Genomic DNA, 488,478 nt, shown 5'->3' on the forward strand with positions numbered 1-488,478 from the left:
ACATTCCGCCTCTTCCCCCAGGCTCCGCCCCGAGACCCCACTCCCACTCAGCTTCTTCCCCCCGAGGCCTCACCTGCCACTCACACTAGGGGAGGGCAGAGAGGAGCACCCACCCGCAAAAACAAAAGTCAGCACCTGTGCTTCAAGCCTTCAGGGGTTGATTGTCAAGGTCACAACTTTCCTATAGAAACCTGATGCAGGAAAATCGATGGAAGTGTCTTTATACCAATTGTACAAAATTGCCTAGTATGGTTTTAAAAAGTCCTCCTCTTGTGCACACTGGGAATTGATCAAATTTAATAAATATCCCCCGCCTCCGTTCTTGCTGCAATTCATTGCTGACAATGACTGGTCAGCTCAACAGAGCAGAGAGCAGTGACAAGAGCAACATTTTAAAAATCACTGGGAACTTGAAAATCTTGAAAGACAAAGGATAGAAGGGATTAATTTATGAGGTAAGGGTAGACATCAGTTTGGTTCAGTACCAACGAAGGTGATGAAAAAACTGGTGCCAATAACTTACGAAAAGAATGTTTACCATTGTATCTAGCAAACGACTCCAGATTATTTAAAGTATTAATTCATGGCCTATAAACTAATTCTCCATTGGTGATATGCAGTATATTCTATCTGGGCCTTGTCTGATTGCTGTTTCTGTGAGCTCCTGTAGGGTCAAGTGGCAAATACCGCTACTTGCCTATTGTGTTAGAAACATCTGACGTAACTTAACTTTGACTTATTTGTCAAATCAGGAAGTAAAGCACAACTTCATCCACATCAATGCATGAAACTGAGAGTGTCCTATGAGAAGCTGAGCACTCTCAAATGCCAGTGAAGGCAGTGGGAATTGAGGATATAGGCACCTTGCAGAAGCAGGCTAGATATTCCCAATACTTTGCTTTTCTCTGGTAAAATTTGTCCCAGTGCACCACCCAAACCTTTAACATGGAGAATTGAGTCTTGTGCCTGGGGAGTGTTTCACATTTAATGCAACAACAACAAAAAAGCAACAGCTTCTATAATAATAATACTTAGCACAGAGAGGTAGAACTAAAGGTATAAAGCCAGATCCTCAACTGATGCAAATTCGTGTGGCTCTATTAATTTCAATAGAGCCCCCCAATCCTGTAATCTAATACAATGGCTCTCAACCTTTCCAGACTACTGTACCCCTTTCAGGAGTCTGATTTCTCTTGCATACCCCAAGTTTCATCTCACTTAAAAACTACTTTACTTACAAAAATCAGACATAAGAATACAAAAGTGTCACAGCACACTATTACAGAAAAATTTTACCATATAATTATAAAATAATAAATCAATTGGAATATAAATATTGTTTTTACATTTCAGTGTATCGTATATAGAATGGTATAAACAAGTCATTGTATGAAATTTTAGTTTGTACTGACTCCGCTGATGCTTTTTATGTAGCCTGTTGTAAAACTAGGCAAATATCTAAATGAGTTGGTGTAACCCCTCAAAGACTTTTGCGTACCCCCAGGGGTATGTGTATCTCTGGTTGAGAACCACTGATCTAATAGACATAATACTCTTGTGAGGTAGGTACACATTACTGAGAGACATTATTGAGGTACCAGACTGAGAGACTGAGGCAGAGAGGTTAAGTGACTTGCTCAACAAAACAGGGTGAGTCAGAGCTTGGACTAAAACGCTAGTTTTTCTCTGGAAAATAAAAAGGGAGCATAATGTTAGGATTACTGACTGAATGTTTAACTGCTGTACCACATGGGGTCATTGTTTCCTACTCTGTTTCGTAAGATTTTGAGATTTTTAAAAAAATCTGTAACAACTAAGAATGTGATTCATTCTTTGTCATTTAAAAAAAGTCAACTTCTGGCATAGCATTTGGCAAGCACTTTGGAATTAATCTTTCCTCTGTTCATTTCCCTTCAGGGGTAAAATAGCACTGTATGGCTTCAGGATAAATTAAATTGTAGCATGTGAAAAGTTTAACAACTGTATGTTTAGAAAACAGCAATTTAGGTCTGGCCAGTTGGTGTTCTAGACATTGATAGCTCGTGTGTTTCTTCTGTACTAGACATGTTTTTCTAGAAAATTACATCATGTCAGCAGCTTGTTTTCACCATCTCATTTCCAAAACTTCAAGCAAATTCTTTAGTCATGATCATGTTCCTCTGCTGGGACAAAATTAAATACACATGTGAAACTTAAGCAAACATTTGAGGAAGCATTTGTTTACAAAGAATGAACCAACCCACCCTCAATCCAACCCCTTAGAAACCCAGAATAAATGGCTTTTGGGTCTGTAGCTCGGGGAGGAGGGGAAATAATGCACTAGTGGTAAAAAAATCACAGAAACTGTCAGAAGAAAGTGATTCTGAGCAAGGAATTTTATTAGTACAAGGAAAATAATATCATTCCTTAAAGTTACTGGGTATAATTCTCCATTCCCTTACAAAAGCATTCATGAGTAATGTGACCATAGGCACTGACTCTGTGGGCACTCCTGGGGTGGAGCACGCACAGGGGAAAAATAGTGGGCTCTCAGCACCCTCCAGCAGCCCCATAGATTAGTGCCTTCCCCCTCCCTCCCAGCGCCTCCCGCTGTGATCAGCTGTTCAGCAGCATGCAGGAGGTGCTGGCGGGGAGGGAGAGAAGCAGGGGCAGGGAGAGAAGGGGGAGGGAGCGGAACAGGGCAGGGTGGGCGGGGGAAGGAAAAGGCAGGGCAGGGGCAGAACAGGGGTGGAAAGAGGCAGAGTGGGGCTTAAGGCAGAGTGGGGGGTTGAGCATCCTCTGGGAACTGAGGCCATGTCTACACTACCAATCTGTGTCGACAAAAGTGATGTCAACACCCAAAAGTCGACATCATAAAAATCACAATTTCATGTTCACACTTGCTCCCTCTGTCAGCAGATTGCATCCACAGTGGGGCCACCATCATCGACAGTGTGAGCAATGCACTGTGGATACCTACCCCACAGTCCTTCTCTCACTAGGTGTTGTGGGATGACGGAGCACATCACGGCGCATCTTGGGACAGTGCCAAATGTCCCGTGATGCATTGCTTTCTGTCCCAGCACTCCATGGGCTTCCAGCTTTCTTTCGTGGCATTTTTTCAATGGCCCTTCTTTGCTGTGCACCCCAGCATCTTTGTGAGAAGGGATGGATCCTGCACTGCTCTCCTTTGCTCTGTTAACTGTCATGAAGACATCGCAGATGGCAGTGAAGTTAATCATGAAGTTCCTAACTGAAGAAGACTCGCAGGTGTCTGACATTCTGCATGATGTGGATAGGAGCAACTTTAGATTGCCTTTGGCGTTCACAGAGCAGGTGCATAGGGTAGACCGTCGCTTTGGGGCTCATGAAACCAGCGCGGAATGGTGAGATCATATCGTCATGCAGGTGTGGGGAGATGAGCAGTGGCTACAGAACTTTCGGATGCAGAAAGTCACCTTCCTGGAGCTGTGAGCGGAGCTCGCCCTGGACCTGCGGCGCAAGGACACCAGAATGAGAGCTGCCCTCTCAGTGGAGAAGCGTGTGGCAATTGCTGTGTAGAAGCTGGCAACTCCAGACTGCTACTGGTCGGTCACAAATCAATTTGGAGTGGGGAAGTCGACTGTCGGGGCTGCATTAATGCAAGTGGGTAGGGCAATAAATCATATCCTGCTACGAAGGACTGTGACTCTGGGAAATGTGCGTGAAATAGTGGATGGCTTTGCAGAAATAGGTTTCCCTAACTGTGGAGGGGCGATAGATGGCACACATACTACAATTTTGGCACCAGACCGTCTTGCGAAGGGGTACATTAATAGGAAGAGGTACTTCTCCATGGTGTTGCAGGTGCTTGTGGATCACCATGGCCATTTCACTGACATCAATGCAGGGTGGTCTGGGAAGGTGCACGATGCATGCATCTTCAGGAACACCAGCCTGTACAGAAAGCTGCAAGTGGGGACTTTCTTTCCTAACCAGAAGATTACAGTGGGGGGTGTTGAAATGCCCATAGTGATCCTGGGGGACCCTCCATACCCCTTACAGTTGTGGCTCATGAAACCTTACACGGGACACCTGGACAGCAATAAGGAGCAGTTCAACCACAGGCTCAGCAGGTGCCGGATGACAGTGGAATGTGCCTTTGGCAGATTAAAGGCACGCGGGCAATGCCTTTATGGCAGGTTGAACCTCACTGAGGTCATAGCTGCTTGCTGTACGTTGCATGATCTCTGTGAAGCTGAGGGTGAAAGGTTTGCTCAGGGGTGGAGCAACCTTGGCCACTGATTTTGAGCAGCCAGATACCAGGGTTGTCAGAGGAGCCCAGAGGGGGGCTATCTGAATCAGGAAGGCTTTGAGACAGCACTTTGATAATGACCACCAGTAACATATAGCGCTCTGTGAGTTGCTTCAATGTTACCTGCAGTGTAGTTTTCCTAGGGGGCAATGGTGACATTTGGGGCCTTATATTTCTGTAATAAAGTGATCACAATGCCTGTGCATGTCTTGGCAGTGCCTGCAATCTCACCTTGTAGAAACAAAATAAAGATGATTTAGTATTGTGAACGTTTGCTTTTATTGCACAAAAAACAGCACACACAAAGACACACTGCTTGGCGGGAAAGGAGGAACCAGGGAAGGGCAGACTCCCACAGTTGTGTGCAGGTCCAGCTGTCATTGTGAAAGCTGTCTGAGGGAGTGTAGCAGAGTGGGAACGGAGAAGTCCCAGAAGGTGGAAAGGACTGTCTGGGTGGAGTTTGGGGAGGGGGCACGGAAAAGAATTCCGAACATGCTGCAGTGGAGGTTGAGCACTGATTTGCTTAGTCTGTGGCATGATTAAGGCTTTCAGCATCTGAGTTTGCTCGTTCATGATTTTTAGCATCCGCTCAGTAGCGCCCTTAACAAACGCATGGTTCTCTTTTCTGTCCTGCTGTTTGGCTTCCCAGCACTCCTTTCGTTCCCTTTTTTCTGTATTGGAGCACTGCAGGACCTCCTGGGACCTGTCTTCTTTGCTGCGCCTTTGGCGCTTTCTTATCTGGCAGAGACGGTTGGCCGGGGTGCGTGGGGTGTTCCCGAAGGCCACATCTGGTGAAGCACAGGGGACAATGCACAGAAGCGGGATTGTTAAATGCAGCATTGAAACATTTCAGTTAAATAAACCTTCTGCAACATTGCCATCACTTTCTCACTGACCCTAGCCAGGCACACATCTTTGCGAACACCCAAAGCATGATGAGTGTTGGTGTGTAGGGGAGGCGCGCGGGTGCACCACATGGGGAAAAGAGCACACACTCTTCGAAAGGGTCATGATGCAGTATTCTAGGAAACAAATTCTAAAATTCTCCCACACTTTTTCACAGGCAGGGGTAATTCTAGCAGACATCTCACTGCTAACAGTAAGCAGGGAAAGGGGGTACATCTACACCATGCTTCTGTCTTCCACCCTGCTCTCTATGCTGCTCGCCTGTGTGCTGCTTTGGTCCCTGCACAAGTGATTGCCAAATGGCATAGAAAAGTTTTCTACAATGGGGGAAGGAACAAAGCAGCTCTGCCATGGAACCTTTGGCAGAGGATTGCTCAGTACCTCCAGGAAAATTTCCTGGAGATCTCTCTGGAGGATTCTCATGAGATCTCGGCATGCATCAACATCCTGTTCCTCTGTACTGATGAGCTGCACAGGGAAATGTCCAGCTCACAGAAACATAGCCAACCTCCCAAATTTCTGTGCCCTGAACCCACCTCCACACTACACAAGCCACAGTCACTTACCACGAGTCTCATCTCCTGCTTCTTGCTCACCGGAGAGTGACTCCTGAGACTGGCTAGATACCTTGGGAGTGGAGAACAGTTCCTGGCTGCCTGCCCCAACAGGCGACCCCACCGGGAGCCGCACATCCTCATCTAACTCCGCCTCTTCATCAATAACTTTGTCCTCTGGTTAGCTCCTCTTTCCGCCGCTTCCATGCCCTCCGAAGTATCCATGGGGCTCTTGGCAATGGAGGTGGGGTCACCACTGAGGATAGCATCCAGCTCCTTATAGAACCATCGGGTCTTAGGTGAAGCACCTGAGCAATGGTTTGCCTCCCTCACCTTATGTTACGCCTGCCTCAACTCCTTTATCTTCACGCTGCACTGCAGCATGTCCCAATCATAGCCCTTTTTGCACTAGCCTAGAGAAATCTGCCCTTAGATATCGCCATTCCTGTGGCTCAAGTGCAGCTGGGACTGCACAGCCTCCTCTTCCCATATACTGATCAGATCCAACAGCTCTGCAGTGGTCCAAGCCAGGGAGCATTTGCTGAGATAACCCGCCATGGTCACCTGGGAAGATGCGATGGGACCTCTCCACGCCAAGCAAACAGGAAATGGAATTTCAAAAATTCCTGGGGCTTCTAAGGAGGAGGGGCTCAAGGCAGTGAAGTTCAAACTGCTGGCCAGAGCGGTCGGGATGGGCATTGTGGGACATCTCCTGGAGGCCAATCAAAGCGATGAAATGAAGCGTGGTGTCTACACTTGCACTTTGTCAACAAAAATGTGGAGGGAAAAGATGTAAATCTCTCATGAGGGTGGATGTATTTTGTCGCCAAAACCGGGCATTCTCCCCGACAAAAGTTGCCTTGCAGTGTGTACGCACTCACTGTTTGGGTCGACAGACGGCAGTTTTGGCGACAGAACTTGATAGTGTAGACAAGGCCTGAGGAAGTCAGTGCCTATGAATATGGCCATTCCAGAGTCTTGAAATATGCCTTTTATACCACACCTATCACATATTTTATAAGTTTGTCTTCCTATGTAGTAATGTGAAGCTAGCTTGGAAAATGTCAGCGTTCTAAGGGTTAATAATAATCAAAGTCACACAGAGGTAAAGGAAACACACAATATAAACCAAAGACTGCTCCCCAAAACACAATGGACCCAGTTAATATGTGAGCCTGGCTATTTTGCACTGCTTCACTGGCACAAAACAGCTGTAAACTTGACTTAACTGTACCTTTGAGGATTCCCCCACCTAGGGAGAATCCCCACGTGGTGTCGAGAAACTGCAGCAACATCTGTATCACTCACCCACCTTATACTCCTGGTGCATGGGTGTTCCTATGCCCTGGTGATCCCTGACTGCCAGAATGGTCTCTGGGAACTATGGGCAGCTGGCATAAAGTATAGCAGCCCTGAGGCTACTCTACTTTAAACCAGAGGATAGTCTTGGACTGAGCACAGCTAGACTAGACCAGAGAACCCAGCCCCAAGAATGAAGGACAATTAAGCGACCTTGTGTCTGGGGAAATGGAGCATGAAAAAAAGTCATCTCATGACTTGAAGGCTGGGAAGAAAATGAAGAGAGTTTTTATCTCTGAGTGAAAGCATCATAGGTTAGAGCAGAGCTGTGAGAAACAGCGGTCCAGCCTGCTACATGCATTGCTCTGTTCCTGACCGACGGCTCCCAGTTTTGCGGCTTGGAGTTAGTTTTGTTCAGTATAGACACATTCTACTTTTGCATGCAGATTAAGAGTCCTGCCTTTCATCTGGCCAGAAGGATGTTATTGTTTATGATGAATTGTTTCTGTCCCAGAATAAAGAGGAAAGATCCAGCTGCTGATCTACAAACTTTCCCATATCATTTAAGCTGCCATTTCCTCCTTAAACAGAGGGTGTATTCTGTGCCCCACATCTCATTTATTAGATGCAACTTCAGCTCTTTTGCTTTTCCTTTTTCAAGGATGCTTGTTTCTTCAGCAGTTAAGCTGGGAACAGCCTTATTTAGTGGTGTCTGATGGATTCAGCGAGGGGGTGACACTTGTTCAATCAGTTTGCTACTGAAACTCCCACCTAACTCAAAATTATTGTGATTCTCCATGAAGTTATGAAAGTGACCCAGGACTTTCTGGCATGCAGAAAGTTATACAAGTTAGTGGCTTCTGGCCATAGCGTGCCATTGATTTTAAACTCTTGTTTACCCTTTCTCATAATAAATGAGGCAGTCATGGCTGTAAAGAGCTTACAATCTAATTTAAGACAGCCGTGACAAGTGGGTGTACTGTACAACAAACAAATGGAAAAATGAGTGAAACACGTAATAGTTACCTCAGTCCCCTATGGGAACTGTAGATGTTTCTGAGTTAATTAATGTTGAATGAGACATCAGTTCAATAGATATCAGAAGTCTCTATGAAGTGGGGCTTAACAGGGACAGGAGAATGGCTTTATCAAATAATTGGGGGAGGGGTTTCCATGCATAAAACACTACCAAGGATGAAGGCACAAAGACAACTGTGGGAGAAGTGGACAAATGGGCTGTTGAGACTGGTACTGTTGGTGGAGAGGAGCAGATCTGGGTAACTAGGGAGGAGCTAACTTGTGAAAGGCCTTAATGGTAAAGACAATAGGTGAAATTCTGGCATCATTGAAGTCAATGAGAGTTTTGCCATATACTTCAGGAGGTCCAAGATTTCACCCAAGAAGTTTGTATTGGATGCCATGCAGAAGAGGGAGCCAGTGAAGGGCAATATATAATATGGCAATTCCTATGTCCTTAACCAAATTCCCCATTGGAGTCAGGGGGAAGCTGTGCTTAAAAATCGCTGTCACTATGTGGCGCCTTATTTTATAAATGAAATGACTCAATAAATGCAGTGCTGGATATTCTGGGCCAGATCCTGGGCTGGTGTATATCTGGGCTGCACCACTTAAGTCAGGAACTGGTGTTGAATTGCCAGCACTGCATCTACTAAACGGAGTTAAACTTCGCTGAGATTACGAGGGAAGAATTTGACCCAAATTACTGACGACTGGTGGTAGTCTGACTCTTCCATAACAAGGAGTGTTCTGATAGTTAAGTGAACATCAAAGCCTCTAGGAAACTATGGAAAATTTTGTCCCAAGCTCTGGACACTTTAACTTGCAGCTCTTGTGGAAAGTGTGTACGAAATTATTTTGTGACTACCATTTTTCATTGTTAGTTGCATCAGAAACGCTGGGCTGCTCTGCAGATTTATTTCATGAATCACTGTAAACTCAGCTTCCAATTTGTCCTTTTATTTCTTGATTTCCAAAATGCTGTGTATCTCCTGGTGCTAGAAGAATATAAATTGTCTAGCAATAAATTTAAAAAAAATACACTTCTTGGTGCCAGCCCACACCAGTCTTGTGAGTGTCCTCAGATTTGCAGCCATAATGGCCAAGTACTACAGGATTCCCCTGCATGATATATAATAATTCCTCCCTCTTCTTCCCCTTCCCCTCTTATTTGTTCAGTCTTCAGCTTCTTGTGAGGTTCTAAATCCACGAGGTGTCTACAGAATTCTCCTGTTAAAACAGAGGCAAGAAGACCCAACATTTCCAGTATAAAATAGTAATTTCTTCTTTCCCCCTAAACACTCTCTCCAGTGGTGGATTAATGATTTTGCCGCCCCTAGGCCCAGAAATAATTGCCGCCCCACACCCTCCCAGCTCACCTCCGCTCTGCCTCCTCCCCTGAGTGCACTGCCAGCTCCTGCTTCTCCCCCCTCCCTGCCAGAGCTTGTGCACGAAACAGCTTCGCGAAGGAGGCGGGGAAGTGGGGGAACGCAGTGCGCTCAGCAGAGGAGGCGTGGCTAGGGCGGGGATTTGGGAAAGGGGAGCAATAGGGGCAGGGAGGGGGCGGGGAAGGGGTGGAGTTGGGGTGGGGCCAGGGCTGGAGGGCGTGAACCGGCACCAGGGGAAGCAGCCTCTGGCTGCTATTATAAATTTGCCACCCCTGCAAATTTGTCGGCCTAGGCATTAATACGCTGCTGACTCTCTCCCAGCACTCAGGTCTTTATACATGGTAAAGAAATCAAACAAAAAGGCACAAACATATTTTTATCTTTCCATGTCACCTTTATAATTAAATGGTTTCAGGGAGATCATGTTTTTGGCCTCTGCTTTACTGAGCACATAAAGATCTTTTGTTTCCCATCAGGAAACCCAGGCATAGGAGCAGCAGGCTCAAGGTAGCAGCTATTGCTCATTTCATGTGTAAATCTCTGGGAACAAATGACTTTGCTGTTAATCAATCATCAGAGCTGAATTTGCTGGGAAACATCTACAATTCAAGGACTAGAAACACTAGCTTCATTATATATTAAAAACCAATGGCTAGAAGCTGAAGCCAGACAAATTCAAATTGGAAATAAGATGCAAATTTTTAACACTCAGGGGGATTAACAATTGGAACAAACTGTCAAGGGAAGTGGTGGATTCTCTATCTCTTTAAGTCTTCACATCAACACTGGATGCCTTTCTGAAAATGATATTTTAGTCACACCTAAGTTATTGGGCTCAATACAGGGGTACCTGGGCGAAATTTAAGGGCCTATGATACACAGGAGGTCAGACTAGATGATGTAATTGTCCTTCTGGGCTTAAAACCTATGCATATTTTTAAAGTTACATTAAGATTAAAGAGACTTGAAGAATACCATCTAGGAAGTTCCTTTCTACCTAAAAGGAAGCTCTCTAAGCCTTGGGACAACGTGATTGGAAATCAGTGGGCAAGTTCCCAGCCACTCCAACTGTTTTGTTCTGAAGTCACAAAGTCAATTTCTTTCTTTGCCTGGTCGCCAACTCAGATAAGGCAGTCAAGTGCACACACGCAGGTAGCTTTGAAGTCTACTTTTCACCCTGAAGTGAGCAGACAAAGAACAACTTGCTAGAGGTGGAGGTAATTTAGTGAAGCCCTACTGCTTCCTAGGACATTGTGATCATGACAGATGCTGGAGTCAGCTTCCTTTACTACCAAAAGCCAGTGAAACTGCAGTGATGCTGTGCTTAGCGTAATATTTCTGTACGGGCCTATGCAAACTTGCATTTGTCCATTCTCCAGCCACTTGATGCTTTCAGCTTGTCCTCAGACTGTGGGCTTGATTGTGAGCCCAGCTGCATGACTGTGCAGGGGAGTAAGGGGGTATAAGAGTCCCCTTATTCCTCGGTGTGGGATACCCACAGTCCCAGTCCCTGCTACTGGGCTGCTATTCCCTCTTCTGCACTGTTGTGGAGCGGAAACATGTACAGAGCCCTGGCTGCACAGACCTGACTGCACTATCTGGCACTGCAGAATCATCAGAGAGCTCCACCAGGAAAAGGGCTGATGCATCCTGCTTCCCAGATCCCTGAGCTCCCCCTGGGCCACACAGGTACATGGTGTCCTTTACTCAGGGTGGACTGCAAGGTGCTGAACCAGCCCTGGGTTTGGATCCTTACCATCTGAGTCACAATATTGCTCTTCCACAGGGCTATCTAGTATGTTATCACCGGGAATTAGACTTGGCAAAATACTTCAAGTTGTTAGCATAGCTATACTTCAGTTAGTGAAGAGACAAACCTGAGTCCTGGGGGACCCTTTTCAAAGGAGTTCCTATGAATATTTAAGAGCCGAGGGCCAAAATCTTCCACGATCGTTCAAGTAAATTACCAGTCGGGGATCTTCGCAGTATATGATCTACTTTGCTCTCTGGATGACTGCAGAATTTAGCACTAAGTCCAATGGTAGCCCCCATAACCTGTTCCACTTTTTTGGCCGCGGAGCTAGAAGGATAGAACTGAGTCCTCAACAATTAGCTGTGCCGGAAGATTCTAAAGACTCTGTTTTCCATGAGTTGAGAAAACAGTTTTTACTGAACTCTGAGCTTAATAAAGTCATGACCCATTTCAGACTTGAGTGTACAACAGAAGCAGTCTTGGCCTCTTCCCTTCCCTCCTTCTCATCTCCCTCCTTCCCCACAATTAGCATGCAAGCTGGAGAATTTCTACTGTATCTAGTTTATTAAAAAAACACCCCATAGTTTTACCATAGTAACTATGTTATTGTGAAGAGCTGGTGTTCACAAGAGCAATTAAGGATAGCACAAGACTCAAACATTCAACTGAAACCTATTCAGCTTCCACATTGGTCCTGGGTATTTTTAATGGGTTGATTTGGGTCCAAATTAAGGTGAAATCAAGAATGTTGAGTACAAAGAAAATTCAGCACCCCTTTGAGGTAGAGAACTCATCAGGCCTTGCTCCTGTAAAACCCATCTGTGGTACACAGCAGGGTATGTACAATTGTTACACTGTGGTGAATGGAAGCTACAACTTAAGGCAAGTAAGGTTAAGAACTAAAGTGTAGGCCCTCTCAGTGAGTAGCAGCAGGACTCAGATTAGAAACTCTATGGAAAAAGGACTGTACCTTCCTATGTGTTTGTATAGGGCCTACCAAAATGAGGCCCTAATTGAATCCTCTGGTCACAACTGTAAGCAAAATAACCAATAGTAATAACTAATAATTGAAGTCAACAGACTGGAATAGGACCTTTAACAGATGAGAAAATGGTCCATTGACTTCAGGGCTGAATGTGTCCCTTTGGCTTTAACTGTTCTCACAGTTACTAACCTAAGTATGACTGGCTCAAATACTCCAAACTACATCTGTTTCTACGCTTTAATGGAGTTATACTTGTTTATCCCCGGAGCGGAATTTGGCCCAATGGAGTTTCATTCACAGCCACTACAATCTAGATGTCATCTTTCACTGTGAACTTTATGGAGTTTAAAAAAAAAAAGTTATAAATCAGGGATAGCTTTTTCCATGAGACAGCTGATGATCCCATTCTTTAAAGCTGTCAAATTTCTTTAACATTCAGAATTCTTTCAGACCGTTGTGCTCTTTGCAAGTTTGAGGGCAACATGATATGAGAGTCATTGCTGGGAAAGTTCTCAAATATCATCTCTATTCCAAAGTAAACAAGCAATTCACATAGGACTAGACCTCTATCCTCTTTTTACTCAAGTTGCTGTAGGAAAACTTAATTCAAAATAAGATATTGACTCAAAAAAGGTTTCAAAATGCATTTGATATGGATCTGAATAGTTAGGGAGTTTCTTATATGGCAGTTTTATAAGGCAGATTGCTGTCCCTTATGGAAAAGATTCATGCCAGGATTTTCAAGTGTGACTAGTAATTTTGGGTACCCTGCTTCAAATACTTTAAAGTCACATGATTTTCATAAAGCACTGAGTAGTCCCTGTCTGAAAATCAGGCCTCTTTAAGGTGTCTCAGGTTGGCTACCCATAAATGAGCATCTAAAATCATTCATCACTTATGAAAATCTTGGCCTTATGGAATTTAATGGAAATGCAACTGATGGGGTTCTACCAGTGGTACCCCAAATTTTCCTGTCGCACCCCCCCTTACCAGTAATGGAATCTATCTGCACTCCTCCCCCCCACCCCCATTACTGCACAGTTGGTTCAGCAGAAGAGCTGGAGCAGAAGATGAAGCTTGGGGCAGAACTGGAGATAGGGGAGGAACTGGGGATAGAGGCTGAGCTGGCTTGGGGACAGAGAGGGAACCAGGGCAGAGCTGGGCTGGGGCAGAGCAGGGGGTGGAGTGGAGCTGTGGCTAGGGCCAGAACTGGGCTAGTGGGCGCTCCTTCTCTTTCCCGCCATGGGGGCTGGCTCGGGTCCCACTGCGTACCCCCCAAATGTTCCCCCATGCCCTCCTAGGGGGGCATGCCACACAGTTTGGGGACCACTGGTTTACATAGAAATTAACAGATCTATAGAAATTCTACTAAAAATTCTGGGTCACATCCTCAGTCGGTCTAAATCAGCAGAGCCCCACACTGAAATGGGTGGATCTTTGCTGAGGTAAGCCAGGAGAAGAGCTGAACCTAAGGAATTTTAATAGAGAATGATATACTTTCAATAGGTTTTTGCATAATCCTATATAATTCTATAATTGGGAACTCTATATTCAACTCCACATAATGTTCCAAACCTTTTTCTAAAAAGTTTATCATTTTCTATTACATTCTATAGGACTTTTCCAGGATGGGAGAATGTTCTTAAGTTTTCCCTTTTTTGCCTGATAAGTTAAGGCCTGTTACCGTCCCTGTGCATCTCAGACTCTCATTGACCTGAGCGGGCATTTGAAGTGCATGTGAACAGAATGCAGGGTTAGGTCCTAAGTGGGCATGTCTTATGGCAGCAACAAGTAAGGCCGTCACAAAAGTCCACACAGGGCCAAATTCTACTGGTTTTGCGAATGGATGTAGTCCCAATGGGACTGACCATTTGTAAGGTGAGCAGGATCTGATGCACTGTAATGCAGTTTATGTTAAGTGCAGCATTATCAAGTGCAGCATTCACCTTACACTAGCCTGGAAAGGGTTAAGGTGGCTCAGAAGGAATTAGGTAAGAGGATGGGCCAAACCCTGAAGGAGAGACAGGCTTGACAGGCAAGCACTGACTGAGGATGGATCCCAGCTTGGCAGGAGCAGGCAGGGCTGGTATAAGGTCAGGCAATGAGGATAGGAGGGGGCTGCAGTGTGGAAGCCTGCAGTCATTCTGTGGGCTTAGGGAGGGAAAGGAGGAAAGAGTAGAAACCCTAGGAGCCTGGCCCCGAGGGAAGGGTTTACCCAGAAGGGTAGTGGATAAGGAAGCCTAGAGACAGAGTAGGAAGCAGCCCAGGGAAATATCATAGCTGTAGGATCCCTTGGCTGGTATCCAGAGTAGTGGGTGGGCCCACGTCTCCCTACTAGCCCCTGGGGAAGTGGCACGGTCTGGGCAGTAGAATGGAAAACTGCTTGAGACAGATTGTCCGATGATACTTTGATACCCTGGAAGGGGGAAACTATAGTGACCTGGCTGGGGGGCCAAGCCACGAAGAGGGAGCATCCCAAGCTACGAAGAGGAAGCACTGCAAATCTTGGAGCATGAGAAGAGATGCAATGTGAATGAGAGACAGAAGGGGGCATTAGACCAGGTGAAGCTATTCCCACAAGAAGGTGCCCTAGTGGTGAGTAGAGAGTCTGTGACAGGGTGCTAATGTCAGAGAGGGAAATTTTGAATGATTTCTACATTTTGTTTCTAATCAGTGCAGCTGCTGGTAGTTTAGCTGAAACAGAGTGAGTGGAAAATAACTTATTTTCAGCTATTTATTGAGTGATCTTGATAAGTATGTAAAAGGGGATGAAAAATAGCCATGTCTTCCTTTCTGAAGGAAAACAGAAGAGTATCGCCTCTTCCGAGTAACTGGGGCAGAAAGCAAGAAAGGACTAGAAACTTTCTAAGAAGCATTAAAGAAGTCTTATCGCAAACAGAACTGGCATACCATAATTACAGGAGTTACATAGTGAAGTAAAATAGGTTTTATTTATATAAATGAAGGTCAGAGGTTTTGCTGTAGAAAAAAATATTTTACAAAAGGTTGGTAGGGTAAACATTTGTAAAGCATAGTGCTCCTTAAAATTTCTGACTGCTCTAAGCTCATAATGAAGGTAAGCAAGAACAATGCTGCTTAGATAGTGGACGAGACTGAAAATATAGTAGGCCAGGTATTCTGAAGGTGTAAACTGGTGTAGTCTATTAGAATCAGTGGAGCAAGTCTGATTTACACCAACTGAGGACCTGGTCTCCGTGTATTAGGGCTGAACCAGGGCTCATTAAATACAGTCATACAACTAAAATGTGATTTGTGCCCCTCTCCCACAAGCCCTGCTCTTGCGGGATGTCCCAGTGAATTCAATGGAACAGTTCCCTTGTGTATGGATTACTTGTGAAGATTGCAAGACCAGTCTGTCGGAGCATGATCCAGCTCCCATTGTCACCAGTGGAAGATTTCCATTGTTGGACCAAGCCCTGATTTGGTCGGTGTGATATTATAGGTAAACCATGGCAAATATTTAAAGGAACAAGGTTGGAAAGAGGCAGATATTTATATTTGTGAAAATAAAATGATGCAAGAATCCAGGCATATACAGGGCTTTTCCATTGTTAACCAATATTACAATTACGTTAAAATGACGGTAGTTCTGCCTATGTGCTATGTCAATAATTATTTTATTTAATCTTAATAGGAGATGGACTACCAAATTTATCTTTGGATTTCTTAGCCTTTTGTGGACTAAAATTGGACTTGAAACATTCCTTTCCCAAGCGTACTTGCATTCTGTAATTGTGAGAATTTCATAAATTCACAGATTTTAAAGGCCAGAAGAGACTATTATGACCGTCAAGTCAGACATCTTGTGGAACACAAGCCATAGAATTTCATGCAGTGCTTCTGGCACAAAGCCCAATAGCTTGAGGTTGAACTAGGGCACTTCAATCCTCTACAGGAGCCAAGATCTATTCATATAGTTTTATTTCCACCAGCATGTTGTCAAAATCAAACTGTTTTGTCTTTCAGATCTTTTTGGGAAACATTTGTAAACAAGACTTTATGAAGAGCTTGCTTCTCCTCTCATACCATCCTAGTGAGACTTTGCCCATAGTTAATATCTATTTTAAATTAATCATTTACTATATAAAATCCCCCCTAGCAACAATGTGCGCTGGGCTCCAAACTCTGGAATAGCAACGGTAAATGGTTACTTTAATAGTAATACCTAGCACTTTTTGCCTCCTAAGTGCATTACCAGCTTGTACATAATTAAGCTTCACATCTCCCCGGTGAGGTTGTGGTGTTACTACATTTCAGTCTCGGAAACGGAGACAAAGAGAGGTAAAGTGACTTCCCCAAATGGAAGTCTGGTGCATAAGGCACTGGACTGGAAGTTTGAAGACCTGAGTTGTATTCTTGGCTCTGCTACTGACCTCCTGTGATCTTGGGGGAGTCACTTAATCCATCTTTGTTCTTCTGTTTCCCCATCTATAAAACGAAGATGATATTTACCCTCCTTTGTAAAGTGCTTTGACAGCTACAAATGGAAAATACTGTATAAGAGTCTTCCAGGGCAAGGATTGTCTCTATCCTATAGGTATGTCTACACTGCAAAAACAAAAAACTCAGCGGCAATGAGTCTCAGAGAGACTGGCAATGAGACTGGGGTTGTGCTATGGTGCTGATAACAGCCTTGTAGCTGTTCCAACTCAGGCAAAGTGGAGTGGGCTTCAGAGCCCATGCTCGAGCCTGAGCTGGAACATCCCACATGGCTATTTTTAGTGCTGTGGCATGAGCCGAGTCGGTAGACCTGGGCTCTCAGACACTCACTGCTGCTGGGGTTTTTTGAAGTGTAGACATACCCTGTGTTGCTACAGCACCCAGCACAATAGAGCCTCAATGCTGATCAGGGTCTTTAGGCATTACCAGAACATAAATATTTATTACTGATAAAGTATTTTTATTTAATGTAAAAGTTGGAATAGACCTTAGGAATTCCTGGCGCTCAATCCCCCTTAGAGGCCATTACACCTTTTCTCACCTTTAATGAGTGAGGAAATGATCTGATCTGCTATTTGACATTGTGACGGGGGTACCTATCCCACACTGGTTCCGCAGGTGTTAACCACACTTTGTGGGCTGAAGAAGCCACGCCCCCTCACCCTTGCTGGGCATGCTCAGATTGGAACCAGAGTATAAAAAAGGAGTAGCTTACCTCAGTCTGGGCTGATCTGCCAGGAAGGAGACCAGACGTGTATTGCAGGCTCCTACTGGGAAGCTGCGAGCCCAGAGCCACAGAGGCCAGCAGTGCTGAGACCCAGGTGGACACCCAGCTGACTGCCAAGGCCGTGAGATTGCTGTCACTGGAAGTTAGGGTAGGAAGCAACTCAGGGATTGGGACTGTAGCAATGAGTGACTGAGACTGATCACAAAAGTACTGGCTCCTCTGGGCCCTGCTTTGGGACCTGGTGCAGAAGGTTGGGGCCAGGTCCCTCTACTCTGGCTATACCACTGGGCAGGCTTTACTGTCAAAGGACAGTTTTATAGACTTTTGCCACTGGGCTGTGCTGCCCTGAGCAGAAGGGCTGCCATGTTGACATGAGGTACTAGACCACTTGACCCTCAAATCCGCATTTTTGTCCCCCCTCCCATGACCCAACACCCTGTGACAGGGTGTACCCTACCCTGTGACAGATACGTTTTGCATTTAAAAAGTGAAAGCTATAGTAATACATTCAGAAACATTATTTCACTCTAGCTCCCGTTGCTCATGTTGCAACATCGGTGAGGGGGCAGTAAGTGCCCATTCTGAAAAAACTCACTAAACTTCTATTCCAATTTATAAAAAGTTTGTGGAACGTTTCACTTGAAACAAAACATTTTCCTCTAGGCTCATGTGTGTGTGGGAGGTATGGTATCACCATACAGGACAACTGCCTCTGTATTTCCCCTCAGTGGTTCAGCTAGGACACCCACGTTTAGGCTTCCAACTCTGCAGCTGTTGCCTCTTGTGGATGGAGACCCATGTCTCTCTCCCTTCTGACCAGGGCATGGCCAAGCTGCAAAGCTCCCTACCTTCACTGTGCATTTCCCAGCCAAGTCAGTGTGCCTAAACAGACCTCCTTATTGCTTCTTCAGAGACTGATAGGAATTTATATCTGTAGCAATCACTCCTACACAGTTCTTTCTACTTTATTCTTAAGGTAAAAAGCATTACAGAGGAAAACATACTAAAACCAATAAAAGAACCTGCATGCATGCTAATGAGCATACCAGAGTTCACCCTAAGATGAATTCTGGCAGGCCCAGTCCTTCCAACCCTTCCCTAAGGCCCTCTGTGGGGCAGGGGTCCTGTCCGGTTGCTGAATCAGGAAGAAGGCCATGAGCCTGTTTAAACTCGAGCTATTATTCAAAAGTCTCTGCTTTGTCTGTTGGGCTCTGGAGAATCCAGTTTGAACTAGGCTTTGTCTACGCTGGACTTTCGTCAGTAAAACTTTTGTCGTTCAAGGGTGTGAAAACCACCCCCCACCATGATAAAAATTTTACCGACAAAAAGCGCCATCGTGAACAGGACTTTGTCGGCGGGAGAGCTCTCTCTGCCGACAAACAGCGGCTACACTGCACTACGCCTTTTAGCGGCACGGCTGTAGCAGCACCGCTGTGTCGCTGAAAGATGTGTAGTGTAGACATAGCTGCAGTGTATGTGTATCCCTCCAGGGCAGGGGCTTGAAAGGCTGATAATGGCGGATGTTCATGAGCCTTCCTCCTCGCTACTAGAGAAGGGACAGACAATGCCACAAGAACACATACACAACTGCATGTTTAATGTCATGTGCCCCAAAGTTATTAACCCTAATTCAACCGAGTTTATCTTAATCCCATAAGGTTTCTTCAGGATATTGTCAGTGTCACATGGGGGTTGGAGGACATATGGATAGGGTTGCTGTATGCCTGTCCCTAGCTCCGAAATGAAGGAGGGGGCCCTGCTCTTGCCTGGTTTTGTGGTTATTCTTACAAAGACTGTTCTAAATTTCTAATGGTCCATTCCCTTGGGATTTGCTGGGGTTTATTAAAACCAAAAAGAGCGATAGATGAGTAGGGATGATCCACGTCAATGCATGTAAACAACCCCGGGTGTTTGAGAGATTCAATGCGGGGCCCCCTCTCTCAGAGCCGGCGTGCTGCTGTGATCACCTATGGGAATCTTTTCCATGAAGCAGCACCCGTGGGGCTCCAACAGTGCTCACAGGCACTTGGTGACCTGCACAGGGTTCTTTTCAAATGGCTGATGATTGGCTGAGAAGCTTCACTTTAGCAGATTCCTCCCGTCCTTGCCCAGTCCCAAAGCTTCTGCATCAAGGTGTTCCTGCCCAGATGGTTCCATTCTGTAGAATGCCAGAAAGAATGGACCAAGGAGTGACTTTAAACCCTAGGCTCACCTCCCCAGTTGGAGACTTAATATCTGTTTAAATCAGGGACTATTAGTTCTTGTGCCAGCTGGTCTCAGCTGCTGCAGTATCACAAAAGGAGAAGTGTCAGGATCCAAACTATCTAGGGCTTGGAGTTCCCTATTCTAGCTTTGGAACGACTGTTTAGTATAGCAAGAGGCATTAGAGACTAAAAGGGCTGATTTTCCCCCTACCATTGCTGTCAATGAAAAAACTCCCATTGTTTTCAGCAGGGTCAGGATCAGAGACAAAATCCAGATTGTAAGCAGAAAATTCAGCGTGTGTCACTTTTGTAAAGCTAACTTTCCTAAACATCTTTATCTGCCTATCTATATAAACACATTATTCCAAATAAATGTGACAGGATAATGACTCAAAGGATAGCTAAGCACAACTGTGTTTCTCCAGAGTGTACAACTCCAGTCTGATAATCTAATCCAAATCAGGGAGGTGGCCAGGAATTCCTTCAGATAGACACAATGTTTGGGTCTCCAATAGCAAAGGGCAGAAAAATAGCTCTAACATTAACATAGATTCCTCTGTTTATTTCTTTTACTCCCTCATAAAGAGATGCTCAATGAATGAACTAGGACATGTTGTTCCCTTGTCTGGTCTTCTTCTGATTATGAAGACTCAAGGATGAAAGCCAAAACTCCCTGGAAGAGACTCTAAATGGCAATGAAAGACCAGACTAAACTGGTGACTTTACAGTGACTTAATAAATTCCCCTAGATACAAGATCAGATCCTCAACTGTAAACAACTGACGTGTAAATTGGTGCCACGTCATTGACTTCAGTGGAACTTCAGAATGCCAACGCTAGCAACTTTACTGAGAGTCTTATGATATTCAGTGTTTTTCTTGAAGTTCCAGCTCTGGAGTCAGGTGGTTGTGTGAGAAAATCTCATCTAATCTATCTATCGATCTTTCTTTCTTTCTATAAAGTTTCTCATTCTCATAGTAGCAGAGAAAAGTTAGAAAACGTAACCTTAATGACTTAAGGCTCAAAAGCCAGTAGGCAATGAAACAAAGCCCCAGTTGGTCCAGTCTTAACTTCTGACACCGGAGGAAGCATAATCTCTTCCTTCTCCTCCATCTCCCAACTGGGGACACTGCACAGCAACAAGGCAAGACCTCATCTAGTGCTCAAAAGACCACAAGGAAGGGGACCCAGCTACCATGCCCATTGCTACATCATGGCCCCAGTGAAGTGTGATCATCCCATCTGGGCCTTAAGTATCTTGTACAACATGGCAGAGGAGGTCTGTGGAAGAGCTAGGACTACAGTCTAGAACTTCTGGGTCCTACTCAAGTGCCAACCTTCCTTCCCCTGCATCACTCCCTTTAGCATGGGAAAGTGAAATTCTCCCCTATTGACTGGTATTGAAGCAAGCAGAAGTTCACCTGAACTAGTGAGCTCAATGATCTGAGCTTTATTAATCATCAGTAAACTCGGAGAAACAAAAGGTAGTGCCTGAAAGTGCCTGATAAGGCACCGTAGTATTGCATGGCTCTGAGGCGCGTGGCTCTTTCAGCAGAGTCAGCCAGCTGGCTTAGAGAAAAGTCAGAGTAATACTGTGGGAAATCATGTATTGCATGCACTTAACAGCAGTTTGAGTCACTGCGCCTTCCTGCAGTCGCTGAAGCTGTTCAACTCCCTGAAATGAGAGGGTCAGAACTTGAGTTGGTGTAAGATCGTGTAGTTCCATTGATTTCAATGCAGCTACCCTGATTTATGCCACCCGATGATCAGGTTCATACAATTTGGGGGGCGGGGAGAAAGGGGGAAAACAATGCAAGTTTAACATGTTTGTGTGATGGATAGGCCAAGCCAGTGACGTTTGAACTTATTTTAAGGCAGCCTTAAAGAATGAATGTATGTAAAGTTCCATGGGAATGAGAGAGCAAGCACTCAAAACTAGCAGCTGCCTCTGCAATGGGGAGGAAGACTACTCTAAATTTAAAGGAGTGGTACACAGAATGACATCTCCCTTCAGTTTCACAGCTATGTACATGGCAGTGGCATTGCCTTTGCTAACTGTATGGACTACTGTGGATGTTACATTCTTTATAAGGTAGCCTCCATGCGTAGTTAATGGCAAGCATAGTATAGAGGTCAGGAAAGTTTTTGTTAAGATCAGACAGGCTACCGTAGATGGTGAATAAGGTGTTGGCTTTCACTAGCAACACTAAAGGTGCGCTGGGGTTGAAGCTAGGAGTATCGCAAGTCAGTATCGACAATTCTTCTGAGGCTTGGGCAAGAAATAAAACCTCAGTGCACCAATCATTCTCTGCTTTGTTGTTCATCCAGAAAGGAAGCTAGACGTGTAATCAAGCTTTGGAAAATGCATTGGAGTTGTTCCTGTTTTATACAGCATCCACTACAAATATAACTTATGGCTAGGAAAATCAGCCAATGTTTATTGGTGCTAATGCAGTCTGCCCGGGCGAGATTAAACATTTCCTGCGCTCATGAATAAAGAGCTGGACTGTAATTAAACTCTCACTAGGCACTAGCTTTGGTTTAAGCTTGTTGGCAGTAAGGATTCATTTATATTTAAATAATATCAAATAACGTTTATTAGGTTAAGACGTGATCTCATGCTGAGGACCTTCATCTAACAGTCCTGAGATGTAAATGGCTGGGGATTCTAGGCTGGGTGCTCTGGACTCTGCATCTGCCTTTCCCTGTTGGTCTGAGAGAGACAAAGGCTACGTCTACACTAGAGACCTTACAGCGGCACAGCTGTACTGATGCAGCTACACTGCTGTAAAATCTTCTGTGTAGCCACTCTATGCCAGTAGGAGCAAGCTCTCCCATTGACTTAATTAAACCCCCCCCAATGTCGGCAGGAGAGCATAGTGCAACTCGCATCGCTCAGGGGTGCGGTGTTCGTTTTCCACACCCTCAGTGACACGTCACACCGAGAAAAGTGCTAGTGTAGACATAGCCAAAGTTTGTTGAACTTCACTGAAGGCTGCAAGGCCCATGAGGCTAGCATAAGTCTGGACAGGGGATTTCCCCAATTTCAGCTATTGCAGTACCTGTACCGGTACCTACTTTGGACTGGTAACGTTGCTATTTTCAGCAGTGCAGTTTATCCTGGATTCAAGCAAAGAGAAGCTCCACCAAGGCAAATAGCAGCTTTCCCTGTTGCCTCCACTAAGGGTTTACATTGATGCAGCTACATGAATGCCTGGCTCCCTGTGGCTGGATATAGGGCACATCCCCACTCAAGGAGAGGCCTTATGTGAGTCGTTCCTTGGGGTGCATGTGGATTTTAAGGATGGGGAATGTAGGATTCTCTACCACCAAATCACATTTGTTTTATATGAAATGTGTTCTTAAATTATACACTCACCTAGAGTGCACATACAAATGCAACAGTTACAACGTAGCTCTGTAGACAATTGCTTCAAGTCATTTTCATACCATAGTCCAGAAAGTCTTTAGCAGGGCTAAAGGCAGGGCTATCCCATGGCTTTATAGAAGTTAGTTCTGCACCATTAATTTGTAGTATTGCGACAGCAGCCTCACGCGCGTGGGGTCACATTATGCTAGGTCGGGGTGGCCAACCTGCGGCTCTTCAGAAGTTAACATGCGGCTCCTTGGATAGGCACCAACTCCGGGGCTGGAGCTACAGGTGCCAACTTTCTAACGTGCCGCGGGGTGCTCACTGCTCAACCCCTGGCTCTGCCACAGGCCTTGCCCCCACTCCACCTCTTCCTGCCCCCCCCCAGAACCCCTCTTGCACACCACGAAACAGCTGATCGGGAGGTGTGGAGAGGGACATGCTGATTGGTGGGGCTGCTGGCGGGTGGGAGGTGCTGGGAGCGGGGGAGGGAGAGCGGATGGGGGGCTGCTGATGTATTACTGTGGCTCTTTGGCAATGTACGTTGGTAAATTCTGGCTCTTTCTCAGGCTGGCCACCCCTGTGCTAGGTGCTTTACAAACATTTCTGAAGACATGAGTCAGGCTGCTCTGGCCACTGTAGGTTGGGTAAGAAGGCTAGAATGATGTAGAGGGACCCTGCCTGTTGTGGGTATTGGGACAGCTGAGTGTAAGGGGATCCTAAAAGCCTTGGTGCTGGGTTGCAGAGAATTCCCTGGGGGCAGACGCTGCAGAAGACCATCATAAGGCTGTCTCCCAAGGACCCACTTGCAAGTCCTAGGGTTGGGGGTGAGCCAGGGGTGAGGCCCCAGCATGCAGCATTGTGAAGATTCATGGCAGCACTGTGGCTGTATAACTTATCCCCCCCACGGTGCTGCCTAAGTACACGGGATGGCTCTCCAGATGCTGGAGGAGACCAGCATAGCTTGCAGCCACCTTAGTCTCACCTCCTACGTGGCAGTGAGTTCCGTGTTGTGCCTCTTCTGAGAGAGTCTGTCCTGCACCTTTAGATCTTACGATCCAAGTAAACTAGTGACATAAATGCGTGTACCCTTCTTCCCTCACTTACACTTTTAATGTACAATTGCAATATTTTAGAGATACGGACATTGCCAACTATCCCCATTTGCTCCCAGCATAGCCATCATTAACTGATGGATAGTTTTGTTTAGGCACGATTGCAGAGAGATGTGTGGAAGAGAGATCTGAAAGAGCAGGGGTGTTTTAAACAGATCGGGGGAACAGTCCTTGCAGAAAAGGTATTGTGGAAGAACACACAGGGAAGCTTAGGTAGAAGCTGATAACTGGGTAGATAAGGCTTGTGAGACTGGCAGAGCAGAAGAGGTGGGGGAAAGTTGGGGAAGAAAGCTGCAGGAAGAGACAAGAGTGGACAAATGAGGGGCGGCGTTGAATGACCTTAACTGTTCTGCAGTGTCAGTAGGTGTTGTCAAACAGCTAGCAGTGAGATGATCCTCCATGTGCAAAGACATGTAATGTGACACCCTGGGGTGGGTCATTGGTGTTGGGGACTGCACCTCTGGATTTAAGAGGCCCAGATCAGTTAGCTGTAAGGCAGTAGCAGACTCAGAAACCTCTCTGGGTTACAACTACCGTGAGGGAAGAGAACCCCACATTCTAAGCCCTGGTTACATATCATATGGGAAAGATGCATGAACATCCATAAGCCAGAATTTACCTGACTCAGCAAGTCACTTGAACACTTCCCTCACATGAGTGATTCCATGGACTTCACTGGGATTGTTCACATGCTTTAAATGAGGGCTTGTCTATATGGTAAAATTGACTGGAACAACTATTCTGGATTAGCTCTGTGTGGATTGTTACTTTTGAAATGCATTAATTAGTTGGAATAAAAGCCACTCTTGCTCTCGAACAGAACATTTACATGGGCAGCTGCTCTGGACTATAGGTGTTCTGATCAATTTCCTTGTGCAGACAAGCCCCAAGTACCATCCCAAATTGGTGCCATTGTTTGTAAAATGCTTTGAGATCATTCAAGATGAAGGGTGCTATATGAATGTAAATACCTTATGAATATGAACAGTTCCTACCCACTGCAGCCAGGCATATCACTATATAGAACACCCATGCCTGTGGTGTCAGAAGCAGCAAGTATGTCCAAACATTACACAAGGACAGAACAGCAAGCACAATGGAGAAGCAAAAGCCTTGATTATAATGGCTGAAAGCAGTTCTGATGCCTCAGGTCCATTTTCAGAGCAATACACAGGGCATTAAATAGGCAATCCTATTAAAAATAATGTGAATTAAACCTATGCTTCACTCACTGCACTCAAAATTCACTCAGTGATATATGCATCCAATATCATTGCAAAGGCAAATTATTATTGATGTGTAGCCAACACACAGACTATGGGAGACCAAGCTGGTGACATTTTATATTTTTAATAGGGTGTCAATTCATTGCTGAAGCAAGTGTAATTTGGTTAAGAATTCTGAAGCCCTAGCTACAAATTTAATCAGCTGATTAAAAAAAGGCACCAATATCAGTAACTTATGTAATTAAAATCTCTCTTAGCAACTAGTTGAAAAGCTTTTCTTACAGCAGAGAAAACTAACATCACAAAAGGTGAAAAAGAAGATGCCCAATAACGGTGAGATACAATCCTTAGGGCCTGATTCTGCAATCTCATTCAAGTTAGCGGGAGCTTGTGATGCTCAGCACTGTAGCACCTTGCAAAAAATCTAGCCCCTAAGGTTCATCTGAAAGCTCTCCTTTGTGAAACTGGCATGATGGTATCTGACAAGTGAATACCTTACACGAAGGCATTGATAAAGTGTCTCCATTGCTTCATAGCATTGATATAGCATCTCTATTGTTGGGACCACTGAAGCCAGTGACAGAGAATCACCGGATGTTTGTAAGAATTTGATCTCACATTTGGAGCACTCATGTAGTTGCCAGCATATGTGTTGCTTGACCGTGCCTTAGTGACCAAGCAGCTTCTGCGGTTGCTGAATAGTGCAAGTTACTCTTGCCAAATCTGTCTGGCTATCTCTGCTGAATCTCTACCTTCCAGCTCTGCTTTTTTTGCTGATGTAATAGAATCAATACAAAACACTAAGCCCTGTCTGGTTTGGGTCCTTGTAGAGAAAGAAGGCACGTGTCCACAATGTAAACACAGGAGACGTGGATCTGGGTATCTGATCTTTCTTGGAGGATAGGGGCTGCATCCCTGTAGATCTTTAAGTGCTAATGGCAAAGTCTGCTATTAGCCCTTTGCCATGGAACAACCATCAGTTTTTAAAATCCTTTTCCTCTAAATGATTCGTTTCTACTGTTAAAACAAACAACAAGGTTAATTTAGTTTATGGAGCTGCCTGAGCACGGTTTCCTACTAGTCACCAGCTCCGGAAGGAAAGAACTAGAGCTGCTGGAGCTCAGTGACAGCTGCTGGATAAGCATGCATAGGGCACTGTAATCCAGGGCATGGTTTAAAAGAGTGGGAGAATTGTGGAATTCTACCCTCTGGGATAAGGGAAGACAGGAGGCCTGACACCTGAGGGGTGCACTCTGAGAGACCAGGGAAGAAACAGAAGTGCAGCTAGCCCTGCCACCATGGTGGGGTTTTTAAAGGCAAAGTTGAAACATTTTGAAAAGGGACCCCCCCCCCACTCCCCAATCTACACACCCTTTTTAAAAACCTGATTTTTTTAAAGGTCTTGAGCCACTTCAGCTGTTACTTCTCAGTGCCTTGGGAAAGCATGCCATTGATTTAGGTATCTAAATTTGGGGTTAGGGCCCCAAGTACAGATACCCACATTTGAGATTTTGGGCTGCAAAATGGGGATCTCTCTGATTGGTGGCCTCCAGATATTGTTGGGAGGGTTAGTAGATTAATGATTATAAAACAGTTGGAAGATACAAATCCTGAATGTTATTATTTTGCATTCAGAAAATTGCTTAAAAGTTTGCACAGGCGTATATGAGAAAATCCTGACCATGTGCATTTAAATGCTGATTCCTTATATGTTTGAAATATATTTTCATATACTTCTTTTAACTCAGACACATGCTGCAGTTTTTCCCCAGTGACCCTATAAAATGTCATTCAATTTAAAAAGATTGATGGCTTTTCTTATCCTTACGAACAAAAAGTGATGTTAATGCTAAATTATCTAGTATTCTAGCCCAAAGATGATTTGCAGATGAAAACATTAAGTCTCCTAATTTTTAAAATGCACAATTCTAACCTAATTTAGTTTTTCAATGCTCATATTTTAGGTAATCACAGCGGTAAGTGATAAAGCATGATTCAGAATTTTCAATATATATTACCTCCGCTAACGAGACAGGCATTTGCTAGGTAAGATGAATGCTTCTTAATTTACCAATATAAAGTAGATAATAGTTTAGCCAATTAATCCTTTTCAAAGTAAGGGAGGAAGAGGCAGATTAACTTCTCTCCAACAGGCACAAATTTACCACATCCTGCAAATCAAGTTACATGCTTCTGCCCCAGAGAAGTCAATGGGAGTTTAGCCTAAGTTAACCGTGTATTGAAGTGTTTGCCTATATGGTCATTATTTCTCTCTCTTTCAGGAGCAAACCACGTGTTAAATACACACATAGTATTATGGGGCTAGTCTGGAAAGCCACTACAAGTTTCTCTGCAAGAATTCTTAAGTTGCCTTTTCTAAAAGGGATATTAGGGCAAGGAAACCATATTTTTTTTAAAAAATACCTTTAGTGTTCTTGGCAGAGTGTACATGCATATTTTTATGGCCAGTGCTTGGATGATCTAAGTTACATTTTAAGTGGCACTGATAGAGATTCTTGGACAACACAAAATGTTGTAATGGAGTTAGTCCTGTTAAAAGTACCTGGGTGTAGAAATGAGAAGAAACTTAGCAGCAGCTGCTAATTTTTAGTGCCCTAAATGGAGAAAAGGAGGCAGGCACCATTTAAAAAGTCACTCTTTGGATATTCACAAATACTTCCCTTTAACACTGAGGTTTTCCTCTGCTAGATTTTGGTCATTCCCTTTAGAATCATAGAAGATTAGGGTTCGAAGAGACCTCAGAGGTCACCTAGTCCAACCCCCTCTCAAAGCAGGACGAACCCCAACTAAATCCTCCCAGCCAGGGTTTTGTCAAACCAGGCCTTAAAAACCTTTAAGGATGGAGATTCCATCACCTCCCTAGGTAACCCATTCCAGTGCTTCACCACCCTCCTAGTGAAATAGTTTTTCCTAATATCCAACCTAGACCTCTCCCACTGCAACTTGAGACCATTGCTCCTTGTTCTGTCATCTGCCACCACTGAGAACAGCTGAGCTCCATCTAAAAGGATTCTGTGCTTCTCCAGTAGGCGACTTCAGTGGCGCTCTCATTGTTTTTGAGAGCACTTTTTAAAACAATGTACTAGCTTATTTACAAAAATAATGTTTAATCATAGAAATAACTGTTCTGTGCATGCCAGAAAACTTCTGCATTTAGTGGCTGGCACACTTCAGGAAGAAATTATTATTTAGGCAAATTTCAAGTTTTTAGGCAAACGTACAATACATGAGTTAAGGCAGGGGATGCGCAGAGTACAATTAAGGAAGAACACAGGAAGCTAAGTCCCTTCTATCCCTGTTACAAATAGAGCTACGGGGGAAATGGGTTCTCTATTTCATGAACATTTTTTAGGTTTCAGAAAAGTTTCCTATTCCACACTAGGACAAAACCAAAATCTTTCCAAATCTGGTGCAAAAAATGAGTGAGAGAATCACCCCCCTCCCCCAATAGCCAATACCTAATGGTTAGGGCACTAACCCAGGTCTCCCATAACCTAGTTCTGAATCAGGCAGAGCAAGGATTTGAACTTGGGTGTCTACCACATCCCGAGTGTCCTAATCACCGAGCTAGTGTGAGGTGGGTCTCAGAGCTGAGAAGTTCCTGACAAGTTTAACTTCCTGACAAGTTTAACTGAAACTGATACATTGGTCAAAACCAAAGCTTCTTAGTATAATCAGCATTTTCCTATAAAAGAAGTTTCACTGAAAAATTCCCCAACCAGCTTCAACTGTGAGCACTTTTTTAACCGATGTGGGATAAGCAAAACCAACATTCATATGCTAGTATGATATGGAATAGAACTTGGAATTACATACCTAGTGCCTTCCATAATCCAGGTATCCCAAAGTACTTCGTTGTAGTCAGATGGGGCAGTGCAGAGATTATAGAAGCAAATGTGTGGCAGCCATTGTGGGGTAGATTCCAAAGATGTGGCCAGTCAGTTTGCCCAACTGTGGTGTGTTGCAGAAACACAACTTCCTATAACTGAAGAATCTGCTATACTGCAAAAAGGAGAGTCAGATTCCTGGGGGCACAAAGGGGACATTAGTGACCTAATGCCCTCTCCCCCCCGCTGCAAAGGGGTCACCCTGGGTGGTATGAAGTCAGCTCCACACCTTCACACTGTGGAGATAAAAGGTCTGGCTGCTAGACCACCTCTGTGCAGCGGCTGCTGGAGTCGTCCTTGGGGGCTGTGGAAACAAAGCACTTCCTCTCTGCATGCTGATCCCTGTAAACCCTAAAATGCAGAAGCAAGGTGCATCACTTTGAAGACCTAATGGATGGTCCTGGGGTTCTGCCAGTTGGGGGCAGGAGCTGTAATTACCACACAATTCCACAGCAACTCCACTTCTGGAAACAGCACCCTGATGAGAGCTGTTTTACCAACACATTCTCTGGCTGCCCTGGCCACATCCCTTTCCCCACCCACTTTCTGACCCCTTCCTCCACCACCACTATAAGCAGAAACTTGGCTGCTTTGTGCTGCCTCAGTCTAGCATACTGGCATCAACCCTTCTAATGGGGGTCTTTACTCTGGTGGGGAATTGAATCCATGTGTCACGTATGTCCCTGCAAATTAGAATGTTAAAGAGACACATCCCACTAGGCCTGTTACAAACATGACACATTTCCTTCAATAGAAAAAGGAAGCAGCATGTACCTCCCATATTTAAACACTCAGTGTAATAAGAGAAACTCTACAGAAACACAGTACTTTGTAACTGTCCAGATTTGCCTTGTTGGCAACTGTGACTAGGCAGCTATCAGAAACCTACTGTCCTACTTAGCCTTTCTGAAACAGCAAAGAAATACGTGGCTAGGACTTGCTGTAGCTGCCTGACACACATAGGAGAAAACAGACTCCCTGGTTGCACCACTCCTAGTACCTTGAGCTTTTTGGTGTGTGTCAGCATTTGTCTGTTCTCGCTTAATCTAATTTGGTTTCTAAGGGGCTGCATGTTGAGTAAGTATTTCTGGCATGCGGTTCTAACACACAATGTGCATTGCAGCATTTCATTACCTTACAGGTTCACAGCATGTAGGAGTCAAGCTTTTTACTCTCAGCTGTAGACAGCTCAGATTATTCTTCCAACTGAATAACTAGCTCTCCTTGGATAAATCGAACAAACATGCCAACATACTATTTGCCCACAACAAAGAACTGCTTTATACCAGCTGCTTGGCACTAGGAAAAAAGTTATATGCATCTCAGGGAAGGGGACACTCTACTTAAAACTTCCCCTTAGGAGAACTCTCCCTTAGTTACCTTCCCAAAGTTCAAGCAAGGATGTGTGTTTGGTAATACCTTAGAGCACACTTTCTTCCGGGGAGAAGGGATCACACACGCACACTGGGTGAAGGAGTTCTTCTAAAGGGCCCACTCAGGCAGCACAGTTCAACTGCAGGCTTTCACACAGAAAGCTTTTCTCTCCAATGCTGGTCATAAGCTTGCATGAGACAAGGTTTAACTGGAATATACCACAAACTAGAGAATAAACAAGCACTACTTAACTTACTGCAAAGCCAGCCCCCATCTAACCTGTCACGGAGTTCCTGTGGTTGCTTTGTATCTCCCTTTCTCCTAGTCAATAAGCCCTGTTCATCACCAGCTTTCCCCTCCCTCAGGAGCTCTCTCATCTCATTACCCCACAATCCATTCCACCTGCATGACACTTGAGCAAGGAGTTAACTCCTTCACTGCTGGAATCTGGAGGGGACTGTACTCAGGTGGCTCTAGTCACTAGCTGGGGATAGACAGTCAGCCACACCCAGGGTAGGGTTCTGTCTCTCTCTTCGGGGCTCTCTTTGTCTTCACAAAGAAAGAAAAGTGCACAAACAAGAAACACAAATAGTCTCATTAGGGGTTCACACTGGGTAGGGAACTTTCTGAAACCAGAGGCTTCACAGGAAGGGGGTGGGCAGGCAGACTCCTGCTCTGATTACCAGAGAGTATCCTCTCTCCTAGTTTCCCCCTCCCTTTAGGGAAGCTGAGTTCATCTTTCTATTGTCCAGGTGAGAGAGTGGGCCAATCATGAGGGGCTGATCATCTATGTCAGCTGATTCGCAGCACCTGTCTGCTGGGCTGCTCTCTGGGGCAGGGTGCTGCTCCCTGTCTCCCTCCTTCCCCCAGATATCAAAGGGGCAGATTGCCCTGTCATAGGGACCAGCTTGCATGTTATTTCTTTGTGAACAATAACAGGGCTAAATTCACCCCTCCCAGTACAAAGCTTGAGTGAACAGCTTAGGGTGGAGGTTAAGAGTCAGGGTACGTCTACACTTAAAATGCTTCAGCATGCAGCTGTGCCGCTTCAGTGCACACTACCGCAATGGGAGGGGTTCTCCTGTCACTGTAGGTGATCCACCGCCCAGAGGCCATGTCTACATGAGCAAGCTTACAGAGATACAGTTGCGCTGCTGTGCGATCGCTCGTGTAGCCGCTCTATGCTGAAGGGAGAGAGCTCTCCCCCATTGACATAATAAAACCACCTCCATGAACGGCGGTAGCTATGCCGGCAGGAGAGGCTCCCCCTCCGACATAAGGCTATGCACGCTACCACTTGTGCCAGTGAAACTTACAGTAGAACCTCGAAGATACAAACACCAGAGTTACAGACTGACTGATCAACCGGACACCGTGTGAAACCGGAAGTAACCAATCAGACAGTAGTGAACAACAAAAGCAAATACTGTATTGTGCCCCTATTGCATCTTAAAGGTAGGCACATCTGGGCTGCCTGTCCCCACCCTTTTCCTTATCCCCCCCACCCCCGTGCGCGGGGCACCCACTTACAGCTAGGAGTTGAATATGCTGAGATTCGCAGGCAAAGCTGTGAGCCCCCACTGCCAGCCCAAGGCAGCCAGAGCAGGAGCAGCACTGGGGTCTGTGCTGCTTTCCTGTAAGCAGTGGGTGCTGTATTCACCCCCCTCCCCTGGCCAGGAGTGGGGAGCGCTGTTTTCACAGACACCCCCCGCTGGGAGGGGGACCTGTTGTTTTCATCACCACCACCCTGGTCAAGAGGGGGACAAGCTTAGAAGCTGCCTAGCTGCCTCTGGAACCTGGCCCGGAGCGTGAACTGCTGGAGCCAGAGCTGCGTTTTGTTCAGAGTTACGAACATTTCAGAGTTACGGATAACCTCCATTCCCGACATGTCCGTAACTCTGAAGTTCTACTGTATGTTGCTCAGGGGTATTTTTTCACACCCCTGAGTGACAGAAGTTTTGCTGACATAAGTGGTAGTGTAGACATGGCCAAGTCGACAGAAGAATTCTTCCATCAACCTAGCACTGTCTACACCATGGGGTAGGTTGACATAGCTACATCTCTCGGGGTGTAGATTTGTCACACCCCTGAGTGGTGTAGCTAGGCTGCTGTAAATTCCCAGTGTCGACCAGTCATCAGTGACCCACATGCAACAACTCACGGACAGGCCACGGGGCTGTATTGCAGCTCAGCCATGGAATTTATTCTAGCATGTGTGCAAAGTCTATATCCAAACAATACAAAAACTAATGAAATCCAAACAATTTCTTCATGTTGATTTTTTACATTTTATTTGAAAGCAGCACTCTCAGACAAAATGCATATAACAGTACTTAGTGGCAGAGGAAAGAGTCCATTAAATAGATGAGGGGAAAAGTTGTATATAAAACTACAAAATATCTGTGCAGGGGTCGTTTTCCAGCAGTTAACCCCAGTGCACAATGAATGAGCACGTAGGGAAGAAATCCCTCACGGAGAGATCATTAAGCTCATATACAATATACACAGTAAGGGCCATAGTTGAGATTATACTAGAGGGTGCTTGGGCCTACACAGGAGTCTGTTGCTTGTTGAACATAATTTCATACCTGTTCTGCACAGATACAGAAGTCCTGAACCAGCAATACTGTGGGGCTGAGATACAGCACATTAGTGACTGAATTGTGGAATTTGTGAACTAGTTTATTCCAGAATGAGGGTTTTGTTGAGTGCTTTCTGCTTCATTTTTTCCATGTGTCCTTGCAGCCTCTCTCTGAGTTTGCTATTCTGGGATTGCAAATACCAATCCAGATGGTCTCTCGGGTCTCTGCAGGAGATGGTGAAAGTAATTTATATTTATAACAAGGTAAACTGTTACATAAAGGTGACAAAACCAAAGAGAGCCATTCATCTCAATGTGTCATATTCACCCTTTTTTTAAGGGCAGGAAATAACTTTAGTAAGGCCTACATAAGTACTGTTCTACGTGAGTATGTACAGTATTGAAAAGGGTAACAAGAACTGTGAAGGAGGCATTCCTTCTGAGCTCAGCTAATTGCTGACTGGGGAGCTAACTACTTACCTCACAGTATGAATGTACTAGGAGCAATTTCAAGAAAGTATTTAGAAAAATGTAAATGGTATAATCCAGTAAAATACACACACATATACAATAATGCTAATGAGCCTTCCACTGAGAATGCAAGGGACTTCCACTGGCATCGAAAGACACTGAATTGGGCCTAACTGTTTTAACACAGTCTCGGTTTCCCCATCATAGAGCTCAAGCAAATAGAGAACTTTTCCCCAAATCCGTTATGCAGGAAACGCTAAGCCAGTTTATGTATTATGTATGTGTCTGTAAGTTGTATTACTGCCTACTGGCTGTAGCAGCAGCCACTGTCTTCTGTGTCCTCTCCCTCAACATGGGGATTGTGACCTGTGGATTTATGCAGTTCCCAGACCCATTGGCCAGGCTCTACCATTTCCCAGGCCTGTCCTCAGTCCTCTGTATAGCAATGTGGACAAAGCAACTGTGGGCAACTCAGCATTGGGATGAGAATCACAATTTTTCATACTTATTCTGGTTGTTTTGCCCATCAAACCACAAGGTTCTCTGTAGCCAAGACGCAGAGCCTGTATCCTTGCACAATAAAGTACCCTGAGAATAAATTCAAACTCCACGTCTTGGCAGCTCCATGGAGAAGCAGTTTCATAGAGTTTAAAGTCAGAAGGGGCCATCAGATTATCTAGTCTGGCCTTCTTTATATTGCAAGCCATTAAATTTCACCCAGATACCCCTATGTTGAGCCCAGTGACTTTAGGGAGACCAAAGCATTTCAGTCCTTAGAAGACTAAGCTATTGTGTGCCACAGCAGAGAACAGGAGAGACCAAGGTGCCAGTAGTGCCTGAGGCTCCTGCAGTGGCAGGGAATTGATTAGCTGAGATATGCCCAGATGATCCTAGCAGGCGATCCATAGCCCAGGCTGCAGAGAATGGTGAAAACCCCCAAGGTGCCTGCTAATCTGACCTGGGGGAAAATTGCTTCCCAACTCCCAACTAGTGATCAGTTTGACCTTGAACATGTGAGCAAGTCACAGCCTCTGAGAAAGAGGATTCCCTGCTCTGGTCTACCCCATCCAGTATCCCACCTCCTGCTGTGGCCAATCTCTGATGCTTTAGAGGAAGGTGAAAACCAAACCAAAAAGCCCACCGTCATGTTGGCCTAAGAATAGCAAAATATATTCTCTAGCAGATGTAATCACTGGTCTACAACTAATGCTAATGGGAGTTTTGTGATCACCTGCAAAGTAATCTCAACAACACAGTCTCCTCTGGCTAGTGCAGAAGTACTCAAAGCTCAATGAACAGAACATTTCTAATGCAATATTCTACTCTGTTCAATAGAGGTTCTTATGCTGTGTTCATTAATAAAGTATGTAAGTGCCTTCTGGTCATGTATTAAACCATATGACTAATACCTGTCACATGTCTGTTCTTTCATCCGCTCCCTGGGGGGAGAAGTGTGAGTAGGGAGTGTTTTTGTTTTGATTTTTTATAACACACACACATGCACACACACAACTGTTTGTTAGAGAAAGCCAGGTCAAAGAAATGTGCCCTGCACTTAGAGTGAAAGGTGGTGAGGATTGTGATGGTCTTTGGTTCCTATGGGAGTTCATTCTAAAGCCGTGGGCCAGTCTGTCTCCTGATCCAAGATGTGTTTAAAGTAGGGTGGCTGGTTTTTTTAGCTTTGTAGAAAACAGAATTTTAAAAGACTGAATCTTACAGTCACACATCTTCTTACCCAGAAACAGGAGCCGAGGTATCCACTGTGTTGCTGGAATCAAGTTTAACATCCAGGGCTGTATCGCTAGGAGAAAAAGGCCATTTTTTATTCACACTAACTATTCCAGATCCTCATGTTCTAAGCAACACAGTGAGAGGAAATACAGAAAGCAGTACATAAGTAAACCCAGGTGCTTATGTACTATAAATTACCAGCAATTGACACTACAGAGATTACAGTAATTACAGTCGCCATAATGCTTGGCATTTATATAATGCTTTATGGATGATACGCTGCGTCCAGGGTTTGGAAACTCAATTCCTTTTCAAATTCATGGGAATTAGGGGACTTTGAAAATCACAGCCTGCAAATTCAAATCTCTGGATTAGTTGATCTCTCAACCGCTTTGTGAGGGAGGCAGGTAAACGTTATTATCCCCATTTTACAGATAGCAAAACTGAAGCACGGAGAGATGAAGCAATTGGCCTAAAGTCACAGTGAGTCAGTGACAGAGGCAGGGTTAGAACACAGGACCACCTCATACCTAACCTTGCATTCATTTTGCCAGATCACATTGCCTCTGGCTCAAACCCCCCTACCTCCAGAATACCATGCTCACCATCATATTTTACCACCTTCCCTGCCCTCTTCAGCCCCCCTCACATTCTTCTACAGCTCCCCACAAGTGTGGTTACCCTCACTTATCTCCCCACAGAGTTGCTATCTAATACATATTGAAGTCCAGACAATAGAGTTAGCCGTACTTCTCCCCCATCACCTAATTTACAAAACCCCTGTCCATTCCCCAGAGCACTCCCCATCCCCCAGCTGGCCAGCCTGGCTCCCCAGAATCCCTGTGCTGAGCTGTGGATGCAATGCAGTGTAGCAGTGTTACAATGTCAGTCTAGAAGTATTGGAGAATGGAAGTCACTGGCAGAACTTGACTGGTCCCTTTGCTTTTCCTTGCAGAGACCAGATTATACCAAAAAAAGGGGAATAGCTCTTTGTGTTTATAAATGTGACATTTGAAAAGCAGTTTGTGTGTGAGACACCATGGGAATGACTATGTGTGGGAAGCCGTGATTCTTTCGCCAGGGAAGTCTAAAACAAACACCACCATCCCAAGGGAAATTTCAAAGGACTCATTTCCTCTGCCAGTGTCAGTAAACATCTGACCAAAAAAAAAGTTATAGAAAATTCACCTGGCCCAAGAAGAATGAGTGTGTTTTATTCTGGAGACAGGTTTCAGAGTGGTAGCTGTGTTAGTTTGTATCAGCAAAAAGAATGAGGAGTACTTGTGGCACCTTAGAGACTAACAAATTCATGTTCTCTGTATGTATATATCCTCCTACTGTATTTTCCACTCCAAGCATCTGATGAAGTGGGTTTTAGACCATGAAAGCTTATGCCCAAATAAATTTGTTAGTCTCTAATGTGCCACAAGTACTCCTCATTCTTTTTATTTCAGAGACTAAATTCAAATCTTAAAGCGTGAAACACAGGGACTCAGTCCCACGCCAAGTGCACGATCTGAACGTCATCTTAATGGTGGCACTGCTAGGGGACTTCAGCAATGAGCTTGTACATAAACCTAAACAAGAGAAGTGCCCTCAAATTCGTTGCAAGCATCTTCCCTATATTTAAATAGATACAGATTTACCTTCTATCTTTCAGTGGTTTACTTTTGGCTTCTTCCCCTGATTCAATCTGCGGAAATTCAGCTTTCAGCATATCCGGAGTAAGAACCACTTTTAACTTTTCAGCCTCACTGAAAATGAGTAAGTTAAAAAACCACTTAGTTTTTACCTATTATTATTTTTCACCTGTCCTATATTTTTTAGCCTGGGAAAACAAAAGGATGCTTTATGCAAGAAGAACCATCTGTACTTCTTTGTCGCTCTGTGAGTGTTTTTATACACATGCTATATGTACACACTCATACACACACACAGGTGCTAAAAACTCAGTGCAAATTACATTAAATAAATTATAGAGAGGAAACTTACTAGCCAGTTATATTTTCCTTGTCTCTCTCGGGTAAGTCATCCAGCATTGGTGGTACGTCCCTTGGAAGCATATCTAAATTGTAGGGATCTCTACTGTGGAAATGACAATCATATGTTTGAGATGGGAAGAGAAGGGTAATGGCACATGATAAATATGTTTTGGGGACCTTCACATTGTAAATATTCTGGAAAATCCAGATACTTTGGAAAGCAAATACATCAGCTAGCTACAGACACGCGAGTCAGCAAAGCACATTTTTGTTCTTTAAAGGTTAGATACAAAATTGGTTAAGTTAGGCAGCTGAATACATATTTAGACACCTAAATAAGTAGCTTGATTTTCAAAGTAGCTGCAGCTCCCATTAACCACAATGGCAGCTATGAGTGCTCAGCACCTCTGAAAGTCAGGCCATCTATTTAAGTGCCTGAACATCAGCTTAGATACCTAACATTAGGCACCCAGGTTTTGAAATGGTCATAGTTAGGTTTTCATTCAGCTATGAGTGTTCACAGTGCTAATGCAGATAGCTGTAGTAGGTACTAAGTCCTCAATTTAGCAAAGCACTGAAGCATGCGCTAATTTTAAGCGGGTACTTACATTTCATTGGATTCAAGGGGACTTAAGTACCTGCTTATAGTTAAGTACGATTGAAAGACTCCCATTGACTTCAATGGGCTTTTGGTCCGAGCCCTGCTGAACAGGGATGGATTTAAGTATGTTCTGAATTGGGGTCTAAGTGCTATGATCCAAGTGGATTAGCATCTCCTTCTTCCCCTCTGCTGAGCTAGAACTATGGGAGCAGGGTAAGTAAAGAAGCAAAGCTGCTGCAACCCACAGTGGCAGTGGGGAGGGGAGGGAAGGGAGAGAGATGCTGCAATCAGATGCCTGTGTCTTAGATGTCACGTCTCCTGCTGACACCCTCACACATGCAGCATATGCAGAGCTGAGTTGCTAGTACCTCCCCCCGGTGCCGAGGGCTGAAGTGGGAAACAGTCTTAGTCCATAAGGTCGGCTCTTATTAGACTGAAATGCCACTTACAAGGCTAGATTCTGCCCCCGCTTACTCACACTGAGCTTGATCCACTGCCCACTGCAGTCAATGTGAGTCTTTCCACTGGCTTCAATGAACTGGGCCCAGTGAGTAGTAATTTACTCTGTACATAGTCCCCTTTGTTTCAATGGGACAATGTGTGGCATTAGTTATTGGTCGATATGAGTAAGGGTGGCAGAATCTCGCCCGGATGAAGGTGTCTGATGTTCAAACTCTTTCTTACCAATGATGCATCACTGTGCTTGCCAGAGTGGGAGCATTAGACAAGGCTGAATAAACCACCGACGGGAATCGTCTCCAGTACGTTACTCCTCGAATGACTTCCTGAAACAACAACAGTCCCAGTGACCATGCCTGTAAAATGCAATCAGTAAAGAGAGGAAGGGTGGAAGAAATATGTGCAGGAGGGAATGCCTGTCTTTGCTTGGTTAAAGCCTGTGTTTACTGAGCCTCAGTTCTCTTCATCTGAAAAGTTATTGGCTCCAGTGCAGGGTCCTGGAGATGCAGTATGGGGGTTAAAAGAGGGAAATCGTGAGGAGATCCTTAGGGCTGCTGCAGAAAGGACATGGAGAAGCCCTAGGGAGGAACAAGCTTCAAGCAATGAACGATCATTTACCCATAAATATTAATAATCAGCTGCATATGTCATTAATAGCTAACACATCTTCCATTTGGGATAACTGTTTATGTTCTATTTGAGTCAACAAGGCAAATTCTCTGCTGACTTGCACATTTTGCAACTAATATTTCAACTGAAACCAAAAGCTGTACCTTGTGATGCAGAAATTTCTTTTGTGTAATTGGAATGCTGGATCCTATGGGATATTCTTTGGTGAATCTATATTTTGGATGAGGGCAAAGATGATACTCAATGTTTGTTTCTGAATAGTCCAAAGGCTGCATAAAGACATACAATCCTGGAGTAGGGTTCTGAAAACAAACACAAAGAAGAGATTTAAAAGAATAATTGAGCCCTTTGAACAAATCTGTCACTGAAAAATTCAGTTCTTGTCATTAATTAGAAAAGGATTCCCAGCTCAAACTCCACCACCTAGATCCCACTTTGCCTCTTTAGTTCAACTCAACACCTGATCTCTCCTTCCTCCCCTCTACCCCAGGTCTAAGTCAGTCCTATGATCCCCTATGGAACACGGCTAGCAACAGACACTGCCTGGGACCACTCCTGGCCCATTGGTTTCAATGGGAGTTAGGCACTTTTAAAAATCCCACTAGGCATCTAGCAGTCTCTTTAGGCATCTAAATACCTTTGAAAACCCACCTATGATCATGGGCACTATAGAACACGCTAAGATAGATGGATACACAGAACCCAAGGAGCATTCCTCCTCCAACCCTTTCTCATTCTGCCTAAAGACCATGCAGAACTGCAGACCCTGAGTGCAAGAGAACTGTGCCAACCCTATCCCACGTGAGGAGGTGCACGATGCCACATAAGGGTTGGAGATGAGGCAAAACTATGGCCCTCCTCTGTGCTGACCTGCAGATGAGGTGGGGTCCCAGGGACTGGCTGCAGCCCCCATAGATTGTGGTAGTGGGTACGTGCTGGGGAGCTCTGGATGTCATTCAGCACTTACCTGTTGCTCCCCCCTGGAGGTGTGGGAATGTGGCTCTGGCCTCTCCATAGCAGGGCTGTGCCTTACAGCACCATCTAGCCCTGTGGCACACAGTTTTTATATATAAACCTAAGGAAGATAATTGTCTTCCAGTTCCTTACCAACCCTGTAATGGAGCAAACGTACATTTCCCTCAGCTCCTTGGAGGCTTTACTACAGCCAAGTTTTACTTACAAATATGCGAAGTGGGTGACTGTCTGGAGGCTGGAGTAATGCTTTGGGAGCTGCCAGGTTTAAAAGGCTCATGGCCTTTTCCTCGGATTTCTCTCCCGGGTGTTTGTGTAGACCCTCTGGTGGAGAGGGAGGACTGAGCTGTGGCTTTGGAGAAGTTACTATTGAGATCAGCTCATCCTGGAATAATTCAGAAGACAAATGTTTTCAGGGTGCAGAGGGAGTTTTGATGTAAAATATTGTAACAAAATGCTATGCAGTGAAACCAAATAATGGATTTTGGTTGTCTTGTTACCTTGGCTCCCTGCTTTAGTGGTCGGGAAAGTTTTTGAGGTTTATAACTTGTTGATGCATAGTGTGTACAAAATGGCTGGTACCCCATAATGCTCAAGTGCTGAGGAACCTAGATACAAATGAAGATGATTTATTGCAACACATGCGTATGGAGGTCAGTGTGTTCTAACTTTCCAGCTCTAACATGGACACTTCACATGGTCTCTTGCTGTAACAGATGTTTGGACCATCATTTGGTGACAGTGACATATGACGAAAACTATGAGCAAAAATGCTTAAGCCCTCTACAGTCAAATGAATTTGTGAAGGAATGTTTTCACTCTAGATGTTTTCTATAAAGGATCATGTGTGAAGTAATAATTTCTTGCACAAACAAGATTGATGGGCTGGCAGAAAGCTGTGTTTGCGTAATACACCTAACACTAGTATGTGAAAATAAAATGGAACAGCAGCAAAGGTACAAACAGGAACAAAAATTAAGAGCTCCTTTAAGCAATGTTGTTTCTATGCTTGTTGTAATCAACAAAACAAAGACTTGGCCAAATTCAGCACTGATTTAAGCCCAGTGGAATCTCCTGACTTTAGGGGGTGATAGAATTTAGCCTTTTTCATTTTCTAAATTGTGAGGGAGGAGGGTTTAGAGGTGAGAAGGTAAAGAATAGGTTCTGGATTCACAAAGCTTGAGAACAATAAAGATATAGCTGAAGATCGAGATACTAGTCTGTATTTACTATCCAAATTGGTGGAATACACAGCACCTAGAAAAAAAATCATGTCTTCCCTTTTTTGTAACTTTTATCAGGGGAATCTGGTATTTGCTTTGGGGCCAGATCCTGCACTCCTTGCATGCTCAATTCTTGAATTCAATGAGAAATGTGCGAGAAATGTGAGATCAGGCCCCTTGAATCAAAAGACTAGTAAGACCAAGTCATATAGTTTCTCAAAGGCTGTCTTCAGTCTTATGATTTAAGTAGCTGAGAGAGCAGGAGAGCAGAGCACTGGAGACACCATCCACTGGGGACACAGAATCTCATGGCTATGATGTGGTCTTCATCAACTTGGTGAGAACATGGACTGACACTCAACATGGAGAGTCTGAACCTGCAGACTATGTCACTAGCCCTTACCCATGCAAGTAGTCCTATTTAAGAAATCATAGCAGTTGTATCAGTAGAAAGTCTGTCTGAGGTGCAATGGCTCGAAGAGGTCACACACTGGGGCGGTGCGCCTCTGCACTGCCCCCTACTGCTGACTCTCCATTAATACCGCAAATGAGCCCACACATTTAGGGAGCTAACAAAAGATAAATCCCACAGTCCTTACTTGGGCAAAACTCGCATTGACCTGAATGACAGGGACAACTGGTTCATACACTAAATGCGGCACTGTATTTCTTATGTCACACTAACCCTAATGAAAGAAAGCAGTATGACACAGGTGAGTGACTAAGCTGTATTGTCTCACCTTTAAGTCATAGAATGGGTGAATGTGCTTGACTTTCATGTCTAAAGACTTGACAGGAACTGGACCAAGACCATCGGGAGCCTGAAACAATACAGTATTTTAAGACACAACAATATACTGGGCATTTTCTTTTTCAGCTGAAATAAGTCATCAATACAGCCAGTTGGAAAAATGGGGAAAAAATTTTGGAAACATTTTATCAGCATCTTCTTCCTGTCTTTTTCGGTTGTTGAAATTTCAGTGAAATTTTTTCTCCCCGAAAAAATCAAATTTCAATCTGCTCCAGCCATCGCTGCATTATTATGAACATGAGGACAATAAAGGGCAGTTAATAAAATGTAACGCTTCATTTTCTTCACTATTTTGACAGTACTTTTAATAAACCTATTGTCTGAATTAACAGTATTTGATGTTTTGTTTTTGTCATATAGCCACCATGGTATACAAGGAATTTCACAGGTGAATTCTCTGAGTTTATATCTGCATTGCTGTTGGAGTCCTCATGGATTATGGTTTGTTAGCATTTCAATGTACAACGGTCATCAGCTCAGATGGGCACTTAGATGTTCTCCTGGAAGTTAAAGACCCTTTGGGCTTTAACCCAGAAGCCTAGGGAAAGCTGTAAAAGGTCTGGCCATATGCATGATTATGTCTTTGTGCGTTGTCTGACTACATCGTGCACAAGGCTATGTTTATGTCACCGAGGTCATGGAAGACACGGAATCCGTGACTTCCAAGACATTCTCTGCTTCAGCCCAAGGAGCTGCGGGACTCTGGAGCTGGCAGCCAACGGGGCCCTGGCAGAGTTCCAGCGACAGGTGACAGACCCCTAAGGGGGCCCTCCTCAAGGTTCCAGCTATGGGAGACAGCCTTATGCGGGGAAAGGGCACCTCACGCGAGCAGCTGGGGGTGTCCCGTTTTCTGTTTGAGAAATATGGTCACCCTGCAGCTCCCAGCCACCACTGTGGTGGGGGAAACCATGGAGCCGCAGCAGCAAAAGTCACAGACAGGTCACAGCTTCTGTGAATGTTTGTTTATTGCACGTGACCTGGCCGTGACTTTTACTAAAAATAACCATGACAAAATCTTAGCCTTAATCATGCTTTTAGTCCTTTAGCACAGACATCTGTAAGACAACTATCACTGTCTCATTTAAATAAGAGGAGACTGTGTCTGCAAATGGACAGAGCACTTGACACGGGCTCAGGAGATGTGGATTCTATTCCTGGCTCTGCCACTGGCCTGTTGGATGATTTTGGGCAAATCACTTTGACTCTCAGTCCCCCTATCTGTAAAACTGGGATAAATATACTAACCTCCTCTGTTAAGTGCTTTGAGATCTACTGATGAAGAGGGCTATATAAGAGCAGGGTATTATCATTAATAAGTATCCTGTTAGATGGTCTCACCACTTCTTTGACTCTTTGTACATGGAGGTTAACCTATATCAATGTCAGAGCTAGTCTGTTTCTTCATGTGATATTGTTGTGTATCTCTTATCCCATGCACCCTGCAAGATCAGTCTCTCCCCTGGAGGAATCCTGCCAGTTGTGTGCAAGAGGACTCCATTTGTGTGATTTTTCATCTGCATCTGTGTCTCTACAGCAATTCAAAATAAAGGGCACATCTTCAACTACTCTTGAAATGGAAAAAAGGTTCCAAGCCCAACTCTGCCCTCACTTATAAAGTTGCAACTCCCAGTGAGGTTAATGGGATCTTTACAGCAATCTTTAAAGAATCTTACACAGTGAAACCTGTCTTAAGGGACCCTGCAAGTGATGAACAAAACCAGGTGATTAACAGAAGTTGCACATGGTCTAAAACCTCTGGTTTATATACAAACAGTGTGTAAATCCATACAATGATTGTGTATTGCAAGGAGCTCCAGACCTGTTGAACCATACAGTCAGTTTTCAGATACAAACACATGATCTTAGAACAGAGCTCTCTAAAGACTATTGGCCTTTCAAGATCTCTTCCTGTTTGAGGACAAATACTAATATGAGAAAGGGAAATGACCTTTTGGTTGGTCAGAATGGTTAATGCACTGACTCTCTTCTATAATATGCAGTGTGGGAATTCATTCTTTATAGGAAACAAGAGTCTAAGGTGTGTTACTAAGTGATACCAACATTTGAGGGTATTTTTAGTAGCCTTACAGCCACTTATCTCATTCTGACTGCACTGTCCTGTGCTGGGCATTGTTCAGAGTTAGGAGATTGTACAGAGTGCATATTTTAATGTAAACTTTAAAAACGTTAAGGAAAATTATTGGGCAATAATAGTCTTTAACCAGCTGACTGGGGCAGGGACCTTGCCTTCATATGCATGTAAATTCCTATGCACATTTATGGTATTATAGAAAGAGCCTGGTATTTGGTGTAACAGAACTAATACAATGGTGTTTATACTTCCAGGGCCAGATCCTCAACTGGTGTACACTGTCATAGCTCCATCAACTTCAATGGAGCTTCAACTGCAGCAGCTGAAAATCTGGATCCAACCTTTCAGGCTAAATTCTCATTCACACTAATGCCATTTTACCTTACTCTGGGTATTATATTTATACCCACTTTACTGCACTCTGGAAGTGTAAAGGGGCCTTAAAGTGGCCTTAGTGTAAATGAGAATCAGACCCTTCGTTTTTAGTAATTGATTTGTTGCCACTATAATCAAGGGACCTACCAGTTCATCAGACCACTGAGGTGGATGATAGGTTGGGAATTTGAAAGGTAATATGCGATCTACAGACAAGTTGAAAGCAGCGCTCTTCTGCTCGTCACCCATAGCTGTTGAGCTGATGATTTTCAAACTGCTGTTTTCTGCCACGTGGAGAGAGAGAATCAAGATCTTGTAATACATGTTAAGATATTCTCTCAAAAATAAAACCAAACCACAACACAGACTTTTAACTTCTTCCTAAGTCAGGATTTGCCCAGCCATTTTGATATAAATACTAAGGTATTATTTCGCAGGGGCTCTAGATGCCACATTTAAGAATAGACTTGGAAGCATTTGATTTTTATTGGTAAATGTTGGAAAACATCAATTTCACCGGACAAATACAATCTGAAAAAAAATATTTCCATCAATAATATTCTAAAATTTACAGATAGGAGGAAGAAAAATGCTGCTTGAGAACATATTAGCTTGATTTAAGGATATTTACTTTGTATATTTTGATCTGTGATGTTGACAATTTGTATTTTAACATTTATAAAACATTAACTTTCGAATCTGTGTCTACTGTCATTAAATAGTTAATGTCTGTCTCCCCCATTGTCTGATTCACCTCCATTATTTCGCACAACTGTGAAAATTAAAATTGATAAAAATAAGAGATGAATAAACATTGACATCCATCAAAATGATAAAATAATAAAAATCTAACTCTGCCACGCCCATTTAAGAGGAGGCAGGCACAGTACTGGGATTGCTGGGTGAATTCAACGACAAGCCATTCCCAACCTGCTCTTCTCTAGCGGGTAGTATTTTTTCCCACTTGTTTCCCTTCTCTGCAAAGGTGGTCTGGTCTGTTTGTTTCTGCTCATGCTGCAGGGCATATATTTAACTCCTCAGATGTACCTAAGCGTCCTTTGCACCGACTACCACAGCATCTCATCTTTAAAGCATCAATGAAATTACTGTGATGGGTTTTGGGGCACTGGAATTGCCCACTGCAGAAAAAAAGAACTTCCTTTGGGAAAGGAAATGACATGGACAAGGGACAAGGTGGTTGCCAAACAGGGTGGGTAAGCAAGAAGGAGAGAGCGGTGAAGGAAGAGACTAAAATTCTATCATCACTTAGGACAGCAATGCGCTCCAGGGCTGGCCTTGTCTTGGATAGCTCAATGGTTTATCAAAGGCTTATTTCATTTCCCCATTGTTATAAAACGAGTAGCGTTTCTGCAGTACCACTTCCATTTCACTATGAGGAAATGATCCACTGCTGTTCTCTGCTTATCCAGAGCCAAGACTGATGTCACATAATTACTGGCAAGCATCTGTTCAGAAACAGTGACAGGAAACAAAAGGAGCAGCACTAGATGGATGGCTTTGCATTTTCTGGTTCCCCTCCTGTTTTACTGCACCAAGTTCAAGCATCCTGTCCTTATCACCTTCAAGATCCGTTCTCAACTCTGTCCCTCCCTTTTTGTCCTAGCTCACCTCTTATCATGTTGCCTCCTGTCTCTACTGCTCCACCAATTATACCAGCCTTGTCCACCTGTTTGCCTGCTTCTCAGGCAAATATCTCCACACCTAGCACCCTATCCCTTATGCATGGAACAACTTCAACTAAGCGGATCCCTATGGTCAACGCTGTCTCCCCTTTCAAGTCCCTCTTCAAGACCCGTTCCTTACTTGATGCCTAAAACTAATTGCCCAGCTAATAATAGATAAGCTTTGAGGCTCTCAGGGATCATTAAGGTGTTTTTTAATGCCTGTAAATAATGTGCATCAAAATCATACATATTTCGACTATATCCATTTCCAATTCCTGTTACAAGATACTTATCCTTTTTGATTGCAAGCTCTTGGGAAGGATTGTCTTTGTGTGTGTATATATGTGTATGTGTGTGTGTGTGCTATACCTAACACATTGTGGGTGCTATTGGAATAACCGCAACAAATTGAGATGAGCTAAAATGCAAATATCTTGTCCTGCACTTTACCTGATACAGAGCTTTCTTCATCGCTTTGCCCTTTGATGTTTCTCTCTAGTCCACGAAACAAAAGTAATACACGATTTAGCCGCCACTGAATCAGGACCTAGGATAATTATTTAAAGTTTTCCAGTCAATATTAAGTTGAATACTCTACAATTTACATTTATATTGACATCCAGTAGTGACAGCTTTATTTATTCCTCACAAGTCACTTGGTCTTCAGTTGAAAGGAGTTTTTTGATGTATTGCATAATTTTTGTCCTGGGGTATTTTTGTGTGTTTGTTTTTTGGGAAGTGTGGCAAGATGCATGTCCTAGCTGAATTTGTTTTGACGAAAGACCAGCTAACTGTGACATTACATCTATAAAATAGAAGACTTAACAGGTGGCTGTACTGTCAATTTAAATACAGATTGTAAATATAAACCTCCATCCTGTAACAGGATCCATGTGAAGGCAAAGATCTGCCCATAAGGATCCTGTTGCAGGACAGGACCATGGATGTGCTATTGCCCCTGTCGAGCAATGAAGTCTTAACATGCACCTGTGTGCACTTTACACAGCCTTATGAAGTGGCAGTACAGAGTCATAGATTTTAGCGACAGAAGAGTCTGTTTGAGCTCCTGTATAACACACACCATAGAATTTCACCCAGTTACCCACGCATTGAGCCTAATAACTTGTGCTTCACTAAAGCATATATTCCAGCGAGGTATCCAATCTTGAGCTGAAGACATCATGAGAATGAGAATTTACACTGGCCATTGCATCTGGATTTATGGGAAATGAATGGTAGAACTGCAGGGTAATATTGAAATCCAAACAGATAACTTTTCATTGATCTGATTTTTAGTTTCACAAAAACATTTTTCTTCACATTTGGTTTTGCAAAAGTTATCCGTTTGTTTGTTTACAAATTCTACATTTGGAGCCTTTAACATTTTATCTCTGTTTAACATTGATTTATTCTAATAGGGGCTTATGGATTTTTTTATTAAACCCTTTGTTTTCTGGAAAGGCTGTGGTACATTTATGACAAAGAGTGAAACCAATGGGCTAGCTGTGTAGGTTCCTTGAAGATGGCAAACTGAACCAGTGTGGTTTTGTGTGTGTTTCCCAAGACATGTTGCTATTACACTGCATTTTGGTTGTTTACGTTACCCGGCGAGCTGCTTGTTGAAACCGTCTTAGAATCCCGTGTCTGTTGGCCCAAGGGTCGTTAAGGAGGAGGTCAAACTTGGGCTGGACACTTGGACACTGCACCGCAGACAGAAAGTGAAAATGTAGGTTATAATTGTTTGTTTTAATTAGAAAGTGGAGGAATATCTAGCAGTCATTCCATGGACTGAACCCATACAATATTTTCTAGCATTGAGGTTATACAATGTAAATACGTCCAGCCAACTAATAAACTAATTCTGCTCCTAGGCCATATCAGACCCTCAGTTTTTAAATTGAAATTCTCATTAATGGGTTCATTGGGAAACTATTGTTAAATATTCAGAGACAGAATAAACTCTCCTGTTGTGCTAGTGTAAACCTGGAGTAACTCCACTGAAGTAAGGCAGGAACACTACATAAATGTAACCAATGAGTGGTAGAATAGGGGTGAAAATAACAGGTCAGATCCTGATCTCCCTGTGTAAATCTAAACTAACATAATTTATCTTATGGATGTTAGGGCCAAAACCTGGTCTCATTGAAATCAATGACAAAACGCCTTTTCAGTTCAGGGCAAGCTGGTTTGGCTCTTACTCCAGATTTAAACTGGTGAAACAGAGATCAGAATTTGGCCTGATATCCTATTGTAGATCCTACAAGAGTATAGATACAGATACCCAAGGGAAATGACATTGGCTGAATAAATTCACCATAGGGCAAAACATTTAAAGAAAAGAGTGTGATCAACCAGAAATCCTATAGATCCAATGGTAGTGAGCAAATTGCTCCGAGGAGAACCTTCATAAATAAACAACCTGCAACTCAGATTGGGCCTACATGTCATCCTTTATAGCAACAGCAGTATATGAATTACAGCACTTGCATCGGCCTGCATATTTGTGCATTCAGTGTTTCCCACACTGTGCTGTCCTATGTATACAGTGAACAGCTCGTCCTAACATTCTAAAAGTAGCACTGAAAATGAAACACAAATATAAACATTTTAGAGCTCTCAAATTAATAGGAAAAGCAAATAATGCAGAATAGCTAGGTATGTGGTATTAGCATAATAACCCATGTGGACGTACCTGTTCAACAGACCGGATAGAACGCCTGAAAGCAACTTCCACTTTATTCCTTTGAAACTCTCTCTCCATAATGGGATCTCCCCTTTCGATCTGGTTTGCCATCAGTAAGAAGATCCACATTAGTGCAATTTATTCAGTATGTTCTTTCGTCACTTATAGTTAATTACAACTGTAACATTCCCCATTTGGTAGACAAAATGCGACTTCATACATTTCAGGGTGATGATGATCACTGCACTTTAAAAAGTCAAACAAAGTAACGTTCTGACTATCAAGTCCCGCTTCTGTAGCGACTATGTCACTCGAACATCCACTGAATTCAACGAGTGTAACTGCCTGGGAGGACAGGTCCTATTTCAGGATTAGGGTTGGGGTCTCCAGACCCCCAGCATGGTCAGGCATCAAGGAAGTGAGTTGGACCTACTGCCTTCTCCCATGGCCCAATAAGAACAAAGGATCTGCTTTTCTGTGCAGCAGAGACCAGCTGCTAGATGGGCTACAAAACCAACACAGCAACAACTTCCAACCCTCAGCAGCACTCGACCAGGGAGCTCCTTCATTGTCCTTCTGCATATTGGCTGCAGTTTCTCCACCTTCTGTAACCTCCCACTCTGCATTTCATCTGCCAGTGCTTTTAACAGTACTCTTCCTATATAAACCTTTCGCATCACTGTTCAATTTGTAGTTTGTGCTGACATCATTTAACTTCACCATGCTGTAAAAGCCATTGATGCTATTGGACTGAACATTGATTTGTGCCTTTTAATTAACGGTGCCACTTTTTGCCGGGCTTCTGAAGTTTGACTTTTCCATTGCTGCCATTTGGTTACCTTGTTCTGTCTTAAATTCCTCATTGTTGTCTGAGGAGCTTCCTCTGCCATTTGATTTAATGGTGCCTTTTGAGTTGCTCCTCGCTGCCAACTGATGCGACTCTCCCTACCTTGTTTCGTTATGCCACCTGGATTTGTCTTCCTGATCCTCATTTCTGCCCTCTCCCTCTCTCACCTTTTCTCTTCCCCCATCCCAAAGCCTCTTCCCTACTGTCCCATCTCCTGCACACTGCTAAATCCTTTACTCCCCTCCATTCCAGGGCCATCTTCTCCTAATCTCATGCTCAACTATGTTTCCCTAAATCATCTTAAATAAAACTTCTGAATGTATTAAATAAATACATACAAAAAAAGAGTGAAACCCAAAAGATGAACATGCAGCTAATGAGGCATCGTTATTTTATATTACTGTGTTCCTCATTTTACTTCCTCTTCCTCCTTCGGTTTAATTCACATAATTGTGTCTGACGTTAGGGCATGAGCCTGCAAACACGTATAGGAATAATGTAGTCACATGAGACGTCCCATTGATATGCATGTGAATAACATTATTCCCATCTGTGAGTGCTTACAGGGGTGGGCTGAGGGCTCATTGACTGTAAGCGGTTTACAGGCCAGAGGCCAAGTCTTTCATATGTTCTGTGCAGAGCCATTCACATACAAGGCATTATATAAACAGTAATAACAATAATAAGGGGGTAATATGTGAGGGAAATAGCATAACTAACATTGGTATGTATCAACCTATTTAATAAAACCAGCAGCCATCACAAACAGGGTATTAGTTCATTAGTCAGTTTTATTTAGTCCAAAAGTATAAATCTGATTTTAAAAATGCAGAACAAACAGTGGAGGCTAACCTTGTATTGCTCTTCTTCCAGTTGTCGTTCTTTGATAATCTCTCTCTTAAATTTCACAGAAATTGGATCTTTACCTGTGTGAACTTGCCTGCATTTATAATAGAGATGAGAAAAATCCTTGATGCAACATGCTGTTTGCTTTATTTAAAAGATAATGGACCTAATAGTCAGTGGTGAGCTGGAGCCGGTTCTCACCGGTTTGCGCGAACCGGCTGTTAAATTTTGAACCTGTTTTAGAACCGGGTGTTAACCTGCTTCTCTGCAGGGGGCGCTGAGGCTTTGATGGGCTCCGGCCGGGAAGTGATGTAATTCCTCCTCCGGCCGCCCCTGCCTCCAGCCACCCCCACACCCGCTGCCCGTAGCCAGCCGCTGCCGCACCCCTTGCCCTACCTCCAGCCACCCCCGCATCCCCTGCCTGCAGCCAGCCCCCATCTCCAGCCACCCCCTGCCTGCAGCCAGCCACTGCCGCACCCCCTGCCTGCAGCCAGCCACTGCCGCACCCCCTGCCCTGCCCGCAGCTAGCCCCTGTCTCCAGCCACCCCCTGCCCTGCCTGCAGTGAGCCCCTGCCACACCCCCTGCCCTGCCCACAGCCAGCCCCACACCCCCTGCCTGCAGCCACCCCACACTCCCTGCCCTGCCTCCAGCCACCCCTGCACCCCCTGCCTGCAGCCAGCCCCCGTCTCCAGCCACCCCTGCGCCCCCTGCCCGCAGCAGCCCCTGCCGCACCCCCTGCCTGCAGCAAGCCCGTCTCCAGCCACCCTCGCACCCCCTGCCTGCAGCCAGCCCCTGCTGCACACACCCCCTGCCCTGCCTGCAGCCAGCCCGTCTCCAGCCACCCCCACACCTCCTGCCCTGCCCGCAGCCAGCCCCTGCCCACAGCCAGCCCCTGCCGCACGCAGCCCCTGCCCTGTCTCCAGCCAGCCCTGCACCCCCTGCCTGTAGCCAGCCCCTACCTCCAGTCAGCCCCTGCCGTACCCCCTGCCTGCAGCCAGCCCCATCTCCAGCCACCCCCACACCCTCTGCCCTGCCCACAGCCAGCCTCTGCCACATGCACCTCCTGCCCTGCCCGCAGCCAGCCCCTGCCGCACAATTCCCTTCCCTGTCTCCAGCCCACCCTGCACCCCCTGCCTGCAGCCAGCCCCTGCCGCACCCCTTCCCTGTATCCAGCCAACCCCTGCTGCACGCACCCCCTGCCCTGCCCGCAGCCTGCCCCTGCCTCCAGCCAGCCCCACACCCCCTTGCCTCCAGCCAACCCTTCACCCTCCTGTCTCCAGCTGGCTCCGCACCCCCTGCCCTGCCTACAGCCAGCCCCGCACTCCCCTGCCTCCAAACAACCCCGCACCCTCCTGTCTCCAGCCAACTCCGCACCCCCTGCCCTGCCCACAGCCAGCCCTGCACCCCCTGCCCCACGCCCCTGTCTGCAGCTGGCCCCACGTCCACTGGTGCCCTGCAGTTCCCAGGGCAGTAACCCTGCACACCTGCTTCAATGAGGGGGACAGGGGAGCAGCTGGGACCCATACATGTGCACACCCTAGGGTAACCAGACAGCAAGTGTGAAAAATCAGGACAAGGGTTGGGGGGTAATAGAAGCCTATATAAGAAAAAGACCCCAAAACCGGGACTGTCCCTATAAAATCGGGACATCTGGTCACCCTAGCACACCCCCAGGGCGTGGCGGGGCCCCACACATGTGAAACGGAGCTCATTTCTAGTTCAGGCCCATCTTTTTAAAAAGAGAACTTTAGGCAGGGTTAACACACATCCGTATTTTCCCAGACAGGTCAGGCTTTTTGGTTCTTAAATCGCCGCCCGGGAGGAATTTTTAAATTTTAAAATTTTAAAAATTCCTCCCGGGAAAATATGGACGTATGTAACCCTGTTGGGACAAAAATACATACTGGGGCACATCCCTTAAATCAGAACTTTTTATAGGGAACCGGTTGTTAAGATTTTGGCAGCTCATCACTGCTAATAGTCCTCTTTCTAAGGCTTCTATCCAGCAACTCCTTTGATTTAAATGGGATTAGTCATGTGTTTAAAGTTAAGCATGTACTTAAATGCTTTGCTGGATTGGTGCCTTACACTTTTTTAAACACAGGTGTAACTCCACCTACTTAATTTAACCCAGTGTGAGCTTGATTCTGTACTCACTGAAGTTAATAGCATTGTTCCCATTGACTTTATTGGTGCAGGATGAGGGCAAATGAGAGTTGAATCCGGACCATTTTCAATAGCTTTCTTTCTGAATGGCAGTCAAAATAAAATCACGGTGCTTATTGCCCACTACTGCTAACTATTTATCAGATTCCTCTCAGGAAAAAGAATGTGAATAGAATTTAAGCAACCTATTTGTTAAATTAATCTACCATGATCAGAAATGGTGGTTTTATGCATGAATAAACTTTGCTTGCTTCATTCAGAGAAGTCATATTTCAACAAATCTTACTGCTGTCTGTTATAAAAATGTATAATTAACACTCACCACTTAAGCTGATTTGCTTCTTCTTCCTGAGTATCTTGTTTGACTTTTAGTTCAAATACAGCTTCCTTCATCTGTCTTGTTTTTGCACCTTCATTACCTTGGCACAGGACTGTGGACAAGAGCAGACAATTATTCCACCACATCTCAAACCAGAATTCTGTGTAAAATGACAATACATTTTTTACAGAAAAACCTGACTGCTGCAATAATTGAGCTTATTAATCAAAAGTAAGGTTAAGGTGACACTTTCTTCAGAAACTAGGGTCCTATTATGCCATTTGTTTTGAAGCCAAGCTCTCCACCTGAAATTATCATGGAGTTCTGTTAAAAATTAAAAAGCAAGGTAAGGCCCCTCAAATTTATTTTATTCTGGATTGGTTCATTACGTTACCTTCTTTCCAGTGTTTAATCTTTAATTTGCCAGGTTCTTGAATCAAAACCGTTGCCACAGCATAGGGATTTGACAAATCTGCTGGGAATCGCAGGTTTTGGTATTCAATCTCCTGTGGGATAAAAATTAATAGGCAGAAATAAATTGTGTGTGTGATGTTTAGGTATAAGGAATAGTATCAGGCCCCTGGAGGTACTTTTGGTTAGTAGTTCTCTGTACCTTTACTTTCTGAATTTGGCTGGATTGTGGATGCTTTAAATGGCCTTTTCTCCATACCACTTGTTTTCCTAGTGACACTGTTTTCTTCTCTGAGAGAGTTTTGTGTGTTTCAAATTCTTCCTTTCTAGATTGCAGAAGAAAAGACACAACTTTAATCAGTATTCTGAAAGTTGAGTAGGAGCCCACCACATGCCTTTCTGTGCCTTCTAGATATACAAGAAGATTGTGATGGTGTGTCTCAAATTACAGTGATTGGCACGTAACTTCCTAATCCTGCTACTTCACAATTCCCAGGAAGGATGGGAGATGTTCCAAAATCATAGAGTCATAGAATATCAGGGTTGGAAGGGACCCCAGAAGGTCATCTAGTCCAACCCCCTGCTCAAAGCAGGACCAATTCCCAGTTAAATCATCCCAGCCAGGGCTTTGTCAAGCCTGACCTTAAAAACCTCTAAGGAAGGAGATTCTACCACCTCCCTAGGTAACGCATTCCAGTGTTTCACCACCCTCCTAGTGAAAAACTTTTTCCTAATATCCAACCTAAACCTCCCCCACTGCAACTTGAGACCATTACTCCTTGTCCTGTCCTCTTCTACCACTGAGAATAGTCTAGAACCATCCTCTCTGGAACCACCTCTCAGGTAGTTGAAAGCAGCTATCAAATCCCCCCTCATTCTTCTCTTCTGCAGACTAAACAATCCCAGTTCCCTCAGCCTCTCCTCATAAGTCATGTGTTCCAGACCCCTAATCATTTTTGTTGCCCTTCGCTGGACTCTCTCCAATTTATCCACATCCTTCTTGTAGTGTGGGGCCCAAAACTGGACACAGTACTCCAGATGAGGCCTCACCAATGTCGAATAGAGGGGAACGATCACGTGCCTCGATCTGCTCGCTATGCCCCTACTTATACATCCCAAAATGCCATTGGCCTTCTTGGCAACAAGGGCACACTGCTGACTCATATCCAGCTTCTCGTCCACTGTCACCCCTAGGTCCTTTTCCGCAGAACTGCTGCCTAGCCATTCGGTCCCTAGTCTGTAGCTGTGCATTGGTTTCTTCTGTCCTAAGTGCAGGACCCTGCACTTATCCTTATTGAACCTCATCAGATTACGTTACTTATTATACTTATAACTTATTGCCCCCTTGCTTCTGAAGGCCTTGGTGATTAGAGTGCTGATTGCATCTCAGTCGGTGGAACAATATGCAGTGGAATACTATATATTATTTTAAATTCATTATAGTTTCACTTAATGCAGTCTAGTTGCACTTTAAGCAGAATGATGTGTAATCAAGATATTTGGTGCATTTGAATAACACAATCTAAGTGCCATGGCAAAATAGTATGAAATCTTGTTTCATGAAGGTATTTTTAAAACAGAAATGGGCAAAAATATTCAAAGATAAATCAATCACACATACATTAAACCCCCATGGGGTGTTGATGTTCCTGTGAATACACATACATAGGGTTTAGAGTTAAACTGTGCAATCCATAACCGCATTTTCATCTGTGCTGTTCCATATTCATATGGTGCATATTTAACAACCACATCCACTTTCCCACTGGCTGGAATTATTCCTGTACATGGGAACAAAATACATTCCATTTACAGTGAAATCACGGCAGCACTCTACTTCTAAGTAAGCCCAATCAAATGTGCTGAAATGGATCATGGTCTACATTTTTAAGAGTGACCAGGGTTTCTGGGTGTCCCAATTTCATCCACGCATGTGCTAGAATCCTAGTATTAGTTTCATCTGAAGGTAAGAATGAAAATCCATCCAAGTCAAGTTAATTTTAAAACCATTTCACAGTTAATATCATGTCAGAAATAAAGGCCATATTATATTACGCTTAGGGCTGCTCTTCACTGGGAAATTAGGTCATGTTAGAACATGACCTTGGGGAGTCATGTTAATTAAAATGTTAAACATGATTTAGCAGTTAGTGTATACAGAGACCTTCATACTTAAAATGCTCATGGGTAAGCCCTACTGGAAACAGAGTTAAGCATGTCCATCTGACACCGTGTTTAAACAGGGTAGTCCATTTATACCATGCTTAATATCATGTTAACTAACATGACTCCACAAGGAGTGTTCTAACATGACCTAATTTTGTGGTGGAATGAAGCTTTATGTTGAAGAGTAATTAGGTAAATTCAGAGGGGTAAGGTGCTACTCAATAGGGGCAAGGATATCAAAGTCTGTCCCTAAATTTGCAAGATGTTTCCCTTTATTGTTCTATAAGTCAAAAGCTAATGTTATTACAAGAAGATGAAAATTTTCAGGTGCTGTCTGTGCCTCTACCCACTTAGCTCTTACTGTCTTCTTTTCTTACTATCATTTTTTCCATTTGCAAGGACAGAGAAGCTGAGGATACTAAGTTTGTCCCTTTGGAGTTGGGAAAGCAAGACTTTGTTGCTGTCATAGTGTAACTAATGAATATTTTGGATCTAGTTCTAGGAATGGTGAATAGTTTAATTCCCCTGGAATTTATTCTACACAGCACTGCTGGGAACGAATCCAGACCATCTGTTACATTTCCAATACCCATTTGTCTGACATGATGCTTTCCTCTACTGGAAAAAGATGTAACAAACAAGTGGATAACTAAGTAAAGAAGAGAATGCTCTTTTGTTGGAGCATCAAGTAGATCATTTAGAGACGAGGAGCTCTAACTTTCCTACATGCCTAATTAAAAGCGTGTGCAGAAAGTAACTGACACTACACTGTCATTCAGATGGTCTAACCTGAAGGAGTTGAGTGGTATCTCCTTCCTATTGTTTCCATTGATGAGTTTTATTAAATTGAATAGGATGTCATTCATATCACAGTATAACGGGAGATGGGTACATTTTTCAAAAGTACCTAAGTGACTTAGGAGTCTAAATCCCATTTTCAGAATGACTTAGGCACTGAGGGCCAGATTTACAAAGATCTTTAGCTGCCTAAACATGCACATGGATGCCCAGTGGGATTTACAAAGGAACCTACGTGAGTTAAGCACCTAAGTCCCATTGATTTTCAGTGGGAGTTGGGCACCTAACCTGTGTACATGCTTTTGGAAATCCCACTAGGTGCCTATCTGCATCTTTAGGCATTGCTGTATATGTAACTTCACACTACAAAAACAGATGAGTCTATGGTATCTTTGTCCAATTCATAACGGTCTGCCTCTTCTGCATATCCAGATACATGAAAATATGTGACTAAATGACATCCAACTGCTGTGTGCTCAGCACCTGTCTCCTGTAAAACTCACAGTGCCTGATTCTCAGTTGTGCTAGGCGCCTTTATACTGCTCTAGAAGTACAAAGGGATGCTGAAGTGGCTCTAAATAACACTGCAATGATGCTGACATACATCATAGGCAGATTACATGATGCAGTCATATATCATATGCAGATTACTAGATTTGTTACTGACCCTGGAATATTAATAATCTTATTAGGTTTTTCTGATATTTTTAATGAAGCAAAGACCAGCCTGGCTGCCTTTTTGTTTGTTTTTCTCTCTCTCTCTGCATCATTAATAATATCAAATGCCATGAGCAGAGTTGCACCTCTGGTCTTCATTAGTGGCTAGATTTCTTGAGCAGGACGAGCTAATTATCTGTTGGAATTAGCTATGTTACACCAAAATAGTGGCTATTAACTCCTCTGTAAACCTGCTTCAGATAAATCTTCCAGATCCTATTCATGTCCACATCACCCAAAGAGACTGGAGGACTTATGCTACAAAGGAAAGATATCTACTAGATGCTTAACAGTTTGACCTTCCATCGAAGTTGCTTGTTTGTTTTTCTATATTCACGTGTGGGGCTATGATTCAACTGCACAGTTTGAGTTTAACTGCAAACTTTTGGGGGCAGGGACTGTATCTTCTAATGTGCATTTCTGAACAGCGCTAAGCACACCATCATAAATAATAGGACTCAGCAAACAATTATTTGGATGTTTAGAGCTTTAAACAGATGTGGCCTACCTGAGGTTGGCTGAATGGTAAAGGCTTTGTGAGGCTGAATATAATCAATATGGAATTCAAAATCTATTGGATAGCTGCACTGTAAAGGGATCACATACTCCTTGCTGCAAAAGAAGAAAGGAAGAATCATGAAAGAAAAATTAGTAATAATTAGAATCAGTGACCACAGGCTCACATCTGGAAAATGACATTTTCTCCATCTAGAGCATGCATTGCAAGATAATAGGAGTCATGGAGATGGATTACCTAATTTTAAAAACAGTCGTTTTCCATAGTTACACAACAACTATGTCGTTTTAGAATACCTCCAGATTAGAAAATGAGAGTAAAATATTGTCTTAATTGCTGTGTTGCTCTCCATCTCCTATACTTAGTTTCTCCTATGCATACATTTAAATTTATCTAATTTAATTTTTAAGAGGTTAATTATTCCTGTGTGACATCACCTGTACGTTTTACGAACTGTACCATCTAGTAAAGGCTAATATTCAAATTTAGAGCCACACTGGCTATACAAACAGAAATCAGCCCTAGGCTGCAGCATCATGGGAACAGAACAAACCACACATGACATATGTTAGGTGTGTTGCACACTGATTTATTGGAAAGCACTCAGATACTTTGGGGTTGAATGTGGTGTAAGAACCTACATAGGACAGAATCAGTGAATGCTATTCTTCTACCTATTCTTTCCTCTGAGCTGGAATCGCAGCTGGAATCAGTAACAAGAACCAGGTAGTGTTGTTACATATTTTGCATTGCTGTAAATATGACCTGTCTCTAACTAAAGACCTGCTGGAAATGAATTACTGGGAACAAACTCAGCACTGCCACAACATGTTGGCTGCAGTTCACTACAACACAACAGGTCACTTGTTAAAGTACCGGCTGAAAAAGGAAAATCATGTTAGAGAGTCAACGTGTCAAACAAGAGGCCTCATTTCTCTCTGTGGAAAAAACACGGTTTAGGTCAGAACTAAACAATGCTTTTTTTCTTGTATCACTTGGAGAACAGGTGTTCCTGTTGGCAAGTATCCCTGCATATCCCCAATCCCATTGTTTTGGACAACTGTTAACAAGGGGATAGCTCTAGGACACTTAGGGCTGGTTCAGCTTTTCATTCATTTGGTTTTTTTTAAAGGGACACTCAGGTTAAAAATCAGAACTGATCAAACATTCTTTTCCTCTACAAATACTTTGAAGCTGAAATAAATATTAAAGTTGAATTTGCTTTTCAATATTTATTCTACTTCCCTCAGCTAGGACACTGAACATAGACTAAACATTTTATCTCTGGTTTCACATTCGCTTCTCACGTCTTATGCACCAGCACAGTGATGCAAAGCTGAAGTTGAAAATACCGAGGGGAGTGTTCACTTTTAAAATGCCATTTCCATTGAAATTTTTAAAAAATTAACACAAACATTTCTATTGGTCTTTGGTTTTGTTAAAGCTTATTTTTTACCCAATCTAAATTTGGAGGCAAATTTTGTTTCTGTGTTTCTTTAAAATCCCTAATAATTGAAAATAATTAATGTGAATTTGTTGTTCAGTTCTCATTCACATAAATCAATAATGGAGTCACTTAAGACCTAATTCTGCACCCACTGCAGTCACTGGGAGTTCTGCCACTGACTTAAAGGGTTGCAAGATTATGTCCTTGGAGACCAAGCTTGCAAAGTGGTGAGCACCTAAACATAACACAGGACTGGGCCTTGGAGCAATAATAGGTAGTGTGCAAGGGCCTGATCCTCGCTCCCATGTTGGCAGTGTAAAGAGGCTTTCATACAAATGAGAAATAAGCCCTCACACTTTCCAAAGTGATGTCTTTTTTTGTGTGCATCTATTTTCATGTGCCTAATGTGGGACAACGATTTGGTGAAACCCTGGATATCATCCTGAAAATCTAGAAACTTATTTGACACAAGATTACTCCCGCTTTTAATAACTATTTGGCTGATATTATGTCCTGCTGATTAGCGAGGAATGCATTTTATATACAGTGCTCCTTTGGAAAGCATACTTTTAAAAGGTTAGGGAAATAAAGAACAACAGTGAGTGCCTTTATTTTGCAATTTTCAGTTCTAGCCTGTGTCTTAATTATAACCTGCTCTGGGAGTGAAAAGAGAGGGGAGCACTTTGCCTTAAACATCTGATCATAGTATTATATTGTTGTAACCAAGGCAAATTACATAGTCACGGGGCTCTTGGGACAACACAGCCTAAGATGTCACCAGAATACTGAGCTGGAAATAACTCCATGTAGCTCACTGCAGCCCAAATGGTCTCTTTGGTCCCCATCAAAGGTCTTCTGCCTTTTGGGCTCTACGGCCCAGCTCCTCAAAGGTAGTTAGGTGCTTAACACTCACTAAAATCAATCAGAGCTAGGTGCCTAAATACCTTTGAGGATCTGTACCTACATGCCAGTGCAGAATGGTGGGTGACAGGACATGGAAGCCTGATCCAAAGATCATTGAAGTCAATCTTTTCACTGACTTCAAAGGGCTTTGGATCAGGCCTAGGGTCCCTATGTCTGTCTCTATATCTTGTACATTATTTGGGATCTCAAATAGCTTTCCGCTTTAAAATAATGACTACAAATTGTATATTTTCTGCTCCATTCTTCTGCACAGGTAGGATAACAACCTATTAAAGAATTCTGTTCACTGAGGTTTTCTGAAAGCATCAGGATTCTTGTGTATTTCAGCACTGTGTTTGCTTATAAAAATGGACATGCATGTGTAGGTGACCTGAGATCAGAGACAGATTCAGGGTTCATGGTGAGCAGGTCGCCTAGTTGCGGAGCTGGGATTTCATTTATGTAGGGGTTTCATTGTTTGGAGAGGGAAGTTTATAGATTAATCAGAACAAAAAGAGGATAAGTGAACAAAAAGAGCTCTGGGGCTGAGTTTAGCGATTTGCTACCACCACTGTGCATCTGTCATTATGTGAACTCTAACAATTTCACACCTTCACTTCCAGAACCTTTATATCGAAAATGATGCTCTACTCACTTAGGCCTCATGTACACTGGAAAGTTGTACCCCTTTAACTAGGCCAGTGCGAAGTGATACAAACCCCTGAGTGGGAATGCAGCTATACTTGTATAAAAGCGCTTATATTGGTATAGCGTATTCCTGAATGAGAAGTGGAATAAGATATACTGGTCTATGCCACTTTTATATTGGTATAATTAGGTGCTGAATGGGTATAACAATTTCAGTAAAAAAAAATCACACCCGTAACCAAAATTGTTCTACTGATACAAAAACAGTATGCAGACCAGACCTTACAGTGAATTTCTAGATCCTCAAAATACATCTGAAGTGAAGCATAAACCTATGCTGGCTTTCTGCATAGGGGGAATTTCACTCTTAAAGATAAATCAAAGCTAGATCAAAAGTGAATCAATGCCAACTGATAGTAGCTTTGGTTCTGGCCTTACGTCTCTACAGATGAACATACTCTTGAAAAGAAGTCCCATGTAGTGGTTTTGCAACCTACATGGTAGGTGACTTAAGTAAAACTTCTAAGGTCTTATGTTTAGACAGTTGATTAGAAACAAAAAATAGATATTTTAATTTTTGCAGGCCCTAAAAAACCCCAATTGTCACCTTTACTCACCTCTGTCCAAGTGAAACATCTGATAAGCTTATAAATGATGGAAATTCGACAACATTCACAGCAGGGTAGCCATGGATAGGAACAAGCAAAGTGTCATCTCCCTGGAAGAAATGGGGGAAAGTACTGATTTAACAAAATTAATCAATGTTACGCATACAAAGGGGGGGCGTAATTTAGAATCACACTTCAGGAATCAGGTGCCTATCCAGTGTCCCCAGAATCTTTTTGGGGAGTAGTTAGCAGTTAGGAGGCATGTGAAACTGCTCCTCTAGCATTTCATAGACTGGGACTGTAGAAACCTCACTCCTTTCTAAGTACCCCTCAGCTTCTCTCTGCCTCTAGAAGCTATATTTGGAGCTCCCCCAAATCTGCTCAGCTAACACATTGCCACAATACCATCTGTGAAAGCTGCATCGAATACAGTCTAACTTGTGGAAGAAAGGATTATTGAACCAGACTGAGGGCCCACAACGCTAGTACATTTTTCAGAGGTCTTCAGAATCCGTGAATAATCTAGGGTCAAAAATGTTGGGTGCCTTAATATGGGCACCTGTACCCATATTTAGCCATCTGTATCAAAGTGTCCCAAGAGTCAATGTTCTTTTGTGGATTTGTGCCAGGCACTTGACAATAATGTTTTTTTGCAATGAATACTATTCTGATTATTTTTGCAGGCCAAAAAGTAAGGTGGTCTACATTGGGCATAATGAAAGAGAGATCAATGATGCACCAATGAGGACAGTGGAGTTATATGAAGGTTTGTAAACACATGTCTATGTTTTATTATCATGCCCTGTAAAATATTTTTATTACATTACAGCCAAAACGAGACACTTTTATCTGAGATACTTCTTACCTGACAGTGAATTCGGATACAGTCATAGTAATATCGCCACTCATCAGGACAAAAATCAACTGTAACTGCAAATGACAAGCCAGGGACAAGCCGATGCTATAAAACGACACAGAATATAAACTAGGCGGCACTTTATTGCTGTTTGTGTGCAATGTTATCAAGTGCAAAATCAAATCTGAACAAACTGATGGTTATTTTTGACACTCACTGTTTTGTTGTATTTGATCTGAAAGTATTTTGTCTGGGGTGGTATAATGTGAAAATTTATTACATCACCAGAAATATTTACCAGATTCTGTAGAAGAAGAAAAAAGTTATTTTTATGAGAACATTTGGGAATATTGTAAAGCTGCATTTTCATGAGACCGTACTTAACAAAGAAAGTCTGTTAAACAATGAAATAATAAATTGAATGTTGACAGAGAAAATGTTGAACATTATTAATTATGATTTGAGTTACTATAGTGACTCAGCACTTTAGACATGGACCAGGAGCCCAGTGTGCTAGGTGCTGTACAAACACAGAACAGAAATGTGGTCCTTCTCCAGACAGCTTATAGTCTTGTTCAGAATTTCAAAATGCAACACAACCAGTGGCTAATTTAAAAAAAGAAAATTGTGTATGTCTTGTATGCAGAATCTCCCAATCATAAAGGACCAAACCCTAATACGTTCAGCATGATGAGTTGTACTTATTCCACAAGTAATCTCATTGAAATTAGGGGGACTACTTGCAAAGTAAGATGCTATCTGTCAAATCAGAATCTGGCTCAAAGTGTTTTTCCCTTAAATATAAAAGGATCAGAAATGAAATTACTAATTTATAATTATTTTTATAGAGGCCTTTCAAACAGAAGGAAATTAAATAGTTTTATTTTCTGAAGCTTTCTGGAGTTTTATTTAGATCACAAAACTTAGAACAGTAGTGGTTCTGCCAGCAAAAATCAATGGTTGTATTAGCCTTCTTCCCAATTCTAAGCAACATTAGCAGCTGTTGTTAGATCAGAATAGCTTTCCCATAGGAAGGATGCTTGCAGAGGTAGCTGCTCAGGTCCTCAAAACTGGGTAGAGCACATATGCACTTTTCAGGGCATCAGGAGTTCACTGAACAACCTTGGCAGCCAGAGAAATATTTACTTATTAGGACCCAACTGAGATTGGGGCTCTGTTGTGCTGTGCACTTAACAAACACATAGTCTGAGACAGTCTCTGCTCCCAAAGAACTTACAGTCTAAATAGAAAAAACAGACAAAGGGTGGGAGCAGAAACAGACATGACTTGCCCAGGGTGACTCAAAAGGCAAGTGGTAGAAAGCAGCTATTGAACTCAGGTCTCCTGACTCTCAGTCCAGCTCCCCATACACCAGATCAAACTACCTCTAGAAGAGGACTGAGGGCATTTTCAAAGTTTCCTTTGATTAATGAGCACATGTGCAGCCAAATGCAATCACAATGACCCAGGAAAGTTTTGGGGCGGATCCACCGTTGGCTTTATGGCAAAGTACCCTGTTAGAGGACTCCAAAGGGCAGGAGGGCATATTGGCCAGGAGGACAGAAGATTGTTGAGCAAAATGCACAGTGTACATGGATTATCCCTGTCAAGGTTCCTCCCCCACTCTGAATTCTAGGGTACAGATGTGGGGACCTGCATGAAAAACCTCCTAAGCTTATCTTTACCAGCTTAGGTCAAAAATTCCCCAAGGTACAAAATATTCCACCCTTTGTCCTTGGATTGGCCGCTACCACCACCAAACTAATACTGGTTACTGGGGAAGAGCTGTTTGGACACGTCTTTCCCCCCAAAATACTTCCCAAAATCTTGCACCCCACTTCCTGGACAAGGTTTGGTAAAAAGCCTCACCAATTTGCATAGGTGACCAAAGACCCAAACCCTTGGATCTGAGAACAATGAAAAAGCATTCAGTTTTCCTACAAGAAGACTTTTAATAGAAATAGAAGTAAAGAAATCACCTCTGTAAAATTAGGATGGTAGATACCTTACAGGGTAATTAGATTCAAAACATAGAGAACCCCTCTAGGCAAAACCTTAAGTTACAAAAAAGATACACAGACAGAAATAGTTATTCTATTCAGCACAATTCTTTTCTCAGCCATTTAAAGACATCATAATCTAACACGTACCTAGCTAGATTACTTACTAAAAGTTCTAAGACTCCATTCCTGGTCTATCCCCGGCAAAAACAGCATATAGACAGACTCACAGACCCTTTGTTTCTCTCCCTCCTCTCAGCTTTTTAAAGTATCTTGTCTCCTCATTGGTCATTTTGGTCAGGTGCCAGCGAGGTTACCTTTAGCTTCTTAACCCTTTGCAGCTGAGAGGAGCTTTCCCCTGGCCAGGAGGGATTTCAAAGGGGTTTACCCTTCCCTTTATATTTATGACAATCCCTTTACAATGTATTAGCTATTCTCGGCTTCAAGACTTACCAGGATCTGCTGGTGATGTTTTTCGATTTTATACCCTCCATAATGCAATACAGCAGGCTTAGCCTGTATGACCTTGTTTCTCAGAAGTTTTGCATAAATCTCTGCAATGAAAGATAAGCAAACATGAGAGAAGGAGGCTGGGCTACTTAAATGCCATTGTTGTTAATTATGTTTATTTAATATTTGTATGTAGCATCATAACCATGAACGAGAGAGAGAACAAAGATACAGGGCTGGATCCTCTTATCCGGCTGAACTGTGCTTGGTGCAGAACGAGGGAGGGGAGTTAAAGTATCTTTATGCCATCTCTACAGATCCACGATCCAGAGGCCAGGCTCACCCCTGGCACAATATTAAATTGCATCTGGCTGCCAATGGCTCCATGAGCCATTCCAAAAGCTCGGGATCAGCCAAGCACAGTGGTATTACAGGCATGCCCCCTTTTCCCTGGCCATACCCTCTACATCCAGGCCAGGAGGGAGATAGAGCCGCTATGCCACAGAATGGGATTTTAAAAAGAGAAGGACTGGGTCTCTGAAAAGTAACAATGTCCTGATCCTTTGTCCCAATGTTCCGGCCTGGAGGATGGTCAGATAGCAGACTACTTACTCGACTCCAGCAGGTGATTGGGGACACCATTTCCCTTTTGAGGCTCCTCCACAAGGCTGTCCAAAAGGATGGTGGGTACTTTCTTAAATGATTTTTCTGCATGACTAAATTCTAAAGGGGCTGACTGAACCACCTCCATGTTGGCATGGACATGTAGTCCCACGAGTACCAAGATAGGTCATTACCTGTGATCAAGCACAAAATTTTAATCTTATCACAAAATATCATGCTGATTGGTACAGTCTCATTGTCTCCTTGTACTCCCCTGTCTGTCTGTATCTGTCTGTTTTCTCCTGTCTTATACTTAGATTGCGAGCTTTTGGGGACATGGACTGTCTTTTACCCCCCTGTGTTTGTACTGAACCTAGTGTAGTAAGGTCCTGGTCCATGCCTTAGGCTCCTAGGCCCCACGATAATACAAATAATAAATAGTAATAACAATACAATAGGTAGCAATGCATATAGAAGCTGAAGACACTTTAGTACAAAAGCAAGGCCTCTGAACGGTTTCATAGGATTTAGAGAACTAACTTACAAAATGACGATAATTGATTCACTTATTGATAAATCCAGAGTGGAAAGGGAACCAAATGAAATCTTTCCCTCATCCCTAAGTGACAGGGTCTTAACCGCCCCGGTGAGTGGAGATAATACACCCTGTTAAACACCTAACATACATAAATATGATCACTTATATAAGGTAAAATGTTTCCCACCCTGAAGGTTACAGAAATTTGCTACGGAGGATTAGCCGGGGGAGAGAATATTCCCTTGATGCTCAAGGCCAATATTTCCAATTTTTCCAAATTATGGGAGAATTTCTGCAATTCTTACTCATGTTAAGTAGTGTTTACTCGTATGAGTTGTTCCCCACTAAGATCCACAATGGGATACAGGCAGCTGCTGGTCCCTTGGGTAAACTAATCCTATATTGTTTATGGCTTTAGATACTTAAAATAATACCTTGAAATGCACCCACAGGTGGACTGGCAGCCAGTGCAGTTTGCATATCACTGACTCCCATGTACAAATGCCTTGCAGCAGCCATGCCACCAGATTTGGTCACAGGTTCAATCTGCAAGTGTATTCAAAGGGAATCCCGAATAAGCCTCATTATTACAGTAACCTAGCATACCACTCCACAGGGCCTGGATGAGCCTGGCAACCACCATATCCAGAAAGGGTCAAAACCACAGAGAGAGAATAATCCACTCCTGACCACTACTAACACCTGAGCTTCTAGGTGCTGCTCACAGGTAAAAATGACCCCCACACCATTCAGCCTACCTCCCCTAGGACTGACTCCCTCAATAGACAGACGCTCTGAGGAACAGACAAGATTATTTAGCCATTTCCCTCCTCTCACCCATAATACCTTTGAATTACTGGGCTGAGCCTTGAACAGCAGTGTCACCTCCAGTTGTGACAGAGAGAGTAGGCCAAAGTGAGGGATAGTGCAGGCAGGAATTACGCAAACATGCCCATAAGGCTCTGCCACCAGACTTCAGACCTGACCTACGAAAACCCAGTAAGGCCAGAGCCTGTTCTTGCAGAAAACAACTGCTTGGGGTAAGGATAGTGGTAGATAGCTGGCTGCAAGACTAGCACTTGAGACATCCTGACAGGATGCCAACAAGCTGGTATCCCATGCCATGGGCAACATGTTACTGCTCCCTCAGCAGGAGCAATATGTGCTCCCCAAAATCTGCTGGATAGTTCCTGCTGCTGATAGCAGAGTGTGGCAAGGTATCTAGAGGTCCTTTTCTACCAGACATGCTCCCAAGGACAACGTGGTATGCTCCTTAAGAGACAGATTCATAAATTCCAAGGCCAGAAAGGACCATTGTGATCATCTCGTCTGATCTCCTGTATAACACAGACCACAGAACTTCTCCGAATTTGTTCTCAGAGCAAATCCTTAGACAAACATCCAATCTTGATTTAAAAATTGTCAAGAGATGTAGAATCCACCACATGGGAAGTTGTTCCAATGGTCAATTACTCTCACTGTTAAAAATGTACACCTTATTTCCAGTATGAATTTGTCTAGCTTTGACTTCCAGCCACTGCATGATGTTAGCCCTAGATAAGATGGGCCTGCCTCCCTGCCTCCCTTGGACAGTCATTACCATGCACACTCTACTATCTCCTAATGGAGATATTCTGGAATCTCCCAATGGAGCCTGGATGGTTGTGTGTGTGTGTATGTGTGTGTAGAAGAGACCCTTTGTTCCCCTCAGAGTCCTCCAACACAACCAAGGGCAGAAAAGGTCCTTTTGATAAATTAATTGCCCAGGCTGGTTCTTCTAGTATCTCATAAGTATTTGGGTGTGGGGTGTTAACTTGCAGATTCCTCTTTAATTGTTAAATGTTAATATGTCAGATTATAGAAGGGGTATTTAAATCCTTTGTGTAAATAGTGTTTGGATGGGTTATTTATTTAACCAAGATAAATATATAATTCAGCAAGACAAGGGGATTATACATCCTGTTTAAGTAAGCACAGTTATCAGAACAGAAACTTATCTACAGAAATGCCCAAAACATTGTGCAATAAGGAAACCAAACATAATCCACATGGCAGTTTGCTCACAAATATAACATAGTTTGTTATGTTTGCTCCCCCATCTCCCACACCTGATGCCTGGAGGAGAGGGGAACAAAGCTTTGGCACAAGCATGGAGGGGAAAAGCTGCTATGCCAGATACTTCCCTCCCTCAAGTAGCCCCCGCTTTTCTCTTCTCCACAAATGTTATTCCAACCAAGGAGAATGGGTGTGGCCAGAGAAACTGGGTGGGGCCACATTAAGTAGGATGCATAAAACTCCGGATTAAAAACAATCACATGCTTGATGCAACATTAACTTCTGCATGTGAAACCAACCCCTACTCAATGTGTGGCTGTGTCCCCCTCTAGTAATAGCTGGGCCACATACAGAGGTTGATGAGCCTGGTACAGACTTAGCTAACAGAGTTGGGTCTTTTAACTCAGATAGTAGAAGCCCAGGCTTTAAGATCCAGAGGTCCCACATCAATTCCCACTGCGGACAACCCTTTCAGGAGTACAGCATTACACATGCTTTATAATTCTTATAGTCTTATAGAGCCTACTGGCCTACAGCTACTGGCTACCACTACAATGGTTGGGGAAGAGCTCCAGAGAGGAGCATTATAGAAAAGACCCTCCACACAGGTTGCTTGGATCTGCTGATCTGAGGAACACAGACTCACAGATCCCTAATACTTCGTTTTGTTGTCCTTTGTCCTGCTCTCTGTTTGTCTAGCCTCCTTTAGGCTATATGCTCTTAGGGAAAAAAGCACACACCCTGCCCCAAAGTGCCTAAAATGCCATTTCAGAGTAGCAGCTGTGTTAGTCTGTATTCGCAAAAAGAAAAGGAGTACTTGTGGCACCTTAGAGACTAACAAATTTATTTGAGCATAAGCTTTCGTGAGCTACCGTGTTGATTTCTGTCCCTGCATAATGTTTATTAAAAAATGAGCATGCTTTGGCTTTACAGGTTAGCTTTTCTGGATTCAATACTTTACACAAATCAGGGTGAGAAAACATCAATATTGTGCAGGGCAAAGGTAATTTTATACTGGTCCCAACAAAATGTACACAACAACACACTAAAACAATTATAAATAGCAGGCTACTTTCTCTCCATTTGTGTTACTTAACTTTATACTTTAAAATTTTAACTATGAAATCATCATCATCATCCTCTTTGCTACTGTCCCTCATTAGGTGTAAAAGGTGTGAAAAGCAGATGATGGAATGACATTAGGAAAGTATTCTTTCATATATGTTCATATCAGTAACTGACAACAGCAGCAAACACCACCACCCATCTCCATTACAAACTCTCCATATTATTCCCTCCCACTATGCCTTTAAGACCCTGATCCTACAACTCCTGGGAAGGACTGTCAATTTAGACTACTCTGTGTAACAAACATTATGGGTGAAATCCTGGCCACATTGAAGTCAATGGCAAAACTCACTTTGACTTAAATAAGTGAGGATTTCAATTTACATCTATTAATATTTGAGCCATTAGATCCTTTTGTGTCTTGTAGAGCACCGAGCACACTTAACTAGTAATAAATAAGAATACAATTAAATGCAGTTGCACAAGCATGGGATTTTCAAAAGCACCTAAGTGAGTGAGGAGCAATGGGACTTGTGCTCCAAAGTCAATGAAGCACTTTTGAAAATTCCACTCATATGGTAAAGAGGTTGCTGCTGATTTAACTCCCAGGTCTCTTGATTCCTTAGTGTCACAGGCGTCCTATTATAACAAGAGTGTTTTGCATATTTTTTCAATTACTTTAAATAAATCTTCATGTTTTATTTTATGAAGCTAAAAGCTTCATTATTTTATTCACTATAAAAAAAAAAGTTAAATCACACTGTCTTGAGACTGACTGCCTTTATTATTACCATTGGGCTGTGTCTCACACCAGGTGAGAATCTGAATGGAGGAGATTTAAAATAATTCAGCGTTGGATTATAAGAGCCAAAGTTTCAATATAATTGTGCCCAGAAGGACACATATCCTTGGCATGCACAAAACCCACACAATTGTATTTGGAAATCATAGCCTTGATCCTGCAATGAGCTCTGTGCAGGCAGAGACCACCTGCGGGGAGCTGTTTGCAAGCTCAGGACCACAGTTACTAGGATTAAAATCAATGGGAATTAGGCACCTAAATACCTTTGAAGATCTAGGCCGCAGGTGCTTAGTTACCTGACTGGCATACATACTCTCAGGTTTTTGCACATAAATTGGGCTAGTGTGCATTTACATGGACTGCCAGATACACAATCACCTGACTGGTACCTGCAAATAGACCCGCTTGCAACTTCTCCATTGTTAAAACGGTGCCCCTAAATGTCTCACTGAAACACACGCACGTGGCAAAAGTCCCTGCCTCCCCCAGAGAGCCTCCCTTCAAGCGGGCAGAGAAGATCATGAGATGTAGGGCAGCGGGTCTGTTTGCACTGAGGTGCTGCGGGGGGCTTTGTACTCTGCTGCACCATGGCCCTGGGCACCCACAAGAGCTGCCAGCCACTCACCTGCACCCAAGTTCTGCACCTACCTCGCGTGCAGGCCACATCCAAGAGCCTTGCCCACAGCCACGAGTGAGAGAGGGCGGTGGGCAGGGAGGGGGAGCGGGGCAGCCCAGCCTAGCAACCTTCCCCTCCCTGTGCACAGCAGGGCCAGCAGCATCTCCCCAGCCCAGCTCCTCTCCCCTGGTTGCTAGGCTAACATCAACTCAGCTCCCAGACAAAGCCTGCAGCGGGCTGTACCATGTTCAGCCCTGGCACAGGGGGAGAAGTGGCAAAGTTTGGGGGGCAGAAATTAAGGAAAAACACCAGAATTTTTCCCCACCCCTTCTAAGGATTTTGCCTGCCTAATTTTTACATGTTTAGCCTCCAAATCTCATTTCAGTGGTTTGTGAAAGGGTTTGGGGGGAAGTTATCTTAATCTTAGGCTGTACCACTTAGCTAGAAAGGGGTAGGCTGGGAATGTGTAGAGCAGAGAAGCTGGGCCCTAGAGCCTAGGGCAGTGGTTTTCAACCTTTTTTTCATTTGCAGACACCCCTAAACACTTTGGAACGGAGGTGCGGCCACCTTTGGAAATCTTAGACGTAGTCCGCGGAACCCCAGATTGAAAATCACTCTTCTATGGCAGTGACTCTCAATCTTTCCAGACTACTGTACCCTTTTCAGGAGTTTGATTTGTCTTGCGTACCTCCGAGTTGCACCTCACCTAAAAACTATTTGCTTACAAAATCAGACATAAAAATACAAGAGTGTCACGGCACACTATTACTGAGAAATGCTTACTGTCTCATTTTTGCCATATCATTATAAAATAAATCAACTGGAATACATTGTACTTACATTTCAGTGTATAGTAGATAGAGCACTATAAAAGTCATTGTCTGTATGAAATTTTAGTCTGTACTGACTTTCCTAATGCTTTTTATGTAGCCTGTTGTAAAAGTAGGCAAATGTCTAGATGAGTTGATGTACCCCCTGGAAGACCTCTACATACCCCAAGGGTCCGCATACCCCTGTTTGAGAACCACTGTTCTATGGTAACAACAACTTTTTGCAGACCCCTTAGACATAGTCTGTGGACTCTCAGGGAGCTGAGGACCACAGATTGAAAACCACTGGTCTAGAGGATGAAGTATCAGTGGTTGCATCCTGGTGAGTGTGGGGAATACTTGTACTTCTCTAAGCTGTCACTGGAACAACAGCAAAGCAATGTATTTGTTCATCCCTGTCACTTTGAACTTGTCAGTACCCCGTAAGGCATTTGAAATGAAATCCTTAAAGACAGTTTGCAAGTGTCTTAATCTTTTTGGATTGCAAAAGGGTGGGTTTTAATTATGGGCTTCACCCTTTAGTTTTTACTCCCGTGAGTAATCCTTACTCCTCACTTTTGCAAAAATCAGGTGCATAGGGATTGCAAGACAGGGCTCTGTGTTTTTATTGTATTATAATGTACATTCTTTGGCAAAGAGATCTTCATAATTGCAATTGTTAATTATTATTATTCCATATAATTGCTCACCTTTTTAATAACATGACATGCAAAGGACAACCAAACAGCTTTGAACTGAATACATACAAAGATTATACCTATTCCAATTAAATCCTGTTAGTCCACTCTGAGTACTTACACGTAGTTCACTGCTATAAAAGGTCACCTGACAGTTACTGCAGTTTGTCATAAAAGCAAAACATTTTAGTTGCAACCATGAATGCTTACATTTAGGGGATGGAATGATCTTTTAAAAATTCCTATAAAGAAAACCAAAGAGTGCTACTGATATTAATTTGGTAAGGGTTATAATATTAATGAAATCCAGTTTGGAGACACTTGATTCTTGCAGATATAATTTCATTTTATGAAAGTTTATTCTCTAATGGTAATAACTTCAGATAACAAAATCAATGAATACTGTCAATTTTTTATGTTAACAACTAAAAAAAATTAAAGGTGAAACATTTTGTACCTCTATTGCTTGACAAATTACATGTGTGGTTTTGTGCTGCCTATTTATCTCATTCTAGACACAAAGAAAGGGCCTGATCCTGCAAGCCCTTATTGAGGTTAGTAATTTCGTTGATTTTAATTAGGCTATTTGCAATGGGAGAAATTGATTTCTCTGCAGAGGTAAACTCAAAGCATCCATACTACTTAAGTGCTACCTACACTCTGTTTTGAGGGCTTAAGTAGTGCATGGGCACTGTGCTTCTGCACAGGGATCAGTTTGATTCAGTGGAATGTCTTGTGCTAGTAAGAGCTTCCAGGATCAGGCCCAAATGTTTTTCATTGTTTATACTATTTGACTATTTATTATTTGGATACCAGAAGGACCCAAAGGACTCATCCAGGATCAGCGCCCCGTTTTGCTAGATGCTGTGTAACAGTTGCTGTCAACCCCTATTTGAACTTCAATCAGCCCAGATAAAGGAAATTTCACTTTTGTTGCTAGTTAGTCTCCAATCAATACCAATATCAGATTCTCCTACAGTAGCAGGGTGCTGCAATATTTGGGCTGCAAATGCTTGCAGGGGATTTTTTTTTAAAACAGTTTTTATTGAAAGTGTAAATAAATAAATAAATATTTTCCTTGATAAAACCTAGGAAAGGGCTTTTTTGTTTTTTGGTACATAATCTACATTTTGGGTCTTCATGGTCTTAGACTATCCCTATAAACCAGCGTTTCTCAACCATGGCCCCTGGAGGAGGGGGGATCGTGGCGCACTCAAAATTTGATTACAATGGAAAGTAAAGAAAATCTCTCTCGCCTGTTCGTAGTCCACCCTTACTCTTCAAGGTCAAGTATTTTCTGTCAATCTCTCAAAACACAAACACAAATTATCTCGGCTTATCATTGATACATTTTTTACTTCTGCTTTTATAAAAAACGGGTTGCAATTTTTTTTACCATAAATAAGGAGTTGCCAACCTAAAAAGTTGAGAAACATGGCTTTAAACTTCTAAGTGACCTATCTATCCTGATAACCTACTCCTCTGTCGCTGAAGATAAGGTACGGTTAGTAGGGGGGCTTCAAACCTGGCCCTTGCTTTGAAGTCAGTGGAAGTGCCATGCACAAGGGATTTGCAGGTTGAACACAAGACTATATTAGTTTACTTTCTCCATTTCTGTGATCTCTAAAACATCATTGTTAATAAAGCATTTTATGGCAGTTTCACTTGTTTTCTCATTTGGTATATGTTTTTCCTGGCAGTGAGCACACATCTGGAACAAATCATATTACTGTCCATGCCATTGTTTGCACAATGTCTTGTAGACACCTTATTTGGAGGAAGTGATTGCTTCTAAGCCCCTTTTAAAATTTCTTTATACTCCAGCAATAAAATAATTCTGTTCTATTAAATACAATGCAACCAAAGAAATGGAAGATAGCAGTGTAACTCTCAACTCAAAACACATGTGATCAAGAGGCATTAAACCATTTTTAAAAAATAACTCATAAAAGTCAGCTCTCAATATCTTCATTCCTACTATTTAATAAAATATAATTGCAAGTAATTAAAAATGGAGTACACCCATATGCCTTACATTTACATAGGCGCACTTTCTGCAGCGTTAGTGGAAAAATTCTGCATGACATTTATCCTTCTTACTTTTATCTTGTCCTTACTGAAACAAATGCATAGTTCCTAGAGCTTCATGGTTGTCACCATTTTCATGTAAACTGAAGAGAATCTCAATTAGCTGGTTTTTGTATGTGGCCTATGAGACATAACTGAGAAGTTCTAATTCTATCCCAGGGAGGGCAGTGATACACATACATTCTGTACTAATCAGCACATTACATTGTTCTGCATGAAACAGAAAAAAAAAAAAACATTGATAACAATTAGTTCAAAACTTTGCCCAAGATGTTTTTCTCTGAAGAGATTTTTATGATTGAAATGCATGGGCACACTCGTACGGGTAACAGCTGTACAGACAGTGATACAGTTCTTTTTCAAAAGCTCACAGAAACATAGATATTGATTTTTAATAAACAGATCAATTTGAAGCAGCATACTATTGGTAGAAGAAAACTGTGTGAGTTTGGGAGCTCTTCTGGTTGAATGATCTGTCATAAATTGATATTACATGATCGTCAGGAGAGGCAATCAAACCGCTGTAATTAGTATAGGTGACATTCCTCTTTTGGTTAGAAGACTATGTGGAAGAGAAAGGATGGTCTAAGTAGGGTCTAGGGCACTATCCTAGGACTTGGATCACCTGGGTTCAAATACCTGCTCTACCGCAACCTTCCTGTGTGACCTTGGGCAAGCCACTTAGTCTCCCTGTGTCTCTGTTCCTTATCTGCAAAATAGGGACAATAGCACTTCCTTACCTCCCGGGGAAAGACTGTAAGGTGTTCAGATATTACATTAAAGGGGCCCATATAAGCACCTAAGACAGCCAAAATTTCTTCCAAACTTCAATTTTTAGACTTTATTCAATAGCAAAGTTTCCTCTCCCAGATACCAATGACTTTGTCTCGGGTCTAGACACAGAATCATCTGACTTTAGCAGATATTTGATCACATCAAATATCAGGGCAGTACAGGGTAGAGTTGTTGCCTCCTGCTTTTCCAGATTCCCCACTCACATTCCCCAGATACACAGCCTTTCAAACAGAGAGGATGGACTTCTGTCCATCTTACCCTCACTGCAGTGCTGGTTGAAGTTCTTTGATCTTGCAGAATGATTGTTGGAGAGAGAGATGGAACTACAAGAAGGAGAAGAGGTGTGGCCTTCAGAAATCTTTACTCTCTGTGGCACTATTTTTGGCTTGAAAATACCATCCTCAGTTCCAGCGTTTAATCCCAAAGGCCTCAAACTGAATTTGTTTAGGCACACAGGAGATTTGTACAGTTCAAAAAAAAAGAACTAGATAAATTCATGGAGGATAGGTCCATCAGAGGCTATTAGCCAGGACAGGCAGGGATGGTGTCACTAGCCTCTGTTTGCCAGAAGCTGGGAATAGGCGACGGGATGGATCACTTGATGATTACCTGTTCTGTTAATTCCCTCTGGGGCACCTGGCATTGGCCACTGTCAGAAGACAGGATACTGGGCTGGATGGACCTTTGGTCTGACCCAGTATGGCTGTTCTTATGTACAGTGCTGTCTTCATTTACCTGGGAAAAACACTTCAGGAAATTTTTAGAAGCAGATTAGGAAAAGAGAACACATCATAGCAAATAGAGTATTATAATGGTTTAGTCCCATGCTCTCTCTCAAAGACATCATGCATATATAACTCTATCTATCTAGTTTCAGAGGAACAGCCGTGTTAGTCTGTATTCGCAAAAAGAAAAGGAGTACTTGTGGCACCTTAGAGACTAACCAATTTATTTGAGCATGAGCTTTCGTGAGCTACAGCTCACTTCATCAGATGTTTACCGTGGAAACTGCAGCAGACTTTATATACACACAGAAATCATGAAACAATACCTCCTCCCACCCCACTGTCCTGCTGGTAATAGCTTATCTAAAGTGATCAACAGGTGGGACATTTCCAGCACAAATCCAGGTTTTCTCACCCTCCACCCCCCCACACAAATTCACTCTCCTGCTGGTGCTAGCCCATCCAAAGTGACAACTCTTTACATAATCAAGTCGGGCTATTTCCTGCATAGATCAAGGTTTTCTCACATCCCCCCCACCCCCATACACACACAAACTCACTCTCCTGCTGGTAATAGCTCATCTAAACTGACCATTCTCCAGGTTTAAATCCAAGTTAAACCAGAACATCTGGGGGGGGGGGGTAGGAAAAAACAAGAGGAAACAGGCTACCTTGCATAATGACTTAGCCACTCCCAGTCTCTATTTAAGCCTAAATTAATAGTATCCAATTTGCAAATGAATTCCAATTCAGCAGTTTCTCGCTGGAGTCTGGATTTGAAGTTTTTTTGTTTTAAGATAGCGACCTTCATGTCTGTGATTGCGTGACCAGAGAGATTGAAGTGTTCTCCGACTGGTTTATGAATGTTATAATTCTTGACATCTGATTTGTGTCCATTTATTCTTTTACGTAGAGACTGTCCAGTTTGACCAATGTACATGGCAGAGGGGCATTGCTGGCACATGATGGCATAGATCACATTGGTGGATGTGCAGGTGAACGAGCCTCTGATAGTGTGGCTGATGTTATTAGGCCCTGTGATGGTGTCCCCTGAATAGATATGTGGGCACAATTGGCAACGGGCTTTGTTGCAAGGATAAGTTCCTGGGTTAGTGGTTCTGTTGTGTGGTATGTGGTTGTTGGTGAGTATTTGCTTCAGGTTGCGGGGCTGTCTGTAGGCAAGGACTGGCCTGTCTCCCAAGACTTGTGAGAGTGTTGGGTCATCCTTTAGGATAGGTTGTAGATCCTTAATAATGCGTTGGAGGGGTTTTAGTTGGGGGCTGAAGGTGACGGCTAGTGGCGTTCTGTTATTTTCTTTGTTAGGCCTGTCCTGTAGTAGGTAACTTCTGGGAACTCTTCTGGCTCTATCAATCTGTTTCTTTACTTCTGCAGGTGGGTATTGTAGTTGTAAGAAAGCTTGACAGAGATCTTGTAGGTGTTTGTCTCTGTCTGAGGGGTTGGAGCAAATGCGGTTGTATCGCAGAGCTTGGCTGTAGACGATGGATCGTGTGGTGTGGTCAGGGTGAAAGCTGGAGGCATGCAGGTAGGAATAGCGGTCAGTAGGTTTACGGTATAGGGTGGTGTTTATGTGGCCATTGTTTATTAGCACTGTAGTGTCCAGGAAGTGGATCTCTTGTGTGGACTGGACCAGGCTGAGGTTGGTGGTGGGATGGAAATTGTTGAAATCATGGTGGAATTCCTCAAGGGCTTCTTTTCCATGGGTCCAGATGATGAAGATGTCATCAATATAGCGCAAGTAGAGTAGGGGCTTTAGGGGACGAGAGCTGAGGAAGCGTTGTTCTAAATCAGCCATAAAAATGTTGGCATACTGTGGGGCCATGCGGGTACCCATAGCAGTGCCGCTGATCTGAAGGTATACATTGTCCCCAAATGTGAAATAGTTATGGGTAAGGACAAAGTCACAAAGTTCAGCCACCAGGTTAGCCGTGACATTATCGGGGATAGTGTTCTATCTATTGATCTGTCTATCTGCAAAGTCATATTTGGGTTTGTCTACACTGCAGTGAAAGACCAGCGACTGGCCTGGGTCAGCTGACTCGGGCTTGCAGGCCTCAGGCTGCAAGGCTATAAAATTGCAATGTAGACATTCAGGCTCGGGGTGGAGCCTGGGCTCCGAGACCCCACAAGGTGGGAGGATCTCAGACCCCAGGCTTCAGGCCAAGCCCAAATATCTACACTGCAATTTTATAGCCCTACAGCCCAAGCCCCATGAATCTGAGTCAGCTGACCCGAGGCTATGCTGCAGGTCTTTTATTGGAGTGTAGATGTACCTTGGGGTACAAACCATAACCAGGTTCCATCTGCATCTCCCTCTCTATCTGTACAAGAACCCTGGATCTGAACTAAATGTGCATTTGGAAAAGTGCTGTGTAAATTATTCTGGGGAGGATGACACTCAGTGAATAAATTAGGCTGAATGAGAGGATCAACAACCAGAATGATGAAATTTACTGACAGGGCCAAGTTAAAGAAAGTCCTAATGGATTAAAACAAAAAAGTCCACTTAAAAATTGAGTGTAAAACTATCTATGGAGGTATTTATGCTGTGTGCATCACTCTAGTATCTGATCACTTTACACAAACTATTGGCCTGAGTCTACAGACCCTTTCACCATGTAACCAACCACACAGACTTCAGTGGTATTATAAGTAAGGGTTTGACAGATCAAGGTTTATATTAGTGACTCCAACCTGTGATTCTTTAAATCCATATTCCAAACATCAGGTTAAAAAGATGTATTGCATGGGTGTCAAATCATAATGGAGACAAATTAATCCAGGACTTAAATCTGATGAGGATTACAAATCATGGGAAGGAGGCGAATCAGAGAAATTTTAACAGAAGTATTGGAAAAACTGAAAGGTGTTATTAGCAAGCACTTATAATTGAAGTTAGTTGGAGCTTGATGTGTAAAGAGTCTAAAAATCTGAGTAATACAGTTCAAAATGTGCACTTTGTTTAGTTTGCTTATAGAGCCATAATGCAAAATTCATTTAACACCATACTATATCTGGAGCATCACAGATAGAAACGAATGCAGCTTTTTATTTCATGGACTACACTAATAATGGGCCATATTCTCAGCTCCTATATTGATCTGGATCTGGCCTATTTGACTGCTCAGTCCCATATGGCCCTTTCTTTTCAATATAGCTGGGGGCCCTGGTGCCACGGGAAAGGGTGGATTGGGCAGAGTGCTTCAAGACAGTTCTTGCCACAACTGGGCATCCTGGTGTTTCATTGCACTGACAGATTTCTGCTTTATTTGAGGCTGCCATTAGTGTTTGCACGTGTGTGGTTTGTTGGATGTGTCATTGCTCGATTGAATTTACTCACAACTTCGAATAAACTCGGCAGCTGGAGATTTCTGAGCACGTGGGTTTGGCAATCCTGGGCCTGTAGCCCACAACCCATGTAAGAGCTTGTCCTCTTGAAATGGTTGACTTTGGCAGCCATCCCCATTAAAATGAAAAGTGCTCGGCTGCCATGAACAGGATGCTGGGAGCACTGGAATCGCTACAAGGAGCACGAGGGGGTGGACAAACTTACATTTCACCAAGAGGTACAGCAGGTGGGTGAAAGTGATGGCGACCTGAAATCTGTAGTGCAGTAAAAAAAAAAAAAGAAAAAAAAAAGAACAACTGTTCCCTTGGAGGTTTTATGAGCTCCAGTGGCTGAGGGTGGAGTCTGGGGAATATTTAGATTCCTTCCTTTAGGGGGTGTGAATAGCAGATCATATTCCACTCTCACCCCTGAAGCTTGTCCCTGCCTTTAGATCTCCTTTAATGTGCTTTGCTGCCTGCAACCCCATCTGCTTGGTAAGTGACAGTTCCTCTATAGAAACTCTTTCACTCTACTGATTTCTCCTTGCACTTGTCCCATCTGCACGCTCTCTGGAAACACATGTTCCCAGCGGAGAAGGCTCAGGCAGCCTGAATCACATTCTGCCAGCCCTGTTTCCCAGCAGGGCACTTATTCCTGGGCTGTGTGCATCTCCAAGCCCTATGGTAATTACTATTTCCCCTTTACAGATTAGCTCTGCCATTGTGAAACTTGCATCTCACACAGGAGCCCTGCTTGTTCCCTTATCAATTGGAACATGAGGAATGATCATTCCTCGCCGACATGCAGCGATAACAGTGAATAATAGCACAGAGGGGAAGAGGACAGTATGAGGAACATGCTCAACGGAGGTGCTTGTTATTCTTGGGACAGGATCCTGCTGCAAAGCAGGAGGAAAGTTTGGGGGTGCTGCTGTCATTGCTGATTCTGTCTAGGGTTCAGCAGCAGGAGAGGAGCATTGGCTCAGGATGATAAAAGTTAATTCCAGCCAGGAGACCAGAAGGAAAATGAACTATGTGAAAGAAACTGAAGGGACCGAGAAAGCTACAGTGGAGAGCGCATGATAGCCTGATGATCTCCCGTGCATAGGGATGAAGGAAACAGACAGCAACTGACCATGTGGCACATCCTGGTGATTCTTTTCTGGTTTTCAACTCTAATTGTAAGTATTTGCCGCTGCTTATTTTATAGTTCCTGGAATCACACGTGACATAAATACACACATTCCATGGGGCAGCATAGTCTAATGGAGAGAACACCAGACTGGGTGACAGGAGTTCTGGTTCTATTCCTGGCTCCACTGCTTGACTCACTGTGTGACCCTGGAAAGACATGGTGATGTTCTGTGCCTCAGTTTCCCCATTTTTCAATGGGGCGTATAATGCTTACCCACTTTTGTAAAGAACCTGAAGATCTGTGGGTGAAAAAGTGATTATCTACAAGGCAACTGTTTATAAAGTGCCAAGGAACTTCACTGGAGCTATACTGATCTGCATCAGCTGAGAACCAGGGCCATAAGGTTAAAGGGAAACTGGTTAAAACGTACATTTAAAAAAATGTGTTCGGCATTACTAACTTCTCACTTGTTTCAGACTGAAAGAATGTAATATCCTGACATGCTTAACAACATATATTTTGGTTTCCTAGCATAAGATTCCTAAAGTTATTGGGTTTTTACCCCGTTATTCACCCTCCAGTACCCCTGTGTCTCACCATCAACTAATTACAAAGGATAGCTGAACCTGGCAAAATAGCAAAATGATGGCAAACTGGTCACCTTACACCAGTTTTTTGTAACGAGTATAAAATCAATACTTGAATACACCCAGGGTAAGTGAAGATGAGCTGGTGCAGATGAGTACAATTTTATTCCATCTAGTGAAGATGAGCTGAGCACAATTTTATTGGAGTCAATGCAACAGATTATTTACACCAGCCAGGAATTTGGCCCATGGTTGCTGGAGAATGGATTAAGGCAGTGGTTCTCAACCAGGGGTACGCAGAAGTCTTCCAGGGGATACATCAACTTATTTAGATATATGTCTAGTTTTACAACACGCTACAGGAAAAGCACTAGTGAAGTCAGTACAAACTAAAATTTCATACAGATAATGACTTGTTTATACTGCTCTATATACTATCCACTGAAATGTAAGTGCAATATATTCCAATTGATTTATTTTATAATTATATGGTAAAAATGAGAAAGTAAGCAGTTTTTCAGCAATAGTGTGCTGTGAAACTTTTGTATTTTTATGTCTGATTTTGTAAGCAAGTAGATTTTAAGTGAGATGCAACTTGGGGTATGCAAGACAAATCAGACTCTTGAAAGGGGTACAGTTGTCTGGAAAAGTGGAGAGCCACTGTATTAAGCTGGATCTAGGCATTCTGTTTCCATGATGAATACAGGTTGCTGACTTTTTGCTTTTCGATCAGCTTCCACAATAAAAATAGGGAACATCCTTTTCATGTAGTGCCAGTTTCTTCTTCTTTTTGTTTTCAGGTTCTTAGGCTCTAGCCCAAGGGTACTTGAGATTTTTGTTTTACAGAGGACTTCAAAAGCACCCACTTTCTTCTGTGATTTCAACCACCCGCATCTATCTCCCTACATCTTTTGTGCCTCATGTCCAAGAATCCTTTGTTCTCTTTCAGTCCCGCTCAAACCCAGAAACCAAACCCCCCAACTATCATACAACACAACAATATACTGATTTGTTTTACATTCAATGTGCTATATATGGCCATGGCTGCTATTTACATTCAATATGTATAGATCTGATAGTTTCACAAGTTTAAAAATGTCTGAAAAAGGATTCTTGATTGTTATTGAAAATGTCATGAATTGCAGATTTCTGTAAATTCAGGACACCCAATTATTAGAGCTGTTTATATTTGGAACATTTTCTACGTAACTAGAACTAAAAAAATTTTTTTTTTGTAAATTAAAACTTAGAACCTTTAGAAAATGTTGGGACCCCAGCCCCCACCCTCAAACAGGGACAACATAGGCTCAGGGAGGGAGGAGTTATTTGAGTCAAGGCAGATAGGAAAGCAACTGAGAAACTCTGGAATCAAATGTTGATTTTCCTCAGTAAACACAAGCTTGTGTGCTGCATGCTGCACTAACATGAAAAGAGGCAATGTACAAGGAAATGAAAACTGGATGGGCTCAAAGTCAATGGGGTATAAGGAATGCAGCATCAGGCTGTTTCCTTTGAACTTGTGTACTGTAGACACTAGAAACCATAACTGTATGGTTCTCTGGTCACGGCATTAATGGATGCTCAGGACATTGCAGGAGGTTTTCAGCACATTGCAGAACTGGACCCACTATGTGCCCAGATCCTTCATTCCTTGCATACTCCCGGTTCCACTGACATCAAAGAATGAAGGATCAGACCCAATAGAACCTCTTCTTAGTTGGAAACAAAGTTTGTAACTCAGAAATTGAATTCTTCATTAACTATCTGTTGAACGTGAAATCCAGCTACCGATACTGAAGCCAATGACACAACTCATGGGAGTAAGATGAGCATGATTTGGTCCCCAAAACCAGTCATTTTAAGAAATTAAATTGTATATGTACAACATATGCTGTTTGGGGAATACTTACTCTGGCAAACCAGATACCTAATAAGTTGCCAAACAGACACATATGTTAAAAGCAGACAAAAACATTCTAGGGATAGAAAAATAATGTGTAATATAAATTCAGAGAAAGATATATATTTTTTAAAATTTCTAAAATAACTTTTTGGGGACCTAAAGGAAATGATACCCAGAGATGATGTATGGTGTTTTAAGAAAAAAAGTGATGCTGTTTCTGAAAATATCATTAACCTAGTCATTAATATTTATTTTTTGTATCTGCTGACCCGTTCCTAGAATAGTTAATATCAACTTTAGAGGATTCTAGGCCATTTTCACCACTTGCTTTAACAGTTTTTGTTAGTGATTTTCCTATTTTTAATTAATGTTTTGCATTGAATTGAAACACTATTGCACAAATATATCTTAATCAGGACTGCTGGGGTTGTATTGCTAAGTCCTGAAAATGTACTAAACTTCTTTAATAACGTAATTGATTTCCATAAAAAATACATTTATTAAAAAAGCCACCTAACAAAATTCAGAAATGATTGAATGCAATCTATAATTAACAACAGAAAATAGTTACTATAATTTGATTTCTTTACACGTTTAAATCCAACAAGGCATTCCTCTTTTTGGAAGGCTTTTGTTATAGATCTAATGATTTATAAACCCCGATTTCATGAATAGTTATTTTTCTCTTATGTGACTATTCTCTGCTTGTGTGATTCCAAAAAGTTCTTTTTCTCATACATGAATGAGTGACCTTTCATTGTGCAGGTTGAATCTCTCTAATCCAGCACTCTCTGGTCCGGCAACATCTGTGGTCCGGCATAGGCGCCGACTCTGTGGGTGCTCCAGGCCTGGAGCACCCAAGGGGAAAAATTAGTGGGTGTGGAGCATCCACTGGCACCAAACTCCCCCCTTTGCCCTCCTCCCCCCGCGCCTCTCATGTGCCAGCAGCCCCGTCCTTACCAACTCCTCCTCCTCCCTCCCAGGGCTTCCAGAGTGCCGCAAAGGTGCCGGACTAGAGAGGTTCAATCTGTATTATGATGCACAATGGGTAGGGGAAAAGAAGGAAATACTGAATAGAATAGACCAATTGGATGAGAGATGATCCACTTTTAAAAAGAACAAACTCTGTTCAGGAAGAAAATAAATCTTGGTTCCATTGAAGTCAATGGGAGTTTAACTGTTGACTTGAACAGACTTGGGGGCCAGGATTTCACTCCCGTTCTTTGGAACAGACTCAGCACTAGAAATTATTATGGATCCTTTTGCACAAGGTACTTATCCTCTCCTTCAAGGTTCTCAATGCTGACTGACATTTCAGTCAATTTACAGGATTAGTAAAGAGAAACTGCCATGAATTTTACATAAAACTCTCAGTGGCACTTATGTGCTCACGTCACTACCTGCAGCCTCACTGATTTGCAGCAAGATTTCTGAATGAATGAGCAGTGTTGACTTTCATGGGATTGTATTTGTACAACCAATAGAATTTGGCCTAGTTTTGCCAGTGAAAGGCTGGCCTAGGGAATGCCCAACAATTCTGTGGTCTAGTATTCTGTAGGGCCAAACTCAGCACTCAGTTACACCAGTATAATCCAAGACCCCACTGATGTTTTTGCAGTGTAACAGAACACAACTGGGCTCCTCATACAGTATTTAGAGTAATAATAGGCCAAAACTTGAATGCATTGATGTCAATATGGGGGAGCAGGCCCACTGTAAATCATAAAGTGGTTGTATACTATGAAATAAAAAGTTTATTTTTATATGCTCTGTTTTAAAGAAATGTCATGCAGAATCAGATGATGAGGCTGCGTAGACAGCGTTAGTGTAAGGAGAGTTTTGTGGGTGGCAAATGTTTCAAGAGAAAAAGTCAAACAGCTCAACTTCTTTTCAAAATTTGCAGATCAAGGCTACCCCACCAGTATGTGACTTGCTGATTGTCCTGAGGAAGGAAGAAGAACTCTGTGCTGAGATGCTGTCCCAGGAAGAACAGAACAGAACATCTGAAAATGACCAGTTCATGAATTCAGGTAAATGGTGGATCTATGGGGAAAATTCTAACCTCAGATTATCACCGTGGATATGAGCTCTAACACTGTTCCTCTCTATAGGCTTAAACTCTCATAGAAAATATATGGGAGTGCTGACCCATAGGGAGAACAGAATATTAGTCAAGATCTGTCGTGTGGCTCTCAGAGCAGATTTTTGCCCTTAGCGTGAGTACAAGCAGTGAGGTGGCAAAATTTGCAGATGATACAAAGCTACTCAAGATAGTTAAGTCCAAAGCAGTTTCCTTGCCCCACTTTGTTGGGTGTTTAGTTCCCCTACCCTCATTTTATGATTATGTCCCTTGGTCGAGGGAAGGCAGCTTGAACTTTCAGCTGGTTAGGATGAGCGAAAACTCAGGGAAGCCCAAGGATGAAGTACAGTGCTGCAGAGATCTGCTTGGTAGATATGAACAGCTGCCTACAACACATCTGATCATAGCCCCAGCCCTGCTCCCCAGGACCTCACTGTGGTTGGTCCAAGTGGTATCTTACTAACAAGCAGACAGGTCTTAAGAGAAACCCTTCGTTAGGAAGGAAACTGTGTACAGAAGTAGCTGTACTGTGTACTACCACTGTGTACTACCACTCTCCAGCCCCAGCCTGCGACCAACCCTGCCCTCGGCTACTTTGTTGCTTTTATTACACAGCGTGCAGTGCCTCACAGGCAAAGTAAATGGATGCATAAAGGGTGTACAAGAAGTGTGGCATCTCTATGCTTCCTGGAGGACTTACTCTATGGCACAATCTAATTTTTCAGAGTCCTCATGCTGTGTCTCATGGAAGCACAATAGGTTTCCTTTCCCCTAAGACATTCCCTGTAGTTGAATATTAGGTCACTTGTTTCATATTTGGTTGGTCATATTTGCCAGCAATTGAAGAGGACAGTGGTTAGGAGCAGGGATTGCATTTTCACACTCCATCCTCTCATTGGCTTTGATCCATCAGAGGATCTCAAAGCACCATGCACACACATTCATGAGTTAAGTCTCACAACCCCCTGCCAGTAAGTGCTCTTATTATCATTTTGCTGGTAAGGAAACAGAGCCCCAAAGACGTTTACACACCTAAATGTTCAGAAGCACCGCTAATCTGGAGTGCCTCCATTTTTGTTGTCCCAGTGAGTAAGATGCTCAGGGCCTGATTTCTAGAGGAGTTGAGAACCTGCCTCTCGTCTGGCCCAAGAGGGTGGAAGTCTTGCATTTGGGGACCAAAGCCTATGAGGATACTTTGAAAGATTTCGGTTCCATTAAATCCAGAACCTAATATCGATTTAGTCTCCAAATTGAATCCCAAAATCTAGTCTAAACCTACCCTGGATCCAGAGCTGAAAACTGCCTCCTTGGCCCATCTCTAGTTGTTGCTGGAAATCATCACATGGGATTTGCTACTGGAAAAACAACTGCGAAGAAACCAGTTAAAAACAAAGGGCCACATTCAACCCTTGGTGTAACTTTGTAAATGGGAGTCAGAATAAAGCAATTCCCATAAGTCAATAGACTCTCTGATAGGAATGATCAGTCACCCGTTAGAGTGGGAGAGAAAACCCAGGCAAGTGAGTGTGTTTTCCTGGGTAATGACTTCAGAACAGTGGTTGAACTACAGAGCAGTATTTTCTGCCTTCTGTTCGTGTTTTAATGATGGTTTGTTATTACTTTGGTGTCTTATGTAAATAGAGCTGCGGCCTTTTGCTTCTAATATCAGTGAGGTTAATTTAAATTACATCCAGCAAAGGCTGAAGTTGTGGGAACCTGCCAGCACTAATGGCTTCTTGCTTTTGTTATCTGCATGCTTTTATGCTTGACACTTGTACGGAGAAATACACGTGCAATGATCCTCAGGTTGGTGCAGCGAGGAACCAACCCCTGGACAACCTGTGGTAGACATAATAGGAGTAAGCATGCAGGAAAGACAAAGACAGCTAGGCAGAGTGTGGCTCCCCCATCTCTTTCCCCTGCTCTTGTATACCTAGCCTGGACCCCTCTGCAAAAGCTCTACCTGGCGAATGAGGGAGCAGCTGGGCGTGGAATTGGGACGGGGGACAGAAGGAGTTTCCGTAGGGGACATGCATGCCTTCTGAAGACTAACATCCATTAAAAAAGCCCAAACAAACAGGATTAGTTAACAGTGCTCTGCACATTGCTGATTTCTGTGATGTTAGGGCTGTGCCAGAATCAGGCACAAAACATCTAAGCGAAAGGCCGTGCTCTGTAGATTACTATGTGAATAAAAGGAGCCCTTTGGATTTTCCCACCATGGTTTAAGGGAGGAGTGTTACACTCAAATACCAGTGGGGTGCGTCTACACTGGAGCTGGGGCGCAACTTCCAGCTCGGGTGGACATACAAGTGCTAACTTTGATGGAACTAGCACCCTAAAAATAGAAGTGCAGCCAGAGTGGCGCCGGCGGTGAGGGGCTAGCTGCCCGAGTAAGTACCTGTGTTCCAAGGTGGGGCTGTACTCGGGATGGCGAACCCAGCCCATTGCCCACATCACCACAGCTACATTTTTATTTTGAGCATGCTAGTTAGGTCAAAGCTAGCACCTGTACGTACCCAAGCTAGAAATTACATCTCCAGTGTAGGCGTACCCTTAATTACCATAATACTCTTTTTTACACTCCAGTTTATGGGTGGGGGGAGAGATTCTTTCTTGCCTGGAATGTGCTTGGTGCAGGAGAGTGACTGGGGAGGGAGATTATTAGGGAACTGGGATCTTTATTCCCTCTGGCATAATTCAGAGCAGTTTAGGGGCTGCTCTAATTTTTGTTAGTTGGCTATTGTCCCAAAGAGCATACACCAGCTGAGAATCAGCAGAATGCAGCTGTGCTCTGCCCTCACTCTGACATGCCTCCTATGCTGGGGTCGGGATGGTAGTTGCCACAGGAGCCTGTATGCCAGCTTTACTGCAGCTGAGAGATACTGTCTTTCGGAGGCACTTCTCAGCTGGCCAGCTACATCTAGGGTATGTCTACACTACGAAATTAGGTCGAATTTATAGAAGTCGGTTTTTTAGAAATCATTCTTATATAGTCGATTGTGTGTGTCCCCACCCAAAATGCTCTAAGTGCATTAAGTGCATTAACTCGGCGGAGGGCTTCCACAGTACCGATGCTAGTGTTGACTTCCAGAGTGTTGCATTGTAGCTGGCTATCCCACAGTTCCCACAGTCTCCGCCGCCCATTGGAATTCTGGGTTGAGGTCCCAATGTCTGTTGGGGCAAAAAACATTGTCGCAGGTAGTTCTGGGTACATGTCGTCAGGCCCTCCCTCCCTCCATGAAAGCAATGGCAGACAATCGTTTCACGCCTTTTTTCCTGAGTTACCTGTGCAGACGCCATACCATGGCAAGCATGGAGCCAGCTCAGCTCACTGTCTTCGTATGTCTCCTGGGTGCTGGCAGATGCGATACTGCATTGCTAAACAGCAGCAGCAACCCATTGCCTTGTGGCAGCACATGGTGCAATAGGCCTGAAAACCATCGTCATTATGTCTGAGGTGCTCCTGGCCGCCTCGGTAAGGTCGGTCAGGAGCACCTGGGCAGATATGGGCACAGGGACTGAAATAGGAGTGACTCAACCAGGTCATTCTCTTTTGTCCTGCCGGCAGTCCTATTGCACCATCTTCTGGTGAGCAGGCAGGAGATGTGGATGGCTTGCAGTCCTACTGCACCGTCTGCTGCCAGCCAAAGATGTAAAAGATAGATGGAGTGGATCAAAACAAGAAATAGACCAGATTTGTTTTGTATTCATTTGATCCCCCCTCCGTGGAATAATGGCTGACAATTGTTTTGGTGAGATCTGTCAGGGGCACCTTGAAAACTTTAACAGAGATTCAGTTCTGCCTGAAATACCAGAGGGAGGGATAGCTCAGTTGGTTGAGCATTGGCCTGCTAAACCCAGGGTTTTGAGTTCAATCCTTGAGGGGGCCATTCTGTGTGACAGTTGTTTTTGTTTCTCCTTGATGTAAAGCCACCCCCTTTGTTGATTTTAATTCCCTGTAAGCCAACCCTGTAAGCCATGTCGTCAGTCGCCCCTCCCTCCGTCCGGGCAATGGCAGACAATTGTTCCGGTCCTTTTTTCTGTGCAGACATCATACCATGGCAAGCATGGAGCCTGCTCAGATCACTTTGGCAATTAGGAGCACATTAAACACCACGCGCATTATCCAGCAGTATATGCAGCACCAGAACCTGGCAAAGCAAAACCGGGGGAGTAGGCGACGTCAGCACGGTGACGAGAGTGATGAGGACATGGACACAGACTTCTCTCAAAGCACGGGCCCTGGCAATGTGGGCATCATGGTGCTAATGGGGCAGGTTCATGCCATGGAATGCCGATTCTGGGCCCAGGAAAGAAGCACAGACTGGTGGGACCGCATAGTGTTGCAGGTCTGGGACGATTCCCAGTGGCTGCGAAACTTTCGCATGCGTAAGGGCACTTTCATGGAACTTTGTGACTTGCTTTCCCCTGCCCTGAAGCACATGAATACCAAGATGAGAGCAGCCCTCACAGTTGAGAAGAGAGTGGCAATAGCCCTGTGGAAGCTTGCAATGCCAGACAGCTACCGGTCAGTCGGGAATCAATTTGGAGTGGGCAAAGCTACTGTGGGGGCTGCTGTGATGCAAGTGATAGCAAGTATCAAGGGTAGTGACCCTGGGAAATGTGCAGGTCATAGTGGATGGCTTTGCTACAATGGGATTCCCTAACTGTGGTGGGGCCGGAGCACCGGAGCACCAAGCTGGCAAGTACATAAACCGCAAGGGGTACTTTTCAATAGTGCTGCAAGCACCGGTGGATCATAAGGAGCGTTTCACCAACATCAACGTGGGATGGCTGGGAAAGGTACATGATGCTCGCATCTTCAGGAACTCTGGTCTGTTTCAAAAGCTGCAGGAAGGGACTTCATTCCCAGACCAGAAAAAAACCGTTGAGGATGTTGAAATGCCTATAGTTATACTTGGGGACCCAGCCTGCCCCTTAATGCCATGGCTCATGAAGCTATACACAGGCAGCCTGGACAGTAGTCAGGAGCTGTTCAACTACAGGCTGAGCAAGTGCAGAATGGTGGTAGAATGTGCATTTGGATGTTTAAAAGCGCGCTGGCGCAGTTTACTGATTTGCTTAGACCTCAGCGAAACCAATATTCCCACTGTTATTACTGCTTGCTGTGCGCTCCACAATATCTGTGAGAGCAATGGGGAGATGTTTATGGCGGGGTGGGAGGTTGAGGCAAATCGCCTGGCCACTGTTTACAAGCAGCCAGACACCAGGGTGGTTAGAAGAGCACAGGAGGGCGCGGTGCGCATCAGAGAAGCTTTGAAAACCATTTTCATGACTGGCCAGGCTACGGTGTGAAAGTTCTGTTTGTTTCTCCTTGATGAAACCCCCCGCCTCTTGGTTCACTCTACTTCCCTGTAAGCTAACCACCCTCCTCCCCTCCCTTCGATCACCACTTGCAGAGGCAATAAAGTCACTGTTGCTTCACATTCATGCATTCTTTATTGATTCATCACACAAATAGGGGGATAACTGCCAAGGTAGCCCGGGAGAGGTGGTGGAGGAGGGAAGGACAAGGCCACACAGCACTTTAAAAGTTTAAAACTTTAAAACTTCTTGAATGCCAGCCTTCTGTTGCTTGGCAATCCTCTGGGGTGGAGTGGCTGGGTGGCTGGAGGCCCCCCCACCGCGTTCTTGGGCGTCTGGATGAGGAGGCTATGGAACTTGGGGAGGAGGGCAGTTGGTTACACACGGGCTCTAGCGGCGGTCTGTGCTCCAGCTGCCTTTCCTGCAGTTCAACCATATGCTGGAGCATATTAGTTTGATCCTCCAGCAGCCTCAGCATTGAATCCTGCCTCCTCTCATCACGCTGCCTCCACCTTTCAGCTTCAGCCCTCTCTTCAGCCCACCACTTACTCTCTTCAGCTCGCCACCTCTCCTCCTGGTCATTTTGTGCTTTCCTGCACTCTGACATTGTCTGCCTCCACGCATTCGTCTGTGCTCTGTCAGTGTGGGAGCACAGCATGAGCTCAGAGAACATTTCATCGCGAGTGTGTTTTTTTCGCCTTCTAATCTTCACTAGCCTCTGGGAAAGAGAAGATCCTGTGATCCTTGAAACACATGCAGCTGGTGGAGAAAAAAAAAAAGGACAGTGGTATTTAAAAAGACACATTTTATAGAACAATGGGTACACTCTTTCACAGTAAACCTTGCTGTTAACATTACATACATAGCACATGTGCTTTCGTTCCAAGGTCACATTTTGCCTCCCTCCTCCCCATGGCTAACAGCAGGGAACATTTCTGTTCAGCCACAGGCAAACAGCCCAGCAGGAAGAGACACCTCTGAATGTCCCCTGAAGAAAAGCACCCTATTTCAACCAGGTGACCATGAATGATATCACTCTCCTGAGGATAACACAGAGAGATAAAGAATGGATGTTGTTTGAACGCCAGCCAACATACACTGCAATGCTTTGTTCTACAATGATTCCCGAGTACGTGCTACTGGCCTGGAGTGGTAAAGTGTCCTACCATGGTGGACGGAATAAGGCTGCCATCCCCAGAAACCTTTTGCAAAGGCTTTGGGAGTACATCCAGGAGAGCTGCGAATGCCAGGGCAAATTAATCATTAAACATGTGTTCTTTTAAACTATGTATACTATTTTAAAAGGTACACTCACCAGAGGTCCCTTCTCCACCTGGCAGGTCCGGGAGCAGTCTTTGGTGGGCTCGGGGGTACTGGCTCCAGGTCCAGGGTGAGAAACAGTTCCTGGCTGTCCGGAAAACCAGTTTCTCTGCTTGCTTGCTGTGAGCTATCTACAACCTCATCATCATCATCATCTTCCTCATCCCCAAAACCTGCTTCCATGTTGCCTCCATATCCATTGGAGGAGTCAAACAACATGGCTGGCTGAACCCCCTAAAATGGCATCATCATAGAAGCGGCATGTTTGGGGCTCTGACCCAGAGCGGTCGTTTGCCTCTCTGGTTTTCTGGTAGGCTTGCCTCAGCTCCTTAAGTTTCACACGACACTGCTTTGGGTCCCTGTTATGGCCACTGTCCTTCATGCCCTGGGAGATTTTGACAAATGTTTTGGCATTTTGAAAACTGGAACGGAGTTCTGATCGCACGGATTCCTCTCCCAATTCAGCGATCAGATCCCATACCTCCCATTCGGTCCATGCTGGAGCTCTTTTGCGATTCTGGGACTCCATCATGGTCACTTCTGCTGATGAGCTCTGCATGGTCACCTCTGCTGATGAGCTCTGCACTCACCTGCAGCTTGCCACACTGGCCAAACAGGAAATTGAAATTCAAAAGTTCGCGGGACTTTTCTTGTCTACCTGGCCAGTGCATCTGAGTTGAGAGTGCTGTCCAGAGTGGTCACAATGGAGCACTCTGGGAGAGCTCCTGGAGGCCAATACCGTCTAATTGCGTCCACAGTACCCCAAATTCGACCTGGCAAGGCTGATTTCAGCACTAATCCCCTTGTCGGGGGTGTAGTAAGGAAATCGATTTTAAGAGCCCTTTAAGTCAAAAAAAAGGGCTTCATCATGTGGACCGGTGCAGGGTTAAATTGATTTAACGCTGCTAAATTCAACCTCAACTCCTAGTATAGACCAGGGCTTAGATTCCAACAGCTTTGTGCCACATGAGAATCTGGCCTTATATGTCCAAGGGCAAAAGTAGCTGAAAACTTGTTTGTTTCCCCTCCCATCCCCCTCGCCCCATCATCCCTAGAGAAAACCATCTCCCAATATTACAGACTTGCTGGTGTTGAAATTGATATTATACTCTGTGAAATGAAGGAGTTAGAACAAAAACAACGAGGAGTCTGGTGGCACCTTAAAGACTAACAGATTTATTTGGGCATAAGCTTTCGTGGGTAAAACCCCCCATCCTTTAAGGTGCCACCAGACTCCACGTTGTTTTTGTGGATACAGACTAACACGGCTACCCCTCTGACACTTGGGACTTAGAACAGTTTGTTTCACAGGTTTTATATCAGCTCTGTTGACATTGAGCTTTTAAACCCAGACAGCACAGCAGATCTCAACATAAACATCACTGGGGTTAATGTATGGTTTGAGTGAATTGCAGTAGTTAAATTATATTGCATAGAAGTAAACTGTTGCCAGGTCAGATAAACATTCAAGCGGAGGCATTTATCAGAGCTGAAAGCCATTGGCCGTGAGTAAGCTACTTGTTTCTAAACATGATCACAGTCATACAGGAAGAAATCAGTTGAAAAATGTCAGTCTGATGGCTGCTGGTCCTGTGAGGTACTCAGCACTGTGTAGAAAGTGCCACGCACTTTTCTCTCTCTCACGTTTTTTTACAGAAGTCTTGTTTTCATTCTGCATCACAAAGCAAAAACAAATTTTGAAATCTGGAAATTTTTCACAAAATGTAATTCCTGTTTTCCAGCCAGCCCCATTCAACAAGGCGTTCAGCACCTGGCAGGATTGAGCCCTTAGTCTGCAAATGCAGCATTGCGCCAGCTGCCTTGTTTCTCAGTCTGTTAGAAAACGGTGGTGGTGAGAGGGGAAGGGTGGCTAAAATGAATATAACTGAGTGACAGTAAGTGTAACTTTTTTCCATATACAGATAGCAAAACAGGTCATCTTAGTTTGAATGACTTGTGCTTAAATGAAGAGAGCACCAAAACAAGAAAGAACAAACGTAAAGTATCCATGCGCAAGCGCGCGTGCGCGAGCGAGAGAGAGAGCAAAGGGTGTGTTCTTCTCTGCTAACAGTCTGAACTCAGAATGTCTGCCAGTCATTGCAGAGAGCAGAGACCTTAGTGAGTTAAAGGTGCAATACAGAGAAAAAGTCACAACAGTTACATCACTAAATACATTGCAGTGGGATCTCAGATCAATAATGGTTCAAAGGTGGGGCCTCAAATTGAAATAATTGGTGGGAAAGTAGGTTCAAACAGTACAGTCTCAAAGGCATGGGCTTGTGCAAGAAATAATGTCATTAGTCAGCCCTCTGTCAGATTTGACTACTATTTGGGAGGGAATAATGATCTCTCTTTCCCCCTAACTTGTGACTAGCTGCTGTAATTTGTTTCCTTTATAATCACAGTAATTGCTTTTCTAGAATAACTAAATTAAGTTTTGATCTCTTACAGCAGGAAAGCAATCGAGAACCACAGCTGAGCCCAGAATGTTTTTATTCTCTGAAGATGTGACTGTCCAGGGAATATGTTCAATGATGCTTTTGTTCTTACATCTTAGGCAGATGTGCTGGAATGTGGGATAACATGAGCTGCTGGCCTTCTTCTTCAATTGGTCAGACTGTCAATGCTCATTGTCCAGAATTCTTCCAAATGCTTACTGGAAAAAAAGGTAAAATAAAGTAATTTAAAAGAAAATCCTTTAAATGTCATTCAATTTTAAAAGGGGACACTGCCAGGTCAGATTTCGTTTTTAGAAAACCTAAACTAAGAAAAAATGTTTCCATATTTTTTTAAAGGCCAGTGACCAGAATTCTGTGGTGTTTGCAGCCTGAATATTTTCATCATTGTACTAATGCAGTAGAGCCTGAAAATGAAATTGACTAAAAACAAAAATAAAACTAACTACTCTCTTTTTTTATTCTGGTGATCCATAAGGCTCAGACAGGGATGAAGAACGTTTTTTTTGGTTTTTCATTTCAAAAGTCTTATGAAAATATAACTTATTTTATACTTAATTTAAAAAAGAAGAGAAAAAAGGTTGAAATTGGAATAAAATGTTTGAAATTTTCAAAACAAAATGTTTCAGTTGACCCAAATTGATTTTTTTTTATTTTCAGTTTGAAAAAAAAATCAACTTTTCATCCCGATTCAGGATGGGGAAATCTTTTGAAATGTTGAATATTCTCATGGGGTGGGAAAACCATTTCCCAGACAGCTCTACTCATGATGATTTTTTGGCTGGAAAAGCACAAGCCTCTGTATGCTAAAAGCACGGCCACTAATTCAGCCACTAGAGGGAGCTGCTAACACTTGAGAAGGTCCAATATTTAGTCTGTCCAGTAGAAAACAGTAGCATACATATCAAAGTTAGATGGTGATTGGAGTGGAACAGAGGTCGTACATCCAAAGGTTACGATCTGAAATCATGGGTGCATTCTGTTACCGGAAGGAAGGGGAAACCATAACTCTAGCAATTCTAAACTTAATTTGCCCTTAATATACTGAGTGTCCGAATTGTAGTAAGTCACTAATAATAAGCAATGATCAAAGTGAGTGGGTTCAAAACAGAATCACAAGACAATGTCCACTAACATTAAAAAAAATTTGACACTGTTCATTTAGCATCTTGGGTTGAAACCAACAACAGTTTATTTCCAATGCAGCTACATTCTGTTCTATTACATATACTATGACTTGTTTGTGACTCATACATTCAAACTCTTAAAATGCCTACGGTCCTGTCTTATGCAATTTTAAGGGGAAAAACAAATATACAGAAGATTTGTTTATTTGAAAGAAAAACAACTGCCAAAAGTTTGCTCTCTTAGCCACTTAGTTACAAAGAATACTGATAGCCACAAATACAAAGGAATCACATGTTAGGGACACAGATGGGTCTGAACCAAATCCTCGATCTAAACATCCCGCAGCTCTGGGATCTAGATCTGTATCTGCATCACAAACATCTTGGCTGATCCCCACCTGTGTAATGAGCTGAAACAAAAGTCAGGACCCAAATATTGTTTGAATGAAGGTCAGATCCAGATCTGAATGTTGAGTCTTACACTCATTCGGGATGGAGTCTCAGCAGAGTATAAAAGAGAGCATGTCGTGATTTCCTGAAAATATAAATATTTCCTAAAAATCAAATACTATCATTAAAACAATACTCAGGTACATCAATATTAAATTTCCTTCCTGATTAAGCATCTAAAGCTCTGCACTTTTGTGCACACACCCACCCCTTTATCATGTCTTCTCCTCTTTGACACACTTAGAGCCTTTCCTCCTACTCTGGGTTGTCAGATATAGGCACACTTCTAGACCCACTTCTAAGCACTGCATTTTGGTTTACCTTAATGTTGCTTATCTCTGTCTGACAGAAACACACCACAGTCTGCTTCTACAGTCAAGGACACTTGTGCTTGACTTTGTAGGCAGGCTGAGAGGGAAGGATGGGGTGGGGAGGCGATGGGGAAGATGGGGATTGTAAGGAGGAGATGCTCCTTCTTCTCCTTTTTGCTGCTGTGCTGCAGCACAACTTAGAAAAATGTGACTCAAAATTCAAACCTGACCTTTCCAAAGACATTAGCTAGAGCAAGGCTTCCATAAAAGTAAATAATAATCCAATATCTGGCACATCTCTAATGCCTGCCACCCAAGGAGTTCAAAGCCTGGGTCAGGCATCTTTCTTTTCCACCCTATCTTTAAGTGACAGCCTTTTTCCAGGGGCATAGTAAAGTCAGAACAAAACATGGAGGGGCTGTCAGTATATCAGAATTGTCCAGTCTGGCGCAGCAGCCCAAATATTGTGCTGATTTTTTTCTCCAAACAATACTACTGACTCCAATGGGGTGCCACAGGGCATGAGTCAGTGCAAAATCTCCCACGGTGTGCATCTTAGTTGCTTTTCCTTCTCTCCCTTGAGTATTGGAGGGATCTTGCCAGACTCTCCCGCTGCAGAAATGTGATAGCTTAGCTTAGAATCACTGGAAAAATAGAAACCATGTGATACCATTCAGGAAAACAAAACTTGTCAGGAACCAGCTGCGGTCATTGAGGAGCTGAATATGGCCCTCTGAGTCACGTCTCTGCACTGGAAGAGTACAAGAGATGGAGAAGAGCAAGTGGGTTTATCCTGAGAATGGTTGCTGCTGAGGTTGGCATCCATGGAATTCTGACCATACTGAAGCATTGGGAGTTTGATTCAGTATGGCTAGTATTTCACCCCATATCTCTAGAGTAGATGAGACAGTGGTTGCTTCTGGCTGACAGTTGCACATGGCTATTGCTGTCACCCAAACTTTATTTCTTGGCAAAAATACATTTCTCTTCAGCACACCATGTGGGTTAGATGGCTATAGCGGCAACCGGTCAGAGATACTTTTCTCTGGTGATCTGATGTTGGCTTGTAGCTTGTCTAGGCCAAGACCAGGACTTTTTTCTTGTACTCTGAGGTGCCTAATACAAGTGTGAGCACTATGACACCAATAAATTTAAAGGTTTCAGAGTAACAGCCGTGTTAGTCTGTATTCGCAAAAAGAAAAGGAGTACTTGTGGCACCTTAGAGACTAACCAATTTATTTGAGCATAAGCTTTCGTGAGCTACAGCTCACTTCATCGGATGCATACTGTGGAAAGTGCAGAAGATCTTTTTATACACACAAAGCATGAAAAAAATACCTCCCCCCACCCCACTCTCCTGCTGGTAATAGCTTATCTAAAGTGATCACTCTCCTTACAATGTGTATGATAATCAAGTTGGGCATTGTAAGGAGAGCGATCACTTTAGATAAGCTATTACCAGCAGGAGAGTGGAGTGGGGGGAGGTATTTTTTCATGCTTTGTGTATATAAAAAGATCTTCTACACTTTCCACAGTATGCATCCGATGAAGTGAGCTATAGCTCACGAAAGCTTATGCTCAAATAAATTGGTTAGTCTCTAAGGTGCCACAAGTACTCCTTTTCTTTTTAATAAATTTAAACACATTCAGTGCGTGATTGGTTCTCTAGAAATTCCACACGTAGATTGCTTCTGATTATGTTGCAAATCCCAGCCTCTTGTGACTTACTGTATGTAAAATCCATACATATGCATGCTCACTAGGGAAAAACTACTGAGGGACATTCCTGTGTATGAAAGTTTCAAGGAATGCATCACACTTCAGTTTGTAAACTGAGTTCTTTCTGGAAGCCGGCTGCTCAACAGACTGGTAATACAGTCAGTCAGGTGCTGCTCTTTTTCCACATGGTAGAAAATACACAGGTATGGTTTACTGCTGTAAGAAGGACTCGTATCCATGTTATAATGCCACAGGACTAAGCTCTCCGCTCCTGCTGGCACACATGCGCACAAATCAGATGTGTTTTCCTTGTAAATCCCATAAAAATACACAAAATATACACACTCACAGTTGGGTTTTTAAGGGAAGAGATGAGCCATCATTCAGAATCACAGCAGTGATTTTGTACAGACTGAACAGAGCCCTCAGACCTGAGGCACTGTTTGTACTGTGATGAGCTGGGGGAAAAACTTGTTGTGGTTGAGTTAAAACCTTTTTCAAACTGATGTTTAAACACGCCCTTCACTTAAGATAGTTGTAAGAAACACTGCAGGGGTCACACCTAAAACATAAAAAAGAGAATCTGCCCAGAAACTAGCACCAGGTGCCTGGCGGGTTCCTCTGGGCGTGACCAGGTGTGTGAGAGAACATATGGAAACTGAGAAGAGACAAAGAACAGGGAGAGGCATAGGCAGAGGCTGTGGGGGGAGCCAGAGTCAGGCAGCCAGCTAGCCAGTGAGTGCAGTGTGACCCTGAAAGGGGCTGGAGAGAGAGAGAAAGAGAGAGAGAGAGCGCGCAAACTTTTGGGTCTGTTAGCTATGGAGGCTTGGGGCTGTGAGCTAGAAGACTGCTCCTCTTGGTTCTGGTTCCTCCTGTGTTCAGAGGAGCAGGACTTTGTGCTCTTCTTGTGGCTAAACAAGGAAAAATACCAGAATCCATCAGTTTCTAGTTCCAGCTGGAGCATCCTGAGGGCCCCAAAATTTAACTAGCCTCTCAAGTCAAAAGGGGCAAGAGTAGTCACTGCTGCAAATCAAACATCTGATCCTCTCATCAGTCAGAGATAAGCAATCAGACCTCTGAGCTAGGGATCTTCAGGAAAATGTCAAACTTCTCTGGGGCATGAATCTGTGGTGCAATGAGTCACAGATTTGCTGTTCCCAGAACACAAACCAGCAAACACCAGATGTACAGAACAGCTTTGCTTATTTATGTTTCAATTAGTAAAATAAACCCTTCGCAACTGTCCCCGGATGCGTGAACAATATCATGAAAAACACATAATACATTGGACAAATATCAATATAATTAACTCGCCACCTCATCAATAAACTGCATGCACTATGCACATAATTCTCTCCCCTGCTCTCTACCCTGAGAAAAAAGCCTGAAGAATTGGTGGGCTTTGTACTGGGCCCCTAAAGGTTAGCAGACTCAGTCCCCGAACTCCAGAGTCAATGTCTATGGCTGAGAATCACATCTCCAGCTCCCCGATGTTCAAGACTAGGGACTCAAGTATCAGAAGGGTAGCCATGTTAGTCTGTATCTGTAAAAGCAGCAAAGAGTCCTGTGGCACCTTATAGACTAGCAGACGTATTGGAGCATAAGCTTCCGCGGGTGAATATCCACTGTTAGTCAGAACACCTCACCTGATCTCAGTTGTTGTGAAGACACACATGCAGAGAAGCAGTCTCCCGTGTTGCCCACAGACAAACAGTATAGGGCTGTAGGGCCTGGTCTAGCTCCCACTGAAGCAGCCAACAGCATAACTCCCATTAACTTCATTAATACAGGATTGTAGGCCTGATCCAAAGCTCATTGTGGCCAACGGAGTCTTCCATTGACTTCACTGGGCTTTGGATGAGGCTCCTAGCCCACTTAGACACTCAGATGATTCATTTTGCTTCTGTTCAGCTACTAAGCTACATAAAAAAGATGCTCACACCGATAGCTGCATTTCACCTGTATTATGCTGTCTGCACTCCGAGAAGGGAACTATTCTGCATGCTGTTGGAACACTGCCATTGTTACTGATCAGCAGGTGGAATAATCATCCCGGTACAGTCGGGAGGCATTACACCTTGCTTTGTTACTGCTGTCACAATAAAGGTTTTGTGCATCGAAACTGCACCAGTGAAGGTTGGTCAGAGACATTCCCGAGACCCGACGTTGCTTGTGGCTATGACGTGAACGACACTGCCAATGAGGAAAGAGTGAGTCTGATTTATTGTTTGTAAGTTACAGTTTGTTGCTTCATGAAACAATGACCTGGGGGGGAGATATTCCAAATTAGTAGCAGGGAGAAAGGATGGTGTTTGCGGTTCAAGTGTGACATTGGTAGTCAGGCGGTAGTCAGGTGTCTGTGTGTATGTGATTGTCTGTCTATCCATCCGTCCCAGAAGATCCTCCAGTTTGCACACCACACTCCTTCCCCAAAAATAGAATACCCATGTTTATGAAAAAAAATATAAATGTGAAACAATACAAAGAAAGACAGTGGATGCTCTTCTCTTAACACGTCAAAATGGGCTGATTTCCAGGAGATATTTAAAACTTAAAGCAAAGATTCAAGTGTCTATCTCTTTACAGCGCGTCTACTTCATGAAGCTGAAGACCATGTACACAGTTGGATACAGTACCTCCCTTGGGACTCTGACAGTAGCCTTGGGCATCCTGGCCTCATTTAGGTGAGGGGAAGTTCTAGGCTGTTTGTTTGAATTTGTTCGGAACTTTCGATTAGTCCAGAAACGCCCCACATTCCTTTGTTTGCTTTCAGAAGAATTTAAATGCTGAAATTTTCAAAATTGTGATAGAAATCGGGGCTGGAAATGCGCTGGGGGTCAGTAGTCCGTCTCCTGTTAGTGCAGGATTCTTCCCCGTAGCATGTTTTTTCTGTGCTTTTGCCAGGCTGGTTTCCAAGATTGGCGCTGTCACCATGTTCTTCCCTTACGAGACTAGCTCACATTTTAATAGTTCTCACCCGCAGGAAGCTTTTCCTTCGCTATTCAGCCTAAATTTCCTTTTTTAAATGCATTTTTTTGGGCCTAAATCTGGAGTAACTCTATTGGCTGCAGTCCAGTATTTCAGATTTTTACCAGCATGGCAGAGTACAAATTTGAGCCCTGGGCATGTATAATTTATGTACTTCGGAGGCTTGATTTTGTTGGTTACTCAACCAAATAAACTTCATTTATCATAAATAATGTATCAGTGAAGTGCTTCGGGACCCAAATGCTTTGCAAACTATAGTCTGTCCTAAGTCTGCAAGCTCTCCAGGCACAGATTTCCCATTGGCTGTCGGGGGATTCAGCACATAGTGGGTTTGCAGGTACAAGACCAGAATCTAGACAGCAGCACTGATGTGCAACCAGTTCTGGGTGGAGGGCAGCAGCTTGGCACACATCACAGTTCAGAATGTGCGGGGAGGGGAAATTTTGGCCAGAGATATTACAGATAATACCCTCGACTTTTACAGCAGTGCCCTGATATCTTCCCTGTAAGAGCAGACATGACATTGTTTTTTCAGATTTTGTCGAAAGGAACCCCTCAGGGCGGGTAAATTGCATGGAATTAACACTGATGTCCCTTTGAAGGACAAAGGGCTAAGTTGCTTCTGCTAGGCTTTGAATCTGTAGGCCCTAGGAGCCTAGGTCTTTGAAACCTGATTACATCAATAAGCTATCCCCCTCTAGAAACATAATTTCATGAGATTTCTCTCTTTTGGGTACAGAAGACTCCATTGTACGAGGAACTACATCCACATGCATCTGTTTACGTCCTTCATTTTCCGAGCCTTGTCAAACTTAATCAAAGACACCATTTTGTTTTCTTCTGAGGATGTTAACTACTGCGGGGCACACACGGTAAACTCCCAGACTTCCAGAATCTTCAGTTCCCCACCCTTCCACTGGAATTTCATCAAGGCAGTTTGTAAGGAAATGCTGATGCAGGAAAGGGAGCCTACTTCCTTGGTCTTTCCTTAACATAGAGAGTTACTGGAGAAGAAAGCGTTCTCTTATATAAAAGCACCTCTCTCTCTCCCTCTTGTCACTTTATTGTGCATGTTAATTGTGTCAAGCTGAAATTCTCACCATCTTTTTACAAGTTTGGGCTAGACGTCGGTTTTATTCTCTCCTCCCAAGGAAGAATCTAAATAGATGGGGGAAGTGCTTTGTGGGAAATCCTGGTTCATTGAAGTCAATGAGAGTTTTGCCATTGATTTTGATGAAGCCAGGATTTCACCCTCTGAGTTGAATCTTGCAGAATGTCACAGGCTTTCTTTCCTCTGTCTGTGTGATTGGGTGGGAGATGGCCACGTAGAAGAGGAAAAGGGAGCACTCATTCGACCATGCAGAGCCTGCCCTTAGCTCACCTGCATAGGCAAGAAACCCTTATCCATGGCTGCCTTAGGAGGCACGAAGCCATAAGCTTCCTCCTCTGCAGCAATGCATTAGTCCCTCCCCCTTCCAAAGGGGTAGAGGCCATGGAAAGAAAGATAGTGCTACATCTGCTCCCCAGTTCAGCCTCCCCACCCCAAACCCATGGAACTCTAATCACCTGTCAGCTATGAAGATGGGCTTCAACCCAGTAGGTTGGGAAAAGGTTTTGCTCTCTTGCATATTCATGATCCATACAATCCTTGGCCTCTCTACTAAGGTTGCCAAATTAAGGGACCAGCGAGTGCTAGCATTTGGCAACTCTCTTAGGTACTTATACAGCCCCCATTACCATACTGCCTGAGGATCTCACAGTCTTTAATGTATTTAGCCTCACAACACTGCTGAGCGGTTATTATCCCTGTTTGACAGATGTGGGACAGAGAGAGACTAAGTGACTTGCCCAGCCCAAGAAGTCTATGACAGAGTAAGGAAGTGAACCCACTTTTCTCAAGTCCCCTACCCACTGGACCCCTACTTCCTTTCCTGTCAACATCTGGAGTAAGCCCACCAATCCGTTTCAATGTTGGATACCAAAAATGATTGTGCATCCATGTTTACCTTCTGACTCTCTGCAGGAAGGTAGATGGAGATACAGCACAAGCAAATGATACTCTCTCTGTTTCCTCAGATTGGTTGTAAACTCATCATGATCTTCTTTCAGTATTGCATCATGGCTAACTACAGTTGGCTTCTTGTAGAGGGACTGTATCTCCACACCCTTCTGGTTGTTTCTTTCTTCTCGGAAAGGAAGTTCTTCTGGTGGTTCATCGCCCTGGGATGGGGTACTGTTTGTTTATCTTTTCAATCAGAATAATGGTTGGGTGATTGTTGATTTATCTGTGAGCGGTTTATAGAACAATAACTGGATTTTCCATTGCAGGTACCCCAACCATATTTGTTATATCATGGTCCGTTGCCAGGCACCTATGTGAAGATATAGGGTAAGCCATTTTAATTAAACACAAGTTTTACTCAAGAGGGAAACATGCAACATAAATGTATAAGCAGCAGCTGCATAGATTATTTTCCCATTGAAAGCCTCGTCAGCTGTTATTACTGTTTAACCCTACTGAATCAAACTCCACTTTGCTGAGGTTCAGTTCGGACCTGAAGGCTGTGCAGATACTTAGACCCTGATTGAGAATTATGACCTTAGGGGGTTCACTCAGATTGGTAAGGGTTTCTGTCACCACTTGCCCAGTAGCCCTGGGAACTTCGGTGCTATGCAGCTTTGGCTCAGGGCCCTGACACCAGCAGCCTACTCATAGCACAGGGATCTCATCTTGCCTTCCACCAGCCTGACTACTCCATGCAGGGTGACACCCACAGCCCACAACCATCCCTCCTGCAGCATCCAGTCCCTCTCACTGGACCCTTACAGAAGTTAAGTTCGCTGCTTCCAAGGAGGCAGAGCACACACCAGCATAGGTGTTGGAATTAAGGGTGCTGGGGGTGCTACTGCACCCCCGGCTTGAAGTGGTTTCCATTATACGGTAAAAGCTGTTTTATCCAGCACTTCACCAACTGGAAAGCTCTATAAATTGGCATTTCTGATCTTCATTGAAATTCCGGTTTATAGTCCGGTTGGTGCAGAGCGAGCAGGGGGTTGGGGTTTGGGAGGGGGTGCAGGGCATGGGCTCTGGGAGGTAGTTTGGGTGCAGGAGGGGGCTCAGGGAAGTGGGTTGGAGTGCGGGAGAGGGCGCAGGGTGCTGGATCCGGGGGCCGGTCACCTCGGGTGGCTCCCCACAAGCAGCGACCTGTCCCGACTGCTCCTAGGTGGAGGCACGGCAGGCAACTCTGCATGCTGCCCCCACCCTGCCCCAAGCACTAGCTCTGCAGCTCCCATTGGCTGGGAACTTGGTAGGACTAGAAGACACTAGAAGACACAGGTATAGTTACAAGGGCAATAAAACCAAACACTTTCTATGACTAAAACCTCAGCAAGTTACAATCTTTGCCTAAGCAGGTTTTCTCACCTATAGTCAGTTGCAGCTGGTCTTGTTTTTTCAGGCCAAGAAGATCCATGTTTGATGAGCTCTAAGGGCACTGCTTCCCCTTTGTCCCCTAGGTGATGGATGCCAAAAAGGCTCTTCTTCTGCTTATATTTCCCAAAGCCTGTTGTCTCTGTTTCAAGAGCCAGGAAGAGTTACTGGGGTTCCAGTTCCATCCCCCATTGTGATCATTAAGCGGTATTCCCCCCCCCACCCCGGCCTGGTTGTTTAGCTTGATGGCTTTGTTTTCCTTCTATGCAGATGTACTTTTCATTGTTCCTTGTGGTATTACCTGGCTCCATTTACACTGGAGACACACGAAAATGGTGAAATAACATTCCTTTGTCTTGGACAGGCTGGGTTTATGCACTGTTTGAAAAACATCTTTCCAACACACATCCATACTTCTGTATACAACCCCCTGTACGTACATGGTGCAATGATATTAATGACCAGTGTGTTACTGGTTTGCCTATGATACCTTACATGACACCTTTTAGAAACAGATTATGACAATAGCGTGTTGGGGCAATGAGTGTGTCTGGCCTGATGTGAGTTACTGTATGATGTGCCCTCTGCCAGATGGCACTAAGGGACTCAGTATGAACAAAATTATTTTAAACTCCTTTTAAATAGGGTTTGTCTACAAAGGCAGCCAGGTTTTTCAAACCTAGTGGATGCCCTTTAAAGCCATCTGGCCTTCTCTTTTTGCACTCTAGGAAGAGACTTGGAGCACAGCCATTTCAAAGCCCGGCTTTGTAGCTGACTTGTAAGAACAATGAAACCTCGTTTCTCAGATGGCTTCAGGTGTTTTCCGCAAGGTTTTTGGATAAATAGGATTGTACTTCATTTTTAGGGCAATATGTCATTTGGCTAGTCCAGATGCAATCTAGCCTCATTGAAGTTTTGCCACTGATGTTAGTGGGGGCAGGAGTAGAATGGAAATTATTTAATATTGTGAATAGAGACCTATTGGAAGAGCTAAGAAATTAAAAACCCTGTGTGAAAGCAGTTGGCATTTGGGGATCTAAAAAGTACGTCTTTTTTCTTCTTCTTATTATTACAGGTGTTGGGACATTAATACCAATGCTGCTGTCTGGTGGATCATTAGAGGCCCTGTAGTCCTGTCTATTTTTGTAAGTCTGTTCTGTGACAAGTGCTTGCAAAGTGCATTTCCAAATGTTGTGAAATCAAAGATTATCCACTTGATGTGGTTTAAAATGGTCTATCAAGTGATTTTAAACTTGTGCCTTAACTGGTGTGATACGATCTCAGTGACTTTTGCTTAGTAGGAGTCAGCATCTCTAATTAATACCTTAGGGCTAACTTTACAAAGAAAGCTCTGAGCTCCCTTCCAAGAAGCAAAAACCTAAGGGGGAATCAGGTTTCCACATCTTGCTGATTTCACATGAACTTCAACTGGCTTGTGGAAGCTTGTTTTGGACTGTTCCATGGGAGGATCTGGAGGAGAAGCAAAAGGGCCGAAGCTTTCAGCACAACGGTCGTTTTGCCTACGCTCTGACACTGCCTCGCTCAACAAAGCCACAACCAGCTTGCTTTAGACTACATGGCCACCAGTTTTAGCTTTTCAACATGAATCCAGGGCCAAATTCTGCCCTCACTTACACCCATTCAACTCTCTTGACCCCAGAAAGATGAACGGAAGGCGGGACAACTGGGCAAGCCAATCAGAAAATTTAGCAGGACCTCAGCATTTCTTTTCATTGACTGCAACAACCTACATTCATACTAGATGGGGTGAGATTTAAATTACAGCCAGGTCAGGAAATTCTGCGATAAAGTGACAAACTTAACTGTGTATTGGGGCGGAGGGGGGGTGTCTCTCCTAGAGCAGCAAAAAGCACAGCTATGAAGATGGCTCACATACATGGCAATGCAATAATATTTTAATGCTTAAAAATAAGGAATCACTCATTTAACAAATCTACATCACACAAAAGCGCATTCCTATTTGCAATGTCCACTGGGGAAAACACAGAAAGGTTCCCCTTCATGTTTACTCAAATTAACCTGAGACCCCCAAAAAATTTAGCCCATTATATTTAATACAGTATGTGTAGGAAAGGGTTAAAAGCTACAGTGTAGTGGCATGATGAAGAAGCTACTGCAGGTGAGTAAATTAATGGGTTGCTAGCTGCATAGTGCCTGGAGCACAGAGTATCCATGTTGGGAGATGTGATGTGAAACATAGATAAGCTGAATTTTATTTCTCCATGCTCCAGTCTGGCTACACTCCTCCTTACCAAGAAAGGAGAACTGAATCTGTATCTGACTAGATCATATTATTTCTACTCTTTGTCTGCAGGCCAAATGAACAGAGAAAGATATTGCTTCCCTTTCCTACTTCCCAAGAAGCAGATCAGCATATTTAGTCGGCTTTCCTCCTTGCGGAGGAAAACGAAAGCACTCCTACAATGGTTACCATTATGACGCCTGCTTTGCCTGTAGTTAGTGTGGATCCAGTATCTAAGATCCCCTATATGCAGAACAAATGGTATCTGTAACAATGATTGTCAAAGAATAATTTTAATGGCTTCCTCTGAACATCTTCACCTGTGTCTAATCAAGCCGGGGCAATCAGCTGGCCCCCTAAAAGCCAAATTTTGAACAGGGGATATTTGAAAATTATGGCAACTATTAATTTTGCCAGTGTGCATCACCTCCCTTTTCTCTGGTGATTTGTCTTGAAGTTTGGATAATGAATCCTGTCCACTATTTAGTTGGGTCTGGAAGAAATTAACCCCTTGGCAGAGGGATAGCACAGGGCCTATGTGCTGCTTAAGTCTTCAAAATAGGGATACATAGGTGAATGTCACTCTCTAGGGGCACCTAGAGATTAATGTAGTTAATTAAATCAGATGGGTAAAGCCAGGCTGCAGGTCCCGTGCAGAGCACAGCAGTGCGCTACTAATAAGAGATTTCAATAGTCTGACCTCTGTCATCCATGTTTGTTGGTTTTACAGGTTAATTTCATTCTTTTTGTAAATATTTTAAGAATCTTAATGAGAAAGCTCAGATCGCCAGAAGGAAGGGGAAATGATTTCAACCAATACAAGTAGGTTATCTCTTCACTATTTAAAAATATATATATTTATAAATACCTCACCTTTAAATAGTTCCCCTTTCTCCCATTTTATGATATCATCTTCCCATTTATTTCTACTCCTAGGAGACTTGCAAAATCGACACTCCTTCTCGTCCCCCTTTTTGGAATTCACTATATCATCTTTGCTTTTTTCCCTGAGGACGTGAACAGCGGCACGATGGAAATTCAGTTGTTTTTTGAATTAGCGCTCGGATCATTCCAGGTGATATTTGACATCTATAACCTTTTAATCAAAGAAAGGACATTTCCCTCCCTTTCTAATACCCCCTCTGCAGCAGTAAAAGCAAGATACTTGATCTGCTTTTGGATTTTTTTTAATCAATTCTAATCTTGAAAAACTGGCCCCGAAATATTAAACCTGGTTGATATGGTTCTGTTATTTTACAGGGCTTTATTGTGGCTGTGCTGTACTGTTTTCTTAATGGCGAGGTGAGTTTTCTGCATACACAGCTCCTATTAAGGCACCTCCACAGGCTCAAGCTTACAGTAGCAATGAGCATTAGTTCAAATTATTCCTTCACATGTGAATCCCCTTATACTTCATCTGTCAGCCTGCTGCCCATTTGCCTAGCTTCACCTCTGAAGTTCCCCACAGTCTTCTTTAGACTTGAGTAACCTATGTAAGTATGTACCATCTGCAAACTTTGCCACTTCTTTGTCCCCCAACCCTTTCCCCAGATTATTAAACACCAGGCCTGGGAGGGAACATGAGAGCATCCTGTTAATCATTGGCCATACTGAAAACTGACCAGGTATTCCTACACTTTGGTATCTGCATCTAAACTAGGTTCTAATACACAACAGTACTTTGCCTGTCAGCCTATGCCTGCTTAGTTCCCTTAATTACCTCTTGTGAGGGAATGTATCAAAAGGTTTATTAGAATCCAAATAAATGATGTCATCTTAGATCTTTGAGGCAGGGACTGTCTTTGTACAGCACCTAGCACGATGACGTCTTGGTCCATGACTATGGGTCCTAGGTGCTACCTTAATTACTGCAGAGTCGGAAACAGTTTTCCCATCCCAAGAGAATTTGAGATTTCAAAAACTTTCCCCCATCCCAAATCTAGCCGAAAAGTCAAAATCTCAAATGTTCACTAATTGAAAATCTGAAAAACAATTTTGGATCGGGTCAATCAAAATGGTTTCCCTTAAATATCAACCTTGAAAAAAGAAATTATAAAATCAACTTAAATTTCTGAATGAAAAAAGCCATTTCAAACACAAAAAGGGAACTTTTCATTCTGAAAATGTCAAAACAGGGTGTTTGCATAATTTAGAAACTTAAAAACAATTAAAAAATGGGAAATTTGTCAAAACCGACCCTTACCCTTTTCTGAAGAAAAAACATTTGTTCAGAAAATTCCCAAATAGCTCTAACTGCAATACAATAAAATAATAGTGTTCAGTACCTTCCTCTATTCTTAAACTCGGGGTTAAATAAAGAGTACCTCATGTGGAACAAACATAAACTTTGGGTAAGGGGAACTGTCTCTCCTTTTCCCATTGTGTTGATTCCCTGCAAAAATGCAAGGTTCTACACAAACTCTCTGACCAAAATGTTCTGTGACTTTACTGCTTAGGTTCAATTGGAAATTCACAGAAAATGGAGGCAGTGGCATTTAAGCCAACACATTCACTTGAATCAGCACCTCAACTCTTCGTCCAGTAATGGAGGAAGTGGTTTCACCCAGGTGATGCAGATGATGAAGCCCAGCCCTCAAGAGCAAAAGAGGCAGACTATCCAGAAGTCAAGTGTAATTTAGCAGACAAAGTGCAGTCCAGGCTACTTCTGTCCTAAGACACACATGGGCTGCACCAACTCCCATGGTCTGCACCAGGAACTTCCTGAATGTAGCCGAAAGCAGAACTTGGCCCTCTGTCAACTGTTCTTGCAGCAGATCTGTTTGTCTATATCCTATATAGTGGTTTTACTACTATGGTTATTTTGCAAGGATTCTGCTCTTTCCTCTCCCCACCCTTCCGGTTCCATGACAGCTGAAACCAGATTATATACAACATTCCTTGTACCTACATTACTTGAAGGTACTGAGAAAGCATCTGGAAGAAAAGCTGCAAACATTTGAAATGGGGTGCCTGGGCTATATCCGAGGAGGGACAAGGCTAGGTAAACTAAGAAATGATGACATCTGTAGCACTTGGCCACGTTCATTAAAGAGGACCAATTACAATGGATTGGCCGTGTTGCTAGAATGACCCCACACCAACTTACTGCAATTGTTCTCTATAGAAGAGCGCACAGAGAGAGGCTGTGGACATCCAAGGAGAGAGAGCGGTATAACACAGTGCATAAAGCCACCCACCCAACTCCTCAACAGGCTCAAATGGCAGCTTAAACCAGACATGGATGGAATCTTTTCAGACTCTCAGCCCTACCCACCCTTGGCGCTGGAAAAAGGAGACGATGATGATTTCTGCCTTGTGTGACGAGTCAGCCTCGAGTTACCTCTGAACCTGAGCTTGCTTAAATCTAATCAGTCATCCCTGAGCCAGAGAGTGTGATGAGTCGTCAGAGGCAATTACCTGCAGGTCCCAGGACATTCAACCAGGGTTCAGCCAATACACAGGTGAGGACCAAGGCAGGTATATAGGCCCCTACGGGACATAGTCTCTCCGGTCTGCTCAGTGTCATTACCTGGCTGGGATCATTCCCATTGCCTTGTAGTTCTGTGTTGCCAACCAGGCTGTGGGCGGTCAGGCCTATTGGTGAGGGCAAGAGTTCATCCTACCAATAAGAGCTGGGTCCCAGGTGGGTGAAGTCCAGGAAACAAGCTGAGGGTCATGACTGGAGAGACAGAAGCCAAATGCTAGAACCAAAGGGCATGGTATGTGCTGAACGGCTGTGGAGGCCAGGCTTATAAGCAGGACTGCTAAAGCAGCAACCAATCAGGGGCTCTGGCACTCTGAGGTCTAAGGCGGTGCGGTGAAGCTCACTGGTTGCCTACCAGCACAATTAGTCAGGGAGCAGGCCAGCAGCTGGTCTGGACCCTGACATTCTGACAGGCTGCTCCTGCTCCCACTAGTCCTCACTCCTGCTCCCGCTAGTCCTCACTCCTGCTTCAGTGCCTGGGTCTATGCTAGCTAGACTCTGCTCCTGCCTCAGCTGGGAGCCTGGCACTTCTGACACCTTGATACACTCGTTAATTCCTTCTTCCTATACCATGGCTTCCTTCCGCTCCATTGTGGCTGGATTGGACTCATGATTATAAAATGTTTCATATTTCTTTTCCTGTTGAAGGCCGGACTGTAGATATGATTCTACTTTGCAGGATGAAGGTTGCACAATATATTCTAAAGCACCATATTAGTTGAAGATGTAGAATTAGTTATTTAACCCTTTGTTTCACCCTTAAAACTTGTCTGTCTTCAAAATCTCCCAGTTGTAGGTGAAATATGCTGGGAAGGGTAGGGCTTGGCTCAGCTGTTGTTTCTTTCCTACTAGGTATCCATTGTGTAGCTAGGTTTCAGTGGCATCGGAATATATGGGAATAGTTTTCTTCCCTTCAACTGTTCTAACAATGCAGTTATCAGAAAACAACACAATTGTATTGTCTGGGTTAATATGATTACTTGAACTGGTAGAAGCAGAGACCCATTCTGACAAGTTCCCATATCTGTTCCCCCAAATAAAAAAAAAAAAGCCTTCGACATTTACTGCTGTGTCTATACTTGTGAGATCTGTCTGTCTGGTCTTCCAAGTGAAGGCAGGGGAAAGTCTTTACAAATTCTGCCTTATGCAATACTACTGAAATCAATGAGTTTACACAGAGCATGACCTCACTGGCGCTACACATAGTGCTTAATTTGTGCCAGGGCTTGCCGGGGCTCAGCCCGGCACCCCTGGGCTTGCCACATCACTTATGAATGTAAAAAAATTGCTTGAGCCCTGGCACCTAATTGCTTGAGCCCCAGCACCTCTTTCATTACCAATTAAGCACTGGCTACACAAATATACCACCTGACTTTCTGGTCCAAAATTCTGATTTTAAGAATAGTATCTTGCCAACTGAGTCCTCTTGGTCCCGATTAGGAAGGGATGAAATAGTTCAGCTGGAAATAAGAATCAAACCAGCTGGTGGCTGGGTATTTTTGAGAGCTTAGAAAAAGTTCATTTACATTCTTTTCCTCCACTTGGGTTAGTGCTTTTACTCCTGAGGGAATTCTGCCCCCCAAAATTAAAAATTCTGCACAAAAAAAAAATATATATATATATATATAAAATTCTGCACATTTTATTTGTTGATAAATAAATGTGGAGCCTCCAGCATGGCAGTGGGACGCACAGGCCACTGGGTGCACAGAGGTGGGATATCACCAGCAGCCCCCCTGGGACAAAGCCTCAGGGCCGTGAAGTTGCAGCCAGTCCTGACAGTGTAAGGGCAACTTGGGCCTGCCCCAGAAACACCCTGGGGCTCTGCCGCTCTGGGCCAGGTGTGGGCAGGCAGGCTCAGCCCAGCAGGATCCAAGTGTAGAGGGGCTTAGTGTGGGGGAATCCAGGTGTCGGGTCATAGAGTTCCATGTGGGGGCAATCTGGGGCTTAGTGTGGGGGATCTGAATGCACAGCGGCTCGCTGAGGGGGTTTCAGGCGCAGGGGCAACGGGATTCTGCAGTGGGAGCTCACGTGAAGGTGCAATCCTCGCTGGGGCTCAGCAGGAGGGATCTGGGTGTGGGGGGTTGGGGTTCGGCAGCGGGTCTGGGTGTGAGGGGCTCAGCGGGGGCGGTTTGGGTGCTGGGGGAGTAGGGCTTAGTGGGGTGAGGGTCTGAGTGTGGGGGGCTCATTGAGTGGTCCAAGTGCAGGGGGGCAGGGCTCATCAGGGTGGGAGTTCGATGGGCCTGCTTACCGGGGGGAGCCCCTACTGATGTTGCTGCTGAGGGGACGCCACATGCCAGGCTCCCGCTCCCCTCTCCCTCCCCCGTTTCCACTATCCTCTTCTCTTCCCCATCCCATCTTCCTTTCCCACTGCCCTCTTCCCCATCTCCTCCCCCTTCTTCTCCACACTGTCCCCTGCCCCTTCCCCCTCCTCTGACTCCCACATCCCCTTCCCCTGCCCTATCCCACCACCATCCATCCCCACTCTCTCTTCCCCTTGCCCCTCTTCTCCCATTTCCCCCAACCCACCCTGCCCCCCTCACTCTGCCCCACCATAGGCACTCACTGTTGTACAGAAAACAGGATGGCTCCCAGCACACAAAGGGGAGCCTGACTAGCCTAGGACCCAGGAGGCAGCGTCTGAGCGGCACCCTCCTTCAGTCGTGCAGCTCTGGCTTGCAGAAAGGGGGGGTGACCCTGCATGCCCCCCCACTCGCCCTTGTTTGAGGGGGCAATGCATCCCAAACTTCACCCACTGGCAGCCCCAGCCCCCTTTCCCCCCGCACAGCTTCTCTTTGCTTCCCCATCACTTTCTGGTGAGCATCTCTTCATATGACCTGTGCCGTTGACTCAGTGGAACTACTTGGGTGAGAAAAGGCCCATCACTAGAAGAAAGGGATGGACAATCTGGCATTTGTGTAAACTCAGTTTCACCATATCCCTCTATATTCAGTTAGCTTCGCTGTTGATGTTATAGCTCACCCACCAACAGGAAAACAAAAATGTTTTTAATAAAGAAAGATTCGAGTATAAAATCACACAAATTGACAGGACTTCCCAGGAGCGGGCCTACCACCTGGAACCACTGTTAACTTGTGTTTTTGAAAATGGCCGAACTTCAAGTTGACGGTGTCTCTTTAAGTTAGGTCTAGTCTACACTGAAAAGTTACTTCAGCGTAGCAACATCTCCCAGGGGTGTGAAAAAGCCACACCCTTGAGACATGTTGTTAAACCGACCTAACCTCCTGTGTAGACCAGCACTAGGTGGATGGAAGAATTCTTCCACTGACATAGCTACTGCCTCTGGTTACCTACAGCAGCAGGGAACCCTTCCTGTCACTGTAGTCAGTGTCTGCACTGAAGTGCTTCAGTGGCAAAGGTGCTGCGGTAGCGTTCTGAGTGTAGCCTTAGCCTGACTTACCCATAGCAGCAAAAGGAAGGATCATCAGAATGAGGATTAGAATATGGGAGTCCTTGGCATCTAGCCCGGTGCTTGCGTGATTACATAACACGGCTCTTTGACACAGACGTAGACAAACATCTCTACTTCTGGTTTACTTACCTCAAACAGATAGAACCTACAGGCTTTTTGTGAGTCACTCAGCCCCAGTCCATGTAGCATATAATTAAATTTCCCTCCCTCACAACATCCCAGATGCTGCCAGAAAGATACAAACATTAATCCAAATTTTCCATCACACAGATACACAAACCTGACCCAAAACCAACAAGAGTAGCTAAACAGTGTGTACGTTCCCAGTTTGAGAATAATTTATCAGTGAATTCAATGCCTCTGATTGTTGCATGTTTGTAGAGAAAAGCTTTACAGTACTTCTATCTGAATACAAAATTGTAGGTCAAGAGATTTAACGGGAAGTAATCAATGTAAATTTGAATATTAATGCCAACTGTTATCTGATGTAACTATTTGCAAACCCACAAGTCAATGGAAGGGTTTAGCCTCAGAATATAGTGAAAGAGGAGAGGCATCCAAAGACAGTAGCTGGCTACATGTGAGTCAGCGTTGGTGTAAGTTTAATTTATAGGTCATGGAAATCCTTTCAGATCAAAGGTGAATCCTATTATCAACATGCACTGGAATAAACACCGATCCAAGCAGGGTTTAATCACAACAACCTCTGCAGTCACAAAACTGCATTCTCTCCCCCCACTTCTTTTCCTGGCGTTCTAGTACCAAATGGAGTTTTAAAAGGTCATTCTGTTTGATCTACTTAACCCTGTTAGAGGAAGTGTTCTCCCTGTTCCATGTTCCTGGTATTCTACTTTGGGCATTTACAAAGGCATTAATCAGCACAGGGTCTTTTTTTCAAAAGGGCAGAGCACCTGCAAGGGCCATTGTATTCAGTGGAAGTTGGGGAGGCTCAGCCCTTCTGAAAATCAGGCCCGCAGCATCTAAGTCCCAGATGCAGAAAGACACGTGCACTATGTGTGTTGAGAACTGAACATAAAAGCCATCCGTTTATTGCATACACTAGGCACTCCCCCTGCTGCTCTTCAAAAGCAGTAAGCAAAACGGTTTTCTTTGCCCTCTATGGATATTTCTGCTAACAGCACTGGTGCTGTAGGGGAGACAGAAGGCAGCTGCATGAATTCCTACAGCACTAGACTCATACTGAAGTGTGTACTGAACTGAACAAAAATCAATAGGAAAATAGTTCTCAGGAAACATTACAATGGGGAATAGGACAAAATGATTATAAAAAAAAGTTCATGCAAAATTCCGAATTTAGTCACCTGGGGCTACTTATCTGCCATTGAACAATGAACGTAAGTGTGATTTGACTATCAGAAAATCCATTTTCAGGGTTCATTGATCAGATGCATTCCTTTCCCAATGCATTGCTCCCTTCTATTCAGTATGCTGCACTTCACTGACATTTGTTAATCATAAATTGAACTTCTATAGCATCTTTCATCTTACAGAAAGATTCTCAATCTGCCCTTAAAGAAGTGAGTCTGATCACACCCCTTTGAGCTAGGAAAGTATTATCTCCATTGTATAAATGAGGAAAATAGATGTTGATTGCCTTTCCTAAAACCACTGTAGCAAAGAGGAGTGACCTCCCTCGGAAACCGACAGTGAGGGAGGGCCAAACGCCCCTGGGGATGCCTCAGTCAGCAGGCTGGAAGCAAAAGGGCAGGATACGAATAGGAAGTATAAGAGGCGGGCTCTGTAGCTCAGTTGGGCTGGAGCTGCTGAGGGAGACAGACGCTTCCAGCCCACTGCTGGAACTGGAGCCCGCAGAAAACTTCTGCTGTCCTGAGGACTCACTTGAGCTACCAAAACTGCCAGACACGCCCGATGCTGTGGGGCTGCTTGGATTGCCACTGGCAGTGTACCCTGGGGAGATGGAAGATGACCCCAGGGTTCAGGTACACCCTGAGGGGAGGGGAGGAAGTAGCCCAGGGGTAGCGGACTACTGTCCGGCCACATTGCTAGCTGATTCTAGGTCAACGTGTTGTGGCTGGATCCCCACGGACCCATTGGCTGTGCCACTGTTAGGGCCCTGGGCTGGGAGCTGGTAGAAGCCTGTTAGTCCACTGTCCGCCCAGCTAGGATGCTAGACCGTTTGTTTGGTGCCCTGCCCTTGCCTGAGCCCGCTGAACTATTTGCTGCTGTAACCTGCCTGAGGGCTGGAGCCTTAGAGACTACTCACTTCCCCCCTTTTTAAGACTTGTTCCAGGGATGTGACAGCAAAGGGGTGTGGCCTCCCTCAGATACTGACAGCAAGGAAGGGCCACACCCTCCCACACGCCTACAACCACATGTAAATTTGTTGGTAGAATCAGGAGTCCTAACTCCTGGGATCTAGCCCCTAAATAAAATAAATACACAACCTCCGAATAAAACTTCTGGAACAGAGATCAGGTCGTTCTTATATATTTCGCTTAGTTGCCAGTATCCCAAACTCAAAGACCAACATAAAAATGGGAGGGGAGGCAACCACATTTGTAATGTAGTGGCCTAGTGAGGGCGAAGAGAAAGACTGAAAATACATGAAAGGAGACAATATAGAATTTTGTGGTAAAACAGTATGTAATAGAAGCGAGGTGCATGTGTGTGTGTCTATGTAGGGGTAAGGGTGTTGCCCCTAATCTACATGAAACACTGCAGACTGCATTTCCTCTCAGAGAGAGATGGCCTGACTATGCAGGCTAACCGGGGAATGAGTAGTCTCTATATTAGATATTAAGTGGGTGTAGACCACAGCAGACCAGCTGGCCATATTTGAGTATAGAACAAGATGTAATGGCAATAGTTTCTCCAGCTGCCTTCCTGATCAGTTTTCTTTTAGTGTGTGTGTGTGTCTTCATTTCATACACATTTGTTACATGTGAGATTATGTATATATTTCAAGTGGTGGGGGTGAGGGAATGAGGAATCCATATAAGATCTATTCATACGGTTGCATACAAACAAATTATAGTTGAACAGAAAAGTCCTCTTATTTCAAAGTAGTTTATTTAACATAATCAACTTCAGGAATATTGACTTTCAACCTTTTTTTTTGTCTTAGGCTTTAGAAAAGGTACAAACTACTGTATATACAGGCATTTATTAGATGCAATAACCTAAGAAAAATTAACAGTAGTATTAGCCTATTCTGCAGCATTTACTAATAAAACACACCTTATAATCACAATGTATAATCAAGCACAATAATTTGCTAGACAAAGCCAGCTATAGAAGGAAACTTTGCACAATTTTTTCAGTAGGGTACTTTTTCAAAAAGGACTTCTCATTTATTCATAAAAATGTATATGACCATCCTTAAGCACAAGCAACTGTTATGTGTCCCATGTGGACGCTCTAACTCATTCTCTGATTTTTCCTCTTTATATATGACTAGTGGGGATATACAACTCATGGTCCACTTTCCCCTCCTCTTTCCAAAAGGAGCAGGACAGGAGCACCCTGGGTCTAATTCTTGCTAGTGTTAAGGCTGGCCTCAAAGTGCATACATCATTTATTTCCATTGTTTTGAAGTTACCAAGAAGGAATGTAATTTCATCAAGTGTTGTGTCTCCACAAAACCCTGGATACACTGGTCATGGATCTCATGCAAGTGCTCCATCACCAGGTTCATCCTGCTCAAAGGTACTCTGTGTTTGTATCCCTATACCCAATACTGAAATGCTACTTAACGATGGTGTAAGGCACTCACTCCACAGACTGACACAGTTGATATAACCAATGTGCAACAATTTGAGGCTGAATCCTGCAAACGCTTGCTCATAAAAGGAGCCCTGCTGAAATCAATGGGGCTCTTCCCGTGAGTTAAGTGGTTGCAGGTTCAGCTTCTAGTTATGTTAAACAAACTGCAATTCAGGGAAGCAAAAGCACCTTATTTAAATAAGACAAAGAGCTAGGATCACAGTGCAGCATGGCATAGGCAGATCCAGGGGCATGTATCTAGTATTCTTTGTGCATCCCACATTCCTACTGAAGGCAACAGGAGTTTTAGGTGCACAAGGAATCCAAGAATAGGCCCAATATTGGAAAAAGATAAAATTCAGTAGTTACTCTGGGTAACTTAGCTTAGTGCATTACCATATCAGGAAGACATACAAACTAGGGTGCTAGGGAACAATATGTTACCAGAACAAGACATACATAACTAGATCTGGACTCAAAACTCACTCGCACTCTACTGATGAGGAACACAAAAAGGTTTAGGTGTTTATTCTGTGAAAGTTGACATCTCTTAAAAAGAAAATATGAGAATATTTCCGCATTAGAAAATGACTGGTCAGTTTAAGACCATTGTACAAGATTACAAAGTATATGTACTCAGTGCTTATTATTCTTGGCCTTAAAGAACAGATTTGCACAAAGGATGACATTTATTCATGGCTTGCATAAGTAGTCTTCTCTCTCCACTACATTTATTCCACAAACTATACTGGTGTGTTTGTACTGGGTGAAAGAGTATGTTTTAGAAACTGGTGTAGTACAGTAGATTAAATGCCTTGCTCAAGAATTATTGATTCAAATATAACTACAACGAGGAAGCATGTTTAAATATTTGTCTTTATAGAAATAAAAAAAATCTTTCCAGAAGACATAAAATAGATTTTATCAAACGCTGTGAAACACTTTCTAAATGTTTTAATCCATTGTCAATGGAGTGTTCTACTTTGAACAGGAAGGATATTGAAAAGAATTTGGAGCAATGCTACAAGCACTAAATCCAGATGCATGTAATTCTGCTTCTTCCAGCCATGCAGGAACTTGATTAGACTGTCAACAGCTTGACTAATTTTACTACATCAACAACTTGCAGGGTTTTTTAAGCTGTAATGAACGTATGCAGCTTTTTAATTAGAGATCTTAAGTCTGGCATTCTGCTCTCCATCACACTAGCAATTTCACTGACTTTAATGGAGTTACTCCTGATTTACGCCAGCACTCAGTGAATGCAGAATCAGCCCCTCTGGTTACCTCATTTTTGCGGAAGTTTATTTTTTTATGTTTCCTCATTTTAAATCACAAGGGAAAACCATTTTGTCCAAATTGTCAGGTCTACAGATTTTCTCTCATCACAGAAGAGCCTCTACATGGCAAAGTGAATGAGTTTATTTCTCTAGCTACATGAGTGCAATAATTCCCGTTGACTCACTGGGAATTACTGGTATTGTTCAACCAGAATAATTCTGACCGTCTATGGTAAAAGGCAGGGGGAAGGATCACTGTGGTGGAGTAAATCACATCAGCTAGCTTAACACTCTCAGGCCACGTCTACACTACCCGCCGGATTGGTGGGTAGTGATCGATCTATCGGGGATTGATTTATTGCATCTAGTATAGACGCAATAAATCGATCCCCGATCGCTCTGCTGTTGACTCCAGAACTCCACCAGGGAGAGAGGCGGAAGCGGAGTTGATGGGAGAGCAGCGGCCGTTGATCCCGTGCCACGAGGATGCGAAGTAAGTGATTCTAAGTCAATCTAAGATACGTCGGCTTCAGCTTTGCTATTCTCGTAGCTGAAGTTGCGTATCTTAGATCGATCCTCCCCTGTAGTGTAGACCAGTTAGAGTGTTGCTTGTCCCGGGAGCGAAGTGAAAGGACAATAGACGAATGATCAGAAATAGCAAGGCTGAACTTTAATTAATCCTATGGGCCAAAGTCTCCCCTGTGGGGATATCAGGGAGCCAGTTAGAGCGCCCTGATTCTGAGTCTGCACTGGCATCTACTAAAGTATCCCATGAGTGCTTACATCAGAAGAGGCTGGAATAGGGTGGCTCATACAGGAGCAGACGCTGCTGGCTTTATGCCAGTGGATAGTTCCCTCTTCCTAATGGAATTCTCTGCTGGCCATGTATAGCCACAATCCAGTCCCTCTGTGCTGCTAGGGGCTGGAGACAAAATGAGACTCTGGCCCTATATCCTAATCACAGTGGATGTACATACCCCAAACCTCTAATACATTATATAGGGAAGGGATAGTTATAGGGGATACAAGTGACAGTTGGAAAACATGAGCTAATTAGCATTGATTCAGATCTGTTTCACTCATGTCTTGTGAAGAGAATGATGGGGTGTGAAACCCTGATAAAGATTTTCAATATGTCACACTAATAAATGTGACCAGGCATAAATAGTCTGTCCAAGCTGAAATGAAGCTCCATCGGACGGGCTGAACACGCTGGGCATACATTCCTCCTCACGCTGTGTTCACATACTCAAGAAGAGCAACTGAAGATGGGGGAGAAAAAGCAATACCAAACCCCAAAGCACCACACAGAGTGTTTGACCCCAGTACTTTAAAACAACTGATGTAGATTGCAATTTTCAGGTCTTCTATCCATAAAACACTTCAGATGCTTTCTTTAAATTTAAAACAAAAGAGGACCCTTTCCTTATTTTGTTATCTACTACTGCAGAAAATTTCATTTAAAACTATAGCAGGCCTTAATTTTTCCCCTGCAGCCATCCTCAGTGAACTATGGGTACATCCTATGAAATTCTCAGACTGACTCAAATATTTTCTCTTTGCAAACGACTTTAAGAACCTGATGTCCTTTTCCAATTTCATTTGACTGATTTTTCCAGTCTAACTGGCAAAGCTGAGGACACAAAAGCAGAATACACCCACCAGTTCTAGAATTTTCTTGCTCTGTTCCACGGGTATGTTATGTTGTTAATGTGAAGTCCACTCATCCCATTAAGGAAGAAAAGACAGGCAGCAATGAACTCACACCAAAAGGTCAGTGTGAAGCCCATGAAGGTAATGTAGTCCTTCAGGAGGATTAAAAAACTCAGGACTCCACTGGAGGACAGGAGAAATGAGAAAAGAATAAGGATTGATCCCATTGACCATTTTTGTCTTGAATTAGTGTCTTCACAGACTTGGGAGACCATCAGAAGTTCCAGGCCAAATATTGCTACAACCACAGCAAGAGACACCACACTTCTTGCAAGAATCATTCCAAAATTAATCCCTTCCACACCAGCCTGATTCAGATCAGTCACACATTTCAATTTGGTGCTATTGCCTATGGTGCAGAAGTGCCACAGTCCAAACAACTGTCCTTTTGCAAAAATCCAGTGGCCATCGCAAACTGAAATTGATGACAGGACAACTGCTATTGCCACGCATAAAATAATGAGGCTTCTGATGAACGTCTCAAAGAACGATTTCTTGGGTCTTCTGTGAGCAAGCAATCTCTGTGCCTTAAAAGAGATATTACAAAAGAAAACAAGTTACAAAACTCGTCTGTTTTAGTTACTATTCAAGATATATTTAAGTCATAGGTACAAAATAGAGAGGCCCTTTAGAAATGATGTGAATGCATGCTTAATAATAATAATAAAATAATAATAATAATTAATGCCCTAATCTCATGATTGACAAAATAGATCCTGCAATGTACATATATCTTTAAAATTAGAGAAGAAGAATGGTATTGTGGTTGAAGCAACGTACAGGGACTTGTGCCATCTGTGTTGACTTCACTGCTTGACCACAGCCTTGTGCAAGTCATTATTCTGCTTCACTTTGTCTGTCTTGTCCATTTAGGCCCCAATTCTGTGAATACTTATGCATGTGCTTAAATTTGCACACGTGAATGGTCCTGCTGACTTTAGCAGGTCTTGTCACTACATACTCACTTATTGAAAGTTAAGCACATGCATACGTGTTTTCAAGATCAGGACTTTAGATTTGGGCAGGGACTGTCTCTGACTGTGTATTTGTACAGTAGAACCCTGATCAGGACTGGGGCCTGGGGGGACACACTACTATAATGCCAATAAGAACTTACTTTACACTGGGAAATGTGTATTTCCCCCTCACCTCTCCTATCACTCAAAGATGGCCACATAGATTCTGCTCAAATTAAGAAAAGAAAAAGAAAAAAGTCACCTTTGGAACAGAAACCAAGCATGGAAAATTTCAGACCAAAAGATTAAATTTTCAGAAAGGCACAAGCCATGGAAAAAGGGAGGTTCCAGTGGAAATGACGACAACCTTAAAGATAACAATGCCGCCTATGCACCAGATGTAGGCTGAGATTGTCAAAGGAGCCTAAGTGGGGAATGCGGGCTGGGGTGCATTAACTCCTTCAGTCTCCATAAAAACCCAGCCTTCATGATTGTAAACACTCACTGGGCCTGATTCTCATCTCACTTACACTGGTAAAAAACTGGTGTTACACCATCAATTTCAATGGTATTCCTCTTGATACACAATCTGTGCTAGTGAAAAGAGACTCAGGCCTCCACTCTTCACGAAACAATTTGTAATATGCTTTTTTGGAGATTAAAGAGAGAACTGCAGTATAACTTTAGGATCATGCTTTGACCTTCTTTACAACTACTGGAATCTGTAGAGTATTCTCCATGAGATCATCAGCCCAATACTACACTCTGTGAAAGTCAGTGGGAGTTTTGGCTGAATAAGGAGTGTGGGACTGAACCCTCAAACTAGGGGGCAGCTTGTGATAGCCTTGTTCGTGTTAAACAGTCCCTTACAACCAGGAGTAGTCCCACTGAAGTCAATGGGACTATTAGTAAAGTAGAAGTAAAGCAAGGCAAGCACAATCTGACCTATATTATTTAAATCCAGTTCTCTCAAAAATAAACCGCAAATGTCAAAACAGCCCCATTTGTGTATGGTGAACAATTCCTTTGTGCTCTGCCACTCCAGAACTAGCCAACCAATGGGGCACAAGGTCACAAACAATCCTTATCCCTAGAGTGAGACTAACACTGCTGATGGTGCTAGAACACAAACAGGAAACACGTGATGCAGAGCAGTGTTTGGTGTATGAGCCAAAAGGAAAGTGGGGAAAAAATTGTTTGCCTAATGGGAACGGTAGGGATAGAAGTGTTACACTGAACCTGCCAAGAGGGTTTTAAAAACAAGAGTTTTAAAATAGTAATACATGAACACTCAAATGTTACTTATGAGACTCTAAAATCTTTAATCCTTTGAGTTGTTTTAAAAATCATATGTGAGTGCTCAGTGTACTCAGTTTTTAGAGCTTATATGTTCACAGAATATCCTATTCACGAGGAAACAATCTCTGATTTTATTCAAATTATTGTACTGTACAAAGATATCCACAAAATATTGAGTCATAATGCTGGAACTTTGCAGTCATGTATCATCCTACTCAGTACACCTAGAGCCGTGTCGGTCCCAGGATATTAATCCTGTATTATCCTGGAATATAGAGGCAGAACTGACACTTATTAGTCAGAGATCAGAGCCCAATTGTACTAGGAACAATACATACTCCCAAGGAAAAAAGACAATCCTGCCCCAAAGATTACAGTCTTAAAGACAGATTTTCAGGTGCTCAATACCCACAATTAGAGTCAGATTTTCAAAAGTGTTCAGCAGCTTCTACTGTCAGTCCCTTGCAAAAATACCATGTTATAGACTATTAAACAGCATGCACATCACTGCTGACTAGGTCAGCATTAACTTACTCCAATCCCCTGTGCAAATAGCATTTGGGTGCCTGGGGCAAGTATGACTATTGCAGTAGCCTAGGGTTGCCTGTGTACCACTCAAATGTGCTCAAGTTCAGCAAAGAAGCAAATTCTGACAGGGAATATTTTATAACACTACCCCTGCCAATCTACTGCCTGTGGCTCAGTGAGAGCAGGTGCCTCCAAAGCCCAAATACACAGGCTGTTCTGTGCCTCCCTGCATTCTGCTGCTCTCCTCCCCCATCCCCCAGCACTTGCCCACTCTCCTCTTAGGTAGGTTTTCAACTATGCATTCCATGATAGCTAAAGACAAAATACACCCATGCTGCATAAACCTTGAACTCTGTATCTCCTATTCGTGGGTCTTAAATCTCCTTCGTAACTTTGCAATGCAGTGACTTGCTCAAGGTCAGAGGAAGTCTGTGTCCAGGCTAGAAATAGAACTCAGGTCTCCTGTTTTCCAGGCCTCAGCTATGTTAACCTCAGCAGACCATTCTTCCTTTATATATGCTTGGGTTACTGAATTTTCTGGGTGGTGATAAAGGTGGGCATGAGTTTGGCTTTTACCAACTAATATTTGTCTGGTTTTATTCCCACCACATGCTACACAGATTAGGTCAATACACATTTTTAAAATAAATAGAATTGTTTTAAAATAAATGAAATCTGGCTTTAATTGGATATCTCAGAGTGACATATCTGGTGGTTCTGACATGGATGGGCTTAATAAATAGAATTAAATCCGCAAATGACAAATTACTGCTAAGTACTTACTAAATAAGTTACTGCTAGCATCAATACCTATGTTTTCACACAAACAGCAAGCCTGCTTTCAGAGTGGTGCAGCACTGCATGCTGTAATCCACACCCAACTCCATCTAGGGGTGTATAGACTGATTAGCTTGTCCAGTCAGTCTCCTTGCCAGTGCAGGACTGATTCCTCCAGTACCCGTTCTACAGTTCGGTCTAGTCCAGTTTTACATTTTTTAAATGAGGGGGCTTCACTCACTTTCTTTGGGAGACTACAGTGTTCCACCTCTTAAGAGATCTCACTGTCAGCAAGTTCCCGCCATCACCAAGCCTAAACACCTCCCTTCACCATACTGATGTACTTTATTTTGAAAATATCATCTTTCATATAAAGCATCACAGGACGCTTAGAGGAAGAGTCATACTGCCGAAGTGTATGCAACATGTCAGTGATGGAGAACTTTGTAAACAACACACAATACTGTGGGGGTAGGGAAGGGAAATGGACCAACTTTGATTTATTAATTAGAATTAAGACAAATTGGATAGACAAGTCTCACACTATAGCCACTTGTTTATAAAATCTCTTGCTCTCTCTCTAAGAGCAAACTCTTGTTGTTACAGAATGGTGCAAATCATTTTTCCAGACCTAGGCACTTCCCCGCCACATATATTAATAACCATGCCCTGCAGCTAGTAATAGGAAGGCTTGGTGTTAAATGATCATTGAGTGGATTTAAGACACAGAACAGTAAGAATGCAGCTTTTGGGCACACTTCGCGGTAATTAAGAAATGTCTCCGAGGAAAGGTCAGATTAGATATAGAAGGCAATAGGTCCTTTCCTAACCCCTGGTTACTTTCCATTCTTTGGGTGAAACTAATGCACCTATACTCTGCTCTGTACAGAGCTCCTACAGAAGCTCTCCTTTTAATTTAAAAAGGTACATCTGGAGGAAGTTTTTTTGTGTGTGTGTGCACAAAGAAGACTATAAAGAGCAACAGGTAGCAAGAACTCAGCATAGCAGCAGTTCAGCTTGCAGGGTGATAAACATTTAGCCTCCAGCGGGAGAACAAAGGGGAAAAAAAACACAACAGGAATCCAGCGTCTCTGCACCAACACTGATTGCACCTGTCTAGTCAAAACAGCCGATCTCCCCCCAGCCAGGCACTCGGGGCCCCAGTGTCCCCTCATTACCTGCACCGCTATGGCTGTCATGCTGGCTCCGGCAGCCTGCAGCGAGGAGGAGACCAGAGAGAAACTTTGCTTCGCTTCGCTTCAGGGGCTGACAACAAGCTCTCGCTGCCAGCGCCCCGTTCAGAGCTGGAGGGTCCCGGCCGGGACAGCTGGGGGCAGCAGCCACCCGGCCAGCAACTTGCCGGGGTCAGGGAAGCCGGGGGCTGCGGCACGGCAGGGCTGGCTGCTGCCCTTTGAGTTCCCCCTTTGGCTGAGTCAGCAGCAGTGCAGCCGCGGGGGAGAGGAGGCGGCCGCAGCCACAGAGGAGGGAGGGAGGGAGGGAGGGAGGGAGGCGGAGGTTAGCCAAGCGCTCCGAGCCCAGCAACAAGCGACCGGCGGGAGCCAGGAAAGGGCGCGGGCGGCGGCAGGCAGCCGGGGGGCAGGGGCACAGGCGGGGGCAGAGGAGTAATGAAGGATGCAGGGAAGCAGGGGAGGGTGGAAGCAGAGGGAGCTGGACAGCAGCAGCCGGAGTCCCTGGGGTCTCTCCCCTTTGTCCCTAGGGGCTTTGGGGGCCGGGGTCTCCAGCATGTGTCCGAGGCCCTTCCTCCCTGGTCCACACCAGGGGTGGGTCCTAAGCAGAGGTGAAAGGAAGCCGGTAGGCTTAAGAGCTGGTGCGCCCTCCCGGGACGGCTTTCCCAGAGGGCAATTAAAAGCCCTGGGGTAGCAGCGGCGGGGCTGGGGCAGGGATTTAAAGGGTCCAGGAGCTCCAGCCGCTGCTACCGCCCCGGCCCTTTAAATCTCCACCGGAGCCCTGCTGCCGAAGCCCCGGGGCCCTTTAAATCCCCGACGGAGCCCAGCCGCTGCTATCCCAGGGCTCAGGCAGCAGGGCTCAGGTGGGGATTTAAAGGGCTCGGAGCTCTGGCAGCCACTACCAGAGCGGAGCCCCATGCCCTTTAAAGCTCTGCCAGAGCCCAGAGCCCCGGGGTAGCGGCGGCAGTTGGGAGCCCCCAGGGCTCCTCAGTGATTTAAAGGGCTGGGGGCTCCACTGCAGTAGCGGCAGCTGGAGCCCTGGGCCCTTTAAATCGCCCCGGAGTCCCCGGGCTCCCAGCCGCCTCTGCAGCTGGTAGCTGGGGGTGATTTAAAGGGCCCCGGGCTCCCAGCTGCCACGACCGCAGCTGGAGCCCTGGCCCTTTAAATCAAGATTCCTCTAAGTCCTCTAATTTACTTTCACCCCTGGTCCTAAGGACCTCCTGGAGCTGAGATTCGGGCCCCTGAGCGGCCCTGGCCAGGTCAGTGACATGAGCTCCAGAGAAGGGTAATTTTAAATGTGTGTCAATCTTAGAATGGTAGGGCTGAAGGGACCTCGAGAGGTCATCTAGTCCACTCGCCTGCACTCAAGGCAGGACTAAGTATTATCTAGACTGGGGTCGGCAACCTTTCAGAAGGGGTGTGCCGAGTCTTCATTTATTCACTCTAATTTAAGGTATTGCGTGCCAGTAATACATTTTAATGTTTTTAGAAGGTCTCTTTCTACAAGACTATAATATATAACTAAACTATTGTTGTATGTAAAGTAAATAAGGGTTTTAAAATGTTTAAGAAGCTTCATTTAAAATTCAATTAAAATGCAGATCTTATCAGTTTAGTGTGATCCTTGCCCTTGCTTTTCCTTGCTGAGTTTTCCAATGTCTGGCACAATACTTTAAGCTGCACACAGGCTTCTGAGTGATCAGTTGTTAACCGGCTCCGAGAGGGCCAGAGGACAGATTTCATGTGTGAAAATACCTGTTCACACACGTATGTGGATCCAAATGCTGAAAGCATTGCAAACGCTATTTTCTTCAAACAGTTCAATTTCACTGGCAGGGACGTCCAGCTGGTCAGAATAGAGGCCACATGATCTCCCTCGGTAGCTTCAAGAGCACTCCGCAGATCTCCAAACTTTGATGCCCACAATTCTGAGCTTTTTAACTGAATGAGCTGCATTTCAAAATCTTCAGCACCCATCCACTGAAATACAGACAAATCCAAGTAACTTTCGTTGAACTTTTCAGGTTTAATTAGAAAAAGCATTAGGCCAAATCGCTGAAAATCTTGAAATCTGTCAGATAATTCTGATTCCAGTTCTTGCACGTACATTCTAATCTCAACATCAAACATAGTGCGCTGTTCCACGTGGCATGATAGTGATGTAAGCAGCAAATCAGGACTTAAAAATATCCCAATACAGTGGCGCTGGGACAATTTTTAAGGTGGGGGTGCTGAGCTGCGCCCTCTCTTGCCCGTCTGTACCCCAGGCCAGCAGCGGAGTCCCCAGGACCGGTGGCCAGGACCCGGGCAGTGAGAGTGCCGCTGAAAATCAGCTCACATGCCGCCTTTGGCATGCATGCCATAGGTTGCCTACCCCTGATCTAGACCATCCTTGATAGGTGTTTGTCTAACCTGCTCTTAAAAACCTCGAATGATGGAGATTCCACAACCTCCCTAGGCAATTTATTCCATGGCTTAACCACTCGGACCGGAAGTTTTTCCTAATGTCCAACCTAAACCGCCCTGGCTGCAATTTAAGTCCACTGCTTCTTGTCCTATCCTCAGAGGTTAAGAAGAACAATTCTTCTCCCTCCTCCTTGTAGCAACCTTTTATGTACATGAAAACTGTTACCATGTCCCCTCTCAGTCTTCTCTTTTCAAGACTGAACAAACCCAGTTTTTTCAATCTTCCCTCATTCGTCATGTTTTCTAGACCTTTCATCATTTTTGTTGCTCTTCTCTGGACTTTCTCCAGTTTGTCCACATCTTTCCTGAAATGTGGCGCCCAGGACTGGACACAATACTCCAGTTGAGGCCTAATCAGCATGGAGTAGAGCAGAAGAATTACTTCTCGTGTCTTGCTTACAACACTCCTGCTAATACATCCCAGAATGACGTTCCCTTTTTTTGCAACAGTGTTACACTGTTGATTCACATTTAGCTTGTGGTCCACTATGACCCCCAGATCCCTTTCCACAGTACTCCTTCCTAGGCAGCCATTTCCCATTTTGTATGTGTCGAACTGATTGTTCCTTCCTAAATGGAGTACTTTGCATTTGTGCGTATTGAATTTCATCCTATTTACTTCAGACCGTTTCTCCAGTCATTTTGAATTTTAATCCTATCCTCCAAACCACTTGCAACCCCTTCCAGCTTGGTATCATCCGCAAACTTTATAAGTGTACTCTCTATGCCATTATCTAAATCATTGATGAAGATATTGAACAGAATCGGACCCAGAACTGATCCCTGCAGCACCCCACTCATTATGCCCTTCCAGCTTGACTGTGAACCACTGATAACTACTCTCTGGGAATGGTTTTCCAACCAGTTTTGCACCCACCTTATAGTAGTTCCATCTAGGTTGCATTTCCCTAGTTTATTTATGAGAAGGTTATGAGGGACAGTATCAAAAACTTTACTAAAGTCAAGATATACCACATCTACCGCTTCCCCCTATCCACAAGGCTTGTTACCCTGTCATAGAAATCTATCAGGTTGGTTTGACACAATTTGTTCTTGACAAATCCATGCTGTTACTTATCACCTTATGATCTTCTAGATGTTTGCAGATTGATTGCTCAATTATTTGCTCCATTATCTTTCTGGGTACAGAAGTTAAGATGACTGGTCTGTAATTCCCCAGGCTGTCCTTATTTCCCTTTATATATATTGGCACTATATTTGCCCTTTTCCAGTCTTCTGGAATCTCTCCCATCTTCCATGACTTTTCAGAGATAATCACCAATGGCTCAGATATCTCCTCAGTCAGCTCCTTGACAGGATTGGGGCCAAAACAAGTTGTTGTGTGTCAGCCATCCTGGGTGGGCGGCTGGCGGTGGGTAAACCTGGCTTTTGTTAATGGTAAAAATCAAACAAAAGGACACAAAATGGGATGAAACAAGATACAAAGCTTCTGGGAGAAGGGAAAATAATATCTCAGCAGTGTTGCCAACTCCTTTTATTTCTAGCATGAGTTTTGTGGTGTTTGGTGGTTTTTGTAAAGCCCCAGCTGCTGGAGGCATGTGATGAGGTGAGAACCTCCGCTTTCATTTTTTAAAAATTTTCCAGCCCCCATGGGTGCAGTGAAAAGCTTGGAAATATGACTGGAGACAAGTGGAGGCTAACAAACCAAAAGGCAAATGGAAAGTTCCTCATATGTATATATTTTTAAAGAGCCTATCATGTTTAAGCCAATCTCATAATTTTCTGAAGCCTGACTCATGATTTTAGAACTCTTGGGGTTGACGATACTTTAATCTCACCTCAGAGAGTCACTGTGGGATCAATTAGATAATGTTCATAAAGAGCTTTGAAGAAGAAAAGTGCTATAAAATGTGTGCTAGGTTTTATTAAAGCATAAAATGCATAGAAATGAAGGTGTCCTCTCTGCTAAACAAATCTGGATTAGCTAAAATACTCATTTGTAGGAGCTCAAAGTCTCATGAAGAGATGCATGTGAAAGTGATTTACTTTTTTTCTTATGGAACATCCTAACCTTACATCATTAAACATGTGCAAAAATAAATAACAAAGTACCCAGCTGACTGAATCTCAATAAAGGGATTCAACTAAAAAAAACTCAAAAAAAGCTAAAGAAATTAATACAATTCCAACCCGTCCCTTTTACCAGACCTTGTGGCATGCTTTGGAGCCCATATGGACTTTGTCAGCATCGAGGATATAAGCTGCTGTTATAGCTAAACTAGTACAAAATCATAGTGTAAACAACCAAAGCTGATATACACAGCAGTTTGCATTGGTACAGTTTACTCTGATTTCAAGCCAGGGTGAGCAGCACCTTTACTGCTTACTGTGGCTTAGCCATTTTATGCTAGGGATTGTTTTTTGTAGCTGCCCACTGGTTGCTATTTCTGGGGCAAATCATCAGTGTTGACAACACTGTCTCCTTTGGAAAAAAAAGTGGTGTGACTGCAGAATTGAAGACCCTACACAGTATGAACACCCCACCTTCCTCTGGCCCCCAAATGTTCAAATCTTTGAGTAAAGGGAGAGAGTAAGTGTTCTCTTAAACTACTCTAAAAATACAATACAATCAATACCAGCTTTTCCTCCAGGGCTCTAAGGTGGCACTTTGAAAGTTTCTGGATTGGGTTAATACTTGGAGCATCTCTTTGTCCAGAAGGTTAAACACATCCATGCTGCTCACTAAACCCTCATTTCCACATGTAAGCAGAGTCAGGATGAGCTCCACCCTGACATCTGGTGGTGAGGTGTGGCAAGTTATGGAAAAGAACTTTAGGGGCTGATCTCATTTGCATAGGCACACCCACCCCGCCTAGAATGAGGCCATAGCTGCCCAAATGGTCACTTTGGCTGCTGTGGGATCCCCAGTGTCTCTGTTATTGGGGCAGGAAGAATAAATTGTTATTACCCTGATTATGGGAACTGTGCTTGGAACTGTACTGGGCCTTTTGTTATGATGGAGGGACTTGCCATCAACTAAGTAGCACTCGCTAGGCAAGGGACATGGGTTCCAAAACTCTGTGAATGGAGAGAGGTTGGGGACAGGTATTTATACTTGGTGGCATGGGCCCCCTGGTGAGGCCCTTACATGCTAATTGCACTTCCTCCTCTCTCCACTGTGAAATATCAGAGCTAATGTTGATTCCATTAGGAGTCTAGTTACAGGCTGCTGAGCTGAATTCACTTTGGGCTAATGGTGCACCAGTGCTAAGACTCCCCTACTACAAGCTGAAATCACAAAAGAGCTAAAAACTGACTAAGAGCTGAAATCACTGAGCGTTGTGTTAAGTAGTGGGGGAGCCTGAAGATATAGTGTGGAGCAGTTTGCAGGACGGCTGGAGTGGCTTGTGGACCGGCTGGTGGAGCAGAGCGAAGCTCTATGGAGCTGTGGGGCACTCAGCACAGATATGTAAGGTGCCTCTTACCTCTTCTCTTCCCCCCCGATCTCCACTCAGGTTGGGAGGTAAAACTCTGCAGATAAACGTTTGAACTCTGGGGCTGCCCTGACCAGGGACAGAGACTTTTGGGCCATTGGACTTTTGGGACTTTGGATGATTTTGGGTTGCTGGACTCAAGAACCCAAGGGAAAGGACACGCCCCACTTTGCTTGGGGTGGGTTTTTGCTCATGGGTTGTGTTATGAATCCTGTTCGTGGTGTTTCCCCAACATAATGCCACATTGTTTATCTCTGTTATTAAAAGGCTTTTTGCTACACTCAGACTCCCTGCTTGCGAGAGGGGAAGTATTGCCTCTTGGAGGCGCCCAGCGGGGGTGGTATATATTTGTCTCAGGTCACTGGGTGGGGGCTCGAGCCAGTTTTGCATTGTGTTATTGGAATGGAACCCCTAGATACTGAACCTGGCCCTTGTTGCTGCCAATTCTGACGGGCAGAAGGGTTACACACATATAGGGGGGGAAAGGGTGCACATAGAGAGTCTGATTCCAATCTTATTTTACACTGAGCTGCTCCTGATTTATGTTAGCAGAACTGTGAACAAAATCTGAACTAGTGAGTAATCTCTCACATGCTCCATTAAGAATAAAATAGCCTTGGAAGAAAATATCACCTGCTGTTAGATTTCCCCTCACTTCTGCAAAGGACACTATAGTCTGCAGCAGCAGCTGCCAGTGCTGTTATATTAAGAAAGCATCACTCCACTTTTAGGCTTTTGCCTCTACTTTTCTGAGTGCTCAATGCTAGGAGCACACAGGGCTTGATCCTGCTTCACTGAAGTCAATGGGAATTTTGCCATTGATTTTAATGGGAGCAGGATTGAGCTCAAATTTTGCATGTTATACACACATAACAAGGCTGCATTAACTATATGCCCTAGTACAGATATAAGGGCATGTAATAAATACTATAGTTAGTGTTGCAAAGGCACTTTTTATTATACAGCGTTGTTTTAATTTGCTCATGACTTTCTCAAAAACATGTATCACACTTTCATACAGACAGCTGTGGCTCATAAGGGGTGTGTTGATTTCTACCCCCAAACTCTGGAAATTTGGATAGACTCCAAGGCCAGAGGGATCATTTAATCTGACCTAAAATTACTTCCTGGGTTGGCTTATCAGATACCCCAATGATGAGCAGCCATGGAAATGCCGATACATAAAATAAATACTCTTGGGAGCCTTAAGATGCCTCCTTGTTGTAATGAAGGGCAGTTCCCTTCTCTGTCTTCCCCTATCAATAGTTGCTGCATGTGTTTGTATTTCCAAAAGCACAGCACTGACAGACCCTCCCCCCACACACACCCCCCATGCAACCCCATTGTATTTATAACATCTCCAGCCTCTCACCTTGGATTGTGAGTGAAGACTGTAAACATCCTTATCTGTTACCAGCAAGCTCTCTCTGGGGCTCGGGCCAGCGGCAGCGCGATGGGTAAGTGCATGGGCTTCATACCGCTAGAAAGCTTCGCAGCCACCGACGAAATCAGAAATGGCACAACAAGCAATACAAGAAGGCCCACTTGGGTACTGCCCTGAAAGCCAACCCCTTTGGAGGAGCTTCCCCTGCGAAGGGAATTGTTCTTGAAAAAGTTGGTGTGGAGGCTAAGCAGCCCAATTCAGCCATCAGGAAATGTGTCAGAGTCCAGCTGATCAAGAATGGCAAGAAAATAACGGCCTTTGTTCCTAATGACGGTTGCTTGAGCTTCATTGAGGAAAATGATGAAGTTCAGGTTGCTGGCTTTGGTCGGAAGGGTCATGCTGTTGGTGACATTCCTGGTGTCTGCTTCAAGGCTGTCAAAGTAGCCAATATTTCTCTCTTAGCCTTGAACAAAGGCAAGAAAGTGAGACCATGATCATAAATTCCTGTCATGCCATCTAGGCTACTAATAAACTTCAGTTTGATTAAAAAAAAATAAAAAAGCAGCTTGTAGTTATATATCTCTACCTGTGCGGTCAGCAAAAATATCTCCACTCAGAAAGTTTTATTCCCTTTATCTTTTCTTACTTATTCTTTCCCGTCCTGCAATGAATTACTGATTGCTTTATTTTCTTTGGCACTTGGCAGAAAGTACTTTTTTTTTTTTAAAAAAGGAAGTTGTGCTTTTTGCTGCATCATCAGACATCCTTACCTTACTGCCAAATTCTGATTTCAATTATAGCAATAAATGTCTGGAGCGACCCCATGGACTTTAGTAGAAATTCTCTAGATTTAGGCCTGATGTTACAAGTTATTGTGCATGGGCCATAACTTGTAGGATTGGGACCTCACACCGGTGTACCAAAGATCAGAACCTGGCTCATTATCTTCTGTTTTCCGACCTGTATTGAATTCTGATGAGCTCCTTCTCAATGTGTAGCATTTAGGTGATCAAGACTTCTTTTCCCATGCTTCTTGCTTCCATTTCTGAGCAATATATTTATCCATAAATATTACTTATTTATGTTAATCTTGTAGCAATTTTACCAGGACTTTTTAATTTATTTCCTTTACAAATACATTTTCCTGAAGAGACAGTTTTCTTTCATAACACTCTATTTCTAGTATTTTTCTCCTTGTTGAAAATTCTGTTACTTTAATTTTCAGATTTTTATGGTAAATTCAGACTTTTGCATTCTCTCTATCCCAGAATCTTTGCTTAAAGCATCTGTAATGTATATTATCTGCATTTTGTTTCAAGACTGTAGTGAATTCTGAGACTATGCTTCCCCCACACTCTGAACTGTATGTTTTCCACTTCACTTTTGTACCATGTAGCAAATTTTGCAGGGTCAGTAAAAAATTCATTCTTGTGGTTTTTCTTTGGTTGTTGGCTGGCTACAATTTTGTCCTCTGAATATATTATCTGCGTCATCAAATTTTACACTTCCTATGTTCCCTTTCTGTTTTAGGCTCATCATAAAATGGGATGTAGTCAATAAATCCTGTGCCAATTATGTTTATTTTGCAGGTCATATTTCTACATTGTGGGGGTCTAGACTGGTTGCGTGTATTTGCTGTTATATTTTTCCACCTCCTGAGCTCATTTGAGAGTAGTTACTCCTGGCTCATAATTGCAAGAAAATTGAATTGTCTCAGGGCATGTCTACACTTGAAACGCTATAGTGGGACAGCTGTACTGCTGTAGTGCTTCAGTGTAGAGACTACTGATGATGATGGGCATAGGTAATCCACCTCCCCAAGAGCTGGTAGCCAGGTTGATGGAAGAATTCTTCCACTGACCTAGTGCTGTCTATCCCAGAGGTTATGTCAGCTTAACTACACCTTTCAGGCATGTGGATTTTTCACACACCTGAGCGACGAAACTGGGTCAACCTAATTTTTTAGTGTAGACCAGGCCTTAGGCTATGTCTACACTTAAGTTGCTACAGATACACAGTTTCAATGCTCTGCCGCTGTAGCACTTCATTGTAGACACTTACTATAGCAATGGAAGGGGTTCGCCTATCACTGTAGGTAATCCACCTCCCTGAGAAATGGTACCCATGTCGACAGAAGAATTCTTCCATTGACCTAGTGCTGTCTACACCAGTGGTTAGGTTGGCCTAATTACATGTCTCATGGGTGTGGATTTTTCACACCCCCTGAGTGATATAGCTATGCTGATGTAATTTTTCAGTGCAGAGTAGCCCTCATTTTGTGGCCACAAGAAGGGGAATGGACTGAGAAAACTCCACTTGCATGTGGCTTTGCTAAGAAAACTCAGGCTCAGGCAAATTGCACAAAACTGTTTTCCTGGTAAGAAGTCCATATGACCCAGTCCTTGTGTGACTTAGCACCAAGTGTGCAAACACTATGCAGTATGGCTCTGGTTCAACAAGGTTTTTAAGAGCTTTTGCCTTTCTTTAAACATGAAGTCCATTGGCTTCTATGGCACTGTTTCTGAGTTTAAAGGTAGGCACATCCTTGCTATCTTGCTAAATCAAGGCCACTCTTATGCAGGTAGTCCTACTAAAGCCAGTGGTAATGTTCATGTGTGTAAAGATAAGCATGTGGATAACGGTCTGCAGAATCAGGAGCTTAGGCCCACATCCTTAAAGGTAGTTGGTTAGGCGTTGCTCCGCTCAGTGGTGTAACATCAAACCCCTAGGTTGGCCTGATTCCCAGTGGACTTTTCACTCCTGAGCTAGGAGCTCAGGCTCCATACATTGCATGGGGAGACTTAGGCGCCTACGGAAGGCATCCTCAGAAGCCAGTTTAATGATTGCTGCTGCTCAGTGCTGGAGTACATGAAACCTCTCGGGCAGTGGTACGTATACCCTGTGGGCACGCAGGGGTCTTCCAAGGGATACATCAACTCAGCTAGATATTTGCCTAAATTTACAACTGGTTACATAAAAAGCACTAGCGAAGTCAATACAAACTAAAATTGCATGCAATTACTTGTTTATATTGCTCTATAAGTACAATATTTATATTCCAATTGATTTATTTTATAATGATATGGTAAAAAATGAGACAGTAAGCAATTACTCAGTAATAGTCTGCTGTAACACTTTTGTATTTTTATGTCTGGCTTTGTAAGCAAACAGTTTTTAACTGAGATGCAACTTGGGGTACGCAAGACAAATCAGACTCCTGAAAGGGGTACCAGAGTCTGGAAAGATTGAGAGCCACTGCTCTAGGGTGTCAGTAGTGTGACAGGAGCAGGTTCACCACAACTCAGAAGCAAGCACTGGGTGCCTTCAGGAGCTAGCTCTGGTGGGTCCCTGTGACCACTCAGACACATGGCTCAAGAAAAGGCTATTTTACCAGGTGTGGCAGGAAGGGGAAAGTTTGCAAATACCATAGTACAGAGGCTTAAACAGTTACAGTCCATAGTGAGTGATAATGGTAAGTGTTTGTCCAATTGAGAGTCAGGGCTCTTCAGCCCTAGTGCCTGGGGTGCCCTCTCTGGTCCAAAGTCTTTTCAAAGCAAATAGGAGCTTGTGAGTTTCCAAGCCAGTCTTAGTTATTGTCTCTCATTGGGGCCCCTCTGTATTGGCTCCCTAGCCGGCTGCTGTTGCTTCTTTCCCATAAGTCCCACACAGTCCTGCATGCAATTCTGATGTCCAGCACTCACAGACTATTCTCCATGCAGCTCGCCTGCCTCCAGCTTCTCTCCAGCTCTCCACCTTACCATGAAGCCGTGGCTTCAGCTTCCCTGCAGCTCCTGGTTTCCATGCAGCCACTCCCAAAACATGCTCCCAAAACAGAGCCCAGCCACTTCCTGGGTCACGACCTTTCCCCTCATCTGGCTCAGGAAACGGGAAATGCAGTGGGGAGCGGGTTAATGTGAATTGTACTTCTTCGCTTTGCAGGTATGTCACACCAGCAAGCTGAGTGGGAAACTGGCTGAACTGATGAGCAGTGAAATGCTGAGTAGAAGCAAGCAGCTGACCTGTCTGATTGACCAGCGATAGGCACTTCCCTCCACTCAGGATCCTCAGCCATGAACATCCTCCGGGAGTTAGGCACCTAAGCCTGGTCAGTTGCTTGTGGCGTCCATACCTTAGCAGCCAAAACTGACTGTCACTGCCTTCTGCTCTCACTTGATACCTCTTACACCGGCCCCTGTTTCCCTGTGCACAACTGCATGCATGGGAGCTTTGCTGCTCCCCCGGCAGCCTGCACATGGTCCTCCGGCTGTTGAGTGTGACATGTCTCAAGTCTGCTCAGAGCATGCCTACAGGCTCAGGCTTTGTTGGCGAGACAGGCATTCCCCTGCTGAGTTTAAAAATCCTGCTTCAGGGCCTCCAGGGCTTCGCCTTGAGCTATAGCTTGTTAGCCAGACATGGCAGTAGTGCGTTGGCTGCTTTGAAAATGCTGATGAATGAAAATTTAGACACCCAGGGGATTTAGGTGGCTATGGCATGAGGCGACAGCTGAATGATGGCTTTGGAAATGTCAGTGGCTCCTAAATGGTGGACTTAGGTGCCTATAGAAACAGATGGGCACCTAAATACCTTCAGGAATCTGGGTCTTAGTCTCTAGTTGTCTGATTTGAGAAACCAGCACTACTTTGATTGAGATTAGGGGCCTTTAGCGGGTGTATGGTATTGGCCAAGTTGGTTCAGGAAGAAACAAGATTTCTGATGGACAACCAACTGGGTAAACATTTTATTTTGAAAACTGATTTTTTTAAAATTAATTACCTGCATCTCTGCTTATGTAAAATTAATTAACGAACTTCAAACGAAATACAAGTAGATTCAAACCCCAGAATTAATTGTAAACATGACATACGTAAATCATGTATATTTTATGGTAGTATAGTAAATTCCGCCAGAAAAATAGGCCCAATATAATACAACACCTATGCAATCTAGCCAAGTGTACATGGTTATTGAAACATTAACTTTTGTATTTCTTGACCTTTTGCAATTTAACTGCAGTCTTAAAGTAGCTTTAACATAGTTGTTTGCCTTTAATTTTTTTGTTGCTCTGAAAGAGAAAAATATGGGAAAGTAGAAATTGCCTACACTTAGAATTGAGCTAGTCCCAATTACTTGTTGAAATTCACCCTTCACTAAAGTGGTTGAGAGGAAGATAAACAGGTAAACATTTGGATGTTACTATAATAATTAATAATAATTACTCCCTTTGCTGCTGCTATTATTTGTCTTCAAACACCTTTCTATGTGTGTCTGTGTATATATATATATAAACATATATATTTCCTTCTATAATCATATTTAAAAATCCTATCTAGTATAACTGTGGACTTTTATCAGTGGAAAAATGTATTTCTCCTCATTCTGTCATAACTAAACTCAGCCAATGATTTTACTCAACCTTTTCAAAATAAAACAACAAAAACACTTTTAGGCAAAGATCAGCCACGGAAGAGCTCAGCCATGAGGTTATTATTTTGGAAAGGTATACATGTGAAAACTAAGTGTGTTGTAATGGGGATTGCTTAGTACCTTTACAGGGACAGTGATATCTTAAAATTATTATTTGTTTGTATTATTGTCGCACCTAGGAGCTCCACTCATGGACCAGGACCCTATTGTGCTAGGTGCTGCCTTGGACAGGCCAATCTGCATTCCTCTGGCTCAGAGAATAGTTAATGGGCGACAGAGCGTTGCAATTCTAGGTTAAGCAGTGTAGATATATACCTATGTTTCTCTATCGCTCTCTCTCTAGGCTTGGCAGAATTTGATTTTTTAAAAATAATTTTGACAGATAATATTGATGTTTACTTTTAAGCATTTTTTCAATTTTAATCAATTTTACATTTTCACAGTTGCGGGAAATTATCGAGGGTCAGACAATAATTGTTTAATGACAGTACACACTGAGATTCAAAAATTAAAGCTTTATAATTGTTACAACACAAATTGTCAACACTGTATGTCAAAATTTTAGCCTTACATCAAACTCTATTAAGTTCTGAAGCAGCATTTTTCTTATGTTGCTTATCTGAAAATTTCAGTTATTATTGGTGGAAATATTTTTTGTTGATTTGTGTGCATATGGTGAAATTGACATTAATCAACATTTACAGATAAAAATCTAATCTTTCCAAGCCTTTTTATATAGATTTTAAAGAAGGAAATAGATTTTAAGTGAGTACAAGTAATGAGGCATAAAAATAAAAAATGGTTACAAGAAAAATAAAGATAAAACACTTTCTAGTATTTATTTAAGAAACTCTCTTGTTCCAACAGGCTTTCATGCTCCCCCAGATTACTGACCAAACTCTTTAGGTCAGGACTGCCACCCCCCGTGCTCTACACCTATAGTCCAATGGCTGTTTTCCTTTGTCTTCTGAGGTGCAATGCCAGAGACAGACAGGGAGGAAGGCGGGTCCTTTGGGGTGTCTGTGCCTCTTTTTTATAGTTTCAGTCCCCCTCTTGAAAAACATTTCCAGGTGAGACCCAGGACACAAAGAGTTTATGTGGAAGGCTATTCCCTGCTGGTTTTTTCCATCTGTTTGAGCTTCCTTTGTTTCCCCTTCCTGCTTGATGATTCTGTTTATTGTTTAAATTCAAATTAAGGCAAGCATATATTCCTTTATTTAGGACAGACCTGTTTGCGACATCTGCTTGGGCAGGGCTATGGGCTTTGGAACACGGGTTAATAACATCATGCATGGGAATCTTATAACTTCACATACAAGGTGCCCAAACATATTTTATCAGGACAATACTGTCCAGCCAATTATGAGTTTTCAAATGATACCTCCATAGGCATACTTTGTACAAAGATTATTACAGTGATACGTAGGGTGTGAATACGGAGTGTATTCCATCATAGTAAACTTCTTTTTTTCTTTCTTATTTGGGTGCTATTCACACTAACATTTTTAGCACCAAAAGACCACCACCAAGATAACTAGAGGGAGGAAGGTTTCCATCACCAGTATGCCCTCATTGCAGTAAGGAGAACGACCCGTCAAGCCATTCAAAATAAGGAGCATGTGCAAAGTCGGTGAGAAAGAGCTTTAGGAAAAGGGTAATGTGAAATGTAATACATGTAATCTGTTTTACATACTTTGGCCCTGGCAGCAATAAAATAATTCCAAATAGTTCAAATCAAGAAAAACACTCACTGAATAATAAAATAGTAAACTTTTGCACAATCTCTTATTGCATTTGATAGCGTGCAAATAATGCTTTGGGGTAAGGAGTAATAATATGAGAATGATAAGTAAAGGGCTGTCTTATCACAGGCTCAAGTTAACATTTATTATTGGCGCATCCAAAGTCCAAACTCCATCCTACACTCCCTGCAAACCTAGGCTTGAGGACATATGACTGCCAGTTGCCCTCTGACTCACCTTCATATTGGGTCTGCCTGAGAGCATAGCTTCCCCTCCTGCATACTCTGCATTAATCAAGACCCTGCTGCTCTTCATAGATGTAACATCACAGGCTGGATTAGAAATTGGTATAGCTGGGGAGACAATAGCAACTCCCTGAGAAACTATTGGAGGAATCCCCCTCGTTTTAGTATCCCCCTGTAATCAGAAATATCTGTTCCTCCATTAGTCAAGGGTCTTATCTATATCTACGATCTTACATGGCATGCATTACTGCGGTGAATGAGTCAACAGCTCCTTTAGCTTTTTGAGAAGAGCAAAACACCAACTATGAAGCAAGAAGGAACATTCTGGCCCTGGAGGGTTTGTGTAGGAACATCCTACTAGCAACAGGAAGAGAGAGAGACACACACAAACAGTTTGCAAAGCTACTGAATACTGGTAAACAATGTCTAACTTCTGAACCTCAGTTGCCATCTTTTTCAACTCTGTTCTCTGCAGAAATATTAACAAGTATCACAATTTTGAAAAGCAAGAGGGTTTGCAAACGAGGAAGGCCCATGCACCAACAGCATCTATCTAGCTAGTGTTTGTACCTGGTAATGATTTCTCAGTGCCAAAGTAATTTTAATAGATTCATAGCCGACACTTCTTTTGCTGCCTTTGTTTGTCCACTCCAGGCACAAATATTTATGTACTAATTTCTGCATAAAGCTATTTCTTTCTTAACACCTTTTCTACACTCTCTTACTGCATGGTCCTCACCTATGTAGCAACTCCTAAATTTCATCTCCATGGGCTCTGCTTCCTCTTAGATGCCCAGCTGAACCTGGAAGGGCTGATTGAAATTAGATTCTATTCTGGTGTAATTTATCTGATGAAGTGCTGGGGGCAGGAAGAATGTGTAAATTACATCCATTCAGGGCTTGCCTATATAGGGGGCTTAATCCCTAGCTTTTTGATGTGTCAGTTACACACAACATAAGCTGCACTCACAGTGTACACATGGCACGGTTTGCACTCTTTCAATGAACATCATTGTGTACACACAGTGACAGCTTGCTGCATACTCAGGGCATGACGTTCTCGGAGGGTATCCCTTGGTCCTTTACTTCGTTGCTCAGCAGTTTGCATTTAGGATTTTTCTTGCTGTTCATTGTGGGATGCATTGTGGGATGCAAGGAGATAATTTTTTAAAAAAATCCCATGTCTCCTCTGTCTCCACCTCATACTTCCTTTCTGGTGGACTAGGCCATTTTTTAATTGCTGTGGCCAGCATGGACCCAACAATGCTCCGTGCCAGTATGCTTGCAACTGTGAATACGTAGAGGCAGCTTGAGCTGTATTTCAGCCAGAAGAATTCGGCTTTGGACTTTGCCTGTCACAGCACTGAGCAGATGACGTGGCAGCAGCAGCAGCTCCTCCAGCAGCAGGAAGAAGCGAGAGAAGGACATGGAAGAAGAGGAGGACCCCCATCAACTGATAGTACAGGACAGATTTGTGGTGCAACTTCACACCACTCAATGCCATTTCTGGGTTGGGAAACCAGTGTGGACTGGTGGCAAAGAATCATTCTGCAGACCTGCGATAACCTGCAGGGGCAAAAGATTTTCAGGGTGAGGAAGGTGACTTTTTTGGAGATATGTGTTAAACTAACCCTGGAGCTTTAGCAACGGTGTGCCGGCACGCAATGCCCCATGCCCATGGACAAGCAGGTTGCCATCTGGAAGCTTTAAAAACCATACACATATCGCTGAATGCCACTGGTCCATAGCCAACCAATTCAGCATGGGGAGATTGACTGCTAGGGCCATTGTCATGTAAAAGGTACTGTTGCACCAGGAAGCTTGGTAATGCTCAGGAGTTTATTGATGGCTTTACATGCAACGGCTTCCCAAACTATATTGGGGCAACTGATGGGACCGATGCGCCTATTATTTGCCCCTTCCCAACAGGGATCTGAATTTATAAACAGAAAGGGTATTTCTCCAGGGTGCACTGAGGGCTCGTTGACCACCATGGTAGGTTTATGGACATAAGTGCAGGGAGGTCTGGAAGGTCCATGATGCTAGGATCTTTTGAAACTCCGCCCACTTTACCTGAACAGAGAGGACTGTTTGTCCCCGGGATCACTATGGACATTAATGGTATGCACGCTGCTCTGGTTATCTTGGGAGACTTGGATTACTCCTCCGTTTCCCTGGTTAATGAAGCCATTCACAAGCTCCTTGGACAGAAGGAAATAACTGTTTAACTACCACCTCAGTAGCTGTCGAATAGTAGTGGAAAGTGCATTTGGCCATTTGAAAGGAAAGTGGTGGTGTTTGTGGAACAGGTTGGAAGCAGCAGAAAAAAGCCTGCTAAAGATTACAGCAGCATGCTTTATTTTGCACAATATTTGTGAGAGAGAGCAGTAAAGCCTTAATGATGAGTGGGAGGCGGAGGTGCAAAGACTTACTCAGTGATATGAGCAGGTTGCAAGGCATTCCATAGAAAATGGTAACAGGCAGGGCAATTGTGTCTGGAATGCCTATTGCTCTTATTTTGAGTCTCAGGTCTGAAACTGTGCAGCTGTACATCCAACTGTTATCTTGTGGAGTGCAGGGTGGGATGTGAGCAATTCAGTGTTGTTTATGGGTAGTGGAGGTGTAATGTTGTGGCAATCCTTATTTCACCTTCTGTCGTTGATTAGATACTTTTGTAAAACCATATGCATTATGGGTATGGAACAGCTGCATTACGGGTATGGAATAGCTTCTATGCAATGAGAGATTAAAATGACTGGAGCTGTTCAGTTTAGACGACTATGTTAGTGGTCTATAAAATCATGAATGGTGTGGAGAAAGTGAATAGGGTATAGGCTGCAGGTTTAAAACAAACAGAAGTACTTCTTCATTCCACACACAGTCAACCTGTGGAACTCCTTGCCAGGGGATGTTGTGAAGGCCTCAAGTATAACTGGGTTAAAAAAAGAACTAGATAAATTCATGGAGGATAGGTCCATCAATGGCTATTAGCTAAGATGGTCAGGGATGCAACCCCATGGTTTGGATTTCCCTAACCCTCTGCATGCCAGAAGCTGGGACTGGACAGGGGATGGACCACTTGATAACTGCCCTGTTCTGTTCATTCTCTCTGAAGCATGTGGCACTGGCCACTGTTGGAAGACAGGATACAGGGCTAGATGGACCATTGGTCTGATCCAGTATGGCCATTCTTATGCTTTTATTTAAAAATTATTTTCTGTGTAAAATGCATTGTTGACACCTTATGAATAAAGTTTTCAAGGTTTTTATTATTAAACAGTCTATGATGTAACACAAATAATCTTTAACTGAAACCATAATGAAACAGGTTTTTTTTTAATTATGAAACAAAATCTATCGTCTAACAACTACAAAGAAATGTTTAAACCAGTGAAATAAGATGTGATGGGATCCCTGGGGTGCAGCCTGGGACTGTGGGACTGCTGTGCCCCCTTATCAAGCAGAAAACCCCTTTGGGCTCTATCATCACTCAGAACAACCGCATGTGGAACCCCACACCGAGTTGGATTGCATGAATGCTCCCAGAGCCACTCATGAATCACACAGAGTAAGGTACCAGCCAAATCCCCCCAGCTCCCAGCCTTGTACCTCAGGAATATACTATCTTGCACTGCTCAAGACAAGCAGTGCAAGTTAATTAGTTGGTTCACCACTTCATCAATGGAAAGTGGATATATACCAGCCTTTGCAAACCTGAGTAGATTAACCAAACACTTTAGGCAAACTCATTGGTAAAGATAAACAGTAAAACAAGTTTATTGACTACAAAAGATAGATTTTAAGTGATTATAACTGATAGACAAAAAGTCAGAGTGGTTACCAAAATAAAATATAAGCATGCAGACTAAACTCTCAACCCTATTAGACTGGACAACATCTAGATTAAGCAGTTTTTCTCACTGCACTGGATATTGCAGTTCATAGTACACAGGTTTCACGCTTGAAATCTGGGCCAGTCTCCTCTGTTGGGCTCTTCAGTCTTTTGAGTGTTTTTGTTGCTTGCAGCATAGGTGGGGTCAGGAGAAAGGCCAAACATGAGGTCCTGTGTTCTGTTTTATACCCTCAGTCCACGTGCGTGGAGAACACAAGTTCAGGCATGTCTGGTGGGCATTACTGAGCCACCAGGCAAGGTTGAGCAATTCTCCTGGTGTGGCCTTATGCAAGTGAGGGATTGAATTGTAACTCCCTTGTGGACAATGGCTGTTGATGGTTGTTCGACACCCGCCTTGGCATTGGTTAGCTCGCTGGTCCGTGAGGATCTAATATCTGGGCAATTCCCCAACTCATAGCATATTTTAGTATATATAGAACACAATCTGGGATATTAGATGGGGTGGGATCTGAGTTACCCAGGAAAGAATTTTCTGTAGTATCTGGCTGGTGAATCTTGCCCCTATGCTCAGGGTTTAGCTGATCGCCATATTGGGGGTCGGGAAGGAATTTTCCTCCAGGGCAGATTGGAAGAGGCCCTGAAGGTTGTTCGCCTTCCTCTGTAGCTTGGGGCACAGGTCACTTGCTGGAGGATTCTCTGCTCCTTGAAATCTTTAAACCTTTAATCTTTAAACTTCAATAGCTCAGACATAGGTTTTTCGCAGGAGTGGTGGGTGAAATTCTGTGGCCTGCATTGTGCAGGAGGTCAGACTAGATAATCATAATGGTCCCTTCTGACCTAAATATCTATGAATCTCATAACTTCATCTACACTAATGATATACACATTTGGATGGAACAATGGCTTTCAGCAGATCATAACCTTTCCCATGAAACCTCACATGGCATGCTTTATATGCAATTTCACAATTATATTTAAATGAGGAATATGGGGGTTATAGGGTGCTTCCCCAAGGTATAGAATGTAACACAAGACATGAAAGTGGAGCAGTGTGGGGCACAACATGGGTGGAAGGGTGAGGATGGCTTAAAGTCACAATGCCTCTGCCTCTTCTTGTTCGTGTGCCTTCTGGTGTTGGGTGGCAAGGCTTGAAGTTATCGGGGTGCTAGAGGGCTCACAAGAACTCAGTTCCTAGGTGCATCTGTTCTCATTGCAGCGAGCTTGGGTCTGTGAAAAGATGGCCCCTGGGAGCACTGCTGTGAAGGTACAGCAGGGTGGAGGTACTGTTGTCCCCAGAAGCCTGTATTGTCCAGGGTCTGCATAACATGGCGGGTAATGGTTTATAACACTGCATTGCCTGTTTATACAGAACACCAAACTTATTTCCCTCTCACTGCTGCCTCCATCCAAGCTTGACTTTCACACAAATGGTTGTTTTCATTATTTGTGTCAGGGTTCCCTCCCTACTCTGAGGTGCGGATGTGTGGACCCGCATGAAACACCCCTTTAAGCTTATTTCTACCAGCTTAGGTTAACACTGCCCCAAGGCACAAATCCTTTCCTTGTCCTTGGACAGTACTGCTACCACCAAGTTATTTAGACAAAAATTCAGGAAAGAGGGCCACTTGGAGACGCTGTTTCCCCAAAATATTTCCCCAAACCCCTTCATTCCCTTTCCTGGCGAGGCTTGAGAATAATATACAAACCAATTGGTTACAATGTGAGCACAGATCAAACCCCTTAGTTTTTAGGGCACTGAAAATCAATCAGGTTCTTAAAAGAAGATTAAAAAAAAAAATCACACCTGCAAACTCAGGATGGAAGGTAACTTTACAGGGTAACAAAAAGATTTAAAACACACAGGATTCCCCTCTGACTCTGCTTTCCAGTTACAAAACAGGAATGAAATTACGTCTTAGCATAGGGAAAATTCACAAATGATAATTTAACATTTCCTTGCCTTACTTACAATTTTTGTATTCTTAGATGCTCATTTCAGGTAGGTTTTCAGAAGATGTTTTTCCTGCCTGGTTCCTCTCTTCGGTCCAGAAAGGGAACAAATGGAGAGCACAAACAAAACCTCCCTGCACAGATTTGAAAGTATCTTCTTTCCCCATTGGTCCTTCTGGTCAGGTGCCAACTAGGTTAATTGAGCTGATTAACCCCTTACAGGTAAGGCAATTCAGTATAGCTGCCCTGTGTATATTTATGACAATTCATATCTGCTGTAGGAGGGGTAGAGGCTGTGATTGCACCATGCTACCAGTCACCATATTGAGCAGGCAAATGGGGTTGGGAGTGGGGTGCATTCGCAGGCAGGACAGATGGAGGAAAGGAGAAAGGAAAATAGGTAGATGAGCATGTGCCCTCTGTGGTCAATAGCTGGGGCTTTAGCATGAGACAGAGGCTAATTCCCCAGCTGGAGCAGCCAACATTTTGGAAAAACGCAGGGGGAAAAAAGATGAAAATGGACAGCATGGGCCGAGGGAGGGAAGGGACCTCAAAGACTCCTAGTTCACATTTGCTTAGAATGGCTGCACCCCTGGGGTACTTGGCACAGAGGTAGCACAGCCATATAGCACAATAATAAAAAATGGTAAAGATGCTGAGGTTGCCTCATCAGTCCTAGCCTGGGCTGCTACCTAAGAATTGGGCTCAGTTACTGGAGGACTTGGGCCCGCCTTCTAGTTGCCTGGTGTCATGTTCCTGAATTCCAGTGATCCTGGCTTTCTGAGGAGATCTCTTCATTGGCCTCCTAGTGCTCATCCTCCAGTGTGTCATGCTGTTCATTGTCTGCTAAAACAGCACACACCCGCAGAGCTGGTCAAAAATTTTCCAGTGGAACATTATACCACTGGAAAATGCCATTTTGTCAAAACTTTCATAGACACATTTTAATTTCAATGAAATTTTGTTTAAAACATTGAAATGAAGCATTCTCATAAGGAACAATGTTTTGATTTTTCATTCTGAAATTTTATATTATGCATTACATATTTTTTCAAATATGTTTTGCAGGAAAATAAATTTCTCATTCCAGTTCAGAACAAAAAAATTCCAAAATCCCAGAATTTCTCATGGATTGGAAACTTAACTTCAACTAGCACTACACACCAGCTAATGGGCAGAGGGCTTTTTATATACATTTAAATCAGATACTAGTAACAACTGCTAGAAAACTTGTGCCTACTTTGGATGCAGCAGAGACCACACAAGCTAAAGCAGGTGCCAGAAAAGCAACATTACTCATCGGATTGAGAAAAGAATGGTCATTCACGAAAATATTTCAGGAAATCAAGGTGTAGCTGGACATAACTGCTGATCTCCTCAGAAGTTTTTTGAGCAAAGATATTGATGCACAGGAATCTTCTTATGATGGAAATATGGCACACAAATTGTCAGGATATGGAAGACCAAGCTAAACAACATAGATGGAGAACAAAGACAGTGAAAGATTCAGGAAACAGTATCATCACTGCAGGATCCTTGCCAATGCTGCTTACTACTAGAAAGTAGTGTCAGTCGCAGATACTGGCAAACTACTGTATAATAAATAGCCAATATGCTTAAAGGCCCCGCTCTGCAATGCCTCGTATGACATGAGAGTTCCTGCCAAAAACTTACAATATAAAGTAGACAAAAGGTGAGAGAACAGAAAAATTACGATCCCCATTTTAAACAAGGAACTGAGGAAAAGGAAAATTAAGTGATTTGCTGAGTCTCACACAGTCTCCCAGGGCCCAGTTATGTACCTTATCCAGATGATCCTGTTGTACTAGTAGAGATTCTGACAGCTGAAAATGCCATGCAAATGGCCATTCTATCCGACAGAAGACATATTAGCAAACTGTCATGGGATAATATGACACCTTCCAGCAGATAAAAGCAGAAGTGGAAGTATTTGCCAGTTCTATTCTACTCCAATAGCTAATGGAAACCGCTAAGGATCGCTGATTTCACAGCTACAGCTGTTGAGTTTTGGGGCATGTCATAAATATAAAGGGAAGGGTAAACCCCTTTAAAATCCCTCCTGGCTAGAGGAAAAATCCTCTCACCTGTAAAGAGTTAAGAAGCTAAAGGTAACCTCGCTGGCACCTGACCAAAACAACCAATGAGGAGACAAGATACTTTCAAAAGCTGGGAGGAGGGAGAGAAACAAAGGGTCTGTGTCTGTCGCTTTTGCCAGGGACAGAACAGGAATGGAGTCTTAGAACTTTTAGTAAGTAATCTAGCTAGGTATGTGTTAGATTATGATTTCTTTAAATGGCTGAGAAAAGAACTGTGCTGAATAGAATGACTATCCCTGTCTGTGTGTCTTTTTTGTAACTTAAGGTTTTGCCTAGAGGGATTCTCTATGTTTTGAATCTAGTTACCCTGTAAGGTATCTACCATCCTGATTTTGTAGAGGCGATTCCTGTACTTCTATTAAAAGTCTTCTTGTAAGAAAACCGAATGCTTTTTCATTGGTCTCAGATCCAAGGGTTTGGGTCTGTGGTCACCTATGCAAATTGGTGAGGATTTTTGCCAAACCTTCCCCAGGAAGTGGGGTGCAAGGGGTGGGAGGATTTTGGGGGAAAGACGTGTCCAAACTACATTTCCCAGTAAACCCAGTTAAAGTTTGGTGGTGGCAGTGGAAATCCAGGGGCAAAGGATAAAATTAATTTGTACCTTGGGGAAGTTTTAACCTAAGCTGGTGAAAGTAAGCTTAGGAGGTTTTCATGCAGGTCCCCACATCTGTACCCTAGAGTTCAGAGTTGGGGAGGAACCTTGACAGGGCTACCTAAGGCATTTAGGGCTGGCAGGGAGTTAAAGTTATCTCATGGGTTAAACTGAACTGCCACTCCTACCCCGTGTATTTTACTAGGGAAACGATATAATACACTAAGCTTCTAACAAAGGGGAGGAAGTCAGAAGAGACAGGGAATGAGAGACATGAAACAGGAGGAAACAAAGGAGAGGGAGAATACCCATGAATTTTCCATCTTAAAGAAGGTAATTTCCCCACTCCCACCCCTGCTTCAATTGAAAAGCTGAACTACAGCACCAAGTTTACAACAGAACCTTTTAACTTAAAAGAGTAGTGGGCCAGGGTCATTCAAATCCATGGAAGGAACTGAGGTAGAGCCATTTCAGCCTTCTGCTAGCATTGTAGCTGGGAAATAATTAGCTGTGATTTGACTGCCAACAGATTTTCTGAAGTTTAAGAAAGATACACAACTAACAAAATAGGATAGACAGTCAGCTACCTGGAATCCACTAATCCTTGCACTTCCATGAATTTAGAAAATTGAGTCAACTACCCCTAGGCTTACCTGACAACTGTCAAAGGGCCCCATCCTATTTACCCTTGATATTGTACCTGCAGCACATACTATTCCTGTATGCCCAAGCAGCTAGTATGATGGAATCTATAGCGTCCCTCTTGCAAGGTAGATAAAAGTATGTGGGTTACTTCTCACCTTTTAAGAAAAAATCCACTTAGTTATCTGAATTCTCCACAATCCTCATTCATGGTCATGAGGAGCCTACACCCTTAAATCCATGTTGTGGCTTCATCTTTTGAAACAAAAAGTAGCTACAAAACAACCACTGAAGCAAGATACTGAAATGCTCTAGAAAGTATTCCTTTGAAAGCTAGTCCTAGAATTTTCCCAGGTAAGATTTTTATTTCTGGAGTGGTGTTTGAGACGCTATGTCAACTGGTACCACACTGTGTTCGCTTAAGTTCTTGCGCATTCCAACCACAGGTTGTCTTTCCTTTTAATGTTGGTAATGACAGCAACACACTAAAGTATCCAGAGGGAAAGGCTGTTAGCCTGTATTTAACATGAAAAGAAAGGGAGATAGGAGGGAACGGCCTATAACCAAGAGTAGGATTTAGTGACTGGCACTGGTTAGAGAGATCAGTTATTGACTGCAGAATGGTAGGCAAATTACTAAAAGTCTCCCCTGCCCTCCCTCAACACATGAGAATTTCCCCACTTGGGGAAGTTCTTTGAGATCCTCACAAAGTGTGCTATGTAGATGATTATACTGTGAGGGATGGAAGGCTTTCTAATGACTTAAATCAAGCATGCTTGGGTAAAGGGCACCAGCCATAGCAGAGTCAGTGTAGAAAACCGTACTAGTAAGAATCCTGAGAATGTTTTTTTAACATTAGCTTTAACAAAATGTTTAAATCTATAGTATTAAGATTAGCTATCTTCTCATGAAGTATTCTAGCCTTAGTAATTGCAAATTATCCATCAAGTGCCTCCTCTACACTAGAGATAGTAATTATGGTAACAATTACTGTTTAGTTTTGATGAAGCCAGTGTTCCTATTGCATTATGAAAGGTTATTGGAGCCCTCTAGTGGGCAGGACAGCTCTGGAAACTAAGATAGCTAGCAGCTTCAGTTTTGCAATAACAAACAGGAAGTGCAAGAAACTTTTAAAGTGTTGCATCATAGCTATTGTTTTTGCAAATCTTTATCACTGTCAGTTATCAGATGGAGATAAGCAAATGAGCCAAATCCCTTTATTAAAGTGACCACCACAAATGATAACAAATGTACTTTAATTCATTAGGTGTAATTTACAAGTGATTGAATTTAAACAATTAGTAGTTTAATCTGAATTGCAGATCTCAAACTGCAGTACACTACACATTCCAGTCATCCCCACTACTCAGTTATCCCCAGTATTAAGAAATAAGGCATATTTCAGGTGTGCAAGTCATGAGTGGATGCAATTCTTAGATGCCATATTTGCCCTTTAATTCTTCCACTTTCGCTATGTAAGCTTTCATTGCCTCTTCTTTGGCTATTCCTGAAATGAGAAGACATGCATCAGATGAAGACTAAAATGTTTTAGCCATATTCCCCATAGAGTACTTGTAATAGCCACTTGTTACACTTAAAGAACCAAGTTCTCCCCACTTCAGTTGTCTAGTAAGATCTATGACAAAAGAAAAGGAGTACTTGTGGCACCTTAGAGATTAACAAATTTATTTGAGCATAAGCTTTCGTGAGCTACAGCTCACTTCATCAGATGCATTCAGTGGAAAATACAGTGAGGAGATTTATATACATAGAGAACATTACCATACACACTGTAACCAGAGTGATTACTTAAGGATCAACATCCTCTACAGCAAACAGGGAAAGATTAAGAATGAGCTCTCAAAACTGGACACTCATTAAAAACCAACCTTCCACACAAACTTCCTAGTGGCTGGACTTTACAAAAAGTAGACAAGCCATTTACAACACACACTTTGCTTCTCTACAAAAGAGAAAGGACACTAAACTACTACATGCCACAAGGGGCCACAACAGTGGTTCCCTTAACCCACCCAGCAATATTGTTAATCTATCCAACTATATTCTTAGCCCAGCAGAAGAATCTGTCCTATCTCGGGGCCTCTCCATCTGTCCCTCCACCCCCACGAACATGATACAGGTCTGTGGTGACCTAGAATCTTATTTTTGACGCCTCCAACTCAAGGAATATTTCCAACACACCTCTGAACATACTAACCTACAGAGAGCTTCCTACCAAGACTACAAAAAGAAGGATTCTGGATGGACTCCTCCTGAAGGTCGAAACAAACTGGACTCCTACATAGAGTGCTTCCGCCGACGTGCACGGCCTGAAATTGTGGAAAAGCTGCATCACTTGCCCCATAACCTGAGCCGTGCAGAACACAATGCTATCCACAGCCTCAGAAACAACTCTGACATCATAATCAAAAAGGCTGACAAAGGAGGTGCTGTTGCCATCATGAATAGGTCGGAATACGAACAAGAGGCTGCTAGGCAGCTCTCCAACACCACTTTCTACAAGCCATTACCCTCAGATCCCACTGAGGGTTACCAAAAGAAACTACAGCATTTGCTCAAGAAACTCCCTGAAAAAGCACAAGAACAAATCCGCACAGACACACCCCTGGAACCCCGACCTGGGATATTCTGCTATCCAAGAAAACCATAAACCTGGAAATCCTGGACACCCCATCATCTCAGGCATTGGCACCCTGACAGCAGGATTGTCTGGCTATGTAGACTCCCTCCTCAGGCCCTACGCCACCAGCACTCCCAGCTCTCTTTGAGACACCACTGACTTCCTGAGGAAACTACAATCCATCGGTGATCTTCCTGAAAACACCACTCTGGCCACTATGAATGTAGAAACCCTCTACGCCAACATTCCACACAAAGATAGACTACAAGCCGTCAGGAACAGTATCCCTGATAATGTCACGGCAAACCTGACAGCTGAACTTTGTGACTGTCCTCACCCATAACTATTTCACATTTGGGGACAACATATACCTTCAAACCAGTGGCACTGCTATGGGTACCTGCATGGCCCTACAGTATGCCAACATTTTTATGGCTAACTTAGAACAACGCTTCCTTAGCTCTTGTCCCCTAATGCCCCTACTCGTGCTACATTGATGACATCATCATCTGAACCCATGGAAAAGAAGCCCTTGAGGAATTCCACCATGATTTCAACAATTTCCATCCCACCATCAACCTCAGCCTGGACCAGTCCACACAAGAGATCCACATCCTGGACACTACTGTGCTAATAAGCGATGGTCACAACCACCACCCTATACCAGAAACCTACTGGCCGCTATTCCTACCTACATGCCTCCAGCTTTCATCCAGACCACACCACATGATCCATTGTCTACAGCCAAGCTCTACGATACAACCACATTTGCTCCAACCCCTCAGACAGAGGCAAACACCTACAAGATCTCTATCAAGCATTCTTACAACTACAATACCCACCTGCTGAAGTGAAGAAACAGATTGACAGAGCCAGAAGAGTACCCAGAAGTCACCTACTACAGGACAGGCCCAACAAAGAAAATAACAGAACGCCACTAGCCATCACCTTCAGCCCCCAACTAAAACCTCTCCAATGCATCATCAAGGATCTACAACCTATCCTGAAGGATGACCCATCACTCTCACAGATCTTGGAGACAGGCCAGTCCTTGCTTACAGACAGTCCCCCAACCTGAAGCAAATACTCACCAACAACCACATACCACACAACAGAACCACTAACCCAGGAACCTATCCTTGCAACAAAGCCCGTTGCCAACTGTGTCCACATATCTATTCAGGGGACACCATCATAGGGCCTAATCACATCAGCCACACTATCAGAGGCTCGGTAACCTGCACATCTACCAATGTGATATATGCCCCTCTGCCATGTACATTGGTCTAACTGGACAGTCTCTACATAAGAGAATAAATGGACACAAATCAGACATCAAGAATTATAACATTCAAAAACCAGTTGGAGAACACTTCAATCTCTCTGGTCACTTGATTACAGACCTAAAAGTGGCAATACTTTAACAAAAAAACTTCAGAAACAGACTCCAACGAGAGACTGCTGAATTGGAATTAATTTGCAAACTGGATACAATTAACTTAGGCTTGAATAGAGACTGGCAGTGGATGGGTCATTACACAAAGTAAAACTATCCCCCCCCCCGTTCCTCAGACGTTCTTGTCAACTGCTGGAAATGGCCCACCTTGATCATCACTACAAAAGGTTCCCCCCACCCCCACTCTCCTGCTGGTAATAGCTCACCTTACCTGATCACTCTCATTACAGTGTGTATGGTAACACCCATTGTTTCATGTTCTCTATGTATATAAATCTCCCCACCGTATTTTCTACTGAATGCATCTGATGAAGTGAGCTGTAGCTCATGAAAGCTTACGCTCAAATAAATTTGTTAGTCTCTAAGGTGCCACAAGTACTCCTTTTCTTTTTGCAAATACAGACTAACATGGCTGCTACTCTGAAACCTGTTAGCAAGATCTATGTTGCACTAGAAACCTTTGGCAAACCACTTTAAAACAGCTGGAGGATACACAGCTGCTTCCTGGAAGCTCCTTAGTGCCAATCACTTTTAGAAATTGTATTAAGTAAAAATACTTAAAGTATTTTTAATAAAAGTATTAAAAGAAGTGAATTGTGAAGTTACAGGGCTGGTGAGCAAGTCTCATACTGCAGTAGAGTAGTAAGAACTCAACTGGAACAGTAAAATATTACCAAGCAGTCAGAACACTGAGTATGCCATAGCATCATGAGATTCGTGGAGGCTGTAACCCATTCATTGCAAGCAATTCCGGGGAGACATTCTAATTTGCATGCCATAGCACAGTCAATGAATGAAAGTGGGCCACCCACCTTACAGTTATAGCTGCAATTCCTCCTAGGGATTCATTTGTTTGTCCAGCCTTTGTGCTGTAACCTTTAAACTGATGCTCAACTACTTGGCTATTTAGTAGCAGCAGCCTAAATGCTCACAAAATTAAAAAAATATTACACTCTTGATCTAGTGCAGTGGTTTTTAACCTGTGGTCTTCAGAGCTGCATGGGCCCACATACTATGTTTAAGATTTCCAAAGGTGTCCATACCTCAATTTGAGATAAGGGTCTGCAAATGACCCTTAAAGATTGAAAGCCACTGATCCAGTGAGAACATCTTATTCATAAGGTTAGCTCTATAGGCACAGCTGTGATGGGGTAACCCCTGCACAACAGGAGTTGCTCCCTATGACAACTTGTTTGTGTCACCCATCCTGTACCTTGCCCTTTTCCAAGCAGGAATTACCTGCCTTTCCCCCTTCACGTTCTCCCTTCCCCGACCCCCCCAAACAAAAGGGCCATGGAGTTGCTTCTCTTTCCCACCAAGTTGGCCCCAAGCAACATCAGCTGTAATTCCTTGCATCATAGGAAGTGTAGGCTGGCCTCTTTCCTGACAGGGCCTGCATACTACTTCCAGGTGACAGACTTTCCCCAGCAGGGGTTGGGTTTAAAACAAAGCAGCTGCAGGACAGGCAATATTTTAAAAAACCCTTAAAAGTTTCACACATGTAGAAGTGGGATTTACATTCTTGGTTGGACAGTTTACAACATTTTTGTTGGTTATAATTTGATATTGCATGTGATTTGGTGTTGCCTTCTAGAGAAGGAGCCTACATTCCTTTCAGGATTCCCCCGGAAGGTACTTTGACAAAGCATGCAGCTTTGTTCAGTCACAAGCCAGTTTACTGTGTCTAAAAGACATCTTAATGCCAAGTTACAATTCCTTGCTATGTGACTAGGTGGCATGCAGTCAAGTTGTAAGGAAGTTAAGAGGGACACTCCAGGCTGTTGGATCTATATTAGACCTGCTCTGATTTGTTTGCAGGGGCATCTGTCATTCTTTCCGCAAATGACCGTTGAACAATGACTTGATGAGACACAAGCTTACTCTCCAAGACAACATTTGGATATAGTGCAGATAATAGCAATACACCTACCCCTCGCTGTGTTAGGAGAGGGTGGCTCAAAGCAGTTTGCCTTTTAGGTACATTGCTACCTTAGTCTTAGACTTCACATCTGTGAAGTGATTAGGTGAGCTGAGGTCCCAGCGATAATCCCTCTTGATTGGAAGAGCAATTTAGTTAATGCAATGGAACACAGAAACTGCATCAACATTATTAATGAGGGGAAGAATGATCCAGTCATTTGGGTGCTAGCCTGGCACTTGGCAGACCAAGATCAATTTCTTGCCTAAGGTTACACAAGAAGTCTGTTGCAGAGCAAGTCAGTCTGTGCCTCACTTCTCCGTATGCAGAGAGGGCTAACGGTACTTCCCCACCTCAGAAGGATGGGAGGAAAGGTTAAAGACTGAAGTGCTCAGATACTATGATAATGGCTATATAAAGATCTAAAATAGATATGTATAAATAACCTGGGGCACTTTTGTAGTTAGGTATTGATTTGAACAGTTCAATGCCAGTTCAGAAGTACCACATTAGAAGCGTTAAGTCTGCTGTCCTACAGTGTTAACTATCCATTAATTATATCAGAGTATATAGGTAAGTGAGCCTGAACCTGCCAGCAGCAACTACTAATTGTCTTGGACATGTAGTCACAGAAGACTTCTACTCATCCATTAAGTAGCGAGAGTATTAGGATTTGTGACCAACCCTGCTGTTTTCATGTCATCTTTAATAAAGGACTTACCTTTTAATGCATTCCAGGCATCCCACTTTGCTTTGCCTTTGAAGTCAAGAAAGCCAGGGCGCTCTAGAGGAGACAATATTAGCCATAGAAGAGTCAGTGGATACAAACCACACTGTTGGGAATCTCTCATGTCCTTTCAGGAGATTGCTCTAGATGTGGTGGTTCTGTGTCACAATGGTCTCTCATTTCAGACATTATACTTCCTGAATTAGCTCTTTCTAGACTACACTCTATTTTGTTCAGAAGCTGGGGAAAGCCAGTTATAACTTTCTAGCATTAACAGAACTCCACATTGTCATCTCTACTAAGTTTATTATCTATTGTTGGTGAGAACTCAAGTTTACTATGACTCAATTTAAACTTCAGTTTACTTTGTGCACTTGACAGCACTGCCAGTTTTCCTGTTTGGATGGGCTCTTCATACAGTAACAGGGGAAAACACATTAGTAGGACAGCAGTTGTAAAACCAAAGTAGGCATGAAGCTCAAGGGCAGCTGTAGTTAAAAAAAAAAGTTTGAAGGTTTGTTCAACTTAAAGTTGGTGTCCCTTCAATAATAAGATATGGTTGACCTCTACAACCTAGGTAACCTTAAGGCTTCTTAGGAATGAGTCACAGAGTACTAGAGTTTTCTGCTACATCTTGGTTAATTCTGTTAAGTTAAGGGTATCAGCAGAGGTGCTCAACTGTAACTCAGTCTTAAGAGATGTGAAAGATATTGTAGCCAAAGAGATGGCATAATACACAAGAGAAAGGTGATATGAAACCTCCTCCCAGTCTCAAGAATAACTTCCAGCTTTTGGTCTTCTCAAAAGAGTCAAAGTTCTCAGCGTTCCCAATTAAATTTAATATGCAGTCATGGGTAAGTGCTATGAGACCAGTGGCTAGATGTAGAGGCAGAGCATTAGCCTTGTGCTGGCCTTGCAGCAGTGGAGTGACCTATAGCATAGTTGGTAGTTCCACCCCTGTAACAAAATGGGAAACTAAGTTATTGCTCCACATGTGCCTGTTCCAGAAGTAAGCTATGAACGGATGTATGATTTTTAGTGGTGTTAGTGTGAAGCAAGTTTTAATGGCATGCCATGACACTTCAAGACCACTAATTTGACTCTGAACAATTTTGCATTCCATGCTGTTCCAGAAGCCTAAGCTTAGAGCCTAGCTAGTTTTCTTTTCACCTCTGCTCCTTTGCAGAGTCAGGCCTACAGTGTAGTGTAAGTTTGTCTATACAAAAAAGTCTGTGTGCGTGTTTAACAAATCTACAGTGTGCCAACTCCAGGCAACTTGGAACCAAACCCATGTCTGACGGGCCTCACCACTAACTGAGTCAGTACGCCAGTGCTCCAGCTGGCATTTTTCCATTTCTAGATTTAACTCACTTCAGATGTTATGCAAGACCACTAAGATTGTTTGCACCATTAGACTGGGAAATTATGAAAGTTTGCCTCTTAAGATAAGTGAAGCAGTGGAACAGGCTTAGCACTGTACCTCATCTGTGGGTGGACTTGTTTCTCCTCCAAATCCCATAGCCAGCTCTGATTGAAGTTTCTCTTGTTTCAGTACACACCTGCTTTTTTTATGCCTTTGGTTTTCTTTAAAAGTAGTACTATTTAGGCCTTACCTACACTGTTTTTATACCAGTGCAGTTATGTAAATGCAGATGCCCATTGTATGCTGCAATTTACCCCGATAAACTAAACTAGTTCAACCCCATTTCCACAGATGCAGCATCTACACCAGTGCAATTCTCCTAGTCTAGATAGCCTCTTGGTCACAGCTGCCCAAAAGCTGAAAATTAATGCTATTTCATACAGCAGCTATATAAAGGATGCAGGATTCTTAGGGTTTTCTATATTCACAAGTTGCACTGATATAACCTCAGCTAGTGCACCTTCTGTGTTTTAGCTGGTATTTGTTCAAAACTGGTTATCAGTTCAGTTAATGCCTGTAGATTTAGAGAAGTATGCTAAGTATAGACCAGATTTAAAATCAAAGTAAGTGTCATTAAATTGCACTAGTCTAAACCAAACTAGTGAAAAACCTTTAATCATATCATTACGACTTGTACTTGGCCTTAAAAGATCAGAAAAAAGTTTACTTGCTTTTCACCTATTAGTCTGGCACTAGCAGTAGGGTAGCTACATTGCTTTTCCCTACATCAGTCTACTAGGGGCAGCTATTTTAAGGTTTGAGAATGAGGACAATTGGTTATTTGCTTAGGGAGGCATTTACATAGCTATCAATACCCTATTTATTTTAATGAGGCGTTGGTTAATCTAGTGCAATACAATTTACTGGCCAAATACATCTACATACAGAGGATTGAAACAGTATTGCTCCAGCATATAAAAATGGGAGGACCCAAGGTCAAGAGTAGTTAAGAATGCCAAGTAGAAAAAATGCAGGGTAAGAACACAATTATTTTTATATTGTTTAAGCAGCTCTCAGCTGAATAGTAGAAGGCTGGGTCAATTTGGTACATTTATATGTAAAGGTTATGCCAAAGCAGCAGGACGCCCAAACTTTCAGAAACCCACTCTTTGCCCACACCATAGAGACTTTGCCTCAAAAAAGAAGCAGTGTAGTTGTTTACGGTCAGTGATTTGAGAGCTAGAGGTCAAGGTCACGTTGCATTACACACTGCTCAGTTTCACTACTTAAGAGTAATTTACAGCAAGATGGACATCTAAAGCCATTAGCAGCCTCTTAAAGTGTTAAGTGAGCACTTATTTTCTCTTTATTGAAAATTAATGTTTATGAGCACTTCTTATTCCTCAAGCCTAGAACTCCTTTCCATTACATACCTGTGTTTATATCTCCAACTGTAGCTTGTTTGAAGTGACTGTAGATGTACAGCATTTCTTCATCTGTTGGTTGAGATTTCAGTTGCTTAACTTCTTCAGCAGCTTTATCAAACTCAGCCTAAATGAAAAGATCATAAAGTCTACGTTGGTTTTCACTCTTGCCAGTAGATATTAGTTTAAATCTTGAACTGACAAATGTATGGTCTGCTTGAAGATGACAAAGTAGCAGGAAGGACACAAAAATTAAAATTGAAACCAAGTATCATGACTGGAGTTTACATGAAGGTATGAGACAAGAGATTATAAACATTACATTGTATGTAGATAGAAATGCTAATAATTGTAACACATTAAAAGTCAATTGAACTGTGTTACTAATCAGTAGTTTCAACTCTCCCCTGTGTTACATCAGTTTGTGCCCTGTAGGATGAGTGAAAGTCTGCTATTTTGGAAGCAGCAGCAGGATCAGAGATGTTTGCTATAAATATTGCATGGGAAAAGAAGTTGGGAAATCTGCAGTGAAGATTTGGTAGAAAGGAAGCCTTGAACACAGCCCTCAAATGTTAAGTATTCCCACCCCTTCACTCCCCCAATTAAGGAAGTTCACTTTGTGATTCTGAGATTATATAGTCAGACAGTTGGCACCTAACATTTTTGCTAGTAATTACCAGCCATTTCCCACCTCAACCCCATCCAAGTAAATGACCTCTCCCCTGTATATTCTCTCCACCCCCATTCGTTTATTGTCTCAACATGTTACACAGCGGATGTTTATGCAAGCATTTTATGTGTCACTTTTGTGGCAGTGAAGTGCTATCGCTTATTTTATAGGGCTGCACATGCACACACAAACTGAAAGTAGTTGCTAGCTTGCTAAAGAGTACGAGGACATGCCAACTCCACAACTTGTGTCCTAGTTGTTACCAAGCCAACATATCCAAGAGGTCTGATAAGAGAACAGTCTTCTTTCCCTTGACACCAGCCCACTGGCTTCAGCAGTGCTTCGTTCAATTACACTGGTGTGAATCTTGATAATCAGGCTACTTGTTCACCATGGCACCTTCACACCAGGCCCTTACTAGCCCCATGGGCAGCAGACTGAGTCTCCGCTACCACCCAGGACGCCCTTATGCGACCCTGTGCATCCATGCAAACGCCTCTCCCTTTGTAAGGCTAATACCACCCCCCCATAACTACTTGTAATGGCAGCACTACACAGGCCTCGTGTTACTAGGAGATGGAGAAACAAGAAGGATGCAGCAGACGTGCCCTACGCCGCTTATAGCCGCTGCGCTGGGCATGCGGCCCTCCCCAGGGTAGCTCTCAACCCAGTTTCAGAGCGGGGGCCTGCCCTGCACAACCCCACGGCCGCCTGCAGCCCCAGGCCTTAGCGCTGCAGCGGCTTGGAGGGGGGCGGGGGGGGGGAAGCGGCAACTCCCACTTTGCGGGCTCCAGGCCCAGCAGGAGCAGATGGCGGCGGGAGCCCAGCTCGGGCGGGGAGGCCCAGGCTGGCTCCCTGGGCGAAAGGAGAAGCCGCCTGGGTTCAGGTCTCTCTCTCTCTCTCACAGGGAGCGGGAGCAAGGAGCCTCCGGGAGAAGGGCGGAAAAGGGGAAGAGTCGCTACCGCCGAGCCAGAGCCGCCCCCTCAGCCTGGGGCGAGGGGAAGAAAAATGGAGGGGCTCCCAGCTACAGGGGGCGAGACCGGGCGAGTGAAGCGACCCCCCCCCCGCTGAGGGGATGGGAACGTGGGGGGAGGGGATGGGAACGGGCCGCTCCCCGCCCCCCAGCGCCGCCCCCCAGCGCGGGCTCCCGGTACCTGAGACATAGCAGCGGTCGGGAGCAGCGAGTTGTCGCGCGGCTGATTCACTGGCTCGCGCCCCCGGGCATCTGCAGTTCCGCCTTCCCCCACAGACCCACCCCTTCAGCCATCACCAGAGCGACCGCCGCCCAATCACCGAGCCGGGCTGGGCACGCGGCGCCCGGCGACCAATCACGATTCCATCTGGGCGGGAAGGGAGGGAGACACCGCGCCCCGCCCGCACCAATCCTCTCGCGCGGGAGGCGGGCTCAGGGCTGCCTCGCCGCCAATCACCAAAGGAGGGTCGTGGTCAGAACGCCCGACGCCAATCCCGGAACAGCGAGGGGCAAGGCAGAAGGAAACCTGCGCCCAATCACACGGAGCTGTGAAGGCAGGCGAGTGGACGGGGCGGGGATAGACTACCGGGCGGCCAATTGTGGAGCCTTGCACGTTGAGAGAGGCCCCGCCCCTGCGTCGGAAAGCGCGGGGGGCAAGGGAAGGTCACGTGACACTGTCGGATGGTGTGAGGGCGGTAAAGCCGGAAGTGGCCCGGGCAGAGCGGAGCAGTAAGATTTGAGGGGGGTAGGATCTGCTTGATGGGCGGGGCCAGGGGGCGTGGGAGCGCGAGCTCGGGGGAGTGTGGCGGTTGGCGGCCCTGTGGTGGGGGCGGGGCAGAGGGGGCAGTGATGGTGGCTGTAGTACAACCTCCAGCCCCTAGGTGGTGCTGTGTGTAACATGGCCAGCCGTGGGGGCGGGGCAAACACGTCTCTCCAGGGGAGCGCGGTGGCCCGTGGGAGCCTGGGCCAGAGGCCTGAGGTGCTTGCAGCCTCCTGGCGGCCTGCCACGTGGGCGGAGGACAGGGCCCCACTGGTGCCGCAGGAGGGCAGCACAGGTCGCAGGCTCGATGGCGTGACGCTCCTCCCTGGCCCCGGAAGCTCAGCTGCGCCAGGGCGGGCAGACGGCGGGACGTTGCTGCTGAACGCCGCCCGGAACCTGGAGGCGTCCCGAGGTCGTCTTTCGTTTCTGCTCCGGGGAAGACGGCCGAGCGTACCTTTAAATCCGTTGCCTGTAATGACAGCAGTCACAAGGATGACCGTGAAAGAGTTCTGGCAAGGCCGGATGCCTGCTCTGTACCTCAGAGAAATGTGGGGTATGAAAGGGTGCGTGCTTGCCAGAGAAGTCAAGGACGAGGGAAATCTGTGGAATCTTTTACAGCCGCTTTGCAGGCCTTGGCAGAAAGTTCTGATTTGAAGGCTATAAAACATGAAAATATCAGAGGTAGACTGGTTATTGGTCTTGGAGATAAAAACACCTCACAGCAGCTATAATTAAAGACCGATTTGACCTTATACACAGGCTAACTACAAAACCCTTCAGACTAAATGCACAACATATGGAAAAAGTCATAGCCCATGAGATGTGTGTTCAGCCAAAGGTGCAAGATGTAACAAATACACAAAATATGGACACTTTGCAGGCGTTTGCTGTACTGAGGCAGTCAAGAGCCATTATTTCTGGGCTCTATCAAGTGTGATGACAGACCCTGCCTAGAGAGTGAAACTGAATATTCATGGAAAGACCATTGAGCTTAAAATTGACTCAGGAGCAGATGTGAAAGTCATGCCAGAAGGGATGTATAATCACCTTGAAGTCCTCCCAGAGCTGAAATTGCTTGACACAATCCTGACTAGCCCTGGAGGTACTGTGAAGTGTATGGACCAGTTCACCATAGAAACAACTTACAAAGACAAAAGCTTTGCATTCAGAGTGTATATGATCAAAGGACCAAACACCAACAACCTTCTCAGCTGCAGCATGGAAGCCATGATGGGCCTAATGAGAAAAGTGGCAGAACTTCTTGGAGTATTTGGTATTGGAGTTTTGGAAGGAGTCTGAGTATAAATAACGTTAAGAGGCAGTGTTGAAACATATAGTGTACGTACACCTGTGAGGATTCCTATGGTGTTGCTTCATAAAGTGGAAACTGAGTTCAAGAGAATGGAATAGATTGGCTTAATCGAAAAATCTCTGAGCCAACATCATGATGTACACAGTGGTACCAATTATAAAGAAAAATGGAAAAATACAAAACTTTGTGTAGAGCTTTATGAAATCGGCATTAATGAGAACATGGATGGAATCATAAAATTAAAACAATAACATGGAATCCAGGCTCTCACCGGCATTAGGACCACAGTGGCAGGCAGGCAGGGCGGGCTGCATGGCTGAGCTACGTGCAGCCACTGGAGGTAAGAGACCAGTGGTGTGAGGAGGAAGTGCAGGTGGCTAGGGCCACAAGGGATTGCAGGGGTTAGGGGAGAAGGGTCAGCACCTGAGATTTAAGGGCAGCTTCTGAGAACTCAATTCCTTGCTGTGTCAGTTCCTCGGGGACATCAGCTTCTCCCTAATGTGATGCCAAAATTCCCTCAAGATGCTGTGTCAATACAAGTATTCATTGCACAATTGAACATAGGTTCATTTGAAAGAACCTCTTCATGCTCCTTTACAGAGGCATCATGTAGCTGTGGCTAGTGGAGGGACACAAATGAAAGCTTCTTGGGATGCCCAGCAGCGAGGAGGCAGCAGCACTTACCCTGTGTCCCTGCATTGTTGGGTGGGGGAGGAAACAGCAGCTGACAAACAGAGGCTAGGGACACCATTCCTTAGCCAGGATGGGTAAGGAATGGTGTCCCTAGCCTCTGTTTGTCAGAGGGTGGAGATGGATGGCAGGAAAGAGATCACTTGATTATTACCTGTTAGGTTCACTCCCTCTGGGGCACCTGGCATTGGCCACTGTCGGCAGATAGGATACTGGGCTGGATGGACCTTTGGTCTGACCCAGTCTGGCCATTCTTATGTTTAGGGTGGCTGGCTGCTGGCTGAGCTCCTCCCCACCACTCCTACTACAGCTGCTGCTTCTCCTTCCCTGCTGCGGAAGTCCCACACTTTGCCTCTGCCCCACTCCCTGACTCACCTCAGCGGGTGGTCTGCAAAGCAGGCAAAAGTCACTGGGACTCCAACAGCAGGGAAGAAAAGCAGCCCCATGTAGTGGGGACCTGGAGGAGCTCATCTGGCAGCCAGCCGTCCTGCTGCTTCCTCCCTCCTCACGTGGCTACACGGATACATGCTGCTGCCAGAGGGAGTGCTGCCTCCTTGCTGGTGGGCATCCCAGCCAGAGGCATCCTAAGAAATCTGGGGGTAGGTGACCCTGCATGCCCGCCCACATGTTGCCTCTGCTCCTTTGTGCAGCATCAGTGTCCCCCTCCTCAAAGACACAATTACAATTTTGATTTAAAAAACCATAAAGATGGGTTTAAATTTTTTTTAAATCAGAAAAACAAAATCAGAAAATAATCTGAAAATCCATACATATGGCCCTATGAAATCCAGTTTATTATTGTGGATATAAAAAGACATAGTGAAGCAGTTATGAGAGAAAAACATATCCTCCCAACACTGGATGACTTCCTCCTCAAAGTGAAAGGCGTTACTGTATTCTCCACGCTGGATGCCGTGAATGGATTCTGGCAAATTGCTTCAACCAGAAAGAGCGTTTGTTAAACTGACTACATTTATCGCACCTTTTGGGAGATTTTGCTTTCAAAGATTACATTTTAGGATTACAAGTGCACCTGAAATTTTCCATAGAAAGATGGCAGAACTTACACAAATGTAGTTGTCGTTTTCATGAATATTTTGATATATGTGTTATCGATGGAGGAGCACAACAAAACCCTCAACAAAGTTCTAAACTTAATCAGTCAATCAGTAGTGCAGCTAAACAAGGAAAAGTGCATTTTCTGCCTGCACCAAACTGAGTTTTTGGGACAGTAACTCAGTAACTTTGGGACAGACAATAAACAAAGATGGAATCGCAGTCCTAGAATGGGGAGAAAGTGAATCCAATTTGAGAATGGAATGTACCAGAACTGAGATGCATACTGGGCATACTAAATTACCTTGGTGAATACCTCCAAGACCTTTGTACAGTGACAAAACCATTGAATGAACTGTTAAAGTGCAGCACATCTTGGCTAGGGGAGACAAATCAAGAAATTGCCTTCAAAAAGGTAAAAGAAATGATCTCAGCAGCTCTAGTTCTCAAGTACTATGATGTGAACAAACCCACAATGGTCAGTGTGGATGCAAGCTGCTATGGCCTAGGTGTTATATTGTTGCAACAACATGGAGCTGAGTGGAATCCAGTTGCATTTTGTTCTTGCTCACTCACAGAAGCGGAAAAATGACATGTACAGATTGAAAAGGAATGCTTGGCTAGCATATGGGCAGGTGAGAATTTTTACGGGTATCTGTAAGGATTGGATTCTTTTTTGGTGATAACTGACTATAAACCACTTATAACCTTCATCAGCAGAAAAGACCTGGATCAAGCACTGCTGAGATGGCAACGTCTATTGATAGGGTTAAAGAGAGTTAACCCAATTGCTAAATATGTTCCTGTGAAAAATCTGGTCATGACACTTTATCATGGCCAGCATCACACTCAACTACTTGTGAGCTCAGAGATGGCATAAAGGCATATGTGGATGCTGTGGAGGCATACAGACCAGCGTCAGAAGAGATACTATACCAGCTACAAAGAGCAATCTCAACAGACATGCAACTTCAACAAATTCTTAGTTACATTAGGGCCAGCTGGCCCAAATATCTGGAGGAAGTGACGAGATTATTTTGTGGTACGTGGACAATTAAGCAAATCAGTTTGACAAATGATTAAAGGTGATTGCATTGTAATTCCAAATGAAGTGAGAGGAAATATCCTAAACTTCATCCACAAAGTCCCCAAGGACTAACTAAATGCAGTGAATGGGCCATCCAGTCAATGTGGTGGCCGGGTATCGGCAAAGACATAAAGAATTAGTATCTGCATGTGAATGTTACAGAATTAACAACACAAAGGATCTTTAATAACAACACCTCTATCAGGCAGATGTTGGAAGAGACTAGTTGCAGATTTATGCAAATTCAGAAGACATAATTACCTGATCATAGTGGACTGTTTTCTTAGCTACATAGAAATAAGGTACTTGAAAAACCTAACATCTTGCTGTGTTATCAAGAAACTGAAGTGCACGTTTGTTCATTTCCGTTTTCCGGAACAACTAGTGATGAACAACAGACCACGGTTCACCACAGTGGAATTTAAGTAATTCCAAATGAAATATGATTTTGACCATATTACTAGCAGCCCACATTACCCACAAGTGAATGGAGAGGCTGAGAGGGCTAGCAGACAGCCAAGAAAATCCTAAAACAGGAAGGTTCATTTGTTGATCTTCTGAGCTACAGATGAATGCAGATAGCAGCCACTGGTACAGTACAACTGCTGATGGAAAGATAACCCAGAACTACTGTTCCAACTTTGGAAAAGAATCTACAGTAGAACCTCAGAGTTACGTTCTGATCAGTCAACCGCTCACCTCATTTGGAACTGAAAGTACACAATCAGCAGCAGCAGAGACAAACAAACAAACAAAAAAGCAAATACAGTACAGTATTAAACGTAAACTACTAAAAACTAAAAGGCAAGCAGCATTTTTCTTCTGCATAGTAAAGTTTCAAAGCTTTATTGAGTCAACGCTCTGTTGTAAACTTTTGAAAGAACCACCGTAATGTTTTGTTCAGAGTTACGAACATTTCAGAGTTACAAACAATCTCCATTCCTGAGGTGTTTGTAAGTCTGAGGTTCTGCTGTATCTCCAAAGTGACCAGGTGTGAAGATAGTAGCCAAACTGGATAAAAAGGCAAAAGGAGTTTATGAACACTCTTATAACAGACGTCATTCAGAGAGCTGCCGGATCTGGAACCTGGTGACTGTGTTTGTGTCCAACTGGATGGAGAAAAAGCATGGGCAGCTCCAGCTGTTGTAAAGAAAAAGGATATGTTGTCCAGACCATATGTGATTGAGACAGATAATGGAGAGTTCAACAGAAACTGCTGACATTTCAGTTTGTTCCTCAGAAGTAACAATCAACAGAGCGAACTCTACGGATGGTTCATGCAGAACAAAAAGAAGATCACTCAAAAATTCAAAACGGATTAGATACAATCATTGCAACTAATGGACAACCAGATGACCAAGTTGTTACTTGTTAGTGTTGTGTAATTAGAAAACCAGTCTGACGCAGAGAGACTGGACTTTAGAGATGTGTGATAGTGTAACTTTTATAAATGGTAGGAATGTAAAACTTAAAATGGGAGATGTAATGGAATGTTAAACTGTATTATACTATTCAGCAACTACGTGGCACTGTGTGTAAAATACCTTTCCTGAGATGCTAACAATAATACTCAGAAGTGCTTTAAACTTTAGTGTTTAAACTGCAGTGTTTCTCAAGGACTGGTCTGTGGACTGGTGCCGGTCCTTGAGATCTCCCTGACAGCTTAGGAAGGCAGCAAGCTGGTCCCTGATATCAAAGAGTTTGAGAAACGCTACATTAAAATATCTTTAAAAGAACACATTACTTGCTTGTATCTCCATGATGGAAGTTCTGTAGCCAGTCTAAGGGTATGTCTACACTGCCCACATTACTCCGTGGCTGCGGCAGAACTGTGACGTGGGCAGTGTAGACACGCTTCATCGCTGGGGGAGAGATCTCCCAGTGATAAAAAAACCCAACACCCCAAACGAGCGGTGGTAGCTTACTGGCGCTTTTCAGTGCTAAAACTTTTGTCCCTCAGGGGGCTGTTTTTTCACACCTTCTGAACAACTAAAGTTTTAGCGCTGAAAGTGGCAGTGTAGACGTAGCCTTAATCTGGTATAGAAGCCTGCCCTACTACTAGCAGCCCTACAACCGACTGTGTACAAGGAGTACATGACAGTGACAAAGCAGGTCAGGGGGGTGAGGGATGGGAGGCTGCAGGCCAGGGGGGTGAGGGTGGTGGGGCAGGGGTATGAAGAGCAGTGTGTGTGTGTGTGATGGGTAGGGAGCTGCCTGTAGGGTCTTTCTCTGTGCTAAGGGTCTTTCTAAGATGCTAAGATGAGTTTCAGTGAAGTCACACAAATGAGGGTCATTCTTGTCAGTTGTCAGCTTGTGCAGATCAAGGAGTGACTGGTTCACATTCTTTTCATTCAATTTTCGGTCCTGTGTAGAGAAGGACCAGGAAAATGTTCACCTCTTTTTAGCATAATTAAAAAACTCTGTTTTCAGATACAAAAGAATGTGTTTTTTATGTACATGTTATATAAATGAGATGATGTTCTGTGTTTTAACTTGATTATTGTGCTTGAGGCATAGAACTTGGGTCAGTAACTGTAAATGTTACCTCCTCCATCCACCCGCAAAAGTGAGGTAAAATGAGGGAACAGAAGGATCCCCGTCCAAACAAAAATGGAAGTGAAACCCTGTGAATTACTTAGAAGAAGGATAGCTCAGGAGTTTAGTACACTTACTTGGGACATAGCAGATTTGTGCCTCAGATCCCCATTGGATAATAGCACGTTCATACCTCATAGTAGTGTTGTGAGCATAAATGCATTAAAGATTGTGAGGTGCTCAGATACTACCGTAATCGGGACCATATAAGTATCTATGATTGACTGATAAAAACTAAATAAACAATTTAAAACATTTCAGATACACAAGTCTCCTGGTTATTGGAGAGCAACAAATACATAAAAAATCAATACATAAGAGAGAAATAGAATGGCAAGAGAGAGCAAAAATTTGGTGCAGATAGTTGGAGATAACTGCAAAGGCAGCTGAAATGTAGCTCTGTGCTAAAGACAAACTTCCTGGCACTGAAGCTGTGGCCCAGTGTCATTGTTGCAGAAAGCTAATGAACTAACAGAAATGGAGGAAGTGGAAGAGCATTTACTGCTGAAAACTGGGGATGTTATCAGTGGTAGGAAACAGCTCTGCTGGCTAGAGAGACAGGAAATTGACTATGAAGGTGCTGAACTAAAATCTCTGTCTGACTTTGCTTAACGGAACAGAGTGGGAGAAAAGCAGACAAGCCAAAAAACCACCACCTACCAGTCCATATTCTGCCTTCAGTTACAACGGTGTAAACCTAGTGGGGGTTACTCTGGATTTATACTAGTGTGAATGAGAGGAGAATTTTGCCCCCTAATCCCTACAAAAATGACATATGTTATCTTCATCACCATTGTTTTGTTGGATTTAATTTGTTATATGACGTAAAGATGAGCCTTAGGTAGTAGCACGGGCATTTTTCTATATGATGTATCTGTGCAATATTGATGTATTATAAATAAGCTTTTATTTTTGTTTATGGTGTCAAATTCTATCCTTTAGATCATAGAGGACAGGCAGACTTTTCAGTGATTTGGACTTACAAATAAATTAAAAGCAAATCATGTATCACACAGCTTTAAACCATTTTTCTGCAATCCTTTTTTTCTTCTTAATATAGGGCCTGACCCTGTGGCTCGTTCATGGAGCTGCCGCTGTTCTCAGTGGGAGTTCGGTACATGGAAAAACTGCAGGACTGGGCCATCTGACATATAGAGTCAAATTCTACCCTTAACGTTCTGGACAATCCTGTGTCAGTGAGGAGACTATGGCTCTGCTCTTGCTCTCATTGTAGTCATGGCAAAAGTGGTACAGAATTGGACCTAAAGGGAGGGAACAGTATGTTTAAAATCTTGTACATTTTTAGCTCTTTGGGAGTGTCAGATGAATGCACCTGCATCTAGTTATTTTAGCTGTTATATTTGTACAAAGAGATAACTCAGTAATTACTCTCTTTAATGTCTTCTAGGGTGTTTGAAGTTAATTCACATGTCATCGGAAAACTCAGCCATTACTGTTCGCCTGGTTCGCTCCTTTGAGCACCGTAATTTCAGACCAGTGGTGTATCATGGAGTTAACTTGGACCAAACTGTAAAGCAGTTCATTACATTTGTAAGGAATGGTAAGGCCACTGTTATTCTTACACACTCATTTTGTCCCTATACTTTGCTGTCTGTGCGTAAGCAGGTGTAGAAGAGCAAATGAATGGGAAAACTCTTGTGGCTCCATTAAAGCTGCCAGCTCCACATGTTCCCCTTTGGGCTGCCAGGGATGAACGGTGCAGGGGCTGGGAAGCCAGGGATCCATGGGGGATTTGGCTCTTGATCCACAGAGGATGCGCAACTACATTTAGGCATTACCTCCCTCTGCACTGCACTAGAAATCCCAGTGATCAGTCATGGCAAGACCGGTGGTTGTGCTGCAGTTGGCTCACTGGCCCAGGCTGCATGGGCTGCATTGTCGGGCAGCTACTCAAAAAGCATTAGGGACGTATGCCATCTAGCGAATCTCTGGTCACTGTTCCCACGTGACTAGGGGCTACGCCAGTATTTGGCAGAGGGGGAAAGCAAAGGGGGGTCTCATGTGAATGGGGAGGAAGTGTTCTGTGTAGTTATTTTCAACGATGGAAGGCACCACTATATGAGTGTGTGCTCTGGGAATTTTTCTTCCAGGCTGAGTTCTGTCAGCCAGAAATGCACACAGGCACTCAGCATCTCCTGGAGTTGCTCAGCACCAAGCAAGATTGAGCCCATAAAGGAGCTAATTTTCAGCAGTGCGGTTTCCTTTTGGGAGCTGGTTAGCAGTCTCTTTTTCCACATCCGATTCATTTGTGTGTCAGTTGTTTGGGGGCAATTTGCAAATGGGGATGCAGGACTTCTGCCCCTATGAAAATGTTAATAGGATACACATGACAGTAGAGCTTTGGAGGATCAGACTTCAAGGGTCTGATCCTGCACACCTTTCCTTAACATTATACATGTGGGTAGTCCCACTGAAGTCAATGGGGCAACTCACACAAGTAAAGTGTACCATAGAATTTGCAGGATCTGGGCTCAGAGTTGTACCGGTGGCTCTTCTACTTTTGATGCTAAGACAAGTTTCCTGATTTGAGATTTATTTCAAAGTTCAAATTCAGAGTGCAAGCTTCATGAAGTAATCATTTAAAAATATAAAAAGAAAATTGTTACAATCCTTTTCATGTAGTCTCTTTATTTTTAATAGATGTGTCTTTAAGAACAGGACTTCCACCTCCCTTTAAAAAATACAAGTATGGTATGTAATTTTTCTTATTTTTTAAGAGATGTGTGTACAGTATGTTGTACCAGTTCTCATGTTATTTAACTGCATTACAGTTATTTCCATCTAAATATAGTAAGTCAGGACTAGTTTCCTGAAAAGAGCTGTGACACACACACATGCCCCCACATACACCCACACGTTTTGCAGCTGCTTTCAGGAAACAACTAGTCAAGCTAATGGTTAATTTGGCACAGCCCTACTGCGAATGTCACACACACACCATTAGCTTTACATCTTGTGTCTACAAAACCCAACAATTATTATGAACTTCTGTATTCATTTCAGAATTAGGCAGCACATTACACATTTTGCTGCTAATTGGCAAAGGCATTTTGGGATATTAATTTTTTATCATTTTTGTAAGTGCCTTTCTGCAGAGCAGCTTGTGACCCACAGTACTTTGAAATCACAGTCCTCTTCGTGCTTATGCATTTCAATATCCAGCTACTAATTGTGAGGTCACAAGGGATGGCCAAGAAGGAGCTAAAGGCACCGAGTGGAAAATATTTAGATTCATGTACTTAAAGAATTTACATAATATTAAACAAGAGGAAGAGGAAAACATGGCTCAGGTAAATAGGAAAGCTCCTAAATGTAAATTTCGGATGAAATGAAATAGCCTGGGCTAAAATTTAAATCTGATTCTGTGCTCTAATAATTTTTGCAAGTAATGCTGCTCACATGCAAGTTTCCTTGGTGTAAGCAGGTAGACAGCATCATACTTTGAATAGAACACGCTCTATATAGTCCAGATTTATGCCTTTTCTGGGATTTGGCTTTAATTATGCTGTTTGGTGACTAGAGCAAAAGTGGTGCAATGGGTGACAGCAGGGCATGCAGGTATACAGCATAAAGAATAACTCAAATGACAATAAAACACTTTCCCTGAGACATAAACCTCTCCTAAGATGACCTGTTCCATAAACCTGTCTCCTTACAGATACCTCTCTGCCACCAATGCCATTCCCACCTCCCTCTGTCCAAGGTGGAGTTAGCAAACCACATCTACCACACTGATAAAGCATCTCCCTGTGTGGGGCGCACATATAATTCCTGTGAATGGTGCTGGGAATTACACACCTATATCAAGAGACTAAACTGGCATAGGGCCTATTTCTCCATTCACTCTGTTGGGGAATGTTAGGAGGCTTATTCCTTCACCCGCTTCCTTCCCTGGTCCTTCTCGCATGAACAGAGAGCAACAATACCCAAAGTCCAAAGGTGCAAACAATTTGATGTTTATTGGGGTGAACTTCCAGCAAGCATGATTCCAGTTTCCTTCCTTAGTGTCCTCCTTCCCAGCTCTGACACCACAGAGCCTTACACCTGTGTCCTTGTTCCCATTCCTGCCCTTAACAAAACATGATTCCAATTTCCTTACCCACATTCCCTGTTCCCATCTCCCCCACCCACACCCACCCCCTTCCACCCACACCCACAGAGTTTTCATGCACACCCACCAAAGCAACAATCTGATCCCCCAGAGCTACCCCAAGGCTCAGTGTTCCCATCATTCCTCCCCTTGTCCTTTTCTTTTACCACACAAAATTCTCTTTTGCCTAACATTTCTTGCACTGTGATTACTCTTTTTACACAACTGTACCCCGATTACACTCCCATCTTGTACAACTAGACACAACCAGGGGCAGCCAAGTTAAGTTCCAATAGAAACCCCTTCCATCCTTTAGTGATTTTGATTACATTACCCAAAAGTCAAATAATTTTGATCAGATTCTTTCTCTGCCTGCTGCCTGCAGCAGTCCCTTATAGACCATTTCTGTGGGAAAAGGGCCCATTTTCCCTCAGAATAGCTGTAAAGGCTTCTGGGGACAGAAGCGTAGTGGTGGTAGTAGCCACTCGACCTGACCCCCTTGGATAATTTAATTACCAAGCTTCCATCCAATGTGACTGCACAGAGTTGCACATACAGTTACATTGATATAACTGGGTTTTATCATTAAACAAAAACTTCCTTCTTGACATCTCACATAAGTATCCAAACTACCCTCCATTAAAACTTCATTAAAACAAAAGAGTATGGAAAGGCAGGTTGCACTTCGAAACTTTTTTTTTTCTTTCTCTCCACTCCCCCAGGATCAAGTCCCAGCTCCAGTCTCTAAAGGTAGTCTGTTAACTCTGCTTTTGATTATAAACCCTTTTGTGCCAAATCATCTTTCACTACCCCTAACTAATTTACAACCCTTCAGCAGCCCTTGCTGAAGCAGCATCAAACTTGAAAGATTCCTGGCAGCTTCCCATAATGCTGCCCTCACTTCAAACCACTCACAAGCGGACTGAAGTGCCTCCTTTCCCTGGAAGGCATCCAGTCCCCATGGGCAGGGACCTTCTTCTACTACCCATATACCAAGGAGGGTGGGCTCCTCAGCCACCCCCCATCCCTCTGGGTCCCCTAACACTTCCTCCATTTCCTTTTTAATCTCATCCCAGGTTGACCCCTGCACCTGGTATGGGCCCTGGTTCTTCTTTATCCATTTATCCGAAAAATCCTTTACTCTGGCTTGCCAGAACCTGCAACTACCATCACAAGAGTTCGCGATACCCCCTCCAAGCAGCTGCGCGGACTGTTGGGGAGGGGGACTTACAGGCTGCCACTCACCTATTCAATGCGATGCATCCGAGTCATGGCACCAAGATGTTAGGGGGCTTATTCCTTCACCCGCTTCCTTCCCTGGTCCTTCTCGCATGAACAGAGAGCAACAATACCCAAAGTCCAAAGGTGCAAACAATTTGATGTTTATTGGGGTGAACTTCCAGCAAGCATGATTCCAGTTTCCTTCCTTAGTGTCCTCCTTCCCAGCTCTGACACCACAGAGCCTTACACCTGTGTCCTTGTTCCCATTCCTGCCCTTAGCAAAACATGATTCCAATTTCCTCACCCCCATTCCCTGTTCCCATCTCCCCCACCCCCTCCCACCCACACCCACAGAGTTTTCATGCATACCCACCAAAGCAATAATCTGATCCCCCAGAGCCACGCCAAGGCTCAGTGTTCCCATCAAGGAATCAGGAGGTGAAAAATGGGAGCAAGTGGGAAATGTGTCGGGGATTGGAGTTTAATTTGTTAATGTCTCTATCTTCAACTTGTTTCTCTGAATTTAGAGGATAGATGTGAATATTGTATTGTTTAAGGACTTACAATTCTAGAGATTTGAAACATCTGTCTTTGGAGTGCTATTCTTCCCTTTGGTGGCAAATGAAGGAGACCTGTGCTATCATTTTATTCTTTATGCTGTGATATACCTGCAGGTCCATGCACAACTTTTGGTCTAGTCACCACACATGGTATCAGGGGAGATTTGCTGTGCGCATGTGCTTGTGGACATTTGGCTAATTGCTATTCAGAAGATTGAACAAAACACTGTACAATCAAGGGAACAGAACTACACCAGTGCAGCAGTTTGATTCCTGTTACACTAGCTCAGCCTTAGCCTCTCAGCTTTAGGTGCCAGTCATGCTGAGTTTGCATGTAAGGAAACAAAACCAAGCTGCTGATCTTTCCTCTGAGGCCTACCCTCTCTCCTTGACTTCTCTACTGTGGTAGTGGGTAGCACCACCATCCTCCTCATCACATGGGCCTTTCATCTGGGCTTCTCCTGTAATTCTGCCTTCTTTTGGTTCTCTCAGCCCATCACTGTACAAATCTTGCTGCTTCTTCTTGGGCAGCATCATAAAGGGCCAGCCTTACCCCCACTCTGACTCATCCCATCTAGACCCTGCTTGCCTCTCACCTTGACTTATATGTTTCTTTGTATTACGGTAGCACCTAGGAGCCCCAGTCATGGACCAGGAGCACATTTTTCTAGACGCTGTACAAACAGAATGAAAAGGTGGTGCCTACCCCAAAGAGCATCCAGTCTAAGTTGTGCAACCTTCTCCAGTCTGGTTTGACTGTTGCTGCCTCATTTCCTCAGATTCATTAAAAATGCTGCTTTCAAACTCATCTTCTTGGCGCTTTACTTGGACTAAAGCCCCCTCCTCTTTGTCTCTCATTGGCTCAACCTTCTCCACTGCATCTTACCTAAAATTCTTGTTCTCACTGTCAGAACCCTTCACTGTTTAGTTTCTTCCTGTCTATCCATCCTACTATCATCTTACTGTTAAGTTGACTCTGCCTGTGTGGCACCTACGATGTCAGCCTTGGTCGCCCACTTGTCTGCTTCTTTCCCTTTTGCACCTTTTCCTGTGCATATTAGGCAATATGAGGCAAAGCCACCATGTTATCCTCCTTTGAATCCCTCCTTAAAACACACCTCTACCATGTTTCCCACAGAGAACTGTCATCTGATAATGGCTGGGCAGGTTGAAAGCTGTGATTTCTGCTTCTGATTGGCTTACTCCATCTACAAATTGTGCAGACAGCTACTAAAGCATCCCATTATTTTTACTTCATTCCCTCCAGCCTTTTGTTTGTCTGACACATGTCACGTTTTGTCTGTTAGATTGTAAACACTTTGGAGGCAGGGACTGCCATTTACCACATGTCGGTACAGTGCCTAGCACAATGGAGACCCAAACTGGTGCAGTCCTCTAGGCCCTACCCAATACAAATAATACAAAGAATTGTCATCTGAATTCATTACACTTTAGTACCTCATGACAGTATTTTATATCAACAGTCACAAAAGGCCTGTTACTATAAACACAAGGTCAAATTTATTTATGTGCTCAAGTGAGTTTGGGGTAAAATGGTTAGCAAAAGCAAATGGGAGGAGGTGAGGCTTTAGCCTGGATTTGAAGATGCTGATATTTTATCTACATGGTGGAGCTGGAACAGCCTCTCTTTAATAGGGCAAATGGTTAAATGCAAAAATGTCTGTGGTCAGTGGTGGAGCTGTGAACAGATAAAATCAAGAGTGACTCAGAGACTGAATGGGTAAGTAAGAAGTCAGGTCAGAGAATGGAAGTGTGAAGTTGTACTAGGATTTGAAAACCAGTAGGCTGCTTTTGGACTCCATTCATTGGGGTATAGAGCTGGCTGAGGTTAGTAAAGATCGTTGATAGTCCGCATGTTCACTTCCCAGAGATGAAAGCTTAGTATGTTTTCAGTGTGATTATTTGGTCTTCTTGCAGTACCTCTGTGTAACGGTAAGATTCCAGTAAGTGATGTTCAATGCACGTCTTGCTTCTAAGATATATGGGTAGTACTGCAACAGGTACTGTATGCTAAATCTGCCTCTGTAGTGACCTTTGCAGCGGGAGAGCAAGGCAATCCAACTCTCCTTAAATGCGATGAATACAACGTACAAAATGGGCTGAAGTGATGTGTATTTTCATGGATTAAAGCCTTGTCAACAAACCTCTAATTGAGAATGTGATCTTTATTGTACCAGAGCTCTGAATACTCAGTCACACCAATTTGAAAGTTACTCTAGTCCACATTTTTTCCCCCTCTAGACTTACAAGTAGGTAAATAGCATCAAGTTTCTAGCTCCTTTGCTGAAAAAGCACTCGTCCTATTTTGAGTTTGTTCAAACATAGATGTCTTGGAATTCTGCTTTTATACCTGTGTATGTAACAATAGCATCCTTTTACTGATTCTGCTCCCTGTTGTGCGTTCTGCCATCTCTGCTTATTTTAAAGTGACAAAATTAAGTTGTTACTACTTCTTTCTCCTGCTAGCAGAGCAGAGCCAACACCGTGGGAGAGCAAGTTGGGTTCTCTTTCTTCTTGTGCAGCATCAACAGATTCGTTTATTAAATTTCAGTCACCTTCCTCACTGAAGCTAGATTGCATGGGTATCATGGAGGGCATAGGATGAAGACAATGGGATAGCGTAAATGTCCTTCAGACCCTAATTTGCCTGACAGAACTTCTAACACAGGTGGTAATACTCACAAAGAAAAGAACCTAGATTGATTCTCAGATTTCAGGTTTGGATTGCAGGGCTAGCTGCTAGTGGAGAGAGTTTTGTTTTTCCCTTTTTGAACAGAGAACACTTGAAAAGCCTCAAGAGATGACAAACATGGAACCCTCACAGTGCCATTGTCCAGTGTAATGAACCACATCTTAAGGGAAGTTTTGTATTTTCTTCCAGATACAATGAAGATTATTCACCAAGCACATGGATCTAAGGTACATTTGCTATCTGTTCCTTCCCCCCCCCCCCCTTTTATGTGTGTATACAGCTAGATCTATGCACTTCTAGAGAACATAATGGCAGAGCTAATAAAATCTGCATTTATCTTTATATTCCTATTTACTTATTTCTAGACCAATGAACTTGTAGTGAGTTTGGAGGATGATGACAAACTCATTTTAAAAGAAGACAGCACTTTGAAAGCAGCTGGAGTAGGTAGGAGTACCTTTATATTGACTGACAGTACTGATCATTGTGCTTGTCATTATACTGATAACTGGCTGATTATGTTTGGATAGTCTGCTGAAAAGTAAATGCTGTTCCTGATGCTCTTTACACTACCTGGTAATTATCCAGGGGGGAGAAGAAGGGGGGATAATGTACATTCACACTATTGGGCAGAGGGCAGCAGGCATGTGCACTCCAAATGCTCAGAATGCAAATTGTGATTTTTAGAAGGTACGCTTAGAATTCTGCTGAGGGTAATTTTAAATGATTGACAGATAAGATTAAGCAGACATAGTACTAATAACCTACCTGTAACATTTAAACTGATGTTTTGGTTCAAAGTTTAAGTAGTGGAACTAGTGTGGAATAATGAAATGAGATTAGATTTGTTTAATGTGCAACACAATATTCAAATTGCACAGGGCAGCACAAATAATATCATTTAGAAAGTGAGCTGAACATAGCATGTGGTTAAAATCAACCTGAGTCCTTGCTCTCTGACAAAAGAATGCATATGGCGCATGTCTTGTGCTAATAGTGTAAAGAAATGACTATATATGACAAATTTGATAGTCACTGGATGTCATTTTGGCTCCATGCAAAAATGATTTTGTGGCAGCAGAGCAGCTGAGACTTTGAGGCCCAATTCGCAGGCTTTGAGACGGCACTGGTTAGTTTAGAATGTCGCTTATTTAAATCTGGTGCACAACAATCTTACGCTCTGGGTGAAAGATCACAGAGGAAGTTAGAAATGGAAGAACCCATTCAGCATTAGGCCACCTAGCCTCTCTCCAGCCAATGCAGGATTTCCCCCTACAGAGTACTATTTAGCACTTTTTCTGATCTAGTTTAAAATCCTTCAGTTCAGTGGTGCTTCCTCCACCCCCCCTTAGGAGACTATTATAAATCTTACCATTGGGGGGAAAAAAATGGAACATCAGAAAATACTCTCTTGATTTCATTTCTTTACTCCTGGTTATTCTCATTGGGCCACACTGATCAATTCCCCTTTCTCCTTGGCATTTATACCTGATACTTTTAGTTTCTCCCCCTTTCCTCTTTGCCCGCTACCCCTTATTCTATACTGTAATCTCTCTGAGGAGAGGACACTCTCATACTATACTTATGTACTGTGCTTAGCTTAATGGGCTGCTGATATCAGGCCTTATAGAGGACTGGGCATTATTATTGAATATTAACTGTTGAACTGTTAATATTGTTGAATATTAATAATAAAAGTCAATCTTTAGCCTTCCCTGCTAACTCAATCCTTTTAACCCAGATGAAAAGCAGTTCTTCAGGAAGGAGGGTTATTGGCAGTCTGAAGACTTCAAAGTCTTGTAATTTAGTTAGTATATGCCTCTTGTCAGCATGAGTCTTACCTACCTAAGACTTGAGGTAGCCTGGCTTAGAGGTCTAAGCAAGGAGCTGGGAAACAGTGGCAGATATTTGCTTAGAGCTGCCCTCCTCTAGCGCTGTCCTCCTCCAAGACACCATTGATGAATTATTGTACATTCCTACCTTTGAAACAGGTACCATAGTCCTAGTGGTGGTATAACTTGATGCAATCTCAGTAAATTATCAGCACATCAGAGTAATCTTGTTCTGAAAACAAACTGCGATAAACTAGACTGCTTTTATTTCTCTGAATGTAGGGGAGGAGGGAATGGTTTAAGGATGGAAGAAAAGTAATTAAAACGATACCTCCATAATTATTCAGGTTAACTATATACTTAGAACAAATGCTAACTGCATCAATGCCCGACTGCTGTATGAGGTAGAATGAAGTTCTTGCTGTGTAATGTGGAATATCCTCTTAGACTTGCCAAGTTTTGAGGTTTTAGAAGAGCCGTTTTTGTGTTCTGATATATTAACGTTTACCTCAGTGTGAAAAGCTCTCTTCCACTGACTTACAGAAGCAATAGTGTAGTAAGACCTTTGGCAACTCTGTATTTTTATCCGTTTAGAGTAGATTTGCATTTCTGGTAAGTAATAAAAACATAGCAAAAGCTCTTCGGAGTAGGGACTGTTTCCATTCTATGTTTGTACAGTGTTTAGCACAATGAGGTCCAGGACTAAGATTCCTAGGCACTATGATAATATAAAGAATAAACAAAATAAGTGATGCACAGTATCATGTGACGGTAGTTCTGGTCCTGAACCTGCACCTGCCTCCATTGAAATCAATTGCAAATCTCCCATTGATATGTTTAGATTTTAAATATGTTCGCTGCACAACATTTGCTAGAGGCAAACACTAGAATTTTCCTTTTCAAAAAGCCAGGAGCCCAATCCTGTGAGGTACTGAGCACCCTCCTCAACTACAAAGGATTGATTTTAGCATTCGGCAGGATTGGGCTGGAAAGATGTAAATTATGAGGCTATTAGATGAGCATCTTTAGGAAATCCTCTGTGGTGGTGATTATTATTACAGCTATTATCTAGTCAGCAAAGTTAATGTGTGCCTATTTCTAGAGCACGGATGTATGTTAATAAAGTGTTCAGCATTCATTGCAAACAATCTTGTCTTTTTCCAAGTCAAGATTCTAAAACCTCTCCTGCTCCTTTTGTATAAGACAGGCAGACTTCATTAAATTCAGGTTTAATTTAAAAAGCAAAGGCAGAACTTATTGGCTCAGCACCTTAAAGAATTCCATGTTTAATAATTGTGAAGGTTTTCCATCAGATTTGTCTCCACTCTGAATTAGTAATGTTGCTGACTTATTGTTTTAGAAGAGGAAGTCCTTGACCTGCTGGGCTGAAAGAATTGTGACTGCTCTGAACCTTTGTGGGTCCTTTAGCTGTGCCATATCCCCTGTGAATAATTAGAGGTATTTGAAGGTATTGCTGGGGAAGCCAATTTGTGTCGTTCACTTTGCATATTGTTGAAGCCTTATGAATTAATCATTAGCAGGGCAAAAAATTAACTTCTTCAGACACATATTTTGATGGGCCATGAGGGAGAATGTAAAGTGATCTGTAAAATATTCTACTAATCCTCTAAGTATTAAATTATTATACCTGCAGGCTTATTTCAGAAAAAAGAGGTTTTTTCTCCCTCCTTAACTGAATAATGGATTGAAAAAAACCCAAGCTTTGTTGTTTTCTAGGATTCTGAGAAAGAATAAATGTGCAATCTCCTAGGTTGTCCAAATTGTTTTGTAGCCTTTGGTGAAATTAGACTTGAAGGTTTCTGCAGATGTTTGTTTACATTTATATGCCAATGTTCTAGTTCTTTTTAACCAGACTAAAACACATGGTAATTGGGTCTAACGTAAAAATAAACAACGTGGTGACTAGTGATTGCCTTTAACCAAAAAGGCACCGAATGCATTCTGAGGTTCTAATTAATGTTAATAGGCTGCTATGTGGTTAATACAATAAGCATATGCTTTTATTGGGCATGCTGAATATTTATTTTTTATCCCTTTCAGCAAATGAAACTGAATTAGCGTTCTTCTGTGAAGAAGATTACAGAAACTACAAAGCTAATCCTGTTTCGGCCTGGTGACGATCCCAAGAGAGCTGGGTTTTTTTGTTTTCTCATACCCGTTTAAAACTCTTTTTTTTTTCTGTTTAATGAGATTTTTTTTTTAATCAATAAATCCTAGAGGATTGCCTCACAAATGCAGCAATTTCTTTATTGTATAAACTCATTTCTCTCAGGATGCTGAGATCCAGGGGGAAAAAAATCAATGACACAAATTTGCTTTCCTTTCATACATTTCCCCTCTCCCCCCTTACATCTTACAATGTAAGCAGTATAGATGAACTCAGACCTGTAACACACATTCTGGTGGTGTGATTCTACAGTGGTGGATTAAGTATAAGAGTCGTTAGCTATGTATGTAAAATCCTGTCATAATGGTATCCTTTTTTTATGGAAAAAGGAAACTTTTTATGACCAACTCACTGGATATTTTCAAGAGCTTAGTGATGGAATCCCTAGGTTACAAATAATAGCTTTATTTCACTCATCTTATGTTCAGTCTGTCTTATTTTAATGGTGCAGGCTGATTCAGTTTCATATTCTTCAGTTGTGAATGCTTTCCTTTATACTCTATATTCCAGCCCCTTTTAGTGTGATGAAACAGACAAATGACTGTCTGGAAGCTTTTGTGTTCAAGGACCAGCCTGATTGTTTTTAGCATCATTTCACAGAGATGCCTTGGTGTAAGGCGTAGCAACTTGACTTCTTGTGTGACATCAGTATGCATAAGCAGACATCAGGCATTTCTCCAAATGGTGTGAAAGCCAGTGAACACTCCTCGGTTCAGTTCAGTATTAAAATAAAACCCGAATGATTGCGTTTCTTGTGAGGGGAGGCACAGTCTGTGGGCAGCTGTTTCCATGACAGGGAGCAATTCTTTCCCACTTTCTTGGAGATGAGTACTCCCATAGTGTCACTATCTATTAGTTCCTGGAACTTCTATACTCTTCTGCTACATTCACCAAATTAAGAACAAGTAGAATAGTCATCCTAGAATGATTAGACAGACTTGCTCTCCAGGAAGAGTTAATACTGCTGTTCCATGAAATTGCAGGGATAAGGCAGCGGCACTTCATGGGCTGTGCTGTACAATAGCATGACAGAGCCTTTTGTTATGCTCTCGAACACTGCTTGTATACTGTGACTCTTTCTGAAATACTGTTCTACTTGTGTTACTTTCACCAGCTCTTTAAAGCATTTCAGTCTTCCCAAAAAGGCATAGAAAATCACCAGGACTTATTATTCAAACTGAGAATGTTGGAACAGAATACAGAGAGGATTGGTAATGGAATATGGGGCCTTTCATCGCTGGAAGCTGGTTTGATTCTGGAGCAGTTGAGTGTGATTAGCAGTTGAGTGGTGAACAAAAGTTGTTGACATCCATTACTTCCAGTAGCCAGTGTGAAATGAGTTAGAGGTCTCTGTCCAATTTCTTATGGAATGGTCAGCTCATTTTCACAAGAAAATACCACCACAGTTGGTACCCTGGTTTGTGGTCTTAGCAGAGGCCCTGACTAAATAGGTACGGAGATTGAACTAACATCTGATCAGAGGTGATTTTCCCCATGGCAGTGTGGGCTAGTTTATACTGATTTTGCTTGTGCTCTTAGTCATTGTGGGAATAATGAGGATTTTACTTTCCAGGGCTATCAGCGTGTCATCTCTCACCAGTTCTAAATTAAACTATAAACCAAACAGAACTGTAGTCTTTATCTTGAGTTGCTTTGATTTTAAATCAGCCTGAGGTTTACCGTCTGATGGATGGTGGAATAAACTGACCCTCCTGCAGAAGAAACAGATCCAGGACTTTGTATGGATCACAATAGTTGGGAAGGGATAGTTGCAATGGGAGAGGCCAGAGCTGGGGAAAAGTGGCATCAGGGAGTGGAGGCTTAGTTAGATGTTGACGTGGGAAGATGTCTGCAGTGGGACCAAAGAGGAAGTTTGAATGGGAAGGAATTGCCAGCAGGAGCAATGGTGCCTGGCTGAATAAATTCTCAGTTATATCTAGTCAGCTGGATACAAAACCAGTCTTCAACTGTCCTAATTTTTACACATTAAAACTGTCACTTTGTTCGCTTAAAATACCTTTTGCAAACCTTGATTGTGCAGGCATCTGAATTTTCCAGAGACAATTCTGTTACCTCCTGACATTCATGCTGCTTTTCTATTTGTTAAGAAAAAATTGCTGGCATGGATATTTATAATGGGTATGTTAAATGCTCCCAATTGTCATTGGCTAAGACACCTTCCCAGATCTTCAAGGAGGAGTCTAAGAGGTATGTTGTACAGTGTCAGTGTTAATTAGGGGAACCGATTTACCCTCTGAAAGTTATTTTGTTCTAGAAGAGATCTGCAAGTATTGAATGGAGAAGGACAAATGCTCCTCTTTTGGTTTTGGGGGCATTCAGCACACTACCTTCCAATTAGTTCATTTGAAAAAATATTTGCAGGTAACCTTTAGCATGTAGCACCTGTCACTGGTCTAGAACAGCTGTGGATTCCTGTCCTCCTTGCCCAGTAGTAGAGAAACTGACTTCAGGCCTTGAGGAAGAGGGATCCTTGAAGCCAACAGGGTGGGAATGTGATTAGAGGACATGCTGTACTTGTCCATGCTTGGTCACATCAGTAAGAAAATAATGGGCTCTCTTTGAAGTTAGTGGCAGCAGGATCGCTGGAAACACTTAGGCTATGTGTACACGGGACAGAAAAAAACAGGCAGAGTTTTTTCACAGGGAGTTAGGTTGCTGATGATAAAGCGCTTAAAGAACATTGCTGTTGTGTGTTCACATTGTCTTCCACTGGCAGCATAGCGTGTTCACACTTGCGGCACTTGCATCAGCAATGAGAGCAGTGCACTGTGGGTAGCTATCCCACAGTCCTGCTCTCCCTCTTCTGCTGCTAGGTCTTGTGGGAAGGCACAGGGGATCATGGCGCATCATGGGTCCAGGCTCAGTGCCCCGTGATGCACTGCTTTCCGTCCCAGCATTCCATGTGCTCCCGTCTTCAGTTTGCAAAATTTTTCAACGTCTCGTTTTCTCCTTGCCCTGCCACATCTATCTGCAGGAATGGATCCTGCGCTGATCTCCACTGCTCTGCTAGCTCTCACTAGCACATCACGAATAGCAGTGGAGTTATTCTTGAAGTTACGAAGGCAATGGTAGTCAGAGTTGCCTGACGTGTCCGACATGGAAAGCAGCAACATTAGATTGCTTTTGGCATTCATGGAACAGCTGATCACAGTGGAATGTCGCTTTTGGGCTCTGGAAACGAGCACAGAGTTGTGGGATTGCATTGTTATGCAGGTCTGGGATCATGACCAGTGGCTTCAGAATTTTCAGATGCAGAAAGTCACCTTCCTGGAACTGTGTGGTGAGCTCTCCCCAGCACTGTGACGTAAGGACTCCTGAATGAGAGCTGCCCTCTCAGTGGAGAAGTGCGTGGCGATTGCAGTGTGGAAGCTGGTGACTCCAGCCTGCTACCAGTTGGTCGTGAACCATTTTGGAGTGCGGAAGTTGACTGTTGGGGCTGTGTTAACGCAAGTGTGCAAGGCCATTAGTCACATCCTACTGTGAAAGACCATGACTCTTGGCAATGTGCATGAAATTCTGGATGGGTTTGCAGAAATGGGTTTCCCGAACTGCAGAGGGGTGACAAGGGGTTCTTGCAAAAAAATTTTTGGTGGCCTCACAGTGCGGCCACCAACTCTCACTGGTGGCCGCACTGACACTTTCCCCCTAAAATACTTAATTAACTTTAGGAAAAACAATTAAATATGCACAGGTTCACATCCAAATCATTGTAATGTATATTTGTAGGGTTTTTTGGGAGACTCAATAACAAAAACGATGCTGCCTCCCCTATCCAGGGCTTAGTGCAGGGGTCTCAAACTCAAATGACCACGAGGGCCATATGAGGACTAGTACACTGGCCTGAGGGCTGCATCACTGACCCCCCCCACACCCGCTGCCCCAGCCCCACCCCCACTCCACCCCTTCCATGAGGCCCGCCCCTGCCCCACCTCTTCCCTGCCCCCATTCTAACCCCTTCCCCGAAATCAACATGGGGTGATCTGGAAAGGTGCATGATACCTGTATCTTTAGGAACACTGACCTGTACAGAAAGCTGCAAGCAGGGACTTTCTTTCCAGACCAGATCACCACAGGGGAAGTCGAAATGCCCAGTGATCCTGGGAGACCCAGTGTACCCCTTAATGCCATGGCTCATGAAGCCGTACATGGAAAACCCAGATAGCAGTAAGGTGTGGTTCAACAACAGGCTGAGTTAGGTGCAGAATGACCGCTGAATGTGTGTTTGGCCGATTAAAGGTGCGCTGGCAGTGCCTGTATGGCAGGTTAGACCTTAGTGAGGAGAATATTCCCACGGTTATAGCCGCATGTTGCACACGGCATAATATTTGTGAAGGGAAGGGTGAAAAATTTACTCGGAGTGGACTGTGAAGGCAGAATGCCTGGCTGCTGATTTTGAGCATCCCGATACCAGGGCTATTAGAGGGGTGCAACGTGGGGCAATAAGAATCAGGGATGCCTTGAGGCAACACTTTGAAGATAAAAACCAGTAATGTTTGTTGCTATGATTGGGACTGCAATGGTTAATTAAATTTGATATGCTAGGAAGCAGTAGTGATTGTTAAGGCCTAGGATTCAATTAAGGAACTGACAGACATGCCTGCTGATTTGCAGGTGCCATCTGCTACCATAACTTGCATGGAAACATATAAAGAGTGCTTATAATTCAAAGAACTTTGCTTTTATTGTGAAATAAATCACAACCCAACACTACACACAGATACACAGACACACACAGATTCCTGGGGGGAGAAGATACTTGGGGGGGGGAAGGAGGGTGGACTTTCAGAGCTGAGCATAAGTCCAGCTTTCGTTTGAAATGCTGTCTATGGGGGTGTGTGTGTGTGGAGTTTAGAGGAAAGCAAAAAGTGTCAGAAAGCAGAAAGGAATGTGCAGAGGAATTCTGAATGTGTTGAAGGGGAGGGCAAGCACGCATCTGCTCAGTCTGGACCATTATGAGAGACTGGAACATGTCAGTTTGATGGTCCAAAACTTTTATCAGACTCTCTGTGGCGTCCCTATTGTACGCATCATTTTCTTTCCTTTCCCACTTGTTGTTTTCCCTCTACTTCTTGCTTTCAAACTTTTCTGCCTTTGACTGCAGCAGCACCTCCCGGAATATAACTTTCTTGCTCTGTCTTGGACATTTTCTTATCTGGCACAGACGCTCTCCTGCTGTTGGAGGGGGTTCACAAGGTCATGTCTAGAGAGGCATAATTAACAATAAACAGAAGCACTATTGTCAACTACACAGAGAGCATTGAAACACTGCATTAAAATACACAGCTGGTAACATACCTATCACTTTCTCGGTGACCCTAGGCAAGCACACATGCAGGAGAACAGCCCAAGCATGGTGAGTGAACCCAAGGGCAGGGGCATTGTTCATTGCAGAAAAGCAATGTGAAAGGGTCCCCAGGCACTTATGGGGGTCAACACTCTAAACTTCCCCACCGTTTTCCACAGGCGGGGTCACTATGGAAAATATCTCACTCCTGAGGGTAAGCAAGGAAGCAAAGGTGCATCTGCTACATGCTTGCAGCTTTTGCCCGCGTCCCTACGCTGCTTGCCTGTGTGCAGCTTTGGTCCCTGCCCAGGTAATTGCAGAGTGGCATGGGAAAGTGTCTCTCAATGGGAGAAGGAACAAAGCAGCTCTGCCAAGGAACCTCCGGCAGAGGATTGCTGAGTACCTCCAGGAAAGTTTCTCTCTGGAGGATTCTCATGAAATCTCGGAGTGCATCAACTCCCTGTTCTGCCATACTGCCTAGCTGCGTGTGGAAATGCCCAGCACACAGAAACACAGCCAGTCTTGTACATTTCTCTGCCCTCAACCCACTTCAGAACTTCACAAAGCTAAACCACTTATCAGGGGTCTCCTCTCCTGGCTCGCCACAGAGTGACTGCTGAGACACCACCGGAGTGGAAAAAACTCCTGACTGGATGCACCACTGGGCGGCCCTGCCGTGGGCTCCACATCTTCTTCAGCCTCCACCTCTTCATCAATGACTTCCTCCTCTGGGCTAGGTCCACTTTCCACTGGCTTCAGACCTGTCGCAGTATCCACGGTGTGCTTGACGGTGGAAGTTGAGTTGCCATTTAGGATAGCGTCCAACTCCTTATAAAAACGACAGGTCTGGGGCACAGAACTGGAGCGACGGTTTGCCTCCCTTGCCTTGTGGTACGCGTGCCTCAGCTCCTTCACCTTTGCACTGCACTGCAGCATGTCCTGATCATAGCCCTTTTTGTGCAAGCTGCACGCAGTCTGGCCGTAGATATAGAAATGCTTACGGCTGGCGCGCTGCTGGGACTGGACAGCCTCCTCGCCCCAAACACTCATCAGATCCAGTAGCTCCGCAGTGGTCCAAGCGGGAAATCGTTTGCTGTGTGGAGCCGCCATGGTCACCACGGAGGATGTGCGCCGAGCAAACAGGAAGGGGAATCTCAAAATTCCTGGGGCTCTAAAGGGGGAGGGACAGAAGGTTGTTCACCCGGCAGCAGGGCAGCAGAGTTGAAACTGCTGACTAGAGTGGTCAGCATGGGCATTGTGGGACACTTTCCGGTAGCCAATAACAGCGCTAAAATCAGGCATGGTGTCTACATTGGCACGATGGCGATAAAACCTTGGTGCAAAAAGCCTTATGACTCTTGTCAAGGTGGGTTTTTTTTTTTTTTACAGCGCTGCAACTGAGGAGTGTCATACACCTCTGCTGCCTTTTGACGAAAAACCTTGGCAGTGTAGACCAGCCCTTAAGTTACATACAAATTCAAAAGTTGTGTGTCTGCCTACACTGGCTTTATGGCTTATAACAACAATCTGTAACCCACTAGCTGCCCCATCCCCAGCTGTTGCTCCCCCTTTCCTCCCTAGGACTGGAGGCGTTAATAGGCCACTTCACCTTGAATGGTCTCTTACAATATGCCTTGCATAATGACAGGTTTCAGGGTAGCAGCTGTTTTAGTCTGTATCCGCAAAAAGACAAGGAGGACTTGTGGCACCTTAGAGATTAACACATTTATTTGAGCATAAGCTTTCGTGAGCTACATCCGATGCAGTGAGCTGTAGCTCACAAAAGCTTATGCTCAAATAAATGTGTTAGTCTCTAAGGTGCCACAAGTCCTCCTTTTCTTTTTACAGTATGTGTTAACGACTTATGCTAAACAATCTGTTCCACCTTGTATTTCGCTGTGACACTCGGTATCTACCCTAGAGAGCTTGCAGTGGCATAGCTATCCAATGCAGCTGCACCGCAGTAAGATCTCTAGTCTAGCTGCTCTACACCAATGATGGGAGAAAGCTCTTCCATCAACATAATTAATCCACCCCCAACAAGTGGTGGTGGGGTGTGTTTTATTCACACCCCTGCATGACATAAGTTATACGACATAAGTGGTAGTGTAGACATCGCCTACGTTTCCCAGACCTGAAGAAGAGCTCGGTGTGGATTAAAAGCGTGTGTCTCTCACCAACAGAAGTTGGTCCAAAAAGATATTACCTTGCCCTTGTCTCTCTTTGTATATTGTCTGGCAGTGTTTCAGGAAGGGTTCTGCTCTTCTTTGAAACCAGATCTTTTCCCCATTATTTCCTTTTGCTGGACTTCAGCACATAGACTTGGCAATTATGAATGAGCCTAGTAAAGAGGGACAGGAAAGGTGAGACTTCTTTTTGCTGTCCCTCTTTACTAGGCTCATGGAAAGGTGAGGCTTCTAGGCTTTACTAGGCTCAGGAAAGGTGAGGCTTCTTTTTGCTGTTCTTAGTGGCAATGGACTGGTTGTTTTCTATCTTAGATAGGTTAACTTGTCAAGCCTTCCCTTTTCTCGCTAAATGTATTCATCCCTTCCTTGTGCTTTTCTTCTCTTCCCTTCTTGCCCCCTCACCCCCTCTGCCTACTGCCCACATCTTAACTGCAGCAGGTTTTCATGGATGCAGCATTTGCTGTACAGATGGGACAGCAAAGATTCACTCCAGTGGTACACAATTCTTTTTTGCATCCATTAAGGGATGCGTGCCCTTCCCGAAACAGAAGCTATGTCCCAGCCGTGATCTGAATGAGGAGAGTGTCAAAGGATCCTTCTGAAACAGGTTCTTAGAAAATTGCACATACCATAACCCTGTCCACTTCTTGATTTAAACAGAAGTGTAGTTTCACCATAGAGCTGTGTGCAATGGGTGGGGAGAACTATAGCAAAGCCCAAGAGCTACTTGCATGATGTATCTTTGTCTGAAGAGAAAGCCAGCAGGTGTCAGCACAGCCTGTTCTTCAGTATAGCAAAGCCCGTATGAGCAAGGAAATATTTAGCATTTGTGAAGAACAGTTCTTTGTGAACTAGTTTAACTTGCATAGCCTGTGCTAGTTCTCTGGGGCCGAGCGCTTATGCTTTCCTTGCAGACAGTGTTGCATTTTATATTGAAGTCAAAATGCTGATGTCAAATCTTAAATTCCTCCTGTTAGATTAAGAGCATTCTTTGCATAGCCAGTTCCAGCATGTCTAAACCTTTGCACAGCTTGGATGTTAACCTCCCCATATCATTCATTTGGTGTGTTGTCTGGAGTATACCAGTTTTAGGTTGCTGAGGTGTATTTATCTAGCTTTAAAATAAGCCTGTCTTAACTTCAAGGTGAAGCACCCAGAGCAAACACAAACATACATGCAAAATCCATCACTAAATCTTCAGCAATACTTAATGCCCTCCACCCTGCCCTCCCGTTAGTCCCCCCCACCCCGTCCCCCGTGCAGCGAGAAAAAGGGAATCTTGCATTGAGGCCTCCAGGCCACAACATCTGAGCTTTGATCAACTCAGGTGGGATGTGAATTCCAGTGCACAGAGGTGGCAGGCTGCAGTGTTGTGAATTGATTCACTCAGCTATGATGGCTGAAGTTCACATAGATTGTGCCCAGATAATGGGCAACAAGTGGTGTGTAAGGGGATGTAATGGACTTCCTTACAGTCAGACTCCCCTCTATCTACATGCATTAATTTACCAGTGCAAGGCTGGGTACAGAGGAGATGAAAGAAAGTAAAGTTGAAGTGTGGGTGCGGGCTGGCCTGTCTGATGTTTTTTCCTTAAATCTTCCAGTTTTGTTTCTCTTGCTTTACTCCTCTCTTCTGGCCTCATACTGTGGAAATTACTCCAGGGATTTTCAACCTTTTTTGTGCATGAGCAAAAAACTGTCCTAGGCCCCCAGAGAATCAGTACAGTAATCCACAAGCCATTTAGTTCCCATTAGTGATGAATAATAAGTGGTCAAATTTCATTTTATATCAATCACCCCCAATGTAAAAATGAGGTAGTAGGGGAATGTGATGGGTGGGTTACTGGTGGTGCCAATGGGGAGGTGAGGAAGACGGGGTGGGGGGATGGTTCTCTATTCTCCCAGCAGCAGACTTACTTCAGGAGTGTTGTGGGCCTGGCCCTGTTGTAGCATGAAACAGAGCTATCCCAGGAGCTGGGAAGGAAGGAGAAGACTGAGGAGCAGATGTGAGATTGGGTTAGGGATAGAGCAGAGGAGGGACAGCAGGAAAAGTGGAACTTTTCATACCTTCCTACACCCTCTGTTGCACCCTAGAACCCACATGATTTTGCTTCACCCCACCAGCGATCCACGGGGTGCGGCCCAGCAGGCATCCCTTCATGATCCACTGGTGGGTTAAATCTTATGGCAAGTCCTGATTTACAGAAACCAATTCCTTTATAATGTAGGGACCAAATTCAGAGAGGTGGGGGTAGGAGTGTAAATTGGGTGCAAGTCTGAGTTGGTTGTGGATACACTGAAGAGACCAGAAGAAGGTGCAGAGTATATAAATTTAGACTCACCTCTGCATTTGTCAAGGCCTCCCATTTTGCCAGCTGTGGCATGTAGTGCTGCACAGCTGAAACTTTCCCTATCATCTGAGAGCTGCTGGTAGGCTCTTGTTTTACATCACACTTGGGTCTAATTCTGCCAGCGTTGTTATCTGCACCTACGGGGTCTATAGGGATGAGGGTGCCAGTGGACTGGGAAAACATGCCCCAGGCATGTATATTCTATATTCTGTTCTATACTCCACATGTGTTGCTTAAGAGGCCAGATCAGGAAGCCCCTTTGCATCAATGGCCTTAACGTTAAAATGTCAAGTATTGGGCTATTCCCACATTGGTGTGCAGTTAAGCCTCAGGCTCAACCACCATCTAGCTGGCATGAACTAAATCAGATTAATAGTATTTAGTCAATGACTTCACATAGAATTAAACAAGTGGTGTAGAGAGGAAGGCCCCCTATAAGTCATTAGCTGAGCCTCTCATTTTCTTTTTCTATTTTTTCAGTGGGAATTTGGCTTAGCAGAAAGCAAATTTGGCTCTCTTCTAGCATCTGCTTTCCTACTACTCCCTCTAGGGTGCTGAATGAGACATCTCTTTAAGAGCAAATATTTGATAGTAGACGACTCTTTAATCCAGGAGAAAGAGGGATAACAGCTGATTTTGGCTGGAAGTTGAAGCTAGATAAACTCAAATCAGGGGCAAAGGCAAATATTTTTAACCGTGAGGGTAACTAACCAGTGGACTAGCTGGGTGTGGTAGATCCTCCATCACTTGCTGTCCTTAAATCAAAAGTGGACATCTGCCTGAGAGAGATGCTCTAGGTCAATTACAAGTCATTGGGTTTGTTGCAGGAATCATCAAATTACATGGCCAATACTACACAGGTCAACTTAGATTGTCATAATGATCCTTTCCAGCCCTACATCTATGAAAAGTGATTCATTTGCTCCATGAACAAGAACAGCAAATAAGGTTATATTGTACCCACATACTGTACATCACATGTTTAATTTAAATTATCTGGCTCTGAGTTTCACATAAGTTCTTGGTAGTGGGACACTACTCTGTATAGGAGTTCTGCAAAACTGCCACTCACTAAACAATAAATTGAACCAAACATCCCTAGTGTAACAAATCCATTGTTTCAAAGCTAAGGCACAATCTACAGATTCCACTAACTTGATGCATGAAATATTGAGATAGAGAATACACAAACAGTGACAAAACCTTCAGATGTAACAGCTAATATACCTGTGCGAGCCTTCTTGGTGACTTGGAGAAATTTTATGAAATACACCTTCTAGCAGTTTTCAAGCAATTGCATCCCACTTAAGATTTAACCATAGTTTGATAAATCACTTTGTCAGTAAATCCCTGAAGAGCAGGAGACCAAAAACATTGCTAAAAGCCCTGTATAATAAGGAAGGCGTTAGAGAGCTGTACCTGCAGAGGCTAAACTTTAGCACAGGAATTTAAATTAACTCATTAAAATCAATTTACAAATTAGCTCATTAAAATGCTACACTGCAGATCTAGAAGTGGTGGATCTGTTATCCCACTTCTTTGCGGTAGTGCCTAAAGGAACTGAGGCCAAAGAGACAGTGTTAAAGATTGCATCTTTCCACTCTCACTAAACTCATCCATTGTCCCCTTCTTCTTTAGCTCTATATTAAGGCAACTTTTTGCTTACTGAATTAAGCTCTGCTATTCATGAGCTGCAACAGCTTGTATTATATCCATGATCAGCACCCACAAAGGCCTACATAATTAAATATCTATTACAGCGACAATGAATGCAAATGTGTGGAATATTCCCTCTTACACTGATATGACATAGAACTGACAAGTCTATCAGAGCATTGGTCCTTCTAGGTAATATCTTTTCCCATCACAATAGCAAACACCAGCTGCTTACGTTATTGGGTTTTGTTTCTCACATTTAAATCCTGGACAATCACGTCGCTTTATTGATAGCTTTATTTAACAGAAAGATACTTTAGATTAACATTGAATTGTCTATAGAAAAAGAGACAGCACACAAGAATGAGTGAGTACTGATGCCATTATACAGGCACATTCATTCTATCTTTATAGAGCTATAATTCTAAGACTGAGAGGCCAATGATGAAAGAGGATTAAAACTGGCCCTGTTCTCACAGCTTTACAATTGGTTCTTATACCCCAAAGGTACAAAACAAGGAAAACAGAAAATAAAAATACAAACAGTTTGCCATTTCAGCTATAAATCTTGCAACAAATATACAAACACGGAGTACAAAAGTAATATCAGTAACAAGGAAATGTTTACGCTAACATTCCTCAACCCCCTAGCTACATCAAATAATGCAGTGGGGAAAGAAGTTAAAAAGGCAAAGAGCATTTTCAAAGTTTTCTTAACACTTTTTAAAAATTATTATTTCTACAAAGTCAGAATAAATTATTCAAAATTTTAGTATCAGGGATTTAGGATATAGACCCCAAAGGGTAGAGTCATTCTGAAAGTTGCACAAGTTAGGACTTAAGTTCTGTAGGTAGAGAAATTGGTCCCGGGGTAGTCAATTATTTTTTGTCAAGGTCCAAATTTCTTGGTCAGGGTATAGGCAAGATCCAGACACCAAAGAAAATAATTAAAAAAAACAAGAATAATGATAATAAGTAAATAAAAATATTTTGGGGTTCAATCAAAAGTGACTGGTGGTCCGGATTTGGCCCACCTATTCACCCCCCTGATTCTACAGGTTCAGCCCTACCACTTCTTGCTCTGTGAGTGATCCTGTTGATGCCAAACCCTATGTCTCAGTGCAAAAGTTATCTTGATATTAAAAAAAACTTTTTTTTTTTTTTTTTTTTTACACAAACACTGAAGACAAAGCCTAAGGCTCATGCAACTTTCTGTCCCCCTCCTCTTTTTTGCCAACAGTGTAGCAGTCTACCAGGTTGCCTGCTGCAGGGGAGCGAGAGGAAGCACAGATGTGAGAATAAGCATCAGAATCAGGATTCTTTACCTTAGCCAGAAAATGTGAAAACTAGTGATTTTATGTTGGCTTTGCCTGATGATGAAATACAGCAGGAGGCTGGAATGAGTAAGTGGACTGAATTCAAATTCGCTTCCAGGAGTTAAATTGAAGTGGATGGAATTACACCAGAGGTGATTTTGGCTCAGACCTCTCGCAGAAGCTGTAATTTGCCATTCAGATGCACATATTACTGTCAAATCTATCTGCTTTGCGAGTGACATTAGCAGATAATGATCTGGGCATGGAGGGGTTCTCGATAATTCTCCCTGCCCTGAAAGGCACAACAGGGACACACAGTAACTCACTTCTTATTGAAGGAATTATCATGTGATTATGAAATCCAGCACACTGACTCGTCTTGATTTCCTTTAATTTAGTAGGAAGACGTGGTGTTTTGAGATTCCAGGGTGACTCTTATACAACAGCAGAAATACCTGAATATCATCAGGGGGACTATTAATAGCAGCTTGTAAGTCTTATTCTCCTCAGCAGTTTAAGGCTGAACAGCAAGTTCTGATCAGCAGCAACTTTTAAAATTCTCTGGTGATTCAAGTATTGACTCCTGTCATATCTTCAAGGCACTGTCCAGCAGCAACTTTTGTACTTTACTTTGTTGTAGGAAACCAGGTTATTACAACCAGATCTTAACATCTTACGTTCTTGAGACATTCTTCTATTTCCTCTGGAGTCTCCTTTTTAAAGGATCTGTTGTAAAGCATGGCAGTCGTCGTAGACAAACAAGTTGGAATCTCTACGAGGCAAAGACTGTGGATTTGCATGTGTTGTAAAGCATCTACGACATTGGTGTGTTTTCAATCAAGAATGGTGTATTAATTTAGACTGTGGACAGTCTGAACAATCATTGTGATAAAAACAAATATGGGGTCTGATTCTTCCCTGCCTTGCAGAGTGTGGGCATCGTTCACCCCTGTGCCAAGGAAGTGAGAAGTTCTGCCAATGATGCTAGTATTTTTATTTAGCGTGTGCGTAGTCGTCTAGCCAAGCGATGGCATCTTCAGTGGCGGGATGCAGTTCTTCTAGGCCACCGCTGACCCTAGTCAGCAGGCGTTCCTCAACAATGTGCGGCATCGTCTGTGTTGTGCCGCAGCTGCACAAAGGGCTGTCACAAAGGCCCCAGTGGTACTGGTTGGCTGCACAGAGACCTTGCCTCGTCTGACACCTGTTCAACAGGGACCATTGGCAATGGGGCAGGTCAAAACTAGGTGGGCAAATTGTGGGGTTGGCGACGAGGGGCTGGTTGGGGATTATAACAGATATCCATTCCTCTCGCCAGAATGTTTCCGCCCTAACATCCTGACGTGGCGGATGAGACCATAATGGGCGACGTGATGGCAAATGTGTAACTGGTGGTTTGAAAAGGTCATTGTGCAGTGGCAGGCTTGAGTTGGCGCATACTTTCTCCAGTAACCTGCCAGTGGCAACCTCTCGTCTGATAGGAGGAGGAGCAATATTGCTCAGAACTGGAAGCCAGGGGAGTGGAGTCGGACACAGGGTGCCGGAGATGATACGCATGGCGGCACGTAACTGCATATGATGCTAGTGTATGACACTCACTTTGTAGCTGAGTAAATGACCGTTGAAGGTGAAAGGCACTGGAGAATCAGGCCCATAATGAGTAGCTGCATTGGTGTCCATTCCATGACTGAGACTTGGTCAGAGACAGATGAGTTTTAGCCTTTGTGAGAATGTTCATAGCTGTAAAGCCGCGTTTTTTGGATGTACTGGATCTGTCACAGAGAGGGCAGATGTGTCATTGCTGGTGGTGAAACAAATACACCTGATACAGTAGTTGTTGTAGATGTAGGTGGTTTGAGTTTAATAAGAGTAGTTTCAAACAGCGTCGCCCCATTATTCACTGCTAATTCAGCTGGCAGCTGTCATTTTCCCAGTGCCCAGAGTCAATATCATGAAGCTGCGAGTCCTTTTGGAGGTTATCGTTACACTCCTTCCATTAGGGGATGCACTAAACTTTGGTTTCATATCGCTGAGAACATGTGGTGGCAATGACCACTGCAGATTACGCTAAGGTGTAAATGCACTTCAGGCACGGTGCTGTCTTCAAAATCTATTATAACCTTTGGAAATAAATCAACTCTTCCAACTGTACAAATATGCACATGCATCGCCCACATCTACAAGACCAAAAAATACACTGTCCACATTTGAGAAAGTAGTGAATACTGAGATGTGCCATCCAATTTGTTGGGTCCAGGGATCAGGTTTGGAAGCACATCTCACAGTTCTCCAATAATGTTTCTGCTGTGGTGGCAGGAGTTAAGTAGTTTATGCTGAGGTTTATACTGTCCTCATTCAGCTTCAGAGTCAACTTCCCATGTGGAAGAACACCAAGGACCGCTCACACTGCTCAGAAACATTGTTTTGGTTTAGCAGCAGATTCAGATGGTCCATCAGGTCTCATGCAGAAGGATTTCTTTATAATCATAGGGGATTCAAATGGTCTCCCTGGATATTTAAAAAAGAGAGCAGCTGGGGCCCCAATAGAGAAGTGTCAGTACAGAGTACCACCAGCTACTGTCTCAATAGACCAATACAACCTACAGAATTCCATTCATTTTCTACATATATTTACAGCTGCTCTCTCAAACGTCATGATGATTTTTTAAGGCAATAATCATGCTAGCGAATCAGCAATATATTTTAAATACTACTGCATAAACTAGTTTCACGGTAACTGATTTTCTAAAGTCACCAACTATGAATATCAACCCACAAGGCAATTATACCAAACATACACAATTATGAAAAACCTCGAGAAATCTTCATAGTGCTTTGAAATTCTCCATCATAAGAGAGGCTTTGCTACACATTACTGGAACTTTCTCCGCTTGAATATTCACTAGTTGCACTGGGCAGTGTGAATTTCACGTACCTTCCCTTTTCCCAGCCGTTCCGAATGCGCCGCAGTCTTCCGTGGATACAGGGCAAACGAAAGAATATTTTCGCTAAGATCACAGTACATGGCACCAGTAGTGTGAGTGTGTAACTTGGCGGCAGATAGAATTTGTATTGGTTTTCATCAAAGGCCCTTGTCCATCCAAAGGTGAGGGTGTGTAGGGTGCTGACTACCAGGGCAATAAATCCAACGGTGGACTACAAGGAAAAGAAACACGCTATTTACTGAGGTGCCATTATCACAGTAGTAATACTTAGTGCAAATAAAGCCCTGAACACTTTCATGGCACTTTGCTAAAGTAAGATATTCCCTGTCTGCAGGGCGTAATAGCTAAGGATTCGAAATCCGTTCCCACTGAAGTCAATGGGGGTTTAGCCATTGGCATTGCTGTGAGCAGGACTGGGCTCTAGACAAGACAAGCATCTTCGACGCGCAGTATAACCATTAACGAACTCTCACCACCTCTGAATACGTGCTATGCTCAAGTTAGTGATGGGGAAACTGGCGTACAGAGGTTGAGTGAACAATTGAAACAGAAACAAGCTGGTGTAAATGATAGCCTAGAGTGGTTTCTCTGTCTCCACTCTGGGTTTGTGCAGGTCCCACTGATAGCTGCAACTGGGGCAAATCCCAAGTGTATGCTATGGTGAAAGCATGTATTAAATGGCTCATTTTAAAGAGGCCTGCACAGCCAGCAGCTGCTACAGGGCCACTTATTTAGGAGCCTAAATATGGACTTAGGCGTTTAACTGTAGTCCCCCAAAATCTTGATCAATGCTTCTTGTTAGTCATGGCCAAGAAACATTGCCTTCCAGAAGCTAAGTCAGGTGATTGGGGGTGGGGGTTGGGGTGGGGAGGGAGCCGCACGAATGGTGGGGTGGAGTAAAGATCAAATCATCTTATTTGGAAAACAAAAATCAGCTGGGAAATTGCTGCTTCTAAAATGTTTCCTCCTGGTTTGTGATTGTTAGTCTACAGTTTTACCAGATTTCTCAAAAGTAACCTTGTTAGTAATGACAAAACAGACCAACTGTATCTGTCCCTCAGTGTAATTAATTGGGCATTTAAAAGGATTGGGAGGTGGAGAAGAAAGAAGCTCTATGGAATCTACTTCCTTATAAGTGGTACTTAGCTAGCTACTTAAATGACCTGCATCATTCTGAGCACCTAAGAGTCATTACTGGATTTCATCCTTACAACACCCTTATGATTTAGGGAAATATTATCCCCACGTTAGAGATGGGGAACTTATCCATGGTTCTACAGGAAGTCAGTGTCAGAGTTAGGACTCAAACATGTGTTTGCTGAATACCAGAGCAGCACCTTATCCCCTAGAGTATCCTTCATACCAAACCCATCCTTTCTTCCTACTCAAAGTCTCATTAAATTCCTAAGACTAAGAGATAACAAGCCTCCCCTCCCACAACTAGATCAGGAGAGGTTCATCTTATTTGGAAAATTAAGAATGATAACTAGCCGGAATGTGCCCTGATTGCAGTTGAAAGATACAGTGCTCCTAACAGCAGCAATCGACTCATCATGGCTCATACATCATTTATTTGCTGTTAGTTCTCACCGGCAGCAAAAATCCCTGGGTGAAAAGTGGCAGGAAGTACCAGCTTGTGACTCATCTTTCAGAGAAAAGATTTAAAATGGGGAGGAAAAAAAATGTACAAAGTGAAGCAATAACGTTCTGCATTAGGCAAAGTGTTCTTTTGGAGAGTTAATCCAAAAGGGTTTTCACATAAGTTATGGCACTTGAGGCTGAACTTAATTATTTTTTCCCCCTTCAGTTTCTTTTTAAACAACTGTTGGTAGAAGTGAACCAGAAACAAAAGTTAGGACAAAAGGAAACAAAGCATCACAGTGGATCAGTTAGTATTAAATGAAAAAAAAAAGCCTACCTTTAAATGATGTTAACCTTGTGACCTGAAACAAAACACTAATAAGCAAGGAATCCCTAGATAAGGCTGTAACTCAGTCCAGAATCATGGAAGTTCCTTAGAGTGCAACAGTGGGCTAATTCATTAGTTATACAAATGAGCAGTTATATAATAATATGATGTTGGCACCCAATCCAACTCCCACAGCAATCAATGGGAGACTGACTGTAATGGGAGATGTATTGAGCCCTCTACCTCCTACAATGTTTGTATGTTGTGTGCTACTGCCCTCTACTGACTAAAGTGTCAATATGTGGGATCAGCACTGCCTAGTGGCTAAAACACACACATAAGCTGAGTGTAGTAGACACCTGCTCCTGTCCTGAGGGGCTTAGAACAGCCCTGAGAGGGCTGTGGCTGGGGACAAGAAGCCTGGGCTGATTGGGGAAGGCAGCAACAGCTGGGGCTATGCCCCAATCAGGCCCAGCTGGCCCCACAAGATGCTGTGAGCCAGGAGTCCAAACAGACTCTCTGTGCATGTAGAGAGAGAAGGGCCTGGCTGTTGGGGAGCCTAACTAAGTGCCTAGAGTGGAGCAGGGCTGGGGGAAGGCCAAGGGAGCTCTGGCCTGGAAACCTCCCCCCCAGGCTGCGGCCTAGTCGAAGGCCAGTTAGGTACTGGGGTTGCTGGGGGCAGCCTGCGGGTAGGCAGAGGCAGCAGGTCCAAACCACCCTTGCCTGTGATGAGTGGCTTATATACTGCAGTCAGCCCCATTGAATGGGGGCTAGATAGTGACTGGGCAGTAGCCAAAGACTGAGGTGAGGTGGGGAGACCCTGCAAGTGAGGGGTTACTGCCGGGGGCAGCACACCAGCATACAAGGGACATGGGGGCCTGTCCTAAGCGGGCCACTGGCCTGCAGCGGGTGCTCCAAGGCTGGAAGTAGAGCTAATTCCCAGGACACCAGCAGGAGGTGATGCAGGGGTGAGTCCCACATGCTTCCACTGAGAGGGTTGGAAGGGAACCTTAGTCCAACCCCCTGCTTTCAATTGCCAATTTTTGCCCCAGATCCCTAAATGGCCCCCTCAAGGATTGAACTCACAACCCTGGGTTTAGCAGGCTAATGCTCAAACCCCTGAGCTATCCCCCCCCCCCAATACATTCTAGGGTACAACTACACAGCAACAAAAGACCTGCCGCAGGGAGTCTTAGCGCCAGAGTCAACTGTCCTGGGCTTGCAGGGCTCTTGCTGCAGGGCTAAAAAGAGCAGTGTAGATATTTAGGATCAGGCTGGAGCCTGGGCTCTGAAACGGAGAGTGTCTCGGAACCCCAGGCTCTAGCCTGAGCCCTAATGTCTACATGACTGTTTTTAGCCCCACAGTGCAAGACCTGTGAGGCTGAGTCATTTGACCCCAGCTCTGAGACTTGCTGCCATGTATGTTTTGTTTTGTTCTGCTGTGCAGACATATCCCTAGAGGCTGTAAAATGAATGCACAAGGTTGAAAGTCTCACAGGTTACTGGCCTAATAGGATGAAGAAGCTGCCAAGCATCCTGAAAACATGTGTACTAATTTGCCAGCATTTCTAGCACTGATACGATATTGGATCTTGAAGTCATGTAATTCTTGCTGTCTTCCTCAGTTCAGTTTCTAGCTAAGAAACTATTTGATTAGCAATACAATTTTTTATGCTGTTACCGTATGGGTTTACTGCCCATGTGGGATTCCATTAAAACAGCATATGTTGAAGTACTCTAAAAAATGCTATGTAAAAATAGTACCTCCTTACTCAATTAGTCTGCTTCCCACGTGTCTTCTATTGTAGAGAGGTTCTTATACCACCCTCGTATCCATAGTATCTGGGAGCATTCCAGTAACGAGGCATCAATGACCATGGCTAACATCTGTCCCATGTGGCTTGTTTAGACTTGTCTGTACACTGAAGTGTTCAGAGTGATCTTTTGCTTCCTGATAAGTCTACTGCTTTTACTCCTATTAGCACTGCAGAGTCAATAGAGCAATGGGGAAGTGAGCTGGATTCCATTCTGGCTCTCTCATCATCAACAGAATGGTTAAAGAACTCCTGAGTCTTGATTTCTGGTGATGCATGAGCCAGAAAGAAGCCAGGTCAGACTGACGTTCAGATTCCAGGGGGGGTCTGCAGGGCTAGAAGTTAATAGGCAAAGACACCCTGCCCCCTTCCACACACACCCCTTTTTCAATCTGGAAGTCATTCCAAGAGGACAAAAATGGAAGCGCCGTGTGCCATTTGAGTCAGTTTTAAAACTGAAACACCCTGGGGAAAACAAACCATAAGGGAAGATGAACAATTTCTCCATTTAAGTCAAGTTACACACATGTGCCATTGTTAAAATAAAATGCAATGTGTATATCATGTATAGTTCCCATGAATTTTAAATATTGAGATATGCAGGGACTACTGTAAAATTGAACGTTTAAAAGAATAGTAAATCCTCGGGATTTGTGCAGCCGCACAAGCGTGGTGTTGCTACTTTAAGGTTGCACACGCAAGCAAGTTTTTGTCCAGTTACGCACCAAAAGTATATTTTAATAAGAGTGGAGTGATCAAACACTACAAATATACAGTGCTCACATTACTGAATAAGGCCTGAAACGATCCAGATGAGAACTGGATAAAAATAATGCCTGGATTTATTTTTTAAAAAATTGCTGATGGACAGAATTCCCAGAAGACCCTCGGCCAATTTGATTTGCCTCAAAGCAGGCAAATAAAGAGCTCTGAAGTTGGAATTTCATTTTAAACACATCACTGCTGGCTGAGGCCAAGATGGGAGCAAAGCTTTGATACCAATAGATGTTCAGCTTGCACCTTTTCAAATCTTTCACTCTTTTCAAACATTTTGTACAGCATTTTGAATGTGAAGAACTATGTAAATCTCAAGTTTATTATAACCCCTAAACACTTTGGATAAAGTGTTCTGCACTGTACAGTGCACAGTATAGTGACTACATCTAGAGACAGTGAACAAGAATATATTGTATTCCACCATGCATTCATTTAGCAGGAAAAAATAAACATCTGCACATGTACTTTCACTTCTAGTGTGCAAGGATAATAAATGCATCTGCTGTGTTAGTTTCTCCACCTATCAGGAAATGCATTGCCAAATTGCTTAAACACTAATAATCCAAAAATTCCTCGTTGGAAAATCTAGAAATTGGCATTTCAAAAAAGTTTGAACTTGCTTCTCCGACAAGATATGTCCACAGGAAGTGGACCTTCTCTTGCCTTCTCTGCATTCCCATCAGCTGGGTAGCTTGTGTTGCAAAGACATATTGTAATCCTGCACTTACAGAAATAGGTATAAGTGAGCTGGGATTTCCATGCACTAAGCCAGCCAATCACAGTGCAGGGGAGCCAGGAGCTATTTTGGAATAGGGAGTCATTTATCTGGTTGATACCAACGCTAACACATTGTTAGAATGAATTGAGAATGGTTGCCAAAGGGCATGTACTATGCTCTTATTAAATGCACTAGTAAGAGACAGCTGTGCTGGCTTCCAGGACTGTGTGTGCATGGTATGTCTACACTGTGATGACAAACATGAGGCACCAAGTCTCAGAGCCTGCGTCAGCTGATAGGGGCTCAGGATGAAGGGCTAAAAATAGCAGTATAGACACTGTGGCTCAGGCTGGAGCCTGGCCTTTGAGTAGGGTGACCAGGTGTCCGGTTTTCGACTGGCACACCTGGTTGAAAAGGGATCCTGACAGCGCTGACCAGGCCTTTGACTGTCCGGTTGGCGGCACCACGCAGAGGGGCTGGCAGGCTCCCTGCTAGTGTCCATGCCATGTGGGTCCCTGGAAGTAGCCGGCATGTCCCCATCTCCGGCTCTTACTTGTAGCAGCAGCCAGAGGGCTCCTTCTGCTACCTCCGCCCCAAGCACCGCCCCCGCAGCTCCCATTGGCCAGAAACCATGGCCAATGGGAGCTGCAGGGGTGGTGCCTGCAGACGGAGCTTGCAGAGCTGCCTGGCCACACCTTCGTGTAGGAGGGACAAGCCGCTGCTTCCGGGAGCTGCTTGAGATAAGCGCCATTGGAGCCTGCACTCCTGCCTCCATCCTGGGCCCCAACCTCCTGCCCCAGCCCTGATCCCCCTCCTACTCTCCAAACCCCTCGATCCTAACCCAGAGCACCCTCCTGCACCCCAAACCCTTCATCCAAAGCCCCACCCCAGAGCCCACACTCCAGCCGGAGCCCTCACCCCCCCCCCACCCCAACGCCCTGCCCCAGCCCTGATCCCCCTCCCGCCCTCCAAACCCCTTGGTCCCAGCCTGGAGCACTCTCCTATGCCCCTCATCCTCAGCCCTACCCCAGAGTCTGCACCCCCAGCCAGAGCCCTCCCCCCCCGCCCACATCCCAACTCCTTTCCCCAGCCCAGAGCCCCTTCCCGCACTCCGAAACTCTCAGCCCCAACCCGAAGCCCTCTCCTGCACCCAAAATCCCTCAGCCCCAACCTCACCTTGGAGCCTACACCCCAAGCCAGAGCCCTCACTCTCTCCTGCACCCCAGCCCCCTGAGCTAGCCCGATGAAAATGAGCGAGCGAGTGAGGGTGGGGAGAGTGAGCAACCGAGGGAGGGGGGATGGAGTGGGCAGGGCCTCTGTGAAAGGGTGGGACATGGACAGGGCTTCAGAGGAGGGGCAGGGCAGAGGGAGGAGCAAGGGTGTTCGGTTTTGTGTGAGTAGAAAGTTGTTGACCCCGTAATTTTATACGTTTGCAGTCTGAGTCCCAGTGAGCTGAGCCAGGCCAGCCGCAGATGTGCAGTGGGTCTTTTATTGAAGTGTAGACATACTCAAAGACACACCACTGTGGTGGAGGGGAGCAGGCAGCTTGCATGAAGCATGGTTCACGACTCTGGAAGGAGGAAGGTTTGACCAAGGGCAATATTTTCCAAAGTGAAAGTGGGAGCCCAAGTCCCATTTTCAGAAGTAATTTAGGCACTTCGGAGGCTCGCTCTCATTGAAAGTCAATGGGACTGAGGCTCCTGAGTCTTTTCTGACAATGGCTCCTAAGCACCTTTGAAAATGTTATCCTTAGACTCCGAAGTCCCGTTTGAAAATGGGGCTTGAGTGCTTTTGAAAATTCTACCCTGAAGCTCTGTACCTACAAAAAATGCCACTGGCTCATTTATGAGAGCAGAGCTGCCCAGACCTTTTGAAATCTGTCTACTTAGTAGTCAGGATATTTATTTTATGCTCATTCTTTTATTTAAGTTCTTCCACTGAGCCCATCACTGGGATAGCTGAGTGCTTTATCCTGAGGCCATCAAAGCCAGACCCTTCTGGCTTTTTAAAAAGGAATCCCAGAGCTACCAGGGTTTGCAATGGAGGGACTCCTGTACGTTGATAATCCACCTATGTGACAACCCAAACCCTGAAACGCAGATCAAAGGAGTGAATTGACCTGTTCTGCTCAAGTTCTGATGAGAGGCCAGGTGGTCTAATGAACACAGCCCTGCATAGGAATTCCTCCCTCAAAGCCTGGCTGTATCACTGACTCGTGGGGTAGCTCTGGGTAAGTCACAGCCTTGCTGCCTGCCTTAACCCACTTGTACAATCAGGATAATGCTTGCCTGCCTCACGACAGCGCGGCTGTGAGGCTCAATTAGTCAGTGTTCGTTAAGACACTATATGAGGGCCAAGCATTAGTAATGGAAATGCTACATTATTTCTTTATGTGTTTCCAGTGTGTTCATCTCCATAGGCTCAAGGTGCCATTACACAGATTACATAAGAACATCACAACGGCCATACTGGGTGAGACCAAAGGTCCATCTAGCCCAGTATCCTGTCTTTCAACAGTGGCCAATGCCAGGTGCCCCAGAGGGAATGAACAGAACAGATAATCACCAAGTGATCCATCCCCTGTCACCCATTCCCAGCTTCTGGCAAACAGAGGCTAGGGACACCATCCCTGCCCATCCTGGCTAATAGCCATTGAATTTATCCTCCATGAATTTATCTCATTCTTTTTTGAAACCTGTTATAGTCTTGGCCTTCACAACATCCTCTGGCAAGGAGTTCCACAGATTGACTGTGCGTTGTGTGAAGAAATACTTCCTTTTGTTTGGGTTAATGTACCATCAACAATTCTCCAGGCGCAGGACTCAAATCTCGACTCCTCCCTCTATTTTTAAGATGCTAACATTGCAGTTAACTCCTCCATGCTGGCAGGACTCAAGTGTTTGCTGTTTATTAGGCGTTTTGCGGGAGCACTTAACATTAGGGAATCCTGACTTATATCTAAGCCCCATTACTCTCATAAAGCCCTATATGTATTTGTCACTATAGTTATTAGGATGGATAATATTAGGCATAAGTCCCTTAGTTAAGGCTTTAGTTGACATTGCAACCTAGCCAGCCTATGCCCCCAGCACGCTACCTCTGCTGAATGCCTTAACGATCAGTCTTTTAGAAGCCCTAACAATCACGGATCTCTGCTTGCAGCAATCATAATCGCTTGCATTTCTATTGCGCCTTTCATCCTGATGTGCCCCAATGCTTTTTGCAAGCTCTACACCGCATGATCATCACATTATGCATGACTGACACTCAGCCATCTCTGTGGGGGAACAAGCTAACTGGAGGGAACGTTTCTACCCTGGCAGGGAGAGGGACTAAAATGACCTAAAAGGCATTTTGCATTTCTAACTACTATGAGAACTTTTTAACCAGGCAGGTCAGCATCATGCCAGGGTGTAGGCGGGGAAGGGAAGAGGAATCCAACCGAACTGGCAGGAGGAATTTTAGGCCGGCAAAGCCTTTGCTGGAACGTTGCCAGGAAATCAGAGTTAATGCCTCTAACGTGGCAAAGGAAAAACCAAAGGGAGAAAGTTTCAGACAAGGCATTAAATGAGCAGCAGAGTCTGCCATTAATCAGCATGCAGCTCACTAACAGACCTTACAGGATTGCACAGGGACAAGAAGAAACCTGACACCTTTCAAAATAAAGGCTAGATCCTCCAGCCCTCTCTGTGAGAGAGCAAAGCCCCAAACAGAGCAGGGTGGAAATGTTTCTCCAGGCTGGGCGGCCACGCAGGCAAGACTCCACGTCATCCCCTATGGGCCACAGAACCCTGCTCTCTAGCACTTGCTGGGCCAGAGTGCGGTGGGACTGTGCATGAATGGGACTGTGGGTGGAGCAGCAGACTCTGCCCCAGTACTTCTCTCCACAGCCTGCTGTAGCAGCTCCCCACTGGTACTGCTGGCTGCAGTGAAGAGTCCATTTCCCAGCCCCTCACGCTCAGTTCCTGCAGGCAAGGAAGCAGGCTGCATGCTCTGTTGGAGGATTTGTCTCTAATCCTGCTTTTAACCTCTGGAATAGGCAAATATTGACTTTACCTGAATGAAACTGAATTCCCTCCAGTTGAGAGAGTTTGCGATGGAGGGAAGTGAAGTTATGGCAAGTAATGACAGCAGGCCCAGGGCCATTATTCCAAGAGAGACGTAAATCTCCATTCTCCAGACCTCCTCCTCTATCCAGGCATCAGTCTTCTTCTCCATGACCTAGTACAACAATGAAGATTAAGCAGCTTTTTCTATAGGAAGTGGTTAGTGCCAGAGATCATTATTTGACTGACTGATTCATTGAAAGCAGTCTTCTTGGATAAATGTTTGCTTCTCATGTAATTAGATTAATACTTACATTTAATGAGCTGGCTAGCGTAAGTGCACCGCTGCCTTCTCGTGGATGGAATCAGAACTGCTTAACAGCATGTGGCATAGACCTCCCTACTGCGGGAGGATCTCCTTTAGCCTTGTGTTTTTGAAGCAGTAGGAGTGGAGATCTAACTTCATGGTCATTTAGCCACATAAGAGGTGCAGCACAAGCAGGGGAACCCCCCCACTCTGCCCTACCAACATGCCTCTGGAGGAACTTTATTTGGGAGGAACGGGATAGGTTAGCCTCCAGGACCTACTAAACCCATTGTACAGCCTGATGTTAAGAGGTGTCAAGTCTCCACAACTCCCATTACTCTCCAGAGGACTTTCAGGTACTCAGCACCTTCAGGATCAAGCCCTGAAGTTGCATTTAGAACTGCAATTAACATGAAAAGTCAGTTTAAAGCCAAGAGCAAAAGTACAGATCTTTGAATACTTGAATACAAAGTGGCCTCCTAATGGTATTCATTTTAAGTGCACTTATGAGGAAAACTGTTCAGGCTAATTGAAGCCAAGATGAGATTTATGCTGTATGGCAGAGGTCAGCATTTAGAACAAGCCATTTATCTCATTAAATGGTCTTAATTCACTTAGCAAGGACATTGCTAGAAAATAAGAGGTGTAAGGGAAGTGAACACAGAAATCCTGTCTGGCATTTATTTGTGACTGGCACAGATGAAAAGCACAGGTGAGAGTGAGAGCACCTCACCTCCCAAAAAGCAAAGATCACGGCACAGCCAGAGACACCTCCCAAATAAAGCAATTTCCAGTTGGTAGAGTTAGTTTTCTCTAGCATGATTTTGGCCACTGGAATTAGTGCAATAGCTTCTCCAAGGAGAATCAGAGTAACACTAGCAGGATTTTCCCCACCCCAACCCCATCTCCCACCCCCCTACACTTTACCTGAAAACTTATTAAAAAAGAAACAGTGGAAAACCCCAGAAATGTTTTGTGAACTCAAAATTACACAGAACGGCACAAATAGCATGTCCAGAATGAAAAGCCTGCAATCCTGCAAGTAACATACAGCGGGAGAGAGAGCGCAATTCAAAACCTGGGGGAACCCCCCTCCACTGGGTTAGGATTTCTGCTCCCACTCCGCCTCCAATACTTCCCCAACCTTACACAGCGCTCAGCAATCCCTTAAGACAGGAGGCAGATTCTGCTGACTTTTTTCCTCTCAGGAGCAATGAGAAGCTCAACTCTCTAACTTGACACAAGAGACTGGGAACCTCTTGCTGGAAATGGCACTTACCATGGCTGATCAGAGTTCCAAGCACAGCTATCAGCTGGGCAGTAGAGCACCAGCCAACCCGACCTGTTATTCCACAGTGACCCAGTGTCACCTTTGGGAATGGGGAGTATGCACAGCTAATAACTCACAAGACTGGTCTCATTCTGTGGGAAACATCGAAAGCTAAACATATGGCTCCAGTACTAGGTCTGCTCCACAGGGTTTGGGCAGATGTATAAGATTATGCCATGCACTGATTGGGCGATGAAAGTATTACCTGCTTGACGGCTGTGTTAATTAACTGATACCGATGAGATCGGCGCATGGGCAAGCATAGGCTGTATAGAGCGTGCAAGGCTGCGCAAAAGAAACTCAGAAGGCCAATCTGCTTTCTGTGCTGTAGCCACTGGTCTAGCCAGTCTGGAAAGCGTCTGTACTTTGTGCCATAGTGCAGCTGGAAAGAGGCGGCCAGGACCCCGGGTAGATAAACGAGAGAGAGCATGACGTAGGCTACGCAGGGCAGCGTGCTATTGACCACCTCCACTGGGATCTTGTAGAACTTGTTTTTCTGTTCCCAGATGTAAGGGTGTAAGACTTGTCTGATGAAGTTGTAGGTGTAGAAACAGAGAAAGAGACCCAGGGCCAAAAAAACAGGGATTTTCCAAGCTGGGAGGAGGCGCAGGGGAATGTTCTCGATCTCACAGGCTGAAGACAAGGAGCCCATGTCCACAGGGGTGAAGCCCATGACCTGAGCAATTTCAGCAACTGTACGCTTGGATTCTTGATTATCACAGCAAATCAAAACCTGCAATGAACCAAAAGATACATTAACTGGCAAACAGAGATGCAAAGCAAAGGAAACAGACACTTGGGAAGGAATCTGGATTAACAAGAGCCTAGATTCCTAACAGCAGTGTGGCCATTTCATATTGTATTTTTAATGGATGCCAAGGGTGCAGGAAGCCCAGGAGAGGCATTCATTTAGATGTGTGTTTAAGTCCAAGTAAATACATACATAAATAATGTGTTGCACTTATATGGACCGTTCTATCCTAAGATCACAAAGCACTTTACAAATCCAATTAAACCTTGCCCCATCGCTGTGAGCCAAGTAAGAACTTTTATCCTCCTCTGATAGAGGAGGCACAAAGGAGGTAAGGAAGTTAGGAAACTTTGAGTACTTTTGCTCATCTTCCTACTTACTAAAATTGGCTGACAGAACCGTTTTGGCCTAGATTGAAAAAAAAATTTACATCTCACTTTAAAATAGCAATGCTACTCAGCCACATGGTGCTTTTAGCAGGGGCTCAGTACCTTACAGCTTACTTCTGTGAGGAGAAATAAAATGAATTTGTCCCAGGCCACAGAAGGTTTCCATGCTAGTGGTAGGATTAGATTTTAGCAATTTCTGGTCTCCCCGCCACCCCATCCTGTGTTCCATCCACTAGATCTCACTTCTCTCAGTTAGTAAAGCACTTAACTAATGCAGTCAGATACCAAATCCTGAAGTCCAGGTGAGTTTTGCCGGAGTAAGGACTGTAGGATTTGGCCCCTAATAAAAGAAAACAATACCTGCTTATTCCCGTCTCTGGGACCCGACTGTAAGGTCCATGCAGATATCACATTAAATCCTTTGACGACAGTGCAGGCTGGGAAAAGAGAAGCCAAGTACTCGGCATTTGATTCTTTGTGATGGTTAATTTCAGTGTTGTTGCTGACATCCACCAGTATTTTGCCAGCCAGCACATCTGTCAGGTCACAGAGCGTGGAGTAATGTTCCCTGAAAACTGCCACAAAAATAACATCCGTCTTCTTTGCAACATCCACCTGGGCAGTTACTTCAGCTGCTGAAGGAAAGAGGCCCGCACAGCGCTTTGGATTGCGGCTTCCAACCACCACCTGGAAACCTGAGTACACCAGACGTGTAGCCAACGAGCGTGCAAAGTCTCCACTTCCCAGGATCCCTATGGTTCGGCCAACAGCCAGGGTGAGATCTGGATTGCTCTCCATATTCCGGCGACCTAGGAGTGGTTTTGCCATGTCTCCGCCTGGCATCCCTTTAGGCAAAAGCAGAAAGGACAAGTTCACTGGAAACAGCATTTTCAAAATCTTATCTCCCTGTCTCAGTCTACATACGATAGAAACAAACCCGCAGTAATGTGGCGAATGCTACATGCCACATGCACAGCCAGTGCAAACGGGGTCTGTGTGGGAACCCACCATAGACTCAGGGAGGATGGAATCCCCTGAACATGCAAACTGGCTGTAGAATCATAGAATCATAGAATATCAGGGTTGGAAGGGACCCCAGAAGGTCATCTAGTCCAACCCCCTGCTCAAAGCAGGACCAATTCCCAGTTAAATCATCCCAGCCAGGGCTTTGTCAAGCCTGACCTTAAAAACCTCTAAGGAAGGAGATTCTACCACCTCCCTAGGTAACGCATTCCAGTGTTTCACCACCCTCTTAGTGAAAAAGTTTTTCCTAATATCCAATCTAAACCTCCCCCACTGTAACTTGAGACCATTACTCCTCGTTCTGTCATCTGCTACCATTGAGAACAGTCTAGAGCCATCCTCTTTGGAACCCCCTTTCAGGTAGTTGAAAGCAGCTATCAAATCCCCCCTCATTCTTCTCTTCTGCAGGCTAAACAATCCCAGCTCCCTCAGCCTCTCCTCATAACTCATGTGTTCCAGTCCCCTAATCATTTTTGTTGCCCTTCGCTGGACTCTCTCCAATTTATCCACATCCTTCTTGAAGTGTGGGGCCCAAAACTGGACACAGTACTCCAGATGAGGCCTCACCAATGTCGAATAGAGGGGAACGATCACGTCCCTCGATTTGCTCGCTATGCCCCTACTTATACATCCCAAAATGCCATTGGCCTTCTTGGCAACAAGGGCACACTGCTGACTCATATCCAGCTTCTCGTCCACTGTCACCCCTAGGTCCTTTTCCGCAGAACTGCTGCCTAGCCATTCGGTCCCTAGTCTGTAGCTGTGCATTGGGTTCTTCCGTCCTAAGTGCAGAACCCTGCACTTATCCTTATTGAACCTCATCAGATTTCTTTTGGCCCAATCCTCCAATTTGTCTAGGTCCTTCTGTATCCTATCCCTCCCCTCCAGCGTATCTACCACTCCTCCCAGTTTAGTATCATCCGCAAATTTGCTGAGAGTGCAATCCACACCATCCTCCAGATCATTTATGAAGATATTGAACAAAACCGGCCCCAGGACCGACCCTTGGGGCACTCCACTTGATACCGGCTGCCAACTAGACATGGAGCCATTGATCACTACCCGTTGAGCCCGACAATCTAGCCAGCTTTCTACCCACCTTATAGTGCATTCATCCAGCCCATACTTCCTTAACTTGCTGACAAGAATACTGTGGGAGACCGTGTCAAAAGCTTTGCTAAAGTCTAGAAACAATACATCCACTGCTTTCCCTATAATGCTGCGCCCCTGCAGGGCTCATTGGCAGCAGGGATCAAACACAGAACCTCTGGATGTAAAAGCAAAACTGCTATTGTGTGAGCTCAGAGACCCACCTCTACTAGGCAAGGCTGTAGCAGGCTCATCAATCTATGTATACGCAGACCAGTCACTACTAGTGGAGGACAGAACACCAGACCAAGTGGGTATGAGTTGAAGGAGCAAAGTAGCTGTATGACTCCATTGTGGCAGCCTCTAGACATGTGCAGTCAAAGATCCACTGACCACTCCCCAACTTTGTCCTCTACCTGCCTCTACCCTCACCCCAAACTTACTCTCCAGGCTATAAAACCACAACAGCCTTGACCCCTGTGGCACGTGTGTGCCTTCCACACTGTAACAGGGTGTTCTGGACCCTTTCCATAGCAAGGGGCCTTGGGGCCAGTCAGACCTAGTCCATGGCATGGCCCCTTTAAGAACCTGGTGTTTAAGGGAGTAGCAGGCAAGCTGGTGACTGGGGGGCCAGGTGGTAATCAGTGAGCTACCTCCTGCACAGGATAAAAAAACAAGCTGTTCGCTGACTGGGGGGAAGAGAAAGGGCAAGTGGTTTGGAGTGTTTCTGTCTATGCAGCCTGGGCTGGAGGGCTGTGACATTCTTTAGCCAGAGGGAAGCTGGAGGTGTGAGCTTGGGAATCTGGACAGGAGGAAAAAACAAAGCCTCTCCAGAGAGTTAGAAGGACTGTCAGAGCTCCCTGGCTCAGAGATATCTGGAAGGGTGATCCAGGATTGAGGGTGAAGCTGGAAATGCAGGCGCAGTTCCTAAAGACGGAATAAACTGAACCCCAGCAAGGGGAGCTTGACTTTACATACTGGGCTGTGATCATGTAACTGCGGTGCCAGGAGGGGATTGAGGGGGGTGCCTGCAAGGCTGTGCCTCGAGGGGCTGTGCTCTGGGAGGGCACCCTACCCCACAGAGGGCAGGGGACTCAGCCTTTCCCTTACAGGCAGCAGGGAATGTGACTATGTTCTACATAAGAAAGGCAGCAGGCTTGTTGTATATAGGTGGACAGGAGGCTGGTGGTGTCCTCCTAATCCACATTTGGGTACTTTGAAAGAGCATCAAACAACTTAGGCTGGTTATTTAAATTTAGAGCTGGACTCTAGATGGGGCATCTTGGGTCACAATGAAAGTGTCTGGGCAGAGGTGCGTGATGCAGCTTACGCAGCACTTGCCTGTTCCAATTTCAGTCAAGTGCTTTTGGCTGCAGACCTTGAATAAGCAATACAAATGTACCCCCCCCACACACACACATTTTAAAAAAATCCCCACATAGGAAGGGCTTTATACCACCCAGGTCTCATTATTTGGCACATCTACAGCACCTTCCGTCCAAGCAACTTGCTAAGCTTTAAAAACACTAATGATTGTCGCCTCCCAGCATTCACTGGGTTTTATCACCAATGGGGAGACTGAGCCCTGAGAGGCTAAATGACTTGCCCAAGGCTACCCAGTACGACAGCAGTGCCAGGAGTAGAACCCAAGTCAGTGCCAAGTCTGCTGCCTTAATCCCAAAACCATCCTCTTTTTCTAATAAAATGTATGGACAAAATGTTACTCTACAACAAAGGCACATTTCTCTGGCTCTTAGGCAAATGAATAGAAATTAGCATTCAGGGTGACAGAATGGTTGTTACCGAGGGACTCATTTCATCATAGGTCTAAAGCACCGCAAAAGCATTCCGAGAGCTCCCAAAGGGATTGTGAACTGTGCTGGAAGACAATCTTTTTGTACTGTGACATTTCTGTCCTGTAACTGCCATTCAAAACAAACAGGGACATTTGCAATGTTCTGGGATAAACAGCATCTCTGTCTCCCGCTACTTGGGTTCAAAAGGAAGAGAAAAATCAAAGCATCACAGAATTAAACAGCATTTGAAAGTAAGACAGAGCAGAATATTTTAAAAACAAAGATTTTCTAAAATTAAGTGTGGAGTTGTGCCCCACTATTTCAGCCTTAGACTGTAAGCTGTTTGGGGCCAGGATCATCTTTTTGTTCTATGCTTGTATGGTACCTAGCACAATGGGGTCCTGGCCCATGTCCACGACTGGGGCTGCTTGGTGCTATGGTTGGGATCCATGAAGGTATTGAGGCACCTAAACCTGATGATTAGGCACCTTAGCCCCAGGTTTAGGTGCCCAGGTCTCAGTTTTGGCTCCACTGTAATCCACAAAACTTTCACTGATCCCTGTAGGTGCCTAAACTCACTTGGTGCCTAAGTTTTTCCAGAGTAAACATTCCCTAGGTGTTTAGATTTCTGCCTATGGGCATGCACACTGCCACCTCCATCTAGGCATCCAGACACCTATCTTCTGCCTAAGCTCTAGAGCAGTGGTCACCAACCGGTAGATCATGATCGACTGGTCAGTCATGGAGCTTCTGCCAGTTGATCGCAGTCTCCATCCGCCAAAACTCCAGTGGCACAGTGGGGCTAAGGCAAGCTCCTTGCCTCCCCTGGCCTCGTGCCGCTCCTGGAAGCGGCCAGCAGCATGTCCCTGCGGCCCCTGTGGAGCGAGGGTCAGGGGGTCTCTGTGCGCTGCTCCTGCCTGCAAGTACCGCCCCCGCAGCTCCTATTGGCCAGGAACAGGGAACTGCAGCCAATGGGAGCTGCAGGGGCAGTGCCTGCAAGGAGGGGCAGCAGGGATGTGCTGCTGGCTACTTCTGGGAGTGGTGTGGAGCCGGGGCAGGCAGGGCCCCACTGACCAAGATAAGTGCCACCTGGCAGGAGCCCGCACTCCTCACCCCCTCCTCCAGCCCTGAGCCCATTCCCAGAGCCAGCACCCTATACCCCTTCCTGCACCCCAATCCCCTCCCCCAGCCCAGTGAAAATGAGTAAGGGTGGGGAGAGTGAACAACGGGGGGGGGGAATGGAGTGAAAAGGGCGGGGCCCCAGGGAAGGGGCAGAACCTTGGGGAAGGGGTGGGCTAGATCCTGGGTTGCACTTAAATTCAAAAAGTGATCTTATACTTAAAAAGGTTGGAGACCACTGCCCTAGAGCAATTCACGAACTGTGATAAGTCAGATGCTCGGCCACCTAAGTCACTTGCAGGGCCCTATCAGGTCCCATTCAACATAGGGAGGAGGAGCACACCTTAAACTCTTAGCCCACTACCTAGAGCACTCTAGCAATGGTCAGCATCTTCCACTGGCTAGTTTAGGCAGCTCCGTACCTCATGTGCTGGATTTTGTGGATCACATTCTAAGGCACTTTTCTCTCACCATCCATTGTCTAGGAGCCTAGGTGCCTAGCACAGCTTTGTGGATTGCAGTGTTGTTCCTTCTATTTTGTACATGCCTACACGTTTAGGTGCCATGACACTCAGCATTGCAATATCTAAGTCCCTTTGTGGATCCCACCGTACCTCAGTAGCACATCTAACAACAGTTTGTGTTTAAATACTGGTAGGATGGGAGAAAATCTTTCTTAGATCTCCTGGTAAACAGATTTCTCTGAGAAGTTCTAAATCTCAGACAAACGACATGACTGGGAATGGATTCCTTGAATAGCAATTGGGATTTTTGTAACTTCCATATCTCCCCTGAACACTCACCCATCGTTCCCCTGTATACCTCTACCCATGCTCTCCTGCCATCATCCCTTCTGCATGTTCTCCTGGGCCTTTCCATGACTCCTGTGCTTCCCAGTATACTGCACCTCCTTCCATGCCCTCTCTTCTATTGCCCCATCAACCCTGGTACAGTCCACCTCTGCTCAATGACTTCCCTTAGTCCCCTATATACCACTACCCATGTCTGCTCTATTCTCCTGCACCCCCCGCCATTCTTCTTCGGGTCCACTGCACCTGTGTCCAATCTGCCCCATGCTCTCTCCCCTCTCTCCATGCTCCTCTTGGCCCTTGGGATCCCCTGCGTACTCCTCCGTGTCCTACCAGCATCCTGCCCCCACTTCTTTTAGCATCCTGCCTGTCCATAGGCCCCCTGTTCTAAGCCCCTGGATCACGGCTCCAGGCCAACCTCTCCTGTCCCCCTCTCTATACACCACTCCCAGACTCCTATTCCAGGGTAATACCCGTTATCATTTACTCTTCTCCACCCCACCCCACCCCAGCAATCCATGCCCCTCATCTTGGCCTGCAAGTCAGCAGCAAGTCCGTTTTTGTTTCACAGATCTTTATTATCAGGCATGAACGGCTTGCACCTTTTTTAAACCACTCCACTAACTCTGCCCTCCAAATGAGAGCCCAAGGTCAGCACAAACAAAACAAACAGGCAGTTTCTAGGCTAGCCTCACCATGCAGATATCCAGAGCCAGAGAAAGCCAAGAACAGCTTGAAAAAGGGAAATAGATACATGTTCAGAACACTATCTTTAAAACTCCTTTATCGATTGTCACCACACTTGCCAGAAAACAGTTCTACCTTGGGGTGAGATATGACGTGAAATTTCAGGAAGATCAGTTTCTTACTGAGGAAGTTACAAGGGGGGAAGGGATTAAAAATTAGGCTTGCTGTGACAACCTAAACTGTGAAGCAGCTCCCACTCTTCTGTTACCAAAAGCAACTCAACTCCTCCTCTAGCTATGCTATTAATAACTCTTGAGATGGTTCGATATGAATAACTTTTTGAAAATCTGATTTGTCTGTCCCGTTCTGCTGTGTAGTTATTGCATTTCAGTTTTTATTTGTACCAGTAGCAACAGAGACTGGGGGCCCCATTGGGCTAGACACTTTACAAATACATAGTAGGTGACACTCCCTGATGCAAAGAGCTTACAGTCCAAATGGATCAGACAGCGAAGAGTGAGAGCAACTAAGTATTGTTATCCCCATTTGACAGGTGAAAGCACAGAGATAAAATGACTTGACGAAGGTCATGCAGGGAATCTGTGGTCAAGTCAGGAAAGGAATCCAGGTCTCTCAAGTCCAAATCGAGTCCGTTAACCAAAAGACCAGGTCTTTTTCCACTCATCTTGGATAATTAAAATAGGCTAGTCAGTTTCATTTTTGTCTGTAGATTTTAATTAGTATAACTGAAGTTCCTATGCACTGGCAGTGTGATGCAATGTTTAGATTACAACCCACTGCAGTGTTTAGTATGTTGGCTATAAACAGGACCTATTTGTTTTGCAGGGGAGAAATCAACAGACACTTCTCTTGGCGCAGGAGCTTGTAAAAATAAAGTGAAAGATCTTAGTTTTAAAACATGTTGCTTTAATAGTAAGTTCAGTGTCACAATGAGCCAAATTGTGCCACCAAAGAACTTTGCAGTGATCTCAGTAAGTTCTGTTTCAACACAATGATACAATATGGCCTAAGAAAATCAACTTTACTTTTTGAAGTCCTGTCTCTTATTATTGCTCTTACATAAATAACTATCTTCAATTCAGCCTCTTGTTTCAAGGGTGGCCTGTAATATCTTGGCTAAAATGGCTGTATTTGTCTCTTCCACACAGTCTCCTGAAGGAGAGGGAATTTTCAGCCGGATATTTAAAAGTACATGGAGCCCCAACCACAGGTGTCCCTTACCCATGAACCGAATCAAATATGCAGAGCTACAGAGCCTTATCAGTGCTGAGTCAGACTCTATTTCTAGGGATCATTTTACATAAAATGCTTCATTACGCAGATCTGCTAATAAGCACATTGCTTGAAGCAGAACAACAAAAGTAAAAAGCAACCACTGTAACTTAGATCAAATCACTATAAAAGTGCACCAAGATGGTCCCTCTCAGCTATCCGATCATTTGCACTACATTAATTCCTAGAAGCCCTGGTCAGGATCATAGGCCCATTATTTGGGTAACCATATTTTCCCAGGGGGAAAGTGGGACACCACACGGGGCTGAGCACCCCCCCCCCCACACACACACAAGGACCTCCTCTCCGTGCCCATTCGGGCTGGCCCGAGTGCTAGCTACTGAACCAACACAAAGGAAGACTTGATCTCTTCCAATCCAATGCCCTGAGCCTGTGATCAGATATGTGTAGACAGACCCCTAGACCCTCATGGACTTGATTGCAGAATTGGGACCTTTTATGCCCCTTCTAATTCAGATTGCAAAACATCAACTTCCAGTGTTAGCTTCCCTGGTATTTACTAGTGAGTTAATACATAAAGAAGTCAGATTTGGAAAGAGGCATTTGGATCCTAACGTTTAGACTCATGAAATTAGCTTTCACTGTTTTCATTACCAGACGAAAATATTCACTTCTCACCTACAGCTGTTTTGTTACAAGTGAAAAGAAGCCCTGTGGTTTCTTTCCCATACCTAAAGAGGCTCCCTCAGATGAACGCAGAAGGGGCTATGTACCTGTTGAAACTGGAATAGATTTAGCTAAGAAAAGGGCCTTTTATACAAAGCTGCTTGGTCTGGAACTCTACTATACATTCCAGGAGTCCTTTCACTTCCATTCAGGAAGCAAGGCAATAACATGGCTGGTATGCAAGAAGCTCAAAACATGAAAAGGCAACAAATAGGGGGAAAGCAATACTGGTAATGGGAAGAAATAACTTAGCCCTTTTTCTCCTCAGCACAAAACATCAATTACCAAACAGTGCAAGTCAGGGAGGTGAAGTTAGGAAATGTCAGAATTGCCTGTGCAACTTTCATTTCAGCCCTTGTGCGTGTGCATTAGGATACAGTCTTTGATGATAGGTTTCAGAGTAGCAGCTGTGTTAGTCTGTATCTGCAAAAAGAAAAGGAGGACTTGTGGCACCTTAGAGACTTACACATTTCACAAAAGCTCACGCTCAAATAAATTTGTTAGTCTCTAAGGTGCCACAAGTACTCCTTGTCTTTCTTTGATGATAAGATCACATTCCATTTTTTTTTCACAGGACCCCTGCCTCATTCAGTCCACGTGACAGGCTCCTATGCCCAATATCAGTCTCTCCCCACTACCCACAGGCTCCCAACCCTTGTCTCCCATTTTCCTCCCTGGCTTTCAGACCCAGCCTCCTTGCTCAGACAGTGCCAGTTCCCCCCTACTTCAACTCCCAGTCTGTCTGCCTCTCCCTCTCCACTGCCAGCCTTCTCCGCTCCCACTATCAGGCTCCTTGTTCTGATCTACTCCCGCGCAGATCCAGCTGTTCTCCCCTTGGCATTCGATTCAAGTGGCTTTCTCCTCCTTGCTGCCTGGGCATCAGCAGTGGGGGCCCTGAAAGCACTGGAGTGACAGGGTCTCTGCTCTCAGTTCTTGTGCTTGGACCTGGCCTGGCCCGGAGGCGCCAAGAACTGCAGGAAAGTCCTGCTGAGCCCTGGGCTGTAGTATGCTCAGTGTTAGGGTTACCATATTTGAACATTCAAAAAAGAGGACACTCCACCGGGGGGGGGGGGAGGTATTTGCTGGCACCCCCCTTCCCCAACTCCACCCCTTCCCCAAAATCTCTGCCCCAACTCCGCCCCTCTCTGCCCCATTGGACCCCTTCCCCAAATCCCCGCCCAGCCCCACCTCCTCCCCTCAGTGTGCTGCGTTCCCCCTCCTCCCCCCCCCTCCCAGCCGCATGAAACAGCTGTTTCGCGGCGCAAGCACTGGGAGCTAGGGGGGAAAAGCGGGCACTCTTTGAAGTGATCAACATTCACTTTCTTTCTCGAAAGATCAGCATTCACTCTCTTTCTTGAATGATCAACTCTTCTTTGCGGAAGAATAATAATGGCAAAATCCCGGACGTTTTTAGATATTTAAAAATTCCTCCTGGACAGCAATTTAAGAACCAAAAAGCCAGACATGTCCAGGAAAATACGGACGTATGGTAACCCTACTCAGTGTGCATAAAATCGTTGGGGAATTAAGCTACAATCGTTTAGCAAGTCTCTACTGAGCATGTGCAAACTGCAATTTTTCAAAACCTTATAACTTGGTCAAATGTAGGTGGGTTTTCATGGGCATGGCAAAAGACCACCCTCCTGCCAAACTTCAAGGCCTGCTCCAAAGCATGGGGGCTCTAGAGTGTCTCAAAGAAAGGTTGCCAGAATTTTTAAACAGGGGCAAAATACACTTTTCCCTAGCTTTGTTCCTGGAAATGGCTGACCGGTTTTGGCTAAATTTTTCCAGAGTTATTCACCCCTAAGTAGACACCTGGCACAGCAAATTTCAGCCCAAAGAGTTAAAGTTTGGCAAAGTTTTTTAAACTGAAAACAGGGTCTCATAATGGGAATTAACAGGCAACCTGACTAACCAGCCCTCCTAGCCCTGCCTGTAATAAAGGCTGGTGACTAAGCAAAACTGGAATAATGGAACACAAATAGGCAGGAGTTTATGATTTTAAGGGTTTTTGTTTGTTTGTTTGTTTTTAAAGCAGGGTTACCAACAGGGTGTACCACACATTCTGAATCTCTGCTCTGCCAAATTCTGCTCAGGAGACTGATTCCCCTGATAGCCTGCACAGACATGGGAACGGCAAAGGTGTCACTTCTATTCCTTTATGACAAAGGAGATGTTTACACAGTTTCCTTTGCCGCTCCACTGTAATGAAAGTGACAGGCTGCTGGATTTGCCGCGGGCAGCCGGCACACTGATATAATAACGAAATGCCACCCCAGGATCGCTTTTGTAATAAAAGTTTCATAAAGTTGGAATCTGAGGATTTGGGACGCAAGTATCTGGAGTTTAATCTTCTGCTTAATGCAGCAGAATGAGTTTTGGTAAGGAGGTGAACAATGATTGTGGTGCAGTAGTCTACAAACTGAAGAATGGTGGATCTAATATTAATGCCTGTAATACTCTAACTCATCTGGCTGATGTAATGGCTAATAAGAAGGCTATTTTCATGACTTTTCTCATCTCACAGTTCTTAAAAGGCTCAGATGGATATTTTGCAAGAGCCTTGAGTACTGTACTGAAGTCCCATGTGGCTGCTATCATTTTCTTCTGTGGTCTTGGTTTCTTTGCTGCTCCTATCAAGTTAATTGCTATCTAATGGTGACTCACCCCTTTCTGAGCTTTTCCTCTGCAAAAAAGCAGGAATAGCAGCTAAATGAAGGCATGGTGTACCAGGCTGACTACCTGAATGGAAGAATCCACTCAGCGGGATCTAAAAATACCCTGCAGTCTGTAGATAATGGGTGTGATGCAAGGATGCCCTCCTTCCTGAGACAATAAAGAGCAAATCTTTTCTACTTTCATGCATGCAGATTGTCTTTGGAGTCAAGTTACATGCAAGCCTGGAGTCCTGTCATTATTAGCTTTAGAGAGTGGAGAGACAGCGAAACTTGTTTTCAGCAATCACTCAATCAAGATCAAACCTGGGTTGCTTAACGGGGGCAGGAGGGTGTTTCTAGTAAAGATGCAGAAGAACTGCACTCAGTGCGCAGGTGTGGATATTTCTTGGTGGTCTCTTAAGACAGGAAGTTTCCATAACTGGGTATGCCAGCCCTTTGAGACTTGTGAGGAAATGCTCCTAGACCAGCAGTCCCCCACATTCCAGGTTAAACTTACCCGGGGGGGTAGGTGCCATGGAAGGAAAGGAAGTGGTTTGGGGGGGAGGCAGTTTGGGGGTTGAAGGAAGAAACTTGTGCTGCTGCCTCTGCTTTTAGGAGGGAGAGAGTTGTTCCATGAGCAGGATCGCCCTCCCCATCTGCTCTCACTGGTGAGGGATAAGGCTGGCCCAGGGCAGTCCCCAGCTGGCCCCTCTCTGGGATCCCAGGGAGCGGGCTTGCTGGGGAAAGTAGTTCCGGGCTGTGGGATGGCATCCTGGGAAATAAGCCGGGAGAGGGGAGGAATAGGCATAGTCTTCTCCTGCAGTGGAGAAGGCAGGTTGAAGTGCTGGTTCTCCCTTGAAACCTATGGGTCTGTGACCCCCACCTCTTCTTTGATTTGGAACAGCTATGGAGCAGACCCATAAAGGGGGAACCAAGTTCTAAGAGACTGTAGTTACTTTGAATTACGCTGCTTGTCTATCTGGTACAAGGACCCTGGCAGGGGAAGGGTAGTTTCCTCCTGTTTTGCTTATATTTGACCAGACACTGTCTCTAATACAGGTTTGGCCCTCTTTTCAGATTTCTTTATGATGCTCCGAAAGGGCACAGCTGGATCCCTTCGTTTGGGAGGAGCAGCTGTCTTTTCTGCTCAGACACAAGAATCAATCTGATGCAGGCTGGTTTGGGATGGCAAACCCGTGTTTCCCAAGCCATCTTGGGGCTCCAAGGATCACTTTATTAGTCCCTTTCTCGAGCTTGTGGAGGACGTGAGACGTCAATAGGAAAGAAGGCAGGATTCCTTCTTAGCCAGTCTACAGTGAAAACACCTGCTGAGTAAGCCACCCACCCAAAGAGGTCTCCATGGTAAGACTAGCAGAAGAACAGTAGCTGAGAGAATCTGGAGCTGTTCCGTTATGCAAAATGTGTTCAGGAATATTGCCTCTCTGCTCAATTACATCAGAACCTTAGCTGGGACACTCATACCAGACTGCCAACCACCTGGCCCTCACTCAGAAGCTGGGATTCTATCTATGTACACTTATGACTACAGGATTGCCTGCTTCTTTATCTGTGTCCCTCTCCCACCCCTGCTTAAATACATGATACAATTGCATGACACTTAAACACTACGTCTATAAGGACGTGGGGAGAGGAGGATTATTGACCCGGGGAACCATTCAGGGGAATCTAACTGGACTGAAGCAACAGAAAGTGGAGGATGGGATTAAAAAAAAAAACAGAAGGAAGAAGGAGAGAGGTTACTCAGATTACATTACCTTCTAAACCAAACCCTTATATTACCACTCACTCTGTCTGCTTGTGTACTCCATCCATTCCCCATGTCTTTCTCTATGTAGATTGTATGCACATCTGTGTAAAGATCTTATCTTCGTATGTGTCTAAGAAACACCCTGCAAGCTTTTAGCACCACATCTGCCTTGCCATACCGCTGTGGACATTTACCAGCCCAGACACACATCCTCCTTGTTCACCCACTCCAACAATGACTAAAAACCCCCAACCTCTAATATTTTATTCACGGTCAAAAATGTCCTGCCACCAGGGAGTTTTGCAAGGTACTGTGCTACACGTAAATAAATGACTGTAGCTGTTGCCACTGTGGGGCGTTGCCGCAACGGCTGTGGTACCGCAGTGCTTTCTGCGTGTCTGGTAGCATGCTCTGTGTACTGCAAGACTGGAGTTCCTACAGCACGTGCTGCCAAGCACCAGACTCTAATCTTTGGTGCTCCCTGTTAACACACTCAATGCTTTTTGAGTAAGTAACAGCACCACAACGCTCTGTAACTAAAAGCTGCAAATACTCTAGACACAACAACATCAACAGTCATAACGAAAGATCAACCCAGACTCTAGGGGAGGTCCATTGTGAACTAACAGCCCCATGGGATTCCCCAGGCCTAGTGCTAAGGATGCTCCCTCCAGTCCATCCATTGACTAGACAGTGGTCAAACCCTGGCCTATAGAGCCCATTAGAATTGAACTCTGGCTTTGCCCGTGGTCTCTTGGTATCCACATGTGCATTTACCCCACTCCTGCTTGCACGATGCTGTCCTATATCCTCCTTCTCCTGCTGGGCTTCTGCCAGCAGCAGGCTGATGCTTTGACTGGCTCTTAACATTTTAGTCCCAGCTCTCAGGCTGCCCGCTACCCAGCCTTCCTTCCGCAGCCAGCTCCTTCTGGTTCTGGCCTGCGGCTCCTGCTGTCACAGAGCCCCTGATTCTCTGCAGAGTCCACTGCCCCTCAGAAAGCTACTTTTACCTGCTCTCTAGCGTTGATAGAGTGGTCTACTGCTAGCAGTTGGCCTGGGCAATATAGCACCCTCTCCTGGCTACATTTCAACGCAGCATATTCAAGGTATGGTTACGACCCAGCAATTTCATTACAACAGCTTTCCATTTTAGGCTCTGGACTTTGATTCTTTTCAGCTGTGAGACACAGGTACAAACAGCAGAGCCCAAGCCACCAGAAGTATGCAAAGAGGAAATCTTGCTACTCTTTGTACACTCTTGGAAGGCTGTACACATGCCAAACTCTACCAGACAGAAGCTGTACCATGCCCAGTGACCAGCGCTGATGGTATTTTACTGAACAGACCACTTTAGTCTGAGCAGTTTCCTCAAAGTACCACCTGGTGAAGAGCTTCACTTGCCATTCAGACGGGACTTATATCTGGGGAAAAAAACAACCCAAAAAACCTGGTACTTCCTAGCTTTCTACTGGTGCATCCCTCTAGCTGACTAATGATAGATCTTGAGTATATATATTGCCTTTTGAGCCAGGAGATGCCAAAGCCCATGACTGATATGCAGACAACTCTGAGGCAGAAAGCAGTTACCAGCTAGAGCCAAGCAATACAATGCACAGGGAGGGGACATTTTTGCCAAGGATCTTATATGGCAACTCCCTGTTGTTATGAAAAGTGCTATGGACTGAGGCTGTTTAATGCCTACACAAAAGACACAGGGCCTTCATGTTAAGGTCTCATCTTAAACACTTCAGCACAGCACTCTATTTACTGAGCCCAGAAGGGGGAAGACTGAGTCAGCCTGGCTGGGACGGGGACTGTGGTTCAAGGGAGTCCAGGGGTTTCAAATTTGAAGCTCTGACCATTAAGCAAAGCATCCTCTGTAACAGCAGCGCATCCATATGTAAGAGCTTATTAGAGCTGCTCTAGTCTGCTTTTTAGTGGCTGTCTTTGTATTGTCCAAACAGCCAACTTAAAGCTTTTCAGAAGTCACAGTCAAGGGCGAGCGAGGGGAAAGTGTAGCGAGAAAGACATCCCACAAGCAGCAACAAGGGGAAAAGGGTGTGTGGGGTAGGCGGATTGAACAGCATGAACCTAGGGAAGAGAGATAAGGGATATCAGAAGCAGCCAGAGTCTCCTTTCTGTCTCTCAAAGAGAGGTTTGGAAAGTGCAGGGGCACGCTGAAGGAGTGAACAGTTCAAAAGCAGATCTGGTGGAAGACAAAGTTAGAACTCAGTCTAACTTTGCTGAGTTAGGGGGCAGGAGGAAAACTTGGTTTAAAAGCGGCAAATAATACGGAGGTTGTATGTTCTCTGGGGCAGGTGTTGAACCTGAGGTAAAAGAGCTCTAGAGCCACTGTGCTACCTATTTGACTACCAATGTGTGGAACTACTGGCTAGATCACGGCCCTGTCATTACACGGACAATGGATATTTCAGTGTATAATCCAGCTCCTTGTCCTCTACAACACAGCACTTGCCTACCACTCTACTCTCATCTCTTTAATCAGCCGACTGACCTACAAGACTCCTGCTTCCATCACCACCTCCGCTACAGCAGGGAGCGGACAAACCAATTACCAAGACAGAGAGATCTTTGGAGTTTTAACTTTAAAGCCCTTGCTGGATTGAGTCCAAACACTTTACTGATCATTTGGCTCCCTCTATACCATCTTGTTCCTTAGGTCAGAGGGCAGGGCACTGCTGGAGTCTGCGGTTTGCAGAGACTGACAGAACATGGACCATACTTTTGTAGGCTCCGAGATCCCTTTTTTTGTGAAGCAAAAGGAAGGTCATAGACCTCTTTTAAATTGTATTTTATATTTCACAGCACCCTTGGCAAGATACATTAATTGGTGCTTTATTGCTTTTAGGTTCGAGCCGTTTGGTATTATTTTCTTGAGTCTTTAATATATATTTTATAGTTAAGTCTATTGGAGTGCTCCCTCTGGCAGACAAATGTCCTGAAATAAAAGTTAATTCATTCTAAATAATAAGTGATGCTTACTGATATGTGATGGTACTTTATATTATAAATAATTGGTGCCCAGATACTTCGGCGATGGACACATTAGAAATGCCTTGTGCCCCAGTACATGTGAATAACTTTACATATGCAAGTGCTTCCAGTGACTTCAGTGGAAATGCTCATGTGGCTAAAGGTGAACACATATAAAAGGTTTGAAGGATCAAGGCTTAAAGTAGAGATTTTGAAAATCTGCTAGGAGAAGCTGGGGGGTCTAAAGGTGAATTGTGCTTTCTGTATTGTTTTCTAAGGCCTTGGTTAAAATGTTCAGAAACTCCCAGATGACTTGGTGCTTTTGAAAATGTTGACCTTGTCTACATGAGGCTACACTGCTAATGCCCGTTCAGCAAGAGAAGAGCCCTAGTCAGTGTAAGGATGGAGGAGAAACCACACCATGAAGAACAGTAGTGTTTAAGTTTGAAAATCAATTAGCATCTGCCTCCATTACAAGCTTGGTTCGGTGAGTGTCATAATCAAGGATGATAAACTGATTTGTAAAAAAGCTGGTGCTTATTTATTCTTGGAAGTTCATACTTCATCACCATAGCAACCAGCGGCTTTTCCATTTCTCCAGCAAGTTGGTTTCATTAGTAACCTTGGCCAAATGGGTTTGAGAGAAGAAAATTTTCACTTGTTTTACGAGAATCTGAGGGTGTTTCTATGGATTTTTTTTTTTTTTGTAATGTTGCAAAGCCCAGTTCCTTATGATGTGTGTGTGTGTATGCTGTTCTTTTTTTTAAAAAAAAAAGCTTTTCAAATGGCACATTTTCCTGTGGTGTCCTGCATAAGTCATCACTTGCAACTTTTTCCTTTACAATTACACAGCAAATCAAACTTGTATATTGAATATCAGATCTGGCTTTACTGTACCTGATTTTTATGTCAACTGTGGTTTGTTAAACGAGATGAGACCTGCGGTGGTATTTAAATCTTATTTTAAAAATCCTAAACCAACAGGAATTTTGATACTGTAAGCTACTTTCTTCCTCCCCCCAGCATGTTTAGGTTTTATTTCTCTCCATAGGACGGCACTTTGCAATGCACAAATCTCATTTGGAAGATACCGATTTAAAAGCCCATTGGTGCATTGTGATTGTTGTATGCTTGTGTTACACCCAGCTCGCAGGAGGAGGCCTCTAGGTGCTACTACGCAATATAAATAATACATGCTTTCATGAACTTCCTGCTCTTTAACCAACAACTCGCCACATCTGCGCTCGGATCCTGCAAACTCTTATCTATGTGCTCAGCTCTAGACGGAGCGGTCAGTTCTCTGAATGGTCCCATTGAAGTAATTTGAAGTACACACTTGTCCTGCATGTTTGTCTTTCTGAATCACAGTCAGTTCTGTGATTCCTGCCTCCACCCAAGTTAGTCTTCTGTTGTTGCTATACAAGGACAGCCCCGTGTTAACAATACATTTTTGTATACATACGCAGATGTAAATAGGAAAAATCTTAAAGCCTATGTAACTGATCCTGCAACTAGTTTGGCCTGTGCAGAGTCCCACTTAAGTCCATGTGGGCCTGCCTGCACGGAGCCAACTGCAGGATCAAGGCCTGTATTATAAATACACGTGTGTTATGGTGCCCTTTCCCTCCCTTCCTTTTCTTGGAATATTTTTCCTTCAGCACATCTAACACCCAGCAAAAGGTTGCTCTCCTTGAGGATCCTGAGCAGTGGTTCTCAACCTGTTTACCATTGTGGGTCGCATCCAATACTACCTGTATGGCATGGGTGGCGGGTGAACCCCCACTTTGGAGAGGCTAGCCCGCTGGCCCTGCCCCTTCTGCCCGAGGCTCCACCCCCCCGCATGTTGGAGCCCCGAAATCCCATAACAGGAGCCCCGAGGCCCCCCGTGACGAGAGGAGCCCCAGCTCACCCACACCAGCCACCCCGGGCCAGCCCCAGTGCCAGGCTGAGCGACATGCCGGGCCGCTCCCAGTGCCGGGTCGACCCACTTCCCCACAGCCTGAGTGCCAAGCCGAGCCGCTCTCCCCAGACCCTCTACCCAAGCGCTGGGCAGAGCTGGCACCCCCCCATCCAAGCTGGTGGCCCCAGTGCCCGGCAGAGCTGCCTCACTCCCCCACCAACCCCCCACACCTGCTGCTTGCTTGCAGCGTCCCTCCTCACTCCCCCACCCCCGAGGAGAAGTGACACAGCAAGCCGCGGGGAGCAGGAGTTGGAGTGCAGGAAGCCAGGCAGTGGGTGGGGGCTGAAGGCCTTGTGGAAGAGGCGGGACCACCGCAGCCCAGGTGTCCCGTGGGAGTGGCTTCGCCAGGAAGGCTTTGCCTTCCCTAGCCTATTATACCTGCCGCCCATGCATGGATGGTGCGTATAATAGGCTGGGAAAGGCTGTGCCTCCCCAAACAGCCCCGTATGGCCCCGGCCATGCTCCATACCAGGGCCCCCTCCTGCTGCTAGTTGGCCCCAGTGCAGACAGGCTGCTCCTGTTCTGGGAAGGGAAGCCTCCTGGGGCTGGGTCTAGGGCAGCTGGGACTTGGGGTGGCTGGGGCTGCCCGGGGCTGCCCAGCGCTGGGGGGGGGCCCTGGCATTGGGGCCACAACGCCCAGTGCTGGGGGGGGGCAAAGGGAGGGCCACATGCTGCCCACTCGTCGCTCTGGGACTGGGTGGGGAGGGACGCTTGCCGCCCACCTGTCTGGCGCTCTGGGGGGCGCGTGTGCCGCCTGCCGGGTGCTCTGGGATTGTAGGCGCTCAGGTGACCCGGGGCTGTGGGGGGGCTGGCGGCTGTGGGGGGGCCCTCTGGCCTTGGAAGGTCAGGATGATCTGGGCCTCAGGTGGAAAGGGTGGGCCGGGCTGGGGGCTAGCCTCCCCAAGCCCATGGTTCACCCACTGCCATGCTGTATATCCCTGAGGATGTCACTTGGGTCGCAGCTCTGTGCTGACTGGACCGCAGGTTGAGAATGACTGATCCTGAGAAACCCTACCTGGTCCCCCACTTCTCCCTTCCTTCTCTTTCAGTGTACTGCAAACAAGGTGTTAATCATCTGGCAGGTAAAACAAGCTGCCTACTCAAAGGCCAGAACCAATCCACTCAATGGGTGTTCTGGAAGGAAATGTTTCTACAGCTTAGTGGTAGGCAAACTTCCTCCTTTCCCTGGATCACAAGCACCACATAGAGGAGACACTCCTGAGTTTCTACTGGCATAGGGAAGGAACGAGGTCATTCCAGAATCAGACCACATCTCCCATGCTGATTCTTTAATTTATACCCTGATATATTGATACTTCCTGAAAGTACTTCTAACTCTTTTCTAAATCAACTCCCTTTGAGAGGCTGCCGTGCCCCTTTTAAGAAATTCTGACTCTTGTGTGATCCAAAATAAAAACTAGATACTTCTATCATGAAAACCACGGACACCAGATGATGTCCCAGACACCCCTGGATTAAGGCACATATAACCAAGCAATTCAAGTTCAATACCATCTCCCTGATTTGAAACAAGTTACTTAATATACCGAATAGACTCACAGAGAGAGAAATCAGACTCAGGATGTCCCCTAGCGTGTTGCTTCTGGCTTTTGCCCGAGACGGTGCATGCCCCATACGCCCAGTCCCACTTGTTTTAAGAAAGCCAGGCCCTGGGGGCAGTAAGAACAGGTCATCATAATGGCCATCCGCGAGCTAGGGAACAACGCCCACGGGCCGGAGAGCTAATACTCCAGGACGAATGGAAAAGGACAGGGGTTGGCCACGTGCGATCCAGTCACATTGTGGACGCAGGGTCTGGCCCCTCCATACGTGTCCGGGGGCTTCTGAGCAGCCAGGAGAGGCTGCAGCGGGGACTCCGGCGGACCCCGAGCTGAGAAACTCCCCTCACCCCAAAGCACCCCTGCCTATGGGAGGAGAGCGCAGCCCGGCCATAGCTTACCTCCCCCCCCGCGCCAGCCCCGCATGCGGTCAGGCGATCGGATGGGGGGCCGGGATCACCAGCAGCCCTGCTCCCCCTGGAGCCCTGCACCGAGCGGCGCGCTCCAGCCCCCCCCCCCGCGGGCAGTAGCAAAACTCCGGCTGCTCCCGCCCCTTCCCCATTTACCGCCGCCGGCCGGCCGGCAAGTGGCGCGTCGCCACGCGAGGGCGGGGACAGGGATCCGCTCAGAGCCGGAACCGGAGCGGGCCCCGGGGGCCGTGCACTCACCTCCGCCAGGGCCGGGCAGTGAGCGGCCAGCACGGGGCGCCTACTTTGGGTAGTTGCGACTACCGCCCCGTGATGCGCGGCGCGGAGCTCCTCCTCCCGGGTCCCATGTGCCAGCCGCCGCTCCCGCTTCCCGAGCCCAGCGCGGCGGAGCCCGCCCCGGGCTCCTGCTCCTCGCTGCGGGCGCCGGGCCAGAGGACCCGCCGGGGTCCAGGCTGGCTCCGCAGGGAGCTTTGGCTGGGGAAGGAGGCAGATTTCACTGTGACTTCATCTCCGGGGCCAGCTCAAAGCTGGTCACAGCCCTGTTGATCTCAAACCTTATTTAAATGAGAGCTTCCAATGTCTCCCCGGGCCTCCCTTCAGATAAGTAGGGCTGTTCTCTGCTGTGTCTTACGGTGTAATGTCTAACCCTAGTAGCAGATCCATGGTCATGCAGAATTTCACATAGTGACCAATTAGAACTTAACGTGAGCAGCAGGGATGGGAGTTGGGACTTCCTGCTCCAAAGGCATAGGCCTCTGCTGCTTAAACGAAAGGAGAATTGCTGTTCGTAGTGTGAGACCTATGTGACGTGAGCAGTTTGAGCCCATTCGGTAGGGGATAGTGGCACACCTATTAATTACAATATAATGCATGTGCAATGGGGGTAATGATTTTTTTTTAAAAAAAAAGAGGACTGAAGCCCTGCATTCTTTACGAGAGTTTCTCGATTAACATTTCAGACTAAATTATAATAGATGATTTGTCCCTGAACTAGGTTAGACTTTACCATGTCCCTTAGTGTTTCCTTGATTTCTACACAGTGGGGATGTTCTCAAGTCCAGAATGGCTATATGAGCACATAAGCAAAAAGCCCAGACTGCCTGTCTGTCTGTCTGTGCATGCCTGTCTCTCTTTTTTACTTTACAGGAGGCAATACGTAAGAATTCAAAAGGGCCACAATAGATTTCAAAGGACAAATACCTACAGGTGTAGAAACAAGTAACAAGAGATTCTTTAAGTGTATGAGAAGCAGGAAGCCTGTGAAGGAATTGGTGGGTACTCTTGATCCCTTAGGCTTAAAGGGAGTAATTAAGGCAATTAAGGATGAGTATTTAAGGACATCGTTGAGAAACTAAAGGATTTCTTTGCATTAGTTTTCACTGCTGAGGATGATGGGGAGATTCCTACTGTGGACCTGCTCTCGTCTGGTAACAAAGATGCAGTGCTGTCAGAGACTGAGGTGTCAGGAAAAGAGGTGCTGTAGCAAAGTGATAATTTAAAGCAGTAAGTCACCAGCCTCCCTTGGTCTATTCCAGCAGTCCTTAGCAGCTTAAGTATGAAGTGGCTGAGCTGCAAATAAAAATATTTGGTCTGTCATTAAAAGCAGCCACTCTTCTATTGGATTGGAGAGCAGCCAATGATGTCTCTATATTTAAAATTGGCACTAGGGGTCATCTGGGGAATTATAGACCAGTAAGCCATACAGCTGTACCTGGCAAATAGGCTGGAAAGATAATTAAAAACAGAACAACAAAACTTCCGGAAGATTATGATCTGATACAGAGTCTAGTTTAAAGCGCCCCATGGATGTTAAATACTGAAGGCTGGATTGTTGTCCTGTCAGGGTACTGGGGCTGGACAGATCCTGTACCTGTTACAGGCGGGAGGCTGAAGCAGGCCTTCATTTTCTGTTAGCAAGTGCATTTTACAGTGCCAAGTGTTTTGTTTTAATGGGAGGGTGTGGTTTAGTGAGCCTCTGTGCATGCTATCTATGGCCATGCACTTACTGGCTCTTAAAAGCCCTGCAAACAGCTGTGGGTGGAGATAATAGGTTCTACCCCTAGATGAGGAGAGAATTGGTGTATTAAAACAACCACATGCCGTTAACAACTCACAGCTCTGTTCCATTATCCCAAAAGCTGGCACTGAAGGGAACCTTCATGGTTCAGACAGAAACTCAGTGTCTCACCCTCAGCGATTGCAAATAGTCTAATGAGAAAGGAGTCTGATATAGTGTAGTCAGGCTGCTAGCAGATTAGGAGGCCAAATAGCACCAGCAAAGAAGAGATCTATTTGAAAACCAGTGGCAGTGCATAACCCATAGAATAAGGAAGGGAGGAGAGGATTTCCCCCCAATTTTTGTTCCTTTCTGTCTCCATGGCTCACACTGCTGCTCCCCTAGCGGAGCTGGGCAGTAGTCTCTCTCCTCTAGTCGGATCAAAGCAGTAGGTGCAGGGGAAGAGCAGCGCAGTGCGGCTGCTCAGGAGCACGTTACCCAAGGCACCTATAGCGGAGTCATATTGTCTAGCATTGTGCATTCGGCCTGCTTTGCATCATTATTTTCATGCAGAAGTCAAAGGTTGCCGTATAAGAGTGCTGTTCTTGGTAGCACTGGGCTTAACAAAGCTTGCCCACAGAACAGGCCACAAAAGATGTTATGGGTACATCTGCGCAGCAAAAAGCCCTGCAGCAGCAAGTCTCAGAGCCTGGGTCAACTGACTCAAGCTTGTGGACTAAAGACAGCAATGTAGATGTTTGGGCTTGGGCTGGTGTGTGAGCTCCGAGACCCTCCCCCGAGACTGGGTTTCAGAGGCCAGGCACCAGGCCGAGTCCAAATGTCTACACTGCTATTTTTAGCCCTACAGCAGAACAGGAGTATTCACAGAGAACTGACTCTCAAGATGGCTTAAAGGGGTTTGCATTATTAAATTATCTGAGCATTTTGAAGTATCTTCCTGGAGCCAGTGGAAGAACGTTCATGCTGATTTCAGCTTTTTAGAAGTGATTTAACAATGCTCATTAGCAGGAGAAGCAAGGCCATTTTGCATCCCCCCAGTTATGGCTCTTTGTTATTCCTCCTTCGACGGCAACTTCAAAAGTAACATCAAAATGCAGTTATGCTCTGGAGAGTTACTGTGAAAAAGATGTTCCCGTCTTTCTGAACAGCTCTGCTCTGGGTGTATTTGGAGCCTTGTCTGACCATTTTTGTGACAACCATTTGCCTAGCAGAGCCATTACAGTACCAAGAGAGTAGGCAGGATTCTTTCCTTCTTGTGCAGCAGCAGCAGAATGGTTGGCTAAGTTCCCAAGAAAGGGACAATCAGTCATACCTGTCCAAATGCTTTGATAGCAATGGAGTCGCATGGGTGTCTGAGGGCTTAGTTTGACTGGTGAGATCTTCATTATTGGGAAGCCTATGCTAGAAGGAGAGAACCCAGCTTGACTTTCAGGTCTCAAGATGTATTTACAGGCTCGTAGTGGGCAAATGTCTCTCTCTTTGTAACCAGATACAGAAAATCATTAATTCACAATACGTGCGGAATCTGCACTTTTCAGGTCCAGGCTGCATTTCTAAGGACTGACTTGTATCTGGTATGTAAATGAGTTGACTGCCCCCCTGCTCCTTCTTGTGGCCAGGGAATGCCCTGCCCTTTATTCTCCCTCATCCAGGCCCCTTTTCAGAGACTCCACACATTGCTCTTCCAATCACCACTATTATTGGGGGGGTCTGGGTTTATCCAGACAACTAACTCAAAAGTAAAACTCAAAGTCCCCCAAATCTGCCCTGAGGCAAGGTTCTTACCTCAGAGCCTGGGGGACTGAAAAGGTTCTACCAGAGAGTCCTTTTTTTAAAGGAGTTCTTAGGGGGTGACCCACCCTGGGGTTCAGTTTACAACCATTCTGTTCAGAGCTGACTCCCCTCTAGCCTTCCCAGAGTCAGCCATCTCACACAACTGCTTCAGCTCTCTTCTAAGGAACCAGCCGCTTGAAGTTCCCTCCCCACACCAGGTGTCTGGTTAGTTCATTTAGCAAGCCTTCTCCAGGCTTCTCATCTCCTGCAGGCAGCTTTATCATCAGGCTTTGTCTACACGGGCAACCGAACGACAAAACTTTTGTCATTCAGAGGTGTGAAAACACACACACACACCCCCGAAAGGCAAAAGTTGCGCCGGTGTGAACAGCGCTTTGTCGGCAGGAGAACTACCGCCGCTCTTTGGCGATGGACGTTTTTTGTCGGAGGGAGAGCTCTCTCCTGGTGACAAACAGCAGCTACACTGCGTGCCTTTTAGAGGCACAGCTGTAGCAGCACAGCCGCGTTGCTAAAAGCTGCGCAGTGTAGACAAAGCCAAAGCCTCGTTCCTTTTGCTGTCTCACAGGAACCAGAGTCGCAGCCGAGTTGAAAGAGAATTTACTGTTTGCCGGTGACAGCTGCATTAACTCCCAGGACTGTGCATTGGTGCTTGGATTCAGTAATCATCGTTTAGAAAGAGGCGGAAAAGCTAGAAGTGAGTGACTGTGATTCAGACAAGGAGCAGGATCTACAGGGTGAGTTAATTATTGCCAGAGAGGAGAGACGGGACATAAATCTGACTCCAGCCAGGAAAGAAAGAGCATGCGCAGAATGCGTGAACGTGAGGTTAGACTGTCTAATGTGGGAAGAGGTGCAATGTCTCAGCCTGGCTCAGAGCCTGGGAAGTGGCCACTCAGTACTCTAGCAAGAAATAGAGCACAAATGGCAGAGGAAGCTCCTTCCAAACGATCTCTAAAGAAGATTGCGGGAATATTTGGAAACCTTGGAGAATGTACTCTGACCCTGATGACATCAGGGACCTGACTGCAGAGGGAAGGCAACCCAGATCGGCATGGTGAGCCTGACCACATCTGAAAGAAAACTAAACCAGGAACAAACTAGAGGAGAGAAGCCCTGAGGTTCAGCTGAACTCTGCATGCCACATCTGCGATGGTATGACCTGCCTGCTTCCATTTCCCTATCTGTAAAATGGGGATAATACTTCCACACCTACCTCACACGGGAGCTAGGAGGATTCATTATGTTTGCACAGTGCTTAGTACAGATTAAATATCTCCACTCACACAAATCACAGCTCCCTCCTACAAGCTGAAGAGGCAGTTACTTGTAATCCGCTGCAAGTCTCCCGCTGTCCGTCCACTAGGGTGAACCTGGTGTGTTCTCAGTAGGTGGGTCTTGGCTCTGGAACTTGTTCCTTCAGGCCTGCCAGAACTCAAGCTTGGCATCCTTTAGGATTCAGTACAAGACTCCTCTTTTCAGGCTGGCTTCTGAGCTAACAGGCCCAGTGTTGGATAGTGGTGACTTTTCAATCTAAACCCTAAGCTACTTTGTAGCTTCTTATGTTGAGCTCCCAGATATGCTGATTTTCCCCTCCAGCTTCCTCTGCGCTCTTCTTCATATCTTTCCACCTTGTTCTTTTCTAGGCCTCCTCATCTCTCCTTTGAAGTCATGGATTCCACTTCTAAAAGAAAGGGAGAGCACATCAGCATAAGAAGAAACGTAACTGCAGCCATGTCTCTGTGCTCCTGCTTGTCGGGCACTTTCCCCAAAGCACTGTCAGCAGCACGATATTTATTAGCCAGCGGCCATACTACCGAGGCCTGTTATCTTGTCAGATCTTGCTAGCTAAGCAGGGTCAAACCAAGTCAGTATGTGGACAGGGAAAACAGAGGTGCTACAGGAACTAACAATGGCAATTCAGTAGGCAACATTCTTCCTTTTCAGTGCTGTTGTCCAATGGTAGAGCCTGGTGTTAGAGGGCACTCGGCAGATAGAAGAACCATAAAGTGTGTGTGAAGATGATCACTTGTCACTTCTGGATCTCCTAGCACTTTTCACAAGAGTGGAGGTGTTAGTCCCAACATCTGGTCAAATTCCAATTGTGCAGTAGCATTCTGCCCACCTAAAGTGCTCTCTGTAGTCTCAGTTGGATAAGGTACTCTGATGTTATTGGTATGCTGCTCTCTGTTAAATGGCTGCTGCTTTCTACCCCAGACAAAGCTACATTTCAGGGGTGGGTGATGTTGTAAAGATGTGTGTTAGAATGAGATCTTTGGGTAAACACCATTCTGCAAAGGTCAGTCTTTTGTATTCTTATGCAGTGGGTTATGGATCCGTTTCCCTTTGCATCCAGAGTTGCTAGAAAGTGACATGAAGCAGCAGTACAATGGGAGGAAAATAAAAAATAATGTATAACATCTCCGAGTGTGCTATGAACACGAAGCTATCCAGCCCAACTGCAAGGCTGGGCTTATCCTTTCCCTGTCAGTAAAATGGAAACAGAGGCACAGAGAGACGAAGGTGCTAACCTGAGCTGGCACAGACAGCCAAAGTGGTAGATCAGGCTATACAATTCAGAATTCTTGAATACAGTCCCCTGCTTTAAGGGAGACAGCATGACCTATAGGCTGAAGCACAAATCAGGGTTAAGTTATCTGGGTTCTTTTCCTAGCTTTGCCGCAGAGTTACTGTCTGTGCCTCTGCTTCCTTTCTGTGTGGTGGGGATTATATTACTTCCCTACCACATAAGGCTGTTAGGTGGGCAAAGTGCTCTGAGATCCACCAATGGATCACACTCCATATAGTTTCAGGCAAGGGTTGTGGGTGTCTGACAGCATCTCCGACAATGTCTTCCAGGAAACTGACTCTAAAAGGGGTGTAACGTCAACCTATCAGAAATTGGGCCTCTTAGACTAATTGGCTGCCTCCTGCAGCTAATTCTTTGCTAGCCATGATTACTCTGAGCTCCTCTTCAAGGAAACTAAACATGAGTCAATAATGTGATGCAACTGCAAAAAAGGCTGATATCATTTTCAGGTGTTTTAACAGGAGTGTTGTATATAAGATGTGGGAGGTAACTGTCCTGCTCTACTCTGCACCGGTGAGGCCTCAGCTGGAGTACTGCGTCCATTCTGGGCACCACACTTTAGAAAAGATGTGAACCAATTGGAGAGAGTCCAGAGGAGAGCAACAAAAATGATAAAAGGTTTAGAAAATAAGACGTATGAGGAAAAGTTAAAAAAGTGGGCAGGGTTAGTTTTAAGAAAAGGCGACTGAAGGAGCACCTGATAACTGTCTTCAAATATGTTCAGGGCTGTTATAAAAAGGACCGGTGATCAATTGTTCTTCATCTCCAGTGCAGATAGGACAAGAAGTGATGGGCTTCATCTGCAGCAAGGGAGATTTAAGTTAAATATTAGGAAAAGCTTCCTTACTATACATCTAATTAAGCACTGGAATAGGCTTCCAAGGGAGATTGTGGAATCTTCCTCACTGGAGGTTTTTCAGAGCAGGTCAGACAAACACCTGTCAGGGATGCTCTACGTTTACCAGCTCCTTCCTCAGTGCAGGAGGCTGGATCAGATGACTTCTCAAGGACCCTTCCTGCCCTACCTTTCTATATGGCATTTGATAGTGACTGCTTTGTATAGTGCTGTTAGGACTCAGTGCTGTTATGTTGAGCACGACCTAGTGGCTAAAGTGGAAATAATGTTTTCTTTTAGGAGCACTTAAGCAATTGTATGTTTCACTCTGCTGGTTACCCAAAAATGGCTTAGAGTTGTTCAAAGTACAACAGCTTCCAACCCAAACATTAAAAAACTAAAAAGACCGAGGAGTACGTGTGGCACCTTAGAGACTAATAAATGTATTTAGGCATATGCTTTTGTGGGCTAAAACCCACTTCATCGGATGCATGCAGTGGAAAATACAGTAGGAAAATATATATACACAGAGAACATGAAAAAATGGATGTTGCCATACCAACTGTAACGAGACTAATCAATTAAGGTGGGCTATTATCAGCAGGAGAAAAAAATCTTTTGTAGTGATAATCAGGATGGCCCATTTCAAACAGTTGACAAGAAGGAGCGAGTAACAGTAGGGGAAAAAATTAGCATGGTGAAATAGTTTTTACTCAACTCCACAGAAACATTATGTCAAAGACACTACACAGCAACCATGTAGCACCATTTAGCTTATGGAAAGTGAAATCTTCCTGTGGCCCTATTTGAAACGGATGGATGTTGGATTACATGCATAAATGGGGCAGGGACATTGGCCTAGCAAAATTTGGGCATTATATATGTAATCGGAGCTGATCAAGATAAGCAAACTGTGAAAATAACAATACTTTCCAGCCAGGCCTATAACTGTTATCAGTGTTGGATTAGATTGTAAAGCCCTCTGGGGATAATTGTATCACCCTGGCTTTGGCTGAGTGAAAGTGTGGGTCAGAGTGAGGCGATGATGGGCTTGGCCACTGCTAGAATCTAAAAAGCTGGCCTTTAGCTCCAGGCTTGTGCTTTTCAAGCTGAATGTCCAGGGTTCCAGTCCTTGCTCCCCAGGCTGGGGAATGTGTGATTTTAACACAGTTGTATTAATCCAATGGAATAAATGGGCCAAAGGTGTTACCATAACCCAATCACTGTCCAACATGAAACAGTGTCAGCCAAGGTTTGGGGTTTGATATACGGAGACCTCAGTGCGCTTAGTACCATAGCAAACCATTAAAAATCCTCTTAACCTTGTATTAACGATTCTAAAAAGAAAGAAAAACAGTTACAGCATTTGAAATGTAAAGTATTACATAAGGCTTTCATGTTAACAACATCCCTCGTTCCCTTTCCCTGTAGCTGGAGAGAGTTTTAGAAGGAAATACCCCTTGTCTGACAGTCTCTTAGATGTTATTAAAGACAGTATAACTGGCCTTTCAGGGAAAAGAGAAGTTAGCTGAGATGAGCTGGACTCTGGACTTGTAGTTGTTGCTGCTGTTGCTGTATTTAAAATTGAATTCCCTAATGAGTGAGTCTGGCTCCTGTGTTGCTACAGTTTTATGATCAACAGGGTGAAAGTTACTTCAGTGAGTCTCTTAGATTGGGAGGCTCTAGGAACACACGAAGAATGAAGTCAGTGACCACAAACAAAGTTAAAAGTAAGAAATCTTGTTTGTATTATAAGTTATACTCACCCGCACATATCCAAAACCGGAGCGAGTCCATGCAGTAGCCAATGCCGTATTCATACTCACGTCCCCCAAGATATCACAGAGTCTGGTGGATCTATCAACAAGTGGCCGTCGATAGAGGGCTGATTCCAGCTGGAGTCTTCCCTTGGGGCCGTCTCACCCATTCCATACCAGGGAACCCTTTTATCCTGTGTTACGACCCCCTTATGCATGTGGATGTGGGTTCAACCCCCTGTTCCTTATCTATACTTCCACACCCCATACATTTTGGGGTGCCCTGCTTTTCATAGGTTGTCCTCTTAGTTCCCCGTATGCTCATTAGCATCTATGTAAACATGTTCCCATGGTAACCTGCGGTGAGAGGAAAACTTTCCATGATGTTACAGTCGGATGTACTGTGGTCTAGACGGGTACACTGAGGCATATTTTCCTGAACATCACCTATTGGCACATTCTTTACAGTAATCGTGTAACTTTGCTAGGGCAGGATATTTCCTGGGTCACCTACTTATGTCAAGCCTCCATAAGCCTGAGGCCTGGCATGGCTAAACTGAAATCTTACAGGCCTCAGCCTGTAGGCCTTGCATTGCCACCTTACTTTACTCATATACCTAACAGACATTCATCTCTCCTAAATACTTATCAGTCTTATGCTCCTTACCCCATCTTCTATGTTTGCACAGCCCCATGCTCACCTCTGATGCTCAGTACAGAACATTCTGGTGTTTTAATGTTAAGCTGGTGATTTTATTTGAGGCTTGTTGCCCTTTGATAAATATTTTTCTTGGTTGTTTTATGGCAGAAGGCAAAAACTGCAAATGTGTGTTTGTAGTTACAGGGAATTTCTGGAGTGCCTTGGAAACAGAAAGTCTCACTGTGCCAGGGTCTGCTTTGGAGCAGTGGCACTTTGCCCAGAGCTCAATGTTAATTCACCTCCACTTTCTCAGATAAAAAAAGCCTGTATTAATTAAAGGAGGGAATGGGAATCATTCTGATTTCTAGCACAGCCAAAGCTCCTAATTATAACAGCTCCCGCAAGTTCCACTGTAACTAAGCAGCTATCAGCATTGCTAATGTAAACCCATTTTATGTAGGAATTTATAAATGAACAATAAACTGTGTGGTAGACAAGGGTCCAGATTCTGAATTCACTTTGTAAATTAGGGGCGATGCCACTGAAGCAGCTTCATCACCTCTCACATGGATTTCCTGTTAGAAATCCACAGGGTCCTAAGGGCAGCAGACTGCAGACAGTGTCTGCTCTCCAATTATACACTGACAGCCCTGATCTATAGAATCTTGTGTGTGAATGGGGCTGCCTAGCTAACTGCATAGATGGGGGTGAGACATGCACATCTTGGAACTGGTGGCTCTCCTGTCTCACTCCTCTTTGCAGTTCCAAATGCAGAGGAACAATGGCCCCAGAGTCAGATGTATAGCTGCAGTTGAAAACAGCTAACAGACTGTTGGGAACCATTAGGAAAGGGATAAACAATAAGACAGAAAATATCATAATGTCATGATATACATTCATAGTATGTGCACCCCTTGAATACTGCATGCAGTTTACTGCATGCAATTCTGGTTACCCCATCTCAAACAAGATATATTAGAATTGGAAAAGGTACAGAGAAGGGCAACAAAAATGATAAATGGAACTTGGAGGGAGGAGCACAGGTTGCAGGAGGGGAGGCACTAGAAAGTCACTCTGTGTGCACGTGGCTGGAATGCTAGCTGCAGCTGCAGCATCTCTGTTAATAGTTTTCTTCTTAAATATCCAGTTTAGTTTTAGAAATGTGGGGTCCTTCCATGTTTTGCCTAGCACATGGTACTTGAAACACTGAGCTAGGGTGATCAGATAGCAAGTGTCTGTCATATACAGAGCTCTAGTTTATGAATATAGAGAGGATGAAAAACAAAGTCCATCTTTTTATAAACAGTTTAAGACCATGTAGTAGCCCTTGGCAATTGTGTCACGGCACAATAAATCAGAGACAGAGGGACTCATTTGGGACACTTTGCAAAACAGAGGGAAGTTTGCTTTCCCTTAATTCCATGATGACAGATCAAGGCAGAAGGCTTCTAGATTTGTAGCTATATTTGAGTTGGTTTATACTTATATAATACTTGGTTTATTTAAGCAACTGTCATTGCACTTGGGTAGCCATAACGGCCGTATGCTAATTATATGCACTCATCCAATCGAAAATAGATTCCACCTCTGAATCTCCTTAGTCTTATTATTTACATGTACCTGATGCAAATTATATCCAGATAAAGTTGAGTCGTCACTATTGCACATCTGAAAAGTGCCACAGAGCCTTTATTAACATCGGGATGCCAGAACGACACTTTTGTCTCTTCCAGAAGATGGTCTTTTTTAAGCAATATGTCTTCCGATTTTTTTTTAAAGTAAAAGGACAAATACAAAATTGGTCTCCACTCTGAATTTGCAATGCAGAGAAGCAAAGGAAGTTAAGAAGATCACAGACAATTGAATTTAATTGAAAAAGAAGATTAAATAAAATGAGACTTGACTATGAAGAGCTAATTTGAATTAAAGAAACAAGCCACTTGCCTGAAGAAAGAAATCAGAGGACGAAAATGATTTTATTCCACATCTGGGTATTAGTGATGTGATGATCACTATGGTGGTGAAATAAACCCACCCGAAAGTGTTCTTTTTACATTTGAAATTGTAATGTTTGGAACAAAAAGAAAAGGAGTACTTGTGGCACCTTAGAGACTAACAAATTTATTAGAGCATAAGCTTTCGTGAGCTACAGCTCACTTCATCGGATGCATACAGTGGAAAATATAGTGGGGAGATTTTATATACACAGAGAACATGAAACAATGGGTGTTACCATACAGACTGTAAAAAGAGTGATCAGGAAAGGTGAGCTATTACCAGCAGGAGAATTGGGGGGGGGGAGGGGGGAACCTTTTGTAGTGATAATCAAGGTGGGCCATTTCTAGCAGTTGATAAGAACAGTAGGGGGGGAAATAAACAAGGAGAAATAGTTTTACTTTGTGTAATGACACATCCACTCCCAGTCTTTATTCAAGCCTAAGTTAATTGTATCCAGTTTGCAAATTAATTCCAATTCAGCAGTCTCTCGTTGGAGTCTGTTTTTCAAGTTTTTTTGTTGTTAGTTTTTTCTTCTTGTTAGATACATATTTAATTTTACAGCTGCTTTCACTTCCCCTCTAAACCATTTTTTTTTAAATGAATGCAGTCTTTTTGTCAATTGGGGTATTTTGGCTTTTGGGACATCTAGTAAGGTGATCTGAAATGATTCCCAATTATCATTCATATTTTTCTGATTACATTTTTCCTCCCAGCTGATTTGGCTCATAACTGTTTTCATCTTTGTGAAACTGGCCCTATTAAAGCATCAAGTATATATATATTCTGCTTGCACATTATAAATGTGACCAAGTCACAATCACGATCACTTGTACCTAAGCTACCACAAACTTTTAGTTCTGTGATCAGTCCCTCTTTATCTGTTAGGACTAGGTCTAATATAGAATTCTTGCATGTTGGCTGCAACACTGTTCTCACTGGTGTCTACTGGGATGGGAATAGGGTTTAGATGAGCACCAATGGCAGGGGTCTATACTCTTTTGACATGGTAGAAAGGAAACACAAGCCAGTGGTTAGGGCACTATTCTGAGTCTTGAGTTCAAGTCCCTGCTCTGCCACAGACTACTTGTGTGACCTTGGGCAAGTCACTTAGCCTCTGTGCCTTAGTTCTCCACGTGTAAAATGTGGGAAGATTCAGAGATGCTCAGATACTACAAAAATAAGGGCCTTATAAATACTGTAGATAGATTGATTTTCTCCGGAGATATACAGTGGGGTTTACACAAATACACTGCGGCTACATGGACACTTGGAGCTGGTGTGTGTGTGATTCCCAGCTTGTGTAGCCATACTCATGCTAGCTTTCATTGACTGGTGTGATAAAGATAGCAGTGTAGCCGTGGTAGCATGGGCAGAGGTGGCCTGGGCTAGCTGCCCTGACTATGTACTATGGGGCAAGGTGGATTTTACTCAGGGTGGCTAGTCTGTGCTGCCACACACCACGGCATGTGTTACATGTCTACACTGCTATTTTTAGGGCACAAGCTTGATGAGAGCTAGCACGAGAATGTCTACACAAGCTGGGAATCACACCCCTAGCTCCAAGTGTAGATGTAGCCTGAGGGTTGAATAGACCCCTCTTATTGCATCCTGGGACGCATGGGATGAGCACAGGAGTGGGAGCCAGCACATTAACACACATACACCCCATTGGCTTAGGCAGGACACTTAGGCTGGGGTTTCCCAAGGAGTCTAAGAAGTTAGGGGCCCCTGTCCCACTGAATCTCACTTGGCCTCTCTGTTCCAGTTTCTGCCTAATGATTGCAGCTTGAGCAAATGCGTGGACATTTTTTGCATGACTATTTGCTTGAATCAAATGCCAAAGGCCAGGTTCTGTCTATCCCTTCCGTGGGGAGGCAGCGTGGGCGTAAGAACTGTTCCCCAGTCTTGCACTAAGGACAGTTATTACCATCTAAAAGATGGTCTGACCGGGGCGGGCGTTCCTTTTAAAGACTCTCCCCAGCCATAGGGAAAAGGAACCAGGGCTATGGTGGGAATGAAAGCCTTACTCAACACGTTACATTTCAAATGCTTTCACTGATTTCCCTTCTTTTCTGCATGTTTAATAAAAGGTTAAAGGGATTTTTAATGGGGTTTGCCAGGGTGCTAAGCAGGCTGAGGTTTAACAGTGTTTAATGTTACCATGACCCTGTCACTGTCCAACATCTTTGACACTTTAGGCACATATATTCAAGCTAAATTAGTACAACAGAGGGTCAGGTACAAGGGCCTTTCGCGTTGCTGGGAAAATAGGATTTTGCACATATTGTGGATCACATTTTGTGTAGGGCTGTCAAGCGATTAAAAAAATTAATAGCAATTAATTGCACTGTTAAACAGTACTAGAATACCATTTATTTACATATTTTTGGATGTTTTCTACATTTTCAAATATATTGATTTCAATTATATAACACAGAATACAAAGTGTACAGTGCTCACTTTATATTTATTTTTGATTACAAGTATTTGCACTGTAAAGAAACAAAAGAAATAGTATTTTTCAATTCACCTAACACAAGTACTGTAGCACAATCTCTTTATTATGAAAGTTAAACTTACAAATGTAGAATTATGTACCCTGCATTCAATTTTTTGAATGCAAAAAAACCTGCATTCAAAAATAAAACAATGTAAAATTTTAGTCTGCAAGTTTAGATATGATATCTATGAGATTCCTTGCTATTAGCAGTCGGTATTTTTCTATTTAAATTCACCCTGTCATATCAAATTTGGCCTGGAATTTAGATCTGGTAACATATAAGCCATCTGACAAAACTGAAAACAAATTGGAATATTCCATGATTTTAAAATGCCAATGTAAACAATTTTGAAAACAAATTATCATGTCTCTGCAGTGTTTGCCATCTATATATTGCATTTGTATTTTTAGCTAGTGCCTGCGATACTGCAAATGAAATTTATGAGAAACTGGTTATAAACCAAGAGTGGAATGGAACAGTTTGTTTTCATTGTGCAAGATGAGAGAAATGCAATAAGGAATCAAAAAGCATAAATAAGTGGAAAGCAAATTTGTTTTCTAAATCAGTTTTAATTGAAGGTGTTGTTTAACATAGGGAAATGCTTGTTAAAGAGATTCTCATTTACATTTTTCTTTAAGATAGTGAAGTACTTAAGTGCAGTATGAAAAAGTCTATTCATTTTAGTTGTTGATGCTAAACTCTTCTGTGGTACTTTCTATGACTTGTGCCCCTTTTGAGAAACTTGTACTAAGTTATGTTGATATTGAATATGTACAGTTGATTTGTTAGAACCAGGAATGTTTTGTAATCTCTGAGTTGGTCCTGTTTTTGCAGTGACGTTGCACAAATGCTGGCTTCTGTAGAGGCGTGCAAAAAGGTGGTGTCCCAGGGAGAAATGTATAAAGGAAATCTCATCTTGTGACATGATGAGAACACAGCACACAGAATAAAGGCTGGGTTGTTTTTTTGAACTTGCATCATAGCTGGCTGTTGTCTACACCATGTACAGTGCATGTGACATTCCTGGTATACCGGGCTAAAGCAAGTAGTTCTCTATTGTAGGGTGTGCAGCCAAGCATGTGGAGTATGGAGATAAAACTGTGAAAAGATCATTTCCGAGTCCTGGCACTTAACAGCACTTAACTCCCTGGGCGTGTGTGACTTAGGGAAACAACACACAAGCCACGGATACTCTGGAGGCCATTACGTATAATAGCCTTTGCCTACCCTGCAGGAGTGTATCGAGGCTTGGTGAACGTTTGAGATCCTCGCATGAAAGGCGCTGTGAAAACTTGGTTATTGACAGAGCTGGTCAAGAAAATTTTTTCCTGATTTTCCCTCCCACCCCCAGGCTAGAATTTTGAAATTTTGTCAATGATTTTTAAAAAAAAAATCATCCAGGTCTAATCATTAGTGTTGGTGTCACTACTGGGCTGGAATCTGTTTCAGTACAAAGGGAGGGCAAAAAATTAGTGCATTATCTTCATTACGTTCAGCTACGGTCTCCTCTTTAGGCAGGTGTGTAAAGTGAATGACTGTATGATTCTGGGGTAGCCCTTCCCCTTCCTCAGCCATTCCTCTCCTCTCTTTATCCTCTTCCTAGTCCCTGAATATTACTGATTTGTGCCGTTTCCCCTCATCTCATCTCTTGCCAGGACTGGATTACACACAGGCAAACTGAGCCTTTGCCTAGGGCCCAAAGGCATGGAGCAGGGGAGGGTGCTGGGATCCACCAAACAGCCAGACAGTACTCACTGTGGCCTGGCTAGTGGTACTGTGGATCTGTCAGGACTGGCTGCTCATCCTGCTGCTTGGGGCTCTGTTCACCATGACAGAGGAGCAGCCAGGCCAAACCTGAGTGGTGCTGCATCCCCATGCACCAGGTCACAATGCCACTTGTCCCGATTGAACCGTCATGGTGAGCAGCATCTTGAGCAGCAGCAGGATCAGCATCTGGTCCTGGCAGACCCACAGAATGGCCAGCCCGGGGGCAGGGAGTGTGCTGGCTGGCTGACTGTGAGAAGATAGGGGCCCAGAAGTGTATGTTTATGTAGGGCCCAGTGATGGGTTAATCTGGCCCTGCCTCCATCTGCAATTTAAAAAAAAACAGAATCCATCAACCGAACTGTGTAATTAACGACATGGCCGATCCTCACTGTTCATCTGCCGTGGGGATACATTTCCATCCCTACCCCTCTGTCTGCCAGTGACTTCAGGCTTGTCTTCACTGCCTGAAGCTTCATTAGCTTGAGGTATAACTTGAGTGGTGCCCTAAGGCTGTATCTTCGCTGCATGCTAAGCACAGGCGAAGCAAATATGGAGTAAACTAAGCTGTGGTAGCCTAGCCTGGGATAGCTTGGCCCCCTTACTGTGCAGTCATGCCCCTTATTCACACTGGTGCTGTACAGGGCCATGACAAGTGTCATAAATCTAAAGGGAAGGGTAAACACCTTTAAATCCCTCCTGGCCAGAGGAAAAACCCTTTCACCTGTAAAGGGTTAAGAAGCTAGGATAACCTCGCTGGCACCTGACCAAAATGACCAATGAGGAGACAAGATACTTTCAAAGCTGGAGGCGGGGAGAGACAAAGGGTTCTCTCTGTCTGTGTTTTTTTTTTGCCGGGACCAGAACAGGAATGCCGGTCAGAACTCCTGTAAAGGGCTAATAAGCAATCTAGTTAGATATGCGTTAGATTCTGTTTTGTTTAAATGGCTGATAAAATAAGTTGTGCTGAATGGAATGTATATTCCTGTTTTTGTGTCTTTTTGTAACGTAAGGTTTTGCCTAGAGGGATTCTCTATGTTTTGAATCTGATTACCCTGTAAGGTATTTACCACCCTGATTTTACAGAGGTGATTCTTTTACTTTTTCTTCAATTAAAATTCTTCTTTGAAGAACCTGATTGCTTTTTCATTGTTCTTAAGATCCAAGGGTTTGGGTCTATGTTCACCTATGCAAATTGGTGAGGATTTTTATCAAGCCTTCCCCAGAAAAGGGGGTGTAGGGTTTGGGAGGATTTTTTGGGGGAAAGACGTTTCCAAGCGGGCTCTTTCCCTGTTATATATTTGTTAGACACTTGGTGGTGGCAGCAATAAAGTCCAGGGGCAAAAGGTAAAATAGTTTGTACCTTGGGGAAGTTTTAACCTAAGCTGGTAAGAATAAGCTTAGGGGGGTTTTCATGCAGGTCCCCACATCTGTAGCCTAGAGTTCAGAGTGGGGAAGGAACCTTGACAACAAGCAGTACAGCTAACTGAGCATGTATCACAAGACTCATAGTACTACCACTCGCTTTGCCACTCTGTGCTCACATTTGCTGGGTGTTGTAGAACAACCTGTCTGCTCACCACAGGCAAAGCTGGTCTTAACCAAGCACTGACTCCTGGGATCCATTTACCCAGTGCCAGGTGGAACATGCCCTCTCTGGGGTCTGTCTCTATCCCTGAGCTGCATGCATATGAGGAAAGCAGCTTCCCTTTTTGGGATAACCCTATGTTCCTTTCCCAGAGACAGATTGCTCTCTCTGCCCCACTTCTGTGTGTGCTGCAAGTCAGGGTCCCTTGAGTGAGGTGTACCCAAACTCTATAGCCACCCTCTGAAAAGGATCTTCTATTATAGGGAGCAGCCTTATGGATGATGCATACATATCTTCGGATTTTCCCATCCTGAGGTAGGAATTACATTATGCAGTATTTCTTACTGCCTCAGTTTCCCCACTTTCAGCTGTGTCTTAGCCACAGCCCCTCTGTAAAGGTTTTGGGACAGTAAATTGCTCTTGATCCCTCCAGAGCCCCCTTCTATACTGCCCTATTCAGATCCAGTGGGGAGAGCCTTGCTGAAGCACACCTACCCTGCATGTCTATTCTGCCCCTGCGACCCTCCCTGCACTGTCCCACTTGCAAGATGTGTCACAAATGGCCTTGCATGAATGCTCTGCAGCTGGGCAAACCTCACCTCAACTGAACTATTGGTGCAAAGGAATCCAGGCTGAATGGAAAATCTTCACCAGTGAGCACAATAGCACATTTCTGGAGCTACGCAGCAATCTGACCTGTGTCACAGGATTATAATCTGACCCAGTACTGCATGTGTCAATTTGTAATGAGCACAATTCTGCTGCAATTTACTTAGCAAGGATCTAGTTTCCTTGTGCTCAACATTTAATTCAGTGTGTGTGTGTGTGTTGTGAGTTCAGGGTGTTGATTAATGACGACTCCAAGATACAGGGAAATTACTAATGTGCAAAAGTGCAGTCAGTTTTTCACAGCAAAGAATAATTGAGCTAACAGTTGACATATGGAGTTGTGTGGGCAAACTAATTAAATTTTACATCTTCCCAAGCATTTGTGAATTTTAGAAGTGGTTGATCTATGTATTAATTAAACCTCAGAGCGAAAGGAAGAGGATGTAACTATTTATACCATGAATGTGTCTCACAATAGGAAGTGCTTTACTTGTATTTAGAATCACACACAAAAGTAACATCATGGAATCCTGGGGGTCAAGCCCGCCTCTGCAGCGGAAGCACCCAGCTGGGGATGCATCCAGGACAACTCATCGCAGGCCAGGATCTTTCTCCTGCAGCTGGTGACCTGTGCTGAATGTGGTGGTTAGGGCTCTTCACAGCAGGGGCAGTGTGCATATGTGCTTACGGAGTGCAGCTCGTGGCATGGTAGGTGTAATTATATGCTCAGTATCATGTGACTAATATGGAAATGATTATGTTAAGCCTGTGAGTTCGTTCAGTATGAATCAAACATTTCCAGAAGCCTGCGTGGGCTCAGCCTGAACCTGGGGTGCTCCTGCTGTTAAAACAAAACAAAACAACTCAACACTGTTTCTTCTCACCAACCCCCCAGAGTCCTGAATGCACGACACCCACTCACTAGGGCAGCCCCTTTTCAGGTAACCATGTAATCTTTTGCTGCATGGTGCATGTCTTGCTGTATTAGGTGGTTGTAGCACACAGCACACTTGTGTGTGTCACTGCAGTATTCTGTCCATTTCCCCTGCATTATGTGCAAAAGTTGCTTGCATGTCAAAGCCTATTTTCCTGCACCCTTATGCGTTAGTGCCTACCAGGGCAGGTTATGTTAAACTCATTTTTAAAATAGAGTGATTCCTGGGGTGAGAACCAGGAACATCAGAGTTCTTATCCAAGCTCTGCCACGGACTAGCTGTGCCCTCGAGCAAGTCACTTACCTGCTTTGTCCCACTTTCATCACCTGTAAAATGGGGCTACGAGGGCTTACTTAAGTAGCTCACAGGAGCGTTGTGAGGCTCAGCTGGTTAATGTTGCTCCCGTGCTTTGAACACGAAAGGTGCTACATGAGAGCTGAACATTATTATTGCATTGATTAGTGCACTGTACATAGCTAATGCAGCTTCTAATAGGCAATTTAAATATTTATCCAACCCCTTAGTGAGGGATTAGAAGCAGTTTCTGGTTGTCCAGGGGTGACCTGGCTGTGAGAAATTGGGAAGCCTTCTACAACTGTCCTATTAGTGTGATTTCATCACTATAGGGACCTTCTATTGTGTCTGTTTAACAGCTGAATGGAAGAGCATGCGGAATGTTGGTGATTAGAAAAATTATTTTCTGCCTGACTGCTGTTCTGACAGAGAATTTCCTCAGATTATGGCAGTGGTGCCCAAACTTTTTACCTCGCACCCCCCTCACCCCTGTCTGTGCCTCCCATGTGCCCCCCAGAGCCAGGGCCAGGAGTGGGGCCATGGCTTCGGGGGACGGACGGACAGACACATGGACAGGTAAGGGGGTTTGAGGCTGGGACCGTAGCCAGGGGCCTTAGCTGGCAGCTGCGGCTAGAAGTGGATCCCAGGGCTCAGGGCTGGAAGCCATGGCCAGAAGCAGATGACAGGGGGCGGGGCCAGAAGCAGAGCTAGGTGGGGCTCCCTCCCTGCCCCCTGCAGGGGCTGGCCCAGGCCCCAGCCATGCCCGCTGCATGATCTTCCATGCCTCACAGATTGGGGACCTCTGGATTATGGACTCTGTTCTACTCATTGGGAGTTGTGCACGGGGATCTCTGACTTGGCGCTCTAGCTGTCCCAATGCAAGTGTGGCCATTGGGGTATGCAAAGCCTAGGAGGCCCACAGCAGACTGGCCTGGTCAGCCTGAAGAGCTAAGGAGGGGTGAGAATGCCTTGCAGCGCCTCAGCTAGAGTCGCAGGCCTGCTGAGATCTGGTCCTCCCTTGCAGTCAGTGGGACGACTGGAGCTAGTATGGCCCTAGGCCGGCAGTAATAGCACTGCCCACCTCCTGGAGGAGGTAAGTAGACAGGACTCAGGCTTCTAATAAATATGCCTTTAAAAAAATAGTCAAGCACAAACTAACCTGTGACCGGGGCAGTGGGATGGGGGCTCTTCCACCAAGGCTGGTGGCGAGGGACAATTGTTGGGAGTAGGGCCTCGTGCTCCCAGTTGCTGGAGACGGTTGTAGTGGAAGTCCCCACCTCTGTGGGTCTCAGGGAGGCTAGTTACATGCACAGGTCTTAGAAAACATGTCTCCTCTCCTATGTAGATGAACATTCACCTTGATTAAGTGCTGGCTCCAGGGTTCTCTGCAAGAAGCTGGAGGTTGCTGCTGGGTGCAGGGGCATGACCGTTCTGAGGGTTGTGGGTGCCAGATGCAGATGAGCAGTGCTGGTGGGGGAGAGCAGGGCCTGGGGGATCAGACTGTTCTCTTTCTAATCACTGCTGCAGGACCAGCACTCACTGCTACGGAAAGTATTTGTACTGGTTGGCCAGCAGTGTCCCTTGTGTGGGCAAGTCACAAAACACCAAATGTTGCTGCATGGATGCCTCCTGATGTGTGGCACTGCTCATCCCCAATAGTTTATTTCCAGCATTAATTACGGTTAGGGCCCTACCAAATTCACAGCCATGAAAAACATGTCATGGACCGTGAAATCTATTTTTCCCCCATGAAATCTGGTCTTGTGTGTTTTTATACTATACAGATTTCACAGAGGAAACTGGCATTTCAAAAATTGGGGGTCCTGACCCAGAAGGGAGTTGCGGGGGGGGGGGGGTCACAAAGTTATTTTAAGGGGGGGGGATCGTGGTATTGCCACCCTGACTTCTGCACCGCCTTCAGAGCTGGGCGGCCAGAGAGCGGTGGCTGCTGGCCAGGTGCCCAGCTCTAAAGGCAGCGCCGCTGCCAGCAGCAGCGCAGAAATAAGGGTGGCCTGGTATGTTGTTGCTACTCTTACTTCTGTGCTGCTGCTTTCAGAGCTGGTTGGCCGGAGAGCGGCGGCTGCTGACCGAGGACCCAGCTCTGCAGACAGCAGTGCAGAAGGAAGGGTGGCGATACCATATCGTGTCATCCTTCCTTCCGTGGTGCTGCCTTCCGAGCTGGGCTGCTGGCCAGCAGCCACTGCTCTCCAGCTGCCAAGCGCTGAAGGCTGCGCTGCCAGCAGCAGCGCAGAAGTAAGGGTAGCAGTACCGCAACTCCCCCTACAATAACCTTGCCTCCCCCACCCCCGACTCCTTTTTGGGGGAAGACCCCTACAATTACAACACTGACATTTCAGCTTTAAATAGCTGAAATCATGAAATTTATGATTTTAAAAATCCTCTGACCACGAAATGGACCAAAATGGACCATGAATTTGGCAGGGCCCTGATTATGGTTATGCAACTTCCATAGTTTCACAAAATATGAAGAAATATTAGTATTTGCTATTCTGCTGTGATTCCTTCTCCCAGCAGAGTCTGAGGGGGTCAGTTAGGTCCCACATCACTCACATATTCTGTGTCCATGGTCAAGCTCCAGCAGCCTGATGAAGTTAAAACATGAAATTATTGATTTTCTAAATCCAATCTTCTCCTCTTAACATCACTGGGCCTTTTGTAGCATCTCTTGGATGAGGAAACAGCAACCGCTTATGATGTCAGATTAAGCAAGCTTATTAGACTCTGCTAGGAGGTGGGATTGCAGCTGATGTACAAATATTAATATTTCCTTAAATTTAGTGAAACTATTCATAATCTATACATAGTTAATATTCAAACCAACAAAACTACTACAAATTAATGTAACAAAACACTTGAAAAGTCAGGTCATTCTGAGTACCATCTTGGTTTGTCTCCTCCTCCCGCCCAGCACCTCCTTCTCTCCCACAAAGCTGAGCAAGATTTTAGTGGCCAATGTCTTGACAAACTCCTAGAATTCCCTTTGAGAGATGGGGTGACAAGCTTTATGGTGATATACAAAGTTAGTTATCAGTTTTGGAGATAGTAGGTGCTAAAATCAGGTTGGAATTGAAGTGGGAGGGAAAAAACAAGATGGTATTCAGAATGATGTGATTTTAAGGTCCATAACTTGCAAATGAAGAGGGCTAGAAAAGTGACTATAACATGGGGAAGCTGGAATTTCTGGCTTTTCCATATTGTCTGGCAATAGTTTCTAAACCTAGTAATTCTTAATATTTCATACGTTGAATTGGTCACTGAACCTTCACTCAGACCAGGAAGAAATGCAGACCACTTACCAGAAAGACCAGGATGCTTCCAGCATCCCAAATATCCCAAGGCAATTCCACCTGTGCATTGCCTGCACCCAAACAGCTCTTTACCCAGAAGAAACTCTCATCCACGTAGAAACAGTGGTTCTCAAACTTTTGTATTGGTGACCCCTTTCACAATGCAAGCCCCTGAGTGTGACCCTCCCCCTAAATTAAAAACACTTTTTAAATATTTAGCACTATTTATAAATGCTGGAGATGAAGCAGGGTATGGGGTGGAGTCTGACAGCTCACCACCCCCAACCTAATAACCTCGTGACCCCTGGAGGGGTCGTGATCTCCAGTTTGAGAGCCCATGTCATAGACCAATGTCTGTAGAAGCTTGTTCAGTTCTATAGTCCCAGTGGCGTGTTCATATGAATGTTTCTTAAATTCATTCATTGTGAGAAAGATACTTTCACTTTGAAAGTAATTTAACATAATCAATAGGACTTCTCAAACACTTAAAATTACACCCAGGCTTAAGTACCTGGAGAGAGTGCGTGTGTGGGTGGGGGTGTGTGGCTGAGTTGACCCATCAGAAACTAGGGGTTCATATTAGAAAGGCTAACAAAACTCATTGCTGTGTGCTGGGGGGTGGTGCAGCACTCAGGGAATTAACGATCCCATCACTATCTTGAAAACCTTGGAATAAATGCCAACTCACTAAAGATAAGGTTACAATCAAGTAAAACAAAACCACATCAATACCACATACAGTGGAACCTCAGAGTTACGAACACCAGATTTATGAAGTGACTGATCAGCCACACACCTAATTTGGAACCGGAAGTGTGCAATCAGGCAGCAGCAGAGGGGAGAGAGAGAGGAAAAAACCCACAAAACCCAAAAGGCAAATATAGTACCGTGTTAAACATAAACTACTAAAAAAAAAGGAAAAGCTTAAAAAAAGATTTGACAAGGTAAGGAAATGTTCTGTGCTTGTTTAATTTAATTAAGATGGTTAAAAGCAGCATTTTTCTTCTGCATGGTAAAGTTTCAAAAGCTGTTTTAAGTCAATGTTCAGTTGTAAGCTTCTGAAACAACCACCATAACTTTTTGTTCAGAGTTACAAACAACCTCCATTCCTGAAGGGTTTGTAACTCAGGTTCTACTGTACATGGTCCCAAGAAAAATTAGAAAACAGCTCTATTTTCCCCCAATTCAACCTGGAATCTAACTATGACTACAATAGAGGACAAACTGCAATTCTTTACATTGTATTGCATTTTAGTTACAATGTATCATCAGTTTGTGCATTTTCCATGTACAAATCAATGTAGCTAATACAATGCCCAGCATCTTATGCTAGATGGCTCTTGCTGTTTGGCTGACAGTGCAAATACATTTCTAAATGTAAATGTATCCAATACAATGAATTTTAATATAATGTAATAATGGGACCTGCAGGTCTCCTTGGTGCATGTTATTAGAATGCAGCATTAGAATACAGTGCCTTAAAAATAGCAATACAGCGTGCTCTGCAGAAGCATATGGAACGGATCACCTTGAAATGGATCTAATTTAATGCTATTGGCATATCAGAAATTGTCCTAACAGCTCTGAAGTCGAGGGGCAGTTCTGCTTAAAACCAATGGCATGATAGGGACCCACAGAATTAAATATATAAAGCAGTGCAAATTCTATAGCGCCTTGAACAAAACTGACCACTTCAACCTGAGCTGCATCAATGGTTTGGATGGGTATATGCAAGGCTACTCCTTGATCGTAGCCTGCTTACTTATCACTGGCTGTACCCAAGATGGCCATGTGACCGGATGAGCTGGGTGTTCTGCAGGAAAGTGAAGTGGGTTAGTACTAACAGACCAGACCAAGGGGATGCTTCTGTCTTTTATTTCCCCTATCTCTGGATGTCATTGCTCCAATCTCCCAGCATTCCTTCAGCAATGCTTCGCTGATTTAAGAGAAATTACAAAACAGGCATTGGGAACTGGAAAACTTACACCATTCTGCTACAGTTAAACTGAAATGAAAAGTACTAAACTTACTAAAGAGTAAATTTCCCTGCAGCAAACTGAATGTAAGTGATAAAAGACCAGAGTGAAGAATATGTTTCCTGGATACTTATCAGATTTGGGGGGGGGGGTGTATCATGACCTCATTTGACCTCTTAGATTTGTTTTCTGTCCAGATTTTGATGGAGTTGTCAGACACCATTTATCCAGATGTCTACTGTGCAATTTTAAAGATGGCACTGGCTTCCCCTACACCCCCGCTGTGTCTTCAAATTTTCCATATATTTTTGTGCTTTATAAATGTGTCTTTCAGCCTAGATCATATATAGAGTTCATCTTGCTATTGATATGTTGGATAGCCCTGGCAGTCTTCAGGAAATTTATGATCTTGTCCTGGTGTATTTGACAGATAACACTCGAAATACAAATGTCAAAACATATTTAGATTTTTTCCCTTTTCCTAACTAGCCCTGAAGAAAATACAAACCCTTCTTGACAGAATCAGTTCAGTAGTCTCCTCTAGGTCATGCCGTAAGTGTTTGGAAGAATCTGCCTCTTAGAGCCATATAGATCCATCATGGCTATATTAAAAAAGGGCTCTCTAGCCTGAGGCAGAATTATTTAAGAAAATCCTGACAAGGTTAGACACCACTGTATATGGGGAAAAGGAAATACACTCTTAAAGCATAAAAGAAATTGGCAATATTTTAATTAATTTATATTACATTCTTGGATTGCAACACAGGATGGGGGGAAGCCAGTTACTTTGATTTTTCTGAGTTAGTCTAGTCTGTTCATTTACACTTATGTTTATTCACTGCAGTGTGAAAATGCTGTCAGTCAGAGCTAATATTTATAGCTGCTCTCTAAACGGGAATGTCAGTGTGGGGTATATTTAGGCCCTTGATCAATGAAGTACACAAGCGTAAGCTTACTCTAACCCTAGGGCTTGATGCTGAAAAGACTTACACACATGCTTAAATTTAAGCATGTGAATAATCCCATTGCCTTGAACGATCATTATTATTGTTTTGGGTTAGGCTCAACTTCCTTTGAACTGGTGAGTGTATCAACTACCCTTTATTACAGATAAATATAATACACAATTAAGCTCCTATAAGGGACCAGATAGCTGAAACAGCAGCAACCTCCATTCAAATATAGCCACGTGTCACTCTGCAAACCAAAGGCCCAAACAAAACTTTTGTCTGCAGAGAGGTTTGGCTGGCTATTGTTGAGCAGAAGTGTATGTGTGAGAGAAACATCACAGAAAAGGGGCAGAAAGCCAAGGACACAGCCAGAACATGGCTGGGAGAGAGAGAGAGAGCACGCGCGCTAGCTTGCTTTTTGGGCAAAGTACTGGCTAAAGGAGTCTTGGAATCGTGAGTAAAGAATCATAGAATATCAGAGTTGGAAGGGACCTCAGGAGGTCATCTAGTCCAACCCCCTGCTCAAAGCAGGACCAACACCAACTAAATCATCCCAGCCAGGGCTTTGTCAAGCCTGACCTTAAAAACTTCTAAGGAAGGAGATTCCACCATCTCCCTAGGTAATGCATTCCAGTATTTCACCACCCTCCTAGTGAAAAAATCTCCTGTTTGATTTCTGCTGTATTCAGGGAAATGTGGTCTTATAAATAAACAGGATTGCATCAAAGAAATGCCTAACTCCAACATCAGTTTCTCCTCCTAACTGAAACAACCTGTTGGTCACAAAGGGGTAACATTTATTACACATAGTGCAATATCATCTCTGGACTCAGTCATAGAGCGGGACCCCACTGTGACTGATCCTGTAAACACGCAGAGCAAAAACACAGTCCCTGCCCCAAGTATCTTACACTTTGAGTATAAATGAAGGAGACTAAAATTAAGCATGTGCCTAAATGTCTATGTGGTTATCGGGTTATTCTGCAATGCACTTAAGCGTGACCTTAGCTTTATTAAATCAATAGGATTTCACCATGTGCTTAAATGTTTTGCTTACTCAGGGCCCTAGTCAGGGATGTAGCAGAGATAATAGGATCTATATGCAATTGCAAATCATTTTAATAAATGGAAATGTTAAGTGTTAATATCATAGAGTGGATGTTTAAATATTTTTGAAAGAGAAATAGTGTGTTTGTCTCTATTAAATGCCAATATTATATTTATCAAAAGTCTACATCATTTAGCCTTTAACAAATATCAAGTATAAAGGGCCAAAGCTGCCTTCCTTGAATACTTTAACTTCCCATTGACTTCAGTGGGTGTTCTGGGAACACTGGGATTGGATTCAAAGAGTGTGATTAAGGTAGAAGAGGCATCAGATTTCACATCAAAGCAGATCCAATAGCTCTAGGGAAAAACATACCTGTGATTAACCAGTACAGCCACAATATGTCACCAGTACTCCACACAAGCTATATCGCAAATGCAGAGTGAATAAAATCTTTGTGCTGGTGAAGGAAGAAAACATCATGCAGACAGGAGAGAAGAAAGGCTTGATGAGTGGAGGATAGAAACGGAGGAAGAAATTCCTGCTAAACCAAGGGTGTAGACATTATACCCAGATAGTGACACGAAGGAATCAAGTTTAATGAGGTCCCTGCTAAGGGAATTAGTAGCTGAAGACACTGGTCTCTATCAAGCAGTTTCAGCAAGAGTAACGAGGGAATGGTGCAAAGGCAGGGCCAGTCACTTGGAAATGCAGGTGGACATTGTTGGACCTGGCTAAAAATATTAGCCTGGTTTGAAGAGGTGGATCCAGTCTCCAGGCAAGTGCAGATAGATAATTGTATCAGTTGGGACTGAAAATCATGCATTAATGCGCCCCCACATTAGGGATCCTTCTGCAGCACACTGCTTCTTGTGATTTCTTCTTAACAGCATGGTGGGTGATTCCATTCTTTCCAGCAGTAGCAGCTGGAGGGAGTAAGGGAGAAAGCCACATGCAATAGGTGAACTTTCTAGCAAATCACCTTAGTCAAAAATGAAATGAATGGAAATAACTGCACCTTAGCAACGGTTTACTACCGAAAATAAAACAAAGAGAAAGAGAAAGGGTGGGGAGACCTGATAGACAATGGCCTACATCAGGGCTGGTTGTCACTCCTGGCAGAGTTTGCCCATGTGGATTGAGAATTCTGTACAGTCTATTAATCTGCACTGCTCTGGTTCCTTATGACTGAGTGCTGTAAGACTGGCATAGCCATAGAATCCTATGTAGTTATTTGGTTCATGTGGGAGCCTCTAGGTGCTGCTGGGGATCATGCTATCTGACCACAGTATTCAGTCAAGGTTCTTACAGAGTCCATTAGTGACCACAGCTCTTGGCTTATTCTACCAACATCCTACTTCATCCCCTGCATATTGTGCAGCATCTGTTCTTGAAGAGGCTTCTTTAGCTGCTCACAGAATCATAGGTCTGGAAAAACCTCAAGAGGTCAGCTACCTGAGCTGAGGCAGGACCAAGTAAACCTAGACCCATTCCTGACAGGTGTTCGTCTAACCTGTTCTTCAAAACTTCCAGTGATGGGGATTCCACAATCTCCCTTGGTAACCTATTCCAGTACTTAACTGTTATAGATAGAAAGTTTTCCTAATTTCCAACCTAAATTTCCCTTGCTGCATATTAAGTCAATTACTTCTTGTCCTACCTCCAGTGGACTTGGAGTAGAATTGATCACTGTCCTCTTTATAAGAGCCCGTAACATATTTGAAGAGGACTATCAGGTCCCATCAGTCTTCTTTTCCCCAAGACTATACATGCCCAGGTTTTTAACTTTTCCTCATAGATCAGGTTTTCTAAAACTTTTATCATTTTTGTTGCTCTCCTCTGGACTCTCTCCAATTTGTCCACATCTTTCTTAAAGTGTGGCACCCAAAACTGGACTCAGTGCTCCAGCTGAAGTTTCACCAGTGCTGAGTAGAGTGAAACAATCATCTCCTGTGTCTTACATATGAGATTCCTAATAATACAAAAGGCTAATATCATTCTGGAATGTAACTGCATCACACTGTTGGCTCATATTCAATTTGTGATCCACCAGATTTTTTTCTGTAGTACTACTACCTAGCCAGTTAGTCCTCATTTTGTAGTTGTGGATTTGATTTTTTTCCTTCCAAAGTGTAGTACTTTGCACGCATCTTCATTGAATTTCATCTTGTTGATTTCAGACCAATTCTCCAATTTATCAAGGCCCTTTTGAATTCTAATCCTGTTCTCCAAAGTGTTTGTGACCCCTCCCAGCTTGGTGTCAGCTGCAAGTTTTATAAGCACTCTCCCGACTTCATTATCTAAGTCATTAATGAAAATATTGACTAGTACCAGCCAGTCCCCTTTGGCACCTAATTGGATATGTCCTCCTAGTTTGACAGTGAATCATTGATAACTACTTTGAGTATGATTTTTCAACCAGTTGTGCATCCACTTTATAACAATTTAATCTAGACTGCATTTCTCTAATTTGCTCATGAGAATGTCATCTGGGATTGTATCAAAAGCCTTACTAAAAATCAAGAGATATCATGTCTGCTGCTACTCCCCACTCCCATATTAGACCAGTAACCCTGTCAAAGAAGAAAAGGAGGACTTGTGGCACCCTTAGAGACTAACAAATGTATTTGAGCATAAGCTTTCGTGAGCTACAGTTCACTTCATCGAAATTAGGTTGGTTTGGCATGATTTGCTTTTGACAAATCCGTGGTATGTTCCTTCCCCCAGCAGCTAGTGAAGTGTGGGGTCTTTTTGTGGTGGGATAGATACACTTCCAGGAGCAGGTTCCAGGCCAGATACAGGAGCATGAGCAGAAGAATAGGTGTGTGTGTATGGTGGGGGTGAGCCACTGACTGAGAGTGTCCCACTCCAAACACACACTCTCCCAGTCAATCTCTACAAGGTGCACATGCAGGTTGACAACTTTTCCCAGAGCCCTCTCCAGCATGTATTCCCTGTTGCCAATGAGGATGGGGATTCTTAGAGGAGGCGGACGGCAGGCCCCATCAATAAAGAGTAGTGGTGTCAGGAAAGGGTCTCTATGGGTCATAGAGTCTGGCTGACATGTCTGAGACCTGGTGAGAGAACATCCTGGGGGGGGGTATTGGCTGGAGCAATGGAAGGATCACTGTCCCCAGGGTGCTACTTTCAAAGTTGCAGAGTGAGGTATGTAGGCAGACTGAGGAGATGGACTCCAGTTCCCAAGGATCAGGAGGGATGGCATGTGTCACGGTTCCTCCCCCACTCTGAACTCTAGGGTACAGATGTGGGGACCTGCATGAAAAACCTCCTAAGCTTATCTTTACCAGCTTAGGTCAAAACTTCCCCAAGGTACAAAATATTACACCTTGGACTGGCCGCTACCACCACCAAACTAATACTGGTTACTGGGGAAGAGCTGTTTGGACGCGTCCTTCCCCCCAAAATACTTCCCAAAACCTTGCACCCCACTTCCTGGACAAGGTTTGGTAAAAAGCCTCACCAATCTGCCTAGGTGACTACAGACCCAGACCCTTGGATCTTAAGAACAATGAACAATCCTCCCAACACTTGCACTCCCCCTTTCCTGGGAAATGTTGGATAAAAAGCCTCACCAATTTGCATAGGTGACCACAGACCCAAACCCTTGGATCTGAGAACAATGAAAAAGCATTCAGTGTTTTACAAGAAGACTTTTAATAAAAAAATAGAAGTAAATAGAAATAAAGAAATCCCCTCTGTAAAATCAGGATGGTAGATATCTTACAGGGTAATTAGATTCAAAAACAGAGAACCCCTCTAGGCAAAACCTTAAGTTACAAAAAAGATACACAGACAGAAATAGTTATTCTATTCAGCACAATTCTTTTCTCAGCCATTTAAAGAAATCATAATCTAACACATACCTAGCTAGATTACTTACTACAAGTTCTAAGACTCCATTCCTGTTCTGTCCCTGGCCAAGACGACTACAGACAGACACAGACCCTTTGTTTCTCTCCCTCCTCCCAGCTTTTGAAAGTATCTTGTCTCCTCATTGGTCATTTTGGTCAGGTGCCAGCGAGGTTACCTTTAGCTTCTTAACCCTTTACAGGTGAGAGGAGCTTTCCCCTGGCCAGGAGGGATTTCAAAGGGGTTTACCCTTCCCTTTATATTTATGACACGCCCCCCAAATCTCAGCTAGGGTGAAACACTGGCTGGGATTTCTTCCTGGAGCTCTAGGAAAACAGAGTTAATAAGACACATGCATCTCTAAATATACTACCAAGTACATAAAGACTAACAATATTTTCCACATCTCAAGGACGATTTTAACCAGTTGATTCTGGGAAACTTTCACGGGAGAGTGCATCAGCCACTTTGTTAGAAGCTCCTGAGATGTGTTGGATGTCGAAATCAAAATCTTGGAGAGCTAAACGCCACCGAAGAAGTTTTTTGTTAGTTTCTTTGACGGTGTGAAGCCACTTTAGTGCAGCATGGTCGGTTTGCAGGTGGAAACGCCGTCCCCAAACATATGGGCGTAGCTTTTCCAGAGCGTAGACAATGGCGTAACATTCTTTTTCAGTGACTGACCAGTTGCTTTCCCTCTCAGACAGTTTTTTGCTGAGAAACACTACAGGGTGGAATTCTTGATCAGGTCCTTTCTGCATTAAAACTGCTCCCACACCATGCTCGGACGCATCTGTGGTTACTAGGAACGGTTTGTCAAAGTCTGGGGCCCTTAGTATAGGGTCAGACATGAGTGTCGCTTTAAGCTTGTTAAAGGCCTTCTGACACTTTCCGGTCCACTGAACAGCATTTGGCTGTTTCTTTTTGGTTAGGTCTGTCAGTGGGGCAGCGATTTGGCTGTAGTGCGGTACAAATCGTCTGTAATAACCGGCCAAGCCTAAGAAGGATTGAACCTGTTTCTTTGACTTTGGGACAGGCCACTTTTGGATAGCATCCACTTTGGCCTGTAGGGGGCTGATAGTTCCTTGACCCACCTGGTGTCCAAGGTAAGTCACTCTGTTTAGGCCTATTTGACACTTCTTAGCCTTAACAGTTAGTCCTGCCTCCCTTATGCGCTCAAGGACTTTTTGTAGATGTTCCAGGTGGTCTGCCCAGGAATCCGAAAATATGGCCACATCGTCAAGGTAGGCGACTGCATATTCTCCTAATCCCGCTAGGAGACCATCTACAAGTCTTTGGAAAGTGGCGGGTGCATTTCGCAGCCCGAAAGGGAGTACATTAAATTCATACAGCCCGAGATGTGTGATGAAGGCTGACCTTTCCTTGGCAGATTCATCTAGCGGTACCTGCCAGTACCCCTTGGTTAAGTCCAAGGTAGAGATGAACTGGGCCTGTCCCAGTTTCTCTAATAGTTCATCAGTGCGTGGCATTGGATAGTTGTCTGGGCGAGTTACAGCATTTAGCTTACGGTAGTCCACGCAAAAACGTATTTCCCCATCTGGTTTGGGGACTAGAACCACTGGAGATGCCCATGCACTTTCAGAGGGGCGGATTACACCCATCTGTAACATATCCTGGATCTCCCGTTCTATAGCAGTTTTAGCTTGAGGAGACACCCGGTAAGGGTGGACCCTAATTGGGTGAGCATTACCTGTGTCAATGGAGTGGTATGCCCGTTCAGTCAGTCCTGGGGTGGCTGAGAACGTTGGCGCGTAGCTAGTGCACAGCTCCTGGATCTGCTGTCGCTGCATACGCCCAAGGGTCATGGAGAGGTTCACCTCTTCCACACCACCAGCACATTTCCCTTCGTAATAGACACCTTCAGGCCACTCAGCGTCGTCTCCTCCCTGGGCTGTAAACTGACAAACCTTTAATTCTCTGGAATAAAAGGGCTTTAGAGAATTAATATGATACACCTTAGGCTTTCGGTTGGAGGTGGGGAATGCTATGAGATAATTAACAGCTCCCAGGCGCTCCTGGACCACGAATGGCCCTTCCCACGATGCTTCCATTTTATGGGCCTGGAGCGCCTTTAAGACCATGACCTGGTCTCCTACTTTGAAGGAACGCTCTCTGGCATGTTTATCATACCAGGCTTTTTGCTCTTTTTGAGCATCCTGTAAGTTTTCTCTAGCAAGGGCTAAAGAGGTTCGGAGGGTGTTTTGTAGGTTGGTTACAAAGTCCAGAATGTTAGTTCCTGGAGAAGGTGTAAATCCCTCCCATTGCTGCTTCACCAACTGCAATGGCCCCTTAACCTCACGGCCATATACAAGTTCAAATGGGGAAAACCCTAAACTGGGATGTGGTACAGCTCTGTAGGCAAAGAGCAACTGCTGCAATACTAGGTCCCAATCATTGGAGTGCTCATTTACGAATTTACGTATCATGGCCCCCAAAGTTCCATTAAACTTCTCCACCATGCCATTTGTTTGATGGTGATAAGGAGTGGCAACCAAGTGATTTACCCCATGAGCTTCCCAAAGGTTTTTCATAGTTCCTGCCAGGAAATTAGTCCCTGCATCTGTGAGGATGTCGGAGGGCCAACCTACCCTGGCAAAAATGTCTGCTAGTGCCTGGCACACACTTTTAGCCCTGGTGTTGCTTAGAGCTACTGCTTCCGGCCATCGGGTGGCAAAATCCATGAAAGTCAGTATGTACTGCTTTCCTCTGGGTGTCTTTTTCGGAAAAGGACCCAGAATATCCACAGCTACTCGCTGAAATGGAACTTCAATGATGGGGAGTGGCTGGAGAGGGGCTTTGACCTGGTCTTGGGGTTTTCCCACTCTTTGGCACACCTCACAAGACTGGACATAGGTAGAAACATCCTTGCCCATTCCCTCCCAGTGGAATGATCCCCCCAAACGGTCTTTGGTCCTGTTCACCCCAGCATGGCCACTAGGGTGATCATGGGCTAAGCTCAAGAGCTTGGCCCGGTATTTAGTTGGAACTACCAACTGTCTCTGAGGATGCCAGTCTTCCTGGTGTCCACCAGAAAGAGTTTCCTTGTATAAAAGTCCTCTTTCTACAACAAACCTGGATCGATTAGAAGAGCTGAGAGGCGGTGGGTTGCTCCGTGCCGCCGTCCAAGCTCTCTGGAGGCTTTCATCTGCTTCCTGTTCGGTCTGGAACTGTTCCCTTGATGCTGGAGACATCAGTTCCTCATGGGATTGTGGACCTAGGCTTGGTCCCTCTGGAAGCGATATAGGGGATGGAGCTGTTTCTGTTGACTGTGAACCGCTCTCCGCTGGTGCACTATGTTGGGATTCAGGCTCCGGCTGAGCCTCTTGTGTAGGGTTATTGGCTGCTGCCAGTTCAGGTTCGGTGGGGCCCTCTGGTGTTGAGGTTGCAAGTACTGGATTCAGTGCTGGCACGGGGTCTGGTGTTGGTTGTTTGGCTGGTTCCGGTTCTGGGACTGGTTCCGTCTGGGTCTCTGGGACTGGATCCACTACTGCTGTTGCAGACATTGGCCTGGGGTCCGGGTCCATCACCTCTGACCGGGCCCTGATAGAAGTTTCCGGAACAGAGCTAGGTCCCACAGCTTGTTTAGCCTGGCTGCGGGTGACCGTTCCCACCCTCTTGGCCTGCTTCACGTGATTGGCCAAGTCTTCCCCCAACAGCATGGGGATGGGATAATCATCATAGACTGCAAAAGTCCACATTCCTGACCAGCCCTTGTACTGGACAGGCAACTTGGCTGTAGGCAAATTGAAAGAGTTGGACTTGAAGGGTTGAATCGTCACTTGGATCTCTGGGTTGATTAAATTGGGGTCCACTAAGGAAGCATGGATAGCTGACACTTGTGCTCCGGTGTCCCTCCACGCGGTGACCTTCTTCCCGCCCACACTCACAGTTTCCCTCCGCTCCAAGGGTATCTGGGAGGTATCTGGGCCTGTGGACCTCTGGTGTGATTCCGGTGCAATGAACTGTAATCTGCTGGGGTTCTTGGGGCAGTTGGCCTTTACATGCCCCAGCTCGTTACATTTAAAACATCGTCCAGCTGACGGGTCACCGGGGCGAGGTGGGTTGCTGGAGAACGGGGTGGTGGGACGATAAGGGGTCTGGAGGGTTCTTTGGGAGGTAGGTGGGGCTTTGGGCGGCCCCCGGTAATAGGGTGTGGTCTGGGGTGGTCCCTTCTGGTCTCCGCTCCAACTGCGACCAGTTTTCTTCTTCTCTGCCACCTCCACCCATCTGTCTCCAATCTCTCCTGCCTCGATTACAGTTTTGGGTTTCCCATCTAGGATGTATCTTTCTATTTCCTCAGGAACACCCTCTAAGAATTGTTCCATTTGCATTAGGAAGGGCAAATTTACTGGAGATTCAACACTTGCTCCTGATATCCAGGCATCCCAATGTTTCACAATGTGGTAGGCATGTCGGGTAAATGACATGTCTGGTTTCCACCTTAGGGCTCGGAACCTCCGACGAGACTGCTCGGGTGTTATCCCCATTCTGACTCTCGCCTTGGATTTAAACAGTTCATACTTGTTCATATGTTCTTTAGGCATTTCAGCTGCCACCTCAGCTAAGGGTCCACTGAGCTGCGGCCTCAGCTCTACCATGTATTGGTCAGTAGAGATGTTGTACCCAAGGCAGGCCCTTTCGAAGTTTTCTAAGAAGGCCTCAGTATCATCACCTGCCTTGTAGGTGGGGAACTTTCTGGGATGGGAAGTGGTACCTGGAGAAGGATTGCTAGGGTTTGTTGGTATATTCTGCTGGGCCTTTATCCTCTCCATCTCCTCCACATGCTTCCTTGCCTCCATTTCCCTCTTGTGGGCAGCCTCCTGTACCTCCTTCTCCAGCCGCATGAGTTCTATCTGTCTTTCATGTTCCCTTTGTTTTTCCTCAGCCTGAAATTTGGCTAATTCCAGCTGTAGTCGAGCCGAGGATTTGGCCATTCTAACCTCTCTGTTTTTAACTAACTTTACACCCGAGGTTTAGAAATAAACAAACAAAACTTGGCTGTAAAATTTTGCTGTGCTGGAATAGAATACCTATTCTCTGATAGTGATTGTCAGCCTACAGAAAAAGACAATTCCCTTGTCTCTGCTCTGGGCCCAAATTAAAGCAAAAAACCTCCAACTACTTGGAAACCTGCTTACCCAGCCCAAAGAAAAAAAAAATTCTTTTCAAACCTGTGCTCCTTGTAAAACAAAAAAAAAATCAAAATCCTAAAAAAAACCCTGCCACTTTTGTCTCCAGGCAAATGGGTAGAGCACACACCCCCTATTTACTTTTAGGAAGAAAAGAAAAAAAAACCTCTGGGTTGGAAGACTGTGAATTTCCCTGCAGGAGTTAAGTACCCTGCCTCCAGGCAAAGAAAACCTGCAATTCACAAGATAATCCCCTTTTGTCTCTGCTTGGCCACAAAGCAGAGAGAAACCAAGCTGCTTTCAGTTTCAAAGCTGCTTCTGGACTTCCTAAAAATTCCTTTTTAAAATCTGTATTTCTAGTTCAAAAAATCTCAACTGGATCTCGAAATGATTTCAGGTTAATCCCACCACTGTGCCACTATGTCACGGTTCCTCCCCCACGCTGAACTCTAGGGTACAGATGTGGGGACCTGCATGAAAAACCTCCTAAGCTTATCTTTACCAGCTTAGGTCAAAACTTCCCCAAGGTACAAAATATTACACCTTGGACTGGCCGCTACCACCACCAAACTAATACTGGTTACTGGGGAAGAGCTGTTTGGACGCGTCCTTCCCCCCAAAATACTTCCCAAAACCTTGCACCCCACTTCCTGGACAAGGTTTGGTAAAAAGCCTCACCAATCTGCCTAGGTGACTACAGACCCAGACCCTTGGATCTTAAGAACAATGAACAATCCTCCCAACACTTGCACTCCCCCTTTCCTGGGAAATGTTGGATAAAAAGCCTCACCAATTTGCATAGGTGACCACAGACCCAAACCCTTGGATCTGAGAACAATGAAAAAGCATTCAGTGTTTTACAAGAAGACTTTTAATAAAAAAATAGAAGTAAATAGAAATAAAGAAATCCCCCCTGTAAAATCAGGATGGTAGATATCTTACAGGGTAATTAGATTCAAAAACAGAGAACCCCTCTAGGCAAAACCTTAAGTTACAAAAAAGATACACAGACAGAAATAGTTATTCTATTCAGCACAATTCTTTTCTCAGCCATTTAAAGAAATCATAATCTAACACATACCTAGCTAGATTACTTACTACAAGTTCTAAGACTCCATTCCTGTTCTGTCCCTGGCCAAGACGACTACAGACAGACACAGACCCTTTGTTTCTCTCCCTCCTCCCAGCTTTTGAAAGTATCTTGTCTCCTCATTGGTCATTTTGGTCAGGTGCCAGCGAGGTTACCTTTAGCTTCTTAACCCTTTACAGGTGAGAGGAGCTTTCCCCTGGCCAGGAGGGATTTCAAAGGGGTTTACCCTTCCCTTTATATTTATGACAGCATGGGAGGGCATGGCATGGTCAGTGAGTGAGGAGAGTTGCTGTGAAGTCTAATGAGGAATCCATGGGCATGGTTGGAAGTGGCAGAGATGGGACAGATCCAGGTTTATGGGATCTCTGTGGGGTCTTGTTGGAGGAACCATAGCGACAACTTCAGCTGCTGACTCATGCAAGGTGGGGGTGAATGGTGTGGACACAGATGCTGGGTGTTACTTAGAGGGGAGGTTGGACTGATGTGGGGGCTGTAGTCAATCAGGAACCCTCCAGCTTTGTGTTTAGAAAAACTGTGCCTTGTTAATACTGTCTGTGTGGCTATCTCACACAGGGGTCATCTCCAGCCACGTTTCACATTTCCACAGCATCTGTGGTGAAGGGGTACGTGCTCAGTGCGAATAGAGACATTTTCAGAGAGGAAAGTGTTTGGCTGAAATATGTTCCAAAAGTCACCTAGTGAATGGGAAGTGCAATGCATTGGAGAGGCAATGCACGGTAAACTGTGCTCAGGCCTAACACCAGGGCAGACACAAGGCTTGATCTGAAAAAAAGCCATCCACATTTGCAATGGATAAGATGCTCTGAGACAATGTGTTCCAGTGAACAATCCAGGGCATAGCTCTGTGCAGAAATGTCTACCAGGGTTTAGCAAGATGGATGCTGAACTCCTCAGCTGCCTAGTCTTGCCAAAGGTCCTGCCCCAAGACAGCAGGAAGGACACGTCTGCCAAGGTCCAATGTTAAATGGAAAAGATGCTGAACTCTGATCCACCAGGTTGTTTGTGTGTGCAAGGACCCTTTATCTCTGAGAAGCCAACTTTGTAAGTAAGCAGTGTTCGCCTCACCTGACTGTCCGGCACCCATTTCATTTGACATAACAGAGCATTAGGCTAAGAGCAAAGCCAGCTTGTGGTTCTGAATGACTGCAAAGTAAAACCAGTGCTTTATCTGACTGTATGTACAGTACTCTGAGGCCAATTAACTTGGAAAAGGATTACATGGAGCAACTTTTGATACATTCAGGAACAAACTGCTTAAAAATCTGTTTTTGGGATTACAAAGGTTAAAAGATGCCAAAATCTGGGAGTCTATAAATTCTCACTGGCTCAGTAAAACTGTGGGTGCGACTCAGTGCTAGTGATTTAGATGTTTTAGAGCAAGGTAGAGTTAAGGAAACCATCCCCTCTTATAACCAATTGAGGAAGGGGAAGCAAATTTTACAGCTGCTGTTCTGGATACAACTCCTGCAGGGATTCCACTGAAAATGGACTCCTGGATGTAGGAAGGCACATTACCATGTAGGCACAGAGGCACACTTCTTTATTTCCCTGGGGAAACTTTTCTTATGGCAACTGGAACGTTGATTGTTCTACTTTTGGGTCTAGATTGTGCCTAGAACTGAGTGGGCACAAAATGATGCAAGACTATGTTCCTGCAAGGCCTCCCTGGATCTTGAGTCTGGGTGTCAGGAGCAAGCGGGTGCGGTGATCCTGCTACTCCTCACCAGGAGCTGGCACATGAGGAACAGGGGCAGAGTGTTGGCCAGTGTGGTATGTTGAAAACTGTGTTCAGATTAGGAGCTATCATTTTAAACTCTCAGGGGTTTTCCTGGTCCGGCTTGCAGGCTAGCAGCTCTGTAGGGAAGGGTGAGATCTGGGTCCTCAGCAGTCAGTCTGCAAAGAGCCAGCCTAGAGCAAGATGGGGTGAGTGGTACTGGTCTGCCTGAGGGAGCCGCCTGCTTTCTCTCTGTTTTTGGTTCTTGTTTGTTAAGATTCTGACTACTAAGAAATAAAGTAGTGTTATGCTGCAACTTCCCAGAAAGAGTACTTCTGTATCTACTCTTTGTATGCCATGAATGTAACAGCCAGGCCACTGGGCTGGGGCAGGGAGAGGGTGTTATAGCAAATAGCTACCGGTGGCAAATAGCTATGCCCCTGGAGCAGGGAGGGAATTGCACCTTGCTAGTTGGATCCTGGGACAGTGTAGCTAAGCTCTTCTCAATTGACAGGGCTTGTGGCAAAGTCACAATCATAGTTCTGTTATTAATTTATTTGCATTGCCATAGTGCCTAGGAGCCCTAGTCATGGACTAGGACCCCATTGTGCTAGGCGCGGTACAGAAGAACAAAAACAGAGTTCGAGCCCCACGTAGAAGACAGGAGGGGGAAACACAATGAGACAATATTGGTCAGAACGATAGGCAGCGGTCTCAGTACACCAGCAGCCTAGCCCTTGTCAAGGTTTTTTTTGTAGGCAGCAGCAAAGTAGAGTTCTGAGGGGGAATTTGGGGGTGGATAATGAGACAAACATATGGATGTTCACAGGAAGCATGGAACAGACTGTGACACTCTTAGTCACATTCAATAATAGCTTACTCCATAAATAGTCCCATTGACTTCAGAGTAAGGTACTATTGTGTAAAGCATCGGGTAAGGTACCCAGGGTGTAAGAACTATCCAGAGTAAGGGTACCACCATCTAGCCCTGTGTAAGGGCCAGATGCTACCATCTTTCCTCGCATTGAGTAATACTCAGAGAAAAGTGAAGTATAGTCTCATTTTCTTCAATGGGACTATTGCTGGGGGAAGGTACCACTCAGGGTGAGTAGGTGAGGGGAGTCTGGCCCTTGGAGATCAGACTATGTAATGGCACATCTACCTAGAAAGGTTTCATAAATGCTCTCTGGGCTGCAGGCAATGGCTATACCACTGTGAGTACAATTGCAAAGGACACACTGTATCACATGTTCAAACAACATAAGGTGGTGCACTGACCACCCGCAGCATCCTTCGGCGTCAGGGTCCTTATCTCCAGTGCCTCCTGCTGTGATCCATCTGTTGTCTCTTGTCTTATACACTTAGATTGCAAGCTCTTTGGGGGCAGGAATCATATTTGTTCTGTGTTTGTACAGTGCCTACCACAATTGGGGCCTGGTCCATGACTGATGCTCCTAGACACTACAACAAAAAAAGAACAATAATTCACACATTATAAGTGACCTGTGACGGGGCACGACTCACCACTGGGGCACCTGCTGCTGGCAGTCCAGGGAATTAGAGCTGCGGTCTCTTCTGGTGGTGTCTCACATGCCGTCACCTCTGTTCCTGGACTCACATCGCTCCCAGGACCACAGCATCCTCTTCAGTGACACAGCCCTCCCTCTGTGCCACACTCTGTTCCCCTCATTCTGGGAGGACTGCAGCCCACTGTCCAGCCATTGTTGTCAGTGGCTCCAGCACCCTCTTTGCCCTTGCCTCAGGGCCTCAATCTGCAGATCCCTGCAGCCCACCAGGAGCTGCCTTTAGCTCTCTAGGTCTCTGCCTGCAGCACTGCTCTGTCTAGGCTGCTTGCTGCTCTCCACCTGCAAGACAGCCCATACTCCTCCCTTCTCAAGCTCCAGGGAATGACTACCCCAGCTCTGTTCCGCAGCCCTTCTTATATGTGCCAGTCCGGCCCTGACTGGCTGCTCCTATAAGCCCTTCTGTGATTGGCTGCCTCCTGCACAGCCTCCCCCGTGCTGCTTTTAACCCCTTTTCTGCCAGTGTGTGGCAGATGCCCTATCACAGGACAATTGGGATAATCTAGTCTGACATTCTTTATAGCTCAGATTACAGGAGCTCTCTAAATTAATTCCTGTTTGGACTGGAGTGTATGTTTTAGAAAAACAGCCAATCTTGATTTAAAAACTGCCAGTGATGGAGAATCCACCAAAACCTTTGGTAAATTGTTCCAAAAGTTAACTAACTTCACTGTCAAAAATATGTGACTTATTTGTAGTCTGAAATTGTCTAGGTCAACTTCTAGCCATTGGATCTTGTATACCTTTGTCTGCTAGAAGGAAGAGCCCTCTATTATCAAATTTCTGTTCCCTACGTAGATAAGTATAGACTGTGATCAACTCACTCCATAACCTTCTTTTGTTAAACTAAGCAGATTGAATGCCTTGAGTCTTTCACTGTAAGGCATGTTTTAGAATCCTTTCATCATTCTTGTGGCTCTTCTCTGAACCTTCGCCATGAAACTGTCTTTTGTCTCTTCATTAAAGTCCTTATATTGCTTGAATTGCCAATACTATTTCTTGTCCGGCTATCTAAATATGGTGCTGCTCTAAAGTTAATGGGGAAAAAATGCTGAAGGTTCTTGGCAGTGTGGTTGTATTTATTTATTTTCTTCCTCCCCATTTTTATTTTCTTGCCATAAAGAGATTTACATAATAAAATGGATATTTAAAGAGGCCAGGAGATTTTTTTTTTAAATAGGCAAATCACTGTTTAAAAATACCATTTTGGAAATAATCATTATTGAGCTTCAGTTTTCTCTGCTTTTTCTTCTCTCACAAACGTGAATAAATAAAGCTGTTCCTCACTTTTTGAGCTGTCAGGTGAAATTCATGCTGTGCAGTGAGCTAAAGAAAGCTCTGTGCACTGCAGAAGTCCCATGTAAGCCCTATTTTGAGATGTTTAATAATGCATAGGCTATTTGCTTGCCCTGTGCACAGGGGTGAATTTCATCCTTAGTATCCTATTCAGCTTTAAATCCGCAAGCAGTATGTATTGCAGAACATATTACTGAGATTTAGTTCAGCATTTCTCTTTCATTGTGTGTTCCTGGGCAGTTTGTTTCCTTCTAGTCTTTTCTCTTGCTAGAGAAGCAGCAGTATTTAAGAAGCCCGTGAGTCCAAAGAAAGGGGTCACTGTCACTTCGGAAATAAACATGTGTTTGCAACAACTGGCAAACATGGAGTGCCTGCAGGACATGATCAGCTGGTGCATGAGAAATCACAGGCAGGAGTTTGACAGCAAACCCAAACAGTGTGATCATAATGAAATCCAGTAGACAGGGGCTTGGCGAAAGGGAAGCCGAACAACAGAGCATTTGAATATTACAATAAGATGCAGGGCAAAACATGTAGATTAGTAGAAGCCTGTCTGAATAATCTGGTGATGGCCAAAGGCATCATTTAAAAACGCTTTGTAAAATGTTGTTCTTTTCATTGTAGCGATGTATTACACTTTATCATTCATACTGTTCCACTCAGTTGTTATTGGTTTGTGCCCTCCAATGGGATTATAACTACTGGGAGAAATCCTGGGTCCTCACTTGTTTTTTGTAATCCTTACTCAGCCAAGTTGGCAGACTCAGGCTTGAGTAAGAACTGAGGCGATGTCTACACTACTGGCTAAATTGGTACTGCTGTGATCGATGCAGATTGATTTAGCAGGTCTGGTGAAGACATGCTAAGTTGATGGGAGAGTGCTCTTTCGTCAATGTCTGTACTCCACCTCCCCGAGAAGCGGAAGCTATCTTGACGGGAGAGCATCTCCAGTTGACATAATGCAGTGTAGACACCACTGTAAATTGACCTACGTTATGCTGACTTCCGTTATGTAATTTACATAACGGAAGTAGCATAACTTAGATCGATTTACAGCATTAGTGTAGAGCAGCCCTGAGTGATGTCTTCAGGATTTGACCCATTATTATTCTAAAATATTTACATTTACCCAGTGCATAACAGAACATGGGCAAGATATGTTCCCTGCTCTGCAGAGAGTAACAGTCTAAATAAAAGCAGACAAGCAACCATAAAACAGGTCCAAGAATACAGCACAGGGAGAATCTTAGGGTTGTAAATGAGAGGTCAGATCCTGACACAAAGCTCAGTTGTGCAGCTGTCGAGCACCTTCTCCCCACATGTAGCCTCACTGTAGTCACTGGGACAAGTGGCATCAACAATGTGAGCAAGGGGTTGTATAATCAGGCCATCAGTTTTAACTAACGCTATGTCTACACTACTGCAGTAAGTTGACCTACGCTACGCAACTCCAGCTACGTGAATAATGTAGCTGGAGTTGACGTACCTTAGGTCGAGTTACCACGGGGTCTACGCCGCGGGAGGTCAACCGGAGACTCCCATAGAGTTACCTTACTCTTCTCATCGGGGGTAGAGTACAGAGGTCAACTGGAGAGCGATCTGCTGTCGATTTGGTGGGTCTTCACTAGACCCACTAAATCGATCGCTGGTGGCTCGATCTCAGAATGTCGATCCCGGCTGTAGTGTAGACATAGCCTTTGGAAGGCAAACTCCTAGAGAAGTAAGTCAATGGAAGTTCCCCTGAATGAAAATGGAGTAAGGACCTCAGCATTTGGCCCAGTGAGAAGGAAGGATGAGGAATTTCCGGAAGAGGTGGGATGACAGGAGGAGAGGGAAGGAGCTTGGCATATGAGGACCACGAGAATGGCAGAAAGAGGCAAAGGGGCTGGGGGAATAATGTGTGGGGATGGGAAGTAGGAACCAAGAAGGATGTGGGGCGAATGAGAGAAGAGAGGTATGTAGGGCCTTGTAGCCAAGGGAAAATAGCTTGACTGTTTTGCTGGAAGGAAGAATCAGTGGAGAGATTTAAAGGGAAGAAAAGCATCTTGCTTGGAGCATCATTTTTAGCAGCATATCCTTATCAAATCCCAGCATTGCTTATTATGGTGCAGCCAGTACCGGATCTCAAGTATAGGACACGGTAATGGCTAAAGTGCTGTCTACATTTAAAGAGCTTTACAAGTAGTTCATAATAATAATAATTATGATACTGGAAACTGGCCAAGATGTCTCTTGTGGGCCTGATCCTGCAGTCACAGTGCAGACAAAACAGCCATTGGAGTCAGCGGCAGTACCAGCTGGGTTAGGACTACAGGATCAGGGCCTATGTAAGGGTCCAATCCTGCTCCCATTGAAATCAAAGGGAAAATTCAGTAGACACAGAACTGGACCCTTAGTTTTTACAGCATTTAGTAAGTAAACCCTCCGATTGTTTCTCAGGAAAAGCTTGGTCTATCCTTTCTGTATTCTGTTACACAGGTTTCTCTTTTAATGGGGACAGGGATTCAAAATGGATTTCACAAAGGCTCTGTGGAGCTCACTGACTTGGCTTCTGCAGTAACAAAAACTTACCGTCTCTGTGCTGTGCTGCACGGCAGCCACCAGATGTGATGTGCAAACAATTAAACCTCCCCAGTAATACCGCTGGATTGCTGATTGTGTTTCCCACCACCTTCTCCGCTTCCATTTTTATGATTGGGAAGTAGGCGAAAACATAGTTTCAGAAGTCCTTTTGCGGGAGGTTTTAAAAAGCCCTCCTGCCTGCACATCTGTCTAGCTTGGTTTGTAGCGAATCTGCCTCTAGTACCTCATGTTTGGATGGGAATCCTCTAGACAACTTCCACTAAGGGACACTTTCAAAGACGGATAAACATACGCATCACATCAAACATTGTTTAGAAAACACACATAAAATACTTGTTCAAAGAATGAAGTTTATCGGTTATTGTTTTTTTCTTTTACTCCAGCTAGCAGTGCATCCTAGCACAGACAGAGAGGAATATGTTGCATAGCTTGATACTACAGCAACAAAAGAAATGAATGTCTGTATTTAAAAAGATAGAGGTTGCTGAAATGTTATCATAGGTGCAAAGGAAAATTGGCAGGGCATCATTAAAAATAACTAGCAATAACACCATTATGACAAAACATAACCTAGATATGACAAATTTTAAAGTCCTTCTTCAGGCAAAACTCATTGATTTCAGCTAGTACTGATTTCTTGATTGTAATGGGAGTTTTCCTGGAGTGAAGATTGAATATAAATTGAGAATCATTTCCATATTTCTGAATGATAGATCAATGGCCCCATCTATTATTATAGGCGGTGGAGATAGTGGTGCCTACAATTAAGGTTTCCCAACTCTTTCCATTATAAGACCCTGTTTTCAGTTGATTATAACTTTGACAGACATTTGCTTTGCCAACATTTCTCCATACTGGGAGTCTGCCTAAGGCTGATTTTGTTGGAGGGAGAAGTTTCACTAAAATGGCCCAGCCATTTCCAAGAATCAGCTTAGGGAAAAATAAGTTGTTTTGCCCATATTAAAAAAAACAACCCAACAACTTACTGCTGTTTTGTAGACAAACTGTAGCACCTCCAGGCTTTGGAGCAAGTATGTGAAATTTGGTGGATGGCAGATTTGCCCTGTTCTCAGGATGTGTATTTTGCTGTTCCTGTAAAAAATTGCCCAAGTTATAAGCCTCTGAAAAATCTCAGTTCGCAGTTGCCCTGTAGAGTCTTGTTAGAGCTTTGCAGCTAAATTCTCCAAAGATTCCACCTGCATTGACCATCATCCAGCCTCTCCCAGGTCCTACATGTGCCATTCTCACAGAGCACTGAGCATGCTCCAACCCAGAGATACAGGGGCTGCATGCGAATTTCCCTGCAGTCGCTCTTGCTGGATGCCACCAGGGCTGCTGTGTTGCCAGGCACTGGAACTGAGAGGTCAGTGACTGTCTCCTCTCTGCTCTCAGTGCCCGCACTTCAGGTGCCCAGTTAGCATGAAGGAGAAGGAGGAACAGCCTGACTTGAATGCAGAGGATGAGGAATGGGGGACTGGGAAGACAGGGGAAGGGGAAGAGATGTGGGAAGAGGGTGATAGGAGCAGGAATTGGGAAGGGAAAGGGTCAGGAGCAGAGGAGGGAAGAAGAGAGGGGGAGAGGAAAAAGATGGGGAGAAGGTACAGGATCTGAGCATGGGGGTGGGGGCAGGAGCCAGGAACTTTCTCGCCTACAGATCTGGAATTGAACCCATTAATCTTGAGCCTCAACATTTCTCTGCTGTCTAGCAAATAGCTGTGAGTCACACTGAGAGGTTCTTCTGTTGCTACCAGTAATTCCGGAAGTTCAAGAGCTATAGGTCCAAACCCTGCTGATGAACCATTTGGAGTCAGTACAGTTCCACATCATTTAATTTCTCTTCTTCTACTTTTTGTTTTAAGCTTACGAAATTACACACACAAAAACTACATTAGAAGAGTGTTAACTTTGCAAAGCAAAAGAGCATAATTTAGGAAATGCAGAATTAAGGTTGCCCGCACAACCTTAATTTGGCCCCCTTGTGCATATGCGTTAAGATAACATCTTTAATTACATGACACTGCCTGTTTTTTTCCCACTGGACCCCTGCCTCATTCAGTGCACAGGGCCAACTGTGCTGTTCTCCGTAGGAAGTTGGAAGGTGTGTAGTGGATGAAGCAGGGAACTGCAGGAAGAGAAAGGAGCGTCTTGTGCTTAAGCAGTTGAATGCCATCCTACATAACTGGATTCGATCCCTGGATCTGCCACAGAGTTCCTGTGTGCTGCCAGACAACTCACATCAACCAAAATTTTCACAGGTGTGTTCCTTGTTTTCTGGGTACCCAACTTAAAAAACCTAGTGTCAGATTTGCAGAAGTGCTGAGCACTCACCAATGTAACTGAGGTCAAAAGAAGCTCTGCTCTGAGCCTATAACATGGTATAATATGGAAGGGGCTTTGAAAAATTAGGCCTGGCTTCCCCACAGGTAAAATGGAGGTAATACCACCACCTCCTAGGGATATGGTGAAGATAAAGTCACTGACGTTTATAAAGCACTAAGATGCTGTGATGAGAGCAACATCGAACGCACCATCAGAACGGCCACACTGGGTCAGACCAATGGTCCATCTAGCCCAGTATACTGTCTTCCAAAAATATCCAGCGCCAGATACGTCAATGGGAATGAATAGAACAGGGCAGTTATCAAGTGGTCCATCCCCTGTCATCCAGTTCCGCATCTGGCAGTCACAAGCTTAGGGACACTCAGAGAATGGGGTTGCATCCCTGACCATCTTGGCTAATAGTTGCTAATGCACCTGTCCTCCATGAACTTATCTAATTCTTTTCTGAAGAATTACAGTTACAGTTACAGTTTCCACCTTCACAACATCCCCTGGCAATGAGTTCCACAGGTTGACTATGCCCATGAGAAAATGAATAATTCTGTAATCAGTGAAGGGTTCGGATGGTGTACAGTAAATATAGCATGGAGCCACACACTGAATGGTGAGGATAAAATAAATATTGCATAAGTGAGTGTCATCCATTCTGTAGGCACTGAGTGAGGAAGAGCTCCTGTGCAAAACTAGTATGTGACCACGTAATTAAAAACGGTGTCATAAAGCATACACATGGGGCCGGGGGAGGCATCCTTAATGTTCTTTTAATGTAGCTGGGGTTTTATTGGCTGTGATATGTATTAAGAATAGTCTTGTTGCATAGAGAGGTCTTGTTTGCCTATCTACACTATTGCATAAAAACACGTGGTCTTTTTTTCTAAGTTGTTATCACCATTTTGCGGTAAACTGTAGGAAGTACAGTATGAGACTCCAGACGTCTGATCCAAACCCCATTGAAGTCAGTGGAAAGACTCACATTGACTTCAATAGACTTTGGATCAGATCCTTGGTTCTCCCCTAACTAACGCTGGTGTTAGTTGACTTTGACTTCAATGAAATTACTCCTGATTAACACCAATGTAAGTGAGAGGAGACTCAGGCCATGTGAGTCTGTAAATAACATGAAAATTGGATCAGACAGCATCTCTAGTATTTTTCTGGCATTTTCCCTGCATGAGTTGAGACATTTCCATAAATAAAAAGAAAGCTTAGTAAACCTCAGAAAGGTTAGACTGCTTCCACTGGATTTTGTACGTCTGTTGAGTAAATCCTCCAAAGTAATTACATACCTTGTATGAAGACAATATTTTTTACACCAGAAATTTCATTGCCACTCTCATGCCATATGTGCAGTATACTTAAAATGAGTAACCTCTTCTATTCTGGTAAATCATAGACACACATTTCCACTTCCTGACTCCAGTCAGTATTGAACCAATAACTCAACGTGGTGCTAGGACTGATCCATCTGTCAGATACGATGGAAAGCTCAGATCTACCCTGGGTATGGTCATTGCATCCTGGGTAACACAGCGGTTCTCAGAGTGTGGTCTGCCAAGCACTTGCTCTTGCTCCATGGAGAATGGTCGAGTCATGTGGTGCTGGCAGCTGCTCCTCATTTCTAGCTACTAAGGAGACAGATACAATTACATTCAATACTTTCCTAATGTTGCTTTTCCATAGAAGTAATGGCTGCAGTTGCCACAGGGATGTTATGTGACGATGAGAAGAGTGATCTTCATGGTCTTGAATGTGATTCCCTTTAGGATTAAGACAATATAGGGCCCTAAACACAACTCAGACAGGGTATGGGCTATGGGCCTGCCCCCATGCTGTGGCCTCAACCCTCCCTGGGGTGGCAGTGGATGTAGCCAACCTATATGTGCCATCTGCTGAGCTACCACCCATGCCCTAGATCACTGATCCCAGTCTTCAGGCAGCTTGGGATCCATCCCAGAGGAGGGAGGTCTCAGCCCCCATCCAAACAAGCAGAGGATTCTGTGTGTAGAGACCCCAGCAGAGCTGTGATGGGGTGGCTGGAGTGAGCCCACCCTTGCTCCCCCCCACACAAAGTCCTGTGCAGGAGTGCTACCAATGGAGGGACCCCAGAGCAGCAGCTATCAGAGCCAACAATCCAGTTTCACTCCAGTTGTGGGTTTATTTCAGTGGTGGATGATCTTTATCCATACCCAGAGGAATGAGCTCTTATCATGACTGTGTACAGCAACTAACACAATGGAGCCTGTAGGTGCTATTGTCATGTGAAACACACACACACAGAGACATATTCAGAAAGTTGCTTGTGTGAGAAAAGGCAAAATGCGTTTTAAAAAAATAAGATCAGGAACCCAGTTTTCAAATTTCTATATGTACGCCCTTGGCCCCCAGTTCCACAGTTTGGCATCCAGATTTGCACTTAAGCACCTAAAATGGGCACCTAAGTGTGTACCTGAATGCGCAAACATGGAACTGGCTGCCCTAACCTCAGTGCTTAAGTTTGAAAATTGGGCCTAATGTGCCAACTCAGAGGTTCTATTGGCTAGAACCATCCAACTTTACTTGGAAATTTTCTGATCCACCAAACAAGCAGCATGTTCCATATGAGAGGCAAGTGCTCTGTGTAAGTCCAAAAGTACAGCCACGGCCTGTCTGATTTAGGCATTCCTCTAAAAGGAGGCAGTGAAAATAAAAATATCAAAAGCACCCAAGCCATTTCAGAGCCTAAGATCAGTGGCTCCTAAATCACTTAGATCAGTGGTTCTCAAACTTTTTTTGGTGTGGACTACTTGAAAATTGCTGAGGGTCTCGGCGGACCATTTAATGATCTTTCCAAATGTTGTTTGTACCATTAGCTAACTACTGTAAAGCGCTTTGGATAAAAGCGCTATATATAAAAACCTTAATAATAATTAACGGTTTTTGTTCTACAAATAAAAGTGCACAACTCATATTTTAATATCAGTAGTCTTACCTTTCTAATGTGACAGATGTGTCCTTTCTCCCCCGCTGCGACAGCCCCCGAGCTGGGGCTGGGAAGGACCAGGGGGTTCTCTCCCTCTCTCCCCTGCCACGGCAGCCCCCGAGGTGGGGCTGGGAGGAGGGGGGTCTCTCCCCTGCCACAGCAGCCACAGAGCTGAGGCTAGGAAGGAGGGCTGTCTCTCCACCGCAGCCACAGCCCTGGAGCTGGGGAAAGTCACCTCTTTTTCTCTAGCCACCGCAGCCCTGCACGTCCCAAATTCCCCCCACCCCCTCTTCTCACCCCACTGCCCCCTCCCACCTACCCCCTATTCCCCCCAAGGCCACCACCTCACCTTACATGTGCATCTTCTCCAGGGTCCAGGCACATAAGTAGGTGGATGGCCCTTCATTCTCTTGTGTGCGGACGCCCAGGTGTGCACCTTAGAGGGAACTCTCCGTGGACCACCTGAATGGAGTTCTTGGTCCACGGACCACAGTTTGAGAACCTCTGACTTAGATACTTTGGAAAATTGTATCTGGCATCCCAGGCGTGCTTGGCACAGCCTCTCCCTGACCCGCACAGCTGACGACATAGATTAGGTTAGACAGATTAGATTAACCCAGGTTCCAAGAAGGGGACGAAAGCAGATGCTACTGGAGCCTATTGCTAATTCTGTCCTCAGCTATAACACACTCATTCCCGTGACATCTAACCTGTGTGTTCCAGCTCCCTTTCCACCCAAATCAGGCACCTTGTGTAGATGCTGTCAAACACTCCCACTATCTCCCTGTTTTTCCAGTCCTGGCTCTAGGAGGCATCTCAGTCTCTATCACTGGATTAGGATAATTCTCAGGTTAGTGTTTTGGAAGCTGGCATCTTCAACGGGTCATTTAGGGGTTGTCTACACTGCAGTTAAACGTCTGTGGCTGGCCTGTGTCAGCTGACTTGGGCTCACTGGGCTCGGGCTACAGGGCTCTCTAACTGCGGTGTAGACATTTGGGCTTGGGCTGAAGCCTGGCCTCCGAGACCCTGCCCAAGCCTGCACATCTACACTGCACTTGAACAACCCTGTAGCCCGAGTCTCACAAGCCCAAGTCAGCTGACCCAGGTCGGCCGTGGGTGTTACACTGCAGTGTAGACATACCCTTAGCTATTTGGATTATTGTTGGTTTTTATTAATTATTTGCATTGTAGTAGCACCCAGAGGGCCCCAACCAAGACCAGGCACCTTGTTCTAGGTGCTCTGCAAACGTATAGGGCTTGTTTACACAGTATGGCTAAGCATTGGCAGAAGGGTGTGATTTGTAATGTGCACTATGTGCTGCTTTCTAGATGCCCAGTGTAGACCCTGCAGGCAGGTTCTAAAAGGTACCTAGTTTGCATTAACTCCAGGCTCCTCAGCCATCACCTCTCTTTGGTTGAGAGCAGCATCTCTCTCCTTCTTGACCACACTATTTCCAGGCAGCACAGTTCTCTGACTATACTATGAATTCCCCAGCAAAAGACAGACTGCCTATGCAGGCCGGCTTTGCTTCTCTCCTCAGAGATGGAACCCAGTGAAATTGCCTGTAGTTAAGCTACCACGCGGCTCTTTCTAAGCAAGCACATTTATTCTTAAGGTAAAAGCACTACAGAGAAAATCTATTAAAACAATAAAAGAACCTATGCCCATGCTAACAAGCTTACCAGAGATCATCCCAACTTCATCAAGGGCTCTGGCTGGCGAACAGTCCTTTAGACCCCACTCAATGAGTTTTTCTGTGGTCGCAAGTTCATAGCAGCTTTTGCTCAGAACAAGCCCCCTCATTAGTAAGTCAGTTACTTGGATGGTGTGGATTGCACTCTCAGCAAATTTGCGGATGATACTAAACTGGGAGGAGTGGTAGATACGCTGGAGGGCAGGGATAGGATACAGAGGGACCTAGACAAATTGGAGGATTGGGCCAAAAGAAATCTGATGAGGTTCAATAAGGATAAGTGCAGGGTCCTGCACTTAGGACGGAAGAACCCAATGCACAGCTACAGACTAGGGACCGAATGGCTAGGCAGCAGTTCTGCGGAAAAGGACCTAGGGGTGACAGTGGACGAGAAGCTGGATATAAGCCAGCAGTGTGCCCTTGTTGCCAAGAAGGCCAATGGCATTTTGGGATGTATAAGTAGGGGCATAGCAAGCAGATCGAGGGACGTGATCGTCCCCCTCTAGTCGACATTGGTGAGGCCTCATCTGGAGTACTGTGTCCAGTTTTGGGCCCCACACTACAAGAAGGATGTGGATAAATTGGAGAGAGTCCAGCGAAGGGCAACAAAAATGATTAGGGGTCTGGAACACATGAGTTATGAGGAGAGGCTGAGGGAACTGGGATTGTTTAGTCTGCAGAAGAGAAGAATGAGGGGGGATTTGATAGCTGCTTTCAACTACCTGAGAGGTAGTTCCAGAGAGGATGGTTCTAGACTATTCTCAGTGGTGGAAGAGGACAGGACAAGGAGTAATGGTCTCAAGTTGCAGTGGGGGAGGTTCAGGTTGGATATTAGGAAAAACTTTTTCACTAGGAGGGTGGTGAAACACTGGAATGCGTTGCCTAGGGAGGTGGTGGAATCTCCTTCCTTAGACGTTTTTAAGGTCAGGCTTGACAAAGCCCTGGCTGGGATGATTTAATTGGGTATGGGTCCTGCTTTTGAGCAGGGGGTTGGACTAGATGACCTCCTGAGGTCCCTTCCAACCCTGATATTCTATGATTCTATGATACTCCATTAGGTAGTTTGTCTTTGAACTGTCCTCATGTAACAGCAGACAAAAGGTCCCCCTCTTAGGGTGAAGCTTCCGAGGCTGAGTCCATAGGTGGGAGTTTGCAACCCCTCCTCCCAAGTACAGTACTTCCTGGCAATTCCACTTCCTTTAATGTGCACTAGGTACCTTTTAGAGCATGCCAGCAGGGTCTACATGGGGCTGTTAGAGCAAAACACCATACAGTACTTTACACCCTTCTAGGGTGCTTTTGCCAGCACTGTGTAGACAAGCCCACAGTAAGAGACAGCTTCTGGCCAGAAGTGTTTACAATCTAAAGACATTCTCTCTTGTGTCTGTGAAGATCGAACCTAAGTAAACGATGATCAAGTTTCATAACTCATCACTACTGCTGCCATGATTTAGCGCCTTTTGAAATTGGTTTACAAAAGAGACAGTGCAAGCTTCCAAGTTCTCAATTGCTGTGCCTTGCAGTCTCATATTTGATGATACTCCTTTCTCATTCACTTCACATAACTATATTTTTGCCATTTTTCCCTCTTTTGGACAGAGTTCTCAGCATTCAGGCTGTTCCCAGCAGCCCCTGCAGTGTTTATGTCACCACGAGATGTGTCACTCATAAGGAAACAGTCAGGCTTGGAAATTTGGGAGCTAGATGACTTGCATCTTAGGAGGAACAGACAGTGAGCAGACAATAAAGCTTATAGAGAGAAATGAAATCTCCTTGTCTTCAGCAAGGCTTAATGTGGAGAAAATCAGGAATTACAGATAACTTTAAAAGGTGCCTGTGACATGACGCATGGTTTTGTCTCCTACCTGTTTGAGAAGAGGTGTCATCCAAGTTTTGTAATGCCAAAGCTTTTTCAGTGAATACTTTGCCCTTTCTGGATGGCTGGTATTGAATCTAGTCCAGTGGGAGTTGGTATTTCATTAGAGGAAAAATTTGGACTATTTAGATTATTAGGTCTTCAAGGCAGGGACTGTCTCTTTACTATGTACAGTGATTAGCACAATGAGGCTGCAATCTCAGTGTGGGATGCTAGGTGCTACATTAATTCAAGTAAATATAAAGATCATCATAATAATGAAAGAATGTGGTCAAGGTCCTGTAACAATGTCTTTTCTGTCCAATATGAATGGGATGTGGGGGATTTAATATTATACTCAGAAAGTTTTGATAGATGACAACCTGGAAAAAGGGGCTATACTTGTTTATGTGATAAGACAGTCAACAATCTAGTGAGATTTTTGGTCATCTCCCCTTGGATGAAATGTCTTTTGGTGGAGGGGAGAGAAGCCCCTTTTTAAATACACATCATTATTGTAAATACTGTGACACAGACAGGAACCAAAAATGAGGAAGTTAGCTTTTGCCTAAGTATGGAGGAAAGAAATGTTTGAGCTTATCTGTTCAATATTGGAGGCTTTAGTCCCGAGTCCTGGCTACAGATGATGCCCCTAGTTTATATCTGTGTATTTACCAGGGACGTGAATATAGGGCACATAGGAGAACTACTAATTTTGGGTAAAATTCGCCTCTCTGTAAAGACAGTGCAAGTCATGTTCACTGCTTACATCCTATTTTGAAGACTTACATACATATGTTTAAGTACTACTTACTAATGAGTAACAAGGGAGGCAGATTGGGTATTTTTAAGGATATAAATAATGTTGCAATTTTTAACCATTGTTTTAAATAGGAGGGTCTAGTTCACCACGTCTGCTGCAGTTTTACACCAGTGCCACTCCATTGATTTCAATGGAATCACACTGGTGTAAAGCTGAAATAAAGCAGTGAGGAATCAAGCTCAAATTCTCAATTAATTTTGGCTTCCAGATTATTTCAGAATTATCTGTTTGCAAATTTCAAGGCCAACCTCTATTCTTACCAGCCACCTTTTCAGAATCCTCCTGTTTAATGTGGTCTGCGGATCCCTGGGAGCCTGCAGGCTATGTCTAAGATTTCCAAAGGGGTCCGCACCTCCATTTGAAATTTTTTAGGAGTCCACAAATGAAACAAGACTGAAAACCGCTGGTTTAACGTGTACGTCTCCGGGTTTGAAATGTTACATTTCCTGTACTCATCTTCCGGATCACTACAAATCTGATGGGGCCGGATCCAAAGTCCATTGAAGTCAGTGGAAAGACTTCTGTTGTTTTCAGTGAGCTTTGGATCAGGCCCACACTTGGATAACAGGATCAAACCCCATTGTTTGGCTGTTTTCCCCTAGTTTGCAAACCCCACTTGTGTTACCAGTTATTTCTTCAACCTCAGCTCCTCACACTGAATACATTGAATGATATGAGCAGCACTCAGTGCTACCTCCAGCGATGGCCATTCTCTGCTCTGACAGGCAGCCTTTGAAGGTTAGCTCACCTGGGCCATGTCTTACATCAGTAATTACTTCCAAACTTCCAAAATGCTGGTCTCAACAGAATAGTATTTAAAGCATGGGTGAAGCGTTGCTACTCTGCTGCACACAGAGTGAAGTGACCAGCCATTCCTTATGTTTGTTGTCTTTACCAGCCCCTTATTCCTGTGCTCTGCAACTGGCTCTATGCATCTGGAAAGGGATTGCTGGAGGGGAACACTGACCTGCCTCTCATCTTCCTTTCACTTTTTCATCCCCTGACTCTGCTGCTCACTACCTTTACACTGTAAGCGGTGAGGTGAAGGCTGAGTCACAGACACGCCACCTGGCTGCTGTCAGTATCAATCTTGCTTATAAGACTCCTAGAAGAAAGAAATAGAAAAGACTTGTTAGGTCTATCTTCATGCCAGGGTGGGACTGATCCCTGCAGTAAACTCTCTAGCGCTTTGCTCAGCATAGTTTAAATCTCCAAAGCAATGGGGCTTCCACTGTTTCCCTTGAGATTCCATCCCCCAGCCTGAAAAATCTCACTGCCAGGAAGTTTTCCCTGATATTATTTAGCCTAAACTTTCCTTTCCTTCACTTCCTTCCTTAGTTCTACCCCCTTGTACCACCCCATAGACATGCTCCTACAACGGAAGTCCATAGGGCTAAAAGCAGGTGCAGAGGGCTGCCCATCAAATGCTCATTATAGTTTTGGGGTCTAAATTGCAATTTTTATGTTTATACCACTTCCAAAAGTGGGTTAGGTGCTGTACAGAAGAGATTTAAAAAAAACGTTTACATTCCCTGAAGAGCTTATATTCTGCATTTTGAACAAGATGCAGTGACAAGGAATGGGAAGGGAGGGGGCGGGTTATGAGAGAAAGTTTACAGAGTTACTAAGTGAAGGTCTTTGTCATGCTTTTAATATAGTTTTATATTGTTTAGCTTCTCATCTGTGGCAATCTATTTTTGGAAGATTAACAATGTGTTAATTATTTATTAAATAAACAATAATTTAATAAATAAGTAACAAATTATGGATTAATCAATCACAGGTCCATCATGCGATGAGGTGCAAGCTAAGGGGATTAAAATCAGGGGTCATCTATTGAACAAGGCCCTTAGGGCAGATTGAAGAAGGAGCTCTCTCTCCTGTGATCTGTGAACACAGAGGTATGTTTGTCTCTTGACTAGCATTACATGCATGCAACAAGAGGTGGCTACTACACGCGTGTCTTTTTCCGCTTTTCACTGGAACCTGCATTTTTTCTATCAGTTTAAAGCTTCCATCCATTTCTCTCCCTGGCAAGCCATGATTTTTCAAAAATAATTGGCAGTGATCCAATAAGTTTGTTAGATAATTCCCTGGATAGCCGGGTGAGGACAGGGGAGTGCATGTTATCTGGACCATCTGATTATATTCAATGTGCCTGTGCTAGGATTGGCTTAATGTGACTCTGTGCCTCAGTTTCCCCTGTGTCAGTACTATAAAGTACACCTATTCCATATGTTGTAATTAAGATTCCCCTTTGATGGGGCTGTTTACTGGAACATAAAAAAATGAACAGTTCAGCTCAACTCCATACAAGTCTTCCAGCCCTCTTCTCCCAGGTGATCTGTTCTTTCCAAATGGGCTTTCGCGATCCTTTACAGCCCACTCAAAACCAGGCTTCCTGCCTGACCTTTCCTGAACACCTTTCCAAGCTGAGGCTTCTGCTCCTGCTCCCTACCTGGCTGGTGCAGAGAGGCCCCTCCTGGCTCGTTCCCCTGACTCAGAGTCTCCTTTCTCTGTCTTTACTGGCTTCCTCTGCCACGTCTCTGGGGCGCTGTTAGGTGATGCATGGTCACCTGACCCAACCTTTGGCTAAAGCCTTGAAACGGGGCCCAGGGACATGAACATGTGGCCCAGGAGAATATTACCATGCACTTACCCATCCTTTATTAATAGGGATTGGAAGTTATTTTTACTGATACGGGCATCTGTTCTGGCAGTCTTTTGGTGAAGCTTGCCTACAGAGCAGAGGCCTGCTCGTCCCTAATTTTAAAGCCCAGCCTGAACCCAACTAGACCACAGCTGCCCTGAACCTGATCTGAGCCCAACTTTTGGGCCGTTTTCATACCCGACTGACCCTGACACTTGTAGTTGGGTCTTGTTGGATTACAAGGAGTGTCAGGAGCTGGGGCCTGTGGAGCACTAGGGGGCATTGCAAACAGACCTATGTGCTTCTGCCAGTCACAAACCTGCCCGCACCCTCTCCTGACCCCGCAGCCACCCCAGCAGGGCCACAGCCCCCTGGAATTCCAGTGCATAGCTGGGGCAATCAGGTGTCAGGACAGCTCCATTGTTGTGCAGGGACGGGGCAGCCATCCTCCTCCTCCCGTTCGCTGCCACCTTCCACCAGATCCTGGGTGTGGGCAGAGGGTGGGTGGGAGCCCCGGCCCAGGGTCAGTACCCAAATGCAGAGCCCCCCAATCATCTTCTTCTTTGATTTCCTGAAGTGCTGCAGTGAGGGCACCTTTTGCACAGCACCATGAAGTACTCCCTACTCGGAGCACAAGATAGGGCATGGGCAGGGAATGTCTGGAGTAGGATCCCATCTGGCCGCATCTTGTGTGTGTCTCAAGGTGGGAAACAGCTGGTGTAAGCTCAGCGCTCCCTCACTGGGTGGCACTTCTGCCACCAGCCCATGGAAATAATCCCAGCCCTGCCATCGCGTCCAGGGCCCCATGACTGCCGCCTGTCTGAGTTGAGTCGAGTGAGTTGAGGCCTTTTCATATCTGACCCTAACTGGACACTTGTAGTCAGGTCCCGTTGGGTTCCATCGGGTTGCAAGGCTCTGATATAAAGGTACTGCTGCTTCTGTTCCACCCAATAAACATCTGTCTTGGGTTATGTATAGACAGGTTTCTCAGCACCCCACACTCTGGTGAACTGTTTTTTTCCAGAACGCTATCTCTCTGGGACAGGGCCAAGTCTTTTATTTGTCAAGTACCATGCACAACTGTGGAGCTGTATGGTTAATGATAATAAGGAGAACATTTATTCACATAAAAGTTAGGTAAAGTTCAGCAATGTAACAGAAAATAGTACATCAGAGGTCCAGATACAGCCATCTGTCACCCCTGCAGATTTGATTTTTTTTTTAAAAGTAACTTTGCGAGATTCAAGAGGACAAATTCTGGTTGGCACATGAACACAGGTGTAGAGGACTCCCAGATGGAAGCGGATACACACTACAGAAAGAGTTATTATGTATGCTTGAATTCTGGCTAAAACCAGCCATTCATGCACTGCATCCCCCTGCGGCAACGTATCCCTATGCATAGCAGAAAGAATCTGCCGAGGAATTGTGAGTAGGAGTTTGATTAAACCCGGGGGGAGGGGAGGGGGAATGTGAATAAATACACTGGTTATGTGTCTTGACCCCAAAACCACATCCCAGGACTGCTTTCTGATGATCCTGAGAAATGGGTTCTCAAGGACATTTCAGAGGGGTTGGAAGAAAGGTCGCCAATTTCCAGTTTCTGTCATGGGTTTTCTAGCACACACATATACACAATGCCAACCACACTATGGCCAAATATATATCTAGTTTATTCTGATGGTTATAGGTGAGGCCTACTTTATCTCCATGCCTGAAAATTCCTTTAGCTCAAAACCAACTATTGTGCTATGTAATTTAGTAGCTAGGGTTTTTGTCTTATACTGAAAGTGAGCTCAGACTTTTAGATGGTTACTCATTCATTTGAAATCACTGTTATCTTTTCCATAAATGCAGTTGCATTAACTTGGACCATTTTTGTAGCAAACTCTCCCTTCCCCAGTTAGAAAAACAGTTATTCAATCATATAAGCATTGCAGAGCAGACACATTAGAAAAGGGGTGGTTGTTTAAATAAGCAAATTGAACAAGAAAAATATAGCGCTAACCTGGTTCCCCTCCAATGGTTTATAAATGCAGACGTTGGAGCATTGAATTGGGAAAGAGGACCCTAACTGTGGCCCAAATTCTTCAGTCTTGCCTTTTAACAACTGCAGAATTTTGTCCTGTGTCTTGCTTTAATTTACCATTTAAGCACCAAACCTGCTCTCAGAGGTTGCCACAGCGATCCTGGCCCAGATCCTGCCCTCTATTAAGGCAACTTTGTACCACTCTAGTGGCACTAAAGCACTGAAACTGGGCACTGAAGATTCCTTTTGCATATGAGAATTCCCCAGGAAGCATAGAGCCGCTATAGCAGCTCCTTCATTTCCCCCCAGTTACCAGTTTAGGAGGCATGGCCAGGGATCCCTTCCAATCCTGTGGCTCTGTGGGCATCCAGAGTAAATTTATGCCAGGGATCCAGCCAATGCCAGGACACCCCTAGGCTCAGAGGACCAAAGAAGTGACTTAAAGCCACGTTTGCACACTCTCCGCTTACCCCGAGCTGTGCCTGTGAGAGCTGAGTCGTTCAGAGCGTGTTTCACCCGCAGCAGCTGAGGATCTGGGGCAGCGTCGGTAGCTGAACTGTTCTTTTTCCCAGGTGAAATATTTTGGATCAATTATTAACAACTAGTGTCTATGTAAAGAAATTCTATCTACATTCCTTTAGGGCCTGACTGCTCTTAAGCTGTATTTCATGCCCTGTGGTTATTTCATTTGGCACAAGCTTTAACAATTTTTGTAGTATCTGTTCTCTTTAGAGTTTTGTGTACATTGATATACATTATAGACACTGATGAAGTAACATGAAAGGGTCCGAGCCTGCTCTGATTAAAGGCAATGGCAAAACTCTCATTGGTTTAATAGACTGTAGGCTGAGTTTGTTTCGCTTTTCTGAATAGCTGCTGTCTCTGTGATGATAAATCATTTCACCTGTCTTCTAATACACCTTTTCACTGTAAGTCCAGCCTTCTCCAACTGAAGTCAATGGAGCTCCTAAAGGTTATGACTATGTTATGCCCACTGCCCTCATCAAGACATGCAGCACCAGGCATGGCTCCCTTCTGTACCTTTAACTCTCCAAACACACCCTACAGGGGGAGGGATCGCTTTAAGGCGCTCTGGCCTTTTGTCTTTTAAATACGGCAAATGAATGTGGTAGAGAATAGTTGTGGTAGCTAACATGTGTTTGTAAATACAATAATATGTGCAATTGTAACTATAATAACTCAGATGTTTGGAATATATGTGAAAATATTTTCATTTCAAATTAGATCTGTAATAGAAATTATGTTTAAAAACAGTGGGCCTGATTCTGACCTCACACACTGGCTTTAAGCCAGTACCACCCCAATTATTCCAGGTCTCCCCTGCAGACAGTAAGATGTGAATCATGAGGCTGTTTGTACTGTTTAATGAAAACCTGTGCCTTTCCTACTGTGCAAAGCCACATGTCCCTGTTGGGTTTACATAGTGGTGTAAATTGGAAATGACTCTATTAAGCCAGCGGTGTCAGTAAACCTGTGTGAATGAGATCAGAACTAGATGCATAGGATTTGTCAGTAATGAGTTAATTAAATGTAATAGCCCAACTGTTTCTGGTACCTTAATTAAGCAAAAATAATCAGAGCCGTTGTCTTTTATACTTGGTGAATGGCACATTAACAGATTTGAATCAGCATTCACCAAGAAATTTGAACACTTTAAGATAGGGACTAAATGTATCATTTTACTAGCTGCTGAATATATTGAGTTCCAGATAGTTAATTCTAGTAGTGAGAAGGATCTAGGGCTGGAATGGGGGTGAGGGGCAAATGAAGCGCTAGGAAGATTAGTGGGTAAATATTGTCCAAAACGTTTCTCTATTGCAGTAAAGGAAAGAAAAGCAAACAAATCACTGGCATATGTAAATGTATCAGGCCAGAGTCTGCCACCTTTATTGACAATAAGTAGTATCTTACTCCATGATTGGTCTCATTGGCTGCAATGGGGCTACTCCCAGAATAAGCTACTACTTAATTTACCCATGGCAGAATCTGACAGGATCACAGTGGTAGTTACATGCAAAAGATGTATTAAATCATCCAGGCCACATCCCATAAAGTGCAGGATTTAACCCCCCTGGGTTAAATATATCAGACCTTAAACTGATACTATGCTGATCTTAGAACAATTTGGTTTGGAAGGAACTTCTGGTGGGTAATTTAGCCCATCTCCATGCATCATAGAAGAAGAATGAAACTATTAATTAAAAATCCCTGGCAGAAGCGTGTCTAATCTAACTATTGGCATGTCTGCCACCCGTCTTGTCTGCTTCTTTGATTGCTTAACTGTCCTTTATAAACATTTTGCTAAGAGTTCACCTAGCTTTTTCCCTGCTACAGCTGTAAGCCTGTTCCTACTTGTTCTGTCCTTGTTGACTTGTGGAAATAATTGATCCCTTGTCATAGAAAATTATCCTAGCATTGTATAAGGGACTAAGTGAGGCCACATTTGGAATATTGTTCACAGTCCCAGTCACCTTATTATAAAAATGATAGGATGCAAATAGAGAGGACAGCCCAAATGATACAGGAACTTAATTATTCAAGAAGGATTCGAAAAGTTACTGTGTAGCGGCAGTGTTTGGAAAACAGGAGATTAAAGGGCCATTTTAGTGAGGTATACACAACGCTGAAGGGAATACAGGGGATTCATATATACAAGGGGATCTGAGCTAGTGACAAATACCAAAACAAAAGAGAAATTAACTGAAGCTTAGGAAGGGCTGATCAGCAAAGCAATTTAAGCAGAATGTATTTAGTTACTTAATATTTGGATAAAACTACTGGGACAGCAATGGGAACAATTATTGGAAATAGATTTTACCAGGCTTCAGATGAGTATGTGGAACTAAAATAATATTGTGGGATACAACTATTAACTCAAAGGAGGGGAAAGGAACCTAGATGAACTTGGTGATCTCCTTTCCTAAAATGTTTTTCTGGACATTCCTAGATAATGGACCTGGTTCCTGTAATTTTGTGTCCCTCTTTAATTATCTGTACAATTTTTTTTACAGGTTTTCTGTTAAACCTATATCCCTGGCAGCTTTACATACTGAGATGTGGAGAGATAAGGGGATACTCTGAGGGCAAGGGCCCCGATACTGATCTCAGATATAGCACTATAAATCCAGAGTAACTCCAGTGAAGACACTAGGTTTATTCACGATTCCTACTGGTGTAATGGGGATAAGAATCTGGGCCATAAGCATATGCATTCCAGTTTGAAAGGTCTTAATTCCCCCTCTCTTTAAATTGCAATAAAAGCTCCTAGAAGGACTCTGAGTTCTTTTGGGGGCAACTGTAATAAGTGTACATGCCATCATTTGCACATGATGCCTAAGGACTATTGACTTTAAGCCCTAAATGACTCGCTTCCTTTGACCTACAAGTTTTACTATTCTTTCAGAACAAAAGAGTCTGCCCTTAACAGTGCTGAAACCAAAGTAAATTGATTTTTTTCAGCACCAAGAAATTGGGACAGGCTGAAATCTAGCCCTTAGGAAATCTATGTAACAATAAAACAACCCCCTTACTTTCTCTTCCAGCTGCGGGATGGGTGCCCAACAGACTCACATTAGATACGTGGATAGCATCATAACTTATTGCCCAGAGGCAAGAGCCCCATAGACTTTTAATGATGCAAGAGCTCTCTGGACAACACTGTCATTCAGTCAGAAAAGCAAAAGGAAATAATGGCAATTTGTAGAAAGGGGGATGACCCAGGTGATAGGCATTGAGTCAATTTAGGCATCTTCCCTAATGCCTTTCTGCATTGAAATCGTAATTTGGGAAATTACTACCATATTTACCATAAAATCGTCTCTGTGTCATTTGTTTCTTCACTGGGCACTTCTGTCACCTTTTAGACCCTTAAGGAAATTGATATGGGGGTAGCTACATCAGTATAATTACACTGGGGCAAACCCTTAATGTAAATGCATTGTTGCTGAATTAAGCTCAGTGAACTCCACTTTGCATTGATCCAGTGGTTCTCAACCAGATGCATGCATAGCCCTGGGGATACACAGAGGTCTTCCAGGGGGCACATCATCACATCTAGGTATTTGCTTAGTTTTAACACAGGCCACATAAAAAGCACTAGCAAAGTCAGTACAAACTAAAACTTCCTACAATGACTTGTTTATACTGTGCAATATACTATACTCGGAAATGTAAGTACAATAGTTATATTCCAACTGATTTATTTTATAATTATATGGTAAAAATGAGAAAGTAAGCAATTTTTCAGCAATAGTGTGCTGTGACAGTTTTGTATTTTTATATCTGATTTTGTAAGCAAGTAGTTTTTAAAAGAGGTGAGACTTGGTACGCAAGAGAAATCAGACTCCTGAAAGGGATACAGAAGTCTGGAAAGGTCGAGAGCCACTGCACTGACCTGTACAGTGCATCCAACAGCTGTTCACTCCAGTGTAATTACTATAGTGAATTTCCTTTAATGTGAACAGGTCTTTAGTCTCATCTTCTGGACAGGAGCATTGTCTTGGTGGATCCATTAATATTGTCTTTTTTATAGCAACTCTTTATAAAACCAAGTGGTTTGTTTTTCAAGTTTGACAAATGAATGGGGTAGAATGCAGTTACAGCCATGACTTAATATCTTTTGTTCTGTGGTTATAATTATGTGTTTAGTTGAAATTTAAAAAATATTGGAATATATTTGAAAATTTCATCAATTCAAATTATGGGCAAGATCCTCAGAGGATGTAAATTGACATACCTCCCTTGAAGTCAGTGCTGATTGAGCCTAGCTGGAGTTCTGGTCCTTCATCTCTCAAAGGAAATATATAAATAATGTTACACCTGATTCTGATCCCCCATCATTGTAAATCCATTGACTGGAGTTACACCTGTTTTACACCAGTGTAAATAAGGTCAGAATCAAGGCCAGTGTTTGAGTTTTATATTTTTTTGTTTTCCTGCTGGGCAAAATCAAATATACATATTAGGGCTGTTTCTGATCTCACATGGTGTAAAAAAAGAAGTAACTCTGGAAGACAAAATCTGTGTGAGAACAGAACCAGGTGCCTAGAAGTTGTGGGGAATGAGAATAGTTAATGTAATAGCCCATCAGTTTCTAGTAGCTCTATTAAGTAGAAAATAATCAGTACCATTGTCTTTGATATTTTGTGAATGGAAATAGTGTTTTATCTCCCATGAATGTCAACAGTTTTGAATCAGCATTCAGCAGGCAGTTTGAACACTTTGTCATACCAAACTTATCATATTTTATTAGCTGCTGAATATATTGAGTTCCAGATACTTAATTCTGGTAGTGAGGAGCATCTAGGGCTGTGATGTGGGGGAGAATGGCTAACAAAACATTAGAAAGATCTGGGGAAAACATTTATAGAAAACTCTAAAATCCTGGTGAATAGCCGCAAAGGAAAGAACCAAGGAAAGAGATCACTGGGATGCATAAAGGTATTGAATATAAGATTGTAATTTAAGTTAATGACGGAAAAAGCCCTATTCAGTGATCCAGTTCATATCCAAGCAAACACAGGATTTAGTCTAAGGGGAGCCCGACTTCACCACTAGAGAGTCTAATTGATTTCAGTCTTCATTCTGAACTCAGCAGCTCAACTCTGTCTCGGCGGGGAGAGAAATCACAGCGTAGCAAACACTGAGCGCAAGTCACCTTGGCCGGGACATTATGGGCTCAGCAAGCAGGTGTGAGCATCACCACGCAGCGGGCAGGCTTCTTGTGTAAGGTGGCTTCCCATCCCCGCTGTGGATCGTCGCCCGCTGCTCATTCTGCAGGGAGGATGGAGTCGCCGGCTTGAAAAGCCTCTCCCCGTCCCTTCCTGGGGACCGCGACGGAGCGGATAAAACCTCCTGGTGCAGACCAGCGTGGGGTGGGCTCGTGGCGATGGTGGCTGCCCGCTGAGCGGGCCCGGGGGCCCTTGTTCCCGGCCGGGCTGAGCTGAGCACTTGGGGGAAAGTTACCCGACCTGTTCGCCTGTGCCCTGGGAGCTGCTCCGCCGCTCCGCTCGCTCGTGAGTTACAGCTGGCGCCTGGCACTGCCCGCTGGGAGGGGGGATCCCCGGGGAGGGAGGCTGCTGTCGGGGGCATAGGAGGGAGGGGGATGGGAGCTAGTGACCCCCCCCCGCGCCTGCCCGGTGCAAGGCTGGGTGGCCCCGTCCAGCGGGAGAGCCCGGGGCGGGCTGGCAGGTGCCCCGCAGCAGGCTCCGGCCGGGCGATGCCAAGAGTCGCGGTGGCAGCCTGGGGAAGCGGAGCCCGAGTGAGGCTGAGTGGGGCCCCGCTAGAGGGGAGCCGGGGGCGGGCGGCGGGGTAGGAGGGGCGGGGGGCGCAGCCGCTTTGCCCCAGGCCGGGGGCTGATCCGCTTCTCTGCCCTCCCCGCAGGGAGGCTTCGCCACTGAGTCACCATTACCTCGCCCAGCAAGGAGGAGCTGGTCGCGCTCGCTGCCCGGCTCTGGCACCGGAGGAAGCGGCTGCTGGCCGCGGCCGGGCTGGCCCTCGCCATGGGACTCGCGCTGCTCATCGCCGTCCCGCTGCTGCTGCAGGCGGCCCCCGAGAGCGCGGCGCACTACGAGATGATGGGCACCTGCCGCATGATCTGCGACCCCTATAGCAGCGCCAGCGCCCGGGCCGGCGGCCCCAGCAGCGCGGCCGCCGTGGAGGCGCTGCAGGACCTGAGCGCCAACCCCCCGCCGCCCTTCCTCCCGGGACCCAAGGGGGAGCCCGGCCGGCCGGGCAAGCCGGGGCCCCGGGGCCCGCCAGGGGAGCCGGGGCCCCCCGGTCCCAGAGGGCCGCCCGGAGAGCGGGGAGACTCGGGCAAGCCGGGGCTGCCGGGGCTGGCGGTGGCCGGGGCCGGCGCCCCCGGGGCTGCAGCGGGCGGCGGCCCCGGGGCGGGCGCCGCCGGGGAGGTGAGCGGGGCGCTGAGCGCGGCCTTCAGCGGCCCCCGGATCGCCTTCTACGTGGGGCTGAAGAGCCCCCACGAGGGCTACGAGGTGCTCAAGTTCGACGACGTGGTGACCAACCTGGGCAACCACTACGAGCCGGCCACGGGCAAGTTCAGCTGCCAGGTGCGGGGCATCTACTTCTTCACCTACCACATCCTCATGCGCGGCGGGGACGGCACCAGCATGTGGGCGGATCTCTGCAAGAACGGCCAGGTGGGTCCTGGGGGCTGGCCCGGATCCCCCCCAGCACGGGCCGGGACCCCCCCTTCCATCACCCGGGCCCCTGGGGACCCCTCTTCCACTGCCCCGGGGCCCTCGGGATCCCTCCTTCCAGCACCCAGAGCCGGGACCCCCCTTCCAGCACCCCGAGCCGGGACCCCCTTCCACTGCCTCGGGCCCCTCGGGATCCCTCCTTCCAGCGCCCAGAGCCGGGACTCCCCTTTCACCGCCCCGGGCCCCTGGGGACCCCCCTTCCAGCACCCCGAGCCGGGACCCCCTTCCACTGCCTCGGGCCCCTCAGGATCCCTCCTTCCAGCGCCCAGAGCCAGGACCCCCCTTCCACCGCCCCGGGCCCCTGGGGACCCCCTTCCACTGCTCCGGGCCCCTCGGGATCCCTCCTTCTACCTCCCCGGGCCGGGACCCCCCCTTCCACCGCCCCGGGCCTCTCGGGATCCCCCCTTCCACCACCCCGAGCCGGGACCCCCCTTCCACTGCCCCGGGCCCCTCGAGATCCCTCCTTCCACCGCCCCGGGCCGGGATCCCCCCTTCTACCGCTCCCCAACCGGGACCCCCCTTCCACTGCCCTGGGGCCCTCGCGACCCGGCGGGGCCCCCCTTGCACTGTCCCGGGCCAGGACGCCCCTTCCACGGCCTGGGACCCTCGGGATCCCTCCTTCCACTGCCCTGGATCGGGACCCACCCTTCCATCACCCCGAGCTGGGACCTTCAGCCCTGTCCCCTGCCTGGGACCTTCTGTCTTTACAGGGACCCTCCTGATTCAAACTGGAAAAACCCTGTATCTGAGGGAAACTACCTTAAGCCAGGGAGTGCGGCAGCACCCTAGTGCCAGCACCTATGTCCTCACTCCAGTGCCCCTTGTCCTCTAGGCCCAGGACACCCGTACCCCATGTGCCCGTGACCCTTCCCCCCACGCCACTCTGGGACCCTCATCCCTCCCCCCTCCGCCTTTACTGGAACCACCTCCCCCCGCCACCGCCATGGGCTGGGACCCCCAGCATTTACCAGGACCCTCAGCCCTGAGCTGGGACCCTTATTCCCCCCACCTCATGCTCTGGACCCTCACTCCCTTGTGCCCCTCACCCTCTGAGCCCAGGACACCGCAACCCCATGCTCCTGGTACCCTCACCTTTCCCCACGCCGTCCCCTACCCATCCATACCCAGGACTCTCAGCCCTGTGCCTGGGATCCTCTGCCTTGGGTTGGGCTGGGACCCTCCCCGCATGCTCCTCACCTCCTCCATGCTCCTCACCCCATGTGCCTGGGATACCAGCACCCTTGTATGCCCAGGATCCTCCCCTTCCCCCTGTGCTGGGACCCTCCTCCCCCGTGCCCAGGCCCTTCACTCCCTGTGCTGGGACTCTAACCTCACCCCTGTTCCCGTGGCCCTCACCCCATGCCTGTGACAATGGCATCTCCACACCCCCTATTCCCAGGACTCTGACCCGTCTGTGCCTGGGACTCTCAGCACTTGAGCCCTGGACTCTCACCTCATGCCTGGGACACTGGCCCAGTCATATGCTGTGTCTGGGAACCTCAGTCTGTGCCAGGGTCCCTCACCCTCCTGTGGCTGGAACACCAGCACCCTCATCCCCCCGTTCCTGGGACCCTCCTCACCCTGAGCCCTGGACACCAGCACCCTGACCCACTGGGCCTGGGATCCTCACCCCCCACCTGGGTACCTATAGCACTTAGGAACATTCTTGTGCCCTGGCACCTTACTCCCGGGCTACTTGTCTCCCCATTGTGCCCGCGATGCCCTCCTGAGTGTGATCTTTATAAGTGCTGAGAGTTGGATACCCCTTTCCTGTGCCACTTTGTCAAGGGCAGCCAGCCTCCCTGTGCCCAGGACCCTACTCCCACCCTCCCAGTGCAGGATACCCTGCCCCGATCCTGTGCCCTGTGCTCACGACATCCTCCTAAGGGGATGGCATCACCATATGGGCAGAAACCTGTGAGACTGCCATCCTGTCCCTGGCTCCCTGTGCCCCGGCATTTCTGTCCCCGCCTGTGTGCTTGGGAACCTCTGCTCAGTGCATGTTGACAGATTGCCCCATCACTATCTCGTGGCCTCTCCTGGCTCTCGGACTCCCTCTCTCCTGGATCCTTCCCTCTTGTGTGTGTGACTCTTTTCCCTGCCCTGGGTCCCTCCCTCTTTTCCTGGAACCCCACTGGCTCCAGGACAGTTTCAGAGAGCCTTCCACATTGGCTCCTGGGATCTGGGGTACAGGGGACCGGACCTTTTCATTACCCCCTCCCTTCCTTAAATGTAGTGATTTTTCCACTTCTGAGAACAGACTTTTCTTTCCTGCCCTGACTTTCCTCTGTGTCAGCCTGGGCAAGGCCGCCCCTCCCCACTCTCCAGGATCCTCCAGGTGACAAGTTACCTTACGGGGGACAGTTACCGTACACTTTAGAAACTCCGCTACCTGGAACAAGGGGGAATGAGACTGAGACGTGCAGGAAACTTTTCCCAGCTGCACTCTGTCTAGTGAATGGCCTGTCTGGCAGGCAGGCTGTGCCAAGGCGAGCTCTCGGTGTGCCTGCCGTGGGGAGGGGGCTGAATGTGCAGAAGTGAGTGAAAGTGTATGTGTGTGTGGGGGGGGGGGGGGGAGGAGGAAGTGGTCTGGGAAGTGGAAGAGGAGGAGGAAATAAATATGTGTCAAGGAGAAGGGCCCCGGAGGAAAGGGAAGATGAAGAGGGACAGAGTAGTTGGGGGCTAAAGGGGGTGAAGGAGGGAAAGGAGAAGATGGGGTTTTAAATGAGGAGAGGCTGGTGGGAGGCTTAAAGAGGGGGAGGAGGAAAAAAGGTGACGAAGGCTGACGGTGGGTTAAAGAGGCGAAGTGGGGGAAGGAGGTAGGTTAGAGGGGAAATAGGTACAAAGAGGTAAGAAGGCTGTTGGTGGCTAGAGAGGGAAAGGGGCAAAGAGGGGAAGGGGTTAGCTGGGCTTGAAAGAGTGCGAGCGAGAGGGGGAAGGAGAGAGGCAGGTGTGGAGGATTTGGGGGCAGGGGGGCGATGTGGGGGGCGAGCGGGGGCAGCGCCTGAGCCTCCCCCCCCCCGTTGGCTGGTTCGCAGGTGCGGGCCAGTGCCATTGCGCAGGACGCCGATCAGAACTACGACTATGCCAGCAACAGCGCGGTGCTGCACCTGGAGTCGGGGGACGAGGTGTACGTCAAGCTGGACGGCGGCAAAGCACACGGCGGCAACAACAATAAGTACAGCACTTTCTCTGGCTTTCTTTTATACCCCGATTAAAAGGGGGGGCCGGTTGCATTGTACCCACCTCCCCCGCCACTGTCTCTACGGGTCAGTTTCGCGTCCTTCTCCATTTGTACATCTGATCGGTGGACACAAAACAAGCGAGCCCCCACCCCAGCCCTTGGTGTATCTCTGTCCTTGTGTTTGTTACACAATGAGATCAGCTGCTTGAAACTGACCAGCACCTGGGTTCCATGAGTGTATAAAAGATTCCAGGGTAAACCTGTCACTCACACTACGTTAGAACTGCTCAGTCTTGGCACATTTTGCTTTATTATCATCATCTTGATTGATTGATTGATCTGAAGAGTGGGACTGAATTATAACATGCATTGGTTCTTCCTACGCCGTTTGTTTGTTTGTATGGGGTCAAGTGTAACTTTCTTCTTTCCTTTTCCATGCAATGCAATACTCGCGTGAATGATGATATAGTGAACGTCAAGTCTCTGTTCCTGTCTGGCAAACAATCTAACCACCACCACCAAAAAAATCATATTAAATTATGTTTTTAGACAATGGTTTCTCGCTGTGTGTCTGTTCCAAAGCTGCAAAGGGCGATAGGTGGTGGGGGCAGTTGTGAGCATTTTAACCTTTCACGTCTGCAGCAGAATTGAAAATTAGTAAGAGAGCCCCTACTCCAGTCTGAGTTAGTGTTAATAGAGGGGGTGTGAGGGGGGGGGGGAGCTGATCTTTTGCGTAGTTTTAAAAGGAGAAAGTACACATCGTCATCCAAATTTTATATCTTCGGATAGCTCAGTGGTTTGAGCATTGGCCTGCTAAACCCAGGGTTGTAAGTTCAATCCTTGAGGGGGCTATTTAGGGATCTGGGGCAAAAATTGGGGATTGGTCCTGCTTTGAGTAGGGGGTTGGACTAGATGACCTCCTGAGGTCCCTTCCCACCCTGATCTTCTATGATTCTACATTTCACAATAGGAGCTCTACGACAACATTCACTGCTGACATATACAGTGTGCCTCCTTTTCCAATCCTTGAGGGGGCCATTTAGGGATCTGAGGCAAAAATTGGGGATTGGTCCTGCTTTGAGCAGGGGGTTGGACTAGATGACCTCCTGAGGTCCCTTCCAACCCTGATATTCTATGATTCTTAAGGGAATGGAATCCATTCATAATAGATTTTACATGGTTTATGGGCCTAATCCAAAGCCCGTTAAAGTAAGTGGAAAAGCTCCCATTGACTTCAGTATGCTTTGGATCAGACTCTATATCAATGATTGCATGAAATTGTCTATTTATAGTATGATTGACCCAAGTAATAAAGCATTAAAGGAAGAATTGTGTTTATATTATAAAGAGATACATGATGGGTAAGGTAATATCTTTTATTGGACCAACTTCTGTTGGCGAGAGAGACGAGCTCAGGTCTGGGAAAAGGAACTCCCAGCGTCACGACAAAATGCAAGTGGAACAGATTGTTTAGCATAATTAGTTAGCACATCTTGAAAAGCAGTGGCTCTCAACCTTTCCAGACTACTGTAGCCCTTTGAACAGTTTGATTTGTCTTGTGTGCCCCAAGTTTCACCGCACTTAAAAACTCAGCTTCAGCTTTCTGCCCTGGGCCCTAGCAAACCTAACACTGGCCCTGGCTACCCCATTAAAATGAACTTACCCACAGTTTGAGAACAGCTGATATAGTGTGCAGAACAGTATAAATAAGTAATTGTCTGTATGAAATCTTAGTTTGTACTGACTTCACTAGTGCTTTGTATGTAGCCTGTAGTAGAACTAGGCAAATATCTCGATGCGTTGATGTACCCCCAGGGATACATGTACCTCTGCTTGAGAGAACCACCATTGTACGTACACACAACATTTCAGGCATACATTGAAATAAGGAGGATCCAAGCCCTGCTGAAGTCAATGGCAATCTTTCCACTGACTTCCGTGGGCTTTAGATCAGGCCCATAATCCATGTAAAAATCTATTGTGTGCTCTTTTTTGCTTCTCCTTCTCTCCCTGTTACATCTGAGTGACTGTACATTCTCCATTGAAAACTAAACACATGGATAGAATCTCACATACAATCCTGGCCTTTCTTGTGGGTGTGACTCATGACAGATGCTCAACTGGTGTAAATTGGGGTTGTTCTCTTGAAGCCAAGGGAAGTAGGTTGTTTTGCAGCAGCTGAGTTTCTGGCCCTCTCTCTTTCTTTTATTGACTCACATTCCATTGTGTCAGGGCCTGATTCTCCCCTTACTTTATGATGATTTTATACAGCAGAGTTCCCTGGACTTCCATTGACTTACTCCCAGTTTATACTAAAGCGAGAAAAGAATCAGTCTCTGAGGCTCCCATTGTGATCAAGTTCATCCCAGCTCTAACTCCACTGAAGCTAATGGAATCACCGCTAGTGTGAATTTGCTCCAGCAACAGTTTGAGGTTGCACAAAGATTATCAGGCTCTTAAAGGCTATTCTGTCCCCTGTTTGGTCCGCAGTGTATATTGCCTCTTTACTGACTGGTGGAGAAGGGGGAAATGCAGCCCTGGTGTAAGACAGAGTGTTCCTCCCCTCATTGCACCTCAAAATACCCCTCCTGCTGAGGAGGGAGGAAGAGTACATAACCAGGTACATGTGTTATATACTCTTACCAATCTCTAATGCCTTGTCGATTGTATCATCTAGAATATGATTTAAACCAATGTCTGAGACCCAAATGAAGTATAGTTGCTATGGATCCTCAATCCCCACTGGATCCTTAATCCTTTTTGACTATTCCTCCCTTCCCTCTGATGTGATGGAGCTTAGACACAAAGCCCTCTGTTTAAATTTCAAAAATTAAAATTGACATTCAGCAGCATTACCAGGTGCCAAGAGGAATTCTAAGGAGGTGCCGGGGCTCTGCTTTATCCTTTGCATTAAGAAGCAATTTGTACTTCTAACAAAGACCCAACTGTTCCCCCTTGGCTAAAGGGCAATGAAGATGCCTTGCAAGGGAATTGCTGTTCACAATACTTAAACAAATTTGAATCTTAGATTCTAAAATCTGTATTCCCTGGTGGAGCTTGCTCCTTGCAATTCAAATGCAGAGCTGGCGGTGAGTGCCTGCCAAGGTGTCAGCAACTAAGAGGATGATGGATTGATGAGGCAATAGAAAGACACCGGCTCGCAGTGGCATGCTGCCCCGACAGTGATCTATGTATCTGCACATTATCAATGTCAGGAGAAGGCTTGAACCACCCTCACCAGACATCTGATTTTCCACTTATCTCCCATGTACTAATCATCAGGCTGGATTACTCCCTGGGATGGCATCGAAAATGCTTATTGCCATTCCAGTGACAGTTTACACAATCGATACAATGAATGTCTCCCTCTGTTCCTCTCGGCCGTTTTATTTTCCTCTCTTCGTTGGAAAGCCCTCTGCGATTGCTTTCGGAAGGACTTGCATGGCAATTGCTTGACATCTGCTGTCGTGGCAATTGTGCACAGCATTCTAGTCTATTCAGGTTCTGAGACCATCCCTGTGGTATCCAAGCCCTGGGCTTTGTGCCTCCTTAGTAACTGCACTGAGACCGGGAAAGTAATCTAGAGTTGAAAAAGTTAGCTTGGTGCTTGCTTACAGATAGTACCACTGCCTAAATGACAACAGGAATGGCAGAGCCGGCAAACTTCTGGCTGCTTGGTGGATCTTCTGATTTGTGTGGGCTTGCAGCACGAGCAGAACTGCCAGTTCCAGGGGGGAGGGGAAAGGCAAAGCAGTCAGTTCACAACCTCTGTGGTCCTGTAACTGGTCTGGCCGGCCCATGAGTTTCCTACTCAGCTCAGAACCTGGGAAACTCCAAGCTGTCACATATGGTCAATACACTTGGTACGGTAGGCACCCAAATCCATGAGTTTGAGGAGGAAGAGAGGAAGGATGGGCCAGTGGTTAGGATACTCAATGGGGTTCAGTTCCCCACTCTGCCACAGATTTCCTATGTGGCCTTGGGCAACTCACGTCTTGTCTGTGTGTCTCAGTTCCCCATCTGTAAAAAGGGGATAACAGCCCTTCCCTACTTCACAGGGGTGTTTGTGAGGATAAATACATTTCAGATTGTGAGGTTCTATGGGAATGGTGGCCCTGTAAGTACCTAAGAGAGGTGGGAGCTGTGGGAGCTCAGCACTTCAGAAACATCACACCTCTTTTAGTCAAATGCCTAACTTCAAATCCTCAAGTTCAAAACATTTGGCCTGTGTCCTGACTGTGGAGTGCTCAGCCCCTCTCAGGATCAGGCCCATGATTAGTGCCTGGGCTGGCTCTGGTCATATTGGCTTTGCAGGGAAGGGAGTGTGTAAGATGGTCCTACTTCTCCTTTTGCCTTTAGCTATTACGCTGACTAACTTTACACATGTTTTATTGATCCGACCGCTGCTGAGAACCCTTGCATTTTTGAATCTCACTTTTAACATTTTACGTGGTGATTTTAATGCTTGTTTGTCCCCTTGTACACAGGAGCGGACCCTAATGCCCAAGATGGGTTTATCTGTGAATTGCAATAAAAACAAATCAGGGAGGTTGGTTTTGGTGAATATTCATTCTGTGGCTTCTGTTTATTCCATAGAATAAAAATGTCCCCAAACATTTAGGCACCCTTTGAAGACAGGGAGAATAGCACGTAGGTCTGTTTTTAAGTTTACGCCATATATTTTTAATAACTTTTATAACAGAGGGTGATGGTTACCTTCTTCTAATCGGACTGAACTCTGGGAAAGTTCTGATCCAGATCTAGACCTTGTGTCTCAGGACTGTCTCTGTCTCTTCTCATTAGCTGGAATGCTTGAGCCAGTTAGGATAAAATAAAGATTGACTTGAATCTTCATCCCAAACTTGAATCAAACCAGACCCAAACCTCTGAGATTCAAAACAGTTTGGTTACTTTATTTTGTTTTGGTTTTGGTGAGCTTTTGCATTACCTAGCTGGAGCTGGTACTGGAAATGTAAATAACAGAATAGGGCAAGATAAATTAGGAATTTCCCATCCAGCTGATGCACAGGAATTCACATGAGAGAGCCTGTTCTTAGGAGATTTCACACCTGATGACAAAAAGAGGTTCATCTAATAATACAGTTGAATAAACCTGCCAACTTTAGCATGTTTCTCCAAACCTAGCCTCCGAAGGTCACTCCCAGGACTCAGTTAATAACATGAAATATGTAGATATCCAGCAGAGCATTTGTGGGGTGGGTACGTCAGAATGTTGTTGCACAATTTTGGAGGAATTTCTAACATGGGGGTCTCTTTTCTCAGTGAGGCATGGGGATCTACGCCAATACCCCACACTTACATTTCAAACTCGCTGGGGCTTTGAAATGGCAGTTTGTGTTGGAGCATGATCTGCAACTAAGCCCGGGAACAACTTTGAATGAAACGTGATCAAAATTAGCTCAGGAACCCAGTCAATATTAGGCCAGCCCAGGGATGCTACCTGGATGGTTCCAGTCTCTTTGTTAGTATGGAGGGGTTCAGGTTCTAAGGAATGGGGAAGGACAATGTGTTTAACACACAAAGCAGAATCATTTGCCTTCGCCTTTGGACTCCAACATATCCCTCTGTTCTTACAGATATGCCAATCTAGGGCCAGATTCTCAGTAGCACTAAGATCTTGATGCTACTCTGGCCATGTGGTGAGGCCATAAAGAGGGCAGTAGTGGTCCCTAGGGAGTATCCCCAGTGTAAGGGGGTTCCCCAGCTGGTGCAGAAGCTCTTTCCCATCTTCTCTTGCAGCCCTTGGCACAGAGGGTCTCCTGAGGGCAGGGACATCACCTGTTGGGTGAGTGAAGGGGAGTGGGGTGGGGCTGCAGCACACACTGGTTTGGCTATTCTTGACTTACAAAGGCCCCTAGGTGAGGTGCAAACATACATTAGAATTACCTTTGCTCCCCTCAGGTCCTGTGTCAAGTGCAGGAATGGAGACACTGAGAATGGGCGTGGGTGGAGATTTTTATTTCAGTGGAAGTTAAGCACCTAAATTCCTTTAAAAATTTGGCCCTGAGTTTTTGAGGGCCAAATCCTGAGAGTTACTGAGCAGCTGCAAATCGCATTGTAGTCCATGGCTCAGTGCCTCTCAAGAGCTGGCTCTTACTGATTACAACCAAACTGAAATGCACAAAGCTGGTGCAGTCTAAACCTGCAGGAGTAGGGGGTTTGGTACTGTGAATTATGGCAAGATTTGTTTGCCAAGAAGAGGACTATAAATATCTGGTTTCCAGTCCTTTGGGCTTCTCCAACTGAAGTGCACTGCACATTTTACCTTCTAATACAACAGGTGCCGTTTCCCTTTATGAACCTGTGATGATGTCTCTCTCACTTCTTTTTATGGAATGATTCAGGTTAGAAACAGAAAGGAGCAATGCGCTGACCCAATCCGCATCCCTGCTAGTGCATGATTATTTCTGACAGTACATTTTTAGTACAGTGATCTGTGGACATCTGCTTGTGGTCCACAGGGACTGATCATTCACATGGTCCCAGCTCTCCTTTTCATTTGCAGCTGCTAAATCTCATTAAAAGAAGCTAAAAACAGATTAAATGTTTTCTTAATGTTGCTCCACGTAACCAATTGCTAGTTACTTGATTATGAGAGAGAAATGAGGTTATACCCATTGAGCTTAAATGGAGGGGACTGGTGTGTGAGAATGGGAGGGGAGGAGTCCCTGAGATAATCTTTCTATGAAGATGTGGCCCATGCTATGAAAAAGTTTGAGAATCAGCTTCATCCTGTTTTGTTTTAAGACTCTATTTAAATGTTATGATAATGTAGAGGTTGTTTAGTTCCTTGGGGAGGATCCTGAGATTTGGAGATGCACTTCGCTTTTTATTTTGTGTCTTGCGTTTCCATTATAAAGTTTGAGTCTGTTTCTTAAGCTTCCTGTTCACAGTGAATTGTTACAGGCTGTGAATGCATAAGGTAGAGGAGATCAGATCCACCTGGGGTTTACTTTTTAAAAATTGTACATTGAGTTCTTAGGTTTGGAAATAAACTACTTTGGCATTTAGCTGCCTATAATGGGAATTTATGTGGCCAAATTCTACTCCCAGCTATGCAGGTGTACATTCAGCAAAACTCCTGTTGAATCGTGTTACTCCGAATTTACACCAATGTCATTGAAATCAGAATCTGGCCGTAGGTGAACTAAATTCAGCTGATGTCCGGCACCCACATTTGGCAATTGGGAGCCACATTGTGCTGTGTAGGCATAAGAAGCAATAGATCTTTAGGGCCATATTGTACCCAGTCCCTTCCCAGGTGCAGAAGAAAGGAAGACGGTTCAAGGAAGTTCTGATCCCCCTATGCCCCACCCTGATAATGAGAGTCTTTGCACTCAAAGGATGCGATAACACCACATTTGCAAAGAGTGTAGCATAGGCTCCTCTCACCAGCCAGCTAGCAACCTCCCTAGGAGCCCCGTATGTCCTTGAGGCACAACAGGCCTCGATTTCTTCCAGGGAGTTGGCGTACCATTGCGTTGCCCCTGTGAGGGGTTTGGGCTGTAGACTGCAGTGTGTCCCTTTGAAAAGCGAGCATCATGTAAGAGAGTGATAGCAATGTAATTTAACTATTTGTGTGAGAAATAATAGAGCTAATTAAGCCAATCGCTTCCTATGTCTTTCTTGTGGGTGCAATTAATATACAAAAATCCCCTTGATTCCCAAAACTCCATAATGCACCATGCATAGCATTCTTATTACATATTGACAGCATACACTGTAATGTCGCCAGAAGGCAGCGTTATGCATAGTAAGATTACTACACTAATCCCAGTTAAACCTTTCCAGGTTGAGTGAATCACAGTGCTGCATCCAGCTCGAACAAAGCATCCGCTGTCAATGTGCAATCAGTGTACTGTGCAAAAGCCGGCGGATCTGCTGCACGCTAGTACCTACAGAAGTCCGTCCTGTGTCAACTTTTTATTGGGTTGCTTTTAAAAAATATTATCAGGCAGAATTCCAGATGAAATGAAAAAACAAACATCTACGTCAAAAAAGGGCTAAACGCAATCAGCCTAACGCAAGGGACCTCCCTGGGATTTACAGTTATCACTCTGTCTTTAATTCACTCCCAATGCAGGACAACAGGGCTACTGACCTCCTGGGAGCTCTTTTGGGGGAGGCTGGAAGAGGGGGACTGCTGCCTCGGCGTCGTGGATCTCCCCCTTCTGCACACCTTGGGGACGCCTTTTTGTGGGGAGACCTGGATCTGCAGCTTAGGCTGCGATGAGGGATGAGAGCCCTCCAGCACCACTAACACCTCTGATTCCCAGCCTCCTGTTGCCGGATGCAGCATCCACTTAGGCGCCGTCCACCTCCAGTTGTGAAACCCTCCACTTAGGGAGGAGAGGCTGGAAGGGGAATCGCTGGTCGAGTGGCTCCACTTTTGATACCCCTTGTCAAGGTTCCTCCCCCACTCTGAACTCTAGGGTACAGATGTGGGAACCTGCATGAAAAACCTCCTAAGCTTATCTTTACCAGCTTAGGTCAAAACTTCCCCAAGGTACAAAATATTCCACCCTTTGTCCTTGGATTGGCCGCTACCACCACCAAACTAATACTGGTTACTGGGGAAGAGCTGTTTGGACATGTCTTTCCCCCCAAAATACTTCCCAAAACCTTGCACCCCACTTCCTGGACAAGGTTTGGTAAAAAGCCTCACCAATTTGCCTAGGTGACTACAGACCCAGACCCTTGGATTTTAAGAACAATGAACAATCCTCCCAACACTTGCACCCCCCCCCCCTTTCCAGGGAAATGTTGAATAAAAAGCCTCACCAATTTGCATAGGTGACCACAGACCCAAACCCTTGGATCTGAGAACAATAAAAAAAAAAAGCATTCAGTTTTCTTACAAGAAGACTTTTAATAGAAATAGAAGTAAATAGAAATAAAGAAATCCCCCCTGTAAAATCAGGATGGTAGATACCTTACAAGGTAATTAGATTCAAAACATAGAGAACCCCTCTAGGCAAAACCTTAAGTTATAAAAAAGATACACAGACAGAAATAGTTATTCTATTCAGCACAGTTCTTTTCTCAGCCATTTAAAGAAATCATAATCTAACACATACCTAGCTAGATTACTTACTAAAAGTTCTAAGACTCCATTCCTGGTCTATCCCCGGCAAAGACAGAATATAGACAGACACACAGACCCTTTGTTTCTCTCCCTCCTCCCAGCTTTTGAAAGTATCTTGTCTCCTCATTGGTCATTTTGGTCAGGTGCCAGCGAGGTTACCTTTAGCTTCTTAACCCTTTACAGGTGAGAGGAGCTTTCCCCCGGCCAGGAGAGATTTCAAAGGGGTTTACCCTTCCCTTTATATTCATGACACCCCTCCCTCCCCTGGGCAGATTGATTTCCATGAGATTCTTTCCTTCCGGTGTTTTGCCTGTTCAGCCTCGTTTGCTCTGTCACAGCCCAAGTATTTTAGCCTTCAGGGCCTGCTGTGAGGGTCATTTTTCTCTCTCTAAGATATAAGGAGAGCGTTGCTGGCTGACGTGCCGTGGGCTTACCCTCACTGGAGTCAACGGCAAAGCTCTCATTGACGCGAATGGTGCAGGTTCAGGGCCTGTAAGCGTGTGACCAGTGGAGGTTTTGACGGGTGGTTAATTAATTTTTGTTATATTGTCCCTGAACCTTTGATTCGTTCTTGGGTAGCTGGTAAGCCTGTGAATTTACATGAGTGCTTTTTGAAAGCAAGCGTGGGGCTGCCTGAGCACTCGGGGGGCTATTCTTTTTTCACAGAATAGCCCAAATCCAAATAAAGACCTCTGAATTCATTGGTGAGTGTCATTTTCTGAGAATCACAATACCACCAAAAAAAAAGTGAATGGTGTGAAAACAAACTGATGAACTACTGTGAGCCCTACATAAACCCAGGGTGCAGAAGATCACCTTGATTTTATATATATTTATTGGGGAATGGGGGGCAGAAGTCCAAAATACTACCTTCTCTTTCAAGTCTAATGACAAAACAGAACTCTTGATAGGTGTCTAGACTAATTTCCTTTTGAGTTAGTGCAATAGCTACCTAAAAGCTGTCTGTCTTTCCCTATTACTAGATTACTAGGACTGCCAAGTTTTCCTTTCTTATGTGGGCCTTAAATGGCAAGTAATTGCTGCAAGGAAGTAGAAGGATGAATTCATCTTGGTTTATAGCCCTCTTAAGCAGAAGTCATCCAGCAAATATTTCCAACAGCCACTGATGGGACACTAGGTGGGGCAGGCTCTGAGTTACTACAGAGAATACAGACACATCACCTTCATATTGGTGCACATAACAAAATTCATGGGGTGGGGGTGGGGCCAAGGGGTTCAGAGTGTGGGAGGGGGATCAGGGGTAGGGCAGAGGGTTGGGGTGTGGGGGGATGAGGGCTCTGGCTAGGTGTGTGGGCTTTGGGGTGGAGCTGGGGATGAGGTGTTTGGGATGCTGGAGGGGGCTCAGGGCTGGGGCAGAGGGTTGGGGAGCAGGGGGTGTGGGCTCTGGGGTAGGGCCAGGGATGAGGGGTTTGGGGGTGCAGGTTGTCCCGGGGCTGGGGCGGGGAGAGAGGACTCCCCACCTCAGCCCTCTCTCACCACAGCAGCTCGGGACTGGGGGAGAGGTGCCTCTCCCCAGCGGCAGCTCTGGTGGGGCTGAGCTGGGCTGAGGGCGGGGCGTCTCTCCCCACCACAGCCCTGAGTCCCTGTGCAGGGCTTAACAGCCAGCTGTGCGGTCGTGCAGTTTAGAGGGAACTTAGGCAAAGACCCTGGGTTTTTTTGGGTTTTTTTGCCTTCCTCTGCAACTTGGGGTACATGTTACTTGCAGGTTTAAACTAATGTAAATGGTGGATTCTCTGTAACTTGAAGTCTTTAAATCATGCATTGAGGACTTCAGTAACTCAGCCAGAGTTAGGGGTCTATTACAGGAGTGGGGGGTGGGTGAGGTTCTGTGGCCTCCAATGTGCCGGAGGACAGACTAGATGATTATGGTGGTCCCTTTCTGACCTTAAAGTCCATGAGCATCAGCCTTTAAACGGATTGTTTAAATTGCTCTTCAGATTTGATTTCTCTGCCTAGCTGCCTAGGCAATGGAAAAGTAAAGTTGCCTGGTAACATGGATGCCATTTTATGTTTTGCAATAGCAGGTTTTCTTAGCTATCTGGCTATGTATTTGTCACCTCACTCACTCTTGGGTGAACTACGATGGCCTGTGTTATACGGGAAGCCAGACTGGATTATTGCAACGATCCCTTCTGGTGTTAAAATCTATGAACGGTGCTGCTGAACTCTGGTTGATTTGTTTGCACAGTCAACTTAAACTGTAGTACGGCTGGCTCTGTTATTTATGATATATCACGGGACAGCTGCTGGTTTGCACGAACAATACAGAGGGTGGCATGCATGGTCAGCAGTACAAGCACAGGGCTGGGAGCCAGGCCTCCTGAGTGCTAATCTCTGACACTCACTGTAATTTGGGGCCAGTTATTTAACCAGTCCATCTTAGCTTCCCATCTTCACTACTTTATAACGGATTGAGTGGGCCAGATGAAAAGGACTGTGTTTGTGGGGGGTGACTTACTTTTGAAATGGTCCTTTAGCACAAGTAGTACACCTCCAAAATTAGATGCTAAGCTTCATCAGTGGCAGAAGTATAATTTGGACCCTCACAGTTATGCCACAGGAAACTGGCTGATATTTTCAAGTGCCTGAATCCTTGACATGCCTCCATCATATGCACACGTTAGTTTTAAAGTGGGCGGTATGCTGATTTCACCATAGTGTGTTTGCTTCCCCTTTAGAAACCGTTGCTCAAGAAAACACCAGGGTCACTGTCATCATTACTGACTTTATAGTCATGATTTCCAGCATATAACCAAATGCAGCATTAAGGGTGTTCTTCTCACTTCACTTAGCACTTTAATGTAATTTTAAGGAAAAACACATGCTTAACATTGCCAGCTTCTCTCTTTTACTGTTTGAAAAAATAATAAAAAGAATATTTAAAAAGTACTCTGCCTATATTGGCCTGGCTTTGTGGGGAGCTATGCGCAAAACAGTTTGGTAATTATAAGGACTGTTGACCACCTAGCCAAGGGATATATTGAAATAGCTTCCCTGCAAAAATGTAAATAAACAAAATAATGAACATAAGGTAAAGCAGTCCCTGTGCACATTAGAGATTGCAAAGGAACATAGGGAAATGCCTATGAGGGGCCATAGTCTTCTCTTAGATTGACACAGTGGGTGTCTGAAATTTGGAACAGGTTAAGCGTTTCAGCAGCTGATGGCAACCTCTCTACCAAGTTGTTGAAGCTGCTTGTATCTTGCTGGCCTTCCAAATCTTTATGCTCTGTGTTTGTGATGGTCATTATTTGAAAGGGGGGGGAGCTTTGGCCCAAAATGGGAGGCTTTTGCCAAATGTGTAAGTTTTACCACCTGGAAAAGTTGGATCTAGAAACAATTGCAAGTTTTCCTCTGCACATAACTCCCGTTGACCTTACTGAAAGTTACACACATCTACAGAGGAAAATAGACCCCTAAGACAATGCAAATTGAATGGTACTTGGCTTTAGGAGGACTTTTGAGCTTCTGTGTGGATGGCCAGTAGGGCATTCTCTGGGCTGCACAAGCTTTTTTCATCTCAGTCAGAGATCTAAATGTAATCTCTAGCATTTGTGGATTTGTGCAACATTCTTTGAAGGACTTTTGGCTCAGAAATCAGTGGGTGGATTGCAACGAGTGCTTCCTTTCATCTGACAGATGCAGAGCTGATACTGTGACCCAATACTGCATGCAAGAACACAATGATGTGGGCAGCGACTGAATCCCCCCTTCAGGGAGGCTAGTTGCCAGCCTGGCCCCTTCTGCCCGAGGCCCTGCCCACTGGAGCCCCAAGCCCCCCTCTCCCCAAGGCCAGAGGAGCCTCGAGCCCCCTGCCCATGGCTGGAGGAGCCCCAGTTGGCCTGCCCTAGCTGTGCCATCCTGAGCTGACCCAGCTGTGCTGGCTGGCTGGCGCGAGTTGTCTCGGGCTGCCAGCTGGCCCAAGCCACCCCTGGCCACTGGCCCAGGCCCTGAGCTCCAGGCCACTGGCTGGACTAAGCTCCGGCCAGCCTTGTGGGGGAGGGGGAGCGAGGGCTGGGCCTCGGGGGAGTGTGGGTGGGGCCGTGGCCTGGGTTAGGGGAGGTTTAGCCTCCCCTGGCCTTCGATACCCGCCACCTATGCACAATGACATGGAAATAGCTCACACTACAAAGTAAGGGGAGAGGGATGTGGCAGGTCCTGTGCCTTTCAGGGAAGTGAACATTGAGACGTGGGCTTCAAGCTGTGCCATTCCTCCTGTGCTGCCCCTGGTGGTAAAGACGAGAAAGGATTCCAAAATCTTAGAATCATAGAATCATAGAATATCAGGGTTGGAAGGGACCCCAGAAGGTCATCTAGTCCAACCCCCTGCTCAAAGCAGGACCAATTCCCAGTTAAATCATCCCAGCCAGGGCTTTGTCAAGCCTGACCTTAAAAACCTCCAAGGAAGGAGATTCTACCACCTCCCTAGGTAACGCATTCCAGTGATTCACCACCCTCTTAGTGAAAAAGTTTTTCCTAATATCCAATCTAAACCTCCCCCACTGCAACTTGAGACCATTACTCCTCGTTCTGTCATCTGCTACCATTGAGAACAGTCTAGAGCCATCCTCTTTGGAACCCTCTTTCAGGTAGTTGAAAGCAGCTATCAAATCCCCCCTCATTCTTCTCTTCTGCAGGCTAAACAATCCCAGCTCCCTCAGCCTCTCCTCATAACTCATGTGTTCCAGTCCCCTAATCATTTTTGTTGCCCTTCGCTGGACTCTCTCCAATTTATCCACATCCTTCTTGAAGTGTGGGGCCCAAAACTGGACACAGTACTCCAGATGAGGCCTCACCAATGTCGAATAGAGGGGAACGATCACGTCCCTCGATCTGCTCGCTATGCCCCTACTTATACATCCCAAAATGCCATTGGCCTTCTTGGCAACAAGGGCACACTGCTGACTCATATCCAGCTTCTCGTCCACTGTCACCCCTAGGTCCTTTTCCGCAGAACTGCTGCCTAGCCATTCGGTCCCCAGTCTGTAGCTGTGCATTGGGTTCTTCCGTCCTAAGTGCAGGACCCTGCACTTATCCTTATTGAACCTCATCAGATTTCTTTTGGCCCAATCCTCCAATTTGTCTAGGTCCTTCTGTATCCTATCCCTCCCCTCCAGCGTATCTACCACTCCTCCCAGTTTAGTATCATCCGCAAATTTGCAAATTAGTATCATCCGCAAATCTTCATGAAGGCTGCTGGATACAGACAGGCCCTGTAACTTTCTTGGGTTCTCCAGCTCCCAAGCTGACTCACACAAGCCATACTGCCCAGCTACGCACAGGGTTTCCCTAAATCCTGACCAGCCCAAGCAGTCATCAGCTGGGCTCTTCCACTTGCTGAGCACCCACAGATCCCACTAGAGTCCCTGGGAGCTGCAGTTGTACATCACAACACAGGATCAGGCCCCATAAGAAGAGGACATAACGTCCAGCTGAAACGGCAGCGTCGAAATATCAATAGAATGGGGTTTATATTCAGCCACCCTCGTTGTGGTAGTTTGACTCCGCCCCTCCAGGCTCAGGTGGGATCACAGACATGATTGTTTAATCTCCATATGAAAGTTTTGGCTCATTTTAAATGTTGGGTAAATGTGGGGGAGGGAACTTCTGGTCTATTACATCCAGAATTGTTTGAGCAGCTCTTATTTAATCTCCGACCAAGTGTCCCGTATTAAAGACTTTACATCTGCAAAATGGGGGTTATTATGGAACTGCTGGCTCACCCTTCAGTCAGCCTGGTGTCGGGCCTAAATGTTTTCGGGACACAAACGAATCACAGAACAATACTTTAGAGGGGTGAACCCCACAGAGGAGCGTCTACCTTCATCTACTACCTCCAGCTTGACATTCACCTGCGCAGCATTCGCAGACTCTGCAGACGAGGGCTGCAGTGGCTTGTCGGAGGGTGACTGTGTTGAGATCAGTGGGAAATGAAATCCGAGTCAGTTGCGTAAGAAATGGAGGTCCTACAAAATGAGCAGAGTTATTCCAGAAGCAGCAGACCATTGCTATGTGCATGATACATCTGGTTAATCTATTTCTGGTATAGCCGGCTCATTTTAAAGAGGAGCTTAAATAAAAAACACACTTTCCTCCCCCCTGCTCCTGGTCTGTTTTGTAATACTTGGTGCTTCCTTTCTGTGGCTGATTGAATTTGTGAACTTTTTTGTTGGTGGCATTCACGTAAGCAACAGCTAGCTAGAGCCAGGCTGAGCACAAAGTCAGTGCTTAGCACTGCGGCCACAAAAGGACTAACTGCTACTTCGTCTGCCTAAATCCCAGAATCAGACCCCACTCGGCATCGCAAGCACCTCGCTCTGTTGCTGCCCCCGTGCTCAGGAGCTGCTAAACATGCTCCACGCCGAAACGTTGGCAGTAAACGTTCTCTTGGTACCTATGGTTTTGCCTCAGTGCGCCCAGGGGTCCGGACACTTAAGCCCAGGGGTCCGGACACCTAAGCCCCAGAGCGATGCACAGACTGAGTGACGACAGACATTCCCCTGCCTGACTGGTTTGTGGGGGCCGATCTGGTGGGTGGAATCAAAGCCTGCCTACCAGCTCGGGCTCCTATAGGTGAACTTACGCACACTTACTCCAGGGAGGGGAGGACCCTCATAGCTTTGAGCCCAGTGGCTAACCCTGCCTCAAATCCTTCCGCTGCCTGACGGGGCGAAGGGATTTCAATAGGGAGCTGGTGCGGGCAGCTCAGGGGCGTGTGCTAATCACTGAGCTATTGGATAGTCTGGTGTGGGCCTCCCTCAGGCTCTCCTGCTGAAGGTGTTCTACTGGAGCCAAGTCATTTTAAAAGTCATCGCAGCAGGGGCCTGGTTTCTGGGGCTCCCACACAGATGTTCTAACCACCAAGCTACAGCATCATTCTCATGCTTCCTCGCTCGGGCCCAGTGATTCGGTCACTATTTAAGCCACAGTGCAACAGCTTCAGCCGGAGAGCGTGAAGGAGCCCCACATCAGAATACCCTGTATCTAGTGGTTAGAGCACTCACCTGAGCCATGGCAGAGCCCTGTGCAAATCCCTTCTCTCCTTCAGGCAGAGGGAGGCCTTGAGCCCGGGGATCTCCTGCATCTTAGGAGAGTGCCCTAATCACTGGGCTAAAAGTTATTAACTCTGCATGTTTGCAGCTGCGAATTCCAAACCGAGGGAGGCATTTTCCTGCAGCCTGGCTGTGGGTGCATCGCTCTGAGAGCGGGGCAGGGCTTAGCACACAACCCTTATCGTGTCAAATTTGGCTAGTTTAGGTGAGGAGCCACCTGGCATGCTGGCTTTTGTGAAGTCCATCCCGAGGTGCCCATATCTCCCCATTTTTTACATTGGGCGCTTAGGTGCCTAACTCAGACTTTGAGAATCCTAGCAATTTTCAAGGTGCCTAAAAATTAGGTGTGGTGATACTCAGCATCAGCTGTGTTCCCAGGAGGAGGAAAGGACAGAAGGTGAAACCCACACCAATGCATCTATTTAACGATCTTCGTTAACACCTCCTCTGCGTGCGCCATTAAGGTTTGGATTAGCTGTGTCTGGCCTTTGGACGGTAAACTCTTTGAGGCAGGGATTGACCTTGCTTGTACAGCTCCAAGCACTTCAGTGATAGCATTGTTCACATAGGCACGCTGAATGTTTAAAAAAGAAAGAAACACCTCTCAGCCTAAAATAAGTGTGACAGGATTTTGCAGTCACTTGTAAAATTTCACATATTGGAAAGGAGCAAAATAGGTACAATTTCCTTTAACTTTTTACATCAGACTTTGTGGGAATTGCAAATCACTGTATTGAAATGTGCGAAGAGATTGCAGTAGTTTGAACACAATGGGTAAAATTCTGGCTCCACTGAAGTCAATGGCAGAACTGAATGAGCGGGAAAGAATGAGACAAGCATTGTTCGGTTAATCCAGTGAGTCTCAAATTTTGGTCCATGGAGCAAAGTGATGAACCACATCAGTCTTCAAAGTGTGATCGTTCCTACCTGTTGCAAAACTCAGGACAGGGCACTTTTAATGTTTCCAGATAATTTTGGGCCAACTAAACTAAAAGGAAAAAAGCCCAGGTACATCTCCCTACACCGGTGCTGGCTTTTGTTTTTGCTGGTGGGTGTTTCTCTCTGCCTTTCCCCGCCATGTGAGCGGTGGGCAGGGCCTTGGGGGGAAGAGGTTAAGTGGGGGCAGGGCTGCGGGTCAGAATGGTGGGCGGAGCCTCGGGGGGGGCTAAGCGGGAGTGGGGCCTCTGGGAAGAGGCTGAGAGTGGGCGGGGCCTCAGGATGGAGCATGGGCAGGGCCTGTGGTGGGGGGTAAAGAGGCTGAGAGGGGGCAGGGTCACGCTCCTGGTGCAGGGGCCCAGAAAAGATTCATCCAGTCCTGTGGGTGCTGAGCACCCCCTATATTTTCTGGTGGGTGCTTGAGCCTCAGAGCACCCACAGAGTCAGCAGCTGTGTCTCCATATGCTACATGGCTATTTCATACTGGGTATTTGGTGCATATTTAACCTTGCTCTAATTTATGGACAGCACCAAAACCAGGCAGATAACAAACATATCAGGGCAGAGCCAAACAACAAAATGAACTGGAGCAATTAGAGCAGCGGGGGTTGCAAGCAGCAAAATGAAGATCTATACCCAAGGAGAGGTGAAGAGCACAGATCCGAAGGGAGGCTGGAGAGCGGGAATTCAGGAATTAATTTAGTCTTGGCTCTGTCATACCAAACTAATGTTCAGTTCTCTTTTTCCTTCTGTTAAAGTATTATACACTTAAAGTCTGCAAAATAAGTTCTCTTTCAACCAGCACTGACGTTCAAGTGACGATAAGGTCTGAACTTCCTCCTGGAACCAACCAAGCCACTTTGCTGCAGTGGATGAGTGGGACTGGCCGGCTGGGAGTGTTGTATTAATTTAGATGGAATAGATGAGCCCCCAGTGTCAAAGGTGTTAACTTGACCCTGTAACTAGCTAGCAGTAAACCGTTTGAAACAAGGATTGTGTTTGGTTTACAGAGACCTCGGCTGGCTTCAGACCATGGCAAACAGACCATTAATTGATTGTATCCTGTATTAAAGCTACAGAAAAACAGTTAAAACATTTGCAGTGTAAAGTATTAAATAAGGTTTTATTGTAACAACGTCCCTTGTTCCCTTTCCCTGTTGCTGAAAAGAATTCTTAGAAAGAAATCCCCTCTTGTTTGACAGGCTCTTTGCTGCTATGAAAGACGCTACTAACTATATTTTTAGGGAAAAGAGAATAAATTAGTTTGATGGATTGAAGCTGTTGTGAAAGTCCAGTCCTGTTTCCCACAAGACAAAACAAGGCAAACACAAACAAAAGGGGAAAGACTAGAACAGTAAAGTTAGAAAATACAGCTTCTGCCCCTGGTGTTGACTCACTGCTATAGAAACACAGGCCCAGCCCGTGGTCTTATCGGCCACTCTGAGACCTGGCAAACTTGTACCGGGACTGGGCTGTTTAAGGCATTGCTTTTAGCTGTTGCTCTGGTCACAGGCTTACAACAGCATTGCAAGGCTAAGCCAGACTCTTAGTAGACAGAAGGAAAAAGGCGAGAGATAGGAAAGAAAAGAAGGTGGGGAAGGAAAAGGACACACCAGCGGGTGTGTGACGAAAGTCTCACATCCCAGAAGATGGTTGGGATTTAGAGGAGCGGTGGAGGTGGTGATGTTATCTGGGTCCCTCACTCTGGTCAAGAGATCTCTTGGGATCAGGATGACAAAGGCCCAATGGCATCATGCTGGATCTTGGGGTCCCAGGAGCAGTGTGTGTGTCTGTGGGGATGGGGTGGCAGCTGTGATGGTGAAGCTTGGGCATTCCCCGTTTCTCGTTTTTTTTTAAAGTTAGTCTTGGTTTGCGTTTGTCCCTCCCTGATTTCCCTTGAAAGTCTGACTGTTTTTTTTAAGTACCCCAAAAGGGAGGGAGGGATGCATACCAATTAGGCCTAATTTTTGACACACCAATTCTGGTTTACTGATTTTTGGTTTTACACTTTGTTTGTTTACAAGACATGATTTTAGCACCGCTGTTGAATTATAGAAGAAGACCTTTTTGTTTGGACTAATCTCGTTTTCCTGTCTTCCTTTTGTACCGTTTTTCATGACCATCATTATATGCGATTACAAAATGTTCCAGTTGCTTTCCCACCGCTGAACTTGCGATTGGGGCAAATGTGTAAACCCAATAATTACAACAGGAAGGTAGGTGTCGGCCAGAACATCTCTCTCAAAGCACAGCAGCTGGAGCTGAAGAGTCACTGCGTTAATCCAGCTGCCATCCGGGAAATGAGCACTGATGTCACACTAAATGTTTACAGAGCGGGGATATATATTTTTTTTAAAATAAGATGTGGAAGCCGTGGCAGTGTGTGCTAGAACTGAGCCCTAATTAAACACCTCCAGGCAGTTTCAAACGAGACGTGAACATTTAGCAGAGGGGTTTAGTGGTATGTGTCATCAGCTGACTAACGGAGAAAACAAACGTGTGTGCCAGGAGCCAAAAAAAGCTGAAGGGGAGAATGTGGTTAAGTAACCTTTTATAAGTTAGTTGAGGATTTTGCCTGGAAAGGCCTGGATTTTGCTGTCATTGGCAGTTTTGTCCTTGACTTCAGCTGGAGTAGGCTTATGGCCTTCAACCTGCAAAGAATTCAAGTACACAATTAGAGCCATTGATTTCAAAGGGACTATTCACACACTTAAAATTGAGCTTATACTTAAGCGTATTGCTGGATCAAAGCCTTGTTTGAGTAGAAAACTGTGGACCTTCCAAACAGTGATGTTACTAGAACTTCGTATTTTTAAACAGGAGATTCCTGACTCTCAAAGTTCTTGATCAGACTGAACTTTGTCACATTGAATCTTCTCCAGCAACTGAACCACAGAACCTCCCCCACCCCAAATAGGGAAGTTTCATTCAGATAATGCCTCTGTTGCAGGAGCAGCATGGAGGTTGCTTTGTCAGTAAGAGCAACATACAGTTCTTTACTAGGATTGCTGGGCCAGTGCATGGCATAACACCTTACACGCTTCAGCTATTAACTCTTCCTTGAGCTGTTACACTGTCAGCTAGCCATGATAGGGAGAGACAATTATTATTGGTATTGCGGTAGCACATAGAAGGCCCAGTCATAGTCCAAGGCCTCCTTGCGCTAGGGGTTGCCCAAACATATTGCAAAGAGACAGTCTCTGCCCCCAAAGAGCTTACGTTTTCTATTGGAAGTAAACAGCTGGAGAACCCCATCACAGTCAGGGACATTAGACTTCTGAGTGTGCTGGAAGATAAAGAATCTACAGAGGGGACTGACTAGATGATCCAAAACTAATAAAGGGGACGATCCACTGGTCCCATATAGAAAGGGCAACCCACTCTGCATCTGCCCTTTGCACCAAGTTCCTGTTGAGTCACTTTAGTTTAAACCTGAAAAACACACCCTGTAAAGGACACGCAGCCTCAGCATTTCATTTCTCAATCAAACAGGTTTTACGATCAAAGCGCTGGCCATAACTGGAGTCCGGCCTGACAGTTCATTCTGTTGTACTGACAGTTGTACCCTTGGTACTTGTAGTGTGTTGTCCTTGCCCACGGAGACAAGGGAAAACATACTGTTCCCTAGGTCTCGGTTTTAAATGCTGACTAGATTTATAACTGTCTGGATGGTTCCTGATGTCAGTAGCAGTGGGGAAGCCCGCAGGTGATTAACTGTGCCTTTGCTGTCACTATTGTGGATTTAATGCGATTATAATGTGATTTGACTGGTGTTGTTACTTAAGAAGTAATTTTATTAAGAGAGCTCTCCGCTGCCAGGCAGTGTGGTCTAGTGATTAGAGGAGGGGCTGGGAGCCAGCAGACCTGATTTTGCCACTTTTCAGCTCTGTGCCTTGGGGCAATTCACTTAACCTCGCTGGGCTGTAGCTTCTTTTTGTTTTGTTGGGGACAATACAAACATGCACTATGCAAGCGAGATGTGTTTTTAAATCATTAACAACAATTACTGCTCCAGAAATATCACAGTATCAGCATTCAGGGGGCTGGTATTTGGATACGGAGCCCTTCGTTTTGAGGACAACAGTCTGGGTTTAACCTGGGTCCACAGTGACTGAAAAACCATTAGAAGAGGCCGATGTAATTGTTGGTGGCCTCAGGTTTTATAGACAGATATCCACACCACAAGAGACACAGCTATAAACGGCACCTTTGTTGGAAGGCTCAGCAGGGACACCAGGGACCAAACTGGCCAGGAAACTGAACTAACCTTAATCCCTATAATTTGTCCCTCCATGTTAGAGCAGGGGAACATTGACAAGGAAATTGCCCTGTGCTCTCGGGGGCTGTCTACATGGGGAAATTGGCTGGCATTGCTATTCCAGAGCATTGCTATTCCACAATAGCTACCCCTGTGTGGACGTTCTATTCCAGACTAAAAGTGACTTCATTCCCGAATAGAGAGCCCACACAGAGGAGTTATTCCCAAATATCAGAATAACTATTCTGGAATAGCTACACTTAAATAGCTATGCTGGTCAATTTGCCTTGTATAGACATGACCTCAGTTTACTTGAGCTATGGGCAAACAGAACTTCCGCTTCTCTCAACCTTTCACAGGCTGAGTGCCCTACATACATCGGTGCGGTAAATACTACAAATGCTGTGTTAAAATTAACTACTTGCAACAGCCTTTGTGAATATTTTAATGGTGACACATATGTACTATCTAACTTCTTCTTCAAAACAGTTTGGGGGTGTGTATGTCTATATAGATTCACTCCCCTAATAATTTCTGAAAGATTAGAAAATACAAACAGTATTAATATTTAAGAAATACTGTTGTTTATTTCAGCTTTGTGACAAAGGATGAGCATCAGATAGCAGTTTGTTCTCTTTGCAATGTCCTGCTCTCCAGTTGTGGTTGAACTTGATTTCTTGATGCATGTTTTTTACTTTGTGTAAAAAACAACAATAGCAAACAACAAAGGTGTAGAAAAAGAAAATGCAAGCCTCTTTCTGCTTCATGGATTACTCTTCAGTGGTTATTTAATTTCCACTTTTAAGAAACTCCCATTGTGATAAAGATGCTGTTGTCCGATCTCTCAAGCTCACTGTCATCTTAAACTTCTGGCTCTTTCTTCCTGCTTTCCTCCTTCCCATGCTGTGTACAAAAAAGCTTGTCTACACAGGAAAGCTTTGCCAGTTAAAATGGTACCGTTATAGTTAAAACAATGTGAAATCCCATGAGGATGCTCTTATTTTCATATAAAAGCGGCTTTTTGTGGTTTAACTTAAATGCTTCCCAAGCAACATAAGCTAAACTGAAAAAGGCACTCTTACACCAGAATAAGAGTGTCCACACAGGGGGTTATACACCAGTATAGCTAAATTAGTTTAAGTTCACACCTTAGTTTATACTGTCCCATGTGGACAAACCCTTAGTATAGAAGAAAGGTTAGGGTTGTGTTGTCTGTGTACTGCACCATTAAATGCCAAGAGTTTCCCAGTCTGTCCACTGTGGGGCAGTGCTGTGAGTAAATTCAAGTTGACTGCTACAAAGTGAATTGCACATTTCGTTCATTATCTCGCCAATGGAGATTTATGGGCAGATTCTTTCTTACTCTCCTTAATCGCAAATCAAAATAATTCAAGTGATTTCTTTATTTTATTTTTCTTTTGGAATGGTTCAGAATGCACCAAATGGAAAGTTAATAAATTCATAGATTAAGACCAGATTATGATAATCTAGTCTGACCTCCTTTTATTGAGTTGTACGATTAACTGGATTTGTCAGTTCACTGCTGTCTTGACAAAATAAATTTTGGAAAATTCATGCTGGGCCAACCCAAATGGCAAAGTTTTCAGACTGAAACGTGGAATAAACATTTTGTTTTGGGTTGAATGAACCATTTTATTCAACCCAAACCCAAACTTTTCATTCAGTTTTGGAATTGGTTTTAATGGTGAAAAATAAAAGTGATGTCAATTTTGGAAGAAGAAGAAGTTATTTCGAATTGAAAAGTCAAAATGTTGTTTCCAAAACATCAAAACGAAACATTTTGATTTTTTCTGAAATTCCACCCCCCCCCCAACAAAAACAATTTGGTGAATTCCACATGAATTCACCAAAATGTTGCGGTCACCCAAGAGCTGCCTTTTTCAGCCAAAACAGCTGGGTGAGGGAGGGTCTCTTGTCATCCTGCTCTACGCCGGCTACCCCTGGAGCCTACTGCAGCCTCCTGCCCCTTTCCCACTATGCAAGCTAAACACTGTGCGAGGCTGTCAATGTACCATTACATTTTTCAGGAGCAGAGCAGAGATAATCCCCTCAAATTCACTTAGCAGAAATATGTTTGCTCCATGGTGCTGCTTTTCTCCTTGGTTATGGCTGTGTGCTACAAAGGACCAGATTCCCCAGGCCCTCCCACTTCTTCTCTGCGGGTACAAGCACCCAGGGTACATGGAGTTTGTCACAGGTTAAAAGGAGAGAGTTTTTGAGGAGATGTCTTGTAAAAATATAAGCAGCTCAGCCTTGACTGCGAGCTTGTTGGAGAAAAGAATCGTGGCTCAAATTCTGCCCTTAGTTACACCTGGGTAAGCCCACTGAAGTGAACGGGGCAGCTTGGGAACAAGGGAGGCAGGGTTTGACTCCTTTTTACGTGCTTGCAAATCACTGTCTGCATTTACAGCACTGAGTACTAACCCCATTGTCCGGGGAGCCTGCACAGGACTTACTTAAGCTCCGGGGGCCTGATTCTCAGTTACTTCATTCCTGTGCTTGGGGAACGATCCAGGGGGTGTGTGGGCAGGGGGGGAACAGATGCATTAACTCGCTGCCCTGCCTTTTAAAGGCTATTCAAGTGCAATTTAGAGTGGCCTCTAGCTTTCCATCAGCTGTGGGAAGCAGAGAATAGCTATATTGCAGTGCACTCCAGCCAGGCCTGCTATACCAGGGGCGGACAGAACCTTTACACCAGCTCCATGTCCGTCGGTGAGGCTCACTGAACAGGGTGTATTCCGAGGGGGCTAATTCTAGCCCTTTTGTGCTGCCAGCTTGGTGTGAATGGGCCTCCGCCCCAGAATTGGAGTCAATAAGCCTTGAGGAGGGCTATGAGGGAGTCTCATCTATTTTCACAGCTAGCACTGAGCTAAGAACTCTTCCTCTGGAGAGATCTTTGCCAGTTATGTTGGGCTACACGAAACAGAGCAACCTAACAATCAATGTTCCCCCTAATTTTTGACAGGCCGTGTGCGCAAAAAATTTCTTCTGTGCGAATTGTTGTGCTTCTGTGCAACTTTTTATGCGCGCGGAGTTTCATCGTGAGTGCGGGGGTTAGGATCTGTGGGCGCACACACGTACACAGCTTAGAGGGAACGGTGCTAACAATAGATACCGTTGCATCCTGGCCTCGGAGTTGCCAAGGCAATATATTGGGTGTCCATTTACCGGCGAGTATTTATAATGAAATAAGAAGTTTTAAAAACAAAGCCACAGGGCGTAAGACTCAGTGACACAGTTTGTCACATAACTGTGTGATAAAGAAGTACAACTGTGAGGTGCGGCAGCACAAGAAGTGGCAATTTGAAAACACAGCCACTGAATTGTTATCAGCTGCTCTGTTTCAATTAATCTACCCCAGTTTCAATATCCACAAAAGCAGAGTGACAATCCTGCTGACACTTTCAAAACAATTAGCACCACAGCATGAGGGAGAAACCAAAAGCCAGAAAGAACTCAACATGTTATGTGATGCATGCCCATGGTATAACTAGTCTGGCTGCAGGATCTTTTCCCAGACTGATGATTGGAGGAAGAGTTTACATTAATTCAACATGTCAGCTTTTCTACAAGCCATCTTTCAGATCAGAAACCCCAGCTGTCCGTGCTCCTTCTGGATCAAGAGTGCTAGGCTGATTAAGCTGCTTATCAAGATGTGAGGGGACTGTTATTAGTAGAGTAAGGCAAAGGAACAATGGCTAATGCCTGTAATTCTCACAAGAATGTCGTGGCCCATCCTGTGGCAGATGATTCAGTCAGAGCGCAGGCTAATTTGTATGTTTGTCACACACACAATGTGCATACACATTTTGAATACAGTATCTCTACAAATGCGATGATGCAGCACGGTTATTTCTTCTCCACAAAACTAGAATTCGGTCAAATGTTTCTAGTACCTTAAGCTATGAAGCTGAGATGTCAAACTTTTGATGAAACGGAGGCACTGGGCCCTGTTGGTTGTACGCTGCATGAGAACCAGGGGGTTGCCAACTCGGGTGATTCTACCAAGCGTCTCGTGCTAGTCGATGTTTTTCTGAAAGCTTCAGGTCCTGAGCTTGGGCAATTTTCAGCTTTCATTTTTTATAAAAGAAAAGTATGATTTGATAGCTGCTTTCAACTACCTGAAAGGGGGTTCCAAAGAGGATGGCTCTAGACTGTTCTCAGTGGTAGCAGATGACAGAACGAGGAGTAATGGTCTCAAGTTGCAGTGGGGGAGGTTTAGATTGGATATTAGGAAAAACTTTTTCACTAAGAGGGTGGTGAAACACTGGAACGCGTTACCTAGGGAGGTGGTAGAATCTCCTTCCTTAGAGGTTTTTAAGGTCAGGCTTGACAAAGCCCTGGCTGGGATGATTTAACTGGGAATTGGTCCTGCTTTGAGCAGGGGGTTGGACTAGATGACCTTCTGGGGTCCCTTCCAACCCTGATATTCTATGATTCTATGATTCTATGTTTTTAGCTCTCACGGCGCTGGAGAAAAGGCTGGAAAGCTCAGGCTTTTTAAGTCGAGCTGATGAATTCTGGAGAGCTGACTCATGATATCTGAACTCTTGGCGTTGGCAGTACTGCACACATAGCCCTTCCTTTCCTCTCAGAATTTCTTCCTGTGTCAAGGATCATTTCTACTGGAGGGAAGCCAGACTCTTGGGAGGGATATACGGTTGTGTGACAAGAGACCCTCCCTCACCCAGCCAGCGCAATAACTCGGATAAGGTGGAGGAACGAGACTGACATTGTTTCATTGCAACACGCACTCAGCAGAACATTCAGGGAAGCGTTTTCATAGGTGCTCAGTAGTGTCTTGACTCTGCCCCCGCAGAAATCAATGGTAACCCGCCTACTGGATTCAATGGGAGCAGAGGTAAGCTAACACTGAGTGTCTTTGAAAATCCCAGCCTCCTTCTTTGTACGATATAAAAATCTTAATGCAACACAGGAGTCCAGAGGAAAGAGACCTGACAGGTCTGAGTTTCTGGGGCCAATGTCTACTCTCGGGTATGCCAGTGTAAATCTAGAGTAACGCCACTGATTTCAGAGGAGGTTCTCCGCCAGTTTAACTCAGAACCGAATTTGTCACCTGGTTTTCCATCTGAAAATTTATACCTGCTCGCAGGCTGTTCTAATACAAAGACAGATGGTGAGATTCTCTAGCCTGACCACAGAGGGGCTGGATTCAGGGTGTAAATGGCTAGTGAGAAATCCCCTTGGAAAGGGGAACACTGCTGGTGCAAACCAAGCAGAGGCAGCCCCTATGCCAGCCAGCCCCACCATAATAGCACATGGGGTGCTTTGGAGGAGCGTGGCTCTGTTACACTGATCCTCCAGAGGCATAAGGTCCTTTAGGGACCTTCGGCAAGTGACATAAGAGAGAGCAGCCCCTAGTACTCCTTTTCTACCTGACATTGAGGCCAGGCTGGCATATAATTAGGAAGCTGTAATTGGCTCACTGATACCCCCTCTCCACTGGACCCAGTTTGGCACTCCACTGCAGGAGAGAATAGGGCATACAGTCCATAAAATGGCTTACAGGCTTGCTATACCAATTGATTCTACGCTCATTGAGAGCAGTGGGTATTCGGTCACTGAGTCCAGAGGATGCAGGATCAGGCCCAAATATGCTAATTATTAAATAGTTTGGAGTACCAGAACTTTGCTAGGCCCTTCACTGACATATCTTTCCTATTTAGAGGGCTAGCACTTGACCAGCAAGTAACCCGGAAAGTCTCTTTAGTGGAGAGTTGTCATTTTTGTTTGAAATAGACAACTGGAGGAAGGACGCGGGAGATAAGAGAGAGAATGTAAAAATATGAGGTCAAGATCATGACCATGATACTGTGTGCAAGGACACCGGGCCAGAAGCTGAGTGATAAATACTGTGGACCAGAGCATTGGCTGATGATTCGTGAGGTGACTTCTTCTATGTATAAGCTTGCCGTTTGTTTTTATTTGAGTCCTTTCAGTTGGAAGAGTAAATGCATTAATATGGAAATCAAAAGCAGTGTGGCTGAGGTCAACCCTTCCAGTACAAAATGATTCCTAGTACAGTACTGTTTAGGCATCCGGTCCTTATATAGCTCCCTGTAACTTTCTCAGTTTAATAGGGGACACACACACTAACACATTACATTTCCAGATCAATTTTAAAAGTACCCTCTTAAATATTGAATTATTCCTGATCTCTATTGTCACTTTGAGTTGATTAGTTTAAGGATTGTGCTCTGTTTGTTTAGTAACCTCTTGACACTAAACAAACAACCTTGGAAAGGGAGTAATTTGCACAACAGAAAGAAAACAAATAACCGACAAGGACAACTTCTGCAAAATAGAAAGACTGATTACATTAAAATGGCAAAATAATTCCAGACATTAAAAGAAAGCATATAGATATTGGCTTATCTACATTCAAGTGAGATTTAAAAACACAGCAAAGTTGAAGTTTTCATTAGCAATACAGCAATATCTCTTAATTAGAATTCCTGAAGCATATTAAATGATATTTAGTTTCTAATTCAATGCATCATTTTCTCTTAAATAATTGATCAAGGTGCAGAGATTGTGTTTGTGTAGTTCAAGAAAGTGATTAGACTGGAGAACATTCCTTAGGAAAGTTGCATCAATAACTCAGACGTTATGTCAGCGTGGCTCAGTCGGCAGCACTTACATACGTGGGTAACAGGGTAGCGGGTTCTAGCCATCAACATGAACCGGGATTGACACGGAAGTGTAACACAAGGCAAAAAGAACACTGCCTTAAGCAACAAGCAGCTCAAACAAAGTGAATTATTATGGCACTGTACAAACACATAGTAAGAGACAGCCCCTTGCCAGAAGAGCTTATGGTTTCAATCAATAAATACAGGCAAAGGGTAAGAGGAAGGAATTATTATTATCCCCATTGTAGAGATGAGGAACAGAAAGATGAAGAGCCCAGCAGAAAGACTCCAATGGACATTGGATCAGGCCTTGACTTGTCCAAGGTCACACAAGAACCAGGAATCGAAGGAAAGTTTTACAGGTGGCAGGGCAGTAGCCTTAGCCCCAAGACTATCTTTCCTCCCTAAAGTGAAGCACTAATTTATTCGGTTTGTCATCTGCAAGAGCTGAGTAAATTGTTGTTGCCTTTCTCTGTTGCTTTAATGCACAAAAATTTCAAATACTACAAATCCATATTATGTTAACACATGCATTCAGACATAGATACTTACATATAATAAAACCCAGGCATAAACACTTGCTGTAAAGTATTGCTCAGTTCTGCTTGAGTGATGGAGGTTTTAATTTAACTTTCCCTTCTGGAATTTTAGTCAAACGTCAAACACAGAGTAGGTGAAATCCTGGCTGGCCCGACGACAATGGCAAAACCACAACTGACTTCAATGGGACCAGGATTTCACTCACGCGCCTCAGATATTTAGACTGTGATTTTCCCTTGGGCCACTTGAAAAGCTCAGCCTTAGCCTGGCAAAAATTTACTCTGAGTTGCTTGAGCGTCACATAAATCTTCACCATTTCAATTAGTGTTAGGAGATAATGGGTTTAACTGAATGGTACAATACAAAGCATAAGCCTAGCCATTTAACTACCAAGAGTTTTGGTAGACGTTCTTGACTTGGTGCCTTGTCATAACAGTCAATATATCTTTATCTAGGCAGTTATAACACAGCCATCATCATAATACCTAAACTCCTATATGTATATACACTATATTTTATTTCTATCTGTATACACATACATAGACATATACATACATACACACACCAGTTGCTGGGGAACTCCGCACCAAGAGTCGGCTCTTGTACTGCTGAGGGCAATGATAGTTCTGTTATTGACTTCACTGAAAGCAGAACCAAGTCCTAGAAGCACAGTACTCTACCACCTCAGCCAAAGGAGAAACTCCTTCAGCTGGCAGTAGTAGTGGACTCTTTTTCTCTTTGTCCACCTGACGGAAACACAACATACTTAACCAGCAGATTTCCATAGGTACCTCAAAGCCAGGATTTATCACTGGCTTGAGTCCTCTCCCCGTCTTGTGCCCCTACTTAAAATCTAGGACGAATCTAACCCTCAGTGAGCCACACAATGCTCCCGCAAGGCAAGCATTATTTTGCTGATTTAAAAGATGCCCAGAGAGGTTAATTTGCCCAGTCACCCAGCAAGTCTGTGTCAGAAACATTACTAGGAGTCCTGATTCTACTGCAGTAGAACCTCAGAGTTATGCACAGATCAGTCAACCACAATCCTCATTTGGAACCAGAAGTATGTAATCAGGCAGCAGCAGCAGAGACAAAAAACAAACAAAAACAAACACACGCACACACAAACAAAATCCAACACAATACTGTGCTGTATTTGTTTAAACATAAACTACTAAAAAAATAAAGGGAAAGTTAAAAATGATATTTGACAAAGTAAGGAAATGGTTTCTGTGCTTGTTTCTTTTCAATTAAGGTGGTTAAAAGCAGCAGTTTTCTTCTGCATGGTAAAGTTTCAAAGCTGTTTTAAGTCAATGTTCAGTTGTAAACTTTTGAAACAACAACCATAACTTTTTGTTCAGAGTTACAAACATTTCAGGGTTATGAACAACCTCCATTCCTGAGATGTTCGTAGCTCTGAGGCTCTCCTGTATTTGGTTCTAACAAGAGTCTGCCTGTTTTAATGTATATGAGTAATTATTTGTTATTCTTTATTGATGAAAGCAAGGAATAATGCTGCTACTGGAGCCTGATAGCCAGAAATTTAATTAGGAGACTTTTTTGCCTTTCTTTAAAAAAGAAAACAAATGGCTGAGCCATGGTCTAAATGCAATCCCAGGAGACCCGGTAGTAATCATCACTATGGGTATAGGAACCTGGGGGCATCACTGAGCAGTGTTAAGACTCCAGCTCCACAGCTGATTGATTGGTCTAGGAAGCTCCTTTAATCTGTTATCACTTATCTTCAGGACTAATCAAGTGGGATGAAAAAAAAATAAAGTACGTTGTTAGGGGTAGGTTGGTGGCAGACAAACAGCTACTTACCCAAAGAAAGACCATCATGGCAAGAACGGGTTGTAATGAAGAAAGTTAATTCTACTGGAAGCGAGGCGGGAGTCCGACACCACACCACAACACCATGCAGTAACAGGGACCGGGGTGATGGTGGAAAGTGGGTCCAGCAAGCAATCTCCATTTCCAAAGATGCTCAGCACACACCGCTGAGGCCAGAAGAACGCAGCCTGTTGGGTGCTCTGACTGTCACAGTAAGAGCTGCTGGATCCTGCAGGCTTTTGAAAATCAGTCTCCAGGGTTCTTATTTAGGGAGCCTAAATGTGAGCTGAGCACATCTGAAAGTCTGGCCCCAGTTCTGGGTATTGATCCCTTGAAAAACTGGCCCTGAGCTCTTCTGAATATCTGACTCCATGGGTGAGCATGACACCGAGCACAATATGGCCTGATTCCCGGCTGGAGCCCTTACGTTCTACTAATAAACGAAGGCAGTCAGCAGTGTGAGTCATGATTCCCTCCCACGTTCCTAGCATGGCCATTGATGACTGTTTCTGCACTAGATGTCCTATCAGAGGTCTTGCCATCTGTATTTTCCATTATCCCATTTCAAGCTGCATGGAGCAGAGACAGCCAGGGAAAGAAAGAGATTGCTGACTCAGCGCTTAATTAGCACTCTGGTTCTTGCAAACACTTTCTTTCTGGCTAGGAAAAAGTTGCTCTGCACACACTTGCAGAAAGTCTCCTTGTCAGAGGCAGCCCTGGACTTCAGTCCCTGCCTGCTTAAGAGTACTCACTAGAAGGCTGATTCTGGTTGGTTTCTTGATTCTGTGGTTGTTTTCTTTAAGAGGCTCTTTCAGATCTGGGTCTCAGTTGCAGTGTTGTAAATCCAGAGTAATTCCCCTGACTCAGTGCAGTTACTGTGGACTTACATCAGTGTCAGTGACATCAGGATTTGGGATCTCATGGCTGCTGTTTGGAGACGCCGCCTCTCATTTGGAGAGTTCTGATGCCACCAGCAGGGGGCAGACCTGATTTTTCACATAGCCCAGTTTGTGTGTCATCTAGTGTTCACAAACCATAACTATGTGATCCAAAGTTCAGGAATATATCGAGAGGATCCTTCCTACCCCTAGGGTGACCATACAGCAAATGTGTAAAATCGGGATGGGGGGGGGGGGTAATAGGAGCCTATATAAGAAAAAGTCCCAAAAATTGGGACTGTCCGTATAAAATTGGGACATCTGGTCACCTACCCCTGAACTGTTTGAATGAGTCTGTCGGGGGGGGGGAAATCACCATGGGAAATATTCAATCCTTTCCATAAGAGCCAGGCTGCCCCCTTCTGCAGCACCTAATCTCAAACCCCATTGATCCTAGGGGATCTGCTGGAGGCCAGAGACCAGCTGGGTCTTTGCACTATCTCTCTGCCCCTGCTTACTAGCAGCTTGATGGGGCTTCATAACCAGGGACTCCCTTTGAACACCATTCCCTCCTTGCAGTATGAGGACATTGGAAAGATAATAGCGCTCTAGGCTGTATTGCTTGCTCGGGGAATCTTTGCTGGGGCAGCGAAGGGCCAATGTGTGTTCGCTCAGCCTGCTCCTGTGGGACCCCTCCCCTCCAGCTTCCAGCCTCACAAAGCATCCTCTGTGGGACCTTACAAAGCAGAGGACACCACAACAGAGGCAGCTGACTCCTTGATCTGGAGTGGAGGAGAGATCCTGGGCGGTGGGGACTTATCTGCATGCAGATTCTAAGGGCAGGACCTGGCTTTGTGCTACTTTCTAGGAAAAATGTGTGCTGTTTCTTTGGTGCACTTCGCGTTACAGTAGAGAGGGGGCTTTCCAATGCATCGCTTGATTTACAAGGGACTTGATGCCAGATAACAGATCCAAGGCCATTTCCAAGCTATTGAGAAGACAAAATTAAATTCTCTGTCTAAGACACACCAGAATTCCCTTCTCTCCTTCATGCTGCTGGCAAAACTTGCTCACTAATTAGTGGAAATCCCACTGGTCTGCTGCTTGGAGTGGACAGTAGAACATTTTGCATATTGTGGACAATGTCTCTAAACAACAAACTACACGAAGAAGGAAGGTTGGCAGAAAGCAACTGAAGTGGAGAATCCAACCCTACCCAAACCCCTTTGGTTCTGCAGTCTCTGTCACTAGCAGCGTTTTAGCTCTTTTCATTTTAGGTGGCTCTTGCTGGGAGCGCCGTTGGATATGATTATTGATTCATTATGCGCAGGAAAATCAAGCCTGTTGCCAACGTCACACATTCAGAAGTCATCAGTCAGGTTGCTGAAAAAAGTTGTGAGAGTGGCTTAAAAAAAATCATGAAATTTTAAAAAAGGAGAAGTGTTGGGTTCTTTTTGTTTGCCTTCTTGGTTAGGAGAGCCTTGTGGAGTCACATTTTCAAGCTATCTTTGCACTGTGGAGGGCTAAATGAAAAAAAAAAAAAAAAAGAGAAAGCTGAGATTCTCACACATTCACTTGACACCAGGAGCTGAGGCTTTATTAAAACACCAAGTAGTGTGAGACTGGCAGAAAAAATAATCACGAGTACTAATGACCAGCTCCTCAAAGATATTTAGGTTTCAATGGGAGTTGGGTGCCTAAATACCTTTGAGGATCTGGGCCTGAGACACTCACCTTGCCTTCACTTTCCCACTTTGGTCCCCATAATTGGACTGACTAGCTCAGCCATCATGCATGCAACATTTCTGCATGCCTATCTTACAGACCTGATCTAAAGGCTATTGAAACTAACAGAAGTCTTTCAACTGACTTCAGTGGTCAGATCAGGGTCACAGTGACATCCCAATCTCCTTCCACACGCTCGGCACTGTTCACCCCAATGGGTCTTGAGCACCCCAATTCCATGTGAACGTGTGTTACCTCCCATTCCCCTCTTTGATAATCCTGCACCAGCCTTATTGCGGCATCTAAACTTGCTGACTTGACTCCCATTTGAAATACTCCATGTAAACAGTTGTGTTTAGTGGGGAAATCTATATAGATAGGACATCTCCATAATGAACAGCAAAGGCTGCTGCTTAATCATGATAACATTGGCAAAAAGTCTGCTGCCTTGTGACAGATGTGGCCTGTGGCAAGCCATTGAGTGGTGTTTAATCAGATGCTTAATCTGGTGTCTAATCATATTACTGTAGCACCTAGGAGCTCTTAGTCAAGGCCAGGGCTCCATTGTGCTAGGTGCTGTATACTCACAGAACAAAAAAGATTTTTCCTGCCTCAGAGAGTTTATAATCTAAGTAAATAGATGTGAAGCTCTCATTTTTGATCCCCTAATATAGAAGCTGCCAATATATTTTATCATGTGCAGTAGACGAAGCCTCAAAATAAAGGTTAGACAAGAAATAAAGATGAAATGCAGTGGATCTCACCTTTATTCTTGTACTTTTACTCAGTAAGATAATTTATATTAAATCTTTTCAGACTTTTTTTTTAAATAGCCTCTTAATTGGGACAGTCAATTAACTGGGCTGATGGGCCATCTGCCAGGGTGCCCCAATTAAAAGGAAATGACTGTCCTGGCTAGACAAATGGTAAATGTGTGAGCAAAGCAATGAAAATCTAGGAGCTAAAGAGATGAGCCACACATAGGGAGAAGCCAAATGAATTGCATGGGGGCCATCAAGGTACTTGATGGTGATCAGAAAAAGAGGGTAGTCTCAAAGCATGAGCTAGCGTAAGTTCCACAGCTAAAGATTAAAATATAATCCAAAGCAAAGCCTCTGTAAAATGAACACCGGCTTGTAATATTTCTACACACAAGCAGAAGAGATTTTGGAAGGATTTTCCACAGCTGACTGCAGAGATCAACTGCGTATTTGTATTTCAGTAATGTTGAAAGGTTCTTGCTGTGAGTGGAGCCCCATTGTGTTAGGCACTATACACACACATAATATGAGAAAGTCTCTGCCCTGATGACCATACAGTCTTAATAGACAAGCCAGACAGAGTACATGTATGTCCCTCTTCCTACAAATGGGGAACAGAAGCACAGCGAGATAAGTGACTTGCCCATGATCACACAGGAAGGCTGAAGCAGGGCCAGGCACTGAATCCAGATCACCTGAGTCCAAGTGCATGAACCACTAGGCTGTACTTCCTTTCTCGTGCTGCTCTACAACAGGTTTCATGTCCTTTCTTTCACCTGCACCAGCAAGAGGGGATTATGGGCCTGCACCTGTATTATGCTGCATGCCCGGATTAGCCATAGAGTTCAATGGGAGTTGAAGGTTCTCAGCACTTGGCAGTGTGAGGTCGTTAGTCACGCTAAACTCTCTGTTATGGAGGAGTGAACCAATTCATGCATAACCACCACACCTGGAACTAATTATTGCTGTGTAAAGCATGAAAAAATTGAATTGACATTTTTCTTGGACACTTTTCTGTGCTGTGAGGTTTTATCCAGAACTGGAAAGATGTGAAAGCCCTTTCTAGTAAGCCTTCCAGCTCCGTGTGTTGAGGAAGTTTGAGTTGGTTCAAAACCACTCAGATTTTGGGGTGTTTAACTGAACATTGACTCTGGGACCTCTGGGAACAATGTAGGAGGTGGTTTCGTACAGAGACAAGCTGTATGAACGTGATACCTGAATGCTCAATATCTCCTTGTAAAACACCTGCTATAGTCAGTTCATTTCCTAGATGGAATCTTGAACAGTAATGTGAAAACTAATCAGGTAAACATTTCTGCACATGCTTAACTTTACACACCTGAATAGCTCTGTGATGTTGGATGGCCAGGTGCCAGCACATGCCAAGGTCCCCATGTCCCAGATGGACACAGACAGATACATAGTTGGACTCCGTCTGGCTCATCTGTGGGTTAATATTGATAGAACAGGTATTAGCATTATAAGCAAGGGTCTAGTGTTTGGACTCTATCAAATGCTTGTCAGTTGCTGCCTGCATTAATCGTACTTAATCTACTATAAGGTGGGTAGAAAGTTGGCTAGATTGTCGGGCTCAACGGGTAGTGATCAATGGCTCCATGTCTAGTTGGCAGCCGGTGTCAAGTGGAGTGCCCCAGGGGTCGGTCCTGGGGCCGCTTTTGTTCAATATCTTCATAAATGATCTGGAGGATGGTGTGGATTGCACTCTCAGCAAATTTGCGGATGATACTAAACTGGGAGGAGTGGTAGATACACTGGAGGGCAGGGATAGGATACAGAGGGATCTAGACAAATTGGAGGATTGGGCCAAAAGAAATCTGATGAGGTTCAATAAGGATAAGTGCAGGGTTCTGCACTTAGGACGGAAGAACCCAATGCACAGCTACAGACTAGGGACCGAATGGCTAGGCAGCAGTTCTGCGGAAAAGGACCTAGGGGTGACAGTGGATGAGAAGCTGGATATGAGTCAGCAGTGTGCCCTTGTTGCCAAGAAGGCCAACGGCATTTTGGGATGTATAAGTAGGGGCATTGCGAGCAGATCGAGGGATGTAATCGTCCCCCTCTATTCGACATTGGTGAGGCCTCATCTGGAGTACTGTGTCCAATTTTGGGCCCCACACTACAAGAAGGATGTGGATAAATTGGAGAGAGTCCAGCGAAAGGCAACAAAACTGATTAGGGGTCTGGAACACATGACTTATGAGGAGAGGCTGAGGGAACTGGGATTGTTTAGTCTGCAGAAGAGAAGAATGAGGGGGGATTTGATAGCTGTTTTCAACTTCCTGAGAGGTGGTTCCAGAGAGGATGGTTCTAGACTATTCTCAGTGGTAGAAGAGGACAGGACAAGGAGTAATGGTCTCAAGTTGCAGTGGGGGAGGTTTAGGTTGGATATTAGGAAAAAGTTTTTCACTAGGAGGGTGGTGAAACATTGGAATGCGTTACCTAGGGAGGTGGTGGAATCTCTTTCCTTAGAAGTTTTTAAGGTCAGGCTTGACAAAGCCCTGGCTGGGATGATTTAATTGGAGATTGGTCCTGCTTTGAGCAGGGGGTTGGACTAGATGACCTCCTGAGGTCCCTTCCAACCCTGATATTCTATGATTCTATTCTATGATTCTATGATTCTACTTGTAATATTTGTGTTCCATATTGTAAAGCAATATTTGAGCCGTTGTATTGTGTGCCACTCTGACTGTAGAAATCACCATACAAGAGAGGGACATTAATTAGTGTGAAGAGCTGCTGTTCTACAGAAATTGTGATGCCCTTCCCAAAAGAGGAGCCCCATCAATACCAGACAGGCTAGGAGTAGATCTCACAACTGGAGAGTCCCTACATCTGGACTGAGGAATTGTCAACTACAGGACTAAAGACTCTTCTTGTTGTTTTGCTCTCCATCCAGTGAAGCTGAGACATGCAAGTGTTTCCCTCCCATCAGCTGAGTTTGCAGCTCAGAGCCCATGGCAGGAGGGGGATAAAAACCCCAGACCAAAAGAACTAACGATCTCTATGCAGCTTGGACTCTGGAAGATAGGGTATTTCTAGGTATAAGCAAGAGACCCCGGCTGCTTAGCCTGGGTTAGCCCTAGGGACAAATAGGGCTCACTAATTATAGATGCCTATGTTACCTGTTGAAACCCAAGACGAACTCATTCACCTGTCTATGTTTGCTTGATTTAACCTTGTAAATAACTCTAATTTCCTTTTTCTATTTAATAAATCTTTGGACAGTTTACCATTGGATTGGCTACAAGCACAGTCTTTGGTGTGAGACCTAAAATACAATCAAGCTGGGGTAAATCTGGTCCTTGGGGATTATGAGTAACCTGAATATAGCTGTGATTCTTGGTGTAAGGGGCCATCTATTGTAGAGATATGCTCACTCGTGTGGCAAGACAGACTGGAGTACCCAAGGGGACTGTCTGTGACTCCGTTTTAAGGCTGTTAAAGTGCCTGACGAGTTTGCACTTGGTGCAGTTGGTTGGTGAAACCTAAGTTTAGAATTTATAACAAGTTTGGGGTTTGTGCCCTGATTTTTAAGAGCCTGCCTTGACACGTTTGCATCACCATTGGGAAAACCACAAGCCCCACTCATATAAAGGAGAGAGAGCAGATGGCAGGGCATTACCTTAGCTTTGGACCTCATTTCTCCCCCTGCTTGTGAATAATTCTCATTTAGCGCTGTACTTATATGTCCCTGGTCTTTGAGCATCTCACCGTCATTAATGGATTTCATCCTCCCCACACTCCTGTAATGTTGGCAATTATTATCCATGTTGCATAGATGGAGAAATGAGGCACAGAGAAGATTAAGTGACTTGCCCGATGTCACACAGGAATTTTGGGGCTGAGCTGGGAATTGAACCTGGGTCTCCTGCATCCTCATCTAGTGCTCGATCTACTAGACAATTCTTTCTTGCAGTGAAGACTGCAAGGCCCATTTTCTCACCAGCATTCTGAGGAACTGGGGAAACTCCGGTGAGCGACTGTTAAGCTCTTCCATCAGAACCCAGCCTCTGAAAACAGATGGATGTTAATGACCAGGCAAAGGGGCCTTCCCAGAGGAGTCTGTCTGGATAATTGTATTTTATAAATATATTAAGTAGCACCCTGAGCAATGCATAGAAGCTCCATTTGATGGAGTGAGTGTATAAACCTAAGTATTTGTGCAATTGTTTGCAGGATTGACTCCAAATTTGTATCCCCTGTATATATTTCTACAATGAATGAGGTACTCAATATGCTTGTCCTTTAACTCATGTTTCCTAATTTCTTAATTGCATTTTCCTCCCAATTGCTGTTAATTTGCCCCTTTCCTTATGAAGATGACTGAAATTTTACATGTGCCAGAACAAAAGAGCATTTAGCTGGGAGGGGCAGGGGAGGAGAGGAAGAGAGGAAAAGACTGCAGTTTAAGAACTAAGAAAAGCACTGGATTAATTCTCTGCCGGCAGCTAAACTGAGAGTTCATCCCTAATAGACCATTTCAAAGCAGTTAGATTTACTCCTTTAGACTAACCATACTGTCTGAACAATATTTTATGCCTGTACTAATATATAATAGGTTATAGAGACAACTCAGATGTCAAGAGTAGATAGTACTGTCAAAGTAATTTGTCTTGAATAATAGACAGACTGGCATGACTTTGAAGAAGAACTCATTCCACATTTGAATGGGCTTTTTCTTTCATTTTAAAAGCACAGGCTCTGATATTTAAATCCTGTGGCACTGTACATCTCAGCACAGTGGGTACTTTATGCATGCTATCGAAAAATTAGTTAACATCATCAAGGTGTTTGGGAAATGTTTTGACTGCTCTCCAGTCCAGGAACGCTCAGAACAACCACCTTGACATTTCTGCAACAGCTGGTACTTCAAACCCAGGTGCTGCCAGGATTGAGATGAACAAAGTGGGTTGGCTTAAGTAACCCAGTGCCCGCAGCTCACCTTCTCCGAAGCTGGATAAAGTTCAGTGAACTTCAAAATAAATACGGTTCAGCTGTGATTTTTCAAAGTCGGCTCAGGGATTTAATGCTCAGTTCCCACTGGGCATCCACATAGCACAGGCAGATTTTAAACCTTCAGATTTCATTTCCACAGGACTCTGCCCTTTGGGCTGCCAACTAAAACTGGAAGCAGAAGTGACCAAACATCCTGAGGAGGGCTATTCTCAAGGCCTCGGCCCCATTACATATTTTTAGAGGAAGTAGGAGAACTGCCCAAGGGGGCACCAATTTCTTTAATCTTTTCTTCGACTGGAGGGTCCCACAATTCTCATCATCTCCATTTATCTCCCTCCAGTTTCCCTCTCCTTTAACCGCAGCGCCTGCTAAAGTTATGTGGCTTATTCACCGCTACTCCCAGCTATGACTGGGAAGGGCACAGCCAGGCCCTTTGTGGTATAGTTGTAGCCAACCATGAATTAAATGGGTAAAATTTTTGATCAAACTATTGAATTCACAAAGAAGCAATTGACAGAGGTACATTACCTGCAGGATCTGAGTCCACTGAACACAAAGAAACACAATATTATTAAAATACATTGGAAAGCCACAGGAAAATGATAAGTAACCTCCTAAATACGCTGTTTGTTACATGACATTCTAAAAATGTTATTGTTAGCGGTGTTTTAAAGCTTTTATCATCCTCCTCTTACATGTAGTTAACAAATACAAGAATACTTAAGGGATATGGGAATTCATTCTATGAACAGTTTGTTATCCAGACCTATCATTTGGCCAAATATTCTTCTGGAGTAGAAAGGCTTAACTGAGGTACTTGTTAAGAAAGTAAATATGGGAACTTGGGAAAGGCCAGAACAGTCGTAAGAGAATTCACTGTCTTGTATTAAAAAGGACTTTTTAAAAAATCTGGTCAAATTTTACTTTGCAGACTACAGATTGGGCCAAATTCCCATTTACACTAAGGTGTCTTTACCCCACTTTGGCAGAATAAATGGACAGTTGAGTGAGGGCATAGTACATTTACACCCGCATCAGGTCCCACTGCCAGTTTGGTGGAAAGGGGCCGTAGTGTGAATGAGAATCTGTCCCATTTTGTTGTACCAGTTCTTGAATAGGGCCCGATCCTGCAGTTGACTCTGCACAGGCAGACTCCTGTGCCCGTGCTGACCCCCCCCTTGAAGGCAGTGCTGTGGTATATTGGAAACTGGTTAAAAATGACCAGCTATCTATTTAGGTGTGAGGGTTTCCTGGTCCTACGTGTAGGCTAGTGGCTCTGGGGGAGGGCAAGTGATCTGGGTCATCTGAGTGAGTCAGCAGACAGTGAGCCTGGAAAGAGCCAATTTAAAAGCATGGTGGGGTGAGTTGTGTGCCTTAGGGGGCAGCCAGCTTTTGGGTTCTTATTTGTTATCATCCTTAATATTAAGAAATAAGGTAGATTTATGTAGCAGTCATCCAGCAAAAATATTTATGTTTTTATATAAGGTATGTTCACAGCATATACACATAACAAATGGGCTATGTGTGTGGGCTATGCATGGAGTCCATTGTAGGGTCAGGGCTGTAGTAATTATCAATCCTTCATTATAAATGGACTTGGAGCTAGGGATTGTTACATGATAAATTCTGTGGAGAATAAACAGATTATTGTCCACTCCTCTGCACCATGGACTCACTTAAAGGCCAGACAGAAGCTGGCTGTGTGTGTTGTGAATTGTGTTATGTTCACAGCATGCACATACACATGCACACAAAACTTAGATAAAAATATCAAATACTCTTGCTGGAAGGTTGCAGTGTAGTACTACTTTCATTCTTAGAATTCAGAATGATAACACACCAGACCCCCAAATCAGAGAGAGACAAAGCAGGCTGCTCCCTTAAACAGGGAAGCACAACTCACCCCACCTTAATTTAGAGACTGATGCTCTGCTGACTGACTGCTGCTAGGCTCAGCTCTCATGCTTCCCTACAGAGCCCTCTAGCCTGCAAGCAGGACCAGGAAAACCCTCTGAAATTTAGAGTGATCATTTACAATTTTGAACACAGTTTCAATAGACCACGAATTGTAGGTGTGTCTAGAATGTAGAAAAAGGGAAATTTTATACTTCAGAATAAAGTAAACAAATTAGATAATATGTCTAACCACCTGGTGTGTGGGTGCAAATGCTGTCTTCAAGGTGGGTGTTTACACGTGGAGATAAGTGTGTACAAAATCATACCAGTTTAGAGGCTACTACCGAAATGTGGCCAAATGTTTTAAAATTCATATGACAGTGGTACAGTATTTAATTAAGGGTCAGACCCTGCAGTCCTGACCTCAGTACGTATTGAGCATGCTCGCTGCCTTGGAGGTTTAGGGATTATGGGGCTGATTTACTGTTGCCCTGTACTAGATTAGCCACGTGCCGCTGTGCAAAGTGAGTGCAAAACTCTTCTGAATCAAACTGGTAGCGCCTCTGAGGCTTAAATTGCAATGGGCTTAAATTGCAGCAAGGATGGTTTAGGCTGGACATTTGGAAACACTTCCTGTCAGGGTGGTTATGCACTGAAACAAATTGCCTAGGGAGGTTGTGGAATCTCCATCACGGGAGGCTTTTAAGAACAGGTTAGACAAACACCTGTCAGAATTGGTCGAGTTACTATGTAGTCTTGCCTCAGTGCAGGGGACTGGACTAGCTGACCTACTGAGTTCTCTTCCAGTCCTACATTTCTTTGATTTTACACCTGCTGAGTGAGTGACTACACAAGGTGAGGGCAATAGTGAATCAAGCTCCATGCCTGGAGATCTCCCGGCACTTTATGGAAGAATGCAAGTAATACGCATTAATATCCCTATTTCATGGATGAGTCAATTGAAGAGCAGAATGACTTGTCCTACTGGGAGTTAGTGACAAAGCTGGGTGAAGAACTTAGGCATCCTGATGCCAAGTCTCATGCATAAGCCACTGAGCCATTGCTTGCTGGTAAAGCACCCCTTGTCCATTGCTATTACTACCACTGACATCTGCAGCCATTTCTATGCAAGGCATGTTATTCTTATCAAATCTTGTAAGAAACCTCTCGAGACTTTGCAGTTGATAACTAAAAGAAACTCCTTTATGTTCGTAATGATAAAACAAAGCATCAAGTCATTTAAGTTGATTTTACCCAAGACACTTACTGAGTTATTGCCCTCTCACAGCTGTCATGGGCTTGAAGCTTTCAAAAGCCCATTTTGTTTCTGCTCAGAGCTCGTTCATTGTCAAAGGCTCGTGCTTTACTCCTGGGTTTGCCTGTGGAGCTCAAAGAGGATAAGTTACACAGCTCCGCAAAGTTAAACAGAAAATGCTGATGGTTAATGAACGTGTCTGATTTTATGCAGCAAATGTTGCAATTTCCTTTTCCAAACTCATTCCAAATTACACTTCACTGCCACTAACGGGGGAGTTTTAAAGGGCCTAAGGGCTTTAGGAGTGCAAATCCCATTGACTTTCATCAGGACTAGTGTTCCTAAATACCTGGGGGAGAGATTGTCAGTGATGCCATGTCATTTAAACTGCATTGCAAAACCCACTAGATTCAGGTCCTCGGCTAGTGTAAATTACCGTAGTGCCATTCAACTGAGCTACACCTATTTACAGCTCTGGAGGATCTGGCCCGATTACTACTGGGGAAGAATATATGGGCCATGCTGTGTATTTCTGGAAGGGTCTCCAAAGTTGCTTTTGATCTTTTTTCACAAAATACCTTTTGCATATTCTTTCTTGCTCTTTTTGGAGTCTTGTGTACTGAGCATGAAAGGAAAAAACGCGCCCACAAAGAGATTGTAAATGCTGATCGACTTCTTGTCAACGTCAGTGTTCAGCGACAGTGTTGCCCGCTTCCAAATGGAGACAAAACTCCTCTCTGATTACTCAGTGCAGATTACTGAGGTCAGAGCAATAGTGCTTGCACTGGACTCAGGGAGGATCCTAAATCTGTTTTCTGATGCAAAATTTAGGTCAGGTGGATTCATTCCTAACAGAGATACAATGAGTAAAGATCTCTCCAGTGGTTTTATTCTGCACAGAGATGTCAAAATGCTGTACTTCTCTATTCAAGCACCTGGCATGTAATGATTCTCTCACAAAAAATCATAATCCATCAAGTTCTTCTTTCAAGAATATCAATCAATGCTAAGAACATAACTATTTTATCCTAGGAGTTCTCAATCATTTTACTTTCCACTTCATGTACATATACGGCATGGTGACATTTTAAAATTTCAGTCTGACGGGTAAAATGTCTCATTCAGTTTTTGTTGTTTTCTGTGATGACATTTGCTTACAGTACTTCATATTTCACAATTATGCCAGATTCTTTTAGCATGTAATATACATAATGTTGTGTTATAGCTGGGAGCAGAATTATCTCAATTACCTGACAATAAACTTGTCTATGGTATTGGGAAATTGAAACTAAAACTAACGATGTCTGCTCTGGCCTTAATGACAGGGCTAAAGGTTTAAAAACAAAACCTCTCTCAGTAGATTTTTCCTGAAATAACAAGCCGACTTCATGATGATCCTCATAAAACTTGTAAGATGTCACCCTTTTAGATTCTTCTGAACTACAGGAACCCCTGTCTGCTAATAATTGATGTCTCTGGTGTTTCTCCATTTTTAACCACCTTCCTCGTCAGGACAGAGGTAAGATTAAATGATGCATCTACACTGCAAACTGTCTTTGGCTTTCCCAGCCTTATTGCTACATGTCTCCTGCTGGGCAACTACCCCAGCTAATTCTGATGAAAGCAAAATGGAGAACTTTGCTTGTAACCTAAGAACTTGCTTGGCTTTCAGCAGTTCCTGGAAGGATGGAGGAAAAAAGTAGGTTTTAAAATACACTGTATCAGGACATAGGACAGGAAGGGACCTCCTTGGTCATTGAGTCCAGTCCCCTGCTTTCTCAGGCAACCCCATTGTATAATCCAGTTCATAAACTTATCAAGCTCCATCTTAAAACTAGTTTGGCTGTTAGCCCCCACTGCTTCTATTGGAAGGCTATTCCAGAACCTTCTATTTCTGATTATTATCATTGCAGCAATGTCCAAAGGGTTGAATCAGGACAGGGGCCCCACTGTGTGAGGCACTGTGCAAATAAACAACAAAAGACAGCCTCTTCTCCAAGGAGCTTACGAGCTAAGGCCCCGATGCTGCAAACACTTATACACATGCTTAACTTTACTATTGAAAGCAGGTCCATTGAAATCAATGGGACTATTCCTGGTACAGTTAAGGACATGCATAAGTATTTGGAGGATCAGGGCCTAATTTAGGACAAGATGCAGCCACTGAGTGTGGAAACAGTAGGATGGAAGAGGAGCATAATAGTAAAACATGCAGCTACACAGGCTAGCTACATGCGTGCTGTTGATTATATTTGTGCACCTGTTTCATAGTGCAATCAAGAACACATACGGCCCTCTGAATTGTTACACCAGGGCGGTACAAACATTTCCCCTGATCCTTATTTAAGTCATGAAAATGTCTGCAGCCAAAGCACCTTGCACTGTGAGCTCTTCTTACCAGCTCAGCAGGGTTGTTCTGGGCCAGTACTTGGGTTGGAGATCTCCACAGAGCACAAGGACGCATTGCCTTAGCACAGTGTTTTGGATCACCGTGTTGCTAAGATCTGGACCATTTGCCGTCATAAAAATGGCACCTCTGGTACAAAGAGGCGTGTTAACCCCTGAGTCTCAGCCAAATTCTAGCTCAGGTTAATTACACCTTGTTTACCAAAGTCCTCCTCTAGTTTCAATTGGCTGCTGTATTCTTCACTTCCTTTCCTCAACGGTTTGCTATTATAAACAGTGGCTATGACCCTACACAGAGGAGGGCAAAGATGACCTTTACGTATCCCTTACCTACCACAGGCATATTGTGAGCTTTAATTGAGTGCTTGGAGACCCTGGGATAAGGGATAGTGCAGAAGTGAAAACCGTCAATATTCTTATTTTGAAGCTGGTTCTACAACACAGGACGTTGACCGGCTACATTGCTAGTACCCATGGGCATGCAGCTTTTTCCCTACCCACAGTAAATATCTTTTTAGCCTTCATATATAGCAAATACCTACTGCCTCTTTCAGAGGGGTGGAAAATAACTGGGCTGCTGCACAAAATGATACCAGGCTAGAGGCAGGCAGCACTGAAGGGGTTAAAAAAGGAGCCCAGATCTATTACTAAAATTAGCTCTGCAATGTAGGCAAATTAAACCGTCCAGTCTTGGGAATGTATTTTGCTCAATCAATAGCCAGTACAGCTTTACAGCACAGACAAGGTACTGCACGTCTGACACCTGCCTGCACAACAATACACTATAATGTTGGTGCACTGAGCTCGTCCATCTTGAAAAAATACAAGGCCAAATTATCTGCTGATGTAAACTGGTGTAACTCCATTGAAATCAGAGGAGCTGTGTCAGTTTGCATCTGCACAGAATTTGGTCCACAGGCATTATTTGGTACACACATTGCATAGGACACCACCCTTCCCTGCATATGCTTCTGCTCTTTTGTCTGTGAAAGTCCAACAGTGCTGAGGATATAACTCTGGTCCATACATGCTATTTCGATAGCGAATCCAGTTAAGCAGCTGTCATCCCATCTGCACACCTGAAGTGTGCTACCCACTGTCAAAACAGTTAGAAACATGTGTGCCCCTCACCCCAATGAGCAGGTGAGAAATTGTCTTTTTGCAAAGTGTCAGCATTTGTTACTGGCAAAGGCAATGAGGAAAGCTTAGGGAAGCTCAGCCTGAAAGGCAGCTCTCTGAATGGTCTCAATGAAAGTTGCTTGCTGCATTTAATGGATTTGCTCAGACACCTGAGAGGCAGAACGTGTCCATCCACTAAACTAGCAATGATAAGTGTAAAAGGGGCAGAGGGGAGAAATTCATGACTTGTCCACAAGGTCGCCTTGCTACATTAATTGAAAGCTAAAGGTGGCAGAGCAGCACTCGTTCATGCAAAGGTCAGAGCCAGGTGCCAAAAGGTATTTTTTATTCCTCCTGCCAGCTAGCATAATAAACATTTAGAGAGATTCAGAGCTCTATTTTGCTGATGAGCAGGGGAGCTGGATGCTTGGTGAAAGGCATCTGGGAGAGCAACACAAATTAGCAGCAATCATGACATGAAATGGACAGAGACCCTGGGAAAGAAAAACAAAACACACTTTGACCTGGATGTTGTATAAAAGGGAATCAGCCACACCAAGAGGAATCTGCCAATGCTGGCAGTGGTAAATTATTTTCCTGGAGATGATGCTAATCGGTTTGGTTTAGTGTAGCATAGTCTGATTTGAGGACAAGGCACATGTCAAAATGGAGCTTTGCTAGCTGGTAAGTGAAGTGGGTTTCAGTCCATGATGGATTCCACCAGCCTCAGGGAACAATAAATGGTAGCATCATTGCATTCCCTGTAAAATGTATTTATTACAAAAACTCATCTTTTGGCACCACTGTCTTCATCTGATTTTACTTCTGCAGTCCAGCTAGACACTTGGAGTTTATGCAATGTCTATGTGAGGGAACTTGAGGGAGACAGGTGGGATTAGACTCCTAAGTCTTAATGACAACTCTGACACCAGTTTCTGGGCAGGTCATGTGCAGCCACACTCCCAGACGCGGCCTCTAATTTTAGCTTCCTCCATTGTTGGGTGCCCAGGTTTGGTCACTGAGAGCGAAGGGAGCTTCCCAGTGATTACAGCCGGTGTTTTAGGTGCTTAGAGTAACCCACACCCCTCCTGAGTGTGGTGGTCTGTCCCCTCTAGTGGCATGCAGGCCACTTAGAGATTAATGAGTCTGCTGCAGCCTTAGCTAAGGGCCAGGTGGCTTTTAGCTTATGCAGTAGAGGCTCATGCATTTAGCTCCACAGGTCCCAGTTCAATCCCACCCACCGACGACCAGAGTTTGTCAGTGTTTCACTTAGCACTTCTCAAAGTCAGACCCAAGGTGTCTCAAATTGGGGTCCCAAAATTAAAGGCCATTTTTGAAAATCTGACCCTAACCTCTTCCTCAGTTCCTGCAAACTAGAGATAATAATAGTTACCTACTCCACAGGGCCAGCTGTGGGGATTAATGAGTCAGAAATAGGGTTCTCTGCTGACATAACTCCATTGACTTCAGTAGATATGCACCAGGAGAGAATTTGACCCTTTGTGTTTATAAAGGCTTTGAAGGCGAGCACTGCTCTGTAAGCACTAAGGAGTCCCACCATGAATTCAGGAACACAGTTGCACAGGCTGAGGACTAGCCAAGAGTTGCCTTTGTAGGGACTCACCCTCTTTGTAGCAGTGAGCAATGCTGAGATGGTCTATGGTTATAATATTGCCATTTGTTTTAGAGATATCTCCAAGGAGAAGATTAAATCATATAAACAGGAGAACAGTAAAAAAAGCAAGCAGTTCTAATCAGAAGTGTAAATGCAGGTGTAGTCCTTTTCCCAGGTCTAACCTTTTAAGAAAATCAAGAGCGAGTGTCACGGAAAACACCCATGATGTAAGCTATTCAAGCACAGTGCCCTGCCAGCAAAGTTTCTCTCAGAGCAGTAGCTACCAGGATTAGACTGAGGACAGAGTTGACCTTCAGGACAGGTTAGAAATGACTCTTCATTCATGTTGTTCCTCTGTTCTTCTGACTACATGTTCAGTGTTTAAGCTCCACTCCCCTTTGACGTGAGGGCAGTTTCTGGGCTGGATCCTGCTCTCAGTGAAATATGTGGCATTTTTGCCAGTGATTTTAATGGGGGCAGTTTCAGGGCCTACATGAGTGAAGCAGAGGCCTCAACTGATGTATCGCCAGTAAAGTCAATTGAGCAGATTTACAGCAGCTGAGGATCCATCCCATTACATTTTATTCTCAGTTCTTCTTGGGCCCAATTCTGGGAGTCCGTAAATCCTGTTCACACTATCAACCAATGAGATGCCTAGTTAATATCTTTTGCCATACAACACACACTCAAAACTCTTTATTTCTTATAGTAATATTTACTATAGATTGGATGGAAGAGACATAGGCCCTATTAATTATAATTATTAACAACCACCACCAACAATGAATGGTTCAACATTAATTTTATCATTGACTTCAATGGGAGCAGAAGCCACCTCATACACAGTCTTTTCATCCTTTAATGTTGACTGGCCTAAATTTATCTATCAACTTTCCCCAATTTCTCACACCAAGTGTGAAAAGGACTAATTTCCTAAAATACTGATGAATTCGCTAATCCTGCTGTTCATACAGGGGTCATAAAACTCAGTGTCCACTTTCATTTTGATAATTCACATTAAAACTGTGAAGCATGTTATAACAGTGCTGATAGTTCAAAGATGCCAGCTTTCTCTGCATTTCTAAAATTATCACCTAGCCAGATCAAGAGAGCACTGTATTTTCCCCCAAACATGAAGGCCAGACATATGCTCTCGGTCAAGATGACCATTAGTTTAGATTAAGAGAAGAAACAAACAAGAAAGAACCAAAATTAAGTCTGCAGTGGAGAGTACATGGTGTATGTCGCCTCTGAGTTGAGCACAAAATGGCCGCCTGCCTCTGCGGATAGCTGAGACCTACGTGATTTATCAGCAACATTTTAAAAAGCAAATATAGGAGATCAGGACCTACGTCCCATAGGCTCCTTTGAAAATCCCAACCTGAAAGTTTAAAAGTGCAGATTTAAAAAGGAGAAGAAAGCAAACTCTTGCCGTGCTGAAATGGTGAAGGATCCTCACAAAATAAGAGCAGAAATGCACAATTTTCCCTTCAATGACAAAGAGAAATTCTTGAGTTCTCATTATTACCTCTACTGGATACAAGTGATTGCCCACTTACTAGTGGGCCCACATTTTGCCCTTAGGTATGTTCTTGAAATGTCGTTGAAGCCAACAGGAGCTGGATTCACATACCTGAGAGCACAATCTAGCCAGTTGGTTGTCCAGTTTTTTCATGGCAAGGGTGTCATTCCACATGAAGCCAGCTGCAGTGCTTCTCAACTAAGAGCACAACTGGCCTAAGTGTCACCTAGGGCTGTCAAGCAATTAAAAAAAATTAATCACGATTAATCGCACTGTTAAACTGTTAATAATAGAATACCATTTATTTAAATATTTTTGGATGTTCTTCTACATTTTCAAATATATTGATTTCAATTACAACACAGAAGACAAAGTCTGCAGTGCTCACTTTCTAATTATTTTTGATTACAAGAATTTGCACTGTAGAAAAACAAAAAAAATAGTATTTTTCAATTCACCTAATACACGTACTGTAGTGCAATCCTTTATCATGAAAGTTGAACTTACAAATGTAGAATTATGTCCAAAAAAACTGCATTCCTAAAACAAAACTATATAAAACTTTAGCACCTACAAGTCCAGTCGGTCCTACTTCTTGTTCAGCCAATCGCTCAGACAAACAAGTTTGTTTACATTTGCAGGAGATAATGCTGATGAAATGCATGAGAAAATCTTGAGAGTTGGCACCACTAGGATGGTAGCTGAGTCAGTTCAGGAGCACCGAGGAGGAATCAGGACCCTTTTACGCCCAACCAGCAGCTTTTAATTTTTGGATGCATGGATGAAGGCTGGGGAGAACTCTCTCAGACCTGATGACCACAGCCATGAGTATTAAGTGGGAGGATGAAGCCTCACAGGAGGAAAGAAGTGCCTCCAAGCACCCACGCAATGATCTGATGAATTATGCATGGCATGTCAGAAATCAAAAGGAGTTTAGGCTCCTTTCGACCAGTACCCAAGAAGGAAGTGTTCCTAGTTCAGCCCAGAGGTGCCCTGGCACACACATGTAATGGAGTAAGTCCTGCAGTTCTTACTCAGGCACAATTCCCATTCACAGCTGAAGGCAGAACAAGGGAAAGAGCTGCAAGTCTGATTTTCCACAGCCCCTCTAGCACGCCGAACCCTCAAGTTTCCACTCAGAAAAAGGGAAATGGAAGGCGCAAGGTTTTAGCCATCGAGGCAGTCTTAAAGCACAGTTAAATATTTCAAAATGAACAGAATTCTTTCGCTGTAGCAAAACACACACAACCTTCTTAGCACGCTAGCTATATGGGGAATTCCCCACGGAGAGCAAGTGTGCAAAATATTAATTACCTTGGCAGGTTAAAAAAAAAATAGACAAATCACTGCAGACACCAGTTGAGTGTCTGTGAAGGTAGCAGTTTGACATACATACAAATGCGGCTGGAGATGCCTGTTTATTGCCAGTCTTTAGGAAGAGCGGACCAGACTTTAAGAACCGTGATGTTGTGCTCTATCATGCAGGATGTTTAATTTGCTTGAAAGTAGCCACCATGTCCAGCCTTTTCGGTTTCTGATCACTCAGCGAAATCATTTCTTTCCTCAATCCATATGATTAATTTGTCAAAAATCAACTTTTGATTTAAAGGGGCCTGAGCCAAAGTCTATTGAAGCCAATAGGACATTTTCCACCAGACTTCAGTGAGCTTTGGATCAGGTCCTAAGGGCCCCAATTAAAAAAGAAATGCTGGGCACTTGACCTCCAAACTCCAACTGAAGTCAGTGGGAGCTACAGGGTCTCAGCAGCTCTGAAAATCAGGCCCCAGGCACCTAAAACTTCCTTATGGTTTTTTACGGAAGGGATTTTAATTCGTGCCTTTGATGTGTTAAGAACGGGTGAAGAGAGCTGCACAACAGAAGCCATTTGCTGTGCACAAATTTTCATCGGTCCTACAAAACCAAGGGACTCTGCTATGCATTCCTTAGCGCCGTCCACTGGCACCTTATTCACGCTTTACATGTATACAGACAAAGCACTCTCATCACATCAGCTAGCTACCTTCCCTTGGAAGTCAGCCAGTGAGCGTTGCGTGCCTAATCCCTGTTGTGCCTTTGGCAATTTCCCCCGGATAACTGATTTGCTGGGAAGTTTGGCCATAGAGTATTTTTAATACATGTAAGTTGGCTAAATAATCTTTCAGCCATGGAAACAGCAATTCTTAAAACTGGCTCCAAAGCAAGTCATGTGGGAAGAGGGAAGAGTTTTTCCTGAAGCTATTCAACAATTTCTTCTGGTACAGCAACAGCGGCTGGGGGCATCCCTGGTGGCATTTTCACTGTTGTTGGTTAATGAGATACTGTCCCTCCATCAAGATCAGCTCTAAAATATGGAGGACCACCACCAACAGGACTAATAAGCATCAGCTGATATTTGTCCCTTACGTGTCTCATTTGAGAGCTTTTAAAATAGAGCCAGTATAGTCCAGTGGATAGTGCAACGGACTGGACTTTGGGAGACCTGGGTTCTATTCCCAGACTAGCCACTGACTCTGTGTGACTTTAGTAGAGTCACTTCTCTTCTCTGAGCCTGTATCCCATCCCACCTTTGTATGCCTTGTCTATTCAGGATGAAAGCTCCTCAGCACAGGGACTGTGTCTTACCCAAATGAAAATACAGTGCCTACCACAGTGGGGCCTTATGTCAGTGGGCGCAACTATAATACAAATAGTGTGCAAATCCTGCATCAAGTTCTCTTTATTATGGACATAGGACAAAAGCACAACAGCTTGTTTGTTCTTGATTACAAGTTTGTCTGAATTTGACAAACATTTGACAATTCCAAATAATCACCTGTTGGGGTTCTTGTCCAAGACAGGCTCATGTTACTACCTGTACCTACTATAAGATCAGACTCTATACCGTCTGGCTCTGTGGGTCGACTGGAGATAAAACATTAAAGATAAACCTCAAGAATTTGAATATTCCAAGGTTTAAGATTATTTATAATAGACCAAAGCAAACCCCCCAACTCTAATGAGGAGACATTTGCTAGATTCAGGTCCAGATCTGGGATTGGATTTCAAAATTCACCCTCAAAATTCAGTGGTTTTTGAGATGCAGAGTTATAATTTGGGGCCAATCTGTTATATACATCCAAACTGCAAAGAGATTTAAGGTTTACCTCCATTAAGAAAGTTTACACAGGGGTTATTTCATTGATGCAGATGCACAAGTGAAAACCCTTAATGTAGATGTGCTACCCTACCACAAAATGGAGTTTACACCAGCATAGCTTAATTCAGTGATTTACTAGACTATAGATACATTGGTGCAACCATTCCTAATGTAAACAAGTCCATAGTAAATCTTGGGCTTTTTGCATAAATGAAGGAATTTTATTAAGTGGTAGCTGTTTCTTTTAAGAATGTAGAGAGGATCTCCGTCCATTTCTCCAAGCCAGGATTAGAGGACTGCCGACACACAGGGTCACTTTAAGATGGACAGTAAAACATCACATCCAATGAATGATTTTAGAAGCCTGGCCTACTGGCTAAATGCATAACTCATGCAACAAGCTGTCTGAGAGTCTTTCATTAGACCCTAAATAACTGCTCCTTATAGACCTTTCTTCACACATGTGATCCTCACTGGTAGAGGAGGGGCAGGGAGGGGAGGAGACCCCTTTGAAAATTTGGACTCATAACTCAGCGTTTATTTTATTATTCAGGCAGCAGATGTGGGGGGGGGGGCGCGGTGAGGTGCAGGAGCTGGAAAGAAACAAGTCTGCTTCAAACATTTCAAAGTGAAAACAAACTTGGAAGTTTTTCACAAAGTTGGGATTTCATTGTGTTTGCTATAATTGCCTTTTTGGTCATTTATTACCCTTTGCACATAACAGCACTGTCTGACTTGCATTTAACAACTCTTTTTCTTGGACAGCCTTGTGAATGTCTAGCTACATGTTCTCACAGAGATGATAAATGCTGAGCAGACAAAACCTCCTGTGGTTCAGGAATGTTTACTATCAAGCTCTCACGTAGTACATTTCAGCAGTAGATCTCAAATCACTTTGCAAAAGGAGATCAGTATCCTCACCCCACTTCAGACAGGAAAACTAAGGCTCAGAGAGGGGAAAGTGATTTGCCCAAGGTCACCCAACAGATGAGCCAGGATCGGCACCCAGGTCTCTTGAGTCTCAGTGCATTGGACCAACGAGACTCTCCTCTTCCCTGCATCCGAATCTTCTTATCTCTCAGTCTCTAGTGAAGAGAAGGTCTATCACAAGTTATCCTCAAGCTGGAACACGATCTCTGGGAGCCACACATGACTTTGACCAGGGTTTTGAAGTCAGCGCAGGCAGGGACAAATCAGGGACCAAGGCCCACCCACAACCAGAGGACACTACCTTCAACACAAATTTGGTCCTAACTACTCTGTTTGCAGAGCCATGGTTAGCTCTGTATTAGCTAACACGAGTCCTCAGTCCTGCTCTTGCTGGATGTAGTTTCAAGTAAAGACAACCCCTCCAGTCAAGGCTAGAGTGTTCTCTACCCCCTTCCCCACTACAAGCTGCCTAGGGAGAAGGGAAATGGGCACTGAAAGGTGAAGTAATGTGCCCAAGTCACACAGCTGTCCATCTGACAGAGCAGGGACTAGAGCTCAGGGCATGGGGCTAGGTGGCAGCAGAGCAGGGTTGTTGTTTTTTTTAAACATTTGCCCGTTGTTTAAGAGATTGTATTTGAGTTTGGAAGTGGGCCCAGGTGTGGGAATGGAGGTGCGGAGGGTTAAGCATTTGTTTCCGGAACTAATTTATCCATCCCTACTCGTCAACGTGGTATTAAGGGTCACGGAGGGCATGCACCTTTTCTGTGATTCATGCTTCTCATTCCCACTAGCACAAGAGAGTCGCGTGATTGTACCGGCGGCTGGACAGAATCTGTCACTTAGATCCTGTGGAATCAAAGATTTTAACCGACCCGTGGTCACCCAGTGCTTCATGGCTGTCCCTATGTTGTACAGCAGGGTCATTTGGAAGCTCACAGGCCCCATTTCCACATGGAAGGGGAAGGAGGGGAAAGGGTGTTTAGCTAACTTGGGTTACCTCAGCACAGTAAACTCTTCCAGAAAGTCAGGCTGTTTGTATTTCTGCAGCTTGAGCAAGAGACTGGAGCCACAGCCGCAGGGTCAGAACTCCAGTCTTCCTGTTGAGGCCCCGGTTACAAGGCACTGAGGCACAGGCTTAACTTAAATGTGTTTATAATGGGATTTTGTGAAGCATTTTAATTTCGATGGAACTGCATCACTGGTGGAAACTGGTTTCAGCAAAGCTTTTCTGACCAGCTCTACTCAATCTCCCTTCTCTGAGCTTCCTCCCGCTTGATAACATCCTGCTTGCAACATGGTGGCCAGATGTGATAGTATCCGATAATTACTCGCCTAGGCTGAGATAGGATACAGCTCAAGACTGCATTGGCCTTTTTTGCTTCCCTATCACATTGCTCTATTGTGCCCACCTTCTTTACAGGATCAAGATGCGGCACTCCAAAGACAATACTCAGGATGAGATTGTATCTGCTATTAAGTGGATACTGCACTTAAGCTTATTATAGTGTGTGTGTGGGGGTGGTGTGTGCTGGCCATGCTTACTAGCTACATATAAAAATTCAACAGCCTGGTTGTATACCTAGAGTGCTGCTCTGCTAGGTTGTGGTGGCATCTGCAGCAGAAGACAGGGAGTTGCAATAGAGTGCTCCAAAACTATTTAAAGGGATCTACTCAATTCCTATACATTACACACAGCTTGGGACAGGAGAGAAACTGTCACCGTTTCAGGTTTCTCATCACTGGCCCTTTGGGTTGACTATGGAGTGGTGTAGATAGGCAGAGGATTTTCTCCAGTCCTCCTCAGTCTGGAGGACAGTTGCTGCAATGGGCGGGACTTGAGGGTGGCATGTATTGATAGGGAACAATGCTTAGCACTTGGCCATGAGCATGGAAGAAATACAAGTGCAAGATTTGGTCATACGAATACATTTTTAAGATCTGGAATTCTCTTCTGCAACCTTTACTCACAGGGTAGCGGCACTCAAGTCAGACCGTGCACACGCTGCTGGTAAGGTGTTTTGGGGATGGAAAGTGCTACATAAAATTACCTCCTGCAGCATTAGAGAAGAATTCAGCTTTGTTAGTACTTGAGATCCTCCAATCAGCTCAAATCGCGACATTCATGACATCTTATGAGCAGACACTGACAGCTCAAGAATTATATCTGGTTGGTCTGATGTTGTCAGCTATTCGCACCAGAACTCCTGTTGATTTTATTGGGAATTCTCCTCTTGGAGAGGATATAAGATCCAGAAGCCAGCTGCTATGAAGGAGGACTGGCGTGGGAGGAAGAAGTATAGTGGAAACTTGTTATGCTTTGAAACCCAATAATTTTTTAATAAAAATGGTTTCAAAGAGCTGTTAAACTAATTTGTACTCTATTACTTCACTATAGGTGTGAATGGGTTTGTATGTCATACTTTTAAAGGGCCAATCTTGTTGCCACTGAAGTTAACGACAAAACTCTCAATGCCTTCAGTTGGGCAAGATCAGACCCACAGTGTTCACTTTAAAAAAAATGAATAGATGTGTTGTCCTCCTCTGTGGCTCACGTGATGCTTTTGTATCTTGACCGGCTGATCAAGTCTTTCATTGTTTTCCAGCTAGTGGAATTTTCCACCATAGCAATAACCTCAGGGGTATTTTCAGTCTACAAAATATCTTGACACAACATAAAATGCATATTCTCTTCCAGAAGGAAATGTTGAACAGTTTGACAATATTCTTAATCTCTCAAGATATAGCCTTCCCCGCATGCCCTGGGCCAGTTTGTAAGAAGAACAAAGAGCTGAGTGGAAGTATTCTACTGTTGCTTCTTCATGCTGTACGGCTACACCTGGTCTCTTTTGTTCTATCACTTGTCTTTCTGGAGCAATCAGTCAATGACTTAACACTTAACAGGCAAAACATTTTAAATCCTTTATCCTATTTTTCTTTGTTAGTACTGAGAGGAGATATCAACTCACCCCTAACTGGGACTATGTTGGACTGTATTGTTTTATGAATGCATAGAAACACCTGCTACCTGCCATTCAAGCAATGGGGAGTAATCAGTCAGCCACTCAACAATTACCAGGCAAAATGAAGCTTTTGAACTAGCTATTAGAGTACATCATTTTGGCGAATGACTGCAATTGTCTGACAAAGCATCTAGATGACCTAAAAATAGCTTGTGTGTTTCATATACATAATCTATAAATAATCTACAGTTGATTTCTTTCATAGATTTCTAAGAAGCTCTGGCAAGTTTTATAATTAATGATCATTAAGATTTAGAAGACAAATTAGTCATTCATTAGCTCAGTGTTCAAGCTAATGAGCAATAAATGTTTATGAAAGACATGATTTATTTGGTCTTTAATGTCTGTGTTACAATGGCAAGACACAAATGACCTATTTACTTGCAGCAGGCAAGGGATGGCAAGACATTCTATAAAACCTCATGGGGCCAGATCCTGAAAACATTACCAGATACAATGTTTGTTATTGTTGAGTCACTGGCTTTGTTTTGGCTAGGAAGAGTAACCGAAGCCAACATTTGACAGCTAAGCTTGACGTTTTTCCTGCTGGTTAGGTCCAAGATTGTTGTTAACATTCCATGATGTATAAGGCTATCTATGTGGGGCATTTAGATATACAGGACATTGCCCCTGGTTTTATTTCCTTGTCACAGTGCTGAGGACAAAGATGTTTGTCTCTCTGAGGGAAATACAGAACGGTACCTTGAGGTATAGAGTTCCTTTAGATACAGTCCAAACAAGTGAACCCAACTGCTACAGCATGAGCTAAAAGAAATGTAAAGCTACCTCAGTGCTTCTATTACAATTCAATTTTGTATGTGCTGTCTTTCAGAGACGCTCCCCACCCTGCTACTCTACTGCCTTATATTTAATATTTAATTCAGAACAAAGCTCAGAAGTAATGACAAACAGAATGGCGGGGGGGGGGGGAAGTAGCATAGGATGTCACAGCTGATCCTGAAAGGAAAAATCAAAAACCAGACCAGCTATACTGTTTTAAAAAGCCAAGAATAGGCATGGATGCTTGCTACACCCTCCTCTATGGTAGTGTCATAGCGTAGATGCTTCCTACATTGACGGAAGGGATTTTTCCATTGATGTAGTTAATCCACTTCTCCAGGAAGTGGTAGCTAGGTTGACAGAAGAATTCTTCCGTCAACCTAGTTGTGTCTACAGTAGGGGTTAGGTCTATCTATGTTGCACAGGGCACAAAATTTTTTCACAGCCTTGAGCAATGTAGCTAGGTTGATCTAACTTTTTTAGCAAAAAGAAAAGGAGGACTTGTGGCACGAGTACTTGTGGCACCTTAGAGACTAACAAATTTATTTGAGCATAAACTTTTGTGAGCTACAGCTCACTTCATTGGATGAAATGAGCTGTAGCTCACGAAAGCTTATGCTCAGATAAATTTGTTAGTCTCTAAGGTGCCACAAGTAATCCTTTTCTTTTTGCGAATACAGACTAACACGGCTGTTACTCTGAAACCTAACTTTTCTAGCGTACACCAGGTCCGAGTGTCACCAACACTTAAAGTAGCTGATGCTGTACAAACTATCTTTTCAACTTAAACTACCCACCAGACAACTGAGCCAGTATTTGAAAACTCTAATGGGACTAGGAGAGATTAGTGATTCTGACTCCAGCACTGGGAGAAATTGTGGGGGGAGGATTATTAATAATTTGTGTTTATTTTGAAAAAAGTGCACCTCTCCAGTGCTTTTTGGCACATGCACACTTGTTAAACACAATTACTTAGAACCCCTGTCTTCCAGACTGAGCCCTATTTGATCCTCTCCGAACCCAAAATGATTCTCACCTGCTTTCTCTTCATTTTCCAACCCCTACCCCTTCTACCAAAAAGAGGCCTGGGAGGACAAATGAGCTTTAGTGCATCACCAGAAATGTAACAGATCTTGGACTTGTTGAAATGGAACACCAAGGATAGGGACCCCAGTCAAGGGTCACTTATTGAGAATGCCTTGGTTCTAGCCCCATCGCTGTTATCTTGAGCATCTCGGATGATGTCAACTGCTAGCCTCAGAGGAGCAGAGAGGTGGCTTTTAGCTAACGAGGGCCCAACCAATTCAGTTGGTCCCCAAAGGCTGTAGAGCAAAGCTATTTTTTTGTGTGGAATTGTGTGTGACTGATGCTTAATGATGGGCTTGCTAGAAAGACAGACAACTCCTCCAGAATTCTAGCTGCCAGCTGATTAGATAGTAAAAATAAAGTTCAAGAAGGGCAGCACCTTATCTTTCTAAATATCTGATAGACTGAGTGCATAGACTAGAGCAGACCGGGAACCCACACATGTTAGTACCTATTACTCGGTGCCGGGAGGGAAATCTATTAAAGAAAGGGGGCAGGTGCATACCCTCATTGGAAGGAAGACATTTCCTCCTCTCTCTTTATACAGTATTCACCTTAAAAAAGTGTGTGTCTAATCACCTTACCTTTGTACTTGCAGTAGGCCAGCTCTTTCGTATAGTAAGTATACATGATGAACAAAATCAGTATTTGCATTAAAGACGAAGTAGGAGATTTTTTAAATCCTGTTGTTTCTACATCAAGCTACAGCTGTGTTGCTGAATTTGCGAGAGCAACAATTTTTGAGAAATTGGTACAGACACACATTTGGGCCCTACCACTGACTTCCTCTATTTGAGAGTACCACCTACAGTTAGTGTCAGGAATGTTAAGAATCCATATGTCTGTCCCCAGAATATTTCCACATCTTTCTTTCAGGGCTCTCAACTTTGATAACTTCAATGAGCAAAAAAGCAAGTGAAACTAAATAGCTCATTGAAATACACTGAAGGAGACAGCCTAAAACCGCTTTAAAATTAACCTAAAACAAGAGAGCCTCTCTGCAGATGAGTGGTACTTGGCATTCCTGCCTTTGGACTAGATGGCCACTATTTTTTTGTGGAGACTAGAGACAAGACTGAGGTGAGTTAGTCTCCAAACAAATCTTACAACTCTTCTACAGAGTTTAAAAAACTCATCAACATGCACTCAGCATAGCAGCCAGTGCCTAAGGTTCAAGAGGATGAAGAAAGGAGTCATGAAAGCATGTCGCCTTGGTTTTTCAATACTCAAAAGCCCACAGTGTACCGTTTAGGATGTTGAAGCCACTTCTGGGAGAAAGATTCCAGCGGGTTCACATACACTGTATAATCTCCTTAGGGCTGCCTTCAGTTCTGGAGTAGACCAATAACTCTATTGGGCTTAGAGAGGGCAAGATGGGTTTTCACTCACGCAGTTTCCTGCTTTGTCATCGTACAAGTAAAAAAAGCCTGTACAGATTTGGGATGTTATGTGAAAACTTCTCACCCTCTGAACTTGGAGGCGTGGGGGAAAATTGAGCCAAATCAGCCCTAGTTTTTGTTTTGGCAATCAATCAAAACTAACCTTCAGACTCATCCTGCAATCCATGTGGCAGTACTTTCAGTAAGATACATATTGGCCCCCCATCAAAGTATTCAGCCTTGTGCCTAACTTTACGCATACAAGTAATCTCGCTGAAATCCAAAAGTCTCTCAGACCTCATTCAACAACGTTGGTCCAGCAAAGCACTTAAATATGCACAACTGAGCGTGAGTAATCCCATACCTCCAAGAAGACTGCTGACATGGTTCAAAGTATGCACAAGCTTAAGTGTGCTTTGCTGATTTGGGGCTGTAGATCGTAAAACCTGAATATTTATTGTTAATATAACCTGCACCATCCTCAGGCCTGGTCAATTTGGCTGTGCAAACAGACCCTCAAAAACAGTTGCTGATGTTTTAGTTTATCTTTCACCTTCCGGGAATCATATGACTCTCATCCAGAGGCAGACAATCTGGTACATGAATAAGATAAGCAATTTGTGGCTTTGTAAGAGGTCAGTGCATTTAGTTTATACCATGTAAGCAGCACACTCCTTCTTATATTTAACTTTTCCTGGCCTAACCAGTAGCAGCAAAGGCATTGCATTTTCCCTTGCTGTTTTAGAAGGAGGATGTAGCCCCTTTAATTCTAGCCTACAAGCTCTGCAGAAAACTTACAAATGAAAAACTCTTGCCAATAATCAGATTTGTAGTCAATATGGTAACATGCTGCAGACATGTTCTAAATCTCCTACCCAAAATAGCGGATGATGAAACAAGCTTCTATTTTTTAATAAATGGATTGTTTGGCATTCAGAAATCTTGATTCCCTTGCCCAGAATTACACTATTGTGCAAAAGCGCTCTATGTGAGCTTGAAAGCTTGTCTGATAAAAGATATTACCTCACTCACCTTGTGTCACTATTGTGAGAAAGAGTTAGTTTTGATTAGAGAATGATTCTGAAAAAACTAGTGTTCTGATCACACTGAGTCCTCTGTTCACCACTGGACTTTCATATTTATGCCTGTGTAACTATTGATTTCCAGTAGCATCACACAGGTACAGAAGTTCAGTGGTGAAACAGGTCCATAGTCACTTTCATGTTACAAACACTGGTTTTTTTTCAGTCTTGGATGCCAAAAATAGGGGTAATATTTTTGCTTTGTTAGCAGATGGTCCAGGCCCATGTAAACAGTGATGCTTTCTCAATTCAGCTAGCAGCTCCTAGAAGATTACTGTGAATTCCCAAGTGTCAGCAGGAGTTTGTGCATGATTTAAGTATTTAGATGCTAAGTAGAATCCACTATAGTTCTAAAAGGTACATTTTGAAGATTATTACCATGTGACCAGAATCTACCCAGTCTAGTGCATCTGTGCAGTGTCACTGACTTCCTCTTGCCCTTTTGTAAGAAGAAGTCAGGGGCGGGCCAGAATCCCATAAAGGGATTATTTGGTGTAGACCCTGCTAATGTGCTTTAATGTAGAGCTGGCACTGCCTTAAAGTGCACTAGAGAACTTTTATTGTGCAGCAGAAGGGTCTGCAACAGACCAATTAATATGCCCCATCTTAGTGTGCTTTAGAAATCACACCCCGGAGAGCACATCACCCTCAGACCTCAGTTTATGAATATGGGCCTTTCAGGCTAATGTTTTGGTTTGGCTAATGGTTTGGCCTCTATCCCAATAGAAGGGGGTTTATTTCTTTTGTTTATTTGGAGATTGAGAGATTGAGCCAGAAACGAATGGGCCATTTTGAATGAGGATACTGGAGGGGGGGGGGCAAGGGGGAGGGGAGGGGGGTGGGAACCACATACTTTCCCTATTATAAAAAGTGGTTTGCAATAGCTGCACAGACAAGACAGCTAAGGGTAGACAAATGGCAGCTGGCAGTGAAATAGATCCCATTGATAAGTATAGCTGAGTGTTCCAGTGAAAATTGGTTTTGATTTGACTGAGTTATGAGCCTTTGAGAGTTGCACTTTGTTCATGCAATTAGTATGATTTGTATCATTTTACAGCAGCCATCAGAAGAAAGCTAGTCTGCCCTGCATGGGGAGCGACGAAAGACTCCTACAGGGACGTGGCTAATTCTTTGTAAGTGTACATATCAGTTCAGTGCGTGAAAGGGCACTTTATAAAATGTACCCTAAGGGCCTGATCCAGAGTCCATTCAAGTCAATGGGAGTCTAGCAACAGGCCTTTAATGCAGAGCCCTGCCTCTTTCATTGAATGTACTTAAGGTGCACATGTTAAGCTTTGCATATTTAAGATGCACACCTATAAAAATTCTCTAGAGGAGCCCTGCATCACATAAGGGGAGGGCAGCCCTGCACAGGGAGCAAACACAAAGCCTGTGCACCTTGTACTGGCCCAATGCCCACGGGCCAGTTTCAATTTCATTGAGTTTTTTTGCCTCATTTGCTGGACATGAAGTAGGTGCATGAGATGGGGGCAAGGGCTCCATTATAAGACCCCTACTCAGTCTGGTGGTGTCCTGGAATACGGAGCAGAAACTGCACCACCCCTCAGTGTGCAGAAGAGGGGCTTGTTTGTATTGGCCCTCAAAGTGCATTAGACAGGACATGCCAGAGGTGTCTATTGTTTGTTTGATCTTTTTCTTTAAAAAGGCTACACAATTAACTACATTCGAAGAACTTGAAGGCTGCATGATCAATCACTCAGCAGTCAGGAAATGCCAGAGATGGTTTCATGTACAAACAACTCTGCTGCCTGTGCATATGCTATATGATCACATACAGTTAGGGCTTGTCTACACTTACTGGGGGAATTGATGTGCGGCGATCGATGCATCGAAGGTTTATTTAGTGGGTCTAGTGAAGACCCGCTAAATCGACCGCAGATCGCTCTCCTGTTGACTCCTATACTCCACTGGATCGAGAAGAGTAAGGGGAATTGACGGGAGAGCGTCTCCCATCGACATCGCGTAGTGTGGACCCCATGGTAAGTAGATCTAAGCTACATTGACTTGAGTTACAGTTTTCATGTAACTCAAATTGCATAGCTTAGATCAACTTTTCCCTGTTGTGTAGACAAGGCCTAAGGCTCCGTTTTTAGAGATTTCCCATCTCTTGTAAGATCTCAAAATGGGGCTTGGGTGAGCAGGACCTGTGCAGAGTGGTGAATTTCACCCCTAATGTGCATTTTCTGATGGGATTTAAAGTCACTGATTCTGTTTACTACATTCCACCATTTGTTTAGGAGACCTAGAATGGGCTCCTGTTTTAAACGTGCTCGTATCTGGCTTGAATTAAAGACACAACAAGTGGATAAGTAGTGGTAAGAGGGGAATGTTTAATTAATTATCTAATCTCGAGTTTTTATTTAGCTGGGTGACTCATCCAATACAAACATTTTGCTGAAAAGTATGAGTGATTCACAAAGTGCAAACTATGAATAAAAGACAACAATGAATTGGGGCTAGAACCTCAAGTGGTGTAAATCAGCATAGCTCCATTGACTTCAATGGGAGCTCTACATATCAAATAAACATCATGGCCAGATTCTCCCCTAGTGTAACGTTTACTCTGCACAGCAGTGGGAACAGGATGGGACTTGGTGTGCAGAGTTAACATTAATGCCACGTGAGAATCTAGCCCTTGGTGTTTATTTTGTTCATCAAACTCTCTCCTTTTCCCATTGAAGTCAAAGGGGTTATGCTGAATTATGCAGTTGAGGATTTGATCATTTAGACTGGGATTTGGCAGTAAGGTTTACAGAGAGTTAGGCACCCAGCTCACAGGATTTGGACACCTTCTTGGGGCAAAAAAAATGCCTGTCTGAAGTACAGTAGAATTTGGCTATAAGAGCTCACTCAAGTCAATGACAAAACTCATTGATTTTAAGATATAGGATTAGGGCCTAGCAGAGCCAAACTCCCATTAAAGCCAAAAGGAGTTTCTATCAACCAAACAACAGAATTTGGCTCTTAATATTTATTCTGTACACAGAATAAATCCTACTCCCATCGCAGTCAAAAGGAGAAGGGTCAGGCTCAGACTGCGTTTGCCCAATTAACAAAAAACTTTTCTTTTAAAGAGATAATTTACAAAAATTACACCTACTTAAAACTTTCAGAAAGCTGATCAATATTAATCCCTGGGTGGGTGTTAGTGTCTCATTTCTGAAGCCAAATACCATCAAACTGGTAAACCACTTTTAACCTCACTTCCTGGTAAATTATGTTTGGTTGCCCTTTTATTCAACATGCTTTGTATACAAATGAGCAGAAACTCCCGGTAGACTCCACTGAAAGGTTAGCAGTTGCACACAGCATTTTAGATGAATGTTAGAGATCTACTCAATACAAATGAGCATTTCAGAAAAGAGCACTTATATTTGATTAATAGGGACAAATTTCACTTTGATGGGAGTACAGAAGGTACAATGGCGAAAGTGGTTGTTAATCATGGTGCCAAGGTGTCAGCAGTTAAGTATTGTGTACTCCAACATCGTAACTATTGTTATGACATCAAAATGGGACTCTGGGATGGATGGTTTGCAATCCACATTTAATCCACATTTAAAGACAAGCACATTAATGCAGGAACGTAATGAGGGGCTAGTTCCTCGTTTACAATCTTTCCAGTCTACAGACTGTCAAAACATCTTCTGACAAGTTGGGCAGATTTGTCACATTTCCCTCCCCTGATGCTCAGTCGTTATTTAACTATTAATGTGAGTGGCTTAGGGTTGTCTCAGTGGGACAAATGAAAAAAGAGAGTCTCCAATGAAACCAATAGGCATATGTTTGAAGAGACCAATAGCATGAATATTCTTGTGGATTTTTTGGTGGAACAACAACCACCATGAAAACAGCTGAAAAATGCCTACTTCAAAGCCCACTGAAGTCAGTAAATATTTCCATTCACTTCAGGGGGCTTTGAATAGGTCCCAAAGAAAACAGATGGAACAAAGGAAGGGGGGGGGAGGGGAAAGAGTGGCTTAGGTCCTAACTTCCAGTGAGTCTCTGGAGTGAGATCTAGACTCAAACTCTCCTTGTATTTGTGTGTTCTTACTAATTGGGGTCGGACTCATTTCACAAGGACTCTCTTACCTCTCCCTGCTTAGTTTGGGTCAAAGTCACCCCCCTGAAAGGGCTAACAACACCTCTCCATCACTTAAGTCCCTCCAGTCTTAGATTCAGAGAGGGATTGGACACTGTGCAGCTACAAGAATATTTAGAGTTGTAACAGTTAATGCAAACAGTTTTGGAACTGGTAGAAACTTCATGCTTCCAGTTTTAAAACTAGTGTCTAACTGCTCTGGGTTAAAATGAGAGAGTGGATTATCCACATCCGCCTTCTCTGGTGTTCTTACACTGGTCTCTGAAGCAGCTGGTGCTGGCTGCTGTCAGAGACAGGAAACTGGACTCGATGGACCATGGCTCTTATCCAAGTCTGTGGCAATTCATGTTCTTGTGATTTAAGTGGTGGAAGTGTCTCACGATGGCTTTCTGCACTTGTGTGAATTCCCTCTTTATGCAGATATACCAGCAGAAGGATTGCTGCCAGAAGAAGCTTCATCTAACAGTAGGAGTTTTGCCAGTGTAGTTACTGGCATAGCTATAGCAACAAACCCTTCCTAGTGTAGCCAAGGGCTTAGAACCAGAGAGGGGCTCCCTTATTCAGGACGACATTTTTGGCAGTTTTTGAAGTATCTTCCGCCTGTGATTAAATCTGGCTCATTGGGATGTTTCATAGCACAGATTATTTTGAAGTCTCTCTCATTCAGATTGTCATAGCCTGACAGCCCTAAATCTTCTCATCTGCAAAACATCTTTTGCTTTAACTCAGTAAGCCAAATTATTACAACTTCCATGAATAGCATTTTGAAGCTGTTTTGGCATGCTTTCTTATTTTAGTTTTGGCAGAAGAAACGACGGAGTCTAAGGAATAAAGTGGAATAGGTTCTTTATCAGTTGCCCAATTCAGAAATACATTTAGTTAAACAATAAACAGTTTATGCTTCCAAGGATAATGGTTAGGGAGGCATCCATGAAGTGCAGCAGAGACATGCGTCTCCCTTTTAGTGATGATGGCAGTAGAACACCACCGGAGGAAGAGCAGTCCCTAGGGAGATTCCGAAAGATGGTATATTTACGTTCTACAATTTAGCTTTTTCTTTCTAGCTTTTTTCCCCACTAACATGGAAAGGGGAAAAAAAAAGTCTCAAGGGAATGATGTGAGATGTCCTGATCTGGCCTAAATTTCTAAACATCCTGGTTTTGTTCACATCTGTCATCAGTAAAGAGTACTTGTAAGTCTTCCACTATAGCCAGCGTGCCTATTACTTATTCTCCTTACGCTCTTCTAGCCCCCTTCACAGGTTGCCTCAATGAGGGTTTCTAGGGGGCAGCCCTGCTCAGATGCTAAGAAGCCATCATCAGAATCAAGGATTGTGGACATTAGTTTCTTTGAAACTCTCAGGCTTGTATTTGGCCATATAGTGTTAGGGCATGTTTATGCTACAGACGCAGTGCTGTAGCTATGCTACTGTACACCGGTAGTGTAGATATTTCCTTCATTGACGGGCGGGGGTGGGAAAACCCATACAAAAACCCAAACCTTTCTGTCAAAGTAGGTAATTCACTTCCCCAAGCAGGGTAGCTAGGTCAATGGAAGAATTCTTCCATCAACTTAGCTGGGTCCACACCAGGGCTGAGGGCATCTTAACTACATGCTCAGGGGCATGAATTTTTCACATCTCAGGCCTTGTCTACACTACGGGGGTAAACCAATCTAAGCTATGCAATTTGAGTTATGGGGTTAGTAGCATAACTCAAGTCGATGTAGCTTAGATCTACTTACCATGGGGTCCACACTACGCTATGTCGACGGGAGACGCTTTCCTGTTGATTCCACTTACTCTTCTTGTTCTGGTGGAGTACCAGAGTTGATGGGAGACCAATCTGTGGTCAATTTAGTGGGTCTTCACTAGACCCACTAAATCGACCCCCAGTACATTGATTGCTGCAGCATTGATTCTCCAGTAAGTTTAGACGAGCCCTCAGAGTGATGTAGTTAGGTCAATCTAAATTTTAAGTGCAGACCTGGCTCAGAGAAATGAGCTCAGGTTTGGGACTTGTGAAGTCCTTCATTTGCACCCCAGCTTTGATACTGGGCTCTCATTGAAGCCTTTTGTTTATTATTTTGCACTTTATTCATATTGGACAGTGATACTAAACCAGGTAGTTTTACTCCGGGGTCTAGTCAGTTTTATTTCTTCATTCTGGTGCACTAGTGTGAGGTTGTAATATCTGGGTTGCAAAGGCTGCAGGGAAACAAACATAAAGTCACTGATATTTTTAAAATCAGTCATTAAAATTTTCCATTAGTATTTGATTTTGTAAAAACCGTTTTTTAAAAAGTACTTACATTTTGAACTGAGTATACTTGGAAGTATCCCTTTAATCTTACTATGGAAATTTTTGATTGGATAGTGGGAGATTCCATTAATCTCTTCCCTTTCTTAATGGATTTAATTCTATTTTCTCTTTCTGCATTCGTTTCAATAGCAACCAGTTCTTTTCATCTGGGTGTATTTATCCCCACCATTGTGTTTTTTAATGTATTATCACTATCCCTGCTCATTTCAATATGCAGGTTATGTCTGTCTATATAGACACGTTTACTTGATTTCCTCCAGTGTACTTAAAATGCTTCTGCTAAAAGTTATCTTTTTCCTGCCACTTCAACTATGCTGCGCCTGCTCCCCGACCCCTCTAGAGTCACTTAGCTGACTACTCATTGCCAATCCATCCACTTAGAGCTTCTTGTCCTGCTTTCAAGGCTCTGCATCAGCCAGTACATCTCTAACTTGGCCTACTTCCATACTCCATCCACCCTCAGTGAGGCCAGCTTGAATGCTTGCCTACTTCTTTTTCTAACCAAGATCTGTACCTTCTACCATGCTGCTCCTTATTCTTAGGCTGCCCTTCCAAATCCTATTTGCCAAGCTTCCACTCTTGACTCATTCAAATCATTCCTAATGATTCACTTCTGCAGCATTGCCTACAAGAATGACTGCATTTACCCTTACAAAATTATACCACCAAGATGTACAAAGGTCTAAATGGAGTAATTATATAATCACATATCCGTAACCCAGGGCTTCCCTTCCTCTTCCTGGTGCATATTTTATCCTCACTTGTCTATCAAGTCCATTATTCCGGCTCCAATCCAGCCAAGCACGTACATAGCTTTAAAAGCACTTGTGTCATATGTTGAAGTCATGCTTAAAGTTTCACATGAATGGTGCTGAATTTGTAATGAAACATTGTACAATAATTCTTACAATAACAATGATCTTGAGGTGTTTGCTCATTATGAGTAAAAGCAAATGAGCCACAGAGTTTGCTGTAATAGTAGAGATCAGCAGTTCCGATCTCAAAAAGAGACAGAAAATGAGGAGAAACAGGAGATGGAGAAATATAGCTCTCCAGTATGTTAACAAAACTCCTAGCCCTTGAGGTCCTTTGCTGTAAGCCGCTCTAGCAACTTTGCATTTGGCACGTGGACACTGACCAAAGTGTTTGAAAAAGCACTTCATTTTTAGAAGAATGGGTTAAAAGACAATGACAAAACTGAATGAGTTCTGAACTATTTTTATGTAAGCTAGGATTTTGCAAGTAGAAAACAAACCACTATCCATAGGCTTCCACAAGACGCAGATTCACAGACTTTGGTCAGAAAGGGACCATCATGATCATCTCATCTGACCTCCTGTACATTGCAGGCCACCGAACCTCACACCCCCCCGCCCACTCCTGTAACAGACCCCTAACCTCTGGCTAAGTTACTGAAGTCCGCAAATCATGGTTTAAAGACGTCAAGTTACAGAGAATCCATGATTTACACAAGTTTAAACCTGCAAGTGACACATGCCCCACACTGCAGGGAAAATGAAACCCCCCCAGGGTCTCTGCCAGTCTGACCCAGGGGAAGGTTCCTTTCTGACCCCAACTACAGCAATCAGTTAGATCCGGAGCATGTGGGCAAGACTCACCAGCCAGACACCTGGGAAAGAATTCTCTGTAGTAACTAGGAGCCCTCCCCTTCTAGTGTCCCATCTCCAGCTGTTGGAGATATTTGCTGCTAGCAGTTGCAGATCAGCCACATGCCATTGTAGGCAGTCCCATCATACCATCCCCTCCATAAACCTATCAAGCTCAGTCTTAAAGTCAGTTAGGTTTTTTGTCCCCACTGCTCCCTTTGGAAGGATGTTCCAGAACTTCACTCCTCTGATGGTTAGAAACCTTCACCTTATTTCAAGTCAAACTTGTTGATGGCCAGTTTATACATAAAACTCATGAGGCTCATAGATCCAGATTTTAAAATGGTGTTTATGTTTAGACAAGTATAAATAATTGTGCTAGACAACATAGCCCCATAAACCCGAAGTCCTTGCTTGAAGAAGTTACACCCTAAGGCCCTGATTTAGCAAAGCAGTTAAGCACTTGCTTAAGACCCATTGAAATCAGTGGGCCTTAAGTGCTTTGCTTAATAGGGATGAGTTTACTTGCATGTTTAGAATTAAACATGTGCTAAGCCCTAAAAGGATTAGAACCAAGATATGTAGAAAATAAATCTTAGTGGATTCTGATTTCCTACTATTTTTCCATATTCAGATTACATTTGCAGGACAGCTCTACAGAAATTGGGGGATGCTAATTTCTTACAGCTTCCAATGTATAGATATAACAGAGCTGAGCTGAGCCACACTCTCCCTCTTTATAGGAAGATTACCAAGTACTCCTCAGTGGGCTAGGTTGACCAGACCATCACAGAAACTGGGGATGAGGGAAGGAGGCCAGAGACATAGCAGTGCTTAAGGGAAGGTGTGTCTATATGTATTTTACCAACATCGACACACATTTAGTTTTAGTCTCATTTCTCCATGTTTGTGCCCAAAGTGTGTGTAAAATCCCCCCTGTCAGGGAAATTCCAAGTACAGGGCGGCAGGCTAAAACCTATACCCAAACTCAGTACCTTCTTTTCCAACGTGCTATTTCTTCTCAGACCCTGATTTGGTGCTGGCTTTATAGCTGCCTCTCCATAGAACTGTTTTGCACTCCTTCACAACCCCACTTTTCTTTACTGTTACCTCTCTTCCTGCTACATATAAAATGAGCCGGGACTCCCCACCTCCACTCACTCCCAGCAGACTTTGCAAAGGATTAGTTCACTGGAGTCAGCTGGCCCATACTCTAGTTCTAATCCCTGGGGGAGTCAAACTTGCTAACAAGAAGCAGCAGTATAATCATAACCGGATTGATCTGGGGAGTTTTGTTCTTTTTCCCCCAGCCCGTGACAGTTTACTCTGTCACAATGAGGTTAATAAAGTATCTGTGCTTCAACAAGCTTTGTGGTTGGAAAAACCATGGACCCATCTGGCTAGTAGACTCCAGCTGATTGAAGGCAAAGCAGCCAGAGTGTAACAGTGACTGGCAAAGTTAGTGTGTGTATGGTGGGGAAAAAACAAACAATAAAAAGTAAAAAATGCTATGAAGTTCTCCATTTTTTAAAACACTTTTTTCCTAATATTTTGAAATTGTTGAATTTTTTTCTATCAAGTATTATTGTCAATGGAAGGTTTCATTTAAAAAAAAAAAAAAGAAACTCGGAAAATTTTGACCAGCTCTGGAATCTGGCTTCATGTCTTTAAGTTTTAGAGTAACAGCCGTGTTAGTCTGTATTCGCAAAAAGAAAAGGAGTACTTGTGGCACCTTAGAGACTAACCAATTTATTTGAGCATGAGCTTTCGTGAGCTACAGCTCACTTCATCAGATGCATACCGTGGAAACTGCAGCAGACTTTATATACACACAGAGAACATGAAACAATACCTCCTCCCACCCCACTGTCCTGCTGGTAATAGCTTATCTAAAGTGATCATCAAAGTGTGTATATAAAGTCTGCTGCAGTTTCCATGGTATGCATCCGATGAAGTGAGCTGTAGCTCACGAAAGCTCATGCTCAAATAAATTGGTTAGTCTCTAAGGTGCCACAAGTACTCCATATCTTTAAGGTTACCTACACATTTGACTTGGAATTATATTTGTTTTCTTATCTAATATCAAGAAGCAAAAACTCACCTTGAAACCTAACAGAATTGCCATAACTCCAATGGTCATTTGTCAGATTTACAATTTCTACTGCCTCTAGTGAGAATTACACAGCTAGAATCCTCTGGAGATTACTCCACAAATGGTTTGGAATTTGCATCTCATTCAGAAAAGAAAAAACAAAGGCCCAGAATCCCATCCAGTGTAAACCAGCTTGACTTCAATGGAGCTGTGCTTATCTACACCAGCTAAGGATCTGACCCAGGATATACAAACCTGAAAATGATCTTTTCTGTTTTCATTTGCAGTTAAAACATTTTCTCTTGTGGCTTATCCTGAATGTTCATGACCTGTTCTTTACATGATTCTGTTGGTTGGGATTAGCTTAACTTTGGTGTTTCGCCACATTAGATAAGATTTTTTTCCCCCTCTGCTAGATTTTTGCTGCTAGCTATTTTAATACCCTCAGCTGTGAAGATCTCATTTTAAAGTGAGTGAGTGTTTAGAAATCAGGGTCAGAAATATCAATAGATCAGTACATAAAGCTATGAAAACAAAGATTAAAGAGTGAAGTGCTTAGAGGTAGTACATGATTCCCCATGCTTGAAGAGAATACTATACTTGTCATCTGGTTTATAAGATCCTGTCAGGTAAGCATCTTGGAACAGTTCACAGTTAAAGACCAGAAGACGTACAAAAGAACAGAAGAAAAGGAAAGGATCAGCAGGTGCCAAGTGAAAGAAAAGCTTTAGCTTGGAAGTTTGGAAATGGGTCTTTCTAACAAAGAAATGGTGGCACCCATCCAAATGTGCCTGTTCTGTAGAGCTGGTGACTTTTCTCCCCCCCCCCTTTTTTTTTAAATCATAATTACTTTGACACCTTGCTTTTTGTCAAAAGTGAGACTTTTTGCCAAGAAAAAAATCTTTTGATGAAACTTTGTTTTTTCATTGAAAAAAAACCAGAAAGTAAAGATGGTTGGGTTTTCACAAACGAATTAAAAAAAATCTTTGAAAATTAGGCATTTTTCAACTGACTCTACTCTTTTGTGTTCACATAGGGGCTTTATGTATCCAGAAGGTCACTGCATAGGAACGAACAAGTAACCTATGGAGAAAGCAGGAGGCCTTCCTATCTCAGGGCTGACTGCTCAAAAGGAGTTCGGAGTCTAACTTCTATTTAAATTCCTAACTTCCACTGAGGTCAATGAAGAAAGATCTGCAGCACTCAATTTAGACAGTAAAGAATATTTGAGGAATGATCCTACAATCTACCTGCATTTATAAAAGCACCCATCACCATGGTATCTAGGCACCATACATCGTATTATAAAACCTCTGCACTGTCATAGCAGGAACTCACAGTCTCTCAAAAGTGAGGGTAACATGCCAGGAGGTTTAGGTCTGGGTGAATAACCTCTTCTTGGTACTTTGATTCCACTATACAGTGGAATTAGAGAGCATCATTTGACGGACATAAGAGTTGAGGCGTGGAGTGCACAGCTAACATTCAATTAATCTTTCTTTCTATGTTGCTGGCAAATACTAGAGATGGGTTCTCATTGCTAAATCACAGGGCTTGTTGCCCCTTCTTGAAAGACTCCCTGCACCATGCCCAGAAAAGATTCCACCATCTCTCTTCGGTCAGTCCATTTTCCCCCATCTTCCCATCCCCCTTAATATTTTTTTTAAATAAACCTCTTCTTGTTTTTAAACTTCCCACCCCTCACTGACTCCCCCCACTGACCAGAAGGCTGCCTGCTACACAGGGAATGTCAGAGGATGGAAAGCCAGCCTGCTGATGGCTTTGTGGAGCTGCTTTGCATGTGCCTCCAAGGTTGTGCCATGGCTGAGTGCTGCATGACCAAAGAGAAGAAACACATGGGCAGCTCCAGCTGGAGACTGAGTTAGTACTGGGGCTTACAGCAGTCTGCTGCGGAAACAGAGAGGCAAGGACTGCGGGAGTCCTGCAGCTGCAGGTTATTTGGTACGTGAGTACATGTGAGGCAGGGTGGATCCAGCATCATATAGTTTCCTGCACTCACTACTTATTCTGTCTGCCCCATGCTTTCCCATCCCTAGCGGAGTCACATGTCCTGGGGATGAGGAAGCACTTTCATATACCTTTCCTCCTGGTATCCACTCTGTGCCTTTTCCTTTAGGATCAAAACAACCACCACTTTATTCCAGCCCGGGATGCTAAAGGTTGTGGGTACGGGCAGCTATGTAGGATGCTCAGGGGACTCTAAATCAGAAATAATAAAAAAAAACAACACACCACCCCTCAAAGTCTGTAAGAGGATTATAACTAGATGGAGTAAGGAGGTGGCCAAGGACTTGCAAATGTCACACAGGCTCTAGAAATTCTCTTGGCAACTCCAGGCAGCTTCTGGCTACTGTTTCTGTGTAACAAGCAGATGCCGCTAATAGGAATTATTCAGAGTGATAGACAAGGGACACCTGGCTCTGAACAGCCACTGTATTTTCAAGGAGAGGAACTGAAATTGGATTTCTTTTGAGAGTGAATTAACTGCAGAGAGCTACTCAAAGGATCAGAAAAGCCTGGCTCATAGAAGTGCTTAGACTCTGTCATTATTGGGCCAAACCCCAGAAATACACTCAAGGGGGAGCCCAGAATTTTGCAAAGTAAAGGGTGGTGAATATTACAGAAAGGTGGACAAATGAGTTTATAAGGGAAACTAAACCACCCTGCAATTGATTCCCTCCTGTAAGGACAGCTGTGCCTGAAAGGAGATAATCTCCACAGGATCTGATCGCTCATGAGTGGGGAGGCTGAGAGTGGTCCCACCACTAGGCTCCCTCAGCAGAAGGCAGCTTTAAATTCTCCCCAGAGCTTCCCATGTGCGGTGCTGGTAGAGGCTCTCCAGGAGACAGGCAGGTTGCATGCCTCTCCCCACTGCCCTACTCCTGCCATCTGCCTGAGTGGCCTTACCTACTTGGTGGGTGCTGCTGGATGCCTCCAGGCCAGAGAGAGCTGCAGGTGACTTTCTCTCAGGAGGGACCCCAGCCTGGCTTCAGCCAGCAGGGTTGGGCTAGAGCTGGGGCCAAGTTTTCTACCTGGCCCCTCTACTTGCAACCACTGTTAGATAACTTGGGTGCCTAAGCATCTAGCTTATGGGTTCAGTCAAATACTTAGGCAGAACATCAAACAAACTTCAGAAACAGACTCCCACTAGAGACTGCTGAATTGGAATTAATTTGCAAACTGGATACAATTAACTTAGGCTTGAATAGAGACTGGGAGTGGATGTGTCATTACACAAAGTAAAACTATTTCCCCTTGTTTATTTCCCCTCCTACTGTTCCTCACACGTTCTTGTCAACTGCTGGAAATGGCCCACCTTGATTATCACTACAAAAGGTTCCCCCCCCCCCCACTCTCCTGCTGCTAATAGCTCACCTTACCTGATCACTCCCATTACAGTCTGTATGGTAACACCCATTGTTTCATGTTCTCTGTGTATATAAAAAGAAAAGGAGTACTTGTGGCACCTTAGAGACTAACCAATTTATTTGAGCATAAGCTTTCGTGAGCTACAGCTCACTTCATCGGATGCATACTGTGGAAAGTGTAGAAGATCTTTTTATGTACACACAAAGCATGAAAAAATACCTCCTCCCACCCCACTCTCTTGCTGGTAATAACTTATCTAAAGTGATCACTCTCCTTACAATGTGTATGATAATCAAGGTGGGCCATTTCCAGCACAAATCCAGGGTTTAACAAGAACGTCTGAGGAGGGCGGGGGGGGGGGGGTAGGAAAAAAACAAGGGGAAATAGATTACCTTGCATAATGACTTAGCCACTCCCAGTCTCTATTCAAGCCTAAGTTAATTGTATCCAGTTTGCAAATGAATTCCAATTCAAGTTTCTTGCTGGAGTCTGGATTTGAAGTTTTTTGTTGTAATATAGCAACTTTCATGTCTGTAATTGCGTGACCAGAGAGACTGAAGTGTTCTCCGACTGGTTTATGAATGTTATAATTCTTGACGTCTGATTGGTGTCCTTTTATTCTTTTATGTAGAGACTGTCCAGTTTGACCAATGTACATGGCAGAGGGGCATTGCTGGCACATGATGGCATATATCACATTGGTGGATGTGCAGGTGAACGAGCCTCTGATAGTGTGGCTGATGTTATTAGGCCCTGTGATGGTGTCCCCTGAATAGATATGTGGGCACAGTTGGCAATGGGCTTTGTTGCAAGGATAGGTTCCTGGGTTAGTGGTTCTGTTGTGGGGTGTGTGGTTGCTGGTGAGTATTTGCTTCAGGTTGGGGGGCTGTCTGTAGGCAAGGACTGGCCTGTCTCCCAAGATTTGAGAGCGAGTGTTGGGTCATCCTTCAGGATAGATTGTAGATCCTTAATAATGCGTTGGAGGGGTTTTAGTTGGGGACTGAAGGTGACGGCTAGTGGCGTTTTGTTATTTTCTTTGTTAGGCCTGTCCTGTAGTAGGTGACTTCTGGGAACTCTTCTGGCTCTATCAATCTGTTTCTTCACTTCCACAGGTGGGTATTGTAGCTGTAAGAATGCTTGATAGAGCTCTTGTAGGTGTTTGTCTCTGTCTGAAGGGTTGGAGCAAATGCGGTTGTATCGCAGAGCTTGGCTGTAGACCATGGATCGTGTGGTGTGGTCAGGGTGAAAGCTGGAGGCATGTAGGTAGGAATAGCGGTCAGTAGGTTTCCGGTATAGGGTGGTGTTTATGTGACCATCGTTTATTAGCACTGTAGTGTCCAGGAAGTGGATCTCTTGTGTGGACTGGACCAGGCTGAGGTTGATGGTGGGATGGAAATTGTTGAAATCATGGTGGAATTCCTCAAGGGCTTCTTTTCCATGGGTCCAGATTATGAAGATGTCATCAATATAGCGCAAGTAGAGTAGGGGCGTTAGAACAACGCTTCCTCAGCTCTTGTCCCCTAAGTAAGCCATAAAAATGTTGGCATACTGTGGGGCCATGCGGGTACCCATAGCAGTGCCGCTGATCTGAAGATATACATCGTCCCCAAATTGTCTTCAGATCAGCGGCACTGCTATGGGTACCCGTATGGCCCCACAGTATGGAGGTGGAGCCTTCTCCTTGACATAACAGTTCATTGGATTTGTAGTTATCCTCATTTAGAACACACACACACACACACCCACCCCTACCTACCTATGTGGAAGATGCAGATCCAGGAGGTGTTGAAGCAAGTGTGATTGTAAAAAGAGTACTTGTGGCACCTTAAAGACTAACCAATTTATTTGAGCATAAGCTTTTGTGAGCTACAGCTCACTTCATTGGATGTAGTTCATCGGATGTAGCTCACGAAAGCTTATGCTCAAATAAATTGGTTAGTCTGTAAGGTGCCACAAGTCCTCCTTTTCTTTTTGCGAATACAGACCAACACAGCTGCTACTCTGAAACCTGTGATTGTAAAGTTATTTGCTGTGGTACGGCCAGCCCCAAATGTTCAAAAAAAAAAAAAAAAATCAAATCAGGCTCACAAAAATCATGAGATTGGCTTTAAAATTATGAGATTCTGTAAAAATAGTAGATTTGGTGATCTTTTTGTTTGCTTTCTGAGCCTTTAGGGCAGGGGTAGTCAAGCAGCACACTGCAGGCCAAATCCAGACTATCAGATGCTTTTGAATGGACCACAAATATTTTTATTATTTTCTCTGGAGTCTGGACCTTGCCTATACCTGGACCAAAAAATAATTAGCTTCCCCTGCTTTAGGGTGCATGGCGGTGTGTGGGGGGTGGAGGGGGAGTGGCACATTTTGAAGCTTTCTCCACAGCCATGAGAGCTAGAAACTTACTTTTTCTTTAAGAACGACGGCTGAAATCATCACATATCCACATGACTCCAGGAGCTGGGGCTTTAAGGAACATAATCATCATGAGACACAAAATCATGAGAGTTGGCAACACCACTGCTCTGGCAATTTTCTTCGTGAAGGGTTCCAAACCAGTTTACAAACTACAGAGCTGCAAAGGGCTGAGTGCCACCACAAGGCACTGAGCACCCTCCCCTTCCATGGATGTCCAGTGGAGTTGCAGGAGCTCAAAACTTGTAGTATCAAACCCTTGAATGTATAGGGCCAGATCCTCCGCTGGTGTAAATGGGCATTGATTTCAGTGGCTCACTAAACCCAGAGTGGTGTGTCCCCACTCTAATGAAATGTTTAAGCTTATTAGAAAAGATATGTAGGAAGGAAGGAAGGGTGGATTGGCAGCGTATAAAATATGCCTGTCATTGAAGTGCACTTGGCATATAATTATGACGATTTAGTTAATGTGAGCCAAGCAGCTTTACGGAAAGGTGGGTTAGAGCAAAAAGTTAAAAATAGAGAGGGCCAGCTCCTCAGCTGGCCTAAATCAGTGCAGCTCCATTAATATCAATGGAGCAATGTCAATTTACTCCGAGCTGCCTACGCAGCCTGGAATGTGTACTCTGCTACCCACAGTCCTGTATTCTGTGCTCAGTTATGCCTGTGGACCCTCCACTGAAAAGTCAGTAGGTGCTGTATGTGCATATCTGAGGGCAGAACTGAGCCCCACATGTTTACCAACGATTGTACTTTTTATTTTTAAACTCCTCAGCGCACTCTGTCTGGTTACATCGAGTCATGTCATGCAGTAGCAGGTCACAAATGACACAAAGCAATGTAACCGCATGTGGCACTGAGTGTCTGGAAGCAACAAAAAGAAAAAAAAAATGTTGAAAAAGTGTATTTTACATATTCTAATCCAAGAGGTGGAAAGTCACAGTGCCTCAAAGCACTCCCAAAATAGGACATTTTTGTTCTGATGGCTACTATCTTCCCTCCCCAGTCCTCATGCCAGGCTGAGGAGTCAAAGAGTCTAAAGCAAAGAAACCAGCTGTCAATTTTTCTATTATTGGTGGTCTTCCCCCTGAGGAGCCTAAACAAAAGAAAACCAAAGGGAGTTCTTCCCCCATTCATCTAATAACTGCAGCAGGGGCCACTTATAGTGTAGAGTGGAGACTATTTTAAAAGTTGATCAAGAGGGATAGCTCAGTGGTTTGAGCATTGGCCTGCTAAACCCAGGGTTGCGAGTTCAGTCCTCAAGGGGGCCATTTAGGGATCTGGGGCAAACATTGGGGACTGGTCCTGTTTTGAGCAGGGGGTTGGACTAGATGATCTCCTGAGGTCCCTTCCAACCCTGATATTCTGATTCAAAATAAATTGATTCTTGGAGACACCATATTGCCCCGCCCCCCAGGCCTCACTGCAGGAGTCTGTCTCTATTGGATTTTATAGCTCTAAGTTGGATCAACAATATCTTTTAACACTGACCCTGACCCTGCAACCCTTAGGGGAAAGAGTAATCCGCACTCATGCGACTGTAGCCATTGAGACGGACACTGATCTCCTTTCCACTGACGTGAAGACCTGCTCTTACAAGGCACTGAGCAGAGTGCTGAGTGGCCACTGAGCTCAGCCAGAGAACCTGAGCACCTTGTAGGACTACACCCTAAATTCAGAGTGACGGCATCATCAAGTGAATCACAGTCTAAATAGAACTGGTGTGAGACCAGAATCAGGCCAAGTGATCACGATGAGGAATACCCAGGTGAGCAGACGTTGAAGTAACATTGTTGTCAGATAATTCACTTTTAGATCATGGACACGGGTGGAACCCAAGAGTATGTTCTGGGCCTGATTTGAGCTGTGCTGACCATTTCTCACTCCTCTGGGGCAGGCCTCCACTAGAAACAGCAGCGCAGCTGCACTGATGCAGGTGTAGTGCTCCTGATGAAGCTGCTCTAAGCGGATGGGAGAGAGCTCACCCATCTGCTTAATAATGCCATGTCTGCGAGAGGCGGTCGCTATGTCGGGAGGAGAGTGGATTATTCACACCCCTGAGCAACGTAATTATGCCAAAGTAATTCTGTAGTGTAGACAAGGGCTTGGATTCCAGTGGTGGCTTAAGCATCTCTCCACGTCAGGTGTATTGTTACAAGTTCTGTAGCTCTGCTAAAATTTTAAGAGGGGATTGTCATTTCCAAGTAGTGTTAGCACAAGTGAAAGTCGTGATTATTTTTGGACTTTGCTTGCATCACTAGATGCTGAGAGACACCAAGTGAGATGGAGAGGGAGAGAGGAAAAGACTGATTCATTCCAAACCTGTTTGCACTGGCATATTGTACATGCGACAGGCTAGTTCCCTGCTCAGTGTTTGACATATAAAACACTCTGTGCAGGGAATCAATAAAGCAGCATTGACAGTCAAGGTGCTCACCTGGGCAATATTATGCCGACTACAATTTAATGACAGTAGTGGAGTGTTAATGAATGCTACTTTACCAAGGGCTCAAATGGTGAGCCAGCTCTTGTGTCCTTTACTCCAAGACACAGACTACCTACATCTTGGATCACAGGGCAGGAGGTGGGTAGAGCAGTCACTGTAGGACTAGTAATCCCCTTCTGTGCAGGCGGGTTAGGAGTGGGCAAAACCTTAAATCCACTCCCCGGTGGGGCATAGAGATCTGGCACACATTATCCCTTCCCTGCCAGACAGGGCAAGGAGAAGAAGGGACTAAACTGATGCGAGGTCAAAATTCAGTCTGTGATGTGCTCCCTGGAGCAGCACAAATACTCATTCCCCTTCCTCAGGGCAGGTTGCAAGGTGCCGACTTAGCCCCAAGTTCTGGTGTTCATCTTTCACTGAGGATGTCAAGACATCGGCAAGGGTTCAGCAAATAGCAGCAGGAATGATTCAAGGTCTGGAAAACATGCTGCCCTATTGCGAGCAAGTAAAGTTCAATCTATTCCATTTAGCCAAGAGAAGGCTAAGAGGTGGCTGGATCGCAGTCCGCAAGTACCTCTGTAGGGAACAGATTTCCGATAGCAGAAGGCTGTTTATCGGAAAAAGGCAGAACAAGACCAAGGGCTAGAGAAATTCAGACTAGAATAGAATGTTTTTAACAGTGAGGGTAATTTAACAATTGGAACCGCTTACCTAGGAACATGGTGGATTCTCCATTACTTGAAATCTTTAAATCAAGACTGGATGTCTCTCAAAGATATGCCATAGCTCAAACAGAAGATACATACTTGATACAGACCCTACTGAGTGAGGTTCTCATGTTGTACAGGAGGTCAGTCTAGGTGATCATAACATCCATTCCATTAAAGTTTAGTGCAATTTGTTTGACTAACTTTTCAGGAGATTGGGATACAATTTTTTCCTCATGTTAGTAGAAGAGACCAGACTCATTAACTTCAAACAGATGCACAGTTATGAAGCTGCTCTCAGGGGGCAGCATCAGAGGGCTTAGCATCGGAACACAGAACTATTACCAGTGGCAAGGGTCTGTGGGGCCAGCAGTAGGGGAACCTAGGCCCTCCCTGCTCCACCAGGTTCCAACCCTGGGCCCTGTGACTGGCACGTCAGATATGCAGCTTGGGGCAGACCCCACCACACCTGCTCCCTGGCTGTACTGAGGCCTTTCCCCTCCAAAGTCACAGCCAAGTCTGTGTATGGCCTCACCAGCTGGGGAAGAGTGAGTGTGTGTGTGTGTGTGTGTGCGCGCGCGCGCACACACATGGGGTTCTTCCCAACCATGATCCAAAGGCTCCTCTCCATCAGTCACAGCCCACCATTCCCAGCCTCCACAGGGGCCTTCAACAGAAAGGTCTGATCCAAGCAGTGGGGAACTCCCACAGCCTCTCTGCAGGAACGAACACCATGGGGTTGCTCCCCTGCTCTGCCCATCCTGACTGAACTGGGCAGCTCCCTTTTGAGCTCTGCCTCCATGGTGAGCATGCCAAGCAGGTACAACTGGGCAGGGCTTTCTGGACCCAGAGCTGCTCATTAGCCTTGATTCCCCAGTGTGTGGCATATACCCGCCCCCCCCAACCCCATCACAGCCAGTAATTCAGATCTTGAATGATTTATGGCCCAATGCCTCTGAATGGAGCTTCCGTTGACTTCCATGGGATTTCTTAAAATGGAGGGCTTGCAGGGTCACTTTCTTAGTTTCACCTTATTGCATTACTGTTACCTTAACTGTATGCCACAACTATTTACACTGCAGCTAGTCTGTTAGTATTTTATAAATTGGTAGAAATAGTTCCAGAATAGCTTAGATTTTCACCCGGCATTCCTAAAACATTGCTTAGAAGGAACACGTATTCAGCACCTCAGAAAGTTACCCATGTGATAGGCTTTGATTTGTTTTTTTGTTGAACTGTAATTACAAGTTCTAATGTAAATGAAGGTTTACACTACTGTTAAAATTCATTTAACAATCAACAAAGGAGTGGAATAGGCCTTTGTATTTCTAAACTAGTTTTAACCTAGGACTCAAAAGACAAAGGCAGCCATTGAATAGCAATGATTGTTTAGTACGCATACATCTACATAATCTTTGTGCATTTGGATGGATATTTCCTTTTGAACTGTAGGCACAAGTTCTTCTATTTGCCTACAAAACTCTTTCTTCATCCAGCGCTGAATCCCCCAGCAAATCCTCAATATCTTTGCAAATATCAAAGATATTAAGGCATTTAACTTTTTTCCTTCCTATTTAGACCTTTGAAGGCAGATGTGACTGGAATGATTTTAGGGTTATAACTCACAGTCTGAATAAGAAATTAAAGGAAGAACATTGCAATAATACAGCCAGTACAGTAACTAATTACTTATAGATTTTAAGTCACATTTGAAAAAAAGATAAATATTTAAATAAAATGTATAATCTTTTGGAGTCAAGACTTTTTAAAATGCTTCTGGGGCTAAACACAGCTCTGTCATAGCAGAATAGCTGACTTCATTGGGGGCTTACTACAGAGCTACACAGATGCAACTGAAAGCAGAATTTGGCTCATTGTCTAAAATGGAAAAACCTATTCATTATACAGTACTGCGATCAGAACTGCCTCCTTGGTCGTTTTAGTTGGTAGGACCTTTTGTATGACATTTTCAAATATATAAATTGAAGCTGTAGTTTTTGGAAAAGGTTACTAAAACTAGGAGCCATAGGACATCATAAAGGAGAAAGCTGAGGCAATGTCTTGCCAAAAATCTTTCTATTGGTTAGAAACTTGTGTTACATATGTTCTACAGACCACACACCTCCTGGGTGTGATACTCTAATCTCTAAGTGGCCTCTGTGCCACTAGAGGGAACAATCAGTCTGCTACAGCCTTTTAGATGAGGTCCATGTGGCTTGTAGCTCATGCAGTAGACGTGGATGCATTCTAGAAGTCCCAGGTTTGATCCTGCCCAGCAACAACCGAGGTCTATCAGTGTTACATTACGTCTGAGGAATCTGGGCCACTAGATGTGGTACATCTGAAAGCCATTTTATAAGTTATAGATATGAAGCTTGTTTCTCGCACACGCCCCGTCATACCAGAGGCATAGACCCAGTGAGGCTGGCTCTACACCAGCTAGGGATTGGCTGCTTAAGGGAACTAAGGCAGCTTTGCACTATCAGATCTATAAGAGGCAGCTTCATGGGGCCATTCCTTATCTACTCATGGCATTTGGTTGACTCTAGTTAGATCTTGCTTTTTTTAAGCCAAGCAGTAATGGCCTGCGGATTCTTACTTTCTTCACGTGGACATTGACACATCAATAGAGGCCTTAGTGCTTTTAACAAACAGAGTGCCAAGCAATAAGCTGTTCCAGGCAATAAATGCAAGCAAAGAACCAAGGTAGATGGCAGGACACCTAGCAAGGCCTATACTGCATACACGGTCAGCGTTGGCAGTGGCTTCTGAAGATGATTAGTATGAAGGAGAGTGAAAGAAACAAGATTTTGCGGACACATTTGAGACAGATGCCTTCTTCCATTGTTACATTTATCTGAATGAGACTAGGAAAAATCCTTTAGCCAGAACAAGTGCCTGCAGAACATAGCTGATGAGATTTTATTCAGGTTCACAATGGGAGAGTTTGGAGGAGATGGATGGAAATACAATTTTTGTATCGTACATTATCAGATGCTTTTTAACCTTTAGGCAGGTCTAGCATGCATATTAAAATTATTACCACTCTTACTGTCTCTAACATGAGCAGGAGAAATCATAAGTACATTTGACATTTAATATTACAGTTTTAACAGATTTTAAAAAAAATATCAAACAGATCACCTTTTTAGCTGTGAGCCAAATGTAATTGTCCTCCTCTGCCTTTCAGAGCTAAATCATCCTGCCATAACAAAGTTATTGATATCCCCTGGATGCATTCAGCATACACCTGAGGTTGTATGAATCTGAGGGACTTGTTTTAAGGCAGTAAACATTGTTCTTGTCAGAAGTGGATCCTTGTATTTTGCAGGATGAGGTCACAATTCTTAGCAATTTGGATTATATACAGATTTCATTGCTGGGACAAAAACTGCATTATACCTATTGCCTGACCATAATTTAGGAACTACCTTTAATCTGCTACATATAACGTTTTACACTTCAGTGGTAATGCCAGTGCTGTGACATGGCAATGATTAAATAAATATCAGTTATCGGAGGGGCCTTGTGAACTCCAGAGTTCCACAAATATGGAATCCAGCCCTAGCTGCGAAACTGAGCTTCAGAATCCAAGCTTTCATTAGTGAGTGTTTCTAGACCATATTGCAAAAAAAAAAAAAAAAAACCCCTTGAAAATGAAAACTGAGCACCGACGCGCCTTCCTTAGCCTGCAGACAGCCTGAAACAATAGCTCAGGAACATGAGAGGAGTCCTATTCATGTCAATTGTTTGTTAAAACCTAGAGATGACAATTTACACATTACCATGTTTAACATTCACTATTTCACTTGTGATGATTTTAGCAGTAACTCCCAGCCAGTATGCTTAACCCACAATCTCAGACTGCCTCCCCCCACTCCTTCACAACTGCAAAGAGCCCACTTCCCTTCTACTGAAGTACCAACCCCTGCCCTGCTTCACCCCTGACAATACTCCAATGCTCAGTTTATTGAAAACTGAAAAAGTGCAGAGACAACATAAGATTGAGTGAATTTAACCTGAAGCTAACACAGGGGCCACTGGCTTGGGGTGAGCCCACAACACAGCCCAGGCCTTCTGGCCAAAAAGAGGGGGTTTGGCCACAACCCAAGGGGTGGGATCAACAACAAAGGGAGTAAGGGGACCCAGGCCCAGGGCCCTAACAGTGACAAGTCCACCTCTGGGACAGCAGGGAATCCTCCCAAAACATGTTGACTCACTCTCTGGCAGCAGAACTGGATGATAGTCTGGTTCCCCGGTCTACTTCCTACCACAGTCTGGGTGTAGGGCTCCATAGTCCAAAGGTCCTCTGCCTCCTCAGGGTACTTGGCTGCTGGCTATACCCACAGCTCCTCAGGATACTCATTGGGCTCCATTCGGGTGCTAATCCAGGATCCTGCAAAGATCTCCCCTCCCTGGAAGAAACATCTACTCCCTCCTGGGGTCCAGTCCTCACTGAGCTCCAGGGCTCTGCTTTTATACTTCCTGTCCCACCCCAGGACTTCTGGTGCTGGGCGTGGGTCAGATTCAGCTCCGCCCACCTGGAGGAGTATAGTAGTCCCTAGCTTTCCAGTTCGGAGGGAGGCCACTCCATCTCTCTACAGGTGTATAATAAATTTGCTGAAAAATGCATTGTTCAGGGCACTGTTCACACTGTTCACAAATTCACATTGAATTCAGCAAATAGTGGCAGCCAAAAAAACCCCTAAAGACAAAAATTTCAAATTCATCATATTGAGTCATTTTGAATCATTGAGTCGAATCAACAATGAAACCGTTTAGTTCAACCCAAATCTTTTTTATTTTTTCATTTTGGTGAGAAAAACAAAAAAAATCAATTTTAGTTTGAAATTAACCAATTTTTTTCCAGTTCACCCACTGAACCAAACAATCATTTATTCCCCCAGCTGTCCTCTTGTCTACAAGGGAAAAAGGGTGAGGGTGAAAAATGTAAAGAAAAAACTTGTTGATTCACTTGCTCACCAAGCTCTTCAACAGCCTAGACTCCTTCAAGTCCACCCCCACCATCCACTTGTTCCACCCTTGTTTCTGTGCTGCTGAAGGTCTCTGCAGACAGTCCCACAAACATGCAGACTTCCTCCAGCTCCAGCTGATTTTCTCCTCCCTCAGTTCTGCCTTCTTCCTGGTCAAGCAGCACAACTTAGCCATCCTCATCAACTGCCCCTCTGACCTATTTGGCACCATCTAATCCCCCCTGCATATACCCCTTTTCTCATACTCACTTCCCTCTCTGCTCGGGGTATTGCTGACGAGAATCTCAACAAATTTCATCATGAACTACCATCTCCTAATGCTTTCTCCTCATTCACTTGCCACCAAGTGCTGAGGTTTCTCACCTCAATTCCTCCTCTAGCCCTGCCAGCTGCCCCAGTGACCTCTGACTTCCTCCCCACAAAATACTGTGGTATGTGACAGAAAACGAAGCACTGGCTCTAGGTAGCAGCTCTGGGAATGCCAGGCTTTTAACAGTATTCAGGTGTGCTCTTTATTGGTCACGTGAATAGCCTCATTGACTTCAGTAGGAGTACTTACTGGTCCACAGGCTGCAAGATCAGGCCCCACATCCCAGAGAAGTCAATGCAAATTAAAAAGGTTCACTGCCTAGTCATGTGTCACTGACAAACCTTAAGGATATGGAAAAACTAGTCAGTTGGTCTTCCCCATAATGCTGTGTGTGTGTGTGAGAGAGAGAGAGAGAGAGAAACAGGCTAGTACGGCAACTCTAACTCTAGATTTCTTTCTCGCCAACCTCTTCTAAAATTCCAGAATAGCTTCGTTCCAGATCATCACACATGATCAGGGAAGGAGATGGGGAACATCTGGAAAGATCAACACTCCTGAGGGAAAATATTCAGCTTTAATTAATTGTATCCCTTTTATCCATGACAATGTAATTGCATTCTCTTTAACTAAATCTTTTTAATTGGCACTGGGAGGAAATGATAAGCAGAGCTGTAGAATTCCTTATTAGCTATTACACAGCAGTCACACTCTCTGCTGCTTGAAGAGGCTGTGCTGAGCTACATCAGCAGAGCTAGGGACATACAGATACTGAGTGCTGTGGTTATTTTTGGCTATGATCCTTCGGAGTGAGCAGAGGAAGGGAGGGAACTGCCTGCAGGAGACTTGAAGCCTGGAGCAGGTTTGCTAAATAAGCCAACCAGAAACATGGCCCAGGAAGGGAACTTCAAGTGGCTGGTTCCTTATAAGACAGATGAAGCAGTTCTTGAAGGGGGTGCTGACTCTGGGAAGGCTGTAAGGGAGTCAGGGCAGAGCAGGGGCATACAGAGGAACACTGACCATGATGGTGGCCATCTTGTTTAGAATCATGTTAAGTTATGCAAGGTAATGCTGAACTGGGTGTTTGGACAGAGAGGAGGGTGTGGGTGCTAGCTAACATCTGAATGTGCCCATATGCCTTTGTTCTTACATAGAAAGCCTAAGAAGTGCTCTAATGCCATTATGTTCCCTCTGTAGCTACCTCCAGCAGGGCTGCTGTGGAGCCCAGCTAAAGAAGACCGTTGACCTCTCCTAATGGAGCCCTAGAAGAGAACAACAGCCTGAACAGGGTGGGCCAAAACAACTGCCCCTCATTCCCACTGGAGGCAGGGGAGAGGGGTCATCTTCACTTTCATATTGTTACAACTCTCCTGATTGTATCCTGTAGCTTGCAGTGTGTGTTGTTTCTCTGAAAGCTCCAGCTCCTGGAATGGTCCAATGAGCTTCTCGGCCATCTCTTTTAAAACTCTTGAATGCAAGTTATCTGAAGTACTGGAGTACTGTGTCCAGTTTTGGGCCCCACACTATGAGAAGGATGTGGATAAATTGGAGAGAGTCCAGCGAAGGGCAACAAAAATGATTAGGGGTCTGGAACACATGACTTATGAGGAGAGGCTGAGGGAACTGCAGAAGAGAAGAATGAGGGGGGATTTGATAGCTGCTTTCAACTACCTGAGAGGTGGTTCCAGAGAGGATAGTTCTAGACTATTCTCAGTGGTAGAAGAGGACAGGACAAGGAGTAATGGTCTCAAGTTGCAGTGGGGGAGGTTTAGGTTGGATGTTAGGAAAAACTTTTTCACTAGGAGGGTGGTGAAACACTGGAATGCGTTACCTAGGGAGGTGGTAGAATCTCCTTCCTTAGAAGTTTTTAAGGTCAGGCTTGACAAAGCCCTGGCTGGGATGATTTAATTGGGGATTGGTCCTGCTTTGAGCAGGGGGTTGGACTAGATGACCTCCTGAGGTCCCTTCCAACCCTGATATTCTATGATTCTATGTTTCTATGAACATGATGAGGTAAAAATGTTTACATTCAGTAGCTTCTGTTTAATATCCTTCTGGGATACTAATGGAATGGAAAAGTGTTATCAGCATATGGTATAACTAAATCATCTGTTTTTCCCCAATACAGAACAGAAATATTTATTGATCAATACTGTCACTGAATTATTATTGATAATTCTAACATTCCGATCTAGTAATGGACCAATACCATTGTTAGGAGTCTTTTTGTTCTTAATATACATAATGAACCCTCCTTCTTATTGTCCTTAACTCTGCTGGCCATAGATTTCTACTTGTGTCTCTTTGCTTCAATCATCAATTTTCTACAGGTCCTAGTTTCTGATTTATATTTGATACTGTAAACTTCCCCTTTCTTCCATTTGTTATGTACGTATAGCTGCCTTCACTTCCACTCTCAACTAGGTACTATTTTTAATCAATGTGTCCCTTTTCCTTGACTGTGTTTTTTTGGGCATCTAGTAAAGTGTTCTTGAACAATTCCCAATTGTCATTCACCTTTTTCTGATTAAGTTCTTCCTCCCACCTGTTTTAGCTCATAATTGTTTTCAGCTTTGTGAAATTGGCCCCCTTAAATCACCACGTGCTTTACTTTTTGATGGCTCTAAACTGAAATTTTTCTGAACTTTCCATTGGGCAAATTTTTTTTTGCCATTTCAAATTTTCCTCCCAACTTGGACCAATAACTAATATCAAAATATGGGAAGTTCCCAGTGATTGGAAATTCCAATTTTCAACCAGCTCTGCTTAAAACAATTGTGAAAATATTCCCTTTAGTGAGGAAGTGGTGTGTGATGAAAAGTGAGTAGTGTGTTTCTGTTTTGTTTTGTTTTTTTTCTTTCCAGGACCCATGTCTTGTAGATTTTTATCACCACCAATTCATTACCACTGTTCGACCTTATTTGCTTCTGAAGGAGGTTTGGAGAGATGATTCAGATCTGGGGAAATGTATACAAGTGAAAATAGAAGCGGGGGTGTGTGTGTGCGTCTGGGGCTGGGGGAGGCGGGAGGGCAGTTGTGTCAGAATAAAGAAAACGGCTTTGATTTGAAATCTAAACATTCCGAAAACGACTGAAAATTGCTAAGTGACCTCCAGCAGACAGTTATGTGCATAAGCAAACACCCTAAGGAAGGCAGTTTATATATTAGCACAATGACATATACTCTTTGATTACTTTTGTCAGTGATTCATTTGTATGGGTATGCTAGAGCTGACGCAGAGTACATCTTCATTCAGAATGGGTGGTGGCCCTTGAGCTCCCCCTAATGGCGGGAAGGATTGTTTTTTAAATCTAAATCACTGGTCTGATACATTTCAGAGTAGCAGCCGTGTTAGTCTGTATTCACAAAAAGAAAAGGAGGACGTGTGGCACCTTACAGACTAACCAATTTATTTGAGCATAAGCTTTCGTGAGCTACAGCTCACTTCATCGGATGCATACTGTGGAAAAGACAGAAGATGTCACGCAGCCTTTCAATTATGTTCGTGGGGCTGTAAACACCAATTTGTTTCAAATGCCATAATAGGCAACATTCAAAGAATCAAATCTTTCAAACAAGGTGTCCTTAATAGTGCTATAGGAAAAGATGTTTAAAGAAAGTCTTTTAAACCTGCCTGGTTTTCATTTTTTTTTTCTGCTAGCCTTGTAAAACAACAGTGCCATAGACAAGAGTCAAACCCATTGTAAACATCACTGTTGAATGGAGTCTATGATAGTCCGCAGCTGGTTTAGCAAGGTCCAGTAGGTGTCTACTATAAGATTTTTGGAAGCAGATATAGTGGGCTGATCCTGCAACTCCCAGACTGCTCGTGTGATAAATACTATTCAGCAAATTGGCCATCCCAGATAGTAAATGGGAGAGCATTTATTTAATACAAAGCTTTGTTTTCAAATATTTCAGAAACGATTATTGATTTTTATTATTGATTTTCTGAACCTAGTTCTGAATCGGAGAAAACAAATTCTTGCACTTTGGAATTAAATCGATAATCCAGCAATTTAAACCACTTTTTAAAAAGCTAAAACGCAGGAATTGCCTTGTTTATACTTGGAAAGCAGCATAGCTTCTGCTATTTATCAGCCAGGCATCTGCCTCCAGATCTTTGTGCTTTGAATCCAAAGGTTTAGAATTTAGCCAAACCTCCTGCTTTTACAAAACTGGGCTCGAAATCACTGAACTTTCTATTGTGCTATATTTCTGGCACTTCTAGTCCGTGCAGGAAATAGATGAGAATAATTTCTCGTGTGATATTTGTACATGTTAATTTCTGGCCCTGGCAGGAAATTAGAAATGGGAAAACACAGAAGATTTGGTTCTAAGAATAGGCAAAGGCTGCAAGCTGTTTTATCTGCACCGGTTCACCCACTCCTAGTTCAGAGGGAGATTCTCAGTCTGCTTTCATGTTGCTTTATATGATACATGATACTTCTATGGTCCCCATGTCTAAGCGCCTCACACTCTTGAATGTATGTATCCACACAGCATCCCTGTGACAGAGGGAAGTGCTATCATCCCCATTTAAAAGGTGGGGAACTGAGGCAGAGAGAAGTGAAATGACTTGCCTAAGGTCACGCTGGGAATCTCTGTAGTGGAGAAGGCAGGAGTTCAACCCAGGTCTCTGAGCCCTGGTCTACACTGGGAGGAGGAGGGGGAGATCGATCTAAGTTACATAACTTCAGATATGTGAATAACGTAGCTGAAGTCGATGTACTTGGATCAACTGAGATCAACTCACCGCGGTGAGTCAACTGCTGCTGCTCCCCCATCATCTCCGCTTGCACCTCTAGCGGCGGTGGAGCTTAAGGGGTCGACGGGAGAGCGCTTCGGGATCGATTTATCACGTCTAGACTAGATGCGATAAACTGATCCCTGCTGGATCGAGCACTGCCTGCCAATCCGGCGAGTAGTGTAGACGAGAGTATGTGGAAGGCATGATTCCCAGCTTAGGTAGATGGACTCATGCTTGAGCTAGCGTGCTATAAATAGCAGTGTGGACACTGGCAGCAGCTTTGGCTAGCCGCTTGAGCTCAGGCCCAGAGGGCCAGGCAAGCTTGGACTCAGGCAGGTAGCCCAAACTGCCATCAGTGCAACAATGTCTATCCTGCTATTTTTAGCCCGCTAGCTTGAGCTGAGCGAGGGACAATCTGTCTACTCACGCTGGGAATCCCAGCTGCAGTGTAGCCATACCCTTAAGTCTTAGGCTAGTGCCCGAACTACTGGACCATCACCGGTACTGCTCATGTGGATACATCAGGAAGTGATCTTCCATGATCCTAGTACTACACAGCAAGCCAGAAAACCAAATGACTTCTGCGTTAAACTCGTTTGTTTTGGATGGTGGAGTCAGCTATTTCCAGTTCGCAAAAGGGCCACACTCACTTCAACAGTTACACACTGTCTACCAGGATGTAGACAGCAGGTCTGCAAGCTCTTCACATCACTGGTGTGGGACTGAACAATTAGCTGCCGTTAAGATTTTCACCCTCATAACAGGAACACGTGAATGCAGTTCTGCAGTGCAAGAGGCCAAAATCACAGCAGGCTTAACTGGTGTGACAGGGTCGGGCTAGATGGCTATAGGAGAGTAATTTTTTTTTTTGAAGCAAAAAAGGTATTTTGTTATTTGCATAACACACTTACACATTGCATATGCTGTTGTTTTGTTTTGTAACACACCAACCAATCACAATTGTTTTCTCATTAGCTTCAGGGGAGGGAAGTGTTCAAGCTTTCCTGGGCCCAGAGCGCGGGGCTTTCTCGACTCTCGTGGTCTTCCACCCTTCCGAGTTACCTGGTGGTCTAGAGCGAGGGGGCTTCATCGACTCTCAAGGTCTGCCACCCCCTCGAGTTACCTGGCGCCACGCCCGAGTGTCACCAACAATTCCCTCCTCTGAAAGCACCCAACAAGAGGGGCAGGCTGTGGGGTGGACAACCCGGGGGGGCTACTTGCACCCACGTGTGAAAGGACCCCTCTAAGCAGCAGCAATGGCTGGGGCTGGGGTCCCTTACTCTCTCCCCGAGTCAAAGGGTCAAAACAAGGGAGCCAGACGGGGACACCGAGCAGAGAGCCTCGGACAGCGCCCACTGCTCCTCAAAAGCATCAAGGGAGTTGGTGGACGCCGCCCAGAGGAACACTGCCCGGATACATGAACGGACCAAGGATCGGAAAATGGCCCCACAGTCACAGGAAACTCCATCGGCCAACCTCCTCTCTCTGGTTTTATAGATGGCCGTTTTAGCCAGGGCCAGGAGGAGGTTAACTAGGAGATCCCGCGACTTTGTGAGGCCACAGATGGGGAGTGCATAAATAAAAAGGAGAGGAGAAAAATGCAACTAAAAACATAATAAAAGATTTGTGAGGAGCCAGAACAGGGGCTGCAGCCTGGCTCACTCCAAGTATACGTGCGCCAGGGTTTCCCTCACACCGCAAAAGGAACAAGTATCTGGGATGGGGTTGAACTGCGCCAAGTATGTGCCTGTGTTCACAACTCCGTGAAGGAGCCACCAACTAGTGTCCCTGACGGGCCTCGGAACCAAGGTAGAATATAGGCTGGCCCACCGGGGCTGCTCACCCTCCAAAGGTGGCAAAAGGTCTCGCCACTTTGTGTTGGGGTGGGACACTAGGGTGATGGAGTGAAGGGTGTGGAGCACGAGCGTGTATAGATGTTTCCTTGGCGAGGTTTGGGAGCATACTGGCTGCAGTTTATGCAGCCGGCTCGCCGTAAAGGGGTGAGGGAGTTGATTGGGTCTACGGGGCAGTGGTCCAATTAAAAGGTCCAGCAGGCCTAGGCTAGAGGGTGGGCGGGGCGTGCCCTCGAGCAGGACCCGATCGAGGTAAGCTCTAGGAGAGGGCGGCAAAGCGGCCTTCACCTCCTGAAGTACGCACCGGGGGGGTACGAGGTCTGGAGAGCTCCATGCGCCGAGCGAGCGTCAAGGGATCCAGCCAGTCTCCCCGGTCGTAGTCCAGGAGGCCTCCGACTCTCGTGACTTCTGCCAGGATCAAGCTCTGGTGCACCGAGCGGGACTCTGCCACCTGCACACAGAGCTGGGGGTTGTGTAGCAGGGGCTCCACAAGGAGATCTACCCCCTCGGTGGCTGCCACGGACCTGGCCATTGAAAACAGTTTCCAAGTCCGGAGGAGGTCCTGGTAGAAGACCGGCAGCCCGGAGAGGTCTCGCGGAAGACCTCCTGGACGGAGATAAAAGAGCTGCCGGTCATATCGGAGCCCTCGGATGCGGCGCAGGATGGCGTGCGCCAGTATGCTCCGTGCTGAACTGCCTGCACCATAAAGGAGCCTCATAAGGGCCTGGAGGCGGAAGACGTGGACCTGAGTGTGCAGATACTTCAGACCCTGTCCTCCTTCCTTCAGGGGAAGATGAAGAACCCCTACAGGGGCCCAGTGCGTTCCTGACCAAAAGAACCCCAGAACTGATGTCTGGAGGTTGGTCAGGAAACCCGGGGCCGGGACCAGGGTGTTCAGCCAGTACCAGAGCATGGACAGGACTAGTTGATTAAGCACCAGTGCTCTCCCTCGGAGGGAGAGACATCGGAGTAGTCCCGTCCATTTCCAGAGCCGCTCTATCACCCAGCCCTCTAAGTTTTCCCAGTTCTCCATCGGAGAAGGATGCATGGCAGAAAGGTAAACGCAGAGGTAGAGCAGCGGACCCGTGCTCCACCGGATGGTCTGAAGCGTGGGTGGGAGGGAGCTCGCCTACCGCCAGTCTCCTACCGCCAAGCCAGAGCTCTTGACCCAGTTGACCCGGGAGGAGGAGGCTGCAGAATAGATGGCCTGGCAAGCCTCCACCCGCGCCAAGTCGCCCTGGTCCTGGACCACGAGGAGCACGTCATCAGCGTACGCCGACAGGACCAGCCGCAGCTCTGGCTCCTGCAGCACTAACCCTGTCAACCTCCTGCGGAGGAGACAGAGGAAGTGCTCGATCGCCAGAGTGTACAGCTGGCCTGAGAGGAGGCACCCCTGCCATACTCCTCGCCTGAAGTTGACCGGTTCAGTCAGGGTCCAGTTGAGCTTAACCGGACACTCTGCGGAAGCGTACAGCACCCGGAGAAAACCCACAAACTGGGGTCTGAAGCCAAACGCCCGCAGAGTGCTCAGGAGGTACCCATGGTCCACCCTATCGAAAGCCTTCTCCTGATCTAGGGACAGGAGGGTGAACGACAGATTGTCTCTACGCCCGCCCGAACCAGAAATAGGTTATCAAAGATACTGCGGTCCGGGACGGTGTAGGTCTGGTCTGGGTGGATCACGTCCGCCAGCACAGACACTAGCCGCAGCGAGATTGCTTTCGCTACGATTTTGTAGTCCGTGCTGAGGAGCGAGACGGGACGCTAATTTCGTAAATCGCGGAAGTCCCCCTTCTTCGGCAGTAAGGCGAGCACAGCTCGTCTGCACGAAAGAGGGAGGACCCCGCTCTGCAGAGACTCGGCCCAGACGGTGACTAGGTCTGGGCCGAGGATGTCCCAAAACACGTGGTAGAACTCCACGGTCAGCCCGTCCATGCCTGGAGACTTATTAGTGGGCATACAACGGAGGGCTTCCAAGAACTCGGCCAGAGTGAGAGGCAACTCTAGCCGGTCTCGGTTGCTCACGCTGACCATAGGGAGCTCCTCCCAGAGCACTCTGCAAGTGCCAGGGTCGGTCGGATCCGGGGAGAAAAGACTTGGGTAGAAGAGTTGGGCCCTCCCGCACATCTCCACCGGTTCCGTGAGGGGGGTGCCGTCTTCTGCCAGGAGGCAGGTGACGTGTTTCTTGGGCCCCCCTCATTTTCTCCAGGGCATAGAAGAAGCGGGAGCCGCGATCCATCTCCTGAAGGAGGCGGATGTGGGATCGAACAAAGGCGCCATGGGCCCGATGGTCCTCGAGGGCCCGGAGCTCCTCCCGCTTCTCCTGGCACACTCCACAGAGGAGCGGGTCCTCGGGGCTGGCGGCCAGACACCTCTCTAGCTCTAAGACCTCCCATTCCAACTGCTCTATCGCCGCATTTCTCCTTCGGCTGGTGCCCTGGGTGTAGTCGCGGCAGAAAATCCTGGCTCGCACCGTTCCCAGGTCCCACCATCGCCGTGCCGAGGGAAAGGCACGCTGCTGCCCTCGCCAGGCCAGCCAGAATTCCCAGAAGGATGTCACGAAGCCCTCATCCTCCAACAGGATGTAGTTAAATGCCAGTAGGCCGGCCCCGGCCTCTCCGCATAGAGGGAGGCAGTCACAGTGGCTAGATGATGGTCAGAAAATGTGGCCAGCCGAATGCTGGAGGAGTGGGCTTGTGAGAGATGGAAGCGTAATAAATAAATGCGGTCCAACCGGGCGGGGCAAGTGGAAGTGGAAGTGTCATCCGGGTGGTGGTCGCGCCAGATGTCCACTAGGGAGTGATATTCGACTATCTCCCGGAGGTTGTCTGCGGCGGCCGGACTCTGCTCGGTCTCCGAGCGGTCCTGTTTCTCGAGGGTGGTATTAAAGTCCCCTACCAGGACCAGGCACTCATGAGAATCTAAGGTGCCGAGGAAGGCAGATGCCCGCTGGTAGAATTGCAGTCGCTCCAGGCCCGATGTCGGGGCATAGACGTTAACGAGGTTAACCACGAGCCCCTCCATACGGACCCGGAGATGCAGCAGGTGACCTGGCATGGCCTCGGCGACCCCTAGCACCTTGGGCCGTAGGTCAGGGGAGAACAGGGTCGCCACTCCAGCCTGTTGAATCATGGCATGGCTAAAGTAGACCCTGTCCCCCCACTCCAGCCGTCAACTATCTTCGGCGGTCGGGTCCGTATGGGTCTCCTGCAGGAACCACAGAGTACCCTCCCTCCCGAAGGAAGGAGAGCACCTGGGACCTGCGGAGAGCCATCCTACAACCCCAGGTGTTCAACGTTGCGATGGTGAGAGGTGTCATGGAGAGGGTCGGGGGGGTCCTCACTGGCAGGGATGCTCGCATCTCCCAGCGGGCCGTACAGCAGTCCGTGACCCATCCCGTAGGTGAGTAATTGTTCACGGAAGGTGCGGCCCCGCCAGTAGGCCACGGCATCCTGCTTCCCCGTCCCTTTACCTTCCCCCATGAGGGCCCTTGTGGCCTGGAGGATTTGAGAAAAGTCCCCCCATCGCTGGAGAGCAAGTTGTACCTTGTTGCAGGAGCCACAGACATCCTCTAAAAACTTCCGCAGCTCTCCTCGCAGCTCATGGGGGGGGAGGGGGATTCCTGGTTGTTCCCCGGCGGGGCCCTCGGTGCAGCCCTGTGGTCCACTAAAACAGACAAGCAGGGTGCGGACCCCCGACAGGGCGCCTGATGGGCTGGAGCTTCTAGGCTCGCCTCAAGCTCTGGGGCGATAGGGGGCGGTGGAGGGAAAATAGCAGCTCCTAATGGGTCAGGGCAGGAGAACACAAAGGCCGCTCCCTGGGGGTCATCAGTTGTGAAAGGGAAGGAGACAGCCCCGGGGGCGGCAATGACAGTGCCTTCCCGGGAAGGAAGTCGATTGCTCCACACCAATGGGGGGGTGCCCCTGGCGACTTGTGTCCCGGCCGCGTGGCGCCGGCTGTCACCTGAGCATGCTCGGTGGTTGTCAGCGGGGTGCCATCAGCGGCTGGGTCGGTGGAGGAGTCCAGGGGCTTCTCAGAGGTGGGAGCGGAAGCAGCAGTTAAGGGGAGGGAGCATGGGGAAAAGAGGGGTGAAGTGAGGTCGCCCAGATCGAGATTTGCTGGCAAAAGGTCGTCCTCCCCCTGGGCGACCGGGGTCAGATCTAAGGCCTCAATATCCTCGAACATGGAGGAGAGGACACTTTCCTCCGCCCCGGGCTTCTCCCGGTTGGCACCCGCCACGATGGTTGCCATGGGGTTCACGGGGGCTTCGGGTAGTGTCAGGACAGAAGGGGCTTCCTTGAGGGTCTTGGAGGGGAGGGTCTCCCATGGAGGGGAGACACTACCCTCCAGTGCTGCCATGTCTTTCCTGGCTGACACTGGTGGATGGGATGCACTCGTGGGCAAAGCGGAAGGTTTGGCATCGGTGCCCCCCTTCCTGATCTTCCGGGGGGCCTCCGCCTCGGGTAGATGAGGTGGAGCTCGAGCCTTCTGCTTGCCTCGCTTCCCCTGGACTAGAGCCCAGCCCTCCATGGCATCATCTGGGGGCTGGTTAGCAGGGGTCGTGTCAGGGGGTAAAGGCACTGGCTCAGGGACTTGGGGGGGGGAGGGGGATGGTGGTGCGGCATAAGGGAGGGAGGATTCTCCCTGGGGCAGGCTCTCTCCCATGCCTGGTGGTATCTCTGCCACACCCTCCTCCATAGGCCCCGCCAGATTGTCAGCAGCGAGGGCGGGGCTCTCCCGCTCGTCTGGGCATTGTAGGGGAGGTGCCCCTGGGGTGTGAGTGGGAGTAGCGGTGGTCCGAAGGGGGGGGTGGGTTCGGGTACCAGGCAGCCAGGGGCGTTGGCAATGACGGGGCCGATGTCCTGCCAGGTCTCGGGGATCCCAGGTGCCCCTCCTTGCCAGGCTAAGGGGCAGTCCCTCCGGATGTGCCCCGACGCCCGGCAGAGGTAGCACCAGGCTTCTCCTGTGGAAAAGTACACCTGGTAACGGGTCCCCTGTGGGAGACTAGGAAGGACCCTTCGAGCGCCACTCTGTCACACGCCGCCAACAGCAGTAAAAGTTGCACTTGCCGGCGGAAGGAAAAAATGTGACGGAGGGTGGGGTCCTTGCAGCCCAATGGGAGAGGGCTGATGACAGAAACAGGTTTCCCCAGGTGGAAAGGGTGGGTAACAGGGCAGCATTGGGGAGAAAAGGAGGGCCAGAGGTCAGGACCAGGTGGACGCCCAGGTCCTCTGCAGCTCTAGGGGGACAAACACCCCCCACACCGCCAGGCTCCTCTCCACCGCTTCCTGGGCAGCAGCCTCTGATGCTAAGAAGAAAACGACCTTCCCATACATTTTGGAGGCCACCACAATGGCCGAGGGCCCCACCACCCTCGCCAACACCCACACATAGGTCTCCACGTGGGGCGAGGTGGGCACCAGGAGGCATCGGACACCGTGTTTCCTTGTCCTGGTGGGAAAGGGGCCCCGGCCACTATTGATGGTGGCGGAGGCGGTGGGTGGGAGAGATGACGAGGCGGCAGGCGGGGGGGCTGCCGCAGCCCGGGCATACGTCCTGGACGCTGAGGGAGGGGCATCTGCAGAGCTGGTGGAGGGGCAGCGGGGGAGGATGCCGTGGTCGATGGCGGGGCTGCAGTAGTGGGGGTGGCCCCTGCCATGGAGGGCCCGGTGGTTTTAGCGGGGCCCTTCCCCTTCTTCTTGCCCTGGCCTTTCCCGCCGGCTGGGGGGGCTTCCCTAGAGTCTGGGGAGGCGGTGGGCATGGCAGCGGCGGAGGTCACCCCAGTGTCCTCCATTGCCAATGCCCCAGCGGGGGCGGTGGCAGGTGATTGACAGGAGTTGGGGTCAGATAGAAAGGGACAAGCTGTGGGGTGGATAATTCGGGGGGAGTGGGAGGCACATGAACCACCATACGCTTGTCCAGAGAGTCCTGTTTGGTTGGCTGGTGCTTCTGGCCCACGTGGTGGAATCACGGTGAGCAACTGAGTCCAGAGGCAGATGTTAGACAGCCAGCAAAGATGGTGGAGTGGGGGGGTGAAGATCGTAGTGTGGGGGGTTGGAAGGACACAGATGGATTGGGGGGCAGCTCCGTGCCACACCCCCTGTGTCCCTACAAACACAGTTAAGACACAGTCAAGGCCTCCCCCCCCACATGAGAGCGCAGGTCGAAAGTTACTCAGTCTTAGGCCCCCTCCACGGCGATTTGTAGATTCTCCAGGTGGTGTTCCTCCGGTGGACGGCTTTTTCTCCGTCTGTTCCGGGCTTTCTTTTTTGCATTCCAGAAATGCCGAAGCAAGTGATAAGAGTCCTCTCGACCGGAGACGGGTCCGCAGACAAACAGCAAGCGGCTGGGTCTGGGGCTGGGTACTTCCACTCCCCCTCTGGGGAAGTGGGCCGGCAGGCCCCCCCCTCTCAGGGGGGTTTCAGCTGGAGCGGCAGCAGTGTCCGAGGGCAGGCCGGGGGCGGGGAGAGGGGGCTAACAGCCGGCCGGCAGCCAGCCAGCACTCTAGCAACAGCGGAGAAAGAAAAAAAAACAACAAAAAGAAAAGAAAGGGGGGAGAGCGTCTGGCCCGGTCGGGGGCGGGGGGGAGCCGAAAGCAGGGGCAAAAAGCAAGGAAAGCCCAGGCCAGGGGGCAGCAGCAGGAGAGCAGGCTAAGTAGGTCCCTTTTCCGTGGGTAAGGTTACAGGGAAGGTTTTTTTTTTTTTTGAAACAAAAAAAAAATTTATTGTGTAACACTTGCAAAGAGTTACCAAGGAAAACAAAACAAACTATGCAACAAAACAATGCAAACAGAAGGTATAACACAGCAGCTTTCAGGAGGGAGAAGTGTTCAGGCTAGCCTGGGCCCAGAGCGGGGGGGCTTCCTCGACACTCGTGGTCTTCCACCCCCTCGAGTTACCTAGTGCCGCGCCCAGTGTCACCGATTAGCCCTCTCCTGAGAGTGCCCGGCAAGATGGGCACGGCTGCGGGGTGGGCGGTTTGGGGGTGGGGGGGTAGACACCCATGTATTATAGGACCCCTCCTAGATGACAGTAATGATGGTATCCGCAGCGGCAACGGCTGGGGTGGCATCTCTCGCTCTTCCCCTCAATCAAAGGGTCAGACTGAGGGAACCGGATGGGGTCACCAAGCAGAGAACCCCGGACAGCGCCCACCGCTCCTCGAAGGCATCAAGGGAGTCGGTGGACGCCGCCCAGAGGAACTCCGCCCGGATACGTGAATGTACTGAGGATTGGAAAAAGGCCCTACAATCGCAGGACGTTTCATGGGCCAACCTCCCCTCTCTGGTTTTATAAATGGCTGTTTTAGCCAAGGCTAGGAGGAGGTTAACCAGGAGATCTTGTGATTTTGTGGGGCTACGGATGGGGAGTGTATAGATAAAAAGGTGAGGGGAGAAATGAAGCCAAAAGTGCAATAGAATATTTGTGAGGAGCCGGAAAAGGGGCAGCAATCTGGCACACTCTAGATATACGTGCGCCAGGGTTTTCCTCACATTACAAAAAGGGCAAGTATCCGGGATGGGGGTAAACCATGTCAGAAACACGCCCGTGCTCACAGCTCCGTGAAGGAGCCGCCAACTGATGTCCCCGACGGGCCTCGGGACCAAAGTGGAATACAGGCTGCCCCACCGAGGTTGTTCACCCTCCAAAGGTGGCAGGAGGTCCCGCCACTTTGTATCGGAGCGGGACACCAGGGTGTGGGCGTGAAGGGTGTGAAGCGTAAGTGTGTATAAATATTTCCGTGGTGCGATTTGAAAACTGACCGGCTGCAGTTCATGCAGCCGACTTGCGGTGAAAGGGTGAGGGGTTTGTTGGGATCGACAGGGTAGGGGCCCAATGAAAAGGTCCGGCAGGCCTGGAGTAGAGGATGGGCGGGGTGTGCCCTCGCGCAAGGCTCGGTTGACATAAGCCCGAGCAGCGGGGGTCAAGGCGGCCTTCACCTCCTGAAGTACGCGCCGGGGGGTACGAGGGCTGGAGAGACCCATGCGCCGAGCGAGCGTCAGAGGATCCAGCCAGTCTCTCCGGTCGTAGTCCAGGAGGTCTCTGACCCTCGTGACTTCCGCCAGGACCAACCTCTGGCACACCGAGCGGGACTCCGCCACCTGCACACGGAGTTGGGGATTGTGTAGCAGGGGCTCTGTGAGGAGATCTGCTCCCACGGTGGCCACCATGGACCTGGTCATTAGAAACAGTTTCCAGGTCCGGAGGAGGTCCTGGTAGAAGACCGGCAGCCCGGAGAGGTCTCACGGAAAACCTCTCGGACAAAGATAAAAGAGCTGCCGGTCGTATCGGAGCCCTTGGAAGTGGCGCAGGAAGGCGTGCACCAATATGCTCCACGTCGAACTACCTGCACTATAAAGGAGCCTCTGCAGGGCCTGGAGGCAGAAAACGCGGACCTGAGTGTACAGACACTTCAGGCCCTGCCCTCCTTCCTTCAGGGGTAGATGAAGAACTCCAACAGGGGCCCAGTGCATTCCTGACCAGAAGAACTCTAGAATCAATCTCCGGAGGTGGGTCAGGAAACCCGGGGCCGGGGCCAGGGTGTTGAGCCGGTACCAGAGCGTGGACAGGACTAGTTGGTTAAGCACCAGTGCTCTCCCTCGGAGGGAGAGACATCAGAGTAGCCTCGTACATCTCCGGATCCGCTCTATCACCCCGCCCTCTAAATTTTGCCAGTTCTCCGGCGGGGAAGAGTGCGTGGCGGAAAGGTAAATGCCGAGATAGAGCAGTGGACCCACACTCCACCGGATGGTCTGAAGCGCGGGTGGGAGGGAGCTTACCTGCCGCCAGTCCCCCACCGCCAAGCCAGAGCTCTTGACCCAGTTGACTTGGGTGGAGGAGGCTGCTGAATAGATGGCCTGGCATGCCTCCACTCGCGCCAAGTCGCCCTGGTCCTGGACCACGAGGAGTACGTCATCAGCGTACGCCGACAGGACCAGCCGCAGCTCTGGCTCCCGCAGCACCAACCCTGCCAACCTCCTGCGGAGAAGACAGAGGAAAGGCTCAATCGCCAGAGTGTACAGCTAGCCCGAGAGGGGGCACCCCTGCCGCACTCCTTGCCCGAAGCTGACCAGTTCGGTCAGGGTCCAGTTGAGCCTAACCAAACACTCCGTGGAGGCGTACAGCACCCGGAGAAAACTCACAAACTGAGGTCTGAATCCAAACGCCTGCAGAGTGCTCAGGAGGTACCCATGGTCTACTCTATCGAACGCCTTCTCCTGATCAAGAGACAGGAGGGCGAACGACAGACCATCTCTCCACCCGAGTTCCAAAAGGTCTCGGACTAGAAAGAGGTTGTCAAAAATGCTGCGACCCGGGACAGTATAGGTCTGGTCTGGGTGGATCACGTCCGCTATCATGGACCCTAGCCGCAGCGAGATTGCTTTCGCTACGATTTTGTAGTCCGTGCTGAGGAGTGAGACAGGACGCCAGTTTTGTAAATCGCGGAGGTCCCCCTTCTTCGGCAACAAGCCGAGCACTGCTCGCCTGCACGACAGAGGGAGGACCCCGCTCTGCAAGGACTCAGCCCAGACAGTGACTAGGTCTGGGCCGAGGATGTCCCAGAACGCGCGGTAAAACTCCACGGTCAGCCCGTCCATCCCCGGAGATTTATTGGTGGGCATGCGACGGAGGGCTTCCGAGAACTCAGCCAGGGTGAGAGGCAGCTCTAGCCAGTCTCGGTCGCCCACTCTGACCGTGGGGAGTTCCTCCCAGAGTACCCCGCAAGCGCCAGGATCGGTCGGATCCGGGGAGAAAAGGCTTGTGTAGAAGTCACGGGCCCTCCCACACATCTCCTCCGGATCCGTGAGGGGGGTGCCGTCTTCTGCTAGAAGGCAGGTGATGTGTTTCTTGGCCCCCCTCATTTTCTCCAGGGCATAGAAGAAGCGGGAGCCGCGGTCCATCTCCCGAAGGAGGCGGATGCGGGACCGAACGAAGGCACCTCGGGCCCGGTGGTCCTCGAGGGCCCAGAGCTCCTCCCGCTTCTCCCGGCACGCTCCGCAGAGGGATGGGTCCTTGGGGTTGGCGGCCAGGCGCCTCTCCATCTCTAATGACAGGTTTCAGAGTAACAGCCGTGTTAGTCTGTATTCGCAAAAAGAAAAGGAGTACTTGTGGCACCTTAGAGACTAACCAATTTATTTGAGCATGAGCTTTCGTGAGCTACAGCTCACTTCATCGGATGCATACCGTGGAAACTGCAGCAGACTTTATATACACACAGAGATCATAAAACAATACCTCCTCCCACCCCACTGTCCTGCTGGTAATAGCTTATCTAAAGTGATCATCAAGTTGGGCCATTTCCTGCACAAATCCAGGTTTTCTCACCCTCCACCCCCCCCCCCCACACACACAAACTCACTCTCCTGCTGGTAATAGCCCATCCAAAGTGACAACTCTCTACACAATGTGCATGATAATCAAGGTGGGCCATTTCCTGCACAAATCCAGGTTCTCTCACCCCCTCACCCCCCTCCAAAAAACACACACACAAACTCACTCTCCTTCTGGTAATAGCTCATCTAAAGTGACCACTCTCCCTACAATGTGCATGATAATCAAGGTGGGCCATTTCCAGCACAAATCCACGTTTTCTCACCCCCCCACCCCCATACACACACAAACTCACTCTCCTGCTGGTAATAGCTCATCCAAAGTGACCACCTTGATTACCATGCACATTGTAGGGAGAGTGGTCACTTTGGATGAGCTATTACCAGCAGGAGAGTGAGTTTGTGTGTGTATGGGGGTGGGGGGGGGGTGAGAAAACCTGGATTTGTGCTGGAAATGGCCCAACTTTTTGATCACTTTAGATAAGCTATTACCAGCAGGACAGTGGGGTGGGAGGAGGTATTGTTTTATGATCTCTGTGTGTATATAAAGTCTGCTGCAGTTTCCACAGCATGGATCCGATGAAGTGAGCTATAGCTCACGAAAGCTCATGCTCAAATAAATTGGTTAGTCTCTAAGGTGCCACAAGTACTCCTTTTCTTTCTCCATCTCTAAGACCTCCCGTTCCAACTGCTCTATCACCGTATTTCGCCGTCGGCTGGTGCCCCGAGTGTAGTCACGGCAGAAGAGCTTGGCGCGCACCTTCCCGAGATCCCACCATCGCCGCACCGAGGGAAAGGCACGCCACTGCTCTCGCCAGGCCAGCCAAAGCTCCCAGAAGGACGTCACAAAGCTCTCGTCCTCCAACAGGCTGTTGTTAAAGTGCCAATAGGCCGGCCCCGGTCTCTCTGCACGGAGGGAGACTGTTACGGTGACTAAGTGATGGTCGGAGAATGGGGCCGGCTGAATGGCGGAGGAGTGGGCCTGTGAAAGATGGAAACGGGATAAGTAAATACGGTCCAACCGAGAGTGGTGTGACTGATGGGCCTCCACCTGGACAAAAGTGAACATGGAAGTGTCATCTGGGTGATGGTCACGCCAGACGTCCACTAGGGAGTGATGTTCAACTATCCCTCGTAGAATATTCACGGCGGCCGGGCTCGGCTCGGCCCCTGAGCGGTCCCGTTCCTCGAGGGTGGTGTTAAAGTCCCCTCCCAGGACCAGGCACTCGTGCGAATCTAGGGTGCCGAGAAAGTCGGACACCCGCTGATAGAATTGTGGTCGCCTTGAGCTGATTTGCGGGGCATAGATGTTAACAAGATTGACCACGAGCCACTCCATACGGACTCGAAGGTGCAGCAGGTGGCCCGGCACGGCCTCAGTGACCCCTAGCACCTCAGGCTGTAGGTTGGGGGAGAACAGGGTCACCACTCCAGCTTGCCAAGTCGTGAAGTGGCTAAAGTATGCCCTGTCCCCACACTCCAGCCGCCACCTGTCCTCGGCGGTTGGGTCCGTATGGGTCTCCTGCAGGAAAACTACAGAGTACCCCCCTTCCTGAAGGTAAGAGAGCATCTGGGACCTGCGGAGAGCCATCCTACAGCCCCTGGTATTCAGGGTTGCAATAATAAGAGGCGTCATGAGGAGGGCTGGGGGGGTGGGGGTTTCTTGTTGGAGGGGGTGTTCAGGGCCCCCGTCGGGTTGGGCAGCAACCCGTGACCCATCCCGTGGATGAGTAGATTGTGTCGGAAGCTGCGGGCTCGCTCGTAGGCCGCAGCACCGCGCCTTCCTTGCCCCCTGCCTTCCTGTATAAGGGCCCTTGTGGCCTGGAGGATTTGGTCAAAGTCCCCCCATAGCTGAAGAGCCAGCTGTACCCTATTGCGGGCGCCACGGGTGTGTTCTAGGAACTTCCGTAGTGCATGCCGCAGCTCATGGGGGGGTGGGGTTACAATTTCTGGGGTGTTCCCTGGTAGGACTCTTAATACAGCCTCGTGGTCCGCTAAGGCGGGTAGACAGGGTGCGGACCACCGACGGGGTGTCTGACAGGCTGGGGTTATTAAATTCATTTCACGCCTTGGGGTGGAGGGGGATGGCAGGGAAAAAATTGCAACTTCTAATGGGTCGCGACTAGAAAGTGCAAAGACTGCTCCCTGGGGGGAATCTGCGAAAGGCGGGAAGGAAATGAAGGAAAGTGCTAGAATAGACCTTGGAGATCATCTAGTCCAACTCCTTGTTACTGCAGGTGTCTTCTCTGTTGTAGGGTTACTCGTCTTTTTCTTTTTCAGTCTAGTTTTAAATATCCCAAGTGATCAGTCTTCTTTGGGAGGCTGTTCCTGGTGAAATAGAATTATAAAGCCCTCTCTTCTGAGGGCTGCATGCTACTTTGAATTCCCCACAATTCAAGCATGCTGGGAACTTGGGACAGATTTACAGGGGTCCAGGATTAGGATTTGTGAATCCAGCCATCAGGGAGATTATTTTAGTAGACCTGAATAACCCTTCAGACCAGAAATGCTGCTCAGCTGAGCACATACTGCCAGTGAGGGTGAAGGTTTTTTTTTTCTTCTTCTCATTGCCCTTTAAGATTTTTCTCCGGTTTCACTTTGAACATAAGCTTCATAGTATTTCGGATGAAGACTCAAATATTGTAAATCTGATCCTGAGCTCTTGAAAGCAGGGTCAGCCCCTCTATGTTAGGAAGGGTTACAAAGGACAGTTCACTTCCCTGGTCGCATGGCTAAGTAGTACTTACAAAATCAGATGACAACTGTTACTCATTCAGCGTGGTCCTTCCAGTTTTCATGTACTTTGCATATTAGAATTGGCCTGTCCTGTCTGGCACTGCAGAATGACTTGGTCATTATTTATTTTTTTGACCCAGTTACTCTAAAGTTGCGCTCACAAATAGAAAGCATTCAGATAATGCATGCCACTTTAGTTTAACAGACAGAAATGCCCCTTCGTTAGTGTTTACAATTTCTATATGTGAACTGAAATGACACACACTTTAGAGGAAATGGAATTAAAAAAACCTGAACAATAAAAGCCCCAGATCAGTCTAATAAAAGAATTAATACATAGTATAAAAATCTCACTTGCCATGCTCATGCTGTCCTCGGCTGCCTCGCTTCTTTGTGTATCATCTATTTGCCTGATTTTGATTATAAGGCCTGTGGGGCAGGGGGCAGGGCCTGTATGTGTCTGTAAAGTACTACACTGCATGTATGCTCATTTTAGCAGGGAACAGGACATATGGTGTTAGCCCATCAGATGAGGCTAATATATCAGGGAATCTCACATTCCCAGGGCTCTACAAGCAGGAGCTATGGGAGTGCCAATGGACAGTTACTGAAATCAGTGCTTGACAAAGTGCAGTACAACACGAGAACAGAGAGTGGGATGAAGTGTAAATGTGCGCTGGCTGGCAGATGAAGCTTGTTGACAGTCTCAGGTGAGGGGGCAAGGACTGAATGGACTGAGAGGTGTCCGGTCCCTCCGAGAGCTTCCTTTAATAGTAAAAAACGGATATGCAAATATTTCCCTCCCCCCACCCTCCAATTTGGTTGGCTCTGATTTGGGAGGGGATATATTGGTTATTCCCCAATATTGACCAACCAGTTATTTGTGAAAGCATTGGGGAATCACAAAACTTTCACAAGTTTTAGCACAATGGTTACTTGCATGACAATATACCAGAAAGTGCATTAGTAACTGCTCATTTTTCTCCTGTTTAAAATATTTCAGTCTATCCAATCAGGGAGCAGAAATAGCGCAATGTGACTTGGGTGACCAACCACACACCAGGAACGATAAATAGTGAACAGCCAAAGCAAAGAGGTTACAAAAACCCCATGGTCTGAAGATAACACAGTAGATAGAGTTATGCTGATTTACACCTTGAAAGGACCTGGCCTCCTAACATTTGTTCAGAATATCCAGTGAATATTTATGAATAATTAATACATTAACCCCCCCCAAGATCAGTGTAAGAAAGTTTTGCTAACCAAGAAAAGGGGCTAAATTCATAATGGCTATTATTCCTAACTAGCAATTCAACCATCTGTAGATTCATCACAATAGTATTTAAGCACACAACTAGGTTGTAATCCTTGAGGGTTAGATTTTCAAGAACACCCAAGTCCTAATGGGTACTTTAGAAAGTTTTACCCTGCACTTCTGCTGCCAATAATACATATGCTTCAAGATATAATTAGAGGACTTCTGCTTTCAGTGCATCTAACTAGAAACCAACACAAATTCACTTTAGGGGAAAAAACAGAACTGTCCCTGGGCGTTCTAAGACGTGTAAACCTGGGAAAGATAAAGGTTCATTTCTGGTAAATGGAAACTGAAAGTCAGGGTAAAAAAGAATGAGGAGTCCTTGTGGCATCTTAGAGACTAACAAATTTATCTGGGCATAAGCTTTCGTGGGCTAGAACCCACTTCATCAGATACATGGAGTGAAAATACAGGAGCAGGTATAAATACATGAAAGGATGGGGGTTGCTTTATCAAGTGTGAGGTCAGTCTAACGAGATAAATCAATTAACAGCAGGATACCAAGGGAGGAAAAATAACTTTTGAAGTGGTAAGAAAGTGGATCATTACAGACAGTTGACAAGAAGGTGTGAGTAACAATAGGGAGAAATTAGTATTGGGGAAGTTAAGTATAGGTTTTGTAATGACCCAACCACACCCAGTCTCTATTCAGGCCTAATCTGATGGTATCCAGTTTGCAGATTAATTCCAGTTCTTCAGCTTCACGTTGGAGTCTGTTTTTGAAGTTTTTTTGTTGAAGAATTGCCACTTTTAGGTCTGTTATTGAGTGACCAGAGAGATTGAAGTGTTCTCCTACTGGTTTTTGAATGTTATGGTTCCTGATGTCAGATTTGTGTCCATTTATTCTTTTGCATAGAGACTGTCTGATTTGGCCAACAGATAGTCTGCAAAGTACGTCTCACTGCTGTGCCACTCAAAAGCACTGAACTCATTTTACTTATGTGGTGAAAGCAGAGCTGCCCACACATCTCCAATCCTATATTCCTGGGATCTTTGGCTAGCAAATTGTAGGGTCCTCCCGTCTCTCCTACATATTATTTCAGCACGATTTTAAAAATAAGTTTGAAGTTCTGGCATAAAGAAATGAAATAGTTCAAACATAAGGCCAGATCCTGCTTGCTATACTGAAATTAACAAAACCATTCAGAGATGGGTAAGGACCCTGTAGGTGACTCAAGGCCTGGATTAAAGAAATTTGCCTGTGATAAACTCCTGTTAGCAAAAGAGGGGCTAAGAGGAGCAGTTAGTTTTTTCCCCTTCCAGGAGACATTCACCAGTTTAGAAGTCAGGTGTGAATGGAAAAGCAGGTCACCAAATTCAGGGATTTAAGACGGGTCTACACTCCAGCTTTACCAGTATGACTATGTTAGTAAGGGGTATGATCCCCTCCACCCCCGCACAAACACACACAACATATTTATATCACTAAAAGCCCTAGTGGGGATGCAGTTGTAATAGCAGAAAGGTGCTGTGATGTTGCACTCCATATGTTCATGGAAATATGCTTATGAATGTGAATATAATGTAACTGGAATATGCTTTATGCAAACAGTCTCTTGTAAAGTATCATTACAAAGCTTTAAGATACTGAGTGTGTTCATCCTATTTGTACATATGTATCATTCTTGTATCTGAAACTAGAAATATGAAGTTAACGCTGAGGTCCTATTGTAATTATGCAAAGTGTGGGCCATTAATGGTGGTTTAGAATCTTGATGGCTCCCATTGACTAGGATAATTGGCTGTAGATAGTTTATTTACTGTGACAAAGTTCCTCCTCTGCTTTGCTGGGTCCTGTGCTTATTGGCCAATTTGCTCACCTCAGAGATTCACAGCAGCCCTCAGTTTGGCCACTTTTGCTAGTGGCTCAAACCTGCTGTTCACTCAGCTAACCTCATCACTGGCCAGCATGGGGAACAGGAGGAGAACAATCCCCGCAATCTCTGCTGACCCACCTAGTGGGTCGGGAGGGGGGGGTCAGGCCAGAGATCTTCCCCTCTGGTGGGACCCACAGTCCGGGTCAACTCCTCTTATATCAAATAGGGACCCATCCTCTACTTCGGGTTCCAGACCAGGGCCCTGTGGATTACAGCTGTTTACAATGTTTCCTGTAACAGCTGTGTGACAGCTACAACGCCCTGAGCTACTTCCCCATGGCCTCCTCCCAACATCTTTATCCTCACCACAGGACCTTTCTCCTGATGCCAGATAGCGTTTGTACTTCTCAGTCCTCCAGCAGCACACCCTCTCACTTCCCACTCCTTGCACGCTGCTCACTGACTGAAGTGAGGTCCTTTTTAAACGAGGTGCCCTGATTAGCCTGCCTGTCTTAATTGAGATTACCATCTTCTTAATTGGCGCCACGTGTCCTAATTAGCCTGCCTCCCTTAATTGGTTCCAGCAAGTTCCTGATTGTTCTGGAACTGCCCCTTTTACTTTACCCAGGCAAAGGGGACCTGCTTAATCTGGGGCTAATGTATCTGCCTCCTCTCACTCTCCTGTAGCAATCTGGCCTGACCCTGTCACATTACCTGCCAGCCTTCTTGTGGACATGGGGGCCAGCCTGTGGGTAATGAAGAATGAGGTCTTACAGTGACAAGTGATCATGTCACCTGCTATTGGAATCCATCTTAAAGCTGGTACTTTTCCATTTAGAAGGAAGGGTGGGAACATAGAGACAGACAAAGGATTCCTGCCTTTTGCCAAAGCCATAAAAGGGGGTGGAACAGAACAAAGGGGGCTTCAGTCATGAGAAATCCCCTTTGTTACCATCTGAGCTGGAACTAACAAGGACTGTACCAGGGGAAAGGATTGGGCCCAGACCAAGAAGGAGTCTAGTCTGTGAAAGAAGCTTATTGGAACATCTCTGAGGGTGAGATTTACTTGTATTCAGTTTCTTAATGTATTAGGCTTAGATTTGCATGTTTTTGCTTTATTTTACTTGGTGACTTACTTTGTTCTATCTGTTATTACTTGAAACCACTTAAATCCTACTTTTTATACTTAATAAAGTCACTTGTTTATTAATTAACGTGGAGTATGTGATAAATAGCTGGGGGCGCAAACAGCTATGCATATCTCTCTATCAGTGTTATAGAGGGCAGACAATTCATGAGTTTACCCTGTATAAGCTTTATACAGAGTAAAATGGATTTATTTGGGGGTTTGGGTCCCTTTGGGAGCTGGGTGTCTTGGTGCTGGAGATGGGAGTATTTGCTAAGCCGTTTTCAATTAAGTCTGCAGCTTTGGGGGCGTGGTTCGGACCCTGGGTCTCTGCAGTAGGCTAGCGTGTATGTCTCAGCAAGACAGGGTTCTGGAGTCCCAAACTGGCAGGGAAGACAGGCTCAGAGGTAATTCCAGCACATCAGGTGACAGTCCCAAGGGGGTCTCTGTGACTGAACCTGTCACAGATGCCTTATATCGGTTGTAATAGTAGAAAGGTGCCTTATGGGATATTTCACTTCTCAAAGCAGAATGAGCAATACTGGTATAAGCACTTTTTTACCAGTATACCTGACTCCACTCTGGGGTAGTAGGGCTGCTGTAACTTTAACAGTCTAGTTAAATCAGCAAAACTTTTCAGTGCAGACAAGGCCTTAAACGAGTTCATGCTTAATCAGATGTGTCATATTAACCCAGTGGCAGCTCTGGTAAGAAAAAGGCAGTGTGGTACACTTTGTGTGCATGGCAGCCATGTGACCACGACGTTAATATGCATGGAGCTCTCCTGCTGTTACACTTTGGCTATGTCTATACTACAGCTTAGGTTGGCATAACTGATGTCACTCAGAGGTGTGGATAAGCCACCCCCCTGAGCAATGTGAATTACACCAATGTAAGCGCTGGTGTGGACAGCCACCACTGTTCATTTGGGGTGGATTAATTAAGTCGATGGGAGAGCTCTCTAGTGTTGCCATAGCATAATTGTAATATTCTCTTGTGAGTGAAATAGAAACAATTGGAAAAAATTAACTTGGATCAAGAAGAACTTTCTTTGGTTGCACTGGTGCCATGCTAGGGTGGACTCCGACTTTAAGAAATGTTAGGTTAATGAAATTCCAAAACAAAGTTACAACAGACGTTATTTCCAAGGTTGATCTGTGTCCTGGCCAGCACTTGCTGTTGCTTCCCCTTTTCAAACAGTTAGCATCTTCTAGACTTTAAGGTCAAAAGTGACCATCAGGATCATCTAGTTCTCTCCTTTAAAGTTCTGTTTTTATCAGTTTCCTTCTCCAGGGTACTACTTATTTGCCACACTTTTGCCTAATTCTTCTTGAAGCAACAGACCACCATGACACAAGAACATTATAAGCAGCTGTGACTGAATTTCAACACAATAAGCCTAGTTTTCAAATGTGGGAGATTTAGTAGGATGTCCATATTCTGCACTGGGAGGCTGGACTTACCACGGAGACAGAGATGGGCACTTAACTCATCCAAATGTGATGGCTGGACATCCTGGGAGGATGCCCACAGTTGAATATGGGGTTCTTACTCAACTAGAGCTGGGTGCCTAATATGATAATGGATTTGCAAATGTTTTGGGAAATGGAAGCCAAGAATTCAGTTTACAGTTAACTTGTGGGGTAATATCAGACAGTGTTTGTGAGTATTTGGATGGCTGTTGTATAGCTGGGAAAAAGTTTGAAAATCCCGAATGTTTTGCACATTTTAGCCTGGGGATGATTAATCTAAAGATTCAGACCAAAGTGAACTATTCACTATCTGCTGTTTTAGTCGCTTGTTATTCTCTTGTTTAAACATTCAATTGGGGAGAAGAAATAATGCATTGTGACGCAGATCAAGAACCACACACCACGAGTAGCCAATAATAGATGATGATACCCATAGGCTGAAATTTGTTCCCATAAACTACTAGGCATTTACTTACAATTAAGACATTCATAGAAATAAGGATTGGTTCATGAACAATTTGAGAGTATTAAAAAGAATAGATCTTCAACAAATGTTATACCCAACCAAGTGGCAGGATTCAGAAAGCAGGGTGAAGTCTTGGAAGTAGAGGTGGTTATTTTCCAGGAAATAGATTTGATAGACAAAGGCAGTAATTATATTTTTCTAAACACGGGTCCCACTAAGTAACATGACCTTTTCCCCTTTAAAAGTTTATCTGCCACCTGGAATTTAGAGGCAAAAGGGCTTCCCAGAAAAACTTTACAGGGGATATGAAACCGACCAATGTCAGCTTTTCAAAAGGCTGAGGAGAGAGGCATCATGCATAAAGACAGGAATTTGGGTTGAATTCTGCATAACACATATTATGAACTGGGAAGTCCAGATCTGAACATTTCCTTAACTTTTAAAGATTGAGTTCTGATGTGGCAAAAACAAGAACTGCACAAGCAGAAACAAAAATTAGATGAGCATGTGGGAAAAGAAAGAACTAAACGTTTGATTAGAAATCACCCTCTCTTCTGGGGCAGGGGAGGTTTTGCCAACTTGTCTTTGTTTGTTAAGCTCATGTTGGATACCATCATTCAATCACATATGCCTGTCAATAAATATTTGCTGCATTTTGACAAAGGCAGGGTTTAATCACTTTGATTTTGTTACGCCTCTCTCCCCATCTCTCCTGAGCTTTCAGGGGCAAAGACCTTGTATCCATAGTTGTCTCTAAAGCATCCACTAGAACAATACTGGTGCTATATAAAAAGTCAAAACTACTAATTGTGTGAACTTCTTTGAAGACCATGAGCTTAGGCCTTGAAGATAAAGTTTTGACCCTATTTTTGGCGTTTGACTGCTACCCCACACACCCAACACAAAGCATATACGACACATGTAAATGTGTACTGGGATCTGGGCATATGTGAAAAGCTGTATGCCCTGTTACGAACAGAAAGTGAAGAGTTTTAAAAACGTGTACACCTCTCGGATACAATGGTGATGAGCGCAGTCCCAAAGCCTAGATACCGACCTTAATACAGGCAATCCCTATGGCCCGTGTTCTACAGAAGGTCAGACGAGACAATCACACTGCTGCCTTCTGGCCTTGGACTCTGAGGAATCTCCTGAATGAGAATTCAGCCTTTGGAGAAGGAACTTTAAACTCCAGCTGGGGCCCTATAAGAGCCATTTCTTCAGGAGGTGCACTGAGCCTGTGCCTCCAGTGGGAATTGGCCTGAGTAAAAATGGAGTGAGGATCTCAGGATCTGGCCTGATCATTCTGAGGAACCTCCTCTCCCATGTCTGATTAACAAAATCAGAAAGCACAAGGACAAAGAGGTATTGGCTGATGCAACAAGCACAGATACTGTTTGTAAGTCCCTTCATTGCAGAGAGTGAGGGAGGCTTGATACATGCGGCTTGCTATTACAAAATGATGGATGAATTAATATCACACAGATTCACTGATTGCAAACGGAAACCCTAGGAGGAGCTACTTTAGTCCAAGGAGCATTATTTACCACACTGGTGAGACAGGCCAACTCCCTTAATTTATATATGTCATAAAAATAAAGGGAAGGGTAACCACCTTTCTGTATACAGTGCTATAAAATCCTTGCTGACCAGAGGCAAAACCCTTTCACCTGTAAAGGGTTAAGAAGCTAAGACAGCCTCGCTGGCACCTGACCAAAATGACCAATGAGGAGACAAGATACTTTCAAAGCTGGAGGGGGGAAACAAAGGGTCTGTGCGATGCTTTTGCTGGGAACAGATCAGGAATGCAGTCTCAGAACTTCTGTTAGTAAGTAATCTAGCTAGAAATCTGTTAGATTTCCTTTTGTTTAATGTCTGGTAAAATAGGCTGTGCTGCATGGAATGTATATTCCTGTTTTTGTGTCTTTTTGTAACCTAAGGTTTAGCCTAGAGGGATTCTCTATGTTTTGAATCTGATTACCCTGTAAGGTATTTACCATCCTGATTTTACAGAGGTGATTCTTTTACCTTTTCTTTAATTAAAATTCTTCTTTTAAGAACCTTATTGATTTTTCATTGTTCTTAAGATCCAAGGGTTTGGGTCTGTGTTCACCTGTACAAGTTGGTGAGGATTTTTTATCAAGCTTCCCCAGGAAAGGGGGTGTAGGGTTTGGGGGGGAGGATATTTTGGGGGAAGATGTCTCCAAGTGGGCTCTTTCCCTGTTCTTTGTTAACACGCTTGGTGGTGGCAGCATAGGGTTCAAGGACAAGGCAAAGTTTGTACCTCGGGGAAGTTTTTAACCTAAGCTGGTAAGAATAAGCTTAGGGGGTCTTTCATGCGGGTCCCCCCATCGGTACCCTGGAGTTCAGAGTGGGGAAGGAGCCTTGGCAATGCGGGATGTGGCACTGCTCTCATTTGGATGTGCCACTGCTTCTAGAGCAAGTTTTAAAAATGCTTGTGGCTGACGAGGTTTCAGCCTCCTGGTTTTGATGATGCATGTGCCTTGCCTCCTCTGAATCTGACCCAAGAAGGGAAACTGGATCTATCAGAAAGGAACCAGAGTGGAGGCTGGAAAACATTAGCAGATTTCCTTCTCTTCATAAGGCTCATCCCTCTCTCCAATTATCTACTCTCTGAGTTTGAAATGAGTTGTGTATTTAGATCGCTTACGGGTGACACTTGCTGCACTTGAGCCTGCTTAAGAATCAGGGTCCAGAGAATTTTATTACATGAGTTCGGGGGGGACAACACCCCCTTGCCTCAGAAACCACTCCTCCTCTGTGATGTGATCTCTCTCAGGGGCTGCCTACATGAGAAACGTAAGTCAACCTATATTAGGTTGACTTACAGCCGCTGCAGTAATTACTGAGGTGGTTCATGTCCACACTACTCTCCTTGGGTCACTGGTGCGCGTCCTCACCAGGAGCACTTCCCCTGACCTAAGAGAGGCAGTGTGGGGAGCTGAGAGCTTGGTCTCTAAGCTCTGCTGTCAACTCCCTGCTGGGAGTCCGGCTACCCTACCAGTTCCCGGCGGGCTCCCCCGCAACTTCCCATTCCCCATCAGGAGCTGGGAGCGGTGGCTGCACAGGGCTTCTTGCCCTTGCTCCCAGCTGGGAGCAGGGTCCAACCACCAAGCTCTCCAAGGGCATGGGGGCCTTTAGCTGTCTGGCTTTCTTGTCAATTTCACAGCTCCTGCCATGAAATTAACAAGACAGCCAACAGCCAATGTAAGGAATGCAGTGTCTACACAGACACTGCATCACCCTAACTACACCGACATAAGACTTACGCCTCTTGTGGAGGGGAATTTATGATGTCGGTGTAGTAGGGCATTTACACTGGTGGGAGGAAGGCTGTAGTGTAGACATTGACATAATTAGGATGACATAAGCTGCCTAACCATGTAGTGTGAACCAGTCCTAAAACTTTGTGGCATGGCTCAGACACATTTCACTTTGTGTGTGACACTGTATTATTACATAGAAGAAAATTCCACAGTCATCTAAGGGAAACAAATGTAGCCAGGGTTGCATAATAATATCAAAGCACAGGAAAAGGGTTTTGGTAAACTTATTTCTTATTTTAAAGTAACATTCCTGTAAGCAAGATATACTGTACACAGCTCTGTATGTGCTACTGTTCATCCACCACTTTACAATATGGAAATGTATGGTGCAGGGGTGTGTTGTGGATCCTTAAAAAGAGAGAAAATGCTCAGTACAAATAAAAATCAATGCATCAGACATGGTTGTGTATAACAGACAGTAAAGGGTGGAAGCCATTATGTATCTACATATAGGACAGTTAACTCTGCAAGCTTTACACTTAATCATCAGTGACTTCCTGACAGAATATTACTGTTGCTAATGCATGCTCCTGCTTTATATTTGTATATATTTCTATATTTCCATAGAGCCTTATGTCTGAGGATCTAAAAGGACTTTTGAATATGAACCAATCTTCATAATACTCCTGAGAGGTAAGTATCATTACCTCTGTTAATAGATTGGGAGGCTGTGAAACTGAGAAACAGAGAGGTTAAGGCCCAGATCCTCAAAGGTATTCATGTGCCTAACTCCTCACCTTTAAGGATCTGGGCCTTAGTGACTTGGCCACGGTCATGAAGGAGGGCCAGGGAAGAGCTAGGAAGAGTGCAGGGCATAGGTCTCCTACTCCTATGCTTTAACTTCCATTATCCTTCCACCCTGTGCAGAATACATGATTGCTGGATACCAGACCGGCCAGGTTACCCAAAGATTTACGAGTATTTGAGTGAGTTGGGTATTTCATTCCTTTTCTGTCTCTAATTGTTTTGTGGCAACTGGATTTCCTGGTTTACTTTTGGCCTTACTGGTTATTAAAGATTTAAGGAACAATTACTTGCCTCATTGATGCATATTTTTAAAATAGCTAAAGAAACCAACAGTTTTACAAACACCGAAACAAAGAAGCAAGTCCCAGCCATGGACAACAGCAGCGCAGTCTGTTGGAACTTGTGGAATTAAGACATCTTATGCCAGACAGCAGTGTATCATGCCCATTTCGACACCATCTTAGGCACATTCCACACCAGCATCTTCATTGTGGCTGCAGTTGTGGTCCCCCCACTTGTTTTTTTCACAGTTCAAAATGGAGGATTCCATTCCATTGCACTCCACGTCATCAAGCCAAATCTGACCAGAACCTTTTTTGGGGGTGAGTGGTTAAAAAAAATAAATAAAAAGCAAAATAAGTCACTGTAGAGCATGGGAAACAGACATATACAGTCACCCAAAGAAATCTGTAATGTGAATCACAAAGACGACATTCTTTAGGTTTCACACTTCCCTTAGGGCTAGACTTAGCCTCGAGGCACAGCTCTGTGTCGGGAGCGGGTACCTGTGTCACCCCAGGAGGAGGCCTGGGAAGGAACTGTGACAGTTACATTTCCCCTCCCTGCTTTGCCACGGCTCCCAAGAGAAAGTAACGGATTGCAGCCTTTTACTGGGGGCAGCTGACTTCCCCTCTAACAGCAGCTTGGCATTGCAGGCTGGCGCACTGGAGGGTGGAGTCAAAGCTCCACCTATTCCCAGCCCTCCCTCCACCCATCTACAGGTGAATGGGAACAGTGGGCCTGCAAAGGCTGCTCTTCCCAGTGCTCAGTGACCTGCAGTGCAGCTAACTCAGATGGAAGGAAAGGGCTCTTTGTACAGGTTATGTCCATTGTGGCTCACAGCGCGGAGTGAGGAAGAAGCCTTCCCTGGTGCACCTTTACCACCATGTGTGTCCTGGTAAGAGCAGGTCACAATTCTGTCTTTTGTTACCAGTGAAAAATAGAACAAGGTCCCCCGGCAAACTCCCCCCAGGGGAATACATAATGAACTCCTGGATCAAAACACAGGAGGGGAAGGAGCTGGCTGGATTGCAATCAAAGTTGTCATCTGACATGTTGGAGGTGGTCTCTCAGCTTGAATCTCATGCACTTTGCTTCACATATTGCCCATGGTCACTTCCAAATGGAAAGGGTAACACTTACTTAAGAGGCCTTTGGGTACCCTGCTGCAGAGAATTACACTTGCCACTAATATAGGGCATAACTAAGACAGTGCACAGATTTAGGTTAGACGGTTTCATCCAAATGATCACTACCCTCTGGGTCTGCAAAACTGGGCTGGAAATTTTGCAAGAGCAGACTTTCTAGTACTATTGTGGCACTTCTGCTTCCAGCTTTGGCTAGAAGAAGGAAGTGCAGGGGCACATGGAATTGAGAGATCAGAGAGGAAACACCATTGAGTGAACTTTTGTGAACTTTGGAAAAGTTGAGTGAGTTCAGGTTGTGGGTAAAACTTGAGGGTGGGTAGAGGATAGAAGGGTTTTCATTTTAATTATAATGATTCACCTCAGTGATAATCTCAATCGCTAATCCCAGCAATCCTATTTAACACAGAAATCTCTAAAAACCTTGCTTCTGTTGATTATCCCTATATCTGAATGGCTTGTGCCCAGTTGTCCCATAACACTTCCACACAACTGTTCTGTAAGTTCTTGATTGCTGGGTGATTATTCTATAGGTTATGATACTGCCCCTCTTTACTTTAGCAGAACACCCATTTGCTTCAGTATGAGTTTTGTCTTGGTAAGAGTGGCAGGGTCCGGACAAGAGGGGATGTGTGGGGGTGGAGGCAGGGTCACCCTGAGATTTGTGCTTGGCTTGTACTGAGCATGCTCACACAGACTGTAACTGCTGAAGCCGGCTGCCCTGACTCGGCCCCCCCTCTTCCCCATCGGCAGGCATGGGTTGCCTCTGGTCTGGACCATCATAATTTCTCTTTCGGAGGCCAGTGGGGTGGGTGGGTATTTTGACAATCGGGAAATAGAAATAGCAGGTGGGAGGGAGATAAAAGGGACGAATGGAAATTCTAGAGTTATCCTCTGAGGAAGCATGTCTGCAAAGTTCATGCAGCTCACATGTGAATGCAAGTATCTCAGTATTCACCATCAAGAAACTATATATTTTGTACAACCTTAGACTGTGATCCTGCACTTGGAAAGAATTTTAGGACTTCCCGTGCAACAAGAGCAGCACCAAAAAAGTGTGGCACCCTGGACTGAAAAAATTCCAGCTCTGTATCTGAATGCCTGGCTGAAAGTGGCTTGGGTGCCAGGAGGCCATGAATACTGCCCCTGTAAAGGCTGAATCTTACACCAAACACCAGCCACACTATATAAAATCACAGATCACAATTTGGGATCCGGAATGTAGTTGGTGATTTGGGTGATTAGTTATTAACTTACCTGGGGGTGCCGTCATGGTGCGAACTGCGCGTCTATATCCCAGCATTTTGCAGACCACGGTTCCATCTCTGTCATCCCATCCATCATCACATATTGTTCCCCACTTCTCTTGGTACCTAATTTCGACACGGCCCTCCCTAGCTGTCCCATTGAGCCTTATATTGGGGTGGGAGTAGCGTTCCCCTGATGGATTAGAAGGTTATGAAATAATTGCACCAATTACACACACAGAAAATAAGACGTTTGCATAAGAAAAATGACACAGAAGAATAAGGCGCTAAACCCAATAACACAAACCAACGGCCACACCTAAATGAACATGGCTACATGGGAAACAAGGTTGCTGTTGTAGCAAAAATCAGATCAGTTCAGGACCCTGTGATAGATATGATGAACACAGGTCTAGCTTGAGACTCTTGAATCAATTTTAGACCTGTTATTCGTACAGGTTATATGTATTATTGTGGGCTCGGGATTGTATTCTACTCCAATGGGGAGGGTTACTGCAGCTCCTCCAGGAACTAAAAACAGTGGGGTGTGATTACTGCCGTCCCTGGGACCAGCAAACAGTTCCAGACAAGTACCAGTCTCTGTGGTGGTTTGCATATACTGGTTCAGAGTGTGTTCAAGAGACCTAGGAGACTGGGGTATAAAGAGACAGGCTTTCATTTTAAGGCAACAAATGGGCATGACCCTTTTGTCCAAAATGGGTGCGGCGTATCAAACCCCATGGAAGGACTGGAACATGCAGGGTCTCCATAGATGTCACGGGGGAACACTGGTAAGCTTAATTATGTGTTTAGACCTTTTATTGTTTTATACATTGTTTCTGTAAGGCTCCGAGAGAGCTGTTGGTTACTCATAACCACTGGCGCATGCCATTCATAGCCCTTGGAGAGAAAACAAAGCACAGAAGCTGGACATTAGTCAGGCTTGCTGGGATAAGCAAGGGCAGTGCAGGGAGGTGGGTTACAACCAAACAACCCTGCTCCGCAGGAAGAGTGATGCAGGTCCCTGCCCAGAGATTGATGATGGTGAAAGGCCTCCTTGAACAGACCCTGGGAGGGCTCAGAGGTGCAATTAATTCAGAAGCATGACGGCCCTGATCCTGCAGGCTCTTAAACACTTGCTTCACTTTATGCACGTGGGAGGTTCTGTTGACATCATTGGGACTATGCAAATAGTCAAAGTTAAGCATGTGTCCTGGATATATACTGGGTCCTATATTGTGCTGGTGTTACAGGGCAAGCTATGGAGACGAGATAAATGTCTAGTACCTGGTTCAGCCCTGTCACCTTTGCTCCCTGGCAGTCCTGTTCCAAATTAAAAAAAACAATCGTTAGACACGCTTTCAAGGTAAAGTATAATGATTACCATTATGTCTTAAGCTGGTGTTGATCGGAGATGAATGCAAATGTTCAAACAAAACTCCAGCCCCCTCACACTTTTAGAATTTGAAATATACTCCTGGAATTAAACTCCTGATATGGTTAAGCCCCTGGGACAGCTTTGGAACTCATGATAGCAGCATGTTAAAAGCAGCAGGAGTATTATGCACTGCAGAGTATTTGCAATGCACAACACTGGTGAAAAGGTCCCGTGATGGTGTATATACGTCAGTGTGCAGAATCCTGCTATATTAAGTGGACAGTATTTTACTGGTGCTGCCATGCATATAATATGTATTTTAAATGTTATAAAAACAGCTACAGAGTATACATTTTAAAAACCTTGTTTTTTAAAAATACATTTAAAAACAACCTCCAGCTGCTTATGTTCTTTGCAAAATATAAAAGTCCCTTTCTCTATTTTATGGTCAAATGGCCTACAGCAATTAATTTGACCAGCTCTTTGCTATCAGGCGCTGTCTCTCACTGTGTGTTTGCACAGAACCTCGCACAATGGGGTCGCAATCTCAGTTCACATCACCAGGCGCTACCATATTACAATTAAAAAAAACCAATAACAATAAACGTTCATAATAATTATTTGCACTTCTACAGTGCCTTCCATCCAAAGATTGCAAAATGCTTTAAGGATCTCAGTGTCTTAATTAAAAAAACCCTACACGAATAAAGGTTTATTACCTTCCTTTTATAGATGGGGAAACTGAGGCAAAGAGCAGGAAAGGTCCAGATCCTCAAAGGTGTTTAGGCACCTAATTCCCATTGAAAGGTGGGACTTAGGCACCTAAATACCTTTGAGGATTTGGGTCTAAGTGATTTTTATCCAAAGTCAAACAAGAAGTCAGTGGCAGCCTCAAGAATAGGAGCGGGGTCTTTTGACACCACAGTGCCACTTGGGCCCTCTTAAAGGATAGTTTAGTTGGAATGCACAAAGGGATCCCAAATGTACTGAAAAAAAAGCTTCCCACATCCTTTTTCTTTTGCTAAAAGCACTAAATATACAACTCTTTCTTTTAAAAAAGTATAACTATATAAATAGACATACACAACCTATTTTGTAATCTGGTAGGTGTGTTTTCTGCATCATTAACCAGAGTTAGATGCAGGAGAAATCTAAAACTACCAGGCTGCATATCGGCATCTGAGTCGGGTGTGGCCTAAAGCAGATTTCAAATACATGTCAGGAGTGAATTCAGAAATCAATTCTTAACGTACGAGCCAGTCTCCCTGTTCTGATTGGGGCCAAATCAAGTTGAGCTCAGTGGGAGTTTTGCATGTGTAAGGCTGGTTGGATGGGGGCCACGTTATATCTAAAAGAAAAGGAGTACTAGTGGCACCTTAGAGACTAACCAATTTATTTGGGCATAAGCTTTCATGAGCTACAGCTCACTTCATCGGATTGTAGCTCACGAAAGCTCATGCTCAAATAAATTGGTTAGTCTCTAAGGTGCCACAAGTACTCCTTTTCTTTTTGCAAATACAGACTAACATGGCTGCTACTGTGAAACCTGACTTTATAGCTAGTTCATCAGCAAAGATGCAGCCTCCGTCTAGGAGTGGTAGTGGGCAGGGACTGGTTAGTGTCACAGTGAAGTGGAGTGATGTCTCACTATAGGGCTATCTGCTCATGTTGATGTTCTGTGTTGTTACTTCTGGGCCAGGTAAGATGCTGTCTCAGCCACTTTGGGGCAACTGGGGACCTCGGAGCTTCACCCAAGGAGGAAAATATATTTCAGTCCTGTGCAAAGCGAGAGTTATTGATAAAAAAAACCACTAATAGCTGCACTGGTGCTGGAGCCACCAGAATAAATAAGGGCTGGACTGTGCCTTTACAGCTTGCCCGGTGTAAGGTAAGAGTGTAGCTGGACTACCCCAGAACCAGCCCAGGGAGGAATTGTGACTCTCCTCCTCAGGCTTCCCCTTTGCTCCTTGGCTTGTGGGTGTAATTTACTTCACAGGGCGCAGGGCAGTCCCCTGTTTGGGCCAGCCGCAATATTACAACAAAAAAACTTCAAAAACAGACTCCAACAAGAGACTGCAGAATTGGAATTAATTTGCAAACTGGACACCATTCAATTAGGCTTGAATAAAGACTGGGAGTGGATGGGTCATTACACAAAGTAAAACTATTTCCCCATGTTTATTTCCCCACCCCACCCCCGCACTGTTCCTCTCACCTTCTTGTCAACTGTTGGAAATGGGCCATCCTGATTATCACTATAAAAGGTTTTTTTCTCCTGCAGCTAATAGCTCACCTTAATTGATCACTTTCGTTATAGTGGGTATGGCAACACCCATGTTTTCATGTTCCCATGTTTTCATGTGTGTATATATCTATCTTCCTACTGTATTTTCCACTGCATGCATCTGATGAAGTGGGTTTTAGCCCACGAAAGCTTATGCTCAAATAAATTTGTTAGTCTTTAAGGTGCCACAAGGCCTCCTCGTTCTTTTTGCTGATACAGACTAACATGGCTGCCGCTCTGAAACCTGCCTTAATGTAGTGTCCGAAAGAAATAGCTCAGCTCAGATGCAAGCAGTGAATGAAATTTTCCTTGTAATGGCTGCACTGAAATGCACTTGTTCAAGAGGCAAATTCATGAAACAAGACGACGTAGATGAGTGACATTAAAAGAAAACGTGTTTGTGTCCAATACAGAGTCACACAGGAATTGCTCAAGAACTGGGCATTTTTGCCAAAATACTACCACTGCAATGCTGGCATAATTGTTGGTCCTCCAAGTTAGGGGTGCCTATGGGCTGGTCTCATAATGACACCTAACTTTACTGATCAGTTTTTAAATGTTTTTTCCAGTCAGTCAATCTTTCCCTTTCCTTATTACAATTGCTTCCCTTTATTTTCACTCCTCATTGCATGCAGATAAATAGATATTGTTGAATTATTAATTTCTAAAAACTTACAGAGGAGACTTGCACGGTGTCTCTGCCGAAATAATACAAGGGAACAAAAATTAAGTGTAATGAACTGCACTGGCAACTGGGGGGACATAAAGGTGGCCGGGACCAGAGTATCTGGCCCCATGACTTTAAAATCCTTTGTATAATTTTTACCAAAGTTTCCAGAAAGATGATACTATAGGATGAGATGTAGCACCCAAAATGTCAGGAAGATTGGTTTCTGTGTGTGGGAACTTGGTAGTGGGGTTGAAAATCAGGTTTATAAATGGAAAGCTAGCAGCAACCTTAACCATGGAACAACTACTGCAATTCCACAATACACACACACAATGCAAAACATACCAACTACTCAACATAAACCTTGATAGATAGTCTTACCTCTAGGTCCCATGTCTCCTTTGGCTCCTTTCATTCCTGGTTCACCTTTTGGACCTGGAGAGCCAAAATTCCACCTACTTCCCTTTTCACCAGGTAGGCCTCTAACCCCTAGGTGGAAAATATCAGAGAGCTGATGCCTTTGGCAATTTCTGAAGAAAAGAGCATGACAAGTATTACATGCAATCACCTTCAGAAGTCAGTGAAACATTCCATGGAAAGTACCCTATTGTGTAATCATCCCTTTGCATAATTTAATACAGCAAGTGCTTTACCCGAATCTCCCTGTTCTCCCTTTGGTCCTGGCATGCCATCAAAGATCATCAAAACCAAAATAAATAAGTAAAATAGATATTATCACACTTTTAAGCTCCCTCAAGCTTACATTTATAGTCTACTTTTCAATTCATGCAGATGGGAAGGCACGTTTGTTCTCCAGCTAATGGTTAATGAAGTGGATAAGGCACATACAATATATAAAAATAAGAACTTACTCACCTAGGAAGATTGGGTTTTCAGATCCAAGAGCTTAGAGGATAAGTGGATCTTTCATGATAACATACCTAAATTGACCCTATGTGCCAGATACACTGCTGGGGTAAGTCACAGTAGCTCTGTTAATGTCAGCGGAAGGAGATTTGGAGTGGGTTATCTTAACCTGCTGCACTTTATGTTCTTAAGTTATATCAACAGGTGCCTATAAGGACCCTGGGCACAGCTACAGAAATAAGTATCCTGCCATGGCAGCTTGGCAGATCTCCATGCCCACTACTGTAGGTCCACACTGCATGAGTCTGTCACGCATGGGATTGAGCATCCTGCCTCCTGGCTTGAGCTGTGTGTTCATTCCAGTGCATCCCCCTATTTGAATAACTTGTGTTGCTGATGCTGGACGTGTCTTGTTTTCCTTTACCTGCTTCTCCTCTCTGTCCCTTTTCACCTTTAGGTCCCCTCTCTCCTGGGATTCCTGATGTTTAAAAAAAGGGGGAAAAAAAGGGTACATGGGTAACAAATACTTAGCAGGGTATTATTTTACTAACTTAAAAATGCTGGTAGCTACGTACCCTTCTCCCCTCTCTGACCAGGCATGCCATTTAAACCAGGAAGTCCCGGGGCACCAACTTCTCCATTCAGGCCTTAAAGATGAACAACAACAACAAAAGTGAAGTACAAAGAACTATAAAGGAACCAAAGTAACATAACATTTCTCCAGGGGCTGATCCTCTACTGTCCCACACCTTGTGTAGTCATCTATTCCTGTGCAGAGTGAGAGCAAAGTGGATGTAAACCGCGTCCATGTTGGAATTCTCCACTCACTTTCACTAGTGGTATAATTTTATAACCAATTTTGCACTGTGTAAATGAGCATACAAAGTGAAAGGCAGTGGAGAATCAGGTCCACATAGCATTTCAATCTGAAGGATCCCAAAGCACTTCCCAAAATTTAGGTCAAATTCTGCCCTGGGATGCATACAAATGGTTTATATTGACTTCAAAGGGAGTGATGTGTATAGAGCCAAAAGGAGAATATGGCCCTGTACATACAGAATATGGCCCTGTAAACAACACACACACACACACAAATTAGGGCTCTATGGAAATTTAATAGGATTCTATATAAATTGCTCTAAAAATCTATAGATGTTAACAGAAAAGAAGAAATTTTCTATAGATTTTCTAAGTCATCCCATAGAATTTTAGAGAAGGGATATAATTCTGTAGGATAGTTCACAAAGCCCAGAGAAAGGATAGCAGCTTCTACTAGGACTTTTCCATAAGGGGTGAAGAACACTCCATCCATATGCACCTGCAGGGGAAATGTTCATAGACAGAAAGCAATTACCCGTGTTGCAATTTTTCCAGGGTACTATGGGACAGATTCACCTTTCATTTACACTGGGCTAAATCAGGAGCAACTCCATGGAATTACTCTAGTGTGAAACTGATGCTCAGAGGATACTCAGTACCAATATCTTCATATCTAAATGACATGATGAGTCAGGCCGTGAAGCAGGGGAGACACCATATGAATTTAGAATTAGACAAAAGGGTCCTGATTCATCACTGCATTATTCCAGTTTGACACTGGTGTTGCCTCAGTAGAGTGAAACTGGTGTGAAAATGGAGTAATACAATGGTGAACCAGGCCTTAGAGGATTAGAAAGGGACTTACTGGGTGAAATTCTGGGACTGGTGTAACAGACTGACAATTTCCTGCAATATCGTAAATGAACTTCATTGAATGAAGTTAAAACTTATTGAATTAGTTTTAAAATCTTTGACATTCCTTGTGTTAAACATGCAATGGTGCATGTGTTACTGTGTAATTGTATGTATTTTCATACAGCTGGGGGTGATTACACAAATTCACTCAGGTTGTAAAGAACCCCACCACCCCCGGAGAGACACGTGTATACTTGTTCAACCTAGATTCTCCAGGGACTGACAGACAAAGGAAGGATTTTTGAATAAATAGCCTGCTTTTAAACTGGTGTAGGGCCTTTTTCCTGATCCACCAAATGGACTGGACCCCTAATCCACAGCAGGCCCCAATCTTTCGGGTAGGGTTGAAAGGACTGGCCCTGCAGAATCCATGTTAGGGTTGGGGTTAATTCTGTTAAACTTATTAGCATGTGCGTAGGTTCTTTTATTGTTTTAACATGTTTTCTCTGCAATGTGTTACCCCTTAAGAATAAAGTGGACGTGCATAGGAAGTGCTGCATAGTAACTTATAACTATCGACCATCATTCTATCATCAGTCTCTCAAGAAAAAGCAAGCACGTGTTCTTGGCCAACCAGTCTGTGATGGGAAATACACCGTGAAGGCAAGCAAGTGTGCAGCCTGGAAATACCCGAGTCAGAAGGGAGAAAGATGCAGGTCTCCGCCCAGAAAGGCAATGACTGCGGAACTGAAGCCAGAGAGCGGATGCCTTTGCTGAACCACCGAGGGGAGACAGAGGTGCAGTTGCCCTGGACTGTGATTGCCTATGATATGCAGGAGGGCAGACAAAATGGTCGTACTGGGCTCTCCTGACTTTAAAAATCTATGAAAAATATAGAACAAAAGATCCTACTTCTCCTTTCACTTACACCCATTTACAGCAGTTTTACACCAGTGTAACTCGACTGAGTTCAGTGGAATTACTCTTTGAGTCCAGTGGTGTACGTGAGACAACAGGCCTTGAATCTGTAGCTTGCTGCGGGATTGGAGGGAGGGCAGATATTGTGTTTATAATATTCTTCCTTGGTAATTGAGACAAATGGACATTTCTCAGTTACAATCACAGTGGGTTTGATTTTCTTTTAAATTAGACTTTCAGGGCCAATCCACTGTGGCTGTTAACTGACTTCAATTAAATCAGAGCCGATTTACACTAGCTGCCCCTTTTTAATGAAATGTACCTTTAAGGGAGATCAGTGTCATACCAATAGGAGAAACTTTTCTTTTTGCCTGGCTTACCTGCCTCTCCTTTCTGTCCTGGAAGCCCTGGTGCACCCGCTGTACATACAATACAATATTGGTGTTAGCGTTAGTGATATTTGTACAAATTATTAAAAATGGCATCTCCCCTCGCCTCCACCAACCCCCAGCCAGATTTGGCTTTTTGCCTTATTAACTTACCCATTTAAATCTGACTGACCTGCATCTCCCTTGTTTCCAGGAGCACCAATTGGTCCTCTGGGGCCCATCTCTCCCTTCTCACCCACTTCACCTTTACTTCCTCGAAGACCTATTTAACAATACAATGAATGTGTATAAATCAAAGGGTTGGAGTCAAATCTGTGTCTCTCTCCCATTGGCTCTAACAGCACCAGCATCTGGCCCTGGGTTTGCATTTCTAGATCTCTGACATTTGCAGTTGGTAATCAAGATACTTATGACAGAACGCAATAAAATATTTCAGAAGGGATTGCAATTCCCTCCTTCCCTTTTCAGTTCCAGGATTTTCCTAAGATTCCTAGAATTTTTTAAGATCCGTTTTGCCATTCATGAGCCAGACCCTCAGCTGGTGCAAATCAGTGGAATTCTGTTAAATAAATGGAACCTCACTGATGTACACCAGCAGAGCAGTAATGTTACATTTCCAAATGTTCTGTGTATAATCATCATTCTCCGCTCATATGGACCACTTCCACAACATGTTTCCACTTTCCATCCTGTTTTCGGCTCATTCTCCCTGTCCACATCTCAGATGTGGCTGATGAATACCAATGTAATGCAAGTTACACAGGCGAGAGACACTGCATAATTCTTCTGTTTAACTTACACAAAACTCTAGTTTATATGGGATATAAACCACTCAGAGGCAGGCTTTACTATCATTCTAACCAACCAAACCTGCACATGATTGTGCATTTAAATGGTATTGTATTCGTTTATACCGTATAAATCCTTCTATAAACATCACTGCTATAATCAGGGATGTGCTGATAATTAAGTACCTGCTTCTTTCATTACACGTACATATCCCAAAAGAGAATATAAAAGCTCATTGCTCTGAGTCAGCATTTCTGGAGAACCACCCTTCTTGATGCACTGGCATAGCAAGAAACAAATAAGGCAAATAACCTCATTCATCCAATCCCTTTATAGACTGGTAACCCTATGGTCAGAGATGTCTGAATCTTTGTGGAAACAACTCATGGAGTAACAATACATTTTACACTGTAAACGGAAAAGACTTAACTAGGAAGGCATGTGAAATTGTTAAAATTGCATAGGTAAAAATAAGCAAATTGCCTTACCTGTAGGTCCCCTATCTCCTTTCATTCCTGGTTCACCTTTTGGACCAGCGAGGCCACTGTCCCCTTTACTACCATCTTCACCCGATGGTCCTCTTAAGCCTGGATGAAAAATACCAAACTTCTGATGCTTTGTTGCTTTGAACATCCCATGAAAGACCCATCACGCACACACTACAAAATGCAATACCAATATAAGAGTCAAATTTTGCTCTCGTTGTAGATCCAGAGTGACTCCGAAGATGGCAGTGCAGCTATTTTGAAATAGGTATCTGTCACTGAGGGCCAAATTTGGGTCTATCTGTATAAATTCAGTACTGTCCGCTGGATTCTATTCTCATCCACTGGTTTTACTTTGGTTTATTTCTGCTAACTTCAATGGAGTTATTCCTGATTTACACAGGTATGAATGAGAGCAAAATCCATAGTAGCAACGCAATGAAGGAAATGCATTACCTTGGACTCCTTGGTCTCCTTTTGTCCCCTTTGGTCCTTCTATTCCTGAAATTCCAATACATATATATTAATAATAACGATTAATGGACATGAAAGGTAGATATTTTTGAGCCTATGCAATCCACAGGTATTGGGCCAGATTCTCAGCGGATGTAAATGGACAGTCACTCCACTGACATAAATGGAGCTTTGCTGATTTACACAAGCTGTGAAACTGGTCCAACTGTCTATGAACCAATTCCTGCTGTCCTTGCTCAAAGACTGATGTCAGTGGGAATTTTTCCCTGAAAAGGCTCTGAAATGTATAGGTAGTGAACTGCAGGATTTGGCTTGAAGTTGTATTTCATTGTTGTAAGTCATGCTGCACAGCAAGGACGACACGGATGCTTGATGTTTAAAATGCTTGCTTAGCATAAACATAGACAAGCACCATGGATGGATGAGATAAGGGGAGCAGCAGAGCTGACTTGCTGCCTGACTGGCTGTGGGGGCCCTTACCTAGTGAGACTGGTGTGATTCCAGGGCAGAAAGCTTGCGGTCCCCAAGCTGGGGGTAGCAGTCTCCCTGCATGTCAGGAAAATCTGATGTGCGTGAACATTCTGCTCCCCAGCTAGGAGCCTTGGGGAGAAGGGAGGGATGAGGGAGAACCTGGTCAATCCATGGTTTGACATGGTCCTAAATGGAGAATGAAGGCATTGGCTAGGGGACTATAACTGTTGTGAATGCATAGCACAGCCTGAGGGATAATTCCTTCCCCAGCATGTACCATAGTCCAGCCATTTGGGCTGTGCAATAGCTCCAGGATTTAGTCCTAATGAAAGGCCACATTCCAATCTCATTTACACAAATGAAAAATTGGGAATAAATGCATACGCGTTAGTAGAGTTACTCCCAATTTATCCTCTTGTAAATGAGACCAGAAACTGGCCAGAAGACTGGGTCTCCAGGAACAAGACACACAGGACAACTGGATTGTATGTTGATTACAACATACACATTTTAGTGTGAATCTTATAGAGCAGTGGCTGATCAAATTATGTTGTATCAGTGTGGCTCTATCAGTAGGAATGTCATCTTTGACACAGAAAGTTAAGTTACCCTCCAGTTACTACTTATGACCCATAAAAAACCCATATAAATCACTCTGATTGTTGCTGCGTGTTCTGGTTTTACTGAACTTTGGGTATTCAGTTCTTTGCTTAGCTCTTCATTTACTTGTTAGGAGGTGCTGCTACTAATACTTCCTTACCTGCTTCTCCCTTGGCACCTGGAGCTCCTACTCTTCCGGGTATCCCTAAAAATATCAAAGGAAATATGTGGATTGAGCATTATGTACGATAACATTTGTGCAGGGCTGTAAAGGTAAGTAACTCAGTACCTGGAGTTCCATCCTTTCCAGATGAACCTTTCTCCCCTTTCTGAGCACCTCCAGCACCCTCTTCTCCAGGATTACCTTGAAATTGAATTGACAAAAAAAATTAACATCAATTCTTTTGTGAAGACTGAAACCACAGCTCCCAAACAAGTAAACTAACTACAAGACACACACAAAACCTGCAGCTACGGAAGCTCATCACACCTATCTACTTGTTTTCTACAAGTGAATGGGGTGAAAGTCAGAGACTATCACAGGGGTTATAAAGGACATTCCTCAACAATGAGTGGGATGTGTTCAGAGGCAGATTACAGTTCTGTGGGGCCCTGGGCCAGAGCAAGTGGCTCATTCTCCCCCTGTACTCCTGCCAGGGAGCAGGGTTGGGTCCTGGGGGCTTCCCCCACTCCCTGGCAGGAGTGCTGAGTGGGTGGTACAGGTTGGGTGCGAGGGGGTGCCCATTTTTCCTGTTGCCCCAATTGGCCAGGGCCCCGGGGCATGGGCCCCATTGGCCCAGTGGCTAATCTGCCACTGGATGCGTTCACATCTCTCCGAGTCTGCAGTTGGAAGCATGTGCTTAAAAAACATTTCAGGTTTAAATACAGTGGCCAAAATGCTCACATCCAAAGTGCTTAACACGGAGTATCTCAATCCATATTTAGGCACCAAAATCAAAGTGCCAATGGGAAGTCTGAGAATCAGGGCGTTTTTATTTCTATTTGTTCTTATGATGCAAGGGAGGGTTCATTTCCATGGCTTACCCTTCTCTCCTTTCTCCCCAGGAAATCCAATACCTAAAATACAAATACATCCACTTTTGTTCTCCTCTGCTTGTCTACATTGTTAAATATGTCCCCACCCCTCTCTGAGTTTTATGTTATTTGCTTACCCTTTGACCCTGGTTCTCCTTTGCTTCCAGCTGGTCCTCGTAGACCCATGTCTCCCTTCTCACCTTTTCCTCCTAGAAGATGGATTTGATGGCATAATGAACAAGTGTAAACTAAGGGCTATGGCTCACGGAATTGAATAATAAAATGTCCATTGGTTGTAATGGGACCAGGATTTGACCATAACTAGGACCAGATCCTCAGATGAGTGTTAGATGACATAGCTCCATTGAGTGCAATTGAATGATGCTAATTTACACCCAATGAGAATCTGGCCTTGTGTATATTTCAGCATGTAACCAACATCCTTTGGGTGATAGAGTAAAAAACAGGAGTAAGCACTTGAAAACTTGAAATCCTTTTCACCTTGACTTCCTTTCTCCCCCTTGGCACCAGAATTGAACAGAATAAAGCCTTCATTTTAGGCAGGCTGAGATAACGTGGCTAAGAAAAAAGACTGAAATTGTATGCACTAGTTCGGGGGTCGGCAACCTTTCAGAAGTGGTGTGCCGAGTCTTCATTTATTCACTTTAATTTACGGTTTTGAGTGCCAGACATATATTTTTATGTTTTTTAGAAGGTCTCTCTCTATAAGTCTATATATTATATAACTAAACTATTGTCGTATGTAAAGTAAACAAGATTTTCAAAATGTTTAAGAAGCTTCATTTAAAATTAAATTAAAATGCTGATCTTACGCCGCCGGCCCGCTCAGCCCACTGCCAGCCTGGGGTTCCATTCACCTAGGCCGGCAGCAGGCTGAGCAGGGCCTGCGGCTGGGACCCCTGTCCAGGGGCCAGCAGCCAGAACCCCAGACTAGCAGTGGGCTGAGCAGCTCAGCCCGCTGCCACTCAGCCCGCTGCCGGTCTGGGGTTCCGTCCGCTGGCTCCTGCCAGCCAGGGTCCCGGCTGCCGGCCCCTCTCAGCCCGCTGCTGGTCTGGGATCCTGGCCCTGCCCACATACAGTGGGTACCTACCTTCTCCCTGGTTCTAGCCCATTCTCTTCCTCTCTCTCTGCATTGAGCTGAGGATGGGAGTGCACTGAGCACAGGGCTGGGGGGGAAGGAGCAGGCTGGGGGTTAGGGTGCAGAGTCTGTCCAGGAGATAGAATGAGAGAGGGGGCTCAGGGTTGGGGCAGGAGATTTGGGTGTGGAGTGCTTACCCGGGCAGCTCCCATTTGGTGCAAGGTGTGCAGGTGGGAATGGGGCGGGGGGTAAAGGGGCTCCCGTTTGGTGCTCTGGGTGGGGGTGGAAATGTGGGGGGTGCAAGAGTCAGGGCATGAGGTGTGGGGGGTGCAGGAGTCAGGGCAGGGGGCTGTAGGTGTGTGAGGTGGGTGCAGGTGTCAGGGCATGAGGTGTGGGGGGCTGGGCATGTGTGGGGGGTGCTGGAGTCAGGGCTGGGGTCATGGGGTCATGCAGGGGTCAGGGCAGAGGGCTGGGGATGTGGGCTAGGGTCGTGGGGATGGTCCCAGCCCCCTGCCCAGAGCGGCTCACGGCAGGGGGCTGGAGAGGGTATGCCCTGATTCCACCCCCTTCCCCAAGGCCCCATCCCCACCTCTTCTCCACCTCCTCCCCGGAGCAGCGAGCGCGCTGCGGCTCCGCTTCTCCCCCTCCCTCACAGGGGCCATCAGCTGATTGGCGGCTGGGAGGGAGAGGAGGAGGGGCAGGAACCCAGCATGCTGGGGGAAAAGGCAGGGGAGGGGACCAAGCTTCTTCACCCTGCCCCCGTGGGGGGGCGGAGAAGAGCGGACTGGGGCAGGTAGGATTTTTAATGGCACTCTGCTGCCTGCCGGGGTCCCAGCCTGGGTTCGGCAGCGGGCTGAGTGGGGCCGGCGGCTGGGACCCGGCAGGCAGCAGCGTGCCATTAAAAATCGGCTCGCGGGCCGTCTTTGGCACACGTGCCATAGGTTGCCGACCCCTGCACTAGTTGGACACCAGTTTGAAGTATAAGTCTTGGAAAGATTGAGGAACAGAAAGTCAATGTCAGAAAAGGGAAGCTGGGTGTCTCTTAAAATGGCTTGTGAATCCAACTAGGAGAAGTAACCTTCACATCTGGGGAGTTTTAGGGCTTGATCCTGAGCATGTGCAATCCCCCCCCCCCATCAAGTCAGTGGGCCCAATCCAACTCCCACTGAAGTCAGTGGATGTATTTCCGTGGTTTTCAATGGGAAATGCACGAGGACCTTATGCAGCTATTCTATTGCAAGAACAAGTGCCACAATTTGGGGTGCAATCCTATGAAAGGCTGAGGCCCCTAGTGCCATGTGGGAGCCGCTCAGCACTTTGTAGGATCACACCTTAATCATGTAGGAAAACTGACATATTGTATTACTCGTTGTGGACTAGATTGAGCCTGTAGGCTCAACCCTGAGTAAAAGGTGCTGTGAAACTTCTCTGCAGTTGTGGCTCCCACCCGTTTCCCATCAGTTCCTCCCTTGGTCCCATCCAGATTCAAGGGGGGAAGTAAGTTACTGATAAAGCTCTTGATAAAATACAATTTACTTCTCCCCAGCTACCCTGGCTAGTAAGCAGCAGCGGAGAGGGGAGACTGAGTTGTGATTCTACTAGCGCCCTGCTTCTCCCCACCCACTTACCCAGAGAACAGGGACTACACCCTGCATCAAAGCCAGACTCCCAGCAGGCCATGCAAGGGGGTGTGGGAGGAGCTTGACTTCAATGGGACCACTCACGTGCGTAAAATTATGCAGGGTAGAATTACGTCTTTGCAGGAGTGGGGCCCAAATGACTTATTGAATAGGGTTCCAAAATCTAACTTCCGATTCTGTACAGAACAGGGGAAGGGAGGGGGAATGAAAGCGAGGGGAAGCTGTTCATTGCTCAAATATTTACTTACCTGGAGGACCAGGTTCTCCTTTGATTCCAAGTTGCCCTGAAATGGATATTTGATGTGCATTTTTAAACAGTCAGCACTCAATCGTTGATTGAACAGTATGTTAACAAATTTAGCTCTGAGTTGAAAATGTCACCCTCCCTGCAGGAAGACTAGAAGTCCTAGAGAGGCTCAAAAAAAAAGTCTGAGCAACATTGTGTGGGAGTCCTGGGTGGGGGGACTGGGTACAGGGAGCCCACGCCCATTCCAGCCCAGGAAATAAACTCTAGCTGCAATAAAGTGGGACCCCGAAGGGATATGCCAGCCTGGGCTCCATACTGCCACCCTATGCACAATCTTATCCAATTCTTCGGGCCAGATCCTCAGCTGGTACAGATCATCATAACTCCATTCATTTTCTGTGGCAGCCACTGTTTACTACTCTGTGTTTATACAATGGGGCCCTGTTCCTGGTTGCTCCTTAAGTATTTATTATATTTTCATAGCAGTGGCTATCTCTCACATCGTGCTTTTCCTTGGTAGATTTCAAAGCACTGCACTTTGCAATCTTTAACATATTTATCTTCACCACACCCCTGGGAGGCAGGGTGGGACTGTCACCCCCATTTTACACATGGGGAACTGAGGCACACAGGGGCTAAGTGACTTGCCCAAGATCATGCAGAAAGCCTGTGGCAGAGCACTGAACTGAATCCAGGTCTCTCCAGTCCTAAGGCTAGTGCCCTAACCACCGGACCATCCATAATAATATGTCAAGTTAATGGAGCTACACCATTTAGATGAGCTGAGGATCTGGCCACCACCCTTCAATCTTAGAGAAGAAAGCTGGAGTTTCCCATAGGGACCACTGAATTGTGCATTTTCTGTTTAAAGAAGGCTTTGACTCTTGTACTCCTTGTACAGCACCATCAGGCTTTCAGATTATGTACAAAATATGACAGTCAAAAAGATAAGGTGAAGCAGAGAGATACCTGCAGCCAGTGTGATATTGTTCATCCTCATCAGTAAATTGTGGTTGCTGACCCTAATGGTGTTGATTTCCTCTTCTAAGCTTTCAATCAATGTTTCTTCACCTCTAGTGTTCTTTCTATAAAAGTTGCTTTCTGGAAGAGTTTCATTGTAGAAGGGGCTGACTAGTTCCTCTGGTATATATGAGTTGTCTTCTCTTTGGATTTTGCGTATTTCCTCCTGCATGTTAAACACTGGGAAAATGGAAGGCATCATGGAATAAATATTCTCAAGCTCCTTCTATCATCCTGGGAAATTCCTGCTCTATAGGGCAATTTCTATTGACTGGCCCTGAGTTCCTGTAAAACAGACACTTCTTTCCTGCATGACAGGTAGAATGTTACCTGAAACCGGGGCATTCGTACTGGGCACAGCTCAGCCATGCCTCCGCTGCTAATCTGGCTACACTGCTATTTATACTCACGCTAGCTCAATGAGAGTACATTAAGCAGGGGAATACACCCCTAATTTATAGTGTAGACATAGCCATTGGCTCTCATCTACTTATGCAGGCATTTTTAGTATGCCGTTCGTTATTGTATCCAGGTGCCACATATGCCTGGCTACGTGGCCAGATATGACAGCAACATATCTAATATGCATCTGGGGAAAAAAAACAGTTTCTAATAGAGGGAGCCTTAATTCTTAGAGTGCTCAGGATCATGTACTTGTCCTCCAAAAGTTTCTCTGAGGAACTGAAGGAAAGTGTACTTATCCTCCTCTGCTCTTCATGGCACTCATCTCTCATACCCCTGAAACACTGAAATCAGCTTCCTGGCATGAGAAGAGAGCGTGCACAAAACTCTCCTCACCCTTTCTGTGTGTATGCTTTCAGAACCAGCCCTGAGTGACAGATGGGCATAACAACCATTTATAGGAGTGATATTGATTGCTCTTGGATCTTAGCTGGATAATGCTTAAATACTCTACCAGGATGTCTATTTATAATGCACTGAGCATCACAGTATCTTAACTGGCTGAGCGAAGGGGGACTCTTCCAGGCAGAAAGAAAAGATATGAGAATGGTGGGAAGGAGGGGGAAGTGAAGAATGGGGGACACACAAAGCACTCTGGAATGTGAGACAATGGTATGGAGGAGGGACGCATGAGGGACTCAAAGAGCCCCCTGGCAGAGGGAATGGGGGGCACACGGAGCCCTTGCCATGGTGGGGAAGGGGAGAATGAAGAGGAGAATGAGGAATAGTGGTATGGGGGCACACAGAGCCCCTGGCATGATGGGAGAATGGGGGACACTTGAGGGAGAGGGAAATGGGGAACCCACAGAGCCCCTGGCAAAGGGGATAGGGGAACGGGGGTTGCAGGGAGTCCCTGAAATAGAGGGGTGGAAGGGTGACACACAGGAGCTTGCTAGGGCAGCGACTGGAGGGATGCAAAGAGCCCCTGGCATGTACAGTAGGCTCATCCTATTGAGGCACGAAACCCTCTAGGATGGCGTATTGCAAAAGCATCAGGCACAAACACGTTGCCAACCATTACAAGGATTTCAAGGCTACAGTAAATGGTTATTTAGGAAAATTACCTTTTAGCGCCAATAGTCCCAGGCCTATAGTTAGCATCATTAAGTAGATTGCCAGTGCAGTCCAAACACAGCATGCAGAAGGCTTCTTCTTGCTTTGCGGTTCTAAAGTCCAGCAGAAACAAGACAAACATCCTTTCAAATCACACATTTCTTTGGCCAATTCTGTGCAAATAAAGTATTTGTAACATTCTTGAAACCCGTGCCTTGTCTACACCTGCAGGGGTATGTGGGGTACACGTGGCTACACTCTGCTGGGAAAAGCAAGCTGTATGCACACTACAGTGTGTAGCTACATGCAACAGTGAAAAGCTCCGGCACTGGGGAAATAGCAGGAAAAGGGTCTGGCAGTGGGGAGCTCCTGGAGTCTTTCCCCGCTGCCTCCCCCTGCCAGAGCCTTTCCCCACTGCTAAAGTCTTTCACTGTGGTGGGGAAAGGCTCTGGCAGCATAAGAACATAAGATCAGGAAGATTCCTGTGATAGAAGGTACTGTACACAGAGTTACAGTAGGAGCACTCTGTTGGTACTAAAAGGGGAGGAATTCCTGTGAAAGGGCTATAATTCGAAAGCTTTCACTTAGAAGCTACAATATTTTTTTTTTAAATCAAACTTTCAAAGAATTGTTCTTCAAAACAGCTCTTCTGTCCCCATATGCACACACTGAAAGATCCAGAAGCGCATGATCCTGTCAAAAATCTACAAACTCTTAGTGAAACAAGAGTTTCATGCAGTGAGTGCTAGGATTGTACAGGCTGTAAGTCAAGGCAAACTTAGAACATAAGAACATAAGAACGGCCATACTGAGTTAGACCAAAGGTCCATCTAGCCCAGGATCCTGTCTTCTGACAGTGGCCCATGCCAGGTGCCCTTAATTGAGTTTTGCAAAGTGTATGATGCTGAGTCATAATGATTAAAAAGAGCATCATCTTCATTAATGTTACAATAGAATTGTTTTGAGTCAGCAACAGTGTTTTTATATTCACCTGCAATTCATAAATTTACATTTTCAGTTAGCTTTTGGTGATTTGAATATCTGAAATATTTTAGGCATTGAAATTTTACACAATGGAAATGTATTTGGGTTATTTAAAAACCACTGGAAGAAAAAATGGTTAGTGTTTGCTGGAGACTATCTCCTCAGCATTTTTGGCTGGAAGAGATATGTCCCAGATACATCTCTTCATTAATGTTCAGATACATTTAGGAGCAAAAGTCACAGTAGAAAGGCATTGCATATGAAATGCAAATAGATCAGCTATTTTCTTCATAGATCAGCCTAAACACTTATCAATCAATTTAATTAAGCAATAAAGTACTTTACCATATAGTTCAAATGTGGTGGTAGCAGATGAAGCAAACCTAATCTTGTCTGACATGGTGAACATTTTGCTATCACTCGAAATTTCATCTTCAGTGTAACTCTTTGGATTCTCCATGGTGAATTTTTTATAGTAACCTAGAGTCCTGTCCGATTACAGACACCGAGGAAATATGGAACTTTCCACTTCATCTGCTGAATTTATGCCATCTGCTGTGCATTCTGATTAACTCGATTTTTCTAGACTTGCCAGATACTTTTGATGTGGTAATTTGATCAGTTCCTCAAAAATCCTATAACTAAGATGTTTAGCTTCTCCCTTGTGCTTATATTAGAGCACAGTCTGGATAGACCCTGCAGTTTGATCCTGCAAGGTGAACTCAATAAGAATAATGAATGCTCACCACCGCTAAGAGTTGCTTAGCACTTTGCAGCATTTGAAGCCAAAGTGGCCAGCCCGTATGCAGGTAAAACTCCCACTGAAGTCCATATGATGTTTGGTTGAACACAGACTTCAGGATCGTTCCTTAGGGACAGAAGGCTAAATGTTGAGTGTTAACACAATAGTGTAGCTTGCACTGAAATTACATTTAGTAAGTGCGCAAAATGAGAGTGACTGGTGGAAGGCACTAACAGGAACATGTAAGGGTATGTCTACACTGCAAATAAAAGATGTGTTCTGACCTTGGGTTAGCTAACTCTGGTTAAAATAGCAGTGAAGAAATCGCAATTCACCTTTTCACTCCTTTAAGGTTAGATGCTGGACTATAGGCCTATAGAGGAGATTGGGGTTGAACGCAAGCTGCTAACCTGAGTTAAAAGCTGAGTTGCTGTGTCTTCACTGCTATTTTAACCCGAGTGTATTTATTTTCAGTGTAGACATACCCTAAAACAAAGCAGGTCAGAGCAGGGGACCTGAAGATCAGTGGGGTGGATTTCAAGTAAAAGGAGTATGTACAAAAAGCTGGCAGGGCCGATTTCTCTTACACCCTCCTTTTAGGCCTTGTCTACACTTGCAGGAGCATGTAGGGTAAATGTAGCTACATGCTGCAGTGAAAAGCAGGCGGCATCTACACTGTGGTGTGTAGCTACATGAAGTGATGAAAGGCTCTGGTACGGGGAGGCAGCTCCTCCCTGCAGGTGGGAAAGGCTCCAGCAGTGGGGAGCTGCCAGAGCCTTTCCCCACTGCCAGAACCTTTCGTCATGGCGGGGAAAGGCTCTGGCAGCAGGGCGCTACGCTGCTAAAAATAGCAGTCTACAGTCTAAAATTAACAGTGTAGCCATGGGAGGCACTGTGTGGGCACGTATCGGGCCTGGGCACATGGAGAGCCGGTAGGGTGTATATCTAAGGAAGCAGTGCCTCACCATCCACACTCCTAGTGCTAGTTTGGCTTGCAGCATCTGTACTCCATGTGCTTCTGTAAATGTAGACATGGCCTTTGTTGCTTTTTCTTGCTACATGCATTCCCCCTCCTCCGCAAGGAAACTGCATTCATTTGCCAAAACCGCTGAATGGCAGATTGGTTCAAATCATGTCACTTTACCACTTACCCCCATTGCTTGGACCACTTACACCTTCACGTCACTTCACCCCTGTTCTCATCACCACTGAATTTGACATTTTGGCCCAGAAACTTAAAGGGCTGCCACTTACTCCAGGATTGATTTTGTCCAAGTGAAATAACTTGGCTGAGTTTGCATATGAAGGTCATTGGGAGAGCCAGGCCAGGTATTAGAACATGCTCCCAGCTCCTGGCATCCTCAGCCAGGCTCAGGTATTAGAACATGCTGCCAGCTCCTGGCATCCTCAGCCAGGCCAGGGATTAGAACATGCTGCCTCTTTTCAGAAATAGAAAAACTGAACACTGGACAGTTTACTTGGTGTGTATGTGATAAGTCCATAAAAACAATGAGGAGTCCGGTGGCATCTTAAAGACGAACAGATATATTTGGGCATAAGCTTTTGTGGGTAAAAAACCCACTTCTTCAGATGCATGGAGTGGAAATTACTGACACAGGCATAAATATATATTGGCACATGAAGAGAAGGGAGTTACTGTAACACAGCGTTTAACTCCCAGCACTCTACATCTGCAAGTGTAGCCATGCCCTAAAACAACCCCTCCTCCCTCTCCCCCCTCCACAGAGGGATTCCTCTTTTACAGGCTAAACTTCCATATATTTAATTTAATCACCAGCCCTTTCTTATCTTAATCACTCTGCCTCTGTTTGTAAACCAAATACTGACTCCCTACCCCAGGAGCACCTCTCCTCTGCAGAACTTACATTTCACACTAATGCTGGGTTGTAGTTAAGAGCTCCACTTGGGAGCTTCTACACCTCCTGTACGAAACTCTGGGGGAGGGTGGAGGGGGGCTCCTGCCCTCCCCTGCCCCCCTAATTGCTGCCTTTGGGCCCCGTGCCCCTGCCCTGTGGCTTCTGCCAGGGGGTTGGAGCTAGGGCCATGAGCCCATCCCATGGCTTGTGGCAGGGGCTGCAGAAGGGGCTGTACACCCCCCTCACAGTTTCCTAGGGCTGTGTGCCCCCCCCCTTCCCCACAGCTCCAGTTGGGGCTGTGGCTGTCCCCCCACCCCCCTCCCCATGCGTCCTGGTATTTTATTCTTGCGATCTGGTACTCTGGTTGTGAGAATAAACATATTAAAGATTACTTGTGGCACCTTAGAGACTAACCAATTTATTTGAGCATAAGCTTTCGTGAGCTACAGCTCACTTCATCGGATGCATACTGTGGAAACTGCAGAAGACATTATATACACAGAGACCATGAAACAATACCTCCTCCCACCCCACTCTCCTGCTGGTAATAGCTTATCTAAAGTGATCACTCACCTTACAATGTGTATGATAATCAAGTTGGGCCATTTCCAGCACAAATCTAGGTTTTCTCACCCTCCGCCCCCCCCTCCCTAACTCACTCTACAGCTGGTAATAGCCCATCCAAAGTGACCACTCTCTTTATAATGTGTATGATAATCAAGGTGAGCCATTTCCAGCACAAATCCAGGTTTTCTCAACCCCCCCCTTTTTTTCCAAAAACCACACACACAAACTCACTCTCCTGCTGGTAATAGCTTATCCAAAGTGACCACTCTCCTTACAATGTGTATGAAAATCAAGGTGGGCCATTTCCAGCACAAATCCAGGTTTTCTCACCCCCCCTCCCAAAACACACACACACAAACTCACTCTCCTGCTGGTAATAGCTTATCCAAAGTGACCACTCTCCCTACAATGTGCATGATAATCAAGGTGGGCCATTTCCAGCACAAATCCAGGTTTTCTCACCCCCCCACCCCCATACATACACAAACTCACTCTCCTGCTGGTAATAGCTCATCCAAAGTGACCACTCTCCCTACAATGTGCATGATAGCACTCTATGTAGAAGTCCAGTCTGCTGTTTCGACCTTCAGGAGGAGTCCACCTAGAATCCTTCTTTTTGTAATGTTGGTAGGGAGGCCTCTGTGGATTAGTATGTTGTTCAGAGGTATTTTGGAAATATTCCTTGAGTCGGAGACCTAGAATCCTATTTTCGATGTCTCCGACTCAAGGAATATTTCCAAAATACCTCTGAACAACATACTAATCCACAGAGGCCTCCCTACCAACATTACAAAAAGAAGGATTCTAGGTGGACTCCTCCTGAAGGTCAAAACAGCAGACTGGACTTCTACATAGAGTGCTTCCGCCGACGTGCATGGGCTGAAATTGTGGAAAAGCAGCATCACTTGCCCCATAACCTCAGCCGTGCAGAACACAATGCCATCCACAGCCTCAGAAACAACTCTGACATCATAATCAAAAAGGCTGACAAAGGAGGTGCTGTTGTCATCATGAATAGGTCGGAATATGAACAAGAGGCTGCTCAGCAGCTCTCCAACACCACTTTCTACAAGCCATTACCCTCTGATCCCACTGAGAGTTACCAAAAGCAACTACAGCATTTGCTCAAGAAACTTCCTGAAAAAGCACAAGATCAAATCTGCAAAGACACACCCCTGGAACCCCGACCTCGGATATTCTATCTACTACCCAAGATCCTTAAACCTGGAAATCCTGGGCGCCCCATCATCTCAGGCATTGGCACCCTGACAGCAGGATTGTCTGGCTATGTAGACTCCCTCCTCAGGCCCTACGCTACCAGCACTCCCAGCTACTTTCGAGACACCACTGACTTCCTGAGGAAACTACAATCCATCGGTGATCTTCCTGATAACACCATCCTGGCCACTATGGATGTAGAAGCCCTCTACATCAACATTCCACACAAAGATGGACTACAAGCCGTCAAGAACACTATCTCCGATAATGTCACGGCTAACCTGGTGGCTGAACTTTGTGACTTTGTCCTTACCCATAACTAGTTTATATTTGGGGACAATGTATACCTTCAGATCAGCGGCACTGCTATGGGTACCCACATGGCCCCACAGTATGCCAACATTTTTATGGCTGATTTAGAACAACGCTTCCTCAGCTCTCGTCCCCTAACGCCCCTACTCTACTTGCGCTATATTGATGACATCTTCATCATCAGGACCCATGGAAAAGAATTCCACCATGATTTCAACAATTTCCATCCTACCATCAACCTCAGCCTGGTCCAGTCCACACAAGAGATCCACTTCCTGGACACTACAGTGCTAATAAACAATGGTCACATAAACACCACCCTATACCGGAAACCTACTGACCGCTATTCCTACCTACATGCCTCCAGCTTTCACCCTGACCACACCACACGATCCATCGTCTACAGCCAAGCTCTGCGATACAACCGCATTTGCTCCAACCCCTCAGACAGAGACAAACACCTACAAGAGCTCTATCAAGCATTCTTACAACTACAGTACCCACCTGCGGAAGTGAAGAAACAGATTGATAGAGCCAGAAGAGTTCCCAGAAGTCACCTACTGCAGGACAGGCCTAACAAAGAAAATAACAGAATGCCACTAGCCTTCACCTTCAGCCCCCAACTAAAACCCCTCCAACGCATTATTAAGGATCTACAACCTATCCTGAAGGATGACCCAACACTCTCACAAATCTTGGGAGACAGGCCAGTCCTTTCCTACAGACAGCCCCCAACCTGAAGCAAATACTCACCAACAACCACATACCACACAACAGAACCACTAACCCAGGAACCTATCCTTGCAACAAAGCCCGTTGCCAACTGTGCCCACATATCTATTCAGGGGACACCATCACAGGGCCTAATAACATCAGCCACACTATCAGAGGCTCGTTCACCTGCACATCCACCAATGTGATATATGCCATCATGTGCCAGCAATGCCCCCCTGCCATGTACATTGGTCAAACTGGACAGTCTCTACGTAAAAGAATAAATGGACACAAATCAGATGTCAAGAATTATAACATTCATAAACCAGTCGGAGAACACTTCAATCTCTCTGGTCACGCAATTACAGACATGAAGGTCGCTATCTTACAACAAAAAAACTTCAAATCCAGACTCCAGCGAGAACCTGCTGAATTGGAATTCATTTGCAAATTGGATACTATTAATTTAGGCTTAAATAGAGACTGGGAGTGGCTAAGTCATTATGCAAGGCAGCCTATTTCCCCTTGTTTTTTCCTACCCCTCCCCAGACGTTCTGGTTAAACTTGGATTTATGCTGGAAATGGCCCACCTTGATTATCATACACATTGTAAGGAGAGTGGTCAGTTTGGATGAGCTGTTACCAGCAGGAGAGTGAGTTTGTGTGTGTGTTGGCGGGGGGGGGGGAGTGAGAAAACCTGGATTTGTGCTGGAAATGGCCCACCTTGATTATCATGCACATTGTAGGGAGAGTGGTCACTTTGGATAAGCTATTACCAGCAGGAGAGTGAGTTTGTGTGTGTGTGTTTTGTGGGGGTGTGGGGGGGTGGGGTGAGAAAACCTGGATTTGTGCTGGAATTGGCCCACCTTGATTTTCATACACATTGTAAGGAGAGTGGTCACTTTGGATAAGCTATTACCAGCAGGAGAGTGAGTTTGTGTGTGTGGTTTTAAGAAAAAAAAAAGGGGGGGGTTTGAGAAAACCTGGATTTGTGCTGGAAATGGGCCACCTTGATTATCATACAAAAGAGAGTGGTCACTTTGGATAAGCTATTACCAGCAGGAGAGTGAGTTTGTGGGGGGGGGGGGGCAGAGGGTGAGAAAACCTGGATTTGTGCTGGAAATGGCTCAACTTGATTATCATACACATTGTAAGGTGAGTGATCACTTTAGATAAGCTATTACCAGCAGGAGAGTGGGGTGGGAGGAGGTATTGTTTCATGGTCTCTGTGTATATAATGTCTTCTGCAGTTTCCACAGTATGCATCCAATGAAGTGAGCTGTAGCTCACGAAAGCTTATGCTCAAATAAATTGGTTAGTCTCTAAGGTGCCACAAGTACTCCTTTTCTTTTTGCGAATACAGACTAACACGGCTGCTACTCTGAAACATATTAAAGATTGTAAGGTGCTCAGATACTGCAGTAATGCAAACCAGGTAAGTGCCATGGATATATAGAGACTACAATTCAACACCACCTGTGTTTAATCCAATATCCCAACTCACTAGCATGTGTGACTTTTGGAAGCAGGCGGCCGGCCCTCTTCCATCACTCATAAGTGCCAATTTTCTGGCAAAAGTGGTTTTCTCGGAGGCTAGTTTGTCTATAAAGTAGCTTTTACAATATATGTCATCAAAAATTTGGAAATTTCATGACATGATTCCAACAGGGTGTAAACCAAAACAAATGACAAAATGTTTCATGAAGAATCTTTCACCCGGCTCTAATATACATTTCGAGCACAGTAAGGATGAACGAGCGATCATTTATTGGATTTGCTTCCTTAGCCTCTGCTGCACATTCACTATAGCTGCTGGCTCCTCTCCTTCTGTGATGCTTTGGATCCTGCTGTGCTATCTCTGGCTGTACCAACTGATTGACTTTGATTGTGCAACAGAGTTACTAAATAAGGGGAAAACATGAATTCCGAAGCAGGGTATGTGACTGGGTGGAGGGCTTGCTAAAGCAATGTGATTATTAATAGAAGAGCAGCTTCCAGCACATTGTATGGGCAGGAGGAGGATGAATGGCTACACCTGTGATTCCTTTCATTTACGGTAAGCAAACGGACCCATTTGTGATGCTCACCATCTTCAATCCTTGGGCACATCCCTTCCAGAAGAACAGGGAGGCCTTAAAGACAGGGGCTGTCTCTCAGTGCCAGCAACTGCTGCTGTTCTCATTCACCACCTGCCACCTCCACCAGCTGGACATAATTTTCATTCCAGCCAGGGGTCAGTGTAGCCAGACAAGCAGGGAAGCCACCCTCTCAGAAGGAGCTGACAGCCCGCCTTTATGCTTGGTGGGTCACACCAACACCTGACAGGCCTGAGAAAGTCCTTATACTTTGTCAGCACTTGCATAGCTTGTCATGCCAGTGAAGTTTTACTGATCTGAACGGACTGACTCCAGGGACTTCACCCACATGACATTCTCATAAGCAAACTAGGGAAATGTGGTCTAGATGAAACTATCATAAGATGGGTACATAACTGGTTGAAAGAGCATACTCAAAGAGTAGTTATCAATGGCTCATTGTCAGACTAGGAAGATGTATCTAATGGGGCGCTGCAGGGGTCAGTCTGGAGTCCGGTACTATTCAACATTTTCATTAATGGATTCGATAATGGAGCAGAGAGTATGCGAATAACATTTGCTGATGACACCAAGCTGGCAGGGATGCAAGCACTTTGGAGGACAGGATTAGAATTCAAAATGTCCTAGACCAACGGTAGAACTAGTCTAAAATTAATAAGATTACATTAAATAAAGACAAGTGCAAAGTATTTCACTTAGGAAACAAAATCAAATGCACAACTGCAAAATGGAGACTAACTGGCTAGGTGGTAGTACTGTTGAAAAGGATCTGGGGGTTAGAGTGAATCACAAATTGAATATGAGTCAACATGATGCAGTTGCAAAAAAGGCTAATATCACTCTGGGATGCCTGAAGAAGAAGATCATATGTAAGACATGGGAGGTAATTATCCAACTCTACTAGGTCCTGATGAGGCCTCAGCTGGAACACTGTGTCCAGGTCTGGGCACCATACTTTAAGAAAGATGTGGACAGAGACAGATATGGCAAGAGTCCAGAGGAGAGCAACACAAATGATAAAAGGTTTAGACAACCTGACCTATGAGGGAAGGTTAAAAAAACTGGGCACATTTAGTCTTGAGAAAAGACGACTGAGGAGGGACCTGATATGTTAAGAGTTGTTATAAACAGGATTGTGATCACTTGTTCCCCATGTCCACTGAAGCTAAGGCAAGAAGTAATCAGCTTAATTGGCAGTAAGATAAATTTAGCTTAAATATTAGGGGAAACTTTCTAACTATAAGGATAGTTAAGGCCTGGAATGGGTTTCCAAGGGAGGTTGTGGAATCCCCATCACTGGAGGTTTTTAAGAGCAGGTTAGACAATATCTATGAGAGATGGTCTAGGTTTTCTTCGCCCTGCCTCAGCACAGGGGGCTGGACTTGATGACCTCTGGAGGCTCCTTCCAGGGTGCCCCTCCCCCAGGCCCCAAGTCAGTGAGCCTGCGGCCCAGACCTCCCGCAGCCGAACTGGGCCCAGGCACGGCACGGCCAGAGCAGTCCTCGCACCCACCCGCAGCAGGTTGAGACCCAGGCACGGCCGGGGTGGTGTGGTGCGGCCTCACTCCGGAGTGGTCCTGCTGGGGGCCGGGTGAAGGGTGCCAATCCTGCAGCCCCAGAGCTCCCACGGCGGGGGCAAGGCACCTCTTCCCCCCAGCCCAGGGAGAGCTGGGAGGCATCCTCTCTCCCTGCCATAGCCCCAGAGCACCCTCCTGCACCCCAAACCCCTCATCCCAGGCCCCACTCCAGAGCCAGCACCCACAGCCGGAGCCCTCACCCCCGGCACCCAACCCTCTGCCCCAGCTCTGAGCCCCCTCCCACACTCTGAACCCCTCGGCCCCACACCCACCACATGAATTTTGTTATGTGCACCAATGTGAAGGTGATGTATCACACAGCACCTCCAGATTAGTGCACATAACAAAATTCTTTCCGCATACGGGTGGGAAAAATTAGAGGGAACACTGGGCCCATGTAGTTGGGCTCCTTACTTCAGCCATCTCACCAAATCACTATTGTTGGCTTCAGATATTTGCCAGCTGGCCTACCATTAAGATTCTCCCAGCTCATGTCAGAACGAAGGGTCACAAAGTCAAGCTCTCACTCAGAACTAGCCAACCACAGCCCCACTCAGCTCCCCTGCTCCTGAGGTGTCCAATGTGACATTTGCCTGTATAGCCCCTCAAGAAGGAGTTTACAACAGAAGGGAATGAACTTTTTTACACATAAATAGGGGCCTTTTTATTAGAATTCTTTGAGGGTGTAAACAAATATGTTGACAAGGGTGATCCAGTTGATATAGTGTACTTGGACTTCCAGAAAGCCATTGATAAAGGTCCCACACCAAAGGCTCTTAAGCAAAGTAAGCAGTCATAGGAGAAGAGGGAAGGTTCTCTCATGGGTCAGTAACTGTTTAAAAGACAGGGGAAAATAAAGGGTAGGAATAAATGGTCAGTTTTCACAGTGGAGAGAGGTAAATAGCAGCTTCCCCAAAGGATCTGTACTGGGGCCAGTGCTGTTCAATGTATTCATACAGGATCTGGAAAAGGGCATAAAGAGTGAGGTGGCAAAGTTGGTGGACAATACAAAATTACTCAAGATAGTTAAGCCCAAAGCAGAATTCAAAGAGTTACAAAGAGCTCTGACAAAATCGGGTGACTGGGCAACAAATGGCAGATGAAATTCAGAGTTGATAAGTGCAAAGTAATGCACACTGGAAAATGCAATCCCAACTATACATACAAAATGATGGGGTCTAAATTAGCTGTTACCACTTAAGAAAGAGATCTTGGGGTCATTGTGGATAGTTCTCTGAAAACATTGGCTCAATTTTCAGCGACAGTCAAAAAACACGAACAGAATGTTAGGAACCATTAGGAAAGGTTTCAGAGTAGCAGCCGTGTTAGTCTGTATCCACAAAAAGAAAAGGAGTACTTGTGGCACCTTTAGAGACTAACAAATTTATTTGAGCATAAGCTTTCGTGAGCTACAGCTCACTTCATTGGATGCAAAGGGTGAGATAATAAGACAGAAAATATCATAATGCCACTATATAAATCCTTGGTACACCCGCACTTTGAATAATGGGTGCAGTTCTCAAAAAAGATATATTAGAATTTGAAAAAGTACAGAAAAGGACAACAAAAATGATTAGGTGTATGGAATAGCTTCCATATGAGGAGAGATTAAACCCACTGAGACTGTTCATCTTGGAAAAGAGACAACTAAGGTGGGATATGGTAGAGGTTTATAAATTATGACTGGGGTGGAGAAAGTGAATAGGGAAGTGTTATTTCCCCTTCACATGACACAAGAACAGGGGTCAGACAATGAAATTAATAGACAGCTGGTTGAAAACAAATGGAAGGAAGTACTTCTTCACACAATGCACACTGTGGAACTCAGTGCCAGGAGATGTTGTGAAGGCTAAAGTATAACTCCCGCTCTGCCCAATGCGAGGGCACTATTTACAAACCAGCAGTTGCCAGACGCACAGTGGCCTTCCCAGCCCTGTGCTGCCAGTGTGTCCCTTCCCCGAGAGGGTAGGCCCATGCCATACCACACACCCCCCCACCCAACATTCGCTGACTCCCTATGGCTGGAGGCCCCCTGGATCCACTATGCCCAGCACCCCCCCAGACCCACCCACAAATGCACAGCACCCTGCACAACACCACCCCGGCCCACAGCTCCACCACAACTGCCCAGCATCCCCCACAGAACCCCCAATTCCTAGTGCCCCAACACACACAGATCCTCCCCACCCCTTCACAGCCCCTCACCCCCCCAGAGTCCCCACAGACCCACTCCCACAAGCCCTGCCTCCCGGCTGCATTTCACTGGCCCTGCTGGGAGGCAACTGTGTTTGTCAGGCTGAGCCAGCAGCGCAGCCAGGGCTGGTCCCAGGGCCGTGAATCGCTCCAGCCCCCTGGGAGTGGCGTGATCAGCCAGGCCAGAACCTGCCCCGGCTGGGGTCACTCAAGATGCAGTTGCCTGGAGGGGCCCAGCTAAGTCTCCCACACTCTCTCCCCCCTCACACACACACTTGGCTGAGACTGGCCTGGCTTCTGCACCAGTCCCAGGTGGCTCAGCTCCAGGGAGACAGGTGGGGCCTCTCAGGTGGCGGGAAGCAGAGACTGCCTGGAGCCGGAGGTGCACTGGGGTCCGGCCAGGGGGCTGAGAGGAGCAAGGGGTGGACGGGGGGAATCCAGTGGGGTCTCGGGGTGCAGTCCATGTGGAGCAAGCCGGGGCCCCTTCCGAGCATGGGCTCGGCTCCATGGAGCCACTGGAGCCATTGTAAACCCGGCACTGCATGTGGTGGATGTGGGAGAGGAGGATACAGAACCCCTGGCATGGAGAGGAGTGAGAGGGGATTGCAGGGGGGTCCCTGAAATAGAGGGACTTGGAAGGGTGGTACACCTGGAACTTGGGGGGTGGGGGAGAATGGAGGAATGCAAGGAGCCCCTGGTGCGTGCAATGAGTTTGGCCTATGGAAGCCACAAAGTGTGAGCCCTTCTAGTTCAGTAATGTTACCTGCTCCTGACAGCAACCCCATGTCTGCATTTCCCTGTTAATGCACTGCTCTGCTAGGCTTTGGTCTGACAACCAACTCTTCTTTAAACTTCTCTAAGAAGCTCGATAAGCAAGGTGCCCCTGCACTACAGCTTCCGCACAGCTTTCTGACCAGGATAATTGCATCCAGAAACCTGAAAAGCTTAAGTGTGATTTGCTTCCAGGCCTTTTCAAAAGTCAGACCCTGGCACTGGCTTTACAATATTTACACACAATATTCTGCTCCTCTCACTGAGTAATCTCATTTGTTTCAGTGCAATTACTCGAAGAATAAGGTGCAACTCAAAGTGAGAAATGCTAAGATACTATGGTGATGGACAGCAGTATAACACCCTAAGGTAAGATAGCAAAGGGGGCTGAATCTGGCCTTAGTTTTATGCAAATGATGTGCTCTAGTGTGTGTGGGGGGGTGGGAATTGGGTTTACTTTTAACTCCTTTGCCTTCTGACTTTCAACTTCCAGTAAGGCCCATCTGCACCAGAAAAGGTTTGCTACTCTTGCTATACTTGCAAACTATCCTAGTGTAATCTCAGTTTATACCAGAAAAAAACAAGTTATTTTACCAGTATGGTTTACACTGGTTCCCTGAGTGAAATAAGCTACACCAACAAAAGTACTTTTATGCCAATCTAGTGGTGTCTACCCTAGAGCTTTGGCTGGTATAAAAATGGTGCAAAAAGTTTGCCTAAGTGACCCTGTTTTATCGGCAAAGGTTTCTAGTGCAAACCTGTCCTAAAGCACAGAAGGCCATGAGAGTGGGAAATGAGAGTTTTATAGAAAATAGGAGGTGATGGAGCTGACTGGATAACTGATTGGATGCTAATAACTTTACAGCAAACAGACTTTCAGCCTGAACTTCAATAGTGTAGCTACAAGATTGTTCATAAATTGGCTTATTTATCCTCTGATTCACCTAATTAGTGTGTTTCCTGTCTCGCTCCCTTTTTAAAAAAAAAATTCTTTATTGAAATGAGTATCAAACAGTTCTGCCATGTGTCAGGTCTTCAAGTTTACAAACACGGGGCCTGATCCTGAAAGCACGTAGGCACATGAGTAACTGAGAGACTAGGGGCCCAACGCAATGCCCAGTGAAATCACTGGGAGCCTGTTGAGTACAATGGGCATTGAATCGGGTCCTAAGTGATTTGTCCATGGTCCACAGCCAGTCACTGGCAGAGCTAGGAATACTATCAATCGGGTCTCGGGGCTCCCAGTTGAACACCACATTCACTAGACTACACTGTCTACTGTGTTCAGTTCTGGGTACCCCATCTCAAAAGCAATACAGCAGAAAAAGAAGGGTCCAGATAGGAGTGAAAGAAATCATTAAAGGCCCTGAAGAGACACTCACATGCGGGGAGACTGAAGAGACTAGGCTGAGCCAACGCCCTGGATCTGAACACCAGTGTGTCATGCTGGCCCTTGTGTTAACACAAAACACTTGGACTCAAATATCTTCAGACTCTGAGTTTTCAAAATCCAGATCCAAATTTTCCTGTTTGGGTCCATTTTTTATAACAAGGCCCGGCAATTTCCCTGGAATTGCGGAGGTGTGTCAGCAGGAGATATCTGCAGCAGGCAAGGCCCCTTTACAATGCAATACCTTACTCCAAAGAACGTCTCAATGCCCAAGGGAGGGATCGTTTGCGTTGAATATCCTTGGGCTGATTATGGACTGGCACCACCCTCCCTGCTTCCCTTTGAGACCACCAGCTTTACTTTTCTCAGGAGAATAGCTGTGAAATGAACACATTGCTTTGCCCATCTCTTCTTCCCCTGCCCAGGATGCAGATTCTCTTATTCCCCAAAGGGAGCCAGGAGTCAGCATGGAGTCCATCAGTGGCGTCAGCAGCCGCAGGAGGGAGGTGTGTGTGTGTCTATGGGAGACAGAGAGCGAGCCTGCCACTGCTGTGCAACACGAGAAATGGAACAAGGCACATCCTGAAAGTTTGCGTGTGTGCATACAGGTTCCACAGCTGCGGGCAGCAGCATGCAGCTGGCGACTCCCCTGGGACCCATGAAGAAGCACTTGTGCTAAAGCAATAAAAGCACAGATGCTGGAGGGCTGACATTTCTCCTCCCTAGCTTTGTTGTGTAGAGATTGAAACCAGATTTCTTTTCTGTGGTGAATTACGTTAATTTGTGTGCCACCAGAACCTGCTTCTCTTCAACCCATCTCTAGGCCCAGCTGCATCACAAATTCAAGGAACCACCTGCAAAGTATTTTAGAGACTCAGACCTGCTCTTTGAGGTGAATTAACACCAGGGAGGCCCCCTTGGCCCAGTAAAATGGTCAGGGTGGCCTAAGAGGGCCACCCTCAAAGAGGAAAAACATGCTCTGTAAGAAAAGAGGTACCTCTGACAAGCAACATTGTTCTCTAAAGATCCTATACATCATCTGGTCCCCCCCATCTGAACGCACAATTGTTCCCTACACAAGTAATATCTGAGCCCAAACATTTCCCGGGTCTAAAAGCCAAGTTGGAAATAAGATCATGAGATATACAAAACCATGAGCTCTATAAAAATCAGCCACATTCAAAATGGGCTAGCGCTTCTAATGGTCTAGTGGAAACAACATAATTACAGCTGGCATGATGCATCTTCATGGTGCTCCGCACATAGGAGCTCTGAGCTGGAGAGGAGAAGTAAGCTGATCCCTAACTGTGTCATGTTTAACTTGGCTGTTCGAACTGCTGCCCCTTTGCATTTCGTAAAGAAGCTCAGCAGTTTGCCCTAAGCACTATTGGATCATTCAGGAAGACACGCAACTGTCAGATTCCTAAATCAGACTTCCAGATTTACACTGATGTGACTAAGATAAGAATCTAACCCATGGTCTTCTGCTTCATGGATGGCACCACACACCAACTTGTCCTCGTAAGGATCCTGGCCTGAAGTGCTGCTCTCAAGAGCCACCAGCCTCACTTCCACATCCTGAATGCTGCTGGCAAACATTTCAACTTGAACCACCATGAACCTCTGGCCACCCCCGTCCCACGTCACTTGTCTGGCAAGCAGATGGAGCAGATATGTGCATGAACAAAGTTGAAATATTTCATCCAGTGGCAGGCCATGGTCCATACATAGTAAATGCTTTACACCTATGTATAAAGGACAGTATAAAAAACTGAGTGTGCACGGTTACTGAGTGCTGGGAATTCAAAGAACATACCTCAGACCCCACTGTCTTGTGGCTTCCTACTGAAAGCAAAAGCCAGTGCCACAATTCAAACTGTCCCCCAAATTATGCCCCTTCACCCATTTAGCAGAAACCAGATCACAAGCACACTCAAACAGGCTAATAATACTCTGGGTTCAGCTCTCATTCTGAACAAAGCAGGTAACTGCCTTTTTTTGTCTGAAAATGCACCTTCCATTTTTACAGTAAGGCTTGGCCTTACATCTCAGGCATCTGGCGACACGCAAGCTGGTTCAGGCTGACTCCCTCTCAGAAAGAAGGCTCACCCTTGGCTTGACTGGAACCTGAAAACACTAGCATTTCTCAAAGCTGTGCATTCATGCAGCTTCTCGCTGCCAGCAATCCCCAGCCTTGACTGACTTGGGACCATTTGCAACACAGGTATAGCTTAAAGCAGTGAGCTGTACCGTAGGCCGAGGACCAATCCAGCTTCAGGACTGGGGAAACGAAAGTGGTTCCCCTTCTCAGCTACACCCATCAGATAATGGGCACATCTGAGGACGGTGACTTGAATTTCCTATCCTGACATCAATGCTAATGGTTTTTCCTGCTCTTTCCCCTTGTAGGTCATGGGGCATTCTCCCATTCTGCTCCTGTAGGGGTCTGATACTTATAGGATCATGGTGTCACTGGTCATCTCAAAAGTTGGCAGTTTCAGTCTGCTTTACATGACCTTTCAGTTCTCCTTTCTCATCTGGCAGAACATTTTTTGTTTTTTGGCAATGACGGACATTCTGGACAGATCTTGCTCAATCTAATTGCTGAGAAATGGTAATGCTCAGTGTGACTTTACCAGTGTCAGTACACACTTTTATACATGTGTAGTGGGGTGGACACCCGCTTGGGCCCAGAGGGGTTTAAGATAGCCCTGGGAGAGGGCTGGGGCAGGAGAAGAGCTGGGCTGATTGGCAGAGCAGCTGCAGCTGGGGGCCTGACCCAGCGGGCCTTATAAAAGCCAGGGAAGCCAGGAGCAGAAAAGCACTCTCTCTAGCTTTTGAGAGGGAGGGACCTGGCTGCAGGGACCCAAGCAGAATACCTAGATTGGGGAAGGGGCTGGGGAGCTCTAGCCAGGAAAGCCCTAGGCTGCGGCCCAGTATTAGGTCCAACAGGCACTGGTATTGCAGGGACAGCCCAAGGTTAGATAGAGGCAGCAGGTCCAAACCCAGCCTTGCCTGTGATGAGTGGCTCGTACTGCAGTCTGCCCCAAGGTGCGGGGGCTAGCTGGTGACTGGCAGGAGCCTATGACTGAGGTGAGGTAGGGATAGTGGGTGGGGGGGGTTTCCCCTGGAAGGGGGAGACCCAGAACTGTGGGGTACTGCCAGGGGGCAGCACCCAGTGAAAGGAGCACTGGGGTCCTGGGAGGGACACGGTAGCCGGCAGCAAGGCAAGACACTGGCCTGAAGAGGGCACTCCAGAGGCTGGAACGCTAATTCCCAGAGATGACCAGCAGGAGGCGCCGCTGGTGAGTCATTGCCCGGTTACAACATGTTAACTAGCACTTTCTTGCAACTCTGTAATAATCCGTTGCTGGAAGAAATCTTAGCACATTTTCATTCATTGAATTGCTCTTCACAACTTACTGAAATCAGACCATTGGAGTTATATGGGGTTTTAAATACAACACTATAAAGGTCCATCTGAGTTTGTTCAGTTTCATCTTCCAGCCCATTTGATCTTGTTAATGCCTTTGTCTTCTAGACTGAAGAGCCTTCTACTGTCAGAAATCTCCCAGTAGAAGACTACATCGTGCCTAGGATAAATGTTACATATAAGCATTTAGACTATGGCACCACTTAGTATGGTAGTACGGTCTGCTCCACGCTAACCTGTCTAATTTGTGTAACACAGTTCAGCACAGCCAGCCAGTCGCTGCTCTCCAAATGCTCCAGGACAAATGCCTTGTGGGCCAGTTGAGATACCTCACCCTCTATTCCTGACACAGCTTCCTGAATTGGGGGTTTATGGGAGATCCTGCAACATACTATGGGACCAGAATAGAATTCTGGGAGATCAGATCAACACTGGAGGACACCCTGCCTCTGGGGATTGACCACTTTCTGCACTTACCCCAATACGAAGCACACCTTCGAGCTGTGCTCAGGGAGCCCAGTTTGTGATGGAAATGCTGGCAAATCAATGGAAAGGCTGTTGAGACTGGAAGATGTGGCAGAAGGAGTTCCATCAGAGAATGTTGTCTAAATCAGGACCAACCTGGGTGCCTGTTGGTTAGCAACCCTCACTGGTCAAGTGCCACTTTGGGAGCACAGCCAGTGACTGGTGGGGAAAGGCTGTACTGTAGGCCTACGGAAAAGAACATCTGAATGAGGGAAGAAACCTATTTTGATCTCTGTGGGGTATAGAGCTGATTCAAGACACTCACTGTGAAATCACTACACGGACAGCACTGTACCTTCTGTGGAAGATCCTTCTTCTCCGTCCCTGTTGGTGACAGAGTTCAAGGCCAGGTTCACAGAGCCTGGGAGCTCCCCGTCCTTGTCCTGCTCAAAGCAGCAAGCCTCCTCCTTTCCTCCAGACACACCATCACACTACCAGGTGTCACTCCAAATGGTTGCCTCAGGGCTCAGAATGTGCAGAAGAGGCAGATGCAACGTCCTACCCCAGACATCCAGTCATCATCCATCACTTTGAGGCTCTTGATTTAGAGCTAGCACTGCTTGGTAGTTCAATTTACACTGCTCTCAGCCACATGCCTGCATACTTTTAAAAACATCACAGTGTTCAAGATCCTTGAGCTCATCTCACTTCATCTCATCACCCCAGGTCCTCAGAAGAGCCCTAGCATCCATTTAGGGCCAGCTGGCAACATGACTGTAGAAGAGCTTGGTTATAGAAACACGGCTGGGAATCTGAAAGTTTCAGGTAGCATGCACACCACCACAGCATCCTCACAGAAAGATGCGAGCTGTAGTTACCTGAGGTGGCAGCAAAGCATTATGTCTGGGGAAGGAACTTGCTGGAGAATTGCTTCCAGGGGAGGGCACAGAATCCAGAGGGCTCTAGTCTAAAGTGCTTGCTGAATGGTCAGCACCAGGAGAACCAATGCAGCAGGTGCTGCTGCCACATTGGGGCTTTCTATTGGCCCCACCACTGAAGTGGTTAGAAGTGGACATTCTGACATTAACAAGACTCACTCAGAGCTACTCTAGGTCTAGCAGCACTGTGCATGCTAGGGAGCTGTTTGGACCACTTGTGTGTGTGGGCAGAATGCATTCTAAGTGCCTGAGCTGGTGAAGCAGACAAGCATTCACAAAGCCTCTCACTTTTCTAATAAAGAAGTAAATCACGTATAGCATCCGCACACAGCAGCTTCCTTCAGAGCACTCATGACAGCTCCTTCCTTTCAAGCCAGAAAAGGAAGCAAAAATATATAATGTGCTGTAAAGCATATACTCTGGTGCCCCTCTACGCAGGATAGACACTGGCTCAGCTGATTTAACAGCAGGAAGGAATCTGTGCGGGTTGCGGGGGGAGGGAGTTGGCAACTAAATGACATGTTGTAATAGGGCCTGGGCCCTCTGCTCCTCCTGACTTACTGCACCAAAGGTGCTGACACCTCTGGTTTGTAGCCACTGCTGTGTACTTTATTTGTGTTTTATCAGTCACCACCCTCTTACAGTTCCGGGCAGCAATTCTACTTACAGAATCAGACAATCATCAGAGAGGGCAGAGATCTCCCCAAGGCCCTAGTTGCACCCATGTCCCCGCACTTCCCGCCTGCATGCCTCTTCTATTCTTGCAGTTAACAGGCTCTTGGCTCTCCCCAGCTCAGGCTGATCTAGTACTTAGCCACTCCTTCCCTCAGTCAGAGGAGGGGTGCGAGACTTACTGGATTTACAGTGGAGAGTTCAGCAGCCGGTTCTCAACACTCTGTCACACATTTCAATATACACATTTTGATTTTCTTGCTGACCTTTCTCAGCTGAATGAATTATGCTGAATCTTGCCACTAGCAGGTCTGGTAACTAGCTAAAGAAAGGTAATTAATTGTACGAGTCAGAGTTGGACATTTCCACTTGGGCCTATCCTTGCCAGCTGGTATCTTCCATTTTCTGCCTGCAGCTAGCTGATCAATGTATAATTCCCCCATCCTGCACCTTTCTCTCTGTCAGATTCCTGTTGTTCTGATTAACCTGCCAGCAATGAATGAAAGATAATTTGCAATGCAGCCCTGCACCTTCTATAATTACATCCCTCTGTATAAAACTTGATTTCTGTGAATGGAAATAAAGCCCATCTTAAATAGAGGAACTTATGTAGAGCCCTGAAGGCTGCGACATTCAAAAGTACCCAAGGGAGGCAGGTGCTCAACTCCCATTGGTTGTAATTCCCTTAGGCACCTTTGGCCAAGCCAACCTATGTTCGTTGCTGAGTTGATTATAATTTAGATGGTAAGATCTCTGGAGCAGGGACCATCTTTTTGTGCTGCGTTTGGATAGCACCTCACATAATGGGGCCCAGGTCCAGGGCTGCAGCTCTGAGTACTGAAGTAATCCAGAAATAAATAAAGTAAAAACGTGGTTCAACGCACAGAGGCTGACAGCTTAAAAAAGAACCCAAATAAAGTCCCTCTGTTCTAACAAAGAAAACAAGACTTAAAAAGACACATTAAAGAAATTGGGGTGGGGAATCATGTTTTCATTATTGGTCAAATATTTAACTCTAGCCCCATAAAATAATAAGATCTGACTGTCATTATTTACCTTTATTAACTGGAGTCTGATATTTGTGATTCAGTACAGTGCTTTTGATGGGATTGAGAAATCCGACATGGAAGTAGCTGATTTATATTCACCGTTGTGTTTAAATTAGCTTAGCAGATGTAAACACCTGCACTGCACAGTGTTTAACCTTTCCAAGTCACGTGCAGCCCCAAGGATTCAGGGCCTGATCCAAAGCCCATGGATGTCAATGGGAGACTTTCCACTGTCTTCAGTGGACTTTAGATCAGTTCGTTGGTGAAGCAGAACTCCTTTAAGTGTAAGTCACCTCTTCGCACACAAACCCCAAGTGCTCTGGCTTGGTGCAGGGGACTCAGTGTGGGGGCAGAATTCACACTCTCCTGAACCCGGTGTCCCTGGTGACTTGCTCTCTGCATCCCTTATGTGTGACGAGGGGGATTGGGCCACTAGATTCACGTAGCTGTGGTGGTTCCTGCGAGCTCTTCCCTGACCCTCTGCAAAGCCATCTCCACACCAGCCTATTCAGCACCATTGCATAGTCCTCATTTGCAGTCCGCATGGGGTGCAAGAGGCATCTTGTTTGCACTTGCTCTGTCTACATCCCCTCAGTCAGCCCATTGTAGGACCTAAATGGTGCAGAGGGGCCAGCACCCTGTGCACCATAGTGAACTCCCTGAGCCAGCCAAGCATTTAAACACTGCAATCAATAGGAGCACTCGTGTGCTTGAAGTTCAACATACACCCAAGTCCCGGGCCTAAATAAATGGAATATCTGGATCAATGCAGTCAATTGGATACAATGCCAAAAGCTCAACTCTTACCACTTTTGCATCCACACCCCAAGTGGGTTTGCAAGGAATTCAGGGCCAGGCTGTAAGTATGTATTAATGATCAATTATGTATGCCCATTATCTGCTGTTTTGTGCTTCGTTAATTATTTTAATTAAATTGCAGAGAAACCTAGCAGGCCAGTAAGCAGCTTTCACTGGTGTGTAGTTGAGGGAGTATGACCAGCACAACACGTGTTAATCATTACAGGACTTTGGCAGCATAATGCCTTTAAATCTCAGGCTTGGAAGAGTCTGCTTATGAAATCATGCTAGTCCCATTACAAATGGATTGATTTTCAGTGGATAGATTGAGATTTGCTTGGAGTGAATCTCTGCCGAGAAATGTGTAGAGATGAGAAATCAGATAATCCTGTAAAATGTGGTCCCACTTTCGGGGAAAAAAGTGATTTTGATCTCCCTTCCCCCTTCTATAAATTAGAGTATTTAAATGTTCTGTTATAGTGATTTCAGACTGTTGGAGTAGCCCTACTGCAGGCAAAATAAAAAGAGATGTCAACATGCCAATAAATGTATGTGCCAGACATAAATATAGTCAATGTCAGACTGACTGTCTAAACACAGAGAATAAAAGAGAGACTTTCTTTGTGTATGGACAGTAAAGCCAAATCACTCACAGGAGATATACTTCCCCCCAAAAAACACCATATGTAAGGCTCAAGTCACAAAACTTAGACCCTGATCTAGATTTCAAACGCTCATGCATTCTGGGGAAGGCTGAGTGAGAAATTAGAACTAGGGTTTTAGCTCAGCCCATTATAAAGATTTGCACGCAAATTTTCAAAAGTGTGCACTCATTTTGTGTACCTCAATTGCACACACAACCTGAGACACTAGATTAGAGGCCACTTAAAGGCTTTAATGCCACACCTCCGTGGTCCCTTTTGCTGTCCATTTGCTCCCGAGAGCTATCCAGTGACCCAAGACCTCCTGATGGGGATTAGTGCTGAGTCTAATCTGAAGACTTGTCTAGGTTTCCACTGATTTTTAAACTGGTTTTGTTAAAGCAGTGCAAACCCTTCTGTGGACACTCTTAAAGCAGTTCCGTAGAGCTCATGTTCTAGTTTTGTCTCTTTGGTTTGAAACAGAGTACACTTTGCTTGGAAAGTGCCCACAGACAACTAGTTACTGAATAACTCACTGTAATTGCATCCGATGAAGTGAGCTGTAGCTCACGAAAGCTCATGCTCAAATAAATTGGTTAGTCTCTAAGGTGCCACAAGTACTCCTTTTCTTTTTGCGAATACAGACTAACACGGCTGTTACTCTAAAACCTGTAATTAAACACATCATTACAATACCCAAGCCTACTCCTCATGTCCAGGTTCAGTTCCTCTCTTTCAGACACGGGCCCATAAATGTCCCAAATGATTTTGGGACCCGGTGTAAGTGCTCTTAAACAAAACTATATTTTACCGGCAATTTTACAGAAACTAGGACAAGATTAATAAAATACAAAATAAGTAGAAACAAACATGTCTAGTCAAATAGTACAACAGTGGCTCTAGGCTGGCACAGAGTTTATATTATGCAATAATGAAATGTTTCTTATTAGAGTAGGTTGGAAAAATTTTGTCAAATTGCTTTTCGCTGAAATTCATACATTTAGAAAAACTTGCAGATTGACAACATTTTGTTTAGAAAAAAATGACTCAAAGCATTTCAGGAATATTGAAATATCCTATTTTGACATTTTCTGAATGAAGTTTTGAGTTTTTTGAAATGCAACTCATTGGTTTTCCTTTATGTAAAAACATTTTTAAAGGGTGAAATTGAAACAAAATGTTTTAATTTGATCAAAACAAAACATTTTGAGTGACCCCCAAATAAACAAATATTCAGAATTTGACTTTGTGGGACATTTCAATTTTTTTTTTTTTTAGTTTTGTTCCATTTCAGAATGAATGGTTTTTCAGAATCACAGCATTTCTCACAAACTGGAAAACCCAGTGTCCCGCTCTCCTCTGCTTAATATAGCAGAGAAGAAAAGTCGTCTATTTGCCCAATCTAATGTGATCTGTTTGTGCCTGGCAGCTATTCTGGTGGCATGTATCAAAGAATTGGTGCCCCGCTGTAAATAGAGATGTTGTAGATATACTCCTGTAGAGACAGACCGTGGCAGTTAAGTCTCAGTTAGCATTTGGCATTACCTCAGCTATATTCAACACATAACTATCTTTTTCCTTTTGCAAACCCGTTTTCTTATTCTTCAGAAGCAAACTCAGTTATAATGCTTCCCAGGCCAGACATGAGATAATTTTCTCTTCCCCTCTCATCAATGTCCATCAGCCACTCTTTTGTCTCTCTAATGATTTCCAATCAATGTTCTGGAAACAGGCCTGGACGTGGGGCCGGGGCGCTTGCCAGCAGGCAGCACTTGAAGGCTACATGCCAATAGAAAGATTTAGTCCAATAACAAGAGGAGAATTATCAGGTGACATCAAAAACCTGGAGCAGCTTGGTCTTATTAGTCACTAGCTCACTCTCCCATTGTCCCGTTCTTCCTCCCCCAGACAAAGGGCTCTGTTGTGCCATCAAGACGCTGTCCTGAGCTGGAGGCAGGATGGAGAAGCAACACACTGGGAAGGCACAAGGAGTCCAGCTGCTGCTTCTCCTTTTAAGGGGATGCGGCATGTGCTGTCCTTCTACATCCAGCCAACAGAGGCTGGCACAGAGGAGGTAGGACAATATTTACACCTTTTCCCCACCCCTGCATGTCTCTTCTTTGCCTGGGATCCATCTAAAAGGGGAGCATATCACCGCCTGTCCTTGCCCTCAGGACACAGTAGGGTACCATGGTGCCCTAGCCCAGGTTGTTTCTGAGCAGCCGTGATCAGGCTGAGAGTGCTGAGTGGGGAGCATGGTGCCATTTGCACTGGCCCTGATACCTGCCCACAGTATTCGCATGTTACCTGGCTAATCCACACCGTGTGGCCTCTTATCTTTAGGGCACTTATGCTATTGGATAAATCCTGGCCTCAGTGAACATCCTATGCAGCTGGCTTGTGTGTTGGGGAATTCCTTAGGGGCCAGCGGGAGAAGGAATCCAGACAGAAAAAGGTTTAAAAATTGCTAAAATTCCCCAATCTGGCTTATCAGTTCTGTCTCCCTAAACTGCTGCCTTTCCCTGAGAGATTCAAAACCATCATGGCTTCTTCAGTCCTTATTATAGGCCCTGAATCTCACCCAGCCAGGGAACAGAAGTAATATCATGTGATGTATGTGGCCAGTCACAACTAAGCAGCTCATCTTTTATATTACAGGTTTCAGGTATCTGAAAACTCACGGGGAACTGTTTCTCACCAATTACTGGAGTAAAAACATACTCCCAAAATCTTCAAATAGCAGCTTGCTATCAGCTTGAGGGTATTCCGTGAGCTGAAAAGGAGGCTGAATTCACTGAATAAATGATTCACTGCAAATGATACACTAAACACTAGTAAGACCTTTCAGCCACTGTGGACCACTTGGGCTGGTTTTGAAATGGCCGAGGTAAAAGCCTTCAGGCCCCTGAACTATCCAATCCCATAATTTTCTATCATATAAATCAAAGAGATGTAAATCACAAGCTAATCATTCTCTATAAAATCTGTAAGCTTGGGAAGGAAGGTGCCATTCATCAGTCTAGGATGGTTAGCGGAGCACTGTATCTCTACTGCATGAAAAAGACACAGCGTCACAGTGGGCCTGGTCAGTGCCGTGATGTCTGTGTGGAGATGTTGCAGGTGTGCAGTGACATTGCACTGTGTATGTGGGGGCCTTTAGAACACATATCCTGTCTCTTACAGCGTGTTTGTATCAGTCTATAGTACAAAGGCTCAGACCCTGCTTGGGGACAATGGATGCTACTGCAATGCAATAACACCAGTACTGATCAGCAGAGAGCTAATAAAACTGAAGTGATTTCCTCAGAGAAAAGGAAATAAAAACAAGACTGGGGGTAAAGACACCCTTACAGTATGGTCAAATGTAGATATCATATAGATTCTACTCCAGCAGGGATGCAGCACAATAAATAATATGGAGTTAATAAAATAAAGGCTGAAAATAGGATTAGAGTGGCATTTGAAAGGAAATATGCTTTCCGGGCTGGATTTCCCACTGTAGCATGGAAGGAGTTATCCACATAAATCCTATTAATGCTGAGTGCATTTGTCAGATAACTCCGTGCTTGGTTCTTAGAAAATTTACCTCCTGATGTCTTTTTTACTTTAAGAAAATTAAAGAGTTCAAAATGTTTTCTAGTAAAGTGGAAGCACATCAAGTCAGACTCAGTTGTAGAAGCTTAATTTTAGTGGAGGATGCATATGCATTTATTTATCTAATTTACTGTAGATTTAATAAAAGTCCATAGAGAAGCTCTGAGCATCCTAACGATAATTAAACTTATAACACCAACCATAAGCACGCAGTGGAAATAAATACTATTATACAGGTAAACAAACCCCACTAGCAAGCAGCAGTCAATAAGCCAATTTACCTCAGACAGCCGATTAATCAAAATGGAGAAGCCCTTTAGCCCCCATCCTTCGCAGGAACTTACCCTCATCCTTCCTCAAAAGCCTGGGTCAAAGAATTTAACAGCATTCCTGGAAGGTCAAATGTGGGCTATTTTGGATGCAGCGGGTAGCATGTTCTAGAGCCTAAAGTTGTCACAGAGAACCCTCTTATGGCAGCCCTGGTCTCTTTGATAAATAGGGAGATCTAGCTAGAGCACCCCCGCTGGCTACTGTGGCAGTATGTCATGGGAAGAGAGTTGGTCTCTAAGGCAGGCAGGACCCAGGTCATTTAGGACTTTATGACCAACACATCCATGAAAACTGTTCCTTCTCTGCAGCAATACACAGTATTTGTGGGGACTGGGGAGAGCTCCGTTAAAGTGTCTTTAAGTTTCCCGAGTCAATAAACTTTATAGGCTGGCTTTGTAGCTGCATAGCAAAGAAAACCCAGCCCTTGCCGCTGACGTTAGTTCCAGCATTTCACAACACACAAGTGAGTGCAATAGTAAAGCAATAAAGAAGAAACTGCTGTATGTGATGTTTCATTTTGGGGTGGCTGGGGACAGTAATAAACCAGTCACAGGTGAATGCTTTCATCTCCTAAGCTATCTAGAAATAAAATGCCAGGTCGGGCACACTTTCTTTACTGATGCTGACTGTAGTTTTTCTATCACAGTCTTAAAATAAAAAAGGTACCACTTTACCAGTGTGAAAATGCGCATGGCTTTGCTGCTTCTGCCCAACTGTTACCCCTATTATCTTTGGTGACTTCAAACTGACTGGACATCTGTGGTCTAATTAACTAGCTGCTCTATGTGACTGCAATGCAATTCCATTCTCTTCTCTAGCAAAATACTGCCCCATAGATAAACAACTTGAGTAATGCGGGGTAACAATTGTGAGCTGTTGAGTCAGGATGAAAATTACTGACAACATTGAATTTGTCCACAAATATACTCAATGACAAATCATTTCAATGTGCATCTTAGGGCATTTTCTTTTCTTCCTCTTTTAGGGCCCAATCCTGCGAGCCACTGAGCTGCCCTTGCTCCCATTCAGCATCCTTCTGGAGGTGATCTGCATCTCAACTCTTGGGTCTTGAACTTCCACTCAGCAAAGCACTTAAACAAGTGCTTAATTTTATGCACTTTAGTAATCCCATCCCTATTCCACAAAGCACTGAAGCAGGGTGCTTATGTCACACTGAAGTCAGTTCAGACAATTAAGGTTAAGCATGCGCTGAAGTGTTTTGCTGAATTGGGATGGGATTACTCAATGCTTAAATTTAGCTCATACTCAAGTGCTCTGCTGATGAGGGCACTGATGCAGAGCTCCTGTTGACTTCAGGGATGCAGGACCTGTGCCGTAATGCTTTCACCAGCCTATCTGAAATCTTGGAAGGGTGGATGGGGTTCACCACAAAAAAAGAACCACTCCTTCAAATGTGGGAGGCCCACAGAGTGATGAATCAGCTAAACAAGGGGTCAACCAGTGATAAAACAGAAATGGGATCCAAGGTGTGAAACAAGGGAATGTGATGGGGACACTGAGCAGAGAACCCTGGACAACGGTCACTGCTCTGCTAAGGAGCCCAAAGAATCCATGGACACTGTCCGGAGGACCTCTGCCTGGAGACATGGAATGACCTGGGAACAGACAATGGCTCCACCATTGTAGAAAACCTCCTTCTTGAGTTTCCTCCTCAGAGGAGATATTCAAGAGAGGGAGGAGACAGGGTGTCCTTCACCTCCTGGAGCACAAGGCAGGGGAGACAAGAGGTGGGCAGTCCCACCAGCCACAGTCTAGGAGGTCATCCAGAGACGCCTGTCAGGAATTATGGTCTGCAGCAGAGTCAGTCTCTGGGCAACCCAACAAACACAGCTGGCGTGTAGTAAGCTGCCTGATCAGCTACACCACCTGACTGGTGGTAAGAGTCAACAGACCGGCTCTTAAATCCAGCAGCAGCAGCTCAGCGGCTGTTCAAACCATTCGCCCACAGCTGCAATAGCTCCCACTCCTACCTTGTTCCAGCCTTGCCCCTGCCTCATACCTGATGCCAGGTAACCCGGCTCTGACCCTCAGCTCTGATTCCTGACTTCAGCTCTGGCATCTGCCCTCTGACTCTAGTTCTGACCCTGGGCTCTGATTCCTGGCTGCTGACTCCTGTTGTACCATTGGGCCCGATTCCTGCTCTGACCAGTAGGCTTGACTCCTGTACCAGCCACTAGGCATGACCTCCTCACCTTGGTCAGGCAGCAATACCAGCTGGGACCAACCTCCTGAACATTGAGGAGTCTCCCCCAGCACAGGAAAACGTGGATTTGCAGCAGGGTTTCAGTGAGGTCCTGAGGATGTCCCAGTAGAAGATCAGCAACTAAGAGGAGACCTCTCTGGTGGACATAAAACAGTTGCCAGTCATAGGGGAGGCCTCGGAGGAAGGCATGGCAGCAGGCTCCATGCCGGACTAGGAGCAGAACGAGCACCTTAATGATGTCACCAGTTTGACAGCCCTTGGGGCTGAAGTCTCTGATTTTATCCACAGGGCAGGTACCACATAGGCAGCAATTAATGCCATTCTGCAACCCTACACAATCTTTGGATGATACCCCAGCTCATCGCTGAGCCAGGATACTGTCAAGGCATCGACAAGTCTGTGCTCTGAGAGTCCATCCGGGGAGGCCATCAAGCACATCTGTACTCCAGCAGACCATCCCCAGGGTCAGCAGCATCTGTACTCCAGCAGACCATCCCCAGGAAAGGCAGCAGAAGGGAATTGCTATGAGCAAAAGCCAGGGAAGTCCCTGTGTTCGCTGATCCCATTCCTGGAGTAAGGGCAGCAGCAGCAGATCAATCACCTCTGCTTGGGGCCAACCAAGATGAGCCTGTGCTCAGAGAATGGGCTCCATAGGGAGGACAGCCTTTTCCTCATAGCGGCATCCAGGGTGAAAAATACGCTCCAAAAACTCATCCCTGAAGCACAACCAGCAACATGCTACTAGCTGCATGAAAGCAACCAGCTTGAAGACCATGTGTTCCAGGAGTCCACCCTGCAGTGCAGGTGGTAGAAGGAGTATGGCCACATCTCCATACACTCAGCCATGAAGAACCCAAGTCTCCAGGTGGTGTGGAAGTGGTCTGTAAAGAAGCCCAGACTTGGAGCCTGGGAAGCAGAAAGAGACAGGCCACTTTTCCATTCTCCCAAATGCTGAGTGATACTGGGGGCGGATGGAGAGGTCATAGGGTTTATGGTCAGAAGGGACCAACAGATCATCTAATCTGACCACCTGTATATCACAGGTCACCACCACACACTAAACCCAACAACTGAAATTAAACCAAAGTATTACAGCCCACAGGAGGCCAGACTATTATATGCCACAGTCAGAGAATAGGAGGGACTGAGGTGCACCAGTGCTCAAAGCCCCCATAAAAGCAGGGAATTTAAGTAAAATATACCCTGATAATCCTGGCAAGAAACTTGCACCCCCCCCCCCGCAGCGGAAGGCAAACCCCTACCAGGTCACTGGCAATCTGACCTGGGGGAAAATTCCTTCTCAGCCCTGAGCGTGTGAGCAAGAGGTGAACACAGGAGAATAGGAGTTGCCTTACAAATTACACCAGTGGTCCATCTAGTCCGCATCCTCTCTCAGACAATGGCTGGTAACAGATGCTTCAGCAGAAGAAGCAAGTAACGGCAGTGGTCAACACCTAGAAGAGATTTCCTTCCAGCCCCCAGCAGTCAGTGGTTGGCTTATGTCCTGAAGAATGAAGGTGTATAACCCTTATTAAAAATTAAAATAAGACATTAGTCTATCGCATGTAAGTGTAGGATGTTCTCATTATAATGTCTACATCTTTTTTGAATCCTATTAATCTCCAGTAATATGTGGTAGTGAGTTTCTTAGGTCAATTACATGCTGGGTAAAAAGTGTATCCTTTTATTTGGCTTGCATGTATTGTCTTTCAGTTTCTTTGGATGTCCCCTTATCTTTGTTTCATGGAGAAGCAGGAGCACGTGATACACTTTCTCTCTACCATTCATTACTTTGTATAGCTCTACCATGTCTTTTCTATTCATCACCTCTTTCAATGACCAGCCTCTTTCTTTTCATTCTCGCCCTCATAGGGCATGGGAGTTAGGTAACTTTGAGGATCTGGGCTTTTGGGCCCCATAACTTTATAAAACGTTTAACCATAGAGTTGCTGGGGAGAAAGTTAGATGGAGAAAAAGACCGAGGTAAAAGGGAGAAGAAGATAGAGAGATCAAGAAGGGAAGGAGGAGTAAAAATATGTAAGAAAGGGAAGATAAGTGAAAACAGGGGATGGGAAGAAAGAGTGGGATGAGGCAAACATGAGATAATGTGAATGAGTGGGGCAGGTGACAGGAGAGGGGTGGGACTGGGGTATCTTCTATTTACCTTCCTGGGATATTGTTATTTATTTACTTAGAGGGTGTCCATTGAAAGAGATAGCAGCTTCTCCCTGAAAGTCCTATTCCCAGGGAAGGAGTCAAATACACAGCTTCCTATCCTAAAATACCCAGCTGAATGAAAGCAGCAGTGGCAAATCAGTGTTCGCCACACTGCCCACCATCGTGTCTCATCCCTGAAGTGGAGGGATCATCTCTGAGGGAGGAGAAAAGGTCTCTGGGCTCATTCACTCCCTCATCTCTCTGCTGGGACTGTCAGCCATGCACATCACGTGTTGAATGGCATCATCTAACAATGGAATGGGCCGCTGGATGTCAGCAGAGAGCTGTATGGAGATATTCGTTGGCCAGTGGTGTCATTGCGTATATGAGCAATGACATACTTGACAAATATAGATGAGAATTCCCAAAGAACTTGCGGTTCTCCCTGAAATTGAGCACATGTGCTGCTCGATTCACCTCGCAGGCCATCAGCACGAGCACTCTATAAAAATATGTACTAAGTGTATCACCAAACCTACCTTACACTGTGAGGATACGAGCTGCTGATTGCCAGCCACCAAGGGCTTGATTTTCTGCTGTGGAGTCCCAAAGGGGATGTGCAGGTTTGCATTGTACTCTTGTTTGGCATGAAGTATGTTTCGGTGTGGATGGCTGCACAAGGTGCAAAGCAGTGGGGAAGGAGTGGCTGAGCTGACAGACAGAGTGGGGCTGCTCCCCCAGCACCCTTTTGTTCACTTTCAGAGCCCAGGTCCATTGACTCAGGGGGAGGAGGTGAGGAGAGGAATTGGGCTGTGGGGCGAAAAACAGCAGTGTAGATGTTCGCGCTCAGGCTGGAGCCTGGGCTCCAAGAACCTTCCTCCTCACTGGCTTTCAGAGGTCAGTCTCCAGCCCGAGCAGAAACGTCTACACTGCTATTTGTAGCTCCGCAGCCTGGTCCCCAAAAGCCCAAGTCAATTGACTCAGGCTCTGTCAAGGTTCCTTCCCCACTCTGAACTCTAGGGTACAGATGTGGGGACCTGCAAGAAAGACCCCCTAGGCTTATTCTTACCAGCTTAGGTTAAAAACTTCCCCGAGGTACAAACTTTGCCTTGTCCTTGAACAGTATGCTGCCACCACCAAGCGTTTTAAACAAAGAACAGGGAAAGAGACCACTTGGAGACGTCTTCCCGCAAAATATCCCCCCCAAGCCTACACCCCCTTTCCTGGGGAAGGCTAGATAATAATTCTCACCATTTGGTACAGGTGAACACAGACCCAAACCTTTGGATATTAAGAACAATGAAAAATCAATCAGGTTCTTAAAAGAAGAATTTTATTTAAAGAAAAGGTAAGAGAATCACCTCTGTAAAATCAGGATGGTAAATACCTTACAGGGTAATCAGGTTCAAAACATAGAGAATCCCTCTAGGCAAAACCTTAAGTTACAAAAAGACACAAAAACAGGAATATACATTCCATTCAGCACAGCTTATTTTACCAGCCATTAAAAGAAAATCTAACACATTTTCTAGTTAGATTACTTACTAACTTTACAGGAGTTGTAAGGCTGCATTCCTGATCTGTTCCCGGCAAAAGCATCACACAGACAGACAGACCCTTTGTTCCTGCCCCCCTCCAGCTTTGAAAGTATCTTGTCCCCTCATTGGACAGTTTGGGTCAGGTGCCAGCGAAGTTACCGTAGCTTCTTAACCCTTTACAGGTGAAAGGGTTTTGCCTCTGGCCAGGAGGGATTTTATAGCACTGTGGACGGAAGGGTGGTTACCCTGCCCTTTGTATTTGTGACCGGCTTGGACACTCAGTGCCGCAGTTTTTTCTTTGCAGTGTGGGCGCCTGGTCAGAATAGGGCATGGTACATTAGAGAGTTTGCAGCGGCGCATCTGCACTGAAGCAGCTGCGCTTCTCCAAGCCGAGGGGAGAGAGCTCTCCTGTCAACGTAACTATCCTAGTCCCTGCGAGTCACAGCAGCTCCACTGGCAGGAGAAGGCGACATAGCACCGTCCACACTGGCGCTTAGGTGGGTGTAACTTATGTCGCTCAGGGGGTGATTTATTCATAATTATGCCAACATCAGCTGTAGTGTGGACACAGCCCTTGATTCGTACTAGAACTACGTGCTCGCACAAGGGGATGTGGTGGTGGGTTTTACCCCTACATGGACTACGTCGATCTTGGGTCCAGGTGCGGGGGGAGAAGCAATTAAGCCTACTAATGATTCTGGGATCATTAGCAGCTAGAGACAAATGAAAACAGCTCCTCTGTGCCTCATGGACCAGCGATTCATTTAACAAGCTGCCTGACATGTAGCATCGTAATTGCTCCATCTTGTGGTACAATACTAGATGGCCGTTTACCTGTAGCTACACATAGAGAGGATCGAACCACACAGTTTGGATCTGGATGTCAAATCTCCCCAGACCACACACCCAAAGTTTAGGGATACTAAGAACTAGTGCTTTGGTTTGGACCCATCTCTAATCACAGCTAGATTTTTCACTGCAAGCAGGTCTGTGCACATATGCCTTGGCTTTTCTTACAGATAGTCATTGGCAGGAACTGAAAAAGCCCAGCGCGGGCATGTTGACTCCTACCATGTTCCTCTGATGCTCTGATAAGTTTTAATACAGAAAAGTTCACCCCTGCAGTTGTGATACCACTATAGACTCTTTCTATACCACAACCTTCATACAAAGTCAGTAACATCACTTAACTAGCCAAAAATACCTGCCAAATTATATCCTTTGTGGCTACTATGGGGAGGCATTCTGAGGATGGCCAATCAAGGTGGCAAATGCCATTATTATGGAAATGATAGTTGCAGGTAAAATATGTAGCCAACCGGTGGCTCCCCAGTTAGTGCTGTGCGTAGCCCCTGGTTTTTGGAAATGCCAAAAGTTTTCTGAGTTTATTCATTAGAAAACCCTTCCAATTAAGTTCTTCATGTTGTCAGTAATTAAGTGTCTCTCTCTAGGTGAAAGTTTCTCTATGGAAAAACTGGTCAGAAATAAAAATGTATTTTCTGAAGGTGAAAACCTAGAGATCATTTTTAATCTTCATCTGTGAAATATCACTGCCCAAATACACGGGGCAAATGGAACTATAAATAAAGCCTAATTCCCTTATTTTAAGGGGCCCCGTCCTGCAAAGTGATGATTAATTCACATTGGTTTCAATGGAAGTTGAAGGTGCCCAGTACCTGACAGGTTTGGGCCCAAAGCATGGAGGCGAACAAATACAAGGAAATAATACATTTGCCTCTACGTTGGACTCTTAAATCAGCTTTGCTGAGCTGGGCTGGAATGGGTTTAACATCCATTCTTTTAGGAAAGCGGGCATTAAAAACTGACTGTACAGCTTGCACATTGTTAAATGCAAACCTGTATTTAAATACAAACCCAGCTGTCAGTGTCCAAATCCACTGAGCATAATGGAGCCACACTGATTTACACCAGCAGACGATCAGACCCTGACTGTCCAGACTTCTTTTCCTTTAGCATGATCATCATCATCTCTATTTCCAGAGATCTTATTTTTCAAAGGCTTGACGCCACCAAGCTCCCAGAAATGAATCACAGCAACGTACAGCAAGTAAAGTCAGCGGCTTTAACTAGGAGACGCCAGACCTACAGTTGCATTCTCCCCAGTTCTTTTCGCTTGTATGAAGCTGTGAAGTTAATCAAGGAATGAAGCTTATTCATAATCATTTTCAGCAGGAAACCATGACAAGAAGCAGGCTGCAGCCTCCTTCTTCCCTTCTCTTCCTGTGGCTCAGCAGTAGACCCATTAATGCAGTGACAATCTGCAGGTGCACTCTTAAAATCTTACTTGCTCAGGCACTTACTTCGCACCATACTGATTAGCTGATGTGAATCAGGGACCTTGAAAATGCAGGGGAAGAACAGCAACACAGAATACGGGATGGATATTTCATGTGGAAACCAAAGAGGATACCTCAAAAAGAAAATAAAGTGGGCCACATTCAACTGCAAAGCAATAAGAGGCGTAAGTCATTCCTTATGTTTACTGGTGGCATTGATTAAGAACTAGTTGGCATTTTTGTGCATTACAAATCCTGTCTTCAAAGCATTTCTGTCTCTACTGCCTAATGAGCTAAATGCCTGATACAGCTGTCTAGTTGGTTCACTAACCTTGGTAAGTGTTGGGTTGAGAATGTAATTCCCAAAGAAGATATACGATATACTACTCTTCCAGGAGTAGTACCATCTGAGTCTTGCCATTCCCAAGGACTCTGTGGCATATTAGCTCAATAGGTGGTCAGACTCAGGAGCCAATGGAAGGATTATCTATGGAGGGCAAACTGGGTTCCCTTAAATTTCAAACTCACTGAAATCCTGTGAGGTTTGATATTTTTACTTGAACATTACTGGTGTCACGTTCTACTTAGGTGAGATTGTGAAATGAAGGAGAAGGAAATGGGGAGAAGGAAAAATCTTCATGAGGATACTCTTATTCCAGCAGCAGTGGGTCTTTCTATGGTTTAGTTTGTATCACTTGGGAAGGGGCTCAAGGTCAACCAAGACCTATATATAACCACGTAGACAAGACCTTAGTCTGAGAGTTTTGCAGAATCTTGAATTGCATAAGTTTCTTCCATCCCTAGATTTAACCCATCCAGCTTACTAGATAGAAAAGTTTCCTCCATAATATTAAGCAAAACCTGCGTGTGGCTTTTATGTCCCTTTATGAGGGCTCTTTCATGGATGGCATGAAGGTGAGGTGTGATGAACATCGATGAGGTTGTAGCAGGGCACACACACAGCTCAGAGAAAAGACAGACAGACATGAGGCCAAAGTGCTGGAGATATTCAGTACATGGGGTCCAAGAGTCTGACCCCTTGTTGTATGTTCATTATTGATTTTGTGATGTCGGTTGATTGGCATAATTCTGAGCTATGCTTTGGTAGAGTGTACATAAGCAGGTCATATCGCTGCTATGCTGTGAATAATAGGAATTATTATTCTCTGGCATCTCCAGAGACCACAGCATTAGTAGAATGAGCTCTCTCTGGACTGTAGGCCCAGCAAAGAGACTCACCCAAATTCCCCTGGAATCTCATCCTGACCAGGGCTGTCTGCAGAGGTTCTAACAAGCAGCCAGACACAGATGAGGAAGCCAAGTTGAAGCACAACTTTCCAAAGAGCCTTTTGCCAATGTTTTTCCCTCTTGTCACTGGTTAGTGAGCCACTCAGTATGGATCCTGACTAGAAGGAAAGAGTGAGGAGATAGCCAGGGCTGACGAGAGGTAGGGACAATTGGTGCTAGGGCCCCAAAATGTCTAACATCTGTGTAAATAATGTCACATTATCGCTAAAAGAAATAAATTTGACTGATGAATACAAGTAAAGAGATGAACATTAGAAGGTGGAAGTAGAGCAGTGTTTGCCTTTAACAAGCAAGACACGAGGGGTCACATGTGCACTGTGTGAAATGGTGATGGTGCTGCTACCTGGTGCACAAAAGTGGAACAGCCGTGAAAAGACTGACAAAGGCACTTCTATCATGTGGTATCTAGGATTATATTGTAGCATTATTAGCAAGTTAGAAGCAGTTGCAGTAGTTGTGGAAATGAAGCAATGTTTTTAAGTCCCCCTGCTGATGCTGATACTGCAAACATAATATGAAGGAGAAAAATATGTTGACTATAAACTAGGTAAGGAACTACACACAGCAGGTAGTCTAAATAGGCCAGTATACAGATCAACTCTCCCATGAAAGTGCGATTAATAAATATGAAGTTACTGCAGTGAGGCATAGCGCTTATGCTGTTCTGAGATATGCAGAATTTCAAATTCAGACTGAGATCCAGCTGACAGAAGAAATGTTTTTAACATACATGTCACCCAAATACTGAACAATGGAAGGACGATGATAAACATAGCGGGCTATAATGTTTGCTTTCCAGACACAAAGGAAGACACATGCCTTAACTGAAAGAATGCTTTAAAAAGCAAAGGGCATGATATATTTTGGTCCATCCCAGAATGAGTGTTCCTATAAGAGACATGATAGCTAATTGTGAAGTTAGAATTCAGTTCCCCTTCTCCCTTTTAATAACTGCCTCTGCTTTTAATTGGGACCTCTTAAATGAATATTTCACTGTCAATTTTGCGTGAACAGAGACAAAATAATAAATTAAGAGGGAGATAGAGAAAGCATCTTAGTTTGGCCCTAAATTTAGCTACAACATGTGGAAATATTCACCCAAACCTACTACTTGTCCTTTTCTCTGATCAGTGTCAGAGCGCAACATGATGACCTCAGAGAAGAAAAGCACACACAGACAGTCCACATCTGTAGAGGGAGACCTGCCCAAATTTATCCTTTGTGTTGGAGTTACCCCAGGGATTAATTTGCCCTGATGTGTCAAAAGCTTCCATTAGCATTTGGGATTACATCAGCTTGCAGTCCAGCACAAGATGATTACTCCCCTTCGGTGACAATCACTTGTTAGTGAAACTACAGTTCCTTTGGATACCAGTTAAAGTTGACCAACAATTTTTCCTGTTCCCAAATAAACACAAACATTCACTAATATTCTTCTTAACTACTCACAGATGTATCCCTTAGGTACCAACTTCCAGTTCTGCTGAAATACATCTGTTCTCCCACCCCAAGGAATGCTGTTGTTCCATTCTTAATATATCATAGACAGTCATCAGTCAACTTTAGTGATTCATCTAATAACATATCAAAAGCCAGCCTTTGAGTTAATGGGATGGTCCATTCCAGCTGACAAAACAAAACAATAGACTGATTCCGTAGGTTTAATAGGCAACACTACAAGGTTTCATTTGGTCTCTTACAGTTCATCAGTCTTTATAATAGTTAGTGGTTGTAATGGAAAAAGTATTTGTTGTATTGAAAGGATGTGCCACTGTAGTGGATTTTCTACTTAGTGGATTTTCTACCATCTAATATATTTCAAAATGTAACAATAAATAAAGTTATTCAAGGAATATAGATCATTAACACAAATACAGCAGGTAAGATTTGGATCTGAAAGTCTGGACACCATCTGTAAATGGTGCGCACCTTCAATGAAAGGCCTTGGAACAGAGTTCTTCATCTGCTGACCTGTTCATGTGAAAAAGCTATAGTTATGTTTTGGACAATGCGGCCTTTTGCAATCAAAGACAAGGAGCTGATGGCTACTTGAAGAGACTCAGATCAGCGTGGTGTCTAATCAAATAGCAAAACATTGTTCTGTGCACTTGGGAAACTATTTTTTAAAATCTGTAATACCTTATCTAATCCTGGATGAGTGATGGAGCATTCTATGATCAAAGACATGGAAAATTTAGCTACAGAGCCATTTCAGTGATCTCAGTTTACATCCTGTTTTTACACCCATATTTTAAGCATATAAATGACAAGTTGGACAATCATTTGTTAGGCTGTTCTGAGGCTCTCTCTGAGTTTGTGGGACCCTTGCCATAACGCATTATATGTCTTTACATAGCAGTTTCCATAAAAGCATAAGCAACATGTCTTTTGCCATAAATCTTTCCTCATCGTGAGCAATGAAGCAGTCAGATTTCATCCCACCTGTTGAAAAGTTGGTGCCAAGAAAGTTATTAGCCAGTGGGAAAGGAAGACAAAGTAGCTTACATGCGCTGCTGGCTACCAGCAAGACAGTCTGAGCTGGTGTCAGTACATGGGAAACCCATTTTAAAAAAAAACCACTTGGTGTCAAAATACATGTAACAGAATTTTCTGTGCAATGTGAAGGCAATCCCATGCTATACAATGAACTACAGCAAACAGCATTGCCAGCTCAGATACCATAGTGATGGGTGTTGAATATTTTAAAGAGAATAGAACGGAATAAATCCCCATGGGACTGATTCTGCCACCCTAACTCACGCTGAATCGCACCTCTGTCCACTAAAATCAGTGAGGCTACTCGTGTAATAAGATACTGTTCTGTGGGCCGGAGTATCTCAGACTTATTCACGTTGAGTAGTAACTTACTCCATGGCTTGTCCCAATGGATTGACTCATGGAACAAAGTACTACTGAGCATGAATGAATGCTAGTATCGGGCCCAGTGTGACTAACGATGGCCAAATCAAACCCTAAACTAGCATTATTAGATGTTAGGCCAGTTCACCATTTTTATTTTCGTAGCTGTTGTTTGCCCTCCATTTTTGGTCCCCTATTCTTGTTCACTTGTTTCCTAAGGCAGGAGAAATAGCGGCGGGAAAGAGTCACATGATATGGGTGATCTGCCCGACAATGAGAGACTATGAAGGAATGGTGCGCCCAGCACCAAATGCTGTCCCCCTAGTGGCAGCCATGCTTGCACTATCATCAAGAGAGAAGAGGAGAAGACTTCACTTACCCGCCCGGCTATCCTCGTGTTCCTGCCTCCATTGGTCCTGTGTGGTGTTCCTCCTGATCCTGTGTGAAGTTCCAAGTGGTCCCTGTTGTCATTTTTCAGTGGTCGTCTGTGTTCCAGTCATGATCCGTGGTCTGTGGTGTTACCTGTCCTGTGTGTCTCTGCAGAGATGGTGATGTACTTGATTATTTGATGTTCTCTGTAGCCACTTCTTTGTTCTGCGGTCCTGGCTTACTGCCAATATTAGGTGTTAACTACTGAGTGGTTTTATGGTTCTGTGGTTTGTTTAATAAAATACCTTGTTTGTTTATACTATACCTGCCTTTCCATTGCATTATTGGGATAAAGAAATCACCATTGGTGATAGATACAGTCAGGGAAAAGACCTGTGGGAGGGAGGGGTCCTTTATAAATATTGCCTCTCTTGGTTAAATTACTGTTCAGTAGTTTTGCCAATCAACATAGGCATTTCTTTATATATTTTTTAAAACTATAGTTTAATTTAAAGGAACACAATCCACTACTTCTGAAAAAATTTAAAGCCCCATCTTTCTTTATTACCATCTCTAAGTTTAACATTTCTCTCCCTACTCACTGGTTTTTGATTGATCAAAGTTAAATATACCCTTTTGTCCTCCATGTGGCAATGTTTATTTGCTTTTCCAAGGCTGCCACTATTTGTCACTGATGGCTTTTGTTTGATCAGTTCTCTGACTGTGCAGCCCTGTCCTTAAGTGAGCCGTGAGGAAACCTCTGGGGGAAGTTAATTCTTGGTGCATGGTATCGTGGTCTTGACCTCACCAATGCACCAAGATGTTGTGTGTGTCTAGTGTTCTAGAATGCAAGAAGCAATCTCTAAGGAATCTCTAAGGAAATCTGCCTTCCACTAAAACACACTGAAAAGGCCATTCCTGCCGTCATCAAGTTTGGAGATATCCTCACTCTTAAGGTTCATGTACAAGGAAATTAGGGCTTTTACTCACTTCCTAGCCACAAAAATATATGGGAGCCAATTTGTATGATGCATCAACCCCATCTAAAAGGGCAAAAGTATCATGAGAAGCGCAAAAGACAAACTGACTTTCATAAAGCTTCTGCAGTGTAAGGAATCCCAATAAAAAGAGGCATGTGTAATAGTTTGCTTGCAGTACCTAAAGGAAACCACGAGATGTCGCTAGAAACAAGCATTTGAAAGCAAGCCCTTAACAACCCAAGAAAAAGCAACTGCAACATGGGCCATTTCAGCTAGTAATGTGTTCTGGGTGCCCCAGTCGCAGATGTGCATTACTGTGGGTATAAATTTAAAGGGCCAAATTCCCTGCTAGTGTAAACTAGTACTGCTTCATTGAAACCAACAGAACGATGACAATTTATGCCTACTGAGAATTTAGTCCAAAAGATTCTTTACCTGGCTGCTGAGGTCTGTATGCACCATGGATCCATAAAGGAATTTAGGCACTACTGCGATTCACACAACCCCCACTCAGCTAACACTTAACCCTGTAAGGGCCGCAACTCACTGGGCACCAAAATGTTTGCAGTAAAACTCTCCTAGGCCTTTAAGTTTCTGCCTCTGGGCACACACACTGCTCCTCCCTCAGGCAGGTGCCCAGACAGCTATCTCAGCCCAGTAGGATCCTCAAACAGGGGAATGATAGATGGGCCAATGCTTATCTTGTCTCCAGGGCCCGAGCACCACAAAACAGCTAGAGGGGGCCCACCTTATAACTAGGCTTGGGAGAATTAGAATTTTACTGGTAAATATAAGTAAGTGTCAATTTCACTGGACACACACAAACCAATGAAAATATATTTCCATTGATAATTAAAATGTATGGGTAAAGTAAGAAAAATGCAGCTTGAGAACATAGCAGAGCTTGATTTAAGGATATTTACTGTGTATATTTTGTCATGTGATGATGACAAATTGTGTTTTAATGGCTATAAAGCTTTCATTTTTTGAATAAATATCTACTGTCATTAATTATTGACTAAGCCCCCATAAGTTCCAGCAACTGTGCAAATTTAAATGGATAAAAATAAAAAAGGGCTAAAAAACAAAACATCGACATTATCCATCAACACTAAAAAAAACCAAAAAAAACCAACCACCACCACCAAATTCTGCCAAGCCTATTTATAACCTTTAGCCTAGAGTACTCACCCCAGTTTAATTCCCCCTTCTGCCTGATAAGGAGAAAGGATTTGAACAGAGGTTCCCTACCTCTCAGGTGAGGGCCCTAGAACATTGGACTATAGAGTCATCATCACTCTCTGACCTAGTTAATCTTTATTTAATACAAAATGGATGTTCTTCAACAGAAGAGATTCTCACATCAAATAACCCACATCTCAGTGACTAGGGCACTCACCCAAGAGGTAAAGAACCCCGCTGCAAATCCCTTCTCATCAGGCAGAGAAAGAATTGAACTGACGTCTCCAACATCCTGAAAGAATTCCCCAACCATTGGTCTAAAGGTTATAAGGGAGGCTGCTGTCTCCTCAGCTGGTGTGTGTGAAGTTAGGAAGGCACCATTCTTGCAAGAAATGGTTTAGGTGCCTAAACCACCTGCTCCAGGAGAAGGTGTTATGGACTGGGATGTAGGAAGGCTGGCCTAGTAGTCAGAGCAGGAGTCAGGGCTAGTGGGCAGAGCAGGCATCCAGCGTGGGCCATGAAGACAAGGGTCAGCACCAGAGTCAACTGCCAGTTACTTGAGCCAGGGGTGAAGCCAGAGTCAGGACCAGTAACTGATGACTGGAGGCAAGGCTTAAGGGCAGGAACTGGAGGAGAAGCAAGGATCAAGCATGGAGCAAGAGCAAAGGCAGGGATGAAGCTTGCACAAGCAGAATCTAATACAGCCACAACAGGAAATCAAAATCACCTTGCTGCTCTGACAAACTTCCTGTGCCTCCTTCTGACTTAAAGAGCACAGTTGGACCAACCAGTGGAGCCAGGTGATCCTCCAATCAGAGTTCCCATGGGTGGTGCCTTGGCTGAGGCTATTTATAGTCTTACTAGTTTCCCAGCCTGCAAAATTTCAGCAGACAGTGGGTGGAGGCCAGGATGTGGCTCTCTGGAGACTTCCAGTCCTGGGTTCAAGACCTGGACTATCACAAAAGTCTCCTGGTTATGGCTCATAAGCAGAGAAAGCCCCAAACTCTCTGAGGTGAGTGGGGCTTAGGTAAAAGCTCTCCCATTAGCTAGTTTAGGCAACTCCCTGCCTAGTATTCTGGCTTTTGTACATCCCAGCCTCAGGTGCCTATTGCACACCAAACCTAGGCACCTCAATCAGGCCTTGTGGATTCCAGTGATTTCACAGGGGCTTAAAAGTTAGGTGGTGTGATGGTGGGGACTGCAACACCTACACACTTTTGTGGTTGTGGGCCCCAGATCTTTGACAGGCAAATTAAAAAACAGACTCAGTAAATCAATAGCCAAATAGCCTTGGCACCTAAACCATTAATAGCAGTTGTGTTCTTTAAAAGAAAATGAATTAGTACTAAATGCACACTTTAAAAACTAGATGACCAAAAGGGCCAAATTTTTCTGTCACTTACCCCAGGGCAATGCCATTGGGATAACACAAGTGAGGTCACCCCATGTTTACATCAGTAAATTTTACCCATGAGATTTCAGGGTGGGGCCTTCCACATAGGACTTGCACAGGAGACGAAAATGTAAGATCTTGGAGGTCACTGCCAATGGTCAGAGGGGTAGAGTAGAGCTGTTCAGGTACATATAGGAGGCATATGGGCCATGACTTCCCCTGTCCCCCAAGGTAGTTAAAGATGGTGCGGGTAGGTTCTTAAGAACATCTTTTACATGAAGACAATGGGACTGGGCCCAGCAGGACAGAGTCCACAATCTGTTAGTATTGTGCTCAATTCCAGAATTCAGCCTGTCCGGTGGTACTAATGTTGTTACAGTTGTTCTTTCTTACCATCTTCTGCCAGTCAAGCTCCACCACAACTCCTAGGCTGGCCCTATTTCTCTCTCTAACAGCGGGGACAGGAGAAGACGCAACAGCTTCATACCAGCTACCATCCACCCTTCAACAATGGAACTCTAATGGGAGGAGAGCTTGTGATGTCTCCATTCAAGCAGCATAGGACCCTGCTCAGGCATAGGTCTGATCCAGTGGCAGGAACGGTGGAAGGAAGCTCTCTACGTTTGTCTAATCAAAATATTAAGACAATAGGGCTACTTTTAGGAGAAAGGCAGATTCTGGGGAGAAGTGTGTCTTAATTGGGCCAAATCCTCAGCTGGTGTAAAGCTTCATATCTCTATTGAAATCAATGGAGCTATACCAATTTGCATCAATAGAGAAAATAGCCTAATGGGCAAATGAATTGTTCTTTCTCTCACAGCATCACACTGGTGAAATGTTTTCTGGCAAAGGAAGTCCTGAAGGGGGAAATGTTCATATTGATAAACCATTGGAGAATGTGAGCTGTTCAACAACACAAGCCACCAGAACAAATTGCCATGGGGGGCCTTGAAGCCCCTTGCCAGTTAATGTGGTCAATAAAGGGACAAGATCAGGGTTACTGAGCTTTAGAAGAACTTCTGGATTACTGTGAAGGCAAGTAAGCCATGTACTAAATCAATAAGTAACCAAAAAGGGGGTCACATGGCTTTGTGAGGTTACACACACACACATGCGTTGGCTTGTTTAGGATGACAAAAAAGTCACAGACATGGATTCTCTGCACCAGAAATTAGAGCTGGAATTATCTCTGTCAGTGCAAAAGAGAAAGCGTAAAGGCTTGCCAGAACCCCGAAACGAATCTGGCCCTGTAAGGGCTTGTCTGCACTGTGCTGCAGAATGGACTATAGGGGTGTGAATTGCAGGAGGTGTGAATTTCAAACAGGACTATGTTAAGTGTTAGAAAGTCGACTGTGGGTAAAGAGGTGGTAGAGGTTTCCAAGGCAATCAGCCATGTGGTTTACCCCAAGGTGGCAGGCATAAAAGATATTCCTGAAGTAATTCATGGCCTTGAGAGAATGAGGTTTCCAAACTGTGCTGGGGCCATGGATGGGACTTGTTTGTCCTCCTCAAAGAGCACATGAAAACTCTAAAGGCCATTACTCCATTGTTATGCAGGCCTTCGTAGACCACATTGGGAAAGTTCACAATCCCAGGGTTTTTCATTGTTCAGGCATCTACATTCATGGACAGGCTGGGACATTAGTCCCACCAAATGCCATTGTCATCAGTGGAGTTACTGCCCCCACCATTATCCTGGGGGACCCCCACAAATCCCCCCCTTTCCTTGATTTATGAATCTGTATCCTGATTTCAGTGGCCCTGGCAAAAGATGGTTTAATTACACTCTCAGCAGGTTGCTAAATATGCTTTTGACAGATTGAAATCCCATTGGAGATGTTTACAGACCCGTTTGTGTTCCAGGATCATCAAGAATGTGCATATTACTGTGGCTTGCTGGGCTTTTCACAATCTCTGTGAAGCCAGAGGTGAACCATTTCCCCCTGACTGGATCTATGACAGCTAGGGGCCGCTGAATCAGTATGCTCAGCCAGAAAGTCTGCTTAGCACTACTGTAGCTGGATGCACCCAGGCAGAAGATGCATTGTGGTCCCACATTATGGACTTGTATGGCCCAAGGGAAGAGGGGGAATAATGCTTTATGATGTGCTTGTAGGGTGAGGGTTGGGGTTTCAGTGCTGGGGAATTGGTGGGAGGTTGATGGCCATGCAATGAGCTTATGAATGACATGACCACTTCTCAGTTTTCTCTGCTGAGCTCTGTCCACCTCCCTTGGCCCCCATTCCTGTTCCAGAAACTGTGAAGCAAATGCCTGCTCCTGCACTGAAACCCCATCCTTAAGCTGTACAGCCAGCCCGACCTTTTCTCTTGCCTCTCACCATGCTTTTACTCTAGCTGTAAGTCCGTCCCTCTGTCTTTGGTACTGAGCCTATTTGTTGGCCCTCTCCAGAACTTCAACCGTTAGGTCATAACAGAAACACTTCCTCTTGGAACCATCTGTGGGAGTATATGTTGGCCCAGGTTTCAGATGCAATGTGGGCAAGCTATGGAGGCACTGCAGCTAGTAGAGGTCAAAGGCCCTGAAATAGGACATGATACAGAGGGTTATTGTCTCAAGTAGCTCAGTGCAGGAGCACAGAAAAAATCCTTGTATAATTTCAGATAATGTTACTTTTCCAAACTGAACTTCCGTCTATTGTGAGAGGGATGCTTCAGACCACAGACCCTCCCTAGACAGAGCTGGGTTAATCGCAATGAAAGAAGTGCAGAGACAATGGTAAGTAAAAAAGTCAAAGCTGTTTTTTGTTTTCTAAAAATTGCAGAACTCTTTGGGTTGGGGCTAGGGGGAGTGCCATCCATGGCTGTGCTGCAAAAGCTTTTTCTAGCATTTCAGGCCTTCCACGTTTTGGAGGATACCACTGTTCTTGTGGTGCCTGAGGGAGATGTTATTCCAAGCTGCTGGTAGGAAACCTGCAGTGTACGTCGCCGATGCATTCAAACTTACAGCACATCTATGAGTTGCATGGGCTGGTCAGCTACCGAGGTCCCTGAAATGTGACTGCTCCAAACTGGAGTTCCTGCTTCAAGAAAAGTTTGCACCTATCGGCACGCAGGATTGGGTCAGAATTCAGGAGGGAATCAACAGGATGATGCATTAGCTTACACATGGCTTAGTCTGTTAGAGCTTAACGCAAACACACAGAACTCCACAGCCAGCCTCCTTCCTCCCCATTTTCCCCTGCCACATTTCTGGAAAAAAATTTGAAAAAATTTCAAATTCAGTTGAATTTGGCACCAATGATTTTGTCACCTATGGACTGCAAGGACTACCTTTAACTGAAGTGGACTAGATTTGTAAAGGCAAAGCATTTCCTCCCCGCCTCCGCCCCAATTCAGTTCACTGTTTCCAGGTGGCTTGTTACACCATTGAGTGGTTACAGAGTGGCGTACTTACAGGCATGGCAATGTCAGGTTATTATTTTTAAGAAATAGGACTTCTCAGCCCCGAGCAAAAATCTGCGCCTGCTTAAGTGAAACTTTACTTTCAAGGAGTTTTTACTATTTACATTTCCCAGTCGCCATTTTGAAAGGCACCTGGTAGGGGGTGACGAGGTGAGGAAGCCACGCCCCCTGTGGCATACCATTTGTGGCTATACACTGGGAGCTGGGGCTTCTAATAACTTTTGCATTGGTTCATAGAATGGAAATCCCCGCCATTACTGTATTAATAGACATTAACATGGAGTCAGAAACTTACTGGCCTCAGGGGCAGCTTCTGTCCCTTCCATGTCTGCTGTAGTCTCCTTGGCAGGCAGTTCCTTAGGGGTCGGGGGGCATCAAAAGTATGGCCCCAGGGTGTGCGGCTGCTCCTACTCCGAAGTCTCCTCCAGGACTGGTTTCAGCAACAGAGTCACTTCAATGTCCTGACTCGGCACCTGTGGCTAGCTCCCATCACTCCCCATGCTGGATGCTGGGGCCAGCAGGTCACCATCCTGGCTGACCAGGTCAACATGCAGCACTGTTGGCTCTGCACTTAGCACGGTGCCCAGCACCCGGTCAAACACCTCATAAAATGGGCATGATATCGGCGAGTTGCCTGAGGTGCAGATCAGGTCCCTGATTTTCCTGTACTCATTCTTCAGCCACTCCCTGCACTGGTCAGCGGTCGAGTAAACTAGTAACGCTGCCAGCTTCTTTGCTGTTTGCTGGCATGCATGGTAATTCCTGGTACACTCACTAAAGTCCTCTGTTTTTCTGGCCTTGCACCAGACATTTACCCAAATCTGGCTGTGCCCTCATGACCATGAAACAGTGTTACTTTGCAAAGGACTCTTCTGTTCAGCCCTCTTTGCAATCACAGCAGGCTCTCCAATGGTGTTCAGAAGACAACAGAAGGGGTAAATGCTGTCTCAATGAGCTGCTGCACGACACCGGGGGGGCTGATTCCATTTCCCTGGAGCCAGCTGGAGATTCTTCTGATAGAGAGGACAAAGGAATTGGCCCATGGGACTGTGGGACTTTGGTGGACTCCCAGGATCTGAATGGGGAATGAGGGGCCAAGGAAGCTGAATGTACACTGCAAAGCAATAGGGCTCAAATCCTCAGTCTCAGCTTGACTCAGGCTCAAACCCTCCAGCCCCGCAGGGTCCAAGCCAGAGTCTGAGAGACTTGTGTGTAGACAGAAGGCGGGTTTGGACTGAAGCTTGAGTCTGAGCCCAGTCTTATATTGCAGCGTAGACACAAGATGCCAGGCACAACCTAGTACCCATACGAAGAACCTTGGAATTTCATAAGGAGATCATCATTCTATTCTTCTCTTTTTTAAACCACAGGATCATGAGTAGGTCATGAGGGAAATCTTTGCCTTCTCAAAAGAAACCATCTTTAAATAGTTATTTTGGTTTTGGAAAGATTTATAATGATTTTGGGCCTGATCCAAAGCCCCCTGACGTACATTGGAACCTTTCAACTGTCTCGAATGGGCTTTTTACACAGAGACAGGAACCTATTGACTCGCTTTGGACCTGATGCGAAGTCAGTCAGGGAACTTTTCTGTTTACTTCAATAGGCTTTGGATCTTAATTCCTACACAACAGGAAAAAGTTCTAGCAGCCAATATTTTCACAAGTGATCAGCGAGTTGGGCTTGTTTCCATTTTTAAGCACACAGTTTAAGACATCTTGGTTTTCAGAATATGCTGAGCACCCACCCTCTGAAAGCCAGGCCCTTTAAGACATCACAAATTGGAATGATGGAATTAAATACCCCAAAGCACTAGTCACTTTAGATAATCTTGGCCCAAACCAATATGCCTCATAGCCTAACACTAATAAGCTTTTACTGCCTCCTAAAGCCATTATTATTTTAGGCCCTGTCAAAGTAAAGTGAGATAGACATGAAAATTGAAACAGATTCAAAGAACTCATGTATTAGTTTTATTGGACCCAGTGAAAACTAAGAAGAGAGGTGTGTCCTGTTTTACATTTAAGAGATGCATCACCAACTCTCACTCATATTATTTCATTTACTTACAATCAGAAGAATTTTAAAATAATACTGTGGAAAACTGTAAGAGAACATGGAGGTTTATTTCATAACGTCTTGATGGAAACAGGCCCTGCAGCATCTCTCACACCTTGTCCAGTGATGTCACTCTTTTTTAGTCCAGAAATTAGCTCCATTCCACCCAAATGTCCTAGAAACAAAGAGCTTGAAACATAGGCTAGAGAAAGAATTATTTGCGCTAAAGGAATGAATCCCACAGAGCATGAGCAGTTTCCTGCATAAATCATTTTTTGGGTCTTTGCCACATCTTGTATCTCACATTTGTGCCTAGCTGGGCTAAGAGGTGATCTGTAAGGAAGCCTGAAAGCCAGGTAGAAGAAACAGTTCCAAACTTCAACAACTTCTCCCAGGTTCAGGGCTTCGTCCAAAGTGCCAGTGATGGTAAAACTCGGAATGTAAAATCTCCCAAGTGAAAAGGAATTAATCAACCCCATATTCATGAAATATTGAGAGCTAATTATATGTGCATCGGAAACCTCTGGGGAAGGGAGATGGAGGCCTTTCATTAGACAGTAACTGGAACTTTTTCATCATTTGTGTAGCTCAGGAATGTGATGTTGTTAGCCCAGCCAGGGACTCTCCATTTGGCTGCAGGGCTGGGAGTGCTCCTTCCATTTTCCTATGTCATACCTTGGAAATAGCCCTCAGCTCCAGCATGTATCTTAAAAGGGCTGGGTAGCCCCCTCCGCCTCCCTTCAGGGGGTGTTCCACAGGCGATTGTCAATTAAAATAAAACATATAGCATGGACAACATGACATGGACGACAATACTGTGAAGTCATTCTCCAGTCTAGAAAATATCCCAGCTGGCCTTCCCACCTGCCCTCCCCGCCTAAATAAATCACTCCTGATTCAATCCCTTTCTCTTTGGTGTCTTGGCTCCAGAACCCAGCGTCTCTCCCAAGAGGGTTCTGTCAACTTCACAGTTGTTGTTATTGATTTTACAGCCCTGCGGACTCCTTCTGCAGCCAAGCTGAGGGCATGTCGCTCCCCGCCTCCACGCAGGCCCGGGCCGGAGCCTGACAAAGAGTGGGGCAGGGGGACTATTTCGGATCCGGGGCAGTTTTCAGATCTCAAACCCCCTTCTGCGGTGGCTTTCTTTTAACTAAGGATGGGGCCATTTTAAATAGGTCAAAGCCGGTGGAAAAGGCGTGGACTAGAGGGGTGGGCTGCATTAGCAACAAAACCTCCCAGCAAATCTCCGGCCTTCCACAACCGGGCAGTGATTTCGGCGCCCAGAATGCCTGGCCTGCCGCAGGATCCCTGAACACAGAATGCCTTTAAAACGGATTGATACAATCCAGGTTTATTTGTTCTTGAACAAAACCTCCAGGGCTTGCGCCCCGCACTCTGTGTCTCTGTAACCCACCAGCCCTTCAGGGGCGCTGGAGCAATGTGTCGAGAGCCCTTGAACCACACCCTAAGTCCTGTCTATAATGGGAACCACTTAGAGCCGGGGGTGAAGCAGCCCCCCAGTTCCAGCACCTCTGCCCCCCTTGGACTCAAAGGGGATTCTGCTGCTGGCTGGCCTGGGAGCAGGATCGGGCGCTCTGGGGTTTGACCTGAAAGGCCTGGCCAGCAGGACGGGTTCTCCAGGCCAGACCGGGCACTGCAGAGGCCTGTAACCTTTGCCCGCTGTCCAGTGGCAGGGTGTGTCTGTGCTCGGGAAGCGAGGTGGTCCGGCGGGCAGTCAGAGCCGAGCTCACCCGGACCCGGGCTGCCCGTCGCCTCGGTCTGGGCAGAGGGCAAAAGCAGGAGGAGGCTCCCAGCGCCCCGGCTTGGGCCAGCGCCTTGCAGAGCCTGGGACCATTCTCCCTGCGCTGCTCCGGCACCGCAGTGAGCCTGCAGGTCCCGGGGCAGCCGGGGGTGATCTCGGCTCCCCCGGAGCCTGAGTCAAGCCTTAAGGCCGTCACCGACAAGGCTCCCTTGGGCTCGGGCCTGTGCTGCCCTCCGCAGCTGGCCCTGGGGGCAGTAGCAGCAGGCTGAGGGGTGGGGATTACCAGGGCAGGTGCCCTTTGCGCTGCGGGCTTACGCCGTGATCCTGGAGTCCTAAGGACCGAAGGGTCTGGTGCAAAAGTTGGCCCTGCTGGAGGAAGGGAGGGAGACGGTTTCGGTCACTGGGCTTCCCCCATCTCGGCCCATTGATTGAATCCTGGTCTCTGCTAGTGTAAACGGCACCCTCCGCACGCATTAGGATCACGTGCCCAGGCAATCAGAGCATATGCTTTGGAACAGAACAGTCTTTTTAAAAACAGTGATGATCTCGGTGGTTACCGAGTTGATCAAGTATCAGCTCATCAAAGCCTGGCACAGGCGAAGCGAGCCAGCTTCGAAACGCTCCCAAGAGAGTGGCAGAAACCACTGCAACCTCTTCCCCCCTCCAGCCACCCTCACTCCCCCGCACGCTGCCCCACTCCCCTTCTGTAAGGTACCTGGCTCGGCTGGATGGGGGATTCCTGAGTGGGTATCTGGCAAACGCTGGCTCCTTTCCTGTCTTCAGAAACTTTAGACAGGAGGGGATTCCTTTCTATCTCCCCTGAGCCGAGGTGCCGACAAATCCCGCAACACTAGGACAGCTTCCCTGAACATGGATTTAATCTTTCTCTTTGACACTTACATGCCGCTGTACAAATGTGTCCAGAGACAAAGCGAGGCGCTCCGGCACACAGAAAGAGTGCAGAGCCGGGTACTTTAAAAATAGCTGAATACACGAACACGCTGAAGGAAGCTCAGACCAGGGACACAAGCCCTGCAGGGCCATCAGCCCCCCGCCAGACCACGAGAGATCCCATTGCTTTTAAGACTGTTTCCCATATGTCTAGCCATTCTCCTTTTAATGTTTCGAGGCTACTTTATTTTGCTCTTAAACATGAAGTTAATCACCTGTAGTCTTGAGGAATAACTGCAGCAACAAGAAGTTTCTAAAGCGGCAAAACAACCAAGCACGACTCAATGTGGCTGCTCAGTCTAACGAGAGACTGATTTGCTTTACTATTCTTCACCCGCGCAGAAACCACAGTGATTTACACAGCGGGCTCTTCCTCAGCATGACTGGGCAGTTTCAAAATCAGGGTCACGTTCGCTCCAGCTTTCCTTCTTCCCTCTTTGGTCTCCTCTTCTTTTATCCCCAGCACTGGCTTAACTCGCAGCAACTCAAAGTCCCTTTACATTCAGACGGCAACACTCCCACCCCCCTTTCTCCCGCAGGACCGAAGACGGAAATGCTCTGCACTTAAAAGGGGTATTTTACGAAGCAAACAAACTCTTCAACTCACTTTTAAAATAATGGTGGGTGGTGACAGAAATGAGCTTCCCGTCCCATTACAGTTTCCGCCATCGTAATAACGGAATGGTTTCACCGTTCAATTCCGATCGTTGCCTAAAGAAGTTGTCTTTTACAATGAATCTTTTCTCTGGTGACAGGGAGTTGATGAATTCCCCCCAAACTATGTTTTCTTTGGCATAGGTCGTGTTGTCCTGCTTCCTCGTCTTAGAAGGAGCATGAAACGTGTAGTGTTCTATTTATCTTCTATCCCTCTTTATCTTCTAATCTTACCTATAATTTATCTGTCCTAGTCATATCTACCCACCTGTATCTCGCTGTGTGTTTGACATTGCCTCGAGTTATTACATTTTGTCTAGTTATCTGTGATCTCTTTTCAGCTGATCGGTGAATATGAAATGGAATGATTCCGAAACCGAAGGAATATGCGGAAATGTTTGTGCTTGTCAATATTATAGAGAGAACTTTGTAAACACTGAGAAGTATCTCAGGTTTCAGCCGTGTTAGTCTGTATCCGTACACAGAAAAGGAGGACTTGTGGCATCTTAGAGACTAACAAAATGTACTTGTTAATCTCTAAGGTGCCACAAGTCCTCCTTTTTTTGGAGAAGTATCTGTCTCTTTAAAATGGTCTGAAATCTGACTGTCCGACCCACACACCTCTCTACACTGCACAATCAATGAGCACGGCTCTATCACCACGCCAGGTGGAAAAAGTGACCAAGCGTTATTAAGCCCACGGTCACGGCTCACAGCAGCATTGTCCACTAAAGGTCACTTTTTCAGCTCAAGGAGCAACAGTTTCCCGCTACAAAGTAAGCTCTAATTCTAGGCAATAGGTATCCAAGGCTTCCAGCAGGCTGAGTCCAGTATAACTGAAACTGCCTGTCCTGTACGGCGAAGAAAAAAGCTGCCCTCTGGTAGCTCTAGAGAAGAAAGGGCATCAATCTTCAGAGAAGAGAAGATGCGGTCCAAGATGCGGTGTGCGCAAAGAGAAGCAGAACCAACCTATTCACACTATCATCCAGGTTGGGACCAGTTTGCGAGCAATAGCACCAAACTGTGTCGAAGTTTCTAGCCAAACAGATTGTAAATTCCAAGCCATTCTTTTTAATATCAAACCATCGAGATTTTCAGTCTCCTGTTAGATCACCTACAAACCCTGGGTGCCCATGTTTGTAACTAGTTTCTACCTAATGGTGTCAGAAATGAGGAACATTAGAACTGGTGTCGGGATACGGAATTCTCCAGCCATTCTTCCGAGGAGTCTCCCTTTGATTGGGGTGGGCAGATCCTCAGCTGGTGTTAATGATCAAAGCTCTCTTGAAGTCAGTGGAACTACGAGAATGGATCTGCCCCGAGCTGTCTAACTTCCCTGGGAAAAAAGCTGGGGAGATGTTAGCTAGTACAATGTGCTCCCAATGAACTCGATTCCCAAATTAGTTCAATCCCTAACTTGAGGAGAGAGTAAAACACCCCTTAGTTCAAAATTTCAAACCCCAACAAACAAAGACCTAATTACTTTGTAAAGGTATCAAAATAAATCCATTCAATTAACTAGTGAAGATAGTAAATCGGTCTGCTGTGCACCAATAACAGATTTTTCAGATGGGGATGTTTTAATTGTTTCAACTAAAGCCCAGATCTGCTATAGGAACTGGTTCATGGGACAATGCGCGTTGCAGAGTACCTCTTGCTGTTTTGGGGTGCTAAGGGTCGGAGTATGGCAGAGGCAGGAAAAAAGGAAGAAGTAACCGATTATCTGCTTTGACTTTCTTCTCCCTTTCCCCTTTGAAAGACTGCCTTCCTGTCCTCTCTTCTGGGGTTTTGGGGGTGTGGATCTATCACCATATTCTATTGTAGGTAGATAGATAGATCTGATTTCTGCATTAGGAAAGCGAAGGGTTTGGAGCTGTGTTCTTGATCTTTTCTTTCTTAAACATTTCTTCCTACAGTGCGTTGTTAAGTCCAATTTCCTCTCTGTCTCTTTTTATTCTTTTGCCATTTAACTGACTTTTTAAATATCCAAATGAAACCCACCCTGGATAAAGTGAGATCAGATAATTAACTACTCCGCCAATCATTCTCTTGGAGTCTAGTCTGACTCCGAACCAGCTCTCTCTCTCTCTCTCTCTCTTTCTTTCTCTCTCTCTCTCTGATACGCTTTTGATTTTTGAACGGCGTCTCCACATTGTTTAGAAGACGCCCCGGTGAAGAATTCACTAGCGCTCTGAGGACCCTTTCAAAGACTTCCTGCCTTACCGCTCACTGTCCTCCTACTTGTGTTCATCTTTTTAAATTTATTATTTCTGTTCCCACTGTGAACTCATTTAATTTGTCAATTTTAACTGCCATTTGGTTACCTGGCCACAGACAAATCCTCGTCGAACTTTACTTGGTATTTAATGTTCCTTGTCTATTGCCCTTCCCCTCTTTTGTGTGGGTCTCTAGCAACTAGAGCTTGTTTTACAGCTTATCCCATTGACTGGCTCATTGACATAATCAGAAAAAGACCGAAGAAAAGGATTCCCGCCAGATCCATACAGTATTGTTCACTTGACTGGGCACAGCACCGATCCTTAATCTTAAAATCCTTACGTATTTACAAGCAGGTCCTATATTTTGGACCCTGCATGCCTTCCTTCGTTAGGCATTGGGGTTGCTCAAGGATCCAAGGCTCGATATGGGAAGGGATATGCAGTCTTGATCGATTGTTACATCACTGATTGAATCCTGAGCGCTATACAAATGCTCTTCTAATTATACACTGTCCTGCTAAACATACATTGGATCCAGATTTTATGCTCATCAGGTAGAGTATTCCTAACGAACAGTCCTCAGATCTGGGTAAATTCAGAGGTAGGACCTGCTTCTAGTTATATAGGGTCAAAGAAAGAATTGTTAGAGTACCGATGGCCAAGGGATAGAGTGGCTACATCACTAACCCAACATCTAATTCACTATTTGTGCCCTCAGGAGCCATTCCCCAGGAGAGGAGAATTATTTGTCATGTGGTACACTGTCACCAGTCTCCGATTAGGGGAGCCTTCAAGAAGACCCCTGCGAGGTAACTATTGGGAAAATGTTCGATACAAGAATCATGACGGCATGGAAAGAGTATTAAGCAATAACCTAAGGCTGTTCTCTACTATACAGACGCGCATACAACCCCAGTGTGTCAAAACATCTCTCTCTCTGACCCACTCAAACTTCTGAACGAGAATACTGATGCCTTTCTGCGCCTCCTCCAATTCCACGGATTTCAGCGAGCAAAATGCCGCCCGCACGTCTCCGCGGACCGCCGACAGGTGGCGCTTTCCCCCCGCAAACTCGGAACCCGCTCGCGAGCAGGGTCCGCAACTGCAGAGCCCGGCGGATGTTACTGGCATCTAAGGCGGCTCTTCCATTGTGAGACAAGCCTAGCGCACGGGATCGGGCCTCAAAGGCAGGGGAAAGACGTGGCTGCTGCAATGTTTACCAACAAAGAGAGTGTTTAAAAGTGCTGACCGGGCGGAGGTCCCAAACGCCACGCACATAAGTCACTACAAAACCCACGAACACATCTTTCCTGCGGGACGCCTCCACCCCACCTTCCACGGAACATTTCCTATTACTTTTTGTGAGAATTACGGATCCGGAAGCGTAATTTGCTCCAGACAAAAAAATAAATGCAAGCAGACAGGAGTTTGCATGCTGTGTCTCTTTAGTACAGCAATATACATATATAGATAAAACAGCATCCCTTTAGTCATATTCCCTGGCTGGAACAACCCCTACCACGGAAAGGGCAAAGAGAAGACCAGATACAACACTTTCGCTTTGCTGCATTTACTTTTTTATTTTAGAAATTTGGAGACAGAGCGATTTTCCATTGCTGAAGTAATTGCCTGGGAGATAGGTTTCTTAATCTGTTCATACATTATTGACGTGTGCTCTAATATTTGGCTTGCTGCTTTTATTGCCAGAAGATCACGTACTAGACGCTTTTGCATAACAATTTTTAAAGAGGACACCCTCCTTATATCAAAAGTGGACGTGACTTGAATTTCGCTGACGTTGTCCCTAAAATGACCCAATTCCAGTTACTGCCACTGGGCAGCAGTAAAATTGCATAATTTGTCCAAGCAATAGACTTCTTTTGCTTTGCCTTTTGTGTTTATTTGCTTCTTTCTTTGTCACCAAAACACAACGGGAAAGCTTATTATTTCCTCGTGCTGCATTTTTCACGCACACACAATACTTTGTGATCTTAATGGAAGTGGCATACAGCGAGCATCTAATACCAACAACATGTCTAATTAATGTACAAAGTTCAGAGCAATAACAATTTATACAAAGGAGTTTGATATAAAGAAACATCTCAGCGGTTGGCCAAGTTTCGCTCGCCGATGTTGAGAAACATTATTTTACCTTATGATACAAAGGTTTTGTTTTTCAAACAAATACAAATAAACTAAAAAAAAAAAAATAATCAAAAATGTGTTTGATTGTCTTACTCAGATACACTGGCCAATTGAATTTCAGCACGAAGAAGGAAGTAACCACAAAGCACAACGTTTCAACACACATGCTAATAGTTCCTCATCTGAAACGTCTTTAATAAATCTACAATAGCCTCTTTCAGAGTAGCAGCCGTGTTAGTCTGTATCTGCAAAAAGAAAAGGAGGACTTGTGGCACCGTAGAGACTGACCAATTTGTTAGTCTCTAAGGTGCCATAATAACCTCTTTGTGTATGAAGGCGAGATATATGGTGTGGGGGTTTTTAAAGTAGGATATGCAGCTGTTTGTGTACACACACACAGCTCAGTTCCTGGTCCTGTACTCCCCACTCAGGGTAAGAATCCCATTGATTTAAGTGACTTCATTGACAGTAATGAAATTAGCATGGAATGAAATTGGATCCATTGTTTTGCAATAACACGTACAAATTTCAAATTAAATAACCGATTTGAACGGGACGGTGCTTGGCAACGGGCCCTCATCTCTTTTCCAAGGGAAACAAACAAACAAACACACACACACATTCCGCAGCTGATCATTGACTGGGTTTCAGTGGAGAAATGGTCTCTTCCTAGCCCAGCTCACGATAAGACTTGGGAGAACAAAAGAGCACTTTAAACAAGATCTTTTCAGACAGAAGTGATTTTGTTTAGGACGCTGCTTCTAAAAATAAAAAGGCGACGAGGACATTAAGAAAATAAATAGAAAAGCCATGTTGGTTATCACGAGCCAGCCAGCGTTTAGTTCCTGCGTGCCCTCGGGCTTTGAAAGACCACACCTGAACACTGGAGAAGGATCCCGGTGCTCAGAATTTCGGCTGCTTCAAGACTAGCCGAAAGAGCATCGCTCGATTTGGCCAGAGCAAGAACTTTCCGCCACGCCTCGCCTCGCCTCCAGGGCGTCCTGCGGCTTGCGAGACTAGCCCGACGCTGGGCAGGCAGTTCCAGTGTGCCTTTCTCTGCCTTGAACCGACGCGACCCCCCCTGCCCGTCCCATAAGAGGGTGTCGCAAATGAATTTTGGTGTCTGTGTAATGAAGAGGAAGTTGTAACGTGTTCAGGGATGATTTTCTACAACAATGCACTATTTGCATGTGGGCGTGCATACACGTATATGTGAACCTATGTGTGTATATATGCACACACGTATACGCTATAAGCACCAGGGGTATCTATGGATCTATATACACCCGTGTGTTTATAGATCTAATGTAATAAATATGGTGCTTACGCGCGCGCACACCCACGCCCCCCCGTGCAGCTAACGAAGAGAGGAGCTTACAACATCTCTGCTCTAAGCCTTGCAGGTAACAAGTGCTGGGAGCTGCAGTCCTGAAAGTGGAAGGAGCTTGTTCACAAAAAGGACCGTGCACCCACTTGAAGGCTTGGGGGGGGGGGTGTTTGGAGGCGGGGGGGTAATGAGAAGGCATCTTCAATTCCCGGAGCAAAGATAGGAGGCATTGCAAAGGAACTCCGATTATTACAGACTCGGTCCCCTTTCTCCCATGTAAACGGCTTGACAGTAGTGGGCTTTATCTCAGACACCCGCGCTTGCATCGGGTCTCTGTTAGAACAGAGTACTATGGATCCACACTGAGCAGCAACTCCTGCAGTCTAACCAGCACCTATTTTAAGGAAGGCGTCTCTGAGGAAGGGACCTGTACAGTGTTGAGATAAAGAAACTAGCTGTTGGAAAATTAGCCTCAAATCCTTTAAATTCTTATTCTTCCTTTACAGTCACAGCAGCATAGTGGGGGCATAGACACAAAAGGCTGGAAGGAAACTGAAAACATATTTAAAAATGTAAATGAGATTAGCCAATCTGACACTGTTCAAAGGGTATAATGAGGTGCACATAGGCATCAATTTAATGAAGCAAAGATGAAGGATTAATGCAGACTGAAATCAAGCTAAAACTTTAAGCCAGTATTTATAATGTATTTAGCGATGGGACCAAAGTATCTGACACAATATAGAGAAAGGCCCATGCTGTGTACATTAAAACAGACTCTCAGTGAGGCAGATTGGGCTGGAGAAGGCCATGGAGAGACTGTTCGCCTTTCGGGACCATGTTGATCCCTGGGATGTATTTCTTCTTGCGCCATCGGCGGAGAAGCATTTCCAGTGGTAGCTGTTACTTTCTAAAGCAGCCGAGCCAGGTGCCTCGTGCTGCCATCAGCAAGGGGGGAGGAAGGGGGTCCTGATGTGGGGGAAAACTTACAGGAA

General features: G+C 45.0%; 8 protein-coding genes and 1 pseudogene across 19 annotated transcripts in view; 4 read left to right on the plus strand and 5 right to left on the minus strand.

Annotated features, from left to right (window-relative positions):
* Window positions 1–32,866: 32,866 nt before the first annotated feature.
* On the minus strand, window positions 32,867–70,422 carry CFAP221 (cilia and flagella associated protein 221). Its single transcript, XM_073304706.1, has 25 exons — window positions 70,271–70,422; window positions 65,169–65,353; window positions 64,560–64,660; window positions 62,324–62,410; window positions 62,116–62,211; window positions 61,260–61,360; window positions 57,636–57,739; window positions 55,068–55,227; window positions 53,649–53,772; window positions 53,430–53,541; window positions 53,039–53,147; window positions 50,556–50,643; window positions 48,866–48,955; window positions 47,778–47,873; window positions 46,624–46,720; window positions 44,636–44,772; window positions 41,951–42,031; window positions 40,488–40,595; window positions 40,196–40,372; window positions 39,159–39,317; window positions 38,611–38,711; window positions 37,336–37,428; window positions 36,990–37,097; window positions 35,348–35,413; window positions 32,867–33,366 (listed from the first exon to the last, which is right to left on the minus strand). The coding sequence occupies exons 2-25, from the start codon at window positions 65,305–65,307 to the stop codon at window positions 33,243–33,245; spliced, it is 2,658 nt and encodes an 885-aa protein (XP_073160807.1). The 5' UTR covers window positions 65,308–65,353; window positions 70,271–70,422; the 3' UTR covers window positions 32,867–33,242.
* Window positions 70,423–79,834: 9,412 nt separating this feature from the next.
* Window positions 79,835–108,434, plus strand: SCTR (secretin receptor). Its single transcript, XM_073304707.1, has 13 exons — window positions 79,835–79,879; window positions 84,227–84,353; window positions 93,609–93,719; window positions 99,221–99,324; window positions 99,701–99,798; window positions 100,842–100,974; window positions 102,179–102,332; window positions 102,431–102,491; window positions 104,608–104,677; window positions 106,526–106,617; window positions 106,732–106,870; window positions 107,056–107,097; window positions 108,252–108,434. Exons 1-13 carry the CDS (start codon window positions 79,835–79,837, stop codon window positions 108,432–108,434), a joined length of 1,359 nt encoding a protein of 452 aa, XP_073160808.1.
* A 7,351-nt stretch (window positions 108,435–115,785) lies between these two features.
* Window positions 115,786–124,427, minus strand: TMEM37 (transmembrane protein 37). Its single transcript, XM_073305216.2, has 2 exons — window positions 124,188–124,427; window positions 115,786–119,976 (listed from the first exon to the last, which is right to left on the minus strand). Exons 1-2 carry the CDS (start codon window positions 124,206–124,208, stop codon window positions 119,404–119,406), a joined length of 594 nt encoding a protein of 197 aa, XP_073161317.1. The 5' UTR covers window positions 124,209–124,427; the 3' UTR covers window positions 115,786–119,403.
* A 3,871-nt stretch (window positions 124,428–128,298) lies between these two features.
* Window positions 128,299–131,995, plus strand: LOC140895913 (small ribosomal subunit protein uS12 pseudogene; annotated as a pseudogene).
* A 17,308-nt stretch (window positions 131,996–149,303) lies between these two features.
* On the minus strand, window positions 149,304–159,529 carry DBI (diazepam binding inhibitor, acyl-CoA binding protein). The gene is made up of 4 exons (XM_073305233.2): window positions 159,420–159,529; window positions 157,605–157,722; window positions 154,803–154,865; window positions 149,304–149,573 (listed from the first exon to the last, which is right to left on the minus strand). The coding sequence occupies exons 1-4, from the start codon at window positions 159,426–159,428 to the stop codon at window positions 149,500–149,502; spliced, it is 264 nt and encodes an 87-aa protein (XP_073161334.1). The 5' UTR covers window positions 159,429–159,529; the 3' UTR covers window positions 149,304–149,499.
* Window positions 159,530–159,798: 269 nt separating this feature from the next.
* On the minus strand, window positions 159,799–227,738 carry STEAP3 (STEAP3 metalloreductase). Of its 6 annotated transcripts, none has more exons than XM_073305227.2 (6): window positions 227,584–227,738; window positions 207,521–208,005; window positions 206,226–206,753; window positions 204,394–204,558; window positions 195,110–195,330; window positions 159,799–160,655 (listed from the first exon to the last, which is right to left on the minus strand). In XM_073305227.2, the coding sequence occupies exons 2-6, from the start codon at window positions 208,001–208,003 to the stop codon at window positions 159,821–159,823; spliced, it is 2,232 nt and encodes a 743-aa protein (XP_073161328.1). In that variant the 5' UTR covers window positions 208,004–208,005; window positions 227,584–227,738; the 3' UTR covers window positions 159,799–159,820. The 6 variants fall into 6 exon arrangements, with proteins under 6 accessions (XP_073161328.1, XP_073161324.1, XP_073161326.1 ...); XM_073305223.2 differs by lacking the exon at window positions 227,584–227,738 and adding an exon at window positions 227,270–227,551; XM_073305225.2 differs by lacking the exon at window positions 227,584–227,738 and adding an exon at window positions 227,168–227,263.
* Window positions 159,807–382,463, plus strand: C11H2orf76 (chromosome 11 C2orf76 homolog). 5 transcript variants are annotated; one of them, XR_012154207.2, is made up of 7 exons: window positions 159,807–159,967; window positions 168,147–168,299; window positions 169,400–169,450; window positions 175,533–175,570; window positions 175,709–175,790; window positions 381,287–381,465; window positions 382,376–382,463. XR_012154207.2 is itself a non-coding variant. In XM_073305231.2 (6 exons), exons 2-6 carry the CDS (start codon window positions 168,167–168,169, stop codon window positions 178,562–178,564), a joined length of 333 nt encoding a protein of 110 aa, XP_073161332.1. In that variant the 5' UTR covers window positions 159,807–159,967; window positions 168,147–168,166; the 3' UTR covers window positions 178,565–179,449. The 5 variants fall into 5 exon arrangements, 3 of the variants coding, with proteins under 3 accessions (XP_073161332.1, XP_073161331.1, XP_073161333.1); XR_012154208.1 differs by lacking the exons at window positions 381,287–381,465; window positions 382,376–382,463 and adding exons at window positions 178,536–178,633; window positions 179,237–179,323; XM_073305231.2 differs by lacking the exons at window positions 381,287–381,465; window positions 382,376–382,463 and adding an exon at window positions 178,536–179,449.
* On the plus strand, window positions 285,673–296,256 carry C1QL2 (complement C1q like 2). The gene is made up of 4 exons (XM_073305218.2): window positions 285,673–285,856; window positions 290,899–291,319; window positions 291,687–292,459; window positions 295,558–296,256. Exons 3-4 carry the CDS (start codon window positions 291,806–291,808, stop codon window positions 295,735–295,737), a joined length of 834 nt encoding a protein of 277 aa, XP_073161319.1. The 5' UTR covers window positions 285,673–285,856; window positions 290,899–291,319; window positions 291,687–291,805; the 3' UTR covers window positions 295,738–296,256.
* Window positions 382,464–409,324: 26,861 nt separating the features above from the next.
* The window catches only part of MARCO (macrophage receptor with collagenous structure), an 85,057-nt gene continuing 5,903 nt past the window's right edge, over window positions 409,325–488,478 (minus strand). The window contains exons 1-19 of one of the 3 annotated variants that reach the window (XM_073305240.2): window positions 475,284–475,468; window positions 469,400–469,557; window positions 430,289–430,390; window positions 428,712–428,942; window positions 427,744–427,779; window positions 424,894–424,965; window positions 424,766–424,798; window positions 424,011–424,085; window positions 423,882–423,926; window positions 422,633–422,677; window positions 422,180–422,278; window positions 421,075–421,164; window positions 420,894–420,932; window positions 418,497–418,568; window positions 418,346–418,399; window positions 417,436–417,543; window positions 414,010–414,045; window positions 412,733–412,915; window positions 409,325–410,642 (exon numbers count right to left, since the gene is read on the minus strand). In XM_073305240.2, the coding sequence (XP_073161341.1) occupies window positions 410,512–410,642; window positions 412,733–412,915; window positions 414,010–414,045; window positions 417,436–417,543; window positions 418,346–418,399; window positions 418,497–418,568; window positions 420,894–420,932; window positions 421,075–421,164; window positions 422,180–422,278; window positions 422,633–422,677; window positions 423,882–423,926; window positions 424,011–424,085; window positions 424,766–424,798; window positions 424,894–424,965; window positions 427,744–427,779; window positions 428,712–428,942; window positions 430,289–430,328 (1,389 nt within the window). In that variant the 5' untranslated portion in view covers window positions 430,329–430,390; window positions 469,400–469,557; window positions 475,284–475,468 and the 3' untranslated portion in view covers window positions 409,325–410,511. Of the gene's footprint in view, window positions 410,643–412,732; window positions 412,916–414,009; window positions 414,046–417,435; window positions 417,544–418,345; window positions 418,400–418,496; window positions 418,569–420,893; window positions 420,933–421,074; window positions 421,165–422,179; window positions 422,279–422,632; window positions 422,678–423,881; window positions 423,927–424,010; window positions 424,086–424,765; window positions 424,799–424,893; window positions 424,966–427,743; window positions 427,780–428,711; window positions 428,943–430,288; window positions 430,391–431,606; window positions 431,722–469,399; window positions 469,558–475,283; window positions 475,469–488,478 lie in introns of those variants that run through there. The other 2 variants (XM_073305234.1, XM_073305237.2) reach the window with 2 other exon arrangements.

This window comes from Lepidochelys kempii, chromosome 11 (genome assembly GCF_965140285.1).
Source record: "Lepidochelys kempii isolate rLepKem1 chromosome 11, rLepKem1.hap1, whole genome shotgun sequence".
Taxonomy (NCBI): Eukaryota; Metazoa; Chordata; order Testudines; family Cheloniidae; genus Lepidochelys; species Lepidochelys kempii.

Coding starts and splice junctions, on each gene's coding strand:
- CFAP221 (XM_073304706.1), bottom strand. CDS start 65,307: ATGGAGGTGGTTCAGTCAGCCCCTTTAGAATTTAGTCATGCAGAAAAA. Junction 46,721..47,777: donor TTCAACAAGCAGCTCGCCGG/GTAACGTAAACA, acceptor TAATTATCCTAG/GTCCTGATTCAGTGGCGGCT. Junction 33,367..35,347: donor ACCTCGGCTCCTGTTTCTGG/GTAAGAAGATGT, acceptor CATCTCCTGCAG/AGACCCGAGAGACCATCTGG.
- SCTR (XM_073304707.1), top strand. CDS start 79,835: ATGTGGCACATCCTGGTGATTCTTTTCTGGTTTTCAACTCTAATT. Junction 99,799..100,841: donor GGCATCCTGGCCTCATTTAG/GTGAGGGGAAGT, acceptor TTTTGGGTACAG/AAGACTCCATTGTACGAGGA. Junction 107,098..108,251: donor ACTGTTTTCTTAATGGCGAG/GTGAGTTTTCTG, acceptor TTTACTGCTTAG/GTTCAATTGGAAATTCACAG.
- TMEM37 (XM_073305216.2), bottom strand. CDS start 124,208: ATGACAGCCATAGCGGTGCAG. Junction 119,977..124,187: donor TGACAGCCATAGCGGTGCAG/GTAATGAGGGGA, acceptor ATCTCTTTTAAG/GCACAGAGATTGCTTGCTCA.
- DBI (XM_073305233.2), bottom strand. Junction 154,866..157,604: donor AGTTGGAGATATAAACACAG/GTATGTAATGGA, acceptor TGTCTCCTCTAG/AGCGCCCTGGCTTTCTTGAC. Junction 149,574..154,802: donor TGCCTGGAATGCATTAAAAG/GTAAGTCCTTTA, acceptor TTCTCATTTCAG/GAATAGCCAAAGAAGAGGCA.
- C11H2orf76 (XM_073305230.2), top strand. CDS start 168,167: ATGTCATCGGAAAACTCAGCCATTACTGTTCGCCTGGTTCGCTCCTTT. Junction 169,451..175,532: donor CTTTAAAAAATACAAGTATG/GTATGTAATTTT, acceptor ATTTTCTTCCAG/ATACAATGAAGATTATTCAC. Junction 175,791..179,236: donor TTTGAAAGCAGCTGGAGTAG/GTAGGAGTACCT, acceptor TATCCCTTTCAG/CAAATGAAACTGAATTAGCG.
- STEAP3 (XM_073305227.2), bottom strand. CDS start 208,003: ATGCCAGGCGGAGACATGGCAAAACCACTCCTAGGTCGCCGGAATATG. Junction 204,559..206,225: donor TTAACACAGCCGTCAAGCAG/GTAATACTTTCA, acceptor TTGTTGTACTAG/GTCATGGAGAAGAAGACTGA. Junction 160,656..195,109: donor AACGGCTGGGAAAAGGGAAG/GTACGTGAAATT, acceptor CATGTTTTATAG/CCTTCAAATCAGAACTTTCT.
- C1QL2 (XM_073305218.2), top strand. CDS start 291,806: ATGGGACTCGCGCTGCTCATCGCCGTCCCGCTGCTGCTGCAGGCGGCC. Junction 292,460..295,557: donor ATCTCTGCAAGAACGGCCAG/GTGGGTCCTGGG, acceptor GCTGGTTCGCAG/GTGCGGGCCAGTGCCATTGC.